The 534,540-nt window shown below is 31.2% G+C and overlaps 19 protein-coding genes, 2 long non-coding RNA genes and 1 pseudogene across 32 annotated transcripts; 13 read left to right on the top strand and 9 right to left on the bottom strand.

Moving 5' to 3' along the window:
* Positions 1-7,629: 7,629 nt before the first annotated feature.
* Ucp4A (Uncoupling protein 4A) lies at positions 7,630-53,834 on the bottom strand. Of its 2 annotated transcripts, none has more exons than XM_076402820.1 (7): positions 53,716-53,834; positions 15,603-15,726; positions 11,876-11,946; positions 11,616-11,820; positions 10,593-10,769; positions 10,313-10,535; positions 7,630-10,252 (listed from the first exon to the last, which is right to left on the bottom strand). In XM_076402820.1, the coding sequence occupies exons 2-7, from the start codon at positions 15,703-15,705 to the stop codon at positions 10,078-10,080; spliced, it is 954 nt and encodes a 317-aa protein (XP_076258935.1). In that variant the 5' UTR covers positions 15,706-15,726; positions 53,716-53,834; the 3' UTR covers positions 7,630-10,077. The 2 variants fall into 2 exon arrangements, with proteins under 2 accessions (XP_076258935.1, XP_076258945.1); XM_076402830.1 differs by lacking the exon at positions 53,716-53,834 and adding an exon at positions 41,225-41,337.
* LOC143195569 (uncharacterized) lies at positions 35,345-35,945 on the top strand. The gene is made up of 2 exons (XM_076402842.1): positions 35,345-35,449; positions 35,597-35,945. Exons 1-2 carry the CDS (start codon positions 35,424-35,426, stop codon positions 35,883-35,885), a joined length of 315 nt encoding a protein of 104 aa, XP_076258957.1. The 5' UTR covers positions 35,345-35,423; the 3' UTR covers positions 35,886-35,945.
* Positions 53,835-54,055: 221 nt separating the features above from the next.
* Positions 54,056-58,492, top strand: drk (growth factor receptor-bound protein 2 drk). The gene is made up of 6 exons (XM_076402641.1): positions 54,056-54,834; positions 55,075-55,172; positions 55,385-55,504; positions 55,578-55,743; positions 55,804-55,888; positions 56,241-58,492. The coding sequence occupies exons 1-6, from the start codon at positions 54,757-54,759 to the stop codon at positions 56,327-56,329; spliced, it is 636 nt and encodes a 211-aa protein (XP_076258756.1). The 5' UTR covers positions 54,056-54,756; the 3' UTR covers positions 56,330-58,492.
* Positions 58,493-59,151: 659 nt separating this feature from the next.
* Positions 59,152-61,235, top strand: sta (stubarista 40S ribosomal protein SA). The gene is made up of 7 exons (XM_076402625.1): positions 59,152-59,250; positions 59,466-59,528; positions 59,698-59,882; positions 59,939-60,035; positions 60,200-60,426; positions 60,607-60,753; positions 60,956-61,235. Exons 2-7 carry the CDS (start codon positions 59,495-59,497, stop codon positions 61,178-61,180), a joined length of 915 nt encoding a protein of 304 aa, XP_076258740.1. The 5' UTR covers positions 59,152-59,250; positions 59,466-59,494; the 3' UTR covers positions 61,181-61,235.
* A 2,959-nt stretch (positions 61,236-64,194) lies between these two features.
* Positions 64,195-68,185, bottom strand: Pen (karyopherin subunit alpha). The gene is made up of 11 exons (XM_076402593.1): positions 67,908-68,185; positions 67,647-67,708; positions 67,416-67,587; positions 67,206-67,353; positions 66,989-67,149; positions 66,809-66,924; positions 66,543-66,745; positions 65,260-65,462; positions 65,037-65,197; positions 64,745-64,984; positions 64,195-64,691 (listed from the first exon to the last, which is right to left on the bottom strand). The coding sequence occupies exons 2-11, from the start codon at positions 67,698-67,700 to the stop codon at positions 64,593-64,595; spliced, it is 1,557 nt and encodes a 518-aa protein (XP_076258708.1). The 5' UTR covers positions 67,701-67,708; positions 67,908-68,185; the 3' UTR covers positions 64,195-64,592.
* A 16-nt stretch (positions 68,186-68,201) lies between these two features.
* On the top strand, positions 68,202-69,327 carry LOC143195464 (translational activator of cytochrome c oxidase 1). The gene is made up of 4 exons (XM_076402609.1): positions 68,202-68,435; positions 68,488-68,641; positions 68,699-68,791; positions 68,925-69,327. The coding sequence occupies exons 1-4, from the start codon at positions 68,285-68,287 to the stop codon at positions 69,304-69,306; spliced, it is 780 nt and encodes a 259-aa protein (XP_076258724.1). The 5' UTR covers positions 68,202-68,284; the 3' UTR covers positions 69,307-69,327.
* An 823-nt stretch (positions 69,328-70,150) lies between these two features.
* LOC143195457 (uncharacterized) lies at positions 70,151-80,371 on the bottom strand. Its single transcript, XM_076402577.1, has 10 exons — positions 80,132-80,371; positions 79,935-80,077; positions 79,695-79,880; positions 79,568-79,628; positions 76,411-76,494; positions 74,169-74,690; positions 71,723-71,947; positions 71,199-71,630; positions 70,994-71,146; positions 70,151-70,940 (listed from the first exon to the last, which is right to left on the bottom strand). Exons 1-10 carry the CDS (start codon positions 80,301-80,303, stop codon positions 70,345-70,347), a joined length of 2,574 nt encoding a protein of 857 aa, XP_076258692.1. The 5' UTR covers positions 80,304-80,371; the 3' UTR covers positions 70,151-70,344.
* Positions 80,372-80,946: 575 nt separating this feature from the next.
* On the bottom strand, positions 80,947-93,574 carry LOC143205844 (uncharacterized). Its single transcript, XM_076419020.1, has 6 exons — positions 93,347-93,574; positions 84,476-84,528; positions 83,916-84,420; positions 81,242-81,511; positions 81,091-81,197; positions 80,947-81,015 (listed from the first exon to the last, which is right to left on the bottom strand). Exons 1-6 carry the CDS (start codon positions 93,531-93,533, stop codon positions 80,947-80,949), a joined length of 1,191 nt encoding a protein of 396 aa, XP_076275135.1. The 5' UTR covers positions 93,534-93,574.
* A 140,279-nt stretch (positions 93,575-233,853) lies between these two features.
* Positions 233,854-236,152, top strand: LOC143199417 (uncharacterized). Its single transcript, XM_076409225.1, has 3 exons — positions 233,854-234,354; positions 234,639-235,134; positions 235,237-236,152. The coding sequence occupies exons 1-3, from the start codon at positions 233,854-233,856 to the stop codon at positions 236,100-236,102; spliced, it is 1,863 nt and encodes a 620-aa protein (XP_076265340.1). The 3' UTR covers positions 236,103-236,152.
* Positions 236,153-263,369: 27,217 nt separating this feature from the next.
* LOC143205007 (uncharacterized) lies at positions 263,370-324,767 on the top strand. The gene is made up of 8 exons (XM_076418372.1): positions 263,370-263,400; positions 264,209-264,418; positions 278,576-278,683; positions 278,740-278,871; positions 281,081-281,230; positions 305,952-306,218; positions 323,132-323,338; positions 324,635-324,767. Exons 1-7 carry the CDS (start codon positions 263,370-263,372, stop codon positions 323,266-323,268), a joined length of 1,035 nt encoding a protein of 344 aa, XP_076274487.1. The 3' UTR covers positions 323,269-323,338; positions 324,635-324,767.
* rho-5 (rhomboid-5) lies at positions 323,325-457,904 on the top strand. Its single transcript, XM_076417146.1, has 17 exons — positions 323,325-323,338; positions 323,618-323,677; positions 324,635-324,802; positions 328,867-329,029; positions 329,092-329,378; positions 417,027-417,659; positions 420,999-421,148; positions 442,333-442,603; positions 451,414-451,619; positions 452,103-452,276; positions 452,339-452,581; positions 452,801-452,978; positions 453,062-453,082; positions 453,187-453,275; positions 453,355-453,628; positions 453,711-453,965; positions 455,483-457,904. The coding sequence occupies exons 1-17, from the start codon at positions 323,325-323,327 to the stop codon at positions 455,915-455,917; spliced, it is 3,621 nt and encodes a 1,206-aa protein (XP_076273261.1). The 3' UTR covers positions 455,918-457,904.
* LOC143189422 (uncharacterized) lies at positions 387,372-387,484 on the top strand (annotated as a pseudogene).
* On the bottom strand, positions 437,516-437,930 carry LOC143195446 (uncharacterized). The gene is made up of 2 exons (XR_013005537.1): positions 437,791-437,930; positions 437,516-437,731 (listed from the first exon to the last, which is right to left on the bottom strand). It is a non-coding gene; the product is annotated as an uncharacterized LOC143195446 (long non-coding RNA).
* Positions 457,905-459,389: 1,485 nt separating the features above from the next.
* On the top strand, positions 459,390-495,038 carry stv (BAG domain-containing protein starvin). Of its 4 annotated transcripts, none has more exons than XM_076402516.1 (8): positions 459,401-459,580; positions 460,231-460,286; positions 490,897-491,099; positions 491,253-491,402; positions 492,773-492,918; positions 492,972-493,083; positions 493,144-493,256; positions 493,308-495,038. In XM_076402516.1, exons 3-8 carry the CDS (start codon positions 491,038-491,040, stop codon positions 494,456-494,458), a joined length of 1,734 nt encoding a protein of 577 aa, XP_076258631.1. In that variant the 5' UTR covers positions 459,401-459,580; positions 460,231-460,286; positions 490,897-491,037; the 3' UTR covers positions 494,459-495,038. The 4 variants fall into 4 exon arrangements, with proteins under 4 accessions (XP_076258624.1, XP_076258631.1, XP_076258638.1 ...); XM_076402523.1 differs by having other exon boundaries at positions 459,430-459,580; positions 460,231-460,282; XM_076402509.1 differs by lacking the exon at positions 460,231-460,286 and having other exon boundaries at positions 459,390-459,580.
* On the bottom strand, positions 461,281-483,676 carry LOC143195451 (uncharacterized). The gene is made up of 2 exons (XR_013005538.1): positions 483,545-483,676; positions 461,281-461,488 (listed from the first exon to the last, which is right to left on the bottom strand). It is a non-coding gene; the product is annotated as an uncharacterized LOC143195451 (long non-coding RNA).
* Positions 495,039-496,753: 1,715 nt separating the features above from the next.
* On the bottom strand, positions 496,754-498,988 carry LOC143195435 (uncharacterized). The gene is made up of 4 exons (XM_076402537.1): positions 498,235-498,988; positions 497,970-498,180; positions 497,732-497,912; positions 496,754-497,243 (listed from the first exon to the last, which is right to left on the bottom strand). Exons 1-4 carry the CDS (start codon positions 498,848-498,850, stop codon positions 497,148-497,150), a joined length of 1,104 nt encoding a protein of 367 aa, XP_076258652.1. The 5' UTR covers positions 498,851-498,988; the 3' UTR covers positions 496,754-497,147.
* Positions 498,989-499,170: 182 nt separating this feature from the next.
* On the top strand, positions 499,171-499,843 carry LOC143195439 (cytochrome c oxidase subunit 6A2, mitochondrial). Its single transcript, XM_076402551.1, has 2 exons — positions 499,171-499,341; positions 499,451-499,843. The coding sequence occupies exons 1-2, from the start codon at positions 499,239-499,241 to the stop codon at positions 499,681-499,683; spliced, it is 336 nt and encodes a 111-aa protein (XP_076258666.1). The 5' UTR covers positions 499,171-499,238; the 3' UTR covers positions 499,684-499,843.
* Dis3l2 (Dis3 like 3'-5' exoribonuclease 2) lies at positions 499,838-506,689 on the bottom strand. Of its 3 annotated transcripts, XM_076402472.1 has the most exons (15): positions 506,313-506,689; positions 505,870-506,261; positions 505,681-505,819; positions 505,404-505,630; positions 505,133-505,340; positions 504,840-504,970; positions 504,617-504,791; positions 504,382-504,559; positions 504,244-504,321; positions 503,964-504,185; positions 501,345-501,565; positions 500,588-500,785; positions 500,452-500,536; positions 500,230-500,380; positions 499,838-500,175 (listed from the first exon to the last, which is right to left on the bottom strand). In XM_076402472.1, exons 1-15 carry the CDS (start codon positions 506,329-506,331, stop codon positions 499,921-499,923), a joined length of 2,679 nt encoding a protein of 892 aa, XP_076258587.1. In that variant the 5' UTR covers positions 506,332-506,689; the 3' UTR covers positions 499,838-499,920. The 3 variants fall into 3 exon arrangements, with proteins under 3 accessions (XP_076258587.1, XP_076258597.1, XP_076258604.1); XM_076402482.1 differs by lacking the exon at positions 500,588-500,785; XM_076402489.1 differs by lacking the exons at positions 500,452-500,536; positions 500,588-500,785; positions 501,345-501,565.
* Positions 506,684-515,850, top strand: LOC143195388 ((E3-independent) E2 ubiquitin-conjugating enzyme UBE2O). Its single transcript, XM_076402461.1, has 18 exons — positions 506,684-507,006; positions 507,068-507,199; positions 507,255-507,350; positions 507,401-507,544; positions 507,596-507,783; positions 507,835-507,999; positions 508,055-508,334; positions 509,413-509,622; positions 509,680-509,850; positions 510,536-510,820; positions 510,887-510,982; positions 511,036-511,231; positions 511,334-511,494; positions 511,550-511,785; positions 513,001-513,251; positions 513,311-513,477; positions 514,489-514,659; positions 514,736-515,850. The coding sequence occupies exons 1-18, from the start codon at positions 506,773-506,775 to the stop codon at positions 514,892-514,894; spliced, it is 3,342 nt and encodes a 1,113-aa protein (XP_076258576.1). The 5' UTR covers positions 506,684-506,772; the 3' UTR covers positions 514,895-515,850.
* Positions 515,851-516,606: 756 nt separating this feature from the next.
* Positions 516,607-517,520, top strand: Tbca (Tubulin binding cofactor A). The gene is made up of 3 exons (XM_076402451.1): positions 516,607-516,877; positions 516,938-517,068; positions 517,120-517,520. Exons 1-3 carry the CDS (start codon positions 516,771-516,773, stop codon positions 517,233-517,235), a joined length of 354 nt encoding a protein of 117 aa, XP_076258566.1. The 5' UTR covers positions 516,607-516,770; the 3' UTR covers positions 517,236-517,520.
* LOC143195370 (programmed cell death protein 7) lies at positions 517,379-519,254 on the top strand. The gene is made up of 6 exons (XM_076402439.1): positions 517,379-517,520; positions 517,573-517,824; positions 517,887-518,101; positions 518,463-518,619; positions 518,674-518,796; positions 518,857-519,254. Exons 1-6 carry the CDS (start codon positions 517,412-517,414, stop codon positions 519,153-519,155), a joined length of 1,155 nt encoding a protein of 384 aa, XP_076258554.1. The 5' UTR covers positions 517,379-517,411; the 3' UTR covers positions 519,156-519,254.
* Positions 519,255-520,528: 1,274 nt separating this feature from the next.
* On the bottom strand, positions 520,529-534,337 carry LOC143195337 (fanconi-associated nuclease 1). Of its 6 annotated transcripts, XM_076402425.1 has the most exons (14): positions 534,266-534,337; positions 532,936-533,064; positions 532,702-532,869; positions 531,466-531,697; positions 527,101-527,215; positions 526,893-527,028; positions 526,728-526,836; positions 526,628-526,671; positions 526,352-526,486; positions 525,992-526,209; positions 525,132-525,849; positions 522,517-522,809; positions 522,094-522,418; positions 521,434-522,026 (listed from the first exon to the last, which is right to left on the bottom strand). In XM_076402425.1, exons 6-14 carry the CDS (start codon positions 526,990-526,992, stop codon positions 521,980-521,982), a joined length of 1,989 nt encoding a protein of 662 aa, XP_076258540.1. In that variant the 5' UTR covers positions 526,993-527,028; positions 527,101-527,215; positions 531,466-531,697; positions 532,702-532,869; positions 532,936-533,064; positions 534,266-534,337; the 3' UTR covers positions 521,434-521,979. The 6 variants fall into 6 exon arrangements, 5 of the variants coding, with proteins under 5 accessions (XP_076258518.1, XP_076258540.1, XP_076258526.1 ...); XR_013005518.1 differs by lacking the exons at positions 531,466-531,697; positions 532,702-532,869; positions 532,936-533,064; positions 534,266-534,337 and adding an exon at positions 520,529-521,284 and having other exon boundaries at positions 521,434-522,418; positions 527,081-527,180; XM_076402403.1 differs by lacking the exons at positions 531,466-531,697; positions 532,702-532,869; positions 532,936-533,064; positions 534,266-534,337 and adding an exon at positions 520,529-521,284 and having other exon boundaries at positions 521,470-522,418; positions 527,081-527,180.
* Between the last annotated feature and the right edge of the window lie 203 nt (positions 534,338-534,540).

The following is a 534,540-nucleotide window of genomic DNA, read 5'->3' as shown; positions in this document are numbered from 1 at the left end:
TGACTAATCGAATGAATGAATGTGTGTCTAGAACTTTATATGAACAGTTAACTCTCAAATGGGCTATAGTAACGATTTTAAACGATCTATAAGAAAGAACTAAAATTGCTTTACCCCAATTTGAATGTAATTTCTAATTATTAGTGTAAATTTGTTCATATCACGCTTTCTCTGCTTGCCATTTTAACTGGCATTAAAAACTAATTCTACTATAACAATTTAAAATAAAAAAGATACAAGATACAAAAATATGGAAATTATCGACAATACAACCAAAATAGAATCACAAACTTATCTTCTGAATTTGGTGAGATCAGCAAATGATAAAGTACTACTAAACCTAATGAAACTATAACTGTAGTAATTAGCATGTTAAATGTGAACGACCAATGTCAATTGATAAATCTAAATAAAATAGAGTAAAGTATGAAAAATACACTATTGTGATTAATATAAAAACTAGCTATAATCCATTCAATAAAACAGTGAACTAACCTCATCCAAATTGATGCTGAATTTTTGTTTATTTCGGTTATGACATAACAAAATTTTAATCTTAATATATTTACATTGAACTCTTTTCCTTACCACCCATGAGGTATGGTTCTAGGGGCGTTTTTTAATGTAGTGGTTTCTCCTGCAGGCCCAATCCACCTAATTAACAATTGTATAGCTAAGTAACATTTTACGTTTAGTTTTTGTTTTCTTCGTTGCAGTGTTTTCTTGTCAATCCAATTTGATATGACTGTATTTCTCCTTAGTTTCGTTAATTGTTTTTGAAATTTATGAAAATAATCAAAGCACCAAAAAAACGTTTTCCGGTTTATAACTTGTAATTTTCGAAGCGGTGAGGAACCATATGGAACACAAATTGGAATGGTCGGTTTTTCTAAGACGAGTATATCAGGTTTACAAGATCACTAGAAAAATTATGACCATGATGCTATATATTGTCGAAGGCCCTTCAAGTCCATCGTCGACAGACAAGACATCCAATGAGGCTAAATGCCATAAGTCTTGAATAAAGACACGATTATGTGCATTAAAATAAAGCAGAATGAAACGTCTCAATTACTATAACAACATTCTATAGAATAATAAGAAAACAATAAAAATATATACCAAATTAAGTTGTTAGTTAAAAACTAAACCTGAAATGAAACTACTGCAGTTTCCTTTCCAGTTTGTTTAACTTTACGTTTGCATTTTGACCAGAATGAACGATTCAGATAATAACACTATACAATTAGGTAAGTATCACCTTATATATTACCAGTAATAATAATAAAATATTTTCATTGCCGCCTATAAAAGTCTGACTCAAATGTTAATATATTATCATTCACGTATACAAAAATTCCTTGTTCAAATTGTTTGGCTAGTTTTTTTATTATTTAATTAACATATTATTACTAGTCGTTTCCGTCCAACCTACAATTTGTCTTTATAATATCTTAAATCTAGATATATAACTAGGAGGACCCATCGGCCTTATCTCAGTTTCTGGTGAAATAATGTTATACATGTCACTGCTGTATTTTTTAATATATGCACCTCACTACACAACACTACACAAGATCAGATGGTTTGATTCTTTTGAGTCTGTGTCCTGTTCTGGTCGTATCCAATAGTTGCAATATTTCAATATTCGTGTGAGAATGGAGTCTTTCCTCATGTCCCATTGCAATTCTCTTGATTTCTTGACTGACTGTGGCTATCTGAAGGTCTCAATGTAATCTGTCCTATAGTATTTGGGTGCACCCATAATACCTCTCAGGACATTGTTCTGAAAAATTTATATTTTATTTATGCTACTCTTTGCAGAACATCCCCATTATTGAACTCCGTATGTCCATATAGGTTTCAGTATTTGCTTATATAATAACAATTTATTATGTACTGATAATTGTGATTTTCTTCCAATTAGCCAGTACATTTTCCTATATTTCAATTCCAGTTCTTTTCTTTTCTTCTTTATATGTTCCTTCCAGCGAAGTTTTGCATCGTGATTCATTCCGAGATATTTAGCGTTGTTGCTGTATAGAATGATAGTATTATTTAATGTTATGGGTGCTTGTACGGTCTATTTATAGGTGAACTGCACATGTACAGATTTACTTTCATTAATTCTTATTTTCCAAGCTTGTGTCCAATTATTTATATTGTCACTTGCCTGTTGTAATTTTCGTGAGGCTTCTTCACTATTGTCTACGACAGCTATAATCGCAGTATCATCAGCAAATGTAGCCATCGTAATATTTTCCGTTTGTGGTATATCATAAATGTAGAGTAGATAAAGCATTGGTCCCAGTATACTTCCCTTTGGTACACATGCTTTAGCTTCTTTTATTGTAGAGTAAGCTTCTTCTTATTTGACTCTAAACATTCTGTTTGTAATGTATAATTTTAATAGTTCGGTGTGTTGCTTTGGTAGCATTTTCTGTAGTTTATGAATAAGGCCTTCATGCCAAACCTTATCGAAAACTTGTGCTACATCTAAAAATATAACTGAGCATACTTTTTTACTCTCGTACACATTTTCAATAACATCTGTTATTCTGTGGACCTGGTCAATTGTTGAGTGCTTGTTAATAAACCCAAACTAGTCTGTTTGTATTAGGTTTTTTCTCTCTATGATGTTTGGCTATTTGATGTCTAAGAATTATAATTACAATATATGCATTTTTAGTTAAAAAAAATTTTTAGCTAAAAAAACTGATCGTTTCTTCATTAATATTTATTGCTAATTGGATTATCATTATTTTATTTTATTATTATATATATTTATATATATTATATATAGCGACCTTATGAACTTATTAGTAGTTGATGAATATTTGACCAACATCAAAATAATTAAAATTCTTTACATTACAATTTCTTACCACTGTAACTTTGGAACAATAATATTAAATCCTAGTTTGTTGCAATAGTTGAAACCATTTTTAAAGCTCCACAATATTTTTTTTTATTTCGATTCATATGTCCTATAAAAATATCTATAAAAAGTAGATTGTAAGCATTCGTGAAGAAAATCTTAGAATTTTAAAATTAGCATTAACTTTTTCGGAAAATGAACAAGAAATTAATATAGCTCGTGAACATTTCGACCCCTATTATCATATTATCAAGGCAACAGATGAACTTAATTCTTTTAACGGTAACAAAGAACCATCCTACACTCTTGTAGAAAGCTGATATAACGGATTCAATCGTGGCCCTTGCTCAGTCCAAGATGAATTGCAAAAAGGTCGTTTCAAATCGGTTTTTGTGTTAAAAAACGTGGATGCTGTATGCGAGTTTATAAAGCAAGACCGTCATGTAACGTACTGTGAAATTCAGATATCCGTGGTCATAATAATCCGACAGATGCTCTAACAATGGCTCACTGATACAAAGAAATGTTAAAAAAAACACGTTAAAAGTACATCGCAGAAAAGCTGCACATTGTACCTGCATAGTTGACCAATCATAGTCTTTTCAAAGTTTTTTTGTAGATACGTCATAAAGTTGTTTAATTTATTGCCTGCCGCAATTTGTAAATTCGTTTCAGAATCGGACAATATTTTCCTTCTCTTTTTATTCTAGTTAAAAAGAGACATAATGATTTCTTATTAGTTCGAATGCGTAAACGAATCAACCTGTCAAAGTCGTCCGGTTGTCAGACGTATGCAAAATTCTTGAAAGCAATAGTGATAAGAGGTTATAACTCTAACCTATAAACTATTGTGGCTGTATCATTAACTGTAGTTTTTAAAGTACTATAATGTTAAAATAAATTATATTTGATAACATTTTTGTTCAAGTATTTTATGTAGATTACAATTTTGTTGTATGTTAAAGGAAAACTGAAAAAAAAACTCAGGGTTGATGCAGCAACATTGCAACCTTTTTGGTGTCATAATGTACAAAATAAATTTGAATATACTATATATGTGTTTTTATTATGGTTTGAAAATCAATTGTTAAAGAACCTGGAGGAACCATCAGTTATTATTATGGATAATGCACCATATCATAGCACACTGGTGGAAAAAATCCCAAAAATAGCACCAACAAAGGCTGTAATGAAGGAATGGCTTTCAACACATGAATTAAGTTTTGAAAAGAATATGGTAAAAACTGAACTATTTCAACTTGTTACTAGGTAAATATAAATGAAATGTTTCATTGCATTTTTTTGCAATTTACTTTTTTTACAAATAAGCCCAAAAAATATACAGTAGATCAGATGGCTGGACAATATGGTCACCTAACGTAAAGGTATGCACATAAATAAAAGAGTATAACGTAGAAAATAGAGTAGTTTTCACCTGCACATGTTTGTAATTGTTTGTACGAGTATATTTAATTCAATTAATGGAAAAGTCTGAGATATATAAGACTTTTATATACGTTAATATACATTATATTATAAGTAAAAATATAGATTAACAGAAGCACTGCTATTTAAACAATAAGACATACGCAGTTATATACAAAGACATATTTATTAGACATTTATATTTTTCTAATTCGAATTGAACTTTTATATTTTCATAACATGTTGCACTTGCGGTAATGTTTTAATCTTACGAAAATTGCTATTTTGTATTTCTAACCTAATATATATAAACAAATATTGATAATTGAAATTGGATTATTGACCACGTCATTAAGATATAAACAAGAAATAATAAAGAAGAAATAACACAACTCTTACTTTACTAAAAAAAAATATTTTATTTTATTGAAAAAAAATGACGAATGTTGTACAAGAGCTAACTCCAAGTGTGAACAATAGGTAGAATATTGTATATTTATAGGAAAATAAAAATATTTGAAATATTTATTTTGTATTTTAAATACATTCAAGATAGTATTTTGTAAATTATATTTTAATTAAAACCAAGCATGTATTTTAATCAGCTCTGCACATGACAATGTTCCTTCGAATACACTGTTTTTGTAGTCAGGACAATATCAGTAGCGTGATGTAACATATATATGATTGGCCACCTATGCAGGTACTATGTGCAGTTTTTCTATGAAGCTCTTTTAATGTGTTTTTTAACATTTCTTTGTATCAGTGAGCCATTGTTCGAGTATTTGTCAGATTATAATGCCCAAGGATATCTCAATTTCACAGTACGGTACATGGCGGTCTTGCTTTATAAGCTCGCAAACAGCATCCAAGTTTTTTAACACAAAAACCGATTTGAAACGACCTTTTTGCAATTCATCTTGGACCGAGCAAGGGCCACGATTGAAACCGTTATATCAGCTTTTTACAAGAGTGTAGGATGGTTCTTTGTTATCGTTAAAAGAATTAAGTTCACCTGTTGCCTTGATAATATGATAATAGGGGTCGAAATGTTCACGAGCTATATTAATTTCTTGTTCAATTTCAATTTTCCAATAAAAGCACCATGTTACTCGGAATCGTTTCCCCAGTATTTCAAAAGCCAATGTTTTAATTTTAAAATTCTAAAATATTCTTCACAAATGCTTAAAATCTACTGTTTATAGATGTTTTTATAAAAAGGGCGGCTCAAGGTCATCGAACACTAACTGAAGCTTATGTCAACCATGCACCATCAATTTCAACATCTGTATATTGGTGTCTGCGTTTTAAAAGTGGTGTTTTGACACCAAAGACAAAGAGCTCAACCAAACAAATTTGAAGACGACGACTGTAATAGATGCGTTTGGGCCGAGCACTGAGCGAAAAAAGGCCGAAATATGAGGAAAGACACAACAATGTTTTTCTTCAGCATGATAAGTCTCGCTCAAATGTTACAAAACCGATCAAAACATACTTGGAACATTAAAATGGGAAATGCTACCCTGTCCGCCGTATTAACCAGACCTTGCTCCTTCTGATTACTACTTGTTCCGGCATGAGTTGTGACCTGTCTGTGCAATTTCCGAAGATACCAAAATACATATATGTATACATATGTACTTCACATTTGTTATTATTTAGTTAGAAATTTACTTTTATTTTGTGCACGAGAACTTTGCATTTTTTTTACTTTTATTATTAACAATGCCAAGGAGAAAATGACCCTAATTTGGTCGTCAAACTCAATCAATTAAGCGAACGATGATTGCGAGTTGATGACCAGATGAGTTTGAAAGTAACTAGAAATAAACCTAAAAGCACAACAGCAGCGATCAGAACGCATTGAAATTGAACTATTACGTAGGTTGTTCCCGTATGGTGCCAACAAATCGGTTCCAGTTGGGCAAATGACTATCGTTTATCAATATTATAAGACATTAAAATATATTATTGCCAGTGGAAAAGTTAAGTTGTTACAATTCCTTCCGCCACCGATGCATTAGATTTATTAGTTTTTGGGGTGGGACATAATTCGAACCACTCATTGGTCAACGTTCAAAAAGGACAATATCATGTCCACTTTCAAGGAATTCTACCATAAAAGTTTTTTGGTAGCATTCAAAACTGTATCAGAAATTAACTAGTTATTTTAGAACTTAACACAATCTTAAACAATTGCCGATATATGAACAAATGTATCGCTCCTAGTGCGCTATTACCATTACTAGATACAGATTATCTATTCTTACAAATTTATTTTATTGGCAACCCGGATGCGGTAATCAATAGACGTTGTACTCAAAACACAACAGTAAAGCGAGCTGTTGTCCAAGAACCACTAGCATTTGTTCGTTAGAACAACGATTTAGTCAAAATATCGAAAATAGCATTGAATCGAGTGCCATTTAACAGCCATAATATTGTCGTCAGACCTGATAAAACCCCTGCCGATAAGCATGCCAAGACGTTTAATTCACTGACAATCGAAGTAGCTATTGTTTTTGTCAGAGAAAATTCCAAAATAAATGTTAGTGATACGAGTTCACTGTTCATCAAATCAATACTAAAATAACACCAAGCCGTCGAATAAAACATTAATTATCTCATTGGTTTTATTTACAAATACCACCTCCCTATCCTCGATTCACACATATACTTATATGTATTTCTTGAATACCGAAAAGTTACGGTACTTTCGTCCTTAATTTCTTGAATTGATTCGTTTTTTTCTTTTTGTATTACATTCTTCAATCTTATTTGTTCTCGCCATTTCAGATTCAGATTAGCAGACAGCACTTTAATTTTTTTAATTAATCAATAAATTATTAAGTAAATTTTCATTTTTCTAATTATTATTAATATATGTTATTTAGGTTTCTCTAATCCGTATCGTCTTTAAAAGTAATCTTTAACTATTACAAATTAGTATTTGTAATTAACATTTTGTTATGTTAACTAACTCATTTTTTGAATACGTTCTCAACTACGAATAAAATCTAAAAAAATAATTCTTGGCTTAATATTACTTAATAATTTGTCAATACCCACGATTATGAACAACGGAAATCTTATTTACCTTCTAAATAATCTAATTTTCACTAATTCTCCCCGTCGAAAAGTCGAACAAAAGAGAAATTTTTCCATCTCCAGACTCAATACATTGTTAATTCTTCCAGCTTTATCTTTTATTTGAACATTGACGTAATCATCGTTTCATAATCAATTCTGAAGCCAGTGAAATTGTAATCTTATATTTATTTCACTTATGCACTTTACTTTGGAACAATTTAATACAAATACTACACTATCTATTGTATACATTTTATTTAAACAAAATAAGTCAACAGAACTATAACTCGAAATTGATAAACTAAAAATAAACTACTAGTTCAACAAGACTCCCCTACCTAATGACACACGTGATTTATACGTTAACACATAAGTGAAGAACGATATAACAAACAACGAACAAAATCATCATATACACAAACAGATTATATTGTATGTTCGCTCATAATAAAATATAAAATTTACTCATTGCCAATAATACAACAAAATGTTTTCTCTTTTCAAAATATACAGAAAACCGTAAAGATAAAAATAGGAACTTTTAGCAGTAAAAATAACAAAACATTGGTAAATTTACAGTAAATTTTATACAGTTATACAATTATATAAAAAATATAATGTAGAGGTTTTTTATGTTATATACAAAAATCAAAACACACTCATGCCTATTTTAATAACTAAATTCTACACAATATTAAAATGTTCCTATATATAACAACATATTGATATAATGCTGCATTAAAAAGCTACAAGTGGCACTACATCATAGTAATAGGGACATCTTGCTATAGGTTTGTTGCTCTTACAAGGTATGGAGTTTATTTTTAAGAAATAAAATTGTGCGATACAAAATAGTACAAATTTTAATTTCATTTTAATAAAAAAAATCTGATTTTTTAGTCTATTATAATATTATCTGAGTTTTATTTTTGTACTGGTTTTCTGTAAACTATTAAAAAATATGTACCAATCAACAAAACGCAACGTATCTCTAATCAACTGCCTCTCGTTATTCTAACATTTAATCACTAAACTAAGTTATGAACTAAATATTTAAATCAATGCCCATTATTTAAATGTGGTAATTGGCATTATAACATATTTATAAATATATCATAAATTATTAAAACGCATTTAAGATACATGTATTTAATGTTGATATCAAGATGTTAACTCTTAATTTCGTTGTTTAGACAAAAATAAACTGAGTTAAACCTTATTAAATCAAAGATCTTTAAAAATTGCAAATAACATAATCAAAATTAAACACCACTATATATTATGGCAGTAATGTTGAGGTTTAACTATTTATTTTAGTTAATTCTATAAAGAAATTACTGATAACGAATCTATCATTATTTCCAAATACTTTATTTCATCGACATTATTTTTGAAAAATTAAAAATTTTAAAAATAATTGTCTATGCAATATTCTAATTTATGAAAAAAATTAAATAAGAAATATTGCAAATCCTGTGATATTCCTTTCAATATCACCGTCTCAATCAGTCTCCATATTTGATTAAGATTAGTTCAAATTAAAAAAAAGTCCAAATAATAATCGCGAAAAATCAGTCAGCAGTTTCGTGTTTAAGAAATAACAAGACATTTCCCTATATTAAAATACACATAGATTAGTTTCAATCAATTAATTTTTAAGTGGCTATCACAAAATTATCAAGGATATAATGATTTTTTTAATTGATTGCCCAATATTTATATTTGACATGGTCTAATTATGCCCAGACAATCATAATTAGATTAAATGACTTATAAATAAAGTTGAATTTATACCAAGCGAGTATTTCATACCCAAGAGACCACAAAGAATTATTGAAGAAACTGTAGTCTTTTGAATACAACATTATTGCCGCCAAGAGAATAAAGATAAAACATAATAAGTGAATTAAATTATATTCTGACCTTTTACAATATTAAATATTAAAATGCTCTAGCCATATTACACTAGAAATTGTGTGGTAATAACTATCGATTAAAAGTATCGAAAAAATGTTAAGAATATATAATGTTACTTAAATATTAGTTTTAAAAAATTTTATTTGTCTTTAAAATCAAGTTCTCCTAGCATTATACTCATATCACGCTAGAATTTAAAGAAATTGCTTGCCCTTTTTAATAAAGCAATTGTCAAAGTAGATTGATTTCATAAATTAATTCTGAAGCTGTTCTCATAAAATTGCTAATAATAAACAATAAACAATAAAATTGAATAAAGAACGTAGGAAAAATATAAGTACAGAAAAAATACATTTATAATCATCAATAGAATAAAGAATAAGCAATATAAAGGGACTCCAAGTTGGATTTAAAATATGGTGGTGTTTTAAATATTTTGTATCAAAAGACTTAAAAATTAATTGATTTATTTTTAAGCTCAATAATTAATGAATACGAACGCCATTTTGAGAATAAAACCGTTATTAAATTGTTAAATCCATATGTTTCCTATCAATTGTATTGATATTAAAACAAAAATCGATACATTTTGTAAATGCCAGGTTTACCCCAATTGGAACACTAATTTTGTACGTAAAATTAATATATTTGAGTGTTAGATCTAATCCTCTAACTGTATGTTTCATCTAAAATACTATTTTAATGTATGGCATTTCATGGTAATTCTTTCAGATAATTTTGATGACAAGAATAGTTTCCAGTGCGAACTACCAGGCTTCAGCTCCCATCAACTTGACCACTTCCTCATAGGTCAGCCAAAAACTCAAAGACCAAGGTGCCATTCTCATCCATATGGGAATGAAACCCTTATACAAAGCACCCAAACCTTCTGCTTGGATGGTTTTCTTTAAGCAATCTACTGATGACGTATAAAGAAGTCCCCTAAAATCAAAAAAGATAGTTTGAGATGCTTTTATCAATGAATGTTAGTGTTTTATTAACCTTCCTCGATCATCTAGAGGTTGGTTCATCACCCTAGTTTTGATGACATCGGCTGGTGTTCCCATGGAAGCAGCTACAAATCCAGCTCCACAACTAGCCAAAACATGGACGCCGTGATTATCTGGTAACGAGGTATGTCTTAAAATAAACCGTTTCATCAAGTCGTAAGTGGTTAGATCTCCCAAATTGACCAAAGCTGCCCGTTGTACGTTAGGTACTGAACCTATACATAAATATAATGTTATATATGACTACAATTTATGAAATTAATTGGAAATACCTTTCCAAAGACCCTTCATGCCACCACTTGCCCAAACTTTCTTAAAAGCATCAGATATGCCGTTGACTCTAGGAGGTAAACCCATCAGTCTTCTTCTACCTTCCATTTGTAGTTGAACTTTGACCAGATCAGTTGGACTAGCAATGTATTGAGCTAGGGCACCAGCAGTTACGCCACCTAGAAAAAAAAGGATTGTATTAATTCTCAATGTATTTCTTTGTCCTACTTTACAAAACGGAAAAAATCAAATAAAAAAATGCAAAAAATTGACCTGAAATATAATACTTAGCATTAAATGTATTATGCTTAACAAAATATATAGATATGATAATTGTTTTTTGTTATTACGAATTAAATTTTTACCTATATACATAATATTTATTATCTTGAACATTTCTCAAAATTATTAAATCAATTTCTTTTATAATCTTGCTTCTTTATCAAAGAAATATTTTAATTATCAAGTGCCTTTTATAAGTAACTGCTGTTTTTGCTAATTATATGAAAATGTATAATTATATTTTTTAAAATCTCTAAAAAGTGATCAATCATATCAAATGAATATAAATTGTTTACACTTCTTGGAAATGATAGACACTGAATTCTAAGCTTGTTACTAGCTTAAATGTATATATATCTTTGTAATGCTATCTGATGGAAAATTGCCAGAACTCATTGTAGACGTTCAATGTATTTTATTTAATAATATATGTTATATCAGGTTGTCAGTTATATAGTAATAATTGAAATTAATTATTATGATTTAAATTTGATGTAATTTGATCAGTACTATTGATGTAATTTGATCAGTACTATTGCATTGACACAACTTAATCAAAGAAATGATTCATGTATTAGTCAAAAACTTTGCATCGCATATTTTTTATTGTTACCATTTTAGTGAAAACAATCTTGTTTGACTATTTTTAGTTTTGTTCTGAAATCTGTGTAAATAATTTATTTGCATTATGAACTAAAATGGATATTAAAATAATAATATAAATTTTACAGCTCAATACTTACATATAGCTGATTTCCATAGCGGAAAATATTCGTCTTTGGAACCATTGGTAAAAACGTTCTCTTTCAAACCTTTGTACGTCATTATTCTGGTTCCTGAGTAGATTAAATGGCGTGCAAAAGCCGCATGTACGCCCTGCCATAGTTTGTGAAGCCCTTCTTCCTTCGTTATGCCCAAAGCTGTTCCCAACATACCCCGATAAGGAACCTAAAAAATATCATTTTCAAAAATTGTGTATGGTGATCATACTTGACTGACTTACCTTTCCGCCATTCTTATTTAATTCGCCTTGAATCTGTAAACGTGTTTTGATGAGGTCCAGAGGGTATGTAACTAAAATTAACGAGATAAAAATTAAAACAATATATGATGCAAAGACAGCTATGAAGAAGAATTTTCACTGGCGGAATATATATATATTTAGGAAACAGATATATAAGTTTAAAAACTGTATTTAATGTACTTTTTTCTCGAATTTTCTGTTAGTGTGTATCCGTGTTCTATCAGCATTTGTATGTTACTTTTCAGCCTTCTCTCGTATGCGATACAAAACAAAAATTAATTAATTTAATTAAATAAACAAATTAATTAAAAATTAATTTGTTTATGATACAATATATTTTGATAAGTACATTCATAATGTATATAGTAGGAGTGGTACGTAGTTGTAAAATATCTTTAATAGATGGAGTTACTAATACTCTATAACCGTTCTGATGAGTACAGTCGATGAGTGATAAAATCGAATCGAATAAAACGACGCTGATGAATAAAGTTTTCGTTATCGACTACATTTATTTATATTTATCTCAACAAATGAATACTGGCTTCGGATATATTGAAGTGCGAATTTTAAGGTGTTCTAAGCAATTTATCGAATGAAGATCTAAGTCAAACACAAAAAAGCTGTAATATCATTTTATACATAAACAAGTAATTGCTGTACATTTGCTTCAAGCTGTATTAGTTTGCTTTATATCAAGAAAGGTTCATTCAAACGTTTGCGGTAAACTCCTTTAAATATAACTTACAAATAATAAACAGGGCTTCTTACAGCACGTACAAATGACGAGAATCGTTAAGCAAACAAGCGCATATTGTACGACTTAAATTAAACTAAACAACTACTGAAAACTGAAAAACTACTTTAAAACGGTATACTGAATGAGATTATTACTTGTGATAGAGATTATACAAAATAAAGCAAACTTAGTCTAAATCAAATTGACTATTTATAAAATAAAACATAAAATTAAAATATGACTCGGGTATTTAAAAAATGACATATTCATATTTTATGATAATTCTTGCACACAAACGATTAAAAAATTGTGAATTGTAATTGATTGTAATTGATTGTGATTATTATTATTAACAGTCTATTCAATAAAAGAGCTAATACACATGACGAACGTTTATGAACGCCAGCATATCGCAATGTTTTCACATCAAATTGGTCTTTCGATTTACAACGTTTGCTGGTTTATAAATTCTAATTATGATCACTAACGTTTTGAAGAATTTTGTAGAAATTTGACATTGGTGTCGGTCACCACCAGTACAAATCGAATTTCATTTCATCAGAGCATTCTGTCTTTTTTTAATAAGAATAAAATGAGAAAGAAAAATCCGTTCCGGATTTAAATGAATTTTATATTACAAACTGCATTTGATAATATATTCGATATCATAAATGACATGCATTGACTGTTTTATTGGAAAAAATGTATTGCCGATTGTAGTTTGCAAAAATATAATTAATAAATATATAAAGAAAATAATGACAAATACTAGGTGTACTGGAAAGTCATTACCCGTTTTTCTAACAGGCACTACGCTTAAGTACGCAATGTTATGGTTTGACACACATGTCATTTTAGTCTACTGATATCATGGTTCAAAACTATACAAGTAATATTTTGCGAAAGAACGCCGTCATAGATTTATACCTCTTTGAAAGTATTATAACTGAAAATGTGCCTTTGTGGCACGTATTACATTTCTTATTTAATCGAAAGAAAAAAGCCGCGGAAAGTCATCGTTTGCTGGTAGAAACTTAAGAACGGCATACTCTAACGTTAAAAATACGTGAAGCGTGGTTTCGAAAATCCAAAAGTGATGACTTCGATCATTCGAATCGTGGTAGACCGAAAAAGTCTGAAGATGTGAAACTGCAAGAGTTATTGTATGAAGACCCAACCCAAACTCAAAAACAATTGGTAGAAGCGTTAAATGTGGTTCAATAAACGATTAGCGACCGATTACGAACAATGGGGAATATCCAAAAGATGAGGAGATGGGTGCCACATCATTTGAATGACAAGCAAATGAAAAATCGGAAAATCGTCTGTGAAATACTGCTTCAAGAGTGTGAACGGAAGTTATTCTGCATCGAATAGTATTGGATGACGAAAAGTGGATTTATTTTGAAAACTCTAAGCACAAAAAATAGTGGTTGTCACCTAGCGAAGCCGACCGATTGACTCCAAGGTCAAATCAGTATATTATGAACTGTTGAAAGCCGGTAAAACAGTTAATAGTGAACACTACCGATAATAGATGATTAATTTGAACCATGTATAAGAGAAACATCCAGAATGGGGCCGAAGACACAGTAAACCAGTCAAGGAAGCATTGAAAGTACTTGGACGGGACGTATTATCGCACCCGCCGTACTCTCCAGGCGTTGCCCCATCCGACTATCAACTTTTTTCATTAATGGGACATGCGATTGCAAAACAGCACTTCGTCAATTTCGAATAAATTAGAAAATTTCCCGATGAATGGTTTTTGCTTAAATGACAGTGTGACAACATTTTTTTTGGAATGGCATCCATAAATCGCCTGAAAGATGCACAAAATGTATAGAATCAAATGGCCAATACTTTAAAAAAATGGTAATGACTTTCCGGTATACCTGGTTATACGGTATTTTCATGAATATATATATTGTACAAATTATCTCAATATCATTAATAAAAAAAATGAGCATACTTATAACCACTTAATACAATGGAATTCACTTTTTTATCACAAAGTATATCTATCTGTATCTGTTGGTACAAAATGTTAGTTTAGTAATAGTGACGCGCAAATTTTTGCTTGAATAACATAACATACTATGTAAATAATTATTATAAATTATTCGTTAAATAAATTTTAAATAAACATAAATTATCATGGCCTTTTGTATCTATTGATGATGATACCCTCACCAATGTCATTTCAAAAAAGTATGAGAAACCTAAAATCCGCACCTAACAGTAACTTTTTCCGGATGTATTGCCACTTGGCAAACCTCGTGGCCTCATTCCATTTCTAAATGTGAAAGATAAACTGGTGTGACGTGTATAATGAAGAATAAACTGTTGTAACTCGTATGAGAATTGTTCGAATGGAAAATGGAAAGACTCGTTCATATCGATGCAACATACCTGGGCTGGTCACGGTTTAAAAATAATGAAGAAGTATCAAATCTGAGCCAGAAATATGGACAATAGTAAAATAATTTTGTGACATATACAAAAAATTAAATTACCAACAAAACAAATATAAAAGTATTCAGTTGGTAGTTGTTAAAATAATATTGTAATTAGATAAATAGGTTTAGGCAGGTATTAAGCTAAATTGTGTGTATATAGTAGAATATATACAATATGTGTAGTAGATAGGTTAAATAAGGCTTTTGTTTACTTTTTATTTAGTTTTTACAATGATTATTATGTATAAATTTTATTTTAACATGTTTTTTTTGTATTAAATATCTAAGTTTCATTATTTTTTAATTTTTAGTAAGTTCCTTATTTATTTTTTGAAGTTGGTTCAATATTTTTTGTTTAAAATCTTTATCTCGTTTATATCTTTTGATACTATGACATCAGAAGGTTGAAATTGAATGAAACCGGATGAACTGATATGAAATAAATGTTAAATAAACATTTATAAAATCTAAAACGATTTAGTTAACGATACATTTTTAATATACTTACTAAATTCGGCATTCCAAGCGGCCACCACTGACACTGCGTAGACGCACCATAACGAGTCGACAAACTTTGGAAACTCGGGCTTGGCAGGTGGTACTGGCGGCATCTTCAGTAACTGTTACAAACCCTAGATAATAGAAAAACAATACATTAAGTAGACACACGACTACGGCCGATGATTTTTTTAATGAATGATGATATGAATTGTGATAAGAAGATCGAAACATTGGCTTTTAATACCTGTGGTTTTACGCAATCCTACATGATTTTTGCGATTCGTCGATTAATATTATATTGCCTATTAACAACTTCTGAAGTCGCATATATTACCGGGACTTGTCTCTATATCGTGTGATAATGCGTTGGCGAAAAAGTAATTTCGGTTTATTCGTGATTTCACATCATTATCAACACTAGTTGATATATAGTGCGATATATATATATATATATATATATATATATATATATATATATATATATATATATATATATATATATATATAGTGGCGTAATTGCAGCTATGCAAGGAGGTTACAGTCATTTATTTTTAGATATTAATCAGCCTTTCAGTCTACTAACTTTAAAACTTTTGCAATGGATTACTAACAAACATTACAACATTAAACCCGTAATTAGTTAATATCACGTTTTCCATAAATATAAGTTGAGCTCCCTTTACAATAGGGATGCCGATTTTATTTGAAAAAAAAATTAAATATTTTTCTTAAGTGTTATAAAAAACTAACGTTGGGAACTATCGACTGAAAACAGTCGAAACAGTCGATAGTCGCAAAACAGTCTATAGACAAAAACTAGCAACTGAAAATAGTAATCACTATTTTCCGTCAAATGCGCGTTTCGACTGTTTTATTCAATTCGTGATGTCAGGCTAAGATGTACGAACCCTTTCCTGTGTAAATTATGAGAGAGGAAAGGACGGAGATAACTGCTTGGAGCAGTTCATTTTATATGTGCTAATATTTTCCAACTGTAGTATATGCGAGGCGGAGATGTACATATTCCTTCACGTACTAACTTTAAAAAAGAAAAGGAAAAAATATTACTGGATACTATCAACATGCAATTAACAATTTCATTTTAAAGGAAGTAGAATTACTATTATGTTTGAATGTTCTGTGGATCTGTAAAACATAATGGAATTTTTCTATGGAATGGAAAAATACCCTACAAATGTTTTACCGTATTTTAATATATTAATTGCTATTTTTAAATAATATACTATAATACATATAGACACTACAGTACAAAACAAAAGCTAAAAATTAAAGAAGTATAATAATCATAAATACTAAATAAAAATTAAACATATACCTAATCATAGAAAAAAAATTCATGGCATAATTAAAAATGATCGTACTATAACTACTAGAGCTTTTTTAAATAAAGTAAATGCCTTATTTATTATTGAACGGAAATATTTTTTAACAAAAATCGAGAGAGTAATCGAAATATTACCTATTATTTCCATAAAAACAGTCAAAAGTATGTTACTATTTATCATTCACAATTTTAATCTTTTTACCCTATTACATTAACAGTCTTGAAAAATATCTTTCCGAAATGCTGCTCTATTAATATACAATATATAGTTATTTATAAGCAAACTACCAAAAAACCATAAAATTATATATATTACATATAAATCTATGTAAGCATAAATTGCGTACATTTTTGTCACGGTCGCGGCTAGGACGACAGAACCAGAACGTTAAAAATCAGTCGAATGAAACTAGTAGAACCAAAGTAGTAACTTAAAAGTACACGACTGAAACAGTCACTGAAAAAAGTAGTAAAATCAGTCGAACCAAAAATAGTGACTGAAAGAGTCGCTAGTAAAAAGTAGTCAATTACTAGTAGTAGATAGTTCCCAACACTACAAAAAACCTTTCCATTATTCTTCATATACCTTTAAAATTAGTACTTAATTTTACTTTACTAAGGTTTATTGAAAATATCGCTTCTCTAAATTTTTACAGAATTATATCGATATTTTTATTATTTCTTAAACATATCGATATGTTTTACAAAATATCGATATTTCTCTCAGCGGTCGACATCCCTATCCTACACATCGGATAATGAGAGCCAAAAAAATTCCATGTGTAATAAGAACCATCACATAAAAGTAAACGAAATTAGATTTATTTTTCTCCATCTAACAGGAACTTGAACGAATCAAAACTTTAAAATAATTAACAAAATATAGTCTACGACAAAAATAAAAAAATTTAAAAGTAGAAATAAGTCATTATAATATAGTTTAAGGGTCTAAACAAAACATATAAAAGTAATCTTTATGAGTATCGCAACCTCAACACTCAAAATAGATATATCGAAATTTAAACAAAAAGCGATATATCGGGACAAAAAACACAGTTCTTCAATACAATATTGAAATGTCTTTACTCCGACTGATTTTACTGATAGGTGGGGAGAAATTCTGCAAACAAAAGTTCGATACTGTACTTCAAAAACCCTAGGTTTTCGTATCTCCAGTCCCACATTTCATCAAAAGAAAATGTTGGTGTATATTTTTTAATATCGATATTTTAATTAGAAACTCAAAATTTTATATTTAAATAAAAATCGAGAAATATCGACCAAAAATGCTGATATTTTTTTCGACATCCCTAACTAAGAGTGAGCTTATTTGCCGCGAAATCTACACCATAACCATAATTCTTCGTTTTTGCTAACATATCATGCATACATTGTCTTCCTTTGAATATTCAGAATCATCATTATGTATATTATTATTGACTGTTGTGCTATCTTGGAACAAATTTCTAGTCGCTATATTTATGATATGTAAATTATATAATAATGTAAATTAGATATTTGTTTTTTGGATTATCTTTGGTCTATTTTTTGTGGATTTTATTCCTTTTCTCTCACTTTTCCTGGGAAACAATCTCCATGGAGGTGCTAGTCAACATTTCTGGATGATGTTTGTTTCTATTCCTCTTTGTATTTTTGTTAATATTTCTGATTGATTGTGACTTAAAAGTTTAACCTATTTAGTATTATAAATTAAATATCAGCAAAGCTTGTTGAGGATTTTAGAGAGTCTCTTCCTTGCATATTTTGTTGTGATATTTGGTTTGTTGTCGAGGAGGACTAGTGGACATTTGCAATGGCCTTCGAGAAGAATTCACTGATTGTGAAGTAACTGCAACTCTAACTATTATTTCCGAAGATCCAACAGGGTTATCATCGTTAGTTGTTTTATTATAATTTTTATTCTGACCGAAAACAATAAAATCTTCTTCTGTAAAAACCAACGACCATGTTCTGGTTGTTTTAAAGCCACATATTCCCTTATCTAAAGAAGTTATCTTCGACTATGCTTTATATATAGTCCAACTATTTCGTATGGAGTTATCTTAATCACGTTTCTCGATTTTATAAGCATTTAGAACCATTCAGGTAATGGGAATATGAATAACTCCCAAAGGTAACCGTGTCAAGTAAGTCATCTTCGATTTTCATCGTAAAAGTAATTAAATAATTCATTTTATTAGGCCTATAAATTAACTTAAAACGATTTACAGATGGTGTTGCTGTGTATTAAATCGCATTGGGTACATTTGTAACCAACTACATATGGAGTTTCAGGGTATATCATTTCATAGAAGTATTAACAATGTTTTCAGTGCGTTGGACATGTTTAAAATTGTACTGTGTAAATCGCATTTGCGGAAAGTTTTTTATTTACTTCAATTTGGATAAAATAATGAAAGAATGAACAATAAAAAAGACGACCAAAGATCATCGAATTGTGTGTGAAGCTTATGCCAACCATACTCGATTTCGACGTGTTAAAAGTGGTGATATTGACACCGAAGACAAAGAACGTTCTGAGCAGCCCCAAAAATTAAAAACAATGATTAGAAGGCATTACTCGATGATGATCCGCGTAGAATGTAAGAACATGCAAAATTGTTGGAAGTAACACAAGAAACCATTTCCAATATTCAAGAACATGAGAATGATCAAAACTGCATATATTACACTAATACAAAGCCAAAAAAAAATTATGGGGACCTGGTCATGCATGAACATCAACGGCAAAACCGAATATACAAAGCTCCAAGCTGATTCTCTGTATTTTGTGGGAACAGCTTTTAGCTACTAAAACCTAATGAATCCATCAATGGGGATGACTATCTACTACAGTTAATGCGCTTGATCCGAGTACTGCACGAAAAACGTCCGAAACACGAGCAAAGATACAGCAATATTTTTCTTCAGCATGACAACGCTCGAACGCAACACATGTTGACAATCCGGTGAAAATATAGTTAGAAACATAAAAATGAGAAATGTCACTTCACCCGCCGTATTCTCCAGACCTTGCTCTTGATGTGATCTATCTGAGCAGAGCCTTCGTTCGAGATGTAATCCGTAAACTGCTTGAGATAATATTTTGTATAAAATACACTGGATTTATCACAATAATACTTCAAATTTAAAAAAAAAAATCGTTTAAAACGAATTTATAGGTCTATTAATAAACATAAAATACAACAGAATAATAACCTGTTTAGGTACTTACAGTTAAGAAAACAAAACTAACATGTGCTCGTCTCTTATATCAATTGTAATTGTTCTTGTGTAAATTGTATCTTATAAATTATCCCGTTCTTCTTAACACAGTCGAAAACGAAATGTTGTGCCACTTTTCTGCTAAAACCATCACTCCGTCGATGTAGAACTGATATTCTTGGGTAATAAACCGTTTATATAATAATGTCTAGTCTGTTTATATTGGAAAACCTCTTCTTACAGCTCCTCTTTACTCTTAAAGCTATTTCGTGTCTAATCTGTTCGTTAGTGATTCGCAAACTAGTGTCACTGCCTTCCTATTCTAAACACCTTGGTTACTCACAATTTAATTTCAATTAGACTCCGATGTAATCACTCGCATTATTTAATATTTTTAATGAGTAAATATTTGTTTCAACTATTTACAACGAAGTGATCCAAGTGATATTAGGCAGCATCGTAACATGACGAGCATACAACCCCACCCTATTAAAATGTTATATTTTCCAACAACCTTGTCCCGACAACGGGTATTCAACTAGTCTCAATAAACACTCATAAACCCTTCGAGGTTTTTCCATACAATAAATAGGATTCGGAACAAGGCGGCATTAGTAAAAAACGCCCCAAATAAGTGTCCAGGTACATTATACAATAAATATGTCATGGAAATATCATGTCAACAGTCTCGAAAAAAATAGTTCCGACAAAAACGTTTTTCATTTTTAGATGCCGCGTCACTTAAACAGTTTTATCTCCGAAATTAGTTTAAATTTTGAAAAATCCTCTTAAGAGCATATTTTTAAATGGTTAAGTTTTGCGAATACGATAAACTAAAACATTAATTTTTTAAAATGCCTAGTCTGGAATAGCCCCTTAACAGAGATATAGAAATATTGTAACAGGTGGTAGGCTGACGGGGCTATACGGTGGATGAAACAAAACTTCTCAGCCAATTCAAATTTCTTGCTAACATATTAAAGATGTATGTGACCTACTGTAGGAAGATTTTCCTATTGGTCAATTCTGACCTTTTTTCAACCACTTACTTCCCATAACAGCTCATGATAAACATTTCCTTTGCATCAAACATTCAGTGTCGCCTTCCTTGGTGTTAATAGGGGTTTTGCCGTTTGTAAAACTTCTTCAAGCTTCGACCACATCATAGAGAGAAAATACCTAATACCAACATACCAATTAGGGTTTATTAACAATCATTCAACAATTGACACGAAAGTAAAAAAGTATGCTCAGCTATATTCTTACATGTAGCACAAGCCTTCGACAAGGTTTGGCATGAAAGCCTTGTTCATAAACTAAGGAAAATGTTACCCAAACAACACACTGAACTATTAAAATCGTACATTACAACCAGAATGTTTAGAGTCAAGCAAGAAAAAGCTTATTCTACAATAAAAGAAGCTAAAGCAGGTGTACCACAAGTTAATGTGCTGGTACCAATGCTTTATCTACTCTACACTTGTGATATATCACAAATGGAGAATATTACGATGGCTACATTTGCTGATGATACTGCGATTATAGATGTCAGAGACAATAGTGAAGATTTTCTCACGAAAATTACAACAGGCAAGTGACAATATTAATAATTGGACACAAGCCTGGAAAATAAGAATTAATGAAAGTAAATCTCTACAACAATAAAAACAATTGAACAATTGAAATATAGGAAAATGTACTGGCTAATTGGAAGAAAATCACAATTATCAGTACTTAATAAATTGCTATTATATAAGCAAATACTGAAACCTATATATGAACATACGTTGTTCAATTACGGGGATGTTCTTCAAATAGTAACATAAATAAAATACATTTTTTTCAGAACAAAGTCCTGAGAGGTATTGTGGGCGCACCCAAATACCATAGGACTGATTACCTACATCGAGACCTTCAGATATCCACAGTCAGTCAAGAAATCAAGAAATTGCAAGAGGGTATGAGGAAAGACTCCATTCTCATGAGAATATTGAAGTATTGTAGCTTTAGGATACCACCAGAACAGGACACAGACTCAAAAGACTCAAACCATCTGATCTAGTGTTGTGTAATGAGGTGCATATAATAAAAAATACAGCAGTGACATGTATAAACATTATTTCACCAGAGACTGAGATAGGGCCGATGGGTCCTTCTAGTTATATACGGAGATTTAAGTTATCATAAAGACAAATTGGAGGTTAGATGGAAATGACTAGTAACAATGTAATAATTAATAATAAAACAAATTTCGTCCGTAACTCTTCACCGCCCATAAGAGTAGTTATTTGGGTCTAAAAAACGAAATGACCTGATAGGTCATAGATTTCGATATGTTGTTTCCGAATTTCAATCTTGCCACCTCATATCATTGCTGCTCAAACCGCCATATTGGAAAAATGCCACTTAAAAGCAGTTTTTTAGCAATATCTCCTACACATTTTACATCAAAAACATTTGTATATAAAATGAAACTTGACAACAACTTCGTGTAATAACCTTTTTTCTAAAATCAGCAGTTTTGGCATGGTTCAACCCGCGTTTTGATCATAAAAAAATTTCCACACCACCTAGTATCCTAGAAATCCCAGTCTTGAGCTTCTTTTATAAAATATAATGATCTACCCTTGACATGTTAAGTATTCCATCGATTTTATCAATGACTCGCCAGAACGAGATTCATATTTAATATGGTTTTCTGGGACGATAATAAACAATCCACTGATATTAGCATCACAATTTTAGTATAACTTCAATTAATAAGTATTAGTTAAGATATGTGACTTTAAAACTATTTGTTAGGCAAAACCTAAATTACTTTTTCCCTCATCCCATATAGCTTTCTCCGCTTGTAATCTCCTAATATTAAAATTTAGAATACAGATTAATTTTTCTTCTTTCAGTGCACTATTGTCTGTTTTCCTTCCAAGTATTGCAGTCGCGATACAAGTTGGATACCAACTCTGGGTGCTAACGCATATGCGTACAAATCCTGATCAAGGGGGATGAAGGAGGTGAGGTAACATAAAGTCACTCCATTAATATGCAAGTTAAGGAAAAAAAACAACACTAATATATAAACAGTGATGTTCCTGGTTTTTCATAACCTTCTTTGTTGCCGAAAGACCTTTAAATATAGTTACGTTGATTAATTGTTGAAGAATATAACAGAAGTATTTGCTAATCGTGTAATACCTCGAACTTTTTGTGATTTTGCTTTCGGTACCTCTTAATATCCAATGGTTAAGTTACAAAGAAACTCAAAAATACACGCATATGTGCATCCAATAAAGTATACTGATATAGCAGAGCTTTTCCAATAATATCTGACGCAATGAGATGATTGATATTATCAGAAATATGCACTATGATAAAAAACCACAGTAGTTACATTCGGTACTAAGTTAATATAAAAAAAAGGAAATGCCAGTTTACACTTTACATTATTTATAAGATAAAATATTATTGTATATATATTGTATATATTAATGTTACATGTTCAGCGTAATACTCAGTTTGCTTAGCAAATATCACATTATTATAAAACTAAATTAAAATAAAGAAAATACTAAATATTGCATAGTAATTGGTGTAAAGTTGTCAAAGCCAAACTAGTTGATAAATCATGAAATTAACTAAAATTTAAATTAAACCGACTAATTAAACCATATTATACTGACGGGCTACATCAATAAACGTGTAAATTTTAGATATTAAGACGTAACTAATTTAAAATATAAATAACAATTTAAAATATTTTTATCAGAGCATCAAAACTAATGTATGTTATATATAAGTGACTTTGTGAATTTCCTACAGAATAACTTTAAAAGGATCACTGCTGCCCCGAATTTACCTATTTGACAGCAATTATGACAGCAGACAACCGCTCGAATTTTAGCAAAATTAAGCATTATTTTTGCACAAAAAACTATCATCCAAATCAAGAAAAGGCTTGATGATTACTCTAAAAACACTGCGCCATCAATTTTAATGGTTAAGAAGTGAGTTCTATTATTAGCATATGTTATACATACTGATTATCTTGAAAAGGGTAGAACGATAACCGGTAGATATTATTCAGAGCTTTTGGACAAATTTCATATTTATTTTAAGCAAAAAAGACCGCATTTGGTGAAGAACAAAGCGGTGTCTAGTTATTATGTTGAAAATCCATGAGTTGAGCTACGAACTGCGACCTCCAGAGACGACATATTCTCCAGATTTAGCCCCCTGTGACTATTTCCTGTTTCCAAATCTAAAAAAATCACTGGGTGGTAAGAGATCCTGTGGAATGAAGAGAATCTGTAAAACAAATGCCTATATTGAGCTCACTGAGAATACTATTCCAAAAAATGGTAGAATGGTATTGTTTTTGGTTGAAAAAATATCTTGCGTTCGAAAAGTAGTTGACTTATCAAACTGCCCTTTTACCGTATTTTAAATTATTTTTTTAGTTATGTAGGAAACGCCCCATCAATATCCATAGTTGCACTTGGAATATAGATATCTAAGACAAGAAATGTGAAGAATCTTAGGCCAAATAGTGTCTTATAATCAAGATGGTAAGATTTACAGATCATGTGATTTGCAATAGAAATATTAGAAAGCATGTCTGAAGGAAGAAAATCCTAAGTGAAGAGTATAAAATGAGATGTTAAAAATTATGATAATTATTTTAATAATAAAAATTAATTCAAAACAATTTTGCTGTATAACGAATGCTGTAAGCAATATATTCATCACCTGATGCCATTTCGTACTAAAATTATTTGGAATAGTAATTTAATTATTAATAAATTTTTAGAATTTCATTGAAAATGTTTAAAGTCGGAAAAATCAGTAAAATATGAGTTACATCGAAACAACAAATTGGCTGTGTAATTAAACAATTTTCAATATATTCTTATTGCCCTTCCGCTATAATTTTACACCTGAAGACGAGAATAAAGACCGTGATCAAAATCTGACTATTACCCATGTTTTATTTTATATAGTTGTGCGATTTTGCGCTTATACAAAGGCGAATGGTTATCTGTGATGACCTTAGCATAACCTTGCAACCAGAGAATGCTAATAAAACAATGTAATGCATGCACTTCAAAACAGAAGAACGTGCCCAAGCGGAAGATGCGATGCAAAAAATTAATATCAACACAAAAACATTATAAATATTTTTTTAATTTGCTTCACAAAAACAAACATATTTTAAGAAAATGAATTATATTATTACCAATTAAACCTTGAATATTATATCAGAATATAGTACCATTGTTTGACCACAAAGGACTTTTTATAAATTGTTCACAATGTGATTTCACAGTTTTTTTTATATGATAAATTAGACATACAACATTATATCATATAGTTGACTTTCGTTTTCTATAACAACATACAGTATATCGCAACATCTCTGTAAAATTTGAATTTTTTGTCATTTGTTTTGTGTTGTCAATATTAGCAGTTGGCTATATAACTGAAGATAATAATAGCAACTAAATTGGGCCGATAGGATAGTTAAGCGATACCATGAATTGAATATTTTATGGAAACGTCTTGAGGGTCCAATACTATGTGGGAAAATGTGTTGTCGAGATGAAAAACCAAGAGTCTTCGTCGATTATTTATGCAAAATCAGGCCGAGCGGTGAAACTCATTTTCAACATTGATGCCGAAATTACCGCAAAATTTATTCTGAATGCGAACTGCTTCAGAAATTCATGATATCGTGAAGAATTGGAGGCGATACTGGATTATTATCCGTGGCTAAACCATCTTTAAATATGCTAGGAAACATTTTCTTTTCATGTAAATCCATCACTCTGCCACTGCAAGGGTAATAAAGCTTTTTGGATAATGCTGACATGACAATACATAAAAATTGTTGCAAAGCATGGCAATTCTCTTGAATTTCCTGATAAATATACAGAACAATCTTGAACTGTTACCTAGAATATTATTATATATAGAATATTAATTTTGTTAGAATGTTAACATCGAAGAATTTGAATAGACAGAAAGCCGCAATATTGTTGAATTTAATCTTCATTATCTTCTTCCACTTCTTCACCTTGTATAATCAGTTTCGTATTGCTTCTATTAAATTCTTTGCATTTTCGAAATAAAATTTCTTCATATAGCGATAGAAGAACAACTTCATAGTAAGTCTCAGGGATTACAGCCATGTCTTGAATATCCTAAAACATCCCGAAAGAAATCAATAAAATAATAAAAATATTTGTTCTTCAAAATGTACTATTCTAATTGAAATTTATGGTATATCAAGCTGTTCAGTCAAATGCAGATAAATTAAGTCATTCCTCGGAACTTGAAACTGTCCAAAAACACTACTCTCCATTTTTCGAACCTGTTCAACATAACGATAATAAAAGTCTTTGAGAATACTGATTTTCTAAAGTAGTATAAGTAATTTAATCAACAATTAAGTAACAAAAATTGTTTATATCTGGCGCACGTTAATCACTAGTAGTTTTTTAAAGTTCTCAGGCACATTATCCCACTAAAACAGCTTGGAGTGATTCTGGAATAGTGTACTAACTATAGTCGTTTTAATAAAATAACCCATGCATATCATAAATAACTTCGAATATAAAGTATATCCAAAGTAGCAGTAAACTTACGTCAGCAAGTTGCAATGTTAAACGTGGCAACATTGCGACGTTTTGAAGTCATAAATTGAGATGACGTAAGTTCACTGCTACTTAAGATACACTATACTGCCAAATGCACTTTGTAAAAATGTAAAATTCGTTTTAAACTCGGAGTGGATTTTAATAGAATAGTTCTATCATTAAAACAGTTATTGCACGTCATCAAAATTTATAATGCAACGTTGCCGCACCATATTTAAGTTTCCGTTTATTTTGAATACTAATGTAAATAAAATAATAAAACAAAAATAACGTTATAAAATATAATTTATTTTAACATTATAGTACATTTAATGTATATTTATGACTTAAACTACACTTAATTAAACAACCACAATAGTCACACATTTGGTCATGATAATTATAATGAGATTTTCCTTTATTCAATTTCTTAATCAAGACTACCAAATAATCTACAAGATTTACGTTTGATTTGAGAGAATTTACAAATATTATAACAAAGTATAACAGGTCAATTGAAAAGGCCCCCGCCTGACACATAGATGGCGCTACTACAATTAAAGCCATATGTTTTTTTAATTAGCCGTAACCCTCAAAAGATGCGTGTATAAATTTGACAGCTGTCGGGTCATTTGATTGTGAATTATAGCATTTTGAGTGAAGCAGCTTTGTTATTGTGAAAAAAACATAGATAAAAAGGAATTTCGCGTGTTGATAAAATATTGCTTCTTGAAGGGAAAAATATAGTTGAAGCAACAATTTGGCTTAATGTCGAGTTTCCGGACACTGCACCAGGAAAATCAACCATCAAGGATTGATATGCTAGGTTTAGATGTGGTGAAATGAGCACCGAAAACGGTGAACGCAGTAAACGCTCAAAAGAGGTTGTTACCGACGAAAACATTTTAAAAATCCACACAATAATTTTGAATGACCGTAAATTGAAATTGAATGAGATAGCAGACACTCTAAAGATATCACATCATATCATTCATGAACAATTGGATATGAAAAAGCTCTGTGCAAAGTGGGTGCCGCGCGAGCTCACTTTTGACCAAAAACAACGACGAGTTGATGATTCGGAGCAGTGTTTGAAGATGACCAAGCGTAATAAACCCGAGTTTTTGCATCGATATGTGACAATGGATGAAACATGGCTCTATTATTTCACGCCAAAGTCCAATCGACAGTCATCCGAGTGGACTGCACACGATGAACCCACTCCAAAGCGTGAGAAAATGCAACAGTCGGCTGGCAAGGTTATGGCGTCTGTATTTTGGGATGCACATGGAATAATTTTCATTGACTACCTTGAGAAAGGAAGGACCATCAACAGCTACTATTACATAGCATTATTCAACCGTTTGAAAGACGAAATCGCCGAAAAAAGACCGCATTTGGAGTAAAAGAAAGTGCTGCTTCACCAAGACAATGTACAGTGTCACAAGTCAGTAAAAACGATGAAAATCCATAAATTGGCTTCGAATTGCTTCCTCATCTACCTGATTCTCCAGATCTGGCCCCCAGCGACTATTTCATATTCTGTCGAATGAAGAGGTGATCGCCGAAACTGAGGCCTATTGTGAAGAAAAGGACAAATCGTACTACAAAAATGGTATCAAAAAGTTGAAGGTTCGCTATAATCAGTGTATCACCCTTGAAGGGAATTATGTTGAATAAAAAAAACTAATTTTGCCAAAAAAATGTGTTTTACTATGGTAAACCAGTTCTAAATAAGATTTTTAATATTAAGATAGAACAATATCTATAGGTAAAAAAACAAAAGGATACAAAATGATAATGATCTTGCCTCGTATAATTCCACAGGACCCCCCACTTGAGATTGATAATGATTATCTAATATTTTCCCAACATGCGTCAAGGACTCCGCCGATTACTTAAAAAATTGCCACTCGTTATTTTTAAGTGTTATGTTAATATGTTTAAGATTTTTTTATTATTTGATGTGGTTCACTTAGCACAATTATATTGTCTGCGAAAGCAAACAAACAACTACTACCTTTATTTTTCAGAAAAAAACAAAGTCATGTTTTATAGAATCATTATGAATATTAAAAAAATGTCCTCAAACTTTGAAGCTCTTTTATTTTGTAAGCTGTTGAGTGATACTGTATTATTAGGTGATTGCATGTAATCTGATCATTTTTCACTTTAAAAACATCTTTATTGAGAAAAATCGGTAACATTATAATAATAATCATTTTGTAAAAATTCGTGTAGTAGCCGTTTTCCTTCCATTTAGTTCTTCCGTTTGAAAACTATTTTAAAGTTTGAGCTGGATTCTCGTCCAATAGGTCTTGCACCTAGTAGTGGCTATTTCTGAAGAATCCTAACCGGTATTCGGAGAACTTCGGTAGTTTCCGTGTGATTTTGCGACATTATCATTTATCAATCAATCGAGATGTAAGATTTTGAGAGATGTTAAAAATGTTGTAGTTTTTAGTTAATTTGTTCTTGTACTGTTCATATTATGAACATAATTAGGAGGCGGTAATGGATAAATAATCGATTTGTGCATATTTTCCATCCAGGTCAATTCTATACCAAATTCATTATATTTTAGACATAGTTGACCCTGCCAAAGTAAAAGTACAGATAAATATGACTCGATGTCCTTTATAAGGGTATATCAATCCTCGGCATTAAAATTGAACAAGGAACATTGAAGTGTATCTCGCCTGAAGATTTTCAGGGTTGGAGGTTCTTATTTTAGAAAAAATATAACCACTTCTAAATTTGAGCGTAATCAGTCAGGGATTCATAAGAATATCAAATGGTGAGAAGTGAGAGTTAATCAAATTAAATTAAAATATAATTGCAGCCAAACCAGCTGCTAAATTTCCAATGAATGCTATATAGGTTGAAACCTGAGCTAATTTACCATAAGCAGTAGCAATTTGAAAAGACTAAGATAAATTTATTCACTCGCAAATATTTATATAATATTCAGCAAGCTCACCAATTGATACAAAACGTAAAAGTGACGCTAGAAGTGTTGAAGCATGGATAAACGTGGTTAAAAATACAGGATCTGTATTATTACATACGCTACAATCTTAGTTTCTGGATATCCACCCCACTTGGAAGGAAGAAGATTGTGTGTTAATCATAAATAATATGAAATGTAAATAATTGAATTGCAATTTATTGAATGAGTTGAGAGAGGGCAGCTCCATGCTGTTTATGTATTTCGAACAGATTCGCTGAGAAAACAATCAAGGTACTTTTTAGTGCTGTGCAAGATATATTATTGAGTAGTATTACAGATAAATGGGTACTTGTGTTTTTGTATATTGATAAATAAATAGTATTTGTAACATTACTTTTGTTTTATTTTCTCTTTTTCTTTTTAAATTAAATATAATATATCAACTTAAAATAATAGGCAGTAAATTTAGTTTCAAATCAAGTTTAAATTTGAACTTGAGCCTAAATTGTTCTATATATTCTCTTTTTTCTTTTAGAAATTATTTTAAAATGAATTATTATAAAAGGTCCTTAACATTAAATTTTTTTATATTATAGGAAATGAAAAATGTTGAGTCTCGACGGAAATACTAAGTTAATTTGTGAATTCAAGATAATTTATTCTAATTGCATTATATTCTTCAAATGTACGTATAAATTGCATCAACTGGCAACGTTGTAAATTTAAATCCCTGTACGCATGCCAGGATACTCCAGAACGAGACTCTTCTCACTTTATGTCCTGAGTTGACTTTGGGCCTTGAACTTTTGATTCGTTAGTTCTTCAGGCCGTTCTTCATTGACATCAAAATCGCCTTTATTTCATTATCAACTTTCAAATCATTGAATCCAAAACCGTTAATTAGACGGAGGAGCAACAACAAATTTTTAAAAAAATCTAAGAGCGTTTGATATTTTCTAAAAATCAAACAACAAAAGTAATGAGTGACAATGAAATTTTGACCGTTCCATGATTAGCGTCTGAATACAGTGAATAACTCAACAATGCTAAATGGCAACCTCTTGTTTTAAGTAAAGAAATTCCAAAATCCTCGAATTTAACAGTTGTTTACATTAATACCCACCAATAGATATCGCTGATCAAAATACAAACGTAAAAGAGGTATAGTTTGGCCTTTTGCTCGTTTTAGGTTACGTATTGGTTGCTCGTTAGGTGTTGTTTGTTTTGGTGGATGAGAATAGTGAACAGAATAGCAAAAGGCAAAAATGAAACATGTTTTACTGTAATGTAATGTACTGTAATGTAAACATTTCAAAATCAATAGTCTTCGAATATATATTGAACTGTACTCTATATTTGGTAGTTATATTTAAAATAACATAAAATGTTCCACATTCTATGGTTTATTAAATTTTGCATATTTAAAAGTATATGTTTTGTGTTAAATCTATTATATTACGTTTTAATGTACTGTTAGTACAATATATTGTCATTAAACATAGAAAATTCTAAGAGTTTGCCTTTGATATAATTATAAATTTAACATATATTTAAATACAATGTATTTTTAAGCTTATATTGCCTTTTTATTTATAAAATATTTTAAATTTCTCACTACTCATATTATCAGTGACAAGTGTTACTTGATTTCTTATTAGGATTTATACTTATCAAAGATAATTTCTAATAGATGGCGTTACTTTTTCTAAGAAATAACGTTTTAGTGCACATAATCGTTCGAAGTTAAAATGTCCTTTATATAAAATTACCCGCAAATTATGAGTAATCCTATTTAAGTAGAAGCAAAAACTGGCCATATTTTTTACCGAAGAGTGGATAAGTTCGATTTTAATGCTCAAGATCTGTTTATCTCTCGCTCTCTCTCTGGCACTACGTGGAGAACTTATGGTGTTGTCTGTTTCAGTCATTTCTTGATATTGTACACGCTATATCATGTTGTTTTCTATGTGCCAGGTAGTTTATTTCCTTCTGTGCATAATATAGTGATTCGTAACAAGTGGCATTTGTTGTTGTTTCTGTACAATATGTCCTACGTGTCTACATTTGGTTTCAATGATTAGTCTTTGAATTTCTGTGCACCTATACATGTCATTCAAGACTGGGATATCAGTGTGCCGAAGAGATTCTTAGCATCTGCCTATATAACCACATTTAATTGTAGAAGTGGTTGCTAATATCCAAATTTCCAAGCCTATGTTCGCTAAGGTAACGTTGCCTCACCACTACTTTTCAATATAATAGAGGATGCATTTTTTTATTAATTAAATTTTACATTGGATATGCTTACTACAATGCGTTGGAGTGTAGTTGCTTAACTTTGAGTCTAATCTGATCTGTTTTTTGTTTAACATGATGTTTTCAATTTAACCTACTATACGAGATATATTCCGAGGTATATAGCTGATTTTCTTTGTGGAATCGGGCATCCGTCAAGTAATATAATTAGGTTTTTGTCATTTCGCAGCAATGTAAAATTAACATGGACAGATTGGAGCTATTATTAAGCTGTATTTTTCAATCTCTAGTTAATTTATAGATCATTGTGGACCACTACGTGTACTTTTTCTCTAGCTTTAGACAGATATACAACTTTTGCCACTATAACTGTGTCATCAGCAAATGTTCCAAGTACTGTTTCTTTTTTTGTTGAGATATCAGCAGTATTGAGCAGATATAAGAGTGGTCTCAAGACACTACCTTGTGGAACTCCAGCCGAAATTGGTTAAGCTTTACTCTTAGTTAGGCGGTACTCTAATAATTGGTCTTTGAAATTTCCTAGTTGCTTCCCTTCTTCGTCTAATTCCCTTACATATTTTTCGAAGCATCTCTTAGTTTATATTCTTTAGTCTTTTGATTTATCTAATTATTAATTATATTAAATATTGTTTTGTCTACAGAATTTCCGGTTCTGTGTCATACTCTTCTCGCTTTTCGTCTTTCTATTATCAATTCCCTAATTTCACAGGGGTAATTTACCTCATATTTTGATTTCTCTCTTGATATCGGGATAGTTTCTTTTACAGCACGCCGAATTTGTTCAATTATATTTCGGATTTGCAGCTAAAGATCGTCTATAGTTTTGAGTCTTACGTTTAATCTGATTTATTTCGGTATTATAAGGGATGCAGTTATGCAAAACAATGTTAAAAACAGACATGACGTTCGATATTATGCTATCAACTCCTTGACCGATCTGATGATAACTTTCATACTGATAATAAATCTCATGATAACGTTATATTTGATGATATTTATTATATAGTTCGCATTGCAGAAACATATGACATATCAGTAATACAACAAGTACTCAACAATATACAGCAAATTTATCATGAGGATGATGATTTCTTCAAATCATTCCATTTTCTTAATTTGAGCTTTCTATCTTCACCGATACGGTTCTTGATTTCCAATTCTTGATTCAACTTTTTTTTACTACAGCACCAAAATATTTAATATTCTGTACTTGCTCTAGTTTCTCGCTCTTTAGTTTTATATTGCTTCGTTTGGCATATATTACTAAATATAGCAAAATCACGATATATTGGAAACATTTCGCTAAGGTACCGTTATTGATTTGTACTACATATAGCTAATAATATTACTTTTTCATTTCATTAGGGAAGTTAAATTTCAAACTATTGGAAAGCACAAAGTGGAAATTGTGATAACAGATGCTTTCTAATATAAGCAGTGTGTAAACTTTTAAGGTATATAAGGATATTATATAATAATGCTATATTTCTACCTTACAGATCACCATTTTGCACTAAAACAAGGCGATGAACATATCAAATTACATGTAATATATTCTGAAGTTCCGCAAGGTAGTGTACTTGGTCCAGTACTATATCTTCCGTACACAGCTGATCTACCGACGACAAAAATAACCACTGTGGCAATATACGCAGGCGACACGGCAGTCTTAGCCTCTCATGAAAATCCACCCATTGCATCAATAAACCTACAAACACACCTAAATCAAATACAAATGTGGCTGAAAACATAGCGTATAAAAGCCAAAGAAACAAAAGTCATATAACTCCCGTAAGCAGAGGATGCTAAATATCTTGGTATGCACCTAGATCGACGACTAACTTGAAAGAAGCACATGTTCGCCAAACGGAAACAACTTGGACTTTAAAGAATTAAAATAGTATTTTGTACAGGAGATCGCTTAATAAAGTGATTTTCTACATGCCATGTATACATAATATAAACATAACATATAAATAAAAAAAACTATATTTCTCTATAGTCGCCTTAGATTTTTTTCTCCTTTTTCTTAGGTATACTTGTGATGAAATGTATGTAAAATAAATTTCACAATAAAATAATTAAAAAAATTATTTTCGATATAATGATCTATATATTTAAAGCCGCCTTTTTACCAACTAAGGTTTATCTGGACTGGATCTACTGTTTAACGTGGACTCCGAACCACGGTTCTCGACCTTTACCGAGCGCTTGTCAAGTCGGCTATATAATATCAGTATTGTGCTTCAAACTTCAAGAGAAAAAATATAAAGAATTTATAAGCTTTTGAGAGATTGAAAAAACACTTTTTCTCTACAGAGCTGCTAAAATATATCTATAATATAAACTTTTTCTTTGTTGTAGTAACCATCAACTATGTAAATTTAACCTTTTACTATCCCTGTCAAATAAATGTATATTTGCATCTAAAGTTTGTCATCGACGGAATTTTTATATGTCTTAGCCGTTCTGTCACTTTATCTTGATATACTATTTTGCTACAGTATGTGCTACAATTGGCAACTAGTGATAGTATCATCACTGGTTACTCTTTAGAGAGTACATTATACTTCAGATTGTACTTCATTTTCTGGTTTTCTATTCTGTACTTGATGTTCGTCAATAGTCTAACCCATTGTATATCTGTGAGTCTGTAATACCATTATCAATGCATGTTAATGTTTAATTTTTTTATAAAACCATATATATCCTGTCCAAATCTCTGTTTTTTACTGTTTATCGTACTGTCAATAGCACAAAACCAAAACCGAAATAATAACTATGAAATATAATATAAATAATCCAAATAAAATCGAACAGCACTAAAAAGTTCAGAAGTTGAGGGTTATGTTATGTAACTTCAATGTTTCGTAATGCTTTTGATTAGTGTTTAACTTAACATGGCCAATTTTTAAATTTTCTTCTATTATTTATATTAAAATATTAGTAATCACACTTAATAAATAATTATTAAATCACTTGATCTTAATAACTTTATATTTTTGTAATCCTTTATAACATCCGTCATATCCATTATTTTGTTATGTTCTAACAGTTTACTATAAATAAATGTCGCTATACCACTAGTGGTTATTCACGTATGTTTCGGTTAACAAGCCGTTAACGCACAATATCTAGCAATAAATAAACTATGTAAAACGAACATGATCTTGCATAAAAATTCAACAATTCACAGCTGCAAAGAAACTGTGCCTTTTATCATTTATTTACAGTGTGTCGGTTAAAAAGCTATATTGCATGTTTATTTACAATTTTAGTAACGTAATGTATATATTTTAAAAATAGAATCTCGCTTATATACTAAAGGATGTGTGATTCCCAATATCACTGATTTAATAATATTGTTTATAACTTGCGTTTATAACTGACGTATGTAATATGTTAGACATTGGAACTAGGAAAAAGTACGTGACGTTTTTATTAAATATAAATTAACCGATATTTTTATAGTGGGAAAATAGATTTATTTAAACTAAATATATAATGTAACTAATAAAATTTTATGCTACCATGTCTTAACTATATCTTTTTTTTGGTCATGCCTCCATCAGTGATTGGAGTGATTCACAGGTCTGTACTATGCCGAATTATTGGACCAATTCGACGCCGAATTGCAAAAAAAAAACGGCCTCATTTCGCGCCACGGCCAACTTGGTCCAATTAGAATACGATCTGCTGTACCATTCACCGTATTCTCCAGATTTGACCTCGAGTGACTTCTTTTTGCTCTGGCAAAAAATTGAGTCGAATGAGGAGGTTATCGTCGCCACGAAGGCCCACTTTACAGGCACCGAGCAAACGTATTTTTCAGATAGGTTAAATAAGTTGGAGCATTGCTGAATCAAGTGTATCGAGCTAAAAGGAGGCTATGTTGAGAAATAAATCGTCATTTTTCCAAAATTGTCGTTTTTCTTTTATAGGCTAAGTATTTATCCGACCACCCTCGTAAATACAGAATAAGAATGAGTTACCAGATAGCGTAGAAGTAAAAAAAGAAAAAGAAAAAATCAAAATTGAAGCGGTTAAACGGAATAATTATTTACTGACTAATTATCTAACACTAAAAAGAGAAAAATATAATATTTTAGCAAACAAAATTGAACCGACTTCAAAAAATAAATGAGGAACTCACTAAAAAGTAAAAAATAACCAAACTTAGATTTTTAACATAAAAAAAACATTTAAAAAAATATGTACAGAATAATTGTTATAATAACTAAATGAAATAAACAGAAATCTTATTTAATCTATTTACTACACCTATTTTATATTCTACTATATACACCCAACTTAGCTTAATACCTACCTAAACCTATTCATCTATGTACAAATGTACGCAGATTTGTTTTGTTCGTAATTTAATTTTGTGTATATGTCACAAAATTATATTATTATTTTTATATTGTTCAGACTGATACTTGTATCAAATATCCAATAAAACAGCCAATGCGCGTCGTCAACAACGTCGAACGTATTGCCAAATTGAGTTTGTACAAAATTAAATTCGTTTTAGACTCTCATCGGATTTTTCTTTCTCATTTTACGAATTAGCATTACATTAGTTAAAAAGAAGCAGAATGAAGCCCGAACATATAACCTAATTGGCCTATAAAGTTCGATTTTGGGCGACACGAAGTCATTATATCTGCAAAATTATTCACATAAGTGATAACAATCTGAGGTTATAAACCGGAAAACATACTTTTGACGACTGTTTTGATAATTATGGTTAAAAATGGCAAAGCCATTAAATAGTCAGAGTCAGGAACTGATTGCGTCTGTAATTAGAGAGGCAAGTATTTACACATTCTATGGAAATATCCATAGAAAATATACATAATATAAACATAACATATAAATAAAAAAACTATATTTCTCTATAATCGCCTTAGATTTTGTTCTACTTTTTCTTAGGTATACTTGTGATGAAATGTAAGTAAAATAAATTTCGCAATAAAATAATTAAAAAAATTATTTTCGATATAATGATCTATATATTTAAAGCCGTCTTTTTACCAACTAGGGTTTATCTGGACTGGATCTACTGTTTAACGTGGACTCCGAATCACTGTTCTCTGCCTTAACTACCGACTGGCCAGTGGCCTATTTGGAGACCTACTCAGAAGACATCTATGTACAAATGTACACGGAACAAATTAGATTTGTTTTGTTCGTAATTTAATTTTGTGTACATGTCACAAAATTATGTTATTATTTTTATATTGTCCAGACTGATACTTGTATCACACATCCAACAAAACAGCCAATGCGCATCATCAACAACATCAACGTATTGCCAAATTCAGTTTGTACAAAGTTAAATTCGTTTTAAGCGCACATCGGATTTTTCCTTCTCATTTTACCAAATAGCATTACATTAGCTAAAAAGAAGCGGAATGAAACCCGAGCATATAACCTAATTGGCCTATAAAGTTCGATTTTGGGCGACACGATGTCATTATATCTGCAAAATTATTCACATCAGTGATAACAATCTGAGGTTATAAACCGGCAAACATACTTTTGGCGCCTGTTTTGATAATTCTGATGAAAAATGGCAAAGTCATTAAATAGCCAGAGTCAGGAACTGATTGCGTCTCTAATTAGAGAGGCAAGTATTTACACATTCTATGGAAATATCCATAGAAAACTTAGGGATATGCAGTTCTTTGATGCAGTCATCCCTTCACACACTACTAAGAAACATAGGAATTAAGTGAGGTAAATATAGCCCACGAAGAGGTCTAATAGAACTTTAAAGCATTGTTTTTACAAGAATACCATTTTTAAAGGATATAATAAAATTAAAGAAGATTTATTATTTCAATTTATGTATCTAGACGAGATATGAGGATTTCAAAATGAAGCATTGGGTCACTCTTGGCAAAACGCTAATAAAGAGTGTAAAGACAACAAAAGTTAATGGAAATAGGTAAAAATTAGAATAACATTTGATTAGTTCGCAAATCATAATATTTCTTAACAATTCATTACAGATATGTTCATGGTGGAAACAGGAATGGCATTCCTGAAGCTGAGTTAATGTTTTGTCACTCGTAACATATAAATTGAATGCTTGTGTATTATGTAATTTACTTATTTGTAGATACAAGCTAAAAATATACACTGTAGAAATAAACTCCATCAGACAAACAAAAAAAAACTGACAGATGGTGGAATCATTAACAAATGTTCGATAGATTAGAAATTAACAATTTGGTAACATAATGATTCTAATAGTGAAAGAAACTGAATGAAACTTTTTGTGCGGTCCAACGCTGATTATTACCAAAACAAATTCATAAAAACCGAAATAACTAAAGATGAGTAAATAATTAATATAGGATAATTGTAGAAAATCAGATTGTAGAGTGCGAAATATTTATAAATATAGATATTTGGGGGAATTAATATTAACTATTTGGCAAATGCATTAGGGAGAATGCAACGATTAAATGTAATTTTATAAAGGGAAATGTACACAAACAGTAACAGAAGAAACTCTGCTGAAAAAAAACAAGAACTAAACGTAAAAAGGTAAATATACTCTTTAATGAAAACAAAATAGGTAGATAGGCCCCCAGAATATACCATTACATAAAACATATCAATAGGGGTTGAGCAATGGAGTTTAATGTAAATATAATAAAACAACCCTAACTCATAAACTATTTTGACTGTTTAATTAACTGTAATTTAAGACATTCAATAATATATACATTAGATGTACTATTTTTTATTATTCAATTAATATATTGTTACTACTTCTTTCCGTCTAACCTACAATTTGTCTTTATAATAACTTAAATCTAGGTTAGATGTACTATAATGTTAATATTGACGTCGCCTTTTACGCTGACGACACTGCTTTCTTCACGGCCGCCAGGTTCGAAGTTACAATTCATGAACGTTTACAGAAGCAGCTCGATCATGCGGTCAAGTGGTTCAAATTCTGGAGGTTGCAAATCAACCCTCTGAAAACCCAGGCCATCATTTTCAACAAGAAGCTTTACGCACTGCGCGTCTCGCAACTTAAGATCGACACCGCAATAATTCCATGGCTGGATAACGTCACGTACCTAGGTCTTCACTTCGACCGGCGGTTCGGTTGGCATTCCCAAATCCAGAAAGCTATCCAAAAAGGTTCGGGGATAGCAAACCTGCTATCTTCGCTGATCTACCCTTCTAGCAGACTTCCCATCTCCATCAAATGCTTATTTTACAAGATGTTAATTCGGTCCGTACTCCTCTACGGATCTAATGTCTACTTCAAGTTTGTTACACCCAACCGGGTCAAACGGCTTCAAGTTTTCCAAAATAAGCTCCTCAGGAGAATATTAAATGCTCCATGGTTTGTCAGAAATAATCAAATTCATAGGGAAACTGACACTGCAGAAATCAAGCACTTCATATCTCAATCATTCCACAAACAACAACTCCGCTCAAGTTCTTCTGAAAACGCGCCTGTTCACGAGCTGGTCGACATGCTGGGAGCTTAGCACCGCGTCACCGCTAAGCTCTCCCCCTTTTCCAGGCTGAAACGACCTCATCCGTCGCTACAGTCATAACTTTTGCCCCCATACAACAGTACCCAATTGTGTGTTAACTCAGGTTCGCGAATCAATAGAATCGCCGGGCCCTCGTGCCCGATCAGCGGTTGCCATATCCCCAAATTTAACGCAGTAGCAGTAGTGATCCACAGGGGTCAACTGTGAGGCGGTTTCGGTTTAGTGTATTGGTAAGCCCAGAGACAGTCCCACATAACCCGGTCCAACTTGTCACTCCAGGGCAAGTCTCCGCGACCAGGTATGCGTCATGTATTCTACCGCCTGGTTTTTAGGCCAGAACAAAAAAAACTATAATGTTAAAATAAATTACATTTTATAACGTTATTTTGTTACGTTAAGATCACTCATTGAAACGCTCTTCTACTTGTCATTGTATAACATAAATCCCATCAAATACGTTAATTAATTAATTGGATTAAGTGAAATATCCAATTTGCTATTAGTTATTGGCTATAAAATTAAAATCAAAATGAAAACGGAAAGTCAAAGTCACGTAAAACGTAAAATGAAGTATGCCAGCAAGTAAAATTAAAATTAGGTAAAGACAATCAACTCCAACAGATTTAAAAACACTCGATATATCTGCATGTGTTAATCTGTTAAGAAAGTTATTAAAAAAGGATAACGTACAACCGCATTTATTTTTAAACAATAGTAAAAATAATTGGAAGCCTTTGCTGTGAATTTCCCAAGACCATTTCCATTTCACCATGTAAATAAAGTTATAATTTTAATTTAATATTTATTACTGTAAATTATTGTACAAAACCAAAACTTATTCTTTTAAAAATCTTATCAGAATCTGAACTTTAAACGGCAATATTCTTTCACAAGGCTAGATAGTGTTATCTACTTGATTAAAATGTTAACTATCCTGAGTACTACACAACGAATTTTCTTAATAATCTCATAAAAAAGAAATCAGATGATTAATAAGTCAATTAGTTTTTATTTAAGTGTTCTAGTTCACTTTTATGAACCATCTTAATCTTGTTTATTTAAGATAAGATCAAGTAGCGTTATATTAAATTAATACAAAGCTACCTATTTGTTTGATAGCGCGATAATACATAACATAGAGGTCAAATACACCAAAACACAAGCAGACATAAAGTGTTACAGAACAGTTACCTTTCCGTTTCGAAATCTTTATCTTTTTAATAATTTGTTTTGCTTTGCAGTTCTAAGATTAAATCTCGTTCGTGTCAATATTCAGTAGTATTCTTGCATAAAATCGAGGCACTTTTGGTGATATTGGAAGAAGGTGTATTGGTTTATAGGAAAACATAATGCAGACATAATCATCTAGTTTCAAAAGTGGAGTACAAATATTATGGAAATAATTAATTCGATATATAGGATGCCAAAACCAAATTATTCGAATAACTACCAATGCTTATAGTTAGGTAACCAACGAAAAACTACACAATGACCTAAAAATCAAATGTATTTACGAATTTATCTAAGATTTCGTCTCAAAACATGAAATAAAGTTACTAAATCACAGCAATGTAGAAGCAATACAGCTACTGGACAACAGGCAAGAAATCAGAAAATTCAAGCGAACCAAATCACATGAGCTTGTATAGTGTATAATTGTTTAATCTTTACCTTAGTTTAAGTAGCCTATTTTAATTTTAGTTTGGGAAATACATACTGATATATAATATTTATCCCACACTCGTCCTGCTCGTATATTGATGCAAGTACAACTGAACAATAACAATAAATTTATTTTATAAATTAAGATTACACTAAGCATATCTAATGTAATATGTAATAAATAAATTAAAAATTATATAGAGTAGGATCTAGGTTGACTTTTTTTAACAGATCAATTGAAAAATCCCCGGCCTACTATAGTAAAACACATTTTTGGCAAAATTAGTTTTTTTTTATTCAACATAATTCCCTTTAAGGGTGATACACTGATTATAGCGACCCTCTAACGGCGATCACCTCTTCATTCGACGAAAATTTCTTCCCAGCGAGCATTCTTTTGAGATCTGAGAACAGGAAATAGTCGCTGGGGCCAGATATGGAGAATTCGGTGGATAAGGAAGCAATTCGAAGCCCAATTCATGAATTTTTGCCATCGTTTTCACTGACTTGTGACACGGTGCATTGTCTTGGTGAAGCAGCACTTTCTTTTTCTTCAAATGCGGCCGTCTTCGGCGATTTCGTCCTTCAAACGGTCCAATAACGCTATGTAATAGTCACTGTTGATGGTCCTTCCTTTTTCAAGGTAGTCAATGAAAAGTATTCCATGCGCATGCCAAAATACAGACGTCATAAACTTGTGAGACGACTGTTGCGTGTTCCCACGGTTCGTCGTGTGCAGTTCACTCAGATGACTGTCGATTGGACTTCGGAGTGAAATGATGGGAGCCATGTTTCATCCATTGTCACACATCAACGTAAAAACTCGAGTTTATTACGCTTGATCATCTTCAATCACTGCTCCGAATTATCAACTCGTCGTTGTTTTTGGTTAAAAGAGAGCTCGCGCGGCACCCAATTTTCATAGAGCTTTCGCATACCCAAACATTCGTGAATGATATGATGTACACGTTCAGTTGATATTTTTAGAGTGTCTGTTATTTCATTCAATTTCAATTTACGGTCATTCAAAATCATTTTGTAGATTTTTTTAATGTTTTCCTCAGTAACAACCTCTTTTGGGCGTCCACTGCGTTCACCGTCTTCTGTGCTCATTTCACCACTCTAAACTTAGCATACCAATCCTTGATGATTGATTTTGCTGGGATAGTGTCCGGAAACTCGGTTTTTGCCTCAAAGGTATTTTTTCCTTCAAAAAGCAATATTTTATCACGAAATTCCTTTTCATCCATTTTTTTTCACAATAACAAAAGTTGCTTCACTCAAAATGCTATAATTTCACAAACTAATGATCCGACAGCTATTAAATTTATACACGTATCTTTTGAGGGTCAGGGCTAACTAAAAAATATATGGATTTAATTCTAGTAGCGCCATCTATGTGTCAGGCCGGGGATTTTTCAATTGACTTGTTAAAGCGACATCCAAGCGAAATATTCATGACCTTTAAGTGCAGGCATCTACCGACGTAAATTGAACACATTTAACAACATATTGTTTCAAAAATTACCGCTAATAGTTCCTAATATTTTTTATCGATATTTTCCTCCGCGGCCGATATCCATTCTTAATGATAACGCATCTTCTTCATTCTTCTTGCATGTATCCATTCTTCTTGCTTGGGACGACAGTAAAAGTACCGCAGCGTACGTGTTGATTGGCCAGAACTGCTAGTGTGTTAGTTTGGAAATTGTAAGATACAGAGATACTTCGGCCTCTTTGGTTCAGTTTACTTCTCTTAATTTACTCAAATAGTCTCCAAAAAATGTCAACGCGTTGGAAAGATCTGTCTTGAGTAGTGTTGGGAACAATCGACTGAAATCGACTATCGACTGTTCAGTAACTGACTACTTTTTACTATCGACTATTTCAGTCGCTATTTTTGGTTCGACTGTTTTTACCAGGAACTGTTTTCAGTCGACTGTTTTCGGTCGCTATTTTCGGTCCGACTAATTTTATTACTATTTACTATCGACTATTCCAGCCGTTTACTTTTTTTTAGTTACTATTTTTGCTTGTGAATAACTATATATTGTAAATTAATATAGCAGCCTTTAGGAACGCTAGTTTTCGAGGGCAAAAAAATTAAATTGTAAATGATAAATAGTAAGATACTTTTGACTGGCATAGTAGGTAATACTTTGGAGTGGTATATATATATATATATATATATATATATATTATAGTACCATTGAAGAATGTAAAGACATTTAAAATTAACTGGTCCAAGCATTTATCTCCGTCCTTTCCTATCTCACATTTTATACAGACAAGAATTCGTACATCTTCGTCTGACATCACGAATGGAAAAAAAACAGTCGAACCGTGCATTTGGCTGAAAATAGTAATTACTATTTTCAGTCGCTATTTTTTTGACTATCGACTGTTTCGACTGTTTTCAGTCGATAGTTCCCAAGGCTAGTCTCGAGTATTAACCAAATATACGGGAAATCACTTGTATACTAACTAATATAAAAAGAAACATTAACAAGTTCAGTTCTAAGATCATATTTTAGTGATAATTCTATGAATACCGAATGTATCTAAAAGAAATAATGAGCATAAAAAGTTTCCCGGGAAACATGACTTCACTTGGACCATAAATGTGCTAAAAAAACTTATGATAAGTGACTGAGATCGATAAAATTAATAACTGATCGAATATCATCGTAAATTCGACGAATTTATTATTATAGAATTACCAATAAATATTATTATCAACATCAAACACTTATCCCGTAATAAATTTTCAACAAACCGTGTTATCGTATTAAGTAATAAAGATACAAGGACAAACAAATATACAAAGACGATAATTTCCCCGTGCCGTAAAAACAATCGGGATTCGTTATTAATAATCACAACGAATTTTTTTTATCACAAATACTTAGAAGAGACCGGTTTTATCCAATTGTTTCTTCAAAATAAAACATGTGACTATCATCGAATCGGTTTGTATTCAAATACAAATACAAGCCGCTGCAGTGGTCAAGATGTGAAGAGTAGTTCCACTATGTTACAATTTCGACAAAAATCTAGAGTTAGGATTTATACTCGAATATATTTTTATTATTATATAATAATCTTTTCAACTAAATAAGAACTTATTATTTTGCTGAATATGGGTAAGAAATTAACAAGAACAAGTAGATATAGAAAACGATTTGTCAATGCTTCATATCCGAATAATATTATTGATATTTCAGTCTCTTTTTTTCTTTCTCACAATAGAAAATGCGACATTTCTCAGTCAGATTTGGGCGGTATTTGAAATGTTTAAAATAAAAATAACTAAAAACTAGTAATACAAATACATACGTTGTATTGTTGTATTTGTACTTCAATTACTTCTTAAAAATGTAAATAATAATTTGTATTTCAGACACCTGGGGCAATAATTATATTAGTTTTTTTATAATTCCGTCCATTTTTTCCTTCTTAAGTTAGAAAGAGAAAAATAGAAAAGGTAACACCGCTCGCAGTTCAGGTTGGACAGTATTTGAATGATGTAATTAAAATACGTAATTGCAATACAAATAGATGTTTTGTAACTGTAATTCAATTACTTCTTAAAAATTTAATTCGTTTCGTCGAGCACATCTTCTTTCGACGAAAATTTCTTCCTGCTTTCTTTCCAGCGACGCTTTCTTCAGCGAGCATTCTTTTGAGATCTGAGAACAGGAAATAGTCGCTAGGGACCAGATCTGGAGAATACGGTGGATGAGGAAGCAATTCGAAGCCCAATTCATGGATTTTTGCCATCGTTTTCACTGACTTGTGACACGGGATATTGTCTTGGTGAGGCAGCACTTTCTTTTTCTTCAAATGCGGCCGCTTTTCGTATAAGTAAAACGAGACAATCACCGTTAAAAGTTAAATATCCGTACCTTTATATTGCATATGTACTATACAAGATTACGTATAGTCTTATTTTGTTAATGTCATAGCTGTGCTATTATTATTGGAATATATGTCTTCACACAAAGCAACTTACTTTCACAATATGTCTATATGAAATATTACCGAATCGATAGTCATTTGGTTCAATTGACAATCAAGACGAGTATAGAATCTATATATTAATTGGCTTAGAGAAAATTTGGCTCGTCTTGGAAGACTCATTGGAGATTTCATTGGAGTAATACAATATTTATGTGATTGTTCCACTACAACTTGTTCCAATCAACGAGTCATGGACTTTCGGGGCAATAATTTACTTCTTATGAAGTTTTCAATAAAAAAGGGGTCGAACATAAAGTTGAGGATACGAAAAAAATGTTACGAACTGAAGTTCATGTTCAAGAAGTATTTCCTATGAAGATAAAAAGGTATACTCAGGTATACTCTTAAATATAGCACACGTCTTTGATATGACATAACGACCTTGTTCATAAGGAACAGAAAATGTTACCGAAACAACACACTGAACTATTGAAATCTTACATTACAGCCAGAATGTTTAGAGAAGAGACAAGAAGAAACCTAATCTACAATAAAAGAAGCTTAAACCAGATGTACCACAAGGAAGTTAAGGAAGTGTATTGGGGCCAATATTTTACCTATTCTATATATGTGATATATTATAAATGAAAAATATCACTATATAGGAAAATATATGGGTTAATAGGACGATAATCCCAATTATTGGTACATACTAACTTGCTAATATACAAGCAAGTATTGAAACCTAGATGGACATACGAAATTCAATTATGATGTTACGCGAAAATTAATATAAATACAAGATTTCCAGAACAAAGACCTGAGAAGTATGGTAGGTGTACCAAGACTGGTTACTTACACCGAGACCTGTCACCGGACATCAGGACAGACTCCATTCTCATATCAATATCGAAGTAATACAACTCTTGTATAACAGCAGAACAGGACACGGACTCAAAATAATCAAACCATTTGATTTTGTGTAGTGTAGTGTAATGAGGTGAATTTAATGGAAAAACAGAGATGTTAATATATAAACATTATTACACCTGAGACTCCAATAGAGGCAATGGATCCTTCTAGATATATATATATATATATATATATATATATATATATATATATATATATATATATATATATATAACCCTTGGATAGTGGTTCCACAATCTGCCCAATAGGCAATAAGTATTTTTTATGTTTATTCCTAGATATATAAGTTTTATGTAAAGACAAATTGTAGGTTACCCGGCAACTAGTAACAATGTAATACATTTTTTTTAATGAAGTATTGACAAAGATATTTTGAAGTACCTCGATTTTTTATTAGAGCTGTTACTTTTTCTATCAAATTGAAAACGTGAACGTAAACAGTATTTAATTAATTGATGTTTTATCAAACTGTGTACTGTACATTGTATTGGCATTGTTAGGAATTAAAATTAGTTTGATGTCTAAAGGGATCGCCTCTTTAAACAGAAACTAATTAACTAAAAGCTGAAAACAAATATTCGTGAATGATATGATGTACACGCTCAATTGATATCTTTAGAGTATCTTCTATTTTATTCAATGTCAATTTACGGTCATTCAAAATCATTTTGTGGATTTTTCAAATGTTTTCGTCGGTAGCAACCTCTTTTGTGCGTCCACTGCGTTCACCGTCTTCGGTGCTCATTTCACCACGTTTAAACTTAGCATACCAATCCTTAATGGTTGGTTTTCCTGTATTTCAACTGTATTTTTTCCCTTCAAAAAGCAATATTCTATCAACATGCGAAATTCCCTTTTATCCGTTTTTTTCACAATAACAAAAGTTGCTTCACTCAAAATGCTATAATTTACAAACTGATGATCCGGCAGCTGTCAAATTCATACACGCATCTTTTGAGTGTCAGGGCTAACTAAAAAACGTTTGGATTTAATTCTAGTAGCGCCATCTATGTGTCAGTCCGCGGACTTTTCAATTGACCTGTTAGTATACCACACCAAGATGATGCAACCAAATATAGAGAATTAGCTTGAGGCCATGGATATTCTGCTTTACGGTTCATGGATTTGTTTCGCTTTGCATTATCATAATCGTCTATACTTTATCATCAGTAATAATACATTTCACACATGACTAAATGCCTTTCAATATATCGGTGCGGTAAAAATTATCCAAGTTTTTAAATTATTCTCATGTTCTTCAAGCAATTGAAAATTGTTGTTCACACTTGGACGAAATGAGAGATACTGACGGGTGAAGCCTGTCAGTGAGACTTTAGTATGAAGTTGGTTCCAAATATAGCCGATGCAACTATATATTATAGTAACACCATCTGTTGTAATTCCTTTAAAATTGATTTATATGCCAATACATTTATCTAAAAAATACACAGTGCCCAACTGATTTATACATTAATTTACCTGTTATTTGTTTTAATAATAATTGAGAAATCAGCACTAAAAAACTTAAGTCCTTCTAGATATATATATTTTTATGACCCTTAGATAGTGGTTTCACAATCTGCCCAATAGGCAATAAGTATTTTTTATGTTTATTCCTAGATATATAAGTTTTATGTAAAGACAAATTGTAGGTTACCCGGCAACGACTAGTAGCAATGTAATACTTTTTTTTTAATGAAGTATTGACAAAGATATTTTGAAGTACTTCGATTTTTTATTAGAGCTGTTATTTTTCTATCAAATTGAAAACGTAAACGTAAACAGTATTTAACTAATTGATGTTTTATCAAACTGTGTACTGTACATTGTATTGGCATTGTTAGGAATTAAAATTAGTTTGATGTCTAGAGGGATCGCCTCTTTAAACAGAAACTAATTAACTAAAAGCTGAAAACAAATATTCGTGAATGATATGATGTATACGCTCAATTGATATCTTTAGAGTGTCTTATATTTTATTCAATGTCAATTTACGGTCATTCAAAATCATTTTGTGGATTTTTCAAAAGTTTTCGTCGGTAGCAACCTCTTTTGTGCGTCCACTGCGTTCACCGTCTTCGGTGCTCATTTCACCACGTTTAAACTTAGCATACCAATCCTTAATGGTTGGTTTTCCTGAGGCAGTGTCCGAAAATGCGGCATCAAGTGAAGTTTTTATTTCAACTGTATTTTTTCCCTTCAAAAAGCAATATTTTATCAACATGCGAAATTCCTTTTTATCCATTTTTTTCACAATAACAAAAGTTGCTTCACTCAAAATGCTATAATTTACAAACTGATGATCCGGCAGCTGTCAAATTCATACACGCATCTTTTGAGTGTCAGGGCTAACTAAAAAACGTATGGATTTAATTCTAGTAGCGCCATCTATGTGTCAGTCCGCGGACTTTTCAATTGACCTGTTAGTATACCACACCAAGATGATGCAACCAAATATAGAGAATTAGCTTGAGGCCATGGATATTCTGCTTTACGGTTCATGGATTTGTTTCGCTTTGCATTATCATAATCGTCTATACTTTATCATCAGTAATAATACATTTCACACATGACTAAATGCCTTTCAATATATCGGTGCGGTAAAAATTATCCAAGTTTTTAAATTATTCTCATGTTCTTCAAGCAATTGAAAATTGTTGTTCAGACTTGGACGAAATGAGATATACTCACGGGTGAAGCCTGTCAGTGAGACTTTTGTATGAAGTTGGTTCCAAATATAGCCGATGCAACTATATATTATAGTAACACCATCTGTTGTAATTCCTTTAAAATTGATTTATATGCCAATACATTTATCTAAAAAATACACAGTGCCCAACTGATTTATACATTAATTTACCTGTTATTTGTTTTAATAATAATTGAGAAATCAGCATTAAAAAACTTAAGTCCTTCTAGATATATATATTTTTATGACCCTTAGATAGTGGTTTCACAATCTGCCCAATAGGCAATAAGTATTTTTTATGTTTATTCCTAGATATATAAGTTTTATGTAAAGACAAATTGTAGGTTACCTGGCAACGACTAGTAGCAATGTAATACTTTTTTTTATGAAGTATTGACAAAGATATTTTGAAGTACTTCGATTTTTTATTAGAGCTGTTATTTTTCTATCAAATTGAAAACGTAAATGTAAACAGTATTTAACTAATTGATGTTTTATCAGACTGTGTATTGTACATTGTATTGGCATTGTTAGGAATTAAAATTAGTTTGATGTCTAGAAGGATCGCCTCTTTAAACAGAAACTAATTAACTAAAAGCTGAAAGCTTCTGGGTTTCGATTCAGAACAATTAAACTTACCATTAATTATTTCGGTTCTATCTATATTTGTTTTTCTTTATGTGTCCAAGAAACACAACGTAAATTTATTTAATTGATTTTAATACAGTAAACTATACTTATTTATATATTAGTTTTATTTGTAGGTTATAGAAGTTTTTTTTAAATCAAGGTCATGGTAAAAGATTTTTTTACTATTTGTAGCTATCAATGTGGCCAAAGCTTATTATGAATGATATCACTAGGAAACAAATTTAATGCAAATAATAGGGTTTCTGATTGTTTGGATTAAATAAGTGGAGAAAAACTTCTTTCGGAATACTCAAGTACATGATGATATATAATATATAGATTTGATATATGATATGATATTTTCCATCATATCAATCACTCAAGGTAACATAATAAAATAGCAAAAAGACAACAAAAAAATTACAGAAAAAGGTAAACATTAGAATAATATTTGATTATGTTTTGTTAGTCATAATATTTATTAATAATTCATTGCAGATATATTGTTCTTCATGCTGGAAACAAGAATGATTTTATTCCTGGGGCACAGTTAATGTTTTTCAGCAACTCCAATGGCAACTACCATGGAGAACAGAACCATAATATGTTTGCCATAATATTTTGTTTATAATTAAGGAATGGTGTGCAATACATATTTGCATATACATATACAATATAAGTCTTGAAGTAACCATTCTAAAGAGTGTAGTAAACTGTTTGAAATTGTTTCTCGGTAAGTATAAATAAAATTTTTAATTGTACTTTATGTAATTTATTCTTTTAGAAATAGACCTGAAACAAGATATATGGTAGATCAGATGACTGGACAATATGGCCGCAAAATATTTAGTTGTCCTCACTGCCACTGCATATTTAAACCGATTGAATTGGTATGGGAAATTGCAAAGAATTATTACAATAAACATGCAAGTCCAGAATGATATACAAGTAAGAATTCCTTGGATATGTGGAAAGAAGCATTATCTACAATAACACCTTTGGTTTGGATGAACTCGATCAGACATACTGAAGAAGAAATTGACAAATGGTAGAGCAGCGTTACATAGATTGTAGAGGTGTTAGATAGATTGGAAATTAACAACGGGGTTATTGACTTGAATAGCGACTCAGAAAGTGACAGTGGCTGAATGAAATTTTCCAGAAGGAACTGTTTTGCAGATATGGCTGATGTATTAGCAAGAATTCAGTGGTTAAGTCTAGTTTTATCAAGGAAAATGTACACCAAGGAAGTAGTAACTAGTAACTAGTAACTAACAGAAGAAACTAAGGAGAAATACAGTAATACCAGAATAGCATGAAAAGAAAACACTGCAAAGAAGGAACAAGAACTAAACATAAAAGATAAATAAGATCTCCAATGGAAGTAAAATACATTACTTGGATATGTAATTTTTAATTAGATGGGTTAGAAAAGAGTTAAATAAAATACAATAAAACACAACCCTAACCTAAAAACTATTGCGACTGTATAATTAACTATAGTTTAAGTCCTTCAATAATACAACCATTAGATGTACTATAATGTTAAAATAAATTATATTTCAAAACATTATTTTTGTTTTATAATTTTATTTAGAACAAAATATTGTTATATGCCAAAGCCAAGATGAACAGAAATTCAGAGTCGATGCGGCAACATTGCGACATTTTGACGTCCTAAATTTAGATGACGTTAGTTCACTGTTTTATGGAACGGGCTATATGTGCTTACGTAGTGGAAGATTGCAGAAATGATTATGATCTCTAAACCAGATAACTCGCTCAATTGTAAGACACCATATCAGCCCATATTGTTACCAATAAAATCCAAGTAGTTCTTAAAACGCCTCAAACCAATTATTGAAGAAAAGCAACTAATCCCAGATCACCAATTTGGATTTAGAAATAATCGACAATTGATCAAGTACATTGTATTACGGCCCAAAGCTTTGATAAAATTAGCAAATAAAGCACCTAGTAGATGTTAGACCTAGTTAGATTTTCAAATACTATGATATATTTCTGATTGTCACTATTGAGTATTCACTCAATAATGTACTTACTTTATACCAGTGATATTTCAGGACAACAGGAATAACAATGAAGAGTTTGCTGATAATACTATCTCACTAGTATAGACATTTAAAACTACACAAGTTAGATTCTGTCAAAATAACGGCGTTATAGATTTATAATTTTTTGGAAATGTCGATTTGCGACATATTTTTTATCTCATCAAAAGAAAAAAGTAGCTGAAGGTTGAAGTTTGCTGGTGGAGACTTATGGTGAGCATGTTTCAACCATAAAAACATCTGAAAAGTTGAAACGAAAATATATTGTTATTGGGTACAATTATTATCATCAGTGGGGCACGCTATTGCAGCACTAAAATATAGTTTGATAAATGGTTTAGCTCAAAGGAGAAACTGTTGTTTTGGAATAGCATCTATAAATTGCCTGAATGATAGGCAAAATGAATATAATCAAATAAATAAACCTTGAATAAATAAATTATATCTACAGATGATTTTTTAGCGAAAAAAATCGGAAATAAATTAGCGACACATCGGGTATAACATCACAACAATAATATTTTGGACATGAAACAATAATATCCAATAACAATAATTTCAAAATAACTCAACTATAAGAAACCGTTTTTAGCACAAAACTCAACAAATCTTATGATTTCATTTGAGTTTTTCATGCTTTGAGTTAAAATCAGCACCTTCAATAATTTTTTTTCTATAAATGCATCTTTAAAATGAAAACTATCATCAGAATACATACAACCACCTAGTATATAGACCCAATTCATTTGAATGGGTATTTTTTATAGTATTAAAAAATGTCAAACATTTCATACATAAAATATACACTCAACTGGTGCTCTTACGGATTAAAAAGCCGAAAATAAGGTAAAGACTGAATGCCCCGAAACTCTTTAAATTATTATTATTATAAAATACATTTGTTAACAGGTAGATGTCAGAAATTCATCTACAATATATGACACTGTTTTCAATTATAAAAACCTCTGTATCAAGAAATTGTAAAACAATCACCATCACAAACCAAAAACACATCTTATTTACTTACTTCGTTTATGTAAATATACAGGATATTTTAGAAAATGATTATTAATTGTTTTGATAACTAAATTAAGATAATAGCAAGATATATAACATTTCGCAAATTTTTACAAATTTAGCAAGTGATAACTATTACACAAATTATGCAATTTTTTGCGTAGTTTCCATAATAATGAATAATTTAAAGTCTATATTTATAAAAATGATTTTAAAAAATATTAACCAAAATGTGATTTATCTTGATTCGATGGCGTGACATCGACTAATCATTGACCATTGAAGCCGTGACATGTCAAAAAAAAACAAAAGAAGATATATAATATTTTTAGAAATTCAAAACAATTTATTGTACAGATATAATTTAACTACAAAAATATTTTATTTTAATATTGAAAATAAACAAATTCCTAATACTCCAGTAAATAACATTTGTACACTAATATAGCAAATATTTGTTTATTTATTTATTTATTCATTAATAGCATTAATAGCATTCATTCGTATTTGTTTCATAGTCAACTTGAACTTTACCCGCTTTAGCGAGATTACAACGATAAACAAACGCGAATATTTTTATGACTACAAAATTAACTCATTTAATAATTTTCCCAGATATCCAATAGTTAAAATGGGCATTATCTTAAAATAGACAACGAACAGTAACTAAAATAAACAGGCATATCAGTCATAAGAATTTTATAATACATAAATAGGACCGATATTTAACTTTTTACTTTCTTAATATTATGTACTATATATAAAATAACCACATTGAAACAGTATATTTTTTAAAATTATTTACAATTTAATTATAGTACTTTTATATATCTAATGTACAAATATTCACCTTTGGATTTAAATGAGACTATTTTAATTGTGCATTGCATAATATAATCAAAATATCATAACAAAGATTGCTTATTAAAAATTAAATACCACATGCATTATTACGGTCAATGTTACATTAACACAGCACTAAATATATAATGAAATATAACTAAAACATATAACAGCACCTTTTGTACAAATAATTAAGAACATATAGTCAAATATTTTCAACAAATTTATTATATTTTTTCAACTATATGACAACGTCGCATGCGGTGACATTATACTTTTGGCAATGTTATTGTGATTTTTCGCATCAAGACACGCGAGTACCAAGAGTTCCCAATGAAATACAATAAAACACTTACCATTTGATTAATCGAAATCAACCTAGAACTTTTGCGTTGCGTACGTTCGTTTGATTTGGAAATAAACATATCCGCTCGCATGGAGAAGTTTATCATTCAAGACGTTTCGATTTTGACACGAGACATATGACTCGGTTGAAGGGTAAATTTGGTTACTAATTCATGACGAAATAGGTGGTTGCATAAAAAAATAATAACTATATTTTAAAAATTTTATAATTATTTTTATCTAACCAACAGAAACTAATAAATATGCAACTATTGAATTTGTTTCGTTTATGTTTTAAGCAAGATTACATTGATCATACGATTTACTATCAATTGAAAAGTTTCCTACACTACGCTATTAAAAATAGTACCAACTCATAGTTGTATTACCTTTTCTTTTCTTATATTATATCAATTTTGAACACTTATTTAGATCTATAGTTATTATAAATGTCAGATTCTAAAATTAGAAATTTTCAGCTACTTGTAATTTAGGAACTTTATATACATTATCAAAACAAATTACCATTAGTAAAATATTTATTTAAATTTCATTTCTGATAAGAACCGTACAAATAATTAATGCATGTATTATTTATGTATATTGCATTTTAAAAATAATAGAATAATACTATAATAGGTTCTTTATAATAATACCGATCATATGATCGGGTAAAATCGGTGTCATTCCTTAATCACTTCGTGAGCTTTCGCGCAGGCAGAGTATTCCATAAGAAGATTGTACAGTGTTAGATTTCATCAACAACACGAGAAATTTGTTCTCCAGCCATAAAATATCCATTAATATAACCATTTGTTCATTGCATATTTTTAAGAAAACCGGGCATTAACATATTGTGCGATGTTTTTAGATGAAGGTGCGGTGTTATAATATCAAAATTCGTACGCCTATCGTACAGGATCGTCTTTTGTTTTTCACTACATATTTGACGTTTACTAGTGAATCATTTTCCCCCGAGCAATAAACTTTTTATATTTCGTGACAAAGGGACTTTTTCAGAGAAAAAGCGAAGAAATACGCGAAAAATCAAGATGGAGGCTGTCGCCAAACACGAATTTAACGCAACAGCTGATGATGAGCTGAGTTTTAGGAAAGCCCAAGTTCTTAAGGTAAGTTTCGGATCACTTGATTTAGATTTGTTTTGATTTTTTTCCCATATGACATTGAAAACCTTTAAATTAATGTTTAATACCTTTATACATAATTTGTATATATTGAATTTTGCTATGCATAGATAAAAAGTTAAATGTAATCTTTCCTCAGCTATTTTTAGGTATATTTGATTTAGCAATAATATTATTTAAGTGATTATGTTTGTAGCCACAGGTTATATTTTTACTTTTTTGTAGGTTTTGAATATGGAAGATGATATGAACTGGTACAGAGCAGAATTAGATGGTAGAGAAGGTCTGATTCCAAGTAACTACATCGAAATGAAACCACATGAGTAAGTTAGATATTAGCTTCTATCAAAAGCATACATCTGAAACATATATACAACAATCTATTCTTTCTTCATTTGGTTAATATATATTATCTTATGAGATATGCAAAATATATCAGATATTTTTATTTGATAAATTAACATTAAAGCCACTTGCATATTTTTATATATTTTTTCACTGACATTATCATTTTATTTTACTAAATGCATTTTAGGTGGTATTATGGTAAAATATCAAGAGCAGATGCAGAAAAATTATTATTAAATAAACATGAAGGTGCATTTTTAATCAGAATTAGTGAATCAAGTCCTGGAGATTTTTCATTATCTGTTAAGTAGGTTAAGTGTTTTAATATTTACACATTGTAACACTAATAACACTATTTTGTAATCACTAATTATTTTTAGATGTTCAGATGGAGTTCAACACTTCAAAGTCCTTCGGGACGCACAAGGAAAATTCTTTTTGTGGGTTGTAAAATTTAACTCTTTGAATGAATTAGTGGAATACCATAGAACATCATCAGTCTCTAGATCACAAGATGTGAAATTGAGAGATATGGTTTTGGAAGAGGTATGGTGCTTGTACTATTTACCTAATGGTTAAACTAATGGTGTAACATTTTATTTACAGTATTTAGTGCAAGCACTATATGATTTCACACCACAAGAAGTGGGAGAGCTAGAGTTTAGACGAGGCGATGTTATTACTGTAACAGGTGAGAGGTGCTTTTTTATATATTTCTTTTAAACATATTTTAATATATAAGGAACTAATATAAGTTTACAGGGTATTGTAGATCTTTGGGAGATTTTATATTATTACAATACAATCAAGGTTAATCTATATCGAAAAACAATTCCTGCTATATATATTAATGTTTTAGTAAATACAAAATATATCTAAAAAAGTACATTTTATTAACATTCTTTGCAACTCATTATTTTTACTAAGAAGAATTATAATTAGATAATGAGTAATCAGCTAATCAGCTTTGTTTTGATTACATTATTGTAATACACTTACCCACCTGCAACAAACATTTAATTCCAAATTTTATTTACTTTCAGATCGTACTGATCAACATTGGTGGCATGGTGAAATTGGTCATCGCAGGGGTCTATTCCCAGCAACATATGTTACACCTTATCACACGTAAATAATGCAGCACAAAACTTCCCAATAAATTGAGAAGTGTTAGAAACACCTATACAAAACAAATAATTATAATTTTTCCAAGAAAGCCTACTCATTTTTTCTTTATTTTGGCAAACAAACAACATGGATATCAAAGGTGTGCAATTTGTTATGAATAATTAAATCACCAATTATCTATTTCGTTACACGAACATATATAAACAAAGAATGAGCATAAACATTCACGTGTGACGAATAATTCAAGTGAATGAGTGATTTTATTTTATTGGTGCATATTAGTAGTAGGTTTCATGGATATTTAAGTTCTGGGTTTTAAAGGAACAAGAATAGTCATTATTACACCAATTACAGTCGTAGGATGGAGCTTTTGTGAAACTAACACAATAATGCAATTGCGTATTGTTCTAAGGATTCACAGTTGTGACAAATATTGATAGTGATTATTCTGTTCTTGTAATCTTAAAACCTAAGTTTTTGCTCATTTAACAGATCAGATTTGGATGTTGTCGCCTAATTTTAAGGTTTTCTTTTATTCTGCTCATTCAATTTAAAAATATTTTATCGCGTCGTCGTCCAACCCTGATCTGATCACTTTGCTAGAAACTTGTACTCAATAGCAGGCTATAATGATTTTGATAGAAATATTTTTATATCCAATATTCCTTTGCAATAGGCTTCTTTCAACCTCTGCTCAACTCACAATTGGGGTAATATTCTAAACAGAGAGACGAAAAGGAAATCTAAAAAATTATAATAGAAAAACGCTTACATAAAGCATTATGATTATTTACTAACCATGTTAGTGTTTGATTATTTTAATTCTCCGAATTAAAAGGCAACAAAGGTAGACGCACGCTTGTACACATCAGAGACTGTACTAAAATTATTAATTAATTATCCGTCATCCACTGTAATCGTTAAAAATGTTCTGTGAGTGTTTCAGCTAAAGTTTAACAAACACGTCAAAAGTATTTAACTCAATTTTAAATGACATGACAATCTGTCCAATGTATGTATGTTGTCATTTCAAATATAACCATCTGAAAGGATCAGAGAGATGCGAACATTTGAGCGCTTACCTTAAACAGTTGTTATTGGAGAATTAGACTAAAATTGAAATAGTTCAAATATATATTGTACATGTTGATCGATCGTATTATTATCTCATTCTCCAACGACTCCTTGAAAAATCTGCATCAGCGTACATTCCTAGTATTTCACCGTGTACTAACGGTAATGCGATCATGAAATAATTGTTATACACTTTGCGAATATTACCTCACAGCTATATGTTAAGTATCAAATTTTATTCCTGATCGACCAGAATGTTTTGTGTATGTTTAAGTACATTTCGGGTGCTATTTTACAATAATTATTTTCGATTTCATGCATGCGTGCAAGTGGTTTCAAGTGACCGGTAAAAATAACAATTGTTTTCCCATTATATTTTTATTGTTTACTAGCATTATTTGCGTCGTATCAATTACTACTTTATATATATAGTGAGGATATTTATGATTTATTATCTTGATTATAAACTATTATTATATAGTGAGTGATATAAATTCTAGGCAATGTTTGTCAAATATATTTTTTTGTTTTTTGGTTGCCATAGTTATTCCATAGCATGGTAAGATTGAAGAGCGAATATTTTTTAATCTTACCGATTGATTATGTTTTTCTTAAATAGGCTTCTACCATTTTAGATTATTATTACTATTATCATTTAGTCAATATAAGGGATGTATTTTTCTACTCATTATATTAAAATTTATTGGGAAGATTATTTAAAATTCTCTTACCATTTTTACTACTAATAAGTTTTTTATCTTGCTGGCGTCTTTACTATGAAAGCGAAATTAAAAAAAAACCTTAAACATCCCATTTATTGATGCTGTAAATAGATTTTAGGACAACGTAACTTAGGTACTGCCTGGGAAAACGCAACACCAAGAATATACAGTGGTATAGGTACCAACAAAAATATTTTGGCATTATGACGTTCGAGTTTCCTAGTTGTCACATATTTGTTTAGATGACGGGAAATTCGGATGATATAGCTTTTTATTCATCATTTAAAATTGTATATACTAACGTAGGAAATAAAAATTATGCGGATTTAAGTGCAACATATTTAGATAAAAATATATGTTATATAAGCCTATTCACGAGTTTTATTGTATACCCTATAATACCTTGCATTATTTAAACTATAAATATAATTTTACAATAATTAAATTCACATTTTATTCGGTATTAGTCAATGTATTAAACAAATTCTAAACATTAATTGGTATGTCTGTCACCCAGGACAACTATGCGAAATATCAACTTTCTTTAACCTCTTATAGGAACTAATTATTATTCCGCGTATAGGAAAAATTGTGAAATACTCTAAAATAAGTCCTACAATATTTGTATAATTTATTCGTGGAAATTATTTGATATACTCAATAACTTACTCAATATACTCAATAATTATAATTAATAACGTTCTTGAAAATAGTATATTAATGAAAACCTATTAATAATAATAACAAATGGCTAATTTGACAATCTTAATTTGAATTAATTTTTACCGCTCTATAAGTCATTATAAATTAGATAAATTTGTATAGTTCTTATCACAAATTATTTTTCTCACCTACGAAAACTACATATATTTTAGTATGTCCCACATTTTCTATAGTCATAGTTGTAAAGTTTACTTTAGAGCGTTATTTTCATAAAATAAATATTATTTTTAGCCTATATATAATTCTTTATTTTTTATATAATTCTTAGTAAATTGAATTTTTACAATATGCAACTTCCAATACATTAGTTTATACATGCGCAATAAATAACAGAGGTTAGCTGTCAGCTTCTTAGCTTACCGCTGTTCTTTTTGACAGGAACGTAGCTCCCTGTGGCATCTAAAACGTAAGCTTTTAAAATTTTAAAAATACCTTAAGAATCAAATACTTAATGTTATGTATACTTGTACATAATGATTAGAAAAACAATTTTATTATATATTTTGTTAATATTTTCTGAACTATGTTTTAAAATAACTTAAAAAAGTTAAAAACTATGAATTTTCATGGTTATGTTTTGTAGATCTAACAGTGGTTTTTAATAGAAATGTTATTTTATAGGTAATTCGTTACACAAAAATTACGGAACAATGTCGGGAGGTTTAGATGTTCTTAGTTTGAAAGGTAAGTTTTATTTCAAATTATTTGTTTTTGTTATATGTGGTTACAATGATGAGAACTATTAGAGCATTGGGTTATGAATACCGTGATTAGTTTTTTATTCTGATTAGTTTTTTTTTTAAATAGTTTGAGAATTGTATAAAATTGGTCATAACGTGTAATTTATTTCCAGAGGAGGATGTAACAAAGATGTTATCTGCTATGACCCATTTGGGCAGCACCAATGTCAATTTCCAGATGGAGCAATACATCTACAAACGCAGACCTGATGGTATCCATATTATCAATTTGAGAAAAACTTGGGAGAAACTCCTTTTGGCTGCCAGAGCTATTGTCGCTATTGAGCATCCAGCTGAGGCAAATATATTTAATGAGATTATGGTATGAAATATCTGAAGACTGATATTTTTTAGGTTTTCGTAATTTCTTCAAGACCTTATGGCCAAAGGGCTGTACTTAAATTTGCTGCACATACTGGTGCTACACCAATTGCAGGAAGATTCACACCTGGTCAGTATTCGAATTAAATATTTTAGTTTTATATTTTTTGTAAGTGATGATAACTACTAAGGAACCTATGAACTAGTTGATTATAATTATATTCTGATGTATTTGCATTCATTTACTTATTTTGTTTATCAATAATTTAAATCTTATCCCCAATGTAATTTTAGGTGCATTCACCAATCAAATTCAGGCTGCCTTCCGTGAACCTCGTTTGCTGATTGTTACTGACCCAGCCCTAGATCACCAACCTATTACTGAAGCTTCTTATGTAAACATTCCAGTAATAGCTCTTGCCAATACAGACTCTCCATTAAGATTTGTTGATATTGCTATTCCATGCAACAACAAAGCCCCACACAGTATTGGTTTAGTTTGGTGGTTGTTGGCTAGAGAGGTAATTCAAACAATAATAAATATGTTTGTATGTTGGGTGTGAATATAAATGATGATAAACAACCGTTCCAGTCAATATGATTTGACCGTGATGTAAAGATTTTTCCACCTGACTTATTCTCATATCTTTCAACTATTTTATAAATTAACTTTCAGTCACTAACACTTTACTGTTGTCTAGGTATTACGTTTAAGAGGAAGTATCCCAAGAGAACACAAATGGGATGTTGTAGTTGATCTGTTCTTCTACAGAGAACCTGAAGAGGCAGAAAAGGAAGAACAAGCAGCCAAAGAACAGGTTGCTGCCAGCAAACCTGTTGAAACTGTTGTAAGTATGATTCATTTATATATGATGTCCTTTCTAATGTTGTAAAATGCTTTCCAAAGTTTTACAGTTTCGCTTTAGGACAAAAGGAATATTGCAAAATTATTACCATAAGCTATTTTACCTTTGAATAGTTTATAAAATATTTTGCTACAGTTTGATATTACATCAACTTTGAACACTTAGTTATGTGTAATATTTTTAGGTTGCTCATGAACCTGCTGAGGTTGAATGGAATGCTCATGCAGATCAAGACTGGGCTGAACCTGCACCACAACCCGCAGCTGCAGCAACGGCAGCAGCTACCGTCGCACCATTTGCCGCTCCAGCTCCTACTGATGATTGGGCCGCAGAAGTCGCTCAAGAACAATGGAATGCCGGCCAGCAAACCCAGCAAGCCAATTGGGCTGGCCCATCAAACTGGGATTAAAATTTTAATACATTTTTTACAATGTTATGTGAAAATAAAGAAATTTGACTAACGAGATGATAGATTACTTGCATGCCATATAACAAATTTTTCCCTGTAACATTCTGGTATTGTGTATGGTAAAAATTACCTAGAATGTCTTATTTTCAAAACGCGACCATTGACTGGGTAAGAGATACTACAGATATATTTTTAAGCCATCTATTAGAAAGGACCGAAGTTATTTTTCCCCTACCTTATACATACAAGTTTTAATTTTTACCTATGTTCTATCAATGGTTTTTTAATAGTATTTCTGAGTCTTCTATCAATTAGGACTTCTCCGAACTGCGTGTCATTTCCAGAAGACTTTCAATCTTACCCAAATTTACTTAGATTTACACTTTTGTCTGTAAAAAGCCACAAACATTACGTCTACACCGGGATTTGAACTTTTGACCACCGCATCAATAAAGGACCATCTTTTACATCATACCGTGACAATCTTGAATTTGAGGTGAAAAGAAAAACCGACTCTGGATTCGCCATTGCAAATTATGTTACAGAACTTTTTTACGATGATACTACTAGATAAAAATACACATTTGTTTTTATGTGCTGTTAAGTTGACATTTGGCTTTTATTAGAGACTACCTCCAGGGATTAATGATCTGGTGTATAACTTAAGGAATCCGGTGAATTTTATTTTATGAAGTTATCAACTATAGTTCTTACATAATTGTATAGATTGGTTTATTATTATACACGCAAACAAGTTAAAACATCTACAACGCCATAACAAGAATATTAGTTAAAATGAACCGTTCCATCTTATTAGTTATTTATAAATTAAACTAACCAAGCGTCGTTTATGTTCTGAAAGTTAAATTGTGATTGTTGAATGGCTAAATTGCATCATTTTAATCCAACCTGCCGTTAAAAAAAATAAATTATATATTATAATTATTATATTATAACTATTATATTATTAATTAAAATAAACCCATTGGTCTTTTGGTATTAATTTACTCAAAGAAGTGAGAAAATAAAGTATATTTTATTTACATCATTGTTTTCTCTCCTACGTCTCAACATCCACTTATTCCAATTTGTGGATTCTGTGATAGGTCACTGTGGTAACTTCCCTTCAAAATACTAATCTATGGTAGTTTTACTACTTAAGATGATATTTCGAGATGTGTGAATAGGTGTGTTATTTTAATAGAACATTATTTCAAAAGGTAACAAAACAAGTCAGAAATCATGGTTTTATTAATATGGATATATCCCACATACAAAATTATTTTTGTGTCCCAAATAAACTGACACTTTCTGAAAACGAATCAGCTTCAGAGTCGAAAAAATGCGTTCATCATTTATTTTTGAGATGATTTTTAGTAATGCCGTTCAACTCGATTGTTTTGTATAATCACATTTTTCACTTCGATGTGAATTCCCGCATACAATTCTTTAATTCTTGCATCGTTCGATTCTGATTACTGAGAGCTCTGTTCTGCTAGTATAGTTAATCCAGACAAGCAATGAACGTGCGTCACGTCATGTTTATGGAATTGCCTGTCGCAATTTGTTTTTGAATCACGCAATATTTTCCTTCTCATTTTATTCCAGTTAAAAAGAGATACAATGCTGTTGGATTGTTCGAACATGTCTGAAAAATTCTTCAAAATAATAGTTATAACAATTACAGATTATAAAACCACAAACGTTTTAACGCTTTGCTTGTTTTGATAAATTTCAAATCGCCGCTTATACTAATATTACTTTCATTGAAAATGCCGAAAGCAGACAGAACAAATCGCATCTCTTAATCAGTTACTTCGGCCAGGAAAGAGATAATGTAGGCCCCCTCTTGCAAGTAAAATTATTTAGTGAGGTAAACATTTTTTCAGTTAAATATTATGTTGCAACGGTTTTTATTGAAAGTATTTTTAGCGTGTTTAGTTAGTATTAGTATGAGCACGGTCATTAAAATATCTCAAAAAATAAAAAATTTAATCTTGGATTCACCGAATCGGGAACGAACGTATAAAAGCAGTGAAGTAGTTTTTTCAATATTAACATAATTTAATACAATTACTTCAGAGGAAACTGTCTGGAAAGTATCCATACAGAGTTACGAGTTATATGGCATCTGGAACATCCATTCGTACACTAGGATTTGAATAGTGTGAAGATAACCCACACAAGAAGTTTAATGGAACTTCCAGACATTGCTTTTTAAAATAGTACAGTTTTTAAAAGCATATAATAAAATCAAGGAAGGCAATTATTTCAAATTTGAGTATTTAGATGAGAGATGGATATTTCAGAATGGGACATTGTGTATTCAGAATTATACATGACCATTAGGTTAGAAGGAAAGGATGAATACTAATTGTTTCGTGATGAATTCAGTGATTAATCAATTCTGAATTCACTGATTAATTGTATCAATAATGGTGCACACATGTGCCAACAGAAGAAACAAAAAAGTACAGTGATATCAAAATGACCCGATAAGGAAACACGCCATCGAAGGAAACAAGAATTAAACTTAAAAAGGTAAATATGCTCTCTAATGCAAGTAAAATACATTATATGGATATAAAATTGTTCATTAAGTGTATTAGTGTAGTATTTCATAGGTGGTGTGGAAAAGTTGAATGTACATATAAAAAAGCAATATAAACATAGTGTAGTTTAAAATATTCGATAATATATACGTTAGATGTACTATAATTTTAAAATAAATTATGTTTGATAACATTATTGTTTCATTATGTCAGACTAAAAGTAAAACTCAAGAGTTGAGATGGCAAAAATACGACGTTATAAATTGACATGGTGTATGCTCAGTGCTTCTTTGGGTAGAATATATACTAATTTACATTTTTATATTTTGTAGGTGAAGGTTTTATACTCACCTAAGAATCAGTGTTCAAAAATAGATTTGCTTTACGTTTAAAACAAATACTAACGTCTTGTACAACAGCTTTTGTTATTTGAAAAGTTAACTGATAAAATAAAAGTTCCAGTTTTAAGCATTATTTATTATGTATATCAAAGACAAAAAAGTACTACAACAAATAAAACTGAATATATTTAAATATTAAAGTTACAAACATTAAGAAAAAAGCACTAGGAATAACGCAAGCATTATACAAATGTGTGGTATAGCTACAATTAAAAAAAGAACAAAATAACTAAATTAACAAAGAACGTTCATGTGAGATTAACAAAGACTATAAAAAGTCCTGAAATGCCTTACTTTCGAATGTACCTTTAAAAAATTACAAAAACAGCCTATGTTGAAGAGACGATCACAGTGTTTTTTACGATATATTTTTTAAACAATCCTAGAATTGGAATGGCAGAGATTTGGTTATCCTTTCTTTTTAATAATGAGATTCTCATGGATTATGAACACTGTTTTCTAAAATGTGAATGGATCATTTGGCATTTGAGTAAGTATGTTAGTGAATGTGATTTGACCATCTTCAGTGACAGCAGACTGCATATCATCATTATGACCCTTAAAAAAATATATGAAAAAATTAGAAAAACATTATTTGAACTAAAGAATACCTCGCTAAAGTAGTTTTCAATGATATTTAATGCTTTTTCATAAATTCTTTCATTGTCATGACTTTGTAGTGATTCTATCAAATCCAGGCCACCACACTCCTCAATTAATATTCCAACTTTATCAGTCTCTCCCATTCTTTGGGCAGCTGCTAAGATGTTGCTCAAGCCATCCAGTACAACTGACACTACTTTGAAGTCTTTAGCATTTAGCAAATTACACATCGGTTTGATTGCCCCAAACTGAAATATTAACATAAATACTAGTCTTCTATTAGAATGATTAGTTACTGACATCGACCAATTTTGCCAATTGTTGGATATTACCGCCACTGGTGTAGTTTGTAACTGCCCAAGCAGCTTCTTTTTGGCTTTTGAAATCTCCCGTTGAAAGTACATGAAGAAGAACTGGTATTATACCAGCATCAATAACTTTCTGTATTTGTTCACTATTACCTATATAAATAAAAGTGACCATTGATCCTGAATATTTTCAATTTGGTTATTTTAAAATTTACCTGCAGTAATATTGGAAATTGTCCAAGCAGCTTCCTTCACTATATTTAACCTTTGATGTTGCAGAAGCTTATTCATTACATTAAGAGCACCTGCATTTATTACCGAATCTGTTTGAACATCATTTCCAGTAACAATGTTCCCAACAGCCCTTAATGCTGGTGTTAGCACAGTATTTTCTGTACTATAGAGTAATTCTACCAATCTATAATATATATAAACAGCATATATAATAATAATTACCATAAAGGATGTACTAATCCAGAACATCCACATTTTTTAATATATTTTCAACACTAATATTTAAGAATTTTTCGAAATTTCAATTATATTCGGATATAAAGGGTAGGTGGATAGTGTCATTTAACTTTCCACTGCTTTTTAAAAAGCCAACATTAATTTGCTAAAAACGACTTAGAAAATTTCTAAAAAATTAATAATCCCCAAAGATGTATTCTGCAAGTGTTGAAATTTTTTTTAATAGCTATACCAGTTCAATGCTATACCTCTTTTATTAGTTATGAGGACTTACTTCTTAATTTAGTTCTTTTCTTCAGAAATTCTGTGCAGCGCAAAATCGTTCCAGGGCCGAAGACGGAACAAAAACTATAATTTGTATTTGTGTGGAAGAAAAACTTTTAAGACCAGAAGACACTATTTGAACTATTATATAACTACTCAATTTGAAATTAAATGTCGAAACAAACTACCACGTTAAATATAAAATAACACTTCTCACTAAGAATCTTCAGTCATCAGTAAAAACACAAATAACTGGAAACTTTTTCCAAGAAACCCTCTTCAATGAATTTGCCTCCCTTTTGCAATTGTATCGCCATCTGAATCTCCAGCAAAAGGCAATTAGAAAACGCGTAAGAAAAATCTTTGCAACTCGTTTTTAACTTATATTTAGGTGTCAACTTAACTACATATCTACCTTATTGCATACTGTATCACTTATATTAGTAAGACAAATATCTACTAATTGTGACTCCAACATGACAAAACCCGAATTTGTAGAAAGCAAATAGAAAGAACTTGCCTTTAGCAAAAAAAAAAATGAAGCAGAGGAATGCCTAATATATAAAGCTTATATCTCAAATTCTAGTAATCATACATTACTTTTAAGCAGAAAATGACCAGAAGGTTCTTGGTCTGAATTGTCTTTTATGTTCTGTAAACATTAATATTCAGTAACAAGAATGGACCTTAAATTTATTATTTGCTCTTGAAAAAATTTCTAAAATTGTCCCTAGACCTAAATATCCTTTCCTGATTTCCTTACCTGCTGACTAGACCAGTGTCCAGTACGGCTTGAATTTTATCGTTATTTCCATCTGTTAAATATGATAATGCCCAACAGGTATCTGCTAAAACATCTTTATCATCAAATGAAAGTAGTTTTGCTAAAGTTGGCAATGCTGGTTTTACTAGTTCAAAATCAGGCGAGGGGTTTTTATTGCGGCAGAGATTTGAAATAGCCCATACCTAAATAACCAAATTGTGTAGTGTAATACAAATTAAACATATTTTGTAACTAATTTTTCTTACAGCATTCCTCAATAATGATAATGTTGTGTTGGGTTCAATAAGTTTTAAAATGTCTGGTAAAATTCCTGAATTGAGTACCATATCTCTTGTTATTGGTCCATCACCAGCAATGTTACCTATTAAATTATTATTAAACCACTATTAAAATCTACAATTTTGTAACAAAATTTATACACATACCTAATGCCCATACAGCTTGTTCACACACATCTAATCTCGGGGAATTCAACAAAACCTGCAATCTGGGAATAGCACCTTCCTGAACAACAGCAGCAGTTTGTTCTGAAGTTCCTGATGCTATATTTGTTAAGGCCCAACATGCTTCAAATTGAAGTGGTGGACTATAAAATTCAACAGATATTAAAATGTATGAATACTATATATCAAAACACCATACTTGTGATTCTTCCCCAAAAATTCAACACATCTTGGAACTACTCCTAATCTGATCATTTGATCTATAGGAGGACTTCTTTCCCTACTAAGAATCTTCCTGCAAGCTTGTGTTGCTTTAAATTGAACAGATTCATCAGAGTCCATCATACCTAAAATACCGATAATATTAAAACTGAAAGTCAGATCTTATCCACCATTCATTTCAATTTACCAAACATTATTTCTTCAGGTTTCATTGTTACTGGGCTAAGACAATTGTTTTCTTGCAGTGGTGAGGACGGCTCTTCAGTGGCAGCTGATATATTCCTTCTTTTTAGTAATTGATCATCTTTCCTTGCTTTTCGCAGTTCTACTGCCTGACCTATACGTCTACGTCTCATTTCCTAATAAACAATGTTTGTTACAACTGTAATAGTATCAGTTACAAAAATATATAGTATACCTCGGTATCCTTTCCTTTGTTCTTGAAGGAACGAATTCTGTTTTCGTCTGCCATGATTACGTCTGTTAAATATTATACATGTAAATTAATATATTTATTTATGTAAATATACAACTCGAAATATAATACCCGAAAATAATTAGTAAGTAAAATTTAGCGGCAAAAAATACATAAAGCAAACTACAGTTAATAAAAAACTGCGCCGTAATTTACACGAAGTTGGTATTTACTACGTGATAAATGCAAATACTTATTACTTACATTTAACAATAGACGAATCACAAGTAACTTTGAAAACGAACAAACGATTTCTGACGGAAGACGACGGCCCAAAACCAATGCTCAAAATGGCCGTTAACCGTTTAAAAAAGTCTAAAAATTGACAGGGCTAAACATGTGAGACCAATGAAAACGGATATATCAAAAATTCACACATTTATTGGCGAATTTAAACTTATAATGGAAATACAAAATCAACCATTAAAGCTAAGAAGATAATGAAAGGAAAATATATACTATTGCCGATAATTTTTGAAGATGTAGATTCTTTAATGCTGTTTTAAAGGTTATATAATTTATCGATATCTTGAAGGTTAGAATTTTAGGAAATCTATTTTTCTGTAAATAAATTAATCATTATGTTAAAGTCAACTGTGTTTAATTTATTTTTTAAAAGGAGTGCTGGTCATTCAAAATGGGCAAACATAAGACACATAAAAGGACAGAAAGATGCAGAGAGGAACGTCTTATTTACAAAATTGTCTAGGCAGGTCCGTGTAGCTATACAAGGTAAACAGTAATAGTATTTTTAATGGACTCTGAATTATGTATTATTTCACAGAAGGAGGTAGTTTAGATCCTAAAGCCAATTTGAAACTATCCCAAGTCATAGAACAATGTAAGAGATTTAATATGCCTCAAGCTACATTAAATAATATACTTAAAAGTTGCGAAAATGATAAAACTAATGCTAAATTACATTTACTTGAAATAAAGTAAGCCTGTTATTCAATATATTTTATAGTTCCTGTAGATGTTTTTATATCTTTTAGGGGACCCGGAACTAGTATACTACTTTGTGAAATATTTACCAATAATCTCCACATCATAAAGCAAAATATAACTTCTATTTTAAGGAAGAATCAGTAAGCCCATTATGTCTTTTCTACCAATTATTGTAAGAAATATTTTGGTATTTACATTTAACTCTTTCTTTTTTATTTATCTTATACTGTTTATTAACTTATGATTTCCATTTTCTACTTATTTGATTTTTAGATCTAAATATGGTGATGGCGGTGCTGTGTACTTATTTGAAGAGAAAGGCATTATTCATGCTGAAAATTCCAATTTATCTACAAAGCCTAATAATGAGCAGATTGAAATTGCTACAGAAGATGCAATTGATAGTAATGCTGAAGAAGTATCATTAGTGGATGAAAATGTATTTGAATTTTTATGTGGCAAAACTAATTTTATGGAAGCACAAAAGATTCTAGAAAGTAAAGGATATAATATTCTGCACTCCACTGTTGAGTACATCCCACATAAGAGTGTATATTTAGCAGAGCCTGAGTATGCCACTTATGAGAAATTATTAAGTAAATTAAAGGAATTTCCAGAGGTTACTGGGATTTATGACAATGTTAATACAGAATGACATTAAATGGTTTAATAAGTATTTTGTATTGTTTTATTTTTTAGTTGTGCCTTATGTCATTAGATTCAAGTTATTTACTTATCAAAAGGAAATTATGAACTTAGTTTGATGTCAGATTGTTACGTCCTTGTGAGATTGATCATACATGAAAGAATTAGAAGCTAGAAATGAGAATTTACATTACTTGTAAAGTCTGTTGATTTTAAAATTGTTATCTGTTTGAAAGTACAATTCAAAAATGAAGGTTGTTAGTCATCCTGACATGATTGAGAACATATTGATTCAATATCAAAAGGAAATTATGAACTTAGTTTGATGTGAGATTGTTACATCCACAAGGTGATGTTAAATTTAAAGAAAAAGGTAAATCTGATAGTACCTGAAAATGCATTCAATTGAAATAGCACTTGAAAAACTTAAAGGGAATGTCAAAGAATTCTGCAAAAGTAACGCAAAACTAATGAGGTCTAATGTGGTTTCACTGTTTACTTGGAAATAATTGAAAGCTAGAAATAAGAATTTATGTTACTTGTAAAGTCTTTCTTGTAAAATTGTCACCTGTTTGAAAGTACAATTCAAAAACGAAGGTTAGTCATGCATACTAAATAATTGCTGGGGTAAATGATTGAGAAAAGAGTAAAGGATATTTTATAGTTTTGCTTAAATACATATAATATACTGTTATTCCTATAAATATAAAATTAATATTTAATTATTAATCTAGTAATTGAAGGGATTAACAATGAAATGTGACGCTGTATTTTTTGATAGCCGTTCGATTCTGGCTAAGTAAATTCTGTAATCATATATATACGTGTTTAGTGCTAAATAATGCGTATAAATATAAATTCATATAATAATTTATTTTATCATTCTTTAAATACAGTTAGATTTATGAATTAAAAAGTATTTGCAAGAAACATACATTTTAATATTATTCAAAAACACCTCCTTAGATTGACAAAAAAATTAATTCTATTAATGACAGTCATTATGCGTCAGTACATAAAAACTTATCATATCAATATCAGTTATTACTTAATAACTTTTTTTAACAAAATGATTAACTGGCGAATAATCATAATAACTAAAATACGGAATGCTGTTAGATGCATCAGAATCCATGTTTTTTCTTTGTCTTTCAGGATATCGGTTAATATTATAAGAATCTTGATAATTATCGTGGTTATTAAGATATCCATTTTGGTCTGAATATGTTATTAAATTATAAGAATGGTCACCTTGGTAGAAGTAAATTAAAAACAATACCACACCTGCTACTAATGCTAAGGAAATACCAGGAATACCAATTTGGGTTACAAAACGGTTCTTCCTCATATATTGTATTACTGTACCTGTTGTTTCTAGTACTTTTATCATGATAATAGGGAAATATCCTGAAGCACCTATATTCGAAAATATTTTTTGTAAAGGACTGTTATAATCTACGTACGAATTACCAATATTACTGACTAAATTACCAAACAATCTTTTCATTATGGATGGTGTGATTCCTATAACTTTGTCAAGGATTTTTAAGATAAGCTTTTCTAAAATGTCTTGTGGTTTATTAAATGTTTTTTCGTTTATATCAAAATGTCGGGGAAAATAATTATTTCCTTTTTTCTGTAACTCTAAAATAAAAACAGATATTAATTAAAATATGCCTGTTAATGAAGAAGCATACCCAACTGTGCTTTCAACTGATTTAATTTATGTTGAAGATCGTTATATGTATTACTTCTTGGTATCCCACTAGCAAACTGTTCTTGTTTCTCAATATCATCCATCACATATTTTTTGAATATATCAACCACATGAGATACGTCTGGATCAAGTCCTAGGAAAACATATTCAGACTAAAATTTTGATATATAATGAGAACAACTTACCGTTTGGGTTTTCAAACTGAGCTGTGGATATGTTAAAATGCAACTGCGGCTGATATTTCTGATTTAGAAACTCAGGAAGTTGTTCTCGATAATCAATATTCCGTTTTTTTCGTCTTATTTTTCCTTCTATTGTTTTTCTGTTTAAAGGTAGATATTCTTTGCCGGAAGTCTCATCAGGAAGAAGTGATGAAATAATATTATTACGGTGTTGTTGGTTTATTTGACTCGGATTAACATTTTTATATATCGTTGGCGAGATAGAGTACTGATCTTTCTTTGGACCTAATTGTGATGTTAAGGAATACAGTGAATTTAGGTTTTGATATGGGGGATTTTGCTTAATGTCATTGGGTTTCATATTTGCTGGTAGTTCGTTAAAATTATATCCTGGACTACCATTAGATGGTGATGATTTTAAACTGTTGATAACACCTATAAATATATTAATGAATATTATGTAGATTATCTGTTAGTTGTTATTAACTCATATTATAATAATTAATGGAAATATTTTTGCTTGATACCTTTAAGATTAGAAATTTTGTGCTCCAAGTTCCATATGGCGTTTTGATCATATTTGGTTTCCATATCATTCGGGTTGTTAAGACCTTGTATAACAGTTTCTAGATTTTGGATCTGACTGGATAAGTCTGAGATTACCTGGTCATTGTATTCATTAGCAATTTCATCATGATTATATGGTTCATCCAAGCCTGATCCAATAAAACTTTTTGGGCTTGTTTCACGTCCTAATACAAAATGTATTTTTATTTACTGCAATATTGTTAATATGGTTTAATTTTATAGATATATTATCAAAATTGCTTTTAATTCAAAGCACAGTTTAAATTATTAAAACCACCAGTTAATTCCATTTTTTTTTGTCTTGAGTAGGCATTAATTTTGAGAGAAAATAGTAGAATTAGATTTCTAAAACTTTTTCTCGTCTTTCTAGATACTATGTGGAGTTTCTAGTTATCTATTTATCTATCTATTGGAACATAGCACTTTTTTAGCATTTCAAGAGCGTGCATCAGTCAACGTCCGTTTGGGTAAGTCACAGTTAGATGACACCAGAAGTTTTGAACCGTAACTTTCCATTCGAATTGCAATAAGATGACTTTGTCTCTGTTTTTTGACTTTACTCGTTACAGCTGACATCCTCTGAATCAATTCTTTATTCTAATTGTTCAACTGATGTTCGTTGACTGTAGCAGCGATAATTTTATTCAGTCTTAACTAGATGATTTTTTCATTTTAGTTTGTTTGTTTTTTTTTGTCTGGTGAGTAAGAAAATTATGTGTCAACGGAAATTTTTTCGTAATATATAAACTTTTTTGAACTTGAGTTGCAATGGAAATTTTAGGTTAATTTGGCAATATATATTATACTCTTCAAATATAGGAATAATTTACATTTATAACTTTGGTTTGTAATGTTTATATACTGAAAATAGTTACATATTGTTTTATTTTCTCTTTTTCCCTTTCAAAATTATTTTAAAATGAAAGATGTTTATAAAAGATTCTTTATGTTACATATTTTTATGTATCAAACAATTTTAGCTTCAGTCTTAATGGAAATATTAAATTAACTTGTGAATTCAAGATAATTTAATCTGTTTATATCATATTCTTCAAATGTATGTACAATTTGCAGTAACTGGCAACGTTGCAAATTCAAATCCTTGTGCGCATACTATGATTCTCCAGAATTAGACTCTTGTGAAAGAAGAGAGTGATGTGACGTTGAGTAGTTAGTGACGGTTATAGTCTATCTATGCTTAATTAATTCTAAATATTTTAAAAATAAATGCAGTTTAAATATTGCGTAGAAAAATCATTGAGAGAGAATATAGAATTACTAGGAAGAGAATAATTTATTATAACATTTTTAATTGGGTTAAAGTTATAAATAATCCGTCGTTTATTGTATTCTTTAAAATTAAAGTCGAAATTTGACAAAAATATCAACATTTGTGAATAATAATTATTAATCTATTGTGGTATTGAATACATGTCATCTGTCTGGTATAATATAATTATTGAACGTAGTAGTAAAATACAAATAATGATAGAGAATGTATCTCTCGTGACGGAAAAATGTCAAAAACTGTCAATTTGATTACGGCCGCTAGATGGAACTAATAAGACTTAATTCCTGGTCCTAACGTTACTAGTGTCTAGTTCTGGGGAATCCCAACCGCTTTGAATAAATTTCGGTAATTTCCGCCTAGTTTTCGATGTTGCCATTTACATCTAATTACAACGGCCATTTTAATTCTGACCCTGGATTGGTAAGATGTTTGTTTCGTTAGGTTTTGTTGTTTGCAGATTATTTGTTGTGCCGTTCTTATTTTGATTTTTCAATGGATAAATCGTATAAATATTGTCAATAAAGTTTTTGCAACGCCTCTGATTTGAACAGACACGAGGAATTTTCATCTAGGTGCGTATATATTGAATTTTGATTCTAATTTTGCAAATTGGTTGCGTGCCATTGTCGATACTCCGTACAATGTTTCAAATGAAGTGATACAACGCGATATTCTTCTAGAATCAATAACTAGTGTAATTCAACGTGTATGTGTGAACTACTTCGAATGAGTGTTCAGGGCATCCCAATGTCATACAATCTGATTATTGGACATATATAGACTTTAGAATAAGCTTTAAAATAAGACCAATTAATTATAATAGTATGTTATACAGGATACCACTTAATTAAGTCATTCTCTACTTGCCATGTATATATAATAGAAACATAACAGATGCTTATTGCCCTCTGGGCAGATTGTGGAACTTCTAGAGTAATAAAAAAAATTCAAATATACGTATAATTTTCAACTAATGGCAACGTTGCAAACTCGAACCATTATGCACATGCGGGGATTCTCCAGAACTAGACTATTGTCCTAACGTTTGTTTTATTTCATTGCATATGTTACGCGTGTTCTCTCTTAGTCCTTACTTTCATCATTGTCTCCATAATTTGGTTTTGGGTCAGGAAAAAACCGATACGATTTCCCGGCATTTCCCTCGCCACCATCATCAAGCTGATTGTCCGGTCCCATACCGTTATTGACATCAAATTTCCAAGGATTCGCCGTATCTAAATATTGGTTCTGGCCGATGCCGTTCGGGAATGGATTGTGATCGTTGCCGGGCGAGTAATTATAAGAGATTTTATAGTTCGGGGTTTCGTTTATGCCGAAAGGTCCGAATTTTAAGAAATTCGCGTACCCGAAAGGCGGATAATTGTGATCGTTCTGCGAATATGTGGGGGACAGAGGATTTATGTTGGGGCCGCTTAAAAAGTCGGGATTAAATTTATAATTTGTATTTAGGTCGGGCCACGATTGTGGCCAGTACGAGTCCAGGTTTATGGGACGGGCCATCGGGGTGGAGTATCTGTAATTATACGGGAGGAATGGTGGGTAAGAGTCTTGGGGGAAAACCGTATTTGGTCTCGTTGCTGTATATGGATTTATTCCTACAAAAAGAAATAAAACAATAGTTTATTGTGAAAATAATCAAATATTTTATTAGGAAGAAAGTAATTTCGACTTAATCGCTCGGTTATAACAGGTTAATTGAAAAGTCCTCGGCCTGACACATAGATGGGGCTACTAGAATTAAATCTATATGTTTTTTAGTTAGCCCAAACCTTCAAAAGATGCCTGTATTATTATGACAGCTATCGGATCATTAGTTTGTAAATTGTAGCATTTTGAGTGAAGCAACTTTTGTTATTGTGAAAAATATGGATAAAAAGGAATTTCGCGTGTTGATAAAATATTGCTTTTTGAAGGGAAAAAGTACAGTTGAAGCAAAAACTTGGCTTGATGCCGAGTTTCCGGACACTGTTCCAGGAAAATCAACCATAAAGAATTGGTATGCTAAGTTTAGACGTGGTGCAATGAGCATCGAAGACGGTGAACGCAGTTGACGCCCAGTAGTCATTACTGACGAAAACATTAAAAAATCCACAAAATGATTTTAAATGACCGTAAATTGAAATTGAATGAAATAGCAATCACTCTAAATATATCAACAACTGAACGTGTAGATCATATCATTCACGAATATTTGGGTATGAGAAAGCTCTGTGCAAAGTGGATGCCGCGCGAGTTCACTTTTGACCAAAAACAAAGACGAGCTGATGATTTGGAGCAGTGTTTGAAAATGATCAAGCGTAATAAACCCGAGTTTTTGCGTCGATACGTGGATGAAACATGGCTCCATCATTTCACTCCGAAGTCCAATCGAGAGTCGTCCTAGTGGACTGCGCACGATTAACCAATGCGTGGGAAAACGCAACAGTCGGCTGGCAAGGTTATGTAATTTTCATTGACTACCTTGAAAAAGGAAGCACCATCAAGAGCGACTATTACATAGTGTTATTTGACGGGTTGAAGGATGAAATCGCCGAAAAACGGACGCAGTTGAAGAAAAAGAAAGTGCTCCTTCAATAAGAAAATGCACCGTGTCACAAGTGAAAATAATGGCAAAAATTCATGAATTGAATCCATGGATCCATGAATTATCCAGATCTAACCCCCGACTATTTCCTGTTCTCAGATCTCAAAAGAATGCTCGCTATTAAGAGATTTTCGAGAAGAGGTGATCGCCGAAACTGAGGTTTATTTTGAAGCGACTCGATGTCGAATAAATCAGTGTATCACCCTTGAAGGGAATTATGTCGAATAAAAAACTAAATTTTCCAAAAAAACGTGTTTTACTATCGTAGGCCGGGGACTTTGTTCATTTGTTCAAATCAGGCAACCAGAAATAGTCGTCAGATCGGTGCCATAATATATAGTGTAATCAAAGTTAGTGTGTATATATATCATCTAAATTTGTGACGTTAAAACGTCGCAATGTTGCCTCGTCAACTCTGAGTTTTAGTTCAGTTTAGCTTTGGCATATAACAAAATTCTAATTTAAATTTAAATAATTGGACAAAAATGTTATCAAATATAATTTATTTCAACATTATGGTACATCTAATAACTATAGTTTATAGGTTAGGGTTATAACTTCTTATCACTGTTGCTTTCAAGAATTTTACATTCTGACAACTAGACGATCTTGACAGGCTCATTTAATGTATTTTTATTTTTTATTCAAGGTATTATTTGAAATTTAGAGGCTTGAATTAAAATTAAAATGTACACAAAGCCGAAATTACTTTACTAGCTTTAAATGTTTACCTGAAGATATGGTGTTTTGGTTGTTGATCAACTCTTGTAATTCTAAAAGCTGTTCGGGGGTAAAAGAATGCGTTTTTACCGCATCTGTAACAAAATGAAAATTTTAATTAAGACTGTGAAATAATTTTGAGGGCATTTCAACACATGTTGTAAACTTGCTATATTACACGGAACAGTGCTTATTTTAATAAGGTTACATTACTTCACAACACCTCCGGATTTGGCATGCGCACTATCCTACATATAATAAACCATAGAACAGAAAAACTATATATAGAACTATATTGTCTTCCTTTTCTAATGGCGGTCCATTCCAGAAAATACAGAGATTCTCAATAATTAGTGGTCCATTCTTTTCGAGTCGATCGGTACGTTCGATCAGATAAAAACAACAAAAATATCTAGAATATTTAGATTTTGTGTTATTCTTGGTGGTTTTTAAGTTTAACATAATTTTTTAACATTGGTTTTAAAATATGGAAGAACAAAGGTAAGTGCAGAATGTAAGGTTAAATTTTTAAAAGTCATAAAATCCAAACAGTATTAATTTTATTTATAGTGGGAATGTTAGCTGTCAAATTTCTGACACATCACTTGCATCGACATTGAATAGGTATCAACATATGCCAAAATTTAAAGATAACAAGAACAGAGAAGAAAATTATTCTTGTTGTGTTGGAAGTAGTCATATCATTAATGAGGTTTGTCCATCAAGAATAGTAGCAAAAACTGTAGTAACTAGTAACAATTACACATTTATTTTAAAAATAATATATTTTAGTAATGATTTAAATTTACTTTTATGGATAAGATGTAGCTAGAATTTGTTGAAAGTAAATTTCAGAGAATTAGAGAAGAAGAAATTAGACAGCATTTTGCTAAGATGTAAGAACAGTGTACACTGATACTATGAAATAATTAAATTTGCTAACAAAAGTAGACCTAGATCAAATAAATAAAACTATCAACGACACACTAATGATCTAATGATAAGAAAAATACAATGCATTATTACATAAGAATATAGATAAATAAGTTATTGTTTTGCAAAAATAATGATGTATTGACTGAGATGTCTTTCAGCTTTAAAGGTATTCTTTTAGGCTAGTAAAGTTACAATATGCTAATCGAAAGCTCGAAGTAGTCAATTGATTAATGCGGTTGGTTGATCAAGATTAGTAGCGATAATAATTGGATATTTTTAGGAAAATTTTACTGCTTTCACATATAGTAGTGGCTTTTTCGTTTGGTTTAAACTATTTGGTTTAAGCGATTTTGTTCATTTGTATGGTAATGTTTATTTATATGGTTCTTGGAGTTCTTGTTAATTGTTCAAATATGTAAATTTATTTCAATATGGCGTTTTTATAAAAATGGATAGTCATATAGAAATTATTTTTATTATTTCATTTTATTCAATAATATTTTATATAAAATGTGTTATTTCAAAAAAATTTCAATATTTATTTCCCTCCTTATATATAGTTTCAACACTAATTCAATCATTTATCATATTTGTGTATTTTTATTTATAAAAAATAATGATGATGTGTAATATGATGTTTTTATTAAAATAGAATAGCTGGATATATATTAAATATATTTTTATTATTTCGTTTTATTCAATACTTTTTTAAATAAAATGTGTTATTTCCAAAATTTTAGCATTTTTATTTAGGTCCCGAACCTGCTAATATATTCGACATTAAATCTAATAATCACGATTCAAAAAATAAGTAAATAAAACTGTATATACGCATGCGCCAAACTCAGATTATTCTCTGTTTTTGAATTAAATGGAGCCAATTTTACTCAAACTCAAATTTCAAATTATGACCGAATAAAATTTGTAAAAATTTTGACTTTTTTTATTTAATGCGCTTGAACCTGATATTGCTGGTAATGCGAAGAAGAAATAATCATCATAAGGGAGGAAATGTAGGATGTATGAAATGTGGAAAATTCTTATACAGGAAACCTTGCAAATCGATAAAAAACTAGAAAACATAGTACGATATATAAATGGTGGTTTTATTCATGAGAAACACCTTAACTAGTTGAAACTGTCAACTTGAAATGTTATATAAACGCAAAAATGTTATGAAATATTATGTATAGTAATCACCTAATCGTCGAAATTGGGCTTTAATTGATTAAGTTAATGTTTCTTGTGTAAAAGTCTAAAGTGGAGGGAAACCAATGAGATTATTTTACTAATACATAATCAAAATAAATTTAAAAAAAATGTTTATTGGCATATTAAAAATCTCTCTTAAAATTTTCATAATATTTTCAAAAAAATAATATTATATTATATAAAAAAGTAATCTGGAAGAGATGTTTACCGAAAAATAAATGAGAAAGTAGTTTGTTAATTTATTTTATATTTCATATTTTATATACTTTGTTAATGCAATTTTCTCATTTTGAAAGCGACTACAATTAATTTGCTGGCACTACTAAAATGTAAAATGTTTTAACTCTCTATGGTATCTCTGATACTATTTGTAATACTATTCATCCAAATTTGCCATTGTTTTCTCATAGTTCCAACAGTACATAAAGAACCAAAAATAATTTAAAAATGAATTTAAAATTAAAAGCTGTTGTATGAAATCAAAATTATTTAATAATTACTCTTTTACATTTGTAGACAATTTTTTTTTTAATTATAATACAGACAATTTTATATTATAATGCTGTCACCCAACAATTTCAGAAAAGTACATAATATACATTTTTAAGCTATATGTTAATCCAAAACTGTCCTATTTGTCTACTTTAGATCCGTTGTTCTTATATTTATTAAAAAAACAGGAGAATGTTTTGAAATTAGAAACAAATCAAAGAAGTCTAATTTAAACGCCCAATTGAACCACCGTATACCCAAGAGGATATTTTGAGGGGAATGAAATAAGTTGGCAAAAATAAATAATTTGTTTGCATTTTATGTCTTCATTGTCTTTAAAAGATGTATCACTTGTATGGTGTTGATGTCGAATTTAATATTTTAAGTGGGAAAACGAATGGTAATGGCTATCGGTGAACAGTATTCACAGCAATAACATGTTACACGTTGTTTTTAATATTACTATGAATTTCCCTCAAAATTAATGCACAGTTTCGTATTTTTTAAAGAATATTATTAGAGGCTTACCATTAGATGAAGAAGGCTTTTGATTTGACGGTTTTTTATTCAGCAATTTGTTCAGTGCAGCCTAAATAAAACAGTTCGATAACATAAATATAATAAATAATGTATAACATAATGTAACTTGAATTACCTGAAAATTGTCTTCTCCAATATTCTTGCTATTCAAGTCGTCTAATTTACCAACTTGAAATTCATCTTTAGGTCGCAAATTATTAATGGCTTGTTGCAGTTGTTTCAGTTCTTTCTCTATTTCATCCTCTTCAGTTTTACTTTCTGCTGCTTCATTCAGTGCTTTAATTAGCTTAGATATATCCATCTGAAAAATTGATCTGAATAAATTGATGAACTATGGAGTAGATTCAGTTTAAACCTTAGGTTTCTTTTTCTTTTCACTTTTTTGTTCTAACCAGTTCAATATCGTCTCATTTTCTGACGAGGCATCTTCAGTGTTTGAAAGCAATTTCTTCAATGCTTTCGATGCTTTTTCATTGGTCATAGTTTCATGGTCACCATCTAAAATGGATATCCGCATTATTTATAGTATTTATGGATTGATGACATCGTTACCATTATTAGTTAATAGTTCTATCAATTTTAATTTCAGCTTCAAGTCATCACTTGAGGTGTCTCTGGGTGCGGTGCGTTGAACGAAATTCTGTGATGAACTTGGAACATTTAAATTACTAGTTGCTAATTTTCCTCGAACTTCAATAACTGGAATTCGTTTTCGATGCTCCATATATGTTAAATACGGTGATTTTTCTTTTGGTATGTATTGATTATGCTTAAATTTATTTAAAACATTATCAATTGGTACCTAAAAAATAGAGTGTTAGTTCCACTGGAATAATTTTAGGCATATTCGAAAATAAAATAGGTTTTTGTAGTTAATCAAACTAATATAATGGTATATATTAGGTGTATTTTGATCAGAGATTTTTATTAATGAAAATACGAACTATCAACGTAAACAACTGTTCTTTTGACATTTCTTCTAAGCCTTTCGACGTTCTTTTTGGCTTAACTGTTAAATCCTATCGTTTTAATTACAGTGATTAAAGTGATTAAAGTTATTGTTTAGAATGTAATTTTACTTCAGGGGATTCTTCAGAAGGTACTATACTCCAAGGAACTAATATTAATTGTCATTTAGAAATATCTCTTCAAAGGGTTATGAATAAATATTTAGATGAATAAGTTATAGAGAATATTTGATCGAAAGCTAAGAAGCATAAACTATTTAACAATCAGGGCATCAAACTTGGTTGAAGAATTCAAAAAAATGATAAGTAAGGTTTGTTTTCATTAAAGTTTCTTTCACATTACGTTAGCCTAAAATGATTGAGTAATATCACAAAATTATTTGAGTTATATCAAGTGAACTAGGGTATTATCAAGTGAATTAAGTGAACAGGCCTACAGTCTATATTATTCATCATAACTTTCTGAATCTTGGAAAATAATTTAATCTAGATTAATTACCGATATTATTTTAGATACTCTTTTGTTTTATTGCTATGACTTACATTCTGAATTTTATCCGTTAGATCCTTACTTCTGTGTAAAGTTGGATTGTAACCTTTTGTCATTGTTATATCGTTCAGAATATTTAATGGTGATCCAACGACAATATCTATAAATAATTTAATTCAATTATTCTTTCTTACATATTTTTACCAGTACATGATTCACCTTCAACGTTATTTGCTCTCGAAGCTATGTCATCAACGCTTTTAGTATTCGAATTTACGGTTTCAAATTTATTATACAAATGGTCCACCTTTTCTTGAATTTCTTTTATTTGTGAGCCGTGTTTGTTTAATTCACTCTCGATAAAACTTTCTCGAATTTTGGTTTTATCGAAATGTTTCAAGACTTCTCTTATTTCAGTCTTTAGCTTATCCAACTCGGTTTTCTTTTCGTCGCGGATGGTATTTGTAGACTCATCTGAAATTTAAGAAAATTAAGTAGAAATAAAGTAAATTTTTTGAGAAAACTCAAGACTCAACTCAAACAAAATCATGAATTATGATACTCGGATTAATTTTCCATCTTTTTGGTAACATAATTATTGATTCATTTTCCTACTTTTTCAGCATTTCGAAACTGTCTGCTACCTAAACTGTGCTTCATTAGACTGAAGAAATAATAGTCACCAAGTAATCAGCAAGCCAACTCTTACAACGTGTGACTTCAAGCCTGTTACTTGCTATTCCTGATCTTTCTTGATACAATGCTTCGTTCAGATTTTTCAAATGATATCGGTAACGGTTTCATTCGATATTAGTAGCTCAGCAAAACGTTGTGGCCATGAATATTTTGCGTCAGTGTCGATACGGATAATTTTGCTGTACTAACCCATGATTTTTTCTGCATGGGATTGTCGTAGTAGATACTTTTCAGATTTTTCATCATCACATAAAACTCCTCTTTTTTCTGGCAAACAACTGAATTCCAATTTAAAAGGTTTGAACTGGTATTTTAAGTTAATTTTTATGGTAGCAATTTTTGGATCTTTTCCATCGCATCTAACACATCAATTGAAAAGTCCCCGGCCTGACACATAGATGACGCTACTACAATTAAATCCATATGTTTTTTAGTACCGGATGTCGTCTGGGATGATTTCTAAATTGGTCACTCGCCACTCGATAGGCTTAATGCGGAGAACCGTAATTCGACGCCCACGTTAAAACAGTAGGCCCAGTCCAGTAAAAAGGAGACCTTTTTAGTTAGACTTAGACTCTTCACGAATGGGATGCCTGATTCGAGGTGAGTGTTGACGTTCCTCATAACCCATGGGGCATTGAGTAATGCGCGGATTTTTTAGATTGGAACACTTGGAGTAGTTCAAGTTGTCTCTCAAAGATGTACCTGTACCACACCTGTGATCCGAAGTGGCAGACTGGATGAAATAGCATTTTATACAGAGCCGCTTTCTGGGGAATTGGGAGTTTACTTTTTTTGCTGAGGAGTGGGAAGAGTAGACTGTACACGCCATAGCCTTCGCAAATAGCATGCTGGATTTGGGCTGATCATTGGAACCTGCGGTTTAACAAGAGAACGAGACCAAAAGGTATCATATCTGGAGCCAGCGGATAGCCAGGGTTTATCTGCAACCGCCAGAATTTGTACCACGCAATCGCCCGGGTCAGTTGACTGTAACCGGTGGTAAAGAAAGCTGTATCATCTTCATAAAATGCTGTGTGGGAATGTTTGTGGAGTGGAAAATCAGCCATGTAAAGGTTGAACAGGGCAGGGACTAGTGGAGTACCTTGCGAGACTCCTGCGGAGATCTGCTTTCGAGAGGAGACTGCGTCACCGACCCTCACTTGAAAGGACCTGTCGTCCAAGTATGAATCTATCAGGGAGATTAGGTCATTCGGTAGAGCAAGCTGGTTCGCTTTGAAGATTAGACTGTTGTGCCATACCTGATCGAAAGCTTTGGAAACATCCAAAAAGATGGCTCCAGCTTTGCGACCTTTTCTTAACGCCTGGTGGATAGTGGCTGCGACGCGAGCAGCTTGATGAAGGCTTGAGTGTTTGGCACGGAAACCGAATTGTTCGTTCGGAATTATGTGGTGTGCGTCTGTGAAACTGCTTAAAGCGTGTAATATCGCTTTTTCGGAAAGTTTGGAAAGTGAACTAATCAGGCAGATGGGCCTATCGTTTCTTTTCTGTTTTCTATTTTGGAAAGATAGTGACAAGCGCATGTTTCCAGTTCTTTGGGAAATGCTTTAACCTCAAGATCGAGTCGATGATGTTGCCAAGCTCTGATAGTTGCTTGCTAGTGATGTTTTTCAGATGGTTTACTGTTATACCATCTCGGCCTGGAGATTTTTTAGAAGACAAACATTTTATTGAGAGCAGAAGGTCTCTGAGAGAGACGATACTCTTCAGAAGATGCACCGATTGGAAGTTTTTCCTCTTCAGGGAGGGGATAGTGTCGTTTATGATAGATAACGCCTGTTGGGGTGGGCCAAGAGATCCTACCTTCGCTTACCGAGAAACAGGCGTGCGATTTAGATTTTACGTAAATAATTGCTTAATTGCATAAATTGCCGTTGAAGAAAATGTATAGAATCAAATGGCCAATATTTAGAATAAATACATTTTAACTATCTTATAAGAAAGAAATAACCGACATGCCTTAATAACTTGATTGATATATATTTTTAATAATAGGACTATATGGTCTAATATCTTTCCTAAAAAACTTGTTTTACCCTTAAAATGATACAAAAATATAATGCTTCTTTAGAACAACAAAATAATATTTCAATAAAAATCGTGACATTGCTTAAAACTATTTATTATTAGAATATATAATAAAAAAAAACGATTTATTCACCTGGCAACTCTCCATAAATATTTTCCATTTTTGTTTCCACGTCCGTTTCACCTATATGTTGCTTTAATTTTGGCCGTTCCCATAATTTGTGTTCCCGAAAAAAATGCTGCTGGTCTTTCAGTAAGGATACCAGTTCATTCAGTTTCTTCATTTCTTCTTTTAGATCGTCCAATTTTTGTTTCTCCGTGTCTATTTGGTTTTGTGTTCTTATTGTACAAATGACTTTTTCCTTTTGGTCCGCTTTATCTGAACGGTGGGTTGTTGATTCAATAATGTGATCATTACGCTGTTTTAGAAAGAGATGCTTGGTTTCTTCGTCACTGCTTGATAGGTGATTTATTTCATCTTCAGTATAATGGATGCTTGTGAGGGGGTTGTCGATAGTTTTTTGAATTGTATCAACGCTTTTTTGACGGATTGAACGTTTAGGTCTTTTCAGGTGATGTTGAGTTACATCTTTCAGTTTTTTCGAATTTAATGAAAATAAAGCTTCATCAAATGATTTCTGCAAACATTAACAATATTAAATGGTGTTAAAAGTTTGTTATATATGTTTTTACTGTTGTGCTGGTTGTTAAGACATCGTCGTTCCAGTTGTAGTCATGAATATCATCTGAAACAAAATATGAATGTCGTATTATAAATGAAAATATATATTGATACATTGAGGGAATAGATAAAATAATATCAACATCATGCAGTATAGTACATGCTGTTGTTGCATGTTGATAACATTGCTTCCCTATAACGAATGTGACGATGAATGATATATAGTCTATCCAAAGAAATTTTGTACATGCGTTATCTAAATTTGTGACGTCAAAACGTCGCAATGTTGCTGTGTCAATTCTGAGTTTTAGTTCAGTTTGGCTTTGACATACAACAAAATTCTAATACAAATAAACTAATTAAACAAAAACACTGTTATCAAATATAATTTATTTTAATATTATAGTAAATCTAATTTATATATTATCGAAGGACTTAAAACTACAATTAAGTACACAGTTATAATAGTTTAAAGGTTAGGGTTGTGTTTGTTTTTATTTACATAGAACTCTTTTCCATACCACCTATGAGTTAGAGTTCTAGGAGCGTTTTTTATGTAGTTGTATCCCCTGGAAGCCTAATCCACCTAATTAACAATTGTATATCCAATTAATATATTTTAGTTTCATTAGGGAGTATATTTTCTTTGTGTACTTTGGTACAGTGTTTCCTTGTGAAAACATTTTGATATCACTGTATTTCTCCTTCGTTTTATTCTGTTAATACCTGTATACATTTTTCTTCACAAAACTATATTTAATGACTGCATTCTCCTTAATGTAATTGCCATATCTGCAAAACAGTTACTTTTTCATCTGGCATGTTTTAACCAAATGCTCATGTATATTCTGAACAATTACACACCTATCTGTGCACATAAATCTTTTATACTCTACAAAAACATCTCCTACGGTTATTTTCCACTCTCATCACCCTGTCTTAGAAATTGGCAGCATTGAATCAATCAATATCATTGGATCGTGCTTATTATTATTATTATTATTATTATCATGCTGGATCGAACTTATCAGACAGCATTGTGTCTCTTTTTAACTAGAATAAAATGAGATGAAAAATATTGTCTGATTCTAAAACGAATTTACAAATTGCGACAGGCATTAAACATCTTGATGACGTATATACAAAACTTTTTTGGATAGGCTATATGTTATATATAAGCGATTACTGAAGTAGTTAAATTATTTAACATTAAAGGATCAGTAGTATCCACGGTATTAACAACCTCTACAAATCATAGCAAAACTTCATCGACAAAGAGAAATCGTCGGTATAACCCTCTGAAAGTTAACTGAGAGAGACCGGCAAACAACTACTGCGGAAAAAGTCGCCAGAACTCAACACTCACTTAAGTTTCACTTTATACTTACTCACTCTACTTTATAACGAAGGTCATCGCTAAGTTACGAAAGAAGTGGCATATTCAGAAGATTGTGGTATGGTCCGATGCATCATCGTTTATATTCTTTCCTACAAACAGCCAGGGTTATGTATGGGGAACTTTAAAAGAAGCCTGGATCCGGACTGCTTGCTTCCTACATTCAAGCATAGAGGAGCTTCTTTGGCCAGCACAATCGCCAGACCTTAACATAATTGGACCGATAAAATTCCTGTTCGAATCTATTCAGATACCCTGTTTTAAAAGCGTATTGTCCATTTCATGTATATAATATTTTATAAAGGAGTAAAGGTTTTTCTTCGGGACATTAGTATAATGGTAAAAGTCTTTTTAGTTCAAAATCTTCTTCAGGTGTTCAGGAAGAATTAATTTAAATTCTGCTAGAGGGGAAGAGAGACGAGAGACATTCTACAAAGTATACTTAGGAATCTGCACTTAGAGATAGAGTAGAAAACACCCAATTCAATATTAAATGAAAAATAATTTCAAATATCAACTTCATATTTTTGTCATTTCTTTCAATTAAAATTACTATTTGCATCCTAGACAGAAAGCTAGAAAGCTTGCATTCTAAAAGCATGATTTTCATCTCTTAGATGTTAATTATTTATAGAGGCTATGCGATACTGACTTGGACCTTTGAAATATTCTTTTTTTTTAAATATACGATTGATAATATAAATGAAGCTGATAGAATAATAAAGCCTAAGGCAAGAGAAGACCTTCTTTTACCAGATGTTCATATATTTAACGGTATTAACAGCGAATATGTGAGACTCCCGCTTTTTATCAAAAATACCAAGAATCTTAGATATCGATGACTTAGATATGATAGTCCTATCGCCTTTACCACTGCCCCACCAAGCCGGTGATATATAATATTTTAAACTGATTTTTTATATTTAAGTTAATATCTCCGTCATTTTATAAATTGCAGATTAATAGTTGAATGAATCATAGCCAGCTAATTAAACTTTGTTTTATTGTCTTTTATTTTAGTTAGTACAAACTGATGTATTTATCCTACACTCGTCTTGCTGGTGTATTGATGCAAGTGCAACAGATTAGTAGCAATAAATTAATTTTTGAATTAAGATTTTATTAAGCATATCTAATGAAAAATGTAATTAATAAAAAAAATCATACACATGATAAACACTTGAATAAATGGAATATACAAGTAAACAAATACAGCTAGCAAGATGTAAATTTACTAAAAAATATATAAATATCATTGATAAATTTACTGTATATAACTGTATTTAATTATTAACTTATTAATTGCTTAAATATTACCTTAAACTGAATTCTTAATGTTTAAGTTATAGCCTCCGTCATTTTATGAATTTCAGATTAATAGTTGAACGAATCATAGCCAATTAAACATACACATAAAAAAAGTAACAAATAAATCCTTACTGGCATTACATTTGTAATATTCTTGTGCTTTTTATTTTAATTTGGGAAGTGCATACTGATGTATTAATCCCATACTTGTCTTACTTGTGTGTTGATGCAAGTACATCACAACACTTGTAATAAATTAATTTGTAAATTGAGATTGTATTAAACATATCTAAGAAAGATGTAATTAATAAAAAAAAACATGAATCATACACATGATAAACACTTGAATAAATGGAATGTACAATTAAACTAATACAGCTAGTACGATGTAAACTTACTAAAATATATATAAATATCACTGACAAATTTACAGTTGGTAACTGTATTTAATTATTAACTTATTAATTGCTTAAATATTACGTTAAACTGATTTCTTTATATTTAATTTATAAGCTCCGTCATTTTATAAATTTCTGATTAATAGTTGAATGAATCATAGCCAATTGAACATACACATAAATAAAAATAACAAATAAATCCTTACTAGCATTACATTTGTAATTTTCTTGTGCTTTTTATTTTAATTTGGGAAGTGCATACTGATGTATTAATCCCATACATGTCTTACTTGTGTGTTGATGCAAGTACAACAGAACACTTGTAATAAATTAATTTGTAAATTGAGATTGTATTAAACATATCTAAGAAAGGTGTAATTAATAAAAAAACATGAATCATACACATGCTAAACACTTGAATAAATGGAATGTACAATTAAACAAATACAGATAGTACCATGTAAACTTACTAAAATATATATAAATATCACTGACAAATTTACAGTTGGTAACTGTATTTAATTATTAACTTATTAATTGCTTAAATATTACGTTAAACTGATTTCTTTATATTTAATTTATAAGCTCCGTCATTTTATAAATTTCTGATTAATAGTTGAATGAATCATAGCCAATTGAACATACACATAAATAAAAATAACAAATAAATCCTTACTAGCATTACATTTGTAATTTTCTTGTGCTTTTTATTTTAATTTGGGAAGTGCATACTGATGTATTAATCCCATACATGTCTTACTTGTGTGTTGATGCAAGTACAACAGAACACTTGTAATAAATTAATTTGTAAATTGAGATTGTATTAAACATATCTAAGAAAGGTGTAATTAATAAAAAAACATGAATCATACACATGCTAAACACTTGAATAAATGGAATGTACAATTAAACAAATACAGATAGTACCATGTAAACTTACTAAAATATATATAAATATCACTGACAAATTTACAGTTGGTAACTGTATTTAATTATTAACTTATTAATTGCTTAAATATTACGTTAAACTGATTTCTTTATATTTAATTTATAAGCTCCGTCATTTTATAAATTTCTGATTAATAGTTGAATGAATCATAGCCAATTGAACATACACATAAATAAAAATAACAAATAAATCCTTACTAGCATTACATTTGTAATTTTCTTGTGCTTTTTATTTTAATTTGGGAAGTGCATACTGATGTATTAATCCCATACATGTCTTACTTGTGTGTTGATGCAAGTACAACAGAACACTTGTAATAAATTAATTTGTAAATTGAGATTGTATTAAACATATCTAAGAAAGGTGTAATTAATAAAAAAACATGAATCATACACATGCTAAACACTTGAATAAATGGAATGTACAATTAAACAAATACAGATAGTACCATGTAAACTTACTAAAATATATATAAATATCACTGACAAATTTACAGTTGGTAACTGTATTTAATTATTAACTTATTAATTGCTTAAATATTACGTTAAACTGATTTCTTTATATTTAATTTATAAGCTCCGTCATTTTATAAATTTCTGATTAATAGTTGAATGAATCATAGCCAATTGAACATACACATAAATAAAAATAACAAATAAATCCTTACTAGCATTACATTTGTAATTTTCTTGTGCTTTTTATTTTAATTTGGGAAGTGCATACTGATGTATTAATCCCATACATGTCTTACTTGTGTGTTGATGCAAGTACAACAGAACACTTGTAATAAATTAATTTGTAAATTGAGATTGTATTAAACATATCTAAGAAAGGTGTAATTAATAAAAAAACATGAATCATACACATGCTAAACACTTGAATAAATGGAATGTACAATTAAACAAATACAGATAGTACCATGTAAACTTACTAAAATATATATAAATATCACTGACAAATTTACAGTTGGTAACTGTATTTAATTATTAACTTATTAATTGCTTAAATATTACGTTAAACTGATTTCTTTATATTTAATTTATAAGCTCCGTCATTTTATAAATTTCTGATTAATAGTTGAATGAATCATAGCCAATTGAACATACACATAAATAAAAATAACAAATAAATCCTTACTAGCATTACATTTGTAATTTTCTTGTGCTTTTTATTTTAATTTGGGAAGTGCATACTGATGTATTAATCCCATACATGTCTTACTTGTGTGTTGATGCAAGTACAACAGAACACTTGTAATAAATTAATTTGTAAATTGAGATTGTATTAAACATATCTAAGAAAGGTGTAATTAATAAAAAAACATGAATCATACACATGCTAAACACTTGAATAAATGGAATGTACAATTAAACAAATACAGATAGTACCATGTAAACTTACTAAAATATATATAAATATCACTGACAAATTTACAGTTGGTAACTGTATTTAATTATTAACTTATTAATTGCTTAAATATTACGTTAAAATGATTTCTTTATATTTAATTTATAAGCTCCGTCATTTTATAAATTTCTGATTAATAGTTGAATGAATCATAGCCAATTGAACATACACATAAATAAAAATAACAAATAAATCCTTACTAGCATTACATTTGTAATTTTCTTGTGCTTTTTATTTTAATTTGGGAAGTGCATACTGATGTATTAATCCCATACATGTCTTACTTGTGTGTTGATGCAAGTACAACAGAACACTTGTAATAAATTAATTTGTAAATTGAGATTGTATTAAACATATCTAAGAAAGGTGTAATTAATAAAAAAACATGAATCATACACATGCTAAACACTTGAATAAATGGAATGTACAATTAAACAAATACAGATAGTACCATGTAAACTTACTAAAATATATATAAATATCACTGACAAATTTACAGTTGGTAACTGTATTTAATTATTAACTTATTAATTGCTTAAATATTACGTTAAACTGATTTCTTTATATTTAATTTATAAGCTCCGTCATTTTATAAATTTCTGATTAATAGTTGAATGAATCATAGCCAATTGAACATACACATAAATAAAAATAACAAATAAATCCTTACTAGCATTACATTTGTAATTTTCTTGTGCTTTTTATTTTAATTTGGGAAGTGCATACTGATGTATTAATCCCATACATGTCTTACTTGTGTGTTGATGCAAGTACAACAGAACACTTGTAATAAATTAATTTGTAAATTGAGATTGTATTAAACATATCTAAGAAAGGTGTAATTAATAAAAAAACATGAATCATACACATGCTAAACACTTGAATAAATGGAATGTACAATTAAACAAATACAGATAGTACCATGTAAACTTACTAAAATATATATAAATATCACTGACAAATTTACAGTTGGTAACTGTATTTAATTATTAACTTATTAATTGCTTAAATATTACGTTAAACTGATTTCTTTATATTTAATTTATAAGCTCCGTCATTTTATAAATTTCTGATTAATAGTTGAATGAATCATAGCCAATTGAACATACACATAAATAAAAATAACAAATAAATCCTTACTAGCATTACATTTGTAATTTTCTTGTGCTTTTTATTTTAATTTGGGAAGTGCATACTGATGTATTAATCCCATACATGTCTTACTTGTGTGTTGATGCAAGTACAACAGAACACTTGTAATAAATTAATTTGTAAATTGAGATTGTATTAAACATATCTAAGAAAGGTGTAATTAATAAAAAAACATGAATCATACACATGCTAAACACTTGAATAAATGGAATGTACAATTAAACAAATACAGATAGTACCATGTAAACTTACTAAAATATATATAAATATCACTGACAAATTTACAGTTGGTAACTGTATTTAATTATTAACTTATTAATTGCTTAAATATTACGTTAAAATGATTTCTTTATATTTAATTTATAAGCTCCGTCATTTTATAAATTTCTGATTAATAGTTGAATGAATCATAGCCAATTGAACATACACATAAATAAAAATAACAAATAAATCCTTACTAGCATTACATTTGTAATTTTCTTGTGCTTTTTATTTTAATTTGGGAAGTGCATACTGATGTATTAATCCCATACATGTCTTGCTTGTGTGTGGAGGCAAGTACAATAGAACACTTGTAATAAATTAATTTGTAAATTGAGATTGTATTAAACATATCTAAGAAAGATGTAATTAATAAAAAAAAACATGAATCATACACATGATAAACACTTGAATAAATGGAATGTACAATTAAACTAATACAGCTAGTACGATGTAAACTTACTAAAATATATATAAATATCACTGACAAATTTACAGTTGGTAACTGTATTTAATTATTAACTTATTAATTGCTTAAATATTACGTTAAACTGATTTCTTTATATTTAATTTATAAGCTCCGTCATTTTATAAATTTCTGATTAATAGTTGAATGAATCATAGCCAATTGAACATACACATAAATAAAAATAACAAATAAATCCTTACTAGCATTACATTTGTAATTTTCTTGTGCCTTTTATTTTAATTTGGGAAGTGCATACTCATGTATTAATCCCATACATGTCTTGCTTGTGTGTGGAGGCAAGTACAATAGAACACTAGTAATAAATTAATTTGTAAATTGAGATTGTATTAAACATATCTAAGAAAGATGTAATTAATAAAAAAAAACATGAATCATACACATGATAAACACTTGAATAAATGGAATGTACAATTAAACTAATACAGCTAGTACGATGTAAACTTACTAAAATATATATAAATATCACTGACAAATTTAGATTGGTAACTGTATTTAATTATTAACTTATTAATTGCTTAAATATTACGTTAAACTGATTTCTTTATATTTAATTTATAAGCTCCGTCATTTTATAAATTTCTGATTAATAGTTGAATGAATCATAGCCAATTGAACATACACATAAATAAAAATAACAAATAAATCCTTACTAGCATTACATTTGTAATTTTCTTGTGCTTTTTATTTTAATTTGGGAAGTGCATACTCATGTATTAATCCCATACTTGTCTTGCTTGTGTCTTGATGCAAGTACAACAGAACAGTAGAAATAAATTAATTTGTAAATTGAGATTGTATTAAACATATCTAAGAAAGATGTAATTAATAAAAAAAAACATGAATCATACACATGATAAACACTTGAATAAATGGAATGTACAATTAAACAAATACAGCTAGTACGATGTAAACTTACTAAAATATATATAAATATCACTGACAAATTTAGATTGGTAACTGTATTTAATTGTGTACTTATTAATTACGTAAATATTACGTTAAACTGAATTCTTTATATTTCATTTATAATCTCCGTCATTTTATGAATTTCAGATCAACAGTTGAATGAACCATAGCCAGCTAAACATATAAATAAATAAAACTAACTAATAAATCCTTACTGGCATTAAATTTGTAAGTTTCTTGTGCCTTTTATTTTAATTTGGGAAGTGCATACTCATGTATTAATCCCATACTTGTCTTGCTTGTGTCTTGATGCAAGTACAACAGGACAAATAACTTATTTCTTACTTAAATATTATCTTAAACTGAATTCTTTACATTTAGGTTAAAATCTCCGTCATTAAATTTACTAAAAAATGTAAAATATTAGTGACAAATTTACATTTACAAATACATGTGATTATTTAATAATTTATTTAGTACTTATATATTACCTTAAACTGAGTTCTTTATGTTTACATTAAAATCTCCGCCATTTTATGAATTTCATATCAATAGTTGAATGAATCATAACCAATTAAATATACAAATAAATAAAACTAACTAATAAATCCTTACCGGCATTAAATTGGTAACTTTCTTGCGCTTTGACGATGACATCCTCCGCCAACGTTTCGATATCTTCCAAGATTTTATTGAAATCGATTCGTATAGTTCTTAAATTGTCTCGCAAGTTATCTGAATTGTCGCTCGCAAATGTTTCGAGACAACAAAGGCAAAGAGATAAGAGACCCAACATAAACATTTCGTGGTGGTTTTAAAAATCCTCGTAAAAGGAGAACTACTTTTTTTCGACTGTTTATATAAACTAGTTTCCTTTGTGGTCAGTATCGGCTTTAACAACAAACTGTCAACAAAGCTTTTTCCTCGTTAATTAGGTTTCATTACTTCAGCATTATTTATATATAGTAAAGCGGAAAAATAAAATTACGTATTGTTGTCTGTTTTTATCGTCTAAGTACGCCGTTTATATTCTTGTAAAAAATATTTAATAAAATGGTGAAAGTTAAGTACACAAATTAGTCGCTGTATATATCAAATTTTTTTTTCTTTTTTGTGGAATTTGGTAATAATACCCGACATTTTTTGTGGTTTATCAACGTCCAAACGTTCAAAGGTTATTTGGTAGTTATTTAAAGAACAATACAAGTTTTAGAAAAAACACATAGTGTTTCAATCTAAAAATAAACTTAAAAAAAAACTAAAAATAAACACGCATTAAATTTGGAGTAAAACAATTCCTCTTCTCCTATACTTACTATGAAGATTTCCTGCTATCTTTGGAATATCTAAATTCATACAATTAAAATATAAAATATAATATATATATATATATATATATATATATATATATATACATATATATATATATACATATATAAATATATATATATATATATATATATATATATATATATATATATGTATTCAACATAATTCCTTTCAAGGGTGATACACTGACTATGGCGACCCTCCAACTTTTCAATACAATTTTTGTAGTACGATTTGTACTTTGCTTCAAAATAGGCCTCAGTTTCGGCGATCACCTTTTCATTCGACAAAAATTTCTTCACAGTGAGCATTCTTTTGAGATCTGAGAAGAGTAATTAGTCGCTGGAGACCAGATCTGGAGAATACGGTGGATGAGCAAGCAATGCGAAGCCCAATTCATGGATTTTTGCCATCGCTTTTACTGACTTGGGACACGGTGCATTGTCGTGGTGAAGCAGCACTTTCTTTTTCTTCAAATGCGCCTGTTTTTCGGCAATATCGTCCTTCAAACGGTCCAATAATACTATGTAATAGTAGGTTGTTGATGGTCCTTCCTGTTTCAAGGTAGTCAATGAAAATTATTCCATGCGCATCCCAAAATACAGACGCCAAAACCTTGCCAGCCGACTGTTACGTTTTCCCACGCTTTGGAGCGGGTTCATCATGTGTCCACTCGGATGACTGTCGATTGGACTTCGGAGTGAAATGATGGAACCAAGTTCCATCCATTGTCACATATCGACGCAAAAACTCGGGTTTATTATACTTGATCATCTTCAATCACTGCTCCAAATCATCAACTCGTTGTTTTTGGTGAAAAGTGAGATTACGCGGCACCCACCAAATATTCGTGAATGATATGATGAACACATTCAGTTGATATCTTCAGAGCGTCTGCTATTTCATTCAATTTCAATTTACGATCATTCAAAATCATTTTGTGGATTTTTTAAATGTTTTCATCGATAACAACCTCTTTTGGGCGTCCACTGCGTTCACCGCCTTCGCTTCTCATTTCACCACGTCTAAACTTAACATACCAATTCTTGATGGTTGATTTTCCTAAGGCAGTGTCCGGAAACTCGGCATCAAGTCAAGTTTTTGCTTTAACTGTATTTTTTCCCTTCAACAAGCAATATTTTATCAACACGGGAAATTCCTTTTTATCCGTTTTTTTCACAAAAACAAAAGTTGCTTCATTCAAAATGCTATAATTCATAAACTAATGATCCGACAGCTGTCAAATTTATACAGGCATCTTTTGAAGTTTAATGCTAACTAAAAGGCATATGGATTTAATTCTAGTAGCGCCATCTATGTGTCAGACCGGGGAGTTTTTAAGTGATCTGTAACGAATTCCATCTCAAAGAACGATGTCTCTTTTTAGGCTATCTACGAATCGATCCATTTTTTGGTACTTTTACAAGAAGTGAAGCGCTGCTCAGGCAGGCCAGGACTTATATGCCGGAACAATTAGTATTCAGAAGGAGCAATGTTTGGACAAAATGGCAGATTGGGTAGCACTTCCTATTTTAATGTTTCCAAGTAAGTTTTCATCGGTTTTGTAACCTTTGGTCAAGCGTAATCATCCTGAAGAATAACATATATATCATAACATATATACCTATCAAGGCCGTTCGGCTGTCAAACGTACGCAAAATTATTCAAAATATTAGTTATAATTACTAGGGTTTATAAATCGGCTATATATAATAAAAGTTTAGGGCTTTGTTTATTTTGGTAAATTTTAAATCGCATAACATATCATATCATTATTTTCTTTGAAAATGTCGAAAACAATAAATAGTCATGGTCACAAATTGATTGGGTCTTTAATGAGTTATTTCGAAAAGAAACTAGATAATGGTGGCCCCCTTTTGCTCGTAAATTCCGTTACAGAGGTAAATATTGATGATGTTATATATTATAAGTTGCCGCAATTCTATTAAAAATGTTTTTTAGCGTGTTGCTGGTGTGCTGAATATTAGTGTTGGTACTGTGATTAGCATCGCTTACAAAATGAAGAACAATATGTTAGATTCATCCAAGAAAACCCGTCTACATACGTAGTTACAATAGCTGTTATAAATTTGATTAAGTTTTTTGTTGGTCATAATATTTATTAATAATTAATTGCAGATATATTGTTATTCATGCAGGGAAAAAGAATGGTTTTATTCCTGGTGCAGAATTAGTGTTTTCTTCAAAGTTAAAGGGCGATTACCATGGAGAAATGAATCGTAATATGTTTTTGTTATGGTTTTAAAATTAATTATTAAACTTACTAGGAAATCTATATGTCAACCATAACACCTTCGGTTCGAATGAACTCGATAAGACATCCGGAGGAAGACATTGATAAATGGTGGAATCGTGAATATGTTTTAGACAGATTGTAAATTAATAGTTTAGTGATTGACTTGAACGGTGACTCGAAAGTGATAGTGACTAAAGGAAGCTTTCAGGATATGTGATAATGCTGTGCAATGTTGGAAATTCCTGAGACAGACTGATCAGAGTGGAAACAGTTGGGAAAAACTAAAGATATGCACATAATTAATAGAGTATAACTGTAGAAAATGAGCATTAGGTTAGAATTTATGAGGAGAGGATGAATCCTAACTATTTTGTAGATATGGTAAATGCACTAGGAATTAATCAAGAATGACGACACAGCTAGTAGCAGAAGAAATAAAAAATACAGTGTTTTCAAGATGACTTGACAAGTAAACACACCACTTAATTAGGTGGATTAGGGCTCCAGGGGGATACCACTACATAAAAAAACGCGCCTAGACCTCTAGCTCATGGATGGTGTGGAAACGATTTTAATTTAAATATAATCAAACATAATCGTAACCTACAAACTATTATAACTGTGTACTTAATTGTAGTTTTAAGTCCTTCGATTATATATGTATTATATGTACTTAAAATAGACATAAGTTAAAATAAACTATATATGTTTGATAACATTTTGACATTGTCATTATTTTATTTAAACTAGAATTTTGTTGTACACCAAGCTGATTCCACCAAATACGGAGCATTGTGGAAAAGGTGCTTCCTATGTATTTTATCTCTTTGGATTGTCATAATAGATCCTGTTTTCAGCTTCGGTAACAATACGATGATATGATCACACATGGCCAAAATATCCAAGGTGCCCAAGGATTGGAAATAGATCCTTGTGTTATTTGTTGTTTGTAATATACCATATATAACCGAAACAAAACCATATATAATCAACAAATCAAATTATCCAATGTCTAACAAGGCACTTGTGAACCAGATGTTTAATTGTTTAACTTATTTAGATGAATTGAATACTTGCAAGCAAGTACTTATTTCATCAGCTGAGAGTGACTTACAGAATTTGGTGAAGATATCTTACCAATAGAATCATTGCGCCCCCGAAAAGGTTCTAAATGCTGAGTAAATTTCTTAATGTTCGAATAAGTAACTCCAATGTTCATTTGTGCATCATCGTTCACTCGTCCCAAATTATTATTTCACCATTGCTGCTGTTTTAGTGATATTTCATGTCAGTTTGTATATGGTATTGTTTGCAAATTCATTGTCAGCTTAAGCTCAAAATAAGCGGTAGCCCGGTCACATAAGTAAAAAAAGAAGGTCAACCTCATAATGAAAAATCGTTGAATGCATAAAAACATATTTGAAGCAAAAGTTGTGGAGAATTTAACTTCCTGTAATATTTATGATAAATGAAAATAGCATTAAACCCACAGGAAACGAGATATTAAAAAAACATTTCTTGTGAACTTCGACCTTTAATATCCTAAAACAAGGACACGAGATTTTATGAGACTTTAGAGACAACTTTTGTAATGACAAAATTAAAGTATGTACGGACTTATAGCTTATTATCTCTAACTCCGAGGTGAAGCTCCTAATATGATTGGATAACAGTACGTCCGCCTTCTATACTTCGCTCAATATGCGAACATATGTCATCTGAATTGATGACGTCAAGTCGTTGCAATGATGCCACCGATCAACTCGAGTTTCGGTCTATTTTGGTTTTTACATACAACACAATTCTATTCTAAATAAAGTAATGTAACAAAAATGTTTAATTTATTTTAACCTTTTCGTGCATCTAACGTGTATATTATAGTAAGACTTAAATTACAATTAATTATAATAGTTTGTAGGTTGGGGTTGCGTTTTATTGTCTTTACATTGAATTCTTTGCTACACCACCTAAAGGTAGAGTTCTAGACACGTTTTTTTATGTAGTGTCCCGTGGAGGCCTAATCCTAACTAACATATTACCTAATTACATTACACAATACCTAACTATATTGTATATCCAAGTACTGTATTGTGCTTTCATTAGAGAGCATATTTACCCTGTACGTTTGCTTCATGTTTCCTTCCGTACAGCATCAGCATTTTGCTCCTCAGTTTGCTCTGTATAATACCTGTATAGATCTTTCTTGATAAAATTAGATTTAATCACTAAATTCTCTCTAATGCATTTGCCGGTTAGTATTCTTTCTCTCCTCGCACATTTTAACCAAATACTCATGTATATTCTGAACAATTACACATACCTACATTATATATTACACATAAATGTTTCACACTCCACAATACAATATTCTATTAATTATATACACACCTCTAATTGTTTCCAATTTCATCAGCCTGTCTTTGGAATTGTCAGAATTGATCCATAATCCCATATTCAGAAAGTTTCATTCAAAAACTAAGCTGTTAATTGCGAATATATCTAACATTTGTTCACGATTCCATCATTTGTCAATTCTTTGATTATTCTTCTTCTTTAATGGGTCTGATCTGAGTTCATCCAGATCGAAGGTGATTTTAACCATCCCTGTTTCCAGCATGAAAAGCAATATATCTGCAATGAATTATAAATAAATGTTATGATTAATAAAACCCCATCAATTGTCATTCCAATGTCCATCAAGTTCTGTTGTCTTAACATTATTTTTATTTATATTTATTCTGAAATATCCATATCTCATCTCGAAATTAACGAATTCGAATAGTCGAATTAAAATAGGAAGTCTTTCCTCATTTTATTATATTCTTTTAATAATCATATTATTTGAAACGTAATTTCTGGAAGTGCCATTAGACTTCTTCGTGGGATATCTTTATACCATTTAAATCCTGTATTACCCAACAGTGTATCTCTAAGGTTTCTATGAATACTTTCCAGACTAACAATTTTTTCTGAAATAATTGCATCAAATTATATTGACAAAACTACTCATTGTTTTTATAAATTTCAAATATTTGATTTCTGATTCGTCACGCTCTTCGTATGAAGACGGTCTTTTTTTTTAGTGAAACCAAGATTGTATTTTTAATTTTTTGAGATATTTCAGCGTCTATGCTAATATTCAGTGCAGTTGCAACACGGCAGCAACATAACATTTAACAGTAAAAAGGTTTATCTTTCTAACGAATTTTACAGGCAAGATGGGGCCTCCATTATCTCCTTCCTGTTCGAAGTAACTGATTAGAGACGCAATCTGTTCTGCCTGGCTTCGGCTTTTTCTTAATAATAAGCAGCGATTTGAAATTTATCAAAACAAGCAAAGCGTTAAAATGATGTTTGCCGGTTTATAACCTGTGGTTGTTATAACTAATATTTAAAAGTATTTTGCAGACGTTTGACAACCGGACAACATTTGCAGGTTGGTTCGGTTACGTGTTTAAATTTATTAGACATCATTGTGTCTGTTTTTAACTAGAATGAAGTGAGAAGGAAATTTTGTCTGATCCTAAAACGAATTTGTAAATTGCGGCAGGCAATACATTAAACATCTTAATGATGTGAGTTCAAAAAAAAAAAAGTAAATAAAAAAACGTCAATATAGCAATGTTTTATTAACTGTCTTATATATATTGCTCTTCATGTTATGAGATACCTTTGCTGATGACACAGTTATTATGGCAAAAGATATATCTCTGCCTAGGGCAATAAAAAAAGTGCAAGTGGCAGTCAACAAAATCTACAAATGGACAAAAGATTGGAAAATTCAACTTAATAGCTCCAAATCTGTCCACGTTAATTTTGCATTAAGGCGAAATAATAAAAACTTAATTATATCACTCAATGGATGCCCGATTCCTCAAGCAGAATCAGCAAAATACCTTGGAATCCATCTTGATGGTAGATTAAATTGGAAGCATCACGTTAGACAAAAAGCAAGTCACATTAGAACCAAAATAAAACAACTATACTGGTTAGTCGGAAGATACTCTCAACTTGATCTAAAATCAAAGAGGTTGATCTATAATACAATTATAAAGCCAATTTGGACTTGGTGGTGCAATATGGGGTTGCACTAAAAATTCAAATCAGTTAGTCATACAGCGCTGTCAAAACAATATTCTTCGATTGATTACCAATGCCTATCGCTATGCAACCAATGAAGAACTGCACGATGACCTGGAAATCAAATGGATTTGCGAAGTTGTGCAGGATTTCGCCTTGAAACACGAAAGAAGATTACTAAATCATTCTAACGTGGAAGCAATACAACTGCTGGACAGCGCATAGGATGTCAGGAGATTAAACGAACAAAACCATACGAACTTGTGTGAACATTTAGTGTGTATTATTAGTGTAAACTATAGCTATAAGTTAATAATTAATAAATAATTGTAATTTTATAATTGAGGAATACATACTGATGTATTTTCTCGCACTCGTCTAGCTTGCTAATTAAAATAGTAGAATAAATTAGTAATAAATTAATTGTAATAATAATAATAATTAAGATTGTACTAAGCGTATCTAATAAAGATGTTATAAAACAAAATATTATGAGATTTAAATGTAAAAAACTTTTCCCTAAGCTTTTTTTGCACCAAGCTTATCATGACAATAACTAACACAATAAAAAAGAATGATCTAATTTGGTTATATATATATATATATATATATATATATATATATATATATATATATATATATTACCTAATAATTAAACAATTAATACATTTTATGTGTGTTTACATTAAATCAATCTAATATAATTATAAAATGTGAATATCAAAAATATTAAATACAGAAAAGCTTCTGTATAATGATTTTCCTTTATTATTAGTTCAGATTCTTTTCCATAATAAGGAACTGGTTCAATGAACTACCCCTTTTCTCTGGGATATTATGCAAATCACCAGTTTATAGCGAAGTGGAAAACTGTGAACTGGTTAACATAACGTAACGGCCAGTGGTGGAATTGAAATTTACTACGTAGCGCCAACGATAAGAACATGTTTTGCCCAATAAATCCGTCACGTTTAAATGCAATACACCCGATAAAACTGTATCGATTTTTCCTCATTCCGCTTTATTAAAAGAATATGTCCGAGAGTGAGCATTGTGTTTGGCTCAACAAAAACCAGATGATTCCGGCCGTCGTTGGCAACCCCGCACGAAAACATCCTCCACTCCTCAACAGTGCGCAAGCCAGCGTACGAAATGATATCGACAACATGTTTTCCCTTTACGGTGGGAAACCGCCGCCAGAGGGAGCGAGATCATGCGCCTTCGGCGTCCGGTTCTCACCGCTATGATGGGTTTATGTTCATTTTGGTTCATTTGGATGTATGGCTACGAGGTCTCCTTTGTTAGTTATCTTGAAATATAGGATGAACTATACATGTAAAAATAATATGTATTTTCAATATATATCTTTAGCCTTTGATATAGTATGGGATGAAGGGTTTCAATACAAGTTGCAAAACCAATTACCTAATGGGATGAGTTAGATCATCAAGTCCTATTAGGCTTATAAAGTAGTTTTAAAGGATTTCTTTAAATTTGAAGCTTTATAATGGAAATTCGGTACTATAGTCTATTTAAAGTTCTTTTTAGTAATGCATCCTGAATATTTGTGACGTCGAAATATTGCAATGTTGCCGCATCAACTATGAGTTTTAATTCACTTTGGCTTTGACATACAAAAAATTCTAATCTAAAGAAAATAATTGAACAAAAATGTTACCAAATATAATTTATTTTAACATTATACTATATCTAAAAACCGCAGATAATTATAAAGCCACAATAATTTATAGGTAAGTGTTAAAACTTCTTATCACTATTGCTTTCAAGAATTTTGCATACGTCTGACAGCTAGTCGCCGTCCGGTTGTCAGATTATTGGTTATAAGCCGGCAAACATTATTTCAGCCCTTTATTTTGATAAATTTTAAGTCGCCAGGTAATATACCCTATTACTTTGTTTGAAAATGCCGAAAACAATAGATATTCAGAGTAACAAATTGATTGCGGCTTTAATAGGTTATTTCGAAAAGGAACGAGATAAATAAAACAAATCTAACCTAGAAACTATTATACATGGATTATTAATTGTAGTTTCAATAATATATGTATTAGATGTACTATAATGTTAAAATACATTATATTTGATAACATTTTTGTTCAATTATTTTTTTTAGATTAGAATTTTCTTGTATGTCAAAGCCAAACTGAACTAAAACTCACCGTTGATGCGGCAACATTGTAATGTTTGGACGTCACAAATATCCACGACGCATTTCTAAAAAAACTTTGAATAGACTATATGTATTTTATACAAAGTGTTCTTCATCGATACCCGCTTTTTTTTCCCATTTATCAAGTTTATGGATTCCGTTTCCAAAGCGATTACTTTTTGAGACTTTGATTTACGAATTCAACCTTTTTTTGGTATTTTTATAAGAAGTGCAGTGCTGAGATAAGTCATGACATATATACAGTAAGTAGTAACCAAAACGAGCAACGTCTGGAGAATATGCCGTGGAACATGTGGTCGAGCATTGTCATGTTGAAAAATAACATTGTTGGGTCTTTGCTCGTATTTCGGACATTTTTCTCGGCTCAACCACATTAATTGTAGTCAATCGCCATCGATGCTTTTTTTAGGATTTAGCAACTTATAATATACCACACAAAGCTGATCCCCTGAAATACAGATCATTAGCTTGAGGCCATGGATATTCGGCATTGGCGTTGATGTTGATGTATGACCAGGTGATTCCCATGATTTTTTCTGCTTTGGATTATTATAACGGATCCACTTTTCATATCCAATAACAATATGTCTCCGTCTCTTGGTTTCACTCCACACGGCACAAAATATCCAAGCTTTTAAATAAATCCCATGTTCTTCAAGAATTCGAAAATAGTTTTTTTTTGTATTACTCTTAATATGTCTGCATATTCTACTTGAGTTGTACATGGATTTTTTATCGAGTAACGCCTTCAAATTTTCGTCTTTTAATTTTTTTTCTATCCTGAAAGCTCATTGTCGTCGGTATCAAAACTGAAACCAGTATTCACATGTTGAAATCGCTAGAACATAGTTGCCATAAGCGTTTAATGACCTTCAGCCACCTTTTTCTTTAAATTGAAGTAAGAAAATAACCATCTTCGCAAATACGATTTAATCGGTTCAATTTGACTATTTTCAATATATTGAAAATTTTGTTAATTCACACATTAACGAAGTGACGCATACCGAAAAGTGAAGCCTGTTAATGCTGTTTCAACATGAACTTGGTTTCAAATATACCCGATACACTCCAATACACACTAACACTATCTGCTCTAAATTATATTCCTGATAGACATTTCGACATTTAGATGTCAATCGTCATTTCAAAATAATATATTACTCTACAGTAACCAAAATTCATATTTGTAACCTATGTATGAGGCTGCATCACAAGGTAGTGTCCTTGGACCAATATTTATTTACTCTATATTAGTGATATCCCTAAATATGAAGACATACATGTTAAACAGGACACGTGTTAAAAAACAACGAGAGCAGAACTTTGTATGAGGCTCAAAAAGTATGGTCTACGAAAATCTGAGTTGAAACTCCATAATAAACTGTTATTATACGAGAAAATCTTGAAGCGAGTGTAGATCTACATTGTGCAATTATGAGGCCGAAGTACTACAACTGCTTGACAACAACCCTGAAGTTGAAGAGGCAAAAGCCCTTTTGAACTGTTATGTTGTTAGTTATGTGTGATAAACTATGTGTTCTAAAAATGGTCGCACAATAACTGCTGGAGCTTTTTCAAATAAAATAAATGCTTTATTTATTATTGAACGGAAATATTTTTTAACAAAAATCGAGAGAGTAATGGAAATATTACCTATTATTGCCATAAAAGCAATGAAGAGTATTTTACTATTTATTATTCACAATTTTAATCTTTTTACCCTATTACATTAACAATCTTGAAAAATATCGTCCCAAAATGCTGCTATATTAATTTAAAATATATTGCTATTTACATGGAAACTACCAAAAAAAAATCATATAACTATATATATATTACATATAAATCTATGTAAGCATAAATTGGGTACATTTTTGCCAAGGTCGCGACTAGGACGACAGAGCCAGAACTTTAAAAATCAATCGAATGAAACTAGTAGAACCAAAAATAGTAACTTAAAGTACAAGACTGAAACAGTCGATAGTAAAAAGTAGTCAATTATAATAGTCGTTTTCAGTCGATAGTTCCCAACGCTAATAAAAATCATTAAATTTAAGAATTGGGTTAGTTTGTTTATATGAATATTTAATATTCTCACCAATATATAAAGATGAATAAAATACGTGCAAGTACCTAATAAAATCATAAATAACGGTAAACTAAACATAATCATAACCAAGTAGATTTCAAACCACAAAAATTTGTTTTTCTTATCGAAAGACGAAACTTTTCGAACAACCTAACACGCCCAATGATCTTAAAGCGATTCTACATGATTCGAAGCGTTGGGGTAGAATCGACGGACGTTCCGTTAGGGGTAAACGAGAAGTCGATAGTGGGGATGGATACCGAAATGCATATTTAAAGATAAGACCGCCGCTGGAGGGGGCAGGAGATAAAATCAGATGGTCTGAGACATTGTGATAGAAAGTTTCGCCAAATTGGAGGTGAATGGGACAGACGGAGGTAGAGCGATGTCAAACAGGGCCGGGGAGGTCAGAGGATTCGCCTGACTAAATAGTGGAAAACGGATGGGAGCCTGAGGGTGCCTTGAGGGGTGTGGGGAGCTGTGCGGTATAGGTGATCTGAGTTTGCTAAAGGCAAACTGTTTTATAAGATTAGTAGGTCTTGGAATGTTGGGAATCATACCGAAATCTCATGTGATGTTGATATTTACCGGGACGACAAGTTGATAAGGAATCAGTCGGTTTTTCTTCGGAGTTGTTGAGGTTAAATGAAGTTTTATACCGTAATTTTCGAATTAATGCGGATGTTATTAAACTTGAAGACGTAAAACAAGAAGTTATTTGAGATGTTTTAGAAGTTTATTTAGATAAGGTTTTATTTAAATCCTTTTATGTTATATATCACTCTGTAACACCTACATCTAACTAATAAAATAATAACTTATAGGCAAAACTCAATTTTATTCATCAAGATATTGATGAAATCATACTTCACAGACAGGCATTTTATTGTCAAACAGGGTGACGAATACGCTGACCTACAAACAAATTTATTCGGGTGTTCCGCAGGGCAGTGATCTTGGCCCATTGTTATATCTACTGTATACAGCTGACCTACCGACTTCAAGAAACACTACTGTACACGATGATCCAATGTCAACCACAAGAAACCTCCAACTTCATATTAACAAAGTCGAATTGTGGATAAAAACGTGGCGTATCAAAGAAATTGAGGCAAAATTTACCCATTGTAGTAGAACTTGTCCCTCAGTGAAATTGAATAAACATGAGCTTCCGCAAGCAGACAACACTAAATATCTGGGAATGCATTTTGATCGACGTTTGACATGGAAGAGACATATAGTGACAAAACGTAAACAGCTCAGGGTTAAACTAAACCAAATGTACTTGCTAATAGGACGTAAATCTAAATTATCATTAGATAACAAGGTTTTGCTGTATAAGTAAATGCTTAAGCCCATTTGGACCTACGGTATTGAAATATGGGGTTTAACAAGGAAATCGAACATAGCCATCCTCCACTGGTTCCAGAATAAAGCGTTGCAAGTCATCATCGATGCCCGATATTACGTCCCCAATAAACACATTCAGTGCGATATCCCCTTAAAACCCATAACGAGTGTGATTCCAAGTATTGTATTATAACTGTTAGTGCATCCCACTGCACTTGCCAAGCGGATAAATGTCCGCGATGACAGTGAAGTGCGTAGGCACATAGAGTCAGATATAACAATCTCTAGAATAAGTTAGAATAGTCTTTAGAGTAAGTTAGGATACAGTTTAGAATAAGTTAGAATAGTATCTAGAATAAGATTCAGATTATAAGTTGTGCAGCAGATCACTTACTGAAGCGATCTTCTCTATGTCAGGATAGTTATATTATATGACGGAAATCATATAATAATACCTATTGACCAGGGGCAGATTGTTGAAGAAAAGAAAAAATATATTGATGATTGAGAAGTGATTTATTCCGACATAGCTCTCCTTTAACTTGTTTATACCTTTTTTGTAAAATAATTGTCTTTGGGTTCAAAATAGAATCCAATTTTGGCAACTATTTCTTAATTAGAACTAAACCTCTTCAGTCAGTAGTCACTGGGGTCAACTCTGGACTCCACTGTGGATGGAAAAGCAATTTCAAGTGCAACGCTTTTGTAGATTTCTACTGTGGCGCATTGTTTTTCAACAAAGTTCTTAGTGTAGTTAGTGGTAGTTAGTGCAGTTATAACTATTAGGTGCTGACATGTTTTCTGATTTGCTGTTTAAATTGATACTTCGTCTTATCACCAATAAATATCGCTGATCAAAGTACAAGCAAGTATCTAATATTATTATTCTTCAAAATCTTGAATAACTTTAAATTAATTTTACAAAGATGCTGCTCATACTTTTTACAGTGACACTTCTACAGAATATGGCATTTAAAGTTTATAATTTCAATCATCGTTGCAATGCAATAAATAACTGTTGTGGTAAAAATCAATTAAATATAATAATTAATGGGGTTTAATATTTCAATTCCTCAAATAATCACAAAGTATTTAAGAAGAGAAGAGGCGACTTGTTGAATGGTGGTACAAATAAACTGGGTATATCAAACGACTCACTTATCATCACGGTTCAGTCCTAACATGAAGCATTCACAGTCGGGTGAAATAACATCTCCCGTCTAAAGAAGAGACCAAGGGGATGTACGTGATCGTTGTTCCGATTGGACACCTTATAGTTGTAAAACTATTTGTCATTATCGCCTAGTTTCAATTCTTCAAATAATTACAAAGTAAATATGAACGATGACATATATTTAATAGTAATTATATTATTTAAGAAAAGAAGAGGCGTCTTGTTGAATGGTGATACAGAGGATTTAAATTTATTCGAACATAAACCAAACTGCCCATGTCTAACGTCTCACTAGTCACTACTATCCAGCGTTCACAGTCGGGTGACCTTCCCTTTCGTAAAGAAACGACCAAGGACAAAAGGATTCCGTCTGGACACCTTATAGTTAAACTATTTGTGAGTATCGCCCGCCAGTTTGCATTTATTGATTCTCTTAATAACACTATTTCTGCAAAAATTTCCATGGTATTGCCCTGTATGGAATGGTTTCCCAAGTTTTGGTGACTCCAAGTTCCAATAGTCTACGTCTGAGAAACTGAGCTACTACACTTCGCCTTTGGTGATCAAGATTTTGTCCGAATTCTAGTTCACTATGTTAGTTCACAGCAACTTCAGACCGGTTTTGGTGGCGTTAGTCACTGAATTGTATTTCTTGTGCCGCAGATACACGGACTAGAGGTATTTTTCAATACTTGAATGTTTTATAATTAGAATCATTTATAGATCGATGTTTTTGAATGCCTTTAACCCGCATTTTGTGACGTTACAGCTTCAGCTGTGATACCTTTACCCGGACTTCAATTTCCTACGCCTTCTTCGAGTGCTTCGAGTAATTGCAATACGATCTAACGTCAACCTGTCTTATTTATTTAGTAATTAATTTCATTTCGGTTAATTGAATGAAATCAAAAGGGAACTGCCTTATGATCTCACCGGAATCCTACAAACTACGCCAGTTAAAGGGTTTCTTATGGGTTTTATTATATGGTCTGATTTATATTAGAATATATTTATATATTATATATTAGCATTGTCGTTTTTTATCGTCGTTTAACAAGCTTCCATTTCTTTCCGTAATAACATAGAATATTAAAGTGAAATGTTGTTTTAAACTAAGTTTTTTATATTTTTTTCCAGGCAATAGTTTACATAATCGGAAATATGCACATACATAGATAATGCGCGGTTCCTAAGCCAAAATCTGACGGGTTTTCGTCGAAGAAAAATGGGGTAGAAATTTAAACAAAAAAAAAACTTCGGGCCGAACAACAATATGAATGGCCACCAATACATAAGAGGAAAAAGGTTAGATAAGATCAATGAGCGTCTGGCTGCGCGTTATATATTTTTTTCCTTTCCAGAAAGCGAAATGGGACAACTCATCGGTCTCTAGCCCATGCTCGTCCTGTTTCCTGCCATTATTTATCCACACCGCATTTGTCTAATGCGTCTTATCGCGGTCGAATCGATAATTACTGGATTATCCCGTTTTAGCTTTTTAACACTAGGGACCTTGAACTTACAGAAATTAAATTATATCATTAGTAAAACACAAACATCTAAATATTTCACAATCCATCAAACAATGCAATCATAGTACCTATTTATATCCTTTCTTAACAACTAATAATATATATCATCCTAAATTAGCATAATAACAGTTTGAAACCTGACCCTTTTGTATTGTTATCAATGTTTTAGTAATTGTTGTAAAACATTATTTGTTATATTCATTATTATTTCATTGATAGTTATCCTATCGGCCAATACATTTGGTTTAGTTTAAGCCCAAGCTGGTTGCGTGTTGTCACTATACGTATTTTCATGTTAAACGCTGATCAAACTGCATTCCCAGATATTTAACGTTCTCTGCTTGTGGGAATTTATAATGTCACATGGGTAGATTGTGTCACATTTTCTCTGATACGCCATGTTTTCAACCTTGTTGCTGATATCGAATCGGGCATAATAGGTCAATTGAAAAGTCCCCGGCTTGACACATAGATGGCGCTACTAGAATTAAATCCATATGTTTTTTCGCTTGCCCTAACCCTCGAAAGATGCGTGTATAAATTTGAGAGCTGTCGGATCATTAGTTTGTGAATTATAGTATTCTGAGTGAAGCAACTTTTATTATTGTGAATAAAATAGATAAAAAGGAATTTCGGGTGTTGATAGAATATTGCTTTTTGAGGGAAAAAATACAGTTGAAGCAATTGTTGTCCCAGGAAAATCAATCAGCAAGGATCGGTATGCTAAGTTTAAACGTGGTGAAATGAACACCGAAGGCGGTGAACGCAGTGGACGCCCAAAAGAAGTTGTATCGACAAAAACATTAAAAAAATCCACAAAATGATTTTGAATGACCGTAAATTGAAATTGAATGAAATAGCAGACACTCTAAAGATATTAACTGAACGTGTACAACATACTATTCACGAACATTTCGGAATGAGAAAGATCTGTGCAAAATGGGTGCCGCGCGAGCTCACTTTTGACCAAAAACAAAGACGAGTTGACGACTCGGAGCAGTGTTTTAAGATGATCAAGCGTAATAAACCCGAGATTTTGCGGCGATATGCTGGATGAAACATAGCTCCATCATTTCACTCCCAAGTCCAATCGACAGTCATCCGAGTGCACTGCATACGATGAATCCACTCCAAAACGTGGGAAAACACAACAGTCAGCTGGTCAGTTTATAGCGTTTGTATTTTGGGACGCGCATGGAATAATTTTGATTAACTTCCTTGAAAAAGATAGGACCATCAGCAGCGACTATTACATAGCGTTATTGGACCGTTAGAAGGATGAAATCGCCGAAAAACGGCCGCATTTGAAGAAAAAGAAAGTGCTTCTTCACCAAGGCAATGCACCGTGCCACAAGTCCGTGAAAACGATGGCAAAAATTCATGAATTAGTCTTCGAATTGCTCCCTCTTCCAGGGAATTATGTTAATTAATAAAACATACTAATTTGGCCAAAAAAATGTGTTTTACTATGGTAAGCCGGGGACTTCTCAATTTACCTGTTATGTTGCAACAGTAGTATTTTTGAGGTCGATAGGTCAGCTGTATACATAAGATATAACAGTGAACCAAGAAAACTGTCCTGCGGAACACATGAATATATTGGATGAAGTTCAGTGTATTCATCACCCCGTTTCACAATAAAATGAAGATGTTGTTACAGTTCCGAAAATAATCTTATTTATGATATATTGTTATAATATTCAGCGGTGCATAAATTTAAACATATCAACACTTTGTTGATTAAACTTAATAGAAATGAGATTTCATTAATATTATATATCAAATACACTTCTGATCTTATATTGAATATACTGTGAATACAAATTTTAGTAATATATCATTTTTAAATTATTCCCTTTACTTTATTATGTGAGAGTCATGATTAACTTAATAAGTTGTGATCGAATTTCGAGCACAGAGCGATCAGTAGTTGTGATTGAGGTACGTATTATGACATTTATTATTAACACTATGTCCTGGCGAAAGGATTTCATAATGAATAGTACCAGAATTTTTACGATGTACTATTTTTTAGTCAGAGCAGTAAATCTATTTCGAGACGTTTGCATAACTGATAACAAGTAAAGAAAAACAGCGCTACATACAACAAAAATAGTAATAAAATTCCTCCTAGTCAGCTTACCCGAATATATTTCGCACGGATGCCGGTAAATCCTCGTCGGTCTTTTTCCTTTTCTCTCGCCCCCCAAGGAAGTTTAATATTTGCGAAATTCAATAAACTAAGCCTGGAATAGCTTGCGCGTTAGTTAAATTGAATCGGTTATTAAATTAAAACCGCCTGAATGGACGGATAATGTAATGTAATTAGCTGCGGAATGGTGGGCGTATTCCATTCGAAATTTATTAAAAACCGTTTTATTAATGTTACCCGAAAAAACTGGAAAGTTTCTGTGTAAACATTTTAAAACGCACCATTGCTTTTACACTCTGATTCTGGGAATACCTCAATTATAATGGGTTTTCGAATTCAAAAGCACACTGACTTTGATATTATAAGAGGGGGGGAAATAAGGGAAGATCATTACAGAAGGAAAAAGGTCAATATACAGTCTATTCAAAGTTTTTTTATACTTACGTCATTAGAATGTTTAATGTATTGCCTGCTGCAATTTGTAAATTCGTTTCAGAATCGGACGAATCGGACGATATTTACCTCCTTATTTTACTCTAGTTACAAAGAGAGACAATGCTATGCTATCTGAATAGTTTGAACACGTAAATGAATGAGCCTGTCAAAGTCGTCTGGTTTTCAGACCTATGCAAAATTCTTGAAAGCAATAGTATAATTAACTGTAGTTTTCAGATGAACTATAATGTTAAAATAAATTGTATTTGCTAACATTTTTGATCAAGTATTTTATTTAGATTAGAATTTTATTGCGTATCAAAGCCCAACTGAACTGAAGTCAGAGTTGATGCAGTAACATTGAGACGTTTTGACGTCACAAATTTAGATGACGTGTGTACAAAATAACTTTGAATAGACTATATGTAACAATATTAGACAAGGAATAAAAAGATGAATAAATAACCAACACTACTATAATATAATATGGTATGATAGGTTCACTATATTGATAAATAAAATAGAGAATGTTGGAAGATATGAAGGAATAACATAATGAGATACACGATTTGGAAAGTGAAAGAAACAATTGGCTATAGTAAAAAAATAGAGAATCCCTATGAGAAGAAGAAACACTAAGGTCAGTATGAACTCAAAATAAAATAAAATCTAGATAAATAATCTACTAAAAGTATATTTAATTAAGTTAGAAGATAATTAGATTTTAAATAAAAAATTGAAAGAAGGATATGGAAATTAAGAATGAACAAAGACGAGATAAATGTAAAGAGAACGCAGAGAGAAAAGTGACGTTATAAGAGAGGATCATAAATAAAACATCAGAAGATATCTTAAAAATAGAAACACAAACAAAATGAAGGAAAATCAAAAAGAGGAAATAAAGTATGAACATAAAGATTTTTAGTTATCAAGGTAACATTAATGGAAATCACTTGATAAAAAAAATCTAAGAAAAATAGGTTAAAAAATGAATTAGCGTATAGGGACGAATAAGAGATTAATAGAGAAAGTGATACGGACAAGGACAAAACCTGAAAGAAAGATAGAAGGGTGCGGATGAAATTGTATGTGAAGAAATAAATTTAAAAAATGACAGATACATTCAGACAGAAGTTCATTTAAGGATCTAATAAGCTTTATTAGAAGTGGAGATATAGTTTTCATGTGATTTTCAGTATTGGGTGCTTGTATGTATTCATCAGCTATATTTTTTGGTGAAATGTGAGGTATCTATAAACTATTGTTAAACATCCTAACCTAACTGTTAAATTGCATGGACCTGACATTTCTGTTCATAAAATAAAAGTTTTCCATTTTATATTACACTGGTTAGTCGGAAGATACTCTTAGTTTCGCCAAAAATCAACGACATTGGTTTATCAGTCAATCATAAAGCCAATTTGTAGCTACGGATGCACCCCGTAGGTCCATAGTGGGGTAGCGTTTAATTATCAAACTAGTAAATGTCAAACTAGTAAAGTAAATATCAACTAGTAATCCAATGCACTTAAAACAAAATTACTTACCAGTGCTACGTAACCGACCAAGAGCTGCACGATGGCCTCGAAATCAAATGTGTATACGAAGTGATCCAATATTTCGCCCTAAAACACGAATTAAGGTTGCTAAATCACAGTATTATAGGAAGCAATACAGCTACTGAACAACACGCAGTAAATCAGAAGATTGAAGCGAACCAAACCACACGAACTTGTTTAGTGTTTAAGCGTATTTTTAACTTTACCTTAAGTAGACAGCTTTTATTTTAGTTTGGGAAATACATACTGATTAATCCCGTACTCGCCTTGCTTGTGTATTGATGAAATTACGACAGAAGAGTGGTAATAAATTAGTTTGTAAATTAAGCTTGTACTAAGCATATCTAATGTAAGACGTAATTAATTAAAAAAATTAATATTATTTAGTTATTCAGTGTATAGAGACACTAATCATGAACAGCCCAAAATTACATTTTCGACGTTCGTTACTTTTGTCATGTTTCAATTGTAGGTTTTGGTTTCATTAATGATAATAACAACGAACGGCTTGTAGGATTAAAGATGTTCCAAAACAAAAACATCTCATTCGATGGGAAATATTCAAAAGGAGGGAAAATTGCTAACACACAAACTATTTGAAAATGCTTTTCAGGTGTTTCAAAAACATCGTTACAGAAGTGGAATAACTGAATGAAACTATGATTGCAGATGTCTATCGACGTCATTAGAGCCAATTGAGTGCCGTATTGTTGCAATAAGGATCAGAAACTATAGTAACAGGTGCATCTTCCTCTCGCATGAGAACGCTTGGACAAACGGGGCGGCCAAGTGTTGTGAAGCTGTTACAGCTCGAATAGGATGTTCTTCAGATATAGAGACGCTTGATCAGTTTATAGGTATTAGATTTTTCGCCAATGCTGTATAAATGTACATCTGGGACTTAGAGGTTTTCACAACTTAATGAAACCTATAATTTTTTGTTAAAGAGAACGACCATATCAAAAATTCTAAGAAGAAAGGAATAGGTAGTTAATGACGAAGCACCGTCGTCAGCTACATCTGATGCTTCGGAATACAATCTTTATTTCCGGAAAACAGCAGCTTCCACACGCTAAATCGTACTCCTCAAATGCTAAAGAAGTTGGTTTGGTGACGCAATGGTTAATCTGCTGTTGAACTCTTGCTGGGGCATGTATGTACTTTTTGTTTGTGATTGTATTTGTAAATGTCTTCATAGGCAACAGTGGAAAATTCGACAAGAAATATATGTTTTTTTTTGTTCTTGTCTAAAACCATGTGGTGGAATGCATGACGCATGCCTGGTCGCGGAGACTTGCAAGTTGGACCGGGTTATGTGGGACTGCCTCTGGGCTTACTAATACACTAAACCGAAACCCACAGTTGACCCCTGTGGATCGCTACTGCTACTGCATTAAATTTGGGGATATGGCACCCGCTGATCGGGCAACCGTTATTAGGCACGAGGACCCGGCGATTCTATTGATTCGCGAACTAACATAGATATGTGTGTAATTGTTCAGAATTTGAAAATTTGCATTTAGTTAGGTTACATTAACGAGAATGCATTGATTAAGCCTAATCAGGAGAGATTTATGCACGTAGTAATAGAACAGAGTAAGAATGATATCAAAATGACTTTATAAAGAAACACTGTACCAAAGGAAGTAAGTATTAACCGTAAAAGGTAGATATGCTCTCTAATGAAAGTAAAACATATTAGTTGAAAAAAAAACGTGTCTGGAAGTTTAAGTCATAGGTGGTATGGAGAAAAAATCAATGTAAATATAATAAAGCTCAACTGAAAGCTACAAACTATTATGACTGTATAATTAATTTTAATTTTAAGTCCTTTGATAATATATGAATTGGATGTACTATTATGTTATGTTATAAATTATATTTTATAACAGTATTTTTTAATTCAATAATATAATTTTTTATTTTTAAAAGTTTAATTATTTTATTTAGATTAGAATTTCGTTGTATGTCAATGCCAAATGAACCAAAAAATTCCGCAACAACAAATTGATGCGGCAACATTGCGACGTTGTGACGTCATCAGTTCAGATGACGTGAGCTCTCTGTTGTATTGGGCGGACTATATTTACTGTAGGATTCAATTGTTAATAAAAAGGAATCATTACACATTCCTTTAAATTAGAATAAGATTAATTCTCTTATTATAAGCACTGCCAGTATTAATAAAGATCTGTCTATTAAAATTAAATATCATATCTGACAATTCTGTTTTTTTTATCGGAAAGTTTCCAGACTTTATGCGAAAACGTAATAAATATTTCAGTATGAAAGCGCCTGATAAATTATATATAAAGGAAAAACCCATTTTAATGATTGTTATTCTCTTTTACCTTTTATTTCAGGCGTTGTTCCTCTCACAACTCATATACAATTTCGACAAATAAACAAAAATAATCCTTTTTCGTACATATATCCACCCCGAGGTCTACGACCCATCCCCTCTTCGCCCCCACCACGGCGGCTCGTTCTTACCCCGACATCGCGAATTGCTCCCCCCACTGATCGGGTTTCGTCGGGCACGTCCGGCAATTCCGCCCTCCGAGCATCCGAGCGCTGCGTACGAATATTCTGACCGCGCATTTGCAGACTCCGCGGATGCCATTTTCCGAGCGTATTTCTACGGAAATCGACTGAAAAAATCCTGTTTTTGGCCCAGCTCAAGTCCAATTTCTCATGGTGTAGACGGAAGGTGGAAAACGACGGCCCGGGCGTTAATTTCCGATCGGCGAAGGTCGAAAATTCTCCGCGGTCGCGGCCACGGGCGGATCGAAAGTGACATTTCGACGTTCATTTGTTTTACGCGTACGGCCATATTTGGATCGGTGTCGTTTTTGTTTGGGCCTATCGGGACTTTTTTTACCTCGTTTCCGAAACAGTCGTACTTGTTTAAGTGTACTGTGTTGTGGATTGTTTAGTGTCGAAGGTACGTACCGTAGGATATTAGCCGGGGTCCGTGTTGCCGTGGAAATTCGTCGCTAAACGGTGGCCTTCTTTGGAAAACGACCGGCCATCTTGGGAAATTAGGCTTTTTATAAGGGAGGCGTTTATATTTTTCATAATTTTCAACAAATTTTCGATATTACAAGCGGGAAGCTAAACCTTCGATTGGTATTTTTGTGTCTTGGACGTGTTTATTGACCTATATTACGGAGAACAATGGTCTGGGTATTGACCAGGTGAATTTTGTTGACATGTTTAGAATATTACGGTTATCTCAATAATTTCATTTCGAATTAAAGATACATTGAAAATTTGGTGGTTTATTTCCTCATATTATTTGTTCTAATCATATTTTTATAAAGTTGCCACAAACGTACATAATAAACCAAAAGTATTGTCAAGATACATGTGCTGTAATGAAAATATACACAATAAGAGATAGAAATTATTGTTATTTATTAATTAACTATGTGCATCAATATATAGTTAATATAATTAATAATATATAGTTATAATAGTTAATATTTCTTATAGTTATAATAAATAGAAAAGCAGTAAAATTCAGTTTTGATATATTATTAACTATATTGGATCGACAGGAGTGCCTTTTTATAATTTATAAAATAAAACAGTCCATTATAATTAACTTGAAATCAGCTAAAACCGAAATGTCATAACTACATTTAATATACACACTTGTAGTGTAATATAGTGATGTATTTCTTTTTATTATCGATTTTTAAGCAAGGAATGCCAAAAGGCGTGTTAATAAGCATGTTTTAAACACACAAAAACGATATACAGCTGGTATGAAGACAGATACAGCTTTCAATATGGTAAGCGACTTTTTAAATCGTCCTTCATAAAGATTATTTTAAAATACCAAAACCGAGTTGATAAGGTTATGTTTTTATTGATCTGTCTAATATGGTAAAACGATCTGGATAGAAAATGACATTATTCAAAGAATATGTATCTGATAAAAAGTTGTATTTCGGTAATGACCACGGTTATTTCGTGGTTATTTTTAGAGTGTTAAAGCATTTTGAACTGTTCATGCTTATTATCAGTAATGTTAACCTAAATAACTAATGGAAAAGATATTAGGAACTATTGGATCAATTTGTTGGTTAAAAAGACTTTTGTTTGACCTTTCTAATAATTTCAACTGAAAGTCTTTTAGAATTGTTTTATTTATATCACATTATATTATTAAAATATTTTATTTATATATATCACAGTTATTATGGTAGTTTTTTCATTATACATTTTATGGATGACCTTTTTGAAATCTGATGCTATTATTACTTTTTTATTATTTTTATTAGAGAATTTCAGTAAGACTATTTTTTTTTGATTAGTGTTAAAACATGTTGAACTACTTCTTCTTACAAGTAATATGAATTAATATAGCTAATGGAATAGGCGTTAGATACTGTTGAAAATTTTTCAAAAACATGTTGGTTAAAAAGGCTTTTTTTATCCAACATTATTATCTTTGTTAATGAAATTTTTATAGGATTTTTTTAATTGTTATTGCGGTTTTTTAATTTTACCCGTTTTATGTCAGTTGTATGAAAGTTATTTGACCTTGTTGAAGATTTATGCTATTATCAATATTTTTGGAGTAATTTAGCAATTGATTCTGTTTAAAGATATGTATCAAATTTAATTACTATTTTAGTTACTAATCATTTATATGTATTATGGATTATATGTATTATAGGTATTATGGAAACGTTAATGTGTTAATATGACTAAAGAGACTTTTTGGTTTTTATTATTTATATCATATGGAGACAATTAACAAATATAAGTATCTTATACTATTATATATAATATAATTGAAATATTTATTATGCAAAATTATTTCATTGTAGGCTGAAATATTAGAAAATAACATTCTAATAAGATTTTGGGCATCATATAAATACATTTTTTTATTCTTGATAACACCACAAATTCGTGTTCTGTTAGTATGTGTCTTTAGTTAATAAGAATTATGTTACTGAAAATATTAACGTATGAGGTACATAGATATCTTCCAGCGTGTATAAATAAAATATGAATATTTATATATTACATAATTACTCCATTTTCATATAGTTTATATGTAAAAATAAAATATACAATAATAACAATGAAAAAAAGCAGCTCTGACAAATTCTAATAACAATTTAATTTTATAATTTATAATTATTTTATGTACAATAAGTTCGTTTTAATATAGGTTACTTATAATTGTGTATATTATAATTAGCTTAACTACTAAGTTTGTAGAAAATAAAATATACTACAATAACAATTGATAAAAAATAGTTTCATAGGATAATTGTTTGATTTTGTTAATTAATAAATTATTAAAAAGATTTTATGTTGGTTCTGGCTTTCGAATTATAGAATTTGATCGTTATTCGGTTAGGATCGTGTAACTTTTTTACAAAATTTTGTTATTAATATTCAAAAACCTCATCTTCATTTTATGTTTACTTTTATTTAAAATTAAATATTTTTACATATCAATGTGTATTGAATCATACATGTACTAGATATCAGGGCTATATTTTCAATTTTCATCTTTTACAGCAGTAATCATCTATTTTATAACTTAATTATTATTGTTAGTTTGATATATTGTAAGTATTCAGGGGATATGCTTCATATGTTCATTTTAGATGATATATATATATATATATATATATATATTATAATTTTTAACTTTTTTTTTATTAATATACAATTGTGGTTGTAGTATTGTAAAAAAAAATATGTTTATCTAACTTATAGTATGATGATCATAACTAAAATGCAACATTGCAAAAACAATTACTGCTGAAAAGTACATTTTTTGGTTATTATTTTTTTACACTTAAGAAAATCTTCATTTTTCATTTTACTAACGTTGGAACATAGTTGAAAAGGTTATATTAAGATTATGTGAAAAGGATTTTACTGTTTATTTGATTTCATGTTCATTATGCTTTTTATTTATCTATGATTAAGAAATTATTGTAAAAAATAATAATAGTAAACTATAAAAAATTGTCCAGCAGTTATCAGTACCTTGCAAAGTTAGGAAACCAGTGTACTGGTAGAATGTTTGAAGTGAAGACTCATGTGACTAAGATCAGTAGAAAATTACACATTATCTAACTGAATACTAAAAAATATATATAATATTTGATAAATCACTGTAATTGCTTATTGCATTTTACTTTTCAGGTCAATTACCTTTTTTGTTATTTTAAATTTAAATAAAACAACTGTGAATAATACTTGATGGGCCATTGTTATTAAAAGTTGTTTTTGAATGTATTTATTATATTAAAACTGAATATGTAGAAATAATACACGGACCGGAAGCAAGTTTTTATTTGATTCGTATATTTTATTTGTTGTTTCGTTTAATTGAATCCATTCTACGAGATATATATTCTCTCCCTCTTGCCGCCGAAACTGGGCAATTGTAAACGCATCACTGTCATGGGAAAACGGGTTTTTGTTTATAATTACATTCAGTGGAAAAATCTCTGTTTTCGCGAGTAATACATTGACCTGTCACGATAAATAAATGAGGTTTTCATTTTGCAGCGATCCAATTTCGGTGACGTTGTGCGTTCGTTGGCCGATGGAGGTTTGGATATGAAATTTTTGGAAAATGTCAAGAGATAGGGCCAACAAAGGTTTTATTTTTCGCGGGTTCAGTCCTGGCCACGTTGCCATTCAGGACTTAATTAAATGTTGGATCGGTTGTCGATATATTGTACGATATAACAATGATTTTTTTTATAAATATTTTGATGCAATTTAATAAAAACATTTAGTTTGGTATTTTTGATTTGTCTCTATTATTTTCATAGCTTTTTCTAAAATTTGTCTTATACTTTGTTCCTTCCAAAAATATTGTATAGTTATATTTGTACACTACTAAGCTTTTGCATTTCTGCAGTCTTTTATCGGTTGAACATATCTAGTTTAGCATTCTTTTTAAAATTTTTGCGATAAATACTTAGAACACATATACATATATAAAGTCCATATAAAGTATCAGTGAACTCACGTCATTTCAATTTATGACGTCAAAAGGGTGCAATATTACAGCATTTAACGTTAACATTTTACCGATTTTAGTTTATTTTAGCTCGGATATATAACAACATTTTAATATAAATAAAATAATGAAATAAAAAGGTTGTAAAATGTTATTTATTTTAACATTATAGCATATCTAATGCATATATTATGGAAGGACTTAAACTACAGTTAATTAAACAGTCACAATAGTTTGCACGTTATTTTAGTTTTATTTTTATTTTATTATATTTGCATTGAAATCTTTTCTTTTCTTTTCACCTATGATATCCGCTGGAGACTTAATCCACCTAATTAATTATTACCCAAGTACCACCCAAGTAATGTATTTTATATTCATTAGAGAACATATTCATCTGTTTATGTTTAGATCTTATTTTGTTCGATGCTGTGTTTTCTTGTCAAATTATTCTGATATCACTGTATTTCTCCTTAGTCTCTTCTGTTACTACCTCTCTACATTTTTCTTGATAAAATTAGATTTAATCACTGCATTCTTCCTAATGCATTTTTAATATCTACAAAACAGTTAGTATTCGTTCTCTTGTACATTTTAACCAAATGTTTATTGCCAAGGTCATAACTCAATGCCATACTCTACAATACGATTTTCTATAGTTACCTTATATTGGTTATATACTCACCTTTAGTTGTTTCCACGCTCATCACACCGTCTTGGTATTGTCAGCATTGAATCATAATACCACATCCAGAAAACTTCATTCTCTCACTGTCACATTCTGAACCAGTATTCAAGTCAATTACTAAGCTGTTAGTTTCCAATCTAACAGTAGTTCACAATTTCACCATTTGTCAATTAATTCTTCTGTGTGTCTGACGAATTTCGTCCAAACAGAAGGGCAATTGTAGACAATCCTTTCCATATGTCCAAACAAACAACGCCTGTAGATGTTTCTTGATAAGCAGATCTATTGTAGTTATTCTTTGCCGCATCCTATAACAAATTGATTAATTTGATAATACAAAACGATTAGATTATTCAGTCATCTCATCTACTAGGTATATATTCAGGCCAAAAAAGAGTAAATTTTTTAAAAGTTTACCAAGTAACTCTTTAACATGGTATCTTCAAAACTTAATTTATGTTTTGCAAACCAATCCTTAGTTATGGTCTTTGCCGACCACTTGTTGGGATCTTTTTGTTGGATTCCTACTTCTAGCATGAAGAACATTATATTTGCAATGAATTATTACAAGATATTATGATTTACAAAACCTAATCAAATGTTATTCTAACTTTTTACCTTTTCCATCAAATTTTTGTTTTCTTTGCACTTTATTTATTAGCACCTGTCAAAGGTCCATTTTGAAATTTGTTTACTATGAATACTTTCCAAACTAACAGTTTCCTCTAAAATGGTTGTATTACATTATGTTTAAACAATATCCCAAAACAATGTTTGACGGTTTATAACCTCTTATTATATATAAAAAATTGTCTGGTATTAAAACGAATTTACAAACTGCAATAGGTAATATATCAGGAAGTTCATTGTCACTTCGAATAGACTATATGAAACCATATTTTTTGTTGAATAAAATGCCAAAATTTGAACGAATGAAATAGGTTAACTTTTATATTGTACTTTAATAATTAATTCGGTTGACTGTCGGCTAATCTTAAAGTTTGCTTTCTTGGATAGCGAAGAATAAATTTAATGCAACTATAAAGTAAGTTGACGGACTTCCTGCTTTGCAGGGTTTAATCTCTTAGTTTCGGCTCCCTTTTACCTCCTTATTCATTTTAACGGTCCTTTTATTTAAATAGGTAAATGGAGTTCCTTTTAGGGTCTGTATAAAAAGATTGTCGGTTCAAAATGGCGTCGTAAATTCTCAAAGAAAGTTGCATTTATAGACAGGCAAATTGGTCCGTGAAAAAAGTCTTTTTGGAAGATAAACTTTTGTTGTTTTCAAATTATTATGTTAAAGTTAAATACTTCTTCTTAAGATTTAAAATATAAGCTGAAATTATTTTGTTATTAAATATTGCCATAAAGACATGATTTATTATCATGATATATTACAGTTTAACACTATCATCTTATCTGATAATTTTTTTATTTAACAAATATGGATACTTTTTGATTTATTATTCAACATAAATAATAATATTAATATTCGTTATGAAAATACGACTGAATTATATGTTGTATAATTTTGGCATAAATGAAGGTGACGTATCGAATCACTCACTAGTGGTACCTAGTACTAAATAATAATGTAGCATGTTAAATAATATAACATAATAACAAAAGCAGAATACTAAAAATATATTAATTTAGATGAATATTTAGCAATCTAGAGCTGCAAAAATTCTTACATATACACATACTGATAGGATTCTACATTTATCAGGTGACAGCTGTAAAGTAAATATTCCTTTTCATACGAAACTCTGTGTGGATTGTCTTGGATTCACTGCATTTTGAGTAGAAGTTTGGAAGCTTATTCTGGACTTAGAATAACGCAGCTGCTGAAAAATGTACAGTGAAGCAGTTATTCATAGATCTACTGAAAAATTATGGGATTTAAGATATCTTGTATGAAAACGCCATAATTCTTGAAAAAAGATCCAAGCGTCGTAATTTTACAGACAAATTCTGTAGTAGATCGAAATACTTTAGTTGGGTGGAATGTAAGAAAATGGAATATTCATGTGCTTTGTCCTATATGTTTGCGATTTTTTCTTTTTTGCTACAAATTTTCTATATTTTTGAGAATACCCGCTTTTATGGATAAATATAGACATGTAATAGCAATATCAAAGGTTATCTATCTCATCAACATGCTTTGTAACACGTATACACAGTATAAAGCAAAATTTTTTATTACATTGTTTTTAACCCATAACAATTTTATTGCCAATATCATATCTTTTTGATAAGCCATACCATAAGAACAGTTCATTTCGGGACACGTGTGTAAAATTTAAGTGAAACGACGGGCATACTGCGAATAAAGAGTGTGCCTGCTTTATTTTTTACCGGTTTCGAAGAAATAAAACTTTCTATATAGTGAATATCTCAATTGCTTTCGAATTTCAAGCATCCTTGCGTTTTTTATCCCGCGTTTTTTTTCCTGGACTTTATCGCAGCGAGATATTTGATTGAACTTTTATCTAAATTGGCTCCCAAATTATTGTGTTTGATTCCTTTTTTATACATTTCATGGCATCGTTGATATAATTTTATATAAAATGGGTTGTTTTGCCATTAGGCGTTCAACTCAATTTTTTTCTCAATTTTGTTCTTTTGTTATATCTTTTTTTATGTTCACGTTTATTAGTTCTAACGTTCTACTCGATATCTCGTCTTTATGTTTTAGTAATCACTAATCTTACTTTTTTACTCTAACTTACTCACTAATCTTTCTAACTAACACCTAACCTTGTTGATATCCGAATTGTTCACTGTTATATTTTTGTCTATATATGTAGTTTTATATCAATGAAAAGTATAGTCCATCCAAAGTTGATGTGTACATACGTCATCTCAATTTATGACGTTAAAACGGTGCAATGTTGCCGCATCAACTCTGAGTTTTAGTTCATTTTGGCTTTGACATTTAGGTCAGAGTTATAACCTTTTATCACTATTGTTTCCGAAAATTTTGCATACGTTTGATAACCGGACAACTTTGACAGGCTCATTCATTTACGTGTTCGAACTTGTCAGAACGCATTGTGTAGAATGAAAGTAGAATAAAATGAGAAGAAAAATATTGTGTGATTTTAAATCGAATTTACAAATTGTGGGAGGCAATACATTAATACATTACAATACATTTTGATGACGTATGTTCACAGCAACTTTGGATAGACTATAGCTTTTATTGTTACATTAATAATTCAGCGTTTAAAAATATTGAAAATCAAAGATAACTCTAATTATAACTTTGCGTTTATATTATGGTATATATATTAATAGGTTAAGCGAAAATTTTGCTTAATACAAATAAGTTAATTCTAATAAAACAGAATGAGCCCAAACCGAGCAACCAGGAAGAGCAGTCAGTCATATATTAGCACGAAATATATTTTAGGCTCTATTTTCATTAGGCCCGATGAAAAAAAATTTACCACAGAAGCATAATTTTTAAAATTAAAAATAATAAATTATCTTGAATTCACAAACTAACCTAATAATTCGGCTGAGACTCAAGTAGAAAGTTTGGTACTTTTTCATCTCCTATTATATAAAAAATGTAATATGAATAACCTTTAATAAACATATTTCATTTTAGAATAATTTTGAAAAGAATAAACGTAAAATAAAGTAATATGTAGTTATTTATCATTATATAAATATTACAATAGCAAACCAAAATTATAGTTCTTATAAATTATTGGTATAGTCGAAGAGTTTAATTTATATTCTCGTATTCATAAGTCAGTCCTTGAAATTCAAGTTCAAACTTATCTAAGTTATTTAACCTTTTAGATACATATTTAATTTTAAAGGGAAAAAGAGAAAATAAAACATGTAAGGTAACAAATATAATTTATTTATCAGTATATAAAACCACAATCATTCATTCATCTTTAGAATTACTTAATAATATGTTATATCTTGTATGGCACTAAAAATATCTTCATTATTTCCTCATCGATTCAGTTCGATATGCAAAAACATCACGGAAACCCCTCTCTCAATTCATTCAATAAAAGCAAGGAATGCGATTAAAATCGACATGCATTAATTAACATAAAATATACTTCCTTCAAAGCAGGGTAGGTATCCAGATTCTATGATTCTGGCTCAAATAACAATACAAATCGTGCACTGTTGACCTCATTTATCCATGGTTTAACAATTGTAGCGTCATTTTTGTGTTTTCTACCCGTATAATTTAGCTGTTTTGCTGCTGATATTATATAAATCTTAGGAGTTAATTAATCCAGTCTTTTCAAATTGCCAGTGCTTTAAATTAGCTTAAATTAGCTCGGGTTTCAATATAGCATCCACTGGAATTTTAACAGCTGGATGGAATCATATTTATCTGATTTTTTTATCACCCTTTGATACCCGGATTCCTGATCGATTACTCTCAAAATTAGAAGTGGTTACCAAACTAAGAACCTCCAACCTTAAAAATATTTAAGCGAGCCAATTTGCAATGTTTCTTCTTCAATTTTAATTTTAATGCTGTGATAATGATAAGATCAAAGATCTGTAATTTTGATGACCTTTGCTGACTTATGTCAGTATGGCCCTTATGCACATCGAGTCATATTTATCTGTACTTTTACTTTCGCAGAGTGAATTATGCCTAAAATATAATGATTTTGGTATAGAATTGAGTACGGTTTGCAAAATTAAAATAAAAATTGAAAGGATACGCTACTGGGTAGAATGAACAAAATTCTTAACGTTACAAAACAGAGCACTTACCAGTATCAGGATCAAATCCAAAATGCCGCTGTAGTTCGTTGGATTCTCTCTCTCGATAGCTTGTAAAAGGTAACTTCATAAAATCAATCAGTACAATAGTCTATCTCTAGAAGTACCCCTTAATGTGTGTATTATGTCGCCTTTCAAAGGTTACTGAAGAAGCTATCACTGAAATTAAAAATGACAATATCTGAATATTTGAGGAAAGGTTTTTACTCATGGTAAAACAATTTATTTTTGGAAAATAACCCGAACTTATTTAAGATTCCAACATATTATTCCTTGCTTTTCAATCGATATAGATATTCCGACTTACATCGAAATGATACATAATTAATGTTTTTTTGAAATCGACATTTGATAGATTTTCTATCCCTATGGATGACTAGTCATTTTTTCTGGATTCTCTTTTGTATTAAAACGAGATCAATCAATTTATGTATCATTAGATTCTCTTCAAAAACGAGAGATATATTAAATTTGTTTATGTAAATATTTATTTTTTATTATTTACAATATTCATTCGACGCAGTTGTCTGTCATTGTTGGCTTTTATACATATTTATTAGGATTTTGATTTACTATTGAATTTAAACTGATTTGCTATAACTATAGATGACGTAAATAATATTGTAGGATATCGTATATTACATATTCCAACAATGATTGTATTGTTAGTTATATATCATTAGCATTCGTTCCTTTATTGATTCAGCTATATAAGAAGATATGGTGACAAAGCTACTTTATCATATGTTGTATTAACCAGATACGGCTACTGAACACATTTACTTGAAAATCTTCTTCAATAGGCTTGAAGGACGAGTAATATTATCGAGGTTCAATTTAACTGTTTCCTAACTGAAGGGTAATAGTAAATGAAAAATATTAATTTACCGTGGGAAACAAAACTTTGAATGTAGAAAATAATATCCTTCAAATCGTTATAGTAAAATACATTATATACAAGTTGTTTTAAATGTTTGATTGAGAAATGTCGTCATTTTATAAATTGTTGGTTCATTATATTTGATGAGATTTGGGTCTATGATCCACTTTCCATCAATAAAATACAACTCAGAACATTATTGTCAATATAAGTAAATTAAAGTACGAATAACTATAACATTCAACTTATTAGAACTAGCTCCTTCTGATGGTTTTTCCTAAAGATCAAAAATTATTTTGTGGAAAATGGGTTTCATCAAATGTTTTGGCAATAACTGTCCAGTAATTTTGTGAAAATAATATCACAATATTATAATGTCATCCTTACTGATTCTACAATGCAAGGCATCTGGTGAGCTATGTCGAAATATTCTAGCTGGAAGACATTTGGAAGAGCAACGGTTCAAATAAGATGAGAATATATCAGATGTGTCAGTTATTACTTTCCAGGTTTTTAACAGATTTCACTAGGCATAAGTATGCATATGTCATTTTATTTTACCGATGTTAATCTCACCAGCGTCATATATTCATGTTTTCATGAAAATGTCGAGTTTCATAAAAAAGTTCCGAAAGCCATAATTTGCGGATGGAGATGTATGACGAGCATGCTCCAACCATAAATATATGTAAAACGTGGTTGCTGCAATTCAAATGTGGCGATTTAAATTGTCAAGACCAAAAACATTCAGATATGTCGAAAACGTTTGAAGATACGAAACTTGCGGGAGTTAAACTACGGGCGAAAGCCTAACACAAACTCAAAAATAATTTGCAGGAAAGTTGGGCGTGGGTTGATTCGCATTTTGTGTATGGTTAAAAGCAATGGGAAAGAACCAAAGGGTGATGAGATGGGTGACACTTGAATTGAATGATAGTTAGGAATGAAGCGGTAGTGAAATGTTGCTTCAAGGAATCGAAAAGGAGTCACTTCTCCATTAAGTAACGAGTAATGAAAAATTTATTTTATTATTGGATGATGTTGTATATTATGAACTATTCTTAAAACACATGGAAAGGAGATTTTGCAGCTTAAAAACTCATACTGTAATACAACAAAACTCGACAAATGAGTGTTACCATTTAGATTGGAAGTTTGATAACATCCGCCGTACAATCCACCTTTTCGCATCGATGCGCTTACAGAGGAGCACTTGGCCGATTTTGAAGAAATTATTGGCTAAAAATGGCTCGATTAATGGTTTTGCTTAAAGGATAAACTGTTCTTTTAGAATTACATCCATAAATTGGTTGAGAGATGGACAAAATGATAGAGTGAAATGGCGAATACTTTGAATAAATGTATTTTAACTATCCGTTGTAAATAACTTGTTTTGTTATGTGAGAAAAATTGGAAAGGAATTACCGGCACACCTGGTATATGTCATTAAATATTATTTTGATTTGTTATCAAAATATAGATTGTTAAAGGGTTTTAACGGTAAGGTGAGTTATTTTATTAAAATAAAAGATCTTATACTTGAAAAATTTTATTGTATTGACAGATCATTCACGATACTTATTTTGTTATCTAATATACGAGGTACGATCACAAACAGGCACTTTTCTTTTTTTCAATTGGCCTTCTTTTTGTATGATATGTTGTGTTTTGTATGTATGTATGATATATTTGATATGTAGAAGATCTTTAAGATATCATCTGTAAACCTTATAAGGTACCCAAGGTCCAAAGCATTATCCTGATCTCCAAATTTTAATGGTCAAGATAATTTTCTTATTAAATATTTCCTTTAATAGCATATATTTGTCACAAAATGTTTCCTCATGGCCATGGCAGACGGTTTCAGAATAATATAATAATTGAGTAGATTGTATCCATATTCATGAATATGTTGCTGATGATGGGGATGTTCCATTTCTTAAGCCTCACGTGCTGTTATCCTCTTATTTCATTCCACTTCATTCGTTCTACTTCGTTCGTATACAGCTGTTGGTGCATGCTTTTAGGAATATGGAGCATGTTTATTAAAGCCTCACCCAAGAACTTTTGCAATATTTCTATGTTGCTGTTGTTTTTGTGCCCCATAGTTGAATGCCGTATGTCCAGATTGGCTTGATGATGGATTTTTATGCCATCATTTTGCTCTCGTTGCTTATATGGGAGTGATAGCTTCTTAATCAATTCACACTACGTTGTTAGCCTGTTTTCAAGTTGTTTATGCTTGGTCTAGAGATGCTTCTACTAAGTTAACCTAGGATGTAATTAAAGGCTCAAGGTTCCTCTTGTTGGATGTTTTCGTTATATAATTTTACCGACGGGCAGGTTTCTCTTCTCGGAGTGTAAGTAACATCAATGGACTTCAATGGCTTGGTTTGCCTGTATCCTTTATATTTTTCTGATTTTGTATAGATGACATTGGAGTTGGAATGAACCAGTTAGAATGCACTGAGAAAAAGTAATTGGTCCTCATTAGTTGGAAGATCCATAGTGTAAATCACGTCTCTGTGTGATACCAGAGTGTATTTAATGCAAAGCAGGTGGTTATTATATTTAATCATGAAGCTCTATTACCAATAATTGTATCTTGACCATAGTGTTACATTTAGGAAAACGTGGAGTAACATATTAAATATGTATTATTAACATCATATTTTCAAGGTACATAAAGATAACATAATATTATATTTATACAATAAGACATTCTTTTACATTAGTGGGTTTATGCTTTTATAAAGTTCAGTTGAGACCACTGTGTTTTTATTACGTATTCTGTACAATGCGATTTTTTATGAAGCCCGATAAGAATATGTAAAAAAAACTTGTATTCGGGGCACGTAGGGAATTTAACTGAAAACGACGGAAATACTGGAAAATCTCAATGAGATATGTTGGAATTATGTTTTTTAATGTCTTCCGGAAAATATACAATTTTATACGGCATCGGCTGTTTAGAATTTGAAATTTAACAAAGTTTTATTTGCCTGAATTTTTTATAATTTTTTTCAACGTATTTCTATATTTTATATACGTGAAAAATATTTCGAATAAGTTTTGAAAGTGTATGGATGTTTAGAAATGAAATACGCTTATTACCTCTTTGTGAGAATTTAGTAAAATATATTTTGCAGTATTAATTTGGCCATTTCATGGTCTTCGACATTACGTCAACCTGGTTAGTGAAGTTACTGGGATGGTTGTTTCCTGTCGGATTTTACACAAACAGTAATATCAGAGACAGGATTCGAACTTGTTCCGTTACCTTAATAGCAGTTCTACTAAGCTGATAATTATAAAAATATATGTCATTAATTGATTTCTATTTAATCTAACCATCGACCCATTTTCTCATTTCTTCAATATTTCGAAAGGGTTCGTCGGCCAGGCTGTGTTGCATAGCTCTGGGTAAGAAGCAATTACAAGGAACTATATCTGGTGAGTATGCTGGGTGGGGCATTGTTATACAAGAAGATGATTTTTTGTATGATCGTTCAGCTTCCATACGAATTCCGCGGTTCATACGAATATTTCTTTTCGGGGAATGATCACTTGTCTCCAGGACTAATTTTTATTCTTTTGCGCTTGAAATTGTCGTAGTAAAAATTAAAGAATCAAATAATCAGGGCAGGTTTTAAGCAAGAACACATCTTTCAATAAATTTACAGTAAACAGTTTATATATATCTGTGTTTCACCAAAACATGGGAGCATGACATTGGTTTCTCACAATTGGGACATAGATATCTCCCATTTCGATCCATTAGGAAGCTTGTTTTCCTCTCCCACCAGGTCCCACTTAAGTTGCACCAGGCTGTCTATCCTACCATTTAAATTTGTATTTACAATTTGTTGACCGCTATCAATAGCGTCTCTGGTGAAGTCACCAGCCAATTCGTTCTCAGATATGCCCTTGTAGCTGGGGATCCGGACCAATATGATGCCACTTTATCGAGATATAAGCAGACCAACAATTCAAGAATCTGCACCACTGGCGGATGTGAGGAAAATAATCATCGATTGCTTAATTGTTTCCATAGAAGTTTATATAGAAGTAATGCATATCATGCTAGTTATTGGACTAGATTTGAAGACTCGCAGAGCCATCTTAAAGCAGCGTTTTATATTGTTTTTATTCTTCGTAACTAAGTCGTATATGCTGAATTATATATGGGGTAGCGATAATCTGGATCTGATTATAAATTTATAAATTCTTAGCATAAAAGTTTGATCGGTATCCAGCTTTCTGCAGGATAAGTACTTAGTGGCATTAAGATCCTTAACTGTTTTAGAGTTAAGGTCTTCGATGTGCTCTCTCCAGTAGGGATAGTAGTTTATTTTAAGACCCCATACTTTAGCAAGTGATTTTGTTAGTATGACGTTATTACCCAAAGTGAGGGAGTGATGCTTTGTTTACTTTCTGATTCTACAGGAATAGACGACAGATGATTTTGAAGCTGAAGTTTTAAAACTTCAGAAGGCAGACCAATGAATGATTTTATCCGGATAATTCTGTATTGAGCTGTAAACGGAGATCAAACCTGGCGATGAACACGAGAGTTGATGTCATCAAGAAAAAGAATCTTGACATTTAGGCTTACGGCATAGTATATCGAATTTATGACAACATTAAATAATGTAGGACCGACAACAAATCTCTGCTGAACACCGTTATTTTTAGTATATATGAAGATAAAAAGTTGCCTCAACGGACCTTGAATGTACAGTTGCTTAAAGAGTTTTTAATAAAATAAAGGACCCGTTATGTTACAGAAGTGTAGTTGTTAAACAATGTATCTGTTAACTAACAGTTTTTGTATCTACAGTTTAAAACGAATGCTTTTTGTATACTTAGGAAAACTGCAATTGTGTGCCATCAGGTTGAGAAGCTTTGAGAATATCATAATAAATTCATATTAATGGATGTAAAAAATTGGTGATATTCTTTTTTTTAAGTATCACCGTTAGTCAATTTGGCTTTTCCATATTTCTGATATTACTTGAATAATAAGGAAAACAGTTTCATTTAATTCGTTGTAATTGCTGAGCTGGTCTATCGAGATAGGTGATAGTCGCAAGGCATGAAAACTTGTGAGTACAGCGAGTAGGGTAGAGTTCCACATTTAAGCGTTTGCATATATATTTTCTCAGATTTTGTTTAGTTCAAACGTATCCAGCATCAATAGAGTTAATTTAAAATTGAATTTGAAATCAATAAAATTATTCATAAGTAAACGGTCTACAATATTGAAGTTACTATTACCCCATTTATTCCGTTTTACACTTATTACTTTGGCTGATCGTTACTTATGCTGGTTAAGGGGATTAACAGGCTCAGTAAGACAACTACTCAGCAGGAATATTGAGCTGACCTTTGAATACCACCGACATAATATGGGTTCATTATTCCGGCCAAATTGAATTTCATTATATTCAGATTTTGCAATTTAAATGTTTTATAATTGGATTAACATTTATCCAGCTATTGTTATTATTATAATGAACTCATTGGATTTAATAAAGTTTTGTTTTAAATATATTAATATTTTGGGTAATTATTTAATAATTTGCACTGTTATATACCGTGAATGATATTTGGCATTTAATTAATTTGGCAAACTTAAAATTTCAGAGTATTATAAACAAAACAATTTTGGTTTATTTATTATATATCGGTATTGTAAAGAGGATGTAATTTAAAAATTTTATATGAATGAAAGTGGATTTATTCATACTGAAAGTGGGTTTCAAAAAAATTTAATTTTGAGTGTTTCATGTTCAGCACAGTAAACGCTAAGTAACTCTAGATAATAATAATTGTAAAGTTATTATTTTATATAGAGATACCAGCTATTCCAACAGAGATAAAATAATTAAATTTTAACTTTTAAAGGATTTTTATAGTTTTTACAGAATAGACGCACTTTTTTGGAATGGAGACCCTAAAATATAGCAAGAACACATTCATCATTGGTATATCATTTGACCCGCTTTATTTACCATACATAGCTCCTTTGACTTTTTTGGTAATATGCTAGGAAGTACGCCAAAGAATCAACTGTTTCAAAGGTTATTCAAGTCCTTTACTGTAAATTCATCTCTTGTCGGTAATGAAGAGTACATTAGAATTTTAAAAATTACGCGTTCATAGTTGATTTACGTACGGCAGAAATAAGGAATAATCTACATTATAAGAATTGGTATTAGCACTATTAAAGGTAACATTTTCGCTAAGCCGATTAATATATAGATACCCAGCCATACCTATAATATGACGGCAGATAAATTCGGTTAAATCTGGGGAATATGCCGGATGGGGTAGCAGTTCCTGGCCCATTTTCTAGATTTTTGCCACTACACAATTGGGAATTGTCTTGATTGAACAACACTTTTCACCAGATGTGATCGTTTTTGCTTCAAATAAATATTCGCCGGTTAACATTTAACCCTTTTCAAGATAATCGGTATGACTTTTTTCCATTTGTGTTAATATTAGAAAGGTTGCTTGCTAATGGCTTGCTCAAAATCTCACAATACTCTATTAATAGATGGTAGTTGAGGAATCAGTGTTACATTTACAGTTACTGTGCGGGAAATACAAAAATTCACTGACTTCTCAAACTGCCCTTGCATTCATTTTGATAATTGTTTTTGTTTTAATAAAAATACTGTCAACAATATTGATAATAACTAGTATTGAGAACTATCGACTGAAAATAAATGCACGGTTCGACTGTTTTTTTTTCAGACGAAGATGTATGAATCCTTTCCTGTATAAATTGTGAGAGAGGAGAGGAAAGGAGATAATTGCTAGGGGCAATTAATTTTATATGTGGTTATATTTTCCAACGGTAGTATAAGCGAAACGGAGTTGTATAAATTCCTTTACGAACTAACTTTAACAAAGAAAAGGAAAAAATAATTACTGAATACTATTATGTTAATAATACATAACATGCACTTTATAGTTCAATTTTAAGGGAAGTAGAATTACTTTTATATTTCAATGTTCTATGGGTCTGTAAAAAGGAGTGGAATTTTTCTATGGAATGGAATAATACCCCACAAATGTTTTATTGTATTTTAATGTGTTAATTGCTATTTTTAAATAATATATTATAATAAATATAGACAAGACAATAGAACTTAAACAAAACTTAAAAACTAAAGATGTTCAATAACCATAAAGACTATATAAAATTAAACATATACCTAAACATAGAAAAAAACTAATCCATGACATAATTAAAAATTATCCGAATGAAATGATAAAAATGCTTTATTTATTATTGAACCGAAATATTTTTTAACAAAAATGGAGAGAGTAATTGAAATATTATCTATTATTGCTATAAAAGCAGTCAAAATATTTTACTATTTATCATTCCCAGTTTTGGTCTTTTTACCCTATTATATTAACAATCTTGAAAAATACCGTACCAAAATACTATATTATTAATATTCAATATATTGTTATTTACAAGCAAACTACCAAAAAATTCATAAAATTACATATATTACAGCATAACCATAAATTGGGTACATTTTTGTCAAGGTTGCGGCTAGGACGACAGAGCTAGAACGTTAAATATCAGTCATCAAAGTCAAGTCATCAATCAAGTATCAGTCAAGAAACAAGTAGCACCAAAAATAGCAACTAAAAGTACGACTGAAACAGTCGAAAGTAAATAGTAAGAAAAAACATTCACTGGTAAAAAGTAGTAAAATCAGTCGAACCAAAAATAGCGACTGAAACAGTCGATAGTAAAAAGTAGTCAATTACTAAACAGTCGATAGTCGATTTCAGTCGATAGTTCCCAGCACTAATAATAACGTATTTGTCGAGACATTGGCATTGAAACAATAAGGACTGTCGTTCTTTCGGTCTCCTATTTCTATTAAGAATATCTCGGTCGGTCTTTCCTTACTGATGCTAAGTGGATTAACTGTTTTATCTGGAACACTGCTCAGCACGGATATTGAACTGACCTCTGAATACTGTCGACGTGCTGTAAGTTTATTATCCTGATCAAATTTAATTTGACGGGATAATTTGGGGACGTTCCGATTTTCTAATTTAGATGCCATGTAATTGGATTAGTTTATAGTTAATTGTTAATATTATAAGGAGCTCATATTCTAGGTCGTATTTACGACATGTAACATTTTATTACATGCTTGCATGTATTCTCATAATTTTTTGACACTAGAACGATATTTATTGAGATATGCAATATGACAGGTCAATTGTAAAGTCCCTGACCTGACACATAGATGGCGCTACTAGAATTAAATCCATATGTTTTTTTAGTTAGCCCTAAACCTCAAAAGGTGCGCGTATAAATTTGACAGCTCAGATCATTAGTTTGTGAATTATAACATTTTCAGTGAAGCAACTTTTGTTATTGTGAAAAAATGGTTAAAAAAGGATTTCGCGTGTTGATAAGATATTGCTTTTTGAAGGGAAAAATACAGTTGAAACAAAAACTTGACTTGATGCTGAGTTTCTGAACACTACCTCAGGAAGATCAACCATCAAGGATTGGTATCCTAAGTTTAGACGTGGTGAAATGAGCACCGAAGACGGTGAACGCAGTGTACGCCCAAAAGAGGTTTTACCAACGAAAACATTTAAAAAATCCACAAAATGATTTTGAATGCTCGTAAATTGAAATTGAATGAAATAACAGACACTCTAAGGATATCAACTGAACGTGTACATCATATCATTCACGAATATTTGGGTATCCGAAAGCACCGTGCAAAGTGGGTGCCGCGTGAGCTCAATTTTGACCAAAAACAACGACGAGTTGATGATTCGGAGCAGTGTTTGAAGATGATCAAGCGTAATAAACCCGAGTTTTTGCATCGATATGTGACAATGGATGAAACATGGCTCCATCATTTCACTCCGAAGTCCAATCGACAGTCATCCGAGTGGAGTGTACACGAACCCGCTCCAAAGCGTGGGAAAAGGCAACAGTTGGCTGGCAAGGTTATGGCGTCTGTATTTTGGGATGCGCATGGAATAATTTTCATTAACTACCTTGAAAAAGGAAGGACCATCAACAGCGATTATTACATAGCGTTATTGGACCGTTTGAAGGACGAACTGGCCGAACAATGGCCGCACTTGAAGAAAAAGAAAGTGTTGCTTCACCAAGAATATGCACTGTGTCACAAGTCAGTGAAAACGATGGCAAAAATCCATGAAATGGGCTCCGAATTGTTTCCTCATCCACCATATTCTTCACATCGGGCCTCCAGCGACTATGTTCTGTTCTCAGATCTCAAAAGAGTGTTAGCTGGGAAGACATTTTTACCGAATGAAGAGGTGATCGCGGAAACTGAGGCCTATTTTGAAGCAAAGGGCAAATCGTACTACAAAAATAGTATCGAAAAGTTGGAGGGTCGCTATAATCAGTGTATCACCCTTGAAGGGAATTATGTTGAATAAAAAAATAATTTTGCCAAAAAAAAGTGTTTTACTATAGTAGGCCGGGGACTTTTCAATTGACCTGTTATAATCATCAAAATACTTTCCATCAATACCTAAAATTTCCTCTGGTCTTTTACGGCACATGATGATACCGTGTTGAATGAACCATTCATAGATTTATTTTTGCTCATCAATAGTATCGCTGCACAGTAAATGAACTGTACTGTACTGAAGCGATCTGAACGAGTAATAATCAGAAGGCGTTATGTCTGTTGAATACGCTGATTGCGGCAAAGATTCTCATTCGAGCTGCAGTGATCTGTCATTCACAATTCTTGCAACGTTTAGCTGAGCATTGTCATGTAAGAGCATGTAAGGGATCGTTCAGCTTGTTCAATTGAGATTTGCAATCGTCTGTACTATATCATATACTCCCATCATAGGCACAGCTAGATGAATAATCCGCTTCGGCGTTGATGTGAGTTGCTCTCCTAGACTAATTCATGACTTTTTGTGCCTGGGATTTTCGTAGTAGATCAATTTTTTATCAACAGTGACTATACGCTACAGAACACCCCTTTATTTTACAAACAATGGAACAGCGATGTTGAAGTGATTCGAAACGATCTTTTCAGTCAATTCATAATTGGTTTCAGTTCCTTTTTAATCATTGTCATCACGTAAATATTGACTGAGTTGATTGATCAACTGCTAAGCCGTCTGAGACTTATTTGAGAGTTTGACCTGGGTTTTCGTCTATAATGAATCTTAAAATTCATCGCCTTCATTTTTTGATCGTCCAGCTCTTTCTTGGTTATTGACATCAAAATCGTCATTTTGAAATTGTTGAAAACAAAATTAACAATTGGGATGTAAACAACAAAAGTAATCAATGCAGAACATGCAATTTTGAACGTTCCATGATCTAGCGTCTGTTTACACTGAATAACTCAATTATACTAAATGAAAAACGTTATGTTGTATGTTATATGAAAAAAAAACATCAAATCATAAAATCAACATTAAAATAACATCTTGCTTAGACACGCTTAGTACAATCTTAAATTACAATTAATTTATTACTACTTTTCCTATGTATTAGGATTAATTAACAAGCAAGACAAGTGCGAGAAAATACATCAATATGTATTCCTCAATATTGTAGAATTGACGGTATTATTTATTTTGAGTAAAAATGTCGATATATCGGGTGCGGTATTAATAAAAATACCAATATATCGAAGAATCAAAGATTTCGATATTTTTAAATTTTATTTCCAGGAAAAGTATCAGTAAAGAAAAATATCGATTCTTTTAAACATTTTAAAATGTATTGATATGTTTATTAAACGTTTAAGTACCAAAAACTTAATTTTAATGAAACAGAAATCCTCAAAATTAAGCATTAAAAATGGAATTTATTAAAAATATTGACATTTCAGAAAATGTTTAAAAGATTTTTAAATTTTTTTTTAATATCAGAAAACATCGATACTCTCTGAAGAAATTATCGATATATCAATAATTTTTGCATCCCTAATGTGCTTTACATATCAAACGAATAAAATATATTGAATAACCTATCATTTTATCTAAAATTATATATCATTACTAACTAGTTAATGTATAAATTAAATTAAGTGAAGAGAAATGCTACGTTAAAATTAATGTTATTATTTAATTTCAGAGATTTACTTTGCTGGCGGAAATATTTTGAATATTTCAAGCCTTGAGAAACTACCATCTGATAAATGATTAGTTAGATCTATAGACTAATATTTTATAATGTAGTCTGTAATATTAAATTCTAATTAAAAGCACATACTATATTCGTTTTATTTTAAATTCTATCTAAATATAGTACTATAATCTTTTATGGGAGAAAAATATAGATGTATGGTATTTAATTGTCATTATTCTATAGATTATATTCTTGAAATTCAATAAATTCAAGAAGAAAATGTGAAGAAGTCGCGTTTAAACTAAAAACTACGTGCTACTTTATTTACGAGTTCACTTAAAACTCCCTCAAAACTACTTCATTGCCCTAATATTTATCGAATAATTTTATTATTGTTGTCGACCTAAAATATCACGGTATTTGCTTCGGTTATATTTCTTATTGTATTGGTTTTATTATTTAATGAATTGAAAGAAAATCATAACGCCAAACACGTACAAAATTCAATTCCAAAGAAAAGCAGTGGAAATCGTCGAACATCCAAATGAAAACGGCTAATATTACATTTCCGAATCCTTTGAGAAAAGGGAAAAAAATCAATGGGGAGGAGGGCGAAATTTAAATTGAATTATGATTTAGTAGTTTTCTCAATTCTCCTCTGTTCCGGTGGAACATTTTTCCTTTTTTCGTTCTTTTTTTCGAGTTTATGTTGCGGCTTCTAAGGTTTTATAGAAGCTTTATTTATTATTTTAAGTTTATTTTTCTGTCCTTATATCGCTAGATAGATAAATGAAGAATTAATTTGTATTACTATGTTAGTAAATATTTTTAATTGTATAGGAACTATAAAAATGAGAATTAGAAACATACATAAACAAAAATTTTATTGAAATAACTCATTTGTGCATATTTGCAAATTAGTCGGTCCACTTATTAATTTTATCTTATTTTATAAGACATCAGAGTATATACAGAAGAGAGACTAGATGTCCAGGCTAGAATACTTCATCGACAGGGAAAGAGTTAACGTTGTTTTATTTTAGAGAATCAACATTATTATAATCAGCCTTTAGTAATACAATAATAATATTGTTAAACTTTGAATAATACAAAAAATCCAAATCATTGTAGGGTGAAGTGTGATAAATTTTCGATTAAAGTGCAGAAACATGCTCTTTTTTACCTCTTCTCCACCTTTATAATTTTCGCTAAAGTCAATGTGTATAATTTTATCGTTCTTAGTAAGAATTTCGTTTCTTGTATTCAAAGCCTTATATTAGTGTGCCACATCGATTTCATGATCCAATATTTTTAAAAAATTACCTTCCAAGTCTAAAATGAAATCCCGTGGGTACATCTTCAATGTGCTTCATGTTCATTTTGATCAGAATCATTTGGTACGCTGTCTTAACAATTCCTTTTTCTTCTTTCGACACTTTTTATGTTATTTAATTAATTGTTGTACGTATTTATCGGGTTAGTTTTTATGCGTTGGTACCTTAATCTTTCCTCCATATGATTATTTTTGAGGCGTTCTTTCGAGTTATTTTTGTTTCATTATATTTACGTTAAACTTTTTTGCAAACCATCTATGGTATCTCTAGGAGGCCTAAGTTAAGATAATTACTGCATTAAAATTAATGTTGTTATTTAATTTTAGAAATGTACTTGTACTCTAGATTAGTTGGTGGAAATATACACCTAATTAACGATTATATAACCAAGTAATGTATTTTAATTGCATTTGGGGTCATATGTACATTTTTGTGCTTAGTTCTTGTTCCCTTCGTTGATGTTTCCTTGTTGAGTTCTTCTGATATCATTGCATATCTCCTTAGCTTTCTCTGTTGAATTTTAGATAAAATTAGAATTAATGACTGCATTTTACCTAATGGATTTGTCATATATGCAAAACAGTTAGTATCAATTATCTCCGAATAAATTTTAACCAAATGCTCATGTATTTTCTGAATAATTACACACATATCTATGCACATAAACCTTTCACACTCTACAATCCCTTTTTCTACAATTATACTATATTAATTATATACTCATCTTTAGTTATTTGCACTCTCCTTCTCCACTTTCTGTCTTGGTAATGGCCAGCACTAAATCATAAACCCATATCCAGACAGTTTCATTCAGCCATTGTCACTTTTTAAGCTACCATTTAAGTCAATAATTAAGCCGTTAATTTCCAATCTAACAGTAGTTCATAATTCCACCATTTGACAATTATTTCTTCTGTATGTCTGAAGGATTTCGTCTAAAACTAAAAAAACTAAAAAGTGTTTTATTGCAGAAAATCCTTCTTTTGACATATCTACACAATTCTTGCTTTCTCTCTTTCTCAACTTCATATCTATTGTAATAATTCTTTGCCATATCCATTAATAATTCGATTTGGTTGAATATGCAGTGATACGGAGAATAAAAGACGATACATTTGATCTTCTGTCAATATTTAATCTTTTTGTCAATTACATAAAACACAATTAAATATTTCATTTATATTTACCAAGTAACAATTTGAATTACTTCACTCTTTAACATGTTATCACCAAAACTTAATTTATGTTGTGCAAGCCATTCCTTAATTACAACCTTTGCCATTCCACTTGTTGGTATCTTTTCCGCCAGCGCGCTATGGTATGGTGCATTATCCATAACAATAACTGAAGGTTCCTGCTAGTTCTTTATCAGCTGAAGTTCCAACCAGAGAAGAAACTTATGGTTCATCTCTCCATGGTAGTCACTCTGCTCAAGGAATAAATGTATGAATGAATTGTTAAAAAATATTATGATTAACAATACTTTCATCTTTTCCCACCAACTTTAGTTGTACACTCTTTTTATTAGCGTATTGCCAAAGGTGAAAAATGATTAAAATAAAAAATCTTCCTTAGTTTTATTTTATGCTTTTAAAAAATGTATTATTTAAAAAGGAATGTTCGGAAGTTCCGTTTTCTAGCGGTGAATGAAGGGAGCACTTCAAACTATTCACTGTTTTTATACATGTCATAAATTTAAAACCCCAGCAACTTAACATTTAGTGATCTCAATAATTCTAAAGAATTTTACTGGCAAGAAGGCGCTCCCCATTACCTCGTTCCTGTTCAAAGTTATTGATTCGAAACGTAATCTGTTTCTGACTGATTATTTATTGGCTTCGGCATTTTCAATCAGAATAATCACAAATATTAAGCAGCGAATTGAAATTTATCAAAATAAGTAAAACCCAAAACAACCCTTGCCGATTTATAAGCTCTTACGTATCATATCAGTAATGCTTTGAAACATTTTGCAGACATTTATCAACTAGACGAGTTTAATAGGTTGATTTGGTTACATTTCGGATGCATCAGGCAGCACTGTCTCTTTTTAACTACAATAGAACGAGAAAGACAATATTGTCTGATATTAAAATTAGTTTACAAGTTGCTATAGGCAATATATTCGATATCTCGCTAACGTGATTATAACTACAGTTGATTAAAATAGATTATAATCTGTTTTAACCTCTAAATCATAAGCTAATGCGAAATTTTCTTAAAATTCTCGATAAAACTAGTTTCCGTAAAACAGAAGTCAGTATATTCCAGCCCTAATATTTTAAAATTAATTTGGTTTACTGATATTGATCGTAAAATGTCATTAAAATATAGATGGAAAATAAATCAGTTTAATATTATTTCCTCGGGAAAAGAATCTATAAATATAATCCTTTTAAATTATCTATTAACGATGGAAGCAACAAAACGGGAGTGTTCGATGCGGGTCTGATTGAATATCGATCAATGCCTTAAAATAATTTAACATATTTTAATGAACTTACGGTTGGCTGATGCTGATACCATGTTAGATAGTTTAATAATGATCTTAGATGAGTAAATTGCTGAACTTTGCCATTTAGATATTAAATATAAACTGTTTCATTAAATAAATAATATTGGCTTGAAACCATTTAATATTTTTTTATTTTATATAGGTAGTATAGTAATGTTAAAAAATATAAAATTATGTAAAAAATGACACGATAGGAGAATATGTGAGAGTATACAGAAATCAAGTAAATCGATTTGGTAGAGGTAGATAACACATGGGATGAAAATTCCCGGGTCTAATACATATATGCCGCTAGTTTTATTGCACTCACAGCTTTTTTAGTTGGTACTAATCTTCAGAAGGAAATTGTTACAATTTCATGATATTCTACTCACGAGTTTGTGAGTTATTGTGCTAAGAGTGACACTACATTTGTTATTTTCAAAACAATGGATCAAAAACAATTTTCTGTTACAATTTTACACTGCTTCTTGGTCGGAGAAGATACCGTTCAAGTAAAGAAATGGATTGAAAAGAGTCTTATAAAGACTCCGCTCCATCAGAAACAACAATAAAACGTTGGTTTGTTGACTTCAAACAAGGTCGTAGAGATACCGATGATGCAGAGCGCAGTGGACGTCCAAATGAGGTGGTAACACCAGAAAACATAAAATGTCCACAAAATCGTTTCGAAAGATCGAAAAGCGAAGTTGCGAGAGTTAGCTAATACTGCAAAAGATATCTAAAGATCGTGTTATATTGCATGAGCATTTTACTATGAGAAGGCTCTAGTCAAAGTGGGTGCCACGTTTGCTTTTTGTTTATGTTGACCAAAAACAAAAATATGTTGATTATTCTGAGCAGTGTTTGGCCATGTTTAAACGTAACTATCCATCGCTGAACTCCGGAACCAAAATGATCGTCATCTGAGTGGACAAGAACTGGCGAACCTCATCCAAAGCGCCCGAAAGCACAACATTTGGCTGGAAATATCATCGGTATTTTGGGATGTGCGTGGTGTAATATTCATCGACTATCTTGAGAAAGAAAATACCATCAACAGTGAACATTATCTAGCTATATTGGAGCGTCTGAAGGACGAAATTGCAAAGAAACGACCTCATACAGCAAAGAAAAAAGGTTATTTCATCAAGAAAACGCATCGTGTTACAAGCCAATCAAAACAATGGCAAAAAAATAACTGAATTTCTAATTACTACCACATCCACCGTATTCAGCAGATTTGGCTCCCAGAGCCTACTGGCTTTTCGCAAACCTTTAAAAAATGTTCACCTGTAAGAAATTTGATAAAATAGCTTCAAATATGTCTCATTTCTGCACGTAATCCAACACACTTAATTTTCTTTCTAACTTTCTATAACAAGTTTTTTTAGTAGTAGTAGTTTAGTAAAGTAGGTTTTAAGTGAACATATAAGTGATGAAATTATTTCTAAACAAATACTTGCAAAGAAAATTATCACGCATACTTATTACTCATTATTCATTATTTAAATTTCCGTGTTTATAATACACATAAATCTTTTACACGCACATATTGAAAAACGATATAGTCTGTATTTAGAAAGAAAATCTACATCGACTATAGTAATTCAAATGTGAGAAACTAATTATATATAACATATTTCTTTTTTTTTTGAGATAAGTTTCCATTTTCTACTATACATTTATGTACTGCTCATTAGTTGTTGGCATTTCAAAAACTTTTACCAGTTTATTTATTCGTTATTTACAAAAATAATCAATATTAGTTAAAGGTTTATTCTTCAGTATTCCTTATTGTGCATTAATTTTTAGCAGATTTTTTTTAGTGCTGTTTGAATTTCCTTTTTGATTTACTTTGTTCCTAATTATTTTAGTCCCACTTTCTTAACAGTTAACAGTTCTTGAGTCAATTAAATTTCGTGGATATGCAAATAATTAGCGTTGGGTACTATTAACTGAAAACGACTATCGACTATTTACTAACCATTATTTCAGTCGCTATTTTAGGTTCGACTGATTTTATTACTTTTTATTATCGATTGTGTCAGTCGACTACTTTCAGTCACTGTTTTCGGTTCGCTATTTGACCATATTTCATTATCGACTGTTTCAGTCGTGTACTCTCAGTTACTGTTTTCGGACCTACTAGTGTAATTCGGCTGATTTTTAACGTTCTGGCCTCTACACTTCTAGTCGCGACCTATGAAATAATGTGCCGAATTTATGCTTATATAGATTTATATGTAATATATATATGGTTTTATGTTTTGTTTGTAGTATAATTATAATTAACTTATTAATTATAATTAATTTAAGTATAAGTATAATTATAATTAATATGGCAGCATTTGGAATACTTTCAAGAGTATTTATTAACGTAACTTTTTCGATTTTGTAATTTTTTTTAACATCTTTATTGGATACGCTTAGTACAATCTAAATTTACAATTAATTTATTACTACTTTTCCTATATACTCGAATTAATTAACAAGCAACACGAGTGCGAGAAGACACATCAATATGTATTCCTCAATTATAAAATTATAAATATTTATTAACTTTTAACTTAGAACTATAGTTTGTACTAAATGTATACACTTTATATAAGTTCGTATGGTTTTGTTCACTTCAATCTCCTGACATCCTGCGCGCTGTCCAGCAGTTGTATTGCTTCCAAGTTAGTATGATTTGGTTTGGTAATCTTATTTCGTGTTTCAAGGCGAAATCTTGGATAACTTCGCAAATCCATTTGATTTCCAGGTCATCGTGCAGTTCTTCGTTGGTTATATAGCGATAGGCATTGGTCAATCAATCGAAGAATAGGTCCCATAGGTCCAAATTGGCTTTATAATTGTATTATAGGTTATAGATCAACCTCTTTGATTTTAGATCAAGTTGAGAGTATCTTCCGACTAACCAGTATAGTTGTTTTATTTTGGTTCTAATGTATTTTGCTTTTTGTCTAACGTGATGTTTCCAATTTAGTCTACCGTCAAGATAGATTCCAAGGTATATAGCTGATCCTGCTTGAGGAATCGGGCATCCATTGAGTGATATAATTAAGTTTTTTCATTTCGAGTCATTTCGGCTGAACTTGGCATCAGTATTGGTAGTGTAGAGTCTATCATCCACGAATACCTTCAATATGGCAAAATAACGGCGCGAAGGGCTCCTAAACTGTTGAACTGCAAAAATTTACTCGGTTGAAAGTTTGTCGCCGCTTGCTAACGCGATACGAGGCGAAAGGGGATGGTTTTTTAACGCAAATCTTCACTACAGAGGAGAGATGGATACGGAAAGAGTGGCGGTAGAAGGGGGAAGGGGCGCCAGTCAAAGTAAAAATCCCCAGGTGCGTGAATAATGTTCTGTGTATGGTGTTCTGGGACCGGCGGGGCATGCTGTTCGTCGATTTCCTGCGCACTCAACGTACCATGAATGCTGTATACTACTCTAATCTTCTGAAAACATACATGAAAACCGCTTATCGCTCGAAACGGAGGAGCATTTCAGCACGAAGTGCGATTCTTCTCAAGGATAACGCGTGCGCTCATACCGCGCGTCTCACGCACGATATAATGTCGGAATTAGGTACTGGAACACCACCCCTACAATCCGGATTTATCACCCTGCGACTACCACATGTTTGGACCACTGGAAGAAGCCCTCGGAGGTCAAAAACTCAAGACTTTTTACTATTAAAAAAATATATCGTAATTTTTGTCATTCTTTTGCTGTGTGCGAAATTGAACTCTTAGATAGTTTAGATTGTTAAAATTTGTTTTCTCAACACTGATAGCTTAAGAGCTAATAATTTAAAGCCTGAATACTTGGATTGGTTAAGGGGTTGGTCGGTTTTTTGGGGACGACATCATAAAGTAAAATGATCATTTTGCATGTTTATGGAGAGATAATGCGCCCACGAAAAACCATAAAAGAAAAATAAAGGCATCGATAGAGGTAAATCGTTGTATAATAACGGGCGACTTTTACGTGCAGTCAATTTCACCCAGCTGAAATACTCATGAATATTCAAAAATATTTCGGAACGTTTTAATCTGATATTTAGATTTCAAATGTTCGGAAATGTACACAGATTTATTTGCGATGATTTCGTTTATTTTCGTGTTCTCGCTAACCGGCGAGGTAGATTCGATATTTTTAAATGCGTGAAAATTGGTATCACTGATTAAATCCGTTGCTGACAATTTTTGTCTAGTTGGAGTTATAATTTAAAGGATTGCTTTAACATGTATTTGCATGGTAATTAATTTTAGTAAGCTTTTAATTAAAAATTTGCTTAATGGCTTCGTCATTTTAGAGGAACTAAAGATATACATAAATAGAATATACCTTTAAGAGGATAACAGTTCAATTGAAAAGTCCCCGGCTTGACATATAGATGGCGCTACTAGAAATAAATCCATATGTTTTTAGTTTGCCCTAACTCACCTTGACACCAGTCGGATCATTAGTTTGTGAATTATAGCATTTTGAGCAAAGCAACTTTTGTTATTGTGAAAAAATGGACAAAAAGGAATTTCGCGTGTCGATAAAATATTGCTTTTTGACGGGAAAAAATACATTTGAAGCAAAAACTTGTCTTGATGCCGAATTTCCGAGCACTGTCTCAAGGAAATCAACCATCAAGCATTGGTATGCTAAGTTTAGACGTGGTGAAATGAGCACCGAAGACGAAGAACGCAGTGGACGCCCAAATGATGTTGTACAACAGGGACTATTACATAGCCTGATTGGACCGTTTGATGGACGAAATCGCCGAAAAACGACCCCGTTTGAAGAAAAAGAAAGTGCTGTTTCACCAAGACAATGTATCGTGTCACAAGTCAGTGAGCACGATGGCAAAAATCCATGAATTGACCTTCGAATTGCTTTCTCATCCACCGTATTCTCCAGATGTGGCCCCCAGCGACTATTTCCTGTTCTCAGATCTCAAAAAAATGCTTGCTGGGAAGAAAATTTCGTCGACTGAAGAGGTGATCGCCGAAACTGAGGCCTATTTTGAAGCAAAGGACTAATTATACAACAAAAATGGTATCGAAAAGTTGAAGGGTCGCTATAATCACTGTGTTACCCTTGAAGGCAATTATGTTGAAAAAATGTGTTTTACTATGGTAGGCCTGGGACTTTTGAATTGACTTGTTATTTTAAAATTTAAATTAATTTCGGAGAAACTAAAACCAACAAGGAGCCGTACTAGTAACTCGGTATCTAAAAGCGAAACTTTAGACTAGTAACTCGGTATCTAAAAGCGAAACTTTAGACGCTCTTTTTTGAAACTATTTTTCGAGACGGCTGACATAATATCTCAATATAGAATCTCTCCATATTTTTTTATCATATCAAAGTCGAAAGCCTAAAGTTTGGAGAGTACGAGAACATTTAATTTAAAAAATTAATATTTTTGGTAATATTATTTGATGCGTTAATTAAATTGTTATCATGTATAAATATAAATATGTTATGTATGAATGTATAAATATGTTAACATATATAAATTGTCATTACATAAACATATTAGATATAGCACGAACTATATCCTTTCTATTTCAACATAACCAACAGACGTGATCATTTAAATTAGAAAATAAAATTAGAGAGGTTTACTTAAGAATAGTGCCTTTAAAAGCTACAACATAATACAACATAATGCTTATAGCTCTGAACTAACGTAGTAGAAAATGTAATCAATGCTCCAGTATGTCTTTTGGTAATCAGAAACGAGGCTTGATCCCCAAGGATACAGGGATAGTTACCCTCGGCGGAGAAAATATTTCTAATGCAGATGCTACGAATAAGAGTGGTTAGTTTTAGTTTCGCAATTGGAACTAGTAAAATTTTAATTGTCCTAAAATAAAAAAAAATTTGAAGTAATTTACAGTAAATATAACAGGTCAATTGAAAAGTCCCAATCCTACCATAGTAAAACCCATATTTTTGGCAAAATTAGTTCTTTTTATTCAACATAATTTCTTTCAAGGGTGATACACTGATTATAGCGACGCTCAAACTTTTCGATACCATTTTTGTAGTACGACTTATCCTTTGCTTCAAAATAGGCCTCAATTTCGGCGATCACCTCTTCAGTCGACGAAAATTTGACCAATTCATGGATTTTTGCCATCGGTTTCACTGACTTGTGACACGGTGCATTTTCTTGGTGAAGCAGCACTTTCTTTTTCTTCAAATGCGGCCGTTTTTGGGCAATATCGTCCTTCAAACGGTCCAATAACGCTACGTAATAGTCGTTGTTGATGGTCCTTCCTTTTTCAAAGTAGTCAATGAAAATTATTTCATGCGCATCTCAAAATATAGACGCCATAATCTTGCCAGCCGACTTTTGCGTTTTCCCAAGCTTTGGAGCGGGTTCATCGTGTGCAGTCCACTTGGATAACTGTGGATTGGACTTCGGAGTGAAGTAACGGAGCCATGTGTCATCCGTTGTCACATATCGACGCGAAATCATCTTCAAACACTGCTTTGAATCATCAACTGGTCGTTGTTTTTGGTGAAAAGAGAGCTCGGGCGGCACCCTCTTTGCCCAGAGTTTTCTCATACTCAAATATTCGTGAATGATATGACGTACACGTTCAGTTAATATCTTTAGAGTGTCTGCTATTTCATTCAATTTTAATTTACGGTGATTCAAAATGATTTTGTGGATTTTTAAAATGTTTTCGTCGGTAACAACCCCTTTTGGGCGTCCAGTGCATTCACCGTTTTCGGTGCTCATTTCACCACGTCTAAACTTATCATACTAACCCTTGATGTTTGATATTCCTGGGGCAGTGTCCGGAAACGCGGCATCAAGTCAAGTTTTTGCTTCAACTGTATTTTTTCCTTTCAAAAAACAATATTTTCCAACACGCGAAATTCCTTTTTATCCAATTTTTTTGATAATAACAAAAGTTGCTTTACTCAGAATGCCATAATTCACAAACTAATGATCCCATAGCTGTCAAATTTATACACGCATCTTTTGAGGGTTATGGATAACTAAAAAATATATGGATTTAATTTTGTGGCGCCATCTATGTGTCAGGCCGGGGACTTTTCAATTGATCTGTCAGATATTTAATTAAAAAAGGTGTTATGGTATTTTATTTTAAATAATTTTTAGTCTAGAGTAAATGTATTTTATAAATAGGAATAGAAAATTAATGAATTCAATAATTAGGCCCAGTTTTACAACAGTTTAATAAATCTTGATTTGTTATTTTTATCAGTTCGATATTGATTTGTTTTTAATCATGATCATTAATTATTACCAACATTATTACACAAAAATAATATATTGATAAAGGGGGCTAAGAATCAACCTATTTTTTCGTTAATTGTTCATTTACTATTTAATATATTATTTTTTCTTTAATATACATATTCGCCCTAAAAAAATCTTCAAAAACATACACGTTTTGTTAAACTTTTATGTGTATTTAGCCATATGTTTAAACATGGATTGAAAATGTTTTAAAAAAACTTAAAAAACATCAATATGCTTATTAATTATAATACTTATATAATTAACACAAAAATCTATAAAAGGTAAATGATTGAAAATAGTCATTATAACATGACAACCCATCTGAAAAATATCTCCAGCTAATCTTTTTAAGTTTTAAATTAAATATAAACTAATGAAGGGAGAAGTATATTTTCGTTTTTTTTTCTAATAGATAATTATATTTCTATTAATATATCTATTAATAATATAACACTTATTTTATGGCTTTATACCGGGTACGTTTGAAAAGTGTTGTCAGTCTTAAATTTTGCTTTTTTTACTTCCGAAAAGGTAAAAGATGAAATGTGGCGTCGTCGAAAATTGGGTGATATTTATGTTGATGACAGCTTAGGTAAAAATCAGTCTAACCATTTGCTCCTTGTAATCCTAAAAAGTTCGATTCTAAAGATGAACTTCGCCCGGTAAAGTGATCTGCATCTGTTGATTATGTTTTGTTACTATAATATCAAGTATTAACTATGAACTTAGAAATCGATCAAAGAAATATTAATATTATTTTTATGGGCTACAACATTAATTTTGTTAGTAATTTAAAATGTTAAAACAATCAGATTATTATTGATTAAGATTATTATTATACCAGATTATTATTGTATAAGGTGCTGGCTGGATCTTTTTTCCACTTTAAACTTTTTGAAAACATGTCGATACCGTGTCGAAAGGACGTTAAAAATCAGTATATTTTAGTAAATCTTCAACATGTCGAAATCATCGAAATGTGGCTGCATCAGAACAACTTTTTCAACTTACTACTAGTGGAAGTTGTTCGATAACTATCTACTAGCTCGTAATACACAACAAATCTGATGATTGGCTGATCTTGATGGTCTTTAGCGCTTGTGGTTATTCTAATAAATTTATTTTTTATGACCAGTCATAATACACCACCGGACACTCTTCTTTTTTGTCTGCCAAACAAAGAAACTGCGACGTTGAGCCGGTTCGAAGTGGCATTTTCAGTCAGTTCGTATGGTAGTAATTTTGACTCCTTTTGGATCTTTTCCATCTCTTACAAACATCTTCTCTTTTGGCATTCCCATCGAAATCACCACTTTGACAGTACTGAAACGAAAATGGACATTTGGTTTATAATGTAGAAGCCTTGCCGAAATAATTCAGTAAGACTAAAGAGAAAACAGATGCAAATTTTATTGGAGAAAATATCTGATTCTCAGAAGAGACTCTATAGAATATACGACTTTATTGAAAAACCTAATACATTTGCACGTATTAAATATATCTTCAGTGTATCCGAAACATAATATTTCAAGTAATTTTCATCGTGCAAATCTGAAAGCCTTATTGTTTGTCCCAGTCCGGTGTCAACAAATAAACAAAGAAAAAATACGACTCTTCGTATTCTTGTAATTTGAATTCGACAAATTAAGCGGCGAAATTAACCGAACGTTGCTCGGCTATAGGCCGAGAAACTCTGGAGGTTTTCAATTAATTTGAAAGCACGAATTCAGGGCGAGTCTGCGAACCGGTGGCGAAAATTATAAATGGTTTCGTTCTTCCCCCTTTTTTTTAATCTGCTGTAGAAGGAGTTTTCCAAAACAAAACGAGAATAAGTCGTTGTGTTGCAGCGGAAGACTTTAAATGTTGCCGGAGATATTGTTTTGGTTTATGTTTCGGGAGAATTTAATTTTACTATATTTTGTCTTAAGTTTTAAAATCCAGATCTAGATAACATTTGATATTGTATATGATACCATGTATTAAATTAAGCATGTTCTCTCATAATAGAGTGAAAGGACTAATTTAAAGATGATATGTCACTGAAACTTGTTTAGTAACAATATTTTCAATATAAAATTATATCATTAATTAAAATAGTAATTGTCTATATATTAAAACATATTAAAATATATGCACACTGTCTAAAGAACTAACGTGTATATTAACGTGTATATTAAAATAATAACGAACCCAATTAGGTAATTTATTTTTTACAATTTAGAAATTCTAAAGGAATGTATTTACAATCATTATATTAACTATTGATTTACCAAAACTTAGGCCTATAAAGTAAATAATCAAAGTAATTGATACAAGGTTCAAATAATAAAATGTCATATAGTTACATATATTATTCTCCTAATCATTAAACACCTTAATATTTATCAACGCTTTAAAATTTTTACAAATGTACAGTTAAAAATCCATAATGTCTTCAATTTATCCTATGGGTTACATCTATGCAAATTAAGTAGTGGTTTCCTTTTATATCCTGCATATATTTATTTCTTTTATTTATTCATATAATACTTATCTCCTATCCATATATCTCACCTAAAATATTTATTACAAATACAATAAATACATCAGGCTGATTAAAAGAATAATTTCTTTATTCATATTTTTAAATAAAATTACATTGTTCTTTGCTTATTTATTTCACTCTATGACTTCGTTCCTGCAGATAGGTCACCTTTAGTTTATCTCCTACTAGCGACCCGCCCCGGCTTCGCACGGGTGCAATGCTGATACTAAATTAAATACACTACAGAAAAAATATGAACGTTGTATATAAAAACATAGCGGCCCGCTCCGACTTCCACGGGTATAAAATATGTTATATGCCTATGTCACTCAATGAAAACATGATTAAAATCGATCCAGTATTTTTGGTTCATTCATTACTGCCCTTGGCCTGCACGCATTAAATTTGGAGCAAAACAATTCCTCTTCCCCTATACTTACTATGAAGATTTCCTGCTATCTTTGGAATATCTAAATTCATACAATTTTTATTACATTACACATTTTTAAACGCAAATTTTAAATTTGTAATATCTCCGAAAATATTTGTTTAATTTACATGCTGTAAGGAACCATATTGATCTATATTAATTGCACACTGTATTTAAGGTACTTAATTCGATAAGGATTAATGCCGTATTGCTTAAAATAGCTTCGTAAATAAGCCATTTTCTCAAGTAAAAAGTAAACAATAAAAATGGTTAATGTGGGTTATCCCTAAAAGATAAACATATACCATCGCGGACTTTTTTGTAGACCTTTTTATGGTGTACAATACTGTAGTACATTAATTTGATCTAACTCGTAGGGTTAGGCAGCGTTTTTGCTAATAGCTAAATAAGCCTAAAAAAATAGGTTAATTTACGACATCACGTTAGAAACCTCTGAAATTAGCAATGTTGCCTTAGTATATTATGCATGTATTATACATATAAACCTTCCTCTTGAATCACTCTATCTATTGAAAAAAACCGCATCAAAATCCGTTGCGTAGTTTTAAAGATTTAAGCGCACATAGGGATTATACGGACAGAAAAGGCGACTTTGTTTTATACTATGTAGTGATGACTATTGTTTATCTATTGCTCTCTAGTTCGTCTTATATCGCATGTGTCCTAATTAAAACTGCTATTTATAACACAAATTAACGTATTTATTACTTGCAATATTGCGTTAGCTAGTTACTATTAGTTAAGAAATGCATTTACTAATGAAACCCGAAATTAAGTCAATATGATTAAAATTTACCGAAAAATCTCAAGAACATTTAAAATTACCTTTAGTACTATCATTGTATTGTGTATTGTGCTATGTCTCTAGAAGCATCAATTAATAACAGTCCTTAAGCAAGAACAATCTTTCTTTTTTTATTTTTCTTAAGAGCAGACATCAAATTAAATTCATACTGCAATTGAATAAATCTAAATATCTTGTAAGTTAATAAAACGATTCTTGTTACCTTTTTGTAATTTTATTAATCTATGCCGGGATAACATTTTCACATGTATCGGGTTTTTCTTGCACATCTTCTGATAAAGCGGACGCATTAATTTGTTTTCTTTACAAAAATGTAAAATATAACTTTACGTGACAATATTATTCTTAATCATTTTTTATCTAAACTTAGCATGATCCTTTAATAATTCCAACAACACGGGAATAACTGAAAATAACACAAAACAGAGCTTACAATTAAATAACTTTGTTTAATAATGTTTTTATCACTCATTTTTCTTTTTAATATCGATTCAAATGCAAAAAATAAACATTCACTTAATTAACGGAACATTATCTTCTATCGTATATTCTATTTTATAAACAAAAAAACTTTATCCCCAGCGATATTCGATCCTAGTACTTTATTATCAGCAGCCAAACTCTTAAGGATACATTAAAAATCATCGTGGTCCGGCAGATTGACTATACAGCGCCGGCGCGCGCGTCGCCAGTGTTAGAAATATTTGAATATTCTCAGTATTGCTTGGCGCGTCATGAGTAGGGCTGTGTCTTATCTATAACCAAACTTCTGATATCGGCATAGTATTAGTCTTCGAAGCGTAAAATATACTCTGTATTAGTTATTAAAAGAAAGGGTAATGTTCATAAGTTTTATATTAACCTATATATACCATACATATGTATATATAGTAAAAATGACTTAAAAAAAACAGCAAGAACATTTTGAGTAGGTAAAAAGAAAAATACAACATAATACTAAATTTTTATATTATATTCATTTATATATTTTAAAATTTAATATTAATTTTAAATCATCAATTAGAGGATATAAAGCAATGAACCTTAACTATGCCATAAACTATTTACTAAATTACCACATATTTGAATATACAATACTACAAATGTATTATATATAAATAAAATTCATAATATACAAATAAAATTAACAACTTTCTTGTAGACACAGTCCTTTATACTTCTCACACTAATTACTAATTGAAACACCACTATAATTAATGAAATCAAGGATTCAAGTACCTAAAAACTCAATCATGTTAATATTTTGTGTTTTATTTACCTTTCAACTATTTTCTTTCATTTCTGCTTAGGTCTTTGATATCCTTTTCTTTTTTGATATTTTGGCAGATTACTTTTCCTGATCAACAAATCATACCCTTCTTAACTTATCATACAATATCTCAAATTCATTCGTAAGATAATAATCATATCGATAGTTTTATGGAAAATGCTACCTTGATGATAACTCCTTATATAGTGGTACATAAAGGTGGTATATTTTTCTTTATCGTCCTGTGGTTTCCAATTTTCAAAGCCTTATAAATTCTTAAAATATAGATTAGATTGTTTAACATCTATATTATGTATCCGACAAAGATTCTGCCGAAATTCAGTATGTATGTATACTAAAATCATTAAATTGTAGAAAAAGAGTATCCTTCCTTGCAGATGATCCTTCTTGTTATCGGCTTTAGTTGTGCAGCAATGATTCTTCTTGTTATCGGCTTTAGTTGCGCAGCAAAGCTCATGATGAAATCTTTCTTTCCCTTCCTACCAAATATGTCATATTACAAAATTGACATATTGATTTACTTTTACTGCAAAATTTAAGTCATTTAATTAATTTATCCTATTTGTAATAACTGAAACTAAACCTACCTTTGACTCTCCATATTTGTAATCCTATTATAACGCTGAAATGTTAAACTAAAAGGCCTTTTTTAGCAATAATATTAAAATTAAATTTAACAGCAACATGTGGATATTTTCACATAAATTATTTCTTTCGCAAATATTATATTCTTTAAGTCCGCGAAATATTCATATAATATGATAATGATTGAGCTAAATGGATTGGGTTCTGTAACTATGATTTTGTTTTCTGCGAAATAATGTGAAATCACTATTACTGTTTGATTTTACCAGCTTAATTACCACCAGAACTGAAATTCGAAAAAATATTGCATACATAACTATCTTTATTATCTTTATCTTCGAGTGTGGGAATATTTGAAAATAGTATGTAATTTTCATTTATAGTAACAACTTTAGTAATAATTTCATAACATCGATGAATCAAAAATTCTTAAAAAGGTAGGTATAATTTAAGATATTTTGCTAATTGTGAATTTATTAAAGGTAGAATAAAGTACAATCGGCTTATAATTACGTGCTAATGTTGATTCAATATTGATCTCATTTGTAATTGTTAGTAATTCAGTTGTTCTCCACTATGTTCTTTATTGCAACAATATATTCAGGAATAACTGATACCAAAGTTAAGTTTTCGAGATAAAAACATCGTGTCTCTTATTAGTCAGCTTTAGTTTTCTTCTAAATTTATTGCATTTCTTTAGTGATATGTTTTTTTTTATTATCTTCAGGGTTTCTTTCTTTATCTGAACAACTAATATTGAGGCATAAAGGCTGATGATTACAATGAAGTCGTCAAACGTCCAAATACAATGACTTGAAATGTAATTGTTGCAAATAGTAACAAAGTGTTCTTATACGAGATAATGAGTACTAATAATTATTAGTGTCTGTTAATCACCACAATAATTTTTGGGCCTTCGGTAATAGTTGCTGTTTGCATATCTCAACACTTATGGTCACTCTTTTTAGTATCTATAGTTTGTAGTATATTTTAACGACTTGAACAAGAGGGTTTATTTTTTTATAATAGTCATAATTTTATTATTAGCTACAACGCATAAAGGAAATAAAACATTGTGAGTTATTTCATATTAGTTTTGATTTCATTAATTAATTTTACGTGTCTTATAGAAAATATTAAAGATCATAATGCTGTCTTAGTAGAAACTCGAAATATAATCGTTTTTGTATATATAGGAAAAAACGTAATACCAACACACCAGTTTTATAATGTGATATATTAACAAACATTCAATAATTGGTACACTGAAAAACATATGTCATTACTAAAATCTTACATGATAATCAGAACCTTTAGTGTTAAACAAAATGATGCCTACAATAGAAGATGCTAAGGGTTTACCACAAGGGTGTGTATTGAGGCCAATTTTTTACCTATGACATATGTGATATTGATATACCACAAAGGCAAAATATCACTATGGCTACAATTGCTGATAATATTGCTATACTTGTTGTGAGAGCCAGTAACAAAGGAGCATCCATATTAAAAGACCAGTGACAACATTAATAATTAAAAACCTGGAAAAGTGTCTCAGGATTATAAGAAAAAGTATTGGTAAATCAGTACTTAATAAATGATTATTACACAAGCAAATATTAAAATCTATATGAACCTACAGAGTTGAATTATGGAATTGAACGCGAAAAACAATGTAAAGATAATGTAAGTTATCTGGGCAAAGTCCTACGAGCTATAAAAAGTGCACCATACCATAGGGCTGACTCCGTTCACCGAGTCCATCAGATACCATTCTCCTGTCAATATCGAGGTATTGCAACTTGGATAGAAATATTGGATAATACCACAACAGGACAAAGACTCAATATAATTAAACGATTTGATCTTGTATAGTGTAACATAGATAAATTGTAGGTTAATCGGCAACGCCTAGTAACAGTATAATAAAAATATTTAAAAATGGGAAATAAGAATGGCTATTAATTAATAAGGTACTTATTTATCATTTTTAAAACAATAAAATTATTAAATATTGATATTTTAAATATTAGATACTACAAATACTTAAATACTCATGATAATACCGATTTATTACTGAGATTAGGATATTAAATATGTATATATAATAAAAAATAAAGTATTTTTGTGTGTTACTAGATTTCAACTGATCTGTTCAGATATCGGATTGGAACTCCCCATACTGTCTGAGTGTTGAAATAGTGCCTTGAAATAGTTTCTATATAAATTTGATAAAGGATAATTAATTTAAAAATTAATATATATCACTGGAATCTTCAGGGGTTTCTCACTATTAAGCGACTAGCACTTGATTTGACGATTTGCCGGTCATATTACCTTGTAAACAATATTAAAGGAGTATATTTTCTAATATAATGATATTGTGTAACAGTTTGTCTCCTCTTTGCTAGTGCTAGCGAGCTCACGTGCAAATAGTTTCTTTTGTTTATGCTTTACTTTTATAAAATGTGTCTTATATCTGGCGTTTACGGGATATTGGACTAAAATTAAACATTACATGTAGTTGAACGAAATAACTAATTTCTTTTACCCGTTATTTTAATCCTTAACACGTATTACATCACGACACGTAAAACAATTCCAGTCTAACACCCGGGATAGGTGCGCGGCCTTTTTACTAGAAGACATAATGGCGCTGAGAAATTGCAGGACACGAACATGACACGGAGCATCCCGGAAGTGGGTCAGGACTAATTTTTCCAGCCTGTACTTTTATCCCGCGATATCTTTCGATATAATTTACGGCGAGGTAACGCCTTAAACTGTCTCTCTTTTCCGTGGCAAAATGGGCCGGAATTATGAAACTAATAAGAACAGGTGCGGAGGACCGAAGTGAGGGCCGCGGAGGAGACCGGAGGAAAAAACCTCTTTTAATTAGGAAATTGCTCCCCGGACGACGGGAGAGCGGTCGATGAAGAATGCTCCTCGTCTGGATTTTAATAAAAACCGGAAGGCAATTTTAATAAGAGCTTATTATTGTTCATCCTCGGACGATCATCTCTCTGCTACACGGAAGTAGAGGTTCGGACATTTTTAATGTATCAAAAAACACTCGGGTTTAATAGAGTCGGAGATATATTGGACCGAGAATAAACTCTTATTATTATTTTTTGCTTTTGTACAAACTTATGAGATGTAACAATAAGTTTTTAGTTTTTTTTAACTCCGAAGCTTTAGGAAGATAAATCGGTAGAAAGCTCAGGGTAAGGATGGCGAAAAAATATTTTAAAATTTCAACAAGAAGATATTTGTAGCAAACCTTAAAGGTTTTGGTATTTAATTTTATGGTTCATTACTTTTTTTCGGTATTTAACATATTTACATAAGTACTATAAATATATTTAGTTTTTAAATTGTTTAAAAAATATCCTTTTGTTTTGGGTCATTTCACTATTTTTATTTTTCTGTAAATTTTAGTTATGATATGTTTATTCTTCGATATATCGATGTTTTTTAGATGGTATTGAGATCCGAAATTTCCAATACAAATGATTGACAAAATAATATTAACTCCAGACATACACCCATATATATCTATATGTATATATATATATATATATATATATATATATGTATATATACATAAGTTAATGAGAAAGTACCCGGTCAGCCATAGTAAAACACATTTTTTTGGCAAAATTATTTTATTCAACATAATTCCCCTCAACGGTGATACACTGATTATAGCGACCCTTCAAATTTGATAAGGGTAATACACTGATTCATTCCATTCTTGTAGTATGATTTGTCCTTTGCTTCAAAATAAGCCTCAATTTCGGCGATTCACCTCTTCATTCGACGAAAATTTCTTCCCAGCGAGCATTATTTTGAGATCTGAAAACAGAAAATAATCGCTGGGGCCAGATTTGGAGAATACAGTGGATGAGAAAAGAATTCGAAGCCCAATTCATGGATTTTTGACACGGTGCATTGTCTTGGTGAATTAGCACTTTCTTTTCCTTCAAATGCGGCGGTTTTTCGGCGATTTCGTCCTTCAAACGGTCCAGTAACCCTATGTAATAGTTGTTGTTGATAATCCTTCCTTTTTCAAAGTGGTCAATGAAAATTATTCCATACGCATCCCAAAATACAGACGCCGTAACCTTGCCAGCCGACTGTTGCGTTTTCCCACGCTTTGGAGCGGGTTCATCGTGTACAGTCCACTTGGATGAATGTCGAGTGGACCTCGGAGTGAAATGATAGAGCCATGTTTCATCCATTGTCACATATCGACGCAAATACTCGGGTTTATTACGCTCGATCATCTTCAAGCATTGCTCCGAATCATAAACTCTTTGTTATTTTTGGTCAAAGGTGAGCTCGCGCGGAACAGATTTTGCACAGAGCTTTCCCATACCCAAATATTCGTGAATGATATGATGTATACGATCAGTTGATATCTTTAGAATGTCTGCTATTTCAATTTCATTCATGAAGTTTCATTTCAATTTACGGTCATACAAAATCATTTTGTGGATTTTTTAAATGTTTTCGTCCGTTCACCATCTTCGGTGCTCATTTCATCATGTCTAAACTTAGCATACCAATCCTTGATGGTTAAGTTTTTCTTGGGGGCAGTGTCCAGAAACCCGACATCAAGCCAAGTTTTTGCTTCAACTTTTTATCCTTTAAAAAAGCAATATTTTATCAACACGGGAAATTTTCATAATAACAAAAGTTGCTTCACTCAAAATCCTATAATTCACAAATTTACAATCCGACAGTTGTCCAATTTATACACGCATCTTTTGAGGGTTAGGGCTAACTAAAAAACATATGGATTTAATTCTAGTAGCAGCATCTATGTAGGGCCGGGGAATTTTCAATTGAACTGTTGTATATGTATATGTATATATATATGTATATATATATATATATATATATATATATATATAAAGTGAAAAAATGAGCCTAATATCAATCAAAACAAGCACCTAATAAATCGCCATTTCAAACACATGTTCTTTTGTTATGTTGTATTTTAGAGTCTCATTTTGTTATCAAGTTTCTAATTTTTTAGCTTTTTGGATTATTACGAACATAAATTTACAATCATGCCCTAGCAGGAATCGAATGCGCAACTATCGCAACAGTAGGAGGATAGTGCTGTAGCCTTGACCACTGCACCAACCAAGCCAGCATTTTGTTCAGTTAAAAAATATTTCAAAGGAAGAAGAGACCTTTTAGATGTCTTATTGAATTACCGGTGACGTAGCATTCGCATAACGTAATATACATAAAAAGTATACCCAAAAAAATCCGCCCCGTATAGTTTCATCTCTACGACCCAAGATATTCCTATTCGAGAAAAATTAACCCTAATAAAAGGCAAACTTTATCGAACGTAAATTCATCGTTCGGAGTAAAAGTGAATTAATTTTTCCGGGCCGTCCCGTCAAAGTATCTACGGGGACCCATTGTCCTCCCCTAACCGTATTTGCTCGGCCCCCCTTAATAATGCAAAACGATTTCAACCACAACCCCAAAACCTCGTATACCCCGTAGACCATCCCACAGAAAGCCTTTTTTACGCGCCATTTTAAATATTTAAGCGAGTCATATACCTGCGCTAAGGGGTGGGGGAGCAGAGGAGGAGAACTAATATAGAGAACGGCAGAATAAATAGTGGGGATGGAATGTGTGGGGGAGAGACGAGGGGTCGGAGGTAATTGCTACTTAATGCAGGTTGGAGGACAGGAGTCACGTAGAAACTATAAAAAAAATTTAGACACGTACGGCTATTTGATTAGACGAAATAAATATTGTGGGAAGGTTTATGTCCACTTCTTGCATATAAGGGGGTCTGGAGGAATTTGAATATAAATTGTGTGTTGCTTTTAAGTGTCTTTTTTATATGATCGTCATTAAATTTTAGCGACAGAAGTTTGGCGGGAGTTAAAAAAGTTTATTAGAGGACCTGTCTTTGAATAATTTATGTGTCGGACATTTTGTCTTTATTCAGCTCGAAGCTCGACCATCGAAATTTCAAACGATACCAAGCCTTAGGACAGCCTGTTTGTTACCTGCTTAAAATTGTATACCTTATAGAGCTTTGCAGTATCTAGCTTCATGAGGGCCCTGTTCTTTCAAGTTCTACTTTCATTGGCTATGTTATAGGTCGTGCTCTGTGTGTGTGTAAGCATATGTGCATCCACCAGCAACAGAAGTTTGGCGAGAGTTAAAAAAGTTCATTCGGGAACCTGTCCTTGAATAATTTGTCTATCTGACATTGTATCTTAATTCAGCTCGAAGCTCGACCATCCAAATTTCAAACGACAGCAAGCTTTAGGACGATAACGATAACCTTCTTAAAATTGTCTCCTCTTATAGAGCTTTACAGTATCTAGCTTCATGAGGGCCCTGTTCTTCTATGTTCTACTTTCATTGACTATGTTATAGGTCGTGCTCTGTGTGTGTGTGTGTGTGCATATGTGCATCCACCAGCAACAGAAGTTTGGCGAGAGTTAAAAAAGTTCATTCGGGAACCTGTCCTCGAATGATTTGTCTATCTGACATTGTATCTTAATTCAGCTCGAAGCTCGACCATTCAAATTTCAAACGACAGCAAGCTTTAGGACGATAACGATAACCTTCTTAAAATTGTCTACTCTTATAGAGCCTTGCAGTATCTAGCTTCATGAGGGCCCTGTTCTTCTATGTTCTACTTTCATTGACTATGTTATAGGTCGTGCTCTGTGTGTGTGTGCATATGTGCATCCACCAGCAACAGAAGTTTGACGAGAGTTAAAAAAAGTTCATTCGGGAACCTGTCCTTGAATGATTTGTCTATCTGACATTGTATCTTAATTCAGCTCGAAGCTCGACCATTCAAATTTCAAACGACAGCAAGCTTTAGGACGACAACGATAACCTTCTTAAAATTGTCTCCTCTTATAGAGCTTTGCAGTATCTAGCTTCATGAGGGCCCTGTTCTTCTATGTTCTACTTTCATTGACTATGTTATAGGTCGTGCTCTGTGTGTGTGTGTGTGTGTGTGCATATGTGCATCCACCAGCAACAGAAGTTTGGCGAGAGTTAAAAAAGTTCATTCGGGAACCTGTCCTTGAATAATTTGTCTATCTGACATTGTATCTTAATTCAGCTCGAAGCTCGACCATCCAAATTTCAAACGACAGCAAGCTTTAGGACGATAACGATAACCTTCTTAAAATTGTCTACTCTTATAGAGCTTTACAGTATCTAGCTTCATGAGGGCCCTGTTCTTCTATGTTCTACTTTCATTGACTATGTTATAGGTCGTGCTCTGTGTGTGTGTGTGTGTGTGTGTGTGTGTGCATATGTGCATCCACCAGCAACAGAAGTTTGGCGAGAGTTTAAAAAGTTCATTCGGGAACCTGTCCTTGAATAATTTGTCTATCTGACATTGTATCTTAATTCAGCTCGAAGCTCGACCATCCAAATTTCAAACGACAGCAAGCTTTAGGACGATAACGATAACCTTCTTAAAATTGTCTACTCTCATAGAGCTTTGCAGTATCTAGCTTCATGAGGGCTCGATTATTCCAAGTTCTACTTTCATTGACTATATGTAGGCCAAGTTCTTTGCATGTGTTTGTACTATACGTAAGAAATATTCCAGATCTACTAGAATTTTTATTACAAAAAATGTTCACAGGAACTATAAGTATCTTCGATCGGAAATCTCGAAAACGCCATCAAGGAATTAAACATTATTATCCACAGAACCCAGAAGCCACGCCTGAAATACAATATATACCCTAAGAACATCAAGGAGAAAACAAAACAAAAAAGAAAAACTCAACAGAAATATCTAATAGCAACCACCAGAACTACCTGTTAACATTAACATTCACAGTAGATACGGAATTTTAACTAAGGAAAAGGCTAAATACACAAAGGATCCTAAAGTCAGAATAACTCCTATTAGAATAACATAGAAGGATCGACAAGACCAAATACGGAGAACGAGGAGAAAAAAATTCTGTCATTAAAAAATACAATTAAAGAAAACGTTTAAAAGGTGGGCATCACAGTGGCCTTTTGCCTTAAGATTGATTGCCATGGTACAGAACAGAGAAGGAAAAAATTATTAGCAAATTACGTTACTATAAAACTAGTGACTCATGCGATTATTTTAAAATTTTAAACTCGAACGTTGTTTGGTAGCATCTTTAGCAAGTAGTTTGGTAGCAAGATTAGGAGAAGCACGAGTCAAAACATAACTGGTTCCCGAACGAGCTTTTTTAACTCTCTCCAAACTTCTGTTGTTGGTTGATGTGCATATGCACACACACACACATACAGAGCACGACCTATAACATAGTCAATGAAAGTCGAACTTGGAAGAACAGGGCATCATGAAGCTAGATACTGCAAAGCTGTATAAGAGTAGAGAATTTTAAGAAGGTTATCCTTATCGTCCTAAAGCTTGGTATCGTTTGAAATTCGGATGGTCGAGCTTCGAGCTGAATTAAGATACAATGTCATATAAACAAATTATTCAAAGACAGGTTCCCGAATTAACTTTTTTAACTCTCGCCAAACTTCTGTTGCTGGTGGATGCACATATGCAAATATATATATATATATATATATATATATATATATATATATATATATATATATATATACTTTAATAAAATATTCTCTAAGCATGTTGATGCAGACTTTTTAATCTATATCATCATAACTATATCATTTTAACTACGTCATCATGAAATTAGTTAAATAGGACTTTCAACAGGATTTAATACTGTCTCTTCTTCGTTTGTATTGATGGATTTGTCATTCGATAACAAGGCATTACAATACGGAAACAAAATGTTTCTATATCACATTTTTTCTTTTATGTTATATAATTTTGATATTTTTATGAAATTTTGATACTACAATTTTTTAATGATTGCAATTGATGACAGATCTTTACTAATTTTAAAACGGTATATAAATTATGTTTAAAAATTGATAATTCATTAAAATAATAATATACAACGTACAAGATGCACGCGTATATTATATATTAAATACATTTTAATACTGTGTAGGAAGAAAGTGATTACTCATTGGTTACTTACCATACTTGTCTTGGATTGATTAATGCTTTTCCTCTGGAACATACAGGCACTATTAATTTTCAAGATATTAAATTTCAAACCTAAATAGACAATTGTCACGAACTGCGTGCTTATCGCCGTATTTTTTCCTTTTTCTAACTTGAAATGGAAGAAATATTAATTTTATTAATTACAAGTTTTTAATTTAATATTATTAATATTATGATTAATTATAATATAAAAACTGGGAAAGCCTATAGGCTTAATGCTGAGGACTTTGGTTTTTAGTCCACGTTAAGCAGTAGACTCAGTTCAGATAAATCCTAGTTAATAAAAAAGAGGCTCTTAACAAAAAACTATAACTATAAGGAAAAAACACTGATTGATGTTTATGTTATTGCGACTAATTTCATTGTTTACTAACTGCAAACTGACTTGATAATTGACAATTGATATTTGGTGGGGTTTTAATGCCAATTTATAAAAATGATATATTACCAATCTCGATTCAATATAAACGTATTTTTCTAATTTTTGATTTTCAGTTATTCTCGAAGACGGATGAGCATAAATCCCTATCAGATTTCGAACCAATATATCAACGTTATTTACCATAATGATATTAACATATTTTTCGCTTCCGTGTATATATACTGCCAGAACGCGTAAATAATAATGCGAGGCTTTAACGGCGATATATATACTTCTCATTGTACAGTATATATGTTTTATCATAATTCAGCGTTTTACGAGACCTACATGTTTCATCATTAAGAATTCAAAATATGTCAGGCAATAAAACTTCCCTCAGGATATGAAAACTGTAAAATTCCGTGAAAAATTCAGAATGCAGGTAATAAATTCTTTGTTAGCCGCTAAAACAAAGGTCAGGTGAAGAGCGTTCGAGCAGCGGGGGGCGGGGGGAGGCTCGAAAATTTACGTGTTATCGGAAAAATCCGAAAATCGATAGCGCTGTCGCCCGCTTTTAACCCAGTTTCTGTTCCTGTAGCGTTTCTGCGTTGTTCCTGATATAAGAGTTGGTCCGATAGTTTGGCGAATTTGTCATCATTAGACGCACGTTTTATACCGAGTAACCCGCGACAGTGGGAAAGGGAAACATTCCGCGAAAATAGATATAAATCATAAAAACTTTTAAACTGTTTGGTGACGAGGGTTATTCTGTTTGTTTCGGTTTTATTTTACACATCAATATTATGAGTTTAAAATATTTTTGTAATAGTCTTCAGGTTGGTTTTGTCACTGCACCAGCCAAATTTGTAAATTTATATTTGTGATTATAATTCTGATTATCCATAAGGCAAGAATATAATATTCAACAAATAAAATCATGCCTCTCATACCAACCAGTCTGGCTTAAAGCCGAAGACCGTGATTCTAGTCCAATAAAAAAAAATAAATCTTAGTAAAAGGGAGACTGAAATATATTAAGAAAATCGTCGGTTCAACTAAGAAAAACAATAAAAATAAAATTGATCCATTCAAGTGTGAATACTTTTGTATTTTTATTATTTTAAAATAATTGAAAACAAGAAATCAGTGATAGCATATTGCCTTTTTAAGAGAAAACTACATATATCCGCTTGCAAGTACGTCTTGTTATATTATTGAAATATATTATTTATCAAATTTGCAATCAAGATAGCCATGAAATAGTATACTGAATACTACCATAGCTATTATGAATAGGAAATAATTAAGATTATTAATCATTAGTAGTGTAGTACATAATTTAGAACTATATAAATATAATAATAATTAAGATTATTAAATACGTATATTTAATAAATATCGATTATTTAAGAAAATGAATGTTTTTTTAAGAACTTCCCCGTCTATCAATTTATGATGCTTTCAGAGTCAAAAAATTCTACAGTACTATCCAGATTTGCCTCTTCTGGGTTTTATTTAGGCAACTGGAAAATGTTCTTCGTAAAATAATGTATAATGGAATTCATTTTAAAATTAGCTAATGCAAAACACTTAATTGCGATTTGTCCCATTTTTTTTTGGGCGGAATACAAATCTTAAGCAGAAAAAAACTGACAAACATTTAGAACGAGCCACCTTCGATCTATTTTTTTCATAGGACCGGGACCGTAGATCAATAATGTCTGATGTAATTCGTGGAAGCAATCAATTATCGGTAAAAACAATGCTTGCTGGAGTGTATCTTTAGTGAGGTAAGACTTCTCATTTAAATATATGTTTTAACGAATGTTTTGCTAGATTCTTTAAGCCCAAACGGCTATAGACTTTTTAAATATTGCAAATTAAATAAGCAAATTACCAACGCTGGACCTGAAAAATATTTTTAATCGAAAATAATTTAACATTGAAAGCATAATAAATGGATGTGACTTAAAATTGTTTCATTTAATAAAATGCGAATTAGTTGATGAACATATTAATCATATATTATAGTTGATAATGGCTAATAATTAACTTTCTTGGTCAGTGAATAAATATAATACTGTATGAATATAATTAAATACTAGATATTTGCATTTATTTTTACTAGCGATATATATTAGCGAAAAGCGAAATACCAAACAAGACGCTATGAAATGCTCATGAAACGTTCTCGACATTCATTATTTTGGTTATTGAAGCTGCTTCCGGAGCTCATGAACTACCTTTAGAAAGTTATGATGATGCTGTTTCGTCATATTCCAATTGTTGATTTTGGTTTCCTTGATTTAAGAGGAGTGATTTTGTTGTTAATGATAAAGAAGAACGTGGAAGGCCAAAAGTGATCCAAGATAATGAATTGCGAGACTTATTGGATGAACACTGCTCAAACCCTCAAAGGAATCCAAAAATAGGAAAGAAAATGGTTACAACATGTATTGACCGAAAATAAAACATCTTACCGTTTCAACATCACGGTTCCATTGCTTGCAGGAAAAAATGGTTTTCTGAGGTGCATTGTGACGATGAAAAGTGAATTTATTATAACAATGTCAAATGCAATAATTTATGGGGTAGTTCATATAAACTTTTGCTGTGCATATGCTGGGATGAGCAGTACACTGTTGCAGTTCGAGTTGGAAGTTTTCAGCAAGATTCAGAGTACTTATCGGGCGGTACAGCATGCTTTCGCAAACACAAGGTTTCAACATTCTGGGGAAATGCATTAATTGATCGATGATTGGATCGTTGCTTAACCAACATCTTTTTTTTTTCGACACGGAAATCGTGAAATGAAAATAGTAATTACTATTTTCAGTCAAATACATCATTCGACTGTTTTTTTAAATTTGTGATATCAGACGAAGATATATGAATCCTATCCTCTATAAATTGTGAGAGAGGAAGGGACGGAGATAATTGGTTGGGGCAGTTAATTTTACAGGTACTAACTTTGAAAAATAAAATGAAAAAACTTACTGAATACTTTTAACATTCAATTATTAACTTCATTTTAAAGGAAGTAGAACTACTTTTATGTTTGAATGTTCCGTGGATCTGTAAGAAGTAGTTAATTGCTATTTTTAAATAATATACTGTAATAAATATAGATAATACAATAGAAGTTAAACAAAACCTAAAAACTAAAGATCTACAACAACCATAAATACTGAATAAAAATTAAATATATACCTGCTCATAGAAAAAAACTAATCCATGACATAACTAAAAATGATTGCACAATGCAAACTATTAGAGCTTTTTTAGTTAAAATAAATACTTTATTTATTATTGAACGGAAATAGTTTTTAACAAAAATCGAAAGAGTAATTGAAATATTACCTATTGTTGCCATAAAAACAGTAAAAGTATTTTATTAACATTTATTATTCAAAATTTTAATCCTTTTACCTTATTACATTAACAATCTTGAAATATATAATTCCCAAAATGTTGCTATATTAATATATAATATATTGTTATTTATAAGCAAACTTCCAAAAAAATTATACAACCACATTTATTACATATAAATCTATATAAGCATAAATTCGGTACACTTTTGTCAAGGTCGCGGCTAGGACGACATAACTAGAACATTAAAAATCAGTAGAATGAAACTGGTCGAACGAAAAATAGTAACTAACAGTGCACGACTGAAGCTGTCGATTGTAAATAGTAATAAAAACAGTCGGACCGAAAATAGTGACTGAAAATAGTCGACTGAAACAGCCAGTATTAAAAAGTAGTAAAATCAGTCGAACCAAAAATTGCGACTGGAACAGTCGATAGTAAAAAGTAGTCAATTACTAAACAGTCGATAGCCAATTTCAGTCGAAAGTTCCCAATACTAGAAAATATCCTGGTTAATATATAATTATTTTTTAATTGCCTATTTTAAATAATCTACCATGTCATAATGAGCAAAAATTTCACGCAAGCACCTAATATCTTGTCTCTCGTTTATGATATATATAATTTGTATCCTGTCTACGCGATTTTCTTTATTATGGTAAAAAAAAAATCTGGGTTACACCAAAAGAGGAAGCTCGCTCGTAATTCGAATTTAAAAGAACTAATTAATCTTGTAGTGTCCACAATAGAGACTTGAAGTTCTTTCTTAGCGACCTCATTATCCTTTAAAATTTCGCGATAGAAAAGTTCAAGCGAACGTTGCTGTACAAAAGATTCTTTCTGGGTGCACTTAATAAAATAAGCGAGAATTAGATGGAGAGCCCGCCATTTTTTAATTATGCACAGAAAGTTCGTCAGCGGAATAGGATAGGATGAGGTGTAGGATCTGAGACTTAATCAAGCAAGTATTCGAATAGTAACATCGATTTACTTGAATATTTGTGTAGCTTATTTCCGTCTTTATGACTTTAATAATCTAAATCTTAATTAGATTATATTTTATTGATATTTATGTTTTTAAAATTAACACATCGATTCTTGTATTAGTAATTTACAATTATTCTCTCTATTTAAATGACATTAACGAGACATCAAAAAAAATCAAGCATTCAGCACTTTGAGTAGTATTATAAATAGTTAATATTAAATTGTTATTTTACGTTTAGTAGTTAAATAAATTGGAAATACGTTGCTTAATACAAAGTATAACTTAAGATGTTGATTGTTGTGTCCCAAATGAAGCGATAGACTTGATGTTATGTGATATTAATTGCAGAATCTGAATTTGAGGCGTGTTAAATTCCAGATATTAACGTTTTCTTTTGGAATACAAAAAATGATTTTTCAAATATCATAATTATGGAGATCTACCGGAAAGAACGCGATGCTAATAAAGATCAATATAATTTACCGAAGAAATGAATCAGTAAATATTGATCCGAATTGATGCAACATTTTTACTGATTTTTGACAGTTTTTATATCGTCAGGGCATTACCATTTTTGGGAAGAAACGCATAAATTAAAATACTATTTCTTTGCAACGACAAAACTTATTGATTTTATGGTTTAGGTATAAAAAATACCGTAAAATTTAATCCGGAATCTTGGGTATTTCGGTTACTACTTCTTTAAAACTCGATATGTTTTACGAATTTCCAAAAAATAATAATTGTTGGTATTCATGCATAACCTTGTTCGTTGAAGCTCTTGTTTATTATTCAATAGCTGGTGCCAAATTATCATGATAAGCATAATTGCTATGGAACGAACTTTGTCAACTTCCCCGAAGTCCAGCAGGGAAATATTTACAGAACTTACTGTCTAGTGTGGATCTTGGAATTTTTGTGAGATTTTCTAATATCATATCAAAACCCTTAAGTCAACATGAACAACGTCCGGATCCACATTAACTAAAACTCTGTTAATACCTCTCAGGCAGCTTGGTTTATTCTATTTCATCATCGAACCGACCTTACGGAAAAAACTTTTTTGCTATGTTTATGTAACTGTTTTATAAGACGTTGCAGAAGAATGATGCAATGTTTAACTTACGTTATATTATTCCTGATTATCTATATAAATTGACTCAATATCTTATGATAGGGAGCAATACAAATCCTAACTGATACCTTTTTTGGTATCAAGTAATATTTCAAGACTGTTACTTTACATTGTTGAATGAAAACGAAAGACCTAGACTGATCCAAAAATTATACCAAACAGAAATATTTTTTGTTAAATCTTAACAAGACATTAAATTTCTCACTTCTTCAGCATTTTATAAATATGTACTAACCAAGTAATTTTGTATCCATCTGAAGTGAGTAACAAATAACTAGATGGCGCTATGCTTGATGAACATGGATGTGGCAGGATTTCCCTTTCAAACTACAACAGTATATCTTTTGCAGCTCTTAATGTGGTTGATCATTGTTATTTATAAAAAAGATTGGTTCTGTTACTCGCTATTTCTGGTGTTTTTTCTTTTTGGCAATTTGATCACTAACTGGTTCAATTAACATCGGTGGGTATCTGCATAAGTTTCATTCGCTTTAAGCAGCTCGTAACATTCTTCACCGTATTGGTGCAACCGTGTATATGCACACCAAGACTAGCATATTCTGCTTCGCTGTCGATGTGGATGGTTCTCCTACACTATCTCATGACTGTTTGCACCTGGGATTATCTAAGTAGATTTAATATTCATCGTCAGTCACTATACACTACAGAAAACTTCTTTTTTCTCGGTATTAATGAAACCGTGGTTTTGAAACGCCTAGCGCATCATTGTCATCCAATGTAAGCATATGCAAATATTTGATTCATCAACAATTATGTTAAGTTGTCTGAAATTTCTTTGAGACTTTAAGCTATGTTTCCGTCCAATTAGTATTAGAATTCATTGTCTTCGAACTTATTAGGTCCTCCCGGCGATTTTTCCTTTCACTGGCAGAATAGTCACCACTTATTAATTGTTGATACCAAAACCGACAGTTGGAATATGGCGGAGCAACATCACCATAAGTTTCTAAAAGTAGTTCATCAGCTTCGAAAACATATTTAAGGATAAAAATAACGAATTTCCAGAATGATATTTTGAAAGTTTCATGATTGACGTCTGTATACACAAAATAAATTAATAATACTAAATGGAAAAGCTGTTATTTTTTGAAAAGAAGTGTCAAACCAGTTGCATTTTGTATTTCGTATTTTCACTAATAGATATCGTTAGTAAAATAAATACAAGAACTTAATTTTTATTCACTGACCAAAAAATTATTAGCCAGTAGCTACTATATGATAAATATTTTCTTTAACAATTTGACATTTTTATTAAATAAAGCTAATGCAAACCACCACATCCATTTCCTTTCGGTCATTCTTTTTCACTGACACAAAAGTTACCACTTAAAAATTAAAGGTAGTGAATGCAGAAATGCAATATTTAGTGTTTGTTTAGTGCAATGTTTAGTGTATAATTAGCGTACGTATATATCGAATAACTCAGTTATACGAAATGAAAAACTATTATTCTATACAGAAAAATGTCAAAACCATCGAATTTAACAGCTAAATTATGTTGTTTAGTAAATGTTCACATTAATACTTCTCATTATCACCAGTAAATTATTCATTGGCATAGTATAATATTAAAGTGTAGATATTGATAAAAATATAGTTGTTCAATTATTTTTATTTGTTTCAGGTGGAAACCAGAGTAGTGGTCTTGTGAGATAATTAATGTGTGCTAGTGACACGTGTTATAGTTAGACTACTGACTAGAATGTGTCGCCACTGACATTGGTATGTATTTATTTATTAAATAAGTTATTGGTTCTTACGTCGATATCGATTTTAAAATTGAGTTATAATATTTATGTTCAGAGCGCATGATAATATAGGTAATTTATGGTTTATTTTTATATTGCATGTATAAGCTGTATGACTTACATTTTTAAATATATTTGTTCAATGGAAAAATAGACTAGTACTGAATTATGTTTCGAAATATTTTTCGTTGTTTGATACTATTCCATTTGCTACGTAAAATATGAATGTTATCATCAAATAAACTTGTAACTTTATGCGTGTTAAAGCTGTTTACGAGTTTATGTTCAGCGTTCAATGTTTTCAATTTTCTATAGTTATAAACCGATACCGTTTAGTTGGGAAGACCCATCCTAAATTCCATGACCTTTTAATGTGATTGTCTTAATTTAGAGTTTATATATTTTGGATTTTGGTCATGTAGAACTCAAAATTGATAGCAGGAAGGCGGAATTACTTGCTCAGTACTTTCTAACGCCACCATGTTGAACAGATGAGATACATTAACTTAATTCAATTAAAATTAAATATAGAGCTGTAAACCTAACGATTATAAATGAAAACGTCAACCAAATGCACAATAATTTCAATATCAAAAAAACTTGCAAAATGTGTCTATGCTCTGGAAACTAATGAACTCATTCATTCTAGTTCACCAGTTAAGGTTTAGAAAGAAACATTGGACGATTGATATCGTATTAAGAATGTAATTGAGAAGGCTTTTGAAAACAAGGGAATAGAAAATAATATAAATAAAATATTTCTAAATAGTTGTTGTTAATATGATAAATATTAATAATAATAATAATTAATAAAATAAATGTTTTATTTTTTTCCATTTTATTTAAACACTTTGATAATCCATATCAGGGTAATTTATAGCTGAGCTACAATTTCTAGAAGAGTTTGCAATCCCTTATCTTGAAAATGATGATGCTCTATCCAAGTCACCACTAGTCACTGAGATTGAAATTAGTACCTTTAAAACCTTTCTGTTAATAACTGCAGGTTCGTAAGAGATACTGCTCGAAGGAACATTGTTATGCTTTAAAAGTCCTTTTTAGTATTTCCTAAAGAGTCCTATTTCAAAGTAACAAAAGACCAGTACAAATTGAGATTCTTAACTTTAATTTTAAACTCATATAAAAAAATTGTAACATTTAAGCTATGTTATGTATGCATCTACTAGCTTTAACGTTCAATAGTATTTGTCTTATTATTGGTTTTATTATACAAATATAAAGTAATTTTGAATTATGCTATACCTTGGAGCAGTTTTGTAACTTTATTGAATTTTTTTGTATTAACAGTTTGTTATTCTGCTGAAGTGTCATGCTGCTGAATATTTTCCATGAGCTATAAAATTACTGATACATTATATTTTCACTTTCAGATCAAGATGTTTTACAATTCTCTGATTTATTTGTATTATATTCAAATTATTCTAAAATTCTTATTTGTTCAACATCTAGCGATTTTCCAAGTTCAGCTGGAAAATTCTGATGTAAGTCTAAAATAAGTAATATAGTGAAGAATTCTGGTCAGTTTTTATGCAGTTCTGCGGTCTTTATTTTAAACACGCAATCAGTTATTTTAAAGAGTTGAAACCACTTTTTACACGATGTTTCAGATCAAGCATATTCACTTAATTTTCATAGAAAATCATAGTAATATTGAAAATATATAATTATTACTTTTATAAGAATTTCCGATATTGATTTTGATTTTATTGATTGAAATAATGTTCAAAATGCTAATTTAGGTCTACTTTATGTGTTAAAACATTACATAAGAACTAAAGGATTATTTGTTAGGTTATAATTAAACTGCCAACCTTCAATACTCTCCAAACAGAAATAACCTTGATACTCAAAAACCTTTCCTAGTTTCAATTTAAAGATTAATTGTAATGAAAGTAACAGAGTAATCGATTTATAAGTTTTTCTAACATTTGATTACATATACAGTGACATTGCCTTTAGCTGAGTTACAATATACTAAGTAAGGTTTGTTATAATGTTTTCTAAGTAGTAACCATTTTTTTCTTGGTATATGGCTTATATTTAGTGATACAGGAACCATCTGTAGTTATGGTTTTTCAGCTTATCAATATCGCCAAGGAACGTCCCCTTTAACATTCACAGCTTCGCTATGAAACATTTAACCCTTGTAACATTAGCTGCGGCTCTTTGTACCGTGGCGACAAAGGCTTTTTTCAAATAATCTTGAAACATCAAAGGCCGCCTACCTAGATAAGGTTACGTAATGAGTTACGTTTGATAAGGGCGCCTAGTTTTTAGCATGAGAATTTAACAAAAGGAGACGTTCTGTGCGAGACCACGTTGATTTTTTTCTTGTAAAGTGGTAGAATATATTACTTCCTTGTTAGTTTCATATTTTATGCTAATATTGTAAGATAATTTGTATTTAATTTTGTATCTGTATGTATGACATATTTAATATATCATAAATATCGCATTAGAAAGTTTAGTGTATTTTAGAATAATATTGTTTATATGATAGTAAAACTTCAATTCCATTAGTCTATCTGATAGAAGTATAGTCTATTAATCGGAATCTTATGAACTGGGTAATCTATATTTAAGACCGCGTTGTCTAAATTCTCCATAAATAAGTTAGATATCATTAGAAATAGTAAAATAAAAAAGTAACCCTTTTTAGATTAGAAGATGAGAAGGTAGACTTAGCATTTAGTTTAATCAGTAAAGCAACATATCTAATAACTACTAAACTATTTATATAATGAGAAGTAAATCTAAGAAGCTTTTAACAATTTTTAACAATTTTTTTTGAGTGAATGCATGCAAAAAAAAACAAAAATAAGTTAGCTAAATTTATCTTTGTTGATTGTGTACTAGCTCACCTTTCTGATCAATTAAAAAAGTTCAAATATGGCGCATTTATAGTTCATGTCAAATAACATGGTTAGGAGAAATTTCTCTTATTAATGCATTATAAGCTGAATATTGATAGAAAAACTGTTATTATAACAGAATAATTATATTAGATAAAGAAAATAATTGCTAGATCACATGATTTTAATATCCTACTGGAATCATATTTTAAAAATAATACTGAAACCATCTTTCTGAATCCAGAAATCTTCCACGTTCATGGCCATTCAGTGTGAAGTGCGGTCTAGCTTTCTTTTGAAGTATACCTTGTTTTGTAATTTTTCTTATGGATATTGTCTGAACCGTTATTATTATTTATTCAGAAAACAAATGATTCATATGGATTAGCTGAATATTGTAACATATGGGTTCCTTTTTTTTCTAATTTAGAAAAATTTGGAAAGTTGCACTGAGGTGTAAACAGCTGGCCCGCCCAATTATTTATTCAGAAAACAAATATGGATTAACTGAATTTTTTAACATATTGGTTCTGATTTTTTAAAAATTTAGAAAAATTTGGAAAGTTGCACTGAGGTGTAAACAGCTAGCCCACTGTGGGCACAAAAACTTACTACAAAATAAATGCATGTTTAAATAAATTGCTATAATACATTTAGCTACATTTTTGTGAAGTAATTTAGCGACCTCAAAAGAACTGTCATTGTGAGCATATCCTTAGAGTAATGATTAGTAATGATAGTATGGCTTCATTGAATAAGTATTACTGGATATATATGAATTTGAAACAACTTTTAGGAAAACCCGAATTTATTGTTTCCCCAACCCGTTAATTTTAATCTCCTAGGGATTTTTTCATTAAATTATGATATAAACAAACAGCTACAATGAGAGTTAAACATACATTTGCCTTATATCAAGTATCAAAAGGAAACCCAATAATTTAACAATTACTTGGAGTTGACCGAAGACCGAACTTGTTAACTGTTTGAGCCGAGAGATCTTTAAGGAATTTTCCAATATAACCAAAGATTACCAGAACTAATGGTTATCCTCAAATAAATGTTCGCCCCATTTGCCCGGATAATTAATAACTCCCAAAACGTTTGAGTGATTTATATGTCCAAAAGGGACAATCATCTCGAAAACGATCGGCTTCAAATTAGTCTAATTTCCAATAAGCGTCGAGAGTATCTCGGGCGGCAATAAACAATGTTACCTCGCTCTTAATTCAAGCATATCGGGTCGAGTTAAGGGCGTTCGGAAATGCGGCTGATTAGATGGCCCATTTAATAGCGATTAAAAGCTTAAGTTTGGCCTATTAAGACGGACTTTGCTGTTTAAGTGAAAAACCCGTGCTGGCCACAATCTGGGGAGGAGTATTAACAGCCTTGACCGAGATCCTTGCAAATGCTTTTAACCAACGAACAAAACGACGGCTAGACTGAGATTTATCTCAAACAGAAAGCTGTCTTAAATTTCTTGTATTCTTCTTTTTTTTATGTGCCGCATTACTTAATTACATTATTAAGCCTTAATGAGCCATGCATTTTAAAAATAACAGAAGCAACTTGGCAACATATGGATTACTAGCAAATTGATATGTTGATTAATTGAAGGGTTTACCTAATTTTATGAGTTGAGGAGTTAACATAATGTTACGTATTATGATAGTCATATTATTATGGATGATACATGCTTATTATTTTAACTGATTTTTTAGGGATTGAATCTATAATTGTCTAACTTCAGGGCCATGCGATTTGTTTAATTATTTTTCTAGGAAGTCAATAACAAACTTTTAATACATATCATGTTACTGAAATATATTCTAAAGCAACATTATCAGATTTAAATAAAGGAAATTTCACATTTCTTAAGTAATCTGGTACATAGTTCCCTAATTGTTGGTTATATATTTTTTGGTTTGGTACTTGTAATTTCATAACATAATATTACGTATCATGAAACACATATTCTTATAAATGAAACACATTATTAATATAACTATTTTTAAGAGGTTAGTTCTCTACTTATCTAATCTCAGGATCATGCTTTGGTTTAATTATTTTTTTAAGAAGATAATAAAGGACCAACAAAAATTGAAGTAACATTGTGAGATATCTTGATTATTAGATGTCTTTTAAAAAAAGAAATTTTGGTATTTACATGAGTAATATTTATTTGTTATTTGTTATATTTATTATGTAGTGTATATTTATTTGTATTTTAGTTGTTGTAAAATATTGATTCATTATATAATACATATTCTTATTAATAAGATACTTTATTATTATAATTGATTTTTTAGAGAATCATTTTCTAGTTATTTAATACTTTTAGGAAAATGTTTTAGTTTAATTATTTTTCTAAGATATCAATAACAAATCTTGATTAAAAATTTTGACAATAAAGTGTATGGTGAAATAATATTATGTTATGTATATTAATTAGATGTCCATTAAGTAAAGATATTTTGATATTTACTTGAGTAATCAGGCGTGACCATTATTTGGTGGGATATATTACAAACCCTGACCAATATCCTTTTAACCGAAGTGTACAAAGATGTCTAGACGGTTTATATTAAAGATAATTTTAGTTAAAATTTTTTTTATGACAACCACTTACATCCATTCTAAAAATTGCTTCAATTAACATAAATTGATATGCAAAGTAACAAATAGTTTAATTTGATGTCCATTCAAGGGATATATTAAGGAAAATACTAATATATATCGTATTTTAATGGTAACATTAAAAGTCAATATAATAAATATATGGATTATCATAAATAAATAATGTACTAAAATATATTGTTGATAAAAATACGTTGTTGTGATGTGATGATTCTGTGGTTATGTAAAACAATATTTTTAACTAACGTGGAAGTGCATCAGCATTGCATTTGTCAGTTTGATGTCTAGATCAGGTTTAGTTAAGGGAGTTCGGACATACGGCTGATTAGATGGCCCATTTAATTACCATTAAAAGTTTCGCCTATAGACTTTACATTTGTGGTAGCCACAATCTGGGGAGGAGCATTAACAGCCTTGACGGAGATCCCTGCGAATACTTTTAACCAACGAATAAAACGACGGCTAGACTGATATTTATGTCAAACAGAAAGCTGAATTAAATATCTTGTATTATTCTTTTTATTAAGCATTACTGCACCATGTATGTTAAAAATAACCGAGAAGTAGATTGGCAACAGATGAATTCTTAGCAAATTGATATGTTAATTATTTTAAGGTTTTCCCAATTTTCTGAGATGAGGAGACAACATAATGTTACTTATTATGGTTCTCATATTGATTAAATCTATATTTGTCTAATTTCAGGACCATGCCATTTGTTTAATTATTTTTCTAGGAAGTCAATTTCTTTAACTTTTAACACTTATCATGTTACTGAGATATATTCTAAAGTAACATTATTAGCTTATGATACACATATTCTTATGGATGAAATACATTATTAATGTAACTAATTTTTTTAAAGATTAGTTTTCTATTTATCTAATTTTCAGGATTATGCTTTTGTTTAATTACTTTTTAAAGAAGACAATAAAGAATCAACAAAAATTGAAGTAACATTATGAGATGTATATTTACTTATAGCCCTTTAAGTACTAAGTTATTAAATTCTAGTTACTAATTAATTTTAATTAAAATTAATTAGTAACTAGAATTTAATTTTAATTTTAATTAATTAAAATTTTAATAAAACATTTATTACTACTAATTACTTTTAGGAAAATGTTTAATTTTAATTATTTTCTAAGAAATCAATAGAAAATATTTGATTAAAAATTATGACACAAAAGTGTATGGTAAAGTAACATTAGCCTTCTAATTAAAGGTATTTTTCTATTTACTTGAGCAATCTGGTGTGGCCACAATTTGGTGGGATATATTATAAAATTGAAAGATATCCTTTTAACCAAAGTGTACAAAATATCTTGGTGGTTTATGTTAAACAGCATTATAGTCAAAACGTTTATTTATGACAACACATTTCTAAAAATTTATTCAATTTACATAAATTGAAATATAAAGTAACGAACGTAAAGCTTGTTCAGTGGCATATATTTATTCATAATAAAATTTGGACATCTACACAGCACAATGCTTAAAGTGAAACTGAGCTAAATGCCGCATAACCAAGATGGCACGCAATCAAAATAGTAGCGGGACTTTTGGCCGCACCTTAGTGTTAAATCAAAATGGCAGTGAGACCTTTGCCTCACTCTATAGTTTAATATAAAGTTCATTCAAGGGATATAACAAAAGAAATAAGTAATACAGTACCATTAAAAGTCACTATAATAAATGTATGGATCAGCAGAAATAAATATTGTACTAAAATATATTGTTGTATTATAAAATGTATTGTTTGCAACACATCATATTTTTTGTGCATTTAATAACGAGGATAGTAACGGTGGCGTTCGGAAATACGGCTCATTAGATGGCCCATTTAATAGAGATTAAAAGCTTAAGTTGGCCTATTAGACGGACTTTGGTGAAAAACCCGTGCTGGCCACAATCCGGGGAGGAGCATTAATAGCCTTGACCGAGATATCTGCGAATGCTTTTAACCAACAAAAAAAGAAAGCTGACCTACATTTCTTGTATTCTTTTAATTCATGAACCGCATTACTTAGTTACGTTACTGAGCCGCGAAAAGTAACTAAACAGTAGATTAAAACTTTGGCATTTTCTCCATTTTTATTAGAAAATGAATGCATATTTTCTTTGGCAATAATTTCATCATATTGCATTACGTATTAATATGGGCTGATTTTTGAATAGTTTAGAGAGTATTTCTCTATTTATCCAATTTCAGCATCATGCTTTTGTTTAATTATTTTACTAAGGAGTCACTAACAAACTTTTAACAAAAATTATGTTACGGTTACTGTTAGCTAAGTGAAGGAATTTTGATATATGATCGATTAATATGGTACTTAGTTTCATAATTTTTGGCTATTTTTTTTAGTTGATTTTAGAGATAATTTCATTACATAATATTGCGGACCATGATATACATATTATTATGGATGAAATACATTATTATTATAACTGATTTTTTTTAGATTACTTCTCTATTTATCCAATTTCAGCATAATTTAATTAATTTACCAAGGAGTCACTAACAAACTTCCAACAAAAATCATGTTACTGAGTTTTATGCCAAAGTAACACTATCGGATTTAAGTAAAGGAATTGTGATATATACTTGGGTAATCTGGTATATATTTATTTTTAAGAAAATGTTTTTGTTTGTTTATTTTCCAAGAAGTCAACAATCCATGGTAATGTAACATTAGGTTATGTATATATTAACTAGATGCCCTCTAACTAAAGGAATTTTGACTGACTAAAGGATTTACTTGAGTAATCTGGCATGACAACAATTTATGGGGATATAATTGTTCAACCTTGACCAATATCCTTTTAACCAAACTCTAGAAGGATATCTAGACTGTTTATGTTAAAGGGCGATGTAAATAAATTAAAATGTATTTTCTGTGGTAATCGCTTACATCCATTCCAAATATTACTTTAATATACATAAATTGAAACGTGTAGTAACGAACGTAAATGTAAATACTACAAATAACTTAATATGAAGTCTATTTAAGGGATATAACTATATAAATAAATAATATCTAATGAATGATTTTGGATTGTGACATTAAAGGTAAAGTTATATAGTAATTTCAGTTTGAATCAATAAGACAAAATTATAAATTAATAGAAAAAATATAATACTAAAATACATTTTTGGTAAAAATACATTATTGTAACGTGATGATTGTATTATAAATATTTCTATAAGACTATTCCTTGTTTCATTCCGTAGATTTTAAGAACTTAACAAAACATTACACAAAATTAAAATGATACAACATATCAATATTAGAGACATATTTTCAAATATATTCTTGCCAAATATATATTTTAATAGCACAGTATTTAATAGTTAATCATATAATAATTTTTCATATTGTTCCAACTCGAACTACAATATAACTTGACCTTCAATGTTTCTATTTCATTATCATTCTATAGATGTTAGATATTTGTATCTCTCGAATGAATTCCAAATAAAATGTTTGTAACATTTACAGTTATTTGTGTAAATTTACCATAAAAATATGTTTCAACTATAATAAACATAAACATAACCCATCTAGAGAGATTTGTATACTAATATGATATATAAAGTCATAATGACATAAATTTTATATATATATCAATGTACGTGATATTATACAATGAAATTATATTTTTGATCAACTGAAATATAAATAGTCGACAATTAGAGATAGTTATTTTATTTGACATTCTTTAACTTCAAGAGTAATATAATTCCAAATACTTGTTATATTAAAGCTTTAACCACTTCTTCAGTTATTTTCAGGATACAACAACGGATGCAGCAACGTAGTTCAATACTGTTGAAAATATAATACTAGTACATTTAATACACCCAAGTCTATTAAATGTACTTGTATTCTGACGAATTTTTTTTTAATCCACTTCGATTCTGTATCTCAAGTTAAAATTGTATTTGTCACAATTTCCTCAATGAATCAGTGGAAAATATTACCACTATAATTTCTACTGCAGTGGCAAGCACTCTCAGATCATAATTGAATATCCTAGCTGATTGAACAATCCTAGTGTGTCTTAACAAGTTAGTATAATGATGGTACGTGTTCAGCTTCTAAAGTTGCGAAATCTTTACTTTTGTCTATGTTTCTCGACGAGCATCTGCTTGATGGTTCTTGTTTTTTCAACTCTTTCGTTATAATTATAATTTGTTATTTGCATATTTGTATAACAGAAATTTGAAGTATACACATATAATGTAAGACCTATAAGATGTCATTGGTAACTATTTACAATGATGTAGCAGAATTAAATTAATAATTCAGAATGGGATTATTATAAAATAAGATTCTACAATATGCTTTCTCATACAAGAATAAGTCTGCTAATGAAACTAAGAATACTGCCATTTTTTAACAATAACAATAATATAGTTTTTAGTAATAAAATATTAAGGACATTCTGCAGCACAGTTAATTTATTTAGGTTAACTATTACGGAAAATAATTTAAAATTACTACAGTATGTGTAGATTAAATGTTGTTATTATATTAAGTTATATTAATAACACACTAACAAATTTAAAAATATTAAAACATTTTATTCAGTCAACACTTATTAGGCGTTAATTCAAATCTGATAAACCGTATATTTACGTATATACGTATGACGTATATTTTAAACGTATCATTTACGTCGTAATTAAGTCGTTACCCCTTTGAAGCATAAACGAAACCAAGCAATAAACCCGGCAACAGTGTCGGGATTTCGACTTGTCGATAGAGTATCAGAAAAATTTAAAATAATATATAAAAATTTATGCATATAAATTTTTGAAAATTACTTACCCCTCGGTTTTTCCCTTAAAAGTTGTTCTCTAAAAAGTCTTCTTTTATTACTAAAATGCTAATTTAAATCAAATTATTGTTACCGGATCGGGTGGATCTCGGGTTGTCATAGTTATGACATGAGCTCATCTTGCATTACAGATGTATATATATATATATATATATATATATATATATATATATATATATATATATATATATATTGCATGTCCTATCTATCCAAATACAGATGTTATTAAGTGCTTGTATGCACTTTGATCATCTATGTCTACTGGTAAAAGTAATCTTAAACAAAAACTCTTAAATTGCCTAACATAATACTATTAATTTCGATTCTTTGGACATTTTTTTTTAATTAGAAGAAATCTGCTGCTGAAGTCAATTATGGTGCCACTGTTCAGTCATATCCCAATTTTCGGTTTTGAATTCAACTATTTAAAAAAGGTGATTTTATTGTAATTGACAAATAACGAACTGAAGAACCAGAAAGTTTCAAAAACAATCTATTCTAAGATTTAATTGACTAAAACTCAACTCAAGGTCTCAAGGAACGTTCAAACATCCTTGCAGTTCATGAATCAACTATTTCTAGACGTTGACAGGATAGAATGGATATAATATGGGGAAAATAGTTACTACTCTAAACTATTTCAACATGACAGTTTCATTGCTTGTTACGCAAAACAGAATCGACATTAAAGCAAATGACACAAATTTCATTTGTGGGATCAGTAAGGATCAATGTATTATGAGTTGCTAAAACCGAATAAAACTTCAAACGTTGATACGTACTGTTGAAAAAAAGACGAAAGATTGTTGCAGTTCGAATAGGTAATTTTGGGACTCCAGAGCACTCATCAGATATAGTGCCTGCTGGCTATCATTTATTCATTTCGATGCACCATGTCTTGACCGTTACAACGACTTCGAATTATTGAAAAGCATGAAAATGGGTCGATAGTTGTGACACTGCCAAACAAACATAATTATTTCGACACTATTACCAGATTTAATGAAAAACGTGGTAGAAAATGATAGAACAATTGTTGAAAATAAGTAAAAAAGGGAATAAAGGTAAGCATATAATACACCATCTGGAAAGTAGTACTTTGATCGTTGGGAAAAAAGTTTACTTCTTATGATAATTGTTAATGACGATATTAATATATCATCTAAAGGCACATCTAAAGGCGAAGAGTTCTTCCGATGTTTCCGAATTCATCTTTCTCAAAATTAATAGAGAAAAGAGGTCACATTTTTCAATTTCATTTTAAATAAAACGCTACCGATTATATCGTCTAAAATATTTCAATATACATCAAAATAAAATTTCAAATGATATTCGTTTATCCCTAACTAGATTAACATATTCAAAGACCGATCCCAAATACTATACGTGAATAAAAACCAGTAATTCATTTACCATGACCTAATAAAACACAATACACACTTCAAAACTTATCAAATTATGATTCCGATATTGGCAGATACAGAAAAAAACAAATCAGTATTTCTAATGAAAATATGCCGCATAAAAAAAAGAATAGAAGAAATATAGGTCAGCTCTCTTTTTAGCATAAATTCCAGTTTGGACATCGTTTTATTCGTTAGTTAAAAAAAAGCCTTCACATAGTTAATAGTCCTCCCCAGATTTCCAACATGAATTTTTCACTTAATAGGAAAAGTCCATCTTATTAGGCGAAATTTAAGTGTTTAATTGATATTAAACAGGCCATTTAATTTATTACCGATTTTTAAACATCTTTAACTAGGTCAAATTTAGACACTAAACCATTAAAACAAGCTTTTTTGGAAAAATGTATTTTAGTCAAAATTTCTTTTTCTATTAATCGACAGATTTATCATATTAATTCGAAGCAATTAAATTTCCAATATAACCTGAAATTAAAGTTACTATTCCATTATCATTCCTTAGATATAATTTATTTGTTTTGTTATATCCCTTGAAGGAATTTCGTATGAAACTATTTGTAACATTTTTATCTACGTTCGTTACTTTACATTACAATTTGTATAAATTGAAGCAATTTTGGAAATGGTTGTAAGTGGTTGCCATAAAAAATACATTTTAACTAAAATGCCCTTTAACATAAACTGTCTAGACATCTTTGTATACTTTGGTTAAAAGGATGTCGGTCAAGGTTGGTAATGTAGCCCACTAAATTGTGGCCACGCCAGATTACTCGAGTAAATATCAAAATTCCATTACTTAAAGGGCATTTGGTTAATAGACATCGCATAATGTTACTTTAGAATATCCCTCAGTGATAACATTTTTGTAGAAAACTTTGTTATTGATTTATAATACAATTAATTTTAAAAAAAATATGATGTGAAATTAGATATATAGAGAATTAATATAGAAAAAAATCAGTTTTAATAAAAATATACCTCATCCATAAGAATATGTCTATCATAATACGTAATATTATGTAATGAAATAATGTGTTAAATCATCTTTTATAAATTTTTTGTAGAGAGAACAAATTAATGTGCCAGCTTTATCGAAAAGTATATACAGCTGTGAAAAAAAACCGACATATAACACTGATTAACAAAAAACTAGAATAAAAAGAATTGCCTGACTTCTTTTTGATTACAAGATATTTAGAATCAACTTTTGAATTTTGTATTTGGTATCTAGAGAGCAGCTAAGAAAAATTGTTCTTCCTTAAGGACTGATAGTATTTGATGTGGTTCTGGAGATATAGTATATCATTGTACTATAGGTAATTCTAAAATGTTTTAAGATTTTTCTAGTGGTATTATTTCTGATTCATTTCGGGTTTCTTTAGTAAATGTAATTCTTAACAAAACACTAACCGAATATTGCAGGTAATAGATACATTAATTTGTGCATCACAAGTTAAAATGAATGTTGTAAAGAATATTAACAATTATAATAAATCTTCAAAAAAAATTAATTTCTCATTTGTTGGCGAATTGTTAATTCCCACGTGGGACATAAGAGAGAGTAGAAAGAAGTAGATAAACTAAAGCCATGGAAGGCAAATTAAAGATGTGCTATCTGTAAGGATGAGACCGAAGAGTGGAATAAATAAGCAAAGAACGATCATTTGATCATTTTATTTTAAAATGTAAGTAATGAAATATTTGCTCATCCTGGTGTATTTATTGTTTCTGCAATATATATTTTAGGTGAGATATATCGATAAAAGGTTATATGAATATATATAAATGAAGTAATTAAAATATGCAGGAGTTAAAATGAAACTAACTACATAATTTTAATCGACGGAATACATAGGACAAATAGAAGGAATTATGAATAAATTACAGTAAATGTTTTTGATATTTTGAAATATTTTAAAGCATTGATAAATATTAAGGTGTTAGACAATATGTGACTGTATGATATTTTATTTTGTGAACATTGTATTAATTATTTTGATTATTTACTTTATTTACGTTATTTTTGGAAAAAAAATAGTTTAATTTAATGACTGTAAATACGTTCCTGTGATATACGTATCAAAATTGTAAAAATAAATTATCTAATTGTGTTCGTAAAAACTAAAGTAAAGAAAGATTTGTATCTTTATATTTGATGCCTTGAAGTTTCTATTGTATAGTAGTTTAAACTTGTAAATACTTATAAATACTTCTATAGGTTTTAGTAATATCAATTTTAAAATCATTCTTTTACGCTGTTATGAGAGATATATAATCCATCCGTTGTCAAGGCTATAGGCTGATTTGCTTACGGCTGTTCAGACGTTTCAGACAGTATTGCATCCCTTTTTAACTAGACGAAAATGAGAAAGAAAAATACGGGCTGATATTAAAACGAATTTACATTGACATCGAATCAACATCGTGATAACGTGAGTTAACTTGTTGTTCAAATGAAAAGTCACAGGCCTACCATAGTAAAACACTTTTTTTTTTGGCAAAATTAGCTTTTTTTACTCAACATAATTCCTTTCAAGGGTGATACACTGATTATAGCATTTTTTTGAGATCTGAGAACAGCAAATAGTCGCGGAAGGCCAGATCTGGAGAATATGGCGGATGAGGCAAATCCAAGCCCAATTCATGGATTTTTGCCATCGTTTTCACTGACTTGTGACACGGTACATTGTCTTGGTGAAGCAGTACTTCAAATGCAGCCGTTTTTCGGCAATTTACGTCCTTCAAACGGCCCAATAACGTTATGTAATAGTCGCTGTTGATGGTTCTTCTTTTTTCAAGGTAGTCATTGAAAATTATTCCATGCGCATCCTAAAATACAGACGCCATAACCTTGCCAGCCGACTGTTGGGTTTTCACACGTTTTGGAGCGGGTTCATCGTGTGCTGTCCACTCGGATGACTGTCGATTGGATTTCGGAGTGAGTTATTACGCTCGATCATCTTCAAAAACTTTTCCAACTCAATCATCAACTCGTGGTTGTTTTTGGCCAAAAGTGAGCTCGCGCGGCACCCACTTTGCACAGAACTTTCTCATACCCAAATATTCGTGCATGATATGATGTACACGTTCAGTTGAAATCTTTAGAGTGTCTGATATTTCATTTAATTTCAATTTACGGTCATTCATAATCATTTTGTGGATTTTTTAGATGTTTTCGTCGGTAACAACCCACTTTTGGGCGTCCACCACAACACGGTCTTCGATGCTCATTTTACCATAGTAAACTTAGCATACCAATCCTAGATGGTTGATTTTCCTGGGTCAGTGTCCGGGAACTCGACATCAAGCCAAGTTTTTGTTGCTTCAACTGTATTTTTTCCCTTCAAAAAGCAATATTTTATCAACACGCGAAATTCCTTTTTATCCATTTTTTTCACAATAACAGAAGTTGCTTCACTCAAAATGATATAATTCTCTAACTAATGATCCGACAGCTATCAAATTTATATACGCATCTTTTGAGGGCTAGTGCTAACTAAAAAACATATAGATTTAATTCTAGTAGCACCATCTATGTGTCAGGCCGGGGATTTTTAAATGGCCTCTTATATGGTCTATTCAAAATTTTTTGGTACATATGTCATCAAAATGTTTAATATATTATCTGCAATTTGTAAATTCGATTAGTTCGAACACGTAAATGAATGAGCCTGTCAAAGTCGTCTGGTTTTCAGACGTATGCAATATTCATGAAAGCAAATAAGCAACGGTTATAACTCTAGCCTGTAAACTATTGTGGCTGTATAATTAACTGTAGTTTTTAGATGTACTATAATTTTAAAATAAATTATATTTTGGTAACATTTTTGTTCGATTATTAGAATTTTGTTTTATGTCAAAGCCAAACTGAACTAAAACTCAGAGTTGTTGCGGCAACATTGTGACATTTTGATGTCCCAAATTTAGATGACGTATGTACAAAATAACTTTGAACAGATCATATATCAGAACTTAAAATGTTGACCATTTACTGATTGAATCCTTTATGGTACAAACTGTCCGATATTTGTTAGACAACATTATTCAGGAAATCGCTCGTGCATAAATTCCTATGGAGAAAAATCGTAGTTTTTTCCTTTTTGTCGGATATTTTTTTACGCTTATCGATTACAGATAACTCTTCCCCGAACGGGAACCTTTCGGTTTGGGAAATTTGTACATATTTAATCTCAGTTAGGGTCCGCCAGTTTAATAGTTTAGATCCGCTACATAAACAATCCTTTTAGATATGCTACATGGAAGCTGTCCGGCAGGAATACATTTGAGGATTGGACTAACAACGTTAATATTTGGTTTGGATTTAATCTATTTTTGGTCAAACTTATTCGTGTAATGATTTTATTTGACTTTGCGTGTTAATATTTGATTTTTCAGATTTGTTATTCTACTGTTACATTGCTCGATAATTTGGTTCGTAGAATTAATTATAAGATACAAATCACATTCAAATTATTCATTTTCAGTAAATTCGTGTGGTAGCGATTTTCCTTCTTTTTGAGTCTTTCCCATTGTATGTAAAATTGCGGAGACAATGGAGTAGCACCGTCATACGTTTTTAAAAGTGTTTGATACGAGTATGCTTTGGCAGTACCTTTCTTGAGTTGAAACAGCCAAATTAATGATTTCTGGACAAAAGCAATAATGTTAATTAAAAAACGGTTATTTTATGTTCTATGGAGATATATTTAATCCATTTAATAGTTAGGTTAGGTTGTTTGATAACTGTTTACACTTTACACATTTTCACAAATATATATCGCTCATCAAAGTATTTTCAAGCACAGTATATATGCATTGAATAATTCAATAATAATAAATCTAAAACTATTATTTTTTCTAGAGTTCAACAGCTAGGTTAGGGTCTTTCAACATTTATTTGTATTAATACTTTTTTACCTATAGATATCGGTGTCTAAAGAACCAGTAAAAATCTAAAAAAATTTATCAAGGCTGGCCATCTTTCATATTGTGTGGAAATTAATTTATACCTCACAAATTCAAATAATTGTTTACTGTTATAGAATAAATAAAATTGCAAATATTTTATAAATAACATTAGAAACATTTTTTCGGTAAAACTAACATTTCTATAACTAAACATATATTTAATTGATAATGTCAACCCAAGTTCTATTTTAAGAGTTATTTTGATTGGTTTGACCCAATTGAATGTTCCTTAATTCAGACTCCTATGTAGTTAGATTTTTGGTTTATTATTATAACAATTAAAAATGTATTCAGTTTTATACACTATAATTACAGAATTAGGTATAATTTGTTTTTTTGCATTTTTATTTTGGGTAAACATATATATAAAGTTATTTTTTCGAATATTTTGTACTCTTTCGAATGTTACCTACATTTTCTTCGATCATTCATAAACTTGTATATAATTTATTTATAGCCTTGAAAAGTTACTTTAATAAATTACTTTCTTTTAGCGTAATTCTTTTGGGTTTATATATATATATATATATATATATATATATATATATAAATAACCCAAATGAATTACGCCAAAAGAAAGTAATTTATTAAAGTAACTTTTCAAGGCTATAAATAAATTATATACAAGTTTATGAATGATCGAAGAAAATGTAGGTAACATTATATATATATGAATTCTTTGTATTGAGTTTCGCGTAATTCTGTTCTAGTTTCTTTGAATTTACACAATAATTTACATAATAATTAATAACAAATAAATTAATTTATTTTTTATATATATTAAAAGGGCTAATTTTAATTTTGATGACTCTTTAGGCCACAGTATCAAAAGCATACTCCAAAGGACTAAATTTAGCCCAAACGAAAAAATTGAGAAATATATTAGGAGCAAACTCATTTGAACATTTACGATAATTGCGACAAACAATCGTTCTTTAAGCAGGACCTATACTGGCTGCAGTTAAATTTCTCTTTAAACAACAATCGGTGAAATTTTCATCTCTCAGGCTGATTACTTTCAAACCTCAAGGGCACAATCACCGCAGAGTTTGCGACGAAAACAGATGAGTTGTTTAAAATTCCAAATTTCAAAGACTCAAATGTTTTCGATATGGTTGATCAAAACAGTTATGCTTACTTAAAGTTACCTCAACAAACATGGTGTTACAAACAAAAACTCGCTTAAATAATAATGTTTTGATAGAAACCGACAGAAAGTATGGGGAGATTTGTACAAAGCTAACCTTCAGGGAAGGTCTGTAATTGCGGTGAAATGGTGTATTGGCCATAAAGCTTGGATACTTGATAATTGAAAGAATGTGGTATAGATTGTTTCCTACATACGGCCGGGTTTATATATGGAGAGCCCGGAAAGAAGCCTATGGTTTGGACTGCCCACTCCCTACAGCGAAGCATGACGGCATCTTACGTTATGAGTTGGCAGAAATATCGTGGTATACAGCTCGTTCTCTGATACGATCAAATATATCGACATGACACGATACCTAATACATGACTAGCACATTGCTGCCAAACACTTCGATATTTCAAGATGATAAAGCCACCATACACAAAGTCAAAAAGGCTCAGTTTTGACATCAGGAGCATTTGAATTTTATTAAACATCTTCCCTACTAGCACAATCGCTAGATCTCAAAATATTTAAGCCATTATAGCGCGTTTTAGAACAGAGAATGGGAAGTAGATATATAACATCGGTTGAAACAATTGGCGCATCGTTCTATTGCGAATATATTAATGAGTAAATATTGTATGTATATATATATATATATATATATATATATATATATATATATAATGACAGATCTATAACTTATTTCATTCATATTATATCATATTATGTTGTATTTTTCATTTAAATAAAATATAAAACGGTATATATTACCATGTAATTAATTTATTATAAATGTTAATGCAAGTTAATGCAATTTAGTGTTCAAGAAATATAGCGCAGTATGAAGAAACTAAAATAAGTTTTACATTTTACTAATAAAATTGACTTTTTAATAGTATTTAAAACCATTACAAACATACAATTGTAGGGTATAAAAATATATTTTTATCTAAAATAGAGCTACTCCTTGTGATTATTTCATAATAGTTTTCAAAGAATCTATAATCACATTGATGGACCCATTTCACAAAGCCGTTTCAGATAGAAAACTTTCTATTCGAGAAATCTTTTTACATATTTAATCGCCTCTAAGTAACTGACGGATCCACTAAAAGCTGGGATGTGCTTTATCGATTATCGGATATTGAAACTTTCAGTATGATTAAACTATAAAATAACGAAAATGGAAAACCTTTAAAGACTCAAATGTTTTCGAGATGGTTTATCAAAACAGTTATGTTAGAACAAAATTAAATTTAATTTAATTAATATTATAATAGTTTTTAGTTATTATAATACTTTGAATCTGAAACATTATCACTTCATTTACTGATATATATAACAAATATTTTTTAATAATCCTTATATCAAATGTATGTTTTCTTTTGTGTCTTTTAAGGAAAATTATATTTTAAATTATATCAGAACCGTATATGTTGTTTATTATATATAACATTAACATCTTTTTTGTTTCATATATTTACTTTGTTAGTTATGTCTTTATTTAAATGCCTTTAATCTATTTTCATTGCGTTAATATATATATATACTTTGAAGCTGAAACATTATAACTTCAATTACTGATATATAACAAATATTTTTTAATAATCCTTATATCAAAAGTATGTTTTCTTTTGTGCGTTAAAAAAAATATTTTAAATTATATCAGAACCGTATATTTTGTTTGTTATATATAACATTATCTTTTTTGTTTCATTTATTTACTTTGTTAGTTATGCCTTTTTTTAAAAGCTTTTAATCTCAAGAGAGACAGTTGGACACTGAACATTGGACTTTTCTCAAATGAGATGCCTAATTCGATGTGGGTGTTCCCGTTCCTTATAAATCAGAGCATTGAGTAACGCGCGGACTTTGAATTGGAACACTTAGGGTTATGCAAGTTGTCTCTCAGAAATGTACGACACCTGTGCTCCATAAAGGTAGACTGATCGAGCCAACATTTTATACAGGGTCGCTTTCTGTGGAATTGGGAGTTTTCTTTTTCTGTAGAGTAGTGGAAATAGAACGCTATACACACTATTTCCTTTGTAAATGGCGTAATTAACTTGGGATGACTACTGGAAGCTACGGTCGAAATGGAGATCGAATTACATGGCTTTCTGTAGTCAGAAGAAAGCAACCTATTCGATTTTAGGGCGGTACGCGCGGAACTCACCCCAACAATGAACCAATTGCCTGAATTTTACTCGAATTAATCGATAGTCGCCAGAACATGTACCAAACGATCGCCTGGTTGAGTCGGGAGGGGGAAATCGGCCATGTACAAGTTGAGCAAGGCCAAGTCTAATGGAGTACTCTGTGGAATTTTTTTCTGAGGAGTAATTTTGCCACCGATCTTCATTTAAATGACCTGTCTGCCAAATATGACTGAATCATGTGACCTGATCTTTACCCTAGTGACCTTGCGATCTTTACGAAAAGCCTGGTGGATGGTGGATGCGACGCGAACAGCTTAATGAAGGGTTGCATGTTTGGCACTGAAACCGAATTGTTCTTCGGGAATTATCTGGTTTGCGCCCGGGAAAGTATTTCAAGGGCACAGTAACGCTTTTTCTGCGAGATTAGAGAGAAAGCTGATTAGGCTGATAGGGCTGTAGTCAGATGAATCCGATTTGGCCTTTTTCTTGTAGGATAATTGCGAAGTACGCATGTTTCCATGGTTTAGCAAATGTTCTAGCCTCAATATGAAATTTTTAATATTTGCAAGCTCAGAAGGTTGCTTACTGGTAGGGTTTTTCGAATGGTTTGCTGTAATACTAACATATCTGGGCCTTTTTTTTGAAGAAACACATTTAATTGAGAGCTGCAGCTCTCTTGGAGAGACTAGACTCTTAAGGAGAAGTTCTGATGTGAAGTTTTTCTCCTTCAAGGAAGGAATTGTGACAGAGATGACGTCTAGTATCTGTTGTGGATGACCTAGTTAAGCAACATATTTCATTTAGTTTTCGAACACACAGGCACTAGATCATTTTACGATTTTGATCTATAACCAATATGAAAAATTTTATGTAACAAATATGGAAATAGCATTATAGGAGGTATATATAAAAGGAGATTTATATAATTTTCTATCTTTAAAGACATTAAATATATTAACACTTAAATCAGTTCTGGTTTTTTAAATAGTTTTAAAATTTTTGCATTTCTACGAGAATAACTTCAAACGAAATAATAAATGTTACAATTTTAAGTGATAATTTAAGTGGGCTTAAATTTAACACAATATATATTTAAGTACAACATTATAATTAAATATTTCCTATATACTATCAAATACAAAATAGACGTAATATAAAAACTATGAAACCTTACAATTTATGTTTTCAAATAAAACGAAAAATTTTACATTATCATAAATATAACTCACCTTATATACAATATTTATTATGTTACATGTATATATAACTGTGCATTATTCATATAAGCTATATTATATTCAGACATAGGAATAGAAAATGTCCCGTCTTTGCCCTTTGCAATGTTGTTGACCTCTTTAAATCTAATTACATTATTTGTTGATGATACTTCATAAAATTTATTTTATTACAAAATACAAGTATTTTCTGTTTAAAATATTATAAGATCTGTTCTTATGTTAAGTGTTGTGTATAAATTTGATATCATTCAAGTCAAGATATTGCTTTATTAATTATTAATTAAAACATGTGCCATTCTAACGGATTTGAATAAATTCTGTATCATTTGTCACTAATGTTATACTGCCTAGAGTGTCTCGAAATAACCTGTAATTAAACACATATTGATTTACTTCAGTTCTATGTAGAAACACTCTCCATTACCGTTAACTGAATTTAAAAATATTTTTGTATTCACTTGTTTGTTTTACAGATTTCCATCTTACTTACTTGGACTTACTGCTTAGGTAGAGGGAATCACTTCTGCTAATTCAAAACTTGTAACTATATTTTCATTTCCGATTAGAAATACAAAAGGATCTGTAAATAAATTATATATGCAGTTACAACATTGAAGGACCTACTATTTAAATTAGAAGTAGGAACTGCATGTTTGTTAAACAATGGTCTGGTATATTTGGCATTCATTGTTAGCAAACTAAAACTGTAGTATACCTTGGAATATAATGTATTCTTTTCGAACCACTATAACCTAGAACAATACACAGAAAATATTTAGTCATTCCAGAAAGTTCTATAGAATACATCTAATTATCAAAATATTCCAAATATTCAGTATTATCTCAATTGAATAAACGGACATTAGTTTATTTCAATACCATCTTTCAACTTTGTTCTACATGCATGTCTATCTTTTTCTATATTTTTCATACTATGTAATTGTAAGAATAGTGCAGTTAAGGGTAGTAGAAATTTATTATTTTTTTATTCAACAATATTAAAAATAAATTTAAAAGAATATTGAGCGAACGACGTATACAAATCAAAATAAAATACCAAAATGGGTCTATAAGTCAATATAAATCCCATTCAAAATTGAAGTCATTTACTTATTCAATTTCGCGTACTTCGTCTTGTCGAATATTTATTGGGCGCCATTATTTCAGACCATCGATCGTGCATAAAGTTCTGAGGGGGGAAACCTTTGTTTTCCTCTTTTGCCTGATTCTCTTTTAGTCGTTATTAATTATTCCAAGAGAAGCACTCTTATTTTTCTAATTTGTTTTTCTTAAACAAACAAGTAATTTTTCATTTATATTTTCAAATCCTAGTGGTATGTAGTGCTTTTATTTATAGTTTTTAGATCTAATCATTTTCCAAGCGATTGTACCGATAATCAAAAAACAATAAGCTTTTAAAAATAAATCGGAAACAGTTCTTCCTTTAACTTTCCTTCCTTTATTTGTTTTAAAGAGTTGATAAAATTTAATATAAAATGTTGTTCTGTATCAACCAAATACATCGTTTTCTATAAATGAGTGTACAAAGTAGAAGGAAAAGTATTTTTCTATCCTTTTTAGTTTAGATTATTTCCTTATTGTTTTTGCCTCATTCTGTGTTAAAATCAAGATTTTTTATTTTTACCAGCTATTTTTAGCTTCAACGTTTCTTGTTTCCACAGTTCAAAGGTTTCTTTATTTCAGGTACTTCGCAGTGTAATTTTTCCGATAACAGCTTATTATCTTAACCGTATCTATAACATAACATATACATCTAACTTTGTCAATAATTTGTAACTCTATTTTGTTAGATATAGTTTAATAGAGTTTTTAATCATCAAATAAAACCACTTATTGTTCTATTTAAATTAAATCGCTTTACTACTGAGACCAATGAAATATTGTTGGAAGTTTATCGTGAACATACTTCAATAAAAAACTTATGTTTCCACTATGTCGGTCATGTGTAGGTCATCTATGTAGGTCATGATTTTGTACCTCATGGTACCGAACTGAACGTATTATGTAGTTGTTTATATTACTTATTGCGCCGTGTGGTGGCTTCACATTGGTGAAATAGTAGTAAAATATATTATGGTTAAGCGTAACGATGAATACTTTGCACCAAATATGTTCGGGTCTCCCACAGAGCAGTTTAATGGAACCGCTTAGTACCTGATTTACTCTGTCGATCTTCCAACTGATGAAAAGAAAGTGCCTGCGACTTACGCTCATGAAACTGTCGGCTTATACTCTCTGTTCTACATTTTGACCCAAAAACTGTTTCATTCAAATTGGAAATATTAAGAAGATTCTAAAGCAACGCACTAAGGAACATGCCCAATATTCCGCAAAGTACGAGCAATAAGTACATGTGCCTAAATCTCAATATAAGAACAGTTAAGCAGAAAATAAGTCAGAATAACATAAAATATCGTAAGATACTTGACAATATACAAACAAGCTAGTGGTGGCGTTGAGTGGAGTTGGAGGACAATAACATGCGAGGCTGAATATATGTGATATACTCAGTTTCAGCAACAGTTTCATGTAGAGATATATTAGAGGCACCCATAGATGGGAAAAATTATCCCTCTCTTTAGAAAAATCAACAAACAAACAGTTTAGAAGTTGGACAACACAGTGGATTATTGTTCTAGGACAGATTTCTATAGCGCCGAACAGAGATAACATGGATAAAACTTGACAAGAAAATTATTAGGGGCAGGTAATAAGTCTAAGAATACCAAGTAACAAACAATCATGAATTCTAGGGAATTGTAAAAATAATATTACTAAATTTATTTCCTAGATATCCAAACTGTATACTGGTATTTTAATTGATGTATTTACTTATGTAAGAATGGATGGCAGTTTAAGATATAGATTTAAAAGTATTTAACAGGGTTCTGTTCTAACAACACAAAAAGGTTTAATCTAAATATTTAATCTAAATATATATATATATATATATATATATATATATACATTTGATGATGAATGTTTGATTCTTTAAATATTTGATCTGTAAATAGAAAAAGTTTAGCTGGTGTTGTAACAAAATATCTTGTAATAAAATGCTCAAATTGTAATTTTCAAGTTCATTTTAACAATAGTCTTACTATATTATAGGTATATGCAAATATGATACTTCACCAAGTAGTTAATCGAAATGTGCGTTTAGATATGATTAAACATATTAAGCACTCTTATGAATTCTTAAACTAGATCGCTTAGTTTCTCTTATTTTACCTGACTTCAATTACAGCATTTGGGTTCATACATTAGCTGTACGTAAATATTGTTTGAAATGTTTGAAACTTTTGTTTGCTGCAACACACATAACGCACAACATAACACCTAACACACCAGGCTGTCAAAGCTTGATAAAATCTCATTTTTCAATTAAATATGTCACTTCCCTTACCCTTAATATTATCGAAATATAGCACATCGAACCAATCGAAGTTGGATATTAATTTTGATTGAAGTTTTTCTATCTTCAATTCCATTAATAGGCTTGATTTCTGTAATATTAACAAAAATATTGACCTCTAATAATATACTATAGAGAGATTATTAAAAATACATATATTATAATAATAATATACTATAGAAGAAATTATTAAATATATAAATTTATTTTAAAATTAAAAGGGCGATAACTAAGATTTTATGAGAATTATAGAGTTATGTTAAATCAAACGCCAAAGGCGCTGTGAAACATTGACGTCATACCGTTTCCTAAACATCATATCTGCATTTAAACGTTCGAACTCTGTAGCGAGCTCCGATTTTATTTGCAGTGTTTATCTCTCACAGTTAAATGGATGGTTTTGTGCAACCAACGGAAAGAAAAAATAAATGAAAAAATTGAATTGGTACTTGTCGACGCAAATAAATTTAACCCTTAACCTGGTGAAGTATTGCCCATCGAACTATTTGATATACAAGAAATCAGATATTTGATATTGACTTATTGTAATGTAGCCATGATTTGATTTGGTCGACACTTGTTGAAGGCCTGGATTTTATTAATATTTTTCTTTGTATTTTGAGAAAGTATGATCGTTCAGTAATGAACAATAGTGAATGTTCAGTGAGTTCGTAAGCTTATTTTTTTCTATCTATTTGGCATTCGAATCTTATAGAAATATATACTGACTTCATGAACACTTATAGGACTAACCCAGTCAAATTATAATAAATATAATATTCTATATTATTTGGCAACTGAAAAAGGAATAATATTATTAGGGTCTCATATATATACAGCAGACAATACAAATGAAGTCTAACCTCGATATTACTTTAATTAAACTTTGGACATAACTAAAGGTACCTAAAATAATATATACTTACATTGGAATGATCTTATTGCTGTGAAAAATTACCGATGTTCAAACTATACACAAAGTTTGGAATTTTACTAATATATAACTACTTTACGGGCCTTTACACCATCCATACACATTAGAACGTCTAATTATAGTACAAAATTATTAAAATAATATATAAATAAAACCTGTACCTATACAAACCGTATACTCCGACCAAAACAACTACGTCACTCATATTTGGAGAGCTTAATTTAAAGCTTATTTAAACTAATTTTTAATTCAGCACTTCAAAATAACTTTTTTCAAAAATAAAGTAAGTAGTTCGGTTAATGTAACTGCGTAGAATTGTCTCAATTGCCCTAAAATACTGATAATTGTAATCGCATTGTAATGAATTGTTTTTCAAAGAGATAATACCTTTTAAGCCAAATACATATTATTCCTAGTAAAGCAAATAACTGGAATTGTCATAAAATGTTTTTTTTACTGATTGAAAGTATAAAAAAATAAATAGTTGCACTTTTGGTAGGAGTAGTTTTAAAATTGCTGTTAATAAACTTCCACAACCGCAAAATTTCCAAACCACCGACCTTACCGAACCGAAATCAAGGCGCCACTGTATCGAAAGAACAACAACGGCAAACCGAAATAAATAGCGCTCGCCATTCTCTCCTTTCCAATTTGGCGAAATAAAACGCAAATTTATTATATCGACGTCTAACTTTACGAAAGCCGAGCTTTAAGCGGTCTCCTCGCCTACTGAGGCGGCGGCGCCCGGAAAGAAAACGCTCGCGACGGAAATAGATGGAAATTTGATTGATGAAAACCACGGAAAATTATTCGAAATGTTCGTTCGCCATTTTCAGATAAAATCTATAACGTGGAATATTGAAATTTTATCGGATCGAACGTAATGCCGTTTTATAACTCGCTTGTTTCGCTCTGTGTTTTTTTTTCACTCTCTTCGTCCGCGGCCCTTTCTTACGGATCCGTTTCTTGTTTCAGAGGCCCTGAAGACACAATGTGGTAGGCGGGGTCGGGGGGTTGCAGCCCCCCTGTCGACCTGGCGCCACCATCACGGATCACCACGACAACCGACACAGGTATGTTCCATATTTGATTATAATATAATTACATTAGTGACCAAATTTAATCAATAAATGTTTCTTGTGGTATGTTATTCTGGAATATGTGTATAATGGATATCAATATATTTACAGATTTTAAACAGAAATATTGCTTTCTTTTTTAACCGACTTCGAAAAAGAAAGGGGTTTTATGTTCGGTTGTATATATTTTTTAAATATATGTTCGCCAATTTCTCCGTCCATTTTGGTCCGATATTCATAATTATTTTTTACTCGAAAGAGCGCACTTCCGAGGTGGTCCCATTGGAACCAAATTAGGATCTGTTTGTGGGAAACCCATGGAACCCCTCAAATTTCAAAGGCAGGTACAAAGCTTTCACATATTTTTTTTACTAAAATAATCAGATATTTGGGAATAATGTTATTGTTGAGCTGATGTGAAAGGAAAATCGGAAGTCGTTCAGTGTAAGTGCCGTTCTGTTTGCTTAATGCACTAACTATACCATATAAAACCTCGTAGAAATATTGTAGGCAACTGCTTCTATGGTATGATGGTTAAAGCGTTTTGCTCCCAAAGGGAGGTCGCAGGTTCGATTCCCGCTGGGGACAATACCTTTTTGTTGTTGTTTAGTTAGATCATTTGTCAAATCACCTAGGTTAGATCCTATCTAGTACACGTATTTTTAATCTACTATATAACCACAATTTAGCTTAATACCTATCTAAACCTATTTATCTATTTACAATATGATTTTAACTACTACCAAGTGACTACTTTGAAGTCGGTGCCGAGCCCAAACAATACAAAAATAATACAATTTTATGACATACCACAAAATTTAATTACCAACAAAACAAATCTAAATTGTTATAACTTTTTGGGTTCGACACCGTCTCTAAAGTAGTCAGTTGGTAGTAGTTAAAATAATATTATAAATAGATAAATAGGTTCAGGTACGTCTTAAGCTAAATTGTGTGTATATAGTAACATAGAAAATAAGATACGTGTAGTAGATAGGTTAAGTAAGGTTCTAGTTTATTTTTATTTAGTTATTACAACGATTATTATGTACACATTTTATTTTAAAATGTTTTTTTGTGTTAAAAATCTAACTTTGATAATTTTTTTATTTTTAGTGAGTTTTTAATTATTTTTTGAAGTCGGTTCAATAGTTTTGTTTAAAAAAATTGATACTACTAAATTACGTTATATTATTATTATGTATTAATGTTTGTACATATTTTGGGCATGTGGAAAGGTACCTGGCGTTTTCCTCGATAGATAAAATACAGATTGCACTGACACCATTAAATACCTATTGGTCGTTAATAATATTTGGTTTATTTGAATTATGTTTTGCTTAATAAGTTTGCTGTTAAGTCCTTCAGATATCAAGATCAAAATCATCATCGTCCATAGTCGGTTCTACTTCTGAACCAATGTGCTGCTGTTGATATCGCAGAACTTCGAACTGTTTCGGCATCGAACAATATTAGTCTTTTATTTTTCAGATCGCTTCCTATGGGCTTGGTCCATGTCATTTTGTAGATTCATCCGAAGTTATCCAATGGCCATTGGTCTTTCATCCAAAAGGTCGATTTCACCTCAGGAGGAGTTCGTTCACTTTTAATTCGAGAGATATTTTCAAACTATTGTAATCGGCATCTCTAAAGAACAAATTTCAGTTTTGCATTGAATAATTTCTTTTCTATTACGATTTTTGAAAATAATGTGGAATTTGGCTTCTTCTCCAGATCATCATCTTAGAAGGAGGGAAAAACAGTGGAGCAGATATCTGCTTTGATTTAACAAGTCATTTCGTAGTTGCATATAGCCAACTAGTTTCGAATAATGTTGCTATATAAGGCTCTTTTACTTAGCGATTTTTCTGGCAAGATACTGCAAAAGCTGTAAAAGTGTTGGCCTGAAAAAAAAAGCAAATATTTCAATTAGGACTATTTTTAGCCTTTTATAAAAACTTATTTAACCAATACTTTTAAATGATTCTGAGATTTCAAGATTAGTATTATAGAATCTGAAATAATTCTATTCTATATATTCCCACTGGAAATTCCCCCCGATATAGAATTGGAAACTATGTTATTCCATTAAAGTTACACTACAAATGCACAGTTAACGCATAGATCTAAAGACAAAGTTAGACATAATTGTTTTAAAATTAACGTATTAGATTTTAAGTATTTTAATACTAAAAATTAAAAAATATCGCTATACCCGTCTGCGTGCCATTAGCAATACTCGAAGCGCAATTCATCGTTTATTGACAAAAAAATAAGTATTTATTGTAAAAGAACCCAACATTTATTAAAAGTTTTACCCATTTCCACTACTTTCTTACCTTTCAGGTAGCATACGTACACCATTCCCAAAGAATGTTTCATCTTTAGAGGATTTTACTACATGTATAGAATCTGCGTATGAGGTGAAATGCTATTCATATAGACCATGTGCGATGTAGATAAACTCGATCAAAACAAGTAGTAATTTACTACAAGAAAGTGATGGCAGATATAACATTTCCTAGTTACACGTTTTCGCGTAATTGTCAGGATAGTAGTGTCAGTCGTAATTCAGTGCTATGCTGTGGACGCTTGTTTTATTTGTATTGTTAAAAAGTCGAATATATTAAGCATCGTCATATCACATTAATATATTGGAACATATAATATTGATGATCGATATCCAATTTATTGTTTTTCAAGGCACTATCTGTAAAAATTAATGAATTTCGAAGCGCGAATAGGAAATCAGATGGTAATCATCAGGACCTTATGGCGGACGATTCAATATTTCAATTGGTCAAAAATTCATGCTTGAAAATCATTTTTGCACTGATCTGTAAGCGCTCGCATTGTTATAATCATCATCATCATCAATCCATAACCGGTGCTAGGGGAAAGTGTCTACATCTCGACCGATGATGATTTTCTTCTTTTTCGACATTTTCTGAATTTTTTGCAAGAATTCTAACAAACATATGGTCATATACCGTACGGAATTGATAGCCCAACTTTACTCTAACGCCGCTATCTCTAGGTGGTTATTGATACCTAAGAAACAGATTCCTTTAAATGTGCTTTTTCCGTGAAACTTTTGTTAGGTTTGGCTCGTCTAGATCCTTTAGGGCTCATATGTATATATCCATGATTTTTCACCTATTTACCTGTCATACATAACTTTCGATGCATTTTGAATTTTACCTTTTAAATAAATCTTTGCGCAAGTCGGCACCAACCATTTTGTAAGCATTTGTTAGATCATGTAGGGTCTAACGAGAATGTAAAATATAACCAATTTATCATGCAATATATTGTTGATGCTCGTTATACTGATTCCAAGGAATGTTGCAATTACATGCTATCTCTCTCACATGACAATATTTTTGATATGACCTACAGCGTCGATGTTTCTTCACACAGCAATGAATTTTGTACAACCTTCACATGGAGCGAGCGTTAGCGAATATTGAATTTCATACAGTGTGTTGTACAGTCTACCAGGGTGGCGTATAAATAATTAACTTCAGTGATATTTTGTTATCTAGATATTGCATGTCCAAAATTTTAAAAAGGAATTGAATAAAAATGATAAATAACGCTGAAATTAAGATTTAAAAAATTTCTGAAGAAGGTAGTGTTTAGTAAAAACAAGTTTCGAATGAGGACGCCAAAGGGCAACTGACAAAATATAATGCTGCTATAGCCAAAAATATAAATAGTGACCATCGTAGTACATCCAAAAGTCCCTCCAATATTTTTAAACCCAATTTAATTCATGTCCTATGTGCTATATATATTTCAGATACCATTACTACGAATGAATGAATAATTACTAAATAAAAGCTTTGTATTTTTTGTCATTAAATTATTCGAAGCGTGTTTAGACGGCGGCCAAATAAAAACCAAACTGGTATTCGTTTTATTATTCGCTGAAAAATGGGAATTGTTTTCCTTGCGTTGACAAATAATAAATTATTGCGTGACATCGACAGCGACCAATCGAAAATCCATAAATTATATCAACAACATTATGAATAATGATAGGTTTTCTATGTTGTGATGTAATTTCATCATTAAATATTGGTAGTATTCAGGATAAAACCTATTAAGGTATAGTAATCGTAGTTTAATTAATAATCAATTGAAATCTTGCTATATTTAATCCAAAGAAAGCTAATAACATCAATATTACAGTTTTAATTAGTAGTTACGCCCCCTAATTTGGTGCTTTGTTTCTAAATAAAAATTAAGTTTTAGCGATTGAGCTGTATCTGAAGCTGAAATCTTTGCCCAAATTTTAAATAATTTTCAAATTCATTGTTTGTAGCAATTTGCCTTTGATATTTCCTGAACGACACTTTGATAATATGTTTTAATACAAATGTTGTTTTGGTTTAATTTTGGTAAAAATCTAACAGGTCCAACATATCTGTTCATTATTTTTCGTTTTATCATTATAAGATATGTATATTTTTGTCGTCAGCTGTTAAATATTATTTAATAAAGTTATTCAAAGTTCAGGGTAAATGATGTGACTCTGTGAATGGAGGTAAAACGAAATCAAGCAGTGATGTTTACATTATGTGACCGTTATTTATTGGCGATATAAAAAAATGTAGAAAATACAAAATAGATAAAACGGATGGCAGCTGTGTTACCTGGAGACGAGGCTTGGGCAGTCGATGATGGCACGTCTGAACCAAACGATGGTCGGTTACTGCATGATCGAAATACCCTTCAATAACATCCCAGATAAACGTCTCGGGGTTGCCAGCTATTCATTATCGGGTTCTAGTTGGCGCTGCTGGCACTCCGCCAGGGTTCAACATCTGGGATTGTATATTGACCGTTATTCCACGATGTAAAATTCGACATGCCTCAAGATTGCTACAAATGTATAAGGTGCTTGCATATATTTTAGTCAGCGATATCTGCTGGTGAAAATGTGAAATATCAATGTAACAACTGATAAAAAACCTAATCTAACTTACATAAAGTACTGTTTTACATTTAGTATTTTTATGTTATTCAGTGTATAGAGACAATGTATTATTTGAAAAAATCTGCTGCCTTTACGAGGTCATGGTAATGCTTCTTCGTCGCATCCCAATCGCCGGTTTTGATGGATTGACCTAAATGAGGAAAAAAGTTCGGGGACAATAAACTGCAAAATTTATTAAGTATATATATATAATTATTGAACAAGTCGTACGACGTATTGTTGCAAAAGTGACCAGAAATAGCGACAGTCGAGCCATCGACCACATATTGCAAGAATTATTAAGGATATTCTGATGCAGCTAACTATAATAGGAAGCCGCAGCCAACATATTCATCAGGGTTAGTCTGTTTACCACTTGTTCAGATCTATGCTTATGTATGATGTATGATGATGGCTTAGCTGGCAAACTGTTTCGAAATACTGAAGAAGTGCGACAGATCGATGATTGGATCGCTGCCAAACCAACATCGCTTTCTTGACCCGCATTGCCGTGTTGCCAGAAATACGGGGGAAAGTTATTGAAAATAATGACACATATTTTGGTTAATCTATATTGTATCAATTTTTCTCAATATATGACATTAAAATGATAATAATACATGCAAGTACCTAATAAAAGTACTTTGACTTTATATAAACGAATAACATTTTGTATGAGGTTCAAAAATTACTTAACCGAATGAAAACGTACCTGAGCAATCAATGACAAGGGTGATATTAAAAATACCCATAAAATATAATAGGAATTATTATAATTTCAATGTCAATGTTCTAATGTCGGGTAATAATGAAATATAATGATACTGACAGTTAATATTACAGGCAGCTAATAGTGTTGTAATTAATTATGCTGACAGATCATAGTACTGATAAATGATGATAGTACTGATGATTAATAGGGGGATATATTAATTAACAAAGATCTCTGGATTTGGCGCATGAGCACTATCCTGTATAGATCGAATATAAAAAAGAATATGCTATATTGTCTTCCTTTTCTAATGACACAAATTCACACAGTCGATCAAGTGAAAACAACAAATAAATCTAGATTATTTGGATGTTGTGATACATTAGTAATTCTCTAGGAATAACAATTAATTTGTTATGTTATTCTTGGTGGTTTCACATACAATGGTTTTAAAATATGGAAGAACAGAGATAAGTCCAGAATATAAGGTTAGATTTTTAAAGGTTATAACATCCTAACAGCTTTAACGTAGTGGGAATGTTAGCTGCCAAACTTATAACATACCACTTTCAACGACATCGAATAGGTATCAACATATGATGAAATTAACATGATACGTTTTAGCAATGATTAATATATATTTTATAGGTGAGATATAGCTAGAATTTTTTGAGGGGCTGGTCCAAGTAGAAATTAGACAGAATTTTGCTAGGATGCAAGTATTGTGATACAAGAAACTGAACTAGTGGGGAGTGATACTATGAAATAGTTAAATTTGCTAACAAAAGTAGACTTGTATCAAATAAACAGAATATAAAACTAGTAATGACAATAGGGTGATCTAATAACAAACAAGGAAAAGGGAATGCATTTTTATATAAGAGTATAGATAAATAAATTATTATTTTGAAGAAATAATGATGTATTCACTGGAGTTTTTTTTCAGCTTAAAGTATGATCATCCATTCGTCTTAGGCTAGTAAATGTACAATATGTTAACCGAAATCTCGAGGTAGTCAATTCATTAATGGGATTTGCGGATCAATAATAGTAGCAAAAAGTGCAGTAGGTCATAGTTGATCACATTTGGAGATTTTTAGGACAATTTCACTGTTTTCATATATGGTAGTGGTTTTTTCGTTTGGTTTTGACTATGTTATAGTGGCTGGATTCGATCTAAACGATTTTGGTCTTACTTACGGTAATGTTTACCTATATGGTTCTTGCATTTCATCTCAATTGTTCAAATATGTAAATTAATTTAAATATGGTGTTTTAATTATAATAGAAATATAATATAAATAGGCTGGACATATAGTAACTATATTTTCATTATGTTATTTCAAAAATTTTTCAATGTTTATTTCCCTCCTTATATATAGTTTCAACAATAAATTAGATATTTATCAAATTTGTGTATATTTATTTATATAAACTAATTTATATATGAAAAAGGAGTAAGTAAATGAGGCTGTGTATATGCATGCCCCAAACTTGAATTCGTCTGGAGCATAATATGCGCATGCGCCAAATCCGGAGACATTTGTTAAGTAATGTATTCTATTAATAGTTATACTGATAGTCAATGGTATTCAATAGCAGATGACAAAAAACCATGTTCGTTAACAAGAATCTTAGTCTATTTTAGTCAATAATAGTGAAGGGCTGTAATAAAAGGCAACATGCTATGGTGATATATGATATATACACATGGTACGAAGGGGTAGCACACGACGTACCAGCTTTTACCCTAATATTAACAATAATTGACGGTAATGAGATCAAGGGAAGCAGACACACCAGATCATACTACTAGGGTTATTAGACATCACTAGGGTCAAGCCAAAGTCTGAAATAAATAAATATCACTCTTGTTGTGCATATACTTCTTCTAAGTCTCGCCATGATGAATGAACAATGCGCACAAGGGAAATAGATTGTCACAAAGAGTCAGTAAGGACCACTTAGAGTGACGTTTATGTATGCTTGAAATTGTCAATAAACCATAGCTATACAATAGTTATTTTGGAATCAGTTTCTGGCTTATAATATAATTATAATTTATACATTATGGTTGTAACCATAAAACTATTATTTTTAATTTGCAATAATATAATAATTATGGGAAGGATAACACAATAGAGGAAAACATTAAATCGATAAAGATAATCGGATGAATAGAAAATGGAATACTCTGTGAACAAATCTATCGTTTGATGAATCTCAGCATAAATCACAGTAAAATCAATAGAATAAAAAAAGATAACGACTCTGAGCGTCGCGTCTTCACCAATAAACTTTTCAAATGAACTTCAAATACAGCCCAAAGAAATAGCACCAAACATGTTGCCATTCATGGTTGCTAGTTCCACAAAAATCTAGAGGCGAAAACTGGCCTTTCAGTTTCTAATGGTTATTTCAACTCTTCAAGAAAACATAAATACTCCTGTCGGGAGTTATGGTCTTATCACACGTTTCCCACGACGATCGATTAAAGTTCGTCCTAGAGATGCGAAAAAATATCGGCCAAAATATCGTTATTTCTTGAAAAAAATATCGATATTTTTGGACGATATTTTTTTGTATATATATGTGTATATTTTTGTGTATATTAATAATTTTGTAAGCGGATATTTTTCGATATTTTTTCATAAAAAATAAATATATTTCTTAAATCAATTAATTATTTTTCATAAATCTTTTAAATTAGTACTTAATTTTAATCATTTAGTGTATTTTATTACTTAATTTTAAAGGTTTTGTATATTTTGGCACTTAAGGTTGTAATAGTTTACTAAATATATTGCAAATAAATATCGATATTCTTGTTGACACTCCTTGTTCGTCCCAGGTGTGAAACATGCTCAAACTCGTTGGGCAGTATGTTATTTGGTTTCTGTTCTGTGCTTGTGGGGTGGGAGGCCCTGCCACGGAATGCAGTGCTGGGCAGCTTTTTATTAGTTGTGGAGTTTAGACAACAATACATTAAAACGTAATATAACAGATTTAAAACAAAACTTATACTTTTAAATGTACAAAATTTAATAAACTATAGAATATGGAACATTTTACATTATTTTAAGTATAACTCGGCCTTAATATAGATAGTGATATATATAGATAGTGATTAATATAGGTAGTTAATATAGATAGATAGTGATATAAATATAGAGTACAGTACAATATATATGTTGAAGACTATTGATTTTTACATGTTTTTCTAAATATTATCATTGTCAAATATTTATTGTAAGTATATAATTGTATATCACCCATATAAGTCGTGTTATATTTAAATATTACAATAATTTTTTTTAATTTTTGTATTTTGCTGTTCACTTTTTTCATCTACCAAAACAAACAACACCTAACTGTTATGTTTCTAATTATATCTCGTTCAGAATGCTCAAAACAGTTGATCGTTTTAAAAATATAAGCATTTGGTGATTTAAGTTTTATGCATAATCTGGGAATTAAATAGAACATTCAATATATCATTTACCAACAAAGTAAAAAAAGTCTCTGGCTTTGTCAAATTACATCTATTATAGTGCCGGACTTTAATAACTTCACTGTTCTATTCACATTTCCTGACATATTTGGATGAATGTTTTCTTTCTTCTATACCATAGCTAAAATGGAGGCTTGTTATATTTTACAAATCAATTACATGTAATTAACGTTATAAAAGACTTACAATGTAAATAACAACTGGAAACCTTATCCCTGTTATATCCATTATTTATTGCTAAAAGCCATTTCTGACATAGAGCAGGATCCCTAGGAAAGCTGGGTATTCTATTTGAAATGGTATTACATCCAGGGACGCTACACTTGACATGCCTTAAGATTTTATTTAAAAACAGAGTTAACAAAATAAGAATATTTAACACGTAAGTTCATAAGTTTTTAAAGTTTGCTTTGCCAACAATGAGAGATGCTTTTAACAAAAGCTTTGTCAAAATTAAACAAAAAACAAAAAAAAAAACTGAAATTCGTTGTATATAAATTAAATTGTTTCTACAGGAAGCATAGAATTACTAAAAAAGACCAAAATATGGCTGGCGGCAAACTAAATAACTAAAACACTGTATCGCATGCGCACATTTAAAATACCCTTCTAAATTCTCAATATTTTGTGGACGGGGTGGTGCAGAATTGAGAATTATAGCGCGTGTTAATTTAATTTAGAATTTTATTTAAATACATCCTGACACTCCGTAGTAGAAAGCTACATAAAAATATGTAAGAATTACTTTTATTTCTTTGTAAATAAAATATAAGTATTTAACAGAACATTATCATGGTCACTATCTTTACTATAATGAAGGTACTACAATAACATTCATCTATAATTTATGCCCACAAAGTATTCTTCAATAAATCCTTAAAAAGTTTTGTATATTTTGTACTTAATTGTAAGGGTTCACTAAATATATTAATAAATATTGCAAAAAATATCCATATTTTTTTCTTTGGCCGACACCACTAGTTCGTCCGAGATGTGAGACGTGTTCAAACTCGTTGTATTGGCTGTTTGTTATTTGGTTTCCGTTATGTACTTATGTAGTGAGAAGCCCTGGTACGGCATGCGGTGCTGTGCCTCGTTTTTATTAGCTTTGGAATTTATACTTACAGAGATGTATCGACGGTTTAGTGCAGAATTGAGGATTATAGCGCGTGTTTTCTAATTTACAATTTTATTTTAATACCTCTTGACACTCCGTAATAGAGAGCTGCATAAAAAGATCATGTAAGAACTACTTTTATTTGTTTGTAAATAAAATATAAGTATTTAGCAAAACATTGTTATGGTCACTATCTTCATTATGTACAAGGCACTACAATAACCATCGCCTATAAATTATACCAACAATCTATTCTAATAATCGATTCTGGGGGTTCCAAATTTCCTCGAACCACATGTGATTTTATGTTTTTGAACAGAACGATTTTTAAAATAACGTGCATGGGAAACATAGGAATACATAATAAAATAGAGGAAAAAAGTTAAATCGATAAAGATAATAATAATCATAAAGATAAAGATAATCATCTATCATTTGATGAATCTCAGCATAAAACACAGTAAAATCAATAGAATAAAAAAAGGCAGCGACTTTGAGCGTCGGGTTTTCGCCAATAAACTTTTCAAATGAAGTTCTAACATCCATTGGACATGTTACACTTAACAAATACAGCCCGAGGATAAAGCACCAAACATGTTACCATTCATGGAGGCTAGTTCCACAAAAACTGGAGACGACAGCCTAGCCTTTCAGTTTCTCATGGTTATTTCAATTGTCCAAGAAAACATAAATACTCTTGTCGGGAGCTATGGTCTTATCAGATGTTTCCCAAGACGATTTCTTGAAAAAAATATCGATATTTTTGGCCGATATTTTTTTGACCGGTAATATCAATAATTTTGTAAGCAGATATTTCTCGATGTTTTTTAAATATCATAAAAAAGCCATTATTTTTAATAAATCTTTTAAATTGGTACTTTATTTTAAAAATGTAGTATTTTATTACTTAAATTTAAAGGTTTTGTATATTTTGGCACTTAATTGTTTACTAAATATATTGCAAATAAATATCAATATTTTTTCCCTCCGATATATATAGAAATATCGAAATATGGCTATTTTTCTCGGTAGCTGAAACCCCTTGTTCGTCCGCGGTATGAGACATGTTCAAACTGGTTCGGTAGTATGTTATTTGGTTTCCGTTCTGTACTTGTGGGGTGGCCCTGCCACGGAATGGAGATACAGTATTCTGCAACATCTCCGGATTTAGCGCAAGCGCATATTGGCTCTATTTAATTTTAAGACAGAATAATCCGAGTTTGGCTCATGATCTTTATTTACTTAATTTTTATCGTGATTAAATTTAACGTCAAATATATTAAGCAGGTAAATATGTTCAGGAAGTAAATAAAAATGGTACAATTTTGGAAACAACACATTTTATTTAAAAATTATTGAATAAAACGAAATAATAAAAATGTAATTAATATAGGTCCTGGCTATTCTATTTTTATAATAAAATATCATATTACATATTATCATTATTTTTTTAAAATGAAAATATTCAAATATGATAAATAATTGATTTAATGGTGAAACTATATATAAGGAGATAAATAAACATTGAAAATTTGTGAAATAACAAATTGTATTTAAAAAATTATTGATTAAAATGAAATAATAAAAATAATTTCATATATGCCTTTCTATTTTTATAAAATCAGATTTAAATAAATTTACATATTTGAGCAATTAACAAGAACTCCAAGAACCATATAAATAAACGTTATCATAAAAAGGACCTAAATGGTTGAGATCAAACGCAGCCCATATAGTTAAAGCCAAATGAAAAAGTCATCACTATATATGAAAGCAGTAAAAAATTTCTTAAAAATCTCCAAATATTATGGCTACTATTCTTGATCCACTAACCACATTAATGAATTGACAACCTCGAGCTTTCGATTAACATATTGTATATTTAATAGCCTAAAACGAATGCATGATTGTACTTTGAAAGTGACAGACATCTCACTCAATACATCATTATATTTACAAAACAACAATTTATTTACCTATACTCTTATATAATAATGCGTCCTATTTTCCTGGTCATTAGATCATTAGGCTGTCGTTGATAGTTTTGTATTTTGTTTATTTGATCCATGTTTATTTTTGTTAACAAATTCAATTATTTCATAGTATCACTGTATACTGTTCTTAAATCCTAGCAAAATGCTGTCTAATTTCTTCTTATCTGATTTACACATTTCTCGACCACACAATCTCACTTTCAACAAATTATAGCTACATCTTAACTATAAAATGAAATTTGTATCATTACTAAAATATATTATGTTTAAAATAAATGTCTAATTATTACCAGTTACTACAGTTTTTCCTACTATTCTTGATGGACAATCCTCATTATGATTTAACTACTTCCAACACAACAAGAATCATTTTCTTCCCTGCTCTTGTTATTATTAAATTTTCTATTCCAGGTCGTTGAAAATGTGAATAAAATTAATGCTGTTTGGGTTTTATAATCTTTAAAAATGTAACCTTACATTCTTCCCTTCCTATTGTTCTTCCATATTTTAAAACCCATGTATGTTAGACCACCAAGAATAACATGACAATTTAATTATTATTAGTATAGAATGATTAATGTAACACAAAATCTAAATATTTTAGATTTTTTTGTTGTTTTGATCTGATGGACCGTACCGATCGACTCGAATATAATGAAGCGCCATTAGAAAAGGAAGACAATATAGTTTCATATAGTTTATTCTTTTCTATGGTTTATTCTATGTGGGAGGGTGAGCATGTGCCAAATCCGGAGATGTTGTGGAGCAATGTATTCTGACGGAATGCAGTGCTGGGCCGCGTTTTTATTAGTTTTGGAGTTTAGGCTTACACAGATGTATCGACGGTTTGGTGCAGAGTTGAGTATTATAGCGCGTGTTTTCTGATTTAGAATTTTATTTAAATACATCCTGACACTCCGTAATAGAAAGCTACATAAAAATATGTAAGAATTACTTTTATTTCTTTGTAAGTAAAATATAAGTATTTAACTATCATGGTCACTATCTTTACTGTATTCCAGGCACTACAATAACAGTATCTATAAATTATGCCCACAAAGTATTCTTCAATAAATTCTTAAAAGGTTTTGTATATTTTGTAGTTAATTGTAAGGATTTATCAAATATATCAATAAATATTGCAAAAAATATCGATATTTTTTTAAAAATATCGAAATTGGTATATCGATATTTCTTAAAACATCTATATATCGAAATATCGATATTTTTCTCGCTGGTTCGTCCGAGATGTGAGACGTGTTCAAACTTGTTCGCCTGTATGTTACTGGTTTCCGTTCTATACTTTCCAATTTCATTTAAATACATCCTGACACTCCGTAATAGAAAGCTACATAAAAATATGTAAGAATTACTTTTATTTCTTTGTAAGTAAAATATAAGTATTTAACTAAACAGTATCCTGGTTCTATCATCTTCACTATGTATAAGGTACTACAATAACATTCGTCAATAAATTATACCAACAAAGTATTCTTCAGTAAATTTTCTAGTAATCGATTATAGGGGTTCCAAATTTCCTCGAACCACATGCTATTTTATGTTTTTGAACAGAACAATTTTTAAAATAACATGCTAAAATAAATTACTTTTACCCACATTTACTTAGATTAATATTAGAGGAACGTTATCATTGCCGATCTAAAAAAACTTATTTTCTTCGTGTGTTTCCATCCTCAAAATATAGAAACTTTACATACGCGTTTATATTTGCGTTCGATTGTGAGGAATAAACGTTTTTGCTCTATGTTATTTACCTGATGGCTGTCGATCGTTCGTTTTCTGGGAAATATATTTCGACGAAAAAGACGGTCTATTATAGAGGATCATAAATAAAAGTCTTATGAAGTAAGATCCAGGCATGAAGGCTAAATATAGATATAAAATATGTTCTCAGCATTTTTCGCGGTGTATTTTGTAGGTCGATAATATACCAAGGTCCAAAAATACGTTTTCCATTGATAAAAAATGTTATAGACGCCAAAACAGCATCACGTCATTTATAAAAGCGTCTATGCCAGAGATATACAGTCAGAGCTGAGCAAAATACATTCTTTACTTTAATTAAAAATTACAAAATACTATATCGTATTATGTATTTAAAATTAAAATGTTAGAGAAATCTATATATATATTATTCTTTCCGGTTTAGGAATCTGACTAGCTCTAACTCTATTTTTGATCTTTGTGGTTGATCACTGCTCCTCTTCTCAAAAGCAATAAAATCATTATACTAATATTGCTACTCCTGTTGTCCCCAGGTATTATTTCATGTTTTTTTGTAATTTGCAATTGCAATATTTTGAATTATTTTATTGTGATGCTTTTGCCTCTCATTTTTTGTGATACTTTCTGGCATCCAACGCATTTTATAATGGTGGTGGTAGCATGTCGCCAAGCTCTTGCAGCTGCTTTCACTACTTCAGTGAACTCCTCCAAGTATTCTAGTTCTACAGCCGAGAAAGTGTTAGTCTTAACCAACAAATAACTAATTTAATTTTGGTCGACATCTTATAAATATTTCCGGATTTTGCGCATATGCATATTGAGCTCCCCTTAATTTTTAAACAAAGATGTCCTACTATATTAATATAAATCATATAACACATCATCATTATTATTTATAATTAAATATATGCAAATTTGATAAATAATTGATTTACTGTTGAAACTATACTGTGATAAAGCCACCACTACATATGAAAGGAGTGAAATTCTCCTAAAAATCTCCAAATATGATCAACTATGATGGCTACTATTCTTGATCCACAAACAATCGAATGACAAATGAACTGACTACCTGGAGCTTTCGATTAACATATTGTACATGTATTAGTCTAAAATTAATGAATTATCGTAGTTTTAATCTCAGTATTATTCTATATCCTATATCCAATATTATACCAGCTCCGAGGGTAAGTTCTCGCGCAGGTTCCCACCAGATTTCTCCTCATGTGAATATGGCATGTCCCAAGATGAGGACATGCTGTGGAAAATTTTAACAAATACTGATTAAACCTATCAATATATAACTATATATGTCTATATATAACTATGTATATCCATATATAACTATATATAACTATATATATATATATATATATATATATATATATATATATCTATATATAACTATATATAACTATAGATAACTATATATAACTATGTATAACTATATATAACTATATATAACTCTATATAACTATATATAACTATATATAACTATAAATAACTATATATAACTATATATAACTATATATAACTCTATATAACTATATATAACTCTATATAACTATATATAACTCTATATAACTATATATAACTATATATAAATCTTTCAACTATAAATGCCTCTGTTCAAAATACATGCAATCATCTAATATTAATCGAGTTCCAACTGAAAGTACTAACTAGATTTCCCTTCATTTGATATTCTCAAGTCCCAAAATGAGAACACCATCATTTATCAATAAATGCTTATTTAAGCCGTAATATAAAGATTGGCTAAAAGGTTAATTAGCTAAAGTTAATAAATTGATAGATACATTATATTTTCCTGAAATTCCTGAAAACCTCAGTCGACATACTGTAATTTAAATAACATTTTTACTAATACAATATTATAAGCAATAGTTTATTATGACTTTTCAAAAAATAACTTTTCTAATGCTACGTATAGATCGGACCAACGAAGGACGACGAATTAGGTTTGGCTTTGGATACCGAACATTTGTTGACTTTTAATGAAACGTACATATTGCATTTGTTGTTAGAAAAAACGTTCGTTGGGCGTGAATCCCACCTACCTTACACACCGCATTCTTCGATTCCATTCATTTCTTTTGATGTTAACAGACACGCTACGGATTGCAAGCGAATGCTAACAAACCTTCGTTGGCCGTCGTCAAACCGTCCAAACAGAACTAGAAATATCCCAACAAAACCCATTCGTTGGCTTTCGTTGGCCCGGTCTGTACACAGCATAAAACAAACTTGAGAAAGATACTATTAAAAACAAATTCTATTCACATATTTTGTTATATCACGAGTCTTTATATTCAAGTTGCAAAAAAATGTTGGATGGACGGACAATCGATTTTAGCCAAAAAAAAAACATATACTGGAATTTTGGAACGAATAAAGAAATACCGTATTAACTACAATTGCGAAAAGGAAATACTTTGAAGAAAAAACAGTTACATTATTTAAGACAGAAATTACAGAAATGTCTAAAATATATTTTTATCAAGCTCCTGATTTTGAACAATGAATTCAAGATATTCAATTTTTTTCAACGTCGGGACTTCATTATATTTTTAGATAAAATAGCGAGAATCGAATGTAAAAGCAGTGAAATCGTTGATGTTTATTATTTATGTCCTCTGTCTGCTGGAGGCTCTATCCAGAAAGAGGCCGATCCACAGCGACGCGACAAGATCAATATCCAGGTTGCGCGCATGCTTCCTTCGCCGCATTGGGCTGGCGGAACGTTTCCGAGAAAGCGAACGATGGCGTCCATCAGGTAAATAATGTAATAGCAAGAACGGTTTCTGTTTATTTCTTGAAACGGTACGGCGATATATCACTCCCGCTATATGTCATAGATATAGTGGTTATATTTTCACGTAAACTACTGGTTGTTCAGCACATTTTGTCGTTCGATAAGAAATATACGGTTTTATGGTTTTAAATAAATGCTATTATTCAGTATATTTTCACTAAACTTCAATGCACTTGTTCTAGTTCAACAAGAACACGGAGGTCTAGTCAGAATGGGATTGTTGCCTCTTCGTTTGTTGAAAATAATTTTCAAAAGGTTTTATTATTATCGGGCGATATTAATTATTAAAAAACTGTCAAATGCGATCGTTTCTATTATTAAATTATTCAGTTCCAACAGATGATAATAAGTGAGTGCTCGAAATTGCATTTTTGATCTTCGTTATATTTGTTGTTTGCTTTGGAGAAACCTGACGCCGAAGAGCATCGAGCATATTTAGATAGAATTGTGATGTTATTTCGTCATATCCCAAATGTCGGTTTTGGTATCAACGATTTAAAAGTGCTGATTTTGACGCGAGTGATAAAGAATAGCCTAGAGGCAGTAAAAGTACGAATGCAATTGTAGGAATGTTCGTCGGGTCGGTTAGTCGGTCGAAATGTGTGGCTGCCGCTGCGATTATTTGTCAGAACACTCACTACTATTTTTGGAAGGAATTTGCACGAGAACTGAAAAACACTAGTTTAATAATCACTTGTTTATTTCGATATTGAGTGATACATGTGGTTGACGGGAGAATTTACAGGATATTAGGTTAGGTAGAGGAAGTACGGTAGCGCTGTGGAAGTGGTACTATTACAGGGGGATGGAGAAAAGAGAAGAGAGCGAGACGTCGTCGTGATGGTCTTCAAAACGTGGTGGCCTAAAGGGTCGTGGCGATCACCCCACAATGAATTGCAGGACTTATTGAACAAAAGTCAGTTTAAACACTTGAAGAACTTTTAAATATCTTAGTAGGTGATGAACCAAATTTTTTACGAACATTTTATATGCTATAGGAAAGATAGAAATGGAGGGGAAATTTCTACTGCACTTTTCTATTTTACTGAAAATGATAAATATAAATATTTAAACAGCATTCATTGCTTGATAGGCAAAAAGCGCAGTTTTTCTGTGATATATTATGATTAGCGATGGCTGATTGTGTATATGGTGGCATCAGTAAGGTATAGTATATTATGAGCTGCTTAAAATATGTCAAAATACTACTGCATATGTCTACCGACATTAATTGAACAAATTAAATAACTTTTGGTTTTCAAAAATGACCAGTAATGACGAGTAATAGAACCCAAAGTCAACCACTTGCAAGACATTGCTCAGACAAAAGTTGCAAGGATCGTGAAAGGTTTTGGACTGTGTACTGTTGCACCTCGGATGGGAAATTCTGCCGTACCAAAGTTAATGCTTTCCGATTTCCAGTTATTCAGACCGATGCAGCATGGCTTGGTTGTTACACGGTTTTCGATAACTAGATCCCTGTCAAATCAACATTGGATTTTGGACACGGTATTCCAAAAATATGGAAAAAAGTTGTAGAAAATAATGGAAAATATTTTGATTTATATATATTGTACTAATTTTATGCTATAAAAGCCTTGTTAGTGTATATTTTGTATACATTATTACACATTAATACAAAATTATCTCTTGTTTTTTCTCTTTTTCATATTTATTTAGAGCTATCTATTTAATAGGATCTATTAGAGTTCTGGCTTCTTGTTTTCTTATACAGAAAGCAAACTTTGAGACTTTCTCTGTTAAAATTCTGTTTACCTGTTTAATGCGAAAGTATATGGTGCATATTATTTTTAACATTCTATATGAAAATAATTAAAAAGTGTACAATTAAAAGGTTTCAAATTTACAAATTTAAACTTTTTATTTATTATATATTACTATAATTTATTTTTAGATTTTAGATGTTTGACAAAGTATATTTTAAATTATCGACTTCGTTGGCTATCGGCAATATCGTGAGATAAAATAAAAAATATAGCTCAAAGAACTACTGACAGTATAACAAAACAATTTTCTGGGGCATGTGGTATTGCCTTTCCTTATTTGTTCATATAGGAACGTCTGCAAATAGGGGTATAAAGTGAAATTGCAATATCTCAACTTTAATGCTCTTCGCGATTTCCTAAAAGTAAATGAGTTGAAATAAATTAACCTACTAGCGCTTTAAATTATTTGTCAAAGGTACTAGCTGAAGCATGTATATTCTTCAACCCATAAACTCAAATAGACCCAAAAAAAATCCAAATTATCTTGATTAAGTAGCCTTAAGCAAATATGTTTATTCGGATAATGACACATTTTTTTGTCTTTAATAAAATGAACCCCCTTAAGGTGATTATTAAATTTTTAATTCACTTTAACAAATATATTTTTACTTGAGCAATACAATTAAAGCACTATTTAATTTCTGAATCGATTTACACCAAAATTCCTAATGTGTTGAACTTTGGTTAATCCTCTCTTAAAAAATTTGCATTCAGGAGCTATTATTTCAGTGAAGTTTAAACTATCAAATAATTGATCCAAAAATGAATGTATATAGCCGTTTGTGTAGCTTCTTTCGGAAATGGATTAATTTCTAAAATAAAAAAAAATAATATTTAATATTTTATATGGTTATTAATATGAATCACAACTTACAACAAAACACGCTATAAGGATTATAAATTTCTTTGATAGTGAATCCAGTCAGTTTGGGATTTTTAACATTATCAACCATTTTTAAAGACAGCTAAATACTTCTTCGAAGTAATACCATTCTGCATTTCTTTACTATCTGTGCATCTGGGTGCCAATACTTTCTTGATCGAGAATTCACTTTATTGAGAACACTTTATATTGTTTTTTATTTTTTGAAATATTTTAGTGACCGTGTCCGTACTAATACACAGTGCAGCTGCAAGACGCAAAATATTTTCAGTAAAAACCGCGACGATTTCAAATTTATTAAAACAAAGCGTTAAAACAACGTTTGCCGGTTTATAACCCGTAATTATAATATTTTGAAGAATTTTCAGAAGTTTGGCAAACGTACAACTCTTACAGGCTCATTCCGTTACATGTTTGAACTTCTCTAACAGCATTCTATCTCTTTTTAAGTAGAATAAAATGCCAAGGATAATATTGTCTGACTGTAAAACGAATTTACAACTTTAGACAGACGTATATTGACACTCGTGTCACTGCTATTTTGAATTGACTATATGTCTTTCCTTTATTAAGTTGATTTGAATTAAAATTTAGTTTTCCAAATAGCATAAAATATATTTAATTATAACCTTGATGGAAATCCGTGATTTTATTAAATAATACTAAAAATTTTATTAGGAATGCTAAAGTTTTTATTAAATATTATTAGAATTTTTATTTTAATAACCGGTTATAAGTGATAGAAGGCCAACTACGTCGTCAGACTTCAGATTCAAAGAGGTTATTTCCTTCAAGAAGTAACAACAGCAATATTATCCCGATAAAATAGCTTGATATAACGACAACGATTTCTGAAGCATAAGAGGGGTTAGTTTATGAGGTTCTTAGAGGGCTTGATTAAGGGTGAAATGATAGCCATTAAAAGCTAATGATTCTGTAGAAATATTTAGTTAATAAGGTGATGCTGTTTTTCTTATGAATCTGTAAACCTTTTGAATGCCAACTTTATTAATTTAGTAGGTAAATTTATTATAGTTGTATAGATTTAAAAACAAAAATATTCAAGGATTGTGATGAAGCTTTGACGGATTTTCGAAAGATATATAGCCACGAAACTTGGATTATGGTAGATATAAATAATATATATGACAGAGAATTAATTTCAAACAGGTTGATTGAAAATTCACTGGCCTAACACTGATAAATGGCGCTACTTGAATTAAATCTATATGTTTTTAGTTAGCCCTAACCCTCAAAATATGCGTGTAAAATGTGACAGCTGTCGGAACGTTAGTTTGTGTATTACAGCATTTTGACTGAAGCAACTTTTCCTATTGTGAAAATAATGGATTAAAAGGAATTTCAAGTGTTGATAAAATATTGCTTTTTGAAGGGAATAATACTGTTGAAGCAAAAACTTGGCTTGATGCCGATTTTCCGAACAATGTTCCAGGAAAATCAACCATCAAGGACTGGTATGGTAAGTTTAGCCGTGGTGAAATGAGCACCGAAGACGGGAACGCATTAGAAAGAGGTTGTTACCGACGAGAATATTTTAAAAATCCACAAAATGATTTTAAATGACCGTAAATTGAATTTGAATGAAATAGCAGACACTTTAAAGATAACAATTGAACGTGTACATCACATCATTCACGAATATTTGGGTTTGAGAAAGCTCTGTGCCGCGCTTTTGACCAAAAACAACGACGAGTTGATGACTCGGAGCAGTGTTTGAAGATGATCAAGCGTAATAAACCTGAGTTTTTGCGTCGATATATGATAACGAATGAAACATGGCTCCATCATTTCACTCCGAAGTCCAATCGACAGTCATCCGAGTGGACTGCACACGATTAACTCGCTCCAAAACGTGGGAAAACGCAACAGTTGGCAGGCAAGTTTATGGTGTCTGTATTTTGAGATGCGCTTGGAATAATTTTCATTGACTGCCTTAAAAAAGGAAGGACTATTAACGGCGACCATTACATAGTATTATTGAATCGTTTGAAAGACGAAATCGCCGAGAAACGGCCGCAGTGGAAGAAAAAGAGTGCTGCTTCACCAAGACAGTGCACTGTTTCACAAGCCAGTGAATACCATGACAGAAATGCATGAATTGGGCTTCGAATTGCTTCCTCATCTACCGTATTATCCAAATCTGGCCCTCAGCGAATATTTGCTGTTCTCAGATCTAAAAATAATGCTCGCTGGGAAGAAATTTTCGTCGAATTAATAGGTGATCTCTGAAACTGAGGCCTATTTTGAAACAAAGGACAAATCGTACTAAAAAAATGGTATCCAAAAGTTGGAGGGTCACTATAATCAGTGTGTTACCCTTGAGGAGAATTACATTGAATAAAAAAAACTAATATAAATATATTGCTATTTCTCTAACGTTTGTGACAATTTAAAAGCAAAATCTAAGGCTGGGTTTTTTTAGGTACATAAATCTATTTTTGAAGAATTTATACTCGAATATGTTAATTTTCAGCAGATTTTTTACATTTCTCCTTTTTATATGATGCCATCTCTAATACAGATATGTGAATTATTTATTACCTTATACTTCTTGTCGATAGTATCAAATGTTTGACTAAAAAGAATGAATCCTGAATAAAACATTCATTAATTTAATTAATTAATTTAATGTCTAACAAGTGACATTGTCATCGGTTAAAGAATAAAATATGTAGAAAAAATAAAATTGTCGAATGTTCGAATTCCCACATGTTTTAATTTGTCTTTCTCTTTTTGTCATTATTGCTTTACACCTGTTTTAGCTTTTAATATAAATAATTCTGGTTATCCTGTACGATTTTAGTAGTTCTATGTGTCGTTTTGGTAACATTTTCTGCACAGATTTACTTTCGTTACTTTTTATTTTCCAAGCTTGTATTCAATTATTTATATTGTCACTTCCCTGTTGTAATTTTCATGTTTCTCCTTCACTATTGTCTATTGCAGCAAATGTAGCCATTGTAAAATTCTCCATTTGTGGTATATCACAAGTGCAGAATAAATAAAGCATTGGCTCAAATACACTTCCTTGTGGAACACCTGTTTTAGCTTTTAATATGAATAATTCTGGTTGTCCTGTACAATTTTAGTAGTTCTATATGTCGTTTTGGTAACATTTTCTGTAGTTTATGAACAAGGTCTTCATATCAAACCTTATCGAAGCAACATCTAAGAATATAGCTGAGTATTTTTTACTTTTGTAACCTTTTTTCAATAACATCTGTTATTCTGTGAACCTGGTCAATTCAACATGGACAACAAATTGAAGGGTAGATAATTTTAAAAAGGGACAGGTATACTGTACTAAAGCTGGTGGACCTTTGAAACTTCATGTATATATTACGGTGTTTATAAAATCGAATGTTTCAAAAGTTTAGTTTTATTCTATATAAAAATGTCAAAACCATCGAGCAAATCTCAGCCTCCCAGGTGCTTTCCATAAACTTTAATAATGAATAATTCAACATGAGTTGCGCTTACGAATACCAGGCTATTAAATTTCTTCGTTTTCTGAAATAATTTTCACCTCTAATTTTTTAAGATATGTTTGATCAACCGGAAGTCATAAGTCTACTGAATGTTAGTGGTTTAATTCATTAATTGTTGTTATGTCCTTTTATTTCTGTGAGAATGTATAAACTACTTGTAGAGATTACAGTAACTATTTGAATTTATTATTTTACTTGTAAGATCTGATATACGAATATAAACAAAAACCTTTATGCATTTCAAATAATCGGAAATATAATACAGAAATCCCTCGTTTCGTTTCTTTTTTCAGGTTTTAGGCAGCTAAGAAACGACTAACTATCTTGTTGTAATGCCTCTGGTGATTTTATGGTGCTAACGTTTGTTTACAAATTCTTAAATATGCGGCCCCAAAAATAAAAATAAAGACTGTCTGCCTGTGTTTTTGAGATTAAGTCCTAAGGCTTGGATTAAGATGAGGCTATTTACATACTAGTTTGTTAATAGTTTTGTGCCTAATGCTACATAGTATTTGGACCCAAAGTCACTAACATTTGATGTAATTCTGTTGAAGACCTTAAATTTGTACCCAATTGAACCCAATGTAAAAATACAATTTTAACCTTACAACATATTTTCGTTGCTGAAACCATTAGACCAGGGTAAAATAGTAGCACTTAAATAGTATTATTTATGGCGTACTTTCAGTCGCATCTTACAATGAATGGAAGCAAATCCTTGGTTGACTGTTACCGAAAGTTGGAAACAGTTTAATGTTGGTCATCAACTATAAATGCATGCTGGAAAAACCTATGGCCGGAAGTTGTTATTGATATCTCAGTATTGCCGGACAAAGAAGCCGAAGTCACTAACATTTTACAAGTTATGCATCAAATACATGGAGAAGGTTTTGAAGATCTTCAGTCAACAGATATTGAAAAAGGTTTAGCCGCTAATGACCAAGAACTCACAGAGGAGGATCTCGCTGAAATTTTTGAAAGCAATACAAATAATGAATCAAATGATGAAGTTAAGTTAATATTAATGTACTCTTGATTCGTCACCCCCATCATCTATATGATTCTCATATTTTGAGAGTAATAATATCAATACTTACCGGTCTAATGCATTTTACTGAAAAGAGCCCCCGCATTACTTTGTTCCTGTTCGAAGTAACTGACTAGAAACGCCATCTGTTTATGACTGACTATTTATTGGCTTCGACTTTCAACGAGAGTAATAACAAATATTAAGTAGCGATTTGAAATTTATCAAAACCAATAAATCGCAAAAACAGTTATCATTACTAATATTTAGAAGAATTTTCCAGATATTTGACAATCACGCGAATTTTATACGTTGATTCGGGTACACGTTCAAGCTCATCAGACAGTATCGTTTCTTTTTTAGCTAGAATTAAATGAGAAGTAAAAACATTGTCTCAGTTTAAAACGAATTTATAAATTATGATAAGCAATACATTCGACATTATAATGCCGTAAGGTCAGTGGTATCTTGGGTATACTATAGTCTACTCAAAACAGTAGTTACACAAATGACCTGTCAATACGTCGCAATGTTGCCGCATCAACTCTGAGTTTTAGTACATATTGGCTCTGACAAATAATAAAATTCTAATCTAAATAAAATAGTCAATCAAAAATGTTATGCATTATAATTTGTTTTAACATTATAGTACATCTAATGCAACTAAAGATCTTAAAACTACAATTAACTATATAGCCACATTAATTTATTGGTAAGAGTTGTTTCATTATATATACATTGAATTTTTTTCAACACTACTATAGTTAGAGTTCTAGGCGCTTTTTATGTAGTGGTATCCCCCGAAGGCCTAATCCACCTAATTAACAATTGTATATCTCAGCAGTGTATTTTACTCTCATTAGAGAGCCTATTTATGTTTTACGCTTAGTTCCTGTTTCCCTCGATGCAACGTTTCCTTGTAAAGTCGTTATAATATTATTATATTTCTCCTTAGTTTATTCTGTTACTATCTGTATACATCTTTCTTGATAGAACTACATTTAATCACTACATTCTCCTTAATGCATTTGCCATATCTGTAAAAGGGTTGGTATGGTAACCTTCAGTTGTTTCCTGGTTCATCATCCTGTCTTGGTAATTGTCAACATTGAATCATAAACCAGCATTCATAAAGTTTTATTCAATCACTGACACTTTCAGAAACACCAATCAACTTAATAACCAAGCTGTTTATTTCCAATCTATTAAAAACTTGCTTAAGATTCTACCATTTTTCAATTTCTTCTTCATTGTGTCTGATCGAGCTCACACAAATCGAAGGTGTTATTTTCGACAATGCCTCTTTCCATATATCCAAACACTTCTGGTTTGAATATCCTCTTCGATCTGAATATATATTGTAATATTTCTTTGTAATACCCCATATCAACTCAATTTGATTAAAAATGCTGTGGTAGGGAGAAACACGTAATACTCGATGGCCATAGCATTCAGTAATCATAATAGTAATGTGATCTACCATCTATCTTTTCTCAGGCTTATTTCTAAAAAAATAAATTACACAAAATGCAATTAAATATTTCGTTTATGTTTACCGAGTAACAATTTGAAATAGTTTATTCTTTAACATGCTTTCCTCGAAACTTATTTTATGTTCTTTAAGCCATTCCTTAATTGCAGCCTTTGTTGATGTACTTGTTGGAATTTTCTCCACCTGTGTACCTGGTAAATATGGTGCGTTGTACATAACAAAAACTGATAGTTGCTCCAAGTTCTTTGAAAGCTGATTTTCCAACTACTGCAAGGGCAAGTTATTGTTCATTTCTCCGTTGTAGTCATCCCTGGACTTAGAGGAAAATACCAATTTTGCACCAGAAATAAAACCTTTTTTGTTTCCGGCATGAAGAACTAATGAACTAAATGAATGATTAAAAAATGTCATGACTAATAAAACTTAATCGATAACTATATGTCTGGAATTAATCTTATATATAAAAATGAATCGCAAAATGTGTTGGTAAGCGCATAACTCAACAACGCCTGGACCAATTTGGCCAAATCTTTTTTTAAAATGTTCGTTGAAGTTCAAGGATGGTTTTTACGGCGAGAAAAATTAGAATTATTGCTGGAAAAACCCTAAAAATAGCCCTTTTCTTTTTCCCATACAAATGATTTGTAACTAAAACGTAGTCAATTTGAGCTTTATTGCTATGGTATAAAGTTCATATTAAATTACAAGCACTCACTGTTGTCTAAGCAATGTAGGTGTGTTCCTAACGTCAAAGATCATATCTATCAAAACAATGTGCGTGTGTGCGTTGGACGAGTTTAATGTCGCGTTCCGAAACTCGCGTTTCTTTTGTATTAGTTTCGGCACGCGAGATAAAATGCATCAGTTTCCACGTCATTACACCAGTCAAACAAAAATCGCGTTACCAACAGTGTTTTATTATTTTTAATATCCAAATTTTAAATAAATAAAATAATTCGTACGGCTTAAAAGGATTTGAGTTCAAGTCATAGAAAAAATAGAAATTTCACGGTATAGGCGACCTTGGGGAAATGTTTTGTTTAGTTCAATCAACTGTAGCGCTGCGATCGCAAATTGTGATTGGCAGTTTAAATTCCAGGTGCCGCCACTAACATGAAATGTGATTGGTCGATCAAATTGTGTGAAATCAGCATTTTCTATGGGCGTCCATTTTTATGTTTGTTGTTTGTAGGTTATGGTTTTTGTTTAGATCACGAAATTTTCGTTTTACGTTGTGCATATTTTCTGTTTTACATTAATTATTATGGGGTAATAATATAAAAATTGATGTCAATACGTCAGTGTAGTAAAAGATGTAGTGTACTGGGGTAAAATTCTACTACGGAAATTAGACATCGTTTCCCAAAGAATGATCTCGCTCCTTTCCAAAAATGGGTTGATCAAGTAAATAGTAGTAAGTTACCTGGATAAACCACAATGCAAATATATCAATGTCATGGTATTTGTTATGGACGTATTAGTGAAAAATTTAGAATTTTCCTTCCTTCACGAACAGGTATTTGGGTAAATGCATATCCATCATTGGTTTTATCAGGTACATATAAAATTATCTATCTACTACATGTCTGTTTATATATTGTTTGTTTACAGAAATTCAAAAACTTATGAAGATGTTAGTAGTAATAAAATTCAATTAATCTACCAAGTTGTGCGTATGTTGTCAGTGTGATGTCTCTACATAAAGAAGTCTTACAAGAAGGTAATAATTAATATAACTGGATAATTAGTAGTAATAAATACTACTTTTAATTGTAAAATATCCCTAAAATATTTGCAATACTTTAACTGTTTAGAACAATCAGTGTTCAATCATTTTATAGTAGAGGAATTATATATTTAAATTTGATTGCCTTGTTATTAATAAATGCTATGACTAACAAAACTTAATTGATAGTTATTCCAACGTTTACCAACAACGTTTATTCAACTTCTGTTGTCTTTATTTATTATCATATTGCCATGAGCTTAAATGCCATACCAAACAAAGCTTTAAAACAACGTTTGCCGATTTATAACCCGTAATTATAATACTTTGAAGAATTTTGCAGACGTTTGAGAAACGGACAACTTTTGCTTTTTTCAGACAGTATCGCTTCTTTTTTAGCTAGAATTAAATGAGCAGTAAAAACATTGTCTCAGTTTAAAACGAATTTATAAATTATGATAAGCAATACATTCGACATTATAATGACGTGAGGTCAGTGATATCTTGGGTATAGTATAGTCTATGTCACAACATGTCAATACGTCGCAATGTTGCCGCATCAACTCTGAGTTTTAGTACATATTGGCTCTGACAAATAATAAAATTCTAATCTAAATAAAATAGTCAATCAAAAATGTTATGTATTATAATTTGTTTTAACATTGTAGTACAATTAATTATACAATTAACTATATAGCCACATTAATTTATTGGTAAGAGTTGTTTCATTATATATACATTGAATTTTTTTCAACACTACTATAGTTAGAGTTCTAGGCGCTTTTTATGTAGTGGTATCCCCCGAAGGCCTAATCCACCTAATTAACAATTGTATATCTGGGCAGTGTATTTTACTCTCATTAGAGAGCATATTTATGTTTTACGCTTAGTTCTTGTTTCCTTCGATGCAACGTTTCCTTGTAAAGTCGTTATGATATTACTATATTTCTCCTTAGTTTATTCTGTTACTATCTGTATACATCTTTCTTGATAGAACTACATTTAATCACTACATTCTCCTTAATGCATTTGCCATATCTGTAAAAGGGTTGGTATGGTAACCTTCAGTTGTTTCCTGGTTCATCATCCTGTCTTGGTAATTGTCAACATTGAATCATAAACCAGCATTCATAAAGTTTTATTCAATCACTGACACTTTCAGAAACACCAATCAACTTAATAACCAAGCTGTTTATTTCCAATCTATTAAAAACTTGCTTAAGATTCTACCATTTTTCAATTTCTTCTTCATTGTGTCTGATCGAGCTCACACAAATCGAAGGTGTTATTTTCGACAATGCCTCTTTCCATATATCCAAACACTTCTGGTTTGAATATCCTCTTCGATCTGAATATATATTGTAATATTTCTTTGTAATACCCCATATCAACTCAATTTGATTAAAAATGCAGTGGTAGGGAGAAAGACGTAATACTCGATGACCATAGCATTCAGTAATCATAACAGTAATGTGATCTACCATCTATTTTTTCTCAGGCTTATTTCTAAAAAAATCAATTACATAAAATGCAATTACATATTTCATTTATGTTTACCTTGTAACAATTTCAAATAGTTTATTCTTCAACATGGTTTCCTCGAAACTAATTTTATGTACTTTAAGCCATTCCTTAATTGCAGCCTTTGTTGATGTACTTGTTGGAATTTTCTCCACCTGTGTACCTGGTAAATATGGTGCGTTGTAATAACAAAAACTGATAGTTGCTCCAAGTTCTTTGAAAGCTGAATTTCCAACTACTGCAAGGGCAAGTTATTGTTCATTTCTCCGTTATAGTCATCCCTGGACTTAGAGGAAAATACCAATTTTGCACCAGGAATAAAACCTTTTTTGTTTCCGGCATGAAGAACTAATAAACTAAATGAATGATTAAAAAATGTCATGACTAATAAAACTTAATCGATAACTATATGTCTGGAATTAATTATTAATAAATGTTATGACTAACAAAACTTAATTGATAGTTATTCCAACGTTTACTAACAACGTTTATTCAACTTCTGTTGTCTTTTATTTATTATCATCTTGCCATGAGCTTAAATGCCATGTTTAAATGCGTAATTATAATACCTTGAAGAATTTTGCAGACGTTTGAGAAACGGACAACTTTTGCTTTTTTCGGCTATATGTTCGAACTTCTCTAACAGCATTCTATCTCTATTTAAATAGAATAAAATGAGAAGGAAAATATTGTCTGACTGTAAAAGGAATTTACAACTTTTGACAGACACATATTGGTTACATCTGTCATTACTATTTTGAATTGACAATATATATTTCTATTAATACAGTAAATTAAAGCATTAAAAGAAAATGCGAATCGAATATGAGTGTTTGAAATACCATACGAAAAACTTTCCAAAAGTAACGACTACTTCAACGAAACTGAAACTGTAATTGGTGCTGCAAGTAAGGCCAAAATAGGATTATTCGTTTTACAAACCTGGAGACTAATCATCTCGTTTCATACTTTCTCAACTTCGACGTACGTGTGCGAAGCAACCGGCACAAACCGAAAATCCCAAACGTATAAAATTGAAGTACTTATTTGGTTCGGCTTATGTCTCGTTAAGTTTCGCGTCGGCCAGCGTCGGAATGAGTTCCGAAGTTGTTAACTGAAAGATGGTGGATGTGCTGTAAAGTTGGGCATTGCAATTTAATTGCATCGTCTGAGAAATTGAGATGAGCATCTGTTTCGTTTCCGCTTCCGTTGGTTCCGGCATCACGGCCGAATGGCCAGAAATTCGGTTTTGTTGCTTTTTATCTCCAGCTTTAATCAAGCGTTTGAAGGGGGAAATTCGCTTCGAGTAATTAATTTTGTCGAAAAAATGGGTAAATAATATTGCCATTTTCAGCAATAGTGTAGATTGAGCTCTATTAACATATAGTCCGTTCAATCAGACACTAAACTCAAGTCATCAAAAGTTATGACGTCATAACATCGTAATGTTAATCAATTTTGACTTTTAGTTTATTTTGACTGTCATGAATGTTATAATGTAAATAAAATAAAGCAAAATGTTGATAATATATTCGACATTGAGTTTAACATTATATTACAAATAATGGATATCTAATAATAATTATAGAATAATGTAAACTATAGTTAATTATAAAACTTTAACTTTATAGATTGCAGTTGTTTCATTATATATGCATTGAATTCTTTTCCTCAGCAACTATGAGTTAGGTTTGTAGGTGCTTATTTACATAGTGATATCTCCTGGACGCCTAATTCATAATTAACAATTTTATATCCAAGTAATGTGTTTTACTTTCATTAGACATATATATAGTCTATTCAATACAGCACTGAACCCACGTCATCTGAGTTGATGATGCAATGTTCTCCCATCAACTCTGAGTTTTAGTACATTTTGACTTTAACATATAACAAAATTATAATCTATATAAAATAAGTAAACAAAAATGTTATCTAATAAAATTAATATTGACATTATAGTATATCTAATGCATATATTATCATAGAACTCTTCCACACCACCCATTTGGTAGACTTCCAAGCGCGTTTTTTTTGTAGTGGTATCCCTCGAAGCTCTAACCCACCTAATTAACAATTTTTATCTGAGTAATGTATTTTACTTTCATTAGTGAGCATATTTACCTTTTACGCTTAGTTCTTGTGTCCAGTTCGATGCAGTGTTTCCTTGTAAAGACATTTTGATAACACTGTATTTCTTCTAGGTTTGTTATGTTAATACCTGTATATGTCTTTCTTAATAAAACTACATTTAATCAGTGCTTTCTCCTTAATGCATTTGCCATATATGCAAAACAATTAGCATTATTTCTCTCTTCATACGTTTTAACTAAACTTTCAAGTATATTTTGAACAATAACACACATGCACATAAAGTTACTACTGTTAAGGTATATTAATTATATATTGACCTTTGGTTATTTCCTCTTTCATCGCCCTATCTTGGTAATTGTCAGCATTGATGCATAAACCAACATTCACAAAATTTTATTCAATCACTGTCACTTTCAGAAGTACTAAGCAAGTGAATAACTAAGCTATTTTTTCCAATCTATTAAATACTTGCTCTCGGTTTCACTCTTTCTCAATTTCTTCTTCAGTGTGTCTGATTGAGCTCATTCAAAACCGAAGGTGTTATTGTCGACAATGCCTTTTTCCTTAAATCCAGACAGTTCTGGTTTGAATGTTGAACCTTCTCGACATGGATATCTATTGTAATAATTCTTTGCAACATCCATATTAACTCAATTTGATTAAATATGCAGTTATAGGGGGCAAGACGTAATACTCTGTAGCCATAGCGTTCGACAATCTGATCTACCATGTATCTTTTCTTAGGTGTATTTCTAAAAAAGTAAATTACGTAAAATACAATTAAATATCTTATTTGAATTTAGCGAATCACAATTTGAAACAGTTCATACTTTAACATGGTTTATTTCAAACTTATGTTATCGACTTTAAGCCATTCCTTAATTGCAACCTTTGTTAATGCACTTATTGGGATCTGCTCCACCAGTGTACTATGATATGATGCATTGTCCATAACAATAACTGATTGTTCCTCCAAGTTCTTTAAAAGCTTATTTTCAAACCACTGCAAAAACAAGTTATGGTTCATTTCCCCATGAGAGTCACCCTTGGACTTGGAGGAAAACACTAATTCTGCACCAAGAATAAAACCATTCATATTTCCAGCATGAAGAATTATTTGTATGTATTGAATCATTAATAAATGTTATGACTAACAAAACCTAATTGATAGTTACTCCATCGTTTACCTCTTTCCATCAACTTTTGTTGTCTTTATACTAAATTTATTTTCATCTTGCCATGAGCGACCCAATTACTATAGTACCATTCTGAAATATTCATGTCTAATCTAAATATATAAATTGATATAATAATTCTTCCTTGATTTTGTTATATATTTTTAAAAATTGTATTATTTTAAAAGCAATGTCTGGAAGTTCCATTAAACCCCTTCGTGGGTTACCTTTACACCACTTAAATCCTATATTACCCAACAATATATGAAGGGATCAAATTTATTTAGTTTGGAAGGATTACGACAGCTTGTGAGTAGCGTGGGAAACTATCGACTGAAAACGACTACTGACTACTTTCAATGTTGACTAGTTCATTCGAATGTTACTATTTCTATAAATTTCCTATAAATTTGTTACTATTTTCAATCGCAACTACTTCAGTCGAGTGAAAAATTCGTTATTGATTTTAACCGACTGGTTTTAACATCTAGTATCGCCATCCTAGCCACAACCTTGTAAATAATGTACCGAATTTATTGTTATGTGTAAATATATGTTTTGTTTGGGATGCTATTGGAATAGAAATCTAGATTGGTAGTATAACAACATTTAGAAATCATATTTTTCAATATTACTTAATAATTTTATATGTAGTAGGATTGAAAACAATTACAATTATATTTGGAAACATTCGTTTTTTATCAGTCTAAACAGAAAATGTTGGTTCACAGTTCTACTTATATATTTCGTCGTAATCAGTTCATAGTCGGAGCTCGGAGAGAAAGTCTATTTCTCAACCAGTACGCTTCTATTGGTACGAATCCAAAAGGTTTATTTAGCTACAGAGGTCGGTGAGGAATTCCTTCACCTTTCATTCGATAGATATATTCAAATCGTTGCAATCTCCTATTTTTACAAGTCGGCCTGAACACAATATAAAGAAATTCCTTTTACTTGCGCTTGATTAGTTGCAAATAACGCTTTAAATTAGACTAGCAGATTTTTTCTTTCTGTTATGCTCCATACTATTTATAAATATTATATAACTTATTAAGATTCTCTTTAAAATATAAACATAATAATTATTTCTTACAGCTTGTTAGAATTACAATACAGTTTTTGCTTCACCCTACTGAAGTACATATTGCAAATTAAGCCACTTGATTTCTAGTTTTAAGTTTATATGCTTCTTAGAATCTACAGTATAATTATTTGTAAGTTAAAATTTTCACTAGTTTCATTTGATTTAGGAGCTATGACAGGCAAAAGTCTTACCTTCTCATAAAATCATTTTGTATAATTGGAAAATGATGTTTGAAAAATTTTAATCGTGTAGTAATTTCATAAAATAAAATAAAATAGACTTGGAAAAGGCATAATTATAGAGGAGAATATAGAGGTAGATATAGTTAGATGGTCAGAGTTATTTTATTATACTTACATTGCTCACTTTTCCAAACCACCTATGTGATCCCCTGGAGGCCTAATCCACCTAATTGACAATTGTAAATCCAAGTAATGCATTTTTATTTCGTTCGAGAGCATACATACCTTTTTACGTTTAGTTCTTCTTTCTTTCGTTGCTGTATTTTCTTGTTGAATCATTCTGATATCACTGTATTTTCCTTAGATTCTTCCGTTACTACCCGTATACATATTTCTTCATAAAATTAGATTTAATCACTACATTGTCCCTAACGCCTTTGCTATATCTCCAAATTAGTTAGAGTTTATGCTTTCCTTGTTCATTTTAACCAAATGCATTTTATATACACCTTAAATGCGATTGGAGATCGCCCTGTTTTGGTATTGTTAGCATTAAATCATTATCCCACGTCCAGAAACTTTTATTCAATAACTGTGACGTTCTGAGCCCCTTTTCAAGTCAATAACTCAGTTGTTAATTTCTTATCTAACACTAGTTCAAAGTTCCACCATAATTTTTTCTTCTGAGTGTCTGATTAAGTTCATCCAAATCGTAGGATGTTATTGTAGACACCCCTTTTCACATATAAAAAATGGAAGTTATTCATTAATGAAAATTGATAGTTATTAGTACTATGGTATTAGTTTCGTTAATCGTTATTTATTTCTGCTTGTCATGTAATACAGCAACAATATATCATCTCTATGGCTGCCTACTAACTTCTATTTTCATTCTTTTCTATTAGCTGTTCCAGTTTTTCGCTCCGAAGTCCGCTCGTAAATTACAAAAAGCTGCTCTAGGCGAGACTGTATATACGTCGTGTTCTATGAAGCCGTAGCCATATTTTATACCGAGCTAAAGTTGAAATTGTTCGACAGCGAGTCGCACACACGAACAGATAGAGGGAAATACAAGAACTATCGTCGCGAGAGTGCCCTTTCAATATTCAAATAAGGTATCGTCTTACGAAGACTCCTGCATATGTTGTAATAACAAGATGGAGTTGCATTTTAATGCATATATACATACACATTTTATTTAAATATATGTAAAATTTACATTGCAAATATTATTTCAAATGAGAATTCTTAAAATTTTCTATGTTCATTGACAAAATATTATAGTAACAATACATTAGAACGTAATATAACAGGTTTAACACAAAACTTTTTAAATATACAATATACAAAAAATATACAAAAATGCTCCTATTCGAACGAGATGCTTTCAACAAAAGCTTTGTCGAAAGAAATTAAACCGAAATTCTTTCTATGTAAATTAAATAAATCAAGTTTCTATAGGAAGTATATAATTATCAAAAAAGTCCAAAATATCCAGTAATATTTTGATTATTTCCACCAAATATAAACACACGTACTCTACACTTTTTTATTTTCTAAAATATCCTTCTGAAAGCAGAAAGGGTCAAATTTCAGCTTTGCTATCATTTTATACATCGAGCCACCTAACCCCAAATGAACAAATTAAAACACCATTTCAACATAAATGGTAATATTTTATGGTTTCAATCAATAATCTGTTCTGGAACTATACCGTGGTGAGGGCCTCGCTCATTTATGCTGAGTGGTTGATTGCTCAGGGCCATACCTTGGATTTTGAATTAATTTCTTTTTAAAATTCATTGTATTAGCAATATAATTTCTATAATGGGTGCACCCACTCTTTTTCTGATGTATTTATTCTATTTTTTTTTTTGGATTGGACTGGATGGAACTCAGATCTTGCTTTAAATTTTACTAGAGGAAACTACTTTTTTACCTAATCTAATTAGCTGTCTTCCTGCCCTGGTTTCGTTACAGTTACTGCCTCTCAATGTATTTTTCCAGTGGTACTGCCGCTCTAAAACATCCACCAGAGGTATTGCCTCTCATATAATTTAACTAGCCGTACGGAAATTTCTACCAGAGGTACTGTCTCGCACATAATTTAATATATAAAAACCAGCTATCGATTTGTTATATATTGTTGTGTGTTAAATATCATATATACACCCAGATACTATGGGAATGATTACATCGTTACCTTCAGATATTGGCTATCTGAGATACTGAGTGTAAAAAATAGGAATCACTCTCATATCAACACCGAAACAATATATATATATATATATATATATATATATATATATATATATATATATATATATATAAAAATGAATCGCAAAATATGTTCCTAAGCGCATAACTCAACAACGCCTGGACCAATTTGGCCAAATCTTTTTTTAAAATGTTCGTTGAAGTTCAGGGATGGTTTTTACGGCGAGAAAAATTAGAATTATTGCTGGAAAAACCCTAAAAATAGCCCTTTTTGTTTGAATTTGTTTCGTGTATCAGTTGACAATTCATCTGTCATCTGTCAAAAGTCATCTGTAACAGACAACTTTTTTTTTTTAAATTTGATATGACTTGAACTCAAATCCTTTTAATCCGTACGAATTGTTTTATTTATTTAAAATTTTTTATTTGTTTAAAATTTAATTCAAATTTTAAATAAATAAAACAATTCGTACGGCTTAAAAGGATTTGAGTTCAAGTCATATCAAATTTAAAAAAAAAGTTGTCTGTTACAGATGACTTTTGACAGATGACAGATGAATTGTCAAGTGATACACGAAACAAATTCGTATATCGTGTTTTGTGCAGAGTGTTAGTAGTTAGTTAGTGTTTGTTTAGTTCGTGATTAGTGAAAAAATAATTTATATTTGATATGCCTCCTATAAGACGAAGCAATTTAGGTAGAAGAACCAGAAATGCTATATACCAAGCTAATTACCGATCTAATCGTACTGCACAAGAACGTGACGACGGAAATGAACGTGAAAGAATTCGGATATCACAAACGCGTGAAGCGCGAGCGCGACATTCAACTAATAATCGCGCAAGTTTGAATCCAGCTGCTTTCAGTTACGATGTGTCAATTGACTACAGTAACTACCAATGTGTTGTTATTGGTTCTATGAACTTGGTTTGCTCACACTGTAAGGCATTAAAATACAAAAACGAAGCCAATGGATTGTGTTGCGCAAATGGTAAAGTGAAATTGATACAATTGGATCCACCACCAGAACCATTGTACTCATTGGTTTCAGGAATAGGAACAGATTCTATACACTTTTTGACACATATTCAACAATATAACAATTGCTTTCAAATGACTTCATTTGGGGCAACAAATGCAGTTCGGGAAAATTTTATGCCAACTTTCAAGGTATGTATTATAGCAGTTACTCATAATTATTTTAGCGAACAAAATTTTCTGTCACCAAAGTTAAGATGTGTTACTAATCTTCAATTTCTTAATCATTACGAAATATATCACTTAGTCATCATATTATATGGTGATTCAGTTTCAGTGACACTTTTATTATATTTTATATTTGATAGATATTAGTTAAAACTAAATATATACTTTTTAAGATCAAATATTATTTAAGTTTGATCATTGACAATCCATTAATTTATACCACACCATAATATTTTTTTTATTTACAGATACAAGGGCAAATATATCACAGAGCAGGTTCACTGTTACCAGTGTCAGATAGCGACAACAAATTCCTGCAAATTTATTTTATGGGCAATTCACCACAAGAAATTGATCTGCGTTGTGCACATAACAATTTAGTAAAAAGGTCTATTGTAGAACAATTACAAACTTTATTTCATCAACACAATCAATTGATTATATTGTTTAAAACTGCCCTGGATCTGATGCCATCCGATAATCACAAAATTGTAATCAGAGCTGATAAAACACCTGCAGGTCAACATACAAGACGTTTTAATGCACCAACTATTGATGAAGTTGCTATCGTTGTAGTTGGAGAAAACTTGGAATCCCGTGATATTGTTTTACATCGTCGGAATTTTCAATTACAACCTATAAAGGAAACACACCGCTCATATGATGCACTGCAATATCCCATTATATTTTGGCAAGGTGAAGATGGCTACGATTTATCAATAAAAATGATAAATCCCATTACAGGTAACTAAAATATTAGTTTAGCTATGGCGATAATATCTCAGTCACTATATTATGTATTTTAATTTTATATTTGAATGTTATTAAAACAAAATCTGTTTACAGGTTCTGAAACCAACAAAAAAGTCAGTTCAATGAACTATTATTCATACCGCCTAATGATTCGGGAAAATGCAGATAATCACATATTGAAATGTCGGCGATTATATCACAAATATGTTGATGACATGTATGTTAAAATTGAAACGGAGAGATTAACATTCATCAGGTTGAATCAAACCAAACTCCGATCTGAAGAGTATATTCACCTTCGAGATGCGATTAATACTGATGGAAATGCACAGAATGTCGGTCGGATGACTATTCTTCCAGCAACATACATCGGAAGCCCTCGGCATATGCACGAATATGCTCAAGATGCCATGTCGTATGTTCGTCATTATGGTACAGCAGATTTGTTCATCACATTTACATGCAATCCGCAATGGATAGAAATTAAGCAGGAGTTATTACCTGGGAAATCATCCATTGATCGTCATGATATTACAGCCAGAGTCTTTGGACAAAAGTTGAAATCTTTAATGAATTTCATCGTAAAACATAATGTGTTTGGTGAGTCACGCTGCTGGATGTATTCTGTGGAGTGGCAGAAACGAGGATTGCCACATGCACACATTTTGATTTGGTTGGTTGAAAAGATAAGGCCAAATGAAGTTGATGCAGTGATATCAGCTGAAATCCCTAATGTACAAGTAGATCCTGGATTGCATGAGGTAGTTATCAAAAACATGATACATGGTCCCTGTGGAACTCTTAATCAAAATTCACCGTGTATGATGGATGGTAAATGTTCAAAACGATATCCACGGACATTAATATCGGAAACAATTACTGGTAATGACGGTTATCCATTGTATCGTCGCAGATCGACAGCAGACAATGGAAAATCAACAATTGTCAAATTAAATTAACAAGATATTGAAATAGATAATCGTTGGATTGTTCCATATTCACCCATTTTATCAAAGACATTCAAAGCACACATCAACGTTGAATCTTGCCATTCAGTGAAATCGATTAAATACATTTGCAAATATGTAACCAAAGGGAGTGATATGGCTGTGATTGGAATTGGTGCAGAGAATTCTAATGATGAAGTTACCCAATACCAAATGGGCCGCTATGTCAGTAGTAATGAAGCAGTTTGGCGAATATTTTCTTTTCCTATTCATGAGAGACACCCTTCTGTTGTTCACTTAGCTGTGCATTTAGAAAATGGACAAAGAGTGTATTTTACAGCACAGAACGCAGTACAAAGAGCTGCTCAGCCACCATCTACTACATTAACCAGTTTTTTTGAGACATGCCAAAACGATGATTTCGCACAAACATTGCTATATTCTGAAATGCCAAAATATTATACCTGGAATCAATCCTCAAGGAGATTTATACGACGGAAACAAGGAAAACCAGTTCCAGGATATACAGATGTATATTCCACCGATGCGATTGGCCGGATTTATTCAGTACATCCAAGCAATGATGAATGTTTTTATTTACGACTGCTATTAGTCAATGTACGTGGCCCAACATCATTCCAACAGTTACGAACTGTTGATGGTGAATTGTGTGGATCCTACAGAGAAGCCTGTCAACGTTTGCAATTGCTTGAAAATGACGCTCATTGGGATCAAACTCTCAATGATGCTGTAATATCATCACACACTCATCAAATACGAACATTGTTTTCTATAATCATATCTACATGCTTCCCATCAAACCCAATTGATTTGTGGATGAAGTACAAAGATTATATGTGTGATGATATTTTGTATCAAATACGGAATAGAATGGGAAATCCAAATATACAAATCAATGAAGAAATTTACAATGAAGCATTGATTTCAATTGAGGACATGTGCTTGATAATGTCAAACAAACTATTAATTCAATTAGGCCTGACCGCGCCCAATCTTCCAATGCATGACGCTTTTAACCAAGAGTTGCATCGAGAAAGACTGTATGATCTCAACGCTTTGAAAGAATAAATTCAAACAAATCTTCCACTGTTAAATGAACAACAGAAGTATGTATTTGAAACTCTTATGAAAGTAACAAATGATGAAACTGGAGGGATTTATTTCTTAGATGCACCTGGTGGTACAGGAAAAACTTTTTTTATTTCATTAATATTAGCAACAATTCGCTCACAAAATAAAATTGCACTTGCACTCGCTTCGTCGGGAATCGCAGCAACTTTGCTTGAAGGTGGTCGAACAGCCCATTCAGCACTAAAATTGCCATTAAATATGCAAAGCAATGAAACTCCAACCTGCAACGTTTCGAAGAACTCTGCAATGGCAAAGGTTTTGCAGCAATGTAAATTGATTGATTGTAAATTGATTGATGGCACATAAAAAATCTTTGGAGGCTTTAGACAGAACCTTAAAAGATCTACGTAGCAATAATAACCGATTTGGTGGTGCAATGATTTTATTAGCAGGAGATTTTCGTCAAACATTGCCAGTGATTCCACGATCAACGCCAGCTGATGAACTCAATGCATGTCTAAAGTCCTCCAATTTGTGGAAACATGTTAAAGTACTTCATTTAAGCAAGAATATGCGTGTCGAGTTGCAAAATGACCAATCTGGAAACATATTTTCTAAACAACTCATTGACATTGGTAATGGCAAATTTCCTATAGACATGTTGACGGCTTGCTTTTGCTATGACTATAAACAAGTCCCAGGGGCAATCATTAAGTGTTTGTGGTATTAATCTAGAAAACCCATGTTTCTCACATGGTCAATTGTATGTTGCCTGTTCCCGTGTTGGAAAACCATCAGATTTGTTTATCTATGCGCCAGGTAATCAAACAAAAAACATCGTATACCACAAAGCAATATAATGATAATAATAATAATAATAATTATGATTCACATGATTAACAATAAAGCGATTACTTACTTTTCAATCCTTATATATGTTTTATTTAATTATTTTTTATTCACAACGCCCTATCACCAGGGTGATGGTTCTGTTCAGGAGAATTTTTTAAAATACGTAGGCACAAAAACTGCCACATTACAAATCTTTTTGACAGGACGAAGTCTGTCGGGTCAGCTAGTATATATATATATATATATATATATATATATATATATATATATATATATATATATATATACATATACATATATACATATATACATATATACATACACACATATATACATATATATACATATATATATATATATATATATATATATATATATATATATATATATATATATATATATATTTTTTTTTTTTTTTAGACTCTAATTTTTTTTTATTATTACTCTTCGTGAGTCCACAATCTGCCCTATTGGCAATAAGTATTTCTTCTGTTTATATCATATATACATGGCATGTAGAAAATCACTTCATTAAGCAATTTTCTGTATAAAATATTATCTTAATTAATTAGTCTTATTCTAATGCTTATTCTAAACTCTACATATGTCCAGTAATCAGATCAGGTGGTGTTAAACGTTTTAGTCTACGCACTTCACTATCACGTCGCATATTTAGCTGATTAGCGAGTACATTGGGATGCACTGACACTCTTTCGAAGTACTTCACACAAACACGTTGAATTACACTCGTTATAGGTTCTAGAGGAATATCGCGTTGTATCACTTTATTTGAAATATAGTACGGAGCATCAACAATGGCACGCAACACCTTATTTTGGAACCGTTGAATGATGGATATATTAGATTTGCTAGCGGTACCCCATAGTTGAATTCCATATGTCCAAATGGGCTTGAGTATAGACTCATACAGCAATACCTTGTTATCTAATGATAACTTGGATTTGCGCCCAATGAGCCAATACATTTGATATAATTTTAGTCCTAGTTGTTTACGTTTAGAGAGTATGTGCTTCTTCCAGGTTAGGCGTCGATCTAAATGCATACCAAGATATTTAACATGCTCTGCTTGGGGGAGTTGACGATGATTGATATTTACTGGTGGACATGTTCTTCTACGCAGGGTAAACGTTATATGCGTGGATTTTGATTCATTGGCTTTAATGCGCCATGTCTTCAACCATAATTGTATTTGCTCCAGGTGGGTTTGTAGGTTTATTGATGCTGTGACTGGATCTTCATGGGATGCTAAGATTGCTGTATCGTCTGCATATGTTGCCACAGTAGTTATTTTTGCGGTGGGCAGATCAGCCGTATACAGAAGATACAGTACTGGACCCAGTACACTACCTTGCGGAACTCCTGAATATATGGGATTTAATTCGGTATGTTCATCGCCTTGATTTACAATAAAATGTCTGTCAGTGAGATACGATTTTAGTAGCTAATAGTCCGGATGAGGGAGAAGTTTCTTTAGTTTAACCTGCAAGCCCGTATGCCATACTTTGTCAAAAGCCTGAGATATGTCTAGGAAAGCAGCCGAACAATATCTTTTGGCATTTAGGTCAGCGTTTATTTGGTTTACAAGTCTATGCACTTGTTCTATAGTCCCATGCTTATTGCGAAAGCCAAACTGATGTTCTGGAATAATTTTTCTTTTTTCTATTATATAGTTTAGTTTTTTTATGTATAATTTCTCGAAAACTTTCGAGATTATTGGTAATAAACTTATAGGTCGGTAGGAGGTCACATCTTCTGGTATTTTTCCTGGTTTAAGTATCATTAATATTTTAGCTACTTTCCAGATACTAGGGAAGTAATTAATTCGTGGCATAGCATTAAATATATATGTTAATAGTTTTATAGCCTTTTCTGATGGTTCTTTTAAAATTTTGCCAGTAATTAAGTCATAACCAGGAGCTTTTTTAATATTAATCTCTCTCATTATTGTATGTTTAACTTTTTTGACCGTTAATTTCTCGTGCGGTAAATCCATTTGAAATTGCGAATCTAGAAAGCTAGTAATTTTATTTTCGTCATCTTTATGTAGCTGAGACTGGAAAGGTTTAAAAACATTTTTCAAGTGTTTTGAGAAAATGTCGGCCTTCTCTTTATTGCTTCTCTCCCAATTATTTTCGCTTGTTTAAATAGGTGGGTTATGCTGCTGGGATCTCCTAAGCTTTTTTGTTGCTTTCCACAACGAATAGTCTGTAGCCTCAGTTGATGTCAAGTTTTCTAGGTATTCTTGAATGCCTTGGTTCTGTTCGATTTGGATTAGATCTCTCAGTTCTTTTACGGCCCTATTAAATTTTCTTTTATTCTCTTCAGTCCTTTGCTGTTGCCAATTTCGTCGTAACTTTCTTTTTTCTTCTATCTTTTTCTGTATTGTACATGATATATGTGTATTTTTTCTTGGAAATGTTTCACTGTTGGGAGTCGCGGAATATGCTGCCTCCTGTATATTTTTTGTAAGATTTATTGCTGCTATTTCTATATCCATTTCAGTTTGTAACGCTAAGTTTAGAGAGATATTTTGGTCTAAGTTTTCTCTAAATGAGGGCCAGTTAGTGCTATTATTGCACAGAGAAGGGGGTTTATCTTTGATGGTAATTTTTGAAGAAATTGTTACTATTATTGGTGAATGATCAGAAGACAGGTCGAAACATGATTCTGCCTGACACTTTTTTGGATCAATATTTTTTGTAATACAGAAATCTATTGTATCTGGTTTTTTATTTCTGTCTGAAGGCCAATATGTTGGTTCACCAGTAGATATATGTTGTAAGTTATCTATCCTTATGGCTTTGAGCAGTTCTCTACCTTTTGAGGTTATTATTCTTGAACCCCACATTAAATGTTTTGCATTATAATTTCCTCCTGTTATAAATCTATTACCTAGCGTACTGAATAATTCTTGAAATTGTTCTGCCTTGTTGTTATGTTTGGGTGGGCAATAAATCGCAGAAATTGTTAATGGTCCATGGGCTTCCTCTATGGTTATACTGGTGGCTTGCAGGTAGTCTTTGCGGAATTTTTCTTTTTGAAATGCTTTATATCATCTCGAATTATTATGGCTGTACCTCCATGTGCTTTACCATCAGGGTGATTTGTATGATAAAGCTTATATTTAGGAACTTTCAAATAATTTTTGTCCGTGAAGTGTGTTTCGGAAACCATCATAACGTCAATATTTTGTTCAATTACGAACATTTTTAGTTCCCTGGCGTGTTGCTGGAGCCCATTGGCATTCCAGACGGCGATTTTGTAGCTATTGGTTTGAGGCATTAGGCAAGTTTGCTTACGACGGTTGTGAGTAGACCAAGCATCGTACTCATTTGATCCATTAGTTTGGCCATCATATTTTCTAATCTTGAGATGTTGCTAGTTTCAGTAGGTTGAGATATTGTCTCCCGTTTTTGTGCTGAACCATTTTCAACTATTTGGGCATAAGTTATGTCTGGTTGACTTGTTCTGGTGGGTAGTGGTAGATTGGTAGTAGTGGATTGTTTTTGTTGATGCCTTTTTTCCCTTAAGGCCGGATAGAGTTTCTGCTGTAGTTGCTTGTGAACTGCGCAACCCTTGTAGTTTGCTGGATGATTTCCGTTACAGTTAACACATTTCACTTTTTCATCGCGAACTTTACGAGTACAATCTCCTGTCTTATGTTCTCCTGCACATTTTACGCATCTATATGATTTGCGACAGTAAGTCTTTGTGTGCCCGTGCGCTTGACACCTTGTGCATTGTGGTATAACTCATTTTATATGTGGTGGTTCGCATTTAATAATATTATTTTCTAATTTGGTGATTCATACACCGCCTTATTATTTCCATTAGGTTTTAGGTCTATATAAAACATAGGCAGAGGTTTTTTTGTCGTATGATGTCGTATATTGTGAATATTTACGACCTCGTGGCCTTTTTCAGCTAGTGCTACCTTGATGGTATTAAAGTCCGTCCCGTGATGTAATCCTTTTAATACGAATTTAAATGTTCTCTCGGATTTTGGCCTGAATGTATGGTATTGGGTGTTTCTTTCATCTAATTCTTTTATAAGGACTTTAAAGTGATCCGCTTCGAACAATTGGATTTTAATTGTTTCATAGCTCACTGTTTTAATTGTGTAGTTCGTAGTAATGGTTTTCAATAAGTCATGGATGTTTTTTATTATTCCTACCTTATAGACTGTTATTGGTGGTGGTTTGGGAACAACTTTTTCAGGGCTTGGTTGTATGTTCTCTTCAATTTCTTCCGACAGGTTGCTAAAACTGTTTTTTGTCTCTATCGGTTTCTGCAACCAATAGTCACTGATTCTTGTTTGTTTCCTCGCGATTTCTTCTTTTGGACTTCTCAATCGTTTTTTGTTAATGACTGTAGTCCATTCTGATGGTGGAGCTTGCGTTATTACTGTTTGTTCTAATCTTATATCAAAGTGTGCAGGTGATTTGGTTGAATCGCTATGGTTTGCCATTTTTTAATTTTTAATATTTTATTTAATTTACTTCCAGAGGATAAAAAAAATAAAATAAATACATTGTTTATTTCACGCACTTCATTTTTCACTTACGTTATTTTAGCACTAGTTTTTTACTATAAATACTATAAATGAATTTCAAAAGGACTTTTGTAAAATTAGATGAAATAATTTTAAACACTAATAAAAATGAGATGCAGTCCTTTTGTCTGGTCACGTAAACACGTATTCACTACACTTTAGGTCCACTGTGAGACGGATAGCCGCATCTGTTATGCGTTTTTAACACTCAATTAAATAACCGTAATAAAATGCTGGGTTTTTTTTTAAAGAAAGGTATCTTTTTATAGCTTGGACCGTATTGAAAATACGTCTTCACCCTACGAAGGTTGGAACTAAACTATATATATATATATATATATATATATATATATATATATATATATATATATATATATATATATATCATTATCATTTATATCATTATCATTATCATATATATCATTATCATTATTATCATTTTTTATCATTTATATCTTTATCATTATTTATAATTCCTAACAAATTCTAACATTTACCCTGAATAGGATTTTCTATAACAAATTTCCAATAAATCAATATAAATATCAACACTTTAACACAATACATAAATTAATGGCAAGTCATTCTTTCCTACAATTTTTCTATATTTTTTTAAAGACAAAACACGATAAATGCTTTAAGAGCGAATAATACAATGGAATGATATTTTCGCCATAAATCTTTTTTTTACTGCTGCCATCCCCAATCTTCAGCGAAGGAGATCCAAATTTGACGTGAAAAATGGACACTAAGAAAATAATTATATAAGAGGCAGTCACGTGAAAAGGTCTGACCTAAATGTGTTATTTTTGCTGATTATTTGTGCGATGAGCCAGAACTTTCGGACATTATGCCACGCAAAGTAATAATCCCACTTTTTTATTAACATGTTATCTCCAAAGAGGAAGAAAATAAATCGTTTATATTGATCACATAAAAAGAGGAGCAAACAAAGAACAGGCCTCTTTAAAAAACTACTTTTCTTTTATACTTCGGCCTGCGTATAGTCTATACGTTACATATATAGGAAAGTAGTAGTTATTTAGTGTTATAGGGTAGTTGTCTTTTATATTTAGGGATTGTGCTATACTAGCGCTGCCATCTGGCAGATGACGTATTTCTTATATACAGGGCGATCACTAGCGCCCTGTGGTCGAAATCGGGCCACCGTGTATTAAATTAATCATGTTTCTTTCATAATATAGCAAAGGACTAATTTAAAAATGATATGTTACTAAAACTTATTTTCACAGTTGTTTCAATATAAGATCAGAAATCTATTTGATAAAAACATAAATGTCGGTAAAACGTTTTTTTTTAACTTAACTATTCCATTAAGTAATTTTCATTAACTTTCACTAATCAACAAAATATTAAGTGTAAATTACAACGTTACTGGATATTTTAACAAAGTATCAAAGTTTAGTTTCAGAACTGTAACAACTTCAGAGTATAAAATATAAGTGTATATGATCTTTCTTTACATTTATTTTATAAACATAAGTATGAAATAATAAATGAAGTAACACATGTTTTCATATTAAAACAGATAATATGTGAATAAAACAATTTTGAAAACGGATATTTGATTTTATGGTGGATATTAAAACAATAACGAACACAACTAAGTAATTTATTTTTTACAATTTAGAAATGTATATTAAAGGAATGTAATTAAATTAACTATTGATTATTCAAAACGTAGTTCTATAAAGTAAATAATCAAAATAATTGATACAATTTTCAAATTTTCAAAGAATAAAATGTCATATACTCACATATCTTGATGCATTAATCATTAAACACCTTAATATTTATCAATGCTTTAAAATGTTTACACATGTACCATTAACAATGCATAATACCTTCAATTTATCCTAAGTATTCCATCTATGCAAATTATATTGTTAGTTTCATTTTAACTCCTTCTTATTTTTTACTACTTAATTTTTGTGTTCATATATTTTATCCATGTTTCTTATCCAAATCTAATACAAAAACAATTAATACGCCAGGATGATTAAGAGAATAATTTTTTTAACTATATTTTAAAATTAACTATATTATAAAATAAAATTGCATTTTACTCCGCCCTTATTTTTTCTCTTTTTGATCTTACCCTTGCAGGTAGATCATCTTTAGTTTGTCTTTTATGGCGTTCATTGATCTATTGCTTTCTACTATGTCTTAAGTCCCATATGTAAACTAGCAACTCACCAATAAATGAGGAATTGAAATTTTTTGAAACTATTTTATAAATATTATGCTATGCAACATTCATTTTAACTCTTGATGCAGAAATTAATGTATTTATTATTTTTAATTTAATCACCAAACATTCAATTAAATCAAAAGCTGATTTTGATAATCTAAACTCTCGATGTTGGGATGAAATTTTCACACATGTCGGATTTTCTTTCATGACTGTGTATACCTTCCCATAAAGTGGACACATTAATTTGTTTTCTCCGCAAAAAAATGTAAAATATAACTTTACGTGCAATAATATTCTTAATAGATTTTTATCCAAACTTGCTGTAGCAAGAGTTTTGACAACAAGGGTTAATAATTTCAACAATACGGGAGTAAACGAAAGTAACACAAAATTTTAAATAACACTGCTTAAACAGACACAGAGCTGTACCACAGAAACAATGAGTAATCTACCGTAGAAGGGTTCGAGTTCGTAGCGCCTCGGCCAGAGCCTAAAATATTTGTTTAAATGTATATTATTTTTAATGTATTTACTTATACTTGCCCCAGCACATTTGTATTATTTAGCGACTTCAAACACTCACTTAATTTTAATAAACACTATTCTTTATTTTATTTTATTAATTAAAGGAAACCTTTGATCTGCTGGGTTTGTTGATATATTTTGTGTCATCGATCTGACGCTCATTCCTGGTTGCTCGATTTGGACGTTTCTTGTTTTATTGGAATATATTTATTTGTGAAAAATATTACACAAAATTATTAAGCCTAAAAATATTTCTCGACATAAGCTTTAACCCTGTCAAATGTCACGACTCTAGGTACCCCTGTTTTCTTCAAAAATTAAATTATAGAGGAAATGGATCATATAACTTTTGTATAGCGTTATAACGTCATCATTTTGACACTTTTTGGCAAATATTTCTATCACAACTTTGCTGGTTTCTGCTTCTTCATCGTTGAATGCGACAGAACTTCCTATTCTAGCGCCAAGGCTATATTTCTCACAATTTTTGTAACGTGTAGGCGAGGGCTATCAAGCAAGATGACTTGGCATCTATTCACTATTATTAAAATTGTTTAGTTGACGTCGGTAAACATCTCCATAGACAAATGCATTCATTCATTTCATTTGAAATGCAGGTTTTTTGGACCTTTAGACCGTCCATTATCATTGACATCAAAATCGCCAATTTTAAGTCTTTAGAAACAATACCCAGAAGGGGAATATGACGCGGCGACATCATCACACAATTCTGAAATTGTTTAATAAGCTTTGGCAACAGATTTCTTCAAATTAGGCAACAAAAATAATGAGTGTCGACAATATAATTTCGAGCTTTCTGAGAATAGCGTCTGTATACATTAAATAACTAAATAATACAAAATATAAAATTATCTTGAAATAAATCATCACATTTGGCTTGGTGTGGGTTTTGGAATGATGATATTTTGATTCAAAATGTTCTTTATGTTATTTTTATGCTTACTATTCAATTTAGACTTTTGGTCGCTAAAAGAAATAATTTTTTTCACGATGTGCTTAAGGAATAGATTATTCATCAATTTATTTATCAAGTAAAGCCACAATAATAAAGATTTGTTATCAGTTAATACTATTACAGGTTTCTTTACATAAGCAAATAAATCTAAAGTGATATGTTACTGTCTTAAATAAAGTAATTACATTTATAATTACATTTATAATAGTAATTACAACATACTTATAAAAAGGTACCAACAAAGGTATAAAAACAATCAAACTATCAAGAAATATAAAAAGAAAACAACACCAGTATACCATCATCAGAAAGTAACGTTTAGTTTTTATACCACCGGTTTTTATATATACTTTGTTCCACGCTTTAAAATGTTGTTTGCTTTTCAATATTTGAAGCAATATAAAACGTTTGAAGTTAATATAGCCAACGAAAATTAATATAAAAATAATCTTAGCGAGACAGAAAGTTTTCTTTGTAACAGATTCATTGTTGGTTTACTTTTGTTTTTATGTAGTCGATACAGACGTTTTATTATATTTTTCGTACGAGATAAGATATTAATAAAGAAGCTGGCTTATTTCTTTTTTCTTCAATAATCTTCAGAAATATCGTCCGTATGAGCCAGTAATTTTTGGCGTATTGTCTCGGATAAGATTATTTTCATCATAAAAGTATTATATTATGGACTAAAAGGAGATAATGTTTTATGATGAAACTATGACTACTAAAATTACATATCTGAAATGAATGTAGACTTTGTATGTAGAAAAATTAGAACATAAGGTATTTTGTTTTCAAATTTCCAAAATCTAAAACTGTAAATAAATTTATGATTATATTTGCAGCAATTTACGGCACATCAGTTTTATGAGACTGTTTTACAAAGATTAAGAAGTACAATACATTTTATAGAACAAACTGAAACTAATGATTTTATACAATAAATTTTATACATTTTCAGGTCTTGGTTTTTGCTTTGTTTAAACTGATCTTCTTAGGTCGAAAATATACAAAATCCAATAAATCCGATTAGACTTGTTCACAATTTATCACTATATCAATTTTATGAAACTCTTAGAGACGTATTAGGTTAAAGGTGTTACTACCCTGTGGCACATTCTCATATGCCAGTAGAAAATACTACAAAAATTTATCGAAAGAAAACATCGTTGTTGCGCTGCAGATAGGTGAATCTCAACCGGAGTAATGGAAGAGAAATTGATTTAAATCAAATCTAGATTATCTTGCATATGAGATCATTTCAATTCATCATTTTCCAACATCAGGAGAAAACTACAAAAGCCAAAAACTGTTACATTTAGCCAGATTCACTCATACGTTTTAACCAAACATCCATGTATATTCTGAACAATAACACACATGCACATAAAGCACACTCTATAATACATCTTTCTACAGTTACAGTATATTAATTATATACTAACACTTAGCTATTTCCTCTTTCATCACTGTTTTAGTAATTGTCAGCATTGATGCATAAACCAACATTTATAAAGTTTTATTTAATCACTGTCACTTTCAGAATCACTACTTAAGTGAATAACTATGTTAAACTGTTTATATCTAATCTATCAAAATATTGGTCACGATTCCAATATTTGTCAATTTCTTCTTCAATGTGTCTGATCCAGCTCATCCAAACCGAATGTGTTATTTTCGACAATGCTTCTTTCCATAAATCCAAACAGTTCTGGGTTGAATATCCTTCTCAACCTGAATGTCTATTGTAAAAATTCTTTGCAATACCCATATCAACTCAATTGAATTAAATATGCAGTGATAGGGAGGAAGACGTACTACTCTGTGGCCATAGCATTCAGCAATCTGATCTGTCATGTATCTTTTCTCAGGCTTATTTCTAAAAAAGTAAATTAAGTAAACTGCAATTAAATATTTCATTTATATTTACCAAGTAACAATTTGTAACAGTGCATTCTTTAACATCGTTCCATAAAGACTTATTTTATGTACTTTAAATCATTCCTTAATTGCAGCCGTTGTTGATGCACTTGTTGGGATCTTCTCCATCAGTGTACTATGATATGGTCCATAACAATAACTGATGGTTCCTCCAAGTTCTTTAAAATCTTATTTTCAAACCACTGCAACAACAACTCATGGTTCATTTTTCTATGATAGTCACCAAGGAGTTGGAGGAAACACTAATTCTGCAATAGTTATTAAACCATTCCTATTTCCAGCATGAAGAACTATATGTCTGCAATGAGTTATTAATAAATATTGTGACTAAAAAAAACTAATCGGTAGTTATTCCAATGTTTAACTTTTTCCATCAACTTTTGTTGTCTTTACAGTATATTTATTATTATCTTGCCATGAGTGACCCTATGTACCATTTTGAAATATCAATGTCTCATCTAAATATACAAATTGATATAATAGTTCTTCCTTGATTTTGTTATATGTTTTTAAAATTTGTATTATTTTAAAAGCAATGTCTGGAAGTTCCATTAAAGCTCTTCTTGGGTTATCATTACATCACTTAAATCCTATATTAACAAACAGTGTATGAAGGGATGTCCTACATTCCTCAAGGAGCTGTTTATCTTTCAGTTTTTTATGGATACTTTCCAGAATAACAATTTTCTCTGAACTAATTGTCTTAAATTATGTTTCAATTAAAAAAACTACTAATTGTTATGTATAAAAATTTCGAATATTTTATCTCTGATACAGCTAATATCAAGCTGATCTTGATTCATCACCTGTTTCGCATAAACACGGTCTTTTTTTGGTGAATTGAAGATTATATTGTTTTTTATTATTAATATTCAACAAAAAAATGCTTACCTCTTTAACACAGTGTACTGGAAAGAAGGGACCTTCATTATCTCGTTGATGTTTCAAATAAGTTATTACAGACTCAATCAGTTTTTGACTCTGACTATGTAACGAAATGAACGAAAATATTGTCTGACTGTAAAACGAATTTACAACTTTCGACAGGCACATATTGTTGAATAGACTACAGAAAATATCTCTGGGCAACCAGGACATCTGCTAGTAAACTTTGATGATCTGTCACTTTGATTTCAATAATAACAAACATTCCAATAATAAATGCAATATATCCGAAGAGACAATAAACGTAACAACACATAGCAATCGCCGAATCATTAGAAATAGTAATTAAAAAAATGTATATATATATATATATATATATATATATATATACAAGCACTACAAGTACTAAGTAGTAATACTGAAGAAAGTTTTAAGATTTTATGAGCTGTAACCACAGTACAAGTTGGGTAAGATGTAGAAAAGACCTACCATTAATTACCAAGAAAATTCACCCCAATTGAAAATAGGGGAATGGCGCATGAGGGATGACTGCTTTATTCCGGCAATTCAGAAATTGGTGGGAGGGTCGAGAAAGGGTTGATGGAAGGGATGTGATGTATTAGATTTTCGGGGATGCAGGAAATGCTCGAATAATTTAGATAAATATACGTGCAGGATTAAATGGCTAGCCAGTTTCATTTGTTTTCTGATTTGTCTGAAAACTTTCTTCCATAAAGGGGAATATTTTCTAATTGGGTTTCGAAAATAATTTTGTTTCTGGGGTTCACGATAGGGGGAGGGCCAGAAAATTAGTTCGTAATTGTTCATCATTTCTCTACAACTTCGCGTACATAACAGATTCTTCATTCTTTTTTCGGAATATTAAAATATTTGTATTTTATATTAGTTAAAGAGAAGTACAATAATTTTTGACGCGTTAGTAAACGTAACCGAATCAGCCTATAAAATCCAATTTGGGTTGTCACTGGATAATTATTATAGATTATAAAGCGGCAAAGGTTGTAAACTAAACTTTTGGATATTTTTATAGGAGCAGATGATAGACATTTTTATTTACATTTATCGAACAAAATATGTCATCTGGAGATCGTCTAAACGTATTACAAGATTTTAATATTTTCGAGTCATTAAAGGAAATTGATACTATTTTACGAAGATATACTTCTAACATAAATCCAACAGATTATATATAATAATGAGTTTGTTTATGAAACTTCAAGTACAAACACCAATTGCACAAAATTACAATGCAGTTAAAGAGCCAATTTATAACATATAAGTGTCACAATATAATCAAAATCAGTTTAAATATCAGAGCTATATTCTCAATGTTTTCTGAACTATTATTGTATGAAATGCTAGTTTATTCTTCTTTAATTCATTTAATTACTGATTAAACAAAGATTATATTAGTATTTACAAAAGAAAATAAAAAATTCTCCTGTTGTGTTAAAAAAAAACAGTATATTCTTGTATTTCAAAATCTGGAATAGATAGTTCCATACAAAGTTGCGTATATCTTTCGACATATTCATTTACTGTCGCTATAAAGAATATTAAAGATTACACATTTAATATTTCCAATTTTCATAATTGCCTTAGATATTACAAAAATTACATGAACTAATTAGATGTACTTCTGACAGAAAGGTTATGTGAAATTGCTTTGTAAAATAGGCCTTCCAATAAAACAGCTAATGCACATCATAGATGACGTCGAAAATAAAAAATTGGTCTTGAAGCAGATTTTTTCTTATTTTACCGTAATTTAAAAGAGACGAAATGCTGTCTGACATGTAACCGGATATATCCATATTATATATGGATGCGGTTACATGTTGACGGAACATGTAACCGCATCCATATATTAAATTTAGAATCGGTCTATAAAATTCGATTTGTTTTGGTATTGGTAGACCCTGTTGTCAAATATTTGTGAACCAAAATGCTAAGTTAAATTTTGATGACGTGCATTGGCTGTTTGTCTCTCACACTTCCTCATATAAAATTGCATATTCACAGTCACTTTACCAAGTTTTGATTTTGCATTTCATGCAGTGAATATTTACTTTCTTAAGTAGGTCAATGAATACACTTAAGATTAGTGAATTCAAGATATCAAATAAACCAGTTTAGAAAAGCTGTTAATGATATTGAAAATAAGAATAATAATATCATTTGTAACCCTGGAAACTATGATAATAAAACAATCGATAATTAGCAAACATTTGAATATATCCTTCGGATATTTTGCGGATAATATAATAAAATACACAAAATCTAATAAAATATAAATATTAAGGATGTACAATATGTTTTCATATTAAGAAATTTTAATATTAAAAAGTTTCAATGGTTATTCAAAGGTTCAGAAACTCGTTAACCAAAATGATAATTTACTTAACAATTGATAGATAACATTAAAACTGTCTTCCACTACATATAAATAAAATATTCCTTCTTAATGTAGATATGGTATTGTATTGCGCATATCAGTTAACTTAATGTTAACTTAATAATAAATTATTCATTTATTTTGCTATTAACTATTAATAATTTATTAATCATTTATCAAAATCTTTTTGTATTGTACTAATAAATAATCCCGAAAAATATTATCATTATACAAGAGCAAGGCCAAAATCTAGTAAGTATAAAAGTAACAACCAATAAAACAGTTGATAGTCAAGTTTATTCCATGTTTCCCAACGCTAATCATTAGTGTTGGGAACTATCGACTGAAATTGACTATCGACTGTTCTCTATATCTAGTAATTGACTACTTTTTACCAGTGACTGTTTCAGTCGTACTTTTAGTTACTATTTTTGGTTCTACTAGCTTCAATCAACTGATTTTTAACGTTCTGGCTCTGTCGTCCTAGCCGCGACCTTGGCAAAAATGTACTCAATTTATGCTTACATAGATTTATATGTAATATATGTAGTTCTATGATTCTTTGGTGGTTTGCTTGTAAATGACAATATAATAATACATGTTTTAGCATTTTGGTACAATATTTTTCAAGATTGTTAATGTAATAGGGTAAAAATATTAAAATTGGAAATGATGAATAGTAATGTATTTTGATTGTTTTTATGGCAATAATAGGTAATATTTCGATTACCCTCCCGATTTTTGTTAAAAAGTATATCCATTCAATAATAAATAAAGCATTTATATCATTTTATTCAGATCATTTTTAATTTTAATTATAGTCATGGATCAGTTTTTTTTTCTAAGATTAGGTATATGTTTAATTTTTATATAGTATTTATGGTTATTGTACATCTTTAGTTTGTAGGTTTTGTTTAAGTTCTATTGTATTGTCTATATTTATTATAGTATATTATTTAAAAATAACACATTAAAATGCAATAAATCATTTGTGGAGTATTATTCCATTCCTTTTTCATGATCCACAGAACATTCCAATATAAAAGTAATTCTACTTCGTTTAAAACTAAATTATAAATTGCATGTTATGTATTATTATTATAATAGTATTCAGTAATTATTTTTCCCTATTCTTTTTTAAAGTTAGTTCGTGAACGAATTTATACATCTCTTATACTGTCGCTTCGCTCGTCTCACTTATAACCACATATAAAATTAACTGTCCCATGTAATTGTCTCCGTCCTTTCCTGTCTCAGAATTTATACAGGAAATGTTTCGTACATCTTCGTCTGACATGAATTAAAAAAACAGTCGAATCCGTGCATTTGACTGAAAATAATAATTACTATGGTTAGTCGCTAGTTTTTTGATTATCGACTGTTTTGCGACTATCGACTGTTTCGACCGTTTTCAATCGATAGTTTCCAACACTACTAATCATTTATATTGCCCGATTTTTTCCAGTACTTAGATATTTTGTAGTTCCTAAAAAAAATTACTTAACAAATATTAAATTAAAACTAGCTGCCTCATTGTTTTAGTAGTGTCCAGTATCGAGTAAAATATAAGTTATATAATATGTCTTTTCCCAAATGACTAGGTCAAACCATTAAGACCGTTTCCAATTAATTTCAACGGTAGCTAATCGATAATGGCGATTGGCAGATGAGGGGAGAGGAATCCCTCATTCGGGGCAATTTTCGGATTGAGGGGTGGATCAGGACGGAGAGGGGAGTCACGGAACGGAATGTGATGTATTAGTTTTTGTGATTGAGTAAATGACCAGGGGATATAGATAACTAATAGTTTATATTGGCTATTTATTGGGCAACATTTATTCTGAGATTGATTGAGTGAATTTCGTTCACAACAAGAGAGTCGATGAGATAATTGCGGGAAATTATATTAATGAAGAAAATTAGATTTGTTTAATTATTTGCATTGTTGGTTTTCATTACTTTGCGGTATTTTCGTAATTGTTTATATTATATAATTATTTAATTACTATATATTCCTCAGTATGTATATCCCAAATTAAAATGAAACTAATCTACTTAAGCTAAAGTTAAGAATATACTTTTACACTGAGCAAGTTCGTGTGGTTCAGTCCGCTTCAACCTTCTGATTTCCTGCATGTTGTCTAGTAGATGTATTGCTTCCACATTGCGGTGGTTTGTGAACCTTATTATATGTTTTAAGGCGAAATCTTTGAGCAGTTCGTGTATCCATTTGATTTTGAGGTCATCGTGCAGCTCTTCATTGATTACGTACCGATAAGCATTGGCAATTAATCGTAAAACTGTGTTTTGGGCGCGTTGGATTACTAGTTGGTTTGATATTTTAGTACAACTACATATTTGCACCCCTTAGGTCCAAATTGGTTTTATGATGGATTAATAAACCAATCTCTTTGATTTTAGATCAAGTTAAGAGTATCTTCCGACTAACCAGTAGTGTTGCTTTGAGTCTAATCTGCTCTGATTTTTGTTTAACATGATTTTTCCACTGTAACCTGTCATCGAGATATATTTCAAGATATTTAGCTGATTCTGCTTGAGAAATCAGTCATCCGTCAAGTGATATAATTGGGTTTTTGTCATTTCGCCGCAACGAAAAATTAATATGGATAAATTTGGAGCTATTAAGCTGTATTTTCCAGTCTCTAAATCATTTTTAGATCTTGTTGGTCGCTACTTGTATTTTTCTACAGCCTTATGCTTTGACAGATACATATTTTGCTATGATAACATTTCCGTCGTTATGTATTAAATAGTGATGTTAGACAAATGAAAAATTTAAGGAGAAACCTATTGGTATTCTGTGTGCGGCATTTTGGAAGTTGTTGCCTCCAAACGCATATATGTAAGTAATCCCATTCAAGTATTGTAAGATCAATGGAGTCGACCTAGTCACAGCATAAATGATTAAAGCCGATTGGTAACTTTATTTCAATGGCTTCACGTTCTGTTTGGGAAATTTGGCAATTGGAAAGAGTACCTAATGGTACAGTATAGAAAAATTAATGTTTTTGCTTGTGTATCGTTTTTTTTTGTGTAATTTTTTACAATATTTAAACAGAGATAGTAACATTGTAAAAACTATTGAGATATAATATATATCGATATATATGGAGAAAAATATTTATGAAAAGCTTATAAGTGAGATGCTTAGGAAGAACATGTTTCCTTAAATATCATTAAACTTCTTCAGATATCTTGATCGATACGATGATCTCATTGACTATTGTAAGTGGAAATTAATTTCCAGATTAATTTGGGATCTGAGACAGTGTTGTGTGCCAAGTTTTTTTGTACATACATCATCAAGATGTTTAATGTATTGCCTGTCGCAATCTGTAAATTCGTTTTAGAATAAGACAATATTTTCCATATTATATCTTCATTTTATACTAGTTAAAATGAGCCACAATGCTGTCTGATTAGTTCGAATACATAAACGAATGAGCGTGTCAAAGTCGTCCGGTTGTCAGACGTATGCAAAATTCTTTAAAGAAATAGTGGTTAGAGGTTATAACTCTAACCTATAAACTATTGTTGTCGTATAATTAACTGTAGTCTTTAGATATACTGTAATGTTAAAATAAATTATATTTGATAACATTTTTGTTCAACTATTTTATTTTGATTAAAATTTTGTTGTATGTCAAAGCCAAACTGAACTTAAACTCAGAGTTGATGCGGCAACATTGCGACGTTTTAATGGCACAAACTTAAATGACGTATGTACAAAATAACTCTAAACAGACCATAGGAAGATACATTAACAAATTTTAATACCAGTATCTCTTTCTAAACCTAATCATATTTTTATGAAGCAAGATATCGACAATTCAATTCATTGAGCCCCATCCCTATTTGTTGGAGAATAATGTTCAATTTAGCCTAACAATAACTAATTTATAATATTCCTTGGCAGATGGTGAATGAATTTAACAATTTAGGATTTAAGGAAAGGTACGGAAGACAAGGGATTGTGGAAGGAATGTGATATATTAGTTTTAGAAATTTATATGCCTGAATAAATCGGATCAATAATAATTTCAGATCCTTTGTTCTTGGATATAGGACACCGACAAATACCCATTGTGTTGGTCTCTTATCAATTTTTTATTGTGCGCCGTTATTTATATAATTCTCGTCAGAATTTCCGACAGGCAACGGATGATAATAAATTATAATTGTACATAACTAAGCCGTAAAATGAAAAAATAATAATAAGGCGTTGTTTTCGTACAGACCGTGTATTTGTTGTCCATTAGTTAAACCCTTTATAATGGAGTTGCTGGAAATTAATTTTTATTTTGATGGAGAGTTAAAGTATAATCTACAGAAATAATGGATTTATTTGCCGAAAGACCTAACAGAATAAAAATACGTATACGCACTCTTTTGAAGGCTGTTTTTTCTGAAGGGCTGTTCACGTGTATACCGCGCACTTGCCATTAAACATGATTTAAATCCCTTTGAAAAAAATTAATTATTTGTTAGATGTAAAATAAAACAGAGAGTTAGTATTTAATGGTATAACGTTAAAGAGCATAAAATATATCAAAAAATGTGATGCCAATGCGAGTTAAAGTTGTTGGATGTTTTTATCGAAGTTACGTAATTGGTAGAATCGTCAGTCTCGGGGCATTAGCAATAATATTCTTGAAATATATAAAACTGCTTTGCGAGTGGATTAGAGAACGCTGTCAAGGAACAGAGAACAGTAAAGAACGCTGTGACTAATTAGGTTTGAGTCTTCTTTATAAGAACATGTTGTAGTCGAAAGGAGCAATATTTTATGAGTACGGTGGACGAGGTAGGACTTTCCATTTAAGCGGTACTATGTCTGTTATTCATATTGTATTATATACCAGAGGAGTGCATATCATATAGTAAGCACTGGAAAACTTCATTTCACGTGATTATCCGACAACGTCATATTTATTGGCTGATATGAAAATTAGTTTTTAAATTAATGTTTTTATATTTATTACTTTTTATTTTATATAAAATATATAAATTGCTAATAGATCTAATAGATCTAAAAAGTCTCTAAACAGTCTTTGTTAAAATTCCTTAAACATATGTGAGTTGAAAATTCAGTCAAAATATATTTGTTTAAGGAAATAAATCTCTTTAAAGTAGCAATTAAATTTTTAATAGTTCTCACTGAAGGCCGACATTTTCTCAAAACACTTAAAAAATATTTTTAAACCATTCCGGTCTCAGCTACATAAAGATGACGAAAATAAAATTACTAGCTTTCTAGATTCGCCATTTCAAATGGATTTACCGCACGAGAAATTAACGGTCACAAAAGTTAAACATATAATAATGAGAGAGATTAATATTAAAAAAGCTCCTGGTTATGACTTAATTACTGGCAAAATTTTAAAAGAACTATCAGAAAAGGCTATAAAACTATTAACATATATATTTAATGCTATGCTACGAATTAATTACTTCCCTAGTATTTGGAAAGTAGCTAAAATATTAATGATACTTAAACCAGGAAAAATACCAGAAGATGTGACCTTCTACCGACCTATAAGTTTATTACCAATAATCTCGAAAGTTTTCGAGAAATTATACATAAAAAAACTAAACTATATAATAGAAAAAAGAAAAATTATTCCAGAACATCAGTTTGGCTTTCGCAATAAGCATGGGACTATAAAACAAGTGCATAGACTTGTAAACCAAATAAACGCTGACCTAAATGCCAAAAGATCTTGTTCGGCTGCTTTCCTAGACATATCTCAGGCTTTTGACAAAGTATGGCATACGGGCTTGCAGGTTAAACTAAAGAAACTTCTCCCTCATCCGGACTATCAGCTACTAAAATCGTATCTCACTGACAGACATTTTATTGTAAATCAAGGCGATGAACATACCGAATTAAATCCCATATATTCAGGAGTTCCGCAAGGTAGTGTACTGGGTCCAGTACTGTATCTTCTGTATACGGCTGATCTGCCCACCACAAAAATAACTACTGTGGCAACATATGCAGACGATACAGCAATCTTAGCATCCCATGAAGATCCATTCACAGCATCAATAAACCTACAAACCCACCAGGAGCAAATACAATTATGGTTGAAGACATGGCGCATTAAAGCCAATGAATCAAAATCCACGCATATAACGTTTACCCTGCGTAGAAGAACATGTCCACCAGTAAATATCAATCATCGTCAACTCCCCCAAGCAGAGCATGTTAAATATCTTGGTATGCATTTAGATCGACGCCTAACCTGGAAGAAGCACATACTCTCTAAACGGAAACAACTAAGGCTAAAATTATATCAAATGTATTGGCTCATTGGGCGCAAATCAAAGTTATCATTAGATAACAAGGTATTGCTGTATGAGTCTATACTCAAGCCCATTTGGACATATGGAATACAACTATGGGGTACCGCTAGCAAATCTAATATATCCATCATTCAACGGTTCCAAAATAAGGTGTTGCGTGCCATTGTTGATGCTCCGTACTATATTTCAAATAAAGTGATACAACGCGATATTCCTCTAGAACCTATAACCAGTGTAATCCAACGTGTTTGTGTGAAGTACTTCGAAAGAGTGTCAGTGCATCCCAATGTACTCGCTAATCAGCTAAATATGCGACGTGATAGTGAAGTGCGTAGACTAAAACACCACCTGATCTGATTACTGGACATATGTAGAGTGTAGAATAAGCATTAGAATAAGACTAATTAATTAAGATAATATTTTATACAGAAGATTGCTTAATGAAGTGATTTTCTACATGCCATGTATATATAATATAAACAGACGAAATACTTATTGCCAATAGGGCAGATTGTGGACACACGAAGAGTAATAAAAAAAAATTGTTCTCACTGTAACGTATGTTTTAATTATCTAAATCGTGATTACGTGACTATTTCCTTTTACACATTAACTATCACATTTTTCGAACAGCTGGTTAGATTACTCAAATTAATATTTTCACCACTATTCATTTCGTGTCGTTTCAACCTACTTCTTGTATATTTGATGTCAATCATTCACCAATATTCTAGTATTTTTCCAAAACTATGAAGTTTATAGTCAAATATAATAGATATCCGTATAAATATTTGTTCAAGTGCTTCTCTTCTGTCCTCAACAATTATTATTCCAAAGATCTATATAATCATTATTCTTATATCAAAAACTATATTTTCTCCATCTGAAAGTTAGCAGCTATCGTTAGGCATTCAATTACGACGTTTTCGGCTAACTTTTACGAAACTTTCGCAACATTTATTTCTTCGCAATGTATTTTCCATTAATAAAGAAATATTATGGCTGGAAAGTTTGAGTTTGAGTAAATGCTCAGCAACAACAGTTAGGAAACTTGCACAAAGCACAAAGAAAAACATTGACTACTATCGACTCAGTAGTTTTATTTTATTTGTGATACAGCAAAAATTATGAATACAGAATATAAGTTGGTGGCGTGGAATTTTTATTTTTAAATTTTTTTCGTAATTAAGTTAATACCGATACTGGATTCATCCAGGTGCCACTTCAAATGCCGCTGATATCACAAAATCGTTGAATCCAAATAGCACATGCACAATTCTTTCTATTTAAAATTACTTTGATAGTTTCTTTTGGAAAAGAACATTAGGCATTATATAGACAATGAGCAATACAGTTTATCATTAAACATTAAATCCCATTTATATAAAATAATCAAACAAAAGCAACAAGCAGATATATGTATTTAACATTATAATCGTGATATCTAAAACATATATTACTTAAGAACTTAAACTACAAATAGGAATCTTTTATTATTCTTACGTTGAACTCTCTTCTAAAGCATTTTCTGTATCAGCTGCAATGGATTTAGTATATTCTTCCCTCTTGTAGATTTTTGACATATTTTTGTTATATACTTTAACCAATTACAAAAATATTGATCCACACATATCTTAGATACTCTACTGTACAGCTATCCTCTTATTAATTAAAACTTAAATTATAGCTTTTATTTTGAGCCAGTATTTTAAATTCACTTCTATGAATCAATATTAACATTATGGGCTTTTATTTAAAAAAAAATATTAAAAACATTTGGAACATAGATATTTAAAAGATAATATTTTTTATTTGAGGATAATTTTGTACTTAAATTACTAAAATGCGAATATTACGGCTTATTTTTTTACATTTCCTGTCCCTTTTCTCTACAAATTTACTTTTGCTCAGACATTATGTATTTTATTGTTATCTTTGAGGTATGACCGTTCCAAAACCTTTAGAATGTCGGCTTGTCTATTATATTATCCACAATAAATATATTGTTAGGTTTTCTTGGTGCCAGAAAGTTTTCACGACATAAATTCGTAGACTGTCTGAATAGTTTCCAATGGAACATTGTCCCATTCTTGTACAAACATATCAATCTATTGGTTCAATGGTGTTGGACGTGCAATTCTACTCCTCATCGCTCTATTCCCGATATCGTTTCAATATCAATCTATATAGTCCGATATCGGGCCAGGAAAAATGTTTGATGATATTTGGATGCTCCTCAAGCCAAGACTAAATCTTTTTAAGTGCGTATGAGCGCATTATCATTTTATATTATGACAGTGCTCGCGGCAATAGGCAAGTCATATCAAGAACTTTATCATTGAGGATTTGGAGCAACAAAATGTACATTATTGCGTGGTATTCATATTATTTTGCCCATCCCCTGTATATATGAAACTGTGTGTATTCCACTCACATAAAAACATTGAAACTATGAAAACCCTTTTTGTCAACCAATGTTGACAAAATGGCATCCAACTGTGAGTTGTATATTTATTATCATGTTAAATTATAGTAAGATTTCCATAGTTTTCTGCATATGCCCCGAAAGAGCCCCAACATTCAATTAATCACCATGATTATTACAATACATCATACACATTTTAATCTTGTTTCTGATATTAAAAGGTGAGAAATTAAGACATGATACAAGTAGTTAATTTTTTTATTATTTTCAGAAAAGTAACATCGAACAACGTAGGATTTATTGAAAATGAGCACATTTTTTTCAAAACTGTTTTAATTAATCTAAAATAATTATGGAAGTATGGGGTGCAATATAGTGACACTCTATTTAGTGTAAATTATAAATGAAATACAACCGAAAATATTTTCATATTCTGAAAGCAATAACATATATCAATTAATATAAAGGTATTGATTCATAGAATTTCACTTTATTAATGTATCAAATAGTTTAATTTTTTTTTGTTTAAGAAGTTATTATTTTTCATGTAAATTAACTGAAAAATTCCCAGGAAAATGTTATAACTGAACAAAATCCAATTATGTACAAAATGCTACGGCAAAAAAAAATTGACTGAAATATGATCATCAGAGAAGCTTTTATTTTTATAATATTATCCGTAGTATGCCGTCATGCATCAAACAATCAGTGTGTTAACATTTAATACCATCCGATCCGCATCAAATTCACCAAAAACAAAAAAAGAAACAATGTTGAATATGTAACATTTTAGCCGATTAGAATTTTCAATTTTTCCGATATATTTGTTTTGCATCTCGAACAAACAATTTATTTTTATGCAGTTTTATGTGCTGGAATGATATCAAACACAAAACACAAACAATGTGAGTTTTATTGCCGGATATATAACACAAACATACGTGAAATTGGCGTATTGCTAGGTCGTTGCATAAGTTTTGTCTTTTGATAAGAAAAATTCAATTTTTTGCCCTAAATATTTTTTATTTTTTCATTGTTCTAACTTATCGCTTCCTGAAATATTACCTGAAAATCTGAAATATGAATCGAGAGTAGTAGGTTTTGTCCAGCGTTGGGAACTATAGAGTGAAAACGACTATCGACTAATAAATAATCGAGTAATAAATCGAGTAATAAATATAGTATTATAAATATATATTATATAGTAAATAATCGAGTAATAAATATAGACAATACGTCTATATTTATTATAATATATTATTTAAAAATAGCAATTAACATATTAAAATACGATAAAATATTGTGGGGTATTATTCCATTCCATAGAAAAATTATTTTCCTTTTTACAGATCCACAGAACATTCAAATATAAAAGTAATTCTACTTCGTTTAAAATGAAATTATTATTTACATGCTAATATTATTCAGTAATTATTTTTTCCTTTTCTTTTTTAAACTTAGTACGTGAAGGAATATGTACATCTCCGTCTCGCTTATACTACCGTTGGAAAATATAAGCACATATAAAATTAACTGTTTCCAAGTCCGTACATCTTCGTCTGGCATCACAAATTGAAAAAACAGTGCATTTGACTTGTTTTGACTAGTTTTTGGTTGCTAGTTTGCTAGTTTCTTAACTATCGACTGTTTTGCGTGTATCGACTCTTTCGACTGTTTTCAATCGATAGTTCCCAGCGCTAGTTTTTTCTCATTATTTTTTCTGCTGAGTAGTTCAGAAGTTTTAAAGAATGATTTTTATTTTTTTTAAATAGTTTATTTTGTTACCAGCTTGGAGAGAGTACCAAAATTTAGTTTTCATATTATTCTTGATGGATTAAGATCATTGTTGGTTTGTTTTTTTTCTACCTCCTGACTTTCTACAATTATAATATTATAGTATAATTATTTTTCATCATATGTAACAATTGCTAAATATTTAAGTTCTATTTAATCTCTAATAGATTTTTGTTTTATTGCAACTTTACTAGTGAGTCGCCTTTTTTCTCTTTTTGTTTTTCTCAACACGTGTATTAGAATTAAGAGAAACATGATTCTCTTAATAGATAAATCAAGAATTATATGTTCAACTAATATATCAGTGCTTTATTTTCAATATCTTAACAAAAACCACTAATCAATCTTAAAGAAGTATAGTCAGTGACCAATCAGTTTTTTCTACACTGTGTTAAAATGTATTAAATGCGTAAATTTTGTTCACAAATTTTATTATATTCAGTATATAGTAATTTTTTTAATGATATTTTTATATAAATACTTTAATAATTTTTAAATCATAGTTCTCATGATTCTACATTTTTTTATGGTGGATAGGTAGTTCGTAAGATGTAAATGTAAATATAGCCCTTTTTCTCTTTGTTAAACACAAAATTAGTGTATAAAGACAAAGGAGACAATGTTGTGAAAGGAATGCGCAAATACTGCAGAGTGTACGATAATGCGTATCGCAACATATATTCGACAAAACTATCTGCTATGGTTAATAAAAGTCATTGGAAGTACAAAGACATTATTTAAGGTTGTTTTATCACCACAGAACTCCCGTCATAATTTAGTTCAAACATGTAAATAGAGAAAAGGCGGAGTTACTAATCTAAAAAAGAAAACTTATTATTACATGTAAAAAATTCCATGCGTTCAAATGATCTAAGCAAAGCTCAGTTTCAATGGTACTTATTATTGAATGAGGAAAAATTAGTCAGAATGATCTTTTCGGCCTTCCATTATATTTTCATCTTCCAAAAGTTGTCTATGCGTCTTCTTAAAATGTCTTCAAGTTAAATAAAGTAAAATGTGTTTAGACATGCTGTAATATATTAAATTCTCGTATCAATTATTAAACTAGATCTCTGCTTAGTTTCTTTTATTGTGCTTGACTTTAGTGGTAACATTTGAGCTCATATATTCTTCTATATGACATAACTCACCTACCAATCAGTAAAAACTTGATAAAATCGCGTTGTTCAATCAAATGTGAATCAATGACCCTTAACATGGTTGAATATAGCTCATTGAACTATTTGATGATGGCACCATGATAGAATTTTTGTTGAAACTTGTGGGAGGTATGTTTTTATTTAATATTTTGGGAATATATGGCCATTCAGTAGTGAACATCATTCAGTAGGAAGCCCATTTTCTTCTGGTCGTCTGTTTGGAATTCCAATCTTGTGGAAATATGTACTGACGTCAAGTACACTTGTAAAACTAAATACATCACATTACATTAAATATAATTTTCCATATTATCTGTTTTAATTAAAAATTTTTTTAAATTATTAGTTACTCATATACAATAAACAAAATAAATGAGACCAACATTAAATGTTATCAACAGAGCTATTTACCTCGACAGTACATTTATAAGGCATAATTGAAGTAACTAAGTAAGTTTAACGAAGTTTAAAGAGTAAGTAAGTACCTTATATTAGAATAGTCTTTACAGAAGGAAATTACCGATATTCAAGCTCTACTGGTTGGTTCACGCTTTTTAACTGCAAGATATAACCAAACATCTCTAACTTTTTTTGGAATTGGAATACCATCGGTCCACGCTAGAATGTTCAATTTTAATAAAAAAAAATATTAAAATAATGTATGTATAGGTTTATGTTCCCATATAAATCATTCAATCAAAAAAAAAAGTATAAATTTCAAACCCCATATTTTTACAAAAATAACTTTTGTTCCGAGTAAAGTAAATATGTAGAATTGTCACGAAATAGTTTTTCAAAATTTGTTAAATCGAAGTAATTATAACTATGTTGATAGGGCACTGATTAGTAAATAATTACGTTTACATAAGAAACGTTAAATCCGATTCCAATTGTTAGTTATCGATCAAATAAATAAACTGGATAATTTTTGTTCTAGGTGCTCTGACGACGGGTCCAGGACCACCGGCTGTGCGGGGGGCTCCGGCGGATGCCCGTCCGCTTTGGGGCCCCCTGTGCGTACTACTGGCGTTGTGGCTCTGCGCAACGCCAACACCATCACTGGCCAATCCGAACGTTATCCACTCGGAAAGGAACGACAAACAGCGCCGCTCTCGCAGCAACCGAAAGCTTATCAACATCAAGAGCGGTAAGATTTTCAACAATCCATGTATCTAAGTAATGAAACGCTCAGTTAATAACTTACAGGAATTAAAAGATTAGTACATTCACCATAAATGACCAGAAGATTAGAAACTAATTTTTTTACACAATACTAATAATACCTGAGAGAAATTTCAATAAGGCATGCAAATTGTTCATAATTGAAAGTAGATATGTTGGTCGCGGATAAAAATATCGTGTGTAAATTCAAAAAAAGTGTATTGTGAAAAATCGGGACAATGTATTTTACTCAAAGCGTTGTTCATCGATAGCCGCTACTTTTTCTCATCTTTCAGAGAATTGACAGATTCCAACTCGAAAGAACGATGTATCGTCTGTGGCTATTCACAAATCGACATATTTTTAGTAACTTATATCATATTATCAATAGCGATATTCATTAATTGAAGCAATGAATCTTCATTGAAGTAGTGCCTTCAAATCCTCATCCTTAAATTGTTTTGCTCTTTTTTTTCTTTGCCGTAAGCTTCAGACAGCTTTCAGTCGCCTGTTTATTCAAATTGAAGTAAAAACGCAAAACTTCCCGCAAATTCCCGTTATTTTTAATGCACCAACATACGATTTTGTTCATACTTGAATGATGAAATAACGCATACTAAAAAGTGACGTCTGCTAGTGAGGCTTCAACATGAAGTTTGTTACAAATGAGCCTTATGTCCTTAATATTTAAAATTAATTTATTAATTTAAAGGGCTATAAATTTTGACTAAGTAAACGAATTACGCTACCTCTAAATCTAGATATTAATATCTTGTGATTGTTATATTTCAAACGAATTATAGTATGTTCATTGAATAACTTTTACTGAAGACTTTCAAGACCATCTATAGGTAATAACTGAAATTAGTAAATCTTGGAGAATCTTATATTACAACAAGTCCAAGCGTAGGAAATAAAACCTGGCGAAACCTGAAGAAGTAATAAATAATTTTCTATATAAAAAAGTAGAAAAATTAATACATACTTCATATTCTAATATCATTTGTCCATCAAATGCTTCTAAAAACTATTTATATTAAATAATTTTAAATAACATATGGCAAAAGAATAATAAATCATTTAAAATTATTTGTAATTTGAATTAAATCCAATATTTATACGAACGAACTTTATTTATATAATATTATAATAGAAGAAATCAAAGCTAAGATAATTTAACAATAACATTTATTAGTGTGTATGCCAATGTTGTTTTTACTACAATAATAATGTAACTATAATATTATGATATAATTAAAATATATATGGTTGTAATAATACAGAATAACTGGTGAAATTTCTAAATATAGCTTCGCAACAAAACTTAAGCACACTAAACATTTTTCATTAAAGTTCTTAATCGAAATAATTTTTTACTTTTTAGATTAAAGACGGTTGGTCATGGTATTCATGTAAATATTACCACGAGACAAATTATTGATTATTTATGGGTTTCGAGTAAAATCGTACGACGCTACTAGCACAGTTATATATAAAATTAAATTATTGCTCTGTATTTTTAATTTTTATTTCAGTAGTAGATGCAGCCTGCTCTATTTTTTACAACTTCAGTCCTTGCAGTAGCGTTTCATATAAGTCTCTAACATAATCTTGATCTAACATTTTCCACTCATCTTGGATAATATTTTTTAGTTTTTTTTTCTATATTTTAAACCCTCCTATTACAAACTAGGGGTTTATCTGAACTGGACCGATAGTTTAACATGGGCTTCGAACCACGGTCCTCGGCATTAAGCCTACCAACTGGCGAGTGGCCAACTTAGAAATCATCCTGTCTTACCCAGCTTGATTACTGGCGTGATTGGGATTATTTTCCTTGTCGGATGTTGCACTCTTGCCTAGGACAATCACAAATATTAAACTATAACAAACATAAGTTTAAGACCATACCTCAGCAGGTTTCAAACCCGCGATTATCGCAATGGTAGGTGGACCGTCTTATCGCCTTTACCACTCCGTCAATCAAACCATTTTTTAGTTTTGATTTGAGTACACAGCATTTGCTAACTAACTCCAACAATTTTCAATGATATTAAAATCAGAAGAGCTCGCTGGACACTTTTGAACAAGTTTAAATATTGTGAAAAATAGTCTTTAACGAGTTTCGCAGTATGAACAGCAACATTGTCTTGCTGCTTTTCTTTTCTTAAATTACGATAGCAACACTTCTAGCAATCAGTGATATACAAATTGAATTTTTTTGACCCGAAAATGTTACATGACGCCACTTTTTTTGAGATAGGTTCTTCAGCTTCATTAGAAGCATTTCGCAATATTATTCGCCGGTGTCTATCTTTTATGGTCCTAGATCTGTTTATTATATTTGCTATGTGTGACACATTAAATTATTATTTTATTAATATATTGTTACTAGTCGTTTCCGTTTAACCTACAATTTGTCTTTATGATAACTTAAATCTAGGTATATAACTAGGAGGAACTCTTGATTTCTTGACTGACTGTGGGTACCTGAAGGTCTCGATGTAGATAATCAGTCCTATAGTATTTGGGTGCACCCACAATACCTCTCAGGACTGTGTTCTGAAAAATTTGTATTTTATTTATGTTACTCTTTGCAGAACATCCCCATAAATTAACTCCGTATATACATATAGATTTCAGTATTTGCTTATATAATAGCAATTTATTATGTACTGATAATTGTGAATTTCTTCCAATTAGCCAGTACATTTTGCTATATTTCAATTCCAGTTCTTTCTTTTCTTCTTTATATGTTCCTTCCAGCGAAGTTTTGCATCGAGATTCATTCCGAGATATTTAGCGTTGTTGCTATATGGAGTAACAGTATCATTTAATATTATTGGTGCTTGTACGGTCTGTTTATAGGTGAACTGCACCGGTACATATTTACTTTCATTAATTCTTATTTTCCAAGCTTGTGTCGAATTATTTATATTATCACTGGCCTGTTGTAATTTTCGTGACGCTTCTTCACTATTGTCTCCAACAGCTATAATCGCAGTGTCACCAGTAAATGTAGCCAACGTGATATCTTCCATTTGTGGTACATCACAAGTGTAAAGTAGATAAAGCATTGGTCCCAGTACACTTCCTTGTGGTACACCTGCTATAGCTTCTTTTATTCTAAAGTAAGCTTCCTCTTGTTTGATTATAAACATTTTAGTTGTAATATATGATTTTAATAGTTCGGTGTATTGTATTAGTAACATTTTCTGTAGTTTATGAATAAGGCCTTCATGCCAAACCTTATCGAAAGCTTGTGCTACATCTAAAAATACAGCTGAGCATACTTTTTTGCCTTTCGTAGGCTTTTTCAATAACATCTGTTATTCTGTGGACCTGGTCAATTGTTGAGTGCTTGTTAATAAACCCAAACTGGTGTGTTGGTATTAGTTTTTTTCTCTCTATGGTGGGTTTTATTCTTTTCAGCAGGGGTTTTTCAAAAACCTTAGATATTACTGACAGCAGTGATATAGGTCTATAGGCTTTTATTTCGCTTGCTGACTTCCCAGGTTTTGGGATCATTATAATTTCCGCCATCTTCCAAATGTCTGAGACATGTTTTAATCTAAATGCATTTCTCAATGCAATCATTTCTTTAAAATATAATGTACGAGATTTCAAATCGAAATACGCAAAACTGTCACTTCTCCCTTTCATATATTCAGTCCTCTAATGGTTGAGACACACGTTGCCCATTTTAGTTCCCATTCTATATCATAGAATAAAGATACTTAGAAGCACATCTCCTGTGTTTAAACGCTAAAAAAAGTTAAGTGACGCTCGGAATCCCCGTGTGATGGCGCTTACGCATGTGCTGTATGACAGTTAGTTACGGCGGGAAATTTAAAAATATTTAGCGGGAATTTTAAAAAATTTTAGCGGGAATTTAAAAATGTGTAGTAAAAAATTTTAGCGGGAAATTAAAACAAATTATTATAAAATATAATTATAATAAACTATATTACAATTACATTAGTGTTCCTTGACCATAAAGACATTGATATAATCACAGAGATATCTCCACTACCCAAAACACGTAATCCACTGATATTATCTTCTCTCTAATTTTTAAAACAAACCTAAAACAAAAATTAAGATAATATAACTGTTAGTGGTTCTCTTGTATTATTTTTTAGAATCATCTAAATTAACAACCTACCTAAATGGAGGTACATTTTATCAAATATGACAACTGCAGTTCGGTCTATACAGTCAAGTTTCTGAACTAGCGACCAAAATTTGAGGTTACTACTCCAGCGGCAAAAAGGAACCTTATTCAGTATCTGCATTAATGTTCTTCTAGAGGGCAAGAAGAATATCTTTGGTAACAATTTATATCCTCTGACACTGCATTTCAATAAGGATATAGTCATTAATTTTTCATCCATCCTGAGACGAAACTGATGGAACAGGCTGAGTTATCTATAAATGAACAGATAAATTGCACCTAGAACCTCCATTCTCTTATAATAAACATAAGTTTCTTATTATATACTTACTTCTGGGTCTTGTTGGGGTAGAAGAATCTCTTATATATCTATCAGCCTCAAAAAAACTTATGTGATTTAATATTGCCATTGGGGGCATATGTTCCTTGTTTTTTAGTAAAGGTAAAGAAAAAGCTTAATTATTTCAATGCAGTAAATCATTATTATTTAACAAAATACTATTTAAATTAGTAGTAGGAATTACATCTTGTTTCAGCCATGGCTTTCCACATTTTGGTCTATAGTTTTCATCTTTAAAATGATTACAAACTTTCCTGGACCTTCATAGGAGATCATAAGAGATCCCCTTAAGGTTTTCTTTTTATTACACTAGTAAATTAAAATACACAGAATAGTCTAAAGCAGTGGTCAAATTAACTGCTTAGGTTAGAATTATTAATACCGAGGCCGTACGAGAAAGAAACACACATATAGCTGTTGCATTTTTCATTTACATTTCGCCGCATAACGGGGATTCCGAAAAGGTTAAACGTGGGACCCGATTTTTCCATATAACTTTCACTTCTAAATTTCTTTATTCTATGTTCTATATTTCTACGTTTTGTGGTGCTTTTGTTCCTGTGGCACATTCTTAAGCGGTACCTATAATTAGTAATAGCGATCTTTTTGTAATATTTACATGAGTACCTTAACCCTTTTACATTTACGCTTTTTAATAGTGAAATCTAAAAGATACAAAGGTATTTTTACAAAGTTTTGTCGCTATTCGTGTTATCGGAGATTTTTAAATATTTTATATAGCGTTATTATTACATATATCCAGCATTTAATCATATATATATATATATATATATATATATATATATATATATATATATATATATATATATATATATATATATATATATATATATATATATATATATATATATATCAAAACGATAATGCTTCAAATGTTTTATGGTTCGGTGAATTTATGTGTTTATTGTTTTACATTCCTTTATTAATAATTAATATTTTATCTACCGCACAACACACCCGAATTCATTCTACATAAAGGCATTTATCGGAGAAAAATTATGTGATATATTATATTGTCATTTTGGCTTCCTCTTCGAATATAAATAAAATATGCATATCGGATAATATATGGACGTGATTTACCACGTAGGATATAAATATGTATAAATTTATATCACTGTGGATTTGTATGTGCCGCAATAATATGAAATGGTTCTCAATGGATGCAGTGTATATCTGTCAAAATTGATGTATGACTTAAAAGCTTTATGGTAACATATTATTTATTTCGCTGTAGCTTTGCCGTTGAGTGTTACATGTCACCATGCTGTCGCATTTCTTCTAGTTCTATTCATTTCACTGGCGTAAGTGGTTTCCTGACGCATGTTCTGATGTCAATTTTAATCCATTACGGAAATTTTAGAAAGAAGAAAACTAATGACGTATTTGTATGCAGGATAAAAACTGAAGTCGCTCTTTTAGTTTTTGAAACAATTTATAATGGAAAATTAACACGTTACTCATATCTGTCTTATTTAATGTCAAGTACTTGTGATACTTTTGCAAACTTCGGAACTGAATCATTTCAAGTTTGGTTTCCATGTCCCATTGCTTATCATATCCCAGCAACTGAAATATCAGCTACTGAAATAACATTACAAATAAGCCTTTTTTTAATGAATAATATGATGCAAACTAATTACAGATTTTCGCAATAGAATCTCTGGGGTTCTAATTATGGAATTAAAATCGTTGAAATTATAGTTGCGAAACATTTGAACCGTTTGATAGTCAAAAAAGTACTGGAATAAAAATAATATTTACCAATTATCCGGATACAGTTTTACGAGCGTTTTTCCAATCCTGACATAAGGCGGAGATGTACGAATGCGTAAGAATTCCTTTTCATAATCTTCTGCCAATGAAACAGTGAACTCAAACCGTCGCAATGTTGCCGCAATTAACTTTGACTTCTAGTTTATTTTATATAATATCAACATGTAATTATAATAAAACATATAAGTAAGTTATTATAAAGTATAACTTTTATATAACAACATTCTAATCTAAATCAAATGATGAAACGGAAATATTATAAAATGTAATTTATTTTAACATTATAGTATATATAATGCATATATTATCGAAGAATTAATCTACAACACTACTAAACTACTTAATTAAGCAGCCACAATAGTTAATAAAAAAGCGATAGTGAGGATTCTTATTTAATGGCAAACAACAACTCGTTTCACTTCTTTACTATTCAGGTAGTTTCAACACAGATGACGAGATAATCAAGGACCTATTACATAACATCAACACGTCCACGAATGGGAGTTTGTTTTCGTTTTCGATCTTCATTATGAATTTGATCTTCGGATACATTTTATTTAAATGGCCGTGGAATATTTGTAAAGCGCAGGAATAAGAATTCTTGCGTCTACATAAGTAAAGTAACGTTAACAGTAACGCTTCCTTTACTTAATACTCTTACTTCTAGATCATCCATAAATGGGTTTGCAATTACAGGGGATAGCGGTAAAACTAGGACATGGTGATAGCTCATCAAATAATGCTACAGCATACTAGCCTCACTAGTTTTTCCAAATCAAAGCTTAGTAGCAGATGTCATTCAACAGGGATACTTTCTATCCGCTGGATGAAGTGGCTTTCTTAACAAAGGATTCCGCTTCAAGCAGATGTTTTACTAATGAACTGGCTAGATGTTGCAATGGAGATCCAATCCAAAGTTTACAATTGATCTCAGTGGAATGCTCTCCTTGTGTATATTTGGGAGACCGTAACAGGTCAATTCAAAAGTCCCCTACAATAGCAAAACACATTTTTTGGCAAAATTATTTTTTTATTCAATATAATTCCCTTCAAGAGTTATACACTGATTATAGCGACGCTCCAACTTTTCTATACCATCTTTATAGTACGATTTGTCGTTTGCTTCAAAATAGACCTCAGTTTCGGCGATCACCTCTTCATTCGACGAAAATTTCTTCCCAGCGAGCATTGTTTTGAGATCTGAAAATTCTTTCTTTTTCTTTAAATGCGGCCGTTTTTCCGCGATTTCGTCCTTCAAACGGTCCAATAACGCTATGTAATAGTCTCTGTTGATGGTCGTTCCTTTTTCAAGGTAGCTAATGAAAATTATTCCACGCACATCCCTAGATACAGACGCCATAGCCTTGCCAGCAGACTGTTGCATTTTCCCACGCTTTGGAGCGGGTTCATCGTGTGTAGTCCACACGGATGACTGCCGATTGGACTTCGGAGTGAAGTAATGGAGCCATGTTTCATCCAATATCGCATATCGACGCAAAAACTCGGGTTTATTACGCTTGATCATGTTCAAACACTGCTCCGAATCATCAATTCGTCGTTGTTTTTGGTCAAAAGTGAGCTCGCGCGGCACCCACTTTGCACCGAGCTTTCTCATACCCAAATATTCGTAAATGATATGATGTACACGTTCAGTTGATATCTTTGAAATGTCTGCTATTTCATTCAATTTCAATTTACGGTCATTCAAAATCATTTTGTGGATTTTTTAAATGTTTTCGTGGGTAGCAACTTCTTTTGGGCGTGCACTGAGTTCACCGTCTTCGGTGCTCATTTCACCACGTCTAAACTTAGCATACCAATCCTTGTTGTTTGATTTTTCTGGAGCAGTGTCCGGAAACTCGGCATCAACCACATAATCACCATATATGGAACAACACAAACCTACACCCGCTACATACGATAGCAATGCATTCGAGAAGAGTCAATTTTCACGTACAAATATTATTATAAATTATTTCTTTCTGCCACATGGTAATAACGATTCGAAAGAATGATTTTGATTTGGTGGCCAAGTTTTGCTGCATCGATCTGAAGAAATGTTTATCAGAAGGCGTTTTATCTGATGGGTATACTGAGTATGATAGAACTTCACTTTCAAACTACAACCCTGTATCCTTCACAACTCTTTTCAGCCTAAAGCCGAGTGTTCTCATGGAAGAGGATGACTGAGAAGAAAGAAATACCGAGTAAGTGTAAGATTCCTGAGAAGAAAATTATTATTTTATGTATATAACTTACAAAAACATGGAATTGATTCGCGAACTTGAGTTAACACAACACTGGATACTGTGCTGACTGGACAACAATGACTGCAGCTGCGGATGAGGTCGTTTTAGCTTGGAGAAGGGGGAGGTTATCGGTGACGCGGTGCTAAACTCCCAGCATGTCGACCAGCTCGCGAACAAGCGCGCTTTCAGAACTTTAGCTTTAGCTCTACTTTACTACTTTAGCTGATTTGTTGGTTGTGGAATGATTGAGATATGAAGTGCTTGATTTCTGAAGTGTCAGTTTCCCTATGAATGTGAGTATTTCTGACAAACCATGGAGCGTTTAAGACTCTCCTGAGGAGCTTATTTCGAAAAACTTGTAGCCGTTTCACCTGGTTGGGTACAACAAACTTGAAGTAGACATTAGATCTATATAGGAGTACGGACCGAATTAACATCTTGTAAAATAAGCATTTGATAGAGATGGGAATTCTGCTAGAAGGACTGATCAGAGAAGATAGCAGATTTGCTACTTCGAAACTTTTCTGGATTCTTTCCTGGATTTGGGAATGCCAACCGAACCGTGGCTTGAAGTACGTGACGTTATACAGCCATGGAATTGTTGCGGTGTCGATCTTAAGTTGCGAGACGCGCAGTGCATAGCGCTTCTTATGGAAAATGATGCCATGGGTTTTCAAGGTGTTGATTTGCAACGTCCAGAATTTGAACCACTTGACCGCATTATCGAGCTGCATCGGTAAACGTTCTTGAGTTGTAACCTCGAACCTGGAGACCATGAAGAGAACAGTGCCGTCAGCGTAAAACGCGACTTCAATGTGCTCTTTTCTCGGCAGATTTGAAATAAATATATTAAATAAGGCTGGGACTAGCAGAGAACCTTGAGGTATGCCAGCATCGATTTGTTTTCGACTGGAAAGTGGTTTCCTGATCTTGGCCTGGAAAGATCTGTCCGATAGGTAGGACTTGGTGAGAGCGGTCCTCATTCTTCACTTTATTTCAATATCGACTCGTCCTTATTAAAGACATATAGGCCTATATATAGACGCCTATATATGGTCTCTACTTTAAGTCGTCGTAATACTTTAGTGATTTTTATATACTGGTTATGATATCGGAAAATAAATATGTTTATTATTAATAAATATTTTACATACAAAACATATGAATACCCTATATCGTTGGCATTTTATGGCAAAATATATTGTCTTTCCCATCTCAATTTCCTATTGAAACACATATAAAATATGCATTACACAAAATATATCGCTGCGGTTTACCACGTTTAATACAAACATGTGTAAATTTATATCATAATAGAATTATTCATGCCCCAATAATGTGGAATTACCTTTCGTTGTTTACCCAATATATATCTTTCAATATTTATGCTGTAAAAAATTAATGAATCGCTGTAATATCGGGTCCCAGAAAGGGTAATTTACTTTTTAAACAATGAATTATTTATGGATTTTTTTCATTGTTCTCATTAACTGGCGTTATATTTATGAATTTTTTAATGGCGGTGAAATCGGTTATTACTACAGAAATGTCTGATACATTAGAATCTTAATGGCGGATAAAATAGCATAAAAATGAAAATGTTCTTTGAATTTTATTATCAAGACATTTACTTGAAATATAATGAAAATTTATATAGGGTGTACCAATAAAATTTGGGTTTTTTATACTTTGAAGCTTTATTATTCACATAAAATGTTCACACCAATATTTAGTCACAACTTTTCCCTATGTATCACTCAGGATTCGGATTCAGTTGGTGTTGAGAACTATCGAATGAAAATAATAGAACCAGTCGATAAACAAAAGTAGTTTGATAGAAATAGTTTTGGCGTTGGCGACTAACTTATAATTTGTCTCTATAGTCACTTAATAGTAGATACTTATCTAGGAAAACCCATTGACTCTTACATTTAGTTCACTTCACGAAGACTTGCACCACTTGGGTGTTTACATGAATGTGCAGTCTTTCCTCACATTTTGTTACCAATCTCTTAATTTCCTCCATGAAAATTGGAATCCGAAGGCCTCGGTGTAAGTAATTATGCTTGTGCTATCTTAATGCATCCACAATATTTCTCATGGCTTTCTGATATACTTGTTATGTTGTTTTTTGTTCTTTTGAGTTTTCTGTTCTTTTCCAAAGAATACTTGCGTTAAGATTTATCCCAAGATACTATTGCATTGTTACTATTGTAGCGACCTTGAGGCATGTCGAATTTTACATCGTGAAATAACGGTCTACAAAAATACCCTGAAATATAATCCCAGATGTTGAACGAGGGCGGGGTGCCAGCAGCGCCAACTAGTACAATATAACGAATATCTGACAAACTCGAGATCTTTGTATGGTATATTATTGAGGGGTATTTGCATCACGCAGTTCAGAAGTGCCACCATAGACTGCCCAAGCCTCGTCTACAGGTAACACCACTGCAACCTCTTTCATCTAGTGTTATCTCTATATTTTTATAATTTCAATAAAATAACGGTCACATCATGTAAATAACCACTGTTTCATTTTGTCATACCTTCATTCACCAGGATACGTTACTCCACAAATATCTCCGCATTTGACGTCTCGCATATTGAGCTCCATTTAATTTCAAAATAGAATAATCCGAGTTTGGCGCATGTGTACAAACAATTTTATTTACTTAAATTTTTTATCGTAATTATTAGATAAAATGTCGAAAATATATATAAGCAGGTAAATAGGGTAAGGAGATACATAAAAATGGTAAAATTTTGGAAATAACACATTTTATTTAAAAAATTATTGAACATAATGAAATAATAAAAGTAAGTTCTATATACCTCTCTATTTTTATAAAAACGCCATATTTAAATGAATTTACATACTCGAATAATTAGCAAGAACTCCGAGAACCATATAAATAAACATTACCATAAAAATAACTAATATCGTCTAGATCAAATCCAGCCAATATAGCTAAAACCAAACGAAAAAGCCACCACTATATAAGAGATCCAAATATGATCAACTGTCATCGCTACTATTCTTGATCCACAAACCCCATTAATGAATTTACTACCTCGAGTTTTCGATTAATATATTGTAGATTTACTAGCCTAAAATGAACGGAATAACGTACTTTTAAGCTGAAAAAAATCTCAGTCAATACATCATTATTTTAACAAAACAATAATTTATTTACCTATACTCTTATATTATAATGCATTGTATTTTCCTTGTCATTATATCATTAGGGTGTCACTGATTTTATACTTTGTTTATTTAATTCAGGTCTACTTTTGTTAACAAATTTAATTATTTCATAATATCACTATACACTGCTCTTACATCTTAGCAAAATGTTGTCTAATTTCTTCTTCTCTGATTCTCTGAATTTCACATTCTTCGACTTTCACCGTCAAGAAATTCTAGCTACATATTACCTATAAAATAAAATTCAAATCATTACTAAAATATATTATGTTTAAAATAATTGTCTAATTAATACCAGTTACTACAATTTTTGCTACTATTCTTGATGGACAAACCTCATTAATGAGTTGATTACTTTCAACACAACAAGAATAATTCTCTGTTCTTGTTATTAATTAATTTTGGTATATGTTGATACATATTCGATGTCGTTAAAAATGATGTGGCACCTAACATTCCTACTATAAATAAAATTGATGCTGTTTAAATATTATAACTTTTATAAATTTATACCCTTTTCCTTACATATTTTGAAACTAATTAATGTTAAACCACAAAGAATAACACAAAAATTTAATTATTATTACTATAGAATTATTAATGTAGCACAAAATCTAAATATTCAAGATTTTTTGTGGTTTTACTTCATCAACTGTGCCGATCGGCTCGAACAGAATGTACCGCCATTAGAAAAGGAAAACAACATAATTTATTCTTTCCTAGGTTTATTCCTTGCAAAATAATGTACATGCGCCAAATCTGGAGATATTTGTGGAGTAATAATGTATCATCTATTCACCGAGCCATATAACCAACCCTAAACTATGTAGGATAATAGTATTATTCACATTTATTGATATATGAACAATTTAGTTATAGTTGAATTCTATATAACTGATTAACTCTCGTTGACTTGTTTCCATGTCCGGGTCTACTAATTTATATCATTACTTGTAAATTGCTGTTTCCAAATTGCCTTTTTGCTATTGTCTTCAATAGCAACTATAGCAATTCCATCAGCAAATATAGTAACAATTTGCAATTTATGGTATGTCGCATATATAGATTGCTTAAATAACTGGACCCGAAACACTGCCTTGCAGTAGAGTAGTTTCTTTCATTGTTGTATCCAACGTATTGCTTTGGTAAAATTTTATGGAGTTTACCGACGGGTCCCTTATGCGAAACTTTATTGAGGAGTTGTTCCACGTCCAAGAATATAGCTAAGCAAACTTTTTTCTCTTCATATGCTTTCTCAATAATGTCTGTAATTATATGTATCTAGTTAATTTTGAATGTTCGCTCATAAAACCAAATGTGCAGGTATTATATTTTTTCTATTTATTAATTCTATTCTATTTATTATTCCAGAGCATCAATTTTGCATAACATTCACCGAACAGTATAACAAATTTCCATATTGGTCAATTAAACAAATTAAAAGTCTGGAACATAACAATACAGCTTAGTGAATGCAGATATTCCTCAATCATTACTAGTTACATCTAAAACTTCTTATTCATTCCTTCTCATTGTATCTTGGTGGCTTTTCTTAATTTTCGTATCTCATAGCTGTTTATACAGATTAGCCAAATCCATTATGCAAAACATTTATTATGATATTTGCGTACATTTTATCGTTCTAATGATTGGCCATGTGTTGGACTAGTAACCTGTTGAATCATTTTATGTAAAAATGTATAAAAGAAAACACAGTTTGCAGGAAAAACATTAATGTTCTATCAAGATCACGACTCCTTATACAACTTAAATCCCATCGCTAAAATAAGTAATTAAAAGTACGTATTGTTTCAATATCCAGCTTATCCATCGGATTTAGTTCTCTCTTACTTCGTAATTATTTTCGTCAAACGAAAAAATGTTAGGAAAAGAGGGAATTGAGGAAATTGTGGGAAAATGAGCGCAAAGCCATTGTTTTATTCCACTTTATAATTTTTCAGTTTTATTTGCACGTGCTTATTAAATAACCTACAAAACGTTACGAAATAAATTGTAACAAATCTCTTTAAAAAGTCTAATTTATTATTACACTAATGATGTAATTTAACTAAAAATTAGATGATATCTATTTTCAAAAACTAATTATTGAGGTACTTATTAATTATATTTGGCAATTATACCAGATATAAAGGGACTAATTATCTGTAATACTCGATTAGAATAGATACTTGAAGTTGATTAATCCTCTCAATGTCTCAGATTGTCTGCTGTTAATTGTAATAGAATTATATTATATTAAGGATGATATGAGGAAATTTCAATAATAATTTCAATTTCAAGGTGATCCAATTTCAATCGAAATGTTGGATTGATAGTTAATCGGACTTACTCAATTAATTTTTTTGTTATTTCAGGTACCATTACAGTGAGCGTCCTCCTTGTTTGTCAACATCTACTCTCGGTAATAGTCGGTACTCAAATACCGGCAATACTGATAGGTATCCACATGGCAGTCTCGAAAGGTAACTTATTTTCAACGCACAAGAGTAAATTTTAACCTATCTCGTTTGGTGTTCAGATACCATGCTGCGGTTTACTCACGTACTCCCACTCCATCTTCGGAAAGGTACCACACACTCGATAAGAAGTACCACTTGCAGCAAAATGAGGCATTGGAGGCGGCGACGCAAGATACATGCACGATTGAAAGGTAAATATATTTAATTATTTTATACATGAAGTTTTTCGTATGCCTTTCGTTCATGTACTGTAAAGACAACTGAGTTCAACCGCTTCGATACTTTTCTATTTTTATGGCACTATTTTAACACTGCCAGTTTTAGCACTACTGAACCCACTATACGCAGCTTTTTATCCATTATTTGCGCCACATTTTTAGGATTACTGCATTATATAAAATTCTCTTCGTTCGTAATTGAAGTCTGAAGCAAAAAACAATTCCTATCTCAATTAGCATTTTGCAAATATATTTTTAATTTTCAATAAGAATATTCATATCCATTGGTAACAGGCCTAGTGTCCTCGGTTTACCAATTATGATGACTGCTGCAGCTTGACTACCTTTCTCCTTTTATGGCCGGGCTTGAGGCCATCCTTGATGAAGTTATAGGAACCTTGAAGTCTTCTCCTAAACCAAACTGCAAGAACTTTTACTTCCCTAATATGGTTGCGTGTGAAAGAGAGGAAATTTTTGTTTTAAAAATGTGATGTTTAAGGCAAATTCTAAATCTGTCTTTCCGGGATCGTGTTAGAAAGTCAATTGTTTAAGGTGAGACAGTCAGTGTACAGTGTATAGTTAACAGATTCAGAAACGAACATTATAACAGTTTGGAGATGTCTATCAAATGAGAGATGAACAGATTCCTCATATACTTCTTTGGAGGAATTTTGTGCGGAAACGAATATCTCAGTTCAATGAGAGTTATCTCATCTTCAATGAGACTTTCTTTTAACACACATGGTATCTAAATTTTACTTTGTGATAGGAATTGGTTAAAACTTAACTGTTTTTCACAACACATTATCACACTAGTCAGTTGCTATTGTTTGTGTTCAATAGTCATCGACTAATGCTTCCTATTTTAAATATTCGTTTCTTTATACTTTTAATGATATGTTATCTGTGTCACAATACTTTGTAGAGAGTTTTGAAACAATTATTGTTGCAAAACTGATTGTGGACTTTATTGAAAAATCGGTTCTATGTATTTTATTCAAAGTCCATCAATGTTTTATTCAATGTCCATCGATATCCGCTACTATTTCCCATCTTTTGGGAATTTGGGGATTCCATCTCAAAAGAATGCTTTATCTTTTGATGATCTAGACCAATAGACCAATTCTTTGGTATTTTCATGGGAAGTGAATCGCTGATTAGATTCATATATCGGAACAAGTAGTTATCAAAAAGAGCTAGGTCTAGAGAATACGGCGGGTCGGATAGCACTTCTCATCTTAATGTTTCCAAGAATGTTTTCACTGTTTTTTTCAAAATATGGGCTAGCGTTGTCATGTTGAAGAATAACATATATATGCTCATATTCACGCCATTTTTCGCGCAGTGTTCGCCTGAAACGCATCAGCTGTAGTCAATATCAATCTAAATTAATAGATTAGACAAATTATTATTATACAAATATAGAGCATTGAAGAGGTAGAGGTAGAAATTTTTTTTCGTTCTGGATTATCATAATGTATACAGCTTCCGATTTTGCAGCTTTTTACAATGACCAAACGCCTTTATATCCAAGCTATTGGATCATTTCCATCTTTTTAAAGTAATTGGAAATGCTTTCTTGTGTTACTACCAATTATTCTGCATATCCTTCATGCATTTTTATATTGGCCCTCATCGGTCTTTGTCTTCGGTGCCAAAATCGCAATTTTTATTTCACATTTTTAAAATGTCGAAATTCGTATTCGAGTATTCGCATGTTAAAATCGATGGAGCATAGTTGCCATGAACTTCACACAATAATCGATGACCTTCGGCTATTTTTTTAGTCAAATTGAAGCAAAAATGTCAAACTTCCCGCAAATACCGTTTACGTAGAACAAATTCAGACAATATTAGAGCACTGAAAAATGTTTGCTTTACGTTTGAATAAAATTTCACTGAAAAGTGAAGCTTCAATGGGGCTTCCACAGGAAGTTGGTTACAAATGTACCCGATGAGATTTGATACTTTGTAATACCATCTGTTGTAAATCTTTCAAATCAATTTATAAGTCAATATACGAGTATAATTTCAAGGGCATATTTTCAATAACTTAAGTGATCTATAAACACCAAAAGAATGTTCAAGTTCAATTAATATAGTTAAACATTAGAATAACATATTATTCTTATTCTTACAGCAACTTACATGTTTGTAAACATTTCAATTTCCATAATTGCAGATATACTCCTACTGAAAGACACAGGAGGAATTCAAAATCTGACATTTACAAGATTAGAGAGAGATCGTCTAGCTCGGATAGGAAAGAAAGATTACAGAGAGACCATCATCAGGGCAGATCACAGTATGACACGAATAGCCAGTACGAAAGGTATTTATCCATAATAATATAGTGGACTTCTTTAGTAACGTCATTCTAGTCCTTAGTGTATATACAGTGTACAGCGTATCAGTAATTTATCACAAACTGTGAACATAATTCGAAGTTAATAAAGTTTTTACATTGATATAGTTGCAGTTATATGTAATGTGGCTTAAATTATCATCAATCTGTATCAGTATTAAATATTATCCTTCTAGGCGGGTCTCATAAATATCTTAAGGTCACTTACAAAATTTGATTCAATTTTTTTTAAAACAATATTTAAGTTCAATTAGAATCTGAGTTTTTAGACCCAATGCATCAGTTAAGAATATTTCATATTTCATACATTACAAATACAATATTCGAAACCCTGGTGATAGATTCCGTTCGTAAAGTAAAAATAATGAAGATTGTCAATATGCGCTTCCACAATAACTGTAATATCATTTGATCTTATGAATGAAATTTTTGGGATGTCGTAACAACCATAAGTCAGAAGGAGTGAAATATGATAAATAAGGTGTGTATTATTACAATTTGAGCTTTATTGGCTAATTCTCGTGGTGATCTTGTGGACCGCCATATTATAATGTGCTTACTTGATAAATACTATTTATTTTATATCAACCCGGATTTTTTCACAAATTTATATATTCAGAATATCCGAGTTTCTTATTTTACCGGTGTGAAAATAATTTACGAATATGTTTATCCTAGGTCATCCTCAAATAATCGAATCTTTACTTTCAAATCAAATATTTTTAACGATGACATTGAATCATTTGCTTAAACACTTTTAGAAACCTGTGCCGATGCTTCTTTGTCACACCCCAATTGTCAGTTTTAATTTAAGTGATTTAAAAGCGGCGCTGTTGATATCACTGACAGACTGAAAGATCAAAACCGTTCGAAGTGAATGAAATGTAAGATTTGTTAGTCAAAAACCCAGCTCAACTAATGAACTATTTGAATGAATGAACCATAATCATCATCTTACATAACAATGCTGGGTCTCGCGCTGCAAGAGTTATAAAGGATACACTGTTACAGCTCGAATGGGAAGTTCTGCCGCATACAGCAAATTCACCAGACATAACATCTTGTGCTGATAGATTGTTTAACTTGATGTTGCATGGCTCGGCTGGCAGACGGCTTCGAAATGCTGAAGAAGGACGAAAATGAATCGACCCTGCCACTACCAACATCATTATTTCAATACGATATGTTGGCAGAAATATAGGAAAAATCTGTATGAAATGATACATTAATTTATTTTGACTAGTGATCGTCCTGTGATCGAAATCCAACTACAGTGAATTCAATTAATCATGTATCTCTCAAAATAGAGTAAAAGGAGTAATTTGAAAATGATATGACTAAAACTTTTTTATTGCAGTATTTTCAATATAGGATTAGAAATGTATTTGATATATAACATTAATTATAACCACAAATGTCTGTATATTAACACATATTAAAATATATGCAAACTATCTCAAGAACTAACACTCACTATCCTTTTTTAGATAGCATTATAATTTTCATTAAGTTTCAATAATCAACTAAGTATTAATAAGTGTAAAATACTATGTCTCTGGATATTATAAGTATCATAAATCAGACTAGAATATCGAATATAAGTATACATGATCTTTCTTTATTTTTATATTATATATATATTAAGTATGGAATAATAAATGAAGTAATACATTGTTTATATATTAAAACAGACAATATTTGAAAATAATAACAATCAGAATTAGGTAATTTATTTTTTACAATTTAGAAAGATACTTTAAATAAATGTAGTTACGTTCATTAAATTAACTATTGATTTTCAAAAATAATTGAAACAAGGTTCAAAGAATAATATGTTATACATGCACACACCCTATATCATTAATAATGCAATAAAAATCATTAATAATACAAATAATAATAATTAACCTTAATATGTATAACAATTCATCATTACTTCTCTTTGTGATGTGTTGCATCTATGCAAATTATGTAGTTACTTTCATTCTAAATCCTACATACTTGCATTACTTCATTAATATATTTATATAGTCTTTATCTTTTATCCATATTTTTCATCTAAAATATATATATAACAAAAACAATAAAGGCACCAGGCTGGTCTGAAAAGAATCATTTCTTTATCAAAATTTTTAAACAAATTCCCGTTGTTTTTTGCTTATTTATTTCACTCTTTGATCTCGCCCTTACGGATGGCTCATCTTTGGTTTGTCATCTATAACTTTCATTTATCTATTGCTACTTTATCTCTACTTCTACTTTATCTTATGTCTTATGTGCCCCAAATAAAATTCTATGAAACTATTTTATAACTTTTAATATTCTATGTAATATTTATTTTAACTTTTATTTTAACAAATTAACGTATTTATTACCTGAAATATTAGGTTAATGCTTTGTTAATAAATGCATTTACTAATGAATGGTGAAATTAATCAGAAATCAATACGAGTTCGAAAATCTAAATATCTTGTAAACGACGAAAAGAGATGATTGTTGTTATTCTCGAATTTGATTCTGTTAATCTATGTTAGAAGACATTTTTACATATGTCCGGTTTTTCTTTCACAGCTGTATATACCTTCCATTAAGACAGGTATATTAATTTATTTTCTCCACAAAAAAATGTAAAATACTTTACGTGACCTATCATACTTAATGGTTTTTTATCCAAACTTGACATAACCCTTTATTAATCTTTTTCGATTTTAATATAGTTTCAAATGTAAAACATATTAACTTAATTTTAACGAACACTATCCTTTATTTTATTTTATGGCCTTTAAAAAACCTTTATCCCCATCCAGATTCAATTCAAGTAACTTCACGTCGGCGAGCTAAACTTTTATCCCGCCCGGCTACCCACTGGGTTTCTTGACATATGTTGTGGCAAGTGGCTTGATTTGGGTGTTTTTCATTGTATTGGAATATATTTGTTTGTAGAATATATTTGTTAAATCGATTAATATATAGATTAATAAAGGAATTTTTAATATGAAAAACTAATCAGAAAATATACAAGCACCTAATTTCGAACTCTGTAGTGTGAAATACACCTATTTTAGAAGAAAATTGAATAAGGTTACCATATCTCAGCTGCGCGATATTTTTGTCGGGCAGTGTATTTCCTAAAATTTAAATTTATACCCGTAACGTCGGATCAATCTGGCGTTTATTCGGTTAAAGATCATCAAGGATGCGCCCCGCGGGTTTGTCCCTTTTCATTCGACCTGTCAAACTGAAAAATATGCTAATTCTTATTTATTGCCCGGGATTTCACTTGCATTTTCACATTTGCACGGCTCAGAACCGGCCATTTGTTTTCCGGGTTTCTTATAAATCCCCGCCGAAAGAACGATATATACAGTGCCCGAAAATCTTTTATAGATGCGGTTGACTTGATGATGTCGTATATTGCGTTTTAAATGGCCCAGTTCCGTTTCCTGGACTTTAGTATAATTTTATTCATACGTTCTGTAATTCGGTAAACTGATATTGTTCATATTATACATTACAGGGATTTTTATATATTCAATTTACTTACAGTATTCTATATATAGTCCCTATAGTCCAATAAAACAGCACGTCATCAAAATTTATAGTGCAACGTTGTCGCATCAATTTTAAGTTTTGGTTTATTTTGACTCTGATAAAACAAAATACTACATACAAAAATAACATTGTTAAATATAACTTATTTTAACATTATATAGTCAATTCAAAACAGTAGGGACACATGTGTGAATATGTGTTTATCTAAAGTTGTTAAATTGTTTTACGGTCAGACAATAACCTTCTCAATTTATTCTATTTAAAAAGAGATAGAATGCTGTTAGAGAAGTTCGATCATGTAACCGAAAGAGCCTGCAAAAGTTGTCCGTTTGTCAAACGTCTGCAAAATTCTTCAAAATTTTATATTTACGGGTTATAACGTTGTTTTAACGCTTTGTTTTAATAAATTGAAAATCGCCGGGGTTTTTATTGAAAACTGCATTGAATATTATTACGGGCGCGGTCACTAAAATGTGTGTGTGTCAAAAAATAAAGAACAATGTAACCTTAAATACACCAAAAAGAATTGTTGTTAGCTTATCAAAGAACAAATATAACACACATTTTTTACATTTAAAAAACAGTAAGTAGTTCTTTCAATGGACACATAATTTAAAAAATATTTCAGAGAAAATTGTTAGCCTGGAAAGTATCCATAAGAAACCAAAATATATTCAGCAATTTGAGGGATGTAGAACATCCCTTCATACATTGTTGGATAATATAGGATTTAAGTGGTGTAAAGATAACCCACGAACGGATTTAATGGAACTTCTAGAGATAGAATACAATTTTAAAAGACATAGAACAAAATCAAGGATGAATTATTATATCAATTTATATATTTAAATGAGACATAAATATTTCAGAATGGTACATTGAGTCGCTCATGGCAAGATGATAATAAATATAGTGTAAAGACAACAAAAGTTGATGGATAAAGGTAAACGTTGGAATAACTATCGATTCTATGACCATGGAGAAATGAGCCATAACTTATCTTTTGAAGTAGCTTGAAAATCAGCTTTTAAAGTACTTGGAGGAACCATCAGTTATAGTTATATACAATGCACCATATCTACCAAATATACAGTACACAGTGGGGAAAATCCCAACAAGTGCATCAACCAATTCAAGAATGACTTAAAGTACATAAAATTAATTTCGAGGAAATCATGTAGAAGAATGAACGATTTCAAATTGTTACTCGGTAAATATATATGAAATATTTAATTGCATTTTATGTAATTTACTTTTTTAGAAATAAGCCGGAGAAAAGATACATGGTAGATCAAATTACTGAACGTTATGGTCACAGAGTATTATGTCTTCCTCTCTATCACTACATATTTAATCCAATTGAGTTGGGGTATTGCAATAGACATTCAGGTCGAGGAGGATATTCAAACCAGAACTGTCTGGATTTATGGAAAGAGGCGTCGTCGAAAATAATACTTTCGATTTGTGTGAGTTCGATCAGACACATTGAAGGAGAAATTGGCAAATGGTAGAATCTTGAACAAGTTTTTAATAGATTGGAAATAAACAGCTTAGTTATTAACTTGATCAGTGTTTCTGATGCTGACATTACCAATACAGGGTGATGAAAGAGGGAATAATTAAAGCTCAGTATACAATTAATATACTTCAATTGTAGGGAATTGTATTATAGGGTGTGAAATCTTTATGAGCGTGTGTGTTATTGTTCAGAATATACATGATGATTTGGTTAACATATGTGAGGAGGGAAATAATACTAACTGTTTTGCAGATATGAAAAAAGCATTAAGGAGAGTGTAGTGATTAAATGTTATTTTTATCAAGAAGGATGTATACACGTAGTAACAGGACAAATTAAAGAGATATATTTCATCGAAAGGAACAAGAACTAAGGGTAAAACATAAATATTTTCTCTAATGAAAGTAAAATAGATTACTCAAATATAAAATTGTTAATTAGGTGGATTAGGCCTTCGGGGTATACCATTACATAAAAAAACGCGCCTAGAATCCTCCCATACTAGTGTGGAAAAAAGTTCAATGTATGTATAATAAAACAACTCTAACCTATAAATTATTGTACCTGTATAATTAATTGTAGTTTTCAGTTCTTCGATAATATATGCATTAGATGTACTATTATGTTAAAATAAATTATAATATATAACATTTTTGTTTCATTATTTTATTTATATTAATTTTTTTTATATATATGAGTGCCAAAATATACTTAAGCTCGGTGTTGCTGCGGCAATATTGCGACGTTTTGACAGGTCACCCATGTCACTACTGTTTTGAATAGTCTATCGTAGATCTAATGCATATATTTCCGTAGGAATTAAACTATAGTTAATTAAATAGCCACAATAGTTTGTAGTTTAGAGTTGTTTTATTTTATTTATATTAAACTCTTTTTCCACACCACCCATGAGTTCTAGTCACATTTTTATGTGGCTATATCTCCTGGGGGCTTAATAAGCCTAAATAACAATTGTATATCCAAGTAATGTATTTTACTTCCAATACATATTTACCTTTTACGCTTAGTTCCTATTTCCTTTGTTCCTGTTTTTCCTTGTTTAGTCATTTTGGTATTTTTGAATTTCTCTTGGGTTTCTTCTGTTACTGCCTCTGTATATTTTCCTTCATAAAATTAGACTTAATCACTACATTCTCCTTAATGCAGGTGCCATTTCTGCAAAATAGTTAGTATTAATTCTCTCCTAATACATTTTAACCAAATGTTATTCTAAACAATTACACAAATATCTATAAATACAAATATTTCACACTCTACAATATGACTTTCTACAGTTATCCTATATTAATTATATACTCATCTTTGGTTCTGCTCTTATCACTCTCTGTTGGTAGTTATCAGCATTGGGCCATAAGCCCACAACAACAAAGGTTCATTCAGCCTGTTTCATAAGCATAATCACAGTTCAAGCCAATTACGAAATTGTTATTTTCCAATCTATCGAACGCTTTTTTACGATTCCATCACCTGTCAATTTCTTTCTCTGCGCGCCTGATGGAGTTTATCCAAAGCGAAGGTATTATTACCGACAATGCTTTACATTATATCTCGTTTTAGTCTTTTTCCTAAAAAGAAATGTAAATTACATAAGACATAAAGATTTATATTCAACGAGTAACAAAATACGAACTCATCTCCAGGAATATAGGTATACCTGTTTCCATCATGAACAATAATATATCTGCAACGCACAAAATAAAAAACATTATAACATAAGTAACAAAACCAATCTTACTCTAATTTCTACCTTTTCCCACAGAGTTTTGTTATCTTTACAATCTTCATTAGCGTTTTGCTAAGAATAGACTAATGTTTGAAATATCCATGCCTAATCTAGATAAAAAAATTAAAATAATAAATCTTAATCATTTAAAAATAGTATGCTTTTAAAAAAATGCCTTAAAATTTTATTAAACCACTTCGTGAGTTATATTTACGCCACTTAAATTCTATATTTCCTAAAAGTGTATGAACAGATGATTAAATGCCGCAAAAAGCTGCATATCCCTAATTTTTCCCAGGCTAATAGTTTTCTCTGAAATAATTATATTAAATAATATTTATGTAATATTTACTCACTGTTAAACTAACATCAAGATTAAAGGGTTTCGTCCTGCTTTATTTTGTGCCGCTCTTTGTATTTGCAAGCTCTCAGTGCTTATATTAATATTAAGTGCAGCTCTAACAGGCTAAAAAATATTTCCAATAAAACACCATCAACTTACTATTTAATAGTATATATACTTGCCTCTGTACTGCATTTTACTGAAAAGAGAAGGGGACTCAATTATCTCGTTTCCGTTTGAAGTAACTAATTAGAAACGCAACCAATGCCTGACTGCTTTGGCATTTTTAAGCAAAATTATCACAAATTTTAATACAAAATTTATCAAAACAAGCTCTAAAAGAATATTTGAGGGTTTATAACCTCTGATTATAATCATTAATGTTTGGAATAATATTGCAGACATATGACAACGGTATTGATAAATACCAACAAAAATAGAATTTTATAGACCGAATCAGTTACATGTTCGAATACATCAAATGTCACTGTGTCTGTTTTTAATAGTTTAATTTATAAGATAAGATAGTTTAAAACTAATCTTACGTTTTTAAAAACTGAATTTGGCAATCCATTCGACGGTGTTGTTGACGTGCATTGGCTGTTTTATTTTAAGGGCTATGCATAAATACATTTAACTAGTTCGTTTAATTCTTGAATGGAAATTGAGAATTCATAATAAATTATCAAATATAATTGTTTCAATTAAAATTCAACTCTTATCCTTCGTTCACAACAACTTTTGGTTTCCTGTAGTAGATGTATTTTGCTTCATCAGTAATAATATAAAGCAATACTTCATACAGGTCATAAAGGAAGAAACCTTCAAATAATTTACATTCATAATATGAATTCAGCCTAATTTCCGTAGCAGATTATTAAAAATATGTAATATTTTTAACATTAATGCTTATTATAAACAAATACTTGATATATTTTAACATGAGGTCGTAAAGGAATAAATGAAAAGATAAAAAATAATTATATCTTTATATTTAGTAATGAAATATTTCTGCCCCAAGTCTTGTAAAATTTGATGTTCTAAATCATCCTATACGTCGATATATTCAAATTCGATTTAATTTTCCCTTAAGTAACACACCAATTAAATTTTCACCTTAAGTCGATATATCCAAACCAAAGCTAATTTCTTTTTAACATATAATAAGAATACACTCTTTTGACAATCAAAATATATTAAACGATCCATAATACTTTTAATTTTTATTATTTAATTTATGCTGTAAGTTCTATTCCATACTAGAATCCTACTTCCCACCTGTAAAATAATCCTACTTTATAGCCGGCTTGGTGGCGCAGTAGTAAAGGCAATGGGACGGTCCTCCTACTGTTGCGATAGCCGCGGGTTTGAATCCTACTGGGGCATGGTCGTAAATTGTATGTTTGTGATTATTTAATATTTGTGAATATTCTAGGCAAGAGTGTAAAATCCGACAAGGAAAATAATCCCAGTCACGCCAGTGACCAGGCTGGGTAAGACCGGATGTCTTCTGGGATGATTTCTAAGTTGGTCACTCGCCAGTCGGTAGGCTTAATGCTGAGGACCATGGTTCGGAGCCCATGTTAAACTTTAGGCCAGTCCAGATAAACCCATAGTTGATAAAAGGAGACTTAAATATATTTTTAAAAAATCCTACTTTATAGAGATACAATTACTTATATATAACTATTTATATATATTATACTTTATTTTACTTATATTTATACTTTATTTTACTTATATTATAAAGATAAATTCTGTTATTTTTAGATATGTTTGTTGTCGTAACTTATGAATTATATTGAAGATTGTAGCCAAACCTACCTTGAAATTTTCGTTCAGTCTTTTAGTTCAGCTGTAGTTAGTCAACATCTTCTTTTTCAACAATTAATGTTGTTAAGACATGAAAGGAAAATCTTCAGGCAAACATTTATTTAATAGAAAATGATTTTCGATAAAACTGAACATTGGTATCAAAAAACCTAAGGTATTTTTAACAGTAAGATATTTTAAACGTATATTTTAAACAAAAATAAATGTATCTATCACTGTTATTATGTAAATTATATGTCTCATCTTTTTGAAAAAATTTGACGTCACTTCCGCACTCTGTTAAAACATATCGTTTTCAATGAAATATAAAATGAGATCTTATAAAATCTTGAAACATTTATTCACTAAAAATGGGTTGACGATTATAAATAAAACTATAAAATTTGTAGTTGAATAACCTTTAACCTAAGATTGACGTCGAAAATCCTAAGGCTTTTTTTTTCAACAAATAAGATATCGACAAAAAATTCGTTCACTGCGCGTTTTTCTGGTAAAGTCGGCATATATCTGCTGTCGAATTCAAAAATATTATAATGCTTATTTATTTTTCGGGATTTCCTCACGTATCAAGGAAAAAAACCTTATTCCAGACAAATCCTACGATGGAAAGGCGAAATAGAAGACTATTGATGTTCTACCGGGGTCAACATATCTCACCTTATTTCCTAACCAGTATTTTCTTGCCATATATTTTTTTAAAAACACTCAAATTTAGATTGAAAATAAATCGACTTTTATCAGTTTCTCGCTTAATTGACAAACACGCATGAGTGAATAAAACAAATGGATGAAAATTATGTTTAAATTTCTTTAATTTTGTTGTATTAATCTGATTAATAAGTTATCGGAGAACAATTAAAAATAACCATTTTCGAATTATCTATTATCTTGGATTAACACTAACTGAATATCAATTTTATATGGATAACATACACATTTGTCATCTTTGAATGAATAACTAATTCTCATAAACAAAATTATATAAAAATTACCTAATTCCAAAATAATATCAATTGTAAATTGAAAAAGCTATAATATTGAGCATAATTTTCACCAGAATCCGTTCGTCTCCACACCATTTGCGTTCGGGTATAATCGTAATTGCCCTACGGATATACTCGTGAAGACCCTCCGATTGTTTTTGACTCGCCGCGTAAACGCCATTTTCGACGCTGCATCTTCGTTAAAAACATATTTTTGTTGAGTTGACCGATAACAATTTAGCTCTAAAAATGGACGCTCAAAAGTAAGTACACTTTGATTTTATTTTAATAATTTGAATAAATTTATTGAAATAAACATTACATTTATAGAGTATGATTTCTGCAAGATAACATATTCGTTATTATCATCAATAAAAGCCCATATTCGAAGTATTAGCTCTTGATGAACCTTCTAGCAGTAAACTTGCTTACGAGGAACAATTAAGAAAAACCATAGATAGTCAGTCTAACAACCAAATTGAAAATGACTCAGGTGTTAGTAATATGGTAATTAAAAAGTTAGTAATTAAATATTATAATTTATTTAATATCATTATTTATTCAAGGCTGCCGGTCATGAATCAGAAGATGAAAAAATCAGCAGAAGACAGGAAGAAGTAATATGAAGGAATGTGACTAAAAGTTCTTAAAAATTTAAATTGTGTATCTTGCAGGTAAAAAATAGTATCTCCAGTCCTTGCGCAAGGCTTGATTCCAATGAATGCGCTAAGTATTTAGATGATGTCGAGCGTGTTACTATAAAGTTCTCCATAAATAAAACCGGAGGGATATCAAAAAAAAAAAAGAAAAACGGATAAGCAAACCTATTTCCCAACTAAACAGTAATATTAAATATTTCTTAAATCCCAATAAAATTTTACAATTCAATATGTGTTTTTATCATTTTTTTATTTATTTACATTTGTAATTCTAGCTCTATAGTCTCTAAAGTGTGTATATACCATTCTTCATTTGAAATAACAATCAAGTTGTCTTACTCTACTTCCACCCATATTAAAAATATGACAAATTTATTGGCCTTTACTTTTATAATTATATATATATATATATATATATATATATATATATATATATATATATATATATATATATATATATATATATATATATATATATATATATATATATATATATATATATATATATATTGATATCTACCAGTTTAGTCAATTTCAATAAAGTACTTTTAAAACTGAATTAATTCATAACAATCTTCAATAAAAAATACATACATACAAATAATCGAGGCTCCTCTGACCAGTAAAATTCCTTGGAGCAGTAAACATTTCTACTGTTAACGGCATTAAGTTGCAACGGCTTTTTGCTGAAAGTATTTTTAGCCTGTTGCAGCTGCACTGAAGATTAGTATGGGCATGGTCTTTAAAATATCTAAAAAAATATAATCTTGGATTCACCGAAAAATGGTCCTCATACGGAGCTGATGACGAAACAAAATCAGTAGGTAGTTTTGTCACTATTAACATAATTTAATACACTTATTTCAGAGGAAATTGTCTTGAAAGTAATCATAGATTGCTTAGAGCTATGATCTTTGGTAGAACAAATAGAACATCCCCTTGTACACTGTCCCGTAATATAGAATTTAAATAATGTAAAGATAACTGACGAATAGGTCAAATGGTCAAACTTCAGACATTGCTTAAAAAAAATTTTGAAAGCTCATAATAAAATCAAAAAAGACTTATTATTTCAATTTCTGTATTTAAATGAGACACGGATAATTCAGAATTGGATATTGGGTCACTCATGGCAGACAGTAATAAAAAGTGTTAAGGCAAAAAAAAGTTAATGGAAAAAGGTAAAAGATGGAGTAACAATTGGATAGATATTATTAGTCATAACATTTTTTTTGTTTTTCCTAAAGTTACACTATAGTAATTATATACTCATCTTTAGTTGTTTCATGTCTCATCACCCTGTCTAGGTAATTCTCCATTTTGTAATATTTATGTCTGTGCCCAAAATGAAATAACAAGCCTCCCTTAATTGTATCATGCGCGCTTAAAAAGCGTTCTCTTCTAAAATAATAGTCCGGAAATTGCATCAGATCACTACATAGGTTATCTTTATACTATTTAAATCCAATATTTTCTAAGAGTGTTTGAAGTGATTACTTATAGAGCTGCATATCCTTATGTTTTCTATGGATACTTTCCAAACTAAGAGTTGCCTCTGAAATAATTGTCTTAAATTATGTTTATGTTGAAAAAAAACAACTCACCATTTTTAGTACAATTCATTAATTTAATCTTGAATAGAACTAACATCAAGGTATGAAGATACTTTCTTTCCGGTGAATAAAAAATTATATTGTTTAGTTTTAATTCCAGTTAGTTACAGTGCCCATACCTATATTCAGTGCAGCTGCAATACAATACAAATATTTCCTATTAAAAACCCATTAACTTAATATTTAATAGTATCAATTCTGACATCTTTAACGAATTTTACTGGTAAGGAGCCCTAGTACCTCCTCGTTCCTGGTCAAAGTTATTGGTTATTAATGCAATAGGAATTTTCAACCAAAGTTATAAAAAATATTAAGCAGCGATTTAAAATGTATCAAAACAAGCAAAGCACCAAAACAACGTTTATCGGTTTAGAACCTTTTATTATCATCAATGTTTTTAAGAATTTTGGAGACATTTAACAACCGAACGACTACTGCAAGCTGATTCTGTTACATGTCCAAACGTATCAGACAACATTATATCCCTTGTTAACAGCAAAAAAATAAGAAGAAAAATATTGTATGGTAGTAAAACGAATTTACAATATAGTATAATTATATGGCAGTATAATATAATTATACATATTGATAAGGTGAGTTCACTTCTTCTTTGGATAAACTATACAGTAAAAAATATGGAACATAATATAAGCATAACCTATTAACAATAGTTTAACTAATAAACTATTAACATTTATCAAAATAGTACAAACCAATTTAAAAAAAAATGTGTAAAACTAACATGTTTATCCCATCAATCATATTCTCTACCAGTTTCCTGATATGCTTTACAGCTTATTTTTGATGTCAAATTAAAAAAAAAATATTCTAATACTTATTTATTTTTGAGATTGTCGTCATATTTTCACATATCTGTCGATCGGCAAAAACAGGAATTTGTCTTCCGACGTCTAGTAAATCCGGCGACGAAAAAGCGAAATAAAATCCTTTTGCTATTCCCCAGGGTCCACACAAACTTGGTTTACATCTCGTGGTATATATTTTCGATGATATTTGATTACGTTATATTAAGAGAGTACGGTATTTTGTATCATGATATATTTAATGTAAACAGTTTGAAAATGTTATCGATTGGTATCTCTTTATTATCAGCTATCTATATTATCCACAGTGATAAAGAAACACTATAATATACACTAATATACACCGATAAAGAATCAATTCAAAAGAAATATTTAACAAAGGGTAATTGGGTTTCTTTTGGATTCTTACTATCCGTCAACTATTTACGTATACAGGAAAAATTATTAAATTTTAAGTGAGAAAGCTACTCAATACTAACGAGTACTTAATAAACCATATACAATTATTCAAAAATAATCGTACAATAGTACTATAATAGTACTCTAGATGCAGCAGAATTTCTCGTTCGAATTGCAACAGTGTATCCTTCACAATTATTGAATTGACTGAACGTTGTTATGTAGTAGGATGACTCTGAGTCTGAGTTACGAGCAATTGCTGGTCTTTTTGTAACAATTCGTAATTCTCCTTGCTCAATTAGCATAGGTAGACGTCTGCAGTAACAGTATCATTCGCTTTTAGCAACTCGCAATACACTACACCTCGCCGATTTCACTATATGGACAGTAAGATTTGATGGCCATGAATATTCCGCTTCGATATTGATCTTAATGATTCTACTGGACTAACCAATGACAGTTTTTTGCTTGGCATTGTCACAGGAAATATATTTTTCATCATCGGTTACAATACGCCACTAAAACCTTCTGCAACAGAAACATTATTTATTTGGCTGGCAAGCAATGAGACTGCGATGTTGAAACGGTTCGAAATGACATTTTCAGTTATAATTCAGTCATTATTATTCCTTTTGGACCTACATATCCCATCACATCCCAAAAATAGAGTTCCATAAAGTAGCGTCTTAGGACCTCTCCTGTATCTGCTCTACACTGCTGACATCCAAGCAACAAAAGAAGCACTACTTGGAACTTTTGCTGACGACATAATTATTATGGCAAACGGCATATTTCTGCCTAGGAGTAGAATAAGTACAAGTGGTAGTCAACAAAATCTACAAACGGACTAAAGATTAGAACATTGAACTTAATAGCTCCAAATTTGTTCATTTTAAGTTTTCATTGCGGCGAAAAAATAAAAAACCTTATTATATCGCTCAATGGATGCCCGATTCCTCAAGAAGAATCAGCTAAATACCTCAGCATCCATCTTGACGATAGACCAAATTCGAAACATCATGTTAGACAAAAAACAAAACCCATTAGAACCAAAAAAAAATCAAAGAGATTAATTTATCAGACATAAAGAATCAGAAAGCCAATTTGGACCTATGAGGTGCAAATATGGGTTTGCACTAAAAATTCAAATCAATTAATCATCCAACGCTGCCAAAACAAAATGATTCGATTAATTACCAATGCCTATCGCCACGTAACCAACGAAAAATCGCACGATGAAAGAAGATTACTAAATCATACTAACCTACAGGAATACATATTGATGTATTTTCTCGCACTCGTCTTGCTTGTGAATTAATGCAAGTACAAATGAAAAGTAGTAATAAATTAATTATTAGATTTAAATAGATTTATTAGATTTGAATTATTAGAATTATTAATTATATTAATAATATAATTATTGTACTAAGCATATCTAATAAAGACGTTATCACAAAAAAAATTAAAACTAACAATTAGAATGCTGTCCCACGCAGTATCAAATTCATAAAATTGTTTACTGTTATTCTCTTAGCATGTCATAACCTATCCAATAGGCAATAAGTATTTAATGAAATTTATATTATAAAATGACTGGAGTTGAATTATTACGCTATTGTTGCTTACACCGCTTATTGTTTTTCTAAAAACTATTCTATATGTATATTAATCAGGTTAGATAGTAAACGTTCTAGCCTACGCACATCACTGGCATAACGCAGGTTTCATTGTTTGGAGAGTGATTCTGATGCACTGGCACTCTTTCAGGCTACTTTACCTGTAACTTTGAATCACACTAGTTGGTGGTATATCGCATTGGATTAGTTTGTTACAGGCTTAACATTGAGCGTCGAGGATAGCACGCAACATTTTATTTTGTAACCTCAGGATGGATTTGTTATAGCAATACGTTATTATATGAAGATAATTTTTATTTCCGCTTATAAACCAATACATATGGTTCAGTTTACATCTAAGTTGTTTACGCTTTATTAACATATGTTTTCATGAATTCGTCACCAGGTTTTATATTTAAATGTCTATCTGTAAGGTATGTTATTAGTAAGAGGAAGTGCGGGTGTGGTAAAAGTTTTTTGGGTTTAATCAAAAGCTTCTTTTTTTGTTTATTTGGCTGACCAATCTGCTCTATTGTTTCGTGTTTGTTACGTAAACCAAATAGATCCTATGGAATAATATTTCTTTCATTTGTGTTTATTTGTAGATTCTTGATGCCCAGTTTTTCGTACACTTTGTATATCGTTGTATTTGAGAATTATAATAATTTGGGCCACTTTCAAAGTGCTAGGCAAGTTGTTTATACGTGTCAAATTTAACCGCTTACATTGATAAGCTGGTCAAAAACATGCAAGTTCTTAATAATATTATATAACATTTGTATTCTCTAAAGTGAATATATAAACATCCCTGAAATATATAATATATCGCTGATCAAAATACATGCACGCACCTAATACAACCTCGATGAGAAACTCTCTGCTACCGACTCTGCCAAACCACAATTTACAATAACAATTCGTTTCAAAGCAATTTCAACGCTATATACAGTGCTCTGGTTTGAACAAAATTGCTTTGTCTTAGGGCCTAAATATATTCCGAGTTCACAAACAATAATATTTCCGGCCGCGGCATTTAAAAATACATTTAATTTAATGGAAATTACGGGGACGACGGGATGATATTCGCCGGTCTGGAAAAGACTGTGTAGGAGATCGTGGTGGAGGTTCCTTGTAAACAATTTTATTACGTTGTGATATTTGATCAGTTAAAGTTCAAACGGTGTTATTAAAATCCGACAGTATAGAAGTTTTCAAACGTGTATTTTTGTTGTTTTACAGTATGTAATCATAAAATATTTCTATTAAATGGCGTTATTACTGATTGGCGCTATTGTTACCAGGCTTACCAATGTCAGTTTATAAAAATATCCAATAATTCATGTCAAATTCCTCAAATTGGTGAGAGGAATTTGCTGAATCTGCTGAGTTTCATAAGCATACTTTTCGAATTCCATTCTGAATTATTAATTTAGTTCTATTAGATGATTGTAAACAGTTACCACTGACATTTCTATAAAACTTTTTTAAACAATTAAGATGTTTTACAAATTGTATGACTTTTTAATTTTCACCATTTAGATAAAACAAGGAAAGAATTAGTTGAAAAGGAATGTATCGACAGACTTATTTGGTGTAAACAAAAGCGATTTAACAGCGATTCGGCAGAATTAATTCATAGAATTTATAATAACATTAATATATAATATAATTTAAGATATATTTAGTAATAAAATATTATAATATAACTGGTGGATAGTATAAATAATATATTTTGTATATTACATATTTCTTATATATGTGAATGAATTATAATTTGTATATAATTATGCAGGCTTAAAAAATATTACAATCTATTGTTTTACAGTAATGTATGTTAATCGTTGGTCGTTAATTAGTTGTAAATATATCTAGTAGAAGAAAACAAAGATTACTTATGGTATAAAATTTGAGTAGTATATCTAACTGTATTTCAGTCAAGAGTTAAAGGACCCTACCTCATTTAAAAATAATTAACAAATTAGAGGTTACTAATGTTTTTAACGTTCGGTGAATAGGTTTTCCTCCTTGTCAATTGCTTGTATTTTTAATTTTTGCTAATAGCCTAATATAAAAATTTGCAAATATACATAATTGTAATTACTATATGAACCCTATATGAAAGTTATGTACCAGTACAAAAATCGACCATTTTACTAATTATTGGTATAACAGTTCAAGCAATATATGAAAACATAAAAATAAAATAATGTTTTACAAAATTAAGATATAAATAACAAAAATTAATAATGAAAATCAATTCAAATTGGTTTCGTTCATATTTTCTTTATTGTTTTTTTTTTAATATTTATTTTAGGGTCTTCTATTTACTATCGAGTACTTATCCGAACTGACATACTGCTTAACGTGTGTTCCAAACCACGGTCTTCGGCATTAAGCCTATAGATTGGCCGGTGACGAACTTAGAGACGATCCCAGCAGACATCCGGTCTTACCCAGCCTGATTACTGGCCTGGCTGGGATGGTTATTCCTTTTCGGATTTTACACTATTGCCTATAATATTTATATTTATAATTACAAACATAAAGTGCATCCATACCCCAGCAGGATTCAAATCCGCGACTATCACAACACTAGCAGGACGATCTTCGCGCCAACCAAGCCGGCTCGTTGATATTTAATAAATATTGAATTTAAATGCTATAAAGAAACTATAAAAATCCTAATAATTAGATACGTATATACATAAATACTAAAATATCAAAATACACTACAAGCATCTCATTTAATCAACTCTCTAAGATGTAATAACGTTATAGGCCCAAAACTACAATATAGACACTAGAAGAACTCAGTAGGCCATGAAAATCAAAAGGTCAAATGATGGTTTATTAAATAGTGCAACCTTTGTGTCTATGTTTTGTTACAATGTCTACCCATTTTATAAGTATTAATTATTAAAGTAACTTTTTACCATTCTCAAATAATTTTTTTCGTAATTAAGAAGGCTACAGGTTTGATTAATTGTTCAAAAAGTCGCTAAAATTAAAAATAAAAGTTTTGCAAATAATATAGACTCTCCCTCGACTATTCAGCTAGTTATTTTTATTTTCCCTCAGGTCAGATGAGTATTAAATTTATTTTAAGACGATAAAGTAGCAGTTCATCTTTGATGTGCCAATTACAACTGACTCTTTATCGGATCTCTGGGGGTGAATATTTTTATTATTCGTTCTCGTAAAACGGGTAGCGTCGTGTGCGACTCCAGAAAAGAATTTTATTAAAGTCGTAAACATATAAAATGGAAAATACTGACGACGATATTTCGCTGAAAAATAAAACGTTTCATTTGCGTCCGTTCTGAGCTAGTTTTCAAATTTATATTGCAGAAAATTGTCAATAGCATTATTTGCAGGATTTAATTCCCCGCGGCTATAGTAGACAGCCAAATTACCGTTTATAAAGCGACGAATTTTTCATACATATACAGACATATACTTGTTGTATTTCAGAATTTATTAAATAAAGCAACGATTTATTAAAATGGTTTTTTTCTTTCAAATATAGTTTTACGCGTATTTGAACCAAAATTGTGTCACTTTTTGTGTGTCAATATGTTTATTATTATCTTTATTATCAATATGCAAGAATAACTGAGCACCATATCAGGGTTGTGCTGCGAGATAGGTTGCATTCCATTCACGAAATTTGAAAAAATAGATTGTATTTTTCAAGATTTAAATTATTCCCGGGTGCTTTAGTAACAATTTAGTGCGATATCTGAAATTGAAACTTTAAACGCGTTTTTCCTGAAACTAATTTTTTCGAAGTGGTTGACATTATATTTCAAGTTGTACTGAACAAATTTTCTTCAATTTTGGTGTAATCCTTCTCTATACATTTAGTTCTATTGTATCGAAGTACAAATATAACACTAAAACAGGGATATAAAATAATTTAAGCAAAGATTTAATTTCGGAAAATATGAAATAAATGGATTTCTAGACTAGAATAACCACGTAATCAGAATTGATAGTGTATAGAAGAAAGTGTATATGTACAGATAATTGAAGTGATAGCTAATAGTAAATATAGGCTTGTGATGTGAGGCTGTTCAGCTTCAGTTACCAATTTATCATTGTGTATTAATCACAATACACTGCAACAACTGTTATATTTCTGTCAGGTGGAGAACTACTTTCAATTTTTTATATTCACATTTTAAAGTCCCCTTTTACCAACTATGGGTTTATCTGGACTAGGCCTACAGTTTAACGTGGGCTCCGAACCACGGTCCTCAGCATTCAACCTACCGACTGGCGAGTGACCACATTCACGAATTTTAAACAATCACAAACAAAAATTTACGACCATGCCTCAGCAGGTTTCGAACCCGCGGCTATGGCAACAGTAGGAGAACCGTCCCATCGCCTTTACCACTGCGCCACCAAGCCGGCTCTTTCAAAATTTAAGCTTTAAATTGCATCATCCCCAAATGCTTTCAAGCTTTTCAAAACACTGATTAAAGACACTGATATTTTAAAGTCTCTAAACCAATTCTCATTGTTCCAGATAAAGCATGGGTGTCATATGAAATTCAGATTGATTAGAATTGAAAAGTGCAGATTTTTAAAAACAAAGCGTTTATAGTAAATTGTTTGTTAAAACTACTTTTTTGCTGTCTTAAAACTAGTACTTATCCTTTAGGCGCTTGCCTGTACTTTAATGACTCATATCTTTTGGTAAAAGTGCTAGGTATCAATCTAAATCACTATTACCTAACTATTAATTTTCTTGTACTATTAGTTTAATTAGTTTTTATTCAGAATATACGGACGCTAATCATAATTCATTACTTTTGTTGTTTGATTGGAAGAAATCTTCTATCGAAGCCCATCAAAAGCTTTTAGAAAGTTGCGGTGAGGATAACTCCGTCATATCCCAATTGTCAGTTAAATGGATTTCTAGACTAGAATAACCCCGTAATCAGAATTGATAGTGTATAGAAGAAAGTGTATATGTATAGATAATTGAAGTGATAGCTAATAGTAAATATAGGCTTGTGATGTGAGGCTGTTCAGCTTCAGTTACCGTATACTAAAAATAGATTAAAGACTCTGATATTTTAAAGTCTCTCAACCAATCCTCATTGTTCCAGATAAAGCATGGCTGTCATATGAAATTCAGATTGATTAGAATTGAAAAGTGCAGATTTTTTGTCAAAACTACTTTTTTTTGCTGTCTTAAAACTAGTACTTATCTTTTAGACGCTTGCCTGTACTTTAATGACTCATATCTTTTGGTAAAAGTGCGAGGTATCAATCTAAATCACCATTACCTAACTATTAATTTTCTTGTACTATTAGTTTAATTAGTTTTTATTCAGAATATACGGACGCTAATCATAATTCATTGCTTCTGTTGTTTGATTGGAGGAAATCTTCTATCGAAGCCTATCAAAAGCTTTTAGAAACTTGCGGTAAGGATAACTCCGTCATATCCCAATTGCCAGTTTTGGTTTCTGTTTAAAACTGGAGATTTTGAAGCAAATAACAATAGCCTGTAGCAATGAAAATACAATTAATCGCAAGGCTTATTGAACAAAGATTTAGCTCAAAAAAATTCAGATTGCTTAGCAGATAATTCAATTGTTTCCAGGTGTTTCAAGAAGAGGTGGAGGATAAATTCCTACTACAAACATTATTAAAAATATTAAACCAAATCAATATCGTCATTTCTACATGTTACCAGAAAGATGGGAAAAGTTGTGGAAAATGTATGTAGTCCCCAATTTTCTCAATAAATGGCAGAATAGACTGTCATACGCTCTTTCCACTCGTCCAGTACTTCGTGCTTTTACGCGACGATCTTATACGTTATTCCTAGTTTTCAGCCTTCTTCAACCACCCCAGGACATTTTGGTAGATGGAGTATATACAGGGGGTGAACAAAATAATAGGAACACCTGACATTTAATAACACAAAATATTTATTTATTAATAAGGTGCTCAGCCACTATTTTATACGGCAGTATTTGGCAGCTATATGTTAGTCATAATAAAAACTTCATCATTGGGGATGTCGATATATTTATTCGTTATAATCCGACCAGTGACATAAATAACTGATCAAAGATAAGATGAATACTACGATATTGCCACCCAAATCATAACGGAGCCTCTCCATGTTTGACCGTAGGAAGCAAACAGTCCATATCATAGGTTTTTTGTAACAAGTATACTATATTCCCTGTACTTTCATCAGATGTTAGGCAAATATTATGCTTTTTTTTGTCAAATTTTGAGGTAGTTCCCTCTTTGTGCCCATCCACTTCTAGTTTTTCTTTTCACTTTGACTAGTTCTCGTATCTCTAGATTTTTTATATTTTTTCATCTTGTTCCTGTAGTAATCTTGAGATTTGAGACGCTTCTGTTTAGTTATGTACCGAAGGTGAATCCGAAAAACAATCAATAGTTTTATTTCTAATGGCTCCACAGACCTTATTATAGTTCCACTGAAGCTGATATAATCACTAAATAATAGGAATATAGTTAAAATTCTCTTTTAATTCTATAAAGTTACGAAATACATTTCTTATGATAAAAATTCATTATCCAATAGTAATGACAACTTTTCTTGGCTTGCTTGATTTTAGTTATTTGCCTTCAGTTGTGAATGGTTCTTAGAGTTAGTTGAAGCTCATTTAGAGTTGAAATGTCCATCAGTAAAGATATTTCTCCCAAGTGTTTGAGTTGATATTGTTTGATAATGATCAGATTAGCAGGGTTAAATTATTTTGGTGGCGTAAGGAGCTTTGTTTCCCATTTTTGTTTGCTTCATTCATATTACTACTTTTAGCTGAAATTCTTCATAACAGCCGCTTATAGCCTGGTATAATTTGTATTCTGTTATTCTAGTACTTGTGAATACATTCTGAATTATAAAAGGAATATGGTAATGTAAAAAAAATGTGTACACTAAAATTCAAGTTCGTTTATACAAATTGCTAATGGATAATCTTATTAACGCTATCTGCTGTACAAGAAAACAAAAAATTATTATATTACAAAACGCCTTCTCACATTATATTTCAAAAATGCTTATTAGCAATAAACCTAAGTTTTCTAGAAGATGATAAAAAAATTTAGAAGAAAATACAATATCGAAAATTTTTATCAAAATATATAACTATATCCATAGCAACGTCTATATATATATTTCGTAAAAAGTCAGCCACGTATTTAGAGACCTTCGAGAATAGTAAAAGTATTTTATTTCGCCCTATCGTCGGGGATTTATTTCGGGAGTCGGGAAAACAAATGGCCATTTCTGAGCCGTACAAATGTGAAAAATTCAACTGGAAACCCGACGAATAAATAAGAATTAGCATATTTTGAAATTTGTCAACTCGCTAGGAAGGGAAAAGGGATACAATCGTTCCGAATATGATCCCATACAGCATAAATTACCAGTATTGGTTGTTCTGTTGCTATTGTTACGTTATAAATGTTGTTTTAGGGTAGAAATAAACATAAATTATAGGGGTTGAAAGAGATGATTTGGGAAAAATGACAGTCGGTTAAATGTGATTGTATGATAACGTACATAAACAAAATTATCGAGCATTCTTATTTGTTCGACGAGGATCTTTATAGCTTAATTATTTACATAGTGATAGATTAAAAATTGGTATAACAGACGATCTGTCAGTTGGTATTTTCTTCATTAGGTCTCAATATAATTCTACGGTGTGAACTATATCTGTTTCTCTATTGGCGTGGCGGGAAAATCTTCTCTGGGCTTGTATCCTCGCGGACCCTTGAAATCTCATTTGTATGATCTTCATAAACATCTACACTGTTTACTGTTACCTTTTTCAGTACAGAAACAATTGTCGCTTCCTTTCATGCTGACGGTAATCTTTCCTGTGGTAGATCATGATAGTAGAGCTGTATGAAGGACTACCTCCATCATTCAAAAGGCCCATCTGCCTTTTGAATGTGATTATTAATAATTTATTACAATTATTGTTTATTAATAATTATTTATAATTACTTTAAGAATAAGAGTAGAATTAACTAATACAATGAACAATAATGATATAATAATATATAATGAAGCAACAAAAAATTAATTATGATATGAAAATCTTTTTGCAACTTTTATTTCTATATATTAAAAAGATATTATTGTATACATTGTTAAGGAATATATCCATCCTGTATATTTACAGGGTTCGATTATACCTAACACTAACAGGAACTTAACATAACGAAGGAAAAAATATAACGAATTATATATACATTTTGTGTGGTCTATCATTAATACAGAGTTATGGGTATACACGGCATTAACTTTAGTTTTATAGTAAAAATCAACTTTTTCTAAGCAATTATATAAGGTTTATGCATCAATAATCTATAGATATGATATATGTATAAGATATATGTATATGATATATATATATATATATATATATATATATATATATAATATATATGATATGTATTATCTATATGATCATTACAAACTGAAATAATTCAACAAATATCATTGTCAGTGACTACTTACTTACATTATGTGACCATTATTTATTGGCAAATAAAAATATGGAAAATATACTAGATAATAAGAGATGGCATCGGTGTTACCTGAAGACAAGGCTTGGGCAGTCGATGGTGGCACGTCTGAACTGAAAGATGGTCAGTGACTGAATCATCAAACTACTATCCTTCAATAATACCCGAAACCGACATATCGGGGTTGCGTGTTCAATATCTGGGATACTATTTTCTAGGTATTTTGTAGGCCGCTATTCTAAGATGTTAAATTTGACCTTCTTCAAGGTCACTATAGTATTACTTCTGAGTAGCCTCTAAACATCCTTAATACCAAAAATCCTATAAACACACTTCATTTGTCCACTTGTGAAATGAATTTTCCTATTTTGTTACCGGATGAATAGGTATATGAATAAATAACATACTAAGCGATTAAACGTTGTTCATTGCAGGGAGAAAAAGAAAGAAAATGCAGAATGTAGTAGTTTAGCTTACAGAACACTTAGTCAGTTCTAAATTCAATTTATTCAGTACTTTCAGTTTCAGTTGAAAAATTTAATTAATCAAGAAAAAAAATGTTATAAAAAATGGCGTTAACTTAAGATGCTTGACATAGTCAAAGTGATTGAGAGTATTTTTCATCCAAAGTCACAAAAATCAATGTCACCCAAATTAACATGGCATTGTAGATTTTTCAACTTCAAAAATAATAATTTTAAGTAATTTGTGGTCATTATAGATGACCTCTGTCGACCAGAATAAAATTAAAACAGTACACGGCTGTAAGCAGAGCCATGATCGCCCATGACCCAATATCTATTAAATACATTTAGTAATTAATTAGTTTATTAAGGATAGTCGGAATATAAAATATATATATGTGAGAGATTGTAGATGCATAGGAGTATCTGCACTGTTACATATTACTAGCGCCATCATAATGGATCTCCTTGTCTATTATTCAGTATATTATTATTCACTCCAATATAATAATTACTTTCCTTTTTTTATTAGTGACGATGACGCAAATTTAACACCCTCTTATCCGAAGAACTGATTAATAGCAAAAACTTTTATTCGCAGACCGGCAACGCCATCGATCCTGGCCTGTCCTCCCGCACCAGCCCCGTTCGGTTCGACGGCACCTTCTGAACCTCCTTCTCCTGCTCCGGCGTCCGATCGCTTCGTGGCACCGCCGCCCGCAGACGGCGAACCCGAACCGGCCGACTGCTATGCACACGGCGCTTTCCCGAGTCCGGTGGCACCGGCTGCCCAGGAGAGATTCGTACCGCCACCTCCGCTGCCCGCGCCGTCGCCTACGGAGGATAGACCTACTACAGGCAAACAGAGGTAACACCTAAATTCCATCTAACAGGTCAATTGAAAAGTCCCCGGCCTACCATAGTAAAACAGATTTTTTTGGAAAAATTAGTTTTTTTATTCAGCATAATTCCCTTCAAGGGTGACACACTGATTTTAGCGACCCTCCAACTTTTCGATACCATTTTTGTACGATTACTAGTACGATTTGTCTTTTTTCCCAGCGAGCATTCTTTTGAGATCTGATAACAGGAAATAGTCGATGGGGTCCAGATCTGGAGAATAAGGTGGATGAGAAAGCAATTTGAACTTCAATTCATGGATTTTTGCCATCGTTTTCACTGATTTGTGACACGGTGCGTTGTCTTGGTGAAGCTTGTGTCTTTTTTTTTCTTCAAATGCGGCCGTTTTCGGCGATTTCGTGATTCAAGCGATCCAATAACCCTATGTAATAGTCGCTATTGATGGTGCTTCCTTTTTTAAGGTCAAAAATACAGACGCCATAATCTTGCCAGCCGACTGTTGCGATTTCCCACGCTTTGGAGCGGGTTCATCGTGTGCAGTCCACTCGGATGACTGTCAATTGGACTTCAGAGTGAAGTAATGGAGCCATATTTCATTCATTGCCATATATCGACGCAAAAACTCGTGTTTATTACGCTCCTCTTTAAACACTCATCAAAAAACTCATCGTTGCTTTTGGTCAAAAGTGAGCTCGCGCTGCACCCACTGTGCTTTCTCATACTCAAATATTCGTGGATGATATGATGTACACGTTCAATTGATATCTTTAGAGTGTCTGATATTTTATTCAATGTCAATTTACGGTCATTGAAAATCATTTTGTGAATTTTTTAAATGTTTTTATCGGTGGCAACCTCTTTTGGGCGTCCATTGCGTTCACTGTCTTCGGTGCACATTTTTACCACGTCTAAACTTACCGGAAACTCGGTATCAAGCCAAGTTTTTGCTTGAACTGTATTTTTTCCTTTCTAAAAGCAATATTTTATCAACAAGCGAATTTCCTTTTTATCCATTTTTTCACAATAACAAAAGTTGCTTCACTCAAAATGCTGTAATCACAAACTAATGATCCGACAGTTGTCAAATTTATACACGCATCTTTTGAGGGTTAGGGCTAACTAGAAAAAATATGGATTTAATTCTAATAGCGCCATCTATGTGTCAGGCCGGAGACTTTTCAATTCACCTGTTACGACCTGAAATTTTATTAACGTAAAAGAATTATATTACATGATGTTTGGTTATTTAATAATTCTTAAGCCGTTGTGCTTGTGCCATTCATAATTTTGCAAAGAGTGATATACAAATAGTATTTTGAATTGGGTAAGCTAATGTGAGCATACATAATTTGCGATGTCGACCATATGTCCGATTGCCCTTCGGCTTTAGACTGGACTTTCAAATCAACACTTGGCTTCCCCAATGTCACGACAATCCTCGGGCAAGTACAATACTCTGGCGCCACTCAACGCTCCTCAGAGATCCACACGGTTCTTTTCCTGATGTTGAATGAACTGAAGTTGCGGCCCTCGTTCCTGTCGTAGTTTTCCGGGACCTGATGTTTGCCTCCTCATGTAGGATCGCATATATCACATGTCCCTTATCTCACCCCCTCGACTTCTTCAGACCATTGTTAGTTCATACTACTGTTTTAGTTGCCACTATACTTAGTTACCCCTATTAATTCAACCCCGTTTGATTTTGTTCAGTCGCACTGAAGGCAGAACCGTCTCTGACCTGCGGTACCAGGGACTTAGACGTGGTATGCGTTGTATTAGGTTATTCCGCCCTTGGTCGGTCGTCAGAGCCTCCTTGCCAGAGTCAATAAGTGACATAACTCCACGCAGGGTGCACCGCGTGCAGGTGTGGTTACCTTTTGACTTCTCCGTTGTAGGAAGAACTCAAAGCACCCCAATGTGAGCATATAGAGAAATGCAGCTTCAGCGGATTCGGCATTCATTCGAAATCGATCGACCAACTAACGACTATTTGGCGTTATTTATTTACAAAATGAATTAATGTTGCCAACACTGCTCACACGTTGCAGTGTTTCATTGTCAAGTTATTTTGATATCACTGTATTTCTCTTTAGCTTCTTCTGTTACTACCTCTGTACATTTTTCAATGCATACCCTTAATGCTTTTGCCATATATGCAAAGCAATTAGTATTCATTCTTGTCCCATACATTCTAACCAAATACTTAAGTATATTCTGAAAAATTGCACAAATATCTGCTCTATCCTCTATTAATTATATACATACTCTTAGTTCTTGCTATTCTCATTACTATTACTCTATCTTGATAATTGTGAGCCTTGGATGGCATATCCAGAAAACTTCAGTTAGTCTGTCACTGTCATTTTCTGAGTCATTGTTCAAGTCTACAGTCAAGAATAAACTGTTAATTTCAAATCAATCTGATACTTGTTCACGATTCTATCTGATTCTGTGTCTCATAGAATTCTCATAGAAACCGAACCGAATACAATTACATACAATTAAATATTTCATTTATATTTACTGAGTAACAATTTGAATAAACATTCAATTTTGAAATTGTTTTGCAAGCCATTCTTGAAGTACAGCCTTTGCCAATGCCGTTCTTGTGATTTTTTCCTCCAGTGTGCTATTGGAGTATGGTGCATTGTCCAAAACAATAACTGATTCTTCTTTAAGAGCTGATTTTCAAACCAGAGCAAAAACATATGGTTCGGTTCTCCTTAGACATATAGGAAAACACTCTGCTCAAGGAGTAAAGCCATTCCTGGTTCTAACACGACCAACAATATATGCGTAATGAATTATTAATAGAATACTATGACTAACAAAATCTAATCAAATATTGTTGTAACTTTAACCTTTTTCCATCAACTTTTGTTATCATTACACTCCTTTTATTAGCGTTTTGCCAAGAGTAGCCTAATGTTCCATTTTAAAATATCTATGTCTATACATAAATTGAAATAAGAATAAGATAAATAAGTAATAATATATAATAAGAAAAATAAGAATTGAAATCCTCCTTAATTTTATTATATATTTTTAAAATTTGTATTATTTTAAAGAAATGCCTGGAGGTTTTGCTAGACTTCTTCGTGGGTTATCTTTACGCCATTTAAATCTTATATTTCCTAACAGTGTATGAAATTATATTCCTCAAACAGCTACTTAGAAATAAGTTTTCTATGGATACTTTCTAGAGTAACAGTTAACAGTGAAATAATTGTATTAGATTATGTTTATATTGAATATATTTTTGAGAAATTTTAGTCCTAATTTTCTCTGCAGTTGCAACACACTAAATACTGTGGTAATATAAATAGTGGTAATAAGAGGCTTCCATTATCTCTTTCCTGTTCGATGTTATTGACTAGAGACGTAATATGTTTGTGACTATTTTTTGATATTTTCGGAGTAATAATAAGCAGCGGTTTGAAATGTATAAAAACAAGCAAAGCGCCAAAAACAACGTTTGCGCCTTTATAACTTTACTAACAAGAATAAAATGACAAGGAATATATTGCCTGATATTAAAACGAATTTACAAACTACAATATGTAATAAATTTATACATCTTGATGACGGGAGTTCATAGCTATTTTGGATAGACTATATATAATCGCAGGGTATCCGAACTGTTGCATAAGTTATAATATGTGAAAGGATTTTAAATAAAAAAAATTTACTTTAAAAAAACTGTTTTATTTTACGGAAAACGAGGCGACTTGTTAAACGGCGATGTAAAACGACATGAGGGTTATTATCTATTAGAAAACAGACCAACCTGTGTCATTCCATCAACTTTCAGGTAGTTTAAAACCAGATGGTCGCTATAGGGCCCTAACGAGGCATTACATAATATATATGCGACCTAAAGCTTTTCTGAAGGGCTTCGCTCTACATAGTTCTCTGTTTATCTTGTACCAACATGTGTATATTACTTTCAATTATTCAATGTTAACTAGAAATATCTAGTGTTATAAAATATTAAGTTATTATTATCTGTTATTAACACATTTTTTTTTTTGGAATGATACACATTCGCGAGAACATTTCACACCATCTCCAGTTTCGTTTCAAATCATCCGGTATATTTAGGTCAAACGCGTTGTTTACTCCATTGAAGCGAACATTATGTTTATTGATCACACTTCATTTCTTATCTTTCTTTTTGTCGCGCTTCTTGCGGCTTCCATTTCAGAAGCCATTTCTCAGAAAATAAAGCGGGAATAACGTTTTAGGGCTCGTCAGAAAAAAAATACCCGCTCTTCTAAATTGCCTTTTGTGCTAAACGGATACACCAGAAAAGATAGGGAGTATTGTAAATGCATAGTACCAACTATTATTTACAAGAAGCCGATAATAGTTGGTTTAGAGTCTTGCTGATGGCTTCATTGTCTCGGGAAGGACGTAATTATACTTTCAAAGGAATTTTTTCAATATTTAGTAAAATTCTGTTAAAAATAAAATAGTTTTAATACATATTTGCATTAAGATGTGTAGTGTTATTTATTGTTTACATTTATACAGAAACTTGTTAGTTTACTACTTGTTTACAGAAATAGTTAATAGTGATAACATAAATAATATGTTGGCAAAGCTGATATATCTTTTTATTATTTATTACAACAATATAGCAAATTAATACTAATAAGATATTTGTTTTATACTAATTTGTTACAATTTAAAATTACAAAGTACTTAAAGGACTTAACATCTATATCACTGTTTTTGTACCATTTATAAGTAAAACTCACTGAATAAGTAACTTCCCTGAATTAGATTAAATAGCTCTGATATCTTTAATCTTCTCACTAAATCAACATTTTCTGGGAGCGAGAGAATCTCAACATTGATGTGCCGATGAGGCCTCTGTTCAAGTCTTGAAATATTTATATGATATTTCTATTATTTTAACTAGTACAGCCCCAGTTTCTCATCTATTACATGAATGATTATTGAATGAATTATAGACCCTCTTTTGAACTTGGAAAAATATAATTCTCTTATAAGTATCCTGGAGCAAACATAAAGCCTTGAGATAGAACTGGCCAAATGTCCTTAAACTAGTCTTCATTACAATAGTTTTTCAAGAAATTGAATTTCGAATTTGTACAAGCTACTAATTTTTAAATTAGTAAAAATAATAATTGAAAGTATAAGACGCAATTCCATGGCAAAATTGTTAATAAATAACAGGGTTACTGTACGTAAGAAAAAAACTAATTTACTTTTAAAGACTTTATTTAAACAATTAAATTTAATATTACAGACTTGAAATAAATTAAAAATGCGGAATGAAAATACTTAAATTGCAGATACAAAATAACAAAATTATACACGTTACTATACACGTTAAGTGGTTTTTACGGATAATCTAACAGCTATAATATAATCCAATAACCCTGAGTTTGATAGAGATTGATTACTATGACATTTAGTTGAACGGAAACTCTACTTTAATACAAGTACAAGTGATGATACACAGTACGCTCCCTTGTATATAGGCACTGTAATGATAATCTACTATTGTGTGCTTAATAGGAAACTGATTACCTTGATTTTGTATGAGAATATAAGTAGCTATAGCTGTATGAATGGTAATTCTGAGTTGGTACGATTAATTAATATGCTGATTAATATACAGATTAATATGCTGATAAAAATACTGCATCGAGAATGGCATAAGAATACCTTGACGTTTTGACGGGTACATCGTAGTTTATTCCTGCATTTCTGGTGTTATATTCAAGTTCTATCCACGCATCTGCACTCCCATTCTCCAATCTCATTCCTTAATAAGAGCGAAATCTTGAGTGCTTTTTCACTTGTCATGTGTTACATCTTCCTCCTTAATTTTATTTATATGTTTTTAGAAACTGTATTATTTTAAAGAAATGCCTAGAAGTTTTGCTAGACTTCTTAGTGGGTTATCTTTGCGATATTTAAATCTTATATTTTCAGTACAGAACAGTGTGTGAACTTACATCCCTCAAAGAGCTAGTTATGGATAAGTTTTCTATGAATACCTTTTAGAGTAACAGTTAACAGTGAAATAATTGTATAAAATTACGCTCCCTTGTAGATAGGCGTTGTAGTGAGAATCTACTATTGTGCGCTTAATATGAAACTGATTTCCTTGATTCTGTATGATTAGCGATTCTGTTGTTACGATTAATTGAAACGTATAAGAATCTAGCGTTATAATGTGCATATCAGATTAATATGCTGATAGAAATACTGTAAAAATACCAACTGAGTCGGACAATCTGCCTCCCACAGTCAAATATGAAGTAGGTTCCGTTATGACTCGGGCGACAATATCGTGGTATTCAGCTTGTTCTTTCATTCACATCATGGGTCGGATTACTGCGTGTGAATTTCCCGACAATGATGATGTTCATAATATAACTAGCACATTGCTGCCAAACATTAGTAGGACAATACATAGGAGCATTAGAATATAATCTAACATTTTTCCTGGCCAGCACAGTCGCCAGACCTCAACATAACTGAAGCGTTAGGGCGAATTTGGGAGCAGTGAATGAGAAGTTTCTATCTCCAACACCATTGAAGCAAATGGCGAATGTTTTGGCACAAAAATGAGATAACATTCCATTGAAACTATTCAAACATTCTGCAAATTTATTTCGAGAATAATTGCAGCTATTTTAAAAACAAATGGTGACCCAACACCTTATTAATAAATAAATTGTGTAGATGTGAAATACTCATATTATTTTGTCCATTCGATATAAATATTTAGAAATATAATGTTACAACGATAAATATTACGAGAATTAAGCGACAAAAAAGAAGGAAATTTAACAATAGATTAGTAAATATGGTTGCGTTATAATATAATGGAATATGCGAAACAAGGATAATTGATATATACTATACTAGCGACCCGCCCCGGCTTCGCACGGGTACAATGCTGATACTAAATTAAATACACTACAGAAAAAATATGAACGTTGTATATAAAAACATAGCGGCCCGCTCCGACTTTGCACGGGCATAAAATATATATGCCTATGTCACTCAATGAAAACATGATTAAAATCGATCCAGTATTTTTGGTTCATTCATTACTGCCCTTGGCCTGCACGCATTAAATTTGGAGTAAAACAATTCCTCTTCCCCTATACTTACTATGAAGATTTCCTGCTATCTTTGGAATATCTAAATTCATACAATTTTTATTACATTACACATTTTTAAACGCAAATTTTAAATTTGTAATATCTCCGAAAATATTTGTTTAATTTACATGCTGTAAGGAACCATATTGATCTATATTAATTGCACACTGTATTTAAGGTACTTAATTCGATAAGGATTAATGCCGTATTGCTTAAAATAGCTTCGTAAATAAGCCATTTTCTCACGTAAAAAGTAAACAATAAAAATGGTTAATGTGGGTTATCCCTAAAAGATAAACATATACCATCGCGGACTTTTTTGTAGACCTTTTTATGGTGTACAATACTGTAGTACATTAATTTGATCTAACTCATAGGGTTAGGCAGCGTTTTTTGCTAATTGCTAAATAAGCCTAAAAAATAGGTTAATTTACGACATCACGTTAGAAACCTCTAAAATTAGCAATGTTGCCTTAGTATATTATGCATGTATTATACATATAAACCTTCCTCTTGAATCACTCTATCTATTGAAAAAAACCGCATCAAAATCCGTTGCGTAGTTTTAAAGATTTAAGCGCACATAGGGATATAGGGACAGAAAAGGCGACTTTGTTTTTTACTATGTAGTGATTGTGGACATCTGAGATCAATCATCCACTTCGATGTATAAATGCTTAATATGCACTACGCGAACACAGGCCCACTAAGTCTTAATTGCTTGAATCTAAGCTGGAAAATGATAATTATGCTTACTTTGTCATGATATCACTTAAGCCGTATTATTCTAGTTGGATTAATACCAAATAGACATTCATAGCAACAATGACAATTATATTAAAGCAAATATTTCTTTCTTTTTTCGGAGAAAATGGGGACACCTGGAGGCGTGAAATTTGACACTGTTATAGCTTATATGGTGGAAGAATTTTTAGGCCTAATATTTTTTAGTAATATACGCTACAAATGAATATATGCCAATAAAATAAAACACGTCCATATCAAGCAACCTGTGTCAGCCAAGATTGTTGACACAAATTATATAAACAAACTCAGCGGATAGCTCTGTGGTCCAAGAGCTTAGCTCCCCGACAGTAGAGTGTTAGGATCAGATCTCGCCAGGGCTATTTTTAAAAAAAATTTAAAATAAAATAAAGCATAGTGTTCATTAAAATAAAGCGAGTCTATATTTCCATATTGTTAGAATTATTAGAGTTATGGAAATTTTTGATAAAAAACGTTTAAGAATAGAATGACCACGTAAAGTTATGTTTTACTTTTTTTGCGCAGAAAACAAACTAATGTGCACGCTTTATCGGACGGTATATACAGCTGCGATAGAGAAACTCGACATATGTAAAATTTTCATGCCAGCATATATTAAAAAAATTCGAGAAGGATTATACAAGATATTTAGATTTTCGACATCAATTATTGATTTAATTGTTTAGGGAGTATTATTAATTGATATGGATAGAGATTTAGTATATCATTATAGTAGAGGTAATATTAAAGATTGATAAGATTTTTCTGTAAATTTTAGTGGAATTAACTTCTAGTTAACTTAAATGTCATTAGTCAGGACATTTTTAAAAAAGCACTAATGGAATATTGAAGTTAATAAATACTTTAATTTGTGCATCATGAGTTAAAATGAAATTTGCATAGAATATTAGCAGTTATAAAATCGTTTCATAGAATTTTAATTGTCCCACACGGGACATAAGACAATTTTATTTACAATTTCTGTAAAGAAGTGATTCTGTTAATCAGCCTTGCGTATTTATTGTTTTGTAACATATATTTCAGGTGACTAATATGGATAAAAGATAAGAACCCTATAAATACGTAAAAGAACTTATGAAAATATGCAGGTTTTAATGGTACTAACTACATAATTTGTATAGATGGGGCACATATGAAATACGAAATAGAAAAATTACGAATTATTGGCAGGACATTTGTAAACATTACTAAAAGGCATTAATATATATTAAGGTGTATAATGATTATGTAACTAATGTAACTAATGATTATGTTACATAATAAATATGTAACTATATGACATTTTATTTTTGAACCTTGCATCAATTATTTTGATTATGTACTTTATGGGCCTAATTTTGGAAAATGATTAGTTAATTTAATCATTGTAAATACACTCCTTTAATATACTTTTCTAAATTGTAAGAAATAAAATACCGCATTGTGTTCATCATTGTTTTAATATACATGCTTAGTTAAATTTCAAAAATGTTTTGTTCATATAATCTCTGTTTTAATATACAAACATAATTTTCCTTTTATTATTCCATTCCATTCCATACTTATGTTTATAACAAAAAAGTGAAGAAAGATTTTATATATTTATGCTCTGAAGTTGTTGAAATTATGAAAATAATCTTACTTATGATACTTTGTTATAATGTTTAGTGGTATAGTAAATATCCTTTTACTCTATGAGAAAAACATGATTAATTTAAGGCATTGTGTTTATATATAATAGTTTTATATAACAGGTGGGGCAAAAGTGTGGCTACCATGTGACATTTAGCTCAGTTTCGCTTTTACCATTGTGTTGTGTAAACGTCCAAATTTTATTATGGATAAATATACGCAACAAGAACGAGCAGAAATAGTAACAATATTTATAAAAAATAATCGTTGCATTATTGCCACTTAGCGGAAATTGCGTCAAAAATATCCTAATCGTCCAGTGTCTCACAAAACCACAATTTATCGTTTACACGAGAATTTTCGACAGTACGGTAAGACAACAGACAGGTCTCGTTGTGAAAGACAACGAACGTCTCGTAACCCTGAAAACGTGGCTTTGGTGCATGATAGTGTTGCAGAGTCTCCAGAAAGATCAATTCGGAGACGTGCTTCCCAGCTACACATTTCTGCACGCAGTTTAAGGCGAATTTTGAAAACTGATTTGAAAATGTTCCCGTACAAAATTCAGTTAGTCCAAAAATTGCTACCGAGAGATCCTGATCAACGAGTTGAGTACAGTAATGCAATCAAAAGTCTGGTGAAATTGAAAATTTTTCGCCTACATTGATAATGAGCGATGAATCCTAGTTTCTTCTCAGTGGTCACATCAATAAATAGAACAGTTGGCTTTGGTATTCATGCTGGAAACATCATTTGTCTTTTTTTTTTTGAAAATGACCAAGGTGTTGTTACTGCTGAATGGTACCAAGACATGATGCGAAATTTTCTTGTGCCTGAAATGGAAAAGCAAAGACCAGAGGACATATAGTTTCAGCAAGATTAGGCCACAGCACACACAGCTCGATCAACAATTCAATTATTGAATGACGTTTCTCCACAGAGGCTAATTTCGCGAAGTGGCGATTTAGCATGGCCCAGCCAGATCTCCGGATTTAACAGCACCAGCCTTTTTCTTATGAGTTTTTTTCAAATCAAAAGTTTATGTGAATAAGCCCTAACGATTCAACATCTTAAAGACAATATTCGTCACGAAATTGAAGAAATTCGCCCTCGGATGTTGCAGGATGTCATGAAAAATGCATTTAAAATAGCCCTAAATTGCATATCGAACCGTGGTCACCATTATAATTTATATATTATAACGAAAAAAAAATGTAGTGACCAAATAAACGTTTTATGAAAATCAAACTTGTTGTACGATACGTCAAATAAAACTGTAATTCCACTTTTTTCCCATACTGTAACATACCAACAAAATAAACCGAGGGCAATATAAAATTGTGTCTACTATGATTGATTTTTATTATTTTTAGATGGTTACATAGTCAGTCAGACATTCAGTCTCCTTTAATTGCCTAACGTAAACATTTTAATTGAAACATAAATAACACACATTAAAAATGTTTTGTTTACATTTTAATACTAACTTAACAGTTTAAGTTCTCGGCCAATATAACGAAACTACAAACTTTAAACCTAAACTCTTAATAAGCCCACTATCCAAGCGAGCAAAACGCAACGATCCCAAAGTTTTTAACGATTACGGCAACAGACAATATTATCCCAGATGAACACTTCAATTTTAATCAAGACAATTTTTAGTTCATTAATTCACAAAGGATTAATTCAATCTATTCTAAGGAAACTTTCTCAGTGTCCACACAAGATTATGAAATTAATATTAGCTATTCTTAATTTTTGGGATACAACTTTCTTATTAAAGGTTAAAAAACATACTAACCATATATAATATTAATACTGATTACTGATTGTAGGTTTGGTCTGGTTTGTTTATTTGTTTTACTCTCATTAAATATTTCAAAAACATTGCTGGCAAGAAATGCAAAATATTTTTGCATTTGATATGATATCAATAGCAAGCAATAAATATTTTGTGTATATAGCCATGCACCCTCGTATACAGCAAATGTTTAATATAATATAATCAGACGACATCACTGCACTGATGTAAAGCATATATATGCAAGGGTAATAAATCTTAGAGCAACTGTCTGGAAACTTTTCTGGAATTATTTCTATATAAATTTTTCTGTGCATCATATATTCAATCAAACATCGTGAATTTTTTTTGTATTTTAATGGATATTTTATATGTCCGCCCAATCAATCAATACATTTACTTCAGCTTCAGACAACACAGCAACATCTGTGATCTGTGTTTACTAATTAGTCTGCTAATTATGTATATGTATACTTGTTTGAATAATGTTAATATCACGAGGCCATGTCTTGCTTACTTAACTTCAATTCACCATCTTTTGAATTGATTTTGAGTAGTAAGTTTATAAGTTGATTAGATAGTTTGGATGCTGGTTTAGTGTATGATGCCATTGATATATAAAAATATTCCCAGGCCCAATAAACTGATCATGGAATAAAATAGGCACAATATTTTAGATCTATTAATTTGATATACCATGTTGTTCAGAAAGTTATTTTGTTCTAATAGAGAGCTAGATGAATTTCGTATCACCTACAATTTTAATCGCGCCTGTCAATATTAATCAATCTTCCAACTCCATCAGCACAGTACAATTGGAGGACAGGTGGTACGCCAGTATAGATCAACCTCTTACAATATGGATAAAGTACTGGCATTACTTCAGTTGTTATCAAACTAGCTCTGTACATTCTAAATACACGCTTATTAATTTTAATCCACTGTTGAACGTGACTTGGGCATATCAACATGACTATATCATACGTAGGATGAGGAAGATCGGATATACTGTTTCTCCTCAGCATTGTAATAAATACTATAAAACGACACAATTGTCATTACCATCAAATTTGTCAATTTAAAAGGTTCAAACTAAGTTCTCGAATCACACTAAAATTTATGGATTTGTGTAAACCTAGAAGGAATCGCAGATCAAAATAAATTATCGTGAAGTTACATTAATTCACTTTAACCAATTTTTCAAAATTACACAATGTGTTTAAAAAGGAGAAAAACATTTCAAGTTTAAGTTTTAAACAGCACATCAGCTAGATAATAGGTCCGCCAGGAATACCATCTATTAAAAATAGTAGTGAAAAGTGATTTTCCTGCAAAGTTACCAATTCTTTCGATTTTTCAGTTGTTCTTTTTCAACCATTCAACCATTTCAACAAAACCATTCAAATTGATCAAGCCGTTTAACAACGCTAACGAGTAACTAATTTTTATATTAAGATAAAAAAAAACTCGAAATTAAGTGTTTTTCTAATATATATTTTTGATAAGTTATAATAAAATTATAAAAAATATTATTACGAGAGTGTGTCAGAGGGGGCTAGATCTGATAAATATGCCTTGTATTACAATAATAATGATACTTTCTCGAATATTGATACCTCTAAACCTCAACATGCTTTATGGCCGAAGTACGAGAGCGGTTTATTTTTCAGTGATTTTTTTACAACTTCCCGCGTAAGTATCTTTAACTTTTTTGTTCAATTGTTTTATTTAGATTAGAATTTTTTTGTACGTCAAAGTCAAACTGATCAAAAACTCAGAGTTGATGCGGCAACACTACGACTTTTTGACGTCACAAATTTCCATGACGCATATATAAAAAAATTTGAATAGACTATATCTAACAAGTCTATTATTTGGTAAAAATAAAAAAAATGGAAAGACACTAAATGTCTTAAGTTAAAAGAAGATTCATTCAAAAAATAAAACGAAAAAAATCTTTGATTCAAAAAGTCACCGAGTTAATTTCGTTTTTTGATTAAGATTATGACGGTATCTGCAGGTATCACATAAAACCATCTTAACCATATCTAAATTAACATAAATTTATTCTTGTTCCATTAAAGAATGCGATTCCCATTGTGCAAATAACTTTTTTAAACTCAAAATATTAATGACTCTTAATAATGTCATCTTAGGACTACTATATTTCTCTTAGTAATCGATTAATCGCAATCTCTTATCAAAAACTCAGAGTTGATGCGGCAACATTACGACTTTTTGACGTCACAAATTTCCATGACGCATATATAAGAAAAATTTGAATAGACTATATCTCGCAAATCTATTATTTGGTAAAAAAAAATGGAAAGACACTAAATGTATTAGTTTAAAAGAAGATTATTTCAAAAAATAAAACGAAAAAAATCTTTCATTCAAAAAGTCACTGAGTTAATTTCGTTTTTTTGATTTAAGATTATGACGGTATCTGCAGGTATCACATAAAACCATCTTAACCATATCTAAATTAACATAAATTTATTCTTGTTCCATTAAAGAATGCGATTCCCATTGTGCAAATAACTTTTTTAAACTCAAAATATTAATGACTCTTAATAATGTGATCTTAGGGCTACTATATTTCTCTTAGTAATCGATTAATCGCAATCTCTCATTGAGAAAAAAAAGTAATACATGTAAAAATACAGTGTTATATATGGATATTCAACATTGAAACATAAAAAAACAAAAAAATTAAACCAACATCGCAAAAAATGACCTATCCCGATAGATTGCCGTTATAGTTTTACACTTTGCTCCAATTATGTACTCTCCACGTTATAATTTTTATGGGCCATTGATGAAATTAACGCTGCTCTAACTGGCAGTTAATTTCTCCGTAAAGAGACTGGAACCGTTCGATTTTAAACCATAGATTTTCGAAAGGTCGCTGATGTATGCGGACTCTACATTTCAGGTCAGCTCACTCAGCAAACACTAACGCATTTAAATCGGATAAATTTCTCTAAATACCCCCATTAGCCGGGATCCAGTGCAGTTCAAACATATCATTACTTCTCTTGATTAATATGTTCTCGTCCATTGGAATTAATTAGTTTTCAATACACTATTCGGTATAATTATTTAACTTTAATCGAGGCAAATAAATGATTGAATACTTTATAAAATATCGCCAATATATAGTAAATAGTTTATGTAAAGTTTAAATCATTTTACTGCCGGTTTAATTGGCGCAGTGATCAAGAAGACAGGACGGTCCTCTTACTGTTGCTGTAGTCACGGACTCGAGTCCTGCTGGTTTATGACCGTAAATGTATATTTTTAATTTATATTTGTGTAATTGTGACTGTACGAAAGGCAAAAGTGCAAATTCCAACCAGTAATATGTTCCCAGTCATTTCAGTAACAAGGCTAGATAAGACCGGATGTCTTGTGGTGATTTCTACGTAGGTCAGTCGCTAAGCTTGTTACCGAGGACCGTGGTTCCTTAACACAAGATAAATCCTAATTGGTGAAAAGGAAAATAACACAAAAAACCATTTTTGACTACTGACACTATTTTGATATCAACGTTGCCCTATCCTGCATTGATTAATAATTAATATTAATTAATTAATTAATGATTAATTAATAAATAATTAATGATTAATAATTAAATAATTGATTAATTTTTTAATTAATATCTATGAACGTCAACAATCCCCGTGGGCAATAAGTATTATTGTTTGATTTCCGTTATATAATATGTAACGGAAATGTAACTGTCCTAACATGTATAAGAACACTTCAGTAAGTGATCTGCTGTACAATTTATAATCTAAATCTTATTCTAGATACTATTCTGACTTATTTTAAAGTTTATCCTAACTTATTCTAATGACTCTTCTAACTTATTCTAGAAATTATTAAATTTCACTCTATGTGTCTATTAATCAGTTCTTATGGTAGTTTGCGTTTGAGCATACGCACTTCACTGTCATCGCGCACATTTAACTGTTTAGCGAGTGCATTGGGATGCACTAATAGCCTTTCAGAGTACTTCGCACTATCACTTCGAATCACACTCATTATGGGCTCTATGGAGATATCGCGTTGAATCAGTTTGTTGGACACGTAGTATGGGGCGTCGACGATGACTCGCAACACTCTATTCTGGAACCTCTAGAGGATATCTATGTTAGATTTTCTAGTAGTACCCCACTAGTAGCATTTATTTGACTTGTAAGATATATGACTGAAATTGTCTATACTACCTATACAACTACTATTACAGGGAAGTAAACAAGATATAGTTGGCTAGCCGAGCGTATGTGCCATTCAGTAAAATGAATAGTTGAATTTAGTTTGTTTATGTGTAATGTTTTTATTGTTTATATGTCCATATTTCGTTGAGGAGTAAATTTAGTTAACTATATTATTTATATTATAATTTAATGTTAGGTTGTTTTTTCACATTTTCACCAATAGATATCGCTAATCAAAATATATGCAAAAACACAATAATATTTTTCAGAATAATTTACGAATCACAACATTTTTAAGGTAATTTTAAAATGGATTTATGATTTTTTCAGACATCTCCATTAGCTTTATACAGTTTGTTTAACATGTCCCCCTAAATCACCAGGGATTTGGCGTACAAAATCCTCCTTTTGTATTCTTGCCAGGGGACCTGAGTTTCCGTGTCCGAGGACATTTTAAACTATCATCTCGAATTATCCTTGGCATAATCTCCATCGTGTTTGGATCATACTGTCTTACATAGTGATATATACTGAATATAAATACTACCTTTCAAAAATCTTATAAGTATTGTTAATCAGATTTAAATTAAAATAAATAATACAAACAACTAATTTAGAGGAAAACCATAATTTTTTCTTATATTTTGTAATATTTTTAAAAAAGTGAAATATTTTTTGAAATATCCATTACTACAAATGTAAATTTTGGATTTTCAAGTTATTCTTTCTTTTTGTCTCCTGTTTATTCAGTCATTTCCTGTATTCTCTGAGAACTTTTCAGATATTTACGCTTTTCCATTTGTTTCTAGAATTATTGATACATTTCCTTATCCCCTCACCTGGAGTAAATATATGGCATAATAAACTTCTGAATTAATTTAAAGGACCAGTAGATCGTTTTAAAAGGATCAGTATGAGTAAGTTTTTTATAACAAATTTTATTCTATTAATTTAAAATAGCATATAACAAAAATTAATTAATAATAAGTTACGACATGAATATTGTTAAAGAAATGTTTGATGTAACACGTAACATCATATCTCCTAAAGTTCGACATCCTTCGAAGGCCATACATTATATATTTGCATATAATTATCTTCTATCTGTCTACTTTTTAAATGACCTACCAATTTTGTTTTCGCCTTCGAAAATGAGTATAGAAGTAGAAATGCTGTGCAGAATTTCCTGTGAAACTCGAAGCTGTCTTTAATCAAGCGCTAAACCAAGAAACAACACACACTCACACGCAAGTTTGAGCCTTGTTAGAGTATGTAATTAATACATTCACAATGATTATAAAATTAAAACTATTTAGTTTGGGAACATTATATCGATAACAATTATTTTCAGGTACCATCAGGACAAATACCACTACAATACGCCACATCAATCATCATCAGATCGATACTATCAGTATAAACAAGACCGATACCAGATTTCTTCTGGTACCAGTCCCACACCCGCTAGTGGGTACCATCAACCGGTGAATAACGAAGACCAAAGGTTCAGCGAAGGGCAAAGGTACATACCTCCCAACGTTCACATGCCTGTTGAAAGGTAAGATCAATACTTCTATGTTTGGTACATTTCATGCATTTAAAACAAATAAATATAAGATATTTAAAAAACAATTTGCTGAATATAATATGCTTGAATTTGAATACATTTTTTCTGGTGATTCTACACCTAGTTATTGCAAAATGTCAGTATTATAATCTGAGTTCGATGTTTTACCAGCTTGATAGATTCTTCACAACCAAAATATTTTCGATATCAAAAAAAAAAATTCCTTAGTATATTTTTGGTCGATTTCTGCAATCATACCTTTATTCAAAGCTTAGGAGCTCCTGTTTCGATTGAGGATCATAGTGGCATAGCCAGGGACAAACAAGTTATGTAATAATTAATAGTGATAACCTAAAATTCGAAACAATCACACCAGTTATTCCAAAATAACTAACCAAGGAGATAAGAGTAAATCTGAATCTAATGAAAGCACCGGAATTCGATCTAAATACTAGAGGAATGTTTAAAGAATTCTTTAGAAAAGCTATAATAAAATTTACCATCTACTCCATGCACCTGCAAACTACTTAACAATACTAGAGTCCTATTTGTTTATTTCAACTTTGTGGAAACATTAAAAAAAAGAAACAGAAAAATCTATTGTAGCATTGTCAATTCAAATTCAGAAAAAAGTACTGAACAATAAAATAATCTAACGGACCATAAAATAACGAACATCATTGAAAAATAAATATATTCTGTAATTTTCCTAAATCTTCGATAAAGCTTAACACCTAACAGCTTGATATATAAATTAAGCAATATCAAACAGAAGAATCAAACAAGTAGATAAATATTATGAATTTAAAGAAATATATGTAGTGAGAACATCACTGGTAGGGTTGCGTTCTGGGGTCTAGTATCTATCTGGTACATCACTGGTATTGATATAATTGATATTGACAGCTAACGAAAGGAACAGTAGACTGGACTATGTAATAAGTGTATTCCTATCAACTTTACCAACAACATGAAAATATTGCCAATTATTTTGATATGACGTTGCCAAGTTAAAATGGTTAAAAATGTTGTTTTATGTTGGTTTCTTCGAAGACAATCCAAAAGCTCAATAAATGGAAAGGTTTGCTAGTTCACATGAAGCCAGGTTACATCCATGAAAACCCAGAGGCTCTACAGCTACTATAAATAATAAACTTATGTCGTATATATTAAAAGAACATTTTATATTGTTTGATAATATTAAGTAAAATCAATACGGTTCTAATATAAAATAAAAATCTGAAAAGATAAAAAAACAACTTCCTCAAATATCCATTTTTTTTTTAGATATGTACCTCAACCCCAACCGCAAGAATCTTTCTACGGTTCGTATCAACCAGTATACGAACGCTACGCAAAACCATACAACAGCAGCGACCCCTATATGCGACGAGATCTAACCTACCACTACAGATTGCCGATGCAGTACAATCAGAACCAGTTTCAAAAAATCAGGTGAGATACTTAAACGATTTAAAAAATATCATATTGATCGATATCGATATAAGAATAACATAATACATAAACGTTACTTAAAGTGTTTATTATGATTTTGGTAACTATATTTAAACATTTATATACAGTATACAAAATTCTCATAAAACTTTATTTAGGGATTTCATACAGTCTAAGATCTAAAGAGTTCTAAGTTCGCATAATTTTTTAAAAGACTTTTTTTATGTCGAATAGATTTAATTCTTCTTCTCAAAAAAATGGGCTTTTAAAAATAACTTTCAAATAAAATAATAAAGCCTAGCAATCATGTGATCTGGGACTAATATTATTATAACAACATCCCAATTAATAGTGATAATAATATAAGACATTCAACCAGGCCTCCAAACTAATTAGATAAATAACTAAAAAACTAATTTATAAGAAAAAGTTTTTTTTTAATTCTATGTAATCTTCTTACTTTTATTCTAACATTTTCAATAATCTTTGTAGAACGGTTTATTTGATGTAACAGTTTAATTGAAAAGTATCCGGCCTGATAGATAGATGGCGCTACTAGATTAAAATATATTTTTTTAGTTAGCCCTAAGTCTTAAAAGATGCGTGTATAAATTTGACAGCGGTCGGATCATTAGTTTGTGAATTATAGCATTTTGAGTGAAACAACTTTTGTTATTGTGAAAAAAAAATGGATAAAACGGAATTTCGCATATTGATAAATTATTGCTTTTTGAAGGGAAAAAATACAATTGAAGCAATAACTTGGCTTGATGCCGAGTTTCCGGACACTGCCCCAAGAAAATCAACCATCAAGGATTGGTATGCTATATTTAGACGTGGTGAAATGAGCACCAAGGCGGTGAACGCAATGGACGCCCAAAAGAGGTTGTTACCGACGAAAACTTAAAAAAAATCCACAAAATGATTTTGAATGACTGTAAATTGAAACTGAATGAAATAGCAGACACTCTAAAGATATCAACTGAGCATGTACATCATATTATTTACGAATATTTGAGTATGAGAAATCTCTGTGCAAAGTGCCGCGCGTGCCCACTTTTGACCAAAAACAAGGACGAGTTGATGATTCGGAGCAGTGTTTGAAGATGATCAAGCGTAATAAACCCGAATTTTTGCATCGATATTTGACAATGGATGAAACATGGCTCCATCATTTCACTCTGAAGTCTAATCGACAATCATCCGAGTGGTTTGCACACGATGAACCCGCGCCACAGCATGGGAAAACGCAATAGTCGGCTGACAAGGTTATGGCTTCTGTATTTTGGGATGCGCATGGACTAATTTTCATTAACTACCTTGAAAAAGGAAGGACCATCAACAACGACTATTACATAGCGTTATTGGACCGTTTGAAGGACGAAATCGCCGAAAAACGACCGCATTTGAAGGAAAAGAAAGTGCTGCTTCACCAAGACAATGCACCGTGTCAAAAATCTATGAATTGGGCTTCCAATTACTTCGTCCACCGTATTCTCCAGATATGGCTCCCAGCGACTATTTTCTATTCTCAGATCTCGAAAGAATGCTCGTTGGGAAGCAATTTTCGTCGAATTAAGAGGTGATCGACGAAACTGATGCCTATTTTGAAGCGAAGGACAAATCATACTACAAAAATGGTATCGAAAAGTTGGAGGGTCGCTATAATCAGTGTATCACCTTTGAAGAGAATTATGTTGAATAAAGAAAGTTAATTTTGCCAAAAAAATATGTTTTACTATGGTAGGCCGGGGACTTTTCAATTGATCTGTTAGTATGTTCCATTCATTATCATATTGCTGCGATAAGTTTTATTTCACTTGAGCTTAGTTAACACCTTACAAATGTTCAGAAATTGTGATAATAATTGTAATGTAATTTATAATTTATATAATTATATGATTTGGAACTTTTTTGCAATTTTTAGAAGTAAATATTTTTCTGTACCACCCTGTATATCAATTTTTATATTCAGAAATTCTTCGATGTAAAAAGCCCTTTCTTTTTTCTCGTTGAAATAATGGCATATCAATGTCGACAAAAGAATAAAAAATATATAAATTAAATCAATACTACAGATATACAGATATCAATTTGAGGAAATTACAACAGAATTATTAATAAATATAATGTATCTTCTCTAAACAAATGGGTATTAGGACATTATAAATATGTGATGAAACTATAAATATTAGCCATTACGCTAACATTTATATTAAAGGCAAAGTTATTTTTAGTTGAAAGCATATTAATTAAGAAACTAAAAGGTTTTTTTTGCTGGAACTAGAAAATATGTTTTTATATCATAGTCAATGATGGGTGGTGATATTATGACTCAGACTGAATAGCGTGTTAATGTCTTTCTTTGTGTCTTGCTTAGTGTATTTAGTTTTTTTGGTGCTTAAAAAAAATCATATTTATAATGTGTATTAGAGTATGTTATGTCGACCTCATTAAAATAGATTCAGAATGTTAGCATTAACATTATAAAAAAAATATGAAGGCTTCTGTATAGGACATATTTGTTTATAGGCAAGTGATAAATACGATAAGAAACAACTATCTCAATAAAGTCAAGCTACCTATTTTTTTAAACTATATTAAGTTTACAATACAACGTAATTTCCTTTTTTCAAGAACTAAAAACACTTGTTTACATATACGGACAATACCATTCTGTTCAAAATATAGTCTGATGCTACAACTGCCGGCTTTCATTTAGATAAGACCCCCCTCTATAGAAATTTACTTTATTTAATGGTGTCTAATTGTTTATCCAAATTTCCATACCATCAGAAAATAAACCAGCTGTATAAAGTGCAGCAATGCACCTTATATATTTGGTGGATATATGAAGTCGTGCCCAAATCTTACCATTGCAAGCCACGGTGAGCAATTTAGAGCCGAAATATTTTATAAAATTAACTTGTATGTTTTCGGCTGTAATTGGATATCATTTGAATCGATACAATACAGCTGAATAGCTTCTCTTTGTACCCATTGTAAAGGTCAATCTTTTATAAATGGTTCCAAATATATTTTGGTGAAATGTTTTGAAATGCGGGAAGACAATTGGGCAAAAGTTTTGTGCATCTTAGACTTACAAAAATTATCAGAACGGAATCTATCAAAGCAATATTTTGCGCCTGATTTTAAACTAGGGTATCAGAACTATAATGAATGATTTATTTCAAAAATTATTTACTATTAAATTGGAAAATATAATGCATTAGGTACCCACCTTTAACATGAGTTGATAGAAACTCAATCATTCATAAAACTACCAAATATTTTCCTTAGTACAAGAGTTTGCTTTTTAATAGCATCTAATATAGACCGCCTAAACTTTTATTGCACCAAATATAATTTATTACAACCATCTACTGAAAAAACAATGAATTTATTCTCACCTAGACTAAATAAAATTCATTCTTCCATTTTGTATCAACTGAAATTGCTATATTTTATCAACTTTTAGTGAAAAAATGCTCAGAAATATATGTACTGTAATAAAATATATTTAAAGCCGTGTGCGGTATATGCAAGTTATGTGCTTAAAGATTGAAATTATATTTAGGTGAACTGAACACTAAACACAATAAGGTTTTAAATGGATTTACCTTAAAATTATTTAGGTAAGCGAAGGTAATAACAGTGTACGTATCATTGTTATTACTTTCGGCTACCTAAATAATTTTAAAGTAAATCCATTATTAATCCATTATTGTGTAGTCAGGTAGTCCCTTTTTCCTTTTGTCCCTTTTTCTTGAATAACTATTCTTAAAGGTCTAAACTTGGCACCTGAAGCTGGGATCTCCAACACACCGACTATATATTCACCAGGCATCATTTCTTTCATTACGGTTTCTATAACTTATGTGGGTCAATATCATATAAACGGTATGAACGTTACATTAAACCTTATAATCAGTCGATATTTATCCATGATATTCAGCTATTACCTAATGGAATCTACTTTAAAATTATTTAGTACAACTAATTGAATCTGTTCATCTATTACTAGAATGTTTGGAAGGCCTATAGATATATATATCTAATTCTAGGTATTCTCATCTTGGGACTCCTTCGAGAGCCAAATGCTGCCAATTAGAGATGTCACGGTCCAGTCCTGGATCGAGCAGCAGCAACAGTTCGGTTGCCAGCGGCCATACTTCCAGTCTACAAGACATACAGTGCCAAAATTATCAAGGAGCTCATTTCCAACAAGTAATTTCTGACGGCTCATCAACAACATCCATTAGCATGTACCGTGCATTTTATTATTGCAGGAAAAAGGTACGCAGTGTCCTATGACCCCCGCGGTTCCAGTAGGGTCGTCGAGGACGTCTGCTCTGATATCTTGTCGTCACGGCGGATGTGAAGGTGGTGTGGAATACGTCGGAGCCAGCGGAGGTAGGAGAATATGCGCCACACCTCCTCCACGACCTCAAGAACGATGCGAGGGTTGTATTCAAGCCGCGGCGCAAGCGGCAGCGGTTGCAGCTGCTGCTCAGTTAGCAGCGCAATCTCAGACATTGAGTAGGAGTGTCACTAGAGGGCAACCACAGCAAACGTGGTGAGTAATAAGTTAGTTCTTTAACTTAGGTATACTTAGACCATCAACCACATCTCGTTGGTCAAAATGTGAAGATTAGAAACGATTTTATAGACTTTTGTTACCAATATATATTTTCCGTTATACCTATGGTTAATCGTCTTAATATTTTTTAGTGATGAGTTTCTTATCCAAACATTAATTGGTAACTATTTAACAAAAATAATAATATAGTCTATTCTAAACAGTGGTGACGCGGAAGACCTGTCAAAACGTCGCAATGTTGCCGCAACAACTCCGAGTTTTAGTATATTTTGACTCTAACATATAACAAAATTATAATCTAAATAAAATAATGAAACAAAAATGTTGTGAGTTATAATTTATATTAACATTATAGTAGATCTAATGCATATATTATCGAAGAACTTAAAATTACAATTGATTATACAGCCTCAATAATTTATAGATTAGAGTTGTTTTATTATATATACATTGAGCTATTTTCCACACTAGTATATGTAGCGTTCTAGGCGCGTTTTTTTTTGATGTACTGGTATCCCCCAAGGGCCCAATCTACCTAATTAACAGTTGTATATGGGTAATGTATTTTACTTTCATTAGAGAGCATATTTATGTTTTACGCTTAGTTCTTGTTTCTTTATATGCAATATATCTGGCAATATATCCTTATAAAGTTATTATGATATTACTATATTTCTCTTTAGTTTGTCCTGTTACTACCTGTATACATATTTCTTGATAAAACTATCTTTAATCACTGCATTCTCCTTAATGTATTTGCCACATCTGCAGAAGAATTAATATTATTTATTTCCTCATACATGTTAACCAAATGTTCATGTATATTCTGAACAATAACACATATTCTCATAAAGCTTTCACACTCTATAATACAATTTCCTACAGTTAATGTATATTAATTGTATACTAACCTTTAGTTGTTTCCTCTTTCATCACCCTGTATTGGTAATTGTCAGCACTGTATCATAAACCAACATTCATTAAGTTTTATTCAATCACTGTCACTTTCAAAAACAAGCTTATTTCTATAAAAGTAAATTACATAAAATGCAATTAAATATTTAATATATATTTACCGAGTAACAATTTTAATTCAATCTTTAACATGATTTTCTCGAAACTGATTTTATGTTAAGAGGTGATCGCCGAAACCGAAGCCTATTTTGAAGCAAAGGACAAATCGTACTACAAAAATGGTATCGAAAAGTTGGAGGGTCGCTATAATCAGTGTATCACCCTTGAAGGGAAATATGTTGAATAAAAAAAAACAAATTTTGCCAAAATAATGGGTTTTACTATGGTAGGCCGGGGACTTTTCAATTATCCTGCTATTATGGGATGTTAAAACCTACTGAAATTATTAATGGGGATCACTATCGACTTCAAGTGATGTCTTTGACCCGAGTACTACGCGAAAAACTGGCCAGAATACAATCAAAGACATAACAATATCATTTTTCAGCATTACAATGCTGGACCGCATGTTAAAAAACTGGTAATAACAAACTTGGAAACGTTAAAATAGCAGCTACTAATAACGCTATGCAATAGTCGCTGTTGATGGTCTTTCCTTTTTCAAGGTAGTCACTGAAAATTATTCCATGCGCATCCCTAATACAGACGCCATAACCTTGCTAGCCGACTGTTGCGTTTTCCCATGCTTTGGAGCGTATTCATCGTGTGCAGTGTACTCGGATGAGTATCGATTGGACTTCGGAGTGAAATGATGGATCCATATTTCATCCATTGTCACATATCGACGCAAAAATTCGGGTTTATTACGCTTGATCATCTTCAAACACTGCTCCGAATCATCAACACGTCGTTGTTTTTGGTCAAGTAAGAGGGTAAAAAGGAGAAAGTAAATGAATGCAAATGGGTAAACATACATTACTATTAATATGCTATGCTGTTCAGTGGTTCGCGAAGAGGTTCAAGTACGTTATCTCCATAGAAACCAATTTTTTTCTTTAACTTGAGTATTCGCAACTGAATTGTCGCAAACATAAATTTACGACCATGCCCCAACAGAATTCGACATAAATATTAAATCAGTATTTTTATATTTTAAAATCCCTTTTTTACCAACGAGGGTTTGTCTGGACTAGATCTACTGTTTAACGTGGACTCCAAACCACGGTCCTCGGCATTAAACCTATCAACTGACAAGTGACCAACTTAGAAATCATCCCAGAAGACATCCGGTCTTACCCAACATGGTTAATGACGTTAAACAATTAGAAACATAAATTATTTACGACCCAGCAGGATTCGAACTCGCGACTATCGCAACGGTAGGTGGACCGTCCTGTCGCCTTTACCACTACGCCAACCAAGCCGGCTTAAATCAAATTATTTTTAGTATTTTATACTTAAACAAATGATTTAAAACTTGTTTTCACTAAGTTTAATATATTTATGAAACAGAAAAGACAAGAAAAGCACAATAAATATTGTAAAGGAAAAATAATACACTTTATTTTTTTATAGATAGGATTAAGATTTTCTAAGAAACTTAATACCCATGTTGAAATGTAATACTAAATCATAAAAACGTATTTTTTGCAATAGGGATATTCTATGAATCAGTGGACAAAGACTTACTTAAGCAAATTTACATGCAAATAACGTTGGTTGCGTTTACTTAAGATAGCATCAACCCCAATGTTTACATAATATATATCAACCGTTACGCGAGACAACTAAATACGCATGTATCGATAGTAAGACAAGGATAACATTATAACCCGCCAATAAAGTGAAATCAGCTTTTGTATGTACCTAAACTGTTCATAAATTGAAGTGACAAAAACTGATATTTTTATTATAATTATCTATAATGGCTGTTTGAAAAAAAGATTTTTTATTAGTTTTTGACGTTTTCGAATTTTCATTTCGAATCATATGCATGCATCACATTTTTCAAATTTCTAGACTAAAATACTGCCTTGATAGTACGGAACACCTACGCCTACGTACGGCACTCTTTCGACGTACCTATTTTATTTTCCGGTGTTAATCAGTGTTAGAATCATTGCCTGACAAATTATTTTTTTAATTAATTTTGATACTTAAAAAAATATCATATAAAAATTACAGCCACATTGAAATAATTTGAATTTTTTTATAAATAAAAAGTAGCGTCTGACACATTAAAACATAAACAATCATAAAAATATCTGGCAATGAATTAAATGTTTTTGTTAGGCCTATTAAAAAAATCTATTCTTAGTTAATTTAAAAATTCATTATTTTGCCTGTACAGTTACGATGCGTACTTCTAAACACAACCCCTGCCGCCAGCCAGATGGGCGGGGTGCTGACCGAGAGAATCAAAGAGATGATATGTCAAAACATCATCTTACTTGAAATTTTCTCTCAAAAACGTTGCTAGCTCTTAGACTATAAGTACCTAAGCTTGCCATGGTAGTAAGATTCTCTATTCTTTAGAATACTACTCATTAGATTTAGATAAAAGGTCAGGCCTTTGATGTGCATGCCTTCAAGTGTACAACAATATTAATTTTTATATATTAGGTGCTTGCATGTATTCTAATAATTTTTAATTTTTTTTTTAAAGCCATTAGCTTTATATTCGAGCTACAACAGTGTATCCTTCACCACTTTGCGACTATTGTTGACTTTTTTGCATCAATACGTCCTTCAATTTGTTTGACTTGGGAACAACTTCTCAAGGAGGCTTTTTGAGCATGAATAATCCTCTTCGTTATCGATGTGGATCGATTTCCAGGAAACTTTTCTTTTCGTCTAGCAAGCAATTAAATCGCGATGTTGATGAAACTGTTCAAGATGGCAATTTCAGTCAATTCTTCTAGTACTCGTTCAAAAGGAAGACTTTTTCTATTACATGTCTAGGAACAGTTGATTATTACTGTTAAGCTGTATGAAAGTTGAGAGTTTGTGCTGGTTTTTCGTCCTATATATATATATTCCAATTCATTGTTTTCAAATTATTTTGGTTATCCAGAACGCTTTCTTGTCCATTCTGTAGGAGTTTTAGTATATATGTTCAAAATTCGTACATTGAGGTACTTCTATAGATAAAAAAATATAGCGGAAGCTACATTTAAAATTTCAACTTCACTATTTTAAAATTTTAAAACATATTTACTACATACTTTTACTCTGATAGTCCCTCAAAGCACCTTTTTTCCTCTTCAACCTTTTTTCTGAGCCTAAGGTCTTCAAACTAGAAAATAGACTGTTGAAGAAAATAAAGTGGTGAATGAACACATAATATTGTTTGCATCAGATTTTTTATTTTTGTAGAGAAAACAATAATTTTACAAAAGTTTCGCTTCCCAAAACACACCAATAAGTATCTTTATCCCTAACTATATTTAAATTACATAGATTTCGATACCATAGTTTAACTATAGTACGAAATACTTACTTTAGGACTTTATTACCATATTACTCATGTTGTTCAACCGAGTATTGATCTAACAAATGAAACTAAATATTTAATGAAACTATGTATTTCAATATAAAGTCAGAGTTCTCTGTCCAGAGTATATGAGAATACCTTGAAGTTTAATAACGCACTGATCCCGTAACTTATAGCAAACAACTTTACAATAGATTTACTTGAGCTTTAGTTAAAACTTAATGTTATTGGAAACTAGAATACCACGAATTAAAGAAGATTAAAATATCGAAATTTTAGCCGAGTTATACTGTAAATTAGCAGTATAATATAAAATAAAAAGCATAATATGCATGTAAGGCTAGAAATTGAAAAAAAAACTCAGGATATTGGAACATGTTATTTTCACCAGTTTTTCTGGTTAATTTCAAAACCACCTGACTGATTCGTTCTTGCATTATATTAGTCTTGCCCTAATAAATAACACGATATATATAATACGTTACCAAACAATTATTTGCAATGATAATCGTTTTTGTTTAAAATGTTTTAAAAATATTCAAATCTGCGAATTTTCTTTTTGTTCGCAGTTTCTTTATTATCTTTGTAACCAATGTCTTGATTTTAAATTGTAACTTTAACAAACGGTTACGAAGTTCTGTAGTAATGGCTAATTTTTTTATATTATTTACTTTATCTTGCAAATAAAGTAGCTTCTTTTTATCAAGATATTTTTTAATATACCGCCTCGTTCAAAAGATGCTTTGAAATAATAATTAACAAATTACAGTTTACAAAATTTGTGATTCAATTTGCCTTATGTTCTATAAATAAAATTGGTTTTTTGTAAAGTGTACTATTCATTATAAGGTAAACATATTTTTGAAATAAAATGCATATCTCAACTTTACTCACTTGTTGTGTTTTATTAAGGTTCTTATTGTTTTAGACTTGATTATTTAGGTATACTAACTAAAAAATATAAGATCAATTATCCCAATGTAATTTTAGAGCAGACAGTAGTAGCATAGAAACAGGTAGAAAATGAGCGGATCTATCCCTAAAATCCCTAAAAAAGGTCAATTTTTTTTCGATTCAGCAAAATTTACTCAAAATAATTTTCTTCTTAGGGATTGAAACAATGGCAAATAATTTAAGGTTCTACTAAATCTACAAGTTTTCTCTCTTTTTATTGCATTCTATCATTGAAATTTTCTTATTTTGTTTTATTCATGTTTATAAATAACACTTTATGCCTTGTAGACAAGAATGTACTATTGCTAGGTAAATCAGTTGAATGAAGAATATAACAGGTACTCTACTCATTAGTTATAAAGCCGATATTATGATTATGATATTATGATATATCTTCATATCTCTCCCTTTATCTTTTTAAAGTAGTAAAAATCCAATTTTTATTTAGTTTTACTTTGATACGAAAGAATAATGTATAGAGAAAACGCTGATCAAATTTCAAGTGAATGTAGCAAATTTCAGCTTAGTAGAATTTGAGTCACAATACGATCTATAAATTAATTTTAAAGGATTCACAACAGATGGCGTTACTGTGTATTACATCGCATCGGGTATATTTTAACCAACTCCATGTTGAAGCCTCACGGACAGACAACGTGTCACTTTTCATTATGTTATTTCATCGAAGTGTGAACAAAAAATGTTTTGGTGCGTCGAAAATGTCTGAATTTGCATGGCGTAAGACTTCCTACAATTTCGATTAGTTTTACGTTTTTACTTCAATTTAAAGAAAAAGGCGGCTGAAAAAAGGGGCCGTTGAATGCCGTGTGAAGTTTATAGCAACCATGCTCCATTGATTTCTACATGTCAGTTTACAAGTGGTGATTTCAAAAGAAATTCAAGGCAAATTGTCGTCTTAGTCACAATTCGAAGGCATTACTTGATGATGATGTGTATAAAACGCCAGAAGGTTATGTAATATTGTTGGCAGTAACACAAAGAACCATTTCCTATCACTTGACGAACATGAGAATGTTTCAAAAGTTTGGATATTTTGTGACGTATCAATTGAAACCGAGAGGCATTAAAAAGCATTGAAAAGCAAAATGAGAAAGGTTTTTTGCATTGTGCTTTTATTGGTATTGAAACGTGGATCCATTACGATAATCCAAAGTGAATAATTATTAACTTGGTGTGGTATACTATGAGCTGCTAAAACCTAATGAAACTATTAATGGCAATCGCTATTAACTACAATTGATGCGTATGAGTCGAAAACTGCGCGAAAAACAGTAGGAATACGACCAAGGTACAATAGTCTTTTTCTTTAGCATAACAATGTTCAACCACATGTTGTAAAACCGGTGAAAACATACTTGGAAAGATTTAAATGGGCAGCACTACCCCACCTGCCGTACTTTCCAGACATTACTCCTTCTTATTACTACTTGTTGCTATATATGAGTCGTGACCGGTCTGAGCAGCGTCTCAGTTCTTATGAAAGTAACAAAAAATGAAACCGTTTGGTGATAGTCCGACCCAAGTTCCCCTCTTTCTTTCGTGATGGAATCCGCGAATTGCCCGAAAGATGGGAAAAAGTATTTGGTGTCGATATACAATATTTTAAATAAAATATATTTTACCGATTTTTTACAATAAAGCTTCCAAGTAATAAAAATATTTTAAAACTAATTTACATGTCTATATAGTATAGAGAAAAACGCGTTTAAAGTTTAGTTTTGAGATGCTGCGTCACTGAAACAATAATTTAGATTCCGAAAATTAATTAAATTTTAAAAAATATGCTCTCTTAAGAGCATATTCTTAAAGGGTTAAACACCGAAGATACTGAAAAAAATAAATTTTTATTTCAAATTTCCTGTCTAGAATGTCTGCCTGTGTGTGAGGGTTGCAATGACTGGCAACAATGTAATTTTTTATTTAAATTTAAATAGAAGCCGTCTCCCATAAAACCATGCTTCAACTGTAAATTATTCAAATGATGTTAAATAAACTTCGTCAAATATAGTGAAAAAGAGAGATAATTTAAAAATTAAAAATAGGACAGACAAGAGAATCGTTGAACCCCGCATTCCGGTTCGGACTTCGTCATTGCGAAACGACTTCACGTTCTAACATCATTTATCCTATTGTTGCTTCGTAACTCGGCGTTTTTGTCTATGTCTCCGGGGTTATAATTAAAAACCTCCCTCCCTCCCGGTCTCGTCCAGCTCCGTCAACCTCCCGCACTTCTTCCACTACCATCCCCCCACTCTTTCGTCAGATAATATATAATTTTAGAAGAAAATTTGAAATATTCAGCGTTCATTTTGTCGGAGCTAAAACGAGACCGAAAACAAATAATCGGACACAAAAGGAAACCAAATTTGTTCCTGTCTCGTAGCGGGCGGCGCCTCCTTTGATCTGCCAAAATGGAGGCTCGTGAACGGGGATGATAACGGGGAAGGGACCGGAAATTTCGGCATGAGACGGTGTAAAAAAATAATTGCGCTTTTCAGCGATTTAAGTCTAGTGGAGATGATATCCCCTTGGAAAAAGTACCGCGGTTTTTTTCTTGACGATAGAAAGTCGTATCCAATAAAACAGTGAACTCACGTCATCTAAATGTATGACGTCAAAACGTCGCAATGTTGCTGCATTTAACTTTGACTTTTAGTTTATTTTATATTTGATATATAATAATATTTTAGTGTAATTAAAATCATAATATAAAATAGTTATAAATGTTATAAAATATAACCTATTTTAACACTATAGTACATCTAATACATATATTATCGAAGGACTTAAATTAAAATTAATTAAACGGCCACGATAGTATGTATGTTATCGATATATCGATATTTTCTGAAAGAAATATTGATATTTTTGGGCGATATATCGATATATAGATATTTTTTAGCCGATATTTTTCTTATCTTTTCAGAATAGATTAAATATGATTTTTAAAATATTATTGATGAAAATTATTATTATTATTTTTTTTATATATTTTAAAGTCTCCTTTTACCAATTATGGGTTTATCTGGACTGGGCTTAAAGTTTAATATGGGCTCCGAACCATGGTCCTCGGCATTAAGCCTACCGACTGGTGAGTGACCAACTTTAGAAATCATCCCAGGAGACATCCGGTCTTACCCAGCCTGGTTAATGGCGTGACTGGAATCGTTTTCCTTGTCGGATTTTACACTCTTGCCTAGAACATTCACAAATTTTAAACAATCATTAACATAAATTTACGACTATGCCCCAGCAGAATCCGAACCCGCGGCTATCGCAACAGTAGAAGGACTATCCCATCGCCTTTACCACTGTGCCACCAAGCCGGCATGAAAATGATTGGGTGAATATTATTTTTAAATTGGTACTATATTATGGTAAATATTATTTTAAAGATTTATCATGGCTATGAATATTTTGTTTCATTGTCGATGTTCCATAATATATTATAGAAAATTATCTTTTTAACCTGCAAAGCACTGAAGCCATGTTGAAACGGTTCGAAATGGCATTCTCAGTTAAATCAGAATAACTTAACTCAGTCTCTCTCATCAGATGTAACTGTTTATTCATCAACTGACAGACTGTCTTAAACTGATTTGAGAGTTAAAAGTATTTCGGTGAATAAGTATTGCAATTCATTGTATTCGGACCTCTCTGATTCTCTAATTTTAAACTGTTTTTTTTTTTATTTATTACATTTGTAGGATCTTGAAGCATGTCCAATTTTACATCATGGAATAATGGTTTACAAAATACCCAAAAATATAATCCCAGAGGCTGAACACGGACGGGGTGCCAGCAGCACCATCTAATACACGATAACGAATATCTGGCAATCCCGAGACGTTCATCTGGGAGATTATTGAAGGGTACTTTCATTCATTGAGTCTGTCTGACCAAGCTTCGTCTATAGGTAACACCACTGCCATCCCATTTATCTATTTGTATTTTTCACATTTTTATATCGCCAATAAATAACGGTCAGATCATATAAATACCACTGTTTAATTTGTTTTTACCTCCATTCGCCGCCTACTTCTAGATTGTCTAGGAGGATCCCTCGGCACTATCTTAGTGTCTGGTGAAATAATGTTTATATATTAATACTGCAATTTTATTCTATTAAATGCACCTCACTACACTACACATGATCATATGTTTTGATTCATGCCTGTGACCTGTTCTGGTCCAAGAGTTGTATTACCTCAATACTGAGATGAGAATGGAGTTTGTCCTCATATCTCCTTTCAATTTTCTTGATTTCGTGACTGAGAGTAGGTATCTGAAGGTTTCAACGTAAGCACTCAGTGCTATAGTATCTAGGTGCAAGTAGAATACTTCTCAGGACTTTGTTTTGGAAAACTTGTATTTATATTACTTTTCACGGAACATACTCTTAATTGTATTCTGTCTGTCCATATAGGTTTCAATGTTTACTTGTATAATAGCAATTTATTATGTACTGATAAATATGATTCTTGCATTTAACCAGTTCTTTCCTTTTTATTACATGTACTTTCCAGCGAAGTTTTGCATCAAAATTCATTCCGACTTAACGTTATTGCTATATGGAATGCTAGTGTTATTTTACGTAAAGAAATATCTTAACCAGGGACTTTATCAGTTAGGTTAGGCCGTTTGACAGTTTTTCCTTTGTTTCATTTGTTTACCGATCGAAGTACATGCAAGCACTTAATAATATCAGCGATAGATACTTCACTCGGATAATACACATGTCGTACTACCGTATTATCCAACTATTGTTGATCTAATTTCTATTTCGTTCGGTCAATAGTACCAAACCTTTCAACAGAGCATTTTCATTCATATGAAATCAAGAAATAAATTAAGAATTGAATTGTTTATAAGAGCATTGTTTTTTAACCTCGGCTAATTGGTTATAGAGAGTCCTGACAATTACAATAAATCAGTCCCCTTATCATTATGAGATACCAAAAAAAAACATTAGATATACCAGGTATTATCTGAATTAATATGAATCGAGTGTTGGTTTCATTTCAATTGCCGAGTAGCTTATTATCAAGGTCGAGCAACAAAGATCGAAACATACCGACTGTCGGTCTTATTCGTTTTCGCCGCCTAAATATATCTTAGTGTCGTTTTTAAAATCCGAACAGATGACGAATGTTTTTTCAGTCATAGACACAATGGTACAGTGCTCAGGTGTAGCCGGCCCGTGAAGCGGTATCGGATTGTTTCTTCGTAATATCAGTGATTTTAATGAAAGTGTTTCCGTTGTTCCGAACGAATCGCTGGCATATTCGGGTCCTATCACGTGAAGTGTTGTTTTCTATTGTTCAGTGATGTTCCTTCGAAGTAATTATGTCTAGCGACGAGGAAACAGTCGAACAGAACGAACTGAAACAACTGTAAGCCTTGTTTTTTTAGCCGAATCTTTTTGTTGATGAGGAATATCTAGAGGGGTTTAAGGCTTATGTAAAAGATTGTGTATTATTTGCATCAGGTATTGCTGATATGACTAAACTAGAGATACATTGCAATAATTATTAACTTGTTCGTACTTGCATGCTTCGCGGGATTATTTCAATATAATAAAAATGTTACTTTTTAAGGTAATTTAATAACCAGAAAAATTATGGCTGTTATTAATTAAAGAAAAATAAGATGTTTTGACCCTTTTTTAAAATTAATTGAAAATTGCTCATTTATTCGCGAAAAAGGTTAGACAAAACAACAATTGCGTGGACAGAAATCTGGTATTACGGGCTATCTGTAACGACATACAGGGGGTGGACAAAATAATATGAACACTTGAAATTGGAAGTACATCTTGATGGCATGAGTCCATTGCTGTTTTGGATAAACTATATAAAATGTTTATTTATTAATAAGGTATTAAGCCACCGTTTGTTTCTAAAACAGTTGCAATTCATCGCAATATAGCGTCTGAATTATTTTCAACGAAATGTTATTCCATTTTTGTACCAAAACACCTTACCAATTGAATCGTTATCAATGAAGTTGGAGATTAACATCCCTGCTCTAAAACGGTTGAAATATGTTGAGGTTTGTCGATTGTGCTTGTCATGATCAAGATGTTTAATGATATTCTGATGTTTCTCAAACTAAGACTGAACCTTTTGGCATCATCATTATCAACTTGGAATATAACAGTGTTTGGCAATAATATGCTAATCATAGTAAAAACTTCATCATTGAGAATGCCAGATATTGATTCGCAATAATCTGACCAATGATGTTAATACGAGGATCACCAGAATACAACGATATTGCCACCGAAATCATAATGGGACTTCTTTTGCAATTCTCCATACATAAATAAATGTAAACGATGATTCATCGAAGCATACCACATTCACGTAATCATCAGTGTGCAGGTGTTATGATTGTGTTGAGTGCTGCTATTGGCTTTTATCGCGGTAGTTTTATTTTGTCTCACCATAATTCTTTTTACTATTCAACATTTTCAGTCACTTTTATATTATAAACTGTACCGATTGCCCAAAATTTCTAAACTTATTATGATCTATATATTTGTTAGCAAAAATAGTTATCTATGCATGGACCAATTTGATGCTTACTAATGAAATAATAATCATTGTTAAAGCATTGTTTATTTTCTTCGGTTAATAGTTGACTCATCATGGTTTAATGCAAGGCCAATTTTTAAAGACACCAGATGCATTCAGATATCTCGTAAAAATGTCGTTGAGTTCTATCGATTTTAAAAACACAGATAGAAAATATCAGATTATTCTTTATAAACCACATACTATAGTAAATATTTAACAAAAGCCATGGAAGCTGTTGGCCAATCTTGTTATGCCCCCAACAGAAACACATGTGTCATTCAGTTTTCGGTGATTTATTTATTAATAAATGTAAATTTCATGTTGTATTTATTGTGAAACGCCTCTGTTGAAATAAAATAAAATGTTGTTAATTTAAGATAATATATTTTACACACATACATATTTTCGGGGCCTACCAAACACCTAAAATTTCTAAAAGGTTCGGACGAAGTTTGGACGAAAATTGAATTGTTGTGCTTTAATTTTTGTAATATTGTACATAATTTCAAACATTCATTAACTGTACTTTATTTGGTACCGAACAGTAATAGAAATGTATGCAAATTTTGTGGTTTACTTATCGGACGATTACTATATTGCCTTAGATAAGTACAAAAATCCCCAAAGCCAAGCTTACAAAATACATTTTCTGCTAATTGAATCCCATATTTACACGATAGTTAATCATCGGTAAAAGTGTTTCATTTATAAAAATAATTATATAAGTATTAAAATAAAAAATAGTTAATTCCTTAAGGAGTATCCAGTACATTGCATCTGTATAAAAAATAGTTGTTCAGTTATGACAAAAAGTAACAAGTATCGAAATATAAATCGTAGGATTGTGAAACCTATCTGTCGTATTAATCTGTCTCCTACATCATAAAATATATGCGAAAATATGTCGACTATTACTTCAATTTTAAAAGACGTATTTATATAATTCAAATACCGTCAGAAAAATAGGAATATTAAGTATTTGCATGTGTTTTATCGAGCAATAACTGTTAAACAACTTGATCTAGCTTAAATTCAATGGCTTATCTCAAGAATAAAAAGTTAAGGGTTAAAGATTTGGAATCATCTAATCGATGACATAGGAGGAATATTCAAGGTTATGAAACTTTTCTGTGCATATGTTGGTTTCACCAAGGTGTATTACGAACTGTTAAAGCGAATGAAACTCTTACAACAGATGATTACCAACATCAATTGAACAAATTGAACAACCTTTTGCTGCAAAATGGACCAACGATTAACAAACAAAAAGGACCAGAGATCCTATTATATGACAACTGCTCGGCTACTTGTTATTGTGAGGATACACTTTTTAGCTCAAATAGGAAGTTCTGTCACATCCAGCGTATTCACCAGACATAACGCCTTGTGATTATGACTTGCTAAAATCGACTGGCGCATGGTTCGAAATGCTGAAGAAATGAGAAAATATGAATCGATTGCTGTGAAACCAACATTGTTTTTTCGACAATATCACCATGTTTACAAAAAAAAAACTTGAACAATAGTGTAACTTTATAATTATTATTATAGTGAAAAAATGACCAGAATATATGTAAGAACCTAATAAGTAAGCGAATTATTATATTAAAACCTTGAGTTAACAAAATCTTTAATAATTCACAATCACTATATTTTATTTGAATGATTATTTTCAATAAATATTTTCACTATTTCTGCTCGTTCTTGTGGCATATCCATAATAAAATTTGGATATCTTCACAACACAAAGATTAAAGCTAAATTGACCTAAACATCACACGTCACATAACCAGGATAGCGCGCAATCAAAATGGTAGTGGGACTTTTGCCTCCACCTTATATAACTTTAACTATAACATACAATTTATAATTGCTACACAATTTTGTTCTATATTATATTGTATGCAATTCTAGGTATAACTCATATTAACAGAATCATCTATTAAAAATAATATTTAAGCATTTCAGGTATGTAATGATGGTTTTTGTTACATTATTGTGCGTGCTAATAGATCCTGGAATTCGCGATGCCCATACTATGCGTTAATAATATAGGTAACTCTATATTTATTACATCGCATACTGTCATATTACGAACGAATATTATTTAGTAAAACTAAAAGTTCAGCCTGTTAATATTTTAGTTATTATACTTTAAGTTTTAGCTTAATATTAACAAAAACGTAAGCCTTTAACTGTTTTACTTTTTCAAAAGGCTATTGACACTGGACATGAGTTAAATACCAAAATTAAATACGTTCAATGTACTCGTATAAGTCATCTTGGCTGTTCAATTTTTAAAATCATTATTGAATAGTAATTCCTTATAATCTTAGTGGTTGGTATATTAATATTTACGGAGATTCGTTCAAGTTTGAATAAGTTCTCGCGTTTTTTCAACAGATATGCGTATACAGTTACACTCGGTCGTAAAGGAACTTATCCCCGCCATGTAGTTTATTTGCATTATCCAATTTTGTTAGTTCATCTCATATATGTTTTGCGCTTGAGAGAACCGAAAGAAAAGTGTTTCTTAAATGTTGCTTTGTCAATGCACCAAGGCCTCCTTGATGAAGGGAAAGGGCCTACTTTGAGGGATATATCAGGATTATGTTTTTTTTACATTTTTGAAAGCTTGTACGTAAGGATCATTTCACAGCACTGATTTATTTTAAAAAATATGTAGCTTAACACACAGAACAAACCTTGAATGAAGCCAGGAAATTGAGTTTAATATATTTTATCAATCTGATAACATACCTTATCTATTCTACAAACACCGATATGGTTTTGTGGGTTTTGCTTGTTTTTTTTACATACATTTACATCCGTTTACTGTCTTAGTGGTAAATAACTAACAAAGTGGGTAAGATTGTATTTCTTCTAGAAATGTCTCTAAATTGAGCACTCGCCATTCAGCAGATTTAATGCAGAGTACCCTGGTTCCGGATTCAAATTAAGCTCCAGATCAAGCGTTTCCGGACTAAAATGTAATAAAATATTCGATTTGTTCATATTTGTATTTTTTTCATTTTCATTTTTTTTGTTGCGGAATATATCAAATATTAATTTCCGTTTTTTCGCTAAAGAAAACACGTTATTTACAATATATCTCAAACGATTTATTGATGCTATTCCTAAAGAACGCGCAATAAGGTGGCAGTTGGCTGGAGCCAGGTCTGAATAGTACGACAGCTGCGATAGAACTTCCCATTCAAGTAATTTCAACACTTCTTTGATTGGCTTTGCTGTCTTAAACTTTCTGCAAAATCACCTGATCATGTCTTTAGGTGTATCGGTGACGGTTTTCGGCTAATGCACGGTCCAAATCGATCATTTGTTATCGGTGGCGATCAGTGTTTCAGGTTTCAACAGTTCATAATATACGACACCCACCTGATCCCACCTGACACAGAGCATTTACGAGCAAAACGCTTTACTCTTGTAATTCACAATAAATTATATTCACAATTAATTTTTATCACTCCTTACTAACCGATGCAGAAATAACTTCTTTCCATACCTTTGCATTCATTTGGCACCAATATTCCCATCTTTAGACATTTTCCATCGCTTGCAATTCTTCACAAATTACGACTCGTTATCACACTCAACTATTCTGCTGTTGAATTGTTTTTGAATTTGTGTTGTGGTGGGTCTTCATCTAATAACTTCGACAACTTGGTATCTGTAAAGCCGTTCTTTATATTGATCGTTGAAATTATCACATTTCAATTATCGAAACCACCTTTCACATATTCTTAAATGACTTTCAGCAGCTTTTTTCTTTCGGTGAACTAAAAAAGTAATGCGTGCGATAAATGTACGTTAACAGGAAATTGTAAATTTATAACGATTGTATTTTGGGCTTGTAACTTATGTAGGAATGTTCATTTTTGGCTTATGTACTATTTTTTGGAAGGAATTTGCTGAGAAACAGAAAACACTAATTGATTCAAAACTTTTTAATTTCGATGCTAAACACTATATGTGGTCGGTTGGAGAATGGATAGGATATTAGGTTAGTCAAGGGAGTGTTGGAATGAATGAAATAATAAAGAGGAAAGAGAGAGAGAGAGTGCTGGTCTTTTATACCCAGTATCGCATGGTGCCAATCCTCAATCAGTGTTGCCAACATTAGAATCTAATATTTGTGATGGCCTAAAGAGTTGTTAGTAGAATAAAATGACGCATGTATGTATCATATAATATTGCATAGTAATGACTAATGAAATCTGCTACAAAAACCAGAAAGTAATTGCCAACATACCTGATAGCATTGTAATTCAACAATTTGTCATATCGATAAAGACATAATTTGAAATCAAGGCATTAAAACAATTATTTGCGACTAATAAATTACTCAGAGGTTTCAATAAAAATTACAATTGACTGAACAATGAATAATAAAAATTTGATTCATATGTATATCCCGATATAATTGTTCGCACTCCACGGAAATATATTTGTGTTAATGTTAATGGTTATATTTTTAACAAGTGGTTTATCAAAATGAAATATTTGTTAGTTATATTTAAATAAAGGAAATTGTGGTTATAGAGTTACTAGGAAATAGATTATCTGTTATCCGTAGTTTTTATTAAATTAAATGTTGCTTTTGAGAAATACAGTACAATTTATGAGTTATGTGTGGACCTTTTTTTTGAGGTAACATAACAAATGATTCCTTAATAGGAGCATATATTAACAGTAATATAACTTGTTTATGATTGTAGTTGTGTTTTATATTCGTTCTTCTACATATCTTGTCATTTTATATCGTATACATTTCTTTTAAATAGTTGCGCTTTCAAATTCCGTCTGGATGTATTTGTGGTTATACGTATGCAAGAGTGTAAAAGCCAACATCTTAATGACATCCAGATAAACCCTAAGTAAAATAAAAATCAATTTAACCAGGTTTAACCTTAAAGCAGCTACTTTCATAGGCATATTTCAAGTGCCAGTGGCCACTGGGAGCTAGATCTGGCTTTTACGACCATCATCACAGAAGTTTCCTAAAACCGCTATATTTCAATATTAGGACTACTAGGTTAGGTTTACGTAGATTAAGTTCTAAGGAGTAGGCACAAAGGAATTCATAATTATGTTAAAAATAGTGAAATATCAAAATAAAGTAAACTAATAAATCAAAGTTAGAAGACAAATTTTTGACGGTGCAGAAAAAACATTCAATCACAAGACAGCTTCATTTCTAAAGATAATAGAAACTATTATAAATTTTATATACTATCTATAAACTATAGCTAATAATAGCGCAGATACCCAAAAGCCTCTTTCAAATCTGTTTCACAGTCACTGACCCAACGCAATGAAAAATATATGTATATACTCGTATAAACAAATAATTTATGGCTCAGTTACCACACCTAGTACATTTATAGAACCTATTAAACTATATACTAATTTAGAAACTGTTCTAATATAGTTTCAAAGTAGAACAAACTTTTTGTTAGCTATAACTAGCCTGTTCCGATAAATAATTTATGTAAATTGGCAAGGGGACATTGAATAATTAATTAAAAATACCACTATCCTATATAGAAAATATTATATTGCTAGAACTAATTACACCAAAGCCATGTCTACCGTTTTATTATAAACTTTTATACAGGTAGCTGTTGACTAAGTTTTTGTTTTCTTTTCAATGGCGTCCGACACTAAATAAAATAATTTTGTGGTTATAGAATTAATCAGAAATAAGTTGTATTTTTAATAGTATTTCGACTTGTTTTTATTATTAACCAGTTTTTGTAAATATACTTGATAGGTTGGTTAAATAATGAATTTATAATATCGCGAATTCAGTCGCTATATATTAAATGATTACATTTTTTGTTCGATAGGCGTCATCACGATCTGTCACATTTTTGTTACTATAATTATTGATTGTTATTGAGCATTATCGAAATAATCAATTATTTTACGGTATACTGGATTTGCATATATTATAAAAATTTAAGATAAAGTTCGTACGAAAATACTTTTCATTGGCGTTGGAAACTATCGAATGAAAACGACTATCGATTGTTTAGTTTTTTTTTATAACATCTTTATTAGATACGCTTAGTACAATCTTAATTATTATTATTACAATTAATTTATTACTACTTTTCCTATGTGCTTGGATTAATTAACAAGCAAGACGAGTACGAGAAAATACATCAGTATGTATTCCTGAATTATAAAATTATAATTATTTATTAATTATTAACTTATAGCTATAGTTTACACTAATAATATACACTAAATGTTCACACAAGTTCGTATGGTTTTGTTCGTTTCAGTCTCCTGACATCCTGTGCGCTGTCCAGCAGTTGTATTGCTTCCACGTTAGAATGATTTAGTAATCTTCTTTCGTGTTTCAAGGCGAAATCCTGCACAACTTCGCAAATCCATTTAATTTCCAGGTCATTGTACAGTTCTTCATTGGTTTGGTTTGGTATACATAGCGATAGGCATTGGTAATCAATCGAAGAATCTTGTTTTGACAGCGCTGTATGACTAACTGATTTGAATATTTAGTGCAACCCCATATTTGCACCCCATAGGTCCAAATTGGCTTTATAATTGTATTATAGATCAACCTCTTTGATTTTAGATCAAGTTGGGAGTATCTTCCGACTAACCAGTATAGTTGTTTTATTTTGGTTCTAATGTGTTTTGCTTTTTGTCTAACGTGATGCTTCCAATTTAATCTACCGTCAAGATTGATTCCAAGGTATTTTGCTGATTCTGCTTGAGGAATCGGGCATCCATTGAGTGATATAATTAAGTTTTTATTATTTCGCCTTAATGCAAAATTAACGTGGACAGATTTGGAGCTTTTAAGTTGAATTTTCCAATCTTTTGTCCATTTATAGATTTTGTTGACTGTCACTTGCACTTTTTCTATTGCCCTAGGCAGAGATATATCTTTTGCCATAATAACTGTGTCATCAGCAAAGGTTCCAAGAAGTGTTTCTTTTGTTGTTGGAATGTCAGCAGTGTAGAGCAGATACAGGAGAGGTCCTAAGACGCTACCTTGTGGAACTCCAGCCGATATATTTTTAAATGTCGAGAACACCTTTTCGTGCGATACTCTAAATTTTCTTCCGAATAAATATGACTCCAGCAATTGACAATAGTTACGCGGTAACAATTTGCTCATCTTACAGATTAATCCCAAATGCCAAACCCGATCAAAAGCTTGTGAGACATCCAGGAATATTGCAGGGCAGTATTTCTTTTCTTCAAACGCTCTTTCAATAGCCGCAGTTACTCTGTGCACTTGATCGATAGTTGAATGGCGATTTCGAAAACCAAACTGGAAATCTGGTATTGTTACCAAATGTTTAACACGTTTATATATCAGCTTCTCAAATAGCTTTGATATTGCAAGTAGTAGCGAAATAGGCCTGTAAGATTCGACTTGTTCTGCAGGTTTGTCAGGTTTTTTGAGCATAATTATTTGTGCAACTTTAAAGCATTCCGGGACATGCTTCAGCCTTAAACAGGCATTAAATATATATGTCAACATGATGATTGCTTTTCGTGGCAGTTCTTTCAATAATGACTGTTTAGTGATTAACTAGTTTTTACTATCGACTGTTTCAGTCGACAACTTCAGTCGTGGCTAATTCATTCGAATGCTTATTCTGTTAATATTTTTAGTCACGACTGCTTCAGTCAACCAGTGTTATATAAATTAATTTTACACTGACTAGTTTTATGTTTATGCTTATGCTTAGTTTACAACCTTCTAGCTTCGCTCTTCTAGCTGTATAAATAATGTTCCTGATTTATTCTAATACGTTATACGTTTGTAATATTTTTTTTATTATTTAATTATTACATTGTTACTAGTCTTTATGATAATTATAAAACTTGGTCTATAACTAGAAGGACCCATCGGCCCTATCTCAATCTCTGGTGAAATAATGTTTATACATGTCACTGCTGTATTTTTTATTATATGCACCTCACTACACGACACTACACAATATCAGATGGTTTGATTCATTTGAGGTGGTATCCAAAAGTTGCAATACTTCAATATTCTCTTGAAAATGGAGTCTTTCCTCATGCTTCCTTGCAATTCTTTTGATTTCTTGACTGGCTGTGGGTATCTGAAAGTCTCGATGTAGGTGGTCAGTTCTGTAGTATCATACTCTTTGTAGAATATCATTTAATTAATTGAATTCCGTAAGTCCATATAGGTTTCAGTATTTGCTTATATCATAGCAATTTATTATATACTGATAATTATGATTTTCCTCCAATTAGCCAATATATTTTCCTATATTTCAATTCCAGTTCTTTTCTTTTCTTCTTTATATGTTCCTTCCAGCGAAGTTTTATATTAATTCCGAGATATTTAGTCTTGTTGCTATATGGAATGATAGTATTATTTAATGTTACTGGTGCTTGTACGGCCTGATTGTAGGTGAACTGCACATGCACATATATACTTTCGTATTTTTATTCTTCAAGCTTTTGTCCAATTATTTATATTGTCACATGTCTGTTGTAATTTTCGTTTGGCTTCTTTACTGTTGTCTCCGACAACTATAATCGCAATATCATCAGCAAGTGAAGCCATCGTAATATTCTCCATTTGTGATATATCACAACTGTAGAGTAGATAAAGCATTGGTCCCAGTACACTACCTTGTGGTACAGCTGATGTTGTGTAGTGTCGTGTAGTGATGTGCATATAATAAAAAATACAGTAGTGACATGTATAAAGATCATTTCACCAGGGACGATATGACTAGTAACAACGTAATAATTAAATAATTGTGGCGACCGCCACGACCCTTTAGGCCACCACCAATTCACCATCAACAACTACAAAGGTTGGCAACGCCGGTGGATTGGTACCATGCAGTTCTGGAGTATAAAAGGCCATCACGACGACGTCTCGCTCTCTTTTTCTTATCGCCGTCCCCCTGTAACAGTACCACTTCCATAGCGCTACCGTACTTCCTTCACCTTAACCTAATATCCTGTCAATCCTCCCATCGACCACATGTATCAATCGTAAGTTAAAATAAACAACTTTGATTCAACCAGTGTTTTTAGTTCCCGTCCAAATTCCTTCCAAAAATAGTAGTGAGTGTTCTGACAAATAATCGCAGCGGCAGTCCGACGAACATTCCTACATAATAAAAAATTATTACAGACGTATAACGTATCAGAATAAATCAGGAACATTATTTTCAAAGTCACAGTTAGGAGAGCGAAGCTAGAATATTAAAAACTAAGTAGCAGTCGCGACTAACAATATTAACAGAAGAAACATTCGAATGAATTAGCCACGACTGAAACAGTCGATAGTAAAAACTAGTTAATCACTAAACAGTCGATAGTCGTTTTCATTCTTATATACGGTTTAGCATAAGTTCAGTTTTTTTAACAAATCATATACGAAAAGTTTTTGCGAAAAAGAACGTAGTTGAATATCTTGAAGCTTCACAAAGAGTACCAATGTCCGCAGTCACTCCAAGAAAGGTAATACGAAGTGTTCGTTTGGCTTGGAAAGCAAATGTTTACCATGAGCAATTATTACAAACAAATGGCCATAATTAACCATCATTACAAAACTCTCTTAATGTTATAATTCTGGTTTCAAAATCACGTGATTTAAGTTTTACGTCCCGAAATCTAAAATTCTACAATGAAGAAATTATGGTTTTCTCAAAAAAGTGGCAAAATATCATCAGCGAAAACAGCATTTATATCATTGATGGATTGATATGGATAAATTCGCTTTGTGAAACATGAAGAAAAGTCTTTCTGCAATCCATTATTAGCAAAGTTATTTCATATACAAATAAGGAATGAATTTAATCTTGGTTATCAGATAATATTACGGTTTAATCACCATCATACCGTCAAAACACTTCAGTGCAATATCTAGAAAATATTTCTAGGCAATTTATTTTTATACAAAAAATTCCATTTTTAACAAGTATGAAAATAATCTTTATTGTCATAAGAAAAACGCCTAAAACGGAAAAATAGGTAACTAAATAATATATTATGTGTTTGAATTGTCCCTTTCTTTTTTCTCACTAACTTTTTTCTTTTATCTTTTTGCTTTTGAAAGAATATAATTAAAAGCTTCCCATTTACACTTTACATTGCCGAATTTTTTATTTTAGCCCTTTGAACTTCTATTAACACTTATATTTTTATTTTTCTTACAACAGTATCCTATTCAGCAATATAATTGATATTAAAAAAATGTCACCATTTGCTGATGACAAGTAAGCATTTCATTTCAAATAAACTCCAATTATTTTCCTTAAAACTAATTCTATTTAAAGATTTTGATGTGGTTCTAGTAGTTCCGATTGGTAATTATTTTATTGGTAGGAATTGTATTGATAACTTCTCTATGACAATATCACAATGTCCACTTTATAATATCCCAGTCATAAAATAGACCTATTTTTTATGTTTTGTCATGATAATTTTTCATTTGGTATTTGCTATTTCTTATCTGCCAAAGGCACTATAAATGACTATTCAAAATAGTTAATTGTTGTTACCTGTAACACTAGTATACTTTTTGGTTTGGAGTTTACGAAATCTTGCACGATATATTTAAGTAGTAGTAGTTAAATTATCATATCTATCTACGTAAGAAAATAATGTTTATTTAAAATGTAAACATATTTGGTATGTAGCATACAAGTGTAAGATTTATGAAGTTTGGCTATTAAAGGATGTGTTAATACTTCTATATGGTGTTATTATATGCGAATTGCTTTTACTTCTGGTAAACTTTAACTGCTTTAGCTGCTGTTTATCGTCAAATATTACGTAATAATTTTAATGTCTTAAGATTTGAGCAAAGATACAAAATACGATATATCTCGAATAGTTTCATCTCATCAGTTTCAAAGTAGAGCTAGCTAACTTTTTGTTACATTTTTATATTGAGTTTTTACAAAATATAAATTACTTTTAGAAAGAAAAAATAATATGACAATATATATTTAGATACGACATTTAATTTATATTATTTATATTGAAATAAAACAACAAGCTAATTGATGTTATACTTAATATTTGTTTTTATTTCGAATGTTATGATAGTAGAGTAGATAATTTATCAGCGATATATCGTATTTTTAATCAAATCCCAAGTTGCTTTGTGTCTAATTTATTTTATTAGCTAGATATAATGGATTAATAATTTACTCACTGTGATCTGAGTTTTCAATATGAGTAAGTATATAACATTTTTATGATATGGAAGGGATTTTTGTTATTTCGGTTAAATATTAAATAGTAAGGAATTAATTGTTTTAGTCAGAAACAACATACATGAGCTTTAATCATTATAATATACGATTTCATCATTTTCTACACGTGTGGAGCCTATCTTAAACACCCTATTTTTCTAAATTAATTATTTGTTTAAAGTTACATAAAATAAAAGACATACAAATACATAAAAATAGAAGTATTGAGAGCTGTATAACAAAATTCAGATAGTAGTAGTTAAGTTAGATATACACCTAAGCAAGTAATGCTTACTTAAAATGTAAACATATTTTGTACGTAACGTATAAACGCTAAGGTTTATAAATCTGCCTTGAAAGGACGCGCTAATACGTCTGAATCATATTGCTTTATTATGTGTGAATTGCTTTTACTTCTGATACGCTCCACTGTTTGTGCTCTAGAATTACGCAATAATCTTAATGTATTCAGAGGTTATTAACTGTTTCACTAAAAATATTTGACAATATGTTACTATTTGTGACAGAAGACGTCATTGTATTTAATTCCAAATTAACTCCGTAATATTATGTAACTTTAGTGTTTTCTAATAAAATTAGTATAATATAAAATATATCATTATATAGTTATTATTAGTTATGCGAATATTAATTGTCAAAAATGAGACAAAATATGATCAACAGAAATGGCATTTATATAATTGATTATTTGAAATGTATATGAGTACAGTTGATTTGAAAAAAAACATGAAAAGAATTCTTTCGCCAACCCATTATTAGCAAACTTATTTCATATAAAAAATATTTTTAAGAAAAAAATTGAACCAACTAAAAAATATATAAGGAACTCACTAAAAATTTAAAAATAATCAAACTTAAGAAAATAGGTAACTAAGTAATATATTATGCCTTTTTTATTTTCTGTCATATATAACTTTACAATTTTTTACAAACTAATGCAGGTTTTTTTCATTTTTGCACTGTATATTGACCCCTTTCACTGCTTCACTAAAATGTTTAACAGTATGTTAATATTAGTAATAGAAGACGTCATTGTATTTAATTCCAAACTAACTGCGTAATATATTATGTAACTTTAGTATTTTTTAATTAAAATTAGTATAATATAAAATATCTATTATGCGAATATTAATTGCCAAAAATGTAGCAAAATATCATCAGCGAAAATAACATTTATATAAATGGTTATTTGAATGTATATGAATACAGTTACTTTGAAAAAACGTGAAAAAAACTCTTTCCCCCAATCCATTATTAGCAAAGTTATTTCATATAAAAATTAGGAAAAAAATTATTGCCATTATAAAAACACTTAAAACAAGAAAATAGGCAATCTTTTGAAACGCTATCCATGTATTTACATTTTACAATGCAGATTTTTTTTTCATTTTTACATGTTGAACATATATGCTTCACTTCACTCACTGCTTCACTAAAAATGTTTGACAGTATGTTACTATTAGTAACAGAAGACGTCATTGTATTTAATTCCCAACTGTCTCCGTAATATTATGTTACTTTAGTATTTTTTTAAATAAAATTAGTATAATATAAAATATCCGTTATGTGAATATTAATTGAGTTTAAATAAAAATGTCACGCACTGCTAACTGTAATGGAATTTTTCCAGCTTCTTTGTAAGTCCTAGGCATTGCGTAGATAGATACAGCGTGGCTCTAAAATAAATTAAATTTATTTAACCTCGATAATTTTTAAACCTTTGAAAGGGGGCGCTCTAGATTGTCAGTACGTAACACAATTGTAATTGTAATTGCGGCGGGTTCGAATCCTTCTGGGGCTGATCGTAAATTTATGTTTGTGATTGCTTAAAATGTGTGAATGTTCTAGACAAGAGTGTAAAATCCGACAAGGAAAATGATCCCAGTCACGCCAGTAACCAGGCTGGGTAAGACCGGATGTTTTCTGGGATGATTTCTAAAGTTGGTCATTTGCCAGTCGGTAGGCTTAATACCGAGGACCGTGGTTCGGAGCCCACGTTAAACTGTAGGTCCAGTCCAGATAAACCAATAGTTCGTAAAAGGAGACTATAAAATATATATAAAAAATAAATAAATAGTTTTTTAATTGCGAGGTATTCTCAGATAATTCGAATACGTTAAAACTGAATATTTCCCAACAAATAAAATCCGATTAGGGTAGTAGCCACCAAGGCGTCGATTTGCAAAAAATTGCTAAAAAACAACTTTTGAAGTTGAAAGTTGAAGCAATTCAAGCTCAATATTTACCAACACATGAAATCTGGTTAGAATTATCATAATTAGTAAAGACATCGATTTGATTTTCAAAAATTGTTCAAAAAACATCTCTTTAAATGCAAGTTATTCTCCAATAGTTTGACAAAATTAAAGCAATTGAAGCTCAATATTTACCAATAAATAAAATCTGATTAGAAGTACTATAACCACCAAAGGTGTCGATTTGATTTTCAAAAAAAAATTGCTCAAAAACAACTCTTTAAATGCAAGTTATTCTCCAATAGTTTGACAAAATTAAAGCAATTGAAGCTCAATATTTACCAATAAATAAAATCTGATTAGAAGTACTATAACCACCAAAGGTGTCGATTTGATTTTCAAAAAAAATTGCTCAAAAACAACTCTTTAAATGCAAGTTATTCTCCAATAGTTCGACAAAATTAAAGTAATTGAATCTCAATATTTACCAATAAAGGAAAACCTATTAGAAGTATCGTAAACACCAAAAACTATAAAGTTATATTTAGTAAACTTTAACTTTAAACTTTTTTCCTCTGGGCCACCCTGTATTTGTGGTATTATCCGATAGTATGTTAGTAAATACGGCGGATGAATTTTAACGAAGCACTGAATGTATCTTTAACCGATTTACCAACATGTGATCGAGCCTTAGCGTGCGATAACATCACCTTGGCTTGTCTTTCAGGATATTCAGAGCATGTTTGCTTCAATGCTCCATTAAATGTTGTTTGAAACGACCGGCTGTAATAGTTTCACCAGGTGTTAATGGTCCATAAACCGGTATTTCCTTCTGATATCACCAAACACACACCATAACTTTAGGGTATAAATATTTTATTTCGGCGTTTTCGATTTTGTCTTTAACTTTTCATTACTTTGAAAATCGGAAAATCATTTTCTGTAACTTGTTGTTATTTAGTATTCTTATTGGCTCTTGGCTGGAAATTTTCTCCTATTCTTCTAATATTCTTATAGTATTCACATTATTTAAAACGACATGGTTTGTTCGTTGTAAAATTTAGTTTACTGTTATTCAACGAATATAAGAGTCGTTAGCAAATTAGCGTAAAAAGCAGAGAGAAAATTACGAACCTATTTAAAAAGGGCAACAATCATCAGTAACAAAGGGCAAACGAATATAAACATAATACTATAAGATTTTTAACAAGAAAAAAGATACAAAACAAGTAAACTTATTGTTTTGTAAGTATATGTTTTGTAAAGAAAGTATCAAACATTAAACTTCATAAGTATAATGAGTACATTTACTGGTCTACTTATGCACATAATTTGAATTTTATCATTTTTATGTTTTGTTATTTTATATATATATATATATATATATATATATATATATATATATATATATATTTTAAAGTCTCCTATTACCAACTATGGGTTTATCTGAACTGTGCCTAAAGTTTAACGTGGGCTCCGAACCACGATCCTCAGCATTAAGCCTACCGACTGGCGAGTGACCAACTTTATATATTATCTCAGAAGACATCCAGTCTTACCCAGCCTGGCTACCGGCGAGACTGGGATCATTTTCCTTGTCGGATTTTACGCTCTTGCCTAGAACATTCACAAATTTTAAACAACCACAAACATAAATTTACGACCACGCCCCAGCAGAATTCGAATCCGCGGCTATCGCAACAGTAGGAGGACCGTCCCATCGCCTTTACCACTGCGCCACCAAGTCGACGTTTTGTTATATTGTTCTACCGTTTACGATTTAAGTTATTTTTTATTAAAAATGAGCAAGTGTATACTCAATAATACTTTAACTACACTAATAGTAATTACTTTATGTTTATACTATTAAATTACGTTATATTATTATTATTAATATTATTATTAAGTAATATGTTACACTATTAATATAATTTATTAATAATATTAAAATATTTTAATAAAAATTTTAATGTATTAATTTACTTTAATAAAGGGAATTTATTAATATTGGTAACAATTAATAAAATATTAAACTATTAAGGAAATGGCTTTCATGTTAAACAGGCTTCACACTGTAGACAAACCCTTGTTCGGTATAAAGGAGACTACAAAATATAACAAACAGTAGATTAATTGGTACAATTGTTGTAGAATATTTAATTTTGATAGTATTTTAATAACTATTCTAATAATGCAATTTAAAAGAATTAAGAAAGGTTATATAGGAAATAGTTTTTGTAAAGTAAAAGTTTTGCTGTAACCTACCATCAAAGAAAAACAACGCAATATCAGTAACTCAGTATATTAAATAAGATAATTAAATATTCTTATAACCAGAGAATTTAGGGGTTGGGATAAAATTAACAAAATAAAAGTGTTTTGATGACTCTTAAAATGTTTTTTTATTTATCTTATAGTATTCTTTGAAATCAAAACACTTGATCGAACGTTTCTCCAACATCTGGAATCTAGAGGGTTGGAAGCATTCATTCAAAGCCCTCTTAGTTTCTTCATTGGATGCAACACCTTGTTTCAGCTTAGAGAACAGATAGAACCAGTTTATCTATTTTAATGAAAGACACGTAAGAAATATACTGCAAAAATTCGTGTAAACAAACTACAAGTGGGAACAAATGCAAATTTGTCACACGAACTAATGATAGATACGCATTTTGCTGATTGGAACTCTGTGTCAAGCCGAGAATTTTTCTCCCTACTATCATAAAACCAATAGTGAACAGAACCTGTTACAAGAACTTTAATCGTATTCACAAAACTTTACTAAGCATATTTCATGAATATAATATATTCAAGTAACGATCCTATTAATGCATATCTTTTGATATAATTAAAAATAAACTATGCATGCTTAAAAATACAAAGTTCACAACGCATACCTGCATTTTTGTTGATCGATGGTGAAAAATCAGTTTAAAGTAAAAACGTAATGAACAACGGCGTCATTTGTATTTTTATTTCCATCGAAGTGCCATTTAAAATAAAAACCACGTTTGAATGTTATAAGATAATTGGCATTAATACTGCGGGTATTTTACGTCGTGTCATAATACTTATTGGATTTTCTACATTGTTTTGTTTACTTAAACTTTAATGATGAATCATTATTTTTGGGGAATTCCGTTCGTAAATATTCATTTAGGTTTTACAAATTTTATGCTCTAAATACATTGTTTCATCACTTTCTTATTTCACATTGTAATTATATATAGTATTTTGATTTTATTTACTTCTGGTATATTTTAATAAAAATAGAGAAGTGAAAGAGCTGGATAATAATATCAAGAACTATGACAAATAAAAAAAAATTATTCTAAAAATTGTGGATGTCCTCATTTCTAATATTCTACAGTGAGTTAGCAATGCCACGAAGAAATATATTTTGTTAAGTTTAGATTTTATTGATGATTTAGGTCCACATTGGCTTTAAAATGTGTTTGTGATAAAATGACAATTTGTTGTGAAATGATAACTCGGATTGTCGTCCATGCAACAATAACATTTTTAAACATCAAACATGGTTCACTTAAGCTTGGCATTCAGTAACATGTCCAAATATTTTGTTGTGTTCGAATACGGATTTCTAAAACCAGTTACCACTGACAGGTAATTTTTTGTATGTGACATCGATATGTATAGGCTTCGTACCATTTAATTTTATTCCCTATTTCTTTCAGTATTCCGCTCAGTAATGTTATTGATAGCAGTCTGTAACCTATTTACAGTTGCCCCAATCCTGTTAGTTGTGGAGAGTGAAGTAGGCCATCAAGTCATCATACTCAAAATGTAAGATATGAGGATCTGAATCATCTGATTAAGTAATTAAATACCTTGTATTCGATACTGTTAAAGCATATTTTATCAAGAGCTTACAGGTATTGTTTGTACCAAATAGGAAAATTTCAAAACCTAGAAAGATGCTGATTAAACCTAGACTGATTTCTGATTGAAAATGCAGTGGGTAGTCCCCAAACAATCTCGAGTAATATACTTCTTGTATACCTGGTTAGAAGTCAATGAAACTGTTTGTTTTGAACTTCATAAAACTGATAGGTGGTGAACTATTGAAGGGTGAATAATTGAACAAACTAGGCGAAATTTCTGTGAGAACATAAAATACTAAACAATATTAAGTCATATATATAATATGTCGAATTTCGTAATAAAAAAGCTAGAGTAGCATAAAAGTTGATAGTTAAAGCACTTACTGTTGGAAATTACAGCAACAGGTTTTTTGGTGATGATTCAAAAGTATTTTAAGCATAAATAATTCACTGAAGTGAATCATCTTCATGTGATCAAAATTGATGTAGTTTGTTTTTTGAGTCAGCCCTATTCATCGCAATGATGATTTCATTGAAGAAGAAATTAGCCGAGCAAACCAATCAAAGGCACGACATAAAGAGATCCAAGGCCTTATTGCTTTTGATTACCTTCTGAGTTACACTGAGTTTTTATGTTATATCCTAAGTTCTAGTGTTTCCAATTTCCAATAAACAGCAGCTGAGCTACTTCAGTTCCCCTTCGGTAACCGTACAACAGGTATTTAGTTTGTTTATGCCTAAATTCCAGTAGTCTAGATTAAAATATTTTCATTTTAATTGAAGGGATTGGTTTATCAATTAATCATAAAGCCTATTTAGACCTATGGCAAATATGGGGTAGCGCTAAGACATTAAACCAACTAGTAATCCAAGGCACCCAAAATAAAATTCTAGGATTAATTACCAATGCTTATCGCTACGTAACCAACGAAGAGCTGCACGATTACCTCGGAATAAAATCGATGCACCAAGTGTTCTAAGATTTCGCCCTGAAACATAAAATAAGGTTACTAAATCACAGCAACATGAAAGCAAGACAGCTATTGGACAACGCCCAATATGTCAGAAGATTGAAGCGAACCAAACCACACGAACTTATTTACATTATAAGTTTTAACTTTACCTTAAGTAGATTAGTTTTATTTTAATTTCCGAAATACATACTGATGTATTAATGCCGCATGTAAAACAGAACAATAGTAATACATTATTTTGTAAATTAAGATTTTGCTAAGCATATCTAATGTAAGATTTTATTTGAGAATCCCATCGCTATAGTATTAGATGCTTACATGTATTTTTATCAGCGATATCTATTGGTGAAAATGCAAACAATTATTAATCAACTGAGCGTAACTATCAAATCCGATTGTTTTGGCTTTTCTTCGCATAAAATAACAATTTCCCGTTTAGTAGTATTGAGTTATTCGTTGTATATAGATGCTAATCATCGAATGCTTAAAATTCTATTTTCGACATTCATTAATTTTGTTCTTTGATTTGAATAAATGTGCTACGGAAGCCCATCAAATGCTGCTCCATCATCCCAATTGTCAGTTATGATTTCACCGATTTAAGAGAGAAAGGTCTGGGGGGAGATCAAAGAAGTTCGAAGTCAATTAATTGCAAAACTTATTAGATGAAAACCGAGCCTCCAAACTCTCAATTTCACTGAATAACTCAAATAACTTTTAACTACAATACATAATTTAACTGCAAATAACTAACTGCAAGATCTAAAAGGAGGGAAAATGGGATTAAGTTCAATCTATGGGGCTAGATTTGGAATAGACATCAAGCCCATATAATCTACTAAAGTACGGGAGTGTAAGGAGGATTATGGCATATGGTTTTCTGCAAAATATATTATGAAAGTAATAGGTCATGGAAAAGTCCCCGGCCTGACACATAGATGGCACTACTAGAATTAAATCCATATATTTTTAGTTAGCCCTAACCCGTAAGATGCGTGTATAAATTTGACAGCTGTCCGATCATTAGTTTGTGAATTATAACATTTTGAGTGAAGCAACCTTAATTATTGTCAAAAAAATGGTTAAAAAGGAATTTCACGTGTTGATAAAATATTGCTTTTTGAAGGGAAAAAATACAGTTGAAACAAAAACTTCACTTGATGCCGCATTTTCGGACACTGCTTCAGGAAAACCAACCATTAAGGATTGGTATGCTAAGTTTAAACGTGGTGAAATGAGCACCGAAGACGGTGAACGCAGTGGACGCACAAAAGAGGTTGCTACCGACGAAAACATTTAAAAAATGATTTTGAATTACCGTAAATTAAAATTGAATGAAATAGCAGTCACTCTAAAGATATCAACTGAACGAGTACATCATATCATTCACGAATATTTGGGTCGATTTCCAAGCAAACGACGTCATCCCAAAAATGCTAATCGTACTTTAGGTTAGACACACAAGAACTCATAAACACACTCAAACAATCAGCGCCAGCACTACTTGGACCATGCAAAAAATTTCTTCGGTTTCGCCTATTTAAGTAAAACCTCTACATATACTCTATGAATAAGACATTCTTCAAAAATACCCAGACAGATTGCCCGTTATCTTTAATTTTAATAAATCAGGTTTATGGAATATTTCTTTTGTTGCTTGGTTTTTACAGCTTGTGATGCTCTTAATATAATTTATAGCCTACGTGTTGTACGAGATCTATTTACCCATTTCATACGTCGAATTAAAATTAAATACACCGAGATAAAATAATTACTGGTTATGGCAATATGAAGCAATCAAAGGCGCGCATTTTCCGCTTTTATTCCATTTATAATTCTACGCACGATTTTAATCAGCGTATGCATAACATCACATGTGGGAATGAAAACATACAGCCAATAGAAGGTCATTATTTAGAAAAATCCCACCGCTTTCATCAAACAATATCCTTGTTTTAAATGCATTTACGGAGTTTTCCCCGCGCACTTGATTATGCGATGTTCAATTAGGTTCAACATTTAATTTTCATCGGATAATTTCTTAAATTAATTTAATCGAGTGGTTATTTTAATGAATAATAAATATGTGTTTATCGAAATTTGATGTAAATGTAGCAATATATTTGCGGAATTATGTTCCAAATGGAATGAAACGACGTACATTTGAAATACTATTTAGCGATATGTAGGAATTAATTACAAATTATGTTACAATATTGTAGCTTGAACTAGTCTATTATGCGGATATAATAATAATAATTGTTCTGGTTTCACTCGTTTTCATTTCAAATTTAGAGTCATATTTAGCGTTGGGAACTATCGATTGAAAATAGTCGAACCAGTCGATAATCGCAAAACGTGGAAACAGTCGATAGTCAAGAAACTATCGACTGTTGGACTGTTTTTTCCATTCGTGATGTATCAATTCCTTCCTGTATAAATTGTGAAAGAGGAAAGGACGGAGATAATTGCTTGGATCACTTTGTTTTAATTGTGTTTATTTTTTTCAACCATAGTATAAGCGAGACGGAGATGTACATATTCCTTCACGTATTAATTTTAAAAAATGAAAAGGAAAGAAATAATTACTGAATACTCTTTAACATTCAATGAATAATTCCATTTTAAGAAAAGTAGATTTACTTTTATATTTGAATGTTCTGTAGGTCTGTAAAATATTTTATAGTATTTGTTTTTGTATTAGTTTTTATACTATAGTAAATATAGACAATGCAATAGAACTTAAACAAAACTTGAAAACTAAAGATGTACAATAACCATAAGTACTAAATAAAAATTAAAAATATACCTAATCACAGAAAAAGAAATCCATAACATAACTAAAAGTGATCACACAATAAATACCAGAGCTTTTTTAAATAAAATAAATGTGTTATTTATTACCGAACGGAACTATTTTTAATCACTATTCAAAAACATAATCATGTTCAGCTTTTTTGAGAAAACTCGTTCCTAGGGGATAGATGTGGCGGGTAGAGCAGAATATTTGAAATTTAACTGGTACGAGTATAATTCAAGTATAGTTTCTTTATGGAAATATCTTCAGATGTAACACATTCTTCGTCAGTATTTCTATCTTGAATTTCGAGTTGCAGAACTGTATTTGTAGTTTTAGTTAGAATTGAATATATCTCTTTTATGATAATTTTACATTATTATTAATACCAAATACCACTTTTTTAAATCCAGTATTAAAATTATGAATCACAATATATCTGCAATGAATTATTAAAAAATATTATAACTAATAAAACTCAATTAATTGTTACTCCAACGTTTACCATTTTCTACCAACTTTAGTTGTCTTAACACTATTTTCATTATCATCTTGCCAAGACCATTGGGTAATTCTATTATATGCTTTTAAAAATTGTATTCTTTTAAAATCAATGTCTGGAAGTTCCATTCACAAAATATACATATTTAGAATACGATCTCCCCTGTATAAGACCGTGACCAAATTATGCTCTGCCACGCCACCAGAGGTCGCGCAAAGCGGGTTTATTTAATACGGGGGGAAATTAAAAAATACAATATTAATAAAATATTTTATTTAAATACTAGTTAACATTAGTTTAAAATATTTTCTAAATACATAAAAAAACAACATGTAATATGACAACTGATGACTTATTTTTTAATTGTATATTACAAAAAAATCTATAAAATAAGTCCAGGATAGTAGTTACATGTTACAATTTTGATGGCGAAACCTCCTTTTATTTTATGTATTTTTATAGGTGCTTAATTGGACCCTATCCATAAGATATGTACCCATACAAAATTTTTCATTTTTTCTCTTTGCAATCCTGCTTACTTTTTTCATCCACCAGAACAAGCAACACCTAATTATTATTTTTCTATTATTATATTTCCCCCTTCTTAATGTTGAACACAAGTAATGGTTTTAAAAACTAGTGACATTTGCTGGCATAACATTTTATCAAGATTATCCTTTAAATTTGTATACACATACTTTAGGCAATACATAAAAAATCCTAGAGATGGCTTCAAAAACATATGAATTTAAACAAGTTCCTGGTGTCGTAAGGCAACATTTGTCATACTGGCGAACTTAAAGATAACTTGGATGCCAGTTACCACATCGCTTGTAAAAAAATGTCGTAAGTTATCCAAACCTCCTACTGAACAACCTCTTCACAGTTGGCTCCTAATGATATTTGAGACAAAAAATTGTTAATAATGAGGCTTTTGAATGCTGAGACGAAATGGTCAGGCGTCAAAGAAACCTCACTAATCCCCTAGCTTCTATTTCCAAACTGTCCTGCTGAAATGGCCTAATCGTTACGAATTTTCTCTTCTGTAGTACTATGTATGTACTATTTATTCTATTAACTTCTTTAGAAGCAGAAACAACTTTGTATAAATGCTGGCCTTTTTGGAGTTAACATAAGTCGTCGAGTAATATTAACTGCAGATAGTATCTGAGCTCTAGAATCTATAAAATAAAAATTATAAAAATTAACAAAATAATAAAAGTATATTACACTCACTTATACTTTTTGGTTGGTTTGGTGCTATATAGAGACATAAGACATTGTTTAACTTATCAAGCCATTTCTGGTTTAAGACAAGACTCTTGGGAAAACTATGCATTCTCTTAGAACCACAAAACATTGACATAAAAAATTATAACATTAAAAGCGAGTCTGTACATTTTGTGGTTAGAACCTTCACTTGAGAAATGCTACGTTATATTTTATGACATTTATAGTTCAGATCGAGAGAAAGAAATCTCTAATATTTTTATCGGCGGCCCTCTGGCGGTGTGGCAGTACACGGTTACGGTTGCAATAAACTACGTCACGCTACAACTTAAAGGGTTGTAAGACACATTTAAAATTAGTTTTCAATCGTCACTTTTTCTTTCAAATTAATTTTTTGTAAACATAACATTCATTCTAAGTACTAAGTACACCGTGTCGTCAAGATGTTGAGGCTTCAATCTTTCAAGTTCAAAATTGCCAATGTTTACTGCATTATGACAAGCGAATATTAACACAAAAGTTAACTCCATTAAAAAATATATCCTATAGAGGACAATTAAATTTTTTTTGATTTATCACTAAATTAAATGTTTGATGACAAACACCACCCTGTGTAATTTCAGCTACAGCTACTAAAGCCTACTTGAAAAAAAAAACGAAAATCAATCAATCGACGCAAACACCATTATTGAACAGCTAGAATTTACAAAAACTACCGTTTTTACAGTTGATGTATTACCCCACCATAAATTATACTTTTTCACTTATTAAATTTGGCGCTTCCATTTTTTTAAATTTAATACCTTTTCAACATTCAATCATCGAAATATACACGTAATCCCCGATGACATTCCATCATATTTATAGAAGAAAATTCAATTTAAATGAAATATTGCTTTAATTTCCTCCCGATTCTTAGCGCACGGTGGCTGTTCCTGATTTACAATTTAAATGCGCCAGAGTGTGTGTACGAGAGCGCGCGCGAACGAGGGAGCGAGAGCGAGGATCTGGTCGGCGTGGTCAGTTTCTGGTTGGTTTATTTTTGCAGTTTCCTTTACGTTTTTGCTGAATTTACTGTGTCACATTCCACGATTCTGTTCACATAAATTAAGTGGTGATTGTGGAAAAAACACCCGCGTGTTATATGAATATGAAGTGGGATTTCTTTTTTGTCCGGTATCTTATTTGAAAGTCAGTGTGCGTGATATAGTTAGGGTTAGTTAGTTGTCGGTAATTTTTTTTTTCATATATGTTAAACATGCTATCTGGTGCTAGCTGATGTTTGAAAAAATATATTGAAAAAGTATGTTCAGTGAACTGGTGAATTTGATAGCGCAATAAACAAATATCAATATTTAATAATTCTTCACACCTGAATCAACTGTTAATGGAAACATCAGGCCCGACAAAAAATAAATATTAATTATAGAAAACTAGCGACCCGCCCCGGCTTCGCACGGGTGCAATGCTGATACTAAATTAAATACACTACAGAAAAAATATGAACGTCGTATATAAAAACATAGCGGCCCGCTCCGACTTTGCACGGGCATAAAATATATATGCCTATGTCACTCAATGAAAACATGATTAAAATCGATCCAGTATTTTTGGTTCATTCATTACTGCCCTTGGCCTGCACGCATTAAATTTGGAGTAAAACAGTTCCTCTTCCCCTATACTTACTATGAAGATTTCCTGCTATCTTTGGAATATCTAAATTCATACAATTTTTATTACATTACACATTTTTAAACGCAAATTTTAAATTTGTAATATCTCCGAAAATATTTGTTTAATTTACATGCTGTAAGGAACCATATTGATCTATATTAATTGCACACTGTATTTAAGGTACTTAATTCGATAAGAATTAATGCCGTATTGCTTAAAATAGCTTCGCAAATAAGCCATTTTCTCACGTAAAAAGTAAACAATAAAAATGGTTAATGTGGGTTATCCCTAAAAGATAAACATATACCATCGCGGACTTTTTGTAGACCTTTTTATGGTGTACAATACTGTAGTACATTAATTTGATCTAACTCGTAGGGTTAGGCAGCGTTTTTGCTAATTGCTAAATAAGCCTAAAAAAATAGGTTAATTTACGACATCACGTTAGAAACCTCTAAAATTAGCAATGTTGCTTTAGTATATTATGCATGTATTATACATATAAACCTTCCTCTTGAATCACTCTATCTATTGAAAAAAACCGCATCAAAATTCGTTGCGTACTTTTAAAGATTTAAGCGCACATAGGGATATAGGGACAGAAAAGGCGACTTTGTTTTATACTATGTAGTGATGTCCACTAGGAAGCATGATTTTAAATTTGGATTACGCGGCAATTATTAACACGAGATAGTAAAGATATGATACATTACTCAACAAATATCTCGCGATTTGGCGCATGCGCTTACTGGGCTCCGTTTATTTATTTTTGAAACAGAATATTTACAGTTTGGCGCATGTGTATATACAGTTTTATTTACTTACTCCTTTTTTATATACAAATTATTTTTTATAAATGAATATACTCAAATTTGATAAATAATTGATTTAATGTTGAAACTATATATAAGGAAGGAAATAAACATTGAATATTTTTTGAAATAACACATTTTATTTAAACAATTATTGAATAAAATGAAATAATAAAAATAATTTTTATATGCCTTTCTATTTTTATAAAAGCACCATATTGAAATTAATTTATGTATTTGAACAATTAACATGAACTCTAAGAACCATATAAATAAACAGTTGAAAAAAATATTAGTTAATACATCATACAAAACAATAGTTTATTTACCTATTCTCTTATATAATAATGCATTGTATTTTCCTTGATATTAGATCATTATGGTGTCGTTGATAGTTTTTTTTTATTTGATCCAGATCTACTTTTGTTAGCAAATTTAATTATGTCATAGTATCACTATAGAATGTTCTTCCATCTCAGCAAAATACTGTCTAATTTCTCCTTCTCTGATTCTCTGAATTTCACATTCTTCGACTTCGATACGCTGCAAGCCGTGCGGGGAAACGAAGATACCCCACGTAATTAAATTCAGTTTTCCGTCGCACATTCCAACTAAATGCAATAATTAGTTTAAAAATGGGCTTAGTAATATATTTTCTAAAATTATCTGGAATCAAAAAAAATCAAAGATTTGGAAACTTATTAAAAATAATCTGTATCTGGGGTACCTAAAATACGCTGCTCGGTCACGGAAAGGTTAAAGACTATATATAGTAATATAAAAAGTTATTATTAACTCTCATTAAACCTTTTTAAAGATATTTTAGAAAGAATAGAAATATTTGGAAGTGTTTTAAATTTAATACCACCATTCAAAATTCAAACATTTTAATTTTAATAATTGCACGTGTTGTAATTGTGTTTACCAAGATAATACAAATTGAGAAACATTTGAAAACAACAAGTCATACTATATTAGGAAATTTTATTGCAAAAATATGAAAAAACACGAGTGAAAAATACCATTTTATATAGAAATCATATTGAAATATGTATACATCACGTCCCTGAACCATATTTACGTAAAAACTTGATAAGATCTTACAAAAAGTCCAGAAACCATATTTGGATATATCATTCATCTGACTCAAAGAAAAATCCTCAACGCTAGTCAATACATCATTATTTTTACAAAACAATAACTCTTAATAGTAAATTTATCCTTTTTAAATGTCGTATAATACCATAATACCATTCCATACTTGGATCTATAATCATCCAGTTTTACATGCAAAGAACAAACCTTCCTGAACTCATGTAAGAGGTCATAAGAATTTCCCTTGGTTTACCGTTGTTTATCGTTTCTGATTTTGATTTTGATTTTAACCTTCACATCATAAAACACAACATTTTTATACAATTTTGCTTCTCTTAGTAGCGTTAAAAAAATTTGTAATGAAAAGAAACTTTTTACCTGAATAAAATATTATACAATTGAAGAAAATGTATTATTTTTTCACGCCATTGAACATTAGCTTTAAATGTATTTGAATTCGAAATTGTTACCCATCACCAGCTATTTTTCCGCTCTTACTCATAGCAGTTTTGAAAATCTAACGTTTCTATAAACACAGTACTCATTGAAAAATACTTAAACTCTAAAATGCAGGTTAAAACCCGGATATATACCATTCTAAGCTAGAGAACTCCTGTATTTTTGTTATTTTGTTCTGCTAAAAAGGCTAAATATATATTTATTACATTACAAGTTCCTTAGGTTCTATATTTATTTAAATAACATTAAACTTTCCAATTACGTTTTAAATTACAGAACTCCGATTGCAGTCCTTTATAGAGGGATTCTATTCGATTTAGGAGTTGACCGACGTACTTTTTATCATTTTTCTCACGAAAAGCTAGCTCTGTACTCTCTATTTACTCTATTCTACAGTAGACTGCGTCGCACTTGGAACATAAAGCCAACCAGGTCAATTACCAACTTTTCTTTTAATTAAGTTCGGGAATAGCGAATAAATGAACGGGCACGCTTTTCTATTGATTTTGCTTTGTTTGATTTCACGCTGTTAAAGTGATGTTCAAAAATAAAAAGTCAAAAAAATCAAAGTCGTAATATTAATAATAATACCGAAGAGGAATATTCATATCCTTAAATTATTTCTGTGCTATGCATATAATGGGACCATCAAGGTGTGGTATATTACGAGTTTCTGAAGCTGAATGCCGTTACTACTTGTATCTACCTAATTGGACAAATTGGTCGACGAATTATTTCGAAATGCTAAAGAAGTGCCAAAATGGATCGATGATTGGGTACCAACCAAAATCGTTTTTTCGACACGGTTTCGCTGTGTGACAATAACATAGGGAAAAAAGTTGTAGGAAAAAATATTTATTAATATATTGGAATACATGTAAGCACACAAAAATGTGTGTAATATTTTTTAAAGTATAATAAAGACATATTGATCATTAAACTGTTGATAAGTTGTAGAACACTGGACTTCAAGATAAATTATAAAACTCCTGTCCCATACGTACTACTAACTTCTAAAGTCATATCTCACATTTTATTGTGACGAATACACTGAACTACATCCAACAAAATCAGGTGGTCCTCAGGGCAGTATCCTTGGCCCCTTTTTATATCTCCTGTACACAGATGACGTACCGACCTCAAACATCACTACTGTGTAAAGGCGAATCAGGCAAAATCTACTCACGTGATGTTCACCAGGTACAGAAGGACTTGTCCTCCGGAAAATCTTAATAATTATGAACTCCTGCAGGAATATAATGTTAAATATGCATATCCAAAACTCATAGAGCATAAACCCAAATTATCTTTGGATAATAAGCTATTGCCTAATTCAGCTCGATATCCCCCTGGAATCAATAGTGAGTATTATCCAAAATGCCAGTGTAAAGTATCCTGAAAGAATGCCAAAGTGTTACACTTGAATGCACTCACCAAACATTTAAATGCGCACTATTATAATCATAATAATACATAACATGCAATTTAGAATTTAATTTTAAACGAAGTAGAATTACTTTTATATTTTTTATGGAATGGAATAATACCCACAAATGTTTTATTGTATTTTAATATGTTAATTTCTATTTTCAAATAATATACTATAATAAAAATAGATAATACAATAGAAATTAAACAAAACTAAAAAAACTAAAGATGTACAATAAACATAAATACTATATAAAAATTAAACAAATATCTAATCATAGAAAAAAACTAATCCATGACAATTAAAAATGATCTGAATGAAATGATATAAATGCTTTATTTATTATTGAACGCAAATATTGTTTTACAAAAATCGGGAAAGTAATGGAAATATTACCTATTATTGCCATAAAAACAGTCAAAATATTTTACTATGTAATCTATGTAACCATAAATTGGGTACATGTTTGACAAGGTCGCGGCTAGGACGACAGAGCCAGAACATTAAAAATCAGTAAAATGAAACTAGTAGAACCAAAAATAGTAACTAAAAGTAGGACTGAAACAATCGATAGTAAATAGTAACAAAATCAGTTGGACTGAAAATAGCGACTGAAACAGTCACTGGTAAAAAGTAGTAAAATCAGTCGAACCAAAAATAGCGACTGAAACAGTCGATAGTAAAAAGTAGTCAATTACTAAACAGTCGATACTTCCCAATTCTAAAAAAATTGTAATAAATATTATATATATATATATATATATATATATATATATATATATATATATATATATGTGTGTGTGTGTGTATAAAGAATAAAATAACAGATTCTGTGACATTTCCTTCACTGTAGTAAATATATTTAGTTAAGACAGACATTTTACATAAAAAGAGGTTTTTTACACAAAATTAACTAATGTTTTGCCTTTTTTTCAAGAATTATAAAAATATACTTAATGGAAGTTTTCAGAAATTAATTTCGCAAGGCAACAATGGGGTAATCAGTTACACTAGTGTATTTTACTGTAATAATGATAAGATATGAAATATCGCATTAAAATCTAATTGATAAAAAAAGTTGAACAAATGTAATTAACAAATCCGTTCAAATATAAACCTGGTAAAGTTACGTTTCCCGAACTCAATGTCGAATATTAATATAAATAATAAAATGACATATTCAGTGATATTTCCTTCACTATAATGATGCATTATTTAAATTGGTAACATACATTATAAAAAAATTATATTTAGGACGGAAATTCAACATAAAGAGAATTTTTTTTGCAACTAGATGAACTACATCAAAAAAGGATTGCGGGTAATTTACTTAAGCTCTTAAAATAATTTAAGCGGATGTCTAAAAATATAGCTGACGTTTTCAGGAGCTTCTTACAGTATCAAAAAAAGAACTACAAATAAAAATGTAATTACTGTATCGCTTCGTAAGGAAACGTAGCCTCCTCTTATTAAAGGAAAAGTACAAATTATATATTTTTTGTCATTGGAAAGGGTTTTATCTTTAATTTGTTTGATAAAAAGGAATTAAAATAATTTTGAATACAAACATTTAATAAAATTAATGACATTTTTATGAATTATCAGATGCTTTAATTAAAAAAAGTCATTATAGATAAAGGGGTTATTCTTATTGTACAAGATCATTGGATAACGACAAGTTCAATTGCACAAAGATTATATAAACAGTTATATTAACAAAGGAAGTTTTATTGAAAACTAGCGACCCGCCCCGGCTTCGCACGGGTGCAATGCTGATACTAAATTAAATACACTACAGAAAAAATATGAACGTTGTATATAAAAACATAGCGGCCCGCTCCGACTTTGCACGGGCATAAAATATATATGCCTATGTCACTCAATGAAAACATGATTAAAATCGATCCAGTATTTTTGGTTCATTCATTACTGCCCTTGGCCTGCACGCATTAAATTTGGAGTAAAACAATTCCTCTTCCCCTATACTTACTATGAAGATTTCCTGCTATCTTTGGAATATCTAAATTCATACAATTTTTATTACATTACACATTTTTAAACGCAAATTTTAAATTTGTAATATCTCCGAAAATATTTGTTTAATTTACATGCTGTAAGGAACCATATTGATCTATATTAATTGCACACTGTATTTAAGGTACTTAATTCCATAAGGATTAATGCCGTATTGCTTAAAATAGCTTCGTAAATAAGCCATTTTCTCACGTAAAAAGTAAACAATATAAATGGTTAATGTGGGTTATCCCTAAAAGATAAACATATACCATCGCGGACTTTTTTGTAGACCTTTTTATGGTGTACAATACTGTAGTACATTAATTTGATCTAACTCGTAGGGTTAGGCAGCGTTTTTGCTAATTGCTAAATAAGCCTAAAAAAATAGGTTAATTTACGACATCACGTTAGAAACCTCTAAAATTAGCAATGTTGCCTTAGTATATTATGCATGTATTATACATACAAACCTTCCTCTTGAATCACTCTATATATTGAAAAAAACCGCATCAAAATCCGTTGCGTAGTTTTAAAGATTTAAGCGCACATAGGGATATAGGGACAGAAAAGGCGACTTTGTTTTATACTATGTAGTGATGTCAAACAATATCAGGCTTTATTACAACGTATCTGTACCTTTCAAAAATTCTCTGTCATTCTAAAGCTATGGAAGCTTTGCTATATTTGGAATTATGACGTCTTTGTTTTTACAAGAAATATGTACCACAATTCCGCCAATTGTTTTTGTGTTTGTGCTGACCCTTCATCCAATAATTCCTGCAATTCCGCATCTCGAAACGTTTTTCGGCCTACCAGAACTTGGTCTTGAATGTTGAAATCGCCACATTTCAATTATAGAAACCAGATTTCTCATTGTTATGGTTGGAGCATGCCCACCGTAATTCTCTCCTAGCAGAGGATGACTTTCAGCAGCTTTTTTCTGTCGATAAAACAAGAAAAATAATGCATGCCACAAAAACAGGTTTTCAGACACAAAACAAAAATTAAAAATAAATAAATCTATTATTCAGCTATTATTTTGACGGAACGCAACCTATGTAGTTTTGAGGTTCAGATCAATAGAATAAAATAGTATCAAATCATAACATTGCATATTTACGCTGGTAGAATCTCTCGACACATCTGGCATTAATTAGTGCTTTTTCTATGTAAACACTATTTATTTTTATTTAAAACATTCCCTTATTAAGCAAAAAATGGCAATATAGGAAGATAACGCATAACATTTCAAATATAACTCAAAATGGATGTAACAGGTCAATTGAAAAGTCCCCGGCCTACCATAGTAAAACAAATTTTTTTGGCTAAATTAGTTTTTTTATTCAACATTATTCCCTTCAACGGTGATACACTGATTATAGCGACCCTCCGGCTTTTCGTTGCCATTTTGTAGTACGATTTGTCCTTTGCTCCAAAATAGGCCTCAGTTTCGGCGATTACCCCTTCATTCGATGAACATTTCTTCCCAGCGAAAATTGTACCACAATTTCTAAATAAAGCTTCAACATTGTAAAAAAATCTTACTTTCACACTCCATAAAATTTGTTGACGTTTTTCAGCTACTAATTTACGTAAATTGGGTCGATAATTGAATTATTTCGGAGCATATTTAATTTTATAACTATGAAATTGGGGGCCCGAAAATCCCATCCATATTTTAAAAACAATATGTATTTTAATAGGTCTTCAATAGTAGTCCTCGTCGTCGCCTGTCAGTTACTTTCAATAAAATATCTAATGTGACTGATCTTTTATAACGCATTTATATTTAATTTTAATTGCATTAATTGTTCCAAGCCCATCCATCGTTGGAATACACCGACAGCCAAGTTATTTTAATCTAAAATGTGTACACTTCGCGTCATATCTTTAGTACACCACACATTTTTCATTATAACTTTTAATAAAATAAGGTTTTAGCTTCTAAGTTCTACGATTAAGACGGTTAGTACTTGGTATTCATATAAATATTACAAACTTGTTTATTCATAGGTACTACGTAAAATTGTGTCAGTAGAAAAACACGACAAAACTATAGCACAATTAGGTAATAAAAAAAAACTAAACAATATTTTTAATTTTTATTTTAGTCTTGGTCTAACTTTTTCCATCTGTTTCTTCCTGGATAGTATTTTTTGGTTATTCAATATGGTTGAACTATTTAACTTTTGATTACACAGCCCATGCTAGCCTACCTCAACAATTTTCGGTGATATTTAAATAAGTAGAATATTGTATTCTGAAAAATAGTCTTTAATCAGTTTCGCAATATAAACAGCAGTATAATTTTGGCTAATATGAAATTTGAATATACTACTAATTTAACCAGATATTTAGAAGCTTATTTCTGTCTTTCCTTCAAAATCTATAGAATCCAAACATATAATTCTTCTCCTACCCTACTATCTGCGACTCACAATCATCTGATCTTTAGAAGTATAAAATTCTATCAAGGTTTCACCCTATTACTCACTAGTTAAAAAACTTAGTCTCCTTATAACTAATTTGAGAACTAATTAAGATAACGTTTAAACACGCGACCAAAAGCAACAGTTAAAATATTATTGTTAATATTCAGCGTTGACCTATTTTAAAGTTTATGGTTATTCTCTGAAGTCCTCTTGTAGCCCATATAAATTCATTTGAAACTGCTGTTCGGCGTGATATTGATAATCTCTATAGAGTAATAAATTGGTTGCACTGTAATATTCAGGGATCCTAAAGATGCGACGGAATATATGTATGGAAATTATATTACATACGACGGAGATAACCTGAACCTTTATTGTGCTATCACGTGCAAGAAATAGGATTAAATTTTTACAGAATATCCTTTTAGCATAAAAAATATTGAAAAATAACTTAAAAGCGAGTACGTTCAGAAAGTGCCTTGCAAACATTTTCTGAATTTAATTTATACCGTAAGACAGTTATATATTATACTGCTTTACTGAAAATTCATCTAGTAACTACTGCATGTAGGTTTTTTGATATCTTTAGTAAGTTATGAAATGTGAAATCATTTAAAACACAAAAATAATTATATTACTTGAAAATACTATTTTATATTAAAGAAAGAAGTGGGAACAAAACGACACTTTTTATCTCTAATAATCTGCGGGAATAGAGGTATATTATAATAGATAATCCTGTATCCCTGTATGGAATGGTTCTCCTGGACCATGATTCTTGTATCAGAAATTCACGGATTAGGACCAGTTTTTCAAATTATGGATGTTTCCTACTTATAATAGTTTAGGGCTAGCGGTCCTTAGGCCTCTTGTTTTAAGTCCTTTCATGACCTTACATCTTCAGCTACGATACTTCTGTCCAAACTCCACTTAACTACACGAGGGAATGCTTCAAGTAACTATGGAACGATTGGCATCAGTCAACCTGCCTTGTTTTCTTGATAATTAATTTTATTCCGGTTAATTCAATGAATTCAAAATAGAACTGCCTTATGATCTCTCCAGAATTCTACCGACTGCGCCAGTTATATCTTGTGAAAGGGTTTATAAAACGACACTGAGGGTTTTTATCTATTAAAACCCCTCTGAACATCTATTTTCAGACATCTCATAGGTTATACCTGTAGGAATGTTCGTCGGGTCGGTCGGTCGGTCGAAATGTGTGGCTGCCGCTGCGATTATTTATCAGAACACTCACTACTATTTTTGGAAGGAATTTGCACGGGAACTAAAAACACTGGTTGAATCAAAGTTGTTTATTCTAACTTACGATTGATACATGTGGTCGATGGGAGAATTGACAGGATATTAGGTTAAGGTGAAGGAAGTACGGTAGCGCTGTGGAAGTGGTACTGTTACAGGGGGACGGTGATAAGAAAAGAGAGCGAGACGTCGTCCTGACGGTCTTTTATACCCTGGAACTGCATGGTACCAATCCACCGGCGTTGCCAACCTTTGTAGCTGTTGATGGTGAATTGGTGGTGGCCTAAAGGGTCGTGGCGGTCGCCACATACCATTCAGTCTTAAAACAAATGGCTTCCAGATTACAGTGCAGTAACAGTTGCGCGGTGTAACATTTATACATGTTTGTTAATTATGTGTATTTGAACAATACATCCATTATCAGTATGTAAATATTTTCATTGACTTTGACTTTCATTTTTTTTTAATTTCCTCTATTTTTTATATCCTTAAGCAGTCTTTATGTACCCATCTAGAAAATTACAAAAAAATTTGATTTGTTTACACGTTTTGAAAGGTTAAACCATTAAGAATATGTCCTTAAGGGGATTTTTCAATATTCTTTATATATAAATAGCAGCATTCCCTTTACCATTATTGAGTTGTTATTTTCCAAAAGCAGCAAACATCAGAAATCAAACAACAAATGCTGTGAATGTCGAAAATACGATTTTGACCGTTCTATGGTTAACTTCTGAAAAAATTGAATGCATAAGTAACCATCATAATTATTGATACTTTCACCAATAGATAGATAGATATCTGTGCTCAAAATACCAGCAAGCACCTGCTAATACTGTGTAATTTATATCTATTCCGAAAAATATATTTGCCATTAATAAGAACATATATGTATTCAATGCCTGTTTGAGACTGAACCATGTGCCGGAATATCTGAAGGTTGCTCGAATAATTATGCGTAAAAAACCTGACAAATCGGCAGAACAGAATTTGGATCTTACAGGTCTGTTTCGCTGCTACCTGCGATTACTGCATACGTTGCAAAATTATTTGAGAAACTGCTGTTAAAACGCATTAAACCATTTATAGAAATACCTAATTTCCAGTTTGGATTTCGAAATCACCATTCGACAATCAACCAAGTCCACAGAGTAATAGCGGTTGTTGAAAATTCCTGAATATTCCTGGACGTCTCACAAGCTTTTGACCGAGTATGGCCTTTGGAACTACTCTACAAAATGAACAAATTGCTACCGCGGTATTACTGTCGACATTGGAATTATATCTTTTAGAAAGAAAATTTAGAATCTCGCATGGAAGGGTAATCTCAATATTTAAATCTATTTCGGTTGAAGTTCCACAAGGTAGTGTCTTGGGATCATATCTGCTCTACTATATCTGCTCTATACTGATGACGTATGGAACGTTCGCTGACGACACTGTTATAATGGCAAAAGATGTACCTCTGTCTAAAGTTATAGAGTATAGTAGTACAAGTACATGTAGCGGTCAACAAGATCTACAAATGGACTAGAGACCTGAAAATACAACTTAATGGCTCCAAATCTGCCCATGTTCATTTTGCGTTGCGAATTGACAAAAACTTAATTATATCACTTGGCGGATTCCTCAAGCAGAATCAGCTAAATACCTCGGAATATATCTCGATATTAGGTTATTAGGTTGTTATCATAAAGCCCCTTTGGACCTATAGGGTGCAAGTATGGGGTATCACTGAGTTCAAAAAACAAAGTTCTAAGATTAGTTACCAGTACTTATCGTACGTAACGATCTGATAATCAAATGGATACACGAATTGATCCAAGATTACGCCCTAAAACATGAAACAAGGTTGCCAAATCGCAGCAACGTGGAAACAATACAGCTACTGGACAATACACAAGAAATCAGAAGATTGAAGCGAACTAAACCACACGAACTAATTTAGTGTATAAGTGTATTTTTAACTTTAGCTTAAGTAAATTAGTTTTATTCTAATTTGGGAAATACATACTGATATATTAATCCCGTACACGCCTTGTTTGTATATTAATATAAGTAGAAGAGAACAGTAGTAATAAATTAAGATTGTACTAAGCATTTCGAGTCTGACATGTAATTAATAAAAAAAATTAATAAGAACGCGTTATAATATAATGACGTGATGATAATAAAAATAATAATGCTCTGATTTTATTAAAGATATCTTTACAGTAGACTTAAACACTCTGATATTTTTTCATACATCTTACTTTACATCTTACATCAGTACGTCTTTCCAAAATCAAAATTAAATCGGCTAAAGCAAAGTATTAAATAATTAAGCTGAAGTACTAAATAATAATATAACGCTAAATAATAAAGTTAAGATTAAACATGTATACACTACACAACTTCTTGTAGCTTGGTTCTCTTCAGTCTTCTGATTTTCTGTGTATTGTGCAGTAGCTGTATGGCTTCTATGTTACTCTGTTTTTGTAAATTTGTTTCATGTTTTAAGGCAAAATCTTGGATAACTTTGTAAATCTATTTGATTTGAGATCAACATGTAGCTGTTCGTTAATTACGTAGCGATAGGCATTGGTTATTAATTTGTTTGATATGCATCATCGTATCTCTGAAAATTTGAAACATTTCTTGTTGCTATACAAGGTAGCAAAAGGACAATAAATAAATTCTCGAATTTTATTTAATTTGAAAGGCACTTGTATTTGTTTTTTGATCGGTGCATAATTCCTGTAAAAGTACACGGAATAGCTGGAATTATTTGAGTTTTATGAAGAAAAACAAGTCGCCCAATGTCATATCAGGTGAAAATTATCTAAAAGATTTTTTTTTCAAAAATTCGACTTTTTTGGTTAATCTGCTTCTTAAACACTTAATAGCATAGTAGATCTCCTATAACTTCTTAATTGCTTTCCAAGTCAAAGTACCACATACCATTTGAAGATTTTTTTTTGCAAAATCAATTCAAGCGCTACTTTTTCAGCCATTCACACATTTTGACAGAATTTTTATCTGTTATATAAATCACAAGACACATTTCATTGAAATAAAATGGAAACATCGAGCATTCTATACAAACTGACATTTGACATTCAACTTCCAGGTCAGTATAGAAACAATTGCGCCAACTTAGCGACAAGAGCAACGTTAACAACCCCGTTAAGTGGGCTTTTCAAATTGGCGATCCGCAGTATTTTTTAGTGCAATGAATGTTACAATCGTTTTCAAGTGCTTTCCAAACAGATTCAAAGAGGATTACAAAATAAGAGGAAGGTTTTACAAAATAAAATTATAAGAGTTGAAAAGTTAACGACGGAGACTATATAATATTGCGTACCAATTTTCGAGAAGATTAAATCCTTTTTAAATCAAAATAAAATTTGTTACTGTAATTGTCGATTCTTATTGAAAAAACACCCGGATACCTGAGCTGATTCTCCCGTTGGGAGTTTTAATTTTGCTCCCGTTCGCTTTCAGGCTCGGCCATGAAAAAGAAAAAAACGAGGAAAAACGCCGAAATAAATATTCCTCGTTTCCTTTTTCCGGTTCTTCCGCATCGGTCCGCGTCCGCCCGCCTGCCCGCAACTACAGATAGCGTTCGGCTCCAGACAAATTACGGAATTACCAATTAAAATGGCCGAACTTTTCCGAAAACCCGATAATCTGTATAATTGTAAAGTTTCCTTCCCTCAAAAGAGTTTTAAATAAGATACAGACAATTTACAGTTTAATTTCCTTGGCAATCGTACCCTCTCTCCCCCTCTCTCTCTCTCTCATCCGCCCAGTCCAAGATTAACGATCGCGCGCAAAAACCTTTCACGTCATAAATTATAATATTAATGACGTAATTACCGAAGTAGATTTGGTCCCGAGTAGGGCGGAAAGAGGGTCGGGAGAATGGCGATCTGAAAAATATCCTTCTTAATTTCGGAAATGTATAAATTATATATTTAAGTTCAGGCAGAAATCTTGAGCAAAGAGAGCACGTTTTTTACGCCGATGAACAACTTGAAAAGGATTATGAAGATTTATTTAATAAAACATGGAGTGATATTATGTTAATTAATATAGAAGATATCTAAATATAGATGATGTTGAGATTGTTTTGTTTGGTCATATTCGGATTCATATTCATTCTAAAATCTTAAAACTAATACTAATTATGTTTTTCTATGAAAGAGGTTAAGTAAACTTCCTTTAATTTTATTATGCAGTAATTACACATACTAAGAGCTAAGAATTCTTCTTTAATTAGAATTCAGACTTCTTTAACTAATGTAAATAAAAAGTAAATAACAGTTTTAACGGAGTTATGCAAAATTTAAAAAATTAATGATTTAATGAAACAGGATTAGAACTAATTAAAACTAATGAATAAATGAAATAGAATTAGAGTCTTCATACACTCTATTCAAAATAGTCGCTACTTTTTCCATAACAAATTTGCCAAGAAAATGAGATACATTGACAATCATCGGGCAGTTATTCAGAGTATTTCTTGGCTTAGTTTAATGGAGATCAGTTTGCTGTTGAAGCTGTAAGGTCACCATAGGTGGATTGTGAAGGTGCGCCAAGTCTCCTAATTTGTGAATTAGTGGCACAGGCATCGCAGTTCAAAGAGTAAAGCGGCCACCAAAGGAGGAATAAAGTTTTTGTAAACTAATCTAGTTTAGTCTAATGTAGTAAGAGGCTTACACTTTAGGGTGTACAGTATAAAAAAGATTACGGAGATTTATTTAATGAAATATCCTTATGTTAATTAATTAGAAGATATCCAAAAATAGATGATATTACAATTATTACTTAATGGTTTTATTTGATTATGATCTGGTTCATATTCATTCAAAAATGTCAAAACTAATACTTGCTAATTATCATTTATCAAATAAAGTTAAACTTTCTATAAATTTATTAGGCAATTATTAGACATATAGAGAACTCAGAATTCTTCTTTAATTAGAATTCAGACTTTTGTAATTAAAACTCCTAAATAAAAAGTTCATAACAACTTTAGCAAAGTGATGCATAATAAAAAATAAATCTAGTTATTTAATGAAACAGGATTAGAACTGTAGCGACCTTGAGGCATGTCGAATTTTACATCGTGGAATAACGGTCAACAAAATACGCAGAAATATAATCCCAGATGTTGAACACGGGCGGGGTGCCAGCAGCGACAACTAGAACCCGATAACGAATAGCTGGCAACCCCGAGACCTTTATCTGGGATGTTGTTGACGGGTATTTTCATCATTCAGTAACCGACCATCGTTTGGTTTAGACGTGCCACCATCGACTGCCCAAGCCTCGTTAATAGGTAACTCCGCTGCCAGCCTTTTTTTATAACTTGCATTTTCACATTTTTATATTACTTCAATAAATAATGGTCATAATGTAAACACCACTGTTTCATTTCGCTTTACCTCCATTCACCGAGCCATATCAATTTACCCTAAAGAACTAATAGATACTTATGAATAAATGAAAAAGGATTCGATAGTTTGTACACTCTATTCAAAGTGTCGCTCCTTTTTCCGTACGATACCAAGAAAATACGGTAGATTGGCAATTAATTCTTTACATACATTAATGAAATTCGGGCAACATTATCGCTGTTTAAGCTCTAAGGTCACCATAGGTGGATGTGAAGGTGCCTGAAGTCTTCTAGTGAGGCGATCATCAAAAGAGGAATAAAGTTGTCTTGAACTAATCTATTCTAGAGGATTGTTGTAAGAAGCTTGCATTTTAGAGTGTACGGTCTTGTTTTTATTGTTTTAATTTTGTGTATGTAGTATAATTTGGAAAGCCATAGAAATTTGTGTATAAAGAGTGCAGTTTTACTACAATAATAAGCTGTTTAGATAGGCTTCGTTTTAGTACTACTTAAAACTGCAAATCTTCTTAAAACATAATATTTCGCATTAAAATTTACACTAGTTGAATTCTATAGAATTTTTTTTTCGTTGTAATTAACTTCAATTAACTTGGAACCAAGTACCTGAAATGTCTGAATATTCGTAAAAACGCCGTAAAACTGCATTTACTAAACCCCGTACTTGACGTACCTTCTCTCGCGTTGTATCAACAAATAATATAATAATATAATTGAAATGGGAATAATATAAACTTGACAATTCCTGAAAATCACTATATATATTTGAAATTTAATAGATTTTTATTAACAGATATGTTACTTTTCCATCTGCTTCATATTCATCAACCCTTAATAGTTTTATGATGGCATGATTTCATCCCAACTAAGAACCGATCCGTAGCAACAGAGTTCAACATTACAACTGTATACTAATACGGCACTGAGCACTGATTTCTTATCATTTCCGCCAGCTGCAAATTGTGTAGTTTTAAAAAGTTGTATATTTACCTTAAAAAACTTATGTTTTAACTGGTTGTCATTTGAAAAAGCAGCTAAACAGGAACTGCAATGCCTTGTAGTATTCTACATTAATAATAAACGGTAAAATACTAATATTTACATCGAAGTTAATGGACTTATTTCATTATTGAGTACTTCCTAGTTGAACAAACAAGATTTTGAAGAAACAATGATTAATATCTTAATACCCAATTTGAATTTCAACTCGCATTTGCAGATAAGTGAGTAATTCATATTGTTTTTCCTTTAAATACCTGAAATATGTATGAGTATGGTGGATACATTTTTCGAGATATGTTTTTTCATCACTACATTTTCCATTTCATATCGAATTTCAATTATCCTAACAATTCATGACAGTATATTTAATTTTCCATATAAGTATCAATTTAATTAGCTACTTATATAATATAAATATGAACGCTTTCCTCTACTACCTTTGTACTACGTTTATATTTTCATATTTGCATGTTTGAACGGTACAGGTTTTGAAATTCATGTATATAGTAATAATTTTTTGTGTAGAGCAGTTCTTGCGCATTGCCCATTTATAAAAAAATCAGCTAATTCTTTAACAGCTTTCGTCGTTCGCTCTTTCCGAAGTTTTGGCTATCCATATCTAAAAAATTCTATAGAAGACGATGAGATAACACATATGCTGAAAAGTTTTTTTTGTTCAAAATTGGCTTTATTTATCAACATAATCTTTATCAAAAGTCACACAATAATTCCAGCTCTGCTCTAACCTTTCACTGCCTTTTTTGTATAACAATTTATTTTTTGCCTCAAAATAGGCCTCAATTTCAGCGATAACATCTTCATTCGAGCTAAATTTCTTACCGGTGAGCATTTTTTTGGGGCCTGCGAACAGACAGTAGTCGCTGGGAGCCAAATCTGGGTAATACGGTGGATGTGGGAGCAATTTGATGTCCAATTCATGCAGTTTTTCCATCCTTTTGATTAACTTGTCTTGATGAAGCAGTATTTTTTGTATTTGCCATATGCGGTCGTTTCTTTGCAATTTCGGTTTTTAAATGCTCCAATAACGATATATAATATTCAGTGTTGATGGTGTTTCCCTTCTTAAGATTGTCGATGAATATTGCATGAATATTACAATGTTAGCGAACTCACGCAACTTCACTTTTCGATCATTCCAAACGATTTTGTGGCTCTTAAATAATAAATAATTACCGCCTCATTTGGACATCCATTACGTTCTGCATCATCGGTGTCTCTACAACACGTTTGAAGTCAGCCAACCAACCTTGTCAATCATTATTGTTGTTTCTGATGGTGCGGAGTCCTTATAACAATTTTCAATCCATTACTTCGCTTGAACAATATTTTTTCCATCGAGAAGCAATGCAAAATTAAAACACGAAATTGTTTTTGATCCATTGTTTTGAAAATAACAAAAATAGTGCCACTCTTAGCACAACAACTCACAAACTACTGAGTAGAATATCATGAAATTTTAACAGTTTTCTTTTGAACCTTAGTACTAACCGAAATAGCGGCGATTGCAATATTTTGAACCCGGGACTGTTCAGCCCATATGTTAGTAGCTAGTAGTAGATAAGTAGTAGCTAGTAGTAGCTACCAAATCCGAATGAAACTGTTACTGCAAATGTCTACTCATATCAACTGAACAACATATTGTTGAAAAGCAAACCGGCACTAGCGAGTAACAGGCGCAAAGTGATCTTTCCTGCTTGACTACTTTCAGCTACACATTGGGAGAGGATAAAAATTAAGATATATGCAATTTAAATTGCAGCGAAATTTGCTGTACCCCAGTCACTCACCCTATTCCTCCCTCGCCTGTTCAAATTGATGCTTGGCTAGCCCATGGTTTTATGATGCCGAAGAAGTTTTATGATGCCGAAGAAGTGGCAACATTGATTAGTGATCAAGAGGCGAAACTGTTGTTGGAAACTTTTCTCAATAAAATAGCCTTTTAAAATATAAAAAGGATCATATTAGGCACCTAATATTCAAGTGTATTCCTAATATATGATATATTCAAGTAGTTCAATTAAAACCTCGTTGTATTCAAATTATTCTAAATACAACAGAAATATAGAAAGCGCCGTAATCACTATCTCTATTGTTTCGAATACTTCCCAGTCGAAATCGTTGTACCTTATCGCGAACATCCCCTCGTTCCCAACCAAACAACAACAGAAAAAGAGATAAAAAGGGGGACGCTGAATAATGAAAAACGCAATAATATCTCGATATCGACGAACGCAAAACTATGGAGCTTAGCGTTGTTTGCTCACGGGCCGAGGACCGAAAACTAAACTACAACAAACGGAGTGGAATTGTTTAAGTTGGAAAGTTGGGAAACGTCTAAAGACGCGAGGCCTCGAACTTTTCGAAATCAATTTCGACGGAGTTTCCTGGACGGGAGCGGGACGTGTGGAGGGGGAGGGGAGGATTGGGGGTGTTGGTGTTGTGCGGGAACGGTCGGAACCCGAGCTCTAATCTGAGATTTCTCCTCCGTTTTGTCGGGACGATAGGGGCGGCGGAATCGATATCAGAAGCGTTCACCGTATTAAAACTTCGTCTGGATATTGACAAATTAATTTGCGATACACGCTGGAATGGTACGGTTTTGATTAATTGCGGATGAGGCTAGTTTTCTTTACGTAGAACACACTCCGAGCTGCATCTAAACGATAAATTATTGCTATTTGTCAAAGAAAATTGATTTACAATATAATACTTCATATATTATATATTACGAGGATTGCAGTTAGGTTTAGGTAATATTTGAATGTACAGGAGAGATTTTATTGAGAGAGGAAGCCTGCTGCTCCGGTTGATGATTGATCATACCTTGACCTTCTGGAGGGACCTTTGAATCTGGGAATTCAAACTAAACTTCCGATCGAAGAGAAGGCCGAGATAAGTGGATTGTTCTGACCATGGAATTTAGGCGTTCTCGATTTTAACACGTGAAATACTACGTAAAATGCTTCTCGTGTAAGAAGATGGTCTGAGTATTCTATGGGTTGACTTGCAACCTCCAGAAATGTAACCACTAGACCATTTTATCGAGTTGTTTCTGGTCCATTAAAAAACTCTTTAACAATATGTATTTAGTATTTATAATTCAATTATTTCTTTAAAAAATATAATTTTCAATTATTGTTTCAAACACCTGGCGCTAATATATTTTGTAGATATTATTTTAAATACTTATTTCTTCAATATGCATTTCTCTATCCAATAAAACAGAGAACTTACGTCATCTTAACTTATGATTACTTCATCCTTCTATACTAATACATTTGCCATATATACAAAACAATTACTATGCATTCTTTAATCGTACATTTTCACTAAATGCTCATATATGTTTTGAACAATTGCACATAAATAGTTCAACACTCCATAATACAACTTCCTATATTTATCCTACATTAATTCACTCACCTTCAGATGTTTCCACTCTCATCACCCTGCCTGGGTATTATCAGCATCATAGACAAATTATGAACCACTATTCACTGGTCAATAACTAAGCTGTTAATTTCCAATCTAATGCTTCCACACTTTTCACCATTTATCAATTTCTTTGTTATTGTAAGAAATCCTATCCACATATGCAAATGGTTCTTGCTTGTATATATTTCTCGGCCTGCTGGCTTAATGTAGTATTTATTTGGAAGATACCATAACAATTCAATTTGATTGAAAATGCAATGAAGAAGACATTACATTACACTCTATGGCCATATTGTTCAGCTATCTGTACTACTATGTATCTTTTTTGTCAGGCTTATTTCTATAAAAATTAATTATATAAAACAGAATTACACATTTCATTTATATTTACCAATTAACTATTCGAAATACTTCACTCTTTAACATGCATTAAGTTAATTACAGCCTTCGCTGACCACTTGATCTCTGTGTTAGATTCTTGTTTCTAGCACTAAAAACAATACACCTGCAATGAACTATTGAAAAGTATCATGATGATTCGGTTACATGTTCGAACGTATCAAATCAGATGAGAAGTTGTTTAACAGTTTATTTATATTGATACTTCGCAATTTTAAATATATATATAATTAAAAAATTCTGTAGTATGCTGCTTTTAAATAGTTGAAATAAACTAATCAAATGTCACACCTACACAAAGCTTCATATACGTTGACAAAAATGATGTATCACGAATCAACCCCTTTTTGGTATCATAAGAAGTGAAGCTGTTCAGACAGGTCAGTACTTATATATCGAAACCAGTGTAATCAGAAGAGCAATGTTTGGAGAATACGGCGGATCGGATAGCACTTCCAATTTGAATGTTTTCAAGTAGGTTTTCGCTAGTGTTACAACATGTGGTCGAGCATTTTCATGCTGAAGAATAACATTGTTGTGTTTTGCTTGTATTCCGGTCGTTTTTTGCGCAGTAATAACGATTCCCATTGACGGTGTCATCAAATAATGACTTCAAATCCTGGTCTTCCAGTTTTGTTGGATGTCATCACTATTAGAATCATGAATTTCAAAACGTTAAAACCAATATTGGCATATTGAAATCGATGGAGCATAGTTGCTATAAGCATCAGTGAGGCTTCAACATGAAGTTGGTTACAAATGTACCCGTTCTATTGTAAATTCTATAAAATCAATTTATAGTCCCATATTAATTACGGATAATTTGATATTTTTCCTCGCCTTTATTCAAAAGAATCCCAACAAAATATAAACATCACCGATCGTTTTTTTCCTTTCGTTTGGAAATAATTAACATCGAGAAAAAGGGACGACCGCCTACAAGCATCACGATAAAGGCGATACTCAGATACAACATAAGCGATGTTTGATTGCCACCGTTACGCATTTATTCAAGAAAAACGAAAAAGAAATAAGCGACTAATTTAGGTGTAAGTAAGTGGAAGGAATTTTAAACGAAGCGAGGAACAAAAAAAAAGAGAAGGAGAAAAAAAGGGAGACCGATCGCCGAGAATTTTATCCATTTGCTTGCTCGCAAGCGGTTCCACTAATTTTCGCTAATGGAAACCCGATGGCAAACAGCGCGCCAATCTTAAAAGGGTTTTGTTTTAAGGAAATTGGAGTTTTGCTCGACGATCTGTTGACCTGCCACGGCGCCGCTCCTCCTCTCCATCCTCTCCCAGATCCTGCGAACCAAAACACCAGATTACGTAACGCGATCGTTGCCCGATAAGATCGGTTCAAGTTCCTTTTTATGTTATGGCGGCGTTGGGATCGTTTCGTGTTCGTGAACTGTTATTGGGACAATAGTCAGCGTCTGCAAACTCTGATTACGTCTCTATTTTTCAAACGGCCACCGGTAAATTGTTTTTATATGTCTACCTCGACGAAGTTATTACGCTGGTCCCGCGAAAATGATTGCAATTTTTCATTTCGTAAATGATATGACGGTAAGCCATCTGTTTTTTTTTAGGTATTCATGTTACTTCAACGTTAGCAACTCCGCCACGCCTGACACTAATGGATATGTTAATGCTAAACCTTTAAATTGTAAAGTTGCAGAATATGTCAACGTTAACGTTATTATTTGTTCATATTTCTGTGATCGGCCTAGGCTTATTTAGAATTATTTTTAAAATCTTAAAGCTGAAGAAACAGTTAAAATACCATATAACATGGAACAATACAGAAAAGATTGGCGTGTCCTCTACGCAAGGATGACAGGCAAAATCGTGAAACATTCCACATTTTTCAGACCACATCTCAAAATAACAGGTCAATTGAAAAGTCCCCAACCTACCATAGTAAAACACATTTTTTGACAAAATTAGTTTTTTTTTATTCAATATAATTCCCTTCAAGGGTGATACACTGATTATAGTGACCCTCCAACTTTTCGACACCATTTTTGTAGTACGATTTGTCCTTTGCTTCAAAATAGGCCTCAGTTTCGTCGATTACCTCTTCATTCGACGAAAATTTCTTCCCAGCGAGCATTCTTTTCACATCCGTTGACAGGAAATTGTCGCTGGGGGCCAGATTTGCAGAATACGGTGTATGATGAAGCAATTCGAAGCCCAATTCATGGATTTTTAACACGGTGCATTGTCTTGGTGAAGCAGCACTTTCTTCACAGCCGAACTGCTAGCCATCTACAAAGCCTTGAAAAGTGTACAAAACATACAAGACATTCTAATAGTAATCGCCTCTGATTCAACGAGCTCTTTGAAAAATATTAGCGTTAAAAATATGATTTTTTTTACATTTCTAGGCTAGGTATAAGATCGAATTTGTGTGTCGTCTAATGTTAAAGTCTACTTTAAAAAGTGGAAAATAATGTCAGATAAATATTTTCTCAATCGGTAAGTTATTTATCGTTCTTCAATTGATTTATCTACTAAATAATCTACTAATAAAAATCTACTATCAACTATTAAATAATTTAAAAAGTAAATTGCTTGTACTGAAAACAAGGAGCCTTGAATTATTATTGGCCTATTTAAAGAGAACTGACTTATTGCGATGTTATAATAAATAATTCGTCTCGACATTTTAAGACACATATATAAGCATTAATAAAACAAGCACCTTTTATAGCTGAGCATGCATAATGCAGCCCAAGTATGGATATATTAAAAATCATCGTGGTCCATGATCTATACTTATACGCGCATTCCCAGTGTTAGAAATATTTAAATATTCTCAGTATTGCATGGGATGTCATGTCATGAACCAAACTTCTGATATCGGCATTGTGTTAGTCTTTGAGGCGTAAAATATACTCTATATTAATTATTAAAATAAAGGATATACAACAATGGCCCTTAACTATGCCATAAACTATTTACTAAAGTACCACATATTTGAATATACAATACTACAAATGTATTATATATAAATAAAATTGTATAACAACTTTCTTGTAGATACAGTCCTTTATACTTCTCACACTACTTTTTAATTAATTACAATACAATAAAAGTTGCAATAGAAAATTACCAAATGAAGACAAGGTTAATATATTTCGTGGAAAAAGGACTTACCGTCTAAAAAAACACCACCATAATTACTAAAATCAAGGACTCAAGTACCTAAATACTCAATGATGTTAATATTTTGTGTTTTATTTTAGTATATTTACCTTTCAACTATTTTCTTTTATTTCTGCTTAGGGCTGCTTTTCTCTTCTTTGTTATTTTGGCAGATTACTTTTTCTTATCAACAAATCATACAGCTGTAGCAAGTACAATCGTTCTCTAAATAGTTTCCTTTTCAGGATTAATGGTGTGCAATATTGTCCTGCACTTCTGCAAAGCTTATAAACTGGACGATTAAATGAAATTACTTAAATATACAATTCCCTTTAACTCCTTATACAGTGGTATATAAACTTCTTGACATCTTGTTTTCTAAGACATACTTTAAGCAAAATTTTTTTCTTTGTCATTCTGTAGCTTCCAATTTTCAAAGCCTTACAAATTCTTAAAATATAGATTAGAATGTTTTATATCTATATTATGGATCCGTCAAACATGCTTCCAAAATTCAATATATATGGATACTGAAATCATTAAATTGGAGATACAGAGAAGGCAGATGATCCTTCTTGTTATCGGCTTTAGTTGTACAGCAGGCTCATGGTGAAATCTTTCTTTATCTTGCTACTAAGTATGTCATATTACAAACTTGACATATTAATTTACTTTCACTGCAAAATTTAAGTCATTTAATTAATTTATCATATTTGTAACAACTGGAATTAAACCTACCTTTGACTCTCCATATTTGTAATCCTGTTAAAACGCTAAAATGCTAAACTAAGTGTCCTTCTTTTTAATTAAAAATGAACATCACAATATTACTTTAAAAATGGCATATCAAACGCATTAATAGTTAAACAAATAAATGCCCAACGTTTAAGCAAAGCAATATGGTACGTCGCCAATTTTTTTGAGAAACGCTTGGCTTGCCATACCATGCAATGTTACCAAATCTAAGGGCAAGACTATATATTGTACTAAATACTAAAAAAATGTTTTTATTATTTTTTTTCAAAACAAAATAAAAGTTAATGACAGAAAGTCTTATTAAATATATTATTTTTCTAAAATAAAATATACCCATAATATTGATTGGGCCGACTAATATACAAATAGTTCCAAAAGTAGCCGAATCTCCGGACCACGATGATTTTTAATGTATACTGCCAAAGGAGACTCCAAATCGAAATACTAAATTTGGGGTTACGTACGCGATCCTTGTTATATTATTAAAGTAAACTTCTGATAAATGAAGATTGTATTCGAGGGCCAAAATCAATATATGTCAAGCTATATAACCCCCGGGAACGCACACATATATATGTGTGTATATAGACATCCAGACAATATATCACTGTTTGCATGCCTTTCATATCTGGTTTATTCATCTAACTATACGGATTATTTCCACTGATAGGTTTCTAGTCGGTTAACATACTGTTTTCTATTAATAATGACATTTAGGTTAATTAATATTCTACGTTGTGTTACGGTTTCATATTGATTTTGTTTTTGGTATGGTTTGGTCGTTCTAGATTGAATGAGGCAATATATATCACGACCAGAAATTAGTTATTATCTCTCGATCGTTGATTTAATATCACGAGTGACATTTTACCATTTTTAGTGTTTCATTTATTGTACATTAGAAAGTGTCCATATTTACTGGGTATATTGAATGCTCAAGATCTTTCTAGTCGTCTAATCCAGTCTATTAGCCGTAGAGGACCCTTTTCGTAACAATTCTTTTTTTTCCCTGAGGTATCTTCCTCTTCCTAAGGAATACCAAAATCATATAAATGACAGCTGTGTGTGTGTGTCTATGTTATGTATGTGTATGTATGTATGTCTGTGTTGAATGGAGGTAGAAATGGAACTGTGATGATTAAATTATGTGATCGTTATTTATTACCAGCATAATATTTTTGGATATAGTGTAGGCCACTGTTACAAAATGTAAAACTCGACATGCGACAAGGTCTATTGATCAAAACGATTTATTTTACTGGGCAAGAATTCCCTGCTTGAATGAATGACAATGAATCCTAGAACGTCAACAATCTGCCCGTATGATTTTCGTCATAAAATATAACCATCCTGACATGTAGATCACTTCAGTAAGTGATCTTCTGTACAATTTATAATATAAATCTTATTCTAGATGCTACTCTAACTTATTTTCAAGTCTATCCTAACTTATTCTAAAGACTATTCTAACATATTCTAGAATCTATTCTATGAGTCTATTAATTGGTTTGTATTGTAGTTTTCGCTTGAGCCTACGCACTTCACTGCCATCTCGCACATTTAACTGTTTGACAAGTGCATTGGGATGCACTAATAGGCTTTCATAGTAACTTAACACTCCGAATCACACTCATTATGGGTTCTATGGGGATATCGCGCTGAATCAGTTTGTTGGGCACATAATATGGGGCATCGACGATGACTCGCAATACTTTATTCTGAAACCTCTGGAGGATATCTATGTTAAATTTGCACCCCACAGTTCAATACCTTAGGTCCAAATTGGCCTAAGTATTGACTTTACAGCAAAACCTTGCTATCTAATGATAATTTCGATTTACGATCAGCCAGTACACTTGGTTTATTGAAAAAGAAGGACCATAAACAGCGACTATTATACAGCGTTATTGGTCCGTTTGAAGGACGAAATCGGCGAAAAACGGCCGCATTTGAAGAAAAAGAAAATGCTGCCTCAAGAAGACACCGTGTCAAATATCCATGAATTGGGCTTCGAATTGCTTCCTCATCCACAGTATTCTCCATATTAACCCCCACCCCCACCCCCCTCGACTATTTCCTGTTCTCAGATCACAAAAGAATGCTCGCTGGGAAGAAAATTTCTTCGAATGAAGAGTTGATCGTCGAAACTGATGCCTATTTTGAAGCAAAGGACAAATCGTACAACAAAATTGGTATCGAAAAGTTGTAGGGTCGCTATAATCAGTGTATCACCCTTGAAGGGAATTATGTTGAATAAAAAATATTAATTTTGCCAAAAAAATGTGTTTTATTATGGTAGGCCGGGGACTCTTCACTTGATCTGTTAAACAGCACTTGTCCCTAGCTTACCTACCAACCTTGGTCTTCATATTTTATATATGTGGGTTTTACGGATGAACCTACAAGAATGGAAGCATAAAAAACGATCCTTTTTTTGATAAATCTATGAATAAATTGAAGAAAAGAAGAAGATTTGATTGTATGTATTTGTGCTAGAGCTTAAATGCATCCATCAAAAATCCTGACGTCCTAGAATTTTGTCCATGTTATTATCATGCAAAATGCATATAATCCGCTTTTTGGTGCAGACTTGTGTAATTAAAATTTGTGTTGTCGGTGTGTAGGTACATTTTCCGTTACGTCTCGTTTCCCAACCAATACCACCATACGATTACGATAATCCCCATCCCGTATGTTCGGGATTCCTTTCTATGGTGGCTATTGACCGGGAGAAATTATGATCGAAAAGCCCACCAATTCGACCCGAAGACCCGTTACCGTTGGCTCGAATCAAACCCGATCAAGGCGAGGGGATACCGAGGGGAATGGGCGCCGCCGCCGCACCTATAGCAAAGTTCAAAATTTGCAATAATTCAGTTATTAAGTTTCAGTTCGGTAAGCGGGGACGGCCATTAAAAGGGCCAAGATTTATTTGCCCATGTACTCGATGCAAATAGGCGACGGTCGGATTTACGAGCACGTTATTATTAATACGTACGGCAGTGGATAGGTGGCGCTCGCGGTCCGGGCACGCTAATTAAATCGCTATTTCGATTCATTTGCATACAATTTCGCTCTAATATTACGTGATCCGGTTAAATGCCTTCCGATACTGTCGTGTGACTGGTAGTCGATTAGTAATCGGGACGGATCGATAGCCCACGCCGACTACCGTGATAGTTCTTCGAACGGGTCGGGGTTTTCCACGAGGAATTATTCGAATATTGTATGAGGGAAGGCACAGAAATCCTTCTATGTCACTATGTCGGCTAACTAGTGGAATTAGAATTTTGATAATTTGCGACTTTTTAAATTGCCATCTGTTAATAGAATAAGATTTTCAAGCTGCGTTTAGTTTGCGCTTGATAGCCATTGACAGCAGACGACCTCTCGAATTTTAACAAAAAAGAAAAAAGTTATTTTACTATGTTGATTAAGCTTTATTTGTTTATCAAAAAAACGTTACCGAAATCCAGGAAAAGTTTGCTAAATACTATGGGAAGTCTGCACCATCATTTTCAAAAGTTAAGATGTGTTAACTTCCCTTCTGGTTACGCCAACACAACTGTTGCCGAACGTTCAGGTTGTCACGCCAGATATCGTCGACAAAATCCATAAAATGATATTGGATGATCAGAGAATAAAAATACGTGAGGTGGCTGAGAACGTAGCTTCCACGCTACGAAGGAAACATAACGAATTATGTACCAGTTTATACCCTACCCACTAACAATAATGGTCGTGCAATGAGGTCAAAGGAAGCAGACGCACGATATCCTATCTTTAGGGTTAGTAGTACTCTAGCTAAAATCTCCATTGTATAAATAAGCAAATATATACTCGTAAATAAATAAATAACTCTGTCGGGATTGTGTACTTACTTATCCTAACTCCGACTATGGTGAACGCGTACAAGGGAAAAAGCCAGAGGGAAACAGGCTAGGTACACTATCACCAAGAGACGACAAGAACCACATTTGGTGGCGTTTATATGTACTTCAGATTATAAATAAACTATAATTACAACATATAGCCAACAAACGACGTATTAAATAACAACGACAATAGCAATAATTAATAATGGTAAACTGTGTTTGGATGAAGTATGACATGTGCACACGGTACGAAGAGAAAGTAAGACACAACGTACCAGCTTATGTCTTAAAACTAACAATAATGGCGTGCTATGAGATTAATGGAAGTAACGCACGACATCTGCTGCCACTAAGATTCGTAGGCCTCGCAAGATTTAAGCTAAATTCTCAAATAAATAAATATATAATTGAACAGTACTGTTGCTAATGCACTCACTTCTCCAGCTCCAGCTATGATGAACGTGCAATACATAGAAAGTAGAAAACCACAGGCCACACGCTAGATATGCTTCCACCAAGAACCAACAGTAACCACGGATCGATTCGGTGGTGTTTATAATGCAAATTTAAAAACCAAATGAACTTGCGAAATAAATATACATAAACTATACATATAGTTCTTCCAGTAGTGTTAGACTTGTTCCAATAGAATAGTATTAGACATCATTTTTTAATTTCCAGCTTTGTATTGCTTTTTTGCTTTTTTACTGAATAGTATTCCTATTATTTATTTATTTTTGTCATTTTGTCTACAAATATTTTATCAGAATGTGTTCTCATTTCAAAGAAGCTTCACACCCCATCCAAAAGATTTATGATCATCATAGGAAGCGTTAGCAACAAGTGGACCAAACTTAGACTATCAAATATTTTTAAATATGCCTGCTTATTGAATTTAAATAATATTTTTAGATAAATTCATGAATATATAGAAATATATATTACAAGTAAGCACCTAAAACCAATGTGGTAATTCAAAAACTTCACTTCAAATGGAGATATCTGGCTTGCAAAGAATATTACCTTTCGATTACATAGATTTACAAGTTGCATCCATGGAACGTTTCGTATAGAGCATTTTTCAAAGAAATGTGAACATTTTAAAAACTATAATAAAATTATGTTTTGAGTATTGCCTATATCTTCGCCCAGCATTTTGCCTTTTAATATCCTCGAAATGGCACTCTTTGTGTCCATATTTCCAGTGTTCCTCAATGGAGTGGTTTTCCAAGTTTTGATTAGTCCAGATTCCAATAAGCCACGGCTAAGGTAATACAATCCGCTTTCGGTGGTCGTTCCCCCCGCAGTTCAGGTTCAAGTTTCCAGTAGACTACGTTAATTCAGAACAACTTCAGTCCTTTTGTCGCCTTACACCTTGAATTAGAATATTTCTTACTTGGAATAGTTGATGGTTAGAGGTATTCTAGGAAAATTCTTGACCTTTTGTGATCTTACAGCTTCAGCTGCGATACTTTTGCCCGAATTCCACTTGCAAGGAAACGCATCAAATAACTGCGGAACCAACGTTAACCTAGCTTTTTTTTCTTGATAATAAATTTAATTCCAACTAATTCAATGAATTCAAAAGGGAACAGCCTTATGATCTCCCCGGAATCCTATCGACTGCGCCAATTTCACATATAATGTGGAGGAGTTTAGAGAACAAAACTATTTTATTTAACGGAAGACGAGAGACTGGTTGAACGGTGATAAAAAGTGACACTGGGGATAAATACAGATAGAAGTCATCCCGACGTCTATTTTCACATACCTCACCCAGAATCACAAGAGATAGAAATCCCTCAGCTTACAGTGCTGTGCGTAGCCAGTGAATGTATAATGTAACACTACTGCTGCTATATATACACTACTATATTGAAGCGCATTAGTGAATACGCGTTGGATATACTATTAACCAACTTAATGAAACTCCGAAGAATATGTCGTTATAAAAATATGAACTGTATTTTGCAACCCATTAAGACCACAGCGCATTAACTTATTAATGGTACCAATAAATATCAAGGATCATTTGGTAAATGAACCCGAATCTTCTAAAAAATGCACAGTTCCAACGTTACTCTATTTCCGAGCGACGAAGGAACGAGCTCCAGTCGATAAAGTTTCCACTTCCGGCTTCCGGTTGACCAGCTACGCTCGCCATAACGAATAGTCATCGATATTACAGCTCGAAATCGGGGACGATGACTTAATTTTCGATGGAATGGTGGCGGCGTCGGCGGTAGCGTCGACGACAATCCATCGGGGTCGTCTAAAAATAAAGCGACCGGAAAAATGAGAGATTTCCCTGAATGGATTACGTCGTTTGCCGGCAACGGCTGATGGTCTCATTAATAAAAGGCTTTCTAAGGATAGTTTCTTGTTTAGTTAATTGATAGGACGAAAGAATGCTATTTTAATGAGATATTTTTGTTGGTGTCGTTTAATTAAATTTAACTCGATGGTCTAAACTTTGATGAACATTTTGTTATCGTTTTTGTCGTTCAGGTCGCCTTTATATTATATCTAATTATTATCAACTCTAATTTAATTAAATACATGAATTAACACGATTTTACATGAATTTATGTTTATTTTCAAAACAGCTAATTAAAAAATGTTGTATGTTATTTTAGCAAACCTTTGGTAGGGACTGCTGACCTGTTAAGGAGAGAAAACAATGTTGTAAATAAAATACAATTTATTAAAATATAAAACAAAACAATACAAAATTGCTAAGTAATTGTGAAAAGAATTATGAATTGAATGGAAATGGCTTACTAATCGTCATCCGTCATCGGACCCAACAGATGGTTATACATACAACATATAAGAATTCTACTGTTCTGATCTTAATTCTCTCGCTCGACTAATCTTGATTCTTCCTTGTTCTGACTAACTCTTGACTCTCATGGCTGTTCTTCATTCTCACTCTTCGACCTTTTCACTCTTCTTCAATTATAAATTTCACTCTCCGTTCTGACCAAATCTTATTATCACTCTCTAATCTTGTTTCTTTACTACCAACTCTCTGTTCTTGTTAAATCTTATTCTCACTAAATCTTTTTTTTCTAACTTTCTGTTTTTATTAAATCTTCAAGGTAAATCTTGACTCTCTTGCCTATTCTGACTTTTCTTGATTCTCGACTTCTACTTGGCTATTTCTGACTCTTACTCTTGTCTTTGTTCTCAATAAATATTCTCGATAAATCTTGTTGTTCACTGTTGATGGGCCGTTTTTTTATAGTGGGAGCTACTCCCTCTGGTTCTTGGTGATAGCTGAGAAGGTTGTTTCATGAAACTCTTTCCTGCATCCCGGTTCGTTCAAATTATCGGGGCGGGGAAAACTATCCGCTAGGCTTTTTTACTCAAATGGAACACGTGAGGTGCGAGATCTTAAAATCGTATCTTATCTTAGAATTTGAGTTTTGCTCCAAGCAATGTTCGGATATTCCACAATCTTCGACCTTTTGGAGTTTTATGGTTATGGCCACAATAAGATATTTTCTGGTCAAATGGTCTAATAAATTAGAGATAAATATAATTAAGTCGCAACAGGAACTAATAATGTTGAAGCCAAACAACGACTTGATATAACCATTTAGAATTTAAACATCACTACATAGTATAAAACAAAGTCGCCTTTTCTGTCCCTATATCCCTATGTGCGCTTAAATCTTTAAAACTACGCAACGGATTTTGATGCGGTTTTTTTCAATAGATAGAGTGATTCAAGAGGAAGGTTTATATGTATAATACATGCATAATATACTAAGGCAACATTGCTAATTTTAGAGGTTTCTAACGTGATGTCGTAAATTAACCTATTTTTTTAGTCTTATTTAGCAATTAGCAAAAACGCTGCCTAACCCTACGAGTTAGATCAAATTAATGTACTACAGTATTGTACACCATAAAAAGGTCTACAAAAAAGTCCGCGATGGTATATGTTTATCTTTTAGGGATAACCCACATTAACCATTTTTATTGTTTACTTTTTACGTGAGAAAATGGCTTATTTACGAAGCTATTTTAAGCAATACGGCATTAATCCTTATCGAATTAAGTACCTTAAATACAGTGTGCAATTAATATAGATCAATATGATTCCTTACAGCATGTAAATTAAACAAATATTTTCGGAGATATTACAAATTTAAAATTTGCGTTTAAAAATGTGTAATGTAATAAAAATTGTATGAATTTAGATATTCCGAAGATAGCAGGAAATCTTCATAGTAAGTATAAGGGAAGAGGAATTGTTTTACTCCAAATTTAATGCGTGCAGGCCAAGGGCAGTAATGAATGAACCAAAAATACTGGACCGATTTTAATCATGTTTTCATTGAGTGACATAGGCAAATATATTTTATGCCCGTGCAAAGTCGGAGCGGGCCGCTATGTTTTTATATACAACGTTCATATTTTTTCTGTAGTGTATTTAATTTAGTATCAGCATTGCACCCGTGCGAAGCCGGGGCGGGTCGCTAGTGGTTGTAATAAAAGAAAGTTATGTTATGCACTGGATACTTTGGTACGAGCAAATGAAAACAATTTTTCGCAAGTATTCAATAAGACATGTGACCATGCTTTAAACTAAAATTACGAACAGGGTTGCTAATATCAATTTATAAAATTACCCAATCATTCAAGTCAATTTCTGCTAATTCCGCAAAAACATTGGCTGATTCCCCACAAATTCTCCCAAATATTATTTTAAGAAATGAAACAAACCTCAACCGTTTAAATAATATTTATGTTTTATCATTTCATAATATGAAATAAATTCCAATTTTCTTGATCCCTTCCTTTATTGCCATTAAAAACACTACTGTATCTATATTTAGTCGATTATGTTAATCATCATCCGGCATAGCATAAACTCAGCACTCTTCGTTTAATTTTTGTGCTGTCACAGATTTATGAAGCACTGGCACCATCTGTTTAATTTGTAGCTGTTGACCTTCTAATGGATTTAGACTGGATATAGAAAATAAAGAATCAAAACAAAATCACGATACAAAATTAGTTATATCTGAGGTCAAAATAACATAAAATACTTGGAAATTAGCAATGACTAAATAATATTAGCACGAGACGTGATGTAGTTAATTTTCATGTAGTTAACAGGCAACGTTTTCAAAAGATTGTGTTCATTTCAGGAGATATCTAGAGAGGATTATTGTATAGATATCGTCTACTCTAGTTATCACACCAAACTGTAAGATATCACATTTAAATCAAAAGGGCCAATATCTGGTTGATAACTAGTTTATTAACTAATTATTTTCTATAATTCTAAAGCTAAGAAAAAATTTCTAAGGCTAAGAAAGATACAGTACATACCATAAGTAGCTTTTAATTAATATATAAAACAATTTGAAGATTTACTTGAACAAAATGAAATTTAAGAAAAGAATTATAATAACATAAAATAACATAAGTAAGTCAAATAATTAGTAACTAAACTTAAAGCACATTAAAACATTGAAATATACATCTGCTAAATAAAAAACTGCAATAATGTTAAATATAATTTTACTTAGTAATAATTTAATCATTGTTTTATTGTTAAAAATATTTAATTATTTTACAATATTATTTTTATGAAGACAATATAATAAGTATATCAGAAAAATATATCTTCATATCCATATATATTAGTTAAGTTCTAATATTATTAACGTAAGACAATAATATTGTAAGAAAATGACCAAAATATTGAAAAAATTAACTTTATTTTAGAACAATAATAAAGAAAATAGTCTATAATAATAGAAAAAGGAATTTCTAGTAATTAACCATGTATTAATTTAATTAAGTAAAATTGTATAAGGTATAGTGCTATGGAGTAAAATATTATATCTTTAATTAATCGTGAAAAGAGTAATGTTTCTAATAGTAGTTAAAATAAATTACTCCAGTACTTAATTTTAGTGATATTATGTTAATATTTCGTTTCTATTAATTAATATTAATGCATATACTTAATTATGAAACAATTTATTTATGAATAAAGATGGAGTAAATGTTTGGAATAATTATAATTATTGAAGTTGAAAATTACCATTACTAAATATTTTATCTTCTAAATTGAAAGGAAAATAAGATTTTCATGAAGTTGGGATGCGATTTTATACACTCGTATTTGCACGCAAGGCATTTCTCTTCTCTAATTCTGTAAAATTCCTTTTATCTTTAATAACCGAAAGAAAGGATGAAGGGGGAATGCCTTTTATATTGCTGAGGTCGTAAAATAATCTGACGATTAATGTTCATCTTTATAAAGAAGTCAGTTAATTTTTATATCAGATTCTCAACTACAAAGGGCAATGGCTGTTATAATATTAATAAAGCGAGAGAAAGTGGTTGAATGGGAAAGATATCTCGAATAGAATCTACTTAATTAGAACTGTTTAAAAAGTTTGTATCAAAACCTTCACTTCTATCATTCTACATCCAAGTGTATACATGATAAGTTGGTAACAAACTAGTGATAATTTCTAATAATACTTACTACTAATCACTATTTCCCCAAAGTTTATTATGTACGAAGGTAATTCGATCTTCAAAACACAATAAGAATATCCTTTTCTTACCATTTTATCATTTGAATAGTCAATAACCTTTCCATGTAGTTCAAGATCTCTATCTACTTCATGATGACTCCATAGAGTTATCTTCCCTAGGTTCTTCAGTCTGACTTTGATATCATTTTGAATTCTCTTGTTTTAATTATTTATTCGTAATTTTACTTGTAAATCTATTCCTTCTTTTTTGACTCTAAACAACTCTTGACTCTTGACTGAATGAATCTATTAATTTAGTTGCAGATGTTCAGCTCTATTTTCCTTAAAAAAATCTGCCAGTGATTCATTAAAAGTCTTCTGTGTCACTATCCTTACATTGTCAGATTTAAATGTATAATCTTTCTATAATATTTTTTTATTTATCCCTTACAAACGTTGTTCTGGCAATAATAAACACAACAAATGTTGTAACACTGAAACATTATAATATATCATCAAATTATCAAAAAACGATATTTTCCTTAATGGATCAAGTCTGCTAGGAAATCCTTAATGGGGTAATTAATAAAACAGCCCTCGAAGATAATTTCTTGTTTAGTTAATCGATAGACAAATGAATGTAACCTCCTGAATAGATTATTGTTTTCTACTAGCAGATCTGGAGGATCTTAAATTATTTTCTTATATTTTTTAATCATCTGACACTATTTTCGTCAAAATCATCACACATACATGTCACTATGTATTAACATTCAAGCGCATAGAATTGGCATATCATAGTTGGATGAATTATGATAAAAAAATTAGTTATTTGTAAAATCCATTAAATCGATAACTCTTTGTTAAAAATGTATTCCAAAATTATAATAATATTTGATTTTAATTATTCATTGTTATTTCATTCATTCATTATATTAATTACATTATTAGTATTAGCTTAATAATAATAATAACCTTTCCAGTAGTTCAGGATCTCCTCTATCTACTTCATGATGACTCCATAGGGTTACCTTCCCTAGGTTTTTCAGTCTGACTTTGATATCATTTTGAATTCTCTTGTTTTAATTATTTATTCGTAATTTTACTTGTAAATCTATTCATTCTTTTTTGACTCTAAACAACTCTTGACTCTTGACTGAATGAATCTATTAATTTCGTTGCAGATGTTCAGCTCTATGTTCATTAAAAAAAATCTGCCAGTGATTCATTAAAATTCCTCTGTATCACTATCCTTACATTGTCAGATTTAAATGTATAATCTTTCTATAATATTTTTTTATTTATCCCTTACAAACGTTGTTCTGGCAATAATAAACACAACAAATGTTGTAACACTGAAACATTATAATATATCATCAAATTATCAAAAAACGATATTTTCCTTAATGGATCAAGTCTGCTAGGAAATCCTTAATGGGGTAATTAATAAAACAGCCCTCGAAGATAATTTCTTGTTTAGTTAATCGATAGACAAATGAATGTAACCTCCTGAATAGATTATTGTTTTCTACTAGCAGATCTGGAGGATCTTAAATTATTTTCTTATATTTTTTAATCATCTGACACTATTTTCGTCAAAATCATCACACATACATGTCACTATGTATTAACATTCAAGCGCATAGAATTGGCATATCATAGTTGGATGAATTATGATAAAAAAATTAGTTATTTGTAAAATCCATTAAATCGATAACTCTTTGTTAAAAATGTATTCCAAAATTATAATAATATTTGATTTTAATTATTCATTGTTATTTCATTCATTCATTATATTAATTACATTATTAGTATTAGCTTAATAATAATAATAACCTTTCCAGTAGTTCAGGATCTCCTCTATCTACTTCATGATGACTCCATAGGGTTACCTTCCCTAGGTTTTTCAGTCTGACTTTGATATCATTTTGAATTCCCCTGTTTTAATTATTTATTCGCAATTTTACTTGTAAATCTATTCCTTCTTTTTTGACTCTAAACAACTCTTGACTCTTGACTGAATGAATCGATTAAGTTAGTTGCAGATGTTCATCTCTATTTTCATTACAAAAAAAATCTGCCAGTGATTCCTTAATATTCTTCTGTGTCACTTTCCTTACATTATCAGATTTAAATGTATAATCTTTCTATAATATATATTTTTTATTTATCCATTACAAACGTTGTTCTGGCAATAATAAACACAACAAATGTTGTAACACTGATACATTATCATAAAATTATCTAAAAACGATATTTTCCTTAATGGATCAAGACTGCTAGGAAATCCTTAATGGGGTAATTAATAAAACAGCCCTCGAAGGTAGTTTCTTGTTTAGTTAATCGATAGACAAATGAATGTAACCTCCTGAATAGATTATTGTTTTCTACTAGCAGATCTGGAGGATCTTAAATTATTTTCTTATATTTTTTAATCATCTGACACTATTTTCGTCAAAATCATCACACATACATGTCACTATGTATTAACATTCAAGCGCATAGAATTGGCATATCATAGTTGGATGAATTATGATAAAAAAATTAGTTATTTGTAAAATCCATTAAATCGATAACTCTTTGTTAAAAATGTATTCCAAAATTATAATAATATTTGATTTTAATTATTCATTGTTATTTCATTCATTCATTATATTAATTACATTATTAGTATTAGCTTAATAATAATAATAACCTTTCCAGTAGTTCAGGATCTCCTCTATCCACTTCATGATGACTCCATAGGGTTACCTTCCCTAGGTTTTTCAGTCTGACTTTGATATCATTTTGAATTCCCCTGTTTTAATTATTTATTCGCAATTTTACTTGTAAATCTATTCCTTCTTTTTTGACTCTAAACAACTCTTGACTCTTGACTGAATGAATCTATTAATTTAGTTGCAGATGTTCAGCTCTATGTTCATTAAAAAAAATCTGCCAGTGATTCATTAAAATTCCTCTGTGTCACTTTCCTTACATTATCAGATTTAAATGTATAATCTTTCTATAATATATATTTTTTATTTATCCATTACAAACGTTGTTCTGGCAATAATAAACACAACAAATGTTGTAACACTGATACATTATCATAAAATTATCTAAAAACGATATTTTCCTTAATGGATCAAGACTGCTAGGAAATCCTTAATGGGGTAATTAATAAAACAGCCCTCGAAGGTAGTTTCTTGTTTAGTTAATCGATAGACAAATGAATGTAACCTCCTAAATAGATTATTGTTTTTTACTAGCAGATCTGGTGGACCTTAAATTATTTTCTTATATTTTTTAATCATCAGACACTATTTTCGTCAAAATCATCATCCATACTCGTCACTATGGATGAAAATTATTGTTTTCTACTAGCAGATCTGGTGGACCTTAAATAATTTTCTAATATTTTTCAATCATCAGACACTATTTTCGTCAAAATCATCACACATACTCGCCATTATGGATTAAAATTCGAGCGAGTTCATAGTTGAATGAATTATGATAAAAAAATTAGTTATTTGTAAAATGCATTAAATTGATAACTCTTTGTTAAAAATGTATTCCAAAATTATGATAATATTTGATTTTAATTATTCATTGTTATTTCATTCATTCATTATATTAATTACATTATTAGTATTAGCTTAATAATAATAATAACCTTTCCAGTAGTTCAGGATCTCCTCTATCTACTTCATGATGACTCCATAGGGTTACCTTCCCTAGGTTTTTCAGTCTGACTTTGATATCATTTTGAATTCTCTTGTTTTAATTATTTATTCGTAATTTTACTTGTAAATCTATTCATTCTTTTTTGACTCTAAACAACTCTTGACTCTTGACTGAATGAATCTATTAATTTAGTTGCAGATGTTCAGCTCTATGTTCATTACAAAAAAAATCTGCCAGTGATTCATTAAAATTCCTCTGTGTCACTATCCTTACATTGTCAGATTTAAATGTATAATCTTTCTATAATATTTTTTTATTTATCCCTTACAAACGTTGTTCTGGCAATAATAAACACAACAAATGTTGTAACACTGATACATTATAATATATCATCAAATTATCTAAAAACGATATTTTCCTTAATGGATCAAGACTGCTAGGAAATCCTTAATGGGGTAATTAATAAAACAGCCCTCGAAGGTAGTTTCTTGTTTAGTTAATCGATAGACAAATGAATGTAACCTCCTAAATAGATTATTGTTTTTTACTAGCAGATCTGGTGGACCTTAAATTATTTTCTTATATTTTTTAATCATCAGACACTATTTTCGTCAAAATCATCACACGTACTCGCCACTATGGATTAAAATTCGAGCGAGTACAATTTTTGTAAAATGCATTAAATTGATAACTCTTTGTTAAAAATGTATTCCAAAATTATGATAATATTTGATTTTAATTATTCATTGTTATTATATTAATTATATTATTAGTATTAGCTTATGATTTGTATAACTGCTTTTATTACGGCCATAGTAGACAGTAACATATCTAGTGATGTTAATATCATTTTATATGATATATTATTACTAATTTAATTATTTTTATATTAATAATTATTGCTTTCAAAATATGTCTTACTTTTAAAAAAAATTGTATTAAAGTGAAATTGTTCATTTTATAAATCAAATAATTGGGTTTTTATCGCTACACTAACCACCATTTTCCCATCTTTAAGGTAGAATATAAATTCTGTATTTTTCTTGGAAGATATAGGTTGCAAAATAAATTCGCCGAGCTTCTTCTTGTATACCAACACCCTTTCTTCCAAACGTTATTTCACATGCTTTAATTACAGTTTATTTTCTTCCTGTATCTTTACACCATTTAAATCCTGTGTTTCCTAACAGTGTATGAAGGAATGAGCTCCATATCCTTACGTTTTCAATGGACACTTTCCAGACTAATATTTTTCTCTAAAATAATTATATTAAATTATAATCGTTTCTATCGAAAAATCTACTCATTGTTTTTTAGTAATTTTGCAGATATGACACTGACAGTATTTGCAGACAATAAGTGGCGGCCAATGCCAACACAAATTAAATTTTAAAGATTGATTCGGTTGCATTCCTCGATGCATCAGACAACATTCTGTCTCTTTCTAACTAGAGTAATGCTAATTAGTAAAATGAAAAGAAAAAATCTGCTCCCTTGAGTTTGGCAGTACATTCGACGTCATCTATGACATACATTGGCTGTTTTATTGGACTATACTTGCTTTATAAGATCGATTTAAAAGCTTCCCTATTGCGTAAATTTACCTCTAAAATCAGCGATGTTTGTTTTGCAGCGTTTAACCTTTTATCGTGCCGAAAGGTAGATCGATATTCTCGAGTGACAAACGCTGAGAATTCCCTTTCGCTTTCTGATTTAATTAAAAACCCTACCGAATGTCTTTCAAACGGAGAATCGTTTGTTCGCTCAGACCGGTCGCTTTCCCATTGAAACAGGATCAATGAAGTTTTCTTATCTGGACATGTCAGTTGGCCTATTATTTATTGTTTATTAGACGGTTTTCCTAAAAGAGGAAAATAAAATATATAGATTCGTCGAAATGAAACGATAATTCTTCACATAACATGTGAAATAATTTATTTTTCTTTTAATTTCGAGCGAATGATTTCTTTCTTAAGAGAGTGTTCTCTGTACGCCATATAGAGCTCGTTAAAAAGATAATTGGCTAATGAAATTCTCAGATAATACTTGTTTATTTTTGTACTGGTGCTAAACTGCAGTTAATTAACATCAACTGTGATCGCCTTTTGGTGGAAATTCGACCACGGTTTATTAAGTTTGTTATGTTTCTCTCATAGTAAGGGAAGAAAGTAATTTAAAAATAATATGTTATGGTACTAAAATTTTGTTTGACAATATTTTCAGCATAAGATCAAAAATATGTTTGATATATCATATTAATTACAAGAATACATGTTTGTATATTAGGACATATTAAAATATATGCAAACTATTCCTAGAACTAAGTCACTTTTTTTAAATTGCATTTAATTAAATCTAATTTCCATTAAGTTTCAGTAATCAACAAACTATTAATATCTTTAAATTACTACACCACTGAACATTATAACAAAATCTCTACATACTTTCCTTACTTCACTTATATATTCTTATAATGTTCATATTTTATCCATATTTCTCACCTAAAACATATACTAAAAAACAGTAAACACACGAGACTGACTAAAAGAAAATAAATCAGTAGCTGTAATTTTGCCAACGAGTAGGTGTACTGATTTCGAGCTGTTATTTTTTGTATTGTATGTAAATTTGCAATCTGGCCCTTGCAAGTAGCTCATCTTTAAACTGCCTTCTACTTTGTCTTGTGTCTTGTTCTTCTACAGAACTAGTAACTAACCAACAAATAAGGAATTAAAATTGAAGCTATTTTATAGTTATTTATATTCTTTGCAACATTCTTTTTATCTCTTAATGCACAAAGTTACAATTACCCCATATTAATTATATGAGAGACAAGCGATGCAATGACTGTAAAATTTTGTTGTATATTCCGTACGATATTTAGATTTTTTATATAGGTTTAGCAGTTCAGGGATCAATATGCCCGATTGAGAGGGAAGCTTGAAATGATTTTTTAATAACTCTGATGTAAATACTGTGCCCAAATAATCATTGCTCTTAGATCCATCCATATCAGCCTTAATATCGTGCAAGAAGGATCCAATACTATGGAAGCTTCTCATGTCATGAGAGTGACACATACTATCTTCCTGAAGAACCAAGAGTCTCATTCCTGGCTTGACATCATTTGTTGCGAAAACAAAAATGCCACGTCATTTCTAAAATGCTGAAAGCATCATTCGCATTTTAAAAAAGAAATCCTCTATTATTAATCTTTCATTTCGTCTAAAGACTTCTTTTAAGCCGTCTGTTAGTGATGGCACAGTTAGTGATTGACAGTCACATTTGATAGTTATTAATAGATAGAAGTTCTAGATGTTGCAAACTGCATGAAATTTATGCTATGAGCCTTTATACAGGTCTCTGAAGAATGAAGGGGTATATAGAAGGTTATATAGGGGTATACATAAACAAATTCTATTCTCTCCATAATGTTGGCACAGAAAATTAAAAGCATACATTTTCACGGTGTCAAATAACGACATGAATCCTTCTCATCTGTACGGATCCAAAAGTTGACCTGAATTTGTAAATTTGTATTAATAGATCATTTGTAACGAAACAATTTTTGAGACAAATGCTGCGTTCAATAAAAACTATAAAAAATTCCTGGAAAAAAATATATACGAAGAAAAAATTAAAAAGATTACTTATCGATTTAGGGCCTTTGTTGCTTTCCAATATTCGACCCTTCCACTAGACCGAAACCACTATCCCATTACTTTATCTAGACATGTCAGCCGTTCTTTTCTTTATTGTTTATTAAAGGTTGTGTTGAAAGAGAAAACAAAAATTGTATAACCGCCAAAATAGAACGGTAATTGTTCTCACGTCATACGAAACAATTTATTTTGTTCGTTTTGTCGTTATTGTTGTTGATGTCAGGACTTTTGATATGTACGAAGGTTCTTGCTTAATGACTTATTGAATTCAAATAACAGACGGCAATGTAAAACGTCTTTTGCTCAGTTCAAAAAGTTACGTTCGAGGTTTTCATGATATTATTTGTTATTACTCACGTATATTCGATGGTATTTACAGAAATAATTATTAACATTCCATTATTTTCAAAATTAATGTTTGAAAGGTTACCTTTTATAGTTCGGTACTATGTTAAATTAACCAGCTAGCAACAGACATTTCTATAAGAAAGCTAGATAATCTTGAATGTTTGTCTTAAGCAAGAGTAAAAATAAATATGTGTTAATAAATATTTATTGCTGGTAAATAATTGTTTTGAACTAACTCAGGGAAAAATTTTAAAAATAGATTAGAAGATAGTAGTATATCTGTATTAATTGCCATGATATTGTTAAAATGGATGTAATTTAAAAGAAGAAATAGTTATTTCTGGTTATATCCCAGATGTCTGATGTTCAGACGACTTCAAATGATGTTTGTGTTTATTATATTGTAGTGAAAACAATAATACTTGCAATATCTCGCCACGATGTATGAAACCAAAAATCTATATTGACGATTACTGGCCAAATTGAACATTAAAGTCTCCGTTTGCAATTGTTGAAGCGCTACCACTAAGAGAGTCATCATGACGTAATTATTGAAAAATATACTGCAGTAGTTAAATAAAAATGCTGAATATGACTTAGTCAAGTGAACGCTTTGAATGAGGGAAAGAGAGGGAAGAAATTATTACATTTTAATCAAATTTTTGGAAGGCTTTAGAGACAAAAAGTAATAATTATCTTACGGAAAAGATCATCGTGTATTCTATATAATTCAGTTTTAAAACTTTACTATTCCTTACAATAAAATTATTCGAGCATAACGGGTGCTCAGAATATACTTTGTTGACCACTAAGACGAGTTGAGTGTGAACAAATAAAAAATCTTGTAATAACCTCATTAGTTGTGGCGGTTTGTTTTATATTTTGTTTTCGAATCTAAACTAAATCTATAAACGTCAATTCGAACTTTGCATTCCTACTAATTAGGAACTAGATAAATAATTGTATTTTTATTTAAATCTCACTATTTTCTGTACTCAATAATGATGTTTTATCTTCCGAACGATTAATCAAGGTTTTTTGTGTGTGTTTTTGTGGATTCAACAATAGACTGGTGTGTTTTTAATTATATTAGTAAAAATACAGTTACATTTCTGTTAATTTTAACTTAGAGTTACTTATAATTATTTGTTGTGAATATTTAAAACCAAAATACCACGTCTTCGAGGACAAACCAGAATTATGGTTGTGGCACAAGTAATACAGAAATAGTCCGTAACCGCCGGTTAAATAGATCGACAAAATAACGCTTGACGGATGACATTAGTTTAAGAGACCAGGTTGCAAACAAAAGTGTAAATGAAAGCAGTGAGCAAAACAACGTTTCGAAGCTGATAGTTTGAGACCACGAGAGGCACGTCATCGGGCCACCGACACACACAGAGCATTGGATCAATAGCTCATGCAAGAACGTCATGCATTGACAAGTGCATCTTGCGTTAGAATATGACATCGACATAAACTATTTGTCACGTGCACAAATGGCCTTAGATGACATGGACAAAGGATGCAAACATTGTGAAGCATTTAAGTACAAAAGTAAATCATCCGGATCGCATCCTGGAGCCGCATCTCAATCGAAATTGTTTTTGCCTAAAATTCGTAAAATCAAATTATGTAATTTTGAGTCACAGAAGTCGTTCAGAATGAGGATGGTCATAATTTTAAATTAATATTTAGGATCCAGGACCAACTAGTTCTTTGCTCGCAATGCCTGATTCCGATCCAAAATGTTAAACACATACTGCCTATAATCACATCAATCAGAAATTTGCCAACTTTCAGGACTGTTTGCAAAATGATTACTAATTGTTCCAGTTATTCAAAACCGTTTCCAATAGATTTCAAAACGTATATTATCATTAAATCAAACAAAGAATCATATATAGAGCATGTAGGAAAATACAATATACCAACTGTTAATGAAGTTGCAATTGTTATGGTTAGCGGTGTAGCACCAGAGATAACACGGTGTAAATGATACAAGCCAATCATCGTTCTTACGATCCTTTGCAACATCCATTAATATTTTGGAAAGATGAAGATGGATATCATAGTATAAGATATAAAAATGCATATAATTGTGAAAATATTTTCAGTTTTTTCTATTGATCTGTAATACTTGCAAAATTATGTTACTGAAACTTCTCAAAGCTTTACAGTTGATTATATTTATAGTATTAAAAACTATACATGCAAAAACTATAAATAAAATATATTCTTAACATCACCATCAAAATTCTGCATCGGGAAATTCATCCGTAAAAAGAACTATTTTCACTCGTAGAAAATTGACTGGTGTTCGAAGAGCACAAAGACCTCTCCACTTCGAAGGCAGCGATCGTTCGTTTTTCTGACATTTTAATTAATTAGAACCAGAGTTTATTCGAATCGGAAATTGCCCAAGAAAACTTATCAGGTTTTACTATCTAGTATTGAATATAAATTTTTCAGAATAGTTAATTTTCCAATTTCCAGTCAAAGAACAGCTGCTATTAACGTTTAACATATTAACTAAAAACAGTATCTGACAAAATTCAGATTTTCATTCAGATCAGATTTTATTCAGATCTTACGTATTATTAGTATTTCTGATAGCTGTAAAAAGAATATATCAAAACTGTTTTAGGGTAATTGATATGGCTCGGTGAATGGAGATAAAACGAAATAAAACACTGGAGTTTACATTATGTGACCGTTATTTGTTGGCAGTATAAAAAAATGTAGGAAGTACAAAATAGAAAAACGGATGGCAGCGGTGTTACCTGGAGACGAGGCTTGGGCAGTCGATGGTGGCACGTCTAACCCAAACGATGGTCGGTTACTGCATGATCGAAATACCCTTCAATAACATCCCAGATAAACGTCTCGGGGTTGCCAGCTATTCGTTATCGTGTTCTAGTTGTCGCTGGCACCCCGCCCTTGTTCAACATCTGGGATTATATTTCTGGGTACCTTGTTGACCGTTATTCCACGATGTAAAATTCGACATGCCTCAAGGTCGCTAGACTGACATTAAAAAGTTTCACTAAAAATTAAAAATGTTTAATGAATATTAGGATACATTTTTGATCAAGATATTTTGTACATAATAACTACTAATACGATGGTTGTTATTTATACCTCTGGCCTTAGTAGTCAACACTAAGTTTTGTCAGGCGCTATCTTACGTTTTCATTGGAAAGTTAGCAAAGTTGAACATAACTTTCATGAGAACATCACGACCTTGAGAATGACATGAATTGGCGTGCATATTCATCAGTACTGCAAGTACCAAATGTAATCCTTTCTTTGCATCCTAGTTTATATATTCCATCCTATTTTGATTTTCCAAAATAAATATTTAACATAATACATTTGTCTAAATTTAAATCCTTTTAAACAACATGGACAAAACAACACGGAAATATGGATAGCAAGGACAGGATGTGTAATTGAAAATTTAAAACAATTCCAAGATAATGCAAATCTAGTTATTACTCGTCGCTCGCTAGTTTGGTCGGCTATAGACTGTATATATGATGTGTATCATACATTGTTATACACTCTGCAGTTTTTCCATAGGTTTCAGTAACTCTTCGAAACTTGCGAATCGTATATATTTTAATGTATTATGTAAATTGGTATTAAATAAGCATATCGTTCCAAGTGCATAGTGAAATTATAATGTATATGAAGTTGGATATGTATATAGATCATATCCATTTATGTTAGATTAGTTGCCGATAGGTATGCACTAGTGCATACGCTCATATGATAAGGCCATCTTGACCTCTATAAATATCCCGCCATTATTATGATAGAATCATAGACATATACTTATTAATCATTGACACATTCAAGGACACAAAGGAAAAAAGTGTCGAAAATAAACGTGTATTTATTCGAAGAAAAAACTCTGTCATTGTCAAATGTCTTAACAATTATCTACTCATATGCTCACCAAATAACTATTTTTTTTATCATTGATTAAACAACAAATTACTTACTTATAAATACTAAAAGTTCTAAATACTAAGAAATTCTATTTTTTTATTCTTTTTAATATATTTTAAAGTCTCCTTTTACCGACTATGGGTTTATCTGGACTGGGCCTAAAGTTTAACGTGGGCTCCGAACCTCGGACCTCAGCATTAAGCATACCGACTGGCGAGTGACCAACTTTGGAAATCATCCCAGAAGACATCCGGTCTTACCCAGCCTGGTTACTGGCGTGACTGGGATCATTTTCCTTGTCGGATTTTATACTCTAGCCTAGAACATTCACAAATTTTAAACAACCACAAACACAATTTTACGACCAAGCCCCAGCAGGATTCGAACCCGCGGCTATCACAACAGTAGGAGGACCGTCCCATCGCCTTTACCACTGCGTCGCCAAGCTGACGGTACTTTATTTTAAACTGTTTATAAACCTTTAAATTTTATTGTTTCTTTACTTATGACGACACTTTTTGGCAATGGCGAAAAACTGCGATTCGCTTTGGACACAAGACTATATGGTATCAGGTGCGACTAAGCTGGTGTCGTATATTATGAACTGGTTAACCATGGAGAAACAAACATCAAACGAGTTTGAACATCAATCTTCCAAGATTGAAAAACATCCACAATATGCTGAAAAACATTATTGATCTTACAGCGCGTCTCATGTAGCAAAACTAGTCAAAAAAGTGTTTAAATCACTTGAATGGCAAGTTTTATCGCATCTGCCGACCTTTTGTCATCGATGGGGCTACCGCTTGCAGCACTGCGCCGATTTCGATGTAGGTTAAGGCTCGATGAATAGTTTAGCTCAAAGCAGAAACTGTTCTTTTGGAATGACATCCATAAATCGCCTCAGAGATGAGCAAAATGTATAAAATCAAATAGCCAATATATTAAATAAATAGATATTAAGGGTTCATTGTAAATCGATAATTAATTACGGACTACATATACGTACAAGAATTGCTCGTTTAATAGTGTAAGATATATTTATTTATTCCCCTTTTTTTGTAAATCCGAACAGTAATTGTTTTTGGCTTTGTCCTACTTTTTATCGATTAATTTTAACTCCCCTTTTCTACCAGAACATTTATTACGGCCCGGATGAAAGAAACACCGACATGTCCAAATCAGATAAGTTCACTGATCTCTTCTTGCTAGGAAAAAGGTCGGGTCCCGAACAGGGAACAAAAGCTTTTCCGTCTGGATCGATTGATGTGTTTTACGGGCGGTATTTTTAATTAAACCATGAGGCAAAACCGCCGTTCTCTTTGTATATCAAATTTGCCCGCGATTTTTATTTAACTGCGAAATTGTTGAGATATATCGGGTTTGACGCTACACTAACTTTTCATATTTTTCCTGATTTATCCATTATTTTTTATTATCCTTAGTGGTTCAACATATATATTACTTTAGTAACTGATCCCCTGTGTAAAATATATTGTTCTTAAGCCTATGTATGTCCATTAGTCAGGTCGGAATTTGGTTAAAGACAATAAGGTTAATTATCTATTTAAATGGTTACTATTATATTAATGAAAAATATGTAATATTATAATATAAAATATATTTTAAACTTTACATTTTATATTTTATATTTTTATATTTTTATATTTTATTTATTTCGTTTAATAAATGAAATAAAATAAAACGAAAGAATTTCAAGGGACGAAAATAAAACAACTTGTATCATTAAATCTAAATATAATATGAATAATGTTCATTTACATATTTATAAGAAATATATAATAGATGTTTTTCACTTGAGTACATTCCCATTTTCAGTGATATGAGTGTGCTAATTGCTTATATTAGTTAAGTATAAAGATTATAGTACAAACATGAAGAATACGTTATATTTTTAATATGTTTTTGAAATATTACAATGACACAAAGTAGTAAAAATGTTTATAAATATCATTGTTATCACATAAAAATTACCAGATCTTACTCAACCTAGTTTAGCGATCAAGTTGAAAATGGTGATTATGAATGAATGCTCAACAAGAACTAATAGCATAAAGTAGGTAGAAAAACAATATTGTATAAATGTACAGAACCGAAATATTTACTGTATGCTAATTATATATAATTATATAATATATTTATGTATATAAATATTGATTATGTCCAATACTACCACGACTTCAAATTCTTTGCACGTCACAATGTTGCCGCATCAAATGTTTGGTGTGCAACATTTGCTAGTTTATAACCTCTAATTATGGTCATGTTTTAAGAATTCAGCAGACCTTTGGGAACATAGTACATCAGTACCAACGCAAATCGAATTTTATAGGTTGATTTATGAGGCTGAAAATTATAGAAAACTGTAAACTACAATTTTCAGTATATTGGGAGTCATTTATGACGTGCATTGGTTGTTTTATTAGAGCGGCTATATCATTTTTTGTCAATTTTTGTTTATTAGTTTAGATTTAAAACTTTAGTATTAGTGATTTTAATTTTTATTTAATTTATTTACTACATTGTTACTAGTTGTTGCCAACTAACCTACAATTTATATTTACAATAACTTAAATAGAGATATGTATTTAGGAGGACACATCGTCCATATCTTAGTCTCTAATGTACCAATGCTTAAGTGTTAACACTGCTGTTTTTCTATTAAATGCACCTCACTACACTACACAGGATCAAATGATTCGATTCCTTTGAGTCTATGTCCTGTTATAGTATTATCCAAGAGTTGTATTGCTTCGATATTGACATAAGAATGGAGTCTGTGCTAATATCTCCTTGCAATTATCTTAATTCCTTGAGTGGCAGTTGATATATGAAGGTGTCGGTGTAAATAATAAGTTTATAGTACCTACAATATTTACTAGAACTTTATTCTGGAAAACTTGTATTGCAATTATATTAGTTTTCGCAGAATATTCCCATAATTGAATTCCTTATGTCCATATAGGTTTCAATACTTGCTGGTATAATAACAATTTATGATGTACTGAAAATAGTGGTTACTCTTACCAGTGTCTTCCAATTAACCAGTAGATGTTCCTTCCCTCGAAGTTTTGCATCAAGATTCATTCCGATATACTTAGCGTTGTTGCTCTATGGAATTATAGTGTTATTTATTGTTATTGGTGCTTGTGATATACGTGAACTGAGCTTAATTTTTATTTTCCTAGTTTGGGTCAGATTATTTATATTGTCACTTGCCTTATTATTTCGAAGTGGCTTCTTCGCTATTGTCTCCGACAGTAAGAATGTGTAGACTAGGGTAATAATTAGCTCCAATACTCTTCCTTGTGGTACACCTGATTTAGCTTCTTATATTATAGAGTAGGCTTCCCCTTGTTTGTTGTTTGTCTTCCTTGTTATTGCAGTGTATTATTTCAGTAGTAGTTACTGTAGAATATGAACAAGACCGACATGCCATATCTTATCGATGACTTGTGCTACATCTAAGTATATATCGCGAACATTGGCCACTTGAAGAAGCGACGCCAGCCCGACTACGCTTCTGTTAATTAGAAGCAGATGTTTGTTTCCGTCCATAACGACCAGTGGAAACGCGGACCAGATAGTAAAAGACGAAATTATTGCGGAAGTTTTTAAAAAGTGATCATTTTTTATTGCAGCTCGCGTTACGCTTTAAATTTACGATTATGACTGTACGTATCCAGGTGTGGCGAATTTTGAAAACGTTTTATAACCGATAATTTCAAACTTTCGCGGGCACGACCTACACATTATGGCCGCCACAAGACGGCTCCCTTTTAATTTAATGGAAAGATTCGGACTTGCAACGGTTATGGTGTAGTTGTTTCAAATTTTTAATAGTTCCGAGCAATTTTCATTAAAACAATTGAACTATCTTTATCTTAATATTTTTTTTTCATTTAACAATTTCATTAATATTAATATCTTGTTCGTCCATATATTTTATAATATTTCGATCTGACGACGGAGAAATAAAAGATGCCCTTTCAAGCTATTTGAGAGTCATTTTCGAATACCTTACGATTTGTGAAGATATATATACATAAGACCAAACGTTGTCATGTTACTAACATCGTAGTTTTTAAATTGTAGAGATGCCTTTTTACCCAAATAAAGTTTATCTGAGCTGGAACTATTGCTTATTGTTGGCTTAAAACCACTGTCCTCGACATTAAGCCTGCTGGTTAGAATTAAAATGATCTGAAAAGCATGAATATAGTCCCAGGATGATAGCGATTTATGTTCTATTTAACAACATAACTCAATATAATTTTTATTTTTAAGTTTTGCTAGCACTCATGACAATTTATCTCACTTAGTCAGCCCTTTTAACTGACTTCAAAAAACGAGCAGGTTCTATTTTCAACTGTAAACTTTTTAATGTATGTTCGCCAATTTCTCTGTCAAGTATGGAGCGATTTTCAAATTTCTTTTTTATCCGAAAGAGTGCACTTCCGAGATGGTCTCATTGGAGCCAATTTAGGAACTGTTGAGGGGAAGGGGGGATATCGAATGAAACTCTTGAATTTCAAAGACACGTACAAACTTTTCACATATTTTTTTATCTGAAATAATCAGATATTTGTGCATAATGTTTTTGCTGAATTGATATAACGAAAGATCGGAAGTCGTTCAGTGCAAAAGCCGTTGAGCTTGATTTTTAAACAACAACAACTTTTTGTTGCTGTTCTAGTTTGGTTGACAGTTGTCAAATCGCCTAGGTTAGGTCGCCCCGGGACCTGAAACGTAGCGTATTTTCAATCATTTTTTCTTTACTCCTATTTTTCCATTTTACACACACATTATTATGTACACATTTTAAAATAAAATATGTACATAATGATCGTTGTAATACTAAATTATTAATCTAAACTAAATAAAAATAAACAAAAACAACTAAACGTACTTATCTATCTACCTTGTTGCTTTAACTACTACCAACTGATCACTTTGAAGTTAGTGCCGAGCCCAAACAATACAATAATGTAATTTTGTGACATATTCAAAAATTAAGTTACCAACAAAATATATTTAAATTAATATAACTGTTTGGGTTCTGCACCGACTTTCCCGTAAGTATACTTTTTCAGCAGCGAAATTTAATCGTTTTAATGGAACCAAAAATGTTTTTTCTTTATATTGTTGTATGTTTAACGTACCAAATAAAGGCAATTTATTACTGTTAATAAAGCCATGTGTTATCATATGATATAACAAAAACAATTCAACGTCCTCTAAACGCATCACTCACTATATCGCGTCACCTGATACTAGACCGATTTCTTAGAATATCAGTATTATTGATTTAACTTCATAATTGACACAATATAATATAATTGGAAATATATATGTTTAGTAGTTTCATCATTCTGTATATACAGTTATTTTTGCTAGATATTATATATCATTCACAAAGTCAAAAGCAATTTAAATTTACAATTGTTAATTGCTTTTATTATTTTGTTTCAGGCGGTCATCCACCCCAAACAGCCAGCAACAGTCTTTACAGGCAGCGGTACAGCAAACGCAGCAACACCATTCGCTTCAAAATGACCCAGCTCCGAGCACAGCTCAACTAACGCCTCGCCACGTGCAGACCAGCAGGAGCATCACGCCGACCAATCAACGTTCATTAACTCCTACCGCGGCCTTGTCCAGCTCCGGAACTGACCAGTCCAGCATCAGTCTAAGCGCCTCCACCGAGGATCGCCGATCCACACAATCGCAACAGCTCGACGACAATAGTCTGCGTTTAAGACATAATCAGAATGGAGCTTCTACCAGTCAGTTGTTGCCATCCACTCCGCCAAACTTACAGAGCACTGCTCCACCGCAGAGCAGTGTCGCAGCGCGAAGCAACGTGCAGAACATTCATACACCCCCTACAGCCCAACCTATTCCATCGACAGCTGCGCAAAATGCTCATGCATTGGCTCAAGGCGCTTCTACATCGACAAATAGAGGTGTAACGATACAAAGAACAATATCAATGCCAGCTTCCTCGTCACAGGAAGTTAGAGGTGGTGCGCAAAGGATTGAAACGACGGATAGAGTTAGTGGGAATAAACGGATAAACTACAGTCAAAGTGAAAGAAGACCAAGGTAAAATATTTTAAGTAGTCTTTCAACATCATTCTCTTGTACAGACCAGACAGTATATCAATTTTTTGCTAAACTCTCAGACATCTGTTGAGTTGTTAAAGAAATGTTCTTTCTTCTTTGCTTCTCTAGAATATACCATTACCTCGATCTCCAATTCAACCGCAGGTCTCAATGATCAACCCAAATTCAGCACGAGATTTGCAAAGGCAGTGACGTATATGTTACAGCATCCTATTCCCACACTTCTGCAGAAAAATCCTAATCCCCCAAAAAGCGACTTTGAATAAAATGCTGGTCGGTTCAATCTACCTTTACGTAACACAGGTATGGTACAGGTACGTCTCTAAGAGACAACTTGCATTACTCCAGCTGTTCCAATTCAAAAAAGTCCGCGCGTTTGTCAATGCCCCATGGTTTATGAGGAATGCAAACACCCATTTAGAATCAGCCATCCCGTTCGTGAAAAGCTTCACGAACATGCTCAGTGTGATGTTCTTCCTTGGCCCCTTACACCATGAAAATCAGCTGATCAGTTCCCTACCCATGCAACAATATCGGTAGTCAAACGTCAACCAATACGTCAATCCCAGTTGTATCCTAGGGTCTTTGTCGCTCGCAAAACCCAACTTTCATAAACCCGAAGTGATATCAGCAAAAAACCATTTGGTTCTAACTGATCATCTTAAATCTAGAAAAAAAGCTCTTCTTGGCGTAAATTAATTCACAAAGACGAGTTTGTTTATTAAAATTAATAATGTAAAAAATGCCAAAATGGAGCCAGTAAAATAGAAATAATATGAAACCATTATATAATGGTGAAAATAATTATGAAGTAAATTAAAATGACTTAATAAATCTCGTATGTCTGGTTTGACTAATACCGATTCCGTCATTGGACCCAACAGATGATTATATAAACGATATATAAAAATTTTACTACTCCAATTTTAATTCATTCTTATCGAGTTTCTCATACTGACTGTTTATTAATTCATGTTCTTTAAGTAATTCTAATTCTCACCCATTGTTCTAACTAACTTTTAACACTTCTTGACTGTTCTTGATTCTTGACATCCACTCTTCGTTCTGTTCTTACCCTCCTTCTCACTCTCTGTTCTTGCTAAATCTTGATTCTCCACTTCTTACTTCTCCGACCTTGATCTGTTCTGACTTATTCTGTAATTCTTCACTTCCACTCTTTGTTCTACCTAAATTTTATTGTTACTCTCTGTTCTGGCTAAATATTGTTGTTCACTATGGATGCGTTATGTTTTATAGTTGAAGTTTCTCCTTCGGGTGCTTGGTGGTGACTGAGAAGCTTTGTTCAAGAGATCATTTTATGTATCCTGATTCGTTCAAGTTATCGGATCAGGGAAACTCTTCCAGCTAGACCTTTTCGCAGGATTGGAACACGTGCGTGGAGTTTTAAGGTTATGGCCACTATAAGGGATTTTCTAAGAAGTCTAACTTCTTATATCCTTCCTATACCCCTGGTATCTGCCATTATTACCCTCATTATCCGAAGCACTCGACAACAAGCCGATACGACATGCCTTTTTATTAGCCATGTGTTTTCCATGTACCGCAGAACCTTTCCTACAATGACCTGGCCTCACCAAACATTCGATACAATACGATATTGTTTATTATGTTAAGTCATAATTATTTTCATCCCAATAATTCAGACCCCCAAATTACAAAATCAAGAGACATTATATTTTTCCTAAACTTAAAATAACTTAATCTTCTTAAATATAGATAAATGTAATTACGTTGCAACAAACACAGTTATTCTTCTGCAAACACCAGATAGTATGTATCATAGAATAAAAATATCTATTATTATTAACAATTATTGAAAATAATGAACAATATGAATAAAAATAATGTACCAGAACTTCAAAAACCAACAAAATTCCTATATTTCTAATGCTAAGTAAGTGTCTCGTAATTGGCTTGCTTCCTGTGACTATCTGCACTCTATCTGTTATGATTTTTCGCAATAGTGTATAGGCGTTATGGGACAGAAATGTTTTAATGGCATTTTTTTGCATTGATTTGAAGGAATTTTCTTGGAGAAAATCTACTACGCCCATCAAAAACTTTTGAAAACTTCTAGTGATGGTTTCCTAATTACCGGTTTTGGTTACAACGGTTTCAAAGTGGTGATTTTGTAGCTAATGATAAAAATCGACCTTCAGAATAAAACATGTTCAAAGACAATTCATTGCAAGACTTATTGAACGAAAACCCGGTTCAAAGTCTTAAAAAACTTTCAGATAACTTATCACTTGATGAGTCAATTGTTTTCAGATGTGATGTGATGTGATGGGAGAGATCTAAAAGGAAAGAAAAGGAGTACCACACGAATTGACTATTAATTTATATTATATCCCATTTCTAACCACTTCAATATCGCGATTTCATTTTTTACAGACAAAAGAATAAATTTTCTATAGTTTATTGTTACTAATGATGAAAATTAACCTTAGCATAGTTATTCTAAGTGCAAAAAATTATGGGTTGGTTCAAAAGAGCCATCGATATGGACACAGAAGAAGAAGCGGTGGTGATATATTACGGTGTGATATATTACAAACTATAAAAACCGAATGAATCTCTTAGTGCAGATCTCTACCAACCATTGAATTGGAAATTCTTCCGCGCCTAGACATAGCGCATTCCGAAGCCCATCCAAAGGTTTCTTAATAAATGGCTTATTCAATATCGATTGAACAATCATAATACATATAGTCACCTAATAATAATATATTATAGCAAAAATTCCCAACCAAGCAATGTATGGTTTGTTCCATGCTTGCTTCTGATAGTCTATTTTTATTTTCTTTGCAATATTTAGCCCATACGAATAAAGAAATATTTATAAGTGTAATTTTTTTTACATATTTTAAATCTCCTTTTACCAACTATCGGTTTATCTGAACTGGGCCTACTATTTAACGTGGGCTCCGAACCACTGTCCTCGGCATTAAGCCTACCGACTGTCGAGTGATCAACTTAGAAATCATCCCAGAAGACATCCGGTCTGCAATCCGGCTGGGTAAGCCTGGTTACTGGCGTGACTGGGATCATATTTACAACCATGCCCCAATAGGATTCGAACCCGCTGATATCGCAACAGTAGAAAGACCGTCCTTTTGCCTTTGCCACTGCGCCACCAAGCCGGCCAAAAAATATTTTTATTACAGAAATTTTATATTAAAAAAAGTTATACTGTAGCAAAAAGTGTAGACTACATGCTTCAATATTTGTATCTTCTTTTATTATGTGTATTTTATCAGGTGATAAATTTTTTTTATTACTTCATTTCATTTCTAGGGACAGACCACCATTAAATCGATCGCTCAGCAGAAAAGAAATAATCAAGAACTATATAAAGAAGGAAACAGCGAACTTTTTCGGAGTGGGGGAGAACGAGGACAAAGAACAACAACGATGGCTCGACCGAAGAAAAAGAATGGCTTCCAGGTACGTCAATTTACTCCACTCGTTAATTTATTCAAATTCATATCAAACTCTTCGTCGTCAAGTGATTGAATTGAACCACGAAAATTAGACAGAAACTTATCGATACTGCGATGATTATAATGTAGTTTATCCAGTCATTTTAGATTGGGATTTAGGATGTAAAAATTCTGGATAGGAACTTAAGTTTATGTATAAAAGTAGAGCAGGGTGGGTCTCAAGTTTCACAAGGCCATGTATGATGATGTAGTTTTCCAATAACTACAGTGAGAAAGTTCAATGTTTCATAAATGAAGCGAAAATAATTATGGAGGAGAATGTGTATATCAAAATGTCGATAGTTTCGATGCGAATATTTTGGATCTATTCTTACACATTCTTTCATATGCATTATCTTAAAATGTATAAACAGACAATAAGTTACAGCACAATATCTGCAGATTTGTTTGTTGTTTGCATATTAATTGAATTCTTCACTGGACATCGCGTTAAGTTTTTCTAAACACCCGCTTACTTTTAAAGCATAAAACAGTAGACGCAGATGCCAGCTAAATGCAGAACTTTTTTATCAGTTTTTGTTTACAGCTACATCGGGCTGATAAACATGATTTCTATCTATTGTAGATTCTATATCATTCGATTTAAATAAGTTAGCATATGTTCTACGAATAATTAAACTTTTTCATCCTTGCGTCGAACCTATTCATTTTGATCATTTTTAATAGGCAGTACTCTAATAATTGGTCTTTTAAATCTCCGAGTTGCTGTCCATAGCGAGTAATATTTGTCTTCTTCCGGTCTTGTTTCACTTACATATTTCTGGAAGCATCTTTTGATTTATCTGATTACTAATTCCGAATTCAATATGCACTGATTTACTCTCGTTAACTTTTATTCCCTATATCTGGGTCCACTTATTTAAATTATTACTTACGTGTTGCAGTTATCTGGTGGGCAAAAAAATCGATTTTTCTGGATGGATGCCTTTTTAAAGCAAAATAATGATAATGTAAAAACAATAAATATTTATCGGTGCTTAGTTTTATGGAAATTGGATCTACATGGACAACGCTTTAATAAATTCCCGTCAACATTACCGCAAATATGACTGAACCAGGCCGAGCGGTAATTTGATTTTCGTATCGTTTTAAATATGCATCCCCGTTTATAGATTTCGTTTTACTTTTCCGAAATATAAATTCGGAAACTGTCACTTCAGCCGTTACGTCGGGCGACGACCGCATTTTAATATCGGCGCGAGCTCAAAATGCACTTTATTAAATTTGTTTTAGACAGGTTTCTCATTTTCGTTTTCTCGTCTCTTGCCGGCTTGCTGTTTAGTACAACCAAATGTTTTATGTCAAATATTATATATACACATATACGTAGTAGAAAGAATAAAACATTCAACTCATGTCATCAGAAGTGATAACGTCATGACTAGTGTTGGGAACTATCGACTGAAATCGACAATCGACTGTTTAGTAATTGACTACTTTTTACTATCGACTGTTTCAGTCACTACTTTTAGTTCAACTGATTTTACTACTTTTTACCAGTGACTGTTTCAGTCGACTGTTTTCAGTCGCTATTTTCGGTCCGACTGATTTTGTTACTATTTATAATCGGCTGTTTCCGTCGTGTACTTTTGGTTAATATTTTTGGTTCTACTAGTTTCATTCGACTGATTTTTAACGTTCTGTCGTCCTATCGTGACCTTCACAAAAAAGTACCCAATTTATGTTTACATAGATTTATATGTAATATATATAGTTTTATGATTTTTTTGGTATTTTTCTTGTAAATAACAATATATTGTGTACCAATATAGCAACATTTTGGAAAGATGTTTTTCAAGATTTTTAATGTAATAGGGTAAAAAGATTAAAATTGCGAATGATAAATAGCAAAATACTTTTGAGTGGTTTTTATGACAATTATAAGTAATATTTCTATTACTCTCTCGATTTTTGTTAAAAAATATTTCCGTACAATAATAAATAAACATTTACTTTATTTAAAAAAGCTCTACTAGTTATTGTGCGATCATTTTTAATTGTGTCATGGATTAGTTTTTTTCTATGATTAGGTATATGTTTAATTATTATTTAGTATTTATGGTTATTGTACATCTTTAGTTGTTAGGTTTTGTTTAAGTTCTATTGTATTGTCTATATTTATATATATATATATATATATATATATATATATATATATATATATATATATTGAAAATAGCAATTAACATATTAAGATACGATAAAACATTTATGTGGTATTATTCCATTCCATAGAAAGATTCTACTCTTTTTTAGAGATACACAGAACATTCAAATATAAAAGTAACTCTACTTTATTTAAAATGAAGTTATTATTTGCATATTAATAATAGCAGTTATTTTTTTTCCTTTTCTTTCTTAAAGTTAGTACGTGACGGAATATGTACTTAGAAAATTACATTCCTTTCTCACAATTTATACAGGAAAGGATTCGTTCATCTTGGTCATCACATCACGAATTGAACAAAACAGTCGAACTGTGCATTTGACTGAAAATAGTAATTACTATAAGACAGCATTCTTCTTAAACCGTTCTTTTTTAACCAGAATTAAAGGAGAAGATAAAGCCTGTTATAAACTGCAATTGGCTATATATTATGATGGATACAGACCTAGGTATTCGGGGTGAATGAACACAGAAAATTCAAAATACGCACAAGTGCATTGAAACACACGCACTACAATGCGCACTCATGAGCCGCTAACTGGGCCAACAAATTTAAGCGAGAGTGAAAAAACTGGCGGGATTATGAATGAGGGAGGTTTTGGTTTCAAGAAAACAACCCTGTTTATCCTTGTAATTTAGTTATTATTACAAAGATACACACGGTATACACACCTTTAGTTGTTTCCACTCACATCACACTATCTTGGTATTATCAAAATTGAATCATAATCCCACATCCAAAAAAGTATCATTCACTTGCTGTCACATTCCGAGCCATTACTAAATCAATAACCAAGCTGTTAATTTCCAATCTACCACTAGTTCACAATTCCACCATTTGTCAAGTTCTTCTGTATGTTGTCTGTTGGAGTTCATCAAAATCGAGGGTTGTTATTGTAGACACTCCTTTCCACATCTCCAGACAGTTCTTGAATGTATATTTATCTCGACCTGCATGTCGCTATTCTCTCCACATCTCATTAAAATTCGATTGGATTGCATAGGCACCGATAATGAGGAAGATATTACATTCAGTACCCATATTATTCAGCCATCTGAAATACTGTGCATCTTTTTTTCAGGCCCTTTTCTAAAAAAAGTTATATAAAAAACAATTAAACATTCAATTTATAGTTACTAAGTAACAATTTGAAATACTTCAGTCTTTAACATGGTTTCTTTGAAACTTAATTTATGTTTTGTAAACGATTCCTTAATTAGAGCCTTTGCCGACCACTTATTGAGATCTTTTTGTTGGATTCCTGTTTCTAGCAGGAAGAACATTATATTTACAATGAATTACTAAAAAACATTATAATTTGTAAGACCTAATGAAACGTTATTCTAACTCTTACCTTTTTCCATGAGCTTTTGTTATCTTTGCAGTCTTTTTATTAGCGTCTTTCCAAGGGTGGCTTAATGTTCTATTTTGAAATATCTATAAAATGAAATAACAAATCTCCCTTAATTTTATTATATTATTTTAAATATTGTATTCTTTTACAAGCAATGTATGGAAGTTGCATTAGACCTCTTGAGACATCATTGTATCTCTTTTACTAGAATAAAATGAGAAAGAAAATATTGTCTTATTCTAAAACGAATCTACAAATTACGACAGGCAATGCATTAAACATCTTAATGACGTATGTTCACTGCTGGAGTATCAATGCAAATGAGACAAAATCTACCGATGTGACATTCACCCTTGGTAGAAGAATATGTCTCTCAGTGAAATTGAATAATGATAAACTTCCGCAAGCATTTGGGAATGCAATTTGATTGACGTTTGACATAGAAAAAGCATATAGTGACAAAACACAAACAGCTTAAACTAAACCAAATATATTGACTGATAGGGTATAAATATAAATTATCATTAGATATAACAAGGTTCTGCTGTATAGGTCAATACTTAAGTCCATTTGGACCTATAGCATTGAACTGTGGGGTAGTACTAGCAAATCTAACATAGATATCCTCCAGAGGTTCCAGAATAAAGTGTTGCGAGTCATCGTCAATGTCCCATATTGTGCGTGCAACAAACTGATTCAGCGCGATATCCCTTTGGAACCTATAACGAGTGTGATTCAAAGTGTTAGTGCGAAGTACTCAAAGTTCATCCCAATGCATTCATATAAATGAAATCATATAATAATACTTATTGCCCACGGGAATATTGTTGACGTTCTAAGAGACTAATAAAAAAAATGTTCACTGTTACTTCGGTTAGTCTATATAAGAAGCACGATTACGTATCACAAATCAATACAGCTACAAGGGGGCAATAACAAAAGAACGCCCATTAATAGTGGGTTTACGACGTCGCTCTATCGGCGAAAAACAAATCCGCATCTTGCGTAATTGATTTCTTGTTTACCGACCGGCGATGTCGGAGATAATCGCCGCCGAATTTTTAATGAGAAAACGTCAAAAAGTTCGGCGTCGGCGGCCGAAAAAAGAAACACGGAGTGATATAATTACGGAGATCAAGATGGCGCCGAGATTAGGACGGAAAGTTGGAGACGGGAAACGTCGAACTGTTTACCGCGGACTGAACTTTTCACCCACTTCTCGGAGTTTCGGTGTTGTTGCTACGAACTAATTGTGCCGGATTATGGTGGATATTTAATGAGCAAAATAAGAGGCCGAACAAACAGAACGCCCCTTTATGTGCGGAGATTTTTGTTTGAACGCGGCGCGGCAATTGTGAGGGAGGTTTATTAAAAGTTTTCGTTCTGAAACGGCGAAACGTAACGTCGACTACTTGAATTATAAAAAAGGAAAAATGAGTAAATCAAACTGTTTGGTAGGAAGGGATACAGCAGACTTTTTTTAATAACACAACTAACACAGGAACTACTTTTTTATTATTTGGAATTTACTATTTTAGAGTATTTTTTTATCATTTCAGGGTTCAGCCAAATGATTTGTTGAACTGCAATAACTTACAATATGACTGTGGGTTTTATTTATTATTTTAAGTAGTCTTTAGTCTATTTAGATTATTCAAAATAACAGTTAAATCACATCATCACGATGTCGAATGTCGAATCATTTTAGTAATGTTAGCTATAGTCTGTTCAAAGTTATTTTTTACATACGTCATCTAAATTTGTGACGTCAAAACGTCGCAATGTTGCCGCATCAACTCTGAGTTTTAGTTCAACTTGGCTTTGACATACAACGAAATTCTAATCTAAATAAAATTATTAATTATACAGCCACAATTATTTTTAGGTTAGAATTATAACCTCTTATCAGTATTGCTTTCTAGAATTTTGCATACGTCTGACTTCCGGACGATTTGACAGGCTCATTCGTTTACGTGTTTGAAGTAATCAGACAGCATTGTTTCTCTTTTTAACTAGAATAAAATGAGAAGGAAAATATTGTCTTATTCTAAAACAAATTTACAAATTGCGGCAGGCATTACACTAAACATCTTGACGTACAAAAAAAAGTTTGAATAGACCATATGTATAATGAAGGAATTTGAGTCATAAAAACTATTAATTTACTTCAAAATGCTATTTTATTTTAAACCAGGCGATTTGTTGAACTGCAATAACTTACAATATGACTGTGGGTTTTATTTATTATTTTAAGTAGTCTTTAGTCTATTTAGATTATTCAAAATAACAGTTAAATCACATCATCATGATGTCGAATGTCGAATCATTTTAGGGTTTGGTAATGTTAGTTATAGTCTATTTAAAGATATTTTTTACATACGTCATCTAAATTTGTGACGTCAAAACGTCGCAATGTTGCCGCATCAACTCTGAGTTTTAGTTCAACTTGGCTTTGACATACAACGAAATTCTAATCTAAATAAAATAATTGAACAAAAATGTTATCAAATCTAATTTATTTTAACATTACAGCACATCTAAAAACTGCAGTTAATTATACAGCCACAATTATTTTTAGGTTAGAATTATAACCTCTTATCAGTATTGCTTTCTAGAATTTTGCATACGTCTGACTTCCGGACGACTTTGACAGGCTCATTCGTTTACGTGTTCCAAGTAATCAGACAGCATTGTATCTCTTTTTAACTAGAATAAAATGAGAAGGAAAATATTGTCTTATTCTAAAACAAATTTACAAATTGCGGCAGGCAATACTCTAAACATCTTGACGTACAAAAAAAAAGTTTGAATAAAGTGTATGTATGTATAATGAAGGAATTTGAGTCATAAAAACTATTAATTTACTTCAAAATGCTATTTTATTTTAAACCAGGCAATTTGTTGAACTGCAATAACTTACAATATGACTGTGGGTTTTTTTATTATTTTAAGTAGTCTTTAGTCTATTTAGATTATTCAAAATAACAGTTAAATCACATCATCATGATGTCGAATGTCGAATCATTTTAGGGTTTGGTAATGTTAGTTATGGTCTATTCAAAGATATTTTTACATACGTCATCTAAATTTATGACGTCAAAACGTCGCAATGTTGCCGCATCAACTCTGAGTTTTAGTTCAACTTGGCTTTGACATACAACGAAATTCTAATCTAAATAAAATAATCGAACACAAATATTATCAAATTTAATTTATTTTAACATTACAGCACATCTAAAAACTGCTGTTAATTATACAGCCACAATTGTTTTTAGGTTAGAATTATAACCTCTTATCAATATTGCTTTCTAGAATTTTGCATACGTCTGACTTCCGGACGACTTTGACAGGCTCATTTGTTTACGTGTTCGAAGTAATCAGACAACATTGTCTCTCTTTTTAACTAGAATAAAATGAGAAGGAAAATATTGTCTTATTCTAAAACAAATTTACAAATTGCGGCAGGCAATACTCTAAACATCTTGACGTACAAAAAAAAAGTTTGAATAAAGTGTATGTATGTATAATGAAGGAATTTGAGTCATAAAAACTATTAATTTACTTCAAAATGCTATTTTATTTTAAACCAGGCAATTTGTTGAACTGCAATAACTTACAATATGACTGTTTTGTATAGTTTTATTTATTATTTTCAAGTAAATTAAAAGTATTACTATTATAATATATACAATATAGTCTATTCAAAATAATAGTGAACTCACATCATCACGATCTAGAAAGTATTGACTATCGCAAAATTTAGTGTATGTTTTTTTATTTTTACTCTCATTGTAGGGTTTGGTAATGTTAGTTATAGCCTATTCAAAGTTGATTTGTACATACGTTATCTAAATTTGTGACGTCAAAACGTCGCAATGTTGCCGCATCAACTCCCAGTTTTAGTTCAGTTTGGCTTTGACATGCAACAAAATTCTAATCTAAATAAAATAATCGAACAAAAATGTTATCAAATATAATTTATATTATGCAAACCATTCGTTAATTACGGCTTTATTCTTCTTGTTAGGATGTTTTCCACCATTGTAATACCATGGCATGGTGCATTGTCAATAACAATAACTAATGATTGCTTCTAGTTCTTTAACAACTGATTTTCAAACCAGATCAAAAGCTTATGGTTCATTCCTCCATGCTAGTCGCTTTTGGACTTGGGCGAAAACACTAACTCTGCTCAAGGACTGAAACCGTTTCTGCTTTCAGCGTGAAGAACAATAATCAAATCAAATAATGAATAAGAACAAAATATCTGCAATGAATTATTAAAATAATTTGTGATTAACAAAACCTAATCAAATGTTTTAATCAAATATTTACAAGGGTGGCTTGATGTTCCATTTTAAAATATCTAAGTCTATACATTAATTTAAACAATAAATCTTACTTAATTTTATTATGTGCTTTATTATTAAATTATATATTTTTTTAATCTCTGGAAGCTCCGTGAGATATATGAAGTATGAAGGGAGGACACCTCAAAGAGCTGCCTATCCCTAAGTTTTCTATGGATACTTCCCAGACAACTATCTCTAAAATAATTGCATTAAGTTATATTTCTATATCAAAGTGATTTTGAAGTGTCACCCGCTTCGTATGTAAACACGTTATTTTCGACGAATCCAAAATTATATGAGTTTTTTTTCTTTTTGAAAGGTTTTAGTCACGAGATCCATATTAATATTCAGTGCAGGTGCAAAAATTTTTTTCAATAAAAACCCCAATAACTTAATATGTAATTATACCATTTTTTACCTCTCTAACGCATTTTACTGGTAAGAAGCGATTCCCATTACCCCGCTCATGTTCGAAGATATTTATTAGAGACGTAATCTGTTTCTAGCTAACTATTTATCGGCATTTTCAATAAGAATAATCACAAAGATTAAGCCGGGATTTTTAAATTTACCAAAACAAGCAAAGCGTCAAAACGACGCTTGCCGGTTTATAACCTAATAACCTAAATTTATAACCTCTAATTATTTTCACTGATGTTTTGAAGAAGGTTGCCCGTATTCGCTTCATCCCAATCATATTGTTCTTGAGTTGTTGCTGAGGACGCACTTTGAAAGATTCACTAGTGACAATGTGTATATCTAATTTCTCTTCAATCCAATTAGCGAGGCAAATTTTCAACAATGTTCTGATTGTTTTCTAAGTACTATAATAAACGGCAAATGTAAAGGGAAGCTTTCTATATTTTATTAAAGTAACTTATATTTTATAAATAATTTTACGGCACGATAAGCAGCAATATATGAAACGTTATAATACAGTTTATGCGAAAGCGAGCCCGTAGCGTTTTCGATTTAAATTTAAATGAATCGATCGGTTATTCATAACATAATACATATATATGTATTCTGCATTTCGCCGTTAATCCAAACAAATCCGCTCGACCGTAGAAGGATTTGTTAAATTCGAAATTATTGTGTAGTTATAAAACCCTATAATATTATATTTTTATATGGAGCCATATAAGACCATAATATTAAAAATAGTTTATAAGAACTAAACAGTAATAATTAATGCATTAAAAACGCAATATATAGTTTATCCAATACAATTCATCAAAATTTATGTCAATACGTCGCAATGTTATCACTTTGGTTTACGTTTGCTGGTTTATAAGCTCTAATTATTAGCTCAAACGTTTTAACGAATTTTATAGACATTTGACAACAGTGTCGACCAGTATCTATACAAATAGAATTTTCGGTTACATGTTACGACGCACTAGACAGCATTCAAAAGATTTCAAAAAACAGCAGCAAAAGGAGAAAAAGTCTCTTAGCACTACCTCCAACAAAAATTAGGAGTAAATATGTCATTGTTCATTACCCCATTCCTTAAAGTTCAAACTGAGTATGAGTGAAATATGAGTTTGCAGTGCGGAAAACAACGATATATCTCTATTTTTTTTACTGAAGAGCAAAAGTCATTTGTTTTGAATTATATTTGAATAAATACGTTTTTTATTTCAACAATACTTTAATATTTGTTAAATAATATCGATCTTCGATACCTTTTCCATATGTGTTGTAATTGAATGGTACAATATATGTTTGTTGAAAACATATCACTCTTTAGGCACCTTTTCGATATTTAAAAAAAAAAACGATTTCGATATATTTAAATTCTATTTATAAATGTTATCAAAATTTAAATAAAAAGATTTTTTTTGATATATTCGTTTTGATACCTTTTCGATATTCCAAACAATATATTGATATTTCGGTATATTACAGACTAACTACCCTGATGACCAAAAGAAAATTTAAAACAATGTATTAATAGTTTCAACGATGTCAGGACTACAACGACCAAAAAATAACCTCAAATGGAAGGTTATGGAGGTCTGGAGGAGAGAGGAAAAAATTGATAGTGATATTTTTCGATATGTCGATAAAAATATCGATACTTTATAAGCTTGTTTGTTTGTTTTGAAAATCAAAGAAAGTATCGTGGATTTATGAAAATGTTAGTTATAATTTCAGATTTATTATTTTGACCTCTAAAAAATCTTGGTTTCTTCATATTCAGGAAATAAATATCGCTTTCTCTAGATTTGTTGGTCTCAAGAAAAAAAAAATCAAGAATAAATTAAAAAAAAAACAATATTTTTCATCTACTGATGAAACATTTTTTAGGCTGGTAATTAGTATTCTGAAACACTTTAAAAATTATTTCAAGTTTCTAAGATTTTTTGGTATCTTATATTTTTGTAAAATAGTAATAAACAAATAAATGCTTTTAAAAATTGCCCTAGAAAATAAATCAAGAGTACGTAGTGGTATTAGTAATAACCTAATCAATTATAAACAACATAAGATGATAAGTAGACAGAAGAAATGGCTCAACCTCAAAAAACATTCTAATATCACCTTCACAAAATATTGGATTCAGAATACAACATAAAATAATATTGCTATATTTTTAACCATAAAAAAATGAATGGTTTTTATATTTTTGATATTCTATAAATAATAGAAATGTAATTTTTTTTAATTAATGATTAAAACTCAAAGTACATGAAAGAAAAGTTGAAAAGATGAAACAAAAGTATTCACGAAACATTATTTTCATATATCTATATAAAGTACATTTTCAACTGCAATATTGTTACGTTCAATAAATAGAATTACCCCAATTACAAGCAACCTTTCCTCGACATTTAAATCGCTTATGGCCTGACGATTTTCACATTTTTATGGCAAGGGTGGTCGCTCTGTCAACGATGATGTGAAATATAGGTTTAACACAACATGGCCGATTATGCCGTGACTGGAAATAATTTTTACCGAAATAAAAAAAATAAGCCAATGCGGAATATCAACGAGACGAAAGTTCCGAAGTGACGTGATTTCGTGTTATATATTACGAGCTTAAATGATGGTAGAAGATGTTTTTTGTCAAAGAATTACGAAATTTAAAAATTAATGCTTTTGGTAAAAAGTATTGTGTTTTTTATAAAATATATCATTTACCTGAAACGAAACAAATAAGTACTAACAAATCAAGATGTTAGATAATAGTTACTTTTAGAAGAATTTTGTTTTCTCAATATTGAAACAATCCTATTTATATTTAATATTTTTGCTATAATTATCAGGTGCTTGTATGCTTTCTAATAATTTATTTTATTATAAAATTTCTAAAACTTTCCTGGCAAGTTGGCGATACCGTGTCAAAAGAACGGTGTTGATTTGGTAACAATCCAGTCATCGATCCATTCCTTGATCAATGTGAACAAGTAGTAATCAATTATCAATAATATCAAGTAAATCGGTTCAGGAGGTAAATCAAAATGGTAAAATGTTTGATATAACACATTTTACACAAATTTAAACTAATTTGCATATTTGAACAATTAACAAGAACTCCAAGAACCATATAAATACACAAACCATAAAAAAACAGCAATATAGTTAGAACCAAACAAAAAAGCCAGCAATATATATGAAAGCAGTGAAATTCTCCCAAAAATCTCCAGATATGATCAACTATGATCGCTACTATTCTTGATCCATAAACCACATTAAAGGATTGACTACCAGAGCTTTCGATTAACATATTATATATTTACTAACTTAAAATCAATGGATTATCGTACTTTTAAGCTAAAAAAAATCTCAGTCAATACATCATTATTTTTACAAAACAATAATTTATTTATCTACACTCTTATATAATAACGCATTGTATTTTCCTTGTCATTAGATCATTAGGGTGTCCTTGATAGTTTTATATTTTGTTTATTTAATCTAGGTCTACTTTTGTTAGCAAATTTAATTATTTAATAGTATCACTGTATACTGTACTTAAATCTTAGCAAAATGCTGTCTTTCTTCTTCTCTGATTTTCACATTCTTCAACTTTCACTCTCAACAAATTCTAGCTACATCTTAACTATAAAATTAAATTTAAATCATTACTAAAATATATTATGTTTAAAATAAATGTCTAATTATTACCAGTTACTACAAGTTTTGCTACTATTCTTGATGGACAAACCTCATTAATGACTTCCAACACAACAAGAATAATTTTCTTCTCTATTGTTGTTATTATTAAATTTTGGCATATGTTGATACCTATTCGATGTCGTTGAAAATGATGTGTTATAAATTTGGTAGCTAACATTCTCACTATAAACAAAATTGATGCTGTTTGGATTTCATAACTTTTAGAAAATTTAACCTTACATTCTGCACTTACCCTTGTTCTTCCATATTTTAAAACCAATGTATTTTATAACACCAAGAATGACACAACAATTTAATTATTATTACTATAGAATAATTAATGTAACACAAAATCTAAATATTCTAGGTTTTGTTGTTTTTTTGACTTGATCAACTGTACCGATCCACTCGAAAAGAATGTACCACCATTAGAAAAAGAAGGCCATATGGTTTATTCTATGCAGGAGAATCCGCCATATCCGTAGATAGTTGTGAAGTAACATATCCTCAGAAGTTCCTGTACGAGCTACAACAGTGCATCCTTCATACCTCTTGCAACTGGTGGTCGAACATTGTCATAACTGCGTGTTAATTACTATTGATAGTCTTTTTTGCAACAATATGCCGATCGATTTGTTCAATTTTTTTTTTTTTATTTTGTGACTAACCCACGACAATTGGGATACGAAGTAAATAGCGTCCCCATAAGTTTCTAAAAGTGATTGTTGCAAATTCCTTCAAATCAAACAATAAAATTATAGCGTCTGTATACACTGAATAACTCAATAATATATATTATGGAGAACTGTTAATTTTTGTAGAAAAGTGTAAAAAACAACGAATTTAATTGTTAGGTTGATACTGATTTGATACTTTGCATATTTAACAATAGAGATATCTGATAAAAATACATGTCAGCACGAAATACTATATTAATATGATATAGGCTTTATGTTTATTCATCATGAATCATGAAAACCATCGTTTTATGTATTATTTATTAATTAAACTGCCTAATAAGAAAATAAAATTGTATTACACTTTATTAAATGTCTCTTTCTAATTTTGGGTTAATAATTTGGGCTTAATCTATGTAGTTGTTTTATTTTTTCTTCAAAATTAAGGAGTTATGGAATGTTGAGTTCTTATTTTTTCGCATGGATTTCATTTTATATTTCCAACTCATAAATTTTGAATGAAGTAGAAACTGGAAACTGTCTGAATATGAAGTAAATCAAATATCAGATCAGATCAGATGATGAATATCAATTCTTCGTGTATTTCAATGTTCCTTTCTTTCTTTCAAATATTTCATACATTATATTATCTTGCTAGATTAACCAAAAGAATATAAGAAGCACTTAAATGTCTAAACTATAAATGCAAATATGTCAGCTCCACATCTTAGTCCTTTAAATACAGTTACTTTTTCTTTATTTATTTAAAAGTTCTTGTATCATAAGGGGTTTAATGTATTTTATTTTCAGCTTTTAATTATAGATCTTGGTCATCATTCCATAGCCGTTGCTCCAGAAACGTTTCTAGTTCTCACACTGCTGTTGTCACAATCACAGTCCTTAAATATGTTTCACCTTATCTTTGTTGGAGCTTACCCTCAACCATTCTAGTCTCGAACAGTGTTAACCTTCCATTTTTAGGTCGTTCTCCTATGATTTGGTTCATGTTTTAAGTTGTTAGGTTAGGTTTTGAAGGGTTATTCATTGCGTCATGGAAAAGGTCCATTTCGTCACAGATCTATGTGAGAACTTCCATCATCTTTCATTCGACGAATATGTCCAAACTACTGCAACTTGCATCACTTGATTTATTCTTCAATAGGATTCTGGCTGTCTCATCTTAATGGAATAACTTTATTTATAAAACGATATTGAAGAGAGACATTACCTTTGAAATTCTTCAAGCTTACACATGTCGGACTGTGACAGTACTCAAATATCGAAACCATACTAATTATATGAATTAGCAAAATTAGCGTTCACAGAGCCACATTTTAATATTTAAATTTATACTTTTGTATTGAAAGAAGTGAAAAATTCTACAGATGACACATCGAGCTTATTACTTAAGCTGTGGATACAACATCTCTATAAATATAAAGTGTACAACTAAGCTTTAAAAAAATTTGACAAGTAAAAATGATATGAATACAAAATGAAAACTAATGTACAAAATGAAATGTTTACTATTACCTTCAACATATACTCCTGGTTTTCCACGATGATAATTACTAATTAGCTTTGCTTTGATTCTTAATGGATTATAATTTATATTAAATTCTCAGCGTAGCTCTACTATCACCAAAAATACCCATAATAATAACACCCCCGAAATCATGTCACCATCCATTAAACTTACGCATTCACAATTCCGCAACTTTTCAACGACAAAATATTGTTTCTGCATAACACGGTTGATTATATCGTGACTGGAAATAATTTTTTGCCAAAAGGGAAATAAGCTATTTCGGAATATCAACGAATCGATAGTTTATCATGGAGTCACGTGATTGACCGTTATACACTCGGCATATAAATGAGATTGAACATTTTTTGGTCGCGGCCAATATTTAAAATATATTTTCTGTTTTTAATAAAAACGTTGAATATCAAAATTAATTTAAATATATACATATATATATATATATATATATATATATATATATATATACAACTTTTGTTGTCTTAACACTGTGATCATTGGGTATAGTGGTCTCCTTCCGAAATATTCATCTTATCTAAATACACATATTTTAAAAGCCTGTCTGTGTCTGGAAGTTCTATTCGACCTCTTCGTAAATTATCTTTACACCACAATGCTAAACCACAATGCAAATATATCAACGTCATGATGTCTGTCACGGACATTTTAGTGAAAAATTTAGAATTACCCTTTCTTCACGAACAGGTATTAGGGCAAATACAATTGAGCTTTAAAAAAAATTGGCAAGTATAAATAATATGAATACAAAATGAAAACTAATGTACAAAATGAAATGTTTACTATTACCTTCAACATATATTCGTGGTTTTCCACGATGATAATTACTAATTAGCTTTGCTTTAATGAAAGATTCTTAATGGATTATAATTTATACTAAATTATCAGCGTAGCTCTACTATCACCAAAAATACCCATAATAATAACACCCCCGAAATCATGTCACCATCCATTAAACTTACGCATTCACAATTCCGCAACTTTTCAACGACAAAATATTGTTTCTGCATAACACGGTTGATTATATCGTGACTGGAAATAATTTTTTGCCAAAAGGGAAATAAGCTATTTCGGAATATCAACGAATCGATAGTTTATCATGGAGTCACGTGATTGACCGTTATACACTCGGCATATAAATGAGATTGAACATTTTTTGGTCGCGGCCAATATTTAAAATATATTTTCTGTTTTTAATAAAAACGTTGAATATCAAAATTAATTTAAATATATACATATATTGTCAAAAGCTGTAATATAAATTATGGGACTGAACACAAATCATCAGCCAGTTTTTTAAAATTGGTTCTAGTTCAATATTCAGTAAATTCATTATTTTACTATGTTTGTCCATTAACGGCCATTTATTGAATTAAAAAATATAAATCAGAAATCAACAGAGGTTGAGCTGAGTTTTTATACTGCTTGAAATCTGTTTCACGTGTTAGTTTTCGACTATCCAGTTCAGCAAATATTCCTTAATAAAACTTTTTTAAGGCATTTTTTGCACTTGTGTCTGGACAAACTAGCAATAGATAGGTGCTATTTTTTTGCATTTATACCGACGACAATCATCGAGCAAAAGTTGCAATCATCTTCGCCATTTTTCTATACTCTCCATAATGTTGGTACAGAAAATGAACTAAATAAATTTTCACCAAATAACCATTTGTGCAGCTTTGTTCCGCATGCGTTACAAAACAATTTATAGATTTTTTGTGTAATTTAATGTTCAACTGACTATAACACACTTATTTGGTGAATACATGAATATGTAATTGATACTTCTTTAAACGTGTGTCTTTAAAGCAACAGTGTTACTAAACAATGTCAAAAATTATAAATTCAGGATTGTTAATACACCATTCAGAAGTTTTATGCGAACGTAATTAGGTGCGAAGAACTACAGAAGAATCAACTAAACTAAACTTATAGTCATTTCAAAACAGCAGTGTACCCACATGACCCATCAAAATGTCGCAATGTTGCCGCAGCAACTCTGAGTTTTAGTACATTTTGACTTTGACATATAACAAAATGTTAATCTAAATAAAATAATGAAACGAAAATGTTATCAAACATATTTATCATTTATATTAACACTATCGTACATCTAATGCTTATATTATCGAAGAACTTAAAACTACAATTAATTATACAGCGTCAATAATTTATAGGTTAGAGTTGTTTTATTATATTTACATTTAACTTTTTTCCACATTAGTATAGGTGGAGTTCTAGGCTCGTTTTTTTTTATGTAGTGATATCCCCCGAAGGTTCAATCCACCTAATTAACAATTGTATATCTGAGTAATGTATTTTACTTTCATTAAAGAGCATATTTACCTATTACGCTTAGTTCTTGTTTCCATCTATGTAATGTTTCCTTATAAAGTCATTTTGATATTACTATATATCTCCTTAGTTTGTTCTGTTACTATCTGTATACATCTTTCTTGATAAAACTACATTTATTCACTGCATTATCCTTAATGCATTTGCCATACCTGCAAAACAGTTAATATTATTTCTCTCCTCATACATTTTAACCAAATGTTCATGTATATTCTGAATAATAACACACATGCTCATAAAGCTTTCACACTCTATAATACATTTTCCTACAGTTAAAGTATATTAGTTCTATACTGACCTTTAGTTATTTCCTCTTTCATCAGCCTGTCATTATAATTGTCAGCATTGAATCATAAACCAACATTCATAATGTTTTATTCAATCACTGTCACTTTCAGAAACACTAATCATGTCAATTATTGAACTGTTTATTTCCAATTATAATATCATTTCCATTACGTAATAATGTAATTTCCATTACATAAAATGCAACTAAATAAAACATGGTTTCTTCGATAATAATTTTATATAGTTTCAACCATTCTTTAATTGCACCCTTTGTTTATGCATTTGTTAGGATCTTCTCCAGCAGTGTACTATGATATGGTGCATTGTATATAACAATAACTGATGGTTCCTTGAAGTTTTTTAAAAGCTGATTTTTAAAATACTGCAAAAACTGCAAAGAGTTGTGGTTCATTTCTCCATGGTAGAACTATATGTCTACAATGAATTATTAATAAATATTATGACTAACAAAACCTAATCGCTAGTTATTCCAACGTTTACCTTTTTCCATCAACTTTTGTTGTCTTTACACTATAATGTACCATTCTTCAATATTCATATCTCATCTAAATATACAAATTGATATAATAATGTTTCCTTGATTTTGTTATATGTTTTTAAAAATTGTGTTCTTTTAAAAGCAATGTCAGGAAGTTCTATTAAACCTCTTCGTGGGTTATCTTTACACCACTTAAATCCTATATTACCCAACATTGTATGAAGAGATATTCTGCATAACTTAAATACTATATATTCACTCTCATCACAGTATCTTGGAATTTTTGAGCATTGAATCGTAACCCCATATTCAGAAAATTTGAATAACTGAGCTGTTAATTTCCAATCTATCTAACATTTGTTCACAATTTTATCATCTGTGAATATCTTCTTCAATGTGCCTGATCACTTTCATCCAAACTGAAGCTGTTATTAACCATTCCTATTTGTAGAATGAAGAACAATATATCTATAATGAATTATTAATAAATATTATGAATAATAAAACCTATTCAATTTTTATTTAAACGTTTACCTTTTTCCATCAACTTTTGTTGTCTTAACACTGTGATCATTGGGTATAGTGGTCTCCTTCCGAAATATTCATCTAGTCTAAATACACATATTTTAAAAGCAATGTCTGGAAGTTCTATTCGACCTCTTCGTAAATTATCTTTACACCATATAAATCCTGTATTACCGAACAGTCTATGAAAGGATGCTCTACATCCCCCAAAGAGCTGCATATCACTAAAATTTCTATAGATACTTTTCAGATTAACGGTTTCCTCTGAAATAATTGTATTTAATTAAGTTTATGTTCAAAAAACTACAACCTACTCTACCTACCACTCTACCGCTCTTTTCGGCGAATCTAAGATTATATTTTTCATTTTTTGAAATATTTCAGTGGCTGTCCATACTAATATTCAGTGCAGCTGCAACACGCTAAAAATATTTCGAAAAAAAAGTAATTTAACTGGAAATTGTTTACTTCATTACCTCGTTCTTCGTCAGAGTAACTGATCAGAAACGCAATCTGTTATGTCTAGCTTCGGCATTTAGAATCAGAGTAATCGTAAGTAGAGATTTAAAATTTATCAAAACAAGCAAAGCGTTCAGATAACGTTTGCCGATTTATAACCAAAGAATAACTAATACTGTTTTTCTAACTTAAAAAAGAAAATTTCTGCACTCTATCTCTTTTTAAATGGAATAAAATGGGAAAAATTTATATTTTTGCGAAAGGCACATATTCATATCGTAACGTAACGTATTTTGAATAGACTATATTAATAAATACATGAACTAGATATAGGTAGAATAATGAATGAACTTGATGATACCTTGCTTTAAAAATATTTAAAAAATCATCTTATAACAAATTTAGAACCAGCGCTGATATTTTTTCATATTTTAATTATTCAGGAACATACCGTAAATATAAACGTCACAACGATGAATATAAATAACTCCATAATTCTTCTTCGCCTCGAACCGTGTGATATTCCGAATAAATTATACTGCTAAACGATTTTCTAAACGTTTCGGATTCGGCCAGTTTTTCTCGCGCTTTCTAGATATAAGACCGGAACAAAAATCCTTCTTGGATTACTTCAAAATTTAATCTCCCCCAAATGCATCTGTAGCAGCACGAGCAGCAAGCAGCAGCAGCTCGGACGATTAAACTGAAGTTATGGCGTCTAAATGGGCCCGCTGAAATTAGCGCACGTTTAGGAAGTTTTTTTTTATTTCCCATTAATTGGGGAGGGGAAGGAGTGTCGTAAAGGGAAAAGGCTGGTTTTAATGACCGCGATGAATATATTAGGGACCGATATTTCAAAGAAACATCCGAATATTTCGGAGGGAACGTTTAAGAGGTCCACTCCCGTTTGATCGTGGAAAGTCGCCTCAAACTTTAAGCTAATGACAAGGAGAGTCGTTTCTTTGATAGCGATAAATGAAAAATAAACATTATATACTGTGGAGTATTTTCGTGAAGATTTGTATTTTAGATTTCTGTTTTTCATTCTTATTCGAAATTTACGAAATATTTTAAATATCAAGTAATGTAGCATGCGTTTTGATCAACGCCATCTATTGGTAAAAATGCGAGGTATCACCATAAAGAACTGTTAAATAACCTAACCTATAGACTATCCAAAATAGCAGTGAACTCATGTCATCTCAATTTATGACGTCAAAACGGTACAATGTTGCCCCAGTTAACGTTAACATTTAACCCATTTTAGCATCAGTTTATAACAAGATTCCAATAAAATTAAAATAATGAATATAATTTATAATAGAAGTGGAATTAGTGGATGCATATATTCTCGACTTATATGATTATTAGACTTTATTTTATTATTTTATTTTATTACATTTACATTAAACTTTTCTTTTCTAAACCACCTATGGTATTCCTTGGAGGATTAATACACCTAATTAACAATTGTACGTCATATATTGTACATAATGTATTTTATGTTCACTATAGAACATATTTACCTTTTTATGTTTAGTTCTTGTTTCGCTCGTTGCTGTGTTTTCTTGTCAAATCATTCTGATATCAATGTCTTTCTCCTTCTGTTACTCTCTCTGTACTTTTATCTTGATAAAATCAGATTTAATCACTGCATTCTCCCTAATGCATTTGCTTAATATATATGTACAACATTCATTCTCTCCTCATAGTCTTTAACCAAATACTTGTATATATTCTGAGCAATTAGCAATAGATACATCTCTATGCACATAAACCTTTCACACTCTACAATCCATCTACATTTCCACCCCATCACCTGTTTTGGTATTGTACCATTTATTTATACAATATTATATTAATTATATATTAATAATATATATATATATATATATATATATATATATATATAATTTATTTTTCTCTGTGGCTGGTGAAGTTCATCCAAACCGATCCACATATCTAAACAGTTCTTGCCTGTATATCTTTCTCGACCTGCATATCTACTGTAATAATTCTTTGCCGCACCCCATAATAATTCGATTGGATTGAATATACAGTAGTAGGGAGGAAGACGTTACACACTGTAACCATATTATTCAGCCATCTGATCTACTATGTATCTTTTTTCAGACCTATTTCATATATAGTCATTTATATTTATCATGTGGCAATTTAAAATACTACACTGTTTAACATGGTACCTTAACATGACGAACAATACATCTGCAATAAATTATTAAAAATATAATGATTTTCAAAAATCTAATGAAATGTTTCTCTAACTTTTATGTTTCCATCAACTTTTGCTTTATTTGTATTCTTTTTGTTAGCGTCTTGTCGAGGATGGCCAAAAGCATTGTCTGGAAGTTGCGTTGGACCTCTTCGTGGATTATATTATTATAACTAACAGTTTCTTCTAAAATAACTGTATTAAATTATGTTTATATTGAAAAAACTACTCATGATTTTTATACATTTCATAAATGTAATCTTGAATAGAGCTAACATCAAGAGATATATATGATACTTTCTTTTCGGTGAATCCAAAATTTTAAGGTTTTTCTTGAATTTGAGAAATTTTAGTTATAGTGCCCTCAATAATGATTCAGTGCAGCTGTAATAAAATAAAAATATTTAAAATGAAAACTGGACTTCAATTAAAGTTTTTTTCAAGTTTGACTTTCTCAATTCTCCTCATTTCACAATAAATAGCAAAAATTATCTTTGGAATTAATATTCGTAATTTATTTTTTTTTCAGGACAATGGGTCCTCTCAAAGAAGAATATTGCACACTAAGTTACAGGCCACAACCAACAACGACTCTCACGCGGCACAGGAGAACTGTTTCGGAAGCTGCTCCTAGAATGTCTACTTTTTCCGGTCAGCTGATGAGCGGTGAGCTGCCTGATGTCCTGCCCGGTGAACAAGACAACGATGTACCTGATGGTGCGGAGGGAGTCGGCACGGGATTAAGACGAAAAGATTCCGTCGCCAGGATGACATGGAACGGTTTAAATTATGTGGTTACGGTAAATATATCAATATTTCTCTTATTTCCTTTCTATACTACTCTTATCAATTCGGTAAAGATTAGATATAAATTTCTGTTAATGATTCACTGCTGTTTTTTTTATATAACAGCATTTAATACAATTGTTTAAGCAAATTAAAGAATTAATTAGAAGGAAAACGCGCTTCTTTTGTTCAAAATTGGTTTTGTTCATCAACGTAATCTCCATCAAGAGCCACGCAATCATTCCAGCGTCGCTCTAACATTTTTGCCTCAAAATAGGGCCCCAGTTTCTGCGATAACATTTTCATCCGAGCGAAATTTCTTACCGGTGAGCATTTTTTTGTGATCTGCTTTCAGCCAGTACTCGCCGAGGGTCAAATCTGACAAATGCGGTGCATTGTTCTGATTGACTTGTAACAGGGTGCTTCGTCTTGATGAAACAATATGTTTTTCTTTACCTGCGCGGTCGTTTTTTTGCAATTTTGGCCTTTAAACGCTCCAATAACGCGGTGTAATATCCAATGTTGATAGTATTTCCCTTCTCAAGGTCAATATACCGAGGCCATAACCTTTCTAGCCGATTGTTGTGTTTTCGGGCGCTTTGGACGAGATTCACCAGTTGTTGTCCACTCAGATGACTATCGTTTTGATTCCGGGATTGATGATGGATGGATCCATGTTTCATTCATTGTCACATATCGAAGCAAAAATTCCGGTTTGTTGTGTTTAAACACGGCTAAATACTGCGCAAAATAATCAACACGTTCTTGTTTTTGGTCAACAGTGAGCAAACGCGGGATCCACTTTGACCAGAGCTTTCTCATAGCCAAATCTCATGCAGTATAAAACCAACACGTTCTTTTAATATCTTGACGATGTTAGCTAACTCACGCAACTTCACTTTTCGATCATTCAACACGATTTTGTGGATTTGTTAAATGTTTTTTGATGTTACCACTTCATTTGGACGCCCACTGCGTTCTACACCATCCGTATCGCTCCGACCACGTTTAAAGTCAGCAAACCAAAGTTTTATTGATTTTTCTGATGGAGCGGAGTCCTCATAACACTTTTCAAACCGTTTCCTCGCTTGAACTGTATTTTTCCCATCAAGAAGCAGTGTAAAATTAAAACACAAAATTGTTGTTCTTCTGTTGATTTGAAAATAACAAAAATAGTGTCACTCTCAGCACAATAACTCACAAACTTATAAATAGAATTGAACGTCCACTGCGTTCTACACCATCCGTGTCTCTACGACCACGTTTGAAGTCAGCAAACCAAAGTTTTATTGATTTTTCTGATGGAGCGGAGTCCCCATAACACTTTTCAAACCGTTTCCTCGCTTGAACTGTATTTTTCCCATCAAGAAGCAGTGTAAAATTAAAACACAAAGTTGTTGTTCATCTATTGATTTGAAAATAACAAAAGTAGTGTCACTCTCAGCACAATAACTCACAAACTTATAAATAGAATATCATGAAATTTTAACAGATTTCTTTAGAATTTCAGATTTTAATTAACATTAGTCACACACAATTCATTAACAGATTTTCTTTCTATTTATATTAAGGATATTTTTTTCATATTATAATCGAAAAGTTAAGTTGCGTGAGTTAGCTAACATCGTAAAGATATCAAAAGAACATGTGGGTTTTATATTGCATGAACATTTGACTATGAGAAGCTCTATTCAAAGAACTCAAAAAAAACAAGAACGTGTTGATAATTCTAAGCAGTCTTTAGCCATGTTTAAATGTAACAAACCGGAATTTCTGCGTCGATATGTGACAATGGATGAAAGATGGATCCATCACTCTGAAAGCAAAACGCTCCTCATCTGAGTGGACAGCAAATGGTGACTATTTTGAGGTAAAAGATAAATCGTTCTACAAAAGTGGCATTGAAATGTTAAAGCACTAGAATTATCGTGTGGCTCTTGATGGATATTACGTTGATGAATATAGCTAATTTTGTACAAGAAAAAACGTCTCTTCTTTGTTACGCCCGGGAATTTTCAATCCTTGTGTTATGAATATGTAATTGATACTTTATATTTTATACTGTAAACTTGTGTCTTTCGCCTATTGTTAAAGCAATACTGTTACCAAACAATATCAAAAATTATAAATCCAGAATGGTCAATACACAATTCATAAGTTTTATGCGATCGTAATTGGGTGTGAAGAACTACGAAAGAATCAAACTAAACTATTGTTTCCCAATGATTTCCCAAACCTTCTGCTATGTAAATGTATTACTTTAGGGAAAACTTCAAAATTCTTCTTCATTAATCGAGAACATCATAGAGAGAAAGAAACCTAATACCAACACACCAGATTGGGTTTATTAACAAGCATTCAACAATTGAGGTCCACAGAATAACAGATGTTATTGAAAAAGCCTACGAAAGTAAAAAAAGTATGTCAGCTATGTAAAGTCAGCTATATTCTTAGATGTAGCACAAGCCTTCAATAAGGTTTGGCATGAAGGCTTTGTTCATAAAGTACAGAAAATGCTACCAAAACAACACACCGAACTATTAAAATCGTACATTACAACCAGAATGTTAGAGTCAAATAATATGAAGAAGCCTCACGAAAATTACAACAGGCAAGTGACAATATAAATAATTGGACACAAGCTTGGAAAATAAGAATTAATTAAAGTAAATCTCCACATGTGCAATTCACCTATAAACAGACCGGAAATATCTCGGAATGAATCTTGATGCAACACTTCGAAGAAAGAAGAAAAGGAAAGAACTGGAATTGAAATATAGGAAAATGTATTGGCCATTTGGAAGAAATCACAGTTATCAGTACATAATAAATTGCTATTATATAAGCCAATACTGAAACCTATATGGACATACGGAGTTCAATTATGGGGATGTTCTGCAAAGAGTAACATAAATAAAATACAAATTTTTCCTAACAAAGTCCTGAGAGGTATTGTGGGCGCACCCAAATACTATAGGACTGATTACCTACATCGAGACCTTCAGATACACGCAGTCAGTCAAGAAATCAAGAGAATTGCAAGAGGGTATGAGGAAAGACTCCATTCTCATGAGAATATTGAAGTATTGCAGTTTTTGGATACCACCAGAACAGGACACAGACTCAAAAGAATCAAACCATCTGATCTTGTGTAGTGTTGTGTAGTGAGATGCATATAATAAAAATACAGCAGTCACACGTATAAACATTATTTCACCAGACTGAGATAGGGCCGCTGTTATATACCTAGATTTAAGTTATCATAAAGACAAATTGTAGGTTAGACGGAAACGATTAGTAACAATGCAATAATTAAATAAAAATTAAACGAGAACCTTTATTAACTATTAATAAGAGAGCATCCTTAATTGCTCGAAGATAGTTAAAATTCCAGAAGCTTGTCACTAGACACCACACACAAAAACAACAATACGGTACGCGATAAATCCTTTCGGAACAATTAAAGTTCTTAACGCTGCCGACCTAGCCCCTCCCGCCCCGGCCGGTACTCGCTTGCCCCTCACGATTTTCAACTTTTTAATTGAATGATCTCGAATATTCTCAATCTCGATGTTAATTTGTTTCCATCATGGCAGTTTAAAAGACTTCCGCCTCTTTCGCAATTTATTAAGACGAAATTCTAATTAAAATTCACCCCTTCGTCGACGGGGGCGCGCCGAATTTGTTGGCGGCGCGCATTAAGGACGGAGGGGGCACGCGAATCTCCCCCGCTTTATCTTACGTCTCGTCCTAGATTTAATAAGCGGCGAGAAGATGGAGAGGGCAAAGGGTAAAAACGATCTAGTAGGCTAATTACGATGATAATTTGGCCGGAGATACATCACGTCTAATTTGGCGGCGGCTTAAGCCGATTAAGATGATCCGAGTTTGATAATGCTGTCTTGTCGAATTGTTTTTCGGAATACGAACATACGGGATAAATTAATTCGTGTAAGTTAAGCGAACAAGGTCTTAAATAATGATGTTTTGATGCTTATGAGCAAACACTTTCATTCACTTCGTATTATTCATTAACAAAATAAGAATTATTTGATTAAATTTGGCTACTGCTTTAGTCCATGACATATAAATCACTACATAGTATAAAACAAAGTCGCCTTTTCTGTCCCTTTATCCCTATGTGCGCTTAAATCTTTAAAACTACGCAACGGATTTTGATGCGGTTTTTTTCAATAGATAGAGTGATTCAAGAGGAAGGTTTATATGTATAATACATGCATAATATACTAAGGCAACATTGCTAATTTTAGAGGTTTCTAACGTGATGTCGTAAATTAACCTATTTTTTTAGGCTTATTTAGCAATTAGCAAAAACGCTGCCTAACCCTACGAGTTAGATCAAATTAATGTACTACAGTATTGTACACCATAAAAAGGTCTACAAAAAAGTCCGCGATGGTATATGTTTATCTTTTAGGGATAACCCACATTAACCATTTTTATTGTTTACTTTTTACGTGAGAAAATGGCTTATTTACGAAGCTATTTTAAGCAATACGGCATTAATCCTTATCGAATTAAGTACCTTAAATACAGTGTGCAATTAATATAGATCAATATGGTTCCTTACAGCATGTAAATTAAACAAATATTTTCGGAGATATTACAAATTTAAAATTTGCGTTTAAAAATGTGTAATGTAATAAAAATTGTATGAATTTAGATATTCCAAAGATAGCAGGAAATCTTCATAGTAAGTATAGGGGAAGAGGAATTGTTTTACTCCAAATTTAATGCGTGCAGGCCAAGGGCAGTAATGAATGAACCAAAAATACTGGATCGATTTTAATCATGTTTTCATTGAGTGACATAGGCATATATATTTTATGCCCGTGCAAAGTCGGAGCGGGCCGCTATGTTTTTATATACAACGTTCATATTTTTTCTGTAGTGTATTTAATTTAGTATCAGCATTGCACCCGTGCGAAGCCGGGGCGGGTCGCTAGTACATTTATATAAAAACAGCGATATCAAAATTATTTGAGAAACTGCTGTTAAAACGTATTAAACCATTTATAAAAATACCTGATTTCCAGTTTGGAGTTCGAAATCACCACTCTACAATCGACCAAGAGTCATTGGAAGATAAGAAATACTGCCCTGCAATATTCCTAGACGTCTCACAAGCTTTTGACCGGGTATGGCATTTGGGATTACTCTACAAAGTGAGAAAATTGCTACCGCGGAATTACTGTCAACTACTGGAATCATATTTGTTTTTAAAGAAATTTAGAGTCTAGCGTAAAGAGCATTCTCAACACTTAAACCTATTTTGGCTGGAGTTCCACAAGATAGTGTCTTGGGACCACTCCTATATCTGCTCTATATTGCTGATATCCCAACAAAATAAACAATACTTGGAACATTTGCCGACGACACAATTTTATAATGGAAAAGGTGTATCTCTGTCTAAGGCTGTAGAAAATGTACAAGTAGCGGTCAACAAGATCTACAAATGGACTAGAGATTGGAATATACAACTTAACCTCTCCAAAGCTGTCCATATTAATTTTGTGTTGCGGCGAAATGACAAAAACCTTATTATATCACGGCTGCCTGATTCCTCAAGCAGAATTAGCTAAATATCCCATAATATATTTCGATGGTAGGTTAAATTGGTAACATCATGTTAGACAAAAAACAACTGTACTAGTTAGTTGGAAAATAATCCCAACTTGACCTAAAATCAAAGATATTGGTTTATCAGTCAATCATAAAGCCAATTTGGACCAATGGGTTGCACTAAAACATCAAGCCAACTAGTAATCCAACGCATCCATAAGAAAGTCCTACGATTAATTATTACCAATGCTTATCACTATGTAACCAACAAAAATCTGCACAATGACCTCGGAATTAAATGGATACACGAAGTGATCCAATATTTCCCCTGAAAACATTAAATAAAGTTACAAATTCACAACAACGTGAAAACGATACATCTACTGGACAGCACGAAAGATATCAGAAGATCAAAGCGAACGAAACCACACGAACTTGTTTAGTGTATAAGCGTATTCTTAACTTTAGCTTGAGTAGATTAATTTTATTTTAATTTGGAAAATACATACTGATGATAATCCCGTACTCGCCTTGCTTGTGTAATGATGCAAATACAAGAGAACAGTAGTAATAAATTAATTTGTAAATTAAGATTGTACTAAGCATATCTAATGCAAGATGTAATTCATTATAAAAAAAATTATAAAAACATTAAGTGTTTATCCTGTACTGATTATTCACGATTCATAAGCTAGCTAATTTAATTTTAATGAGACATGACATTACTCAAGAATATTGTTTAAATCTATTTGAGTTAATTCTTGTAAATCATCAGATCTCATAGTCACAATATAAGCATCTTTATTTTCCTATCGTCTAACAAAAACTTGATAAATATACAGAACAAATCCGATCTTATAGGCATATCTCGCTATTAAAACGTATTAAATCAGTAATGAACGAAATTTCCAATTTCGATTTCGAAACCACCACTCAACAATTGACCAAATGCATAGAGAAACAGCTTTTATTGAAAAGGCGTTTGAAAAAAAAAAATACTGTACTGCATAGCATAGCACATCTAATTTGGCGGCAGCTTAAGCCGATTCAAATGATCTAAATTTAATAATGCTGTCTTGTATTGTTTTTCGAATACGGAATGTGAACGTACGGGACAAATTAATTCATGTAAATTAAGGGAACATAGTATTAAATAATGATGCTTTGATTCTTATTAGCGAACACTCTTATTCATTTCGTATTATTCATTCACAAAATAAGAAGCTTTAGTCCATGACTAACATTTTACACCTTAATAAATTTATAGAAATACCACAGAAAGATATTGCTATCAAAGTAATAAAAATAACTACATTTATATTATAAAGACATTAAATGGTTATCCTGTACTAATTATTCACAATTCATAAGTTAATTTTATTTCGAGTTTACTCTTATACACAACATCTAGAAGACTAATTCATTGATAGCTTTCAAACCTATGTTTTGTCTACCATTTACTTGGATAAACTCTTATTGCGTTTGTAAATGAGTATTTGACGGATAGTATAGTATCCAACCCGAACAAATCTTTTTTCCAAATGAGCATGTAATATCGTATTTATGCTTGCCAGAATAGTGCCTGAAATTTGCACTGATTTTGGATGACTTTCACTGACTTCGTCATAGAGCAAACAAAATGTTTAGTGTTGTATGAAGCCGTCTTAACACCGTATTATTAATTAAGTTTATCGATACACTAGTGTCTTAAACCATCATAAGTTTTAAAAAATAATCGCTTAAAAATGTTTACAAGATAATTTCATTGTTTACCCGAGAAATTACTGTAATCAACCCAAATCGCACTCAAATTACAGAATGTTCCGAAGAATTATTAATTGTAATTAAAATTACAAAATGTTCTATATGATCTGATCTGATCTGATCAGGTCTGATAACACTTAGTGTTTCCAGTGGAAGAAATATAAATAGCAACACTCGTAGAATTAAACTCTAGTCTGATTACGTTCCCATAACACTCAATTTATAATATCATAAAAGATGCTAGCATAGAGACACAGTATCACCGCCATGAACAACTATATACTGCTGGGAGTGTAGAAGACTAAACAAATTGGTTTTGGAGCAATTTTTATGACTTTGCGAAATTTCTTTTTCTTGCGAGTAATGTTTCTCTGTGATTCATATTAATATGGTGGAATAATTACAATAAATATGATACATTTATATGTAAGGTTTTAACTCTCATCAATTTGAAATATTCTCTTATCTTATTCAGTCTCGATGCAAATATGTAAGTCTAGAATAACAACAGTTAAAGGAAATTAGTTAGCAGCTGAATAAAAAAGCAAAAGTCTAACGCTAACAAATAAGCGAACAGACTAAGAATGATTTCCAGACGAAATGGACGAATTCGCATTCAGCTGAGTATACCACTGACAACCAAACATAACAAGACAACCAAACAATTAAACCTAGAAGCAGAAGGTATCTGTAGTTTCTGATTGTCTAACATAAAAGTTAATAAGTTTTCTTACTAGTGTGACTATCCTAATCTATAGACATACCTGGCGCATTCGTCCTATATTCAACACTCCATGTTAATTTGTTAGTATATAGTTACTATTATACATTATGCAAAGTTTTCTGCTGGAAATCTGTCATCAATTTAGAATTTTCTCTTATCTTATTCAGTCTGATTATATATATGATTTTTTGTGTAACACTCATTGTTAATTTGTCTTATTTCTTACTTGTTTTGATTAACAGGACCTAACTTGTATTGTAACATTACATACTACTAAATATACAACCATAATATTAACTGCCTCATACTTACTATATTTCCATCTCAATTTCTCAGAATCCCAGCTTAGTATTTTATATGTTATACGTACCAGCAGACCCGACAGACTTTGTCTGGTTCAAATATTTTAAATCAAAAAACTTTATGATATCACTTGGAAGCAAGAATTAAAGTATTGAAGAATTGAATGTAGACGAAATTTCACTAATATAACTAAACACATTAGTAATCAAACTTATAATATTTCAAAATATTACGATATGTTGGCAATGTTATTTTTATTATTCAATATAAATAAAATTAACATACATTATATAATGTAACACACGCTGTAACCCATGAAAGAGCTAAGTCAGCAAATATCGGCCCAGCTGTTTAGTTGTATATTTATTGTATATAATTGTATATTTGAAATAATTTTTAACATATAATACTCAGGAAATGACAATTACATGTTTGAATTAAACCTTTCAGACTCTAACTAGACACAAATCAAATTCCCGAAATCAGCAAGGTTCCTGGTCCCGAAGTTTTCCCCCGGGATCCCCCCAACCGCCAGTGGGCGACCGTTTGCCGTCGCCCGATGAGGAAGCTGAAGCGTTCTTCGAAAAGCAACCGATTCCGGCGGTTGGTAGCGAGGACGTTGTCGACAGACCCACCAGAAGTATTGAACCACCTAGGTAATATAGTATATTTTGCCCTATATTAAGTTCAAATCCGTATCAATGATAAGAAAAAACATCTAACATTGTATACATGTTAACAAACAAAAAATTTGATGTAATAAGTTTAATAATAAGTTTGATGTAATTGAAGTTAAAGTAATTGAAGTAATTAGTAATAATTCATAAGTTTTATTTTGAAGTAAAATTAGGGTTAGAAAATATTGTTTTACAAATACCTCATAGGAACTAATTTAATGTTAACACATAATCACCTAATAGTTCTGCTTCTTTTCTACTTACCGTCATATATATTATTTTAGTCCTCATTTTTACCAATCTGGTATCAGTAAGGAAACATTATCACATAATGAGTGAGAGTAAAAAATCATTATTATTAAACATAATATATAGTGACTCGGATTATTTTAATGTTTATATTAAATGTTGTTCGTAACGTTAACAAGGAAATTAACTTGTCTAATATCTTTGTAACTTTAGATATTCAGCAGCCGCTAGTGTTAGCTGGTCCAAAGGCCATGATGTTGTCCTTAGAAACGAGCAAAGACCTAGAATAATAGGATCCACGCGAATATCTACCACGACATTAGATAACGTGTTAGATAATTCAAACAGAAAACAATATGGCACTGGTTGGATCGGAAAAATTTTCAGGTATGCCAAAATGTGTTCTGATGTTAGCGTTATTAACGTCTCTGATTTGTCTCGTTCGACAGACAATCCTATCGGAAATCTGTGGTTAGTGATGCCCGAATCCAAGCTCAAATAGATGATATGGACGACAACCGACCATTTTTTACCTACTGGGTTACCACAGTCCAGATTTTGGTGCTGCTGATATCAATAGCCTGCTACGGGTTTGGACCATTTGGTATCGACTTGAAGGCCAGGTCTGGACAAGTTCTAGTCACCAGTTTAAGTCTGCAGCAAGTAGATTACCTGGAACCAGCCAACTTTTGGTAAATATGTTGTTACTAATTTAAACAATATTTTTGAATCTAGTAACTAACTAGTTCAGTTTCACACAGAACAAAAAATCCAATAATCTGTCATTTATTTAATGTATGTCCCCATATTGGATTTACCATCTATACCAGTATATTATACTAATGCTTTAGAGTAGTGTTAAAAAATGTTTTGCTTAGTAATTTTAATTATTTATTTATTTTATTTTTTAGGCTGGGACCAAGAGCAGCAGACTTGATCCATTTAGGTGCAAAATTTGCTCCTTGTATGAGGTTGGACGATAAAATAACGCAGGAAATCGAAAAGACCAGGAAAAAAGAAAAAGAAACAGCTTGCTGTATAAGGAACGACGATTCTGGCTGTGTTCAATCATCTCAGGCAGATTGTTCGGTAAGTATATAAACAAAATTGACAATATAGTACATGCTTTAAAAAAATGGTTTTAAATATATACTTTTTATGCCGCATTAAAGATGAGAGGCTTAAGACCAACAGTAAGTAGTAAATCGTTTTAAGATGAACCCATAAACATCAAGATCCTTACCACCGCATATTTTTTTATTAACGGATTAAATAATATTTATTTTATTTCATTTAGAAAACAATATCAACTTGGAAAAAATGGACATCAGGAGACACTGGCCCTGGCGGTAGAATATCTGGTTCAGTCTGTGGTTTGGATCCAAAGTAAGAATAATACTTTACATTACGCTAGTTATCGATCAAATATGGGTTGCATCCATTAATTGTCCCATTTAATTCATAGATATTGTGATGCTCCACCCAGTGTCCATCCTTATGAATGGCCAGATGACATCACTAAATGGCCAATTTGTCGTAAAGTCAACACACAAATTACACAGTCAGTCGCTAAACGAGAAAAAGGTGGTACTAAAGATCGATCCGCTGAGCATATGGTCTGCGAAGTAATCGGACATCCCTGCTGCATCGGCATTCACGGCCAATGCAAAATTACGACCAGGGAGTACTGTGACTTTGTTCGCGGTACATTTCACGAAGAAGCCTCGTTATGCTCCCAAGTAAGTATCCCGAACAACAATATCTAAGTTTTCTTCTTTCATCAACAAAAAAGCGATTGTAATGAGGCATTATCTTTTACAGGTTTCTTGCCTAAATGATGTGTGTGGCATGATACCGTTTTATCTACCAGACACACCAGATCAATTTTACAGACTATGGACGTCATTGTTTCTACATGCGGGTGTGCTACAACTAATGATTACCGTTGCTGTGCAATACGTTTTTATGCGTGACCTCGAAAAACTAACCGGGACTCTCCGAATTGCCATTATCTATATTGGTTCAGGTGTTGGTGGTAATTTGGCTAGCGCAATATTTGTTCCCTACAGAGCAGATGTGAGTATTTTTAATAAGTCTCTAAATTAATATAGTATATATGATGTTAAAGAAACTAGAAATATACAGCTATATCCTTATATTAAATTAAATCATATTCTATTCTAAAATGTCCATTCTAAAATTAACAAATAGTACAGTAAACTTGAAATTGAAATTGAGTTTCAAGAGAGTTGAGATCATTTTTCCATTTTTGGAAATAAAAAAGCTAAATATGATGAAAATTACCTTAATTTCTTCATTCCTGACATATCAGACCAATCCATCTCCAAAGGCAATAATGGTGATTGATTTAAAATGTTAGCTTTATATCTAAATTGTTCTATGTACTGTGAATTTTCAAACACACTATAACATATGACTATAACAATATAAGCATTATATGTAGCTATCAGGAAAAACAGAAATTACTTTTTCTCCAACCCTATATACAACAATAGGTTTTTACAACATAGGATATACAAGAGGTACAACAATTGTTCAAGGATTGTTCTAGGTTTTTTATTTCTCATTCATTTCATTGACCATTTCATGAAAATGATTTCTTCTTGAAATTGCTTGAAAATGGTTCTAATCAACAAAATAGTGACTAACGGAAATAACAGCAGCTTACCAACATTCTAAATTAACTATATTTTATGACAATAAAAGTTAAAATTATTAACAGCAAAAAAATTATAAATTAATAGTTAAAAAGTCATTAAAATGTTATATGAGATAAATAAATAGTTTTAATGAGACAATATTTCAAGTGGCAAGTGGTCATGAGCTATCAGATACTAAGGTACTGGTATAAAATAAAAAATCTCCTACCGGGTTTTCAGTGAAGTTTTTTAGCTATTTTTAAGTAAATCCTGTTTTAAGCCAACTGCCATTAAAATGTTTATCCAACGAAGTGTTTTTTACCCGCATATAATAATGCTATCAATAAACCAGTTCATTCCAATAATTATTAATTCCGAGAGTTGATCAAATAATTCATTGTGTATGAAATTTTTTGATTTCTTCGATTAGTTGACAAGGTGCAGTTTTTAAATGTTGGTACTAAAGATATTACAATTTGCGCACTAGAGTTTGGTGCAAGAGTATCTCTGGCTACTTTGAATCAAAACTCTTTCAATATCATCAGCTTATCATAAGTCAAGTATCTTCATCGTCAAATACATTTATTCTACTTTCAGTTTAAAACAATATAACTGATGAAACAAACTGAACTGAAGTGAACTGATAAAGTGAACAAAGATATTTCAACAACGGAGCTAATAATCTAATAATAACGGGTCAATGTTGTTCCCGTGGGCCTATTTATTGTTTATTAAATAATAATGTCATGGTAGCCCTGAACATACATTCTATATTCCGTACTGATATATATGCGCTTTCAAATTTAAAAAAAAACTGACACACAACTTTTTTCTTTTCATTTCAACATCGACCTCGCCTTGTTGAAAACCCATAAAGAATGCATATGAATGTATAACAATAGATTTAATATAATAATTTTTTCATTATTTAAGGTTGGTCCAGCTGGGTCACAATTTGGTCTATTGGCATGCCTCATTGTAGAAGTCTTGAATTCGTGGAAAATGTTGAAGCACCCCAACAAGGCCCTTGGCAAGCTCTTACTGATGACGTTGGGATTGTTCTTCGTCGGCTTAATGCCATGGGTAGACAATTATGCTCACCTGTTTGGTTTTATGTTTGGATTCCTTCTAAGTTACGCTCTGTTACCATTTGTTTCGTTCGGTACATACGACAGACAAAAAAAGATATTTTTTATATGGGTCTGTCTTCTAACAGCATTAATCTTGTTCATATTTTTAGTAATACTATTTTATATTATACCTGTATATGATTGTAAGATATGTTCGTATTTTAATTGTTTACCGATAACGCGAGATTTTTGTGCTACTCAGAATATCAATTTTAAAAGAGAAGACGCAAAAGTATGACATAAAATTCTACGGTATTCTACCGTACACGTAGGCGTTGCATCTTTAATTATAACCAGAACAAACTTCGTTATGATTAAAGAAACAACAGTTGAAAAACAAAGAGTATAAACGATGTTTTTATTATTATTATTATTATTATTCAACATTGTGATAAAAGAAATTGTTTTTGTTTTGCCTAAAAATAGGCAACTGTTGATTAATTATGATTAATGCATTCCTTTATTTATTACGAAAGAGATGTTAAGTTGATTTCTTAGGTTTGTACCTAAGCTAGGTTTTAAGGTGGTACCATATATTGACGTATTAACGAGAAAATTAGTGCTATCAAATGACAACAGTGACAATTCGAAAAGACCTTGAACATAGTTATTGTGATGAAACAGAATCGATTACATATGTACGATGTTAAGTATCTTGCTTAAGATCACAGAAAACGTTGGAAAATGTATGTGATAAAAAATACTAATGAAGACTCTCCAAGATTTTTCTGTTGACGCCACCACTGGAGGACTAATTATTTCATAAATGGATACTTATTTTGTTTTGCAATAGATAGGTTTCTACATAATCTATAATTTATGACTAAAATGTATACGCTACAGCTAATCAGATTGTCCCAAAACATGTAACACCAATTTTAATACAAAACAAATCAACAATTTTCTAAGTAACCTATATAAATATTAATTAATAAAATAATATTGTATCTGTTAACGTAAAACTTCTCTAAATAAAGATATAAATAAATATGTAAAACAATATTAAAAAACTGTCAATATTTGCTAATACTTATATATGTTACAATTTCTATATTATCAGAAAAAATTTCCGCAAATATACGCACGTAATAAGTCACAAATAATAAATGGGCAATGATCAAACGCACAAAAAATTTTGGGACGGCCTGATAGTATTATATTTTAAAATACCAGTTTGAATTACCTTTGTTTGCAACGAAATACATAATGCCACATAAGCAAAATCATTTACCGTCTAAGAAGATTAAAATACGGCTTTATTTGTAAGGAGATAAGTAACTTATATCTCTTAAGGGTTACAGTTTTTAGCTTTATATCCTAATTAGTGTCATAGTGGTATCTTAATTTGGGGACGCAAGATCGTTTTAGTCAGAAAATGTTTTGCTTGCTGAAAGGAAGTCGACTTTCTTTCAATTGAAATTTGACTCTATAAATTACGACTGGAATAAGCAGTTACTAATAGTGTCAAGCGACTTTTTCGGTATTCAAAGCAGGCTTTGACTCTGTACATAGTAAACTTGCATTTCGCTATAGCACTTTTTACTAATTGTTTATACAATCAACGATACACTACAACAATCCCTTCCTTAAAGATAAAATCTTTAAATTAAGATACCAGATAAAGGAAATACATGTATATGTCGTTACATCCATGATCTTATTCAAATTGTACTTAAAAATTCAACTATCGAAGAATAAAAAAATATTTTCATTATTAACAATAGATAATGTACTATAAAGTAGGATTATCCTCCTCTCCCCCATCAAAAGAAACCTCCCCATCCCCACCCCCGAAGAAAGCATGAATGATAATATAAAAAAGTGTATATATTATTACTTTACATAAGAAATTAAGAAAAGTACCTTCTTTTATTATAAGTGTATGTAACAAAAAATTACTCAACTACTCTAGGAAGAAAGTATTTCTTATTTTTGTTTAAACATATAATGTGCAACTCTTTATACACCTTTTCCGCTTATTGTTTACGTATCAATTAAACGAACGATTAAAGCAGATAAAAATAATGTTTGAAAAAAGGTCTAGCATTTTCTTATAGAAAGAAAAAAATTTTATTTTAAACTCTTGTACCAAAATTGGAAAGTTGTATCTATTATGTAAAGACGTATGATCAGAGTTTAATTTTTTACTTTTTGATGTTACAATGTTTTTTTGATATGAGGATTGCAGGGTTTCATTAAATATGTAACAAAAAAATTAATAACGATAAAAAAAATCTGCGAGAAGCACCCTTGCTTCTATTGTCATCTGCTTTATTTAGAAACGCATTGAACAAGATGACCTAAAAGCGAAAGGTGAGCTTCAAATAATATTCTCTTGGTTTATTTTTACTGCCGGTGCTACTTACATCTTAATTTTGTAAATTATTATCCAGTTCAGTCATACCAGTGAAGGAACTGAATAATCCAATGTCAAATTGCTACTCTCTACAAGGATGATCAGGTTTATTCCCAAGTAATATATCAATCATTTTTTAAACAATTTTTCATAGGCACAAATCTGATGAAATGGTACTGCACAACATTTAAAAATCCACCATATCAAACATAAACCAAATTGTTAGATTGCTGTTTATAAACCTGATTAACCGTGTATTTGTTATGTCGAATAACTCTTTTCATACTTGCGTTTTAAAAATAATGCACTGATGCGTATTTTACTCTACATAGCATGGTGTACAATAATGTTTTTTATAAGAAATTAGCCATAAATAAATATTTGTATTTGTGTGACATGTACTAGTCATTCCATTTTGTCATTTTGTTATGTAAAAGTTCGACTGAATGTAATCTAATGATATATCAAGGTATCTGATGTTCTGATATTTTGTATTTAGAACTTATACAAACAACTTTATTTAAATGTGTATACTTTTTCGAATCCCATATGTACTTACGAAAGGTAAACACTAAATATCCATTATAATACCTGATCCCATATGTAATTTGCGAACAATGAAAGACAACATTTTAGGTTCCATTGTATATGCGTCTTGTAAATCATTTTTATAATTATGCAGCAAAATATGTTTGAGTTTTATATTGTACGACTGAAAATAATCTATAAAAACTTGAAAAAAATTGTAACAAATAAATCCATTATATACTGCATTAATATTTTATTTTTATTGTGTATTCTAAATCGTATTATTATTTCTCTGATATTAATTATTTTAAACTCACTTTTAGAAAAAATGTAATGAGGCAAGGTATAATGGATTATATTATGTTTTAAAAAATCCCTTGTACAGTTTCAATTGTAATTATCAGGTGTTTACACTATTAAGACCAAAGCCTTACGATAATATTATATAATAAATAAATTCTGCACATATTATGACAAATTTATTTAGTCTTATTTTTTCCCTACCACGTAATATGTTATCGTATTGTCTATAACTAAAATAAATTGTTTTATGAACAAAATATCGCTACAAATAAGTTAATAAATTTATAATCTACATATATTTAAATAGATGTAGATTTCTATAAATTTAATCCGTGTTATTTAACGTATATATCATAGATGGCGACAAGATATACGTTCAGAAATTACATTGTGATTTTAATGTTTTTTAAAAATTTTTATCTTAAGATAATTGATATATTTATTTAATACAAATATATTAAAGATACATTTTACTCGAAATTTCTAAAAAGCATCATGTCAGCTGTCGCTGTCATTATTCTTCACTAAATTCTCGAACGTACGTCGATTCTATGTTTCCAGATGATTCTTTATACGGGTCGTGCGAATTTTACTCGAAAACTCGGGATATTTTCTATTTTTCTTCTAGAATAATTCGTTTTTATATGCCTACACATTTGTAAGTGCAGTAATAAGTGTTTCATAGCAACAATGCCCTTTAGTCGAAACGCTTTTGTAAGTAATCTATATTTTTATGGTAATAATACCAATTTTACAAGCTATTTTTAACATCTTCCTTTACTAACAGCTTGGTTTTCCGGTTTTCTATGCAATAAAATTAATATACTAATGTTATGGTGCTATATGCTTGTGTGTAAATATATTTTTAAATGAGACGAGAGATAGTTAAAATAATAATTCAATATAGGTTTGAACTTTTAGGTTATAAATAGAACATCTATACATGACATTGTCTTAAATATTTGTTGTATTTCTCAGTACTATTGACTTTAAATAGTCCTTTATTATTTTAAGATAGCCTTTTCAAAAAATGTTTACATGAGAGTACTAGTGCATCATAAATAACTATGCACTTAGTATGAGATTGATGAGAATTAGGTGATGAGTATCAATAATATAATTGATACAGGTATGAATGTGTAAATATTGCAACACTGATATTGTAACTCAAGGTTATATGTTTTGGCATATTACCTGAATTAGTGCACATAAATATACATTATGAATAAAGTAACGTGTTAAATATTTCCTTTCTGAACTTCTAATTTGTTTAACACTATAACTCAATGTATATTTAACAAAATGAAGTTCAGGTTTTTGTATATGTAGTGGCATTGTGTGAAGTGTGCTGTTTTGGTTTGCAGGATACTATCTAACATTCGCAGTTGCTGCTTAGAATTTCTACTACACATCGGTGTTAGTGAGTATAATTAAGTTTATTATTTTGTATCAGGCATGGTCATTCATTTCATTTTTCACTTGTTGTAGTTATGTAGTTATCTATTTCATATTACTTTGAAACTTTCCCTTAAAGATTACAATCTGTAGGCTAAATTAATAGTATCCTCATAATCGTTTCAAAGTTTTTGTTATAAAGAAAACATTCTAGTTCTGACGTATTATTTTGATTTTTTGTTAGATGTTATCAAGTGTAGAATTATTTCCATTATTAGAATGGGAATTATTAGTTGCCTAAACATTTACATTTCAGAAGATCATTTAATGTTAATAATTGTATATTTAACAACAATATATAGGAATTTATTTATATTAAATAAATTAATGTAACTAAGCTAATGTACCTTGTATTTGTATTTTTTGTGTTTTCGAAGATGATTTTGTAATTATCTAGTTTTTTAATGGCAGTTAATGTTATATAACAAATAAGATTTCTTTTCTTATAATGATATCCAACTGTTATAACCAGATGGCGCCTGTGTGTAGATATTTTCAATTATATTTTTGTTTAAAGCAACTAATAAAACCTGTTTTCTTAATAAGTATCATACCTTCTTAGCTTACGCACTATGGTGAGCAGTAAAAATTCTTTAATTCTAACTGCTTCTTAATTTTCCATTAACGCTTAAATGTAACGTCATTTTCCCATTCCAGGTCGCAACATTTTTCCGTATTGATTCACTTGTTTTTTTTTCTTGGCGTCACAACTTACGTTTTAATAAAATAACTAACTGAAATACTATTAGACGTATCAATCTGTTGTTTTACCTGTTTTTAGTCTATTAGTGTAATATAAAGTATTGATGTATTATTTATAATTTCAAAGTAAAACGCGTTTTCTTCACAGACAGATCAAACTAAACTATCCTAGGTCACATAATACTACTGTATTTCTCGCTAATGTTTGATGACTTATTTCAAGGGGTACAGTGTTTATTAATAAAACTACAGTACCATACGGAATAATAAAGTAATATTTCCAACATTAGAGACAATGGGAATTATTTCTATTGCTAATTAAATTAAACAAATATGGAATCGGTGTAGACAATGAAATTGACTTCCCGGAATCACTTCTCCTGCTAGGTGATGTATCAAATTAAACGGTAACCATAAACAGATCGCTGATACATCGCCCATTTTTCTCGATCAGCTTCGCTTATACTAAAAGAAAAGAACGGCACATTAGAGTAGGTGTTGTCGTCCCCACAGATGAAACCTACTTTCTCAAAATGGCGTGAAATCAATTTTCTGTTTGGTTCATTGAGGTATTTTGAAATTGCAGCGTTAGACGGTATTTGCGGTGGGCGCGTTATGTATATCATACAGGGTGTGGTCGATTAATACTAACTGGGTTTAATGGATATAATACATATATTTTTATGAATGTTACGGCAGAATAAAATATGTTGTTGGATATATTTTGTTTATACTCATTGTTTTAAGGTTTTATTGAGTTTATTTTATATATTTTACTTAGTTTTAAGATATAATTTAAAATATTGAGAAAATATATTCTATGGGAGCAGTCCCCTACTTGCTTATATGGGATTAATGAAGAGATTGTATGCTGCGGTTACACCTTGACTTAAATTTTCTGCGTTCTGACTTGAAAGAATGAACTTTAATGCTACTACACAAGTCAGATGAAACATTTGATTTCATTTATAAACTTTATCTTAATCTTAAGTCACAATACTTAGTATCACCTTCCATACTCAGTTAATTAAATTTTTCATTATTAATCTTCTTGTTTTTCAGTTTCTATATATTTCATATATCTAACTTCTTTTAGTATGAAGCAATTCAGGCATTGGAATTCGCTTAAATACTCTTGATCCGATTTTTGATAAGCTTGCGCTGCATTTTCCTTTTAGAAGCAGTAAAATATGAAGAAAAGAACCTTCTGGAATTTGCATTTTCTACCTTGACAATATCTAATAATATGAAATGTTCCGTGAGTTTTTCTTTTAAATACGCTATAGTATAGCTTCATTTAATAAGTATTGTTAGAGATATATGCGACTTTTAAAACCATTTATTAGGAAAGGAAATTACTTTTTCTCTTCCCTAATATGTCGAATACAGCTCAAAGAGTTGCTTGAATGTGTTTCGTTGGTCAATAATCCGATTCCAACAGATTTTTTAAACTTAGATCGTGAAGAACTTACTTAAGACTTAGATTTATTAATGATGATGGTTCTTAAACCTGTCGGATCAGCTACCCCAAATACGATAGCATTTATCTACCCGAATGTGTTTGTTGAATTTATGCCTGAAGTTCATATGGATATCTGTAGTCTGGTTTCATAATTTTGATCAGGGTAACAAAATTACCCCCATAACCCTTTCAATAAAACAGCCAATGCACGTTATAGATGACGTCGAATATACCATCAAATGCAGTTTGTAAAATTTGTTTTAAACTCTGAGTACCCTAGTAAAAAAGAGACATGTAACCGGACCAGTCTAAAAAATGTGATTTGTGTTGATATCAGTCGACCCTGTTGTCAAATGTCTACAAAATTCTTCAAAATCGGCAAACGTTGTAGACCAAAATTCTAAGTAATGCTGCAACTTACAACGTGCTGACGTCATTAATTTTGTCGAGGTACATTGGCTGTATTGGATAGACTATATTTAAATATTGAGTTAGAAAAATTTACAACTGTTTTTAGCGTGATATAAAACTTGTTATATATAACAGTGATATATTTTATTTTGTTGACAGCTTCATTGTTAGGTTAATTCCGATGGTTATAATCAAAACTTAAACAGTGCGAATTAATGAGAAAACAGAGAAATTAATGCGACATAGTCGCATTTAGTGAAAGTTTGGTATTCGAAGAATTTTAAAAACCTTGAAATAAATGTTTATCAATTTAAGTCAGGTCAAGGGCATTCGATAACATTCCTAAATGAGTTCATATAATTTCGTACTAATAACGAGAAGAATATAATAGAATACGAGAATTATTTGCAATATGTTTCTTACGTTTCATGACCACACATATGTTTGGTTTTTGGAAATTGAAAACTCATAATAATTTACTTATTTGAAGGATATTTTTATAATAGAGTATCAATGTTCTCTAAATATTTTAAGAAGTAGCAATATTTCTAATAAACTTTTAAAATTAAGTACCAAAATACATTAAATTATTTTTCGCCGTCCCTAATATCTTGTATTGATGTGACATAATAATGACAGTAATGCTTTAATAGTGCCTTTTATCAAAAAGGTATGTATTAATATTCACTTTTCATGTTTAAATTTTGATTTCATTGTCATTAGTCATATTTCAAGTGAGGGATTTTTTGAATTTCCCACACATTAACTTCCATTACTACTATAAACTGTGCACCTGAGCAAGCTGCATCATTTAAGGTGTGTTTGAGAGACATTGACAACAATCCAGCCCTAGAATTTCAACAGAAATAGAAAAAACATTTTCATTTGCTGATAAAGCATTATTTTTTGAACAAAAAAATCACTGAAACCAAGAAAAGTTTTGATAAACACTATTGGAACTCTGCACCCTCAGTTGCAATGTTTAAGATGTGGCTTATTGAGTTTCGTTGTGGTTATACCAGTACAAATAACGATGAACGTGCAAGGGTATCACGCGAAAGGTGTCGTTAGTTGGATGTTTATTATCTTGAAAAGGCTAAAACGGTCACCTGCCAATATTATTTAGCGCTTTTGGACACATGATATAGATTTGAAGCAAAACGACCTCATTTGGCAAGAAAAATGTGTAGTCACCATGGAAAAAATCCATAAATTTGGCTACAAACCAAATCTATCCATCTTATTCCATCCATCCATATTATTGAAAGTGAAACAAACGCCTATTTTCAGGGTCTTTAGAAAACCAATTATAATAAAAGGAGGTAATTTTGAGAACACAATGCTTTTTTACTGAAAAAACATATTTCATTAAAAAAATCACTGAGAACTGGGCCGCGTATATTAGTACTTAATGATATTTCAACTTGTTGACTTGAACTTATCACGACAGATACTTCTAATGTCAAATCATAATGAAAGATAATGATACTGACAGTCAATATTACTGGCACATAATAATAGTACGGGTAATTAATTATGCTGACGGATCATAGTACCGATAATTATTAATACGGACAAGTAATGATACTGATAATGGATGGTACTGATAATATCAACGGCAGATAATGACAATGGTAGCCAATAGTAATGACGAGATAACCATGATGGTTAACAACAATCTCAGTCCGTAGTCAATATTAATGACGGACAATAACTTTAACTAATAGCAACGACAAATTATGCTAGGACCGCTAGGGTAAAGTCAGAATCTCAAATCAATAAATAAACAACACTCGTGCTATTGTGCACTTACTTTTCCTAACTCCGACTATGATGAACGTACAATGCGCATAAAGGAAATCTCTAAAGGCAAACCGCTGCCACTAAGAGCCGACAAGAACCATTTTCGTGGCTTTATATATGCTCCAAATTATCAATAAATCATAATTACATATCAACTTCTAGTTTATAAAATAATTATAATTTACAGGAATTTAAGAATTATGGAAAAGATAAATGGATAAATAGATTAATAAATGAATAAATAGGAAGTAATAAATGGATATTTAATAAATAATACATGGGAATTAAAAAGAGAAAACTGGAATAATCTGGGAACAAACACACCATTTGATGAAACTCAGGTTGGGCGGTACAAACACAGTAATATCAACTGAATAAAAAAAGCTGAGAGTTGTGTCTTCATTAAAAATTCAAACGTCCCATTTATGGTAATTATTTCTATTGCCGGGTATTCACAAAAGCGACAGGTCCCATAATTAAAAAGAAGCGGTAATCTCGCCTAATTCACTTTACATTATTATTCAACCCTTAAAAAAACATAAATGGGCCAAAATTAAAAAAGTCTAAAAAAAATATCGAATTATCAGATGGAATTGTAAGAACGTTTTATGATTTCCTTTTCTTTCCATCTTTGTCTGCGTTTTAAGGAAAAAATATATCTGGAAAATATAAATAAATCATACTCAGTTTTATTATTATTAATCATGATATTAGTAACACCGCATATTAATAATCTTTCATGATTAATTATCAGATCAATAAAAATTACTGTATAAACACATTCTCAAGCCTTAAAATTAAATACCGTACATAATACAATGAAAACGTTGCACCAAATAGGGCTAATGTAAACAACTTATCACCAATGACGATTCATTATCAGAAATATTAAACATTGCACTTTGGATGTTATCACAAATATTGATTCAATATGTTAAAAATAAATAAATCACTCTGTCCAAAAACTAAATGTCGATGTTACATGCAAAACAAAACTTTGCCATTAATATAATAGCTTATTATTTAAAAATCCTCTACGCTGTAGGGAAATACAGGAATAATCACATATGCTGAAGATAACTTGCCTCTAGTTATTTCAATATTTTAAAATAGTTCCTTTATTAAAATGTTTTAAAATAGTTCCGTTATGTGTGAAAACTTATTTATTTGCAATATAATGGTATGGAATATTTCTGATAATACATTGTGCCTTTAATTCGTTTTGCATGAGAAAAGTTAGCTTTAGTTATTTTGAAAACAAATTTTAATTTCATAACTTTTACACAATTCATCGTATTGATGTTATATGACGACTCTATTGAGCTATAAATAACCTTGTCATTCATAATGACTGACATTTAAAACCACAAAAACCAAATTTACAAATTCTAACCTAAATGTAATTAATATCAAATGTTTCATTTTTTCAGTACATGTTTTGATTCAATTTAACCGGGCAGATGAAAATACAGTATAGAATATATTACTTTTGGCGCTAACATTTTTTTGTTGTAGGTCATTGTAATAATTAGGTTTGCCTTTTATTTTAAATCTTACTCATTTTTCATTACACTAGTAAAACAATTGACATTCTAAAAGCTTTCGTCTTATTTCTGGTTAACAAGATTTGGTTTTACCCATTTTTAAAACAAACATTACGGTTTTATTACTTTTACGCAGTCGTAAAAATAAAAAGAAATCCTTAACAGGAACAACACTCTGCGCGTATGGAGCTCAAGGTTAAGCGCGCACATTTTATGTTTTAGTTATATTTTAGAACATTCCTGCTTAAACATTATCGTACTGTATGTTACATTTAGTGCATAAACATGGAATACATTTAAATCAGATGTTTCGTCAAAGCCTGTAGGGGGACCGTATAAATAATAACGTTTAAGTCATCGACGGCGGCTGTGTCGACTGTCCACGGTCATTTGTTTTACCTAATAAGGCAACGGCAGCGCCTACTTTGTTTTGATTGTGTGTAAGGTTGTCTGTAATAGGCCGTGCGAAAAATCGTTTAATTTCTTTCCGATTTTTCGTACATAAAAACATATCTACGGTTGCCTTAACGTCAACGATTGTCCTTTATTGGGAAACCATTCTCGTGAAGGTTTAAATTTAATAAAACGAGATAAAAACATTTCCAATTAAAATCTTCAACCTTTTCGTTTTCGATGTCAGCACCGCGATCAAGTTTCGGTTGTCTCCAAAAGCATTAACTTTAAATCTATTTAAAGAAATTCAGTTGCTTTTTTTAATTATTGCGTGTTTGCGTGTATTTTGATCAGCTATGAAAATGCTAGTTATCAATGTAAATAACTGTTTAAAAAAAATCTAACCTAATTATTAAATTCGATTGTTTTATATAAAATAACAGTCTTCCATTTAGTATTATCGAATTGTGTATATAGGCGCTAATCACGGAACAGTCAAAATTGTATTTTCGGTCGTCATTACCTCTGTTGTTTGATTTGGAGAAATCTGCTTCCAAAGTATTCTTTTAGAAGTATACGGTGATGTTTTCATATATCTATATTATATACCATATCTCATACTTATGTTGCTATTAATCATATCTCATTTATCTGTCTTAATTTGAAATATTTAAGTGTTGATTTTCATGTCATGATATAAGATTCACATATTATGCGGTTAGCATTCGGCAATGATTCTGGATTGTCCAATAGTTTCACTAACGCATATTCGATTTTTAAGGAATTCTAAACGGAATAAGAAACGATTTATGTTTAAGCAAAAACCCCAAATGCAAATTACAAAAAAAAAAACATTGTACTCATTTGTATTATACTGGTACATTAAAGTGATTTACTTTAAATGTATCATTTTTTATTTGAAAATGTATTTTTAAAATGAATGGTAATATGTTTTCAATATATCCAAACATATAACAATAACAGATATTCTTTTTTCATTAAATTTTTTTTTAATTAATTGCATTTTACATTAGATATGCTTTATAAATCTTTATTCACAAAATTAATCATTATTATTAAAATTAAATAATTATTACTATTATTGTATTGCACTTGCATCATGTATTTTCCAAATAAAAATTAAACTACTTAAGCTGAAGTTAAGATTAAAAACTTGTATACTATACAAGTTCATGTGGCTTGGTTCGCTTTAATCTTCTGATTTTCTGCATTTAGTCCAGTAACTGTATTACTTCTACGATGCTATAACTTAGAATCTATACTTAATCGTATAGTTCTTCGTTGGTTACATAGCGATAATTTTTTTTTTCGCGTGATTGCAGCTTAATGACCTCTCCTTTCGAATTTGTAGATTGTGTAAATCTGTTTCTGCTTTTTCGCTATCGAAGGGGCTACTGAATCGAAAGACAATGAGAAACATCTCTCATGAGACCTCTTCTTCTTGGGTTATTCAGTTATTTTCCTTTATTCATTATTATTGTTGTTTCTTCATTGATGTTATTTTAATGCAGTGAATTTGATGGTTATATCTTACAGTATACGAATATCGGTATTTTCCATCCGTAAAAAAATTAATATCGTCTTAAATTAGATATGCTTAGGACAATCTTAGTTTATAAATTTACTACTGTTCTTTAATTTTGAGTCTGATCTGCTCTACTTTTTGTCTAACATAAAGTTTTCAATTTAACCACCACCGAGACTGATGACGAGGTATTTCACTGATTCTGCGTGAGGAATCAGGCATCAAATTATATAATTAGGCTTTTGTAATTTCGCCGCAATGCAAAATTAACATGGACATATTTGGAGCTATTTAAGCTGTATTTTCCAGTCTCTAGCCCATTTGTGGATCTTGCTGACTTTATCGTCGGCAAATGTTCCAAGGACTCTTTTATTATTGAGATGTCAGAAGTGTAGAGTAGATACAAGAAATGTCTCAGAACACTACCCTACGAAACTATAACCGAAATAAGCGTAAGTGATGAAAATTCCTCTTAGCGAGATGGGCCTGTAAGATTCGACTTGTTTTGCCAGTTTGTCAGGTTTTTTAAGCATAATTATTTGTGCCATCTTAAAACATCCAGGGATGTGGTTCAGTCTCAGGCTGGCTTTAAATAAGTATACCAATATGATGATTGCTTTACCTGCAAAAAATTTAAAGCAATTATATTACTTTTTAGCAATTGCAAATTTGATATTTTTGTTATTTTTCGTAATTACCGAGATAAAGTGCACTTCACTTTTTTCTTTACAAAATTTATTTATTAAACGAATGGAAATCCGTTTTCAATATTTTCATAGACGAGAAGCTAAATTCTTAAATTGCTGGTCATAGCTGTTAAGGACATTTAACATCAGAACAAACTGTCCTTATTTTGGAATATTCCAATCCGTGAAACTAATTAATTGAACAAATATAACAGAATCTAAACGGATTTGTCTCGTCGTATAAACCCTCAATTTGGCACAAGAAAAATTCGATAAAATAATCGAAGGCTAATGTCACGTCAGGGTGACCTATGACGCGACAGAATCCGGACAAACAGTCGACAGTTTTATTAATTGCAATCGAATTTAATTAACATTGATTGTTGCAATTGTTTATTAAATATGATCAGTTCATGTGTTATATTCCAATAATGCTCCATGTCTTTCATGATATTGCAACGTACAGTGGTTCGCAGAACTGGAGTTGGAACTATGGACTGAAAAGGTCTATTGACAGTTTATTAATTGACTACTTTTTACCATCGACTGAAACAGTCATTCAGTTTTTTAAGTCTCTAGATGTTTGTTCAAGCCTTTTAAATGTTAAAACTTCTTTTATTAAAAGTTTCAACGAGTAACGGTTTTAAAATATTCCTGATTAACAATAAATAAAACTAATATTTTATTTAAACAGAATGCGATAGTTTAATAATTGATAAAAATTGATTGAGAAAATTCTATAAACCTATTTTGGTGTAATTATTCTACTCTTCTTTACAATCAAATCAAATATATAAAATATAAAAACATATAGTTCAAAATGAGACTGTTCTTTTGAATATAATACGATGCAGCAATTATCGATTTTCGTTTCTTTTCCTAAATTAGTACGAGAAAGAAAATGTATATCTCCGTTTGACTTATGACACGATTGAAAAAATATAAAAAAAACATTTGTAAGCACACATTCGAATGAAATAGAAATAAACCAATTATATTATGACATTGTTGCTTTACGTATATTAAAATACAATGAAATTGATTAATTTATCATTTAAGATTATTTAAAATGAATTGATTTCTACGGCATAGAAATCCAAGCAAATATTTTCGTCTCTTCCTATCATGTTTTGATCACGATAGATAAAAACAGTCGAAGGATGTATTTGCCTGCAATAATAATTACTATTTTCAGTCGACAGCTTTTTTGCCTGTCGACTATAGTTCGACTGTTTTGTGATCACCTGTTTTCAGTCCATAGTTCCCAACACTATTAGAAGCTATACAAAAGTTTTACCGTAGCATTAAGACTGTACCCTAACAAATTACACCGTGCTTTTATTAATCTACGCGAGCCGTAATTTCAAATGCATAGTGGGACAACCATACGAAATGATACATGGATGCCAGAATATAACGTAAAAGCCTGAAACTAATTCTCAACGAAAGATATTGGATCTAGTAGTTAATTTTTGAGAAAATATACCTTATATAAATAGTTAAGATACATAATACTGTAGAACAACATTTAATCACTGGTGTGAGAGAAGCAGAGAAGACAGAGATCAAAATTAAATCGTAAAAGGGCTAAGGGCAAAAAGGGCTACATAAGCATGCAAGATCTTGATGTGATGTAATCGGTAACATCGTTAAGAGGCACAAGGGCCAGGCAAGGCGTCGTTATCACACCACGCAGCTTGCGGTACATGAGTTACGGTGCGGTACTGCGGTTTGGAGTTAGAGCACGACGGGGAAGTGTCGGCTGTGATAGAGTAAGGCCACGAAAAGCCGAATGAGTTATTGGCCTAAAGTATCGACCAACTCGGTAATACATCTATTGTCCGAAAGACGAAGAGTGGAGAAATATCTCGAGTAGACCTCGGATATAAAATCGTGAACTTGGGGAACGTCTGTTTCTCTATGAATTTGATTGTTCCTGACGAACAAGGGGGCATTGATTATTCTCCTGAAGAATTTTGTTTTGAAAGACTTGAAGACGTTCCACCTGGCTAGGTGAGACGTATTTTAGATAGACACTGGAGCCGTATAGAACGACCGATCGAACCAGCATCTTGTACAGGAGAGATTTTATAGAGAAAGGAAGCCTGCTGGCCCGGTTGATAACCGGAACAGCAAATTAACAATACCTTGACCTTTATGGGGGGACCTTTGAATGTGGGAATTCCACCTAAACTTGCGATCGAAGACAAAACCGAGATCGGTGGCTTCTTCTGACCATGGGATTTCGGCGTTCTCGATTTTAAGACGTGAAATGCTCGGTGCAAAACGCTTCTTGTGGAAGAAGATGGCCTGGGTTTTCTGTGGGTTGACCTGCAACCTCCAGAAATGTAACCACTGGACCATCTCATCGAGTTGTTTTTGGAGTCTACTTCGGATATGCGGTGCTACTCTTGAAGAAGCAAAGTAAGCAGTGTCGTCTGCGTAAAAAGCTGCCCCAACTTGTGGTCTCCTAGGGATATCTGAAAGAAAAATATTAAATAGAGCGGGTGCCAGGGTGGAGCCTTGTGGAACTCCTGCGTCGATGATTTTCCGGCTAGAGAGAATATCTTTGATCACCTGGAACGATCGTCCTGACAGAAATGATTCGATAAGAGCTGTTAGGTCATCAAGTAGACCTAATCGGATGCATTTCGCCACTAAGCCTTCGTGCCGAACCTTGTCAAAGGCTTTGGTTAGGTCCAAGAAGACCGCTCCAATTCTTTCACGTCGGTTAAAAGCACAGTTGATTTTTGCGGCCAACCGATGGGCCTGATGAACGGCTGAGTGTTTGGAACGGAATGATATTGTTTGTCTTCGAAAAATCATTAAGAGCATAAAGAATTGCTCTTTCAGCAAGCTTGAAAATGGAACTTAGTATGCTGATAGGTCAGAAGGTGATGACTTAGCTCCTTTTTTGGGGATAATTGAGATGAATGCATGTTTCCATGTAGATGAAAAGTGTTGCAGCCTCAGAACGATTTGAAAATCTAACGATATATCTGGCATATACAGACAGAATGCCGAGTATTCGCGAAGGCGACAAATCCCGCAATTACAAAGAAACGGCAATCGCACCTAGTTCAGTTTATATTATCTTTCAAACCTTTTTAAAAAATATAAACGACCCAGAATTAAGGAGGTAAGTACCATAGATATTCGGAAGGATTTATGATTTCTTTGAAGGGTACATGTATATGTGTTTTAAGAAAAAAAATATTGAGAAAATATAAACGAATAAAACTTGCAGCCGGCTTGGTGGCGCGGTGGTAAAGGCGATAGGACGGTCCTCCTACTGTTGCGATAGCCGCGGGATCGAATTCTGCTGGAGCATGGTAGATGGTCGTAAATTTATGTTAGTCATTGTTTAAAATTTGTGATTGTTCTAGGCAAGAGTGTAATATCCGAAAAGGAAATTGATCCCAGTCACGCCAGTAACCAGGCTGGGTAAGACCGGATGTCTTCTGGGATGATTTCTAAGGTTGGTCACTCGCCAGTTGGTAGGCTTAATGCTGAGGACTGTGGTTCGAAGCCCACGCTAAACTTTAGGTCCAGTCCAGATAAACCCATAGGTGGTAAAAGGAGACTTTAAAATATATAAAAAAAACTTGCTTTTAAGTGTTGAGGTAGGGGTATCGACCGCCGAGAAAAATATCGATATTTCAATATATCGGTATAAAAAGTTTATAAAAATAATTATATGGTTTTTTATGTTTAAGAAAGATATTTAATTTTTTTAACAAAAAAAGGCTAACAAAAAAAAACGATATGACGGTCAAAAAAAATATCGGCTAAAAATACCGATATATCGATATTTTTTCGGCATCCCTATGTTGAGGAATAGAACTTGATAAGGCTGTTTTTTTCGACTCTTAAAAAATATTACTAATACCATTCCCAATATAGCTTAAGGAAATTTCCCGCATCAACATAACAATTATATTAGGCAATCCGCTCCCAATGCAACACCAAATAATACATATTACATTTTGTTCCGTTTGACCAAAAAATTACACTATTAAAAATAGCCATGAGTCATTGTTTTCATTTCAATTGGTTGGTGTCGTGAAGATATCCTTTCGGTGGCGATTTCTAAATACCGGTTTTGTAAAAGTGCTAATGATTCGATTGAGGAGACGGTTTAGCGTCGGCTGACGTCTTAGAATAAATTATCGTTCAAAGATCATCTTTTACTTACTTTTATGCGATCCATGCTTCCAGTTCAATATTTATATGATTGTAATAGTACATTCACGCTGTCTAATATTATATATAATAGTGGGCCAAGGAGAAATTATTGTAGTTTTTTTAAACACTTGATTTACACATTTTTGCATTCAAATCAATTTCGTTGCGTTGTTAAAATGTTTTCCATTTCGATCAATGACCTGTCGATGTGGTTCTTTTAACATAAGTTTTAATCAACTGGTTGGTATCTTCGTAAGAAGTGAAGCACTGCTCAGACAGATCACGACTTATAACATATGTCAGAATAAGTAGTAATCGGAAGGAGCAAAGTCTGGAGAATATGGAGGCTGGGGTAGCACTTTAATGTTTCCAAGTATGTTTTCACCGCTCACGCAACATATGGTCGAGCGTTGTCATGCTGAAGAATAACATTGTTGTGTCTTTACTCGTATTCGGGCCGTTTTCGCGCAATTCTCGGCTCAAAGGCATCAATCGTAGCCGATAGCGATCCCCATTGAAGGTTTCATTACATTTTAACAGCTCATAGCATACCACACCGAGCTGATCCCACCAAATACAGAGCATCAACTCTTCGAGCCATGGATATTAGGATTTGTCGTTGATGTTGATGCATAATGAGGTGGTCCCCATGATTTTTTTCGCATTGTATTATCGTAATGGATCCACTCCAAGCTTTGGAATTATTATCATATTCTTCAAGCAATTGTAAATGGTTCCTTGTGTTACTCCCAACAATTCTGCATATTGTTCTTGCGTTGCGTTGAGTAAGACCTTTAGATTCTCGTCACCTGGGTGTCCATAACGCTCTTTGTCTTCGGTGTCAAAATCACTACTTTCAAAACGCATGGTTGTCTCGGTTCAAATTCAGACATTTTCAACGCCCCGAAGAAATGTTTTATTCACACTCCGACTTATGAGGCTTCAACATGAAGTTGGTTACAAATGCACGCAATGCGAGTTGATATATAGTAACGTCATGTGTTACAAAGCCTTTCAAATTAGTGTGCTGGCCTGATTAAGTTAATATGTTACAAAGAAACTTACAGAAGTGAGTGAGGACTTGTACTTATACAAAACGTAATTACAACAAGCTTTTTCAATTGCCTCCAGGTCGCTATAATCACCAGATAATTTCATTAGCAAACATATTTACGAATAGATAAAGATCTCGCGATACTAAATCAGACAAATATTATAGGTGTTATGTCAAAATTGAAATTTTTGAGATTTACAGTTAATAATTTTTATTGATCCTTGGTTTACATATTCAAGGCCATCGTTAGAGCACGTGTACCGCATATCAAACAAGTTCAGGGTTTTCTCAGAATAAAACAAATAATTATTATCAGAATATGTCATCAAACTGTTGGTACGACTCCAAAACGGTAAAACACATTTTTTAAATCATTTTTCCGAATAGACCGAAATCAGATCGTGAATAATTGATGGTTAAAAGGCGTTTGAAAATCAATCAAATATAGATTCTTAAGATCGCACATTATCATGCGACCAGTGCCAACTTTCTTCTTTGTGTCAATACACGTCTGGTCACGTGGAAAGGTTAATTATTCCCATCACATATAAAGATGGTGTAAACTGTTATATTAGATGCTTGCATGTATTCTAGTCATATCATGATTTTCGCTTTATAGAGGCATTTATATGTATTAATCAGAATATTTTCATCTCATCATTTTTTACAATTCCCGTCTCTTTGGTAACATGGCGATACCATGCCGAGAGAATAACGTTCCATTTTGGTTCTTCTTCGCCATTTTGAAACCATTTGCCAGCCAAGCTATGCTGCATCAATTTCAACAAGTGGTAATTAGAAGGCGTTATGACACACTGTATCCTTCACAACTCCTGCTATGCGTGGCCTTTCATGATTTTGTATCCGGTATTTGCTATTGCTGGTCTTTTTGCAGTAATATGTCGTTCACTGTATTTTATTGACGTCGGTAGACATCTGCAGCAATAGTTTCATTCTGTTTTAGCTACTAGTGACCTTTGGAAATGGTTTTTTCGGGAGAAACTACATGAGTTTTAAGAAAATTAAAAAATGTATTTATTCAAATTATTGGCCATTTGATCTATAAAACCATTCATTGAGCCATTTTCTAACTTCTTCGAAATTGGCGAAGCGCTGCTCTTCAAACGCGTATCTCATTGGTGCGAAAAGTTAACAGTCGTACGGTCCCATTCAAGTGCTTGCAACGCTTCTTTGGCCGGTTTTGCTTTATGGGCACTTTACTGCGCCTTCGGGCCCATTTTGAACATTTTTTGATCAATGCGTGGTTCAAATTGATCATTTGTTGTCGGTAGCGTTCACTATTAACTGTTTCATCAGTTTTCAACAATTAGTAATACACCACGCCACTCTGGCCCCACCAAACACAGAGCATTATCTTGCGACCAAAACGACCAAAATAAATCCACTTTTCATAACCCGTCACTATTCGATGCAGAAATGACTTCCGATCATACCTTTGAAGCAGCAGTTCACAGATGATTTTTCGATTTTCTATTTACATACAATTTAGTTGATGTAGCATCCATTTTCCGATATTTTGGATTTTCCCCATTGGTCGTAATCGGTCACTAATCGTTTTTTCAGTCACATTTAACGTTTCTGCCAATTGTTTTTGAGTTTGGGTTGGGTCTTCATCCTATAACTCTTGCCTTTTCACATCTTTAAACTTTTTGGGTCTACCGAAATAACATGTATAGCTTTAAAACTTGATGTCAATAGAATAAAATAACGTATGTGTTAAATCATAACATTGCATACTTAAACCTCACGAAATATGTTATAAAAATCGGTAATTACTTTTATTTAGTAACATTTTTGCTTGGGATTGTCGTGGTAGACTTACTTTTCATCGCCATGCATGAGCAACAGAAAACTCTTATTTTTTTGCCTGGGAAACAAACCGGGATGTTGAAACAGTTCAAAATTGATTTTCATCCAATAAATCTCGCAATGATAGATGACAGAGCGGACCATAAGTTCATCACTAGTTCATTTGTTTGTCTTTCTACACATAATCTAGAAATCCATATTCATCATTCCAACACCGCTCCAACATTTCATTTCTTACGTTTGTAGAACAACTTATCTTTCGTCACTAAATAGGCCTGTCCACAGTTATTGTACACTCAGATGACGATCGTTTTGATTCCGAAGTGAAGTGATGGATCCATGCTTCATCCATTCTTACATACAAGCACTGCTCAGAATCATCAACAGGTTCTTGTTTTTCGTAAACAGTGAGCAAGCGCGGTACCCATTTTGAACAGAGAATATTACTAATATAAGGGCCTACGAACTGAAAGTGGTTAAGAAACGCTGATATAGGCCTTCGATTGAGTTTCCATTTTTTGTAATGCTTAAACCGTAATATTTTCCTAATTTTTTTTATCTTTCTTCATCTTCTCTAAAATCTGGAGTCCATTCGCTTGCCCACATTGATTTTTAATATTATCCACATTGACAGTGATAAAAGAATATCGTCTGAGCTCGTGTCAGAAAAAATGTGCTCTATATTCACGCTTTAAATAGATCCCAGTTATTCTGATATCAAGACAATATATTATCCGACTGAAAGCGTTCTATTTATATCACCGATTTCCCATAGTTTGTCTTCTAGTCTAAAATCGATCGAAATTATTTTCGAACGTTTTCTGTTTATACCAAAACAAAAACTTGTTTATTAACTAGTAAAATTATCTGGCATTTCTCCCAGAAAGTAGTGACTTATCTCGTCTCTCATTATTCAGTAAAAAACGGGATATATACGTTTCGATGACACATTGAAAGTTATTTTTGAAAGGGGACACGCCACGCATATTTTAAGAAATCAAATACGAATTAATATCAGCTGCAACGTGCTTGCTACGTACGTATAGGAGACGTTCGATTTTTGCCAAAAATTGTCGAGTTCTTAAGTAATTTTGAGTCGCAAAAACGGGAGGAATGATAATGACATCAGACTTATAATGTGTGGTTTAATATATAATAATATATAAGTGGTTATTATAGTCTTGTAACGAAATAAATAGTTTAATAAGTTTTATATTCATTAAAAAATTGATGATATTAGGTTCGCACAAGACGTATATTATATGTTATCTTCAGACTGATAAGACAATTATTATTGCGACTTTTTGGATCAATTAGATTTTTTCTTCTGTAATAATCGTAATGCAATAATTTTTCATCAAGAATCTATCAATATCTCTTTATACACATCAAGTTTATCTCCCTCTGTTGTTTAATCATATCTCATACAATGTTTTCAATTAGTTTCAAAATTTTCTTTTAAAATGACAATAGTGGAAGCATATTTTGAAGTACATTGAAGTTCAAGAACGCTGTTTCAATAATGCGTTTTTGCAATGTGTTTCGAGCTATAAAATCGTGTTTTCCTTTCGAACAATAAATATATAAAGCCGGCTTGGTTGGCGCAGTGTTCAAAGCAACAAGAGGGTCTTTCTCCTGATACGATAGTCGCGGGTTCGAATCCTGCTGGGACAAAGTTGTACATTTATGTTTGTGATATTTAAGTGTAGCACTCACTAACTGGTAAGCTTAGTACCGAACCATGGTCACAGTAGGTCCAGTCTAGATAGACTCTGGTTGATAAAAACATTAAAATATCAAGAAAAACATACAGAACCAAATAGTAATTACCCTTTATATTTCTGTATAATCTGTTGATAATCTATTGTATTTCATCAACCCAAGTCTTTATTATTAGTATCACCTCTGTTTCTGAGGTTTTATTCGAATATTTTCTCGACATGTTCTCTTATTATTATTCGATTATTATCGATAAACATTTTTACATTATGCTTTTATATATATATAGATTACGTTTTTGTGTTCTTTTATGTTACTTTATTTTTGTTTCTTGTTTATTGATATGGCTTTTCTCTACAGCTTTTTTTCTTATAAATATTATGAAACAATAAGTATACAGCATAAGAAAATGGCGTATAGGCAGAATCATTTTTTGTCAGAAAATTAGGTGAAGATAGGCTTTGCCTTAATGTTAGTGAAGAGAAGTCGTCAGTCAAAGTTTCCTTCTTTTTATTGATCTTGTCGAGTAGATACGAAAAACGAAAACATTATTAAAAACAAGAAAATTTCTGTACAAGAATCTGTGCTATTATGTGCAGATTTAAAACCTCTATTGAATAGTCAATAATAGATTAATAGATAAAGTGAACTATAATATTAAATTAAAATTATGTTGTACCAAGAAGGTGAAGCAACGAATTTTCGCGTAACAAAACAGTGATTCAATATTTTCAGAATGAAGTAGTAACCGAACAATTGGAAGTCAAATATCACTCACCACGGAAACAATAATATATTCTCGCTACACACATTGCTTCCACCTTTTTTGTAGATAGAAAAAAGGCGTTGGAGAAATAATTTTTGTTCAAAGTGTGTCGTAATTTTAACAGATTCATAATAAAAACTTATAATAATAAATAGTTTTTATTTTGCAACAATGCAGTGTATATTAATCAAAAAAATTCATCGCTTTACGTAAATTTGTTTTGTTCTTTTGTGCCGAAAGAACGGTCGTTGGTTTGGCAGCAATCCATTTATCGATTCATTTTCGCATTTCTTCGACATTTAAAAACCGTATGCCAGCTAAGCTATAACTTCATCGATCTGAACAAGGGGTAATCATAAACCGCTATATTTGTTGTATGCGACAGAACTTCCCATTATAGCTATGACAATATGTCCTTCACAACTCTCACAAGAACTGGCCGAGGTGTTATTAGCCTTTGCTGGCCTTTTTGACAACAATACGTCGTTCAATTTATTTAATTTGATATCGGTAGATTTTGCTGGTTAACACCATACGCACAGCAAGACTTTTTGCCCATGAATATTCCGCATCAACGTCGATGTATAAGTTCTTCTGAACTAACTCGCGATTTTATGTCCTTGGGAATGTTCTTTTTGCAAGTAATGAAAGCGCTGTGTTTAAACGGTTCAAAATGGCATTTTCTCGTATGTAAATGTCTGGAAACAATTGATTCGTCAAATTCTAAGCTAAGAAAGTTTGGATTGTGTTTTTTTATAGTCACCCCAACACTGTTTTGTTATTTAGCGACTTTTTAGCAACACAGACTAACGCATGAGCATCTGTTAAAAGGAAGGGATCCTCCACAATGTGACGAATGCCAAACATAACAGAGCGTCAAGCACATCCTTCTGGAGTGTGAAAAGTTTGAGGTACTGAGACAGCAGCTCGGAATGTTGTTCTCTATTGTAATTTGTTTAGTATTTTATTTTTGAATGTAATTTATGTATACTTTATTTAAAAATATATTGTAACTCGACCCTAAATAGCCCAAGAGGCTGATGGGCTTTTAAAATAATAAATAAATAAATTAATTTTTAGCAACACAAATTATGTTTTAGCCGTTATTTGTCTTTGACGTCAAATTATGACGAAGAAGCATAAGCTTCAGCTGCTGATCTTTTCAATTCGAACAAGAAAAGTAATGAATGTGGAAAATACAATTTTGAGCTTTCCATGATTAATTGAGGAACTGTTAATTTGTGTAGAGAAATGTCACAAGCATTGAATTTAACGGTTAAATTAGGTTTTTTATATGTGGTTATAATTCTTTATATTAATACTTGTATTTGCAATTATCACAAACAGATATCGCTGATCAAAATTAATGCAAGAAATAAGATAAAATAACACCGACAGTATTAAGTTAGTTTGAGGATAGCAGATATAAAGATTATCTTCATTGTGGGTGTTTGTTAATCTCGAATGATATTTATTTCACAAAAAAATTATTTTTGGGAGAAACATGACTCGCATACACATAATAGCTAAGTTAATAAGTATTTTTTTTAATTCTCTGAAACACGTTTATCCTAAAATGTATTCGTGGATGTAGTTTTTTTTTACTTTTGAATTTTATTTATCTTCCTTTGAGGTAGAGACTTAACAACTTTGCAGCTTCATATGGTAAATTAAGGAATTGTGACAGCTTCTTCATCTTTACTAAGTTTTGAAATATCGCAGCAAACTCTTTCATCCTAGAAAATTGTTGGAACATGCATTATCAGAATAAAGATATCCAGCCAGTGAAAAAAAGCAGAAACGCGTTGTATTACTGGTATTCATTTTCCATTTTCTTGTAAGTCTGTGTCGAGCGCATCTAATATTACAGAATGTATTTTCAGAAATACCACAGCCTAGCCTAACCTATTGTTTGTTTGTAATTGATCTACTTCCTCTGGGTTCAACCAGTATTTTATTTCATTTAGGGTTTTCGTGAAAGCTCTACTTTCATCACTGATGGAAGAAGTTTCAGTCAATTGATGTATCCACTGTAACTGTTTTTTTACCATTCTTGAATTGTAAATGTTGTGAAAGGAGCTTAAATAAGTCTTATTTAAGTTCTGATTCTGGTCTGTATTTCAGGTGGATGTTCACTGATTATGTCCTCCAATACGGCATCTTAATTTTTTTTAGAGTTCTTTATCTTTTATGTTGCGATGGTGTTGGAGCCTTGGCGATGCTAAAGGTTGTTAGGCTCCATCTGACGCTTCCAAATGAACCTTTATAACCGTAGCCTTCTTTAATCTCAACAATCCCCTTATGGGTCTTCCAAGACGCAAAAATCCAACAAAGAATGTCCAAGAATCTGACAAAAATGATACGTGCGTGATGATCGCCTATTTCTTCGGCACAACAACTGAACATGTGGCAACCGTGCCATTAATAATGTATACTGAATAGAATTTTTAATTCTGAATGATACACAGCAGTATTCATCATAATAATGCAAACTCTCACATTGGTATCGGTTGAGACAACCACCTATTTGACTGACCAAATGGTCCTCCAATACGGCATCTTAATTTTTTTTAGAGTTCTTTATCTTTTGTGTTAGAACTACGAATGTTGCCATTTATTGCGATGGTGTTGGAGCCTTGGCGATGCTAAAGGTTGTTAGGCTCCATCTGACGCTTCCAAATGAACCTTTATAACCGTAGCCTTCTTTAATCTCAACAATCCCCTTATGGGTCTTCAAAGACGGGCCAAATCTGACGAAAATGATACGTGCGTGATGATCGCCTATTTCTTCGGCACAACAACTGGATATGTGGCAAGCGTGCCATTAATAATGTATACTGAATAGAATTTTTAACTCTGAATGTTACACAGCAGTCTTCATCATAACAATGCAAACTCTCACATTGATATCGGTTGAGACAACCACCTATTTGACTGACCAAATGATAGAATGATGCGCCATCCTCCGTACAACCCTGATTTGTCAGCATATTTTTGTATTTTGATTTTGTTTCAACCTGATTTTATTGTCGGCGACTGGAGAAGCCGTTAATGTAATGTTGAAATGTAAATAGCAACCCTCGTGTGTTGGAAATGTCGAAAGTATAGTTCACAAGTTGTATAAGATGGAATTAGCTTTTTGTTACGATAAAACTTAGCACAAATGTTTTGAAGAAAGATCGTCACCAAATTGCGAATTAGAATAAATGAACTCTAAGGACGTTTTCAAACATTTTCAAAATATATATAAAGAAACATCTAATCTGACAACTGGTTTTTATTATTTTTCTTATTGCACGGCCTTTGCTCAGGATATAGTACGTAATTAATAATTTAAAAGAAGATTTACTTCATTCATTTGCTGACATAATATTGAAATCAGAATGTTTGTTAAATTTGCTTTTTGTAGATCTTTTGCCAATATATAAAAAAGTGCGGCTATTGAAGAATCGTTTGAGGAAGATAAATACTGCCCTGCAATATTCCTGAATGTCTCACAAGCTTTTAATCGGGTTTGGGATTTGGGATTAATCTGTAAGATGAGCAAACTGTTACCGCGTAACTGCATGAAATGGCAATCTCGACATTTAAAACTATTTCGGCTGGGATTCCACAAGGTAGCGTCTTAGGACCTCTCCTATATCTGCTCTACACTGCTGACATTCCAACAACAAAAGAAACACTACTTCCAACTTTTGCTGACAACACAATTATTATGGCAAACGACATATCTCTGCCTAGGGCAATAGAAACATGTACAAGTGGAAGTCAACAAAATCTACAAATGGACGAAAGATTGGAAAATTCAACTTAATAGCTCCAAATCTGTCCACGTTAATTTTGCATTGCGGCGAAATAATAAAAACTTAATTATATCACTCATTGGATGCCCGATTCCGCAAGCAGAATTAGCTAAATACCTTGGAATCCAGGTTGGTTAAGTGATGATCTTGAACATATTGGTCATATTAAAAGTTAAAAAAAGCGTTTCTGCCCTAGAACAGAAACCTCTGGAAAATAATTAATTTTATTCGAACCTTTACATTCTAAAACATAACAACTCTTATAATGTTTTTGTATTTAAACGAATGATATTTACTTTTAATACTACTGTTGTGACGCGTTTTTGTAAATTTAAGTTTATGCTAATTGTAGAATTCTTTCGAATGTAGAATGTAGAATTTTTTGTATAGTTAACAGGTCTAATGTATTAGACCTTTAACTGATGTTCCTAATATTTATGACATGGGAAAAGAATTATGGCTTAATACAAACAAAAAAGAATCCCATCGACTCGTTGTCGACTGTTTCCGATAACGGGGATTCAAATACCGAGGCAATACGAAACGTGTCAGAAGTAGACCTGATAGAGGACTCCTTATGGTGCCATAAGGAGTCCTCCACCATAAATATCAAGAAGGCCCGAAGTCGTGGAATTTTCGAGAGTTCCTTAAGAGTCCGAAACGCCCGTGTTCTATCGACGTGAGGAGTTCCTAGCTGGAAGAGTATTTCCCACCCAGATATTCTGAACGAATCGGGGTACAGAGAAGGGTTTCTTGAACCAGCCTTGTTCGTCACCACCAAGAACCCGAGGGAGAAGCTTCAGCGATAAAACACGGTGCATCGACAACGAGAGACAGTGTTGAAATGAGTGAAGAAAGTATTGAATTGAGTTGAGAAAGAAAAGAAAAGAAAGACAGCATTGTTAAAAGCATTGATAAAGAAAGAATTGAGGAAAACATTGTTAGAATTGAAATGAGCATTAATTGAAGAAAGCATTGTTAAAGCTATTAAGCATTGAAGGCAGCATTGAAATAATATTGTGAGAAGAATTGAAGATTGAGAAACCGGTAGAATTCCTGTCAATTTTAGCCAAAACCACACTTTAGTTCTCAGTAAGTACATTCGATCGAAATTATAATCCTTTACCCATAACGTATTAATCAATTATCATTAAATGTATATATATTTTTTATTATTTATTTAAATTAAACAACTCGTCTTTGGGTATTAATTTACCACAAAAAAAGAGAGAAAATAATTTGTATTTTATTTACAACATTGTTTTCTCTCCTACATCTCAACAACTACAAAAATAACATCAGAACAACAAACCACTCACCCTCTAGTAACTTAAACGCAGAACATGGTTACGGATGTGTATTTAAGTTTCCATTCTATATTTCTATGTTTTGTGAATTTTGTTGGTATCTCTCAATGGACAATTCCCTTGTAATCGCACCTTTCGCCTTCGTCATCATTGCAGCTCCTAAAACACCGCTGAAAAGTTATTGGTTCTTTTTGTAGAAATGTTATTAAGCAAAACAAGATCTGTATTACGCTTTGTTTTTTTTTTATGTGATTCTTTGATTGTCCATGGTTTTCTACAACCTCCCATCGTGTTGTTATAGACACTTTAAAATCTTGTTTTTACTTGTATTATTTCAAATAATATGAACACCTAACATATTCACATTATTTATGTTTTGATAAGGTATTAAGTCACAATTTGCTTGCTTGTACCAACGGAATTTTGTTCCATTCTTGTACCACTATATCCGTCAATTTCTTTTAATGATGTTGGAGGTGTAAATCTAATTCTCACTCTCTCTGTGACTCACTATGTGCTCTAAAACTCTCCATAACGCTCCAGTTATGTCGAGGCTAGCGATTGCGCTGTTTGGGGAAGGCGTTTGATGATATTCTGATGTTCCTTAAGCTAAGACTGAACATTTGTAGCTCCGTGTATTAACATTATCATCTTGCAATACGGCAAAGTCTGACAGCACTATGCTAATCATAGTATGGGCCTCATCATTGAGGATGTTGAGGTATTTATTTGCACTAATCCGGCCAGTAATGTGAATGGTGTAGCTGAATACCACGATATTTCCACCCAAAACATAATCATAAGCTTCCTTGAAATTCTCCATACATAAACCCAGCCTTTTGTGAAAAGCAATGTAAACAATGATTCGTCGGACCATACGACATTCTTCCAATCATCAAGTCCCGACTTTGTGGTCATTGCAGCACTTCTATCGCAGTTTAGCGTTGACTTCCCTTATAAAGGGTTTCGCAGTCGCATCCCTTCCATAAGTGTTAGTTTCGTGGAGCTTTCGCCATAATATTTTTGTCAAAACAGTATTATCAAGTGAGTGTTGCATTCTGCTGTCATTTTATGTTGTCTGGTCGCAATCATTTTTAATGTTCGTCAGTCTCTGTCGGTTAACTATCGGTTTCGCCCACTATTGATCTTCTCTAATGGTGTTTTACATGTTTTGTGCTGCTGTCGTTCGTGAAACGTCAGGAAATGTCTAAAAATGTCGCCTATATATAAATTGAAAGTGTACACTGGACTGCTGCAATATTTCCCGTTGAAGCTGCAAGAAGGTGCGTCCGTTATTCGATATTGCTGATCTTTTTTGCAACAATACGTCAGTTTCTTCAATAATAACGTCAGTAGACATCTACAGTAACAGTTTGAGCAGCTCGTAATATACTACACCTTGCTGAACGACTATAAGCTTAACACTTCATTGTCGATATGGATGACGTTCCTGGATTAACCCATAACTTTTTGCGCGTAGGATTGTCGAAATAGATCCGCTTTTCCACATTTTATTTACATAATTCCCAATCGCAACTCCATATAAACATCTGTATATAGATGATTCATCTTTGCGATACAGGTTTGATAGATTTGATTCATCGACTGCTAAGCCGCGTGAATATTCTTTGTGCTGGGTTTTCATCCAATATCCATTCATTATCCAATTCATTGTCTTCGAACTATTTTGCCATCCAGGTGGTCCTTTGTCACTGACATCAAAATCTTTGAAATCAAAACCGACAATAGGCATACTTCTTCAAATAACGACTGACGCCTACCAAATCGGGATCAAAACCATAGAATTTAACAGATGGGTTATTTGACAGTTGTTACATTGACACTTTTTTAACAGTAGATATCGCTGATCAAAATAAATGCAAGAATCTAATACATTGTACATCCTTTAGATTATGTATCACTCTAGATCAATAAAGTACACTACTATCAGACCATTTAGAATTCTAATCAAATTGTGTTTCCTAATTCTAATTTATGTTGATAACTTTTATTACACGACTTTTTTTACTGCAAGAAACATTACTCAAGAAGGCATAGTGAAGAAGACAAAATAAATAAAAATACTGAATAATGACACCACAGATGTTTCTTCGATTATCGAAATCCGAAAACCAAGATTTTTGAAATATTTTATGATCATCTATTCTTATATTTATCATTAATAATAGCTATTACCATGTAAAGTACTTGAAACAAAATCACTACCAAGTTGTACCGGAAAGTCATTACCGGTTTTTTTCGGAAAAAGTTACATAATTTTCAAGAAAATGGAAAAATGTATTTATTCAAAGTATTAACCATTTGATTCTATACATCGTGCCCATATTTCAGGCATTTTATGAATGCCATTCCAAAATAACTGTTTGTCCTTGGAGCAAAACCATTAATCGAGCCATTTTCTAACTTCTTCGAAATTGGCCAAGTGCTGCTCCGCAAGCGCGTGTCCCGTTGGTGCGAAGAGTTGATGATCGGATGGGGTAAGGTCTGGAGAGTAGTGCGATAACATGTGTCATCCAAGTGCTTTCAACGCTTCCCTGGCCGGTTTCTCTTTATGAAATGGCGCGTTATCGAATTGTAAAATCACTTTACCATGTCTACGGGCCCATTCTGGACTTTTTTCGATCACTATTACACTGTTTTACTGGTGAATCACAACAGTTCGTAATACACCACGGCACTCTGGTCCCACTAAATACAGATCATTGTGTTGTGACCAAAACGATTTGGCCTTGGAGTCGATCGGCCTGATTCGCTTTTAATAAAATAAATCCACTTTTAATTGCCCATCACTATTCGATACAGAAATGACTTCCCATCGTACCTTTGAAGCAGCATTTCACAGACAATTTTTCGATTTTCCATTTGCCCGTCCCTCAGTTGATGTGACACCCGTCTTTTGGAGTTTCGCCATCGCCCGTAATCGGTCGCTAATCGTTTCTTGGGCCACATTTAACGCTTCTGCCAATTGTTTTTGAGTTTGAGTGGAGTCTCCATCCAATAACTCTTTGCATCTTTAAACTTTTTCGGTCTACCAGAACGATCCTAGTCTTACAGATCGAAATCACCACTTTTGAAGTTTACAGCATGCTTATCTTAAATTTCTACCAGCAGACGATGACTTTCAGCGACATTTTTCTTTTGATTAAATAAGATGCAGATGAACATTTTTTTTGCATGAAACTTCTTCAAACGAAAAATACATTTTCAAAGAGGTATAAATCTATGACGGTGTTACTTTCGCAAAATATAACGTGTATAGCGTTGAAGCTTGATGTCAATAGAATAAAATGACATATGTGCCAAATCATAACATTACATACTTAAGTCTAGATTAGTAGCGAATTAGTAGGTAAATATCTAAAATATACACATTTTTAAAATAACATATGAGACTTTTCGCATATTTTTTTAGATGTATACCTAACTAATTCTATTAACTTAAATATGCTAATAACAAGTCAATTGAAAAGTCCCCCGCCTACCATAGTAAAACAAAATTTTTGGCAAAATTAGTTTTTTTTATTCAACATAATTCCCTTCCAAGGGTGATACACTGATTATAGCGACCCTCCAACTTTTCGATACCATTTTTGTAGTACGATTTGTCGTTTGCATACTTTTGTAGTCACTGGGGGCCAGATCTGGAGAATACGGTGAATGAGGAAGCAATTCGAAGCCCAATTCATAGATTTTTGCCACTTGTGACACGGTGCATTGTCTTGGTGAAGCAGCACTTTCTTTTTCTTCAATTGCGGCCGTTTTTCGGCGATTTCGTCCTTCAACGGTCCAATAACACTATGTGATAGTCGCTGTTGATACTCCTTCCTTTTTCAAGGTCAATGAAATGACCATAGGTAGTCAATGAAAATTATTCCATGCGCATCCCAAAATACAGACGCCATAACCTTGCCAGCCGACTGTTGCGTTTTCCCATGCTCCAAGCGTGTTCATCGCGCGTAGTCTACTCAGTTGACTGTCGATTGGACTTCGGAGTGATCATTCAAAATTCATTTTGTGGATTTTTTTAATGTTTTCGTCGGAAACAACCTCTTTTGGGCGTCCACTGCGTTCACCGTCTTCGGTGCTCATTTCACCACGTCTAAACTTAGCATACCAATCCTTGGTGGTTGATTTTCCTGGGGCAGTGTCCGGAAACTCAGCATCAAGCCAAATTTTTGCTTCAACTATATTTTCCCTTCAAAAGCAATATTTTATCAACACGCGAAATTCCTTTTTATCCATTTTTTTACAATTACAAAAGTTGCTTCACTCAAAATGTTATAATTTACAAACTAATGAACTGCCAAATTTATACACGCATCTTTTGAGGGTTAGGGTTTACTAAAAATCATATGGCCTGTTATGTATTAGAACAATCCATGAGACACCTTTAAAATAATAAAATAAAATATTACGAAAACCTATAATATAGATTATAAACCGTTTATATTGATTTCATCCGAATTATCTCTGATATTATTATGTCGATTTTAGCCTAGAATTGATACGTATTTAGTGAATGCATTTCAAACCGACGGCCTATGATTCAATAGCCGTGACATTCAGATATATAACTATATGTGCGCTCTATTTAAACAGATTGTAAGTTTAACAAAACCAGACAGCAATATATTTCATATACATCACCTACCTGTACGATATCCATCTTCTCTCTCGCTCCAAGCAAGCGTTAAAGAGAGCCGAGCATAGATCGCCGACGAGAATTCACGAAAACATTCGTATTTTCTAGAAATCATGCATTCGCGCTATAAAAACTGTATGACGACGTGACTCGCGCTCAGATATTAATCGAAAGTGATCGAGGAAGGATAACGATTCTATCGTTAGTGTTTAGCGTCTCTCTCCCCCTCTCTTAAAATATATCCTTATTTTACATTTGTTATATTTTGTGTTGTGTATTTGGTGCTTTGAATCGTAACAATTAGTGTTTTGTGGCGATAAAATGTCGGCTGTCGAAACAATACGGGACGTACCCGTAATAGTGGAACACAGGAACAATTGTAATATAGATCCGATGCATGTTGATCATGATTACGCGGACGTAAGTATATTGAATTTGTAAAAAAGCGTCATCAATACAATAATTTACAATTACACCTAGACCCAAAAATAATTAAAGATATTTCTTAAACATTTTAAAAACCTTTAAAATTGGTACTTAATTTTAAAAATGTTTATAGTATTCTTAAAAATTCTTTCTTCTTAAAAATTTCAGTACGCCTTTTGTAAAATTCCGATATTTTTTTCTCCGATATATCAATGTTTTCTTCGATATATCGATATTTTTCCTGGTTATTGCAACAAAAATTTAAATATTTTTCACACCGACATATCGTGTTTTTTTTTAATATGGACGTTGAACAAATTTCGATATTTTTTTAAATATGGATGCTGAAAAATTTATTTGACCGATATATCTATATTTTTTCTCCGATATATCGATATATATTTCACCAATATATCGATGTTTTTGAAGCAGAACACCGAACTTTTGTTTTGAGATTTATCTCCCCTCCCTGTTTTTTTTTTGTTGAAAAGTAGGGCTGGGGTGAAAAAGTTCGATACAAAAACGTAGGGTTTTTGAAGAAGCGTGTTGAAACACTTTTAGTTTGAGACTTCGCCATACATTCGTCAAAGGAATTTTGCGTTAAAAATCGATATCGATATTTTTCTTTGCGGCCAACATCTCTAGTAGAGCTTATTTACTGTCTGTGTTAGTGTTACGAATATATGGATATTTCAATTTTTAAAGAAAAATCGATATGTCGGGAGAAAAAATCAATACTTTTTTTGTAACTAGAAAAAATATCGATATTTCATAAAAGATTGTATTTTACGATACGATATTTTCAAGAAAAAATAAAAATATTGGTTCTCTAAATATTCCAAAAAGTAGTAAGAGGTTTAAGAAATATTTGTAATTTTTTTAATGTCGGCTAACAAAAATATCGATATTTTTTTGGCAATCCGGGCTTGCTCTATATATTTTAATAACCAATATAATCGTAAAGATTATTAATTAATCGAATTCTAATTCATTTATTTCAATTATATTAAGACATATTAATTCCGGGCGATGAAAAAAAAAAGTAAATAAAGAACTAATATGCGTGTAAATCGTGAAATATCTATCTGGGTCACAATAATAGATAGATTAAGGATATCGGTCTTGAAGAAAAATATCGATATTTCAATATATCGGTATTTTAAATATCAGTTTCCATATATTTTTTAAATATACATATTCCATTTTAATGCTATCGATATTTCTTCACTCCAACCTTGATTTTCCACACAAAATCCTTTTGACGACGAGGAAGAAATCTCAAAGCAAACGTTTGATACCCTCCTTCAATAACCCTAAGTTTTCTTATCGAACTTTTTGACAAAAACAATTTTTAACGACCGGAAGGCAGAAACCTTAAAACAAAAGTTCGATACTTAATATATATATATATATATATATATATATATATATATATATATATATATATATATATATATATATATAAATATATATATTATACATACATACATCAATTATGAAACAGTTTAAAAACAAAAACTTCGACACTTGTAACACACTCAAAGTATACGTCAATTCACAGTGAACGATTTAATAGACAAATTATCCATTTGTGAATCTTTGTTGAGACTGTAGTTGAAATCCAGCCATTTTTGAAACGTACGCCTATGGACAAAAACATTACACACAATAATAATGTGCAAAAATCTCGTGGTTGAAGTCAATGGATGCTTCATAAAAGTTTGAAAGTGTATTAGCATATCCTCAGTGACGCCAAGGGAAATGATAATAGGAATTCTAGTATAATTGGAAAGGAATTATCCGTCATATCCAACCTGGACAAATCATTAATTCGACTGTACTGAACCCACTTTTACAACTCTACTGCATTATGTCAACTTTAAACCACATAAACTTTTAGTGTTGAGACAAAAACTTTGAACCCATAGAATTATGAGAGGCATAGTCTCCAAAGTAAGAATATAGTGTTTACATTAATTAGATTAAGAATAAATCACAATTATCTAAATACTAAAACAAAACTGAATAAACATGTAAGCAGTGATGATGCCAAATCTAAATTTTGATGAAAAGACCGGAAGGCGGAAACTTTAAAACTAAAGTTCGATAATCTTTTTTATAACTATCGATAATTTCTAAGAGTTATGGAAAGACAGCAATATTTTTTCGACATCCCTAGAATATATGGTGCATGTTATCATAATCAAACTAGTTTATAAGACTACTTTATATAGAATTTATTGTGGATTTTATCTAAAGATAAATCTCTTTACAGTCAGGTTTTCCGTTTGATAACAACTCCCGTCTAGCACGTGATCCACTGGAAGACATCGCCCAACGCCATCCAGAGTTCGCCCAACATTTACAAGGCTTTCCAAGGAGGTCGCACCGTCCCGAGCAGGAAGATGACGAATTTATGAGAAGATTCGACCGGCCATTCGCAAGCGGACGTTTCGAGCGATTCTTTCCATTCGATAGGTAAACATACGTTTTTATGTCCGTTTTAATTTATCGCATTCGGTGAAAAGTCAAGGCCGTCGGGCTTTCTGCGGCTGTTGCCATATAAAGTCGTATTTTTCGATAAAACGTTTTTAATTCGCTTTCTCTCTCTCTCTCTCTCTCTCTCTTTAGGGAGGATTTTGAACGAGAACCTCAAAGATACTACGAGGCTAACCCGGAATATTTTCAGAATCTACAAAATCAAAACCAACCAAATCCCGAGGCGCACTATCAACAGAGTGCGGCTCAGCCAGCGCAGAGCCAGTGCGCATCACAAAATAGGTAATGTTGCAGACCTGCATTTGATAATTAATACAGGAGATCAAAATGTATTTTACAAGACATATTTTCCACATTCAGGTTACAAACATTGAATTTTAAATCAAAGTAGAGAATAAATGCCGTAATACAAGAAGTTAGATAATCCTTTTTAACCTAGTATATAGACAACCGAACAGACAATTGTAGGTTTGGTTATATATGACGTTTTTATTGTTTATATGCCAGTATTTTGTTGTATCTATCGTTATTGCCTCACATTTTTACTTTTTTGTTCACTAAATAACTAAGCCGGTTTGCCGTTATTAAAGGCAACAGGACGGTGATGTTGCTGTTAGAATAGTTGCTGATTTGATACCTCCTGGGGCAAAAAACATTGTTTTAACATGTTTTAGTAACATCATGTATTTCACATAGTCTAAACATGTACAGTATTGTCTGTAACAGCGTCGTACTAGTTCCTTACATATTCTTATCAAACCATCAAAAATCAAATATTACTTACTGATAATTGTTCTGTCACCACACAAGTGTAATATTATATTTATACATTAAAAAATAGAGTGTGTGTGAATAACGTGTGAAGCTTGCTACGTCTTTAATTTTTTCAAAATAAATATAATTTAATTATAACATTGTGATGTTCTTATAAAAGATAAAATGTTAATCACGTATCGTCGAATTTTCTCTTTAAAAACATAGGATTTTCTAAAGAATAAAGTTCAATACTCAAAATCCTCAAAAATTTGCTAATCGACCTCTGGAAGTTATCTAGATCTATTGGAAATTCAATAGAATACTTACTTCCAACAATTTCTTTGCTCAGTTTTAATTTCACCAACGTAACTTGTGAACTCATCGGAAAATAAGAAAAACTACAACACAAATTCACTGACTTTTTACAATCTAATATTCACCATGACAGTTTCATTGCTTAAAAGGTAAAAGAGGAAACAAACATTAACTTTTGGATCTAATATATTTATAATAGATACAAAACGAAGTGTCTAATCGTAATTAATTAAATAACGTTTATGCTTTGTTTTTTTTACGAAAATTACATATTTTATATTTTTAATATCAAAAATTTCAAGATTTGTTTGAATAATTATCAAGTCAAACATTATCTAGCAGTTTAATAATGGTGAAATATATAATGATAATTGATAATTCTGATAATTCTAAATCAGTGGATATATATATATATATATATATATATATATATATATATATATATATATATATAACGTTGAAGTATACTATCTATATATGTGTATCAGTAATATTTAATGTATAAAAAATGCAGATATTACAATCTAGTCTAGTTATATAAGTTGTTATGTTGTTGATAATATGAATATTTAAAATTACAGTTCCAACCAAGCGAATTTCAGTCAAGAATCTCAGCAACCAGAGCCTCACACTTTTGTAACTCAAGGAACTCAAACAGAGACAGACGCTCCCCAGGCTGTTGAAGGTGAAACAGAAGTACAAAAAGAAGAAGTAGGACATACAAGAGGTGAGTATTGGAAGAAAATAAGTAAAAACAAATACAGTAAAACATAATTTTAGGGCGTCCTATTCAACAAAGTAATACTGTTGATTTAGGCCAGAAACAGCCGGTAGACGAAGCGGTGAATGATAGAAACCAAAGATCCATGTCAGCTCCCCCAGAAAATAAGAGGTGATTTCTACTTAAAAGTCCTAAAAAAATATATTCTAATTTCTTGAAATAATCTTGCAGGTTCACATCCTCAGTAAATATTCCAATGGGTGGGCCACAAGGACAAGATAATTCTAAACCAAAAAGCCAAAGCAGTGGTAGTACCGAAAGAGTAATTCCTATTCATGTTGAAGGTAACTTTATATAATAGAGAAATCTTAAGGTTATAACTAATTGAGCTTTAGGTCGTGACAACCCCATATTCCCGAAGACATTTAGTCAGACCGGAAGTCAGCCGCAGGCGGAGCATTCGACGTTTTCTGACTCGCCACGTCCACAACCTGAACGCATTTTCGGTCAAAGGCCCGAACACTTCACTCAGTTCGTGCATAGGGATGGACACCCTCGTTTCTCCAACGACTGGCATAGTTCTCCATTTGATAGAGGTTTCCCTGAGGAAGAATTTGGATTTGGAAGAGCGGGAAGCCCAAGCCGTTTCCCTAATTCAAATAAAGCAACCCATACAACTCCACAGCCGCAGAGTAAACAAGAGAATGTACCCCCACAACAAGAGCAGAAACAACCCACAGAACAGCCTAAGCCACAACCACAACAACCGTCCAAACAGCCAGCTGGCCCTATAGAACAAATTCAAGCTATCCAGAAAGACGTTTCTGCTCTTTTACATCAAGTGGAAGCATTTAGCGGGATTCCAAAAGACAAAAACTACTTGTATCTAGATGAAATGTTAACGCGAAATTTGTTGAAGTTAGATAACATCGATACACAGGGTCAGGACACTATTAGAAGCGCCAGAAAAGAAGCTATAAAATGTATTGAAAAGGCTATTAGTCTTTTGGAAACAAAAGCTGCTGCAAATGTAGCACCCAAAGAAGAAAAAATGGAGGTTGAGCAAGCTCTATCTCAAGAATCTGAGAAAGAAACTCAAATTGAACAAGCAAGCACAGAAAATCAAAATAATATTGAGGCTTCCCAAACTACAACAACTGAAACAGAGACTCCGTGTCAACCATCAGAACAATCTGATCAGCAGCAGGAAGCAGAGACTAATTCTAATAATAATCAATCTCAAATTGAGGACTCGTCTCAAACTACTGCGGAAATTAATGTACCAGCTGATGAAAAAGATAAGGCACCCACCGCTAGCGAGCCAATGGAGATCTCAAATGAAACGAAAATTGAAAATGTAAAGAATGAAAATGTAGAAGTAGAGAAAAAACCTGAAGAGCCATTACAAATTCAGCCAAGTAGTGGTGAAGATAAACCGCAACAAGATTCAAAAAGTCAAAGCGAAGAAGTAAAGGAAGAAGGAAAAAAAGAAAAGAAGAAAATAAAGAAGAAGGTGAACAAAGAGGACAAAGAGAAGAAACAGTAATAAAAGATAGATTTTTATAGATATAACATATTTTAGTGAAAATTGGTGAATTGAATCAACAAGCGATCAAAATATTTTTTATAGTGTCGAATTTTTACCAGACTTTCAGTTTTAGTCAGCTTTCAGAATTCGTTTTATTAGACAAAAAGCTTATACAGGTTTGAGACAGATAATTGCTCTTATAAGTATTATATTACGCTATTTATATGTAGAACATTTTAAGCACAATAGCACATCAGAGATTATACTTGCATCATTTTTATTTATTGTAAGCTAGCGATATATATTTTTAAAAATGTTCACTAAAAAGCTAATCAAAGAAATTAAGCTAGCTACAAATATTTAGTGAGACTGACTTTAACTTTAATATTGTGAATTTGTAGAGTTAGAGTTAGTTAAAATGGTTTTCACTTCAATTTTGTATTAATAATTCTTAACATTTAACGTGTTGTACATATTCAACTTTTCGGTTTACAACATTGATGGTGTGTAACGAGTTCTAGTTAGACTCTATTTTTTGTTTACAGTTTTCAATTGATGGAATTCCATAAATGAAAAATAGATTTTAATGTGACTGTGATTGTTCCTTGATATAACTTTAATGTTCTTCCCAACTATTTGGCTCCATTTGTTCTTGTTCATTAGTAAAAATGAATATTATCCAGGAGTGCCATTATTTAAATATGTTGCTATAGATTTGTAAAGTGGAGCACTTTTATTTAACAAACTTGTTTTTTATGTGTGTTTCTATTTTGTTGATATTTAGTACAATTATTTAATTTGTACATGCATTTCTGTACAAATAAATGTCTTTAAAAAATTGTGTTTCATTTGGTTTCTAAACAGACTCCAATTTAAGTTATGGATCTGTGATTGTTTCAGAACATTGAATACAAATGAATGCAATGAATAAACGAAAAGGCAATACCTGAAGTAACTGGAAAAATATACAAGTTTATTATTTATAGGAGTCCTTAAGGTGGCTTATTACTTCCAAACTGTTTATAGATAAGGAATTAAGAGCGTACATGTATTATATACTTGAGAATGTTATGGAATTTCAGGTAAATTCAAGGCAGATGTTGAAGTTTGCTAAAGACCTTTACGACTTTTTTCGTTAAAAAATTCCAGGAGATGGTGACAGCGTCCACGGTTTCTGGCGAACCGTGCATTATGAAGACGCCACAAATATCTGACAGATCAGATATATGAAAATTTCATTATTAACATAACATGCCAAAAAATTTATATATTGCTTCAAACGCCCTTCTTAAATTGCTCACTATGTTATTACTAATAATGATATACATAGTTTATATTTTAAAACTATTGTCTATATTCAACATTCCAGGCAACAAACTATTTTTTTTCTACCTGATCCCTAATGATCTATTTAAAATATAAAATTGTAGAAAATTTAATTTAATATTTTCCTAATAAAGGGCTTTCAAGCCTCATATCATAGAACGCTTTTTAAAACAATAACGCATATGAGAGAATTCCACAAAACGTTCCAAATATAAAGTAGTTTTCATTGATGTTAAAGATGAACCTCGACAAATCGTTGAAAAAATCGATAAAATTCATAAGCAGATCGATGTAGACCGACATATTTTATTTGGCGCAACATCGATACGGCCTTAAACTATACGTCAATTATAAAACAGTTTAAAAACAAAAGACTTGGAACTCTACGTGAATTAACAATGAACAATTTAATAGTCAGATTATCCATTTATGAATCTTTGTTGAAGCGGAATGAAGCCTAGTAATTTTTGAAACGTACGCTTATGGGCAAAAACATTATGTACAATAATAATGTGCAAAAATCTCGTGGTTGAAATCAATGGATGCTTTATAAAGGCTTGCAAATGTTTTAGTATATCCTCAGTGATGCCAAGGGAAACGATAATAAGAATTCTGGTAGAATTGAAAAGGAATTGTCCATCATAAGCAGCGCCAACCTGGATAAATCATTTATTCGACTCTATTGGACAAGGCAATTAAAAAAAAACCAGCCAGAATTGATCCATAAAAGGTCGGAGAGGTCGTTGTTTTCTATAATGCCAACGTTAAACCACATAAACATTTAGTGTTGCCAAAGAAACTATGAGCCCACAGAATCATGTTAGACATAGTCTTCCAAATAAGAATAAAAAGTGTTTACATTAATTAGATTAAGAATAAATCACAATTATCTAAATACTAAAACAAAACTGAATAAACATGTAAGCAGTGATGATGCAGAACCTAAAAACGTGTTAAAAAGTCGTAAAGAAAACAACTCTAACGTTATTTTCACATATGTATATTTGATTATAATCAAAATGTTGACGATATTACAAATAAATAGATGGCCCCTTCTTAAATAAAACATATCACATTAGAATCGACTCAAAAAATATAAATTCCAACAAAAAAAAAACAGAAATATTCAAATTCCAGAATGTAAATTGAAATGAATACGAATTCAAAATACTTTACAACACTATGTTCAAATTTTTTCACTCGATTCTAATAGATAATTCATACAGAAATAAGTGCTTTACATATACTCTTTAAATATACATCTAATATTTTTTAAGAATATTATAACAATTTATATATTGCTTTGATGGAAATAACCAGTAATAATATAACAATAAAGTAATGAAATATCACAGTCAACTTCACCTTATTACAGCTGGAGTTAAATATCATTTGTATCTCCCAAATAATGGAGTATATTTGTAATACTGGTTTGATAATTCATGTTGGGCATAGGACAAGGAGTTAAATTGTAATCCTAGAAACATAAGCAATAAACAATGAAAATAGATAATTATTTCAAAAACTAATTTATATAAATGGTTCTTAAAATGTTTAAAATCCCTAAATTAGTTAGAACAATATGAGTATAATACTGAGGTATATGAGTATAATACACTTGAATATGAAATAGGTGATTCATCCTATAGTCACATTAGGGATCTCACTTGGGAATGAAGGGCAATATATATAAAAAGCATTACACTACATATGGGGTTAATTTCAAAAATGATTAATTGTGAATATGTTAAACAATGCTTTACGCAAATAACATTTAATTTTTATAAAGACAGATATATGCAAGAAAATGTAATTTTGTAAGTTTTGTAACGTAGAGGTCTATACAAATTTTCAACTTTTATAATTCATCTCAAAGCTGATCTCTATAAATCAATCAAAAAACCCAAAAAATAATAAATAAAAACAAATATTCATTTGAAATGTAAAAAATGCAGTTAAACTAACCTCTTCCATGTCAATAACAGATTCCATTATAGAATCCTCTACATGATAATCTAAATGTCTATGCAGCATAGCTTTAACAGGAAACTCATAATTACAAATATGACATACAAATACTTTAAATAAATGAGTCTGTATGTGTTGTTTAAAGGTTTGTTCAGTTGGAAATATCTCATTGCAGACTCTAAAATTAAATTAATATGCCTGGAGCCATTTTTACACAATAAACGCTTTGTCCTACCTACAATGTGTCTCATGTATTTTCATGTGTTCTATTAACATACTTTCTTCGCGATATCCATTTCCACATTTACTACAGAATACCTTTGGATTGTAATTGTAATTACTTATCTTACTGGTATCTGAAGCAGATTCTGTATCTGAATTAATTTTTATATCATTTGAGCAACCCTTTTTTTGATCATCTCGGCATCTACAGTAGTAAAATTCACCTACAATATGAAAAAATACTTTATACAAAGACACTTAATTTGAGTAATAATCACCTGTAGATTCATGTAAAGACCAATTATTATTTAATCTAGTTATATTAACTTTATAATGACGAGCTTTCTCTCTTGTATCTCTTCTTTTCCTAATTTTTTTTCGAAACGAAAATTTTTTTGAGAGGTCTTCAGAAGAAGCGCTACTAGAAGATGTTTGCAGAAAATCCTTAAATTTCTGAATATCACATTTAGTTTTATTTTTGTTATATTGATCTACAATATTATTATTCATATTCTGTCCATGACTAATTTCTGATTTTGAATATTGTGACTTTCCATTAACAATAAAATCCTTTGAGTCGCAAGAATTTTCATCAAAGGAAAACTCCATATCCACAGAACTTTTATCATCTCTAATAATAAGTTCATTATCTCTGTATAAAATATGAATATTATCACTTAAGAATAATGTTTCAGCCTTTCTTCTATTTTCAGATCTTATTTCAGTATTAAATCTATCTTTCTTAAACAAAACCTTTGGTGTATTTTTTAAAACACTCAATCTCAATATTTCGCGGGCAAGTTTAAATTTAGAATGCTTGCTGATGTAATGGGAAATTAAACTTCTTACAGTTGGCTGCTTCAGTCGGCAAATTTCACAATATGCTTGAGTCATTGTTGCAATAACCTTAGCACTGGAGTTAACAATAATAATGTATTGTTATGGGTATTAACGAGATCTAGGAGATAAATATCGGCAAAAACATATTATAAAAAATATGATGCATTTTAACCTAAAAAGGGCCATTTTGCCTACCTGTCAATAGATCACCAACCTATAAATAAATTTAATTATGATATTTAAAATGTAATAATTTTTTAACCAATTATGTTCTTTAAAACATAAATTACCATAGTATATTATATATTTCATATACCAATTTCTACTTTAAAATTAAAATATTTTTTCTTACTATTACCCATCCTGTTGTTATATTTGACAGCAGTATACTTTGACGTTTTATCACCGGGATTGCAAGAGTTGTCTGTGGAATATATTGGCGATGGCTACTGTTTTAAATCACGCAGTAAAAAGATTTATTCAGACTTCAGCAAGAAGATCTGTTCAGGTTGAAGGGCCATCCGCTGTTTCTGGAATTCACGAAGGTAAAATTTGCACTTAACCTAAATATTGTTACGTAAGATATATTCCATATAATATTTGTATTTGCTTATAATTATTTTGTTTATTTTATTAAAGTCACATTTGTTTTAGGTGGATATAAACTATGGCAAAAACTTTCCATCTTTGTGGCACTACCATCAATTGCTCTATGCGCAGTAAACTGTTACCTTGCCCATCAGCAACATGCAGGTCATAGTAGACCAGAATTTGTTAAGTATGAGTATTTAGCTGTCCGTACAAAGAGGTTCCCATGGCGTGATGGTAATCATGGATTAATCCACAACCCACACACCAACGCACTTCCTACTGGCTATGAAGCTTGAAGTTATTGAAGCCATTAGTAGATAAACTGTCATCCTTAAATTTAATTGTTACAATATTTGTTTCTAATACAGTAGATTGTAGAAAGGTTGTTTTTATTGAACTATAAAAATATTCTACTATAAAATATGCACTTAGTAAATATAAAATTAAGTCTTCACACTTTTTGTCTTTATTTAAAAGACCGTTTATTTTTAGTATTTCCTGCCTTCAATATATAAAATATATTTTTAACAATTTTATCGATGTGAAATTTTTGGTCTCAACATATATGCGTTCAATTTATATTTGTTAGGAAGCTTGCTCAGTTTTACTTTAACAATGGAGAACATTTCTATAATTACAGTTTGTGATTTATGATACACCTTTGTTGGGGGGTATGTTAGAATCAATCTGTATATCTTTTTATTCCTTTCCGTGTCTGAATCTTGATTACTGTCCAATGCAGCAGAGGGAATCGTCTCCAAATCCCATTTTGGTTGACCTTGACATTTCTAAGAAAAGATTAAATGTAAATATTAGACAGGAAAACATATAAAATGACATACATTTTGGTGGACCCGAACGCAGCTTCCAGTCTTTATCACTATAACATCAAGTGATCTGTCTTTTACATCAATGACGACACAATCTTGAATATAAGGTTGGTGGCTGTCTACGTAAACAGCTAAGTAAAGATCGCTACTTGCCTCTGCAGCTCTATAACAAAGTAATTATATATGTAAATACGAATATATTGTGATTAATATTAATATGAAATATCCTCATACCTTTTAGCATTATATTTTTTTATATTGCAATTATTTGCTATTGCCCGTACGTGATCCACAGTCCACTGAGGCTTCTCACAATATCCTTTAAAATAATAATCTGACTTAAGTCTAGTTTAATTATTTCAAACCGTACCTAAACTTGCAGCCAATAATCTGTGAGTCATAATATCTGCATATCTTCGAATCGGTGACGTAAAATGGGTATACATTGGAACATTAAGTGCATAATGACTGAAAACATTTTTATTTTTCTGTCTGGCCGCACAAATATATCTTGCCCTTGTCATTGGTTTAGTAAATATATGATTCAGAACTATCTTCCGACATAAACCTATTTTGAAACAATCGTTTAAGAATATAAAACTTTTATTATCTTATAATTAAAGGGTATTCTAGTCTCGAAATTGAAAAACTAGTTTTTTTTTAACATTCTAAGCTTAACCCTTCAAGAATATACCCTTAAGATAGTTTTTCAATCTTACAAAAAAGATATTTTCGGAGATATGGCTAACATGATACTACACTACATGGTTAAAATAATAGTATTTTATATAAATTAGTGGTGAAATATCAGTATGTTAAGAATAAGGGTCCAATAAAAATTAATTGGTAATAATAATTATTAGATTAGTAGCTACTCGTTCAATTTAGAGTAAAACACTCAAGAAACAGATATCAATATCACTGATAAAAGTGTAATGAAAAAGTAATTTATTACACAAATTGTTGCTCTGGAATTTTCATTGTATTGTGGAAACAAATGACGAATAATGCACAACACCTTACCCTAAAGCTTCTCTGATATAGCCAATATTACAGGTCTAAGTCATTTGTTTCTAAAGACTTTTAATGCTAACATTTCCTTTATATCCAAAATTATTTAAAGCTACCTTGACAATCTTCTGTAATATACTTCTTCAAGCTGTTGCTAATGGCGCCGCTTGATGAAATGTCAATATGTATACCGCAAGTCTCTAAACATCTTTGTGCGGCTAACAACATTGTATATTTTGGCGGTTCATGACATCTTAAAAATGCTATGTCTGGGAATGAGTCATATATTTTTTTTGCTACCGAGATATTTGCCAATAACATAAATTCTTCTATCAACCTAAAACATAAGGTTTCCTTTTGATCAAATTATGGAAATAAAATAACAAAATTGTTATTATTTACTGTAAAACAAAAAAATATATAACAGAGTGTATGATAGCAGGAAAAAGGAAGATCAACATTGTGATGATCAAACGAAGTAAAATGTGACTTTTTGAACGTAATGCAAACGTGCAACTGAATATATGGGAATGGAAAAAGATGAAATAAGAAAAATAAAAAATTGATGGTATTGAGAAAAGTGTCAAATAATAAAATATGAATTAAACGGAGATTGAACCACTGCAAAATACCTAGAAGCCAACCTAAATAAAAAAAATTGTAATGCTTGAATCTCCATGATCAATGCTTCATTTTCAAAAAGTATTTATTGAGGAAAATTTGAACCATATATAATATATATTAATCAAAATATCCTTCGTCGTTTTTGATAACTTTTTGCTATCAAATTCACAACATGGCGATATCGTGTCGGAATAACGATGTTGGTTTAGCATTTAAAAATCATATGCCGCCAAGCCATACTGCATCAATATGAACAAGTAGCAAATAAAGAACGCTATGTATGGTCAGTTGGAATTACAGTAATATATCATTATTAACAACTCTTGCAACGTGTTACCGAGTATTGTTATGCAAGTGGGAGGATATGTGTCTGTTAGAAGGCTGCTGTTGGTAGATATGTGCAGTAACAGGTTCATTTGGTTCTAGCAGCTTGTAATACACAACACCTTACCGATCCCACCATATGCACAGATTTTTTCCTGACAAGCAATGAAACCATTTGCAATGGTTCAAAATGGCATTTTGAGTCAATTCGTGTGGTTTTTCATCTTCCATTTAGCTGTAAACTGTATCTGCATCAAAACGCGTGGAAGGAAGTTGATGAATCAACTGCTAAACTGTCTTAAGGTTATTTGAGAGCTTAAGGCTTTTTAGTTTTTTCCCAACAAGTCTTGCATTGTCTTCAAACTATTTCCATTGACATTAAAATCATCACTTTTAAATCACTGAAGCCAAAATCGGCAATTGGGATGTAACGAAGCAGCATCACCAGAATGTATATAGGTATAAATATGGGTATAACATAGCAGCAATGCAAAGTATACTGTACCCAATGGGAATATTTGGATTTTGTAATCAAAAGAACGTAATACCTAATTGGTTTGTTCTCCACATGTGCATTATGATGAACTACATCTGATTATGTTTATTATATGCTATTTCTATAGTTAGTTTTCATTAACTTAATTTTTTATGTGGCCATATGTGGTTTTAAAAATTTAACGAAATTTAGAAAAAAATTACAAGATACTAGTTTTTTTTTTATTATCAATCGCAGAAATGAACTAGCTATAGCGAATCTGAGACGACAAATTGAGTTTATGAATATATATTGATCCCAATAAGTATCTGTTTTGTATACTATCATATATCACTGGAACAAAATTCATTTGAAGACGCAACTAAACTATGAATAAACATTATAATATATTTTAGATGTGACAATACCAACAAAATTATCAGCATGGGGTAATTTCCAAAGATCACGCAATGGCCGATAAAGTAAAATATAACTAGTTATCAGTTCAGTATCAGTGATATATATCAATATTAATATAATGCTTCCGAGTGGTTATTAAAAAATATGTGTAAGCATGTACATTTGATAAGAATATGTAGGGAATAAGTACTGATACTGTCGCAGACAATATTATACATGTTTAGAGTATAAAAAGTATATAAATGCTACTAGATACATGGAGATGCTACTGTTTCATGGAACTACTTTATCAACTTTTGTAGCAAACTATCACTGGGGTCACCTCGTGGTCGGTATATATTGCGATCAATTTTCCTGTGCATTAACCGTTGCATCACAAAGCAATTTAAAATACAAAATTTTCTAAATAACAGCCTGTATGTCGAGATGAACATAGCTTCAAGCCTCCCTTAGAATGAACATAAAAAAATAATAAAATAATACTTATAAAAACTAGTCTTCATTTATATGAAACCAGTTATTGGGATGTTGAGATAAATTAATCAAGTTACTTCAGAAACAAATACTTACACTGAGATCTACAGATCCCAATAGTCATAGAAGAAATGAAGAGACTCATAACCAAGATTTGCGAAAAACCCACGTTAACATTGAGGTAGTGCAACTCTTAGACAATGTTAAATAGGATTCAGACTCAAAAATATCAAATTATTTGAGCATGTATAGCATAGGAGAAAAGCAAATTATTGATACTCAAGTGTGATTTCTTCAAACAGTAAGTAAGGGCCAAGAAATAGGAAGGTGTAGTACCAAGTTTTAAAAGATTGTGTAATCGAATTGTAAATTTAATAACGTTATAATAACTAATGTTTGGTTAATCGCATCTGCTTACCTATGAGCTTCCTTATTTTCATATGCCATAAAATCCAATGGTTCTCCTGTCTGAGGATTTATACTGAAGAGCAGCTTGATTTGGTCAATTCTTAATGAGCCATTCCTGATTCTGGCTTCTCTTAAATTGGAAGCTATTTTCTGTAATACACTTATGGTGTTGCTTAGGTCTTTAGGTGTAAATCCATTATGAATTTTTGGCAATTCATCAGCGGTAAACTCTCTGAATAAATATATCAATATCAAATATATATGTATGCATATTTAGATTTTAGCCTTACTTATCTGGATCATCAATCATTTGTTGTGCATGTTCATATGCCAATTGTACACAAGAATTTAATATCGTTCTTGCAAATCTGAATAACAAATCCCGTATTAAAATATTAAATAATGCTTATCTGCAAACTTTTAAATACCGCGTGCTGAATATTTGTCCATTTTCGTCCATTTCCCAAAATATTGAAAAACCTAATTTATCCTCGCCAGGTAACAACGAACAATGTAAGCATAGATTTACAGGTAACATGTGATAAATATTATTGACCAAATAAATAGTTGTTGCTTTTTTGCATACAGTATCATCCAATGGAGACCCTAAATATATATTCTATAATGAATAACATAACATTATCTGAAATAAAAAAGCAATACCTTCAGGTAAGTAGTAACTAGCATCAGATATATGAACACCTACTTCATAATGACCATTGGATAGCTTTTTGACAGATACTGCATCATCTAGATCCCTAGCCATTAGAGGATCTATTGTGAAAATACACTCAGTTCTGATATCCTCTCTATACTGAAATTCTTTTTCAGGAATATTCTAAAATTATAGTTAAAGTAACACAAACTTAATTCCACAAAGACATACCTTCGTTTTGGGGAGATAATCTTTAATTTGATCTATATTAAATGGGGTAACGTCAAGGCAAAACTCTTTTAAGATTGATAAGGTTTCTGCCTTCAAATCATCACATAAACCGATCTGGTCCACAATTATGCCTAAAATATGAATATTACCATCATGTTTGTTTCCTTTAAATTATTCAATATTAATTGATACAAGTTAAAATCACTTATTTATTAGATATGCAAAGGTTTAAAGGTTTTCATGTAATATAGCTTGTATATCATTATGATTACATTATCCAATTTTGAACTTACCTTTAGCATGAGTTGTGACATTCCATTCTAAAATCTTAACAGAAAATAAGATGTTTTGATAAAGTTTTGGTTTTTTAGCAAAACCCCCCGGCCAAGAAAGTGAACATATATGAATGGTTGGCAATCTTTTATCCCTTGGAACTAAGACTGCATATTCACTATTGTGCTCTAAAGGTTTTAAAATTCCTACACACATCCTAGAATGAACCTAAAAAGCATTCCGTGATGACAAAATATAAATTTGTAAAATAACAAATTCTGAGAAACACACCTCATTTAAAATATAAACCACTTCAGCTGTTTTTTGTCCATCCATCCATTCTTCTTCAGGTTTCAATTTCAAAACTATTTCATCCCCTTCTAAAGCTCGATTTCTGTCAAGAACAGACTTAATAAAATAATCAGGCTGTGTACTATCAGTATTACTAACAAAAGCATGTTGTGGATTTTTTGGATTAATTCTAACAGTTCCTTTAATAAGCTGACCACTTTTTAAACCTTAAAAAGTCATTAAAATATTTCTATAATCCAATAAACACACCATATACCTTCTTCAACTTCTGTTTCAGTGAAGTATGTAGGAAATAGTTCTTCCTTTACTTGTTTATCAAGTCTTTTCTTCCTTGTGTGTTTACTGTTCTTAGTTAAATTATTTATTCCTTTTACATGATCTGTTTGAACATCACACTACAAATATTTGGTACAAATAATTAATTTATTTTATGAGGCAAAAATACCTTTAATTGAGAATTTTTTAATTGCACTTGTCTTGATTTGTTAAGTGATGTTAATCTACTTGTAAATACATATGTTTGAGCTGCATTTGTGTAACACTTTAAATTAATAAATTTACTATTTACACTTCGACGTCTAAAAAAATGGCATAAATATTTTTTTGATGAAAAAATCTTAAAGGCATAATTATTTTCTATAAGATGATTATTAACATCTTCATTTTCTTTGTTGAATTTTTGCCTATGTTGTTTTATCTCACAAGTGTTATTCTTACAATTATTATCTAATGACAATTCACTAATATTTTTAGATATCACATTGACACTATTTATTGCAGGTTTTTTATGTCCAGATTTAGATCTTTTCTTTCTTCTGTTTGTTTTCTTCGGAGTTACTAAAACATATCAATAATTAATACTTATATACAATTGAATAAATAACATACGTTTTGTAGGAAGTTCCATTATGTCCCTTCAATGTAATTATAAAACTTGTATAAAAAAAAACTATCAAATTCAATGATACCACGTTATCTGATATATTAACCATATAATCAGATTTTCCTGCAGGTTAATCTCGTTAAAGATAACGTTAAATAATCAATCATCTAATTAATTATTGCCATAATCCATTTCTTCTCCTATTTTTATAAAATACTTGTTATAGTGTCAAACACAAAATCTAAATTTATTTAACAATTAAATAGAAATATAACATACGGCATATCACATACAATTTACAATGAAAAATTATTGATTAAAAAATTAATTTTGTGCACAGGATAGCCAACATTAAATGTATCAGCTGATTGTTTTTATTGTCAATTTTTTGTTTACATTCGTGTCATGCGCTGAAAAAAATCAAATAAGCCGTTTTTTCCATAGCCTTCAAATTGTAGTAATTGTATGTCTTTCAATCAAAATCGGTTTGTAAAAATGTCTCAAGAGAAAGTCAAAGAATTTTACTCCAATGATGTGGTGTATAGATTTGATAAACATAAGAAAATAATATTTGGAGTTGTTGTTGATTCTTATGAAGCTTCAAGTGATGATATTGATGATGCACAAGCTTTACAAAAAGGACAAATTAGAGTTTTATGGAGTAACAGTTCTCGTGAGCAAATTTGGCGCCAAAGCACCGTTAGTAAAATATTTGTAATATATGGTACTAACTGAAAATATACATTTAACCATCATACAGGTTCGACTAATAAACAGAAGTATAATTCCTGGTGATATTGTTAGAAGATTAGAAAAGGACAAAGAAACTCAAAGAGGCTATTGTAAAGAAACTAAGCAAGTAGCAACAATTCAAATTGTTGGGACTGATAAGGTGGTTTTATGTTACATGGAATTAATATGGTAATTGATGTGCTCGTGCATTTTAGGTATTAGAACATATTTCTAGTGAACGATTACACAGTGTTCGACCATATGATGTAGATGATGCGGTTTGTTTTGGAAATAAATTTGGAAGAATTGAGGTAAGTTAATAGGATTATTTGATATGTTATAAATATTATAACAATTATAGAATATAGATCAGATGGTGTCAATGCAATCCAAAGACGGATCCGTAGTAGAAGTTTTAACAAGTATAAATAATGATTTGGATGATTATTGGCTTTCAAAAAGAAATCGAATATCTTTTGATACATATTATCCAGGCCAAGAAGTGGTAACTCACTAGTTTTTGTTTTTGTAAGGTTTAGTAATTAGTTTATTTTAGATATGTATTCCTGCTAATTTTGAACAGCCAAATTGGATAAAAAAAACCAAATTAATGAAGAGAAACTTACAACAGCGTCAAAGATTCACTATTCAGCATGTTAGTGATGTACATATAGAAGTAGCACTGTACAGTCATACTTCAGGTTATTCAAATATTTATGAAATAAAAGATGAGGATGTTAAGAAGTAAAAAATTAAACACATATTATATTACTTAAAAAACAGTTACATTTTTAGATTGAAAGTTTTAGAACATCCAAGCGATACTTGTTTAGAACTGGCTGAGAGAAGACTACTAAAGTTGAATTCCCATGACGTAATATTAAAAAAAAAAGATTGGATCAGAAAGTTATCATTAAACCGTAGTGAATTGCCTAAAGTTCGTCATATAGTCAGTAAAATGTATTACGTGAAACTTACATTTTTACTCTAAATTTAATAGCAAATAAATTTCTAGTAATTCGAGGGTACCTAGAGTTAGAAGTTCATTACTACTACATGTAGTAACACCTACTTCAGTTGAGGCAACATCACCATTATTTCAAACAGACGATACAGAAGATGATTGGTGGACTGAGGAAGGAGAAGATACTGATGATGAAGTCAATGAGGGTGGTAGTGGGGTTTCTAGCCAAGAGGTTTCATTTATTGGGAGTAATACCAAAAACATTCTTAAAAAGAAACACTATCCACCAAAGCCAAATGAAATCATTGCTGGACACACTTTACCAGTTGAGGTATGATACTTGAGAATTATACCTAAATGAATGTTTGATCAAACTAGATAATATTTCCTAATAATATTGATACATGCCAATGCTATATTTCATTCAATTCATTGTAGATGCTCAATCAAAGTATGCTATTGGTGTCACAAATCTTCACCAAGCATCATCCTATTAGTGGTCAGATGCAATTATTGTTTTTCTATGATCTTGATTTACATATGTTTTGCTCTTCTTCACTTCTTGTCCTACCTGGACAGTTTATAATTGTAGTGAAAATAATTTTAAGTATTCGAATTGTAAGCTTTCGTCCAAATTTATGTTAGTTCACACCAACTTCAGTCTGCCTTTGGTGGCCTTACACATTGAACAGTGATGCTTGTGCCGGCATTCCATGAATTATTTATAATAGCTCATGAGTAGGGGTCTTTATGCACCTTCAATTCACCATTTTATTCTAGTTAATTGAATGAATTCAAAAGGAACATCCTTATGATCTTTCCGGAACAAAAAAAAACTTTTACTTTAAAGGCCATTTTATTTCTCGGAAAGAATTGGAAATTTATTGAACGACGATTCAAAACGACAGTGAGGATTTAAAGCTATTCTGACATAAACCAAACCCCTACCTCTAGACGTCTAACTTATCTATCTTTCAAATATACGGTCTTCATAGCCAGGGCCGAATTTGAGCAAGAATTAATTCGATTGAGTTTGTAAACGAAAATAATTTTCAGATTCTATTTCGTTACCTTTAGTAGATACCGGAAGTAAATTATTATTTATTGGAGGAAATGGCCATTGAGCCATTTTTCGCAAATCAGCCAATGGTTCATTCCAAATCATTATAATTCATGTATCTTTTCCTATGGGTTTAAGAGTAGACGTAAGTTATAATTACAGACATAAACCTTGCCAAAACGCGTGAATTGCCATGAAAATATTAAGTAGTGTGAATGCAAAATTGAAACACATTTTGCATTTTGAATATTATAAAAAATTAGAACAAAATTTATATGTGATCTGAATCACTGAATATTTCTATTCATTTTCTAAAGGGGAATTTCAAAGCAAATATGTGTAATTGTAGGTCATATGTGTTGAATCTAAAGTAACTGTTATATGGCAAGATGGTACAGAAGAGAAAGATATTCCATCTACGCAACTTTACTATTCAATATCGCTGGACGATCATGAATTTTTTCCAGGCGAATGGGTCATCAATGACAGTAAGGAAGATAATGACACTTACGGTGTGGTACAACATGTAAATTACATTGAAAGAACTGCTACAGTTAAGGTTTGAAAATTTTCGAATTTAAATAAATATAAATGTTAACTATAATATTAATTTTAGTGGTTTATTTATCTAGAAAACGATAAAAAGCCACAAGCTCTTAACACAGAAGAGCTCAGTGTTTATGATTTGAAAAAACATTCCAAATTTGTCTTTAGGCCAGGCAGTATAGTAAAATCGAAACCAACACAAGAAGGCAAAATGGGTAAAGTTGTAGATAGTTGTGTTGAGGTATGTATTATTTTTTATTCAATTTATATTAAAATTGGTTTTCTGCACCGGCCATTAATTTGTCTTTAACTATTTTTAAATTGCTTTCTATGGTTCATCCAATCTGTTCTCTCAATTTACACTCTTTTCAGTTTTTTTCAATTCTCATTAATATCTTGTATTAACATTTTAGAATTTTCTCTAAGCGGCCAAGTTTTATCTATATTTTATTTTCAGTTCAGCTATTTTCTTTTTTATATGTTTGGAATAAATTTACTGTGGTATAGAAGTGTCATTGTTTTGACATGACTAGTAACCAGCAGATTATGTTAACTACTAAGACTTCACCTTGAGGCACTCCTGCTTGCATTTCTTTTGATTTCAAATTTTTATCTTGTTTAATTTTGAGTTTTATTGCTTTGGAAGCCTTTAGTTTACTTTATATTATTAAACCTTTGTGTGAAATTGCCGAATATCTGTGTAAGGAGCTTGTAAATTTGAATACTTGTCAAGGAAAGCTGCAAAGCATATTTGTTTGACCTCCAAGGAATATTCAATAATGTCTGTATTCTGTGTGACGAGTTTTTGCGCAATTATAGGGTACTTTGTTTACAGTAATAATGACAGTATTGTTCATAGTAATTTTTAATGGAAAAAATCTTAATACAGTACATTAATAATACCAGTAATAGAAACTACGTTATAGGGATATATTATTGTACAATGGTTGAAAAATAAGGAAGAACACTGTTGGCCGCAGGATATAGAACTGATACCTGACACAGCTGATTATGAATATTCAGATTCTGAAGATAGTTCTGATGATGATAAAGTTTCATGGGAAACAGAAAGTATTGAGTCGTACGCCGGAGGAGACTTAACCAATGAAACAGTATTACAAAATATGGCAGCTCGATTAGACTTTGTTAGATCTAGGATAGTTTATTTAAAGGAGGCTTTCAAAAATCACACCATCACGGAGAGTTTCGCAGTAGGTCACTTCGTAATGCACTACCGAAACTTGCAGCTTAAATGAAACACGATTTTATGATTGCAGATACTCAAAGATTTGTTATTGGTGTATGAAAATTCCAGCTATTTGGATAAATTATTGGGAACGTCATTTTTTAGCTTAAAAAGCAAACATTTTCAAGTAAGTTTTTAAACGAAGCAACAATGTTTTTAGTGTGTTGTCGTTTTTATTAGGCTTTACTTACACAAGCCAAAGAAAAAGCTAGGGCGCAAAACGTCGAACTTAGAGGAAGGTTATTCTCCAACGAGAGTTGCTTATCTATGACAAAAATAAAGGTGGCTGAATCAGACAACATTAAAAAAATGATTAGGTTGGAGAACAAAATCAATGCCGAAATTGAGAAAAAAGATGGGAACAAAGAAGTACTCCGTAAGTATTGACAGAACCGAGATAGTTGTCAAAATTAATTTTTTTATTATATATTTAAGTAGACAATAATAACAGAAATTCATTAGGTATTTCCAATTTTAGCCACAACGCCGCTAACTCCAGATAATGTCGAAATCTCTTATATTTCACAAGAGAACCTTTGCGTAGAGTTATTATCTACGTTAAAAGCGCGCATGGATCTAGCTTATGCAGAAATCATCAGTCGAATAGGAGGAAGTCAAGCTTTGAGTGTTTTAACAAAAGTGAGTCGTGCTTGGTCTTTCTTTTAGAATATTAACACAAGTTGAATTTATCCAGGCGACAGAAAATGTGGCAACACCAGCTTACTCCACTCCATTACCAAGTTGCCCTACCACACCAGAAGATTCGTTTTCCATTCTCAGTCCACTGAAACCGAAAAAAATTACAGAGGACAATTCACTTCTCGATAACGCACCGCCTGATGGTGAAAACGAGTGGTATAATGTAGTGGACGAAGCACCTTCAACTCATTTCTATTATCCCAGCAAATTTGTACCAAACGATATGCAAAAGTAAGTGTGACCATATTGGATCCCGAACATTATTAAAATTAGCAAGGTTAAAATTTGAGATATTTTTAAAAAGCAATTTATGAATTTTAAAAAAAATTATGAAGTTTAAAATGAATATCCTAAATTGGTAAAATTTACTTTTATTGCAGTATCTTTTTCTATCTTAATTGGCATCTGTTTAACCCGTTGTTAGTAGTATTGAGTTTTCAAAAAGATTCTGTTTGGTACGTATTTTGGGCCGGCAGTGTTACTGCTCTGTATTTATTCATCTTGTCATCGGTAAACGCTACAGAACCATTTTTTGGGCTAAATTTAACGATAAGCACTTGGCGATATGTCATTCCAGCAGGCAAGAAATGTGTCACAGTTGATTAATAAATTTAAAGTTAAAATCCCAATAAGTTTAAACCCAAATCATAACCGAGAAATCGCAGCGGACCGTTATATCATGTTATATTCTAGGCAAAATGGTAAACATTTAAATTGACTAATCACTATCTCATATTGATACTTACATTGGGTTTTATAGAAAATAAGTACCACTCAAAAGCCTTTAAAAATACTTTCATCTATGGTGATAAACTTTTTGGTATAGTAACTAGTGTATTACCTTTATAACTACCTTTTATACAAGAAGCATCTTTAAAATCTTGAGTAAAGGGTTGATCTGGTTTATTAAGGCTGTCTTGCTAAGTTCTCCCATCTCTTCGTTAAGGTTATAGCGCCAGTTCTTACATATTTATTTGGACATACATTGTTCTAAAATAGCTGCTATAACTGTCTCTTGATAGTTTTAATCGCGGTCTCATCTTTTTATTAATTAGGATAATTTAGGTTTTATTAAATAAAATTAATAAATTAATAAAGGTTTTAATAAATTAATTGATTTATTAAAAGTAATTAGTAGTAAACCTTATTACATATTAGTGCTAAGATAATTTAACTGAAAAACGTTTGTTTTCTTTTTCTATGTGTTTATATGTCAGTTCCCCCACTATTCAGGCTCATTTTTTAAGCGCTAAACTATTTTATGAGTTGTTTGAACAGTGTTTCATTGTCAACTTATCTTTTGTACATTTTAAGGTGTTGAAAATTGGTTTTTCTTGTACCTAAGTAAAGATAATTTTTTCATCTCAAATCGTTAATTGTTCTAAAATCTAATATTAACAACTAATTATCGCCAACAATATTATAACAATTGAAATGTCTCTATAGGTTTATCAAGGCTGTAATGAAAGAATATAAACTTTTAAAAGAATCTTTACCAGAAAACGTGTGGGTCAGGTCTTACAGCAACAGAGTAGATTTATTGAGTGTTATGATACAAGGGCCGGCAAAGACGCCGTATGAAGATGGATTATTTTTATTTGATATTCAATTGGGCGTGGATTATCCAAGATCACCACCGATGGTTCATTATATCAGCTACAGTTCAGAAAGGTTAAATCCAAATTTATATGTTGAAGGTACTTGGTGTTGATTAATCTGTTGACTAATTAGGTTTGTTATAAGTAATTTATTTTAGGTAAAGTGTGCATATCGCTTCTGGGTACTTGGGTTGGTAAAGGTACTGAAGTATGGGGTCCTGATAGTACGCTATTGCAGTTAATAGTATCTATTCAAGGGCTGATACTAGTGTCAGAACCTTATTATAACGAAGCGGGCTATGAAAAACAGACTGACACTCAACAGGTACGTACACTCTTATTATATTTTAAATAAATTCATCTACATATGGATAACTACCATATTTACAGAATATCTTTGTTAGGCAGTAATTTTGAATAATCCAATGCTTGTGAGGTGCAAAAGGCATCTTTTTTTTTAAAGCAGGTATAGAAATTGTCTAGAATGCCAATTATCTCTATTTTGCAGTTAATTAAAAATAATAATTGAGATGGATGACCCTTTTATTGATAGTAAGCATTACATTGTTATTAATACTTGTATCTTTCGTATTAATACCAGCATTCTACATTTGTTTACAAGCAATTCTACATCAAACGCTGTATCTGTAGTCAATCATTTTCGATAGATCAGTATAAATGCTTTGCCATATATCATTTTTCTGAAAGGCCTATTTACATATAGAAATTTGAAGAATTCTTTTACCACTTATCCGATAAACATATTCAAACCATTGCAGTCTGCATTTCTATGTTTCTTCACTTACTTTAATTAGATGCTATTGAAATTTATAATAGCAGCTGATTCGCTGTATCTCGGCAATATGAACTATATCAAGGAATGATCGAAGCTCGAACGTTTATATCAGAAGAGAGATGGTAACACTATAACGTTGCCTCTACATTATATTGAAAGGAATGGAAAAAAGCAACGCCTCTGATCATATGGATTAATTTGATTCATTCCAGCGGTCTTACCACATTCGGGTTATTTTATCATCAGGAAATAAAACTATCCGAAATATTAAGTACGGGCGTAATTGCTAATCTATGTAGTAGGTCGTTATTGTAGAGTTAAATAAAGATCTCTTTCCATTGCTCAAAACGTTCATCATGCGACTTTATAGGGGTTTTGTCAACTTTTTTAAATCCCTATGTGTTTAGTTCAACGTTCCAGCAAATCTCGGCGGCTTACGTACATATCGGTTCGCGTAATTGACAGGTGATGGCCGATCTTCAATTACTTTTTTGAGTAATACTAATTTAAAATGTAGAAATATAGTACTTGCTGTTTCAGGGATATGAAAACTCTAGAACTTACAATGAATTAGTGATACTTAAGTTAGTACAGAGCATGACTGAGTTGCTCTCTAATCCACCAGATGTTTTCAAAAACGAAATATTGAGACATTTTGCACACAATGGAGAAATACTTTGCCAAAGACTTGAAAAATTCTGCAGCGATGAGGTATATAATTTATTTTATGGGATTTTGTTTCATTTCGGTTTGAGGTTTACTATTAAATATACATTTCTTAATTTAGGATCCATTAAAACCTGACTTTCCGCTAATGCCTGTCAGTAAAGGCCTAAAGCTCTCTTTAAGTACAGCTTTAAAAACCTTTAGGAATGTTTTGGGAAATAGTCTCACGAAAAAGGACGCGGATAATGATTGCGTGAGTAAAACAGAGAAGGTCGTGTGAGTGTAGTGACAAATCTAAGATAAATTTTACTTCCTTAAAAGCCTCTTCAGTTAGTATTCTTGCGCTTTTTACCCCATTCCAAAGTTATATGTTGTTGAAAAGTATATTTCGTACTAAACTATAGAATTGCCTTATTTTTAATTACTAATGCTTTTTATGTGAAAATAGGGCAATGTTTCCAAATTAACTAACATATTGTGATTTCCTGTACTAGCCTATTAGTTCCTTTAAATTATGAATGATTCCAATAAATATTTATTATTTAGTCCTACTAATTATTTATTTTCTTAAACATTCTATTTATTATCTATAAGTATAAGAAAAAGTAACAAGTTGTTTGTTATAGAATATATTTTAAATTGGGCTGAGCTAGCCCACTTGATTTTTATTATATTGGAGGAATAATCTTTTTTCAGGTAAAAAATAGTAAAAGTATCTATATGAACATTTTTGCTACTTTTTCTTGCAAACATTAACAGTTAATTAACGATTAATTAAGGAAATTTATGAATATAATTTGTATGTATTTATTTAACGTTGAACATAAAGTTGATTTATCTGATAAAATTGTAATTATCAGTAACAAAAAAGCACTCAGTAATAAGAGATTTTTATTGGGGATTTTCGAAAGAATTAAGAGTTTCATATTTAGCTATATTCATTAAGATGACCCAAAAAATGGACATCGTAAATGAAGGATACATTACCAAGTGCTGTCTTAACATGCTTAAAATTCATGTTTTAATTATGAATTTAGTTCCACGAAAGACCGTCCAAAAGAAAATATTGCTGAATAGAAGTCCATTTTTTTAGGTCTATTAACATACAGAAATAAGACAGCTAAAAAGCACAAAACGCGTTTAATATGTTCTTCCTACAACATTGAAATTTTACAAGCTTGTTATGTAGAGTATAGGGTTTTTTAGAACTTTCCTTAATAAAACTGTTACTGTTATTATATTTTGTTTCATTTATTGGTTGTATAAATAAACTATAAAACGCCCTCTACTAATGAACTTGAAAAAAAAAACACTACAACAAAAAAGAATTCGTGTTTAAATTTTCCTACAGTCTATATTTTTTTGCAATAATTAAATAAATATCCATATTTTACAAGAAAAAACAAAAATAATGAAATATTAGCCTAAAAAATATATATTATTTCTAAATTTCTTAAGAAGTAGTAATATTTTAGATAAACCAATTTTAATGGTTTATTAAAAATATTTAATTTATTTAAAAAAAATATCCGTATATAAGCCAAAAATATCGATTTTTTTTCAGAAAATATGGATCTATCGATATTGTTTCAGCCTCCATAACAGTAACGCCCAGCACCAAAAATATCGATACACAAAACGTTTAAAATCAAGTACCATAATACACTAGACCTTTAAAATTGGTTACTAATTTAAAAAGTTTATAGAAGATATATATTTAATTTTTTTGAAAAAATATGGAAAAATATTGACTTATAAAAATATCGATATATGAGCCAAAAATATCGATACATCGATGTTTTTTGGCTTCCCTATTCTACAGTATATCTACAGAATACAAAAATAGTCTGTGACAATACATTGGATAATTAGAACTAAATTACACAATTTTTGCAATATCAATTTTGTAAGTATTTTTAAAAAATAACGTTAAGTGCTTTATCTTGGGAGTTTTTATTTGAAAATGACGTTTATGGCAAATTCCTTTGCTGCAGATCACGCATAATCATATTTGGCATAAATGAGTCACTTTGATTTCATAGAGATAATTGATCTTTGTATTAAAAGTTTCCTAATCTTTTAAATAAGACGTCAGTTTGTTCGATATATTTTTCTTGCTGTTATAACATTGAGTTACATACCATTTTAACTCTATTATGGCAGATCCGAGAATAAAAACGTTAAAAATTAAAACAGGTGTAGTGAAGAGGTTAGCCAAGGAAAAAACAGTATATGAAAAAGAGGCTGAACAGCAGAAGAATAGGTAGTCGATTTCATATTATATCACACTAATAAAATAATTCAATAAATTTGTGTTTTGAAGAATTCAAAAATATAAGACAGAAGGGCGAGATGAGCATGACGTTAAAAAACAGGAAGAAGTGCTACAAGAGAGTTTAATGATGATTCCTGATTGTCAGAGAAGATTAGCTAAAGCATTTGAAGAATTGAAGGGTAAATGTAAGTTATACTTATTGTATTAGATTTTAAACACATATTTTATAGGGATATTAGAGTCTGAACAAGACTTAAAAGAAACTGAAGAATATTCAACAGCACAAAAGGTTCTAGAGGAAGCTAAAGCACAGTTGCCTAATTCAGGAGAAATACATATGTGCTGATTTTGAATTATATTATCACTTTATTGACTATTATAAATTACCATACATCTATAAGGCTTTAAATTTCAAAGACTTACATTTTAAAAAAATATAATTAGTTATAAGGCTGCATTTATAATATTTAGTTATTAATTACAATTTCACAAAACTACAGTTAAGGTAACAGTGTTAAAATAATGAATTTTAACTATCACTTCCATTCAATGCCCACAACTAGTCGTCATGCCTCTGAAGTTGCTACTCAGATATTTCAGAAACAGAACTTAGATAAATCAAATGTTTTAGGTATTTTGTTATAATAATATTGGGAGTTTAAATTGATTACTGATAATTTCAGAAAACATTTATAACAAATCCAATGATGAGCTGTGGATTGAATCATGGCTACAACAGAACAATATTTATCAAGCATTGCCTAGGCTGAAAAAAATTAATGTACCGCATAATGCGATGACATTACATCAAGCTAAAACTTACCTAATAGACTGTCTTTCATTATTAGAAAAGTTAAGTAGAATTCAAGAAAGTCTTGAGAAAAATGTAGCCACAATTTCCTCAGCCGAATGGAAGGAGAAAACTATTGAAATTGGTAAGAATGATATATTATTTTCTGATTATAATTTGATATTAATTTTTATGTTAACACATTAGGTTGCGTTAAGGATGAATTTACAAAAATAATGTGTAAATTTGACCATCCAGATCTTTTAAAACACTTGAAAATATCTGTTAAAAATCGACAGAAAAAAAGAAGGAATGATCGAAAGAAGCGTGATAATAGAATAGCCAAAAAACAGGATGAGACTGAAGAAAGGAAAAGGTTACACAAGGAAATTGACCAATGGTTAACTAATAAAAAAGAAGAGGTGATTGACTTATTTTAAATTTAGTTTAATGAATGGCTGTGAAATGAAAGTGTTTTCAAAGTAGTTTGTTTAATCAAAGGATTAATGTGTATTACATTCTTAAAAGACAAAGTATATGAAACTAAAAAATTTTGAATGTATGTTATTAATTTTTAAATGCTAGGCTAACATTTTCTTTTTTTATTTTATGCAATTATCATTTCATTCTTCACCACTGCACATTCATTACCAAAAACACATTTTATATTTTTATGTATACTTCATTTCTATCCAGAAATAGGATAAGTAGAATACATTTTTATATATAGTACGGTTATGTATGATATGGTAAATGTATAAGTTCATGTAACATTTTGTTTAGGTAGAGAAAATTAAAATGGAGGAACTAATGCAAAAGGATGCAGATTTGGTTCTGTCAGAAGTAACAAAAAAGAAATCCGACGCTAGAAAACATTTATCTTTAATTAGTTCGTTGATAAAACTGAGGACTGTTAGAGAAAATGTCGCAACACAAAGAGGTAAAGTTCATCTATTTTCTGCAGTTATTACATAGTAGTAATGTTGCTATTTAGGTGAAAAGACTTCATTGGAAGATAGGCGAGCTTTTAATATAACAACAGAAAAACTAATTAAAATGTGGGAAAACACATTGAAAACATATCTCACCGAAGAGCAAGGATTGAAACTTATGTTAGGTAATTACACTAATAATAACTATTCAGTTTTTATGAGCCTAATATATGTTGTATGAATAGAAAAAAATCAAATTGAGGACTCAAAACAAGCTCAGCTTGTTAAAGAACGTAGACTGGCAGAAGAGTGGAAAACGGTCTTGTTTGGAAAGCACATGACTTCGTTCAGTCATCCAACGTTTTTGGCACTAACAGCAGCTGAGAGGGACGTTGATACCTTCGTTGCTATTAGGAAAAGTTGGGATACGTTCTTAGTGCCATCTAGTAACGAAAATGGTTCAAAGATACCGATTGGTTGGGTTTTACCCAATGCGAATGTTAGTGATAGATGGGCTCATTATTTGGATCACACTGTAGTTTAATGTTTTTTGCCTCTTTCAGAAGTATTCAAGATTTTGTACCGTTAAAATAAAAAATTATTTTGTATTTTGCTATTTACTTAATATAATAATACTACTTAATTTTATTATTTTCATTACATGAACACAGGAGCATTTGTTTTATGGAACCCAGCATAATAATTATAAATTAAAACACTAGTTTAAAGTAAGAACAAGCGTATTTATTAAAGGCATTTTAAATGTGAAACACTTTCATTATTTATTTAACTTTTTATGTGAAGAATGAAGTTGCTTTTCTGTCTTCTACTAAAGAGATATTCTGGGTTTTTCAAGCGTGCACCAACAGTCTTTCAGAGTACTTTGCACTAACAGTTCGAATCACACTCGTTATGGGTCCTAAGGGAATACCGCGCTGAATTAGTTTGTTGGAGACGTAATATGGGGCATCGACGAGGACTCACAACACTTTTGTGGAACCTCTGGAGCATATCTATGTTAGATTTGATAGTAGTACCCCACAGTTTAATACCATAGGTCCAACTGTGCCTAAGTATTGACTTATACAGCAAAACCTTGTTATCTAATGATAATTTAGATTTATACCCTATCGGCCAATACATTTGATTTAGTTTAAGCCCCAGCTGCTTGCGTTTTGTCAGGATGTCTTTTCCGCGTTAAACGTCGGTCAAAATTAATATCAATCATTCATATTCAATATTTTGAGTCTTTTAATGTAGTTTTTCAAAAATTTTAGAGATCACGGGTAAGAGGCTTATAGGACGGAAGAGGAGTCGTCTTCTGATTTTTTCCCTGGTTCATGATTACGATTTGAGCCGTTTTTCAAGTGCTAGGAATGTATTTAAGTCTTAACATCGCATTAAATATAAACGTTATTATTTTCACGCACTTTTCTGAAAGCTCTTTTAAGATCCCCCCAATAATTAAAGCAAAACCAGGGGCTTTTTTGACATCAACTTCTTTAACTATTGTTTGCTTTATTTCCTTAACAGTAAATTTCAAATGTGGCAAATCCAATTGAAATTGAGTGTTACGAAAATTAACTATGTTATTTTCCTCAGTTGCAGATATTTAAGACGGGTACGGATTAAATACTTTTGTGAAGTGCTTAGAGAAAACTTCCGCTTTATCTTTATGATTCCTAGTACAGGTATTGTTATCAATTTTAATAGATGGATTATGTTGTTAATGTTTTTTAATCTTTCTTGAAAGAATATTCCGTTGCATCAGTTGGCGTTAAGTTTTTTAAATATTTTTGAATTCCTTGATTTTGTTCGTTATTTATTAGCTTTTTCAGCTTTTGTTGCCTTGTTGAATTTTTTGTTTTGTTTGTTCTTATTTTCTTCTGTTCTTATTTGCTGCAATGTCTTTCCCAGTTTTTTCTTTTCGGCAATTTTTTGTTTAATTGTAGATGATATATAATTAAACTTCGCGCTATTAGGAGTTGCGTATCATGCTGCCTCCTGTATATTTTTTGTTATAATTATTGCTGCTATTTCTGTAGCTTTTTCAGTTTTGAGAGATAAATTTAGAGATATTAAACTGTCTAATTTCTCTTTAAATAATGGACAATTAGTTTTAATACAATAATTAACTGGTGAGTGATCAGATAGATCAAAGCATGATTCAGATTTGTACTTTTTAGTGTCACATCTTAATAAAATACAATTATGGCTGAAGGCATAAACTCCTACAGCAAATGAAACAAAACCTACCTATGTAACATGCATTTGTATAGAAGAACATGGCCATACATGCTATACTACATATATTGTCACTAATAAAGCAATATAACGCAGTATCCCTCTAAAACGAGTGTAATTAAAAACGTATGTGATAAGTACCTTAAATGGTGTTAGTGCACTCCAATGTGCTCTTAAAAATCAACTAAATGCGCGACGTATGTAAACTAAAACGTTTAATATTGTTCCATCTGGTACAGGACAACAATCTGGTATAACTAATTCAAATAATATTATACACAGGATGGATATCACCTTAATGAAGTGATTTTCTACAGGTCTACGGATATATACATATACATATATATATAAATAAATATATATATATATATATATATATATATATATATATATATATATATATATATATATTATAATAAGAAATGCCCACTGGGCAGATTGTTGAACCATTAAGAGTAATAATAAAAAAAAACCTGCGGTCTATCGCTCTCTGGTCGTCTCTAAGTCTTGTAGTATCAACAGCAACATTAAGGCTCGAAAAGTTAATTCATCATTTGTTAGCTATCTATCAAAGTCACTCAGATTTGCTATAATAGCCAATTATTCTTAACAGCAACATTATAATAACATACTTTTGATTCTTATAGGTTAATTTTTCATTAGTTCTTTTCCGGAGTTAATACATGCAATAGCAACATTAGCTCTGTTATTTTGTAGGTATTTCAACCACAATAATTGATTCGTCGCCAATTTATGCTTGCCATCTGTTACTTCGACAAATTTACATTTTTCTTCCTCTATATTATACAAGAATAAGTTTGGAATTCCACGACTAAACCGCTGTAAATCTTTGTCTTCTGAAAATTCTGGCATAACTTTTCTAAATATTTTAGAAAGTAATGTTGGTCCGATAACTGCGATTACATCGCTAACGATTTTTTCCTCAGGCACAATTTTGTTTATTGGTCCACACACAGACCATTCGTGTGAGTGTTCCTGATAAATGTTCATAGCAAAATCTACTGCTTTTACCGTCGTCCATTTCGACTCAATTTCATGTAAACGATTTTCAAAGGATACTTTTCGATTTTCATAGAAATACTTTGTGAATATGTCGAGAGGTTCTATCTGAATTGATGAAATGAAAATTGCTGGCACATTTCTGGGTGGACTGTAAATAATATCCCAGAAAAATAACATAAATAAAGCGTGTATTAGGGAATTTTCACAGGGGATACCTTGGTATCCATCCTGTTCATAGTAGAGAATAGCCAGTTGTGTCATATTTCTTAAATTGATTTCACCATTTAACAATTCTTTGACCACAAACATTTTCTTATTGCCCTTCTTTATATTCGACGATTTTAGTAAATTTATATGATCCGTCGGAATATCTGTTTCCTTAATAAGCCTGGGCATCTTATAGGTGATTTTATCATGGTAAAATTGTTTAAGTTTGTGTTTCTTACTTTTCTTAATTATTTTTGCAAGATTTGCCAACTTGTATAGTGAAATTTCATCACCTTTGCATTTGGTTAGTGCCTGTATCATTATTACACTTGCCTGAAAAAAAATTAAATTAACATTAACGTTTGTTGCATTTTAAACTATAACAAATATATTAAGTTTATTGACATAGTATGTGATATTTTGATATATACCTTTTCATAATTGACAGGTTCTATATGATTCATATATAACCAAATTAATTTATAATACCATTCCCCTAATCCTTTATGCTCCGGAAATTTTGTAATTAAAAATTCTAACCAAGTCATTACATCTTCTGGAAATCCCGTTTTCTTGGTGGAAATATTCCTACAGCATTCAGTCAGAATTTTTATGTATATGTATTCTGCTCTAAATTTGTATAGATGCGGAGTTGTCTTCTCAGGTTCCTCTTCCTCAAGATTAATTAATTTCTCATATACATTTCGACCAATGTCCAAGATTCCTGTTAAAAAACATAAATTATGTTATCACAATTAAGTTTTGATTTGCATTACGATGAAAACACTTATATATGCGTTAAGTGTGTTTTCATCCACATATCGATTTGGATCTGTACATATGGGTAGAAGTCGTCACTTCTTTCTGCGAAATAAAACACTCATTGTATCTCAGTTGAAGCCATAAGACCACAAAAAGTAGGTCGAAAATGCTCAAAAGTCGCTAGCTATACACTGTTAGAATCATCCATGATTTAAAGAAACCCTTTTTTAATAAAAAATGAAAAACTATTAGTAGATAGACTGCTTGCACAAGGGTTGTTAGCAGTTTAGGGTGCAAGGCCACCAAAGGCACATTGAAGTTGTGATCTAATATATAATACTGGATTTCATATAAGATTTAACATTCGTTTTTCTTGTTCTATGGAAACAAATATCAACTATGTATTTGGGTTTCATTCACTACTACTCTATGTAAACAGTATATTTGATCATACATTAATAAAAAAAAAATGCCTTGTCAACCTAAGTACTATGCATTTTTAAACACCTTTTTTGGAATTATTTCTTCAAGTTATATCGTTTCTTCATAGTTTAAACTAATCGGATGCGTTGTTGACCAATAGAAGACGCTAACAGATTCGGAGATAAGGAGAAGAAATATACAGGACCATTTATTTAACGTAAGATAAACAGCGGAAAACGGTCAACCTTAAAAATCAAATGCTTAGCTTTCATTGATTTGAAAAAGGTGTTTGACAGAGTGGAATACTATGGATTTTATTAGAATAAAGAATAAGTAATAAAATTGTTGAATAATTCAAAAAATATACAGGATAAATACCAATGTCGTCATCAAACAACGTCAAAGGGTTTCCATTTTCCTTTAACAAGGAGGAACTTTAAATCCAACCTTGTCGATAAGATTGCAATTAAAAAAGGTTAAATCAGGACTACATACCCAATATGAATTATAATAACAATTGGCAGACCAGAATACTTCAGAAAATCTTAAAATATGAAATATGATACTAAGAGAATACGACATATTAATGAATAAAAGCAAAACGCAAGTCATGGTGATGGGAGAGATGGGTCAGAAGTAATAAATCTGCAAATTCAGGATGTAAAAGACAAAAATCGAAAGTGAAAGAATTGACAAAACCATGAATTTGTTCTTTCCCATAAATAACAAATTTGTTATTAAAAAGGAAATAACAAGCAAAACTAAAATGAATGTTTACAAAGCAATTACACAAGCGGCAGAAATGACATACATCAGGAGAGAATGCAGAAAGCAATGGCAGAGTTGCACAAATCGACCTAAGATAAGCTAGGATGAATGTTTGAGAGAAATACTTCAGAAGAAAACACTCAACGAATTTAAAATGAAATGGAACGAATTTATACACAGAGTAAGAAAGAACATGCACTAAACACCTGCTTACACCATTACATGGTACAAAAGGTGTATTTGAAAAAAGTATAAAACAAAATCGATGTTCAGCTAAACAGTTACGGTTTGTTATGCATATTATCTTAGCCAATTTAGTAAGGAGGCTATTTAAGATCGGTCACCTTAAGAAATGATCTTCTGGCTGGTAGTTTGTTAGAGGATCGACAGGCTTTAAAGAATATCACAGGTTGATACCTATCACATGAGGGTTGTTAGTGAGATTAATACACGATAGGTGATAATCGGTCGAAAATAAACATAAAATTCACAGAAATGAAAAAAAAACTTACTTAAGCCAACTTATTGGAAATGCTGGAAAACGGAAGGAACACTTTGAAATCTGATCGACTTACTGGTATTATAAATCTCAATGAGATTCAGTTAGAACAAGAATAGAAGTAACAAATCGAATTGGCTCAAAAATATATATGTATGGGAGATACGAAATATTACAATCAAGACTAAAATCCAGTTCCATCTAAATATTATATTGCCAATCATTCTGTATTGTTTAGACATTTACAGTTTATAAGATCTTTCAATGGTATATTATTCTCCGAAATCATATTAGAAATGAAGTCATTCATTTCAGATACTACAATCAATGCACAGGGAATGAATAAAATAAATGCAATTTGGAGAGAAATATAGAAAAGCAGATAAATGAATTCCTCATATGGCACCAAAATTAAAAAAAAAAGTTGGATAAAATTATAAAAGATAAAATATCAAAAGGAAATTAGAATAGATAAAATTGAAAAAAATTGGATGCTATTTGCAACTTACTGAATAACTTCTTAACAAATATATCAAAAAAATTCAAAAAATTACAGCTAAAATAAATAATTTGAAATATTGAATATATACTTACCAATTTTATTTGTTTTGGATTTGATTGCATCTAATTGGTTATAAATTTGAAGTGCTTCTGCATAATTCTCAAACTGTATCCTTCTTGAGAAAATTAAAAAATGCTCAATAGTTGAACATGGACACATTATTTCACAATTTAAGCTGTCTCGTATATTCCGAAACATAGAGTTAGTAAAAGTAGCTAAAGTGTAGACATTATGAAGTGCTCTAGCTTTTTCAATAGAGAGTTTAACACACAATCCCATATGATCTTGTATTAGTGACATTACAATTTTTTTGTAACTATCAGTTTGTTGTCTTTCTATTAGTGCTATTATCTTACAAATATTTTCACTTTTTGATTTACAGCTTTTCATTTTTAATGTTGTCATTATATTTACAATATTATTTTTACTTAGAGACTCCAATAAGCTTGGTATATTATCATATTTTTTGTGATAATTAATATCCACAAAACCATTGGAATCCAAACTTTGAAAAATATCAATAACATCTTTGCTATCTTGTATCTCTATATTTGCCTCCTCACAAAACTTGAAAATATTATACCAATTTTTTTTCCAAATAAGGAGTTTTAAAATTGAGTACTGATGTTTATTGTTTAACCTCAAGAAAGTGTTTAGTGCTTGATGTTCATCCTTGGAAAGTAGATTTCTCAGATCACTACTTTCATAAACACTACTTAGTAAGTTAACAAAAGCCTTCAATTCTTTACCCTGAAAAGATAAGTAAATCAGTTTTACTTTCAACATTCAAATTCAAATGGAACAAATAATTTTAATTACATTTTACTAAAATCTTATATACAGCCATAGCTCCTCTGTCTAAATAAAACCATATTTAAAATTGGAGTATTACCTGGGACACTTTTTGTTTTTTTGCTTTGAGATAGTTAACATCAGATGTTCCTTTAGAAGTTTCTAATTGTTTACTACTAACTGGAGATGGATTGCTTTCAGTGACAAATTGCAATTTTTGAACTTTTCCTTCAAAAGATTTTGTATTTAATATATTACCTTCATCAGTAACATTGCTTTTTGGGATTACTTTCAGTTTCTTAGGTGATGTCAAATTTTCTATAAAAAAATTTATAAACAAAATAAAATCTATAAGTAAAAATATATTAAATAAATAATAAATTAGACATTTATTAGATTAAGAGAAATTAGATATTTATTAAATAAGATTTTTATTATAATATATTTTGATAATACATACCTTTTTTGGATGGCCTCTTGTTTTTATCTTCACAATCTCGTAAAGATTGCGAGGTATTATTTTGAATTTTGTTTTGGGTATTCTTAGAATTACATTTAATATGATTGGCTTCAGATACACTTGATGACTTATGTTCTATGATAAAATTAATATAATACAAATGAAAAAACATTATTTTTATTATTATATTAAAAAATTGTCACAATTTTATAAAATAACTTAGTATCAACAATTGACTAAATACTGACATTTTAAGAGAGGTATAAACATTTTTACCTTTTTTGGCACTAACATTACATTTTTTCTCTGGTTCATTACATCTACAATAAAAATAAAAATATATTATATAATGATATATTATTTTTTCAATTAGTACCTAAAATTATTATTACTGATCTCTAATACACTTAGAATATTAATCTTGGGTTGACATTTCGAAGTGCACTCACAGGGAACAATTTTGTCTAAATCAAGTTGTAGTGATTCTATAATAAAAGAGAATATAAATTATATTCGCAGCATAAAATAAATATAACTGTACCTTCATCTGAATTTACTTCATATATAACATTTGATACTAAAATAGGCGTTCTAAACTTAAAAACTGATTGACTCTGGCATGTTCTATTAAAAGGTTCCATGGCATTCGATTAGCTAAACATTTTATTTGATGATACCTACATCAAATTAGACTGACTTAAACTCTCTCGAACTAGTTATATTACCTACCCTTATCGCACAAAACTTACATTTAAGTACTTTTGACCACTTTTCATGATCCCGCGCGCGGATTCCCCCACTTTGATTCTGTGTAGCGTTGGCAACTATCGATTGAAAATAGTCGATAATCAAGGAAGCAGGCTACTAAAAATAGTATATTCTATTTTAATCGAATGTAGGCCTCTATTGTTTTCTATTCGTGATAACAAACAGAAATATACGAATTTCTTATAGTATTAATTTTGAAAGAGGAAAGGACGAAGATAATCGCTTGGTTTAGGGATGCAGAAAAACTATCGATATCTTGATATTTTCTGAAAAAAATATAGATATATTTGGCCGATATAACTTTAAAATCGTTAATTGTAATCGGTACACTATTTTTATTTTTTCTTAAAAATATCGAAATATTTTTTTGTAAAATATCGATATTTGTTATATTTATAGCAAAAAAAATATTGATATTTTTTTCCTCCAATATATCGATATATTTTGAAAAATATCGAAAATGATATATCGATATTTAAAAAAAATACAACACACAAAAAGCCAACACCCCTAGATTGATTCTCTGCTGAATAAATGTTGATTTTTGAATAATTGTGGCAATATGAAAAGAGGAACGGCATAATATTTTTTTTGTAAAATATTGATATTTTTTATATTTATAGCAAAAAAATTTCATATTTTTTCCTCCAATATATTGATATCTTTTAAAAAATATCGAAAATTATATATTGATATTAAAAAAAATATTGATATCGATAATTTTTTTGGTAGCCAACACCCCTAGTTTGATTCTTTGCCGAATAAATGTTAATTTTAAATAAATTAAAAATGGCAAATGGCATTTTGAAAAGAGGAACGGCATAATAATCCAAAATCCAATTTCATCGTATTTTAATATTTAGAAAATAACAATGACATAATATAGTAAATTATTTTATTTCTATTTCATACCAACGCGTACTTTGGGATTAAGTTTTTTTAATCGTGCCATAAGTGGAACGAAGATGTACCTATTATTTGTCGAACTTTTTCCGGGTAAGAGAAGGAAAGAGATAATTATTATAATCACAAGGACTGGATTGGAAAGATGAATGGAGTAATATCTTATAAATATTTGTATCGTATTTTATCAATTAATATTTATCAACTATTTAACTACCGGATCATTTTTAAATAAATAATTTCTACATATATAATAAGTTAATAAGGAATATTTAAAGACTATTATTAAAAGATTATTCATTGAAACTTCATTAAAAGAAGTTTTAACATTCAAAAGGATGTAGTCATTTACTTAACAATCGATAACCGTTTTCTTTCGTTAGTGTTCAACTTATAGTTCAAATTATTAGGTGCTGTACACTAGCAGTTGGAAACGAAACATCATTCAACCTCTGTCATTTGAGGACAAAATGACGTCAGACGGACTGCAACGTTGCCGATATGTTAAATTAGTATATACATATAGGGAAAATATATATAAGCGTTGATATAGTGGGGGATTTACACATTTGCCGCCAGCTTCATATTGAGATTTTGCTATTCATCATCAATTCACAATCATACTAAATAATTGTTTTTGTTAATTAGTTTTCGCAAATACTAAAATATCCCAATATTAAATAAAATATAGTTTTGCATAGTAGTAAGATTTGTATGAAATGTTTGAGTCTCGTTTTATCTATTTTTCCGCATTCCAAATTTAAATTTTTAAGGCGTTTCGGTTTTATTTGGATTTATTTATTATATTTGATTGTAAAAAAATCGGTTTTGTGCAACCAACCGCAACATAATTAATAAATTGAACTTAAATGTATCAAGGCTAATAATTTAAGTTTGTCTAAAATAGATTCGCCGATAACAACTACCGTGTGATTGTAACTAAAATAATAATTTTAAAAATAGTTTATTAACATCGTAGCCACCGAAAAAAAAATTTACTCCAATAAGATAAGGTCTAAAATGATTTAGTGTTTCAAACAATTGACAATGATCCTATTTCGGTTATTGAGTATTTTATTTCCGTGTTTGTTAATATTCGAGAAGTTTTCGGTCATTCAATTTTATCATTATCCCTCAAGTCGGAAAGAACTACACAAGTTATAAAATTTGAAACATCTGTTGTTAATATGAATTATTTATCAAAGTTAGGATACAAAGTTAGTATTTTACTATAAGAGGTTTCACAATTTCATCGACTTTTTAATAAAATCTATAATATTTAAAAAGACCTATAAATAATTTTATTTTAATTCATTTTCATTTCTTGGCATAGGAAATCTACCATGGAATTCATTTTATTAGTTGGTCAAGTATTTTCGGCACTACCCAAATTGGAGAATTCCATGACGATATTCTGTGATTATCTAATCAAATATCATTTGAAATTAATTTTTCTCTTCTTATTTTTGGTCATAATAGTACCCATAGTTTTTGTAATTATGGGATTTTCTGAATTTATGATATTTTATTTTACAACTGAAAGTTAAAGGTTCATCTTTATTTAAAACAATGCCAAAACATTCTATACGTACATTTTAAATTTTATTTTGTAAATCAAAATTTACATATTTTGTTAAAAATTTGTTTCACATAATTTGTTTCTTTGCGTCTTTAATAATGAATTGATGAATATTTGGATGAGGATTGTCTTTGATTGAAAATAGTTCATAGGTTTCTCCGTTTATAAGCGATGAGAATTCAGAATCTAAAATACATTCATTACTCTAAGAAAATCTAAACCAAAAATACCATTAAAAGAGGATTTATTGATATAAATTGAGGATTAAATGAAAACATATTAAGATTTATGCTATGAGAGAGTATAATATAAGTTGCGTTTATTCCAAATATATTAAAATTTTCTTTAGTTAGTTTACAATAAAAAAGAAGAAGAATTCAAAATATAGAAGCTCCCTAATTCAAAAATAATTTTGCATTTAAGGTATATAGCGATTGACTTCTTATATGAAAGATTGTAATGCCGTTTGGGAATATTCATTTACCATAAAGTTTTGGGGGTAAAAATTTGATCTAGCTCTATTGCAATTTACTCGATTTTATTTAACAATTTTCGAATTTATGTCTCATTGTATTGTAGGTTCTATATTTAAGAATATTTATGTTTTAAGGAATAAAAATGATATTTTGATTGATTATTGATTTAATTATATAATATTTCATATTATTTTACTAATTTAATTTATTATTCACTTTTATTTAATAATATAATTTGATAAATGAATCAAGAAAATATAAAAGGCCTAAAACTAAAGTTGAGTTTCATATGGAATTTATCAACTATCAAATATATATTTATCAATATTAACATATTATGAACGGGTGATTTTCTTAACATATTTCCCAAATTCCAATTATGAGCAAGTTAGCGGCACTTTAAGCAATCTCGGAAGAGCTAACAATCCAATTTTGATCCATCTTCTGTTCTCAATAATTGTCCGGTTCTGGTAAATTAACTAAATTCAAAGGAAAATAGCCTCGTGATCTCTTCGGAATTTTACCGATTTCACCGGTTTTGGTTTACGTAAAGATAAAAACAACTTTTACTTCAACAAGACAATTTTATTTAAAAATTGGAAATAGACAAGGTTTGACAGTGGTGTGAACGATATTACCTTTTTCGTCACAATTCCATTAGAAAGAAACTTTACTGTTCTATCAGAAATGTCTTATTTTATATATTTTTAAAATATGATGTAAATATGTTTTAACGATAATATCGAATCGTATTCTAATTAAGATCGAGTAAGATTTACCAAGAATAAACGTTAAATATGTAGTGATTTATTTTTATAATACACCCTTTTTAAACTTATTTCACATTTGTTATTACTTAACCGCAAATTTAGGAAACGAGAGCTTTCTTGACTTTTGTTTTCAGTTATTGTTAGGAGAAGACGACCTGAATGTTTTCACCATCAAGTCCATTACTCTTATTAGTCTCTGGGGTGCGAAATAACTCAACCATTTCTTGGCCAATACAGAAAATCATAATAGTTACTTCTAAATAACGTTGCTTGGTATACCCATATTGTGTAGGTAAATTTCGTGGCCACTTTTAAGGTGTTTGTGTGGTAAAAGTGATTTGTTAACTTAAAATTAAATTCGTAGTAGGGATATGTTGCGTTTCCCGCGTCTTATTTCATCCTAGATATGAGATCTGTTTATATTATCCAAGTATGAAAATTTTTAAAGACGTTCTGGTACGGGATAGGGTGCTAGGTGGGGTAAATTTTAGTTAGTAAAGTTTACACCCTTGTATCGACAGTTTGACGGATAGTTCTTCGGTATGACGATAGTCTGATAGATAGTTGTATAATTTTATATTAGTAGTTTATTTAAATACACATTTATTTTCAACTCACAATCCACCATTTGTCCAAGACCCGCAGACATTTCCTCGTCAGAACAACGATTTTGTGAACAATCAATATATCAGATCCGACAAAAGGCCTGCCGGTGATTAATTATTCCTATGTATGTAGGGAACGACACCTGATCCGTCTGTCTGACGGAGCCGCACGTCCATTTCAAGATTATGCTCTGACTGGTTCCTTGTTTGTGGACCAGTTTAAGAGAAGTTTACACTGTCAGCATCTATATATAAGTTTAATTTATAACTTTCTTTTGATGCTTTGATCATCACCAATCATCACCGCTACAGAAAGAATACGTTCGGGAGGCATACAATCAGTAATGATGTTATAACGAAATGATCTTTACCTCTAAGTTCAAACTATCTATCCATTTCAAAAGTATAAGAAATATTTAATATCTGCATAACTACACCTTCAGAACTCTTGATTTATTTGTTAATCCTTAAGGGTCTAAATTATATGGACATCATTAAGATTGTGGTAACATTGGTCAATGTATCATCTTCTTTCAATTTGGGGTAGATGTCTAAATATTCACCTTGTGGCTTATATAACAGTATACATCCTGTATCTTTTACCTCATTTACCCATAATTATGGCAACAACTTATGCTAACTCAATACTTTGCCATCATTTTCAGCTGTAATAGCTGTGGATTTAAGATTACAAACTATTTGTATGTTTTGTAAATCTTTGAGTCGCTAAATCTATTCTACTTTCATTAGTAATATCTACATTGTCTCTTATATCAGTCATCCAATATCACAATAGATCGTATTTTAGCTGCTAATTGGGTTGCAATTTCTTCTCTATTTGTTTTCAGGAGATGTAGGGTTTTAAGGTATTTTCATGTCCAAAATGTGTTTTGGTGAATTCTACTTCACATTCTTCACCTCTTTATTTTAATTTAATAGTAGCTGGGCAATGTGTATATATTTTGTTACTTCCTTGAACCCCCATATGCCTTTTACCTGTTGATTTACACACAAAAACCAGATCGATTACACTGAAATATCGTCATACAATTTAAAGAAAAATAGCTTCCCTTGACAAATGAATCTGTTGTGGCTTGCTCCACATAATTTTTCCAAATTCCGTTATTTCAAATTCTTTAAAGATGTTAAATTTTAATAACCTTCCTTTCCTTCCCAACATTTATGTTATGAGATGACTGTATATGATTCATTAGATTTGCTTTCATTGTAGTATGTTGGCATAACTCACATGTCTACAGTGTTTTTGTTACATCAGTATCTTCATTAATAGCAGGATGATTTGTTTTGGATCCATGCTGCTTCAGTATCTGCTTCAGTGTTTGCTGCTATATTCGTTTTCACAAGTAACACTTTTAAAAATGAATGCTTTTTTCAGATTTGATGCAGATGTTTTTTTCTAAAACATAAAATTATTTAAGATCCAGCAGGAAAGGCAAAAATTAAAATTTTTGGAAAAATTTACCTGGATGAACTCTCTTGATATGGACATTCAAATTAGAGTGGGGGTTGTATATGTCTTCGAGCAGTTTTTACAACAGAAAAGCTTTGTGTTCCATGTTTTGTCCGTCCATAGCAATTTGATATAAGTTACCTGAATAAACCAAAATGCAAATATATCAACGTCATGGTGTCTGTCACGGACATTTTAGTGAAAAATTTATAATTACCCTTTCTTCACGAATCGGTATTAGGGTAAATGCATATCCATCATTGTTTTTATCAGGTACATATAAAATTATCTATTTAAGATCTATCTATTAAGATGTCTATTTATATATTGTTTGTTTACAGAAAATCAAAACCTACTTATGAAGATGTTAGTAGTAATAAAATTCAATTAATCTACTAAGTTGTTCGTATGCTGTCAGTGTGATGTCTCTACATAAAGAAGTCTTACAAGAAGGTAATAATTAAGATAATTGGATAATTAGTAGTAATAAATACTACTTTTAATTGTAAAATATCCCTAAAATATTTGTCACGGTGCCATCAATTAAAAATTTAATTGCTACTTTTAGGGGATTTATTACCTTAAAGAAATCTATTTTGTCTAAATTTACAAATAAATACATTTGTTTAACAAATCTTAGCCAAGATTGCTTAAAGAACTTTGTTGGATCTATTAAAGGTCATGGAGGTAGAAACAGCATCCTTCACCTAGTATGTTTGAGAAATCTTTAAAAGCGCACATTCTCCCGGAGAAAATTGTGAAGAAGATGAACATGTTAGATAACTTATATTCTTTTTTAACGAGAGATCTAGTTCCAATTGAGGTTGTTAAATCACCAGTTGAGTCTATATTTACAGTTCCAGAGAACATTGCTCTGAGAAAAACAAGAGTCTAATATTATATTTTAGTCTTATTTCAGGCTCTTTAACAAAACTTTTGAAAAAGAGACAACATGCAATATTTGTCTATATTCTATATTAAGTAATTCCACATGTTAAATACTCTAAAATCTAAATATCTTTAAAAACGCATACATTTGTAGTGTTTCAATTGTCCAGTCCATAATATTTTCAAGACCAAATTTTAAAAGTTATTATGAGGTGTGATTGTATTTTTGGTTTAATGACGTTAATGCAATATCAACAGGAAAGGATTCAAAGTTTACCTTCAATATATCAGGATAAGTTAGAACTCTAATAGATCCTATAAAATTGATGGCACTAAACAAATATGGGAAGGCGTTATAGAAGAATTATAGGTATATCTGGTGTGGTACTCAGAAGTAGCTAATTTCACCAATTTACTACGATCGGAGTCGTGCGGCGTTGCCAATTACGCTCACCAAATCAAACTATTATATTAAATATGAGTAGGGTAGGAAGCATTTCGCTTTGTCACAAAACACAAAGGAATTAGAAGTGTATCTCCCATATATTTACCTATGCACAAGTTTAGCATTAATTGGCCACCAGAGGGCGCGACTGACAATTTGAACAGCGGGAAATTTAAAATATTTCATTAATAAATATGCAATATAAGCTTAAAAATACATTTTATTTAAATATATGTAAAATTTACATTACAATTAGTAATTAGGAAAATTCTTAGAATTTTCTA

Source organism: Rhynchophorus ferrugineus, unplaced genomic scaffold, assembly GCF_030347505.1.
Source record: "Rhynchophorus ferrugineus isolate W39M unplaced genomic scaffold, kcgeb_rfMv2 rfM1, whole genome shotgun sequence".
NCBI lineage: Eukaryota > Metazoa > Arthropoda > Insecta > Coleoptera > Curculionidae > Rhynchophorus > Rhynchophorus ferrugineus.
The sequence above is the reverse complement of the archived record's forward strand: the minus strand, read 5'-3'. Positions and strand labels throughout refer to the sequence as shown.

Excerpts from the sequence above, each read along its gene's own strand:
- Ucp4A (XM_076402820.1), bottom strand. The coding sequence starts at position 15,705 with ATGCCGCCAGTACCACCTGCCAAGCCCGAGTTTCCAAAGTTTGTCGAC. Across the intron at positions 10,770-11,615 it reads GCTATGGAAATCAGCTATAT|GTGGCGTAACTGCTGGTGCC; the intron begins GTAAGTATTGAG and ends TTTTTTTTCTAG. Across the intron at positions 10,253-10,312 it reads CCTCTAGATGATCGAGGAAG|GGGACTTCTTTATACGTCAT; the intron begins GTTAATAAAACA and ends TTTTGATTTTAG.
- LOC143195569 (XM_076402842.1), top strand. The coding sequence starts at position 35,424 with ATGTTAGACATTGGAACTAGGAAAAA. Across the intron at positions 35,450-35,596 it reads GACATTGGAACTAGGAAAAA|TGATTGGAGTGATTCACAGG; the intron begins GTACGTGACGTT and ends TGCCTCCATCAG.
- drk (XM_076402641.1), top strand. The coding sequence starts at position 54,757 with ATGGAGGCTGTCGCCAAACACGAATTTAACGCAACAGCTGATGATGAG. Across the intron at positions 55,744-55,803 it reads GAGATATGGTTTTGGAAGAG|TATTTAGTGCAAGCACTATA; the intron begins GTATGGTGCTTG and ends TTTTATTTACAG. Across the intron at positions 55,889-56,240 it reads CGATGTTATTACTGTAACAG|ATCGTACTGATCAACATTGG; the intron begins GTGAGAGGTGCT and ends ATTTACTTTCAG.
- sta (XM_076402625.1), top strand. The coding sequence starts at position 59,495 with ATGTCGGGAGGTTTAGATGTTCTTAGTTTGAAAG. Across the intron at positions 60,036-60,199 it reads TGCAGGAAGATTCACACCTG|GTGCATTCACCAATCAAATT; the intron begins GTCAGTATTCGA and ends ATGTAATTTTAG. Across the intron at positions 60,427-60,606 it reads GGTGGTTGTTGGCTAGAGAG|GTATTACGTTTAAGAGGAAG; the intron begins GTAATTCAAACA and ends ACTGTTGTCTAG.
- Pen (XM_076402593.1), bottom strand. The coding sequence starts at position 67,700 with ATGGCAGACGAAAACAGAATTCGTTCCTTCAAGAACAAAGGAAAGGAT. Across the intron at positions 66,746-66,808 it reads TATCATTATTGAGGAATGCT|GTATGGGCTATTTCAAATCT; the intron begins GTAAGAAAAATT and ends TTGGTTATTTAG. Across the intron at positions 64,692-64,744 it reads TTGAAAACTACTTTAGCGAG|GGTCATAATGATGATATGCA; the intron begins GTATTCTTTAGT and ends TATTTTTTTAAG.
- LOC143195464 (XM_076402609.1), top strand. The coding sequence starts at position 68,285 with ATGTTAAAGTCAACTGTGTTTAATTTATTTTTTAAAAGGAGTGCTGGT. Across the intron at positions 68,642-68,698 it reads TTACATTTACTTGAAATAAA|GGGACCCGGAACTAGTATAC; the intron begins GTAAGCCTGTTA and ends TATATCTTTTAG. Across the intron at positions 68,792-68,924 it reads TCTATTTTAAGGAAGAATCA|ATCTAAATATGGTGATGGCG; the intron begins GTAAGCCCATTA and ends TTTGATTTTTAG.
- LOC143195457 (XM_076402577.1), bottom strand. The coding sequence starts at position 80,303 with ATGGAGCATCGAAAACGAATTCCAGTTATTGAAGTTCGAGGAAAATTA. Across the intron at positions 80,078-80,131 it reads AGAACTATTAACTAATAATG|ATGGTGACCATGAAACTATG; the intron begins GTAACGATGTCA and ends TATCCATTTTAG. Across the intron at positions 79,881-79,934 it reads AAAAGAAAAAGAAACCTAAG|ATGGATATATCTAAGCTAAT; the intron begins GTTTAAACTGAA and ends TCAATTTTTCAG.
- LOC143205844 (XM_076419020.1), bottom strand. The coding sequence starts at position 93,533 with ATGTTTATGTTGGGTCTCTTATCTCTTTGCCTTTGTTGTCTCGAAACA. Across the intron at positions 81,512-83,915 it reads TATTTATGGAGAGTTGCCAG|ATGAGTCTACAAATACCATC; the intron begins GTGAATAAATCG and ends CTTAAATTTCAG. Across the intron at positions 81,016-81,090 it reads TAACGGATAAAATTCAGAAT|ATTCAGAAAGTTATGATGAA; the intron begins GTAAGTCATAGC and ends TTATTTTCCAAG.
- LOC143199417 (XM_076409225.1), top strand. The coding sequence starts at position 233,854 with ATGCCTCCTATAAGACGAAGCAATTTAGGTAGAAGAACCAGAAATGCT. Across the intron at positions 234,355-234,638 it reads ATTTTATGCCAACTTTCAAG|ATACAAGGGCAAATATATCA; the intron begins GTATGTATTATA and ends TTTTATTTACAG. Across the intron at positions 235,135-235,236 it reads AATGATAAATCCCATTACAG|GTTCTGAAACCAACAAAAAA; the intron begins GTAACTAAAATA and ends ATCTGTTTACAG.
- LOC143205007 (XM_076418372.1), top strand. The coding sequence starts at position 263,370 with ATGATAGAATTTTTGTTGAAACTTGTGGGAG. Across the intron at positions 278,872-281,080 it reads GATACATGCACGATTGAAAG|ATATACTCCTACTGAAAGAC; the intron begins GTAAATATATTT and ends CCATAATTGCAG. Across the intron at positions 281,231-305,951 it reads ACGAATAGCCAGTACGAAAG|ACCGGCAACGCCATCGATCC; the intron begins GTATTTATCCAT and ends TTTTATTCGCAG.
- rho-5 (XM_076417146.1), top strand. Across the intron at positions 417,660-420,998 it reads CAAAGTGAAAGAAGACCAAG|GGACAGACCACCATTAAATC; the intron begins GTAAAATATTTT and ends TTTCATTTCTAG. Across the intron at positions 453,966-455,482 it reads TTGTTCCCTACAGAGCAGAT|GTTGGTCCAGCTGGGTCACA; the intron begins GTGAGTATTTTT and ends TCATTATTTAAG.
- stv (XM_076402500.1), top strand. The coding sequence starts at position 488,517 with ATGTCGGCTGTCGAAACAATACGGGACGTACCCGTAATAGTGGAACAC. Across the intron at positions 491,100-491,252 it reads CGATTCTTTCCATTCGATAG|GGAGGATTTTGAACGAGAAC; the intron begins GTAAACATACGT and ends CTCTCTCTTTAG. Across the intron at positions 492,919-492,971 it reads AGAAGTAGGACATACAAGAG|GGCGTCCTATTCAACAAAGT; the intron begins GTGAGTATTGGA and ends ACATAATTTTAG.
- LOC143195435 (XM_076402537.1), bottom strand. The coding sequence starts at position 498,850 with ATGACTCAAGCATATTGTGAAATTTGCCGACTGAAGCAGCCAACTGTA. Across the intron at positions 498,181-498,234 it reads GTCTTTACATGAATCTACAG|GTGAATTTTACTACTGTAGA; the intron begins GTGATTATTACT and ends TTCATATTGTAG. Across the intron at positions 497,913-497,969 it reads ATACATGAGACACATTGTAG|AGTCTGCAATGAGATATTTC; the intron begins GTAGGACAAAGC and ends ATTTAATTTTAG.
- LOC143195439 (XM_076402551.1), top strand. The coding sequence starts at position 499,239 with ATGGCTACTGTTTTAAATCACGCAGTAAAAAGATTTATTCAGACTTCA. Across the intron at positions 499,342-499,450 it reads TGTTTCTGGAATTCACGAAG|GTGGATATAAACTATGGCAA; the intron begins GTAAAATTTGCA and ends CATTTGTTTTAG.
- Dis3l2 (XM_076402472.1), bottom strand. Across the intron at positions 504,560-504,616 it reads TAGTTACTACTTACCTGAAG|GGTCTCCATTGGATGATACT; the intron begins GTATTGCTTTTT and ends ATATATATTTAG. Across the intron at positions 504,186-504,243 it reads ATGATTGATGATCCAGATAA|AGAGTTTACCGCTGATGAAT; the intron begins GTAAGGCTAAAA and ends ATATTTATTCAG.
- LOC143195388 (XM_076402461.1), top strand. The coding sequence starts at position 506,773 with ATGTCTTTCAATCAAAATCGGTTTGTAAAAATGTCTCAAGAGAAAGTC. Across the intron at positions 507,351-507,400 it reads ATAAATTTGGAAGAATTGAG|AATATAGATCAGATGGTGTC; the intron begins GTAAGTTAATAG and ends TAACAATTATAG. Across the intron at positions 508,335-509,412 it reads GACACACTTTACCAGTTGAG|GTCATATGTGTTGAATCTAA; the intron begins GTATGATACTTG and ends GTGTAATTGTAG.
- Tbca (XM_076402451.1), top strand. The coding sequence starts at position 516,771 with ATGGCAGATCCGAGAATAAAAACGTTAAAAATTAAAACAGGTGTAGTG. Across the intron at positions 516,878-516,937 it reads GCTGAACAGCAGAAGAATAG|AATTCAAAAATATAAGACAG; the intron begins GTAGTCGATTTC and ends TGTGTTTTGAAG. Across the intron at positions 517,069-517,119 it reads AGCATTTGAAGAATTGAAGG|GGATATTAGAGTCTGAACAA; the intron begins GTAAATGTAAGT and ends CATATTTTATAG.
- LOC143195370 (XM_076402439.1), top strand. The coding sequence starts at position 517,412 with ATGAATTTTAACTATCACTTCCATTCAATGCCCACAACTAGTCGTCAT. Across the intron at positions 517,825-517,886 it reads GGAGAAAACTATTGAAATTG|GTTGCGTTAAGGATGAATTT; the intron begins GTAAGAATGATA and ends TTAACACATTAG. Across the intron at positions 518,797-518,856 it reads AGGATTGAAACTTATGTTAG|AAAAAAATCAAATTGAGGAC; the intron begins GTAATTACACTA and ends TTGTATGAATAG.
- LOC143195337 (XM_076402411.1), bottom strand. The coding sequence starts at position 526,992 with ATGGAACCTTTTAATAGAACATGCCAGAGTCAATCAGTTTTTAAGTTT. Across the intron at positions 526,487-526,627 it reads TAATGTTAGTGCCAAAAAAG|AACATAAGTCATCAAGTGTA; the intron begins GTAAAAATGTTT and ends ATTTTATCATAG. Across the intron at positions 522,419-522,516 it reads AACCTGTCAATTATGAAAAG|GCAAGTGTAATAATGATACA; the intron begins GTATATATCAAA and ends ATTTTTTTTCAG.